This window comes from Anabrus simplex, chromosome 3 (assembly GCF_040414725.1).
Source record: "Anabrus simplex isolate iqAnaSimp1 chromosome 3, ASM4041472v1, whole genome shotgun sequence".
Taxonomy (NCBI): Eukaryota; Metazoa; Arthropoda; class Insecta; order Orthoptera; family Tettigoniidae; genus Anabrus; species Anabrus simplex.
In genome coordinates, this window is record NC_090267.1 from 82557219 (window position 1) to 82983469 (window position 426251).

General features: G+C 38.5%; 2 protein-coding genes across 2 annotated transcripts in view; one reads left to right on the forward strand and one right to left on the reverse strand.

Moving 5' to 3' along the window:
* Window positions 1-1040: 1040 nt before the first annotated feature.
* LOC136865997 (E3 ubiquitin-protein ligase Mdm2) lies at window positions 1041-280079 on the reverse strand. Its single transcript, XM_067142603.2, has 9 exons — window positions 280014-280079; window positions 233346-233391; window positions 198904-198928; window positions 198758-198799; window positions 135518-135637; window positions 88763-88902; window positions 59509-59697; window positions 13919-14462; window positions 1041-1148 (listed from the first exon to the last, which is right to left on the reverse strand). Exons 2-9 carry the CDS (start codon window positions 233388-233390, stop codon window positions 1123-1125), a joined length of 1131 nt encoding a protein of 376 aa, XP_066998704.2. The 5' UTR covers window position 233391; window positions 280014-280079; the 3' UTR covers window positions 1041-1122.
* Window positions 280080-314733: 34654 nt separating this feature from the next.
* sra (RRM_RCAN_like domain containing protein Sra) overlaps window positions 314734-426251 on the forward strand; it is a 147538-nt gene continuing 36020 nt past the window's right edge. The window contains exons 1-4 of the mRNA XM_067142604.2: window positions 314734-314885; window positions 315279-315585; window positions 320711-320884; window positions 383905-384073. Of these exons, the coding sequence (XP_066998705.1) occupies window positions 315325-315585; window positions 320711-320884; window positions 383905-384073 (604 nt within the window). The 5' untranslated portion in view covers window positions 314734-314885; window positions 315279-315324. The remainder of the gene's footprint in view (window positions 314886-315278; window positions 315586-320710; window positions 320885-383904; window positions 384074-426251) is intronic.

Consider the following 426251-nt stretch of genomic DNA (forward strand, 5'->3'; position numbering starts at 1 on the left):
CAGAGGGGAGCAAAGTAATGCTATATGGGCTTGTAAAAAGGAAAAGAAGAGTATGCACAAAGCTGATGAAAGATGAAGGTTGAGAGTTATTAACACAACCAAAAGAGATAAAGAAAACATACAAAAATTATTTTGACAAATTTCAGAATGTGAGAGATAACAGCAGTACAGCATGAAGGCAAAGAAATACAAAATGATGGAACAATGTTAAAGGTGGAACTAACAGTTTAAAGCATAAAAATGAGGAAAGCAACAGACATTGATGAAATCCACATGAGGCTGATATCTGATATAAAAAAATTAGAGAAAAAGAATAGTGGAAGGAGATAGGAAGTTGGAAAAGTGCCATAAATGCCCTAACCCAGAAGCAACTTGTCACTGACAGTTTATACACTGCAGAGACTAGAAAACTTCATATTTCTTAAGTTCTATGTTTGCTATTTTCATGAGCCAAATACAAAAATGATTTTTTTGGGACCTTCATGACCAAAACTCCAAGTGATGACTTTTACAAGACTTTCATGACCTGTAGACACCCTGGGAGATAATGTGGAAGGTAGACAAGAAAATTCTATAGTTGAACTTCTAACAACATTTTTTGTTGGTGAAGTGGACACCTGGCATGCTATCTAGATTCCTTTTCAGAATTTAACAGTGTGAGGTACTGTAAATAGCAAATTTGGAATCTTGTCAGCACAAGATCGTCACCCTGGGAGGACAGGAAGACTTGTGTGAGGCAAATTTCTAGAATTCATTAAATTCTGTAATATTACATTGGCACCCAATTTTATTTCAAGTTTTAGTAATGTTTGTTGAATTTAATCGTAAAAGGGGGAATTAATTTTTGTTGCTGTAAAAAGTTAATAAATCAGTACAGTTGCCATGTTACAAAGTGTACCTATCCCTTAGTCCCATTTCATGATACAGGGGCCAAGGATAAGGTGAGATGAAATTATATTATAATCATCATAAAATATCAAAGCCATCTGATAAAACAGTGCTAAGTCAGTCGTATCAGCACACAAGTGTTCAATTCATAACCGGTTTTCAACACCAAGGCCCATCAACAGTGATTTAAAAAACTTACTTAAACAGGCTAATCCATATGGGTGTGTCGTCAGGTTAAAATGAAGCCCAGATGAAATAAGCTGTAAAAATAAAGAAGAAGAAGAAACGAATGACAGAGTGTATGAACCTAAATACTTGACCTTAAAAATATGTTGTTTTATGATATAATATACCATTAGAAAGGCTAGCTGAACATGCTGGTAAAGCTGTTAGAAAGGTACTACCGGGCGAATTGGCCATGCAGTTAGGTGCGCATGGCTGTGAGCTTGCATCCGGGAGATAGTGGATTCGAATCACTGTCAACAGCCCTGGTTTCCCATTTTCACACCAGGCAAATGCTGGGGCTATATCTTAAATAAGGCCACGGCCGATTCCTTCCAACTCCTAGACCTTTCCTATCCCATCGTCGCTATAAGACTATCTGTGTCGGTACGACGTAAAGCCACTAGGGGGAAAAAAAAATTTACTAAACAGATGTTCAGCTTCAATTACGGAGAGCGCTAGTAGCACGTGAAATTGCATCATCTAAAGGTTTGAAAACAATATGTTGCTAGTAGTGGTTTGATTTAAAGTTTTATCCGTTTTTCTTTTCAGTGCCATAAATATTTCAATATTTTCATGAGTATTTAACTCTACTGTACACTGTCATTACCATTAAAAATTAATTTCATACCTTTAAAATTATGAATATTCTTATCATAAACATGTTCTGCAAGAGCTGAATATCTGGCCTATTTTACAGCCTTAAAATATTCTTGGTATCGCTGAGTTAGAGTCCGCCCAGTACTTCCTATGTAAATAAATTTTTTTCATTAGAAGTGAACCTATATAATCCCAAATTGGTATAAACATCCTTCTTGATGACAGTATCTGAATTATACATTTGTTCTGATATTTTGATTTTAGTTCTAAAAGCTCATTTTAAATTTCGTGAAGATATTTGCAATTTTAAAAATTTCACTTCCGAAATGTATAAATGTTACATAATGATTACAATCTAAGGTTTTCTTGTTTTCATTATTTACCTTTGCTTCTTTTCCTTTTTTACATAATTATAATTCTGTTTACCATTCCTGGGCTGTGACCACTTGTTTTTGCAACTTTTTTTAATTTTGATTTCTTTCAGTTTATTTTCTTTACTCATGGGGATTCTTAGCAGTCTATTAATGTAGCTCTTATATGCTGCTTGTTTATGGGTTCCTGGATGATTAGATCTTTTGTTAATGGTACTGATATATTGTGTGGGTTTTCTAAAAATTTCAAAACCTACACATCAATATGAGGTCTAAAGAATTTAATTTATTGTTATTTTATTTTCCCATTGTACGTTTGATGTTACTGTCTACCAAATTTAAAAAGTCCAGAAATGTTTTGGGAGTAATGAGGTCTCCGTTTAAAAATACAACCATACGGCATGTGTTTATGGTCAGATGCCTTTCCTGACGCCAAATGAATTATTACAGACTATCCACTTCATGTCCATATCAATAATGTAATACAATTAATTAATGAAGAAAAGGTTCCACCTAATCGATAATTTCTCTTTTATTTAGCCTTAGGCTATTTAAAAAGACATTAAAAATGACCACAGAACATGTTTCGAATGCGTTGCATTCATCATCAGCTATTTACATTTAGCTTAGGTAAAAATAGCTTAAAAATGATATCGTAATTTACATTAAACATTAAAAAACATTAAAAAGCAGATGTTAGTAGAGCGCATGTAGGTGGGAGGGGGTTGCGAAGGGGAGGGTGCATTGAAGGCGGTTGTTAGTTGGATACTAAACTTAATATTAAAAACACGTATTGGGCTAAAAAGTCTTAGGTTCACTATAAATCTTGTGAGTTTTTCCAATAAAATCACTTGCTACTGAAAACTTGTAGATTCTTTGGTAAAATGCTCCTTGAATTGTTTGTAAAATGTTAGTCTTCTTAAAACAGCATCTGGTTTTCTTCCCGTCACTTGTCTCTTAATACGTGGAAAGGTGTGGCTTGTTGATGAATGAATCTACTGTATTGTGTTTAAAAGACGTGTTAAAAAATGGATCGTCTGTATTACGACCTGTAACCGGCAGAAAAAGATAACGTCAATTAGTTTTGGTCGTCTAGAAACGTAATGGCTAGGGAAGCTATTAGTGTTAGAAGGTATGGAAATATGAACTTACCCTTGTCCTGTTTGTTTACTTTACTTCCCGTGCTGCGGGAGTAGGTTTGTTTCAGCTGTCTTCGACCTTGTGTTGTAGCGGTGTACTGTGGTCTGTGAGCTAACTTGGTTAGGAGGGAGGGGGGTAGCAAGGACGTGTCGTCATTTGCTGTTTCGGGCGGGGAGGTGGCTACTTTCCGTGAAGTATCGGCCTCGTGATTGCTTAGTGCGTTCACTGGGCGTGTTTGATTCCTTCATAGTAACTCCATGTATCTCAATATGTATTCGAATAAGGGGTTTTTCTGCTCATTTATTTCATTTAAGTTCTTGTCCCTATTAATTGACTTGTCTAAAAATATGTGAATGCTTTCTAGACTGTTCATTAGTTCATTAGTCTTCCCTTGTTCAGTCTATTGAGAATTACTAGGTCTTGTTTAATATCTGTAAATCTATGGCCTGTTTCAGTCATATGTACTCCCATTACAACGAAAAATCAGGCAAAGTGACGTAATCGTAACTAAAGCTGATAAGGGAGAATCAACAGTTATTCTAAATAAAACCGATTATATCGAGAAAACCAAAACTTTTAAAAATAATAACAAGTTCAAAATCGTAAGTAAAGATCCTACCCCACGGATTCAAAGATATTTGAAAAGTATACTTAAACAAAATACTTTCCTTTTTAGTGAGCAGGAATCACAAAAGTTAGTAAATATGAACCCAGGACTTCCTACTGCAAGAGCCTTGCCCAAGTTGCATAAAAAAGATATACGTATCAGACCTGTAATCAATTTCCGTAAGAGCCCCACATATAAAACATCACAATTCATCCACAAGTTCTTAACAATAAAAATATGTCTTCTATTCTAACACAGCCGTAAACAATTCTAGCGAGTTCTACAAGAAAATTAAGAACTTTAAGCTCAAATCCTCTCACTCAATATGTTCTTTCGATATAAAAGATATGTATACTAATATCCCCATAGAGAAGACGATTAAAATCATAAAAACTAACCTATTAGAACACAAAAGGATAAGCATATCCGAAATAGAAGAATTTATAGTAATCCTTAAATTCGTACTTAGTCAGAACTATTTTTTATTTAACAACAAGATTTATCAACAAGATGGCCTCCCCATGGGCACTCCAGCCTCAGGCATAGTAGCAAACATATATTTGGATTACCTGGAACATTCCTATATCGTAGACCATATCAAAGGGCTTGATTTGTGGGTACTCTATGTTGATGACACATATGCTATAATTGACAAGGATCTTAATGATAGTCTTAGCATTTTGCTCACTTTGAACACCTTAGATCCTAATATACAGTTTACCGTTGAAGAAGAAAATAACGGTTCGATCAATTTTTTAGACGTTACTACAACTAAAAAAGACAACCAATTTCATTTCGGAATTTAAAGAAAACCTACATTCACTCCAACTACGATTCATAACAATTCTCTACACCCCGATTCACAGGAAAAATCTGCCTATCACAGCTTCATTAACAGGGCCTTTGAAATCCCGTTAAATAACAAAGAGAGGAATAAAGAACTAGCCTTTATCCGACAACAGGCCCTCATTAACGGTTTTAGTCTAAAAACTATTAACGGGTTAATTACTAAACGTAAACGCAAACTACAAACAAATTTAACAAAACAATCAGAGCAAACAAAAAAGTACGTGAGGTTTACCTTCAACAACCCTAATATTTATGCAATTACCAATTTATTTAAGAAACACGATACCAAAGTAGCGTTCTCAACAAACAACAGCACGAGACATAAGTTTTTCAACCATAATATGGTTAATAGGAACAGTGAAGAGTGCTTCCAGGATTCAGGTGTTTACAAATTGATATGCAACCAGTGCAAGGCCACATACATAGGACAATCAGGACGCAATTTCACAATAAGGTACCTAGAACACGTCAATGCAGAGAAACATAGAAGGTTCTCTGCAATGGGAGTACATATGAATGAAACAGGCCATAGATTTACAGATATTAAACAAGACCTAGTAATTCTCAATAGACTGAACAAGGGAAGACTAATGAACTAATGAACAGTCTAGAAAGCATTCACATATTTTTAGACAAGTCAATTAATAGGGACAAGAACTTAAATGAAATAAATGAGCAGAGAAACCCCTTATTCGAATACATATTGAGATACATGGAGTTACTACGAAGGAATCAAACACGCCCAGTGAACGCACTAAGCAATCACGAGGCCGATACTTCACGGAAAGTAGCCACCTCTCCGCCCGAAACAGCAAATGACGACACGTCCTCGCTACCCCCCCTCCCTCCTAACCAAGTTAGCTCACAGACCACAGTACACCGCTACAACACAAGGTCGAAGACAGCTGAAACAAACCTACTCCCGCAGCACGGGAAGTAAAGTAAACAAACAGGACAAGGGTAAGTTCATATTTCCATACCTTCAAACACTAATAGCCTCCCTAGCCATTATGTTTCTGGACGACCAAAACTAATTGACATAATCTTTTTCTGCCGGTTACAGATCATAATACAGACGATCCAATTGTTAACAAGTCTTTTAAACACCATACAGTAGACTTCATTCATCAACAAGCCACACCTTTCCACCTATTAAGAGACAAGTGATGGGAAAAAAACCAGATGCTGTTTTAAGAAGACAAACATTTTACAAACAATTCAACAGGAGCATTTTACCAAAGAATCTACAAGTTTTCAGTAGCAAGTGATTTTATTGGAAAAACTCACAAGATTTATAGTGAACCTAAGACTTTTTAGCCCAATACGTGTTTTTAATATTAAGTTTAGTATCCAACTAACAACCGCCTTCAATGCACCCTCCCCTTCCCAACCCCCTTCCACCTACATGCGCTCTACTAACATCGGCTTTTTGATGTTTTTTAATGTTTAATGTAAATTACGATATCATTTTTAAGCTATTTTTACCTAAGCTAAATGTAAATAGCTGATGATGAATGCAACGCATTCGAAACATGTTCTGCGGTCATTTTTAATGTCTTTTTAAATAGCCTAATGCTAAATAAAAGAGAAAGTATCGATTAGGTGGAACCTTTTCTTCATTAATTAATTGGAAATGAATTATGGTGAATGAAACTAAGTAAGGATGTGGAAAGAACTGGCTGTAGCTTATGAACAGGAACTGGCTTCATTTGCCTAGAAGTAAAAGTGGAAAACCACAGAAAACCATTCTCAGGACAGTCAATGGTGGAGTTCGGTTTAGCTCATCTCCCAAATTCAGAGTTTGGCTCCATTGCCACGGCATGTCAACACGTACGGCCACTCCACACAGTAAAAATGACAACATGATATACCAATAAGAAATTACTGGACAGAAATGATATACATAGCTGAATTTCATTTGGCAATCAAACCATGTTTTATCTTTAAATAAGCAATATGCTCATCCCTAGCCAAACAGGGGGTTGAGAGATGAGCTGAGAACCAACATATAGGTGTTCGATTATACTAACATTAAAAGTAGTTATAAGCATAAACAAGTCGGGAAATGCCTTTGCTGGTGAGATTCAGTGTTTTTTCAGTATTCACTATGTCTTCTGGTATGGGCTAGAATAAATTTGTTACTTTAACTGACCTGTCTCAGTCTCATCTTTGACTTTGACAATATGAAAGTGACCGAGGTATGAGCGATGCTAGTAATACCATACCCTATGAACCCAGTACCTGTTATGAATGGTGTGAAAATATCGCTTACCGAGCTCGATAGCTGCAGTCGCTTAATTGCGGCCAGTGTCCAGTAATCGGGAGACAGTGGGTTCGAATCCCACTGTCGGCAGCCCTGAAGATGGTTTTCCGTGGTTTCCCATTTTCACACCAGGCAAATGCTGGGGCTGTACCTTAATTAAAGCCACGGCCGCTTCCTTCCCACTCCTAGCCCCTCCCTTTCCATTCGTCACCATAAGACCTATCTGTGTCGGTGCGACATAAAACAACTAGCAAAAAAAAAAAAAACGCTTATAGGGTCGGTTGGTGCATGCATTTCAGTTTTATTATTTATAAATTTCAGTGCGCTTGGCGGACTGATATGTATTAGTTACTTCTGGCTCGGTGATGAAAGCAACGGAAAAACGACCTCACTCCTGATTTCAATAGTATGCTTCTTCAGTGATGCCTTGGCTATCTATGACAACTGTTGGCGGAATTGTGGAAGTCACGACTATATTATCCAGTTAGTAGAGGGCCTTGGCATTTGCCTTCTTTGGAGAATTTTTATGCTCACTGTCAGAAGCAGACCTTCATATGCCCTGATGAAGGCCAATGTAATTTGGCGGAAAACTCTGCTTTGTTTAATGTCGTAAAATATGTGACTTTAATCCAGTTAAACTTATTCATTATTTTAAAACAATGAGCCATGAAAACCTACATTAATTAATTAAGGAATTATTTCACTACTCAAAAACAACTCACAGGTTCTAGTGATAATGACACTCAACTCAAAGGATAACCGTATGTATTAACTTTTCAGGCAAGTATTCCACTCTGGAATTAATCTAAAAAAATTCAGTAGCATAGTAAAATATTTATAGAAGGCATAACGGTTGACCAATGAGGAGAGAAACCTAATGACTCTATGGGGCTTTCTGGATAAATATAAGAAGGTAATAATGTTATTTATGAATGAATCAATGTTTAAGATGGTGTTAATAAGAGATCAATTTTATTATGCCAAAAAAACAAAAAAACAAAGACTTGTGTCAGCCAGCTTCTTGACAGTCGAGATATGCTGACAACTCTAGCTTTCTTAAGGATTGCTGTGTTACAATCTACAAAATCATTATTGAAGATATCTGCAACAAAATTGTACTGCTTGAGTATGAGCAGTTATTTTCCCCTTCACTTAAATTGGTTACCTTATAGCCTAGCTAGAGCAATTTTTCAACCTCTATTCACCTTCTGTTTCCTATCGATTCACCTCTGCTTCAAATGAACATCCTCATACCGGATAAATATTTAGAAACTCGCTACTTCATGAAAAGCAGTATGCGTCAAAACAAACAGTACTGAAATTCTCGTATAAATATTGTGTATGTGTGTAACACATCCAGCCATCGTTTCTTCAACAGAACTCACTGTTGTATTGTTGATGAATAATGTAGTGAAAAGTTACTAAAAAGGTTCTCACAACAGAGGAAAAGGTATTTATTGTAGAGTACTACCATATTTCCAATCATGAAGGCTAAGAAGTACAAATGGTCCCAAGTTTCAAATGAAATTCATGATAGGTTTCGCAAAACTCCACCAAGTAACACAGTGAATGAACAATTTGCCAACAAGTTTCACTGCACAGTATAGCGGCCTCAATCAATGAAAAGGGTTACAAAGGTCGGCCTATTTCTATTACAAACAATGACAACAGGCAGCTCCTAACATATAGGTGGGCTGGCACAAGGTTGCACTTGACAGTTGTAGTTCAAGTTGGCACCACTAAAATAAATAAATAAAATTTGAAGAATGTTACCCGTCAATCAGAACGACAATTCTACTACTTTTTATGTCAGATACAGTTATGCATTTTACACGTATTAGTTCATATTTAATTTCGTATAGTGTGTATAACCTTTTATTTACACACAAAAACATGAGCATTATTTAAAAAAATGTAATGTTTAAGCAAGCTGCAAAATAAAGATGAACTATTTTCATTTGGTTGCTGGCAAAATGGCTAGTATAGTGGTATCATCCATAACTACCTTTACTTCAGTATTGAAGTGTTGCTGTTTGTCTGTCATTGCTAAGCATGAGGTCAGGTGCGATTTGTACGTTGACGACAGGGGTGTTTTCTTTGCGAGGTAATTGTTAAGTTTTTTTTTGTAACTAGTGCAGTGCAATGTTACGGAAACGACAACATAGTAATAAATCGCGAAGTGACAATCCTTTGCGCTGAGGAGTGTCCCTTAATAGCAGGCATGTGAACCAGTGTGGAGAACTCGCAAGTTTTACAAGAGGGAGAGGGAATTCGTACGCTTGCATGGTCATCCCTCTGTTCCAGCAGATCAAGTTGTAGAATGTCAAACATTAGGGCTTTCAAAGCGTACTGTTATTGAGAAAGGTGTTTGCCTCCAGGAACTGAAGAAAAAGGGACTGGGGCACCTAGAAGTAGCTGAAATGGGGCTGATAGTGGGGACCTTTTGTTATACGGAGACACTACGATTATTACAGCAGGAAGGAATACCATATCGTGGCAAAATTACTAGTCTCCCTTGGGCAGGAAAATCTTTTCTCCGAGGGTAAAATCTCCTTAAAATTGGTACTGCGAGCCATAGGTTTCAGATTTAAAAAAAAACTGAAAGGAAGAAAAGTGCTGCTTGAAAAGTCGCACATTGTGATGGCTAGGAGTATTTTTCTGAATAAACTTGTCGGTAAGGATCTCCACGAGGTAATGTGGATAGATGAGATATGGGTGAATTGTAGGGAGTGCATTGTTAAATCTTGGACTGATGACAGTCCTAAAAGCTCCGGTATTCAGCCGAATGGAAGGGGCGACAGATTAATAATAGCGCACGCAAGTTCATCCATTGGAATTGTGAAAGGTGGTCTTCTAATGTTCCGATTGAAAAAACTGGTGATTATCACGAAGATATGGACAGTGTTACATGTAACAAGCTTTAATAACTTCATTTCTAATAACAATAATCCTGTATTGACTATATATCAAGTAGAGAAAATTTAAGATAACAATAATTGAAATTAATAGGGGTCCTCCTATTCAATACTAATACCTCATGTGAACAATATGTGATTAATTCACATAATAAATATCTTTGTATTGAATAGGAGGACCCCTAGTAATTTCAATTATTGTAATCCCACTTCAATACGGATCATGAAATTTCTAAATATCAATTTAAGATAAACTTAAATATTATAAACAAGTGGTCCGCCTATTCAATACAATTTATCGTTTACTATATTAGTACATGTTTCGTCCCCTAAGGGACATAATCAGCTATAATAAATTAATATTAATATATCAGAATACCAAATAGACATATTCTCTATTTGATAAGGATAGTGTTCACTTTTTAGATTAGTTTAAGAAGCTCCTGCAACAGCTCAAAGACCCTTCTGTCACTGTTATGGACAACGCATCTTCCCACTCGGTAATAGCATACAAGACCCCTATTTCGAGTGCCCATAGAAAACTGTTAGTGGAATGGCTGCAGGCAAGAAATATCCCAGCATATATGGGTATAACTAAATTAGCCTTATATACACTGATGAAGGAAAACAAACAATGTATGTAGTCGATGAGGTAACGAAGGATAAAGGACATGAGGTTGTTAGGTTACCGCCATAGCACTGTCACTTCAACCCTATTGAATTGGTATGGAATGAAGTGAAACATTATGTACACACAAATAACAAGCCCTTCACTACTACTGAAGGGGAAAGACTGTTCCTGGAGGGTATTGTTGAAGTAGATGTCGCTTCATGGAGGAAGAAAGTTAGCCACGTCACAACATTAATTAACTCGCCAACGACAATAGATGGCATCATCAGTGACTGTCAGGAGTTTATGATCTGCCTGGACGACGACGACAACAAAGGCGACAGTAGTCATGGCAATGATCTGGAAGGTATCGAGCCTCTACCATGTGAATAAGGTAAGAAGAATACGGTTTCTGAATTTTTGTAAATTTAATAGATTTTACTCGAAATCCCTTGTGTTAACATCGGTATATATTATAGTAATATTTATTGGTTCATTTAAAGCAAGATATTTTTTTTTTGCTAGTTGCTTTACGTCGCACCGACACAGATAGGTCTTATGGCGACGAATGGAAGGGGAGGGGCTAGGAGTGGGAAGGAAGCGGCCATGGCCTTAATTAAGGTACAGCCCCAGCATTTGCCTGGCGTGAAAATGGGAAATCACGGAAAACCATTTTCAGGGCTGCCGACAGTGGGGTTCGAACCTACTATCTCCCGAATACTTAAGGCGAGATTCTTGTCGGCCGATTTCTTCTGTATTTTCTAATATCGTGCTAATAAGAACTTCGTAGTAGATTTATCTTGTAATATTTTGTGTGATAGTATATATTCTTTGAAATTTAATCTGTGTTAAAAGTGTGATTGTTGTCGGGCGATTTCATTTGTATTGTGTATCATTGAGAAGATAAAAGCATTTCTCCCATATTTCTAAAAACTCATGTGTCATGGAATCAGCTGTTGACATGGCGGCAACATCGCTTCATGCGCCATTGCAGTGGACCAACATTTTGCGAAGCTGTCACGTGCAACCTTACGCCGGCCCACCTATAGGTATTAACAGTTTCCAAGGACAAGTCTTTGGTGAACAGCTATGAAAACAGATACGTATGCAACATCCATACGTTAACTGTTCAAAGTATTGGGTGGATTTCGAAAGCATTTAAGTGATGCCATCTTTCATACCAGCAATGTTTAACACGTTCAGTATCTGCTTCTGAGCGTGACACTTGAATGCCTGGACCATCCATTTTCACGCCCGGCCCTCTTGACGTGCATCACTTAATACAATTTACAATTACTCCTAAACTATAAATGTTAGAAAAATGATACTTTGTGCTTACCTCTGGTAAATATTTAGGGTGTGATATCTGGTGTCACAGGTTTCAAAATACATCTAATTTTATACAGCCTATCTGTATTTTCGGCATAATGATTACTGTCACTGAAGTGAAGAAATTAAAGAATATGAAGGAAGCGTATTCGGAACATTGTTTTAGAAAATATCGGATTATGAAAAACAGGATCTTCGGTCCAGTACATTTTTATATCAGGATTTTGGACTAATCGGTTTCCACGATTGCATGATCGAATTCTTTGTGAAAGGCCGGGGCTCACGTATAGATTGGTCTGCTCACACACATACTGATGAAATTCGTCATTCATGAAAATACTCACGTACCTCAAAATATCCTCCTTATTTTCTATTTGAACGTGTATACCTGAATTCTCTGTAAATGATGGAACAGGTGGACAATAACTAGGATGATATGTATCAGGCACTTCACTTTCCTCTATAGGCTTATCGGATTCGGGAATCAGAATTTTCTCGTCACTCTCACTATCTGAGTCTATTTCAGGAATAAGTTCATCACCAGAATAATCATTGTGAACAATATCTAATAATTAATCTTTCGTAAGAAACCTTGTTTTATAAGCCATTATACTACACTCAGTAAGAACAACACGCACTGCATCGGAATCTCAAGTACCGACTTGACACGTGAGGAAGTGCTGAGATTTCCCCGCTAAAACAGCTAAGATAAACATGGGTTCGAGGGTTATCTCAAAATGGTCAACCAACTTCCTGCTACAATCAGTAACGCTGACTAAGGTGTAAGAATGCATAAATGACGAATATAAACAGCATTGAATTGGCGCGGAACCTTAAAACGTCTTACGCCGTCCACGAGCGCAGCATAGGAGCGAGCTTAAATGTCTTACGCCGTCCACGGTCCACGAGTTAACATAAGGTATAGTGACAAATGTCAATTTCATCTCGACGGATACCTGAATAGAGAGAGAACTCGCTACCTTAGTTCTGAACAGTCAGATGTTCAGAAACCCCCTCATTCTGCACGTGTACCATTATGGGGTGCCAAATCTACAAAAGGTGTACTAGGCCCGTATTTTGTGGAAGATGATGGTGAACATCCTATGATAGCTATCCAGGATCAGCATTGAAACATTTTTCACCATTTCTGATGGGTTTAAAAAGATTTTGTTGTGCACGAAACATCACACACTACACTCGGTGATTCTAAAAAGATGGAGTCATGTGCAACACTGCTAGAAACTCACTCAATTTTTTTTCTGGGAAAAATCTGGTGAATCCATAATTTCCTGTGGAATAGATTTATCCTTAACCATTGTATTATTCTGACCTTACATCACCTGATAAGGAATATAAGAAACGAGTATGTATTTCAGGAGAATGCAAATAACTGCATATTTGAAAGAAAACATTGCAGTGTTTTTTGTAACTTGCAGCAATTTTAATTTTGCAAACATGTTTCAAAATCTACGCAAACATTTCAGGTATTGTTTGGAACATAACGGAAATCATTTTCAAACATGTTTTCAAAAAGAACGTTGATATTATGAGTTATGTTTATTAAACAGGAAACAGATGCATGATATACAACTGCACATGAAAATGAACACCAGCGAGAAATGTTTAAGGCCACTCCAATCAGCAAGAAGCTTCAAAAGAAGCAGTTTCATCGGTATGGAGATAGAATGAGATGAAATGAATCCCATTTCGTGCATGGTTCCTTAGACATGGAGGAACTGAGCAGAAGAAGAGGAAAGCCGAAGGCGGCCTAGAAAAGATCTCCTGAATCTGTCTTGCAAAAGGAAGGGGCACCAACAGATCTGGTGAAGGAAAGAAAAGTCTTCTGCCTCAGGACTACATGTGTCAAACCCAAACAAATTTGGGAGCAGCTAATTAAAAAGAGCAGATATGGCTGGGAAAAGAAAAATAATATACATTTTCAGTACTGTTTGTATTGGCGCATACTGTAAAATCATAAATACAGAAACAGATTGCACTATTTATGGAGATCTGTAGGAACATAAGTCTAAAGAAAGTAATGTTAGGTCAACTAACTGATGAAGAATTATCGTATAAAAGCTTGAAGCACATTGTTAATTTTCCCAGCACAAAGAGGACACCTACCCAGTTTCTTCCACACTTTCACTGCGCACTCGTAACAGCAGCAGATGTGACCTGCCGTTCTATGTACAAATATGCCATTCTTTGGTCTTGTCACACAGGTGATACACAGGTCAGGGCCTTCACTGGATACAGGGAACTGCTGACTGGTAGAAGCCTGAGGTGAACCAGGTTCTGAACACGGATAACCACTATCTCCTCTTATATCTGATGTAAATTTTGCTGACCTATTGTTCAAATCGCTTGCAGCTTCCACTGATCTACTGTTCAAATTGCTTGCAGCTTCCACTGTTCTATTGTCCAAATTGCTTGCAGCATCCACTGATCTATTGTCCAAATTGCTTGCAGCTTTCACGGATGCATTGCCCAAACTCTTTGCAGCTTCTGCTGATATACTGCCCAAATTGCTCGCAGCTTCCAGTGATCTATTGTCCAAATTGCTTTTATCTGTTTCACAATGGTTTCTATTGGATGGCAGAGATGAAGGGGTTGATTTCTTTTTTGATCTACGCCGTTGTGGTCGAGGTGGTAGGAAGTCTTTCCTCAACTAGAAAATAAAAGATACTTTCATAAAGACACTCAAAATACTTAAATAAAAGACACAGTTCATAATTTAGAAAATAATTTCTACATTTTAGCTAGAATATATCTCATCACCTAGAAAAGACTAAACAGGGGTTATAAATAATAAGGTAAATGCATCAGTAGCTATCGTACTGAGGTTGACTTTAATGACACTGAATGATGATAACAAGCTTTCGAGTTTGAAAATCTTGCAGTTTATACTGATAAATTAATTTTCGTAGTTGCGCCTCAACCTCTCGTGTCCACATTAACAAGAAGGTCCCTGTGCAACTAACCTCGAGATAATTAATTTAACTAAGGGCCAGTTCTACCACCTCTGGGTAAAGTAGGGCGTAACTTGCCCTCCGTGTAAAACGATATTTCCGTTCGACCACGCCCGGGTAGTGCTATCAGCAGCATAAATTGTAGTTACCCGGTGTGTAATTTATCGGCCACTTCCAGGGCCCGATAAGACTTTAACTGCCGGGCAAGTTTTGAGAGCCAAACATTATTAACTATATTTCTGGTGACATACAGCTTAAACTAGCATAGTATATCGATAGAAGCATGATACCGCAACAGTGACTGATGTTGTATTGCAGAATTTTGAACATTAAAGCTTCCCCTGAGTTGCAATGGTCACACCAGCCTCTCGTATCTACAGCGCCAGGGACACATTTACTATGTCAAGCTTTCACAAAGAAACTACAAGGATACAAAATCAAAACCTATTTGGGCATCATCTCAAATAACCTTTAATTTTCTAATTTTAATTTTTCAACTATCAGACACCAGGTGTAAGTTTGTATATATACCTCAATCACCCCAAGCGTTCTCGTAGCGTAACGGCTAACACGCTCGCTTCGTAATATGAGGTACGCAGGTTCGTCTTCATTATGCCAAATATTTTTAATTTCATTATTAGTGTTGTACTCTTTTCATACGTTCTTTTGTTAATAATATATTTCAATGAAATGTTTAACCAAAATATTATGTCTACTAGGAAAATGCTTTATATGTGTGCTACTTATAGTAAGTGATGTTATGATTAATTCCGATCATCATTATAGTAGTAAAGCATACAGGACTGTCGGCCAGGTAGCAGATTCCCTACCAGTTGTTTACCCATAAATGATTTCAAAGAAATTGGAAACTATTCAATTCCCAAATTCCTATTCCTATGAATGGATATTTACCCCAATTAGTTCCTTACATTTACAGTATCTTCCAACTTTATTTTCATGAAGTTAAACATTAGAATTAAATGCACTATCAATAAATAGAAGCATGTGGAACTGAACGAGGTCACAGAGCTAGTTGCAAATAGAGGATCGTGGAGATACTTAATCAATTCACAGAAGCCTGCAGATAGAATGCTCAGAGGCAGTAAGTCCATAAGGAAGATGTGTGTATATACATATATGGAAGCAAGTAAAAGAGAGTTAACAACAACAGCAGGGAACAAAAATAAATTTTTAAACGTAAATTAGAAAGACATAGAGAACCTCCGTACCTTACATTAAGGAGCGAGCTACTTGACCAATCTACTACGAGAATACTTTCCAAAATGCTGCCTTACATGGCAGGTTATAACTGGTGTAAGAAAATGAAATCTCGAGATTTTAATCCCAATTAGGTATTTTTGAAGCTCATAGATTAACCTCATGAAAGCTTCACATAAATCGTTGTCCATAACTCTTAACATCTCCTTATATTAGGCTTGTTGTTGATAATTAGCAGATGCAAGCACAGGAAAATAAGACAATTGAAATGAGCTTCGTGCATCTAACGATCGATAGCGCCTCAGTCGAAAGCGAGAAATCGCTGGAAATCAGTCTATCCAAACCTGTATATTGGTGTCTAGCTCAGGGTAGCTAACTAGCGCTTGCGCAGAGGTGGTTACACACAAGCCAAAGTACCAGCTAATTTACAACCCCAGGTAGCTTACCTCCCGTGCAGTTGCCACCCAATTTACCGGCAGATGGTTGAAGCGGCCCTAAATGGCAAGAAATACCTCAACTAAATTTATATTAAAAATGCCATTTCTGAATCATTTACTGTGTGAAGACTGCATCTCAAATTTGATCCTTATGAGTGATGTTAAGTATACCTATTTCTGACTTCGAACAAAATCCATGCAAGTTATATCGAAGGATGGATAGGTTTCCAACAAAGCCAGACTCTAGTAAGTATAAATATCTATCCTTAAAAATATTTATTTTGTGAAAATTACACAAATTATTCTTGGAAATGAAGATCATGAATAACTATTTTCAACCTGCTCTTGGATGGACAGCATAATACTGATAACTATGACAATATCACTGATAATAAAAACAGCAAAACTGACGCTAAATACAGGAATCAAACAATACAAATAAAGTACACAGTGCTTGTGAAATTATTAATATAGGAATATAAATTAAATTTAAAAGTAACAGAAATGAGTAATATACATTTGCAATTATATAACACATTACAAGCCCTTTATATTAATTAACTGTGAACTGAGTTCTAACAGTCACCTACAAAATACTATAAGTATATACTTGTGAAATCCTTTATCAAACACACCACCTTTATAATACAAATTGTCTGTCTTTATTTTAAGACAACATTATTATATTTCGAGACACGTTCATATTTACCAACTTGTATGGTTTTGCCGTAAAATTTACGAAAAGACAGCGCGTTTTAAATTTTTACGGATGATCTATAATATTTTACGATTTTGCATACCAAGGCCTTCTATTTAAAATTCACGCAAGAACAAGCTTCTGCAGGCTGCAGATACACACTGTGTGACCAGCGAATGTTCGATACATCGCTCTGATTTATATTCATCCGATCGTTACAATCTTCAACTGGGAATACGAGATGTGTCCTGAATCCTAGTTGATCGATATTGATTTGTTTGTGTTGAAAGAGAATGACTCTTGGATAGGCCTAACCATTCACTTGTTCTTTGCACTGAATCTTTCGATAATCTTTACTGTCCTATATGAAAAAAGTTATTTTGTTATTTTACCATGAATTAAAAAGCGTAGATTGTGTTGTAGTTAGGAAGAAACAAGTGAATTATGTTCGTCACTTAATTTGCTTCATATATATATATATTTTTTTACTATTTGCTTTACGTCGAACCAACACAGATAGGTCTTGTGACGACGATGGGATAGGACAGGCCTAGGAGGGGGAAGGAAGCGGCTGTGGCCTTAATTAAGTTACAGCCCCAGCATTTGCCTGGTGTGAAAATGGTAAACCACGGAAAACCATCTTAGAGGCTGCCAACAGAGAGGTCATATTTATTGCCATGCATTATGAAGCTGAGGTTATGCAGTTGTGGAGTAACGCGAATTGTGTTTGTTGCTTATTTTGTCTTATAATTGTTGTTTATCGGTAAACATGAGTAAAAAATCAAATGGCGTACAGCTTTTAGTGCCGGGAGTTTCCGAGGGAGTCGAAGACAAGTTGAAGTGTTGGAAAGAATATGTTAAAAAACTGTTTAGCGATGTAAGGCCAGACAAACCACCTTTTATTGGTGAAGGCAGCGAAACAAGTCCAAATATAACCGAAGAGGAGTACTGTATGCAATCAAACTCCAGAAGAATGGAAAAGCTGTAGGTCCAGACAAGATTCATGCAGAAACTCTCAAACTCATTGCTGAAGGCCATGGCAGAGGATTAGAGCTGCTAACTACATTATTCATCGCAATATATAAATCTAGTAGAATTCCATCTGGCTAGCTAAGATCTACTTTTGTCAATGTACCTAAAAAGGCTAATGCATCACATTGTGGTGATTATCGTATGATCAGCCTAATGTCCCATGTACTAAAGGTATTTCTGCGTATCATCCACACTCGAATCTACCTCAAATGCGAACGCCAAGTTGGACATACTCAGTTCAGTTTTAGGAATGGACTGGGTACTCGTGAGGCTCTTTTCTCCTTGAATGTTTTGACCTAGAGATGCCTAGATATGAATGTAGATGTGCACGCTTGTTCCATCGACTACCGAAAAGCTTTTGATTGCATATCTCATGCAAAACTTGTTGAGATTTTAAAATCTACTGGTGTAGATGTTGGTGATCTTCGTAACCCATCTGTACTGGAATCAAACGGCAGAGGTCAAAATAGAAGCAACTACCATTAAGGACATGGCTATACGAAGAGGTGTCCGCCAGGGATGTGTCCTGTCCCCACTCCTTTTCAACATCTACTCTGGAAGCTGTGTTCAGAGAAGCTATGGAAGATGTTAATCTAGGTACCAAGATCAATGGCTATGTCATTAATAACATCCAATTTGCTGATGACACGATTGTGTTAGCCAGCAACCTTAGTGATCTTCAAATCATTATAAACAACATCGTGAGGACCAGTGAAACCTACGGTTTATCCTTGAATATTAACAAGACCAAGCTGATTGTAGTCTCGAAAACACCAAAACAGGCCTCCCTTTACATCAACAACAACATCGTCCAACAAGTATCTTCCATCAAATACTGGAACTCTAGTGAACCAGCATTGTGATTCAAAATGTGAAATCTTATCCAGGATTGGACAAGCAAAAAATATATTCAAACCATGAGGACCTTATTCACCAGCCAAGAACTCAACCTCCAGCTCAGAGTTTGAATGCTACGTTGTTATGTCTTTCCTGTCCTTCTGTATGGTTTCGAAGGGAGGACGCTTAGCCCTATATTGGAGAAGCGCATTGAATCTTTTGAAATGTACTTATACAGAAGAATACTCCGAATATCTTGGGTAAAAAAGAAGACAAATGAAGAAGTCCTCAACATCTTGACCAAGAAGAAAGAGCTTCTCATAACCATCAAGGAGCGTAAGCTCAGCTACCTCTGGTACATCACTGGAGGTGAACGATACAAACTTCTCTGACTGATCATTCAAGGGAAGATTGATGGGAAAAGATCTGTGGGAAGACAGAGAAATTCCTGGCTGAAAGACTTGTGGCGGTGGTATGGACATACGTCGATAGAAATCTTCCGTGCTGCCGTTTTGCGTGTAATCATAATCAATTGGATCGCCAACCCTTCGGAGGGAGACGGCGTCACAAAAGGAAGAAGAAGAAGTGTCCGAGGACACGTTCTGCTCGCCGGATGCAGGTCTTTTGGTTTGACGCCCGTAAGCGACCTGCACGTCTGGATGAGGATGAAATGATGAAGGCGACACATACACCCAGCCCCGTGCCAGTGAAATGAACCAATTCTGGTTTAAAATTCCCGACCCTGCCGGGAATTGAACCCGGGACTCCTGCGACCAAAGGCCAGCACGCTAACCATTTAGCCATGGAGCTGGTCAGGTAATCATGAGTAAATCTACGAAAAACATTATCATCAGGTGTTTAGAGAAATTTATTCTTTGAGTTTCTTATGTATACTGAAATCTAGAAAATGTGACAAACATCTTGGTCATTTGAAATCTAAGGAAGACAACAGAAAATAAACCTTGCTCTTGTGCCAAAGCTGGAGACAATGTTTACGATGTAATCAAGGCCGAGTGTTTACTTATTTTTTATTGGAACACAACATTCCATTGAGTGCACCTGATCATGCAGAAGCTTTGTTCAGAAAGATGTTTCCTACGTCGGAAATCGCAAAAAAGTATGGTTGTGGTTGCACAAAAACAACATGTATCCTAAACGAAATGGCGTGTACTGGAACACAGGACATTGTTATTTGTTTACAGAATACCGTAGTCCAATTTTGTCGTCGACAGATGGAAGTAATAATACCGATACAAAGTTCTATCCCACAGCGGTTACTTTTTATGATGCTGCCCGAAAAAGAATTAAAAGCACTGTTTTATCGGTACCAGCATTGGAAGAGGATTCGACAGGGAACAACATAGGAAAGCTGCTACTGTCGCAGTTGGAATTGATTAAATTCCCAATTAAGAACTGCCTGGCATTCTGTTCAGACATTGCTTCCGTTATGACTGGACAGAAAAATGGAGTTCTAGCAGTTCTGAAAGCAGCTCATCAGGATATTTTTGGTACTGGGTGCCGCTGTCACCTAATTAACTTAGCTGCTTAAAAAGCTGCTGCAACTTTACCAATTGGAATTGATGAGATTCTTGTTGATATATTATATTACTTGGAGAAGAGTGCCACAAGAAAAGAAAGTCTTCAGAAATTTCAAAGTATGCATGGAAAAGAAACAAAGAAGTTGTTGAAGCAAGTGTGCACAGGTTTGATATTCCTACCAGGTGTTTAGACAAATTATTCGATTAGTGGGATCCACTTGTTTCATTTTTTAAGGATGAGGTGGTAGTGTGTGCTCCAAATATTTCTGCCAGTTTATTTTTTTTGTATTTGTTTACTATTCCCAAAGCAGAACACAGTAGATCTGATGACAAACGACCGAAGAGAGTTTGTATTTCTCCCTCTTCCCCCTCGTCTTCTGTAAAAAAAGAGGCATGTTCATAGCTGCCAACTTTTAGAAATCAAAAATAGGAAGATTTTTTAATTCTTGGATTTCATCACATATATTTTGCCACAGTCTAAGTGAAAAAAGGACAGGATAAAATGCATACATATCTACAGTTACAATGTGAATTGACCATTAAATTTAAAATATTAAACTAAAAAGAACATTTAAATGGTTAAAAGAAAATGTACCTAATCACTCTCATTTATGACACATACATACGAATAATAATACAGTCGAACCTCGATATCTCTAACCTACATTACTCAAATTTTTAGTATCTCGATCTAACTTAGATTTTCCGGCCGTTCGTCCCATTCTTGGCGTATACTGTATTTATTTCTCTATTCTAGCTGCCTCTGTGGATCAGCGGTAGAGTGTCGGCCTCTGGATCCCAAGATAGTGGGTTCAAACCCGGCAGAGGTAGTCGGATTTTTGAAGGGCGGAAAAAAGTCCATTCGACACTCCATGTCGTACGATGTCGGCATGTAAAAGATCTCTGGTGACACGTTTGGTGTTTACCCGACAAAATTCTTTAAATCTCAGCCATAGACGCTCAAGAGAGTTTCGGTTTACTCGGTCTGCCATCTAGTGGGGGCCTAGAGTAAAACGGAACGTCGAAATTGACGAGCAGACAGCCAGATGGCGTCAAATTGAAATGTGTATTCGAGAGGTGTGTAAATAGCCTCTTAAAGATAAGTTGATGTGAAGGGATTATACCGCCATCTTGACCCACGACGACTTGGCTATGAATATGGACATTCTTATGGTTTTCGATTTGGACAGTTGTTATTAGTAGGCTGTGTACCTGATCTTGTTATATTTTGTTATGTTTGTTATATTTTATTATGAAAGTTTACGTTGGTTAAATAGTCTGTTGGCAGTGCAAGTGAAATTTGCTCAGTGTAGCTGTATCTTGTGCTTTGTGAATAAATAAATAAATAAATAAATAAATAAATAAATAAATAAATGTCTGCACACGGTAGCTGAGGCCATACGATTATTATTATTATTTTTCTCTATTCTCGAAATTCTGTTATATGAATTTCTCGAATTCTCGAAGCAAACATTTCTTCCCTTGAAGCAAAAAATACTCTGTAACTCAAATTTTGTGCAACATTAACTGTGCAATACAGCATTTGCAGTTTGTGAGGAACAGTTAACAAGTAAAAAAAAGGGTTCCAGTGAAGCTGGAAACTAATATGATGGCAACCGAAAAACTCAAACTTCTAGTGATCGGCAAAGCTTCGCCGTTTCTCGGGGTGTCGATTAAAATACCAGTCACGTACGAAAGCAAGCCCAGAAGTAGCGGATGACAAGCTCCATTTACGAAACTCGGCTGCGTGTATAGACAAGAAGTCTCAACGTGAAGGGAGGAAAGGTTAACCGCAACAAACAGAAGAGACTAACGGATTTTTTTCCAAACGTGTTAACGGAGCTATGTTTCTTGTTTCACTACTGTATGTACTGTGTCCTGTCTTCTAAAAAATTACTATAATAAGTGTTATAATTAAAGTGATGCTGTAAAATAGAGTACCATTGTATATTTTTAAGTACTGTTAAACATAATGCATTCAGTAAACGCCCGTAGATATATATGATTCAATTATGTGCTATACATGCTCAAAAACGGTATTCTCCATATCTCGAAATTTCAATAACTCGAAATAAAATTTATCTCCTGAGCTGATTCGCATAATAGTTTCCTTTATTAGACTGTAAAATGAACGGATATTTAATTTTATAGGTGTCTCCGAACACTTGGAGATAACATTTGTTCTGTTTTATAGCCATAACGTGAAGAGAAAATACCAGAAACTGTCACCGACACAACTCCCTGAAATACATTCAATTCATTAAAATCATGAGGCAAGTATAAACAAAAATGCACTGAAATACACAAAACTACCACATACAAAACAGATCGGTATGTCTCATACATTATTAACATATGACTTTGACACGGGGAAAAGCAGAACCGCTATAAAAAACAAGTGGCATACAATTCCAATGAAATTACGCACAAAAATGATGTTAATATTGCACGAACCACACAATATGAAACTCACTCTTTTGTCCCGATTAACTGAGTCGCTAGCGCACGCTAGGCTTTTCTAGCCTCTCTTGCTTGTAGGACGATTGCCTTCCCGAATCCCCAATCATAAAGCACACATGCTGCTGTAGCGAGCAGGAAGCACGATACACGAAGGCGACGGACGACACACTCGTGAAATAAAGCATCAAATAAAAACGCTTGAAAATGAAGTTGGGTAAATTGCACAAGCACATAAGAATTTATTCTTTATCCTAGGGGAATTGTACTGGAGGTTAGATTGGTCAAAAATAGGAAGAATTAAAAATAAATCGGAAAATCGGAAGACGAGTTAAAAAACTGAAAGTTTCCGGGTAAATCGGAAGGGTTGGCAAGTATGCATGTTCTTCCGAATGTGACCCACTTGTTCTCAGAAACGTGAATCCCACTACATCTCGTGAAGAAAAGCTGTTTATGTTTCTTTCCTCTGACCTAAACAGGGCACTTTGTACCTTTTTACGCGAGACTATCCAATCATTTGATAAGATCGATACAGTCCTTCAGGGTGCTTCCCCACATATTCATGTATGTATGAATTAATGATGGATCTATTGAAACAGATGCTCACCAAGTTTGTCAAGCCAAATGTAGTTAAAACAGTCTGCATTGCTTGATGTCCAATCAATAATCAGGATGATGAAAAATTGTAAATGGCATTCAAAACTCAAACCTGGTTAAGGCGCTACAAAATGAAGACAAAGGCTCTGTTTTTCTCTTCAGTCAGAAACTACTTCTCTGCAGCCTGTGACTACATGGTTAACAAATACATGTGCTAAAACCTGCAATGGTTGCTAAACTTGATGCACAGTTGAAGAAGCACAGTTTTCTTCTGTTAATTTATATTTGGAGAAGTTTCCTGTTATTTTGTGTAAAAGAGAAAATGAAACTAAAGATGACGCTGTGAATAAACTCCAAAGCCAGTTTGCAGCTTGTCAGATAGACGACTTATCTAGTGTTGCAAGTAACCAAGCTACAAATGATTGAGAATGGGCCCAGATGAATGTCCATGGAGCCGATGGACATTATAAATATTGTATGACGGGATCTCTAGATTCATGCTGTCTGCTCTTACCATATCTCATAGTAATGCAGAGTGTGAATGAATTTTTAGCCTGATTAAGAAGAACAGGGTACAGTTCAGGTCATCGATGTCCAATGGAACTCTGGAAGCCATTTCCATTTTGAAGACCAGAAGTTCTGAAGCATGTTATACAAACATAATATTATATTCTATTCTATTATACACTCATGCTCATAAATTAAGGATAATTACATATTGTGGTACCACACAATGTGGCACTACACAAAACTGGCGCTAACAGCATAGGCACATAGTGAACACATACAAAACATATCTGTAAGTCCACGCTATTGGTGATAAGTTGAGAAAACCGTCCCAAAAAACATGTGCTACAAAATGCCACTGTTTCCTGCGCATGTACCCTGGCATCAATATGGGATATGATCACCATGCACATGTACACAGGGCGCACAACGGGTTGGCATGCTCTGGATCAGATGGTCGAGCAGCTGCTGGGGTATAGCCTTCCATTCTTGCACCAGTGCCTGTCGGAGCTCCGGAAGTGTCCTAGGGGTTTGAAGACTGCAACGATACGTCGACCGAGAGCATCCCAGATGTGCTTGATGGGGTTTAGGTCTGGAGAACAGGCAGGCCACTCCATTCGCCGGATATCTTCTGTTTCACGGTACTCCTCCACGATGGCACCTCGATGGGGCCGTGCGATATCATCCATAAGGAGGAAGGTGGGACCCACTGCACCCCTGAAAAGGCGGACATACTGGTGCAAAATGACGTCCCGATACACCTGACCAGTTACAGTTCCCCTGTCAAAGACATGCAGGGGTGTACGTGCACCAATCATAATAATCCCACCCCACGCCATGAAACCACTACCTCCATACAGGTCACTTTCAAGGACATTACGGGGTTGGTATCTGGTTCCTGGTTCACGCCAGATGAGAACCCGGCGAGAATCACTGTTCAGACTATACCTGGACTCGTCCGTGAACACAACCTGAGACCATTGTTCCAATGATCATGTTCTATGTTCTTGACACCAGGCTTTACGGGCTCTCCTGTGAACAGGGACCAGTGGAATGCACCTTGCAGGTCTCCGGGCGAATAAACCATGTCTGTTCAGTCGTCTGTAGACTATGCGTCTGGAGACAAGTGTTCCAGTGGCTGTGGCAAGGTCCCGAGCAAGGCTACCTGCAGTACTCCGTGGCCGCCTGCGGGCACTAATGGTGAGATATCTGTCTTCTTGTGATGTTGTACACTGCGGACGTCCCGTACTGTAGCACCTGGAAACGTTTCCTTGCTGGAATCGTTGCCATAATCTTGAGATCACACTTTGTGGAACATGGAGGGCCCGTGCTACGACCTGCTGTGTTTGACCAGCCTCCACTCGCCTTATTATTCTACCCCTCATAACGTCATCAATACGTGTTCGTAGAGCCATTTTCACCACAAAATCACCATTAGCACATCTGAAAACATCTGCACACTTACTCGCTGCACCGTAATCTGACATGTTCCAACACATCTCTGCATATTTGGACTGCTGCCAGCGCCACCGTGCAACGACCGCAGGTCAAATGCACCACATGGTCGTACCCTGAGGTGATTTAAAACCGCAAACCACCCGCCACAGCGTTGTTTCACCATGTATCAGCATTATCCTTAATTTCTGAGCATGAGTGTATTATATTCTATTGACTTCCTGAAGGAAGCAAAGCAAGCCACAACTTTAACTGTTAAATCAGAATGAAGATGTGCCTGTTGGTGTAAATAATGTAAATAACTTGTGTTTATATAATTACATGCAGCAACATGACCTTTATTCCAAAGTTTTAATTAGTTGTGTACATAAACAAAGTACGCTGTGCAAGTAGATTTCATTGATGCATTTTAAAGATATTTGCATTAGTTTAACCAAGGTGAAATATTTTGTCTCTTATAATGTCATCGGTTGCATATATATCTTATATCAATGCTGTTGAACTCGTACTTGTTTGAAGTGAAGAAAATACCTGAATTTTGTCGCATTTTACCACATTGGCACATAGGCTTCCCACATATTTTTGATGTACGGGGCCATTTGGAAAGTTGGCAGGTTGTAACTGGTCCCTCCTCAGCAAAACACTTGGGGAGATGAAAGTTATTATCTTGGGACACATGAATATTAAATAAACTATTTGTGGCTTGCCCGCAAATTGCCACGCAAATAGAAACAATTAACATTCCATGGTTCCCCATTTCTCTATGTAATGTTTGGGCACTATGGTTACAGTTTTAAATAAAACTGTAAACCAAAATTTATATTTACTAGCATAGAGACTTATACCTAAATCACAGGGGTAGGATTTTAAATAATTAACCATTAAGTATCGCTTAAGAAAGAAAATTAACGCAATATAAAATACAAATGAATTTATTATACAAAAAAAAAAAAAAAAAAAAAAAAAAAAAAAAAAAAAAAAAGATGAATCGGAAAAGTTTCCTTAAAGCGTGGAGGGATTTATAATTTACTGAATTTACTATTGCTTGCTTTATCTAATTGAAGCTCACCAATTGCAGCTTCCGTTGAAGTCATCTGGTTTCCGTGGTTACTCGTTCTCCCCTTCTCGATGTAGACTTTGTTCCATGGACATCCTTCCTTCCTTCTCTGATGTGGTATGGGCTATCTGGACTAGCACTCCCTACTTGCCTAGTCTTTAAATTAGACATTGGCCCTATACTTGTAAAAACTGATCAGCTTTGATCGTAAGAGGAGAAAATTCAGAGATATGAATTTTTCCATATTACTAGAAATCTCAATCCAACTGAGCTATACTATTTATACTGTACAGACTTGTACCAAAATTCCGTAGACTTGAACTAAACATAGTTCTTCGTCCAGAATATTTACTGAAAATAACACAAGCCGTAAGCTTGTTTCGTCTCACGTAGATCCGATAACATAACAGAATCTAAGTACTGTATCGAAGCGATAATACATTGTACAAAAATAACTCTGTCGCGGAGCGACCACGCACTGTTTCAAAAATCAAATAACGTCGTTCAAAGTAGATGTTCACAGTAGAAGTAGTAGTGATGGAGTACCCGTAGTTAGGTTGTAAGGTCGTACGGTCCTAAGGTCCCGTTCTCGTGTTGAGAATCCGTACATATCCGGGCTCACCCCCACTCTTGGTAACAGTTCAATCTCAAAACTCATATACAACGAAGTATCTGATTCGATAGATCGAAGCATCAACTCCCCTTCCCTTCTTCCTCGACAAGTCCAGAAGGCGTGGCGATGATATAGCTGACCAGCTTGCAAGCCTCGCGCACGGGTAGCTGTTTACTAGCCTTGGTCATAAAATAAACCCATGACTCACGCAAAATCCCAAGCTTCAAGAATAACCCTCCGTATACACAAATATGAGATGAAATGAAAACAACTATGTCTCAACATATTCACCGTATTTACAACATAATGAATTCTTATCCTACATAATATAATAATTTAAATACTAAAACGATGTTATTATATATACAATATGATTCCAAAAAGCCTTGATTACAAATGATTGACAGTGAATAAATAGGTTATTACAAATAACTGCCGATGGCGGATAAACTTGATATCAAATGATATCGCGTAAAATGATATTATATTAAATTAGTAGGGCTGGAGAAGCCTGAACGTTTCGAAGGTCCAGAACCTGTCACGGCTGCGGGAAACCAATTACGTATATAAAAATATACGACGCCAATTAGTACAACTGAATGAGCACCCGTACTTCGAAACGTTCTCCACTCTACTTTGGTGTTTGGCCGCAGCGCGTGACCTTGAGTGTGCCGCGCTGGCCACCGGGAGCTGGCGGCTTTGTACTACAGATCTGTTCGTCTGCGAATTCAAGCCTTTTTGATCTTCGTATGTTGATTAGTAGTGTTGTGACTTTGTGCAGGACAGAATGTGATGTCGTGTCTTTGTGCCTAACAGAGTGTGGAACTGACCTCCAACATTCATAAACATTTTATATGTTTTTATGGCTGATGATGACCTAGACTAAGGTCGAAACCGGTCCCATTTAATTAGAAATGTGATTGCTACGTTTCTTTCTTTTGAGTATTGAATAGGTTGAACCTCCTTTCCAGTTATTTAATTTTTAACATGAGTGGAGTATAACGAGTAGGTAGAATCTCCGATTCAAACTGCACAAGTTGGTTGTAGGGTTGAGCCACAATTTGAAAATGAGGTCCTAAAAATTGGAAATGATTCTATAAGCGAAAGTAGATAGGTATAATGGAACTTTGACAAATGTAAGGGCATATCTGGTTACTCACATCTTCAGCTGTCCTGAATGGCCCGACACACCTTGAGTGCCAGTGCTAAGTGCCGTATAAGGAAGTTGCTTGTGATAGAAGCTAGCTTGGAGGGGAAATTTTGGAGGGTTTAATACAGCAGGAGGGGTAGGATAGTGTGTTGATCTAATCTGGCGCTTAGGCCTGAAGTATTAACCCCATAACTGGGGAATAGTTTCGTAACATCAACCAGCCAGTGGGTAATTATTCAGCGCAACGCACACTTTTGGAATGGGTACAGTACCATGCGGCATATGTAAATACAAAAAACAAAAACAAACCCCAAGGCACTACAGCCCTTGAAAGGCCTTGGCCTACAAAGCGACCGCTGCTCAGCCCGAAGGCCTGCAGATTACGAGGTGTCGTGTGGTCAGCACGACAAATCCTCACGGCCGTTATTCTTGGCTTTCGAGACCAGGGCCGCTATCTCCCCGTCAGATAGCTCCTCAATTCTAATCACGTAGGCTGAGTGGACCTAGAACTAGCCCCCGGGTCCAGGTAAAAATCCCTGACCTGGCCGGGAATCGAATCCAGGGCCTCCAGGTAAGATGCAGGCATACTACCCCTACCCCACAGGCCGGCGTAGATGTAAATACTCGATTTATTTAAATTATGAGTGGTATAGTAGAAATTCAATAGCATTATGTTATTACCATTTTTCTTGTACATGCGTAAATATATACATATATACACAGTGTGTTCATACAAAAGTGAATTTAAAAAGTGTTCCTTTCATTATTATGATGACATTTTTCAAGTTTTCAGATATGCATCAATAGGTTCTACATACTTTCGGGTTCATAAGTCATTCAGAAATTGCGCACAATGTGGTAAATATGGAAGCAAGGGCAAGCACAAAGTGCCACGTCACATTCCTCACAGTAGTAGACAGTTTCCCGTTGCCTCTGGTTTGACAGGCACACAACACAACGTTTTCTTGAGTGATTCCTACATCCGGTCGGCGGATTCTCAGATAATTCAACGTCTTTCCTAACCAAGCCATTTTCACCTCACATAGAACAGTTTACCATCATACACAGACCAATTTACAAAAAGTTATCAGAACATGGACAATGGAGTTTGCAGAATAACTGCTGATGATGATGATGCTTGTTGTTTTAAGGGGCATAACATCGAAGGTCATCGGCCCCCAGAACAAGTGTATCGTAGTAACAACAACAACAACTTGCAAATTTAGTTATTTCAATGTACATATACACAAATAAATTCTTTACGAAGAATTTGGCACGGACCGTACGAGGCAACACGAGACAGCTGTTGGTCTGCCGCCTAGGCGCAAACTACCCGACAGGCGTGAGACCGGATAAAAATGAATAAGACAGCAATAATCACATCTAATATGAATGTAATTTGTTTTAAATTACAATAGTAAATGGCAGAAGTGATTAAGAATAGTCGGACGTCTATAGGAAGATAACCCAACGTAAGAACACATTTAGAAGTACAAGAACGCCTAAAGGCGTCAAACCCAATACTCGTGTGACAGCTGTTGTTAGGCGTCAAACCCAGTTAAGGATTAACAGTGAAAACTATTTAATTGGAAGTTGGGTAATTCGAAATACGTGGTAAATGCCATTCCCCGAATTCAAATATAGACCTTCATGTGTTATTTTGATCGATTAATTAGAAATAGGGTTGATATGTAATTCAAAAGTCTCATCAGGCCCCTAAACTATGTAATTCGAAATCAGTACTGTACTCTGGTTGCTGCAGAGCAGTTAAATAAAGTCATTGTAGATGACAACGACAATGAGCAACTGCCTCGTATCCCTCATTGTTGCGTACGCACCAGAATAGTAGGCTGGCCCTACTTCAGTTTTTCAGGAATTAAAGCTTATACTGCTGTTTCTTTGTTACATTTTTAATACACTGTCAACAAGTCATATTACTGTCATAAGGTACACATGCGGTACGGACGCGGAGTTCTTTTTGTTCAATTTTCTTCATAGAGTCAAAATTTCTGTGTAATGGCTGAAAAGAAGACGTATTCTACGAAGACGATAGCAGAGAAATTGACGATCAACAAGGAAGTTGACGAGAAGAAAAAATCTAAAAGTGAATAGCCTAAACATACGGAATACCACTATCAATACTTTCAACGTTATTAAAAATCACGTAAATATTGAACAACAGATGATCGAAGCTAAGAAGTTTGATCAACGAAGGCAAATTCGAGGAGCAACGCACATGGAAGTAGAAGATGAGTTAATAGAGTGGTTTCATCAAGCCCCTTTAAACAATATTCCGGTAGATGGTCCACAGATAGAAGAAAAGGCCAACAAACTGGCACTGAAGCCTGGACTAGACTTCCAGTGCTCGAATGGCAGGCTGCAATGATTCACAGAATGGCATAATGTCACTTAGCAGGCAGTGAGTGACGAAAGTGTTGACACAGAAAATATTAATGAATGGCGGGAACGTGTGGCAGCGATTTTAGTGAAATATGCACCCAAGGATGTGTTCAATATGGACGAGACAGCTCTATTTTTTAACCCAAGAACTGCGGACCGTCTGTCTGACAGACGGTGTGACTGTTTTTCAATTGGGATCGTCTGTCTGACCTTCTTTGCAAAGGCTATATTTAACTGTTCCTTACAAAATTATAATTTATCAGTAATGATACACACATCAACTTCACTTTCAATTTCATCGATTATTTTGTGCACAGATTCTATTTTGTCGTGGACAGTCACTTTTGAGTTACAAGCAGGTCTAAACAGGAAGTTACAAATACTTTTCTAATTTGATCATTTTAATATCTTGCCCCCGTCACCTAATGCACGTATATCAGGGTTTTCACTCATGATAATATCATGTTTAATGGCTTTAAAATCAAGAGCCTCGTTTAATGTTAAGGAAGTACCAATTTTCGGAATATTTTTCCTCAGTCATATACATTTTGAAAATACAGAGACTTTGGCTGTTAAACTTGACGAAAACTTTGTCCAAATCTAATTTGCGTTTAATACTGAAATTACCCTGAACGTCATCGAAGTCCTTGATCCTGACGTATTCTTTTTCAGCTTTCTTTCCTTCCTTCATCTTCCCGTTTTTCAATTTCTTCTTGTCTTTGAATAGGATTTTTGCTCGGTGTTGGAAGATTTTTAGACAGATAGGCAGGCACATTTTCAAACTTAGGAATAGCGTCGTTTGAGAGTTTTAAATAGTTAGGTTTTACAGTTAAAATAGACTCATCAGGTCTTTTAACAGAGTCGTCCCTAATTGCGAAACTTTGTCGAAGTGTTTTATGCACACAATTGAGCTTGCTGAAGGGACGAATTCGGTTCGATGGATGGCTATGATCCACTTTTGTTTCCGAAACAAGTCAGTAGGAAATTTAAACACAGAAATATTAGGCTGTTTTGAACTGTAGTTGATTCTACAACCAAGTATACAACACAACGTGGCCATAATTCACAATGTTCACACACGTTTAAATCATTCAACACCATCGATAGCCTCACTGCTGCGGGGTTCAGATCAGCTTACAAGTCACTGGCGAGAAGTGAAGCGGCTGGCGACTAGTGTGACGTAGCGCCCGAAGTGGAGGGGGAGCCTTATGGCCTGTCTATCTAGTTGGCCTTGGTGTGATGTGGAAACTCCAGAAAGTGAATTCTCCGGATAAAGTGTCTCATTAGCTGTTCACCACCCCGGACCGAGAAATATGCCTGCCCGTAATGCAGCCCCAATCTTGTACTTCTTTCTGTTTTTTAACCTTGGGTTCTGGAGATTATTAGTGCAAGAGACCAATCGTTATGCCAGACAATAAATCCATAAGTTAGGTGTTCTACAGAAGCACAGTCGATTTCATCTATGGCCAGATGGTGGTATTGGGATTGCAGATTTAAAACATTTTATTGGCCTGGTCATAAATATGGGTCTTGTGAAGAAAAAGAACCTGTCAAGTTACTGGTCAACTCAGCACCCTAGTCAAAACACACCCTTCTTTAGAAAAGTGATGGCAGGGGATACTTTCTTACTAGTAAACAGATTTTTCCATATCGTGGACAACACATGCAGCAAGAAACCAGGTGACCCGGACTATGATCCCCTCTTCAAGGTTAGGCCAGCCATTGACCACTTCCAATTCTTGTTTTAAAAACCACTATGTTCCAGGGAAAACACTGAGTATTGATGAGACATTAGTTGGTACTATAAACAGAACTCATCTGATTCAGTATCTGCCAAACAAGCATCACCACCAGTGGGGAATTAAACTTTTCAAGGTGTGTGAACCAGTTTTCTCATATACAATGCAGTACAGTGTTTATTCACCTGTAAAGTCTGGAGGTTCTGCACCAAGTGGTAAAGGATTGGGGTATGATGTAGTTTTCAGTTTACTGAAAAGTATTGGAAATATATTTGGGAAGGGGTACCATACTGTTGTAGACAACTGGTATACTTCTGTTGACCTGGTATCAGCTCTTTGGGAAAAGAACACTCTTTTTACCGGTATTTGCAGTAATAGAAAAAATCTTCCTTCAGGAATAAACTCTTTAAAATTAGAACCTGAACAAACTGTATACAAAAGAAGTGGCCCTTTGCTGTTCACTGCATGCAGAGAGAAAAAAATCTCAGAAAAAATTGTTATCAGTTCTCTCTACTGCATGCTCAGCTATCAGCCACAAGGTGAAACATAGATCTTCGAAGGGGAGGGAAATTGTTATGCCAGTTGTAGTGACAGAGTATACGAAGGGGATAAGGGGCACTGATGTGTCTGATCAGAAAATTGATCATGTGTCAGCTGAATGAGCTAGCCATAGGAATTGGTACAAACTTTTTTTCATATTGTTGACATGGCCATCCTCAGTGCCTATATTCTATCTACACAGAATACAGATGAAGATAAACTAATATCAAGGTATGACTTTACTGTGAACATTGTGGAATCTCTCTGTGGTGCTGAAGAAGTTCAAAACATGCCAGTTTATGGCAACACCTCTCACGCTATAGAGAAACTTCCCAATAATCGTCAACGAAGGTGTGTTGTATGCAATTCTCCTGGAAATAAAAATGTGAAAACGGTCCAACTATGGCTGCTTTGGATGTGATGTTGGTGTACGTGTGAACTGTTACAAGGACTTGGATCACAACACCAAAAAGAGGAGGGTGTGTGAAGACTTTATTCCACCAGGCTGGTATTTCTGAAAAATGTTGAGGTAAATTTTATTTTTTCAAAAGGGAACTAATGGCTTAAAATTGATGTTATGGATCTCCATCATAAGCTTATAGTGCACATAAATAATATTTTCATTCACATGAACCAATTATTTCAGCCACTTCTCGGCCAGGATTTTTAAACATTTTTGTAATTGGTAAAACTTTATTATATATTTTTCACAGTATTGCCCATTATTATTACTTTAATCTTTTTGTCTCTTGCATCAGCGTTTAGTGCTACTTCTAAGCTTTAAAATGGTATACAATACATGTATATTATGACGTGTGGCTACAAAATTTTTTTTTTAAATGTCTGTAATGCAGTAACTTTACCCTCAGCACTTGAGGTAAAATCCTGCAGCAGTACTACGGTTAATGCCCAACCAAAAGAGAACTCTCGCTGTGAAAGGACAGGCTTGCCACGGCGGAAAAGCTTTTAAGGACAGGGTGACAGTGATGCTGTGCTGTAATGTAGATGACAGTGAGAAATTATGCCCTCTTGTTATAAGCAGGTTTGGAAAGCTCCGTTGTTTTTAGAGTGTGAAGAATTTTGCGTGTGATCATAGATGTTCTAAAAATGTTTGGATGACAGGAAATTTGTTCCGTGAATGGTTACTCTCTTTGGAAAGAAAGATGACTTGTAAAGACTGCAATATTCTTCTTATTCCGGATCGATGCGCTGCCCACAACCATGATGGACTGGAAATTAACCTTTTCCCTGACAAGCTAAAATGCTGTATTAGTGCTAAAACTGCCAACCTAAATTAAGGCAAAATGTAAGGTCTTACTCAAAATTTTGCACTCGCCTCAGTTTTGAATCTTCATAGATGACATTTTTTCATGACCATGTATATGTCCTCAGATTTACTTTGTTGGCGCGTATGTCTTTATGTTAAAATAATTAATGAATTATTAATTTCCACTTTCTGTAATTAATTTTGCAAATTCGAATTAGTATCTGGCATAGGATTGAAGTTAGGTTCATCGTCGTGGTGACTTGCATTTCGCTGGTTAATAGTAAGATAACTGTCATCTTCACTTTCAGCAGCAGCAGCAGCAGCAGCAGCAGCAGCAGCAGTAGTAGTAGTAGTAGTATCTGTCACATGAACTGTTATTGTCTGTCACACTGTTTTCATCACTAGGAGACATAATACTGTCACTTCCTAACAATATAGCCCGAATGTATTTTTAGCAGAAGTGTTCCGAATAATATTTTACTATCTTACCCGACACAAATTTGCAGTATAATATGAAGGGGAAAAAACACGATAAAAGCAATACTTCACGTTAAACGAACATGCCGCGCAAAGTTCGTGGTACGCCTGCCAACCTCTCAAAGAAATGGAAAATAAAAATGTTTTCTCTTTGTCAGGGAGAAAATGGTATTTACTTGTTGTTAGAGATACCATGGATCAGCCAACATGCATACGCGAGTCATCTGTTGTGTTAAACCTGAACAAATGGTATTTGAAAACTGGCCTTTATGGCATCAGATCTCATCAGATCAGCAGTTTTATGATTCACAGAGCATCAGCTTACATCGGATCTTGGCAGCCATTGGGTTAAAAATATCCATCTCCTGTACTTGCCGGCAAACACTACCTGCCACATGCAACGATTGGATCAAGGGATTATTTACTGCGTGAAGTGTGCATATCGGAAGAAGCAACTCGTTTGTTCTTTTAGTAAGAGAGGTATCAAGAAATGTGCCCTACTTTGATATCAGGAAGTGGAATGTCATGGATGCTATATGGACTGTAGCTGTGGCTCGGAACACTGTAACACCATCTGTTATAAAGAACTGCTTCTGGAAGTGAGGGTTCTCTGTGAATGATACAGATGCCGATAACGAGGACTGGACTGATTTACAACAGCATTTGAAGTTGGAAGAAACTTTCAAAGACTTTGTGAACACTGACAATCAAAATGGTATCTCTTGTGTCGCAACTGACCCGTGTGAGCTAACAGAAGTGAAACGCAAGCAGACAAAACATCGGTAAACAGTCTCTTATCACGCGCCCGCTGCCTAAAGATGCAATGATAGCCTTATCGATTCTGGACAGTGTCATCTCTACTAGCAATGCCCCAGAAAATGTTGTGAATGCAATGGATGTAATAGAAGATTTCATTTCGACAACTTACAGAAAAGCACTTAAGCAGCGCACCACTGACTCGTATTTCAGAAAAGAATTACATTATTTTCAGTGTTTGCCTAACAAGGAAGATGTTGAAGTACATTATTGTTGGAACTTTGTAACCGTTACTTCAGTGGCCACACAAATACAGTAAAGAGAGGAAAATAAGTGCAATTACACGGTACCTAAGACACTACACACACAATAAAACATCTGATGAACTACGCGGCACTCCGCCGATAACAACACTGGTAAAAATCAGTAGGGGCAACTTGATGATAATAAACCAGGAACGTGGAAAGGTTACTGGGAATCCTTACGAAGGGCCATGGAGGGGTGAAGGTTGCGGTTTCCGAAAGACCAACAGTGATCTCTGGTTTTCAATATATTATTTACAAAATCGACAGTACAAATTAACTTCCGAAACAAATTCAGCTGTACACCAAATCTAGATACACACTACACATCATGTGCATGTTCTTAGACAAACTACCATATAGACAAGAGCTTTGCCTTAAGTTCGAAAGTTAAGCAAGTGCATCTCAGTACAAATCAAATACCACAAATACAATATTGAAGGTAAGGGGAAGCATACAATACATTACATTTTAGAGCGAAATCAAAATGTGTTTTTCACATGTGATCAAAAGATTGGCAATTAGGGTAAACTCCTGTGATACACCAACGAAAACTAAATGGAACTTAAAACCGGACAGAAAGAAACATCGCTTACCCCAAGGCAGGCCATGCTGGTAACAAGGAGACGTTCACGACGTCAAAACTTCGGGAGGCTCGGCAGGGCAAGACCAAGACGGCTCAGAGACTTAAGACCTCAGACTTCTCATGAAATGCTGCCTACCCCTTTTAAAGGGGACCCTGGCCTTGGAGTTGCCAATCAGAACACAGGAGCTTGCCCGGATTGACCAATCACAACACTTCAGTCGCGATGTTTAAATACTTTCTCGAATACATATGATCGCGAATCTTCCAATTCCAGAATAGTCAGAACATACTTTCTAGAATACATAACTAACAAAGGCTAACACACCCTGTTCTAAAATTCATATCACAACTTTCTGGACAGTTCCAGTAAATATAGAAATGAAATCTACTAGTTACAAATACCATATGGCGGGCTTCAAATTGGAAGGCAGATATGCGCACTGCCCAACGTGCTAGATGACCGGTCCTTCGCGGCTTGGCCAGTACCCAACTCAATGCCTGATTATCAGTTTCCAGATCGAAAGGAAGATGTTCCAGGTACATTCAGAAGCGTTCAAAGGAGAAGACAACAGCTAAGGCTTCCAACTCATAAATTTCCTTCAGCAGGATTCAGGGCACGAGAAGCATAAGAAATAGGACGACGCTCTTCTTGAAATTCATGAACAACACCGGATATGACTGAGGAAGAGGCGTCAGTCTGAAGGACAAAGCATTTAGAAAAGTCTGGCATAGCCAGTACAGGAGCGTTACATAAGGCGGACTTCAAGTCTATGAAGGCTTCGCGTTGGGCATCACCCCACACAAATTTGGCATCCTTTCTTCTCAAGGCATTTAATGGGGCTCCTGTTCAGCAGAATTGGGAATGAATTTTCTAAAATTCATGTCACAACTTTCTGGACAGTTCCAGTAAATATAAAAATGAAATCTACTAGTTACAAATACCATATGTTACCAAAATCTTTACACAGTGCAGGTTAGGTAATTACATGGCATACAAATAAAACATTCTATCACCACACTTCAGATCATACAGTAGGTACTACTTAACAAGGTTTACAAATAAAAACTTCTATAAACACTTTCCACTTCCAATATGTTCTACACTTGTGTCAACTTAATTTCTATGTTGGCTACCATGTTAGAATAACTTTATACTGGGCACCCTGTCATACATAGTTTTTTCGTGTTTTCATTTGTTTGTTTTCGTGTGTTTCAAACATTGAGGTACTGACGGTTTCAAACAAAGTCAAATAGAATATTGTGTGCGCATTGCATCAGGATGTAAATATGATTGCATCCTGGATTATAATCAACTTACAATAGTTATGCGAGTACTTCCTACCATAGATAACTGCAGGATTTATTTTTCTTCGTAAATATCGGATATAAAGCACAACGGACCAGAAACGATTTGGTGGTGCGCTTAACCCAATTTCTTCTATCAACCGTGCCTAACTCATCAATTTCAAAGTTCTTGCTCCATCCATATTTTAGTGTTGTATTCTTTTCGTGTTTGTAGACACTGCCGTCAAATGTTTCCAATTGGCTAATGGAATTCGCTACAATCACACATCCTTTCCGCCGATGGCAGGTGATTGACAACAGTTTTGTTGCTTCAGTTTATTGTTTTGTATTTACAAATAAGTAATCAAAATAATGGATAGGTGTGTTCTAAACATTCGGGAAGAGCTGGCCAGTCAAGTTAGGTACGTAAATTTTAAGACTGATGAACCCTGGACTTCTTTATTATTACGTAAGTCTCGGTACCATTGGAGTAAACTACCTTTATTACTTAAACGAAGGATCCGAAGATCTTGCTTTATAGAAGTAAATGAATGGTTAGAATCAATCACGTGGGAACTCATGCCCAAAAATCTGTTGTATATTGACGAGTTGAAGTGCCCTCATATCTAACAAAGAAGTTGCGCCCAGTCTGACTCATGTAACTTGCTGGACATTGACTGCAATGAAGGAGGACGAAACATGTCTTGAAATATAATAATGCTGTCTTAAAATAGACAGACAATTTGTACTGTAGAGGTGGAGTGTTTGATAAAGGATTTCAAAAGTATGTACTTACGACAATAGAGGCTTTATAATGAAATTTATTTTATGTAAATACTGTAAGGCTGGTAGAAAAGTTGACGGAGGGCGTCAAGCTAATAGTTCAATTAAAAATAGGAGAGGATTTCCACCAATCAATACTTATTTATTGCATATATTAAGCTACAGGACCGGTTTCGACCTCATATACAAGGTCATCTTCAGCTAAACCATACATACATATTTATATAATGAAGCTTTGATTAAGATTGTGTTGTTAAATGAATGCTATATGATGATGATGTACATTTAGTCACATACAAATGGGGCATGTCTTAGCGTGAACTGGCGTATATGTCATTCTGTACAATATTGCAACTGTATGTCTAAAATACTATGTTGAAGGTCTTAAAATTAGTGTATAAAATATGTCTTTACTTAAACTAACTATATGTACAAGGTAAATACAATATATAAAAGCACTTCATGCATATGAACATTCGTTCTTGCTTGTTGGTCAATACATCGACTAACTTCCGTATTTAAGTCTTATTTACAGTTGTACACTTCAGCTGCTATTCTTGGAGTTTGTAAAATTGCATGGGTAAAAGATTTTGTCTTCCTGTGTATATGTGGGATAAAACTCTTTTAATTTTTAAAAAATGCCAAATGTATGGATGAAATTCAACTAAAATATGTTCAGCTCTGCTGTGTGTGTTGCCTTTTTATCGGAACCAATTTATGTTGTCCTGTGGCGTCCATAAATTTGGATGACATTGGATTCAAAGTAGTGGCTCCTTTCCCATTTGTAGCCGTGCAATGATGTTATGTTTATCTGTGGAAGATAAGATCGAGTTATAAGTGATATCGTGTTGGAGGAATGTCTAAGGGTTATGTGTGTGAATTGGAATATGTACTGTACTTACTGTTGTTGGTGTAGCTGAGTTGTGTTTGACGTGCGAGCTTGTAATGTACTACTTCGTGTTCTTCTTGGGCTCATACTAGCTGCTGTGAGGGGAAGGGAAGGAGGGGTAGGGAGAGTTGTTGTTGTGGGGGTAGGGGTGGAGCTGGGTGTGTTGTTTGGCGTTTTTTTTGTTGCATGTCGCGTTCTGTTTATCGATTAACTTAAGGTAAGGGTTTTTTTAGGGCGGGGATAACTGTATTGAAGATGATGTTAGTTTTTTCTCTGATTTCATTTATGTTGTAATTTGGATTGGTGTACTGGTCTTGAGTCATGTAAAATTCTTCTGTTATGTTGAGCAGGGGGCCTTTGGGGTTTATGTTTAGGATTTGCATATCGTTATCGATGTTTGTAAAACTGTGTTTATAGTCTGCGACATGTTGTCCTATTGAGGAAAAATGATTATGTTTTACCGCGTTTATGTGTTCGTTATATCGGGTTAGGAAGTTTCTACCGGTACATCCGATATAGCTTGTCTCGCAGTTATTACATTTGATACGGTATACCCCTGAGTGGTTGTATTTGTTGTTGTCGTTGATTGTCCTGATGATGTTGGTACTATTGTGTGTAGTTCTGAATGCTATTCTTAGGTTATGTTTTTTAAAAATGTTAGTTATGGGGTATATGTGTACATTATTGGAAGTGAATAGTGCATAATCTTTCTTGGATTTGTTTACTTTTGTTAGTTTGGTTTTGGGTTGGGATTTTATTTTGTGAATGATTTTGTTAACCATTTCTTTCTTGAATCCATTGTTTTTGGCTATGTCATGAATTAATTGTAATTCTTTGTTTAGATCTTCTTTTGTTAACGGTATATTGAATGCTCTGTGTATCATGCTATAGTAGGCTGCTCTTTTGTGTATGTTGGGGTGAACGGAATCCATTTTAATTGTATTTGAGGTATGCGTGGGTTTTCTGTATATTCTGTACGAAAGGTGGTCATCATGTCTAGTTGTCGTTATGTCCAGGTAGTTCAGTTTGCGATTGTTTTCGGATTCCATGGTAAATTTTATATGGGAATCTATTGTATTGAGTTTATCTAATATATCAGTTTCATTTGTGGACCTATTGCCGAGGATGATAAAAATTTCATAAACAAATCTACACCAAAAAAATATATGGTCTATTTTGTTAATGAATGTGTGCTCTAAATAGTCTATGTAAATTTCGGCGATTATACCAGAAGCGGGAGATCCCATCGGTAAACCCTGTTGCTGATAGATAGTATCATGAAATTTAAAGTAGTTGTTACTAATGGCAAAATTAAGTAATTTAATGAACTCTTCTATTTCCAAAGTGCTTAGATTGTTATGACTTCTTAGGTTAGATTCAATGATTTCTATTGTTCGTTTTGTGGGAATGTTCGGGTACATGTTTATTATGTCAAATGATGCAAGTTTGTGATATGGTTCAATCTTTAATCCTTTTGTCCTATTACAAAAATCTATTGAGTTCCATACTGTTTTATTAGCTAAGAATACGTAGTGCTTTTTGAGAAATCGTTGAATAAATTGCGAAAGTTTATAGGTTGGGCTTGCTCTGTAGTTAATAATAGGTCTCATTGGAATATGTTCTTTATGTATTTTGGGATAAGCTTTAGCAGTGGGTATTTGAGGATTCATTACTATAAGTTTAGAGGATTCTACTTCTGTTAAAAGAAAGTGTGTATTTTTTAATAAGGTTTTGAGGTTCCTTTGTATGTTATTAGTCGGGTCTTTACGTTTGATGAGGAAAGTGTTATCTTGAAAACATTCTTTGGTTTTCAATATGTATTGGTCTTTGTCGATAATAACTGTCGTACTGCCCTTATTGGCTTTCGTTATCAGTAGATTATTCTGTTTTATCTTATCTTTGAGTTTGTTTATGTGTACTTTATTGGTTGAGTTATTATTTTGGGAGTTACTGTGAATTTTGTCGATATATTGTGGGAGCCTTTTTTAAAATATCATATCTGACTTCGTCTCGTAGCTCATGTGGGATTTTCTGTATGGCGTTTTCTATTTCGGTGATAGTAGTTGTAATGTTCTGGAAAGTTGATGTGTTACCCCAATTGTGCTTGGGTCCCTTGCTCAAGATAACAGTTTCCGTTTTGTTAAAAGTCGTATTTGTGAGATTTTTTACGGGTGGATGGAATTTGTGTTCAGTAATTTCATTGGGAAAGGTAGGAGAGTTCGTGTTCGGAGTTTCGGTTTTTGGGTTTGGTTTGGATGGTTGTTTAAGTGCTTCTAATTTCTTATTTAGTGTATTCTGTTTGTTGGTGGCTAAGTTCCTTATTTTTTCTGTCATGATCTGCTGAAAATCATCCCAATAGCTATGTGGTAACTCGTTAGATGCTTTTAAATGTATTCGGTGTTGTTTTTTACGGTATAAAAACTTTATTTCTTCTTTCAGCCAGATTTTGTTTGTTCTTTTTTGCGTATTATGAGTTTGTTTGGTGTGCCTGTGTTTATTGTTATATTTTCTCAAGAATTTAGGTGTTAGGTCATTTTTTAGACATTCCTTCAGAAAAACAATGCTCTTAATCGCATTCGTTAGTTTGACCTTTAAGTTTCGAAATCTATATGCGTTCCGTTTTGCCTGGTTGGCTACGATATCGTAATCTATAATTTTCATTTTCGTATTGACGAATTGCACAATTAAAAATAGGAGAGGATTTCCACCAATCAATACTTATTTATTGCATATATTAAGCTACAGGACCGGTTTCGACCTCATATACAAGGTCATCTTCAGCTGAACCATACATACATATATATATAATGAAGCTTTGATTAAGATTGTGTTGTTAAAGGAATGCTATATGATGATGATGTACATTTAGTCACATACAAATGGGGCATGTCTTAGCGTGAACTAGATTACGAAAGCTAATAGTTCAACAATCACTCATCAGGTTCGTAGTTAAACTCTGTATTTCCTCAACATTTAAATGCACAAAGTTTCTACAAATTAAGTATTACCCTAAATCCCCTCATCCCTCACACAAATCATGCAAGTTCAGTAGGCCAAGGTTTTTGAAAGTAGGTAAATAAATAATGCCAAATTAAGGCTGGACAACTTTCATAGGCCATTGGCTGTGGCATCGTACACAACCATTAACCCGCCCCAAGGGAGATAGGATAACCTCACCTATCCTTCACTTGAGTAATTCTTGTCTGGCGCATCCACGTTGCGGGGGTGGATATCCTCCACATCAGTCGGCCGGTGTGAAGGAGAGCTGAGTTCAGGTAGAGACCAATCTCACGGGATATAACGTGGAACCCATGCCCAAGGTTACGGGTGAAGACCTTAACAGCATCTTAGGCAGAGAAGGAGACCTTCGGAATGGCAAGGATGGTGGATGAGGCAACCCATCCTCTGTTGGGAAAATTAGAAGAGGAAACCACTGCCTTGTGGAGAGTAGGGATCTTCAAAGGCTAAGGGAGTAAACCCCAAAAGAAAATCCGCAGATGCGTTAGGCTTAGCAGGTCAGCAGATGAGTAAATTTGTACTTGCCATCAACTATAATACCAGCCGGGTGGAAGTTTAAAAATGGAAATGGAATTGACAAGTCTCTGACTACAGTTGCACAGTATGATGGTAATGCTGATGTTTGTGCAAGTGTTAGATAATAGAACAAAACCCGATTTGGAACAATAAATATTTTAACAATGAATGGGAAGAAAATGAATTGATTGATCTAATGGAAAGACGAAAACTCAACATCCTAGGATTAAGTGAAGTAAAATGGAAAGGAATGAAGAAACAAAGAAAGGGGTACACCTTGTACTGGATGGGTAACAGTAAAGAGAAAAGAAATGGAGTGGTATTTGTAGCGAATCAGAATGTTAAACAAATAGCTGAAGTTGAGTATGTAAATGAAAGAATTATAATAATGCACATACATATAAACAAACTATTGAAGATAGTACAGGTGTATGCTCCGCAGACAGGATGTAGCGTGGAAGTAAAAGAAGATTTCCTCAATGAACTGGAAACACATATTGTTGGAGATGGGATCATGATAATGGGAGATCTGAATGTTCATGTGGGAAATGATAGAATAGGATATGAGAATGTTCTGGGCCCATATGGGTATGGCGATAGAAATAAAGATGGACAGAAATTTTTGGACTTTTGTATCAGAAATAACCTGATAATAAAGAACACATGGTTTATGAAGAGGAATGGCTATTAGATCAACCGATATAGTTGGGATGGACAGTATGGAACACTCATTGATTTTATAATAACAGACCCAGAATGGGGAAGATACGTCATGAATATTAAGATAATCCCCAGTGAAAGTATGGAAGGTGATCATAGATTATTAACTGTGGAATTACAACAAGTAAAAATCCCTAAAAATGTACTGAAGAAGAAACCAAACATCAGGATTTGGGAATTGGAAGAAGAGGATAAAAGATTGGATAAAAAGGAAGTTGCCTAACATGGAAATACAAAATGGAGAAGAAGAGTGGGACAATTTAAGACAAGATATTTGTGGAAGCAGCAATTGAAGTATGCAGGAAAATGAAAGGAAAGGTTACGGGAAAGGAGACATGGTGCTGGACAGACAAAACAAGAAAAGAAATATAAGAAAGAAACAAAATGAAGAAAGAAATGGATAACGAAAAGCAAAAAACATATAAAAGAGATGAGAATAAGATGGAAAGACATGTGGAATACAAAATACTGAAACTACAAGTAAAGAGGAATATCAAAGAAAAGAAGGAGAAATGTTGGGGAGAGTTGACCAACAAAATTGAGCAAGATATTCGAGGGAATCAGAAACTACTGTATTATACAGAGTAATAAAATCGTAAAGAATAAATCAAGAAAACATCACGGCATTAGAGAAAGAAGATGGATCCATAGTACATGAAGAAAAGGGTCTTCAGAAGGTGATGGCAAAGTATTTTGAAAAACTTTATAATGAAGATGACTGCTCGGAGGAAGAAGGAGATAAGATAATGGAAATAGATGGAGAAAAAGAAGAGAACCCAATAACATGGTTGGAACTTGAAAGGGCAGTGAAAGCAATGACCAAAGGTAAAGCAAGTGGAAAAGACAAATTTAATGCTGATATGATTAATGCAGCAGGAAGCAGTGGACTGCAGTGGCTATACCGAGCCCTCAATGCCACACGGAAGAATGAACAAATACCTGAAGGTTGGCAACAAGGAAGCATTGTTCCATTGTTCAAAAAAGGAAATAGTAAGAAATGTGAAAATTATAGAGGTTTAACCCTATTATCACATGGGCTAAAAATAATGGAGAAAGTCATACACAAAAAACTGAGGGATATAATAGAAACACAGAGGAAGAACAATATGGCTTTAGACCGAATACACCAAGAATATACTTGATATTTACAGTGCAAACGATAATCGAAAAACATCTGGAAAGGAACAAGGAAATCATCTTTGTATTTTTGGATTTGGAAAAAAATTTATGATACAGTTAAGAGAAAATGTGTACGGGAATGCCTATGGAAAAGGAATGTACAAAAATCATTAATTAACAAGATAAAAATGTTTTATTATGAGAGTAAAAGCAGTGTACAAGTGGGGAGTGGTAAGTCTGAAACATTTTATACAAAAAAGGTCTCAAGCAAGGAAGTGCACTGTTGCCATTATTGTTTATATTGACAGATTAAATCATAAAACGTGTAAAACAGAGTATCAGTAGTGACGAAGTGAATGCTTTAGTATTTGCAGATGATGTGGTGATTTGGGGAAAGGGAGAAAAGGAATTACAAAGGAGACTGGACATTTGGAATGAAAATATGAAGGAGTTTGGAATGGTAATTAGTAAAAAGAAAACTGTAGTCATGCACTATGGAAAAGTGAAAAACAGAAGCCAAATGAACCCAGACAGAGAACGGTTAGAGAATGTAGAACAGTTTACATATCTGGGTAGCATTATTAAAGGAAGTAATGAAATTAACCCTGAAATTAATAACAGAGTAGGTAAAGGTACAACATAATAACATCATGTCAGAGAGCTTTTATGGGATGACAAAGTAATCAAGACACCGAAATTAACATTATATAAACAGTATTTCATACCAAGTGTAACATACGGACTAGAAACACTGGTAACTAATAAGAGAAGAGATAGTAAGATCCAAGCAGTAGAAATGAAATTTTTAAGAACATCTGTTAAAAAGACGAGGAGAGAGAAAATTCAAAATATAAAACTAGAGAAGAGCTAATTATAGGACAGTTAGTTCAGAACATACAGAAAGCAAAACAGATGGTTCGGACACGCAAAAAGAATGGGAAAGGAACAGGTAGCAAGAAGGGAATTGGAAAGAGAAGTTAAGGGAAAGAGACCAGTTGGAGGACCGAGAAGAAGGTGGCTGGATTAGATTTGGAAGGACATTAGAGAAGCTGGATTGGATGTGGCGGAAGTAATGGAGCAGGAAAAGTGAAAGGACAGAAAGGAGTGGAGAAGGCTTGTTAACCACACTCAGGTGACTGGAGTGGGACATTGATGATGATGATGATGATGACCTTTCATAGATACAAATTGTGCCATTTTCTTGGTTTTTGCTGTTAAGATTTTACTGAAGTTTTAAAACATTCCTGCTGGGAGGTTTCTTATCGAGTTCTATAAATCAATGTAAATAATACGAAGACTGATCAAATATAAACGGGAATTTGAATGTACTGCTGCTGTCAGTAATAATTCTGAGGCGGGGCTTTGCCAGGGTGTTGGTGGGGTGTCTGGAGAAGGGGTGACGCGAATGACGGTGGAGAGCTGGGCTGCTTCAGTACACCACGAGTGAGCAAGAGGTGCACTTGTTGTTGTGCAACATATCATTATCAAATTTCTCGCAAAAGAGGGTAGCAAACCTTCCGAAATTTTGAGGCGGCTCCGTGCACACTTTGGGGAAGAAACAACTTTGCAGACTCTAAGTGTATGAGTGGGCTAAAAAATTTGTGGCAGGAAGAGAACCTGTGGAAAATGAACCTCATGAAAGACCACGGACAATCATCACTGTAGACAACATTGTTTCCATTCGTGACATTATTGATGAAGATCAGCGAATAAAAATTTTGCAATTTGTTTTAGCGTAGGAATAAGTTACGGAAGTGTTCAAACCATCATCCAAGATGAACTCCGTTTCATGGAAATTGTCTGCCAGGTGGGTTCCTCATGTCCTCAACTAGGTTCAAAAATCTTTACGCTAGAAAGTTTGTCAGAGACTCCTGCCTCGCTATGAGGAGGAAGGAGACGATTTCTTGCATCGCATCATGACTTGTGATGAAACTTGGGTGTATCATTACACCCCAGAGTCAAAGCAAGCAAACATGGAGTGGCAGCAAAGAGACAAAGCAGGTCCGGTCAAGGACAAAACACGTCGATCTCCTGGAAATGTGCTTGCAACCGTTTTCTGTGACTCCGCGGGTGTTTTGCAGGTGGATTTTCTTCACGAACAAAGGGCAATTAATGCAGACTATTACTGTCGCCTTTTGGATGAAGTAAAAGCTGCATACCGCAACAAGTGAAGCCGGCAACCGATCCAAAACTTCATTCTTCACCATGACAATGCAAGGCCGTATACTGCCGCTTTAACGCGGGAAAAACTGGAGGAAATTCACTGGACACCTTTGGAATACCCTCCACACAGTCCAGATTTATCACCCTGCGACTTCAATTTGTTTCAACTACTCAAATAAGACCTAGAAGGACAGCGGTTCGATGATAATGCAAGTGTATATGAGTTTGTGTGCAACTGGCTTCGCACATGTCGCTCCTCTTTCCATCAGGATAGCATCAAAAATTTATGAGTCGATAGAGAAAATGGTCGAAGGCAGGACACTATGTAGAAAAGTGATCTCTGTGTGTGTGTTTTATTGGGGGGTTGATGCAGTAAATTTTAGAAAATAATTCCCATTTATATTTCATCCACCGTCATATGTGGCAATGCTGCTTAAAATTGGCTTTCAAAATTTTTCTTAAGAATGCCGCGGTCGCCCATTATTTCAAATGTCATATTTTATTTCTCTTGTGACTTTGTCTTTCAGAAGACTGGAGCAGTTCTTTAGTAATTCTTTTCGAGAAAGGTAATGCACAGCTGCAATAACGAAATTAAAGAAAATTGCCAGAAGAGACTCAAAAGAAGAATTTGAACTTCATAATTCTCCCCAGTCTTGGAATCTTATTAAGCACAGAGATGGGTTTTGAGCTGCAGGACATTTTTTTCTTTCTTTCTTTCTTTCTAAACAACCATCACTGCTTTCTTCTGCAATGCAGACCAAGTATCCTACTAACATAGGAATTGAAAGGTTGGCCATATTACCTGCAGTATCCAAAACAAAATAAGCCATTAATTACATTGAAATTACAATAAGTAAAGAGATTAATTTATTTAATTGAAATATATGAATACCTTGGATAATTTTGTCCAATATTTGAAGAACATGTGCTGGAACAATAAGAATTTTGGCACCTATACAGAGGTCTTGTAATGCAGTTCATTTTCTTAACATTTTGGTGCCCGATCTCGAAGTCGAGCCTTCATCTCTTAGTTCAAAATTCCCATGCTTCGAGGCACATTCATTATAGTTTGAAGTACAGACTCAATGGCATATAGACAAGACCCTACATTCTTCATATTGTTATGCTTTATGCTTTAAATGGCTGAAGAAGAGCTGAATATTGTTGCTGAAAAAATTTCTTGGTAGGACATAAAATGAAATTGTTCCTTACAAGATATTTTATGCGGGCCATAGTAGACAGGGTAGTTAAGACTAATGTGTCGTATGTTCTCCTTGTGAATACCCTCATCTTCCCCAAATTATTTTGAATATTTTCGATGGAGAGCAGAAATTAGTAAGTAGCCAATCGAGTCGCTCGCCATCAATTTCATTGCAAATGAATTCATTTTCCTTCCATGCTTCGTCTTACAAATATCATAGATGTTAAATCATTTTCTTAATGTGTGCAAGAAATTTTCTGTCACATGCAAGTTGTTTTTGTGTTTTAATTTTTCAGGACATACAATTTCCAGGTTTTTTAAACCAGCAGTCACTTCCTTGGAAAAAACAACTTTTGTCCTAGCCATATTCATCTTCTCCAAATTTGCTGGCTTCATTATTATTGTTTTCTGGAAAGGGTTATAGTGTTTCCATTCAGTTATCAATTCCTATTAAAAGCTGCGATCTTACATTCTTTATTATATGATTAGGGTAACAACAAAGAAATAATGACCTTTTATTATCAAATGGATGTATTATTTCATGCCTCAAAGAACCACATCCTTTACATAATTCTTCAAACATTGAAATATTAAATTGGTAATTATCAGTTACTATTCAAAGAACTTGAAAACCACATTCTTCAAATCCTTCAATGGCATATAATGTTAATTTTGTCAGCTGTTCTCCAAGTATTTAGAAAATGAAATAGAATAAAACCGATGCTTTACAAAACGTTGATAAGCCCTTGCATAGAATACACTGCAGTTTGTTAGCCAGTTTCTCTTCAATGCCCAATGCATCCATATTGACATCACTCATGCCGAGAAACGTGTACATGTTTTTCTGTATTGCAACTTCGCCATTTCATTAATAATGAGTGCCCCTACTTTATCATTTCCATGAATCAGTGACTTCACCTCCTCAAGCATTCTAGCTTTTCTTAGTGAAGTGATTACTGCCTTTCATTCTGAGTACCCAATATAGGTTTTCACCATTTTTGGGCAAATGCAAAATTTGCCAGTTTCTAGGAAGCCTGTAACTGGATGGACATCTCGACGACAGCAAAACACACAATTTCCTTGTGGCTTTATGGTATTTACATTTCTTTCTCCAGAGAGCTTACAATTTAATCAGTTAAAAAATTGCCTTTTAGATCTTCATGGTCAGCTTCCTTACATAGATTGATAAGTTGAGTTTCATAGCCATGTCAGTTTCGTTTTTCCTTCAATTTTGTGCCATTTATAAAGTGTTCTATCACCAATCCTGTTTACAATAGTAATAGATGACATCATGAGAACAGCAAAAGCAGCATATGGAGGAAGAGAAATGAACATGATGTTATTTGCAGATGATATTGTGATTTGGGGAGAAGACGACAGGAAGGTTCAAGAACAGTTGAATGTGGTGAATGGGAAGATTGAAGAATGTGGATTGAAAATATGTGCAGAAAAGAGTAAAACTCTTGTTATGACTAGAGGGGAGAAAGAAGGGAAAGGTCAGATTAGACTTGCAGACAAGCCCCTGAAAGTAGTGAAAATGTTTAAATACCTGGGGAGTGAATTAATGGAGAATGCTTGACTGGATGCTGAGATTGTAAAAGGATTCAAGCTGGAAGTTGTTTCTATCATAGTGTAAGAGACATGTTATGGGACAAAGATGTGTCAACGGAAGCAAAGGATACTATGTACAAGATGTATTACGTACCCATAACAACTTATTACGGAGCAGAAACTTGGACAATGACAAAGAAGGATGAGAGACGAATACAGGCAGCTGAAATGAAGTTCTTGAGGAGTATGATACAGAAGAGTAGAAGAGACAAAATAAGGAATGAGAAAATCCGGGAAGAAATTGGAGTGAAAAAATGAATGACAGAATAGAGAAGAGCCGACTAAGATGGTTTGGGCACATAAAGTGAATGAGCGACGAAAGAATGCCAAAAAAAGGTGATGGAAATGCAAATCCAGGGAAGGAGAGGCCGTGGACGACCAAGATTGAGATGGAGGTATACCATCCAACGCAGCATTATAGAAAGAAACCTGGATTGGGACACAGTGTTGGAGGAGGAGTGGTGGAAAGACTGAAGAGAGTGGAGAGGAACCGTATTCGCCCCTACCCGGCTACAGCTGGATAAAGGGAAATGATGACGATGATCATGATGATTATAAAGTGTGTAGGTTTATTATTAAAAGAAAAACTTACAAAACATTTAGATGAAGTGAACGGCATTACTAGTTACTGAGCAGTAAAATGGAGAACTGTTTGAGCACCCTATAGACAGTCTGGCGCTTCATTTTTCCGAACTCCTGGGCGCCAGAAAGAACCACTGTTTCTGGGTGTTCTGGTCTGTGTTTGGAGAGTGTGGAAATTTTTGACCCTCCTGTAAGAAGATACGAGGTCAGCTCTGGTTGAAATTCTGCATGTGATTGGTTGATGGTTTCGCTGTTCTGGAAGGGTGACATGTGCAAACTGGGCAGGGTTTATATCTTACAGACATAAAACTTCTTACAAAATTGTACAAAATATGTATATATTTTTGCTAGTTGCTTTACGTCGCACCAACACAGAGAGGTCTTATGACGAAGATGGGATAGGGAAGGGGTAGGACTGGGAAGGAAGCGGCCCTGGCCTTAATTAAGGTACAGCCCCAGCATTTGCCTGGTGTGAAAACGGGAAACCACGGAAAACCATCTTCAGGGCTGATGACAGTGGGGTTCGAACCCACTATCTCCCGGATGCAAGCTCACAGCTGTTCACCCCTAACCGCACGGCCAACTCGCCCGGTAAAAATAATTTAATCCTCCTAGTCAATACTATATATTTTTTACATCCAATTAAGACAAAAGTTCACACATAAATAGACATGTTTCAACCCGGCATTGGGTCATCCTCAGTAAGACATCATGAATTAAAAAACATAGGAGAGACTCAAAATGAAATGTTAATTAAAAAGTTTTTAAAAAGCATGATGAAAGTAAAAAAAACTGTGTAATGTTGATCATTAAAACAGTCTTGAGCTGGAAGTCATTCTGTTTCAATGCTTTTTGTTGTCCTTTGGTGTGGATCAACTGGTATCTATATACTGTTGGCTTAGTTTTTGTGTTCCGACATGGGGTAATGTACGTAAGCATTATTGAAGTTGAACCATCTCATTTTAGTCGGTAAAATGGACAATACAAATTGAATTAAGGTTGAAAAGTGACAACTAACAGGAACAACATTCAGATTAAGTTATGAAGAACGAAAATTAACTGAAGTTACGTGGCCTGCTTGTATCACCTGTGTTCTCTGATTATGGAGTCCAGCTCTCGACTGACTTGCTCCCGCAGTCGAGACGCAAGACATGTTGCTGCAAGGAAGTGGAGTAGGAAAATGGGGCAGGGCTTGTGGGAGAATGGGAGTATGTGGAATAATGGGGGCGGTGACAAACCGAGTGTAATAATTGCGAGTTCTTATGTTCCAGTTTTTTACTACAAATGATCAGAATACATTTTCCGATTACATGTTTGCAATGGCATACTTAAGGATTCTGGGTGTTAACGTCCCGTCATTGCAATAATTAGGGGAAGTACTGTACTGGAAAAGCGATTGGCGGTGAGCTTGCATAAGGGACCATCTTAGCATTTCATTCAGGTGATACTGTTCAGACAATCCTCAGAAATCATAAAGCAGAGTGTGGCACCAACTACTGGAAGGAGACAGCGCATTCTGACAACTCTACTTGAAGACAGGACGAGTTCGTCAAATGTTAATACTTGCAAAAGTCTACATTATGTCCAGGGTGAGATGTTTATTTTTTACTTTTTTTTTTCGATTGTATCGCCGAACAGCTTTTCGGCACTTCCCTCGGGTACTGTACAGTCACTGGGCTTTCAGGCAGGCATCAAAATTGCTCCTTCTCACACAAATTTAGTATTTTAATATTATCGTATATGACTCTTGCTTCCACACACGACTCATAGCTCAGTTCCTCTCCACATATCAGGCTACATGGCACGCTGAGCAAGGTTGTTTACGCTCTGCATCGAAATGAGAAGCGTAGTTCTTATACAGAAAAAAAGGGCCTTCCCCTTTATAGAGTTCCACTGCTCGACGTACCGCAACACTTAAAACTTTAAAGCCGCCATTATACATCAATTGTATTTAGAAGTTGTTTCTCTATCTAGAGATCCATTTTACTGTTTCACAACAAGACAACAACTTCAAGATTTTAATGTGTATATTCAAGATTTTAAACACATATCCAATTATGACTCAGCAGTAAAGCTTGGTTTTCCTTCTCACATCAGGATTAATCCAGACTATCATGTCTTAAAAACGTTACAACAAGAAGAATAATGTTTTTAAACTTTAATGTGGATTTTTCGTTAAGGACCATCTTACTTTTAAGTGTTACATCTGTCATTTGCGTGTCATATGTGTGAATATTGTCTCGTATATTTTGTTTTGTGCTTTTTAATGATCACCTGATGATGACATAAACATAGTGTCGAAACCGGTACCATATTAAACATGTTGTGATACATTGCACAATATAACTGTATTGTATTGAAAAGGTGGAACCCTTAAATTAACCATATCTTAACGTAATTCTCAGTTCAATACAGACCAGCCTTGAAGTTTTTAACTTTAAACGATTCAGCTTACCAATATGACTATGTTATCAAGACTAGAATACATGTTGCACCTTACATACGTAAGGCCATGGGAGGTTTTGGGATTGCCTATTACTGTTTTGGTCCTAATATAAGACTGAGAATTTCATGTTTTTGTGTTAAAATGTTATAAAACCACAATCATTAATTTTGGCACATTATTTAAAAAGTTTGTATCATTTCTTACTCGTACCAACTTGTCCAGCGAACGCGCATTCCAGCTGACCTCAAGATCACAAATAACAGTAATTTCTGAAGTCCCGGTGTTATTTTTTCTCTTTTATCAATTTGATTGTGAATAGTGACGGGCAGAATTGAATATAATACACTCGAGAACTTTTGAGAATTGATACTTATATTCGGAACCATATTCTCGAGTTACACATAACCTTTAAAAGTCGATGTAGGCCTAATTTACGCAACACAAGATTTCCATAAACTGACTACGAACAGTAGCCTCTATCGGTGACCAAATTACAACGGAAGATTAAAACAAGGGGTTTTGCCATCATGTCGGACGCTTCTGTACCTAACGTGCTTTATTTTATTAGATCAGACACTTACAAATTACCTGTGGCCGATTGTTGTTTGGTTTGACATTACCAGTATTAGATTTTTCAAAGAGTTTGGCTGATCAAAGTTGCTGAACTGAAAGAAGTTTCCACGGGAAGCTGATGAAGTTTTCCCGGTGAAAATGAATGTAAAGTTTCAAGATTTTAAAGCCGCGTACCGGTAATTAATGTTTGAAGCCGGCCCTGCGGTATAACTTGCCTGCCTCTCACCTGGAAAGCCTGCGTTCGATTCCTGGCCAGGTCAGGCATTTTTACCTGGATATGAGGACTGGTTCCAGGTTCACTCATTCTACGATTACCTTTAATTGAGGAGTTATCAAATAGTGAGACGGCAAACCCGGTCTAGAGAACCAGGAATAACGGCCGGGAGGATTCGTCACACTGACCATGCGTCACCTCGTAATCTGCATGCCTTTGGGCTCGCTTGGTAGGCAGAAGGCCATCTGAGGTTGTAGTTTGGTTAGGTTTGGTTTGGTTTAGGAGTGTTTGGAAGATTATAATTACACATATTTCATTTTTGTGATGTTTAGCCAAATTGTTGATGATTCATTGTTCCTGCATTTTCTGTTTTCCCATGTTGTACTTTTTTCTTTTTACGTGGTTCGTCCAAAAACGGAGAATCGAAGTTCCACTGTAATTCTAACAACACTTGATAATATATCATATATTGAAATATACAGTAATACAGTATCTTCAAGTTACCCTCACATACACAGTAAACCTTGGATTGCCAGCAACGTGTTGTGCGAGCGTTTTGAAAAACAAGAAATTCTTTTAAAATGAATCTAAGTTGATCGTTGAGCAAGGTTTTGTACTATGAGTAATACTGATCTACCTGCTGAGCGTAACTATGCCTTGCTCAAGTCAACATCCATAAGAGTATATACATATACATCCTACTATATACTATAGCACTGTAATCACGTGTGTGCATAATGTTATCTGTGTTCAAGTGTAGTGATTATTATTCACTAGCCTAACTTTACAGCATGAAGAAAAAGTAGCTGTCTTCAATTAATTGCACAATATTAGAAAAGAACAACTGAAAGTGTCTGGATGTAGCAAAAGGATTCACAAGAGTATCAAGGCAATGGCAGCTTATTCTAGAAGACAGAAAGTTGATTCTCATATGGTTAATTTTATACCAATACATATTTTTGAATCATGGAACAAATCACTTGCATTTCAATTTCTTCTCATGGTGACTTTACAACACAGATAGTGTTGGTGATGATGATACTTGTTTAAAGGGGCCTAACATCTAGGTCATCAGCCTGTAATGGTACAAAATGAGATGAAAAGAAATGACAAATTAAAAGCCCAAAGACATGCAGTGACCACAATTCAAGACGGACGGACGGACGGACGGATGGATTGGATGGATGGATTGGATGGATTGGATGGATGGATGGATTGATTGGATGGATGGATTGGATGGATGGGATGGATTGGATGGGATGGATGGGACGGGATGGGATGGGTGGATGGATGGCTGGGTGGATGGATATGAATTTTAAACGATCAGTGGAACCGACCCACAGTGCCTCACATGCACAAAAGCTGGCGTAGAACAATAGTATTACTGACCAAGGAACTGCTTCTATAGCACAATAATGAATCAATGATACTTGTAGTCGAAAGGGGTCAAAAATCCAAGTCAGCGGCCCATCATAATGGTACTTATGGCTAGGAAAATAGAACTATGGTATCTGTCATGTTGCTGTACTAATCGAAAGTAGTGCAAACTTGAGGTATTCCACACATTATGGTACTACTCACAGGTAATGTAATGAAAATGCGTATCACAGACCTATGGTGTTTCTCACATTGCGGCACCATTTACAGGCAACAAAAACATATGGTGTTCCCCACATAGGTGTACTAATCACAGGGACTCGTACTATCCCATGGTGTTCCTCACATAGTGGGTACTAATCATAGGCAAGTCAGACCCATGGTGTCGCTCATATAGTGGTACTAATCACAGGTACTGCAAAACCCAACCTGAATCACGCGCTCTTTACTAATCACAAACCTATTGTGAACCTAACATATTGGTACCACACGCAAGTAAAAGCGACCCATGGTGTTCCCTGCGTGACGGCACTAATTACAAGTAGTCTCATGGTTCTAATTCGATCATCCCCTGGTCTTATTACATGTGATAAAAATTATTTTTGATCCGTATTGATGATATTTGATTGGAATATTAACAATAAATTAATTTGAGCACCTAATCAATACAATAAGTCCTGTCTTTGTTGATTTACACTGACATGTTAACTAAAATGGTACATGTTTTGCCTTGTATATAGGCATCATTAGCCATTGCCTTAACCTTGAAATAAAATCAGGCACCTGATTTACATATAAATAAAATAAAACTAATTTTTAAAAGGCCTTGGAGAGATTTGAACTAAAATTAACATATAGTAAAAGACTTGTACAATGTTGGTTTTAAAGATATTGCAATGAGTGAGGAAAGTATTTGCAATATTGACATTAGAAGGCTACTTCTTCTTCTTCTTCTTCTTCTTCTTCTTCTTCTTCTTTTATGACCACATAGGATCACTTTAGTCAGTCCGTCGTTCAGGTCTCTTTGAAGGGATTGTTCGGGCTTTGCGGTCCTCCCAGTACTTCTTCAGACGCTCCGATCTTCGTGCCCTTTCCTCAGTTGAAAATGTGCGTGTTGTTGGTTTGTTTTGTGTAAGGGTAAAGCGGAGGTTTGTATTCTTGAGTTTTGTATTCAATTTTATCTTATTTTTGGTGTCTTCTGTTGTAAGGCCTATTTCCTTCAGATCCTCTCTTACTTCTCTGATCCATTTACATCCTGTTGTGGTATTTTTTGAGACGAGATTGTGTTGTACTAGTTGTTTCAGAAGTCTTGAGTCCTGCATCCTCATGATATGTCCAAAGAATCCCAGTCTCCTCTTACGCATAGTATCTGTAATGGGTTCTAGCTCTTTGTACACGACTTTGTTAGGTATTAACCGCCACTGTCCATCTTTCTGATATTTTTGGTTGATACAGGTTCTTCCAATCCTCCTTTCAATTTTCTGAAGTCTGTCAGTCTTTGATTGTTTATTCAGGTAAAAGAGTGTTTCTGCTGCATATGTAGCTTCCGGTTTTATAACTGTGTTGTAGTGTTTTATTTTTGAATTTATTGATAGACATTTCTTTTTGTAGATATCCCATGTTAATTTTTGTGCTTTAGCTAATCTATTTGTTCTTACTTGGATTGAGATTTTTTCATTTAAGTTATGTGTTATTACTTCTCCAAGATATTTAAACTGAGTTACTATTTTGATTTTATTACCATTTATGGTGACTTCTTTTAGCTGTGTTGGTTTTTGGGGCATAATTTCTGTTTTTTCAAATGATATTTTGAGGCCAATTTTATTTGCAATGTTTTGAAGTTCTGATATCTGGGTTTTTGCTTCTTTTATGTCCACTGCTAGTAATGCTAAATCGTCAGCAAAACCCAGGCAATTTGTTTTGATTTTTCGGCCAATCTTTATTTTGGGGGGACATTTTCTAAACCATTCCCTCATTACCATTTCTAGAGCACAGTTAAATAATAGTGGTGAGAGCCCATCTCCCTGCCGTAGTCCAGTTTTAATTTCAAATGTCTCTGATGTTTCACCTAGAAGGCTACTATTATAATTAAAATGAACAAAGCAACAGTCTTAAAAACAAGTGGTAAGATTGCTATAAAATTATGTTGACCGACCAGCGAATACAATTAGACAAAGACAATTTTTTTTTTTTTTGCTAGGGGCTTTACGTCGCGCCGACACAGATAGGTCTTATGGCGACGATGGGATAGGAAAGGCCTAGGAGTTGGAAGGAAGCGGCCGTGGCCTTAATTAAGGTACAGCCCCAGCATTTGCCTGGTGTGAAAATGGGAAACCACGGAAAACCATTTTCAGGGCTGCCGATAGTGGGATTCGAACCTACTATCTCCCGGATGCAAGCTCACAGCCGCCGACGAAAATGACGATTAAAATCGTATTATTCAAAAAATAATGTTGAATAAAATAATGTCGAAGGATAGTCAAGTGACCTATAATTATTGGTTTACATGAGATAAAAGTCGAATGTCAATGGCATATGGTTAAGTTGTGGTTCTCTTTGATGAAAAAATACATTATAGTTGAAGGTTGATGAATGATGTTTAAATTGGACCTCTATGGACCATCTCAATTTCATGTGATGCTAAAACGTTAAGAATATGGGTTTATTGACATTCTAGTCAAAAGGCTATGTGACAGTTGAATCTGTAAAAGGAAACCAGAAGCATGGTGTTAATTGTGTGAAAAAATTGTAATAAAATGTTTAATTGGAAATCGTGTACACTTACCATTTCTTGTTACGTTTGAGCTAAAAGTTATTGACGACTGTTGACTTCTTACTACAAGTGTTATAGCTGTAGGTTTGTGTTGGAGGGGGATCTGTTTGTGAAGGCGTGACTATGGGCTTGTTTGTAGTACTTGGAGGGGAGCTGCTATTGGTGGGAGAGAAAGAGGAAATAGTATTGCTGTGCGTATTGTAACGGTGAGATGCCGTTGGAGGGAGCGATATTAGAGTGGGTGTGGCTATGGGTCTATTGGTTGCATTTGAATTAGAGATACTGGCGGTGAGGGGAAGGGAGGGTAGTGTATTAGTTGTAGAGGAGGTGGGAGTGCTTATTGATTTGAGGTTGACCATTTTAAAGAATATATTGGTGAGGGAAATTGATTCTTGTAACAGAAATAAAATCTGTTCCTACAAGGGGCTTTTTTTAAAAATCAATAATGTCGTTTAAGTTCTTATTTTTGTTAAAATGCTGGTCGAGGAAAATGAATAAATTTTCGTATTCTGTCATGAGTTTACTTTTTTCTACTCTTTTGAGGATATGAAGGTCTTGGTGTCCCTCATGTGGTTGGCCATTGCGGAAAATTTATTGTCACATAGCCTTTTGACTAGAATGTCAATAAACCCATATTCTTAACAATGTTTTAGCATCGCATCAAATTGAGATGGTCAATAGAGGTCCAATTTAAACATCGTTCATCAATCTTCAACTATAACTTCATATTTTTTCATCAAAGTGAACCACAATTTCACCATGTGCCATTGACTTTCGACTTTTATCTCATGTAAACAAATCATTACAGGTCACTTGACTATCCTTCGACATTATTTTATTCAACGTTATTTTTTGAATAATACGATTTTAATCGTCATTTTCGTCTTTGTCCAATTGTAACCGCTGGTCGGTCAACATAATTTTGTAGCAATCTTACCACTTGTTTTTAAGACTGTTGCTTTGTTCATTTTAATTATAATAGTAGCCTTCTAATGTCAATATTGCAAATACTTTCCTCACTCATTGCAATATCTTTAAAACCAACATTGTACAAGTCTTTTACTATATGTTAATTTTAGTTCAAGTCTCTCCAAGGCTTTAAAAAAATTAGTTTTATTTTATTTATATGTAAATCAGGTGCCTGATTTTATTTCAAGGTTAAGGCAATGGCTGATGATGCCTATATACAAGGCGAAACATGTACCATTTCAGTTAACATGTCAATGTAAATCAACAAAGACAAGACTTACGATTTTAGTCGTCTCTTACGACAGGCAGGGGATACTGTGGATGTATTCATCGTATGTATCCCCCACCCACAGGGGGTTGTGTGTCTGGTCCGCGAGAGCGATTTTCTTTCGCTCAAGTCCGCCGGCAAGCCGGCTAGGACCCCCACCCCTCTATCCGCCACCTGGGATGCGCCATGTGGGAGTATCACCTCTCTTCCTGCTACGCCAGCGTAGTAGGTTCATGGAATTTGAATCTCTGTCTATATAGGACAGGAACATGCATAGGGACACATAATAGAACAAACACAACGGTAGGTCAACACCAGAAGGGGAAGCAATAGGGGAAAAAAAAAAAAAAGGAAAAAAAAAAGGAAAAAAAAAAAGGCCAACAAGAACAACCACATTTACATTCAAATATGTAGGTGCATTAGTTACCAATCTGATGAACTCAACTGTGAAGGATGATGGACTTCTTTTTCAGTTAAAAGACCTGCATTTTTTTCTCTAGCAGTTAACTATAGAATCATCTGATATACAAATCTGAAGGGCAGCACTGGTGTTATTTGAGATCAAAATTAAACTTACCCGCCAGCATTTCTCACAGAATCGGAAAAGAGGATTATTGTTCTTGTTTTTGCACTGGACACAAATCCAAAAGTCGTTCCTAAGCTCAGGATCACGTACAGGATCCGAGTCCGAATCTGAAGTGTCAGCAAACAGTCCCAGGTCTTCATCAATCACAGCTGCTATTACACCAGCAGTACGTATAAGATCCTATTAATAACACAGCACAATTTCATTGCGATTTCATAACCTGATTCAAATTCAAATTTATTTCCTTCACCTGAATTTTACCCTATGCTTAAGGATACAGTATAGATCAGTGGTTCTCAGACTGTGGTACGCGAACACCTAGGGGTAACGCCTGAGACTTTTAGTGGGTACGCGAGCATCCTAAGAAATATTGAAATATGGAAACAAATACGAAGGAAGTTAAATATAGAGACACGCTTGACGTGAAAGTTTCACCTGGACTACGACACACCAGAAAACTGGGTCACGCCACACAGGCACTCCTATCCCATTGAAATTTTGATGGTTCGCAATGTCTGAATTCCAGAATTAAGATCAAGAATTTTTCCTCCGCACTTTATAGTTTTTATTTTATTAATTTGATATTGAGGCTAAAATCTAGCATTCATACAAACTGGGCATCCTGTGTTACTTTAATATCATTGTATTATACTTGATACAGACAAAAACTCTTAAATTTCTTGTGATGTGTATTAAAAATGTATTTCATTTCACAATCTTGTCTTATTTATGATGTGTATTTAAAAATGGTTTATAATCAATTAAAAATGCATTAATAATTAGCCAAGTATTCACGCTTTTAATAATATGTTACTGGCTTTACGTTCCACTAATGGCATTTACGGTTTTCGGAGACGCCGGGGTGCCAGAAATGAGTCCCATGGAAGTTCTTTTACATGCCAGCAAATCTACCAACACGAGGCTGATGTATCTGAGCACCTTACCACTGGACTGAACCAGGATCGAACCTGCCAAGTTGGGGTCAGAAGGCCAGGGCCTCAACCGTCTGAGCCACTCAGTCTGGCATTCATATTTTTTAAACCTATCATTTAGGGATTCTTTTGTAGGGGTACACAGAACGTTTAGACATGAGTGAGGGGTACAATATCATAATAGTCTGAGAACCTCTGGTACAGCTCATACGTGAACTAGGATAACATATAGCTACATACATCATACTCTGAAATCTTCATAATTTGAAGTACACATACATTTTATTTTTGAAATGAAAAAGAATTTCCATGTAACAATGTAAAATTAACTCTTCAACAAACACAAAAAACAGCTCTATATTACAAATGTTTGTGTCTAATTTAAAATTTAATAATACACAGATGTACAAAGTAAAAAACATCATATGTTTACATCTACTGTACAAGGTATATTTGAAAATCATCATAATTCAATTAGAGAATATAATAGTTTGTTTGCTCATTTTTTAAATATTTTCTTGAATATGGAATATGACAGCAGTTTAATTTCCTGTGGGAGTTTATTGAAAAATATTACTCCCTTTTTGAAAGGATCCTGTCCAGAAAATTGTTTACCTTACTCTAAAATAGTTGTCTTGTCCTCTGGTTTCGTACTTATGTATGTTAGGTTGGTTACCACCTTTTGTGTGTTATACCTTACCAGTAAGATAACTTTAAATAATACAAACCATACAGTGTAAGGCTAAAATATTGTTTTGTTAAAAAGCAAGCCTATATGATACTCTCTGTCTCATTCCAAATACGGATCTTACAATTTTCTGCAGGATTCCAGTGATATAGAAGATATCTTGGATTCAGGAGATCAAATGCACTGTATCGCGACTGACCTTTCTAAAGCACTTGACAGGGTGGATCATGGGAGACTACTGGCAAAAATGAGCGCAACTGGACTAGACAAAAGAGTGACTGAATGGGTGGCTGTATTTCTAGAAAATATATCTCAGAGAATTAGAGTAGGCAAAGCTTTATCTGATCCTGTAATAATTAAGAGGGGAATTCCACAAGGCAGTATTATTGGACCTTCATGTTTTCTTATATATAAATATTATGAGTAAAGAAGTGGATTTAGATATAAGGCTTTTTGTGGATGATGTTATTCTGTATAAAGTAATAAATAAGTTACAAGATTGTGAGCCACTGCAAAATGACCTCGATAATATTGTCATATAGACAGCAGGCAATGGTATGATAAATAACGGGGTTAAAAGTCAGGTTGAGAGTTTCACAAATAGGAAAAGTCACATAAATACGATTGTAAATATTTTTTTTTTGCCAGTGGCTTTAAGTCGCGACACAGATAGGTCTTATGGCGACGATAGGTTAGGAAAAGCCTAGGAGTTGGAAGGAAGTGGCTGTGGCTTTAATTAAGGTACAGCCCCAGCATGAAAATGGGAAACCATGGAAAATCATCTTCAGGGTTGCCGACAGTGGAATTTGAACCCACTATCTCCCGGATGCAAGCTCACAGCTGCGCGCCCTGAACGCATGGCCAACTCGCCTGGTTAGTTGTAAATAAAAGGTACAGATGGTTGTAGTAAGGATGTAAAAGGAGAGGGCATATAAGTCTCTGATAAAACCCCAACTAGAGTATGGCTCCAAGGGACCCCCACCAGGATTACTTGATTCTAGAACTGGAAAAAAAAATCAAAGAAAGGCAGCTCGATTTGTTCTGGGTGATTTCTGACAAAAGAGTAGCGTTACAAAAATGTTGCAAAGTTTGGGCTGGGAAGACTTGGGAGAAAGAAGACGAGCTGCTCGACTAAGTGGTGTGTTGATAAAGAGGTTGATTCCCACTACATTGGTATTAAGTGGTATGTTCCAAGCTGTCAGCGGAGAGATGGCGTGGAATGACATTAGTAGACAAATAAGTTTGAGTGGTGTAGGATAGATCACAATATGAAGATTAAGTTGGAATTCAAGAGGCCAAATTGGGGCAAATATTTGTTTATAGGAAGGGGAGTTAGGGACTGGAATAACTTACCAAGGGAGATGATCAATAAATTTCCAATTTCTTTGAGATCATTTAAAAAATACGAAAACAACAAGTAGGGAATCTGCCACCTGGGCGACTGCACTAAATGTAGATCAGTATTGATTTATTTATTTATTTATTTATTTATTTATTTATTTATTTATTTATTTGATTGTAATTTGAATAACCTGTCCATGTGACTATGTGCTGTGCCTACCCATATTTTAATACCATATGACAAATGAAAATATATTATTAAACCATAATATGTTGCATGCCAGGCCTGTGGTAGCTGCTTTCGGTACTTCCTGGAAGGGACTAGTGAATCAGCTGACAGGGCACTTCCAGCTGGCCTGGAGGGCATGGCTGATATTTTCGTCTATTGCTCTCGTCGGCTTGCTTACCTGCGAGTTTCTTGGAGATTCAACGGGAATATTCCACCTCTACCCACCTTGCGAATGTTCTGGTTCCCATCGCCCGAGCTATGAAAAGAAAGGCTAGCCACGGACAGTTTTGGGCTTCACGGTGGAGTAAGAGTTGGTACTAGACTCGAAGTCAGTGTTGGACTCCGTGGTGAAGTCAGTGTGACACTCAGTGTGTTGGTGTTCGGTGGCTGGACTGAGGGTGACAGAGGTGTGAACTGTTGTTACTGTCCCACCGAATTCTGAATGAGGAGCTGTTGTTGATATCGGTGTCCAAAGACTAGCTCCATTGGAGACAGGCACACAGAATGGAAGACTGTACTACATGAGAGTACTGTGTGTGTGGGTATTTTTGTGGACTGAGGATCGCCCCGTGAGTCAGCGAGGGAAGCCACTATCGTGAGTGTGAGGGTAATTGGACATGTCTTAATATGCACTGTTGTATCGTCCTACTGTTGAATACAGTTGTACACTCAATGTGACTGTGTGAATTACTGGACTGTCTCTGGATTTGAACCAAGGAACAGTCAGTCACCGTGTGTTGAGTGGCCCATAGACGTGTGTTCAGATCCAGCGGTCTACACACACCAGCTGTATGAGGTGATTAGACTCAGTGAAGAAAGTCAGGATTATAGGTGTCTGCAGGTAATTCCAAACGGCCAGGACTCCCTGGTGTGTGTAAAATTAATCAATCAATCAATCAATCAATCAATCAATCAATCAATCAATCAATCAATCAATCAATCAATCAATCAATCAATCAATCAATCAACAATGATCTGCATTTAGGACAGTCATCCAGATGGCAGATTCCGTATCTGTTGTTTTCCTAGCCTTTTCTTAAATGATTGCAAAGAAATTGGAAATTTATTGAACATCTCCCTTGGTAAGTTATTCCAATCCTTAACTCCCCGTCTTATAAATGAACACTTGCCCCAATTTGTCCTCTTCAATTCCAACTTTATCTTCATACTGTGATCTTTCCTACTTTTAAAAACACCACTCAAACTTATTCGTCTACTGATGTCTCTCCACGCCATCTGTCCACCGACAGGTCGAAACATATCACTCAGATGAGCAGCTCGTCTCCTTTCTTCCCAGTCATCAAAGCCAAAACTTTGCAACATTTTTGTAACACTTCTCTTTTGTCGGAAATCACCCAGAACAATTCGAGCGGACTTTTTTCCAATTCTCGAATCAAGTAATCCTGGTGAGGGTCCCATACAGTGGAACTTATATGTCCTCTCCATTACATCCTTACTACAACCCCTAAATACCCTCATAACCAGGGCCCAGATTTCAATGACCTGTCATCTTTTAATTGATGCGTCATAGAAGTTGCTAAGTTATGTGCAAATCCTGTTCATGGCCCCCAGATTACAGAAATGCGTATTTATTAAGTCATTTTTTTCATTTTTTTTTGAAGTATTTGATTTTTAGGTCATTTTTGCTTTTTGTATCATTATTTTGTCATTTTTAATTATTTTTCTTATTGGTTATTTTTAAATAAGAATTCACGTTTTATGTCATCAACCAACCAGTTCCTATATCTTGACATACTTGAAGATTTACGTGATGGTTCATCTTCGAAAGTTTCTGCACTCAGTTGTGAGCTGAGTACATAGCTTTGTACGTCCCTCACCTTTCTGTCTTAACAGGAGGTGAGAGCTAAGCTATTCTTGGGTGACCTTCAGATGAGGGCTAAGCCTTTATCAGTTCACTAGGGAAGTGTGTTCACAGTGTGAGGTCAGCAGTGAGGTATTTCTGCCAATGTACTCTATTTCCTTGTTCCTTCAGGTCAGTTTTGGTTGTACAGTTTGTAGATGTCTGTTGCGTGTAACCATTTTGAGTGCGTGTTAAAATGCCAAAGGTAAAACCATTCAAGGCAGGTCATTTGAGACAAATCGTCTCTGAAAAATGATTCACTGTTCAACAGCACGTCAGTCGCGACAAACATCCTGGTGAGGGTCCCATACAGTGGAACTTATATGCCCTCTCCTTTACATACTTACTACAACCCCTAAATACCCTCATAACCAGGGCCGGATTTCAATGACATGTCATCTTTTAATTGATGCGTCATAGACAAACGATATTCAGAATATAAGCAGAAAGAAAAGTACTCAACAGTTACTCATGCAAAACGCATCATCAAGCAAAGGTACAACCTCAGTCTTTTTTAACGTACTGTGTGAAGTTTTTGTCACAGCAAATATTCCTCTTCATTAACTACAGTCAAACCTGACTTATACGTATATCAAGGGGAAGAGGAAAAATTACTTAGAAATCAGACTTAGGCAATACATCACATATTTACATATTTACTTTACCAGTTCCTATATCTTGACATACTTGAAGATTTACGTGAAGGTTCATCTTCGAAAGTTTCTGCACTCAGTTGTGAGCTGAGTACATAGCTTTGTACGTCCCTCACCTTTCTGTCTTAACAGAAGGTGAGAGCTAAGCTATTCTAGGGTGACCTTCAGATGAGGGCTAAGCCTTTATCAGTTCACTAGGGAAGTGTGTTCACAGTGTGAGGTCAGCAGTGAGGTTTTTCTGCCAATGTACTCTATTTCCTTGTTCCTATCAGGTCAGTTTTAGTCGTACAGTTTGTAGATGTCTGTTGTGCGTAACCATTTCGAGTGCGTGTTAAAATGCCAAAGATAAAACCATTCAAGGCAGGTCATTTGAGACAAATCGTCTCTGAAAAATGATTCACTGTTCAACAGCACGTCAGTCGCGACAAACATCCTGGTGAGGGTCCCATACAGTGGAACTTATATGCCCTCTCCTTTACATACTTACTACAACCCCTAAATACCCTCATAACCAGGGCCGGATTTCAATGACATGTCATCTTTTAATTGATGCATCATAGACAAACGGTATTCAGAATATAAGCAGAAAGAAAAGTACCTGACTTATACATATATCAAGGGGAAGAGGAAAAATTACTTAGAATCACTTAGAAATCAGACTTAGGCAATACATCACATATTCACTGAAAAATCAATGGAATAGGCCTAGATGTGTAAATTCTTGCAAATAATAAATACATTAAGACAGAAAATATTATTCTGAACTTGATTCAGATAGTTTGGCTTGTTTCACTTTTCTTGCATTAAGAGACCTTCTTTCGCAAAGTTAGTAATGAATTCAACTTTTCGCACTAATGTAACGCATTAGTTACACACATCAACTGCACTTAACACTTCACTCAGTTCAGGTATTTCAAGATTCAAGTCGTTATCTCCATCTCCAGTGTCCCTATCGCTTGTAGCTGGTCCATCACCACCTCGTTGTTGGCATACATCAGCAATAATCTCTTTATCCGGTAGTTCTCCACATACAGCCAGATCATCATCGAAATGCACAAATGTATCGAATTCCACACCCTCCGGTAACGTCAGCTCATTGCCAGACAAAACTTTGTCCCCATAATCAGGATTAGAGGCAGCCTCTTTTAGTAAGACACCAGCTTTGCGGAAACAGTTCTGATTGTGGAGGATGACATCTGCTTCCAGGCAGCCGAAATAAAGTCCATGGCTTGTAGCAAATTAATGGAGAGATTAATTTCCTGCATCACTCAGTGTTATTAAATGTTGAACCAGCATTTTTCTATAACACGCTTGGAAATTTGCAATGATGCCCAAATCAAGTCGTTGTAGAACACTAGCACAGTTAGGAGGGAAAAATTCCACTCGGACATTGCCCAGGATTTGAGGTGGATGTGCTGCAAATTGATCCATAAGAAGGAGGAGATTCTTCTGTTTCTTTTTCATTTTAATGTTGAGTTTTTTTAACCACTGTTCCATTAGAAGCATAGTCATTCAAGTATTTCTGTTGGATTCATATTCCGCAGGTTTTGTTTTAGCACTCTTAAAACACCTCGGATTCTTCGATTTTCCTATCACAAGAGGAGGAAGTTTGTCAAATTCATCTGCACTGGTGGTGAGAAGTACTGTTACACAAATTTTACTTTTCTTCCCTCCATGCCATGAGTCACCTTTTTCAGCTAATGTTTTATTAGGAAGAGGATTGTAGAATAGGCTGGTCTCATTACAATTGTAGAGGTTTGGAGGCTGATAATCGCTTAAGAAACCCGGCAGAACCTCTTCTTTCAGGTGTTGCACCATGACGTTGTCCACAGCTTTTGAGTCACCACAAATTGTTCTCCCTGTGATTCCATGATGATCATTAAATCCTTGCATCCATCCTGATGAAGCCTTGATATCAGCAGTGATACTCAACATTTTAGCTAAATCTATTGCCTTTGCCTTCAGCATGTCTCCACTAATTGGTAGAGCTGCAGCCCGCTTTTGCTGGAACCATGTGAAAAGTGCTTTCTCCAAATCGACGTCCCTTCTTCTTGCTGACGGCTGCGCTTTGCTGATTTTGAACCCCGTTTTAAGAACTCATCCAAAATAACATTTCTTTACTGATGACTGTACATAGCATGGTATAAACAATCCCTAAGTCTGAAGCAATTTCAGTTTTTGTTTTGTGTGGATTAACGTCCACTTCTCCTATATATTTTACATTTTAATCTAGGGTATAACTTTTCACTTTTCTGTTTTCTAAGGCTAATCAAAACCAAACCGGGCGAGTTGGCCATGCGCGTAGAGGCGCGCGGCTGTGAGCTTGCATCCGGGAGATAGTAGGTTCGAATCCCACTATTGGCAGCCCTGAAGATGGTTTTCCGTGGTTTCCCATTTTCACACCAGGCAAATGCTGGGGCTGTACCTTAATTAAGGCCACGGCCGCTTCCTTCCAACTTCCAGGTCTTTCCTATCCCATCGTTGCCATAAGACCTATCTATGTCGGTGCGACGTAAAGCCCCTAGCAAAAAAAAATTAAAATCAAAACCAAGTGAATGACAAAACTACTGTTCAACAGTAATCACCAGATACCGGCACCGTGGACATTTTACTTCTCCGTTGTTCCTACGAAAGAAATTCTCATATTCAAACATATTTACTATATTTTCTTTTGTTTCTGCACTGAAACCGCCCACTTTACTTGTAGAGGAGGAGCGAAGGGGACTCACTCGTTTGGCCTTTGTTGAGCCGCCAGTAAGTAAGGGTCAACAATGTCACTCTGCGAAACTCTTTGTGTTCTGTTTTCAGTACCGAAACCCGACCGCTCTACTTTCGCCTATGCCGACAAGGAGGAAACTTTGTAAATACAGTAGTTTCTTTTAAAAAGCACGTGCTCATTATAATTATGCAAAACTCAGGAATATTTCACTGACACTTAATATGTATAACAGCGAATTACGTATAAATGGATTACGTATAAATAAGGTTTAATTAACATGCTTTCAAATTATAATTTACCGGGTCCTAAAGGAAATTACGTACAAATACGAATTACGTAGAACAGAGTTACGTACAAAGCAGGTTCAACTGTATTCCTGAATTAAGGCAATTCCTAGCACGGTATACAGGTCATTCCATTCCGGACGAATCTACGCTAAGGAAAAATTACATACAGTACCGCTCTGCTGTGAAAAAAAAACTTCGAAGAATACGGGAAAGAACAAGCGGAAAGAATTTTGTCTCAGTGGATGAAACTACCGATGTTGAAGGTCATTGCGTAGCTAATGTAATTGTAGGAACCCTGGAAATAGATAATCCCAGAGAAATATTTTTGCTAACTTCTGAAATCCTAGAATCTGTCAATCATTCTACAATATGTCAAATGTTTTACAGGACCATGGGTCTGCTGTGGCCTGACGGTGTGAGGTACGATGATGTTTCACTTTTCGTGACCAATGCCACGCCTTACGCAGTTAAAGCTGGTAAAGCTAAAAGCTTTTCATTCAACAACAGTGCACGTAACTTGTCGAGCTCATGCTTTCCACAGAGTGGCAAAAGACGCGAGGGAGAATTTTCCTGACATTGTTAGACTTGTGTCGCTGGTAAAAAAAGGTATTTACCAAGGCCCCATTGCGCAGGAAACTGTTTAAGTCACTAGCTCCCGATATCCCACTACCTCCGCAGCCTGTAGTCACACATTGGGGTACGTGGATCAATGCGTGCGAGTACTACATCGACAACTTTTTAGCAGTGAAGCTAGTGATAAACTCCCTAGAAGCCCAAGACGCCAGGGCTATCGAAATCGCCCAAGAGATGTTTCCAGCTGACGATGTGCAGGGTAAGTTGGCATATATTAAGGCAAATTTTAGTTCTGTGCCGTCAGCTATTACACGACTTCAGAAGAGAGGTGTGACAATCGAACATGCGAAAGCTTTGGTGAGAGCAACGTACGAAGCTTTGGAAAATGTGCGTGGTGAAGTTGGCGAGCCGGTATTTAGGAAATTAAAATCTGTTCTTTATAAAAACATAAGATATAAGGTTTTGTGCTCAGTCATCCGGATACTCACTGGGACAAATTTCAGTGTAGTGGATATTGAAGAAGAGATGTCACCAAATGATTTAGCGCACTTCAAGTACGCACCTCTCGCATCTGTGGACATCAAAAGGAGCTTTTCGATGTACAAGAACGTTTTGGCCGACAATCAATGTTCTTTTTCCTTCAAGAATCCATGGATGGTCAGTTATCTACTGCAACACGGTCTGAGATAAATATTAAAACCTACATAATATGGCATTATATATAGCTTTACAGTTAAATATGCAACCGACGGCGATTACGATTATAGGAACGTTGTTTTCCTTTTCAGATCATTTCTCTTTACGGAGTACCTGGTGTCAGAAGATCTTCGTATGGGTACATTTTGTTTCTAAGGAAAACCAGAATGCCAAAACAAAGAACCAACATATTGCTATGTAAAAATTAGAGAAAATATCAATCATCAATATTGTTCATATCTAGAAATGTATATAATTTAGTTTCAAACAATAAATACTTGGGATTTTTAGGTCATGTTTTGTTTGTTTTAGGACATTATTTGATCATTTTAAGGTCATTTTTTAGCATTTTTAGGTCAACAAAATCCGGACCTCTGCTCATAACAATGTGCAGAGATCTTCACCCTTTATTTACAATATTGTTTATGTGATTACACCAATGAAGCTCATTCTTTATATTAACACCTAGGTACTTACAATGATCCCCATATGGAAATTTCACCCCAGCAAAACACAGTAATTAAACCCAAGAGGACTTTTCTTTTTAGTGAAACTCACAACCTGACTTTTTTAACACCGTTTATCATCATACCACTGCTTGCTGTCCATCTCACAACATTGTAGAGGTCTTTTTGCGGTGCTTACGATCTTTTAACTTATTTATTACCCCTACATTATAACATCATCCACAAAAAGCATAACTGCCAACTTCACAAAACCACATATCAGATTTTGATATGAAAATCAGGAGATACTGGTCAAAACTGCTTATTCTACATATCTTGCACAATACAGGAGTACTATGGTATATATTGTAAGACTTATCAAAACCCAACTGTTGCTGTATGAGGCTACAAGGCTAAAAATTACACATCTCTATTCCCTCACAGCACGTATGTGAGTGAGATGATAGGTCTCTGATAAGCCTTCCGAAGATAGTATGAACTCCTGTTCCACATGTGTGAATCAGTCATGCACTTAGATGCCATTACTTAGCAAATGCATAGATTAATACCGTATATTGCATCACGTGCCTATGCAAAGCGAAATGCTATTTTTATCAAGTAATAAATTAAAATTCACCAGAATTGTCTCCAAATGGCTCCTAAAATCCTTAGAAAGTCACTATTCGCTATCTTTGAAATTCTGCCACTAAATTACTAAAAATAGACTCCAGATTTAGCGAACACTCTCTAGAATCGACTAAAATTATGTGAACGGACACGAACATAGCACGTGAGAACGAGAAATTGACAATAGATATATGTGTCGTGATATACAGGTTTCAACAGACATTGCACATTCGTGCACATTTCTCATATTAATAAACCTTTATATTTCATTTGAAAGTGGCCAATGAGTAAAGAACTTCCAGCCATTGGCGTACAAAGCTGAAATGGCGGAATTTGAGAACAAATGTTCACCAAAAAACAAGCTAAAATTGGGAGAAATAATAGAATAATCGTGTCACAACCACGTATTGTGACATGCCCTCTCATATCTGTGCCAGGCAAACGGACAGGATTGAGTCTCAAATCCGCGACCTCCAAGATTGAGAAGATTGGAAGCAATGGTCTAGAACTTAAGTGAATGTATAACAGTGGAAAGAAGTGACAGTGCTTTGAATAATTGAGTGATAATTTTATTTGACTGGAAATTCAAAATATTCAAGGCATATAATTCAATACAATTTTAACAGAAAGCGAAGTTTAGTGGAAGTGAGGCCACTGTGTGTGCAACATTGTGAAATATCCGACAGCATGGCGCCAATGTTGAAACAGAAACACAATAGAAAGCCTGACGGTAGTTCGAGAAATGAGTGGAAAGCAATATCACACAGGCCAACACAGTGATTTTAACACATTAGAAATACTTTGTTCTAGTGTTCCACAACACTCCCCATTAGTTTAGTGGGAGGAACACGTGAGCCAATCAGACTGAGACACAAAAGAACTCTGTGGTAGTAGGGGATGATATTTGAGAAAGCACGAACTAAGCATATAAGCAAATTTTGGGAGAGTCGGGGAGAATATGTCCAGTTACTGTGTAACACGTGTTGTGGCAGTATGGCACAGGGAGAGTCTAGAGAGAACTGATCCAGCTACCATGAGTTACGAACTGTGGCAGCAAGCCACAGAGATCGAAAGAGAGCACCGACCCAACTGCTAGAAAGACTCAAGTAATGGTAGCATGCCATTATAATCAGCAACGCATAATTAACCTGCAACCAGTAGTGAAGAGAAATTAATCAGAGTTGACTGATGACGGTATATGAACGTGCCGAGTTCGAGTTTCTGGATCTGCATTTCCACTTCAACTAGTCATCACAGCATCTCAGAGAGAAGAATCAAGAGAGAAGACAGAAGAAGGAGAAGACAGACGACTCTTGAACACAAGCTAAGCATTCACCAAGATTCTAAATTCTTTTGGCATTTGTAAAGCAACGCGTGTAGAGAGAATTTGAGAGGACAAGGACTTGAGAAAAACCTATCTCAGACTAAGTTTGTACATATTTATAAAATACTTGTAATAATGTACAGATGTTTTTAAGTAATACAGGTGATGGGAGTTGTTAGTGAATGGGAAGTGTAGCATTGTCATTGCTTCGTGTAAGCTCCTAAAAAAAACTGAACCCATGTCTCCAACCTATCCAGTACTTAGGATCACGACAGGTGGACTTAAAATCATTGGTGTTAGATTGTGAGGTGTATTTGCTTTAGTATTATTCTGTGTTACTTATTTTGCGATCGCCGAAGTACGATACTTGGTGATCCGCTATTTTAAGTTAACTGATAATTATTTTGGATTGTGTTATAGAGCAACGAATCGTGAATCGAGAATTCCTCACTGGCGTAGGAAAGGAAGGAGAGTTTCAGAGTCACTCAGCAGCACTGGAATAAGGAATAGCGGAGTTAAACCCAGTTCCAGAGTCCGGCGGTCATCAAGTAGGGTGAGTTGAACAGCTCATTATGGAATGGTCTACTAGATCTAACAGCCCAGATCCCAGTAATGTTGAGGAGCACATAGGATTAGTGCATGAAAGTCCTTATTTATCTGTAACAGTGCCTCTTAGATTGATGGGTACTGAATTTGATGGTACGCAAGCTGCCAGACTGTGCAAATTTTGTAAGAATGTGGAGACTGCATTAGAGCTGGTTAGACCAGGTAATTATGATTTGTTTTACAAACTAATTTTGACTAAAATTAATAAGGAAGCTCGTAGTAAATTGTTGATGCAAATTGATGTGCGTACTTGGGAGTAGATAAAAGTCGCCTTCGAAAAATTCTGTAGATTTTTATGCTAGTCAATTGTTTGCTGCTAGGCAAGATGTAGGCGAATCGGTAGCTTAGTGGGCGCATAGAATAGACCAGATGGGAACGGAGTCGTGAAACACTACGGTGCAGGGAGAAACACCCGTAGCCAACGAGCACAAGGCACGCTTAATCCGAAAGCTCGTGAAAGCTAGTTTCGAACAGGGTTTGCGCTATGAGCAAATTCAAAGTTTAATTAAAAGCCAAAACGCACAAACTCTTGAGCAGGCTATAGATATTGCACGCGAGAAAGAGACAGCTATAATAGCCAGTAGGGCTAAACAACAAATGATAGGTCAAGTGAGCCGACTGACAGAGTTCCGGCCAAAGCCGAGACCCCAGGTGTCGCAGCCACCTAGGCCTAGTAGCCAAAAAATTTATGGAAGGGCTAAAGTGCGAGTGATCTGCTATAATTGTAACCAGGAAGGACACATAATATGAGTGTAAGGTTTCAAAAACCCGCAAAAAGAAGCCCCCATTGTGCAGACATTGTAATAGGACGGGTCATATGGAGAAAGAGTGTAGGATTAAACACAGAGATAAAGTAAAAGATGGGTTACACGAAGTTAAGGTTTGTGCCATAATCCGCTGCTATAATTAGATGGGACACAAACAGTCCGAGTGCTGGGAGTAGCAAAGACAAGCAGGCGAAAGGAAGTGTTTTACCTGCGGTCGCAAAGGTTACTTGCAACGAACCTTCTGGTTCAATAAGACAGAAAATGCTTCTCTTAATACACAGAGTAACTATTAGGGTAACGTCTTCATAAACATCTAAACAAGTAGAACAGAGGGGAAGCAAACCAAGTGATAAAGAGTTAAACAAAAAAGGGACTGCCAAATCGGGCTAAAGAGCGTGTCCCAAGAATTAGGAGGCCCGTGGAGGAGTGAAGCCAATGAAGTGAAAGGAAAGTCACGCACCCTACCACAGTGTGATGGTAATGCTCATAATAAGCATAATAGGAGTGATAATAAGAGTGATCATGAGAGCATTCAGTTAGCGAGTAATTTGGAGCAGTCCCAAAGGGAACATGACCAGACCGGATCCATAGAGGTATATGCCAAAGGGCGGAGAAGGCCTTACCGTTTTCTTGTGGACACGGGGACCGATGTGAGCCTCTTACAAGAAAAGACTGTGCAAAAGGGAGACATAAATTATCGCAAACCAACCATAGAATTGTATGGGGTAAGAAGACGAACCTCACGCACTAAGGGAAGTGTCGCCCTGAATAAATGAAACTCTTCTCCCGAATTTTATGTTGTAGGGGACGAATTTCGACTGTCAGTGGATGGTTTGATAGGGAGAGATCTCTTACAAGAAAGTGTAAATCATGATGGTTATGTAGAGATCTTAGAAAGAAGATCTTCAATGGGACCGAGTATGCGAGAAATGGGTAGGATAACAGTATCCCATAATAATTTCCCAAACACTGTAATGGCCAGAATAGAAGTCGGGTGTCAGGTAAAGAGAATCTACTTCAATTTTGTGCCACACTAAGTTACCTTTACGTTGTACCTTCCGACATCGCGTTCTTTATCAATGTGACAGATTAGTCTAACTGTTTGATATTCTCAAACATGAAGTGTAGTTCATCCCTATTAGACAGATGGCACCTCTTGTTATGAAGGATTGCCGAAGCATTTCTTTCTTAATGTTCTTTGATTCTTTTACTCTCTGAGATAGAGGCAAAAAAATGGCTTGGATTCAAAAGATGGAGGCATTGGGCTATAATACAATTCGTTTTGTTTTTAACCGGTATTTTAAACGGATTCATTATTTGCCCAGTATGACTCTCTATTTTGAGTCAATGTATATGATTAAATAGAATCTACGCATTCTACTCCTCATGTTTTCAGGTATTTAGCTCATTGCTCATTTTTCATTTCTTGGCTTGCCATAGTTATGCTTGTCTTGTATGCTGAGAGGTCCATGTTCTGTACATTATTCACTATTTGCTAAAGACTTTTTCAATGTCTTTCATTTTCTTCACGTCTGCTTGGTGTGCATTAATCCCTATGTAGGGGCGGAAGATAATACTGATCCATTTGATCTGTGTGGATGATGAGTTTGTTTGTGATTTTGGTTGGAGACATTTTATTATTCTCTTTGGCTGCGACGTCTGGCTTGAGCTTATGTTCTGTTAAAATGGCTTAACGCTAATGCTGTGCATTTCATGTTTGCCTTTTAGGGTTTTTATTCTACCATGCATATTTGGTGTGTGTGTGTGTGTGTGTGTGTGCGCGCGCGTGCATGTGTGTGTGTGCGTGTGTGTGTGTGGCGCGCGCGTGATTGCTGGATCTGTGTTATTTTTCGGTATCTTGCAGATGTCGCTTTATTACTAATGTTTATTCACTTTATCTTACTATTATTCTCGGCTTATCTGCCTGTTTATTTGCCTATTTTCAGGATTTTAGTCTTAATTCTATTTATTTCATTTAAGACATGTTTATTTACTTTCATAACTATGGCAACTCCTTTAATCTCCTTGTGTTCCTTGTTTGTTCCTTTTCTGCCAGGTTTGCTTCTCTGGCGTTTGATTTCTGCGGGACATAAGCTCCATGGAGATTGCTGGGATCGGTTTTTTCTTGGAAAATGAGTTTATTTCTTAAGCCTTGTCTTATCTAATGCAAAGATTGTATTCTTTTTGTGTGAAGGCTGTTTCTTTCACCTGTTATTAACGTCTTGCCATCGGGAAAGAAATGCTTGGCATCGAATCTTTATAATAATAATAAATAAAAAAAATAAAAAATAAATTGCAATTGTATCACTTTTCGCTAAGCTTCTGTTGCATTTGTATAACAGTTCATGAGATTGAATTTTATGACTCAAAAGACTCAATTGTGATTACGACACCTTCAAGGACTACGTATGTGAGTACCCGTTCCCCTTTGTATCTCCCTATTTTGCTTCTGTGTCCACATTTTAATCTATTTGCCTAGTTTATGTTATTAAACTTTGTTTTATCTTTCAAATCAATCTGTTTGGGGTACATGCCTTTTTTTACTCCATTTCTCTAGTTTAAAAGGCCCTAATTCAGCTCCTGGCAGTTTCTTGCAAGTTTCGACCGGTCCACGGAAGTTAGATAGCTGGGTCGGTAGGCAGCAGCGGTTACGGTGGAACTTTTACTGAATACTGGAAGCGAAGTATCTCTCATAAAAAGGCAGTTTGTGCCAGGAGAGTTGATGACTGTACAGGAGACTGCCCTGCAGTTAACAAGTGTAGATTCAGATAGGGTCAGAACCAGAGGGAGAATAAGACTCTCAGTAGGAGAATCAAATGCTGATTTTCATATAGTTGGTGAAGATGTACACCTTGATAGTGATGGAATCATAGGGAGAAATATACTTAAAGATAGTATATTAAATTTCAGGGAAGGCTATGCCAATATGAAGAGAGCTCAATATTACATGACGGAAAAAGTGCTCGAGTCCAAACGGTCTGTCTCTCAGCCAGAACAGAGACTATAGTCGAAGTAAGAATAAAGAAGGGGCAGAGCGTGTGATTGATAAGCAAGAAATTCTGCCAGGGATGTACATTTTGAGCTGTATAACAAACGCTCGCTATCATAAGGTACTAGCGAGTATGTTAAACAAGAGAGATTGAAGTTAAATTTGAGAGCCCATTATTTAGCATTCAAGAGATTGAATCAGTTGAATCCTCTGAACAAAAAGTTGAAGGCAATAAATCAGGTAACACAGGTGCAAAAAGACAGTGGAAACCCCTGAGAACAGAGAGTAAGAGATCAATTGAGAGCAGATCACTTAGCCCCTAGAGACAGGGAGCAGCTGTATGCCATACGTGCTGCATACAATGACATATTTCATTTAGAGGGCAATAAATTAACGCACATGGACTTACTGCAAAATGAAATTTGAATTAGAGAAAATCAGCCTCCGATTAATGTGATGTCATATAGGTTACCTGAAGCTCAAAAGGAGGAGATTCAAAGGCAAATTGATAAAATGTTAAGAGGACGAGATAATTACTCATAGTAATTGGAACGCTCCTCTTCCATTAGTCCCCAAGAAAACAGGCACCTCAGGGAAGCAGAAATATCATGTGTGCACAGATAATAGAGTGTTGAACTCAGTTTCTGTAGCTTCCGCTTATCCAATTCCTTTGATTTTGGAATTATTAGTTGCACTAGGGAAGGCCCGCTGTTTTCAACGATGGATTTAGCATCAGGCTACCATTAAGTCCTACTGAAGCCTGAGGACCATGAGAAGACGGCATTTTCAGCCTTAGGTAAACACCACGAGTACCTACGAATGCTGATGGGCTTGAAAAATGCCCTGAAGTACATTTGTGAGGCTAATGAATATAGCTATGCCAGGTTTAATCGGTGTAAAAATGCGTTATCTATCTTTCCGACATTTTAATTTTTGCAAATTCTATTGAGGAACACAATCAGAGGCTTAGGGACGTGTTTCAGAGATTGAGGGAGCAATGGCTGAAATTACAGCGAGACAAATGTGAATTCCAGAGACAAGGTGGTGTTTCTAGGCCACGTTATTACCACAAATGGGTTACAGTGAGACGACCGAAAGGTTGAAGCAGTAAAGAACTTTCCTAGACCTACAACCACTAAACAGCTGAAGGGATTTTTAGGTTTGAGTGGGTAGTACCTCAGGTTCATACCGGAGTATAGCAAAATCTCTGTATGAACTTCTGAAGAACAATGTCCCTTATGCCTGGACGGATAAGCAAGAGGCAGCTTTCTGTATACTGTACAGGGAAATGATTGTGGGGTTTGAGCAAGGGAAGGATCTCAGGTAGTGTTCGGTGTATTTTGGAGCAGGTACAGAGACGGATAGTATCGCAGGGTGAATAATAAATGGTAATTCTTCTTTGTAAAATTTATGAACAATATCCACAGACATATCACCCTGCAATTTCAATTGCAACTCGAATTTGTAACTAATACTTGACAAAATAAAAGATTTATGTTGTGATCTTCTTGATGTCTGTTTGCTTGAGAACATTAAAAAAAAAAAAAATATATTGCTCTTCCATAAATCATGAACAACCTACAGTCTTTCTAATTTAAATGTAAACACAAAATATCACTTTCCACCTGGGATCAGTTCATTATTTATGGTGCTGACCTACAGTCTTTCTCATTTTTAAACCACAAAAATGAACACACACTTGTCATGGAAAGTTTGATAAATAATAAAATCTTTGGTCTCTTGCTGAATGTCTCAGTTTGTTTGAATAAAAAGAAGTTAGTAAAGCACTTGAAAATCCTAAAGTTCATCTACGTAATGTGAATTCAAATTAATTAATAACTTTGAAAATGAATTTATAGCAAAATGTGAACTTCATTTAAATGACGATAAAATTATGAATTAATATCCACACGAAGCACTTGTAATAGCACTGTACTGGAAGAACTGCTTTGTAAAAAGTCAGTCAGTTGTGATTACTCACTCAGAACACGAGAAGATCTGCTTACGAGTGTTGGAGTTGGAGACTTAGTGTCTGGAACATTCCGCGGAGTGCAGGCGAAGACTCAAACTCAGCACCGGCGATGTTCAGTGAAGATACCACGTCAATCTCCCTCGTAGACGTTCCTCAATGGGTACCATAACTGAAGAAACCATGTAAATCCCTCGTACAAAGTGACGTTTGATGTAGCAGGATCTCGTAGCACTTTTACCAAGATTTCCGTTGTTCTCGGTGGAAATATCGGAACACGGAAAGTTCAATTGGCACTATTGAATTCACAAATATCATGGATATTAATACTACACACTGTCGTAATGCACAGTTCTATTCTTATACTGATTTTACAATGTTAAATTAACATTCACAGTCCATGCTGCAGAAAACACAGTTCTTATATACACAGTTCATGGGTTTGAGATGTAACACAGTTCATGATCGTCACTAATTATGTCTGAAATACGATTGTAAAGTAGTGAACACAGTCCACAAGCACTTGAAAATGTGATTTTGTAACAGTCTCGGAACAAATATTATTAACAGATTAAGGTGATTTTATGGTTGAATTTACACCAGACTAGTCTGTTCTACTTAATATTATTGTAAAAAGTCCTTAATGTTCACTGGGTTTCTCACAGTGGTGATCGAAAGATCGAGAAAGTGCACTAGGAAAATAGTTAAGTCTTACCCTGTTGTGGGACGAATGTCGAGTAAATAAAGTTACACACAGTTCAGTGATATATTATCGTATAAGAAATATGTCTAGAATGATTGAAGTTGTCGTAAATTAGGATTTCAGTTTGCCACACACAATGATTTAGGATATTGTCATAGTTCACAATTATACGAAATTAGTAAAGTTCACGATGTCATGTACTAGTCCGTAAAATATTGGACACTTCAATTCTCACTCCAAATTATAGCTTTACTCTGTTAATAAATTCACAAGTGTTATATTACGATAATTCACCTTGAGAAACGTCTAGAATCTTACCGTCGTCATGGCGCGTCGGAAACTTCACGTACGGTAAGATGTTCTTTTACTATTTCAACAGCGTTCGATTACGGCCATGATCATGTCCTCGCGAATCGTGACGGAGCATACTTTCTGCACACACACTAGTCTGTACATGGGACTGGCTATGGCCTTGGCCCAGTGGCCTATATATACAGGTCTGGCGCACAGCGCTCGAAATCAGGTGATGAAGGGGCAAGTATTCCTCCCAAAATTTAAATTGTCATATTTTGGAAACCGCTGGATGGATTGGTTTCAAATTTGCAGGGTTTTGTTTCCAGAACATTGGCTACAATTCAGCATTGGTCTCGCGTTAATCGGTCCAGACATTAAAAAGTTAATGAAAATAGCCGAGAAACTTCTGTAGGGGAAGTAAGCAGCAAGCGGTGGTGACGTCACTTGACCTTGCTTGACTTACGTTCTCGCTCGTGGAGTGCAGTAGGTATGAGAACATTCTCTCACACAGCTGTTCACGTTTCGGAACTGAATTGTATGCTAGAAAATAAAATTTGTAATTTATATGTGCACGGGGCTATGCCTTCCTGGTACAATACTGAAACAGAAGCTGACAGAGACACTCATATTACAGTACCCAGATTTTGAGAGACCATTTATCTGAATGACAGATACCAGTGGTGAAGCTTTAGGAGCTCTTCTCTTGCAAGAAGTAGACAGGACTTGCCTACAGCATACTTTACACAAAGCGGAAAGGAATTATTCGGTTACGGAAAAGGAATTACTTGATATCATCTGGAGCGTGAAGTACTTTAGACCATACTTATTTGGACACACACTTCACGGTAGTCACGGACCACAAGACTTTAAAATGGGGATTCAATGTTCAAGACCGGTCGTCCATGTTAATAAAATTTAGATTAAAATTAGCCGAGTATGACTTCAATGTAGTGTACAAGACAGGGAAGAAGAATAAGAATGCAGATGCGTTAAGTAGGATCCCCACTGTGCCTGAGAAAGCAGTGAGAATCATAGGTTCTGAAACTATACATCTAAATTAGGCCGACATATTATGAATAATCTGGCTCCTATTTTGATTGCAGTGGATCCACACCCCGTCCACTCCTACGATTATTTGGAACTACCGATGGTTGCTGGTAGGGTTAATTCTCTTGTCGGTGGTCATCAGGGCATTACAAGGACTTTAGCGTGAATTAAAGACGTTAACCAGTGGCTGAATGAAGAGGACGTAGAAGCCTTTGTACATTCATGTCCTTTATGTCAGAAAAATGTAGCGAGGAAGAAGTCAAAATTTTCCTAACCCTATAGGGGTCCGTATGTAGTAGAGAAGGCGTGAACTGTCACTGGAGAACCAACAAAGGGGAAAGTAATTAAACAGGCACAAAGTGGACTGAAGACAGGAAAATGAAGCACAGTGAAACAATGAAAGAATACTGGAAGAACAGGAAAGCACAACTAAGGAGGAACTGAAATTGTAACGTGGTCTTTAGAAGGCCGGAACAGAAGAAGAATTTTTATGGACTTATTAGCAAATGTGATGCAGTGTCTTGACTTGAAGAGTTACCTCAGTAATTTTATTCACATAATCACTATAAATATAATAAACTCAGTTCAAGAATTCAGATCACAGTCTCCACGACTCTCAACGCTCACCTTATAGGCATCCAATAAAATCTATACTATAATAAATGCCCATGCTCCCACTAATGATAAAAACAACTCCTCAAAAGACCAGGAGGAAACAGGAAAATTCTGGGACCTATTGGACCAGACCATAGATAACATCCCCAAACACCACATAAAATTATTAATAGGTGACTTCAACGCTCAACTAGGCAGAGAAAGAAAATACCGTGACATCCTCAGAAAATGGCCAGCACACAAGAAAACAAATAAAAATGGAGAGAGACTAGTTGACCTGTGTAGAAACCATAATTTAATCTCAAAATCTACATGTTTTAAGAGGAAACCTCAAAAACTCAAAACATGGAAACACTCTGACTACACTAAAGGAGAATGGCAACTGGATCACGTCTGCATGGACAAATACCACCACAAAGAGATCTATAACGTCAAAGTCCTCCGAGGAATAGACACAGGTTCAGATCACTACGTAGTTAAAATTAAAATTAAACTCACTCCCCAGAGGAGACAACAAAAGCAAGCCCTTAAAACTAAAAGAAAAATAGATCCTACCCAACTAATCAACAACAAAAATTACCAGAAAGCAACTGAAAAAATAAAAATCACAGATAAACTTGAAGAGTTAGTACACAACCTTAAACAAATTGCAAAAGATCTGGCTCCAATTAAACCACATAAAAAACACCAATGGTGGAACAGTGAATGTGATGAAACAGTGGAGAAAAGACATCAGGCATGGCTATTACATCAGTCCCAAAAGACAGAAATATCCTATCAAAAGCTAGTAAAACAGAGAAAAGAAACTACCCAAGTCTTAAGAAGAATAAAAAGACAACATCGTAACGACACCCTGCAGTTAGTTGAAGAACAGTTCAGTAAAACTCAATCAAGGGACTACTACAAAACCTTCAGAAAGCAGCTCCAAAAATATGAACCCCCGACCCTACTGATGAAGGATGAAGATGGTAAGCTGGCCCATAACAATAGACAATGCAGAAATTCTGGCTAAACATTTCAACAAGCTTTTAAATTGTGAGGAACCTACAGAACTCCTTCATTTGGACACAAACACCCCGATAAAAACATCACCAGAGAACATCAATCACCCCACAATAAAGGAAGTCTACCAAGCTCTGAATAAATTAAAAAACTACTAAGCACCAGGAGAAGATCAGACCTTTGCGGAAACTCAAGAATACAAACCTCCGCTTTACCCTTACACAAAACAAACCAACAACATGCACATTTTCAACTGAGGAAAGGACACGAAGATCAGAGCGTCTGAAGAAGTACTGGAAGGACCGCAAAGCCCGAACAATCCCTTCAAAGAGACCTGAACGGCGGACTGACTAAAGTGATCCTATGTGGTCATAAAAGAAGAAGAAGAAGAAGAAGAAGAAGAATAAGAATAAGAATAAGAAGAAGAAGAAGAAGAAGAAGAAGAAGAAGAAGAAGAAGAAGAAGAAGAAGAAGAAGAAGAAGAAGAAGAAGAAGAAGAAGAAGAAGAATTTACTTTATGATACAGTAAGAGCTAGAGATATCATAGACAACAGCCTCAATTACTTTGTTAATGTGAAGCTAGACCTGAGGTACTTCTACTGGTGTATACTATTAATTGAGATTATGGTTATGAAGGAGATCTTCAATCAGTGAACATCAATCTTGCAATGGAATGGTCTACATGTCAACTGCAATACGACAGAATACATGGAATATGATTTTGGTGACAGCAGGAGAGTAGGCTGCAAAATACATACCCACATATCCAATGTCATGCAGTTCAAATATTTTGGTCCTGTACTGACAAGCAGCGTAAGTGTTATGAAGACGTAATGCATCAGATAAAGACTGCCTGGTTGGAGTGGAGATCTTTGTTGAGTGTACTCCGCCATTCCAAAATGCCAGTAAGAACCAAAGGCAGGGTTTAAAATATTATTGTTAGACCTGCTATGATGTAAGAAGCAGAATGCTTGACTACAAGATGATTCCTGCCCGTGGTGCCCCTGCTAAGGTAGTTGGAATTAAATTTCCATTACTGAACTGAACATCAGCACTTGGCGGTCAGACTGTCTCTCGAGATCGCCTGACCAATGGTACACAAACAAATGACAGCTCACAGAAGCTCTTTTCAGAGCCAATCAACCAAACCCTTGGGTCCTGTATTAAGAGTCCTTCAAATTAACATAGAAGGCATGAGTAAATCTAAGGCCGACTATTTATCCAAACTGTCATTAGAAAATAACATTGATTTAATCTGTGTTCAAGAAACTCATATCTCTGATGAGTCACAAATGCACTCAAGAGGAAAGATCCATGGGTACAGATTATTGGGAGTGACTTATCATCAATCGTACGGTTCTGCGACCTATGTTTGCAACTCCATCATGGATGCTCATCTAGTCTCTACACACCATGAGAACAACATGTCTAACATTGTGACTCAGGTTAACAGCTTGACAGTTGTGAACACTTATAAACCTCCAGGTATCCCATGGCCTGATAATGTTCTTCCAAACTTTGCACATCCTGCTGTCTATGTGGGTGACTTTAACAGCCATCACACCCAATGGGGATACAGGTCAAATGACCTTTGTGGAGAAAAACTTACTGAATGGTCAGACTTGTCCAATATTCAGCACATCTTCAACCCAAGGAAAAAGGCTCCTTTAAATCAGCAAGGTGGAACACAGAAACCAATCCTGACTTATGTTTTGTGTCCACTGATCACCAGGGATACAGTTTACCTGCTATTCGTAGAGTGCTCACAAACTTCCCACACAGTCAGCACCGTCCTGTTCTTTTGGAAATAGGCGTTCAAATCCCCATTATTAGATCGTCTCCTCTTCCACGGTGGAATTTTGTCAAAGCTAACTGGGACAGTTTCTCTGCTGATCTTGATAGCAGCATAAGATGGATTCCTCCTGTTGTCAACAACTACTGTAGATTTGTTAAAGCAATACTTGTCACTGCAAAAAGACATATTCCTAGAGGGGTCAGAAAGGAGTACATACCTGGATGGAATGAAACATGTGAAAAACTCTACAGTGATTTTCAAGAGAATGGAGAAACAGATGTTGCTGATGAACTCATGAACAACTTAGATGAAGCCAGATGGAACAAGTGGACAGAAACTGTGGAGACTATGGATTTCAAACATTCTAGCAGAAAGGCTTGGAGCCTCTTGAAGAAGTTTGGGAGATCACCTCACATTCCACAGCCCAAATCTGCTGTATCGCCTGATCAAGTTGTCAAACGGATTGCTGGATTGTCTAAAGTGAAACCCAAGAAAGAACTCAATCGGTTAATAAAAGAACTAACCTTCATGAAAAGACATAATATTGGTTCATCAAATATTTCTGCCCCTTTCACCGAAGAAGAGCTCCTGTCTGCTCTGAAGACAACAAAAAACCGCAAAGCACCTGGTTTTGATGGCATTCACCCTGAATTCCTCAAGCATTGTGGGAAGAACACAAGGAAATGGTTGTTACGATTTTTCTCAAATATTCTGATTACAGGCAAACTTCCTCCAGAGTTCAAACGAACCAAGATTCTGGCTATTCTGAAACCAGGTAAACTTTCCGATTGTCCTGAAAGTTATCGTCCAATTGCTCTAATGAGTGTGTGTTTTACAAACTTCTGGAACGGCTCATCTACAACAGAATAAGCCCTGTAATTTTACGATCGCTCCCAGCAGAACAAGCCCGTTATAGACCTAACCGTAGTTGTGAAGACGAAGTTCTTGCGTTAACAACCCACATTGAAGCAGGTTTTGAAAAACGACTGAAGAGTGGTGCAGTGTTCATAGACCTTACAGCTGCTTATGATACTGTTTTTAAACTTGTTGGATGCAGAGTAATGTCACAACTCATAAACAACATGCTATCAGATAGACTGATCCAGGTAGTTATGGATAACAAACATAGTAAAGTTAAAAAGCTCAACAATGGTTTCCCTCAAGGATCTGTGCTCTCTCTCCATTGCTGCTTAATATGTACATTGCCGATATACCCCGTACTACATCACGCCAATTCGCTTACGCGGATGACCTAGCAATAGTTACTCAGCAATCCAATGTGAATGAAATAGAAGCAATTCTGAACAGAGACCTTGTCATTTTGAGCGAGTACATTGATAAGTGGTGTTTGATACCTAACACCAGCAAAACGGAAACCTGTCTCTTTCACCTTAATAACAGGCAGGCGAACGTTACTTTGAATGTTTCCCTCGACAACTCTCCCCTACCACACAATTCTAACTCCAAGGACGCTATCCTTCAGAAAACATTTAATGAATACCACTGCTAAACTGAAGACCAGGAACAATATCATTCAGAAACTTGCAGGTTCTACATGGGGAGCATCAGCATTCACTCTTAGGTCGTCAGGACTGGGACTGGTATACTCTACAGCCGAGTATTGTTCTTCTGTTTGGTTGAATAGCCCTTATATTAAGAATATTGATGTTGTTCTGAATCAGACGATGCGCATTGTCAACGGTGCAGTCAGATCTACTCCTCTTTTCTGGTTGCCAGTCTTGAGTCACATAACACCTCCAAGGATTCACAGACAAAATAACCTAATTCGCGAGTTCAGGAAGATAACAATGAACCCAAGTCTTCCCATTCATGAAGACATGGTTGTTAGGTATGGACGTCTGAAGTCAGGATCTCCACCAATTCAGACTGCAAGGGAACTCATCAATAGGAACTTTAACGGTTCTGATGAATGGCAATTGGAGTGGACCAACTCAGCTCCAGATGAATGGCAGACCCTCTTTAGTCTCCAACACCCACCACCTGGTTTTAATCTCCCTAGAAGAACTTGGGTTCTTCTCAACAGAGTCCGTACCAATCATGGACGATGTGGGTCATTGTTCCACATGTGGGGTATGCGCTCCTCCCCTGAGTGCAACTGTGGTGAGAAGAAACAGACCATCCGTCATATTGTCACCGAATGTCCTAGGAGGTTATACTCCGGTCAGCTAAAGAAGTTTGTGTGTGCTTCTGACGGGGTTGTACAATGGTTGGACAGCTTGGATTTAAGTTTATGAACTGTTTTAGAGATTGGTTGATTGTTTAAGGTGTTATATTGTTTGATATATTTTTGAATATTTGTATGTAGAGTTATGTACTAGCCATAAGCTAAATAAATAATAATAATAAACGACTACACATAAATGAAATGAAAATGCTTAAATGAGCACATGGTGTCAGCTGAATCAACAAGATCTAGAACAAACATATAAGTGGATCCTTTAAAGCAATTCTAGAAGTGCAGCATGAGATGGTATGGTCACGTAATGAGGAAGTCATTAGCATACCAAATCTATCCAGGGAAAGAGGCAGACCAACAACAACGTGCTGAACAAACAAAGAAAAAAGAAATCAGAATCACCAACTTATCATCAGTAGCAACACAAGATTGAACAATGTGACGCTGCAGTATGAGGAGACCTGACATTATATGAACTGGTAAAGAAAAGAAGAGGCTTACAAAAAAAAGCATCCATGACCATTTGCCAGGAACCAAGGTGAGGAACAGAAGGAAGTTCACTTTTGAGGTGGTTAAAAGTATGGTCTGAACCTATTCCAGACCTTTCCAGTCTCAAAGTCATGAAACTGCCTAAAATCTAACTCACATCAATACGGCAGGAAGTTACTATGCTAACCTTGGACTAGAAATGAGGCCATTAACCAAACGTAGGCACTTGGCTCTACGTGCCCTTTTTCCAGTAATCATTTTAAGAGAACTGCCACGTTCCAAAGAGTAAGCACACCAAATTTTGTTTTGATATTACAGCTCTAACATCTGTGAGAGCAGTAAAAATAGAAGTTGGCACACAGGGTTTCGACAACTCTTCGACACAATATTTACAGCTGTTATTGTAATTGTGTTCTGGTACTGCTGTGCATTGGTTCGTTTTATCTAGGTATGTGAATAGTGCTTACAAAAGCATGGAAGAAGGCAATAATCCTAAAAAGGAACTTAAACCTATAGCCATGGGCATTCAAAACATGAACAAGCTAAAAAAAAAAAAAGTATAATGGCTTTCTATATCTGAAGTAATCTCTTTTCAGTTTTGACTCCGTTAATTTGTAACTATTAGATTCTTCACTCAGCCAAAACTAATTTTGAGTAATAAATTTATAAACTAACAGGTACCCCACTCTATTCCACCAGGCTAGACAGAAAACAATAACAACACTGTTCAATGCCAAGGTGCTAGAATTTTGTCCTGCACAAGTTCTTCTACATGCCAATGGTGGTTTTTCTGTCACCTTGACAAAGAATAAAGTAATGTATTCGAAACGTAGGCAACCTCTACGGAATGTATAGAAAAAAACAACAGTTCAACTCAGAGCATTTAAATATCAACAATCATGTTGGTGCCCACGCAGAAAAGCAAGATATTTGCTGTCCAAACCAATGCCTCATGTTCTCCAATCAGGATGTGAGGGATCTCCCAGTCTCTCTCTTCCCCTTCGATTTTTCCTCTTATTATGATGTAATAAATCACGTTATTGGTTTCACATTTCGCTAACTACCTTCATGGTTTTCGAAAATGCTAAAGTGGTGGAATTTTGCCCTGCAGAAGTTCTTTTACGTGCCAGTAAATCTACTGACATGAAGCTGGCGTATCTGAACCGCTTCAAATATCACCAGACTGACCCATGACTGAACCTGTCAACTTCGGCTCAGAAGGCCAGCACTCTACTGCCTGAGTCATTCAGCCAAGTGTATTACAATTTGCAAAGGGCTGTAGATATCCGAGCGCTGCATAATGTGACCAAAGTAAGGAGAACATCTTGATCTTAACAGAGTTCTTTTTCGTTGCGCATCCTGATCAATAACTCTTCATTTGCATTCTGTCCACTGAGCTGATATAAAATATGCTAGGGCAGAGTCACATTTCAAATGCTTTGAATCTCTTCAGTCATCTCTTCTTTAGTCATTGTTGAGAACTCGACTCCGTACAAGACAGAGAACACATACCATCGTATGATTCCAACCTGCACTTGCAGTGGGAATTCTCTGCTGCAGGGTGCTTGACATCGGCTTATAATGGTAGACACAGCCTTCTCAATGCAGCACTTTACCTCTTGAGAATTGTCCCCGTGCTCATTGACAATGCTGCCTAGGTACACGATCTTCTCAAGCCTCTGTGTCGGTACAGTGCTGACCCACAGATAAAGAAATATATGACATGGCTCTTGGTCACAATCATTTACCTGGTCTTCATGTTCACGACAGGTCCAATTTCACATGCCTCCTTCATTTTTGACGGGATCTGCTGCAAGCTCTCTGTACTATCAGTTATAAGGATGGTGTAGTCAGCACAAATAATTAATATTAATAATTTCAATTACCATCACAATTGCTTCTTTCAATATTATCACTGATATTCCTTTTAAAATATTCCTTCAGCTTATCCCGGTTATTTCTGGGGTTGCAGCAACCATCTATGTTTGTTTTAGTTTTAGCAAAGGGTTTAAGACCATGTGCCCATCACGACACCACATTATATTTTGGTGAAAATTTCACCCCAAAATTCACTAAGCTTCAATACTTGGCCGCTGGGATCGGAACGCCACCATGCTAACCATGTCCACATTCATCAACATTCATTACTAGGTAGGTATTATTTATGAAAGCCATGTTCTTAGAGTAACTTTCCGTTTAATGAGAACATCTTTCTTACCAAGGCATTGAACTGACATTGCAGAAATATGAATTATTTTTATTTCTTTTTAAACAACATTACCTGTCAATTAAAAACGGCTTCAAGATGTTAGAGAGCTACAAATTCATTCAAGCCTGCAATGATCTATTTCATAATACAAAACAAAATATCACTTTGCTACAAAACACACACTCACATCAGTTGCTGATGACATGCTATCGCTGCTAAAAAATGGTTGGTCTGATGAAGATGAAGCTACCTCATATTCCTCATATTCCACCCGAACAGCTGAAGAGCTATCTGTCCAATCTGAGTCGCTTGTATCCTTGACAAAATCTGCAAATAACAAAAGCCTCCTTCATATATCACAATTTGATTCCTTCAAAAAAATACTTTAAAATTGTATAATATCTAGACACCAGATGTGAAGCCTATGCTTAATTTTTTACAAATATAACAGGAACAATTTACAGTAATGTAAGTTCACTGAGTACAGCAAAGATATTTTTTGCCTATTTTAATGTAAAATGTCCATGAACGCCTTAACTGCCTCTCCTATTTATGAAAATAACATTGCATTGAAAACGGCTTAAAATGTACTCTTTAATTTTCACAATTACACAACACACACAGACTGCAAAAAAATGGAACTGTCCTGTTCTTGAAGGACAGGTTGCAGAAAAATGCTTAGGTGTCATGACCTGCATCTTTCTAGGAGAAAGAAACACTCAGCATGTCTTCCCCTACTTACTGTTAAAAAGAATGAAAAGGGATTTAAATAACTTGAATTGTCAGAGGAAAAAATGTGTTTTCTTCACATCCCATAATCAAGAACAGCAGTAAACTGACACCCATTTCTCCCGGCACTTTCAGTTCGCTTTCTTCATTGACTGAAATCTCGAAGGTATTCCTGCAACTGGTGTTCAGTTGGTCCTCCTTGATATTTTCAGCATAGTTGTTTCATCATGGGACACCGAAAAGTGCTGATAATGCAACCACTATTACTGATAGTCAAGAAATCCTAAATTGGATTGCAAATGCTGCTGAAGACTTTCTCAATGATGGCCTCTACATTAGTGATGGGCAGAAAAATGCCCAACTGTTTTATTATAAATTTACTCATTCAGGACAAATATTTCATGTTCCCTATGGGAATCAACATCTATATCATCTGATGGCCAGACAGGCATCAATTTTTGGAAATGAGACTTAGTCTCTCACAGTGTATTGGCACTGCTGGTGGTTTCAAGTAGCCTATGCAGTGGCCTCCACGGTATGCACCAGCCAGCGTCTTGGTAGGTGTGCTAAGTACCAACTGATGAGCCTACCTTAGCACACGAGGGCAAAACGCAGGCAACCAAGAATGAGTTAGCTGGAAAACTTATAATGTCCAATAACGGACCATTATATTGGTATTATGTTTCTAATTATCGCTAGGTCTTCCTCTATGGATTCAAATCAGTGACCAGTCTCCCTCAAATGGAAACTTATTGCTGAGTATTTCCTATGTTTTTCTGCATTAACATGTTCCATGTATCTTGTCAAAGCTTCTCCCAGTCTGTGCAACATACGAAAAATTACACTGTGCACATTTGAGTCTGTATACTACTGATCCCAAATAACAATTTTTGTCATAATTAACTTTTCTATGATTAAAGAATATGGATTGGTCAGTATTAGTAGTTCTAAAAGCTATAATAAAATTACGTTTCTTGAACACGTTAGTAATCTAGTGCATAGCTGGATTATTAAAAGTGAACGTAGCATACTCATTTTTTTTTGTATCAAATTCGTGGATAACTTGTTCTTAATTTTATTGATCAATTTATTGACCATTCCTATTTTGAAACCATTCTGTTTGCTGATGATATGATGATGATGACGATTCTTGTTGTTTAAAGAGGCCTAACATCGAAGGTCATCGGCCCCACCATTCTGTTTAGTAAGGTACATAATATAATTCAGTTCTTTCTTCAAATTCTTGGGAGATAGAGGGATTCTAAGTGCTCTATGAATTAGACTGTGAAAAGATGCTTGTTTTTGTGAATTCAGGTGTAAGAAAAAATTGTGTATGGTTGTAGATGATTGTATCGGTTTTCTAAATATTTGGAAATCAAAAGAGTTATCCTTATGCGTAACAGTTACATCTAGAAAATTCAATGAGTTATCAACTTCGTCCTCTTTTGTGAATTTCAAATTAGGTTTGATTTAATTTAACTTATTTAAGATTTCTTGACTGTTAGTGACATCTTTGTTCATGATTACAAACGTATCATCTACATATCTCAACCATCAATTCCTTTAATTTTTGCTATTATTTCATTGTGTTTGATTGAATCCATAAATATCTCGTCAAGGATGCCCGATATTTGGTCACCCATTGCTAATCCCTTCTGTTTATAAATTTTATTGTTAAAAGAGAAGTAATTATTGTCTAATACGAAATTTAATAATCTCGTGAATACTTCTACTTTCATTTAACTAAGATTACTGTGTTTACAAATATTATCATGAATAATATTAACAGTTTTATCTGTCGGAATATTCGCGAACATATTCACTACGTCATACGAGCACATCTTTTGGTTTGGACGCACACCAAATTTAAACAAAATGTCACACAAGTCAATGGAATTTCTTAATGGTTGTTTATTAATAAAAGTGTAATGTCTTTTCAAAAAACTATGAACGTATTTGGAGACCTTATACGTGGGAGAATTTCGGCAATTGATTATCGGACGAATCGGAACATTTTTTATGCATCTTGGGCAAAGCTCTAGTTTCTGGGAGCCTAGGATTCATAATGACAAGTTTTCATTGTTCTTGTTCAGTAAAAAGAGATGTGGATCTTTTAAGTAAGGCCTTTAAGTTGCGTAGAACTTAAGCTAACAGATCTTTAGTCACTAACGTGTATTTGTTATTGTATTATATTGTGTATATATATCTTTATCCATCAAAACGATTGCGCCCCTTTTGTCAGCCTTGGTTACTATAATATTGTTATCTTCAGTTTTCAATTTCATATTTTTTATTGCTTTCTATTGTTTAGAATCAAAATTGGTATAAATCTCTTTAGCTAATCTAGGCAATTTCTTCTTTAACTCCAATCTTACTTCGTCTTGTACATTGCGTGGGAGTTTTGATATGTTCACTTCCGCTTTTGCTACAGTGTTAATGATGTCTATTTCTCTATCTTTATTAGGCCAATTATGTTCTGGACCCCTTTTAAGTAGCTCATTCTCTCCTTCCGTAAATTGTACCTTGGTCAAGTTAACTACCGAGGGAGTAACAGTGCCCGATGGGCCTTTAATTTGTTCTTGCATCGTTTGTTTACTGTGACGCACTTGTGTCCCTATCAAATGATTCAATTTCTTATTCAATGTATCCTGTTTCTTACTAAGTACGTATGTTAGTTTGTGTTCTATGTGTTAACAATATGACTGCCATTCTAATGGGGCTAAATCCTGTGTCACCTCTAAGTGAACGTTATATAATTACAAATTCAATTTGGATTTCTTTCTGTAATATGCCTTGTTTTCATTTTTAGCCCATAATTCATTTACCTTACTTTGGGTTATATTATGGCTTGGGCTGCTTATGTTCTTATGTTGTGTTGACTTAAGAAAAGTAGGTACCAGTTTTAGTCTCGGACATTGTGTAAGAAAGACTATATTCTTTACCAACTTACAAAGATTGAGAAACTTATTTAATCTACATCTTGCCTGGTTGGCTGCCATATTGCATGTTATAAATCTCATTTTTGGTCCATATTGAAAATTTACAATTCAAAAACAATAAAGGTGTTTTTTAATCCACGTATTCAATACTTTTATTTTCACTTATAGCAGTTACTTAAACAGACTATCAGTTAAATGGGACATGTTTCGCCGTTAATTTAGGGCATCTTCAACCTAAAAACAATCTTTAAGAGTACATCTAATATTAAAACTAATATTAAATGTGGAAGCTAAAAGTTTAGCTAGTTACTAAAAATTGGGACATAAACATGTGAAAAAATGATACATTATACAAACATGTTAATGGAAACACTGTCAATGATTAAACCATAATCTCGTCCGAGACTAAAACTTCTTCCATTAAAATTCGAATTAAAATAGTTCATGAAAAATTGTTAGTGGGATACATACCTGCCAAGTATTCCAGTTTTTCCGTAAAATGTACGGATTTTGAGTGTGTTTTACAGTTGTACGGATGAACAACGTTATTGTACGGATTTTGAATATCCGCGCTCGATTTCGCTTTCTGAGGTCAAATCGGATTTGTTTGACTTTCGATAGTAGCTGGTAATACGAGATGCAGTGTTTGAAATTCGACCGGTAAATGTATCGATAATCATGTTATCGATTATCACCATGCTTTTGTCACCTGTTCGACCTCAACTGCTACTTCATTCAACAAGATGTTCCCAAACAAGTAGCAGACTGTGATTTTGAAGAAAATGGAATTAATCAAGGAAAGTTAAAATCCTCGACACAATCGAGACCCCTTGAACCAAAGGGCAACACGTGCTAACCATTTTGCTCATACTATACATAATGGTATCAAAATATTGCAACTATGTTATAGGCCTACGAGGTGAAAACAAAAAGCGTGACTTTTATGCCATTTTGTTTCACTTTTCTTTACACATTTTGTAATAATTGAAAACCTTTAAGTTCAGTTCTCTTATTGCAATTTAAAGATATAGGTGGATATTACGGCGATAACCTGTATTTAGGAAAAGATTCCGTAGACGCTTTGCGAAGATAGGTTATATACCAAATACGGCGCGGCTCCCTCAGCTCAGACGATGTCACAGAGGTTAGAAATTCAATGCGGCCCGTCTCGAATTATGTCACAGCGGCTTGTGCGAAGCTGCCAACGAAGGAACTAGTTACAAGATTAGGCTATGAGAAAATATTCTTGGTCTGGCTTGGTTAGGTCCGGCTTGTAACAAGTCTATTGGGTAGAGGGCAACAAAGCAGTCAACAGGCCTCTAGTATCCCACACACTCCACAAGGTACGGCGCAATTAATCACCCTGTGAGTAATTAAAACGAATCTGGTGCCCTGCGCGATTTTCTCTTTTTATTGTACGAAGTTGGCAGCCCTAGCCAGCCTATACCAACACAGAAAATGGTGGCAAATTTGAGTTTTACGCCGTCTACGTTTTAATTCTTGTAAATAAGAATACTTCTACGGGTCGGTTAGTGGGTCGAGGAGAAGCGTTGGCACCAGGGGGCTCGTAATGAGGTTGCCCGTGTATAACCTGCGCACAGCACTCCAGCCTACAAGATCCTTGTTCATGACTAGCAACTCCAAATCGCTGGTACATTCTCGCGTAACAGGTTGCCGCTAATATATGCTAAAAGTATTGAGCAGTCCCTCTAAATTCAAAAAACTTTTGCGTATAGTTCTTACGTACGATCGATCAATCTACTGTATTTGACTTGTATTAGTATTTTTTATAATCTCCCCCCCCCCCCCGCCATCCTTTTTCATTATGTCTCAAGACTGTTACGCATGTGCGTGTTGTTAAAAATTCTCCGCTTAAGGATCTTCCGGATTTCTCTTTTCGAAAGTTGGCAGGTATGGGAATACCACAGTGAAAATAAGATAATCCCAATGACATGAGGGTGTGAACACAAGCACCAACATGAATGTCCTAAATACAACATGTTCAAGGCCGCTGATGAATATATGAGCATAAGGTGAAACAGAAGCGTCAGTTGAAATATTGTAGAAGTGGCTCTTAGCACCTGTAGGCAATACTATTGTTTGAAACCTTGTCAGGAACTGTCAGTAGATACTGGAAAATGTTCTCTGTAAGAGAAGGAAAGGATGAATTAAGAAGTTGAACGCAAGGAGAGAATTCTGATTACGTAGTTTGGAACAGATGAGGACTTACATGTTAGTAGAAAATTGTTATCTGTTATCAACTTGTTTGTTGGTAGCTGCCCTTCTGTTGGCTCTGAGTCTCGTTTTATAACTGTGCTGCAGAGGCGGTAGTGAACTCAGAGGGGAAGGAATAGGGGAGTGTGGAAGGGAGGAGAGGATGGGTGGAGTTAAGTGTGACGAGGCTGACAAAGGGGCGGAGTCATCATATGAAGATGCCCTAAATTAAGGGCGAAACATGTCGCATTTAACTGATAGTCTGTTTATGTAACCACTATAAGTGAAAACAAAAGTATTGAATAGGTGGATTAAAAAACACCATTGTTTTTGAAATATTTAGCAATATCAGTGAAAACCAGAAAGCAAATCTGAACTTTCCTGAGGCTAACAGCTCAATTCCCAAAGGTGTAATTTACCTGGTAACGTTTTGGAATTCAAGGCCATTTCCCATTTTTGCACAAATTTTCCTGACCTGCCTCCTGTGACGAAGGCTTTAATCTGCGTTGGAAATCGCGTTCCATTCACAAGGGATGACAAAGAACATTTTCAGGTTTAGGAGAAATGTGATAATTTTAAACAGTAATAATGAAAAGTTGAAGAAGAAGAAGAAGAAGAAGAGGAGGAGGAAGCAGAAGAAGAAGAAAACTGCAACATTCGCACTTCAACCAACTACCAACACAAAATGATCACAACAAAGTTCACATACTTGACTCACTAGCAACTCTCGCAACAACTTTCACTCAATTTCAAAGACTGCCTCTTTATATACATTGCCTGGCGAGCGTCCAGCTCCATGGCTAAAAGGTTAGCGTGCTGGCCTTTGGTCGCAGGGGTCCTGGGTTCGACTCCCGGCAGGGTCGGGAATTTTAACCAGCATCGGTTAATTTCACTGGCACATGGGCTGGGTGTTTGTGTCTTCTCCATCATCATTTCATCCTCATTATGATGTGCAGGTCGCCTATGCGCGTCAAATCGAAAGACCTGCACCTGGCGAGCCGAACATGTCTTCGGACATATCCGGCACTAAAAGCCACACGCCATTTCCATTTCATTTGCCTGGCCAGGCTTCTAGAAAATTACGACACAACATGTTCTCTCAAAATTTCTAGAGTCTCCAATAACCTATTTACAATGACTGGAATTTTCTGTAACTCTCTAGTGACAAAGATACGTCGTTCTAGACTACTAACGTGTGTTGCACAACATTACACTGTATTTATACATAATATTTATAAGTAATAATAAATTATCATTAAATAAACTCTTATTAATATACCTGCCGCAGATGTATCATGACATAACCTCAAGTTTTGTTACGACCTCAAAATAAAATCCGTACATAACCGCGTAAATAATAATAACAATAATGCAACCTACTATATGAAGTTAAGAATTTCATAATGTTCCGTACTAAATTGAGTTCGCAATTAAATTGAAATAAGATATATAATGGTTCAACCTTTTCAATACAAGTAGAATTAGAAATGTAATGTTACTTTCCTACCTGATTATAAGCAGTACCGGTTTCGACCACTGTTGCGGGTCATCATCAGCCAATAGTAGTGATTGAATAGCTTGAATGCTATGATGTACCCGTGTGTTACGTACCAACAGTATCAGAAAATTTATGAACAAGAGGAATGGTATGCTAAAGAAGAAAGTTATCAACTCCCCAGCTACTTCCCGCCAATATCCAGACAGACTATTACACTCAGTATGACTGGGCAAGTTGGCTGTATGGTTAGGAGAGCGCAGCTGTGAACTTGCATCCAGGAGATGGTGGATTCAAACGCCAATGTCGGCAGCCCTGAAGATGGTATTCTGTGGTTTCCCATTTTCACACCAGGCAAATGCTGGGGCTGTAACTTAAGGCCAAAGCCGCTTCCTTCACCCTCCTAGCCCTTTCCTATCCCATCGTCGCCATAAGACAAATTTTAAAAAATACTCAGTACGCAGCAGTAATCCAAACTATCGGAGATGAGTGGCAACAGCAGACACAAAGCACATCACAACAAACAATGGTCAATGTAATGTTATTGTTGATAAATGTGATGGGCTGTCTATATTGTACTGTAGGCCCTCACATTTAGCTTTCCTTCGACTCTGTGATATTGGGGAGTCTTATAAAATTATTTATAGTGTAGACTGTAGTTCCTTATTCTCTGAATTTACATACCGATTTACATTAAATCCTATTTACCCATTTTCTCATGACTCGGCGCTGATAGGAACTTGGTAACAAAAATCCAAATCATGAATATCTCTCGTGATCGTAGCCGGTACATTAACAATGTATAAGACATAAATGATTGGAAATTTAATACTATATAACTAAAGTTAAATACTTAGTTATATAGTATTTATTTATATAGTATTTATCGATACGATAAATAAATATTTGAGAATTAAAATTTAGGCCTTCCCCTGAACTACCATTTCACTCAGTTTGAATAAAATTATTTATGGCCTAGATTATAGTGACTCATTCTCAGACTTTGCATACCGATTTTCATTAAGATAGGATTACTAATAAAATAAATACTGAATTAGAGAATTCCATTTTAGGCCTTCCCCTAAACTACCATTTCACTCAGCGTGAATAAAATTATTTATGGCCTAGATTATAGCGTCTTATTCTCCAACTTTGCATACCGATTTTCATTAATATACAACCACTAATAACATAAATATTGGAGAAGTAAATTTTAGACCTTCCTCTAAACTACCATTTCAGTCAGCGTGAATAAAATTATTAACTACCATTTCAGTCAGCGTTAATAAAATTATTTATAGAGTAGATTTTAACGACTTATTCCTTGACTTTGCATACCGATTTTCATTAAATTCTCTTCAGCCGTTTCCTCATGATGTGTGTACATACATACACACAGACAGACAGACAGACAGACAGACAGACAGACAGAGACAGACAGAAATTACGGAAAAGTGAAAAGAGCATCTCCTTGTTACTGTGGACATGACTGATACAGAAATACCATCCTTTTTAAATTCTGAGCAATGTACAGATAAAACTCTTATTTTACATATATATAAAACTCTTATTTTATATATATAGATTTATATTCTGATCCACACCGAAGTATCTTCTATTAACATCTTTGTTTTCCTCTCTTACTTTTCCGCATTGAACTGTGTATTATAATATCACTTACTGTTCAGATCATTATAACATTTAAATTTAAATTTATACCTTACGCCACCTCAAGAACTACCTGAGCTCTTGTCTTCATGAAATCACACGCTGTGTAAATGTGTTTCTCAATTGTTCTAATATTGCGCTTTTTAAATTTTTTCTTTCCACAATTGTTTTTTATGCCAAATGTTCTGCATCTCCAAACTTCAAGAATCTGACTTACGAGATTCTATATACATTAATATATATTTCCATCATCAAATATATTAAACTGTACTGTACGATTTCGCGCCTAGCAGAGTTTGCAGGCTTGATACTTGAACTATTAAATTTTTGAGTTTTCATAAACATTTGGAAGCACAGTGCCATTCAGCAGTATATTTTGCTGCTCTCTTGATTCTTGCTTCATTTATGTGACTGATCATCGACTTATTCAGGATTTTGGGATATTTCAGCACGCAGTGCTAATCTCTAAAGCAGGGCCTCTCAGGGTGCATGCGCGTGGTGCATGCACTGTGCACGGTGCAAAAGACGACTTCGCTTGGTTGACCAGAGTGCAGACCCCCCACTCCTCTCTCCCTACACCTGTCTCCCCGTTCGGCCTGTCTCCGCGTTCCTCACCTTCACTGCTGTTTCTCCCCCACTGCGAAATGTTTACGTGTGGTGAGCGGAGACGCACAGTTGTATGGGACAAGGTTACCAGTGTTATTAAAAAAATTAAAAAAGTGAATTAGAAATACACATACATGTTTGAGAGGAATGTAAACATAATTTTTAAGAAATGCAGAGCCCGTAACCAAAATGAAAATGCTACAGTACTGGAACAAACCTCATTTGTGGATATTGAATGCTCTTCTTCAAGCTGTTTCAACTTCCTTAATTCTTTCTCTCTGACGTCTCCTATGATTTCACAATAATTTTCCAAATGTAGTCTGTTGTAGTGTCTTTCAATAGATGATTTTCTTACGCACGTTATTATCGTCCCACAGATTAAGCATTTGGCGTTATCGTCACGACAAACAAACAAAAAAAATACGAAAGTTCCCAGTTCGATTGAAATGGACTTTCGGAAGTCTTTGCTTTCTTCGAAACAGGTTGCTCCATTATTATGTTGTTGTCGTGCGCTTGTCTATTTCACTGATAAACACGTCGTCTACCACCAAACGCTTCGTCGCTCTCAGCACACTACACCATCCGAGTCAAGCCGAGTTGAGGCGAAGCGTACCGATGCACAGTGCACAGAGCCTATGCACCTCGCTCTGCACGCGTGAGAGTTTGGGCGTTTGAGAGGCCCTGCTCTAAAGTGTTATAGAGCTTCATGAATTACAACTGGTGAAATATTTATACATCACCTTTTGTTTTCCTGTGCATTGTTCTTTATATTTAAAGTGATTGGTTAATGATGACCCGGAACAGTGGTCGAAACCGGTACCACTTGTAATGTGCCATCCTACTTCGTGTGCTATATATACTGACTTTACAGTTTTGGTAAACTTACCCCTTCATCTCTACAATGCATATCTTTTCACGTTTAATTCTCCAATCCCTACAGCTGATATTCGTCTAGTCGCCATATTTGATACTCATCTGTTTCCTGTGCTGACGTCATACGTCACCAGCTCAGCTGTTTGTCACAACACACTTCCCAGAATGATCTCTCAGCCTATATATTCTCGACACACTGCCCTCTTCAGCAGGTAGAATCGAGAACTGGAAAGAGCACAAGACCTCATCGAGGCATGAGATTTTTCTCTGTCCATCACTTCGCTGCTGTTACCTTGAGGTAAGAGATATGGAGACCTTCCTATTTAAATTTTAAAGTTAACCTTTCTTTCCTATAGGCATCTAGCCAGGAGTTGGGGGAGTGGTCTACACTTTGTGGACAATCAAGATACTTATGCTAAGAACTTACCTTTACTAGTGTCAAATTGCAACTATAGAACTGAATGGCCGTCTACCATAACCTCCATAAATCTGACATACACTTCGCGTTGTGTTCTTCCAGTATCCTATTTCTCTCCTTTATACCATAGGTTGTACTAGCTTTCCCGTCATATTTCACATTTTTATGTGTTCTTGTATTATTATGGAGCGTGTGACTATCTCTACAAATCCTAATCATGTACTATGATCCCTTGGAACTACTTTTCTATTAATGCTTCACATTTTAAGATACACTCATGTTATTATGGAACTTGTTATAATCATTATACATTCTAAGTATGTGCTATGGCCCCTTCGGTAAACTTTTTTTTCATGTCTCACATCCTTATGTCAACGAGTTTTCTTATAACCTATTTCTTCCCAATATGTACTTGGAATTGCTGATAATGATTTTCGTGTATATCACATATTTATCCATCAGTGCATTTATTTAGCACATGTTTATCCTTAGCATCGCTGTTAGGTTTAGTTATTATATTTGGAAAATCTATTATTCATCAACAAGCTTTAAATATATTAACTTACTTCAAGTTGGTACCCCTGTTAATTATCAGCCATGTTTTGAGAATTCATATATATCCTGAATTTACTGATATCGATTTGTATATTTCATTCTCACTGTACAGTTTTTCAATTTGTAGTCTATTCTTCTTTAATTTATATCTATTTGTACGTTCCATTTTCTCAATCTTACCAAATAATAATAAATGTCTATTTCTATGCTCCTTTTTTATACTGTATAGTCTTTCTATTTATAAAAAAAAAAGAAGATAATCCTGCCAAATTGTTCTTACTAGAGTATATATTGTCATATTTCCGCTGGTTCGAAAAGAAAAATAAATATACAAGTTATCTGACATCCTGTTATCTTGTTTTGCACTTATGTTCAGCGGTCCTGATGGTCCTCAATCAATCATCAATCAATCAATACTGATCTGCATTTAGGGCAGTCGCCCAGGTGGCAGATTCCCTATCTGTTGCTTTCCTAGCCTTTTCCTAAATGATTTCAAAGAAATTGGAAATTTATTGAACTTCTCCCTCCTATAAATGAATATTTGCCTCAGTTTGTCCTCTTGAATTCCAACTTTATCTTCATATTGTGATCTTTCCTACTTTTATAAACGCCATTCAAACTTATTCGTCTACTAATGTCATTCCACGCCGACTCTCCGCTGACAGCTCGGAACATACCAGTTAGTCGAGCAGCTCTTCTTCTTTCTCTCAATTCTTCCCAACCCAAACATTGCAACATTTTTGTAATGCTACTCTTTTGTCAGAAATCACCCAGAACAAATCGAGCTCCTTTTCTTTGGATTTTTTCCAGTTCTTGAAACAGGTAATCCTGGTGAGGGTCCCATACACTGGAACCATACTCTAGTTGGGGTCTTACCAGAGACTTATATCCCCTCTCCTTTACATCCTTACTACAACCCCTAAACACCCTCATAACCATGTGCAGAGATCTGTACCCTTTATTTACAATCCCATTTATGTGATTACCCCAATGAAGATCTTTCCTTATATTAACACCTAGATACTTACAATGATCCCCAAAAGAAACTTTCACCCCATCAACGCAGTAATTAAAACTGAGAGGACTTTTCCTATTTGTGAAACTCACAACCTGACTTTTAATCCCGTTTATCATCATACCATTGCCTGCTGTCCATCTCACAACATTTTCGAGGTCACGCTGCAGTTGCTCACAATCTTGTAACTTATTTATCACTCTATAGAGAATAACATCATCCACAAAAAGCCTTACCTCCGATTCCACTCCTTTACTCATATCATTTATATACATAAGAAAACATAAAGGTCCGATAATACTGCCTTGAGGAATTCCCCTCTTAATTATTACAGGGTCAGATAAAGCTTCACCTACCCTAATTCTCTGATCTATTTTCTAGAAATATAGCAACCCATTCAGTCACTCTTTTGTCTAGTCCAATTGCACTCATTTTTGCCAGTAGTCTCCCATGATCCACCCTATCAAATGCTTTAGACAGGTCAATCGCGATACAGTCCATTTGACCTCCAGAATCCAAGATATCTGCTATATCTTGCTGGAATCCTACAAGTTGAGCTTCAGTGGAATAACCTTTCCTAAAACCGAATTGCCTTCTATCAAACCAGTTATTAATTTTCTGAGCCCTTCTTATCATTACACTGTGCACTAATATACATTTAGTGGGACTTTATTGATTATTAGTCTTCGTTTACATTAGCGTTACCTCCTAGGTGATGTTACAAATTTGTAGCACAATGTTGTTTACATACCGAAAATGTTATGTAACAGTAATCAACTAAGAATGTAACATTACATTTCTAATTCTACTTGTATTGAAAAGGTTGAACCATGATATGTATTATTTCAATTTAATTGTATACTATATGAAACTTAAGTTTTTCATATTCTTGGGGAAAATGGAAAATTTAATAACGGCACTTCGAATTACACTCCTTATCCACCATACAGCTACCTACTTCACAAAGGAAAGGATTTATTGAGTCGTCCTATTCAATACATGTAAAGTGAAAAGCGACAATACGGAAGATTTTAATATATTGTAATAGTTGTCGAGTCCGCCATGCTAACGCGCTACGCACCGGGGCCATCACCCATCGCCCCACCCCCCTTACGCTTGAGTGCGCCAATCTGCGAGCAACACTCAAGTGCTGGGCCGGCCCCTCTCACTTCTATCTGCGGTCGCGCCGCAGGGAACTACGGAAACGACTGGAAGACTAATCTGGAGTCTTCTATTTCGCGAGGTCCCTCGATCCATCGAACATCCGGACTATTCCAGAAGGGCTGGCGCAGGTATAAAAGAGCAGTTAGTTGCCTACAGAGTTAGTCAGTGAGAATTGGTGAGTGAGAGTTAGAGAGTGAGTGAGCGGAGAGCGCAGTCAGTGGTAGCCTGGGCTGTGATGTCAGCCTGATCGAGTATCAGCCTGTTGGAGCCGAGGACTCGTGCCTGTTCACCTGACGTCGTGTGTGTCCTGGGGTGTTCTGGAGCGGCGAAGAAGGGAACACTAGGAGACGTGTGAAGACTGCGGAGTTCAACGGGTTGAGTGAACAGCGGATACTATCCCGACCTGCGAGGCTGACATGTAGACTGTGAACCGTGACAGCGCTAACGAGTGTGACTGAGTGGCTGAGAGAGTGTACTGCAAATAATTGATGACTGTGTGTATATGTGTGTGTGTGTCATTGTAGATGGAACATAAGAGAAACTAAGAGAAAGAGAGAGAGAGAGAGAGAGAGAGAGAGAGAGAGAGAGAGAGAGAGAGAGCGCGAACCGTCTGTAAGTATGTGACCGTGTACGTGTGTAACTTGTGGCTCGGCTATCATCTATATGTGTGTAAATCTGTAGTGGTAGTGCTTAGTTAATAAATCTTAGAACTAGGTTGCTACCAGGTGCTGTATTCATTTATTCATTTAAGTACCCCTCCAACATGTTACAACTGGCATCAGAAGTGAGATGGACAAGTGTAATAAACTAGTGGATAAACTCTTAAGTAAAACTGGTGTCAGAATCGAGTACCTGGTAGCGAATTTTGTAGTCGACAGAAATATCTACTAGCGAAATGAATTCCGAACAGCTTCAGATTTTTCTAAGTTAGTTTAGTGAGCTTGAAAACAAAATCTAATCTTCCTATGGCGAACTCGTTAGTGAACTGAGATCTGAGCGGAGGTCAAACCCGGACCAGCTGAAAACCGATTTGAGCGAACGGAAGAGTGAGCAGTTAAAGTCAGGAGACGAAGTGCGCTCTCTCAAAACCGAGGTCAACGATGAGGATGTGCGGGATGGCAACAAAATGGATGAGAAGGGATCCGAAGAGATGCTCGCGGTTGTGGAGTCTGGAGTTCGAGGCCCAGAGGTGGAAGTGAGTGCCCTGCGTGCGAAAACGATGGCTGTGGAGACGCGAATGAATCCTGCTAGCAGCGACGGTGGCTCCACCATCATGAAGTTGGAAACCCTACGGGACGACGGGATTTCTTCCAAGAGAACATGCCGGACCCAATTCGAGACCGGATCGAAGTCCAACAAGAGTGCCGAATATCTGATCGCCGGACGTGTACAACGCAGCCCCCAGCCAAGTTCGACCTATGAGGAGGTTATGGGAGTGCTCGACGTACGCTGCGGTGTCCACCAACAGAGAGCCACCTACCGAGTCCAGTCGCAAGAGAGGACTCAGCACACAGATATAACGCCGCGGATAATCGACGCCGAGATCGAGCGACCAGGCGACATGACTGTGGGAGAGTTATCGCGAGGTGACACCAAGCTCGAGGTGGCTGACGCCTGAGAGAAACTACGTGGCGCTGAGATCCGTCCAGGGAGGACGATCGGCAAGAAACAGAACTACGAAGAGGCTCTGATGATGGCCCGCGAGACAGAGGCAGCGGCTGCAACGGCACAGCTAGAGGGACCCCTACTAGGAGACGGAGCAGCAATGGAAGACGAACCAATGACCAACAAACGAGGATGCCACCTGACTAGGACACTTGCTCCGGTATGAAGCTGCGTACCGGTACGAACATCAAATTCCACACCCCGGAAGAAGAGGAAATCCAGCAGGGCTAAACCTGGGACTAGCAAACCAGTCCCGGGCATCACACCAGAGGATTACAAAGGCGCTCAAGCCCTGAAAGTAGACACGGGTGTGGACGAAAGGAAAACCACCGAAGTTCCAGCTGCCACGCGAGGACTTGCTGACCGTTATCACCGGAAACGAAGACACCGTCGACCGAACCCACCGGATCCCCCATGGGAAGGTGGTGGCCAACCGAACAAACCATCTTGCAGCGAATTGTGGAGCTGCTCAGGACAAGCAGCCTTAAGGAGGGTCGAGTCCGCCATGATAACTCGCTACGCACCGGGGCCGTCACCCATCGCCCCACCCACCTTACGCTCGAGCGCGCCAATCCGCGAGCAACACTCAAGCCCTGGGCCGGCCCTTCTCACTTCTATCTGCGGTCGCGCCGCAGCGAACTACAGAAACGACTGGAAGACTAATCTGGAGTCTTCTATTTCGCGAGGTCCCTCGATCCATCGAACATCCGGACTATTCCAGAAGGGCTGGCGCAGGTATAAAAGAGCAGTTAGTTGCCTACGGAGTTAGTCAGTTGAGAATTGGTGAGTGAGAGTTAGAGAGTGAGTGAGCGGAGAGCGCAGTCAGTGGTAGCCTGGGCTGAGATGTCAGCCTGATCGAGTATCAGCCTGTTGGAGCCGAGGACTCGTGTCTGTTCCCCTGACGTCGTGTGTGTGTGTGTGTGTGTCCCTTGAGGCTGGCTGCTGGAGGAGAACCTGGGGTGTTCTGGAGCGGCGAAGAAGGGAACACTAGGAGACGTGTGAAGACTGCGGAGTTCAACGGGTTGAGTGAACAGCGGATACTATCCCGACCTGCGAGGCTGACATGTAGACTGTGAACCGTGACAGCGCTAACGAGTGTGACTGAGTGGCTGAGAGAGTGTACTGCAAATAATCGATGAGACTGTGTGTATATGTGCGTGTGTCATTGTAGATGGAACACAAGAGAAACTAAGAGAGAGAGAAAGCGCGAACCATCTGTAAGTGTGTGACCGTGTACGTGTGTAACTTGTGGCTCGGCTATCGTCTGTATGTGTGTAAATCTGTAGTTGTAGTGCTTAGTTAATAAATCTTAGAACTAGGTTGCTACCAGGTGCTGTACTCATTTAAGTACCCCACCAACACGTTATAATATTGTAACAACTACCTACAGCGGCTCTATGTGTCGGAATTCCTTTCTAAAAATATACAGTATTTCAATTAAGATGAGAGCGCTGAATTTCTTCGAGGAAGACAGTTAACTGCATCATCCTGTGCGTTAAGGTACGTACGTTCAAAATGTTATAGCTTATATTGGATTACCATTGCTTATTTCACTGTCTTATTCATTTAGGACTGTTTATTGTTGCAGAATTCGTACACATTCCTGATGCGATAATGTTCTCTTGAAAAATTTCAGCCAAATGTATTACATCTTTACATTTGCAAAGAGGGAAAATGTCACCCCATTATTATAAGCATATAAACAAAGGTTGGATCGAAGGGCTGTTGGCTTTTGGAATGAACACATGCCTCTTACAAGTTATGGTACATAACCTCACATTTGGACATGATAAAATGAGTTCGGTCTCTAGTGAAGTTTTAACCCATCAAAATCGAAAAATTTGTAATAATCTGTTCTGCTTCCATACTGCCGCAGTACCTGTGAGAAATCTATAGTGGTTCGTTTGAGGGCGAATCAAAAAGTAAATTACACTTCCAAGTTATGGCCATTTATGAAACCAACTACACATAGGCAACATGGCTCTGACAACATCTATCTATATATATATATATATATATATATATAAACCAAGATGTCCTGAATGACTGACTGATAATCAACGCACAGCAAAACCTACTGGAGATAATTGCGTGAAAATTTGAGGACAAGTTCCTACCGTAGCTTAGATGCGCACTAAGAAAGGATTTTTAAAAATTCCTATTTTAAAGGGGTGAAAGGGGGTGAAATGTGATTTTACTTTTTCGTTGAATTTCTCCATTTCTGTGAAAAATATTGTACTTATATTCATTCAGACATTTATTTTCATATACCATAAATACCATTTTGAAAGAAATTTTTAAAATTTCGATTTTAATGGGGTGAAAAGGGTAGATATGTGGTTTTACATTTGTGTTCAATATCTCCATTTTTTAACAATATTGTACATATATATTCATTGTCTTCCAAATCGTCTCGGTAGTAGGCCCTACAGCAAAAAATCTTGCATTTCTTGAATGTCAACAGAAATATATTTATTTTCAAGATTTTCCAGATGAAATACTTCCCTTGTGCGTATGAATCTCGGGCTTTTGCCAATTAAAAATGGCCGCGGCACTTTCCAACATATAAGTGTACGGGCCAATTCACTCCGCTTCCGTGTATTTTAAGATGGTAATAAACGAAACCCTTAAAGATAAATACAATTAACAGTATTTAGGCCTACATATACGAATGTTTGTGAGTGAATTCATGAGAAATTGTTGTAACGGACTACAAACTGCAAGAATGCAGGTTCGAATCTGCCTGTTGGTGGCCTTTTTTAACACTGGAATATTGTTTTTTCAAGGAGATTTATTACAGTTTTATATTTTTTTAGTGAGTTATGCAGCAGTACAACTGGTAAAACAGGCTAGGCGAAAGCAGTACCAGTTCGGCGCGTGCATGCGTCATTAGCACAGCTGTTTATGGTTCGAAGATTTGTCACTCATATTGACGAAGGTGAGACTGGAGGCAACTTGCATAATATTGTCGACCAGTAATGAAATGTGTGATAGAACTCTTGAGCAATAAGGGTTTGAACCTTGGCAGTCCTTGCTAATAACTGTTCCTCCTAAGAAGAGTACCAACATTTCATATCAGAAGATTCAACGTACTGGCATGTGATATTTCAAGGAAACAGTTAAGTAACAGACTGCAGCGCGATAACGTCTTTTTCACGCACACAGCATAATGGCTCAACTTACCTAAACATTAATGGTGAAGTGTTGACATAACATTGTTTCTATTGGAGGTGACGGTGCATGTCTATTTAGATCTCTTTCTTACATTTTATATTCTACTCAGTTACGGCATAAAGAAGTTTGTGAAGCTATTGTTTCGTAAGTTGTCTTCATTTTGTCCGAAAATCATCTAGGCAATAACTATTCCTCCTCAGTAGGTGCCGACTTTTCGTGTCAGAAGATTCAACTTATGGTGGAACATGTGACTGACGACAGCAGGCAAAATATTTCCATTCCGCTTTGAAGTTTATTGTGATCTAAGTTGTACTGGGCATTTAGTGATGAAGCTAATACCGTAAAAAGATTGTGATTTACTGGTAATTTTTCTACATTTTGAAGTACTGTATACGAATGTCTGTGCGAATAAACAAGTGCTTCATTCGATGTTACACAAGTTTCTGTCATACTCGATACACAAATGCTACGAGAAAAATACAATTTAAAAAAGCAGCAGTCACCTTTTTACAGAATAATCCTTCCGCACATACCATTGTTGCAAGTAAATACCAAAAGAAAAATCCCGAATTCCATAGAGCAGCAGCGGACACGTACCAGAAAAATAATCCCAAATTTCATAGAGCAGCGGCAGCTACACACCAGCAAAATAATCGCACATATCACAGGACAATTCAAACGCGATATGAGCAACATCACCCTGGGGTCCGAAAAGAAAGACAATTGCGTCCATGTAAAATTAAGTTCCGTTGCGGGATGTTTTACAATCCTGAAATTAATTAGGATGACAGCAGCTTGATAACCACTGGTACAATGATCCATAAATGCCAATTCTGCAATGCTCTCAAGTGGAAAGATGAAACACCAGGCATGTGTTGCGATTCTGGCAAGGTTCAGCTGCCACCACTCTAATACCTACCTGAACCATTGTACAGTTACTAATGCGTGCCCATCCAGATCATGGTCATTTTTTTTACCAAATTAGGAAATATAGCAGCTATTTTCAAATGACATCTTTTGGTGCTAAGCAAGTCATCCAAGCCGGCTTTATACCAACTTTCAAAGTACAAGGTCAAATTTAGCATTCCATAGGCAGTCCATTGCTAAATGCTCATCAAGATCCTGGATTTTTGAAAATTTACTTTAATGATACGGCTAATGAAATAAATGAAGCATTGCTTACATATTTTGATGCAGAAGAAACCGAGTATAAATCAGTCGACACAGTATTACAAAGGAACGATGCCGTCAATTATCCAGTAGAATTACTAAATACTCTTAATCCTGTTGTGTTACGTAACCTTAAACCACCTAAGTTGTGCAATGGCACTAGATTATATGTGATGGGGATAAAAAATAGAAGCTACTGTTATTACAGGGGTTCTCCAGGAGAATTTCGTTTAACAATGAACTCTGAATACACGTGAAAATTTTCAATTCCGACAGAAGCCGGGAGGGGAAAACAAGCACAGGGCTACAAGATGATCTTTACAGATAAGACCTAGTGTGAACTAAACCACATGATGAAATATGGGGGGCAAGAAAATGTGGTTGATGCTTGAGAAAACAACTTTGTCAGCTGTAATCAAGATAGAGGGTACATTCAGCAAATTTATGGATGGAGTGGAGAGTTCAAAACACCGTCTGGAGCTGAGAAATGCGTCATATTTTACACATTGGAAGGAGGATTTTCTTGACAGTGCAGATCTTTGTTTTATTGCTAAGAGTGGAAGCAGCAATTACCACATTGAAATGAACTCAACTCAAAATGAAGAATGGCTCACGAAAGTAACGAGTTTATTGCCTCAAAGGTCCGCTGTCGTTACAGACCTAGTTCCATATCACACGATGGTTGATCCTTTAACCAGAAAAACAGAACATATCAGGGCTGAAATCCGAAAATGATATCTTGGATTACATCAAAGAGTTATTTCACTACCACCTAAGTTGACAACTAAAGCAACTAATTAAATCAGAGCTGACTGTCCTTACCAGAGCACCAGTAAAGTAGCTGGAAAAACTAACTAATGACCACGACCAGATATACAGCTTATTTGTTTACCAGTGGCCCACTGCGAGCTGAATCCAATCGAGCTCAATTGGGCTTATGTAAAAGGGAAAAATAGGAAAGAAAAAAATGGCTAACACATTAGAAAATGATAAAGGTATGGAAGCAATGAGCGCTTTATGCCAAGAAGCGTTACATACCGTAACTCACAAACTCTGGAAACAAAGTAAATTCAAGACCACTACTAGGAGAAAGGTGGACTGTCTGAAAATGTAACCTTAATTAAGGTAGTCATGATCAACATGAATGACAGCAGTTCCAATTCAATGGAATATGGTGTCTATCAGACGAAGAACATTGACTAAATTAAATATTGTAAAGATATTTATAATGTAAATAACACTTGTAAAAATTCTACAGTGTGACATTTCTAAGCTAGGAAGCAAACCACTTCTTAAACCTGCCACTGAAACTCAAAAGCCGTTATGAAAAAAGGTAAGGGAAGGGAAATTTGTACAAGGAAATGAAATTGTGGGTTGCAAGTAAACAAAAAGCTGTGTTCAGTGCGAGCCACAACTACTACTGAATGCAGCAATGCTGCACCCAATTTCACCACCCTGCCTGCTGTTAATTGCATGGTCCAGGGTACACGCATCCTCCCGTCAATATTACTGTTCATAAATTCAATATCAGATTGTACGATACAGTGGTTGTTGTTTGTGATAACCATGACTGAGTACTTCAAGACAAGCCCACGTTTCCCGTTGTATATTTATCCTACGCTGAGAAAAAGTTGCTTCAGGTAAATGAAAAGAACTTCTTTATGGGTAGTTAAAAAAACTTGTAACTTGAATATTACACTACCAATACATGTGCCTGTAATGTACAAAAATTTCATTACCATCAGAGACGTAGTTTTCCATACATATATTTTGAAGTGAGCAGTTCAGACAGAAGAAACCAAAACACCAAATAATTTTTACTACAACCACAAATAAAAATATTATTAATGAACTTCAAAAACAATTTTTCTTACACACCATAATGCAGAATTATACAACAAAACCATTGGTATAATTCATTTTGCAATAGGCGCATTTGTAATTAAAGCCCACACTCAAGTGTTCATAATAAAAAATCCGACTAGTATTTCATGCATGTAAAGTATACCACAATATTTACAGAGGAAGAGAAAGAAACTAAGCTGAAATGGGACAAGAGACTCATGAAGTAGTTCACTGCGAATCATCTGATGGAAGGGTTGATACTGTTGCAGCTGACTTTAGGAGTAGAGAGCCTTCCTCCTACGTAGCTGCTTCAGGTTTGGTTGATGAATACACGTAGGAAGCACTTTATGTGATTATGACTGTACACAGAAGACTGACAAAAAGAAACATGAGTGAACTGATACCAAAGACTTTAATATTACTTATCTAGACTCACACAGTGTACTGATGCTATGGAGAATACTGAACACATTCGCGCATCGCCATGTTGTGGGCATTTCAGCTTTGAATGCATGGTTAGCACGTGATAATGTTTACAGTTCCTTGAGTGCTTTCATATTGAAATATGTCAGTTAGTTGATCTGTTGTAGTATTATATGTAATGGAGTGATAATATATTGACAAATGTTTTGAGAGAATAAGTGAGAGCTTTTGCAGTAGTTAAATTGAAGGAGAGTTAAGTTAGGGTTTACATGTGGAATGGAAAATTATTCAAGGGTGGTGAACCCTTGGGCAGCTAATAATTGTACAGATCGCTGTCAGAAGGGATCTGGTATGTCTCCTGATAAGTGAGTGGAAATTGAACTGTTATGAAATTACTTTCAATTACCATAATTGTGAATTATTAAGTAAGCTACTGTATAGGAACGTGGATTCAGAGAACCTGTGAGCAATGGAATTTTGAATATGTAGGCTTCCTATTCTTGGCCTTTTTCCAATTTACTGAGGGATAATTCTCAAGAAATAAACAGCTATTCTGAAATAAACATGCATATTATTCTTAGAGACTGTGTGCCAGTACTAATAATTGGACAAACATGGGCCTAGTATCCAGAAAATGTGGTTGATAAATTTTGATGAAACCTGTCTAGTTTTTAGGGCAATGAATTATTAAAAAATATCTGAATATTTTATAAGTACCGTAAATCTTAATTTCTCCTTTTTCACACCCGTTTTATACTGAAAGAATGGTTAAATATGCTATTCCAAACATTTTTACTAGGCAAAAGTCTAAAATGCTCATATAAGCCTGTGAGCTACGTGGTCGTTTTTAAGGTTATCAATTTCATGTAACGGTATATATTTCTAATTTCAGGGACTGTTCTCTTAATTTAAAATATGTTAGTGGAGATTGTTCAATAACAATAAAAAAGGTGTTCAGTTTTTATGTGTGCACGGTAGTTGATGTAGGCTGTGTCTTTTATTATCAATTACTTGGGAATGGCTAAGTTTCTCTGAGACCTTAATGAGGCATTGTCGGACTTTTACCGAGAATCTATGTGAGAGAACACACAGACTTTCACACTTCACGGTCCACTTTTAGCACTTCAGACCTTGGATTACTTCCCTGTATACAACTTCTGCCTGGCATTTAATTTAAAATTATGGTCGATTTTGGTTGAAAGCGTCCTGCGCGAGAAATGGTTGCGCATGCAGTGGTGGGAGCTATCATCCCCCCACTCCTGCAGCAGGTCCAGTTGCCAGGCTAGCGCTGAAGTGAAAATGTCTCACAAGCGGTGCTTGTTGTTACGTGCAGGCTATGTTGAAATTACTAAAGCGACGAGCATGGCTCCTAGGTCCTCTTTTAAATCCGGAAGACCACAACGAGGCCAGGCACATGAAATTGTTTATAAATTGAGTGAACATATGAAAGTTATGAAGCGAGAACACGACTTGAAATTGAATGTTGTGCAGACAGTTTCAGAAGCGACAGGAGTGAAGAAGATAATGAAAGAGGGAGTGTTGAGTCTGGCTAGGGGTGAACTTAAGTTTAGCACTCTGACAGGGAAACAAGGTGAAAGAAAGAAAGAAAGAAAGAAAGAAAGAAAGAAAGAAAGAAAGAAAGAAAGAAAGAAAGAAGAGAGTTACAGTTGATGATTGTGTAAAAGCAGCTATTAGGAGAAAGATTCATGAATTCTATGCTTTGAGGAAAGAAAGGCCCACTTTAGAAATCCTTCCTGAAGCTTTGGAAGAGGATGACATAGTGCAGTAAAGTTGCCCACATCTGCATAAAAACAAAACCATTGGTTAAAATATTGGAATACTTTATATAAACAAGCTAAAAAGTAATTATAGAATTTTACATTATATTCTCAGACACACTATAGGAATAATTTTACAAAACGCAATGTGGATTATGCAAACAAATTTCTAACAAAAATAAACCTGCATAACTTTTTGTTTCTCAGATAACAGTTTTTCTTTCTAATTTTGGATCATAAATTTCTCAAGAAAACAATATCTGAGAATGCAAAATCATCTTGATTTTCCATATAAAACATAAGTGTGTCTACAGTGACACTACATTAACTGTGTGATACTTCCAGGACTTCCATTACATCACTCCTGCACTCAACATCATTTGAATCCCCATCTTCCTCACCAAATGTCAAATTCAGTAAGATCCTCCTCACTTTCATGTCTGAAAGTATAATTGTCTTGATCAATGTCGAAGTACTGAAATACAGCAGAAGTCCGTTATAGCGGAAAAATTGACTTGCTATAGCGAATTGTCGTTATATGAGATTTTTCGTAAATGTCGGGGAAAACCTCATACACATTCAAATCGGTATGAAACGGCAATCAGTTTGTTCAAAACTTGTGTTTTCGCTAATTACATCCACACTAAGGCTTACTCATTTGTTATTTTTCAAAATCCGATATGTATGTTTGATTTAATTTGTTACATTTGGTTTACTGCTTATCATATTCTTATAAACTGTTACTATGTTATCAACTGTTACTAGGTTATATTGTAGTATTCTTGCAACATGTGGTGACCGTATGTTAGGCCAAAGCTACTATTCAATGACAGTACAGGTTTAACATTAATATTACTGATGATAATAATAACAACTAAACACTTTTGTGCGCAGTGGAATATAGCCCAGAGGGATCCAGGACGCAAAAGATGGTAACAAGATATACAACTAAATGAAAATATAATTTCAATAATCATAACAAACCTAGAATAGATATATGTATGTGTACACAACCGACCAGTGGGTACAAAGCATAACAAATATATAATTTGATGGATACAGGGACAAATATTGAAAGTGTATGGTGCGTGTTTAGTTTGAATTATGGTAGTTAATACAGATACATAGACGTGGAAATTTTTATGCCAAATCATTAATAGGTGATATAAATTTAACTGAATGAGTAACACAATTCTAAAGAATCAACAGTGAGATAGATCAAGCAACAGTTAAATTCATTATAAGTCAGGTCTAAATTATAAATAACTAATACCGTACAATCATACAAAATTTCAAACAAGATGGCAGGTGGAGGCAGGACGGGAATGGGGGAACTGAGAGACACGACTGACGCGAAAAGAGTTCTAATAGGAGTAATGGCAGGCACATGAAGAAAAAATTTGCTTGAAGAGTGAAGTAGTTACAAAATACGGTAAGCGTGTAAGTCCAAGCTTGCGTTAAGGATCACTAGACAAAAACGCAGATAAATTTTGGCGCCATGCGATTGCATGACTCTCCCAACTCCGAATGGAAATTCTAAGTTCCCATGGAGGGAATTAGATATTTTTTCCACCAATAGAGCATGTCAAAAAACAGATCAGATGTAAGGCTTTTCAGGCGTTTGCTCTATCAACCAGCGTTTTGTCTTAGGTCTGACACTAGAGCAAATGCCTGAAAAGCCTTACATCTGATCTGGGTTTTTTTTCTCCCAACTCCGTCATTATTTAGAAATATGAATGCATATTTGATCTCTATGTCTCACCTGAAACCAAAATAGCATCAGTCAAAGGGACTGGAGAATCAGCTCTGTCCAGTGTGGTGTGCTCGCACATCCAGCGGGGAACAGCCTCTCGTTCAACCTAACAAGTTAACACTGCTATCGGCCACATCATTTACGCATTTATTACGAAAACTTGTTTTCCTCTTTCACTCTGAATTTTCTTTTAGACAACAGCAGTCAACGGGTATTACTTATCGACTCCGACATCGCCAATAATGTAGAGTTTGAGGGATGTTCCACCATTCAACGACATTGCAACAATTTATTCAATTATAAGAAGACCGGTTTCGACTCCCATGCAGTCATCATCAGTTCTTGGTGAAAATTAAATTAAGGGGAAACTGATAACAATCATCATAATGAAAAATCCATGCACTTATAGGTGGTTGCATGGAAATACATCATTGAGTTGATAGATATTACCTTGAAATGCAACATACACTTGGCAAGAAGAACTTGGAGCTTGGAAAGTTCCCAGTTCTGGCTCTAACAGTCTTGTGTTCATGGAACACAGAACACTGGAATTTCATGTACTGGATTGAAAATATATACAAAACACAATAAGGACACTTATAATGGTGTGGAAAACTTGGCTCTCTAAGAGCATTCTTGGATTTGACAGTTCTGTTTCTGTCTGAAAAAGACTGGATGAAATACACGCAATAAAGCAAAATGTATAAAGACATAGGTTTAGTCTAAACTGTCGCGCGTTCATGTTCACGGAACACTGGGAATACTTGTAATGTTTGATAACACACTCGTTCAAATGAAAACACTTATAACCATATGAAATATTGGCGTTACAATAACGTTTATGGGTTTGACTTTCCTGCTTCCCCTGACTAAACTAGTGAAATAAATATACATTGAATGTTAAAGATAAACTACTTGGTATTTAAAGTTCTGGTTTTTGGTTTCAAAAATTGCCATGTGTTCGTGGCACACAGAAAAGAACTGCTGATCCTGCTTCTGTCTACTGGAAACTAATGCATTATCGCAGTTGAAATTAAATGATTAAAAGTTTATACACCAATGCGAAACAGAAAAAGCCAGAAAAAGATTATCATAACCTGCGATCCAATATCGCCTTCAAATGTCGACGAGAGAAGTCGCAAGTGTAGATAGCGAGAAAATGATACAGTTCGATGATCGATCACAATATTGTGACAAACGTTTCTGTTTTCTTATTCAAACAGCGTCACCTACCTTACGTGACCGTAGTGTATGTATCGTGAAAAAATATTCCAAGCGCCAGTAGAGAAATGATAACCTCCTCGCTATAAATTTACATGGGTATAGCCTCTCCGAAAGTTAACTAGACCCGAGAAAATAACAGTGTCAGCAACCAGATGGTCGGGAATGCAGAGATCCTGAAGAGCCAGCACAACGCAGAGGTGGATGAAAGAGTAATATGTCACGAGTGGTGCAGAGTGAAGTGAAAGAGGTGATTGAAGGTAATAGGAGACAGGGTAATGATTCATCCTCAGCGAGTAAAAGGAACACAGAAAGTAAAATGGAGAGGAGGAGACAGGCACTAAATAAAGAAAGGTCAATAAGTTTGAAAGATTTATGGGGAAGGAGAAAAGGCGCAGGTACGGAGAAAGGGAAGGAGGAAGAGAAGGAAGAAGAAAAGGAAGAGGAGGGAGATGGAGAAGACTTGCAAGGAACAGTGACACGGAGTAGGGGTGCAAGTGGAGAAGCACAGAGAGGGAGGGAATAAAGAACTAGATATGATGATAGGGTTGTGAAATAATGAGGGGTTGATGGGGAAGCTAGGGAACAAAGAATTTGAAGAATTAGTAAAGAAGTTTGAGATAATTGCCCTAGTGGAGACGTGGTTAGGGAAGGGGTAGAAATTGAATGGGACGGGTATAGAGTAGTCAATGTGATGAAAAAAATGGGGAGAATGGGAAGAAACCCTGATGGGATAGCAGTTTAATGAAAAATGAGATAGCAGGGAGGGTAGAGAGGATACAGAGTGAGGTAGAGGGGGTGGTATGGTTTAGAATTAAAATGGGAAGTGATGCAAAGGAGGCAATTTGTCTGGCTCTATTATATAAGCATCTTAAGGATTCAATTTATGCGAATAGAAATTTTTTTTTTTGAGGAACTGATTGAAGAAATAAACAAAATTAAAGGGCTGTATGTGGAATTATTTTAATGGGGGATCGGAAAGAGAGTGAGCAATAGGGTACCAGATTATGGGAGGGAGGATACCAAAGTGAGAGGGTATAGAAGGAGTAAAGACAAAGGTATAAATAGTTATGGAGTAAGGTTGTTAGAGCTATGTGCTATAGAAAATTTATATATTTTAAACTTGTACCGGGAGGTACACCCCAACGCCGCGCATTCAAATTCAGCGCCTAAATGAACTCCTCTGATGGTAAAACAGTGAACTTAAAACTTAGAACTTTACTCAGAAGATGTCACTACAGAAATAAGATGTTATTTTGTTATTGTGCAGTTTCCTAAACTGACTGAATTTCTACAATTTTTTTTTTTGACATTCATCAAGAAGTTTGGACTTTCTTCCACAGATGACACTACTAAAAGACTATGCTCATTCACCCTAATGCGAGGTGTAAGAACTTATAAGTTAAAGAAGTTTTGTATTTCTAGGTTTTTGTAACTGAATGATGTTCATTTATTTTTGGGTTGGCAATATTTCCTTTTTCTTTCTGCCAGTTTTGAATCTAGCCAATCCCTAATTTCTGTAATTAATTTTCTACCAATTCCAGGCTTCTTGTTCGATTCTGAAGTGTAACTTTGAATTTGACCAATTAAATTGAGAGGGTGTGGCTGGTTTATTCCTGAATGATCTCTAACCTTCCCTGAGGGTTTATAAACTGCGGCCTTTCACATTTCTTGGCCAATTGATCGTCATCTTACTGAGTGTGTGTCAGAGCAGGAGGCGGGTGGCCTCTTTCATCGGTCAGCAGAACATCTACAAGCTAATGGCCACATAACTATTCTTTCTTGCTACTTCCGCAGTTTAATCCAAGGGAAAGGTCCGAATCGTTAACTGTGTAACCTTCTTTTCTAAAATGTAACTTTCTTCCGGCTGATGTAAAAAATTTAATAAATCTCTAACTGTTAATCGGAGGATAGAGAGTGATGTACCCTCTCGAGCTCCCCTTCATCTTGGTTTGATGTGACTACGTTTCATAACCGTTTTTCATTCTGAAATGTGGTAATTGTAATTTCTATACAAGTCACCTCAGTAGTTTGGGAATAGCCCCTGTTTCATCGGCCTAGAGCCCTTTAGGTTTTTAGTGTTTATTATCTTGGAGTGCACGGTATGCCTCCATTCATTTTGTGTTTGGGCCAGTTATTTAACACGTTCCTCTTCTATGAAAGCCCCCGTAGGTTGGGTATTAAATACCCCTATTAAATCAGTTTTCATATCACAAGTTGTGCCTTGAGAGGCCAGTGTTTGTAAGTTGTGCCCGTTGCATTTCGTAGACGTGTATAAAAATGGCGCCGGAAGAAGGTATGGCCCACCCATGTTAAAAGGAATACACTATGAAGTTGTGATATCGATATATAACTGAAGGCCATGTCTAACTGAGAACGAATATATACTGAAGGCGCTGTGGAACAGCAATAGGTCAAGTAGATTGTTAAAAAAAAAAATGAAACAGAAGAGATTATTGAAATAAAATAGACATTTGAAAAATTGAACTGCCAGAGGCTAGACGTAAATTTTGATCGCGCTGCGAAAAGGAAGAAATCCAGCAAAGTTTCGGCAGTTATATGTAAAGAAAGATCATATTATTAAGAAGAAAAAGGGATAATCCCCTTGAGAAATATCGTCAGAAGAAAAAAAAAAAGTCCAGATACGCGAATAACCCTGAAGCATATTTTAGATAATTCTAAAGTTTTACTCAGAAAAGAGATAGATATATTATATGCAGTTTTAAGGAGTTGGCCATAAATAACGCAATCGAAGGATAAGAAGAGTATCATGAGAGAAAAATTATATTTTTATTTCGAATTATAAAACAACCATGTATTCTTCGGGAATATTTGACTTTGTCGGCAGCCTAAAGAAGATGATGATGATCTGCTGGACGTTGATGATGGACCGACCTGGAGAGAGATGACATCCAGCCAAATGACCAGCCCGAAAAGAGAGAGATGACACCCAGCCAGATGACCAGCCCGAAAAGAGGAGAAGACACCCAGCGAGATGACCGGCGTGAGAGGAGAGATGAAGTCTTCCTATCAAGTCCAGGTCCGAATGGGAGGAGGAATCCATATCAACCAGAGACCCAGACTGCTAGGCTACCCATGTGACGGTCAGGGATGAACAGCTGACATCAGAGTATCGAGAAACGAGCTAAGTCTTTACAATTAGTATCATAATTCTTAAGTTATGTTGAGTTTTTGCGGCATATGCTGTGGAAATCTTTAGAAGTTAGAAATGATTATACTTAAGTGTGCAAGTGATAATACAGTGAAGTATAAATACTTAAGATATTAATGTAATATTTAAGGCAGTGTAGAACTACGAATTTATCTCGCGAACCTATAATAGTGTTTTTAAGCAAAGAATTAAGTGAAGTAATCGAGAAAATGATTGCCAATAACTTGACATAACAGCCGATTACTAAGAGCTAACATAAGGTAATGGATATCAATAGTCTTGTGGAGAATGTATACATATATTACGTCACAGACGGACCACGCGTTAGATAGGAATGAATGAAATTGTGTACTCCTTGTAGAGCGATGTGATTATTTTAAGTATTGGTGATATATATTAGGTTATGCATCAAGGTCTTATTAAAAGGAAGTTAATAAGGGAACACATATTGACATACTTAAGAATGATATATATACGTGTAATTGCGACATTTTTCATGAAGGTTATATTGAATGAGTTTATAATAAGTAGTTGAAAATGTATTAAGGAATCGTTGAATGAAGTTATGTGATGGTTTTTGAAGTGATATGAGAATCGGATAATGTTTATGGTGATTACAAGGTATATATTGGAGATTGTAAAAAGTCATATGAGGAAGGTAAGGAATTTTATGAAGCGATGCGATATTATCAGAGGAAGTACACCGCAGGATTGTCCAGGTTTAAGGTATGAATTCTAAATATTGATATTTAGTTCAGATTTAGATGGTGACGTAACCTCGTGATAGCTGTTATGATGAAGTATGTGTGTCCTGTGCTATATTCTCGAAAGCTGCAAAATGCGAGATAAAGAGCATATTATACATGTGTGGTTAGGAAACAGTAAAGAACTGTATTCTGATATTCACACTGCAGATACGAGTCGAATAGCTTGCACAGTAGGATTATGATTTCGATACGACGTGGTAAGCATATAGAGCCGCAGACATATAACTTAAGAAATATGTAGATAGAATAAGGAAATATATTTTTAATGAATAGTTGAAATTGGATTTTTATAAAGCTTAACATATAAGAAGATGATAAGTTAGGAGCCGGATTTAGCAGGCATTAGGGATGTAAAGCCTTCGCACGTGAATCGTTACTGGTTAATTTCCGAAAAGGAATCCAAATCGATTGAGTTCAGATTTTATTGACAGATTTTATTGATCGACTTTACTGTTTTGTTGATTTTATTTCACTGATTTAATTAATTATATTTTATTGATATCATTTGCCTTATGATGATGTAATTGAGAGAAGGAACTTACAACTTTTTTTTAACAACTGGATAACTGCAGTTGGAGAGCGTACTCCAGTGAGACATAGGATATCCCAAGAATATTATAGACTAGCTGATGTACCCGTGCTTCGCTACGGGATTCTCAGAAAGACTGTCGGTGGTTTTCCTACCGTCAGAAGGAATGTAGTGATTAAAAGCAATGTTATATAAAATACTAAATCAAAATTAATATATAAAATACTAAATCAAAATTAATAAACCGCACATTTTCTCACTTTTAACGAACAGTACTACGGTGCCGATCTAACAGTCCAAAGTTCCAGTGCTGCAATGACCAGACCGCAGACAGCCGTGAACACTTCATTGCCATTATTCCTTTAAATATCCACACTGCTCATTCCAATCAGTGCCTCAGAGTTGAACAATATTGAATAGCTCGAATGCTATGATGAACCTGTTAGCCATGTATCAGTAGTATCAGAAATTTATCTAACTCCCCAGCTACTTCCCGCCAATTTTCAGGCAGTCTGTTATACTCGGTACGACCGGGTGAGTTGGCTGTGCAGTTAGGGGCACATAGCTGTGAGATTGGATCCGGGAGGTAGTGGGTTTGAACTCCACTGTCGACAGCCCTGAAGATGGTTTTCCGTGGTCTCCAATTTTCACACCAGGAAAATGCTGGGGCTGTAACGAATTTAACATAGGGGCTGCTTCCTTCCCACTCCTAGCCCTTTCGTAACCCATCATCGCCATGAGTCCTATCTGTGTCGGCGCGACGTCGAGCAGATTAAAAAAACCTCAGTATACAGCAGTAATCCCGTCTATCGGAGATGAATGACAACAGACACACAAAGCAAATCACAACAAACAATGGTCAATGTAATGTTATTGTTGATCAATGTTATGAGCTTTCTGTATTGTAGGCCTTCACATTCAGCTTTCTTTCGACCCTGTCATATAAGGCCGTCTTATAAAATTAATTAGAGCGTAGACTGTAGTTCCCTATTCCCCGACTTTACATACCGATTTTCATTCAATTCTGTTTAACCATTTTCTCGTGACGGCGCTGATATGATCTTGGCAACAAAAATCCATATTTACGAATTCAATTTCTACTATTCATTAAAAATATATTTCCTTATTCTATCTACATATTTCTTAAGTTATATGTCTGCGGCTCTATATGCTTACCACGTCGTATCGAAATCATAATCCTACTGTGCAAGCTATTCGACTCGTATCTGCAGTGTGAATATCAGAATACAGTTCTTTACCGTTTCCTAACCACACATGTATAATATGCTCTTTATCTCGCATTTTGCAGGTTTTGAGAATATAGCACAGGACACACATACTTCATCATAACAGCTATCATGAGGTTACGTCACCATCTAAATCTGAACTAAATATCAATATTTAGAATTCATACCTTAAACCTGGACAATCCTGCGGTGTATTTCCTCTGATAATATCGCATCGCTTCATAAAATTCTTTAATTCTAAAATTCCTTACCTTCTTCATATGACTTTTTACAATCTCCAATATATACCTTGTAATCACCATAAAAATTATCCGATTCTCATATCACTTCAAAAACGATTTGAGAGGATTTGGGAAGCGATAAATAAGATAAAGAGAACGAGACCAACGGGGAAGGAAATATAGGGGAATTTGAGTGGGTAGAATATTTTATAGGTCTTTTGGGTGAGAGGGGAGACTGGCATGGGGAAATGGGCAAGACTTATATCGTAAGAGAACTAGAAGCAGGAGTACAGATACTAGATGCGGAGATAACAAGACAGGAAGTAATTAGGGTGTTAAGTAAAGCAAGAACAAATGCAGCAGGTGGGGCCAACGGTATTACAAACAGGGTATGGAAGGAAGTGGAGGCAAATGAACCGATGTTGAAGGTGATGGTTAAATTTTTTAACAGGATGTGGGAAACTGCGAAATTTCCTAGTGAGTGGAGAAAAGGGGTATTATGTCCAATATATAAGAATAAAGGGGTTCGAAGTGATCCTAATAATTATAGAGGAATAACACTCCTTGACTCGTTGTCGAAGGTGTATACAGGAATTCTAGCCAATAGGATTAAAAATTGGGCAGAGCAGTATGGAAGGATATCAGAGTATCAGAATGGGTTTAGGAAAGGGAGGAACACAGTGGATGATGTGTGGATTTTGGATACTTTAATTACAAAGTATGTGAAGATAGCAGGGATGAGATTATATGTAGCAGCAATTGATTCAGAGAAAGCCTTTGATGCAGTGAGTTGGGAGGTGCTATTTACTAGATTAAGAGATATAGGGTTGTCGAAGAAAATGAGGGCGGCAATAGAAGGAATATATGAGAAAGTACTGGTGATGATTAAATTACAGGGGGGAGGGTTGAGTAAGTGTATTGAGTCGAAGCAAGGGGGTTGCAAAGAGGGTTAGATGAGGTTGTTGAATATACTAGAAGATGGTCACTTAGAGTAAATATACAAAAGACGCAGATAATGGTATATAGGAAAAGGAAAGCCAGGAAAGAAAGTTTGGATGGTAGAGCAGGAAGAAATCAGACCTGGAAAAAAAATTGAGTATTTAGGTGTAATAGTTAGTAGTAACGGATCCTGGAAAGATTAGAGTATAAGGGCCAAATTTAAGGGGAGAGGAGCACTTGCAGCAGTGGGGGTATTAGAAAATAAATTCCCAGATATAAAATACAAAATTCAGAGAATGGTGACGTAATCACTGGTAAAAGGAAAAATGTTATTTGGGGTAGAAGTTTGGGGATTGGAGGAGGCTAGGAAGGAACTAAACCAAGTGGTAGCAAAATTTAGTAAGATTACGATGGGTGTTCCAGACTGTACTGCAAATGCGGGGGCTAGATTAGTATGTAAAGAATCGATAGAAATTACAATAGCTAAGAGGGTGAAGATGTATTGGATAAGATTATAAGGGAAGGGAGGGGATTTGATACAAGAGGTGTATGTATAGGTTCCAGAAAAGTATGGAGAACGAAGGATACTGGGTGAATAAGTGTAAAAAAAAAAAAATACTAAATTTAGGGTTAGGGGAATTGGGGTGTGCGGGATGGGGGGAGAGGAAAGAATGGGCATGGAATAGGGTAAAGGGGAGAGTATCAGATTAGAAAGACAGAGTTTAATAGTGGAATGTAGGGAAAGAGACTCTATCAGTATTAAACAAATTCATGGAAACAACGAACCCGAGAACCGAATTTGAGGGCAGAAGGGATAAAAGAGATTTATACCGGTGGTTAATGGGAGTTCCGAAAAACAGGGGGTGGGTCGAGAAAATAACGATAGATGTATTTTGTGTGGGGAGGGATGGTCGGACCTGTATGTATTTAACCAGTGCCGAGCCTTAGAGGAGATTAAAAAGAAAGTGCTGAGTAGGAAAGAGATAGAAAAAGTAGCGAGTTATAAGATGACAGCATGGTTGTGCAGACAGTGGGAAAGAGGAACAAATATATCAAAATATTTAAATGCAGTTAGAGCTAGATTTTTAAAGGTAGAATGGTGAGAGCGAAAAGGAGGCAATAAAAAGAGGTGAGAGAAAAGATAGGGATAAGAGGAAGGGAAGAAAGGAGAAGGGAGGGCTGGAGTTATGTTTACAAAAGGGGATAGGAGAGGAGAGAAGCAGGCAGGCGGAGATGTGAGGAAGAGAGGAGACAGGTAAAATGGGGAGTCGAATAAGGAAATGTAGTATTCAGAGAAATGGGAAGTAAGATTTAGACGAAAGTGTTAGATTATGTATAATGTAAATACAATAAGAAGAGATGTGTATATATTGGTAAAAGAATGTACTAAGAGTCGAGTAGAGTAGATAATATATAGATAGTGCTGAGGAAGATTTAGATGAATGTGTATATTATAGATAAGGTAAATAAAATAAGAAGAAAATTGTAGATATTAGTAAAAGATTGTATTAAGAGACGAGTAGGTAATATCTAGATAGGGGTGAGGAAGATGTAGACGAATGTGTTATATAATAGATAATGTAGATAAAATAAGAAGAGATCTGTAGATATTGGTATTAAGAGACGAGTAGGTAATATCTAGATAGGGATGAGGAAGATTTAGACAAATGTGTTATATTATAGATAATGTAGACACAATGAGAAGATGTTTGTAGATATTGGTGAAAGATTGTATTAAGAGACGAGTAGGTAATTGCTAGATAGGGGTGAGGAAGGAAAACCTTGTTATAAAGAAATTAATAATAATAAGAATAATAATATTATTTGCTTTACGTCCCAGTAACTATTTTTTAAGGTCTTCGGAGAAGCTGAGGTGCCGAAATTTAGTCCCGCAAGAGTTCTTTTACGTGCCAGTAAATGTACTGATGCGGTGCTGTCATATCTGAGCACCTTCAAATACCACCGGACTGAGCCACAATTGAACCTGCCAAGTTGGAGTTAGAAGGTCAGCGCCTTAACCATCTGAGCCACTCAGCCTGGCAGTATAAAGAAATTAGATATGAGAAAGTAAGTTGAGAGCGGAACTGTTAAGAGGTGATATAAACATTCAGTGGGTACTGTTTAAAGAAATGTGCAATTAGTGAGTGTTTTGTAGACTAAGAGACGTAAATAAGGTGGAAGAACTGTATGAAGATGCTGTAAATTAGTAGAGAAGTAAGGGAACTGTTGAATTGTTTGCAAGTTCGGTATTGTAAAAAGGTGTATAGGTGTATTACCTATATGACATAGTGGAAGAAAATGAGCAATCAGTGTGTAAACTGTAGAGGATACGATCGAAATAAGGTAGATGAAAGGTAGGGTGTAAGTGAGAAAGAGCAGACTGAAAGATATGGGATAGGGAGTGGGAGGTATAAGAGATGGAAGGGTAGGGGTGTGACTGACCCACCCCAAGGTGAAAAGAATAAGCATGTCCGCACGTGGTGAAACAGGAGAAGCAAGGATGGGTGCTGGCAATGTGCAAGAAAGGCGACTCGTATACATCAGGCTGGACAGTAGATAAGAACGTGATGGGTCACATAATGGACTGCCTTCCGCCTCATGTAATTCGCCACGCAAAAGAATGGGAAGGAAACACATTGCCAATTAGGTGTCGGTGGGGGCAGACATCTGACACTCGAGGCGTGTCTGGGAGTGGTATCACAGGCTGGACAGACATTTTTCCTTACCAAGGGGATACCACGACCAGCCAGTTCTTTTAAATTAGAAGTAGGCAGTAGAATAACTAGTTAGGACGTTAAGAGTAGATGCAGGGGGTGCCCTAACATGCAGTTCAGATTTCCACCCATGTTAGAGGCGGCTCAGTAGATTTAGTTAGGGGTGGTGCCCTGCATGGTGTCTGGTATCCCGCCACTGCGGGGTGCCACCAAGTTAGAGTGTAATTTAGGCATAGACGATTTAGATTAAATTAGTTATAGATGTAGTTGTAGTTAAGTAGTTAGTCTAGCCTTGAAATATTTCCTTTGTTCCCTTATACTGACGGTTTGTAACTATGGTGGGGTAATAAAAATGTTAAGATGTTAAGGAAACAATACAACAGGTCTATTTCTAAACTACCCTCACAGTCTGTTATAATTATTTTGCTAAACAATAAACTGAAATGTCAACAGACAGCTGATCCTTATGTCAACACAGCTCACTCACTCCCTCCCTTCCTTCCTTCCTTCCTTCCTCCTGGGCAAGAGCAAAAATCTATTAAGACAGGAAGTGAATACGGACACTTTCCAGCATCAAGCTGTTAATAACCACAAAAATAAGAATGACCAAGGCCACTGCAAGATTTTTTTTGGAATGTACTATATGATCTGTACTTGCCACACGACCTGAGGCCTATTTCATAAAACATTACTTGGTCATTTACCTACTAGAGTAATTTACCAGACTGTGACATAAAACTACCAATCTCTATGCTCCTCCTCCTGTAAGCAGTCAGGACTGTCAAGTCCAGCCAGTAAGTTGAAGTGTTATTTACCAATAGTTTAAGTGGGAGGTTCGGTGCTGGATTTCAGGACATTACACTTTACAGTAGCAGCTCATTTTTTGAATATGGCCTTCTTATGGTACATAGCTTCTGCTGTTAGAATTTCCAAGATGATTTTGGCTTGAAAGGTGCTGTAGTTCCCTTGTTAGTATTTAAATAAAGTAAAACAGCATTAGTAAACTTTATACAATTCCATTTAACTTAGGTTAATCAACTTGTTTTCTACATACATTCTACTCCCAATAACTCGCATGTGGATAGTTTGCTTTGCAGTTAATTTGCGGGTCTCAGGCGGTAATTTTTAAAAGTAGCTCTTTGTACAGTTAACTAATAACACATAGTAACAGAATCTCTGAGTACAATATGAAGCTTGGGAATATAGTGACCCAAAAAGACTGGACAGAATTGTTCTATGGTGTAACAGCACGCCCACTTGCACTCTTACCAGCAAGCTGCAAACTTGGAAATATACGGGCATGTTGCCGCAAATGGTATGGCTCAATGTTTTCTTCATCTTCCAAGCAGAGACAATACAATGGAATGCACTTTCACCCAGAATCTACTCTCTCTTTACTAACTGCCTAGGCCCAAGATCGCTGACCTAATGCTAAACTGAGTAGTGAAGGTATGCCAAAGATCTGCGAACAGTGCCAACAGTATAGTTGAAAAGTGTGAACGAACATGTGGAAGTAGTTTCAAAGTTTTGAATTGAAGTCAGTTGTGAGGGTTTGCAGCTATGATGAGACCATTTCAGTTTTCAACAAGTCTTATTCCCACCCACCATAAAGGTATAGTGATGACCTGTCTCCACGAGTGTCTGTTTTGGGCATAGTAAACTGCTTTTTGTGGGTTCTCTCCAGTAAGGCTCTTTAACTGATCTACCCATCTCAACGGCACACGTTGTCAAAACTTTCGGCCAGCAACTTTCCCTTCAATGATAGTCTTCTCCAGTCCAATGGGTCTTCTGACAATGTGACTGAAGTACCTGAGCTGTTGCTTGTTCCTCCTATCTATCTTTATGACTTGAACTGGCGCTAACTTGTTTCTTTCCAAGACATTCCATTGGGATCCTTTTCTCCTTTTTTGCTCGGTCTGTGTTCGCCATCTTTTACCACCAATACCTATCGATTTTGTTTCTTCCCTTTTCCTGCACTTATCTGGCTTTCTTCGTATCCTACACTTCCCACATCACGACTGAAGATCAGTCAAGATGGCCCCTCGATGAGTGTTGATACCTGCCCTCCTGATGAAGCTGGGGCTGAGAAGAGATTGATGTATAAGAATTGGGATTAATGAGAGGGACTATTTATTTGTTGATGGCAGTGTACGAAGTGAAGATATCAACATTGTCCTCATCCTTTTGTGTTTTCATGTTTGTCCTTGCCTGTTGCTCCCTCGTAACACATTAACCAGCCTTCATATTTGTCCTATTTTGTGTTCCTTTTCTGGTTCCTCCTATCTATCTATATACCGTACCTACCCACGTAATTTTTGTACATTTTTGCTATTGGCTTTACGTCGCACCGACACATGTCTTATGGCGACGATGGGACAGGAAAGGGCTAGGACTGGGAAGAAAGCGGCCGCGGCCTTAATTAAGGTACAACCCCCCAGCATTTGCCTGGTGTGAAAATGGGAAACCACGGAAAACCGTCTTCAGGGCTGCCGACAGTGGGGTTCGAACCCACTATCTCCCAAATACTGGATAGTGGGTGCACTTAAGTGACTGCAGCTATCAAGCTCGGTAGGTGCATTTTTTGACCAAATTTTGTGTTCTAAAACCAAGCTGCGTAAATTATGCTGACTTTTCCTGAAAGGGATGAAGTTACACTGAAATTTCAAATAAAATCAATGAAATCACCAATATAGCTGTGAAAATACCATTTTGCACGAACAATGAACATTTATTTATAGATTAGACAAATATTTATAAAATCATTTTTATCACATCGCACGCTGTTTGTACATATATACGGTAGGTTGCCCGTTTTCCATCATTAAAATATTATATCGTATACAAAGGAAATATCAACAAGTAAGTTCTCAAATTTACATTACTTTAGTTTACCAGTTTAAACACTTGCTTCAAGTAGGTGACCAGGCGAAAAAAATTAACGTGGTTTGCTACGCACTGTTGTACGCTGCTACAGAATGGCCTACAAATGTTAAAGTCGGTAATATGGCAGTACATGAGTTAGCGTTATGAACACTGTAACAAAATGCAAGTCGCATCCGGTAATAAGAAGAGCGCTGATCAAATTTACCGGTACACTTCGACATTTCATTGTTGCTCGCGGCCGATGAGGAGTCGTCACATTCAGAGCAGTATGATTCTCTCTGTTCCAAAAGTTGTCACCTTCGAGACCATCCAGCAAGTTGGATAAGTTGGATATTCCAGTTTTCGTGAAGATCTTTGTAACCATTTCACACGGAACTAAGTTCCAGCCTCCTATTATGCACTGGTACATAAATTCTATGCCGAATCTTGCCACCTGGAGTGAATATGTGCTTGCCCACTGCCATCCATTCCACATAAAAAAGCCAGATATGAACCCTAAAAGGTTTGTTAATTTGACACATCTAGATGTTGTATAACAGATGTCAGTCCACCTGGAATTACTACCATGTCTGTTCTACCTTCGAGAAGAGAGTCTTTGACTTCTTTCCTGAGATGTTCCCTAAAGCTGTCAACCAGTAACATGGGTGGTAGGCGAAGTAGAGCACCAGGGCAACTTTTCCAGACAGTTTTTACCTAGTATTTCATTAGATCACTGTCCATCCAGCCCTTTTCTTGCACGTGTATATGCATCCCATGTGGAAAATGACATTTTGGCATTGCCTTTCTCTTGAAGACAACATACGATGTAAGTTTTCTTCCTTCTTTGGCAACTGCAAGCATGACTACGCATCATTGTTTCTCTGTGCCTGATGTCTTTATTAATAAACTTGAAGTTCCATTCTCTTGCAGTGTTGAACTCTTTAGCATTTCAGAAAACACCGGCATTTAGTCTGCATTGCCAATTTGTGACAAATACTAACTGTGTTCCTGCAGTCTATTTAAGTAGGAATGACATTCAATAACTATTTCCGTGTGATCACTAGGCAGCTTTTGACACAAAGATGTTCTTCTTCATAGAACAATATTATTTCGCCTCATCTATCAGTGTACGCAACCACGGCTTGCTTTGAAATCTGCTCTGGGTATATATTTCTCCATGATGCAATTTCACATGCACAAAATTGAAGCATTTCATGATTAACTCAAATTCCATTATTTCTTAAATCTTCGAAGCACATTAAGAGCTCATTATCTATCTCGGGTTATTTTCTATGCTTCTATATGTTTCTTAGCATTACATACATAGACCCTCCTCTTGCTTTGGTGGAAAATTTTCACTCTGCGGCACAGTTGCAATTCTCCTCAGCGTATTTTATTACTTTTAGTTGATATTTGACTCCTGGCACTAAAAGCCATATGTATACGTTAATATAGGGGCATAGTACATCCTTTATATTATCTCTTTACATGTCACAGGAACTTCTCTGTTCCACACCAGGTTCCTTACATTCTGGTAAAACGTACTTCCCGCTTGTACCCTTCTGCTGATCTCCTTATCCAACCTTGCATCTTGCATTATTCCACTTGCCAAATATTTGCAGTATTCAACAACCTCAAGGTTTTGTCCCCTGATACTAACAATTACTTTTTCTTCTCTTTTTTTCTCTTGTCATCACCAGTGTCTTGCTCTTCTCAACATTGATTTTCATATTAAATAACACTAGTATGTTTTTATTGTTCACCCACCTATTAAATACAATACAATCTTAAAAATCAGGACTTTGTCCTGTTCAAAATTATTATCATAAAATTAATACAGTGAATGGTACATGTTTTGCCTATTAATAGTAGGCATCATCAGCCATATTTTTTACCTTACATTGATGTTACATATTGTATTGATGTTACACCAAAGAAGATGGCCTAATGACGTCTACACAAACTTCAATATAGCCTACGGCACCAACATTCCAACTAATAATAATAATAATAATAATAATAATAATAATAATAATAATAATAATAATAATAATAATAATAATCTATGGCCTCAGCTACCGTTTGCAGACATTTCGATTTGACGCCATCTGGCTGTCTGCTCGTCAATTTCGACGTTCCGGTTTACTCTGTCTGCCATCTAGCGGACCTAGAGTAAACCGGATCTCTCTTGGGCGTCTATGGCTGAGATTTAATTAATTTTGTCGGGTAAATACCAAATGTATCACGAGAGATCTTTTACATGCCGACATCGTACGACATGGAGTGTCGAATGGACTTTTTTCCGCCCTTCAAAAATCCGACTACCTCTGCCGGGTTTGAACCCGCTATCTTGGGATCCGGAGGCCGACACTCTACCACGGACCCAAAGAGAACCACGCCATATGAAAGTTCATCAAAATTTATAAGCATATAAATGAAAATCAATACTTATCAACTTCAAGAACCAACGACCATTACCAATGCTCAACTTTCCTAAAGTTTTTAACAACACACCATTTAACAATTAAATGGAATGTGCTTTCTGATTTTTATCTTTAGTGTAATATCTTTTAATATCAAGAATCAACCACCTATGTCATGTTTTTAGACTCAAATATTAACACAAATATTATTAAGTAATAGTATACTACATTTTATAATGTAATAATTGGTTAACAATCTATAATCCACTTTACAAGACATAGTTAGTTTTTAACAGTATTCATAAGTCATTTCCAATCAAGTACCTGATCTATTCCTAAGGTAAAAAATATGGCTGATAATACCTACCACTGATAGGCAAAACATGTACCATCCACTGTATTAATTTTATGTTAACAATTTTGATAAGGACAAAGTCCTAATTTTTAAGATTGTATTGTATTGAATAGGTGGGTGAACAATAAAAACATACTAGTGTTATTTAATACAAATACTTTCAATATGGACCCAAAAATGAATTTTATCACATGTAACTGATTTTCATACCAAATTTCTCAATATTGTCATTTAAAGCCTATAGCTGGATTTGTACTTCTGTATTGTTGACTCCCCTGATCACTATGTCATCTGCAAACAACAATATTTTCATATCCCTTCCATATTTTGCCTTTGTTTCCTTTAGAATTTCATCCATAAGAATTATAAACATAAGTGGAGACAATACACTTCCCTATCATAGTCCAGTTTGGTTTCTAAACCAATCTGTTCTCCCCACTGGAATCTAGACAAAACTGAAACAATTCATATACAGTGAAACCTCGGAATGCGAGCAGCTTGGTTTACAAGTGTTTTGCAAGACGAGCAAACGAGTGAGGTTCCGCATTACGAGCGCCATGTATGCATACTTTTTCCCCTCCCTAATTCCTTTGTTGAATGGATGAACGAGGTCTTTGGTCCTGTAGTGAAGAAATACCTTTCAGAAAATAATCTGCTGCTCAAAAGTCTTGCTGGTTATGGACAATGCTCCTGCTCATCCTCCAGGCCTTGAGGCAGACTTACTGGAGGAATTCAAGTTTGTTAAGGTAAAGTTCCTTCCTCCCAACACTACTCCAGCCTATGGATCAGCAAGTCATTTCGAAGTTCAAGCAGCTATACACCAAAGCACTGTTTCAGAGATGCTTCGAAGTGACCGAAGGAACAAACCTTACCCTTCGAGAGTTAGGGAGAAATCATTTCCCCACTGTGAACTGCCTGAAGATCTATAAAGCCTGGGATGGAGTCACCAAGAAAACTAACTTCCGCTTGGGGAAAGCTGCGGCCTGACTGTGTTCTTCGACGTGATTTTGAGGGGGTTGTTAGTTACAATGAACCGCCGATTGTCGATGAAATTGTGTCCTTAGGGAAGACTCTGGGGCTGGAGGTGAATGACGTGGACATTCAAGAGCTGGTGGAAGAACATAGCCAGGAACTGACCACCAACGAACTGATGGACCTGCATCGCAAACAACAGGATGAGGTTATGGAGGAGATCTCGTCCGGGGAAGAGGAGGAGGAAAAAGTCAATGGAATCTCTCACTTCAACTGAGATTCAGGAGAAGTGCAAAATGTGGGAAACGGTGCAAATTTTTTTAGAAAAACACCCCCTCGAATAAGGCTATAGCTGCTTTTCCTATTTTCATTTGTTCAACAGCCATTTCCACCACTGCCATTGCAATATCACCCTCCATTTCTGGACCATCCTCATTTTCCACTACACTCTCTTCTGCATCATTTCTCACATTCAGGAGTTTATCAAAATAGTTTTTCCACCTATTCTGTAACTCCTCTGGGGCTGTTATTACATTTCCACAACCTTCCTTCACTTGTTTTGTGTAGAATTTTTCTTTTCTCTTTTTTTAATCAATCCATACACATCCTTTTTCCACCATTTACATTCTTTTCCAACTCTGGTATGAATCTCTCCAACATTTTTTCTTGTCCTCAATTTTCCCCCCTGATATTTAACCTTACTTCCTTTCTTTCTTACCTGTATTCCATTCTTGCCATGCCTTATTCATTTATTTAACCACCTCCTTCACCTTCTCATTCCACCAAGGTGTCTCCTCCTATTGGGAGAGTTGGCCGTGCGGTTAGGGGCGCGCGTGTGTGAGTTTGCATTCGGGAGAGAGTGGGTTCGAATCCCACTGTCGGCAGCCCTGAAGACGGTTTTCCGTGGTTTCCCATTTTCACACCAGGAAAATGCTTCACTCTCGCCAAAGTCCTGCCACAAATCTCTGCACAGTTTACAAATGTGTTTTTAAATTTGGTCCATTCTTCTACACTTTCTATTTCTGATATAGAGATATGCTGTTTTAATTCCTCCTGAGTTCTTTTAATTTTCAAACTTTTATTTTCTTCTGTCTTATTACTTCTACTCTCACAGTTTTACCTATTCTCAATTTTGGTACCACTACTCTGTGGTCTCCTTCAAATGCCTCACCTGGTAGTGCTATTACATCCATTAACAGTATAGGATATTTTCTCAAACAAAGAATAATCAATAACTGTTTTTGTCCTTCTTTCACCCTAGCCATATCTAGTGTCTTTCTACTATTCTTCTTTCTAAACAAAGTGTTACCCACAATCCTTCTATTTCTTTCACCAAAATCAATCAACTTATCTCGTTGTTTCCTTCTCCATATCCAAGTGGACCAATCACTTCTTCTTTAGCAATATTCTGTCATTTCCAACCTACGCATTGAGGTCTCCCATTTCTTTCACTTACACATCAGTGATTATTTCCTCGAGTGTCGCCAAGAATAGCTCTATATTTTCCTCACCATTTCCAGTTTGGGGTGCATAAACTTGGATGAAATCTTTCACTCCTTCTTCCATGCTCAGTCATACTCTGATTATTCTATCACTAACGTAGTCTACCCTTCTACCCTACACAGATTTTCATCCAGGATTTTGTTAACCATCAATCTACTCTATTCTTTGCCTCACCTCCTCCACTCCAGTATACGGTGTAGCTTCTACTCAGCCTCTTCACTCCCTTTTCCCTCCAATTGACCTCAGTCCCATCATTGCAACATTCCCTATCTCCATAAAATCAATCAACTCCTCTGATTTTCCCATCAGGGACACAACATTTATTATTCCCACCTTCATAATATTAACCGCTGGTTGCCCACTTATCACAGCTCCCCCAGCACAAGAACTGTGCGTTGCTTTTAGCAGGGTACGCCCTAACCTCTTCCAAGACTAATAATTACCAACACACAGTTCAGGCTATTGTTACGATGGGGTTGCCACTCCCAAAGGCATTTTAGAATTACTGCCAGCAATTATTCAGGCTGCTCCTTACATGGGGAACAGATGCCCTTGCAACCGTATCTAACATGGGAAACAAACGCCGCTGATGGATACTGTAATCATACTATTCCCCAAGTATTAGGCTGCCTCTTTCGCAATCTCCACCTTTCCGATGTCCATCTTCTCCGCTGAAAATTCAGTTGAGGTTTCCGCTTGCTCATGACCCTGAGCTGGGACCCTTACCAGATGCTACACACCGGGTCAGTGTGCTCTGGGATTCACATAGGCAGGGGCACCATTCTCTAGGCAGGGATGGCTCGGAAGAGGGTCCTTACCTGCTACCTGCGGTGTCTGCTATTATTGGTTGAAATTCATGCCAAACCAGAAAGAATTCCATGGGTGGAGGTGGGTGGGGAGAGAGAGAGAGAGAGAGAGAGAGAGAGAGAGAGAGAGAGTGCGTGTGCGTGTGCGCGTGTGAACTGAAGTTACCCTCAAAAATTATACATTCACAGAAATTAGCTGTTTTTTGTTTAATTACTGTATTTATTCATTTATTCATAAAGAACAAGATACAGCTACACTCAGCACATTTCACTTGTACTGTCAACAGACTAATTAACAAAAGTAAACTTTCATAATAAAACAAACATAAACATGAGTAACAAGATCAGGTACACAGCCTAGTAATAAGAACTGTCCAAATCAAAAACCATGAGAATGTAAGTTCACAGCCAAGTCGTCGTGGGTCAAGATAGCGGTATAACCTCTTAATATCAACTTATTCTTAACACAATGCTGTCCGCTCACGTATCAATACGTGTTTCCAAGCACGGTGCTCTGCAGCCGATCACGTATAAATACGTGTTTGTGCAAGTCTGTCTTATGATGCCATCTAACGGTTATTGAGGAACTATTTGGAGATTATCGTTGATGTGCCTAAATGGTAGAAAAACTACGCTTCTTTTAGTACTGGTTTTGCCCGTTTTAGTGCGTCAGTTGCATTTGTTTTTGCCTTCGAATATCTTCCATGTATCCATCAATGCTAGTAAACAAAAATGGCAGCCCCGGTAAACAAAAACAGTGGACTGACTCCTGGTGATATTATACATGAATTATACGCTGATAATTTGTCATATGTTTCCCGTGATTATCAGGAGAGTGAAGATGAATTGTCTAATGATAATTCTAGTGCTAGTGTCATGCATTTATGTGGAAGTGATGCGTTGAATGACACGTTTATTGCACCATGTGAGCAATGACCTGATGCTTCAGATAGCAAAGATGGTCTATATGTAAGTACTGTTGATAATATTCTCCCTATTTCTGGCAGTGAATGGCCTAACAGGATATTATACTGTTTTTGGAGTCTTTCTCGTGGACGCCTGGCGATAAAATTTCGCCGAGTGAACCTGAAAATATAGGTTGTGATGTCAAGTTGTTCATTTGTAATGATTTGTTGGCGTATATGGTGGAGGAATCAAACGGATATCAATACTAGAATGAACCGAAATATAAAATCTCACCAAAAACTTTAAAGTGGACAGATATAACTGTCAATGAACTTAAAATTATTAAATTATGATACCCTGCAATAACTCCATGTCTCTGCCAAAACTTTCCGGCCACAGGGGCCAGTTATAGGTCAGATGGGCCGGACAGCAATGTGTTAAGACAACAACAATAACACTAGCTTTGGATGCTACTGTTTTCCTAATTCACATCAATCCAACACTTTACAACACCTGTCAACAATAGCTGTTGTCCAATATCTCTATGTCTCCCTACATATGAACAGCATCAATGTCAATCACATCCTACACTTTCTAATTTGGCCAATTCTACTTACTTTCTTCCATAATTTCCATTGGTACTCTTAGTGCTACATCAAATGACAGTTTGTTGTAATGTTTCTCAGGATATCCTGATCTGACAAATGGAAAATGTTCTTAATGCTCAGTCACTGCTTATTGTTACAAACAGTTGCAAGGTCAAGATTATTTTCTTAAATCTATTATGAGACTGTATTGTATACGAAACTCCTGTTGTTTACCTGTCACTTTTCCTTGAATACTATGCTCGCTCTCTGTATCTTCATCAGTAGGCAGCTCAGACTCGGATGCCAACACAAAATAATACTGACACTTGCTTCGCTTACCAGGAGATTCTCCATCTGAAGAAAAGATAAAAAGTGTTTTCTTCATAACGAAAGAGACAGCCAATCCATGCATAAGGACAGAAAATTAATCCAAGTAGAACAATAAAAACTGTACTTCAGGATTTCTTAAAATAACAGTATGTAAAGCAATTTAACCCCCTGACTGAACTTTATGCCTAACGGCATCCACAGCACTTACAGAAGTTTCCAACACCATTAGGCATTCCTTAATTCAAAATGCATTTGAATTCTTTTATTATTATTTTTTTTATTTTATTTTTTAAAAAACAGCACATGTCATTAAAGCTTAGTTTGGAGATATCTACAGCTTTCTGGGTGCCCGCAGTATTTTCTTTGTGAAAGTGTCCATTTATTACATAAATTTTCATGTCTTTTCACGTGTTCTCTTTTATATTAGTGGCTGCTTAGAACCCATTGAGAGTACCAGAAATGTGCCTTGGATTGGAAACACACTGTATTCTGTAACTCAAAATGAAATGGTTAAACATTCGTTAGAAGACAGAGACCATAAAGGATGGTGACAATGGATGAATATGCAATAATCAACCAAATGGAAAAGGCCTAGATAAACTGCAATACTACCCCTCTCGTTCATTAATAGCTGCTTGTCATATTCCTCTTCTATGACAGTAGTTTGATATTTGTACATATTGTAACGTTTTGGCGAGGTAGATAAATAAATGGGTACAGCACCTGGTAGCAACCTATTTCTAAAATTTATTAACTAAGCACTATAACTACAGATTTACACACATACAGACGATAGCCGAGCCACAAGTTACACACGTACACAGTTACACACTTACACGGTTCGTGCTCTCTCTCTTAGTTTCTCTTATGTTCCATCTACAATGACACACACACACATACACAGAGTCATCGGTTATTTACAGTACAGTCTCTCAGCCACTCAGTCAGTTAGCGCTGTCACGGTCCACAGCCTACACGTCAGTGTCGCAGGTCGGGATAGTATCCGCTGTTTACTGTCCGTCGAACCCAGTTTGCGGTCTACACACGTCTTCTCCTAGTGTTCCCTTCTTCGCCGCTCCAGAACACTCCAGGTTCTCCTCCAGCAGCCAGACTCAAGGGGGACACACACACACACACACACACACACACACACGCACGCACGCACGCACGCACGCACGCACGCACACACACACACACACGACGTCAGGGGAACAGGCACGAGTCCTCGGCTCCCACAGGCAGATACTCCATTTAGGCTGACACCTCAGCCTGACTGCGCTCACTCCTCACCCTCACACTCTGAACAATTTTCACGGACTAGCTCTCACTGACTCACTCTGTAGGCAACTAACTGCTCTTTTATACCTGCGCCAGCCCTTCTGGAATAGTCCGGATGTTCGATGGATCGAGGAACCTCGCGAAATAGAAGACTCCAGATTAGTCTTCCAGTCGCTTCCGTAGTTCGCTGCGGCGCAACCACAGATAGAAGTGAGAAGGGCCAGCCCAGCGCTTGAGTGTTGCTCGCGGATTGGCGCGCTCGAGCGTAAGGGGGTGGGGCGACGGGTGACTGCCCCGGCGCGTAGCGAGTTAGCATGGCGGACTCGACAACCATTACAATATCTTGGATAACTTTTCTTCCTTTTTATGCTCTAATGATACTAGAAAATACTATTAACCCATTGGTGAGTAAAATAATTTATTTTACAAATTTTACAGTTTGTTTGCTTGACTTGTGTTCTAAGGCATTATAGGAGATAGGCACTGACTTTTTTCTTGATGATGGAAGAACTAACACTGTTGTTCACATGAAATGAATCAACCAAAGTACCATTGAGAGTTTTCAACACACCACATAAGATATTATCTTTTTGCCTTGCCATCAATAGTACACAAATTTGCTCAAACACTAAAGCCTGCCACCTGCACAAAAACAACCTAAAAAGAACATTTACTGGTAGAGGTTATCCTATTCAACAGATTGACCACACAAGTTGTCAAAGTAACAACTTCTAGCCCGCACGCTAGGGTGTCCCTTATTTTTTAAAGTTTTAATTTTGCAATGCATAGGTTATTGTTTTATTCATTTGGAGCTAAAACACCCAAAAACAATTTTTTTTCCTTATTTGGAACAGTGCAACCCGTGCCGACTTGCGCACAAACATGTCCATACAAGTTGCGTCACAAGAGTGACACGCTCTCATTGTTATTGTCGCTTAGTTTTCGCTTATCGGGTAGCTATCACGGATTGCTTTATATTTCGAAGATGTCAGTGGAACTAAGGAGCAATAAAAAAAAAAGCATTTTCTTGGTTGGTGAAGTAAATTACCAAATAACAGGCGCAAAATTTCCATCTAATCGTCAAGTTCTCACAGTTCTATTTTTCAACATATGTGAGGTTAAGTTGACTGTTAGTGAAAGCGCAAATCTTGTCATTCGGGAGTGCAATATATTCTGGGAAAAGGCTAGAATACCTACCAGAGCTGTGCCTAATTATGTTAAGAAGTTAGTGGATTTTTATCCGGTCTGGCAAGAACTGCAAAAAAAAAAAAAAAAAAAAAAAAAAAAGCAAGAAGATTCAGGATTTACATAGGTGCCGCAAAGAGAACTTTCAACTTGAATTAGATAATTTATTCGAAATCACACAAGCTGATGCTCTTGAAAGAATAAAAATCTAAGAAGATAAAATATTTTTGCAAAAGCAAAGGTGCCTAGCGGGTGTTGACAAAAAGTTGGGTGATACTGAAGAAAGGGCCAGGCTGAGAAAACTCGCAGAAGATAAAAAGAGACTAAAGCAAATGCCTTCCGCAAGCTCATTGGAATCTGCAAATTTACAGACTTTTGATACACAAATAAATTTCAAAACCAAATAAAGCAAGCTATCAAGGAAACAGACTTCATTTTCACAAAACAAGAAAAAGAAAGCCTCACCATCAAAAATCCTAAACTCCCCACACTAAGAGCCCTGCCCAAAATACACAAAGAGCCGTGTCCCATTAGACCAATAGTAAATTTTAAAGATGCGCCAAGTTACAATTTAAGCAAACAACTGAACATCATTCTAAAAGAGAAAATTTCATTTAAAGGAGACAGATCAATTAAAAACAGCCTAGAACTAATTAAAGAATTAAATAAACTTAAAATAACAGAGAGCACACGTATGATATCCTTTGACATCACTAACATGTACACCAACATACCAATAGATGAATCCATTAAAATTATCAAAAATCTCTTAAAGAAAACACCTCTCTACAAGAAACCAAAGAAATTATTAACCTTCTTAGAACACTACACCAAAATTCCTTTGCATTTAACGACAAAATCTATTGCCAAAAAGAAGGGTTAGCCATGGGCTCACCGATATCAGGTATAATAGCAAACATATTTCTGAATAACTTTGAAAACGTCTTCTTAATGAGCCAGATTTCAAAAGGAATCTTACATTGGAGCAGATTCGTGGATGACGTCATATGCATATATGATAATGACATGACTAATGCAGATCAGTTATTAAACACTCTAAATTCTTTACACAAATCCATAAGCTTCACCATGAAGCCAGAAAATAACAAGAAAATAAACTACTTAGACATCACAATCAACAGGAATAATGACAACCTATCTTACAAAGTATACAGAAAGCCCACTCAGACGTCGCACACTATTAACAACAACTCGAACCAGCCATACACACACAAAATAGCAGGACTGAATACAATGATACATAGAGCTATTTCCATACCAATGAGCACAACGGATTTCAATGAAGAGATGCACATCATTAAACAAATCGTGAAAGAAAACAACCATCCTCCGGGCACAGTAGATAAACTATTAAATAAACATAAGAAAAGTCGCCGGGAAAACACCACACACGACAAAGAAAAGTACGTGGTTCTCAAATATGTTAACAATAACACATACAAAGTAGCTAACATTTTCAAGAAACAAGGTTTAAAAGTAGCCATTCGAATGAATAACACACTACAGAGACACTTCAGCAGGTGCAACCTAAACAAAAAGGACCCTTTCTCAAAGTCAGGAGTATATGAACTCAAGTGCCAAGAACCTAACTGTAACGCCACATACATAGGTCAAACAAAACGTAATTTCCATACAAGATACAAAAAACACAAAAACGCGATCAGATACATTCGGCATTCAGCCTTCGGGGAGCACATCTACGACTGTTCACACCATTTCACAGACATCAACACTGATCTAAAAATTTTACACTTCGAAAATAAAAGTAAATCTTTGAATATAAAAGAAGCAATAGAAATTTATGTCACAAAAAATGCTAATGCCAATAAACTGAATGAGCAGACACATTTAAATAATTCCCCCCTATTCGCTCTACTCACATAATATCTGACAACGCCTACTCATTAAATTGCTTTTATCATAATAATAATAATAATAATAATAATAATAATAATAATAATAATGATAATAACGTTCCTTACTTTATTCACCTAAGAAGAAATTATAGTCTGCATTCATCCATATTACATAAAGGTACATTTAACATGGAAAAGGTCAATAACATCTCTCCCCTCTCCAATGTTGATGGAAGGTAAATTGCTTTTATAATAATAATAATAATAATAATAATAATAATAATAATAATAATAATAATAATAATAATAATAATAATAATAATAAAACAACAACAAAAACAATAATTAATAATATCGTTCCTTACTTTATTCACCTAGAAAAGTTTAAAAAAATTTAATTTGCATTCATCCATATTACATAAAGGTACAATTAACATGAAATAGGTCAATAACACCTCTCCCCTCTCCAACGTTGATGGAAGGTTCTACAGCACTCCAGCCGCTCCGCCTTACTTCTCCCTCCCCTCTCCACTGTATAGTCTACTCGATTGAATCATCCTATAGGAGAGATCCACATCGCTCTACAAGGCCCCTCCCTTTCTTGCCCTCCCCTCTCCACGCGCAGCGTGGCTCATCACAAACTTTCCATGACCACAGTCCTGAAATAGTGTTTGGTGACAACGGACTTAACATCGGCAGTCTAGATAAGTACGTAAGTTTTTCATTATATTAATAATTGTGCATATTTTATTTTTGTCATTACTGTTTCATGTTATCACTAATCTCTCTATCATTGACAAGTTTACGCTACGTAAACAATACTGTACATATATAAGCTTGTTTTTAAGTGATTTGATAGAATCTGAGGATGTTCTTGTAGAACGAAACATGTCATTCTTTGTATGTTAGTGTGTATTTTACAGGTATGTTTATAGTGTTTTAATTTACATTGTATTTGCTATGTGTTTGACAGACTGAAAAGCCTTTGTTACATAATTTTAACTAAGTCAACACTGGAAAACATGGCTTCATTTTTAACACATGAAAACATAAAAGAACAATCCACAAGCTCTGAAGAAAGCCTGGAAGAATCTCTGCTATCCACATCTCAATCTGTAAGTTCTTTAGCTACGTCGACAAGAAGAGGAAGAAAAGATTTTACCACATCTAAATTAGTTGCAACTTTAGACAGATGTCAACTAAGCATCAGAGATTCTGTTTATATAATTCAGTCTGTAGTGGAAGCACTTGGTCTTAGTTCTGACAATTACCCGATCAACACATCTTCTATTCAACGCATTAAAACAAATGAGAAAAGATAGAGCGAGATCCATTAAATCCGATTTTCAGAATAATGTGCCCGAAGTAGTTACTGTTCATTGAGATGGAAAACAGTTACCTGCTCGGGACGTAAGAAGTTCTAAAGAAGAACGCCTACCAATTATTATTTCATATGACGAGGAAGAACGACTTCTTGCTGTGCCGAAGTTAGACAACTCTTCCGGCAAAGAGCAAGCGAAAGCAGTGTCAAATGTCCTTCATGACTGGAGCCTGGATGATAAGGTACAAATAATGTGCTGTGATAAAACAGCATCTAACACAGGACGCTTGAATGGAGCTTGTGTGCTTTTAGAGCAAAAACTAGAAAGAGAGTTGTTACTCTTTCCATACCGTCACCATATTTACAAACCGGTGCTCGAAAGTGTGTTTGAATCAAAGATCCAACAAATCACTAGCAGTCCTGATGTTCCACTGTTCAAAAGGTTTGGAGACAACTGGAAGAATATTAATCCTAGTGCCATCGAACTGTGCACTGATTTTTGTCCAACAACATCTCTGCGAGGCAAATATTATTGAATTGGTGGCGTTCTTTTAACAATGAGCTGGCAAAATCGACTGTACGAGATGATTTGTTTTTCTGGGTGGAGACATTAAAAATAAAATAAAAATCAGACCTCCTGGTGCAATGCATCAAGCACAATGGATGGCAAGAGCTATTTACTCCTTAAAAATGTGTTTACTGAAGTCCCAGTTTAAAATGAGCACTAAGGACAAACAAGCTTTACATGATGTTTGTTTATTAATTGTAGCAGTTTACGTGAAGCCCTGGCTTGGATGTAGTTTGACGATAAAAGCGCCGAATCAAGATTTTTGTTTTTTAAAGATCTAAAGTCGATGAGCAGACTAAAGGAAACATTGTAGATTACTTACAAAAAGAAAGCTTTGGTAATTCTGGAAAGAGATATGTTCCATCGAAAGAAGAGATGTCTGGCTCTCTATATGGTACGTAGTCGACTAGTAGTGTTTGATCTGGTATTTAATTTAGAACTTATTTGTTTTATTTATAGGCACTACAAGTATTTTTTTTTTATCTTGTTTCAGGGAAATCTTGGAGTGATTTTGTTTCTGTCAAAAGTAAAGATTTATTTTCACGACTGAAACTTGACAGTGGTTTCCTTCAAGAAATTGTATCTTCATGGAAAGACAACGAACGTGGCATTTGTGGAAGCTAAAAAGAAGGTTTCTACCTTAAAAGCAGTTAATGACACAGCTGAAAGAGCTGTTAAACTAATGACAGACTTTCATGGTTTGATTACCGCAGATGAAGAACAGAAGCAGTTCTTATTACAATGTGTGCAAGAATATAGAAAAATTTACCCAGACTGTAAAAAGGAGACTTCGAAGAGGAAATATCCAAATGAATAACTATAAAAATTGTATCTTTTTGTTACTTAGAAGAAGAGCATTATATAAATTTCTGTTTTCATTTATATTTCTCTAAAATAATTGTTTTGAGTGATCATCTACAACTACATTTAAGAGACCCTTTAAGCAGCTATTTTCTAAAACTTTTAGGCCCCGTCGGCACGGGTTAAAATTAATATAGGAAGTTTGAAATTCTGTATTTGGGTAACTAATAAACTCAATAATGGGGTATGCGTTACAATAAATGAAAAAAAAAAATTTTGCCCTCTTAAGGGACACCCTACCACACGCCCGCCGAAGCCTTCCAAAACTCAAAATCCTTCATAACAAACTGTTAACTCAGTCGTCTATTTACAAAACCGGCCATCTCCCAAAAAAAATTGAAATCCACTTTTTGTGCTGAATGTGTTCTCTGTCCACTTTTACACAAGGTAGCAAACTATTAGCTACAAGCTCGGCCATTAACCAGCTTATTTACTTCATCAAAATTGGAGTTAGTTGCAAACACGGCCGTCCGCGTATGGTTATGAGTTGCAATACCGGCCATCTCCTCTAACATTAGAGGGCAGAAGAATTGCAGCAATTGTGTGGGAAAGAACAGCTTATTCATGGTGACTGTTGTAAGTGTTACAGTTCTGTTGTAAGGAAAGTTGTGTTATTTTTATCATAGAACTGTATAGCTATTATAATTATATTGGAAAAAATGGAAACTAAGGTTATGAAGTGACACCTGAAAGGGCCAAAAAAAGGCAATGAAATAGCATCAGCACTTTATCATAAGCTAAATACTACTGATATGCCCAATGTTTCATTTTATAAGGTGTTTTGCTGATGGATGTGGGGGGAAGAATAAAAATTCTGTTATGATATCAATGCTCTCCTTTTTGTTTTTCACAAAGGCATCTAAAAGCATTAAGGAAATTGAGTTAATTTTCCCTGTGACAGGCCATTCATTTTTTCCATCCGATAGAGTTTTCAGGCTCATTGAAAAACAAGAAAATAGAAACTGTAATACAACCTGAGGAATTTCTTAACGTTATTTCTCAGTATGGCCAATTATTTAATCTAGGAAAAGATGACAATGTTCCCTACTTTGACTGGAAAACAGAATGTACATCTATTTTCAAGCCTACGTGGAAATGGCACTTCAAATTTTCTGCTGCGTAAAGGGTTATTTTGACCAAATCAAAAGGTGGCAATTCAGTGTTAAGTCAAGGTGAACCCAACTACAGAATAGACGTTGGAACAAAATTAGGCATTTGTAAGAAAGGCAAAAATGTTTTGATGATGAATCCAAAAGTTATACATACTGGTAAAATAGTAAAGGATTTAAAGGCAAAAGATGTTGAATTTCTATTGACTAAACATTTTGGGACTCAGTGGAAAAATGTTGAAGTGCTTAAGTTTTACAAAGAACTCATTGATAACAATAACCTTCCACAAAACAATCCAGAATATGAGGAAGATGCATGTGAGCACAGTGTGGATTAATGTTAAATTTAATGTTTAATGTTTTTAATGTTTATTTTTTGAAAATTTAATTCTGGTTCATTGTGTGTAAATACATTGGCTTTTTATACTGCATTGATTTTTTAAGTTAACTTTTAAATAAAGAATTTTTTGTACATTTTCATTCCTTCAGTTTCTTTAGTTTGGTGCAAACCCGGCCATCTCCAAATTTGAAATTTAAATATTTCAAATAATTATACAAATAAAACAATGGCATTCTGTAACATTCCTTACAATGCTATTTATAAGTGATATAGCAAATACAAATAATTCTAAATCTCTTTATTTAGATTTTATACATTTTTCTGGTCTCCTGAAAAAATTCACCATTTGGAGATGGCCGGTTTTGCAAATAGACGACTCAACTAGTTCCTTATAAGATCAATGTTGTTTCAATCTTCCATTCCAGGGATCTTCTTGACAGCTGCCCCTCAGTTAAAATTGAAATAACTGATAAAGAGATTCAACCTATTCAATACAAAAGAATAAGAAATGTAGTGAATTACATTCCCATTTGTCGTCCATTACTTGGCCACGTGAACCATGCCCTCCCATTCCTTAAGTTATGCATTCAGTCTTACTTCCCTCAGTCCAGTCTTGTGTAGTGCTGTTATCAGTCAAATGTAGATGGCCACCAAATCTAGAACCAATATCACAAACCACGAGCAATACCAAACTCAACCTCCTTTGCTTCTTCCCTTTCTGAACATGTATCCAGTAATATTTTCACCAGCAGCACGCAAAAGCCAAATCCTAAACAAGTTGTCACGACTTACTTTGACTAATATTATCCGCACAGGCTCTGTGGGAAAAACCGAGCAAAATACTGAAGCCACACTAAGGATATACACAGTTGCATAGTAAGAACTATCATTTCGTGAGTAAGTTGTCAGTCATAATCTTTTAGTTCAGTACCCTTCTGGTAAGTTTTCATATGGAGTTGTTCACTGAAGTGTGCTTGGACACACTGAACAAAAACTGGTACCTCATCACTAAAGCAGTCTCAATCAGACAAAAAATTCGGTAATAGCTGAAACATCATCTGTGGGTCATAATGATGTGTTTCATGATGCACAAGCTCCTTCCCACAAAGCATTACCAGTCAAAAGACACTACACAAAACAAAATATTTATGTATACATATGTATATACACACTCACTCTCTCCCCACCATCATTCCATCGCAACCATATAGCATACAGTACCGATACCAAGGAAAGATCTACCATAATAAGTATTGATCTAAAGCCACCATGTAAAGTTTTGAGGAAAAACAAATTCTGAAGGCTGTAATAGAACAACTGCAAGATGCAATCTTTGATCAAATCATTCCTCACAAGTAAAAAAAAAATTGTACACAGTAGAATGCATGAAATGGCTTGCAAATTACTCTGGATGAGCTATTAACCCCTTAACGATGGGGAACATTTGAGTGCCACTGTACCCAGTGAATAGAGGTGATCCAGATGTGAGCACTAAGCGAATGCAGAGGTCTCTTTAAAAATTCACTTAAAATAGTTTGGCTCAGATTATTTTTAAATGTTTACAGTAGAGACTCAAAAGAATGCAGTTTACATTCATTAACTTTATATCTACCTAGTGTAGTAAATGAGAAGAGATCTTTCACATTTTGTAAGGAATGAAACTGAGGTCTTTGTATTTGCCTCCGTTGATTCACAATAGAAAGAAAATTAGGGTAATCACTTCCTGGAGAACTTTGAGCAGAAGAACCGGAAACAACAGTTCAAAGATTCATTTAGCACAAAGCCCAGGTTAAAGGGACAATTAGTTCATTAGAAAGAGGACATATACTTTGGCATGTTTCGTCGTCCATTACTTGGCCACGTGAACCATGCCCTCCCATTCCTTAAGTTATGCATTCAATCTCACTTCCCTAAATCCAGTCTTGTGTAGTGCTGTCATCAGATTAAAATTCAGTTACTCCTCTTTCATTCAAACTGCACCATGCCACCCTTCTGCGCCACGCAATATCGTATTTCCAAGTGACAGAGAGTCAAGTAATTACGAATCTTAAGAGGTTTCAAGGCGATGAAAGAATTATAGGAATTCTCACCAGATGGTGTCAACATTCATACCAGTGAAGAGCTGGCGATTTATACTATCTATCTACATAAGGAGGCATCCTGTAATGAAATATACATCCGCTAGTATGCAGCAGAAATCAGTCTAAAATGCTTGCAAAAGGTAAGGGGCAGACTATTTCAAACACTTTAGAAAGGAAAAAAATTATTTGGGCAGAGATTATCACCTTCAAAGATATGCTGTACCATTTCCATCTCAACAACTTCAAAACTTTACAAGCTAGAGCAAAATGAAGCTAGGCCTACAAGGGTCTATACCACATATGAAGGTCGTCAGCATGTAAAGAACAGGTCTATACAACGTATGGAGTTCAGCGTCAAGGGATTAATCACTACCAAGTAATAATTCAAGGTTATCTTAAAGCTAATACAGATGTTGATTCCCAAAGGGAATTTAAAATATTTGTCCCGAATGAGTAAATTTTTTTTTTTTTGCTAGGGGCTTTACGTCGCACCGACACAGATAGGTCTTATGGCGACGATGGGAGAGGAAAGGCCTAGGAGTTGGAAGGAAGCGGCCGTGGCCTTAATTAAGGTACAGCCCCAGCATTTGCCTGGTGTGAAAATGGGAAACCACGGAAAACCATTTTCAGGGCTGCCGATAGTGGGATTCGAACCTACTATCACCCGGATGCAAGCTCACAGCCGCGCGCCTCTACACGTACGGCCAACTCGCCCGGTAATGAGTAAATTTATAATACCAATATATAATATAATACCAATACCAATTATCTGATGGCCAGGCAGGCATCAAATTTTGGAAATGAGACAAAGCTCTCATAGTGCATTGGCACTGCTGGTGGCTTCAAGTAGCCTATGCAGTGGCCTCCACGGTATGCACTAGCCTTGCGTCTTGGGTGGTGTGCTAAGTCCCAACTGATGAGCCTAACCTAGCACACGAGGGCGAAACGCAGGCAACCAAGAATGAGTTAGCTGGAAAATTTATAATGTCCAATAACGGACCATTATATTGGTATTATCTTAAAGCTGCCAAAGCCAAACATGCTACTCGAGTGGGGTTAAGAGTGGCTGGCATTTCACCATACAAGCCCAAAGCTTTCACCAACGAGGATGATTTCTTAGCAAATACACAAACATTCCTGAAGAGAATGAGGTAGATACTCCAACTTATTGTAGCAATGAACAGATACGGCAGTCTCAGAGGAAAGAGATACAGTAGCTACCAAAGTAGCAGCACTGGATGATGCTTGAGGCACTTCTGATATACAAACCAATCACAATGAAGGAAAAAAAAAAAAACAAAGAACAAAGGTGACTGATGTGCCCCCACTTCCTAAAGTCCATCAAGTTACATCATAAGAAATTTTCAAAAATCCAAAATTTTGAGTAGTTAACCATTTTAATAATGTCTGGAAGCGCAGTACATGTTCAGGGGTGGAAAAACTTTGCAAAATATTTAAAAACTTACTAAAATCTGAAGAGGCACCTCAAAAAAGGTTTGTGGAGGTACAGGCAGAGATGAGGTATGAAGCAGAATCTAAAGGTTGTGCACTCGATAAACCACAACCACGTAGTTAAAATAAAATCATCCCAACATCTGACACCTCCGTGAACAAGAAAGAATGCACATACACACTTCAAGTATTAGTCATGCTTGTGCTGCAAGGTAAGAAAATTCAAGACCAGTGTGCACACATTAAATTTCAAAATATTCTTCTTCATCTTCTTTGCTTTGTCCCAGTTAATCAGATAGCCCCACCTTGTTTTCCTACCGCCTTCATTTCTCGTCCTATTCAGCAATTGAAATTCTAGATATACCAGAAAAATCTGCAACTGACTTTTAAGGCAGAGTGAACTACTGCCTAGATTTTCCTCTATGGTAGAAAAAGAGACACAGGAGAGCATTAATAGGCATTTCGAGACAGGCAAAATAACAATGGTTAAGAAGCAAATGTTCAGTTCGTCATTTATATGAAGCTACGTTACAGCAAGAAGACTTTATATGACTATTAGCTGCTTACGAATACCTAGGACCTGATATCACTAATACCACAGACTGTGAGCCTGATATCTGTAGCTGCATGTGATGGCGAGAAATTCAACAGCACAAGTTACCTGTGGATGAACTCGTCCTCATGTGAACTGTTATCTTTCCTAAAGGCATCTATGCAGCAGAAACTTAGATGATGGGAGATGGCTCATTGCCAGAGAATTGATAATCTATGAATGTGGTGCTACAGAAAATTACTCCTAATACCCTTGATGGCACAATGAGCTAATGAATCAATCCTGAAACAGCTACACATAATAACAAGATACAAGTTACACAGCCAGGAGACCAGACACTATGAGGAAAGATTAATCATCAACTAGATTACCATATGCCACCACTATAGCATACTAGAGAGAGAAACGCAAAGCATAACTCTCTACATACTCAATATTCATTCTATCCAAACTAAGCTCCTGTAAGGAAACCTCATCTAGCAAAGCTACTTGGCAAGACAAGTTATTGCTACTTTTAAGAATGCTCTCATTATTTCTTTGCTTCCTAATATGAAGAAAAACATGTCATTAATTGGCTGCTCTACCATGAGAAAAAAAAATATATACAACCAAGTAACAATCTTCACTTCATTATAGGGACACGATAGCAGGGAGATATTGTCACTACAGTCTATACATGGAGTCTGTGAAGTATGGTTGCGATAACGTCACTCGGGAGAGGGCGGAGCCTGACAGCGCGTGCTCCCTTCACTTTCTGCCAGCAGTCTGAAAAAAGAAGCAGGTGACTGAAAACTGCTCCGAGAGTCTCAGAAACCACTTTGTGCATGATGAATATCTGAAGAAGACATACCAAAATTGTGGGGTGATGCACCAGACTTCTCTTATGCTAGATATATAAAACTGTTACTATGCTACCTTTTATTTTCTGTATGAAAAATATTTCATTTTCACCTTTTAACATGTTCTCTGCTTCAAGACCAACAGCCAGACATATAGCATCAACGTAGCATCTCACCATACAATTCCGAAGTTTTCATCAACAGTGACTTATTGTTGAGGAGAATGAGGTAGATACTCCAACTTCTGCTAGCAATGAATAGATAAGGCTGTCACAGAGGAAAGAAATACAGTACTTACCAAAGTAGCAGCACTGGATGATGCCTTAGGCACTTCTAATATACAAATTAATCATAATGAAAAGAAAAACAATGAACAAAGGTGAATGACGTGACTCTCCTCCTTTTGCGCCGATTACCGATTAGTTCAGCTGGCTATGCTGCTGCTTGCATAGAGAGCTTGTTTCTTCACTGCCACTGCAAAGATTCTGTGAAGGGACTTTAGATGTGATTCAAATCCATGCCAATGGAAGATGGATTCTTGAAATAAAAAGTCAATGTTCTGTGGTTTGGACCCCATCCAAATCTGGGTTTGTTGGCTAAATCCCAATATCAAGTGTCATGGAAAACAGCAAGCAGAAATAGCATTTCTCAATCTCAGTACTAGGAAGAGTCAATTTCCAATTGATCAGAGGAACAGCATTCTTAATTCTATTTACTGATAATGAGACTGTATTTGGTCAAGTAAAGAACTCTACTATTTCCTGTTTCTTTGGCCCAGGACACAAAATGTCATTTCTCAAGGTTGTATTAGGTACTCAATTCCCATAAATTGGCAGTATTTAATTAAAGGTATCCTCTCCTCATTAATGAAGAGCATGAATTTGGTAACAGCAAGTAACAGGGTTAGCAGAATAGCAGAACCTGTTTTTCCTAACCACACCAATAAGCTGTATTCATTTGTCACATTTTCCAATAATATTGATGCAGCAGTATACAGATGTTTGCATTTCTACTCCATATTTAGTGAATGTTGCAATATTTTAGAGTCAATGAGGAGCAACAGTGGTGTTCACAGCTGTTGACTGCAGTATATCGTGTCCATTTGATTGTCCAGTTAACCACCCATGATCACACTAATGCAATAGATTGGCATAATAAATAAGGTCTACATTAAGGCATAAAATGTTTGGGGTCTGATACCAATAAAATGAATATTTCTCATTATACCATCAGCTACGGTATCTTGGTGGATCAGAACGGAGAACAAAAATCTGAACCCACTATGTCAGAACTGTAAGCAAGTATAATTTCTCTACTAAATGGCAGTTCAATTTGGAACACCAAAATGGGCACATATATTGCCAAAACTGAAAACAGAAATAATCGTTTTTATCACAATTTAATTCTTCCTAGCTTGCTTCAGCAATTCTACTGGTACATTCATCTAGATTCCTTAGCACAGTGTGTGGAAATAAATACTATGAGAAGCAAGTTTTGTGTTATGAACACAATATTTATATGACCCAGAAAGAGTGGCAAGACCAACATACATAAATTTTACTTATAATACTAAGTAGTATTATATTCAAGTATAATAAAATTTTACTTATAATTTATGTATGAATTCCACTGACAGTGTTATCAAATAAGAAAATATTCTGCCTTTTTAACATCAGCCAAAGCTGCCTTAGGTTTATCAATCATTATAGGGACCGTGCGTATAGCGAGTGCTGCCATCTGGTGGTTTAATCTGAAGTAACTGGTAGGAGCATTTTTCACCATCGAGTTATTGAATAGTGTTTTTTATTGTACTAGCTGTAAGTCTTTGACTGTTCACATTGCTTACTGAGGTAGCCTACATTTTGATTAGGTTCTCTCAGCATATTCTCTAAGCATGAACGATACTCACAGTACCAAACCAGTAAGCGCAGTAAATGTAACATGAACTGTTCACGTGTATGGTTGTAATTATACCTACTAAAACAGCCCACCAGGAACAAAATTTTTTCCTTTTCCAGCCGCAGCTGCCCATAAATCAGAAGGTAAGCATGGATAACATCTTTAAAACGTTCAAAACTTGATGGAAAACTGTGGGTTCCCGCCAGTAATTCCAGAATCTGCATCCGACACTTCACAGATGGAACACCTACCAGAGACCCCGATAGCCCTGGATATAAACCTACTCAGCATATGTTACCAGGAAGAACTAATGAGGACGAAATACAGAGGAATCTCACAGTCAGCTACAAGAGGAGGAAAGGGAGACAAAGTGAAATGCAAGAAAACAAATTTGGTTCCTCAATCACAATCTCCCGTAACTGTTCATAGTAAAGGTATTCAGACTGATAATTTACCATTTTCGTATGACCAGGGAAATAGAAATGTACTATTTTGTAATTTACATTTGCCCAGTGATAATTCAAAATGTGATTCAGAAACTCTGGCGATTTTACACACAAAAGACAAACAAAACACGTACGGAAGTGCTGCGACGTAGCAGAAAAAATAGCAGTAAGGTAGTAAAGTATGTATCCATATTACTCTCTTAGAGTAAAATATTTCGTATTTTTTCTTAATTTACCGCAGATTTTACACTTTATTTGAGTAAAAACGATTATTGTCTTCCATTTGGGACAAATAATACCATGACATTTCGTGGATCGGATTTGTTCACGTAAGCAAAGGATCTAAATTAAGATTTTTTTAAAATTCTTATCTTGATGTTAATGTTATATGGGGTTCGACTAACATTTGTCTCTCTCAAACATAAACCAGATACTTCTTTTGAAAGTTTTTCTTCCACTTGATATATGTGATGGCTATCATTAAGATCTCTTCCTTTCCTCAAAGTAGAATTCCTAAAATATTGAGAACTCCACATAATTTTCTGAAAACCCACAAGTATAACAGCATTCGACATAGCTGATTAATTCACCTGAGAACGTGATTGACATTTCTCCCCCACTAACCCCGGGAAAAAAGAAGATAACATCTTCAACGATTAAATCTTCATTTCTTGATATTTTTTAAACGCCATTGAAATTGAAACTGTATTCCGGATCCAAATGGTCACCCTCATTGGAGGACAGACGATTTATTTCTTTAATAATTCTCTCTCTCCTACGTATTCACAACGACAGCTGATGTTATTCTGGTGTTTTTCCTACCGATGAATAATAGTCTCTTCCGCTAGGGGCGCTGCGGTCGAAAATTTGTTGTTACGCACGGTCCCTATAGTGACATGTATTGCAAATATCACAGCTGTACATCTAAAAACAAAACACACCTTATTAAAATAATTCAAAATAACACAACTGATGGAGAATAGGAATCAACTTACAAGTAGATATCAAGCGAGTATCAGATAATTTTACAGTCATATAAAGTTAAAATTTGATTATCTTATATACAGGATTACATTTTAAATTGTTTGGTATTACAGTGAGACCTCTCTAATACAGACACCGATCGTATGCAAAAATTTGTTCAAGTCTGTCAGGTGTCCGTTAATGGGAGGGGGTGTTTACATAAGCAAAATTTATCCCTTGCAATGCAGTAAAACTTGATCAGAGCGGAACATCTATAAAGCAGAAACTTGTCCAATGTGTACGAAAGTTATGGTCCCGGCGCACTATATATGGCTTTGCAAGTTATTTATGTTGTATAAAGCAGAATTTGTTCAATGTAGAAACGGAAAGAAATAATAAAAATAATTACTGTATAATGCAGAAATTATGCTTTAGCTGTGAAATTTATTTAGGCATACCCACTACTACAGGGACATAAATATTTCACCAGGGGAAGAGTCAGGTGTTTACAGACCATAACACGCTGCTCTAACGAGGGCCGGGTTTCCCAAATTCCTGGTAGAATGGGATTTAAATCTCCACTAATTGCCTGACTCTTGCCATGGTTCATAGAGTTGAGCTCAATTCTTAGGTAAACAGTTCCCTTACTTTGTGTCCCGTCAGTAAATTTGTGTCAGTTTTGAAGACAGCACAATGGCTAAGAAATATACGTCACTGACACTGAACAAGAAAGTGAAAGTTATTGAACTGAGTGAAAAGGAAAAGTTGTCTGTGCATGAAATTATGTTGCATTTCAGATGTGGAAAAACTCAAGTTTCTGAGCCTTTAAAACATAAGGACGACATTACTAAGCCGTGGATGGAGGGTCATGGACAAATGAAGAGGAAATCTAAGGTAACATGCAATGAAGAAATCCAGGATTTAGTGTGGGAATGGTTCGTCAGTGCCCGTTCAAGAAACCTTCCGGTTAGTTGACCTATGATACAGAATGATGCTCTTGCCGTTGCTAAATCACTTGGCAACACCGCCTTTAAAGGATCAACTGGGTGGCTGGAGAGTTCCAAAACAAGACACAATATTGCAATGAAGTCTGTGGAGAGTCCAAAGACGTGGATGGAAATGTAGTAGCCACGTGGAAATCGAAGCTGCAAAATTTAATTTCTGTCTATGAACCTAGACATTTTCAACGTTGACGAAACAGGATTGTTTTTACGAGCCCTGCCTTCAAAGTCACTTGTGCTTCGTGGGGAAAAGTGTGGTGGGAGTAAAATGTCAAAAGAAAGACTTACAGTACTGTTGTGCGGTAACATGGAGAGAGAAATAGAAAAGTCCCTGGTAATCGAGAAATCAGCAAAACCAAGGGGTTTCAAAAACTTGGACTTGCACAAGCTTCCGGTAACTTGGAGGAGCAATGGAAAAGCCTGGATGACCAGAGTTCTAATGGAAGAATGGCTGAACGAATTTAACGTAGGATGAAGAAGGAAAATCGCGAATTCTTTTTCTCAACAATGCCACTTATCACCCACATGTGTTGGTTTCAAATGCCAAGTTTGCCTGGTTTCCACCTAACACAACCAGCATTGTTCAACCTATGGACCAAGGAGTGATTTACACCTTTAAATCTCACTACAGGCTTTTATTGATGCAGTCACTAATCAAGAATGTTGATACAGCTGACAACACCTACTCCACTGCACACTCAGTTTCCATACCGGATGCTGTCGACTGGATCAGTTTAGCTATGAAGCAGATCAAACCTCAAACAGTCGTAAAGTGTTTTGCAAAAGTGGGATTTGCAGAAAATGATGACATCGGCACACCTGAGGAAGTGACTGAAAATGTTCCACTGATATCTACGCTGAGCCAACAAAAGAATTTTGCATGTAATGTAGACGAATACATTCTCAGCGAAGACCAGCTTGCTACTCACTACGGTTTCCAGTCTGCTGTACAGCTTCTGAAGATCCGCCGCACAGAGCTTGAAGAAGATGATAATCTGAGGGACGAAGATGAGGAAGAGGAGGAAAGAGAAGGTCAGGAAAAATACGCACTCATGAACAAGCTATTGAGTGTCAGGGACATTATGAAATTTGCTGTCAAGTCAAATTCACCACAACTTCTTGAACTACTGTACAGAACTAAAGACTGTTTTGAGAAAGACATGACATCAAGGATGGTGAAACAGGTTTCTTTGTTAGACATGTGGAAGAAGGAAAAATTTGACAAATACAGTATTGTGTTTAATGTGTTATATGTATACTGAAGTTTGTTTATTAAACATGTGGAATAAGGCAGAAATTGTCTGGTTTTCATTGAGTATGGTACATACAGTCCATACTGTACATAATATATTGAGTGTGTTAATACTGTAGTGCAGGCCTATGCAAGAGTAATAAACACCTACTGTACATCAAGATACTGTGTTACTGAGATTTGCATCACCAAAACTAGACTAATGGATCAGGGGCGAGTAATTTGTGAATCTTTTTGTATAACTTTGTTCAATCCGGAAATTTGTCAATTCGGAAAAGAAACTCGGACCCTTGCGATTCCACTTTGAGCAAGTTTTACTATACTTATACAGTATTATCTAAAATACATTTCTAAGAGATAACTTAGTATGTACTTTTATTGTACAGTATGTTAACAGCTGCAACACCTTTAATTGGAGTCATCTCAAATAATTTTTATCATCCGTCTTCTTTTCCCGTTCATGCAGCGTCAACGTTCCTCAGAAGTCGTTTCGGTTTCCCACAGTTCCATACGGCATTTTCTCTAAACTTCTTTCCACTGAGATCCTCCCGCACATCATCCATCTTCTCCTCGGTCTACCTCTTTCCCTCCTACCTTCCACCTCCATGTCAAGCATTCTCCTTCCCACATAATTTTTATCTCTGTGCTTAATGTGGCCATACCAAAGCAATCATCTTTTTTGAACCTTTCTAGACACAGTCAAACCTCGATATCTCAAACCTCAATTACTCAAATTTTCGGTACCTCGAAGTAACTTAAATTTCCCGGCCGTTTGTCCTATGCTTCGCGTGTTATTTCTCTATTACTCGAAATTTGGTTCCACAAATTTCTCGATTTCTCAAAGCAAACCTTTCCTCCGTTGAAGAGAAGTTTCAACGAGAAGGGAGGAAAGGTTAACAGTAACAAACTAAGAGACTAATGGGTTTTTTTCCCCCAAAGGTGTTAACTGAGGCATGTTCCTCGTTTTATCCTGTCTTCTAAAAAGTTACTATAATAAGGGTTATAATTAAAGTGATGCTGTAAAATAGATTTGGCTTGTATATTTTTAAATATTGTTAAAAATAATGTATTCAGTATAAGTCCGTAGATACACATGATTCAATTATGTGCTATACATGCTCAAAAAATGAATTCACTATATCTCGAAATTTTGATAATTCGAAATAAAATTTAGCTCCAGAGGTGAATTAGGATATCGAGGTTCCACTGTAGGCTACATCAGTCCTTTTAATGCTGTCTCGTATGAAGATTTTCTTGATGTGGTCTTTCCTCATAACCCCACACATCCATCTCAGCATCTTTATTTCAGATACTTCCAGCCACTTACATTGCAACTGCACTGTTGGCCAAGTTTTCTGCACCATATATCATTTCAAGTCCAACCGCACTTTTACAGGCTTTCCCCTTTGTTCGGATATTTAGTCTACTGTCACAGAGGACACCAGACAACCCTTCCCAGTTATATCAGGCAGCCTGAATTTGGCGGGTAGTTTCTACATCCAGATAACCATCAGCAGACATAGTGGATCTTAAGTATTTGAAGCCGTTCCTTGCCTGGAACTGGTTTCCATCCATCTGAACCATTTCATTCCCAGTTCCTTCCAGACACATGTATTCAGTTTTATTCCAGCTGATTTAAGACCTCTTTCCTCTAGAGCTCATCTCCAGCATTCCAATTTATGTTCAAGCTGTTCTCTATTTGTGCTGCATAGTACAATATAATCTGCAAATATACCAAGGAGCTGATTCTCTTAGATTTTCAGAGAGGACATCCATTATCAGATCAAAAGTATGGCCTCTGTAAATTCTACACTGCTCCTGACCTGGATCTTTGTTCCTTGGTACATTCCTGAACAAGGGATACGTACTTCTCTGGTACTCCCTTACATCTCGTGCATCTCTATACTTCCTGACAGGGCACTCAATCATAAGCCTTTTCTAAGTCTAGAACAACGTGTAGTTCTTTTCGCTTTTCTCTGTGCTTTTCCATAACCTGCCTAGGAGCAAAAATAACATCAGTAGTTCCATTTCCCTGGCATAAATCCGAACTGTTCTTTCCCTATTGTCATCTCCATCCTATGACTACCTTCAATAACCTTTTCCCCGACCTTCATAGTGTGCAACATGAGTTTAATACATTTGCAATTTGCGCAATCCTGAATGTCCCCTTTCTCCTTATATATAGCAATTATGCAAGGTTTGTATATAACAGGTTACCCAAAACGGCTGGCTTGCAGTCATTGGGTATTCAAGCGTGACGTCACACCAGTGGCAGCGCATGGATAAAACGTCTGGGGGTTCACTGCTGTGGAAAATAACGTGTTCAGATTATTATTGTCACTTGATGTTTACATAGCTGTAAAATAGTGGCATTGCTCGATTAAAAATGCGACTTTGCTTTGCAGAAACACGGCTACAGCTCGAAGAAGTTACCAAAACAATGAAGAATGAAAGACAGAGAATATGAGGTGCAATTAATTTAAGCTGATCCAATTTCCCCTCATTTTGAAGATGTTGCTTGCGTAGGAATAACTTCTTCAAGAACATGTTAGGCAGACTACTGTTATTTATGTGCTGACGTAGATTGCTGTTTACTTTTCATAAAACACGTATTACTAATGGAAAGTTTCATTTAATTACATAAACTTAGGCTACGTACGCCTACTGATGCTATACAATCCGGTTAATTACATCAGAATGGCAAAATCGCCAAATTAAAATCCCTTCAAAACCTACCACATACGGCAAATTTTAACCGTGCGCTCTGACAATGCTTCGGCTAATTTCCAAACTGCTCAACATAACTCGTATCTATCGCTGGTCCAGTTGCCAGCGATTCCTGGGCTATGTTTTCCCTGCTTCCCATAACCCCTCGCCTTGCGCACCCTCCTTACGTCTCACGGCTCCGCGCCATCAGTCCTGAAATTGAACCTATTCGCTGGTTCCTGAGAGCAACCGAGTGTTGATGTCAAAAACACTGCTACGCGCGCTGATATACAGAGCAAATTTAAGGTATAGGCTCTGATAAACCATTTTACCTAGACTTATCTATTTCTAGGGGGTTCACTGAACCACTGAACATATAGAATGCGCCGCCACTGCGTCACACAGATACCTGGCCTCTGATTGCAGGAGCACTTTCCAAAGAAATTTAGTGATTGCGATATGTTTTAACCAAACAATTATTAGCTCGTGTGTCCCCTATACCTGCTCAAACTGACTTTGTAAATAGCAGATAATGAACACAATAATGTACAATGCAAGAGCTAATCGTATCACACGACCGTGGTTACTCCTAATAAGATTTTAGTGGCCATACTACGCTACTGAAATCCCATAAAGTATTCTGAGTTAAACAAAACTGAGCATTAAATATGACCATTAAACAAGCAAGAAAACAAAAGGCCAAACAAACAGTTCTATTATGATAAAGTGAATCTTATATTAACTGGTAAGTTTCTTAATTTTCTTTATCTTCTTGACTTTCACCTCCATAACGTTAAAGTTTGTTTTTCCTTATTCCTCACGTTTGTTTAAAAAAATTATACGAGCATATGTCCTCATTTTCACAAATGTGGCTACCAGATCACTACTTAAATTAGGATTGTTTGTACATATTAAAGAAACTAAGTTCTGTATTACCTCCAACCCTCTTCGGACTGTAAGTCCGTGATAAGAACAGAAACATTTCTCCATTACCTCGTACAGTTTGTGACCACTCAGCTGTCGGCACTGTTAGACCACCGTATGACAGACTTCAAACCCAGCACCCCCATTCTTGAACAGTTCTCTCACCATTACAGCTTGCAATTGTGAACTGGAGGCTATAACTTCATCCTTCAGGGGTCATATTCGAAAGCACTTTTAACATGCATTTCGTCAAACTGAAGGACTGCAATTTTCTCACGGTCTTTATATGAGACAGCAACAACATCATACGCAGAATACCTTCCAGGATTCTACTTCCGTTTCACATGACAACTTTTGAAGCCCATTTTTCCAGTGTTGAAAATCTTGGCAGAGGGTAATGTAGTTACTGTCTCATACAGGGAGACGCACGAATAGTTGCCAAATTTGAAAAGCAAATATAAAATGCAACTTATGTACTATGATGTTCAAATTTCACACACTCTTTCCCTGTTTCATGGAAATAACTGTGGAGTTGACACTGCTGCTTTTTCTCCAGATGCCTACATTCCAGTGAGCTTTCTGCCATGGCCGACCACGGCCGGCTCTCTGTTCAGAGATGCGCCAAAACAGTTATATTTTACTGCAAATCAAAAAGTGTTATGGCGACACAAAGGAAATTTCGAGATGTATTTCAGACTAGGTGGGCAAGAGCAAGGAACACCATACTTCGCTTATACAAAAACAAAGCAGTGTGAAGGAAGAAAAGCGACCACATGCACCAGCAGTTTGGTGTCCTAAAAACATCGCTGCGCTGAGGGTCGCCATGCAGCGCGGCCTACACAAGTGAACATGGCGAGCTTCAAAACAAAGTGGAATATTGCGCCGTTCAGTTCAAAGAATGTTACACGATGACCTTCAATTGTACCCGTACAAAATTACTGTACTACACAAGTTACCAGATCTTCACAGGCAGAAGAGATTGCAGTTTGCCTTATGGACTAAAGATAAAGAAGTACTAGTACTATTCAGCACTTGGTTCTCTAATGAAGCCTATTTTCATCTCAACGGGGCAGTTAACAAACAAAATGTGCAGTTTTGGGCTACACAAAAACCAGACATTATTCATGAAAAAACACATATGGCGAAAAGTGAGTGTGCGGGCAGCCCTGTCAAGTCATGGGTTAATTGGACCATTTTTCTACAGTCAGGCAGTTAATATACAGCAATGCAAGGACACGCTGGGAATGAATTTATGCCTCAACTTCTCGCTACAGAACTCCCTATTCATACGCAGTGGTTTATGCAAGATGGTGCAACACCTCGCACAGCTAACGATGTTCTTGAGTTTTAACATTTAAGCCCAGATTTAAATCCTTCTGATTTCTTTTTATGGGGCTATTTGAAAGAAAAACTCTCGCTTCAAGACCTCAAAGCCGTATGGAAATGCGTGCTCGGATTGTGCAGCTCTGCAGTGAAATTCATGAAGACCTGTGCCGCAAAGTCGTCAGAAACATGCGTACAATTCTTAAAGGGGATGTCCGCCGCAATGTAGGCCACATTGAGCATGTGATATAGTGAAATGTACTTCCAGGGTCCAAGCTACCTGTGTCTAAAATTTCAGTAGTGTTCTGTGAAAAATAAAGTTATTCTATAATTAAATGTGTCAACTATTCATACACCACTCTGTATAAATGTAAGTTTTCTTCCCTGGATACCGTAAAGTGAAAACCGCCGATACGTCTTCATCAGTCCAATTAATACGTTTTTGCTGGTTTGGGAGTATCTTTATTTGATTTTCAGTAAAAATTCCTTTCAAACCGTTCACCAGTATTGTATGGATGCATGAACAGAATTTTTTAACCTCCTACATTTAATTAGGCCTAACTCCTTACCCCAAGTACTTATAGACATGCGGCTTTGATGTAATTTGCTTTCTGCTGTCTCTAATTTCAGTTTAAGGACATTGTTAGTTTTTCTTTTGTATTCTAACTGTTTTTTCAATCTTTCAATTTCCTCAATCAGGGCCATAATATTATCACAGGCCTGGGTAGGTGGAGTGGCTGGAGGAGGTGTTGAACATGCAATAGTCGTGTTATACTCAGAATCTTTTAACAATTCGTCAGCCATTTTCCTATTGCTCCTCCTTTCCTTCCTTCTTAATCTATCATGTGACACTTGTTCTATGCTATGCAAAACACCCAAATTTCTAGAGGAGACAGAATCTTTGTTAAGCACACGTTTGGGAGGAAGCCCTAACAATTCGCCCTTTAGATGCTTTTCAAAATCGCTATCAGAAAACGGCACTCACACACCACAAATTTGCATTCCACTTTCCATCAGGCCTACATCTTTGGATCCACTTCTTTGCTAGTTCCTCATTTTTTGGGTAACTGATGTATTTGATATGACTTTTGGAGGGATCTTCCCTGGTTTTTACCCAGCTGTTAATGTACACAGCAACCGTACACCCCGTAGCAGGCATGTTTATATGCAACCCGAGACAAATCAATTCAAGTCAAACACAAAATAACACTGGCATAAGAAAGCAGATATTCACCACAAGGATTAGTCATAGAATGCACCATGGAACTATAAAATCAAAACTGCAATTCACTTGCATATATTAAAGAAACTTACACACTCCTCACGTACAGTAATACTGCACTACCTTCTAGCGAGACTGGTGGTCAAGGTTACTAACCTTGGCAGTGGGTAACAGGCTGACGTCATGACCCAGCGTAGCCGAAGCCCTCCGAACGCAACCTGTTATATACTAACCTTGAGAACTATGGTACTCTCTCCATTCCTCGGACATTGTTTCTTCTTGAAATATCTGTTGGAATATATTCCACAACATATCTAATCCTTCTTCCCCGAGGCATTTCCAGGCCTCCACAGGAATTTCATACCAGGCAAGTTGGCCGTGCGGTTAGGGGTGTGCAGCTGTGAGGTTGCATCCGGGAGATAGTGGGTTCTAACCCGACTGTCGGCAGCCCTGAAGAACGTTTTCAATGAATTCCCATTTTCACATCAGGCAAATGCTGGGGCTGTACCTTACATAGGGCAATGGCCGCTTCCTTCCCACACCTAGGCCTTTCCCATCTCATCACCATAACACCTATCTGTGTAAGTGGACGTGAAACAAATTGTAAAATAAGGAATTTCAATGTGGCCAGTTGCTTTTCCACATTTCATTTCGCTCATAGCATTTACAACTTCAACCCTAATTATGCCAGCAATTGCATTATAATTTGGGATACTATCCTCAATAACAAGTCATGAATTCTCCTCATTAAGCAGCTTTTTAAAATATTCGTCCAATCTCTTCTTAATGTGTTGTTCATCTCGAATGACCATTCCTTGTTCATCCTTCATCCACCTGATATGTGTGAGAACTTTTGATGCTCGGTGGCATGCTTTAGCAATTCTGGAAAGCTTTGCGTTCCCTTTCGTTGTCTCTAGTTCTTCGTACACTTCACTCCATACAGCTGCCTTTGCTTTCCATACTGCTCTTTTTGCGGCTTTATTTTCCTTTTTGTTTTGTTCTCTGTCATCAACCATTCCTGATTCATCTCACTTCTTTTTGCCTTGATGGTATACGGCTGATCCCAGAGAATTGTCAAATCAAGAAGGAAAAAAGTAAAGTTTAAAATAAAACTCAACAATTGGTTTTTATGATAGATAAAGCATTATATTTCATTAATGTTATGATATCTATTCATTTATTGATGTCTTTCAATTTTTAATTGTGTCGTTAATTGAACCTTTATGTGCAGTCTAAATTAATTTGATATTTCTCAATGTTTTAGGAATTACTGTTTAATATGATGAAAAGGTATCAAAATAATTATGGTAAATGTTAATTCTGATGCCCTTTCTCTTCGCAGTAAAGTACTGATTTAGGTTATTAACAGTTTATGTAAGGTGAGCACTAATCACAGGCAACGCAGACCGACGGTGTTGCTCATATATGTATTGGTTTGCGTTGGCTGTGAGTGGCGCCATTGTGTGAGAAACACCATAGGTCCGCGTTGCTCATATAGCGGTATAACACACAGGCTAAGCCCAGACCCGCGGTGTTGCTCACATGGGTACGACGCACGGGTACTGGAAACCCCCAGGCCAGCCCTTTAACTGCTACGAATCACAAACCTATTTCATACCTAATGTAGTGGTTCTACTTGCAAGTACAGGTAACCCATGGTGTTCCCCGCATGATGGTACGAATCAAAAGTAGTTTCATGATTTTAATTCAGTCATCCCTTGGTCGCCCCTTTTAGTCGCCTCTTACAACTGGCAAGGGATACCGCGGGTGTATTCTACATGTGCGCCCCCCACCCCCATCCGCAGGGGGTAGTGTGTTTGGTCAGCGAGAGGTATCTTATTTCCCTCAAGTCCGCCGGCAAGCTCGTTGGGACCCCCTATCCGCCACCTGGGACGCGCCATGTGGGAGTATCACCTCTCCCCCTGCTACGCGAGCGTAGCAGGTTCGTGGTACATCAGGTAAATTTGTGGGGGTTATTAAGTATCATCTAGACGTTATTATGCATAAATCTCAATTTGTTTAGGTGGTAAGTTTTATATATATGTTAAAAAGAATTGTACAAATGTATACACGTGACGCCTGGAATTGGCCATACTGTATATCAAATTACTACTGTATATTGTACTTGAACAAACCAACTCTGTTTTAAAACCTGCACAAGGTAGTTTGTCAGGAGCATTGTGCACTGACTATCTTCTTCTCCAGAATAAGTTGCAGTTGTATTGGTCGAAGGCTTTCGACATCTCTGCGATGGAGAGTGAATGCCTCCAATTCTTCCACCATTTGGTAAGCTGAAACATACTTGGTTATCAAGGTATCTAAACTGAAGTTTTCATATCTACCACCTTCTCAACAAATTTCAGTTCTGTTGCTTGCATATTCTTCACCATTTCACTAATATTCAATTAATTTTCCTCAAATTGTACTACAATCCTATCATTTAAGGTGTATTCAGTGGGTTCAACACTTCTGTACCCTACCTGGATCAAATGTCGTGTAAGAGTTCTTTTTCCTCTTCATATTCCACATTCACTTCGGTCCCATTAACAAAAATCCTGTCTTGAAGAAACAGTTCTGAATCATGTCTTTTGTTACAACTTTCTAATTCAATCCACCTCACCAATCCAGTAGTGTCACAGATTTGATGAGATCCAAGGCAGAAGATTCCATTGTTGGATTCGCTAGCGAGTGGTTGGCTGTTACAAGAGCTCCGTATTATCTTGGTGATAAAGTAGTTAATAGTTGTAGAAATTTAGCAAATTCTGTGTGTGATACATTTAGTTCCACAAATATTAGTGATTAGTGTTTGTTTGTAGTAATTGAGATTAATGGTATTTATTAACAATTTTTACACTGATAGTTCCGTAGGCGTTTGCTAGATTATAAGCTGTAATTTAGGACTGCGTGAAAGAAGAAATGACATCAGTAGACGAATGTGTTTGAGCGATGTCTTTAAAAGTAGGAAAAATCACAATGTGACGATAAAGCTGAAGATAAAGGACAAATTGGGGCAAATATTTGTTTATAGGAAGAGGAATTAGGGATTGGAATAACTTACCAAGGGAGATGTTCAATTAAGTTCCAATTTCATTGCAATCATTTAAGAAAAGGCTAGGAAAACAACAGATAAGGAATCTGCCACCTGGGCAACTGCCCTAAATGCAGAACAGTAGTGAGTGATTGAAGATGCAGAGTCAAGGTTTGCAATAAGCTTTCTCATTATTAGTTGTCTGTACTGACCTTTGAAGACACTGACAGACAGATAAGTATTTGGGATAAAGAACACTAACTTGACATTTTCTAAGTTTAATGAGATTTCGCACTGTATAAGAAAAGTAAAACGGTTTTGGTTCTTGATTGTTTTATCGAAAGAAACAAGCCAGTCACTTATAATTTCTTGCCTCATACAAGCTGTTCACTCCATTGGTAACTTCCTTTCACCTGCCATATTAGAGCAGAGTAGCATAGTCAGATGCTCTTTAGAAATTTTTCCCCCGCCGTATTTTTCTACCCATGAGACCTGAAGTTTTGTTGCGAGCACGATTAAACAGACCACTTACGTCCACATTATAAATGCCTTTTTTCTAATAACCTGCAATAATGGAGAATACTTCCTCTTTCCAATGTTCAATTTGCAGGCCAGTGACATCATCAAATTTCCCACACACAATTTAACACTTAATGTTGAGCCTAGCTCAAAATTTTTCAATTTAATGTTGAGCCTAACTAGAATTTTTTCCAGACAACCAAGCTTTAACGTTGTGAGCAACTGCAACGTGACCTCGAAAATGTTGTGAGATGGACAGCAGACAATGGTATGTTGATAAACGGGGCTAAAAGTCAGGTTGTGAGTTTCACAAATAGGAAAAGTCCTCTCAGTTTTAATTACTGCATTGATGGGGTGAAAGTTCCTTTTGGGGATCATTGTAAGTATCTAGGTGTTAATATAAGGAAAGATCTTCACTGGGGTAATCACATAAATGGGATTGTAAATAAAGGGTACCGATCTCTGCACATGGTTATGAGGGTGTTCAGGGGTTGTAGTAAGGATGTAAAGGAGAGTGCATATAAGTCTCTGGTAAGACCCCAACTAGAGTATGGTTCCAGTGTATGGGACCCTCACCAGGATTACCTGATTCAAGAACTGGAAAAAATCCAAAGAAAAGCAGCTCGATTTGTTCTGGGTGATTTCCGACAAAAGAGTAGCGTTACAAAAATGTTGCAATGTTTGGGTTGGGAAGAATTGAGAGAAAGAAGAAGAGCTGCTCGACTAAGTGGTATGTTCCGAGCTGTCAGCGGAGAGATGGCGTGGAATGACATTAGTAGACGAATAGGTTTTAATGGCATTTATAAAAGTAGGAAAGATCACAATATGAAGATAAAGTTGGAATTCAAGAGGACAAACTGGGGCAAATATTCATTTATAGGAAGGGGAGTTAGGGATTGGAATAACTTACCAAGGGAGATGTTCAATAAATTTCCAATTTCTTTGAAATCATTTCGGAAAGGGCTAGGAAAGCAACAGATAGGGAATCTGCCACCTGGGCGACTGCCCTAAATGCAGATCAGTATTGATTGATTGATTGATTAACATCTTCAGAGCCAAGTTATCTTGCTACTTCCTTAGCCTTTTCGTGAATAAGGCCGCAGATGGGAATGCTTTTGCTTCTTGTAGCTGCAGACCACTCAAATGGAACTTTATCAATAGTAAGGACTTAAGAAATTTGTTTTTCTTATGTTATCACCGTTCTTGCGTCACTGTTTTAATACGACATCCTTTTGTCGGACGTGCACGTGCACACCCGCAACTTTGTCTCCATGCACTCGACAACTTCAACCTTTTCCTGAATTCGTTAACCTTTATATGCCACAGCTATCTATGTACTGAAAGAAAGCAACTACAAAGAACAACCAGGCCACTTGAACAGTTGTGCATTGATACTATCAGCGCTTAGAGAGAACTTCCCTACGTTGATGCCCCTGTGGGTGGGCGGGGGTAGAATAACATCCATGGTATCCTCTGCCTGTCATAAGAGGCAACTATAAGAGCACTGGTTAGCGACTGCGGGGATCTTAGCTGAGCCCTGGCATTGCTTCCACTTATGTCATACTCCTCACTTTTGTTTATCTTATCCGACCTTCCGTGGTCAACTCTTGTTCTTTCTCAACCCTGATGGTATTACGTATAGAGGCCGAGGGAGTCTTTCATTTTCACGCCCTTGTCTTTCTTGGAAATTGTTGCTGGAATGAAAGATGACAGGGAAAACCGGGGTACCTGGAGCAAAACCTGTCCCGCCTCCACTTTGTCCAGCACAAAACTCGCATGGAGTGACCTAGGTTTGAAACACAGAACCCAGCGGTGGGAAGACAGCGTGCTGCTACCTGAGACATGGCGGCTATGAATTCACAATTAATACATGTTCAATATTTTCCAGTAACAATCGAGTTCTATTGTCATGGAGAATATTTTTGCATTGTACGAAGAAACTTAAACGAAGCTAGTTCATCTGGTTTTAGGTCTACTGGTTCATATACCTCACCTCGTAGCACATTTGTTAATTTTACTCTCTCTTTCCACCATGGATTTCGTTGCAGGACCCTATGAAACATTTCCCTGATAGTGGCTACCTTCCCAGATGTTTGCTCAAGACTTCCCCTAACTTCTTTCACAATCCTAACGGACTCCACAAGAAGCAACCCACTCCTCTCTAACTCTGCGATGGCTCCCAGCAGCTTACTGATGTTGCCTTCATGAACGCCAAATGTGTTCGAACCAATGGGCAGGACATGGCTTTTTTGGCTTCTCTTATACAGACAGCATCCTCATCGTCTATGGCTTGAATTATATAGCATTGCAGCAAACATCTTGCCACAACACACAAATTAATAAGCCTGTAAATTTTACAATGAGTAATTGTAGTCCTCAGACACAAAAAAGGCACAAATGAACTTGCCTCCTTACTTCAAGCTTGTCAGAAGACTACCCTCCACCGGTAGTGAAGTTGGGATCTCCAGTGATCCACTGTTTCAGCCAGCAGAACTTGCAAGATTCTTATTTAGGCATTTCCGAACATACACCTTTAAAGTAGATCTCAACAGGATCTCAAGACAAAGTGTCCAACAATTTGCAGCGAGAGGTAGGCAGGGAATATGGGTGTGTACAACATAGTCTGGCGTTGATTGGTTTGTGTACATCATATCAGGAGGTGAGAGGGGTGGAAAGCTGCAAGGTCAAATTGTTTTTTTGTTTGTTCTGAAATAAACTGCCCAAGTGCTACTTCTCGACAGTCCCGAGAATTCTCTTTATTGTTAGTGGAAAAAAACAGATGAGAAACGAGATAATTTTGTCGACCACACCAGCTAGAATATAATGGATTGGAAGAAAATTGGCTTCTTTAAAAGGCTATCAAAAGATATTAAATAGACAATTATACTCCAAGTAGCCACAAACCTCTGAAATAAGCATTTATAGGGACAATAAACCAAACAAATTCTTGCTAAAAAAAGAGCCTACAACAGATTTACGCCTTGAAAGTCTACTCCGTACAGGGTATAAAATAGGCAAACTTTCATGCCTACTTATTTGTATTTACAACTCTGCTGAAATGTATAAACATACACTGTCGTGCACGTCATCTTCACTATTTATGTCCGCAGTTAAGAGGCAAAAGCATATTTTGGGACAGTGAAATTTGTGTCCTTGTCCACGCCTGTGAGTTTCTGCAAAAAGAGAGGTAATGTTATCATTGTTGGTATACGATTTATAGTGGGACATAAATTTCTGTCCGCATCAGAAGAGTGACCACATCTTACAGGTGTCTGTAAGGAGAGGTTTCACTGTACATACTGAATACAATGAGATTAATAGGAAATAAAAGACTGGATAATGTATTTCTGGATCAAATACGATATTCTTCTTGATCAATCATTTTTTGACTACAGAAACTTTGTTTATGTTGAAACATTTGCTCACAATACAAGCATATTCAGCATACCTCACCATACTTACCCAAGTAAAAAGATTAGACTCGGTACTTGATACTCGAAGTATTATATACCTAATCAAGCTAGGAAGAGAAATGACTGGTATCAGAAAAGATACATTTAGCAAGTCTAGTAATTATATAGTACATTCCAAGATGTTATCAAAAGTAAAATGACCGACCGATTATTATTAATTTATTGATTTTTCCTACAGAATTATACACAGAATACTGTAACATGTGCTTACAAAGTTATATAATAAAGGAATATCGATTAATAATATGATTGTTTACAGCTGCTGAAATGGAAATGAAAGTCTCTTATGCAGTCCATGTTGTTTACTGAAGCCTGAAAATGACTATGGATAGCACTTCACAATCAGCATGCAGATGGAAATCTTTTCTATGTGTGATTCCTTGAGCCTAGTTCTCGTGAGTTCCCAACCTGGTGATCCAGTGTATGCAGTACCTTTGAAAGGAGCCTGGTAGGAGGCAACGATTTACAGACCATACTTTTCAGCATGAAATAATTTTTCTTCCACAGGTAAAAGGAATAGTTGAAAGATGTCATGTTTTCCAGAAGATGACTGTACTTCCTCCTGAGGATTGTCAGGTGCACTTTATGGAGCTCCCATTTTCAGTCACTTTCATGCCTTGTCTCTAACCTCTAGATGTTGGATCATTATCTTGTATTTATTCACTGGGTAGAGGATATCACTCAAAAGAAGTATGCTTTCTCATTTTTGTATGTGTCTTGTGGCATAGGCCAGAGCAAAATATAACTCCCACCAAATTCTCAGTCTCATTTGTGGCTGTAACAGTATGGAAGCTGCTGAGATATGGTTGGTGTTGAGTAAATGACCTTCAGGGCGCTATTAATGTAGCTGGATATTACAAAAAGTGCAACTCAGAGGACAGATTGTACTAGACAGCACTTTCTAGCCCCGTGAAACTACTTAAATCCCCATTACGGTGCTGCCATTGGTATTTGCCATTTTCCTGTACAAGCATAACCTTTGGTGGTACGGTTAGGATCCAACCAGCCTTTGGGCTTAAGACTTAATAGACAGTAGAACCTGTGTAGGTCTTCCAGGCCTCCCATTTAACCCTCAGATGGCATTGTGGGGTCTTCTTTGATACCAGTGAAACTCTAATACTTCCTTTGTTTGCCATTGTTCTCTGTACCTTTCTGACAGTTGAAGGTCAATACATATGCCAAGTGGACATACAGCAGGGTCATCTATTTTCTCTGCATGGCTGTACATTTCAGGTTGGAGCCATTAGTGATCTCACAAAGCCGTGTTTCTTTTTTGGTCCGAATATTGGGACATTTGTGACATCAATCTGTATGATAACAAAATACAAAATATACTCTTTATATTCATTCATAAGATTACATGTTTGTAGCATCTTTTATTACAATACTGATTTTTCAAATTGTATCGCATTTTTTGTCTTACTATTTCCTTTTATATCATTGTTGCTCTATGTTAAAAAACATGCAAATCAAAAGATAACTGATAAACATTTGAGATAATAACAAAAAGTATTCTTCATGGTGATATCAAAGTTGTATCGTTTTCAACTCCATGACACCATTTACGATATTAAAAAAGTCACAATATATATGAGAAATCGAGATATAACATAAATTTAACACATATGTTCTCCAACAGAATTTTTTACTATGTATTGAATCTTAGGAAATGTTCTCAAAGATTGCCAAATGGAATGAACTCAACAGCAAGCATTAACAGCCAACAATACACCATGCCAAAGGTAGAGTTATACAGCTGAAAATTACTGTCTATCACAAGAATGCGAATCTTTGTTTCTATATCCTAATTAATCGTTACCTTCTACTCAATGTTAAACAGCACTTACGGGAGTGAAAATGCCATTGAGCTCAGAGGATGCTGCTGAAGCAGTAGTACTGGTAGAGGATGGACGCAGCCCGTGTTATGCGGCTGAGTTGTTACACTGTGCACCATCAACAATTTCACATACCATGCAGAGGTACTGAGGACGGAAACTGGGTTCATCCTCTCGCAGGCCAGGATGTGGCAGAACGTCAGCTTCTGCAAGGGATGACCAGTTATTGCACCTTCAAATTCTGTGTGACCCGGGCAGTACTACAGTTCAAGCCGGTACTTGAACAGGCACGAGGCGTGAATGTCAGTGAGCGGACAGTGAGGAGGAGGTTACATGATGCTGACCTCTACTCTTCTACTCTGACGTGTCAACTTTGACAGAGTTGCTTACATTTTGCAAGAGATCATTGGGACTGAGTTGATGAACAGTAGGGGAACAGTTCTCTTCATGGGTGAATCTTGGTTTACCCTCAGATCCCCACATAGACGAGAAAGGACATGGGCGAGATGTGAGGAAAGGTAGTCTCCATGCAACTTTTTTTTTTCATGGACAATTTTCAATGGTGGTTCTGTAATGGTTTGGGCAGATATCTTTTTGAATGCTCGAACAGAGCTTGCCTTTGTGGAAGGTGGGTCACTTACGGCCCATCCCAACACTGAAGAAATCCTGGAAGCACATGTTCTTCCTTTTGCACCATTCATTAGTGAAGATTTCCTGCTAATGCTGAATGATGCATGCCCTTATGTGGCAAGACGTGTCCTTCAGTGCCTAGGTGAAGTAGGGATACAACTGATGCAATGACCTGCACGAAGTCCAGATCTCAACCCACTTGAGCAACTACAGGACATTTTTGGGAAGAAAAGTGCATAGTCATGGTCCAGACACTTTGCAGGAGCTGTGGGAAGTCCTTCTAGAAGGATGGGAACTCATTTCTCAATAGGATATTGCAGCACTCATTAGAAGTATGCCTCAAGAACTCCAAGCTGTGATTCATGGCAGGGGTGGCAACACATGTTTCTGAAAGTGTGTGTGATAGCGCAGAAATGGAGTGCAATAATAACTGTCACATATGAGTGAAAGGAAATAAAAATGAACTGTCCTTAAATGTGAAATTTTAATACTAACAAGGGTGAATTTAGCAAGTTCTCTATCCCTGTGAATAATTTGCAGTAAACTCTCAATTCTCCCAATGAAAATTAGTAGTGAGTTAAATGATAATTATAAAAATAACAACACACACAAGTTAGTCACTGATTTTAATGAAATAAACCATATTTTTTGCAAATTCTGAACTTTCTTTTTTCCCTGCGAGTGTAGTTTTGGGCGATATGAAAGCTCTTCAAAAACTGCTGTGTTAAATTAAGAGTATAAGTGTTATTTAACTCCAGTGAATACTTAAACAAATCATTATGTTAAACATACCACTTTAAACAAAACAGAACTAAGCTCTGTATTTGAACATACCATATCACATATCTGAAGTGATGTCCTTACTACCAATAAACTAAAGGATTCCAATATAGAATTGGTCACACAAAAATTTATGGATATTTTAATGATGAATTTCTGAATGCCCTGAAAGTCAATAAAATGAGGAGCTTATATATTTACAGCTGTAAGAGAAATGAACTTAATTTCACCAGAATGATCTCAGATGAGACTAATCTTTGTCACACAGGTGTTTATTTGGTACATACATTCAATGGCAGTTTTCAACAGCATCTGATGAATGTGAATGTAGTGTGGAACAGATCAAATATCACCTGTACCAATGAACACTTTCTCCGACACACTGCACACTTGAAGATTTGAAAGCTGCTAACTCTCTTGACAACTGATGTTCCTTGCCACTGGGCAGGACGTCTTTGATCTTCATTATGCTGCAGTCTAGCTACCAACTTTAATGTACATATTTGCATTTATTGTAAATATTATAGTTAGTAAATAGTTTGTACATTTCCTTGAGATATTCTTGACTCAACTAATAATATTTTTTTTGAACATCCAGACCACGTTATCTAGCTTATGTATGAGGTGCTCATAAAGTAGAAAAAAGTTAGGGCCAATAAAAATTTTACACTTACCTATTTTAAATCTGGTCTTCATCTTTTGAAATAGTCACTTACTGCATTGATCAGGAAATTTCACCACTTCCAGTACGTTCTAATGTTCCCTGAAGTTGTTCTAGTAAACCACGTCAAGTACTGAACTGTATGAAACATTACTCCTTGCAGTTCAATTAAATTTTTGGAAAGAAAAAGAAGCCACAAGAGCTGAATCCAAATGCTTAGCAAGATTCGGCTTGAAACTGAAACAGGCTGTGCAGGAAGGATTGTTGTCATGGTACAGGAGGCCGTACCTGTTGTGCTACAGTTGCAGTCTTTTGTGATAACATCTTCACACAGCCACCTCGAAATATCATGGTAAAATTTTGCATTAATTCTCTGATGAGGAGGAACAAGTTTCCAATACTCTACTTCCTCTATGATGGGGAAGGACAAAAAGAAAACAAAAGAAACAAACCAACATACAAGTTGTTCTCTGAATTTACCAAGCCTTTTAGGGTAGGGTGGACTGCTGCTTGGCTGACAGGTTATAGCTGTTCAGCCAACTCTTGTGCAATGACATGAAAAATCAAAAGTTCAACATCGCTTTCAGGACTAGTAACACAAATTCCAAACTGGCCACTTCCTGATATTCACACCTTGTCCTTGTTGAAGTACTGGCTAGAACCGCAGTACTATCCGGGTCACGCAGAATATGAAGATTCTGTATGTATTTTCACTTAATTAAATATTTCTGAAAAGGAACAGACAATCTATCAAACTGCATTTGAGTGTCCTTTACGAGGTTACACAGACTCTATAGAGGGCATGCACTGTCCCTCAAGCGAAGCGAAGCAAAGCTCTTCTTTGGCTCTTCACCAATGACATGGAGCTTTAACTGTGTATCTGAGATGGTTATTATACATATCGTACACAATATTGTATTCATCATACACTAAATAAATAATCCCTGAAAAATGTCACAACCACATCAACTTAGGAATAACTGTGAGGAACGAAAACCAAGAGTTAATTCGCCTAGAAAAAAGGTATGTAGGCAAGCCTGTGTGATATGCTATGGGCATTACACGAATATTTCAAGAAAAGAGAAACTGGAGGACCACTCATACCCCATAGATATAAATAAATAAAGAACAGCAGCAGCAGCTTTAATAATTAATGTTATTGGCTTTACGTCCCACTAACTACTTTTATGTTTTATGGAAATGCCAAGGTGCCAGACTTTAGTCCCGCTGGAGTTCTTTATCGTGCCAGTAAATCTACCGACACAAGGCCGGCGTATTTGAACACCTTCAATTACCAGTGGACTGAGCCAGGATTGAACCTGCCACGTTGGGGTCAGAAGGCAGCGCATCAACTGTCTGAGCCACTCAGCCTGGCACAGCAGCTTTAAGCATATACTCAGCAAAAGTAATTAGAATATGAAGAGTCCTTGGGAAGACACCAAAGCAGAAGGAGAAAAGTGAGCTGGACCATCAATTATTTATTCATTTATTTATTTATGCATTTAAAAGTGGTGAAGTTAAGGCTCGTTAGCCTTATAGTTAGTCATATACTTTGTTATAATTGAACTGCCTATTCTTACAAACAAATAAGATGATGATGGGGAAGAAGAGCTTTTTAACATACAATCTGCAGTGAAAAGGGGGGAATATAACATATTGACTAAATTATGTAACTAGATATCTGTGGGTAATAAGGATAATTCTAACAATAAGTTTAAAATTTAAAAAAGTATGTTTAACACATTATGCATTACTGGTTCTAGAGTTACACAGGAAATTAATGATTTACAAAATCTAGTACATCATAAAAGATGTATAAATTGAATCGTGCAGTCGAGTAAGGAACTAAGTCAGATTTTGCTACTTTTCAGGAGAGCAAAAAAACTGATTTTCTTCGACACGCTTCAATGAATAGTTCCCATTATTTTATATAATATTTAGATCAGTGATAGATATGTAATGGAGGTAACAGGAAAATGTTCAAGAAAAATTTATAAATTTTATGACCGTTTAAACTTTTTTGACTTAGTTCCTTTCTCCAATAATACCGAAAAAAATTTGGAGTTTGGGAATAAATCTCTCATACAAACTACACCAACCTTTGTTATATATTAAACATAGCTTAATGCAATACATAAGCACTGTTTACAGTTTATCCAACAGAAAAAACCAGGGAAAACAAATACAAATGACCTTGAAGCGCCAAATAACTACAGTATTACAACCGAGACTACTAACCTAAGGGGAATTCATTGGCTGCGAAATAATGTCCAAATAAAATGCCAAAGCATCCTCATTCGCAACATATTTCAACAGTTTACGCAAGTCCTTTATTTTCTCAGCTTTTATTGGAACCCCACCCTCTGGATATGCTGCCATTGGTTGCAAGGAAAATGTGCAAAAGTTACCTTTCCGAAGATGAAACGTATGTTTCACAATGCTGTTTATGAAGGGAAGTGCTACAATAACTCCTGGTTTCTCTGCCCTATACCTGTATTCTTTAAACGAAGAAGGATAAAAATGCAATCTTTCCAGCACGATGTTTCAGCTGATACAGTCACTTTTTTTAAAAACTCAGGCCACCACTTGTCAAAATTAAATACTGCACTTGAGTCTACTAACTTAACTGTAACATTTGCTTTGCTGTTTACAATAATTGCCATATACTCTTTGATAGTATAAACTCTGTCTACTTTTTTAATGTTTTTCTTAAATAGCCCAAAGTCCCTGTCGCATGGTAGGAATGAATGACCCCTCTCGGGAAAGTACTGTCTAATCTCCTTAAATCGATTTGAAGCTGCCAGGCCTAGCATTAGTCTTATGACCGTATGGTTCTTATTTTGGCCTGGAGAACCATCAGAGAAAACGTGTAACTGGTCAACATTTTCTGACACAAATTCGTCTATATAATCTTTCAGGAAAGAAGCAACTTCATTCGCACCCTTCTTTTCTTGGCCTTCATGATACATATACACAACACACTTGTCCGTTGCAAGATCATGAATACAAAACAAATTCACCCACAGCTGTCTCATGTAAAACACTTCTTGCACCGGTATGTGTGGCAGGGGCAGATTTTGCATAAAGTCAAAGGCAAGACCTGTCACTTTGTCATTTGTTCTGCATAGTGTTGCAACTTCTTTCAAAGACCTGTAGAATTTCCTGCTTCTTCTTTTATGAACATCATATTCAGCCTGAGCTGCACGCTTTGCTGATTCACAAATATGTGGACTCCTAAGTTTAGCTGTGAACTCCTCACACTTGCTGCAGACATCGATCTGTGGTCGTCCGAATCGGTAGTTGTAATTCTCAACAAAATAAGTCCTGTAGAAGCTGTACTTGACTCCACACTCCGGGTATTTTGTGACAAACATGTTGTGCATTTCTTTAATAGTTAAGCGGGCATCTAAGTAATGCACTTCTTTCCCTCCATAATGAGTCCGTTTCAGAGGGAATGATTGAATATGATCGGATATCAGTTTAGTGACATCTTCCGGTATCTTTCTGGTATTTGGATTGGTTCCTCTCTTGTCCCTGGGAATTTCTCCATGAAGAAGAAGCATTGTGATACGGAATACTCTTTTCTGAGTGACGGCATGCATGCTCATAAAAGCTGAACGGCATACCTTCTTTCTATTGTTGCCATCCATAACAAAGTAAGTGAAACTTGCTGCTCGCTGCTTTGAATTTTCATTCCTCGGTCTTCTGGTCTTAATTTCATTCTTCTCGATGAGGCGCTGCAAGTGTAAATCTTGTGCATCCTTACTAGGAAGTTGAAGAAACTTGGAAAGAATGGACATGCGAGCCTCTTCGTTTATAATCTCAAAGCACTTCTTTCTGCATCTAGAAGAGTAACATATTATTAATACTAAGTATAAATCTGTACCATACGTATTGTTATCTAAAACAAGAGTAGAAAGTTTGGTTGCATGTTAGAATATTATTTACTAAACAATCCCTAGTAATACTTCTCAAGCTCCTTACTTACCTGCAGTCAGAACCGGTTTCTTTGCCTTCCACAACTCTCCCACGTTTATTCACATATGCCAGTCCTCTGAGTCTTGCGTGTTTCAGAACACTATGTTTATGGCCCTCAGGCTGTGCCTTCCTTTTCGGAGTCATATTCTCAAACGTAATACATAGATCACTTTGTCATCCACCGAGATACAAACTGAAATACTATACACTATAACCCACCATGTACCGTACGATTTCTGTTTCCCTCCAGTATGTTGTCCTTTGTGTTGTACCAACGCCGTAAATTGAAATATCCCCTGTTATACCTACATCGCATGCAACGTGCGGCAAAGAATGGAACTAAGTCATGAATAGCAAGTGGTGAAGAAACGCACTAAGTCGATGACTTAGTGCGTTTCTTCACAATATGCCTGATGTCCATCCACTGTTTCTCCCACAAGGAGAAGGCTGACTTATTTCTTTCCTTTACCAAATGATAGGGCTTGGTTATGTGAGGTAAATGAGGCAATAAAATGAAAATGGCCGATTTTGACTTAGTTCCTTACTCGACTGCACGATTCAATTAATGGGAATACTTAACCCTAAATTTGAACGAAAAAATTGAGAAGTATGGCACGAAAATCAGTACAGAGAAAAGCAAGACTATGCTGATGTCAAGAGGGCAAAAGGCAAGGAAAGGGCACAGTCTGGAAATTGCGGACAGCTTTAAATACCTAGGAAGTGAATAAATGCAAAATGCTAGGGTGGACATGGAGATTAGCAGGAGGGTACAGCAGAGTAATGGATTCTACCAAAGTGTAAGGAAACTTGTTTGGAGCAAAGAAGTACCAAGGAAAAGTAAACACATAATGTACAAAATGCACTATGTATGCTTACCAACTTACGCAGCTGAGGCTTGGACTTTGACTAGCAGGCAAGAGAGTAGAATTCAAGCCAGTGAGATGAAATTCCTAAGAAGTATGATAGGAAAGACAAGGAAAGACAGAGTCAGAAATGAAGATGTTAGGAAGGAAGTTGAGATGAAAAATCTAAATAATCATCATCATCATCATTATTCAGTGTCCGGTCAGCATTTCCAAAATGTAGCAACTCCGATGACCTTGTTCGCCTCGATCAGGTCCTGTGTAGTGCAGGGTTGTTCTAGTAGAGGACAGATGAGCAGGTGGTTCAGATCTTGTGTTACACCACACTCGCAGGATGCGTCTCCATCAGCTGGAAATATGCCCCATTTTTGCATGTTGGTCTTGCAAAGAGGGACGCCCACCCTAAGACGATTAAGTGATCTCCAAATAGGGTAGGACAGGTCACTTCCTGGAGCTAGCTCTTTCTTTGCAGGGGTATCAGACGGCAGCATGCTCTTTCACCTGGTGATGCGGTTAGACTCCAGTCAAGCTGATGAAGCTCTTTCTCGACTTCAGTTGACAGACTAAAGCCTGGTGATCATGCAGTGGATGGTGCGAATCATTAGTCTGATTCGTCCTCTGCATCAGCAGCGACAGCCGTTCTGGTAGTGGAGGCAGCTATTCCAACCATCGGGAAGAGTCTGCCAACTGGAGTTGGCTTCAGACCTCCCGACAAGATTCGTATGGTCTCGTTGATTGCAATGTCAATCTGCTTGGTATGAGTGGATGCACTCCACACAGGTGAAGCGTACTCTGCAACGGACACACAAAGCAAGAGCAGAGGTACTCAGGACGCTAGGGCTTGCTCCCCAGGTGGTGGCTGTGACCTTTCTCAAAATATTGTTCTGTGAACTAACTTTCCGCCTGGTGTTGTGGCAATGTTTCTTGAAGGACAGTGTTCGGTCAAGAGTAACACCTAGATACACAAGTGTTGGACAATGTTCAAGTCGTTTGCCTATCCATGTAATGTTCAGTTCCCATCGAGCTTCTCTATTCCTTAAGTGAAATGTGCATACCTGAGTCTTGAGAGATTTGGCTTTAGATGATTGCCTTCATAAGAGCCAAGAGAATCTATTGCAGAAGACAACTTTCCCTTCACCTCTTCAAATGTCTTTCCTTGGGCAGCCACTGTAGTATCGTCGGTATAGATGAAAAGCCTGGTATGTTCCGTTATGGGCTGATCACTAGTGTAAATATTAAATAGCACAGGGGCTAGCACACTGTCTTGAGGTAAACCGTTCTTTTGTGTGTACCATCTGTTCTTACCATGGAGAGAGATACTTGGAATCTTCTATTCTGCAGGAGAATGCCAATAAGAGATGTTACTTGATGAGCTGGTAAATTTTCCGCAGCAATTTTCTGTGGTTGAGGGAAAGCTAAATGAGTGTGTTGAAAAGAATAAATTAAGGTGGTTTGGACATGTAAAGAGGATGGAGGAGAATAGAATTCAAAGACAGACGCTGGAGGCAAAGTGCGAGGGCAAGAGAGCAAGAGGAAGACCTAGAACAAGGTGGATTGAATCGGTGAAGAGCGGCATAAAAAGATAAAATTTAGACTGGGACAAGATTGTGGAAGACAAGTGGTGGAAGGAAAGAGGAACATGGAGAAGTGACAAAGACCCCGACCTGGCAGCAGCTGGATAAGGGGAAACGATGGTAATGATGGCTTAACTCTAAATTACTAAACATGTTCACCCACCTATTATTAGTACACATTCGTAAAGATGACATATCAAAGATGATTTGGATAAATGACCCTGTACTGTAAACACATGTTGAAGTTACCTACATTAAGAAAAACAAATAACTGTCACTTGTCACAACATAAAAGGAACCTAGTTTCATAGCACAGTGCACAAAACTTAGGGGATCTACTAAATTATCCATTGAAAACATATAACACTACAAAAGGAACCATAATAGTTCTATTGTTGCATCAATAATGGGGAAGCATACACACACTTAACAACATACAACACATCACATAATAGGAGAGGGGCTTGGGGAATGTGGGGGAGTATATCACGCTCCCGACCCACCTCAAACACCTCCCCTCCCTTCTCCCCACCCATACCACTGCTCTGTCCTTGCACACCACACACTTCAGTCCCCATCTCCTCCCTACAAGTCAATCTACACGACATGCCAAGCAAGGTGAGCCTCATAATATTCATACTATTTTTGTCACTAATTTGTCTTGCCCCTATTAAGCTTTGTGCATAATTAACTACTTTCCTTCTTTCTTTAAGCTTCAAAATCCACATTGAACTGGGAAAACCTTGGTCCAGCACATTTAATTGCAGGGTCTACATGTATATAGTTCTCCACCGTTTGACATGCCGGTAAAACATAGACCTGGAAAACTTCATCAAATAACATAGTAAAAAATTTGCCTTTGAAACTCATTTCACCATGTCATAAAGATACTTTCACCAGATGAGATAGATTTTAATATGTTTATCCAGTTCTTAATTCACATGTAACCATATTCTCAGCATTAGAATGTGTGATATCAACAACTACATCAAGATTACACAAGACTATTATGTCTCTAACGCATTGTAAGCATTGCTACCTATTTTATCTATCTTACGTTTAAGTGTGAATATTTGTCACATACCATGTTATTATTGCATGTATATTGTTATATATTTTATATTGTACCCTTTTTCAGTTTATAATATAGGCTGATGATGACTCTAAAAACGAGTCGAACCCGGTACCATAAATAAATTATGTTGTAAAACAACAATCTTGTACATCACATATTGTATTGAAAAGGTGGAACCCTTAAATTCAATTTTACTATAGGTATCATGTTAAAGAAAAAGCACAGCCGCCAACGTTTCATTTTTCGTCCATAGTCCATGTTTGAGCACACCTGGTCAGATAGAAATACTCCACATTTGTTTTTGTTATAACAATGGACCATTCCTGGCTTGCTGCGATTTTCAATGGTTGGTGCATAATTGTACACTGCTGAGATAAGTGTAACAAGTTCGCCTTTAGCATGTACGAACACTGCTGTCACATTTTCGTGAAAAGTGAACGAAGTTTATCCAAGTTTCCTCCCAATGAACTTGGGCTCCTTGAACTCGGAATGTACTTATGGTTTGTCCTTTCGAATAGTTCCTACAGCAGTAATACCTTGTGTCAATAGGGATTCAAATAGTGTTGCACTTATGAACTATCTATCAATTATCAAATTCTGGTTGGTTCTTTTTATGTTTGCAAACAGTTTCTCCACAAAATACTGAGCTGCTGGGACATTTGAACGTGTTTTACTCACTGTTCCAATATGTCCCACAGATTTTTCAATGGGGTTCAAGTCAGGTGATTTTGCAAGCCAAGTGAGAAGTAATAGGGTGGGGAAGAGTTCATAACACCAGTCGCAAATGCGTCCAGCCCAATGAACTTTGCTGTTGCCATCTTGAAAAATCGGGTTATCAATAGCATACTTTGACTGAAAGGGAACACCTGATCATCCAGAATGTTTAAATGAACATGCTGGTTCATGTTAGTGGTCACCTCAGTCAATGGACCCAATCCATGATAAGAAAAACACCTGATATAGATGCTGATTCCCATAGGGAATAACGGACCATTTATATTGGTATTATGAAAGACAACTCCCAAAACATCACAGGCTTGAACCTGACCTTGCTCAAAATCCAAGATGAAAGGCTTCATTTAGCCTTCGGTGCACTGGACGTGAATCATTGGAATACAGGCAAAAATATGATTCGTCATACCACATTACGTTCCGCCAGTCAGCTACTGCCCATATTCGATGATTTCTAGCCCGTATGCCTTATGTGCCTATGAGAGCAATGGCCTCTTGCGAAGTGACCTACTCTGAATGTTCATTGCATGCAGTTCCCGTCGCAATGTTCTCTCGCTAAGAAGTTGAAATAGACCTTCATTCACTGCCTACAGCAATTCCTGTTGGGTTTAGAAGCGATTTTGATTCACAAGCCGTGAAACGCGCCTCCGGTCATTCTCAGTCAGGATCTTTTCCAACCACAAGAAAGGTTTATATCCATAGTAAAGAAAGAAAGAAAGAAAGAAAGAAAGAAAGAAAGAAAGAAAGAAAGAAAGAAAGAATGGAAACATTCACTAGTAGACATGATATTGTATAGGCTTTTGGGCTTGCGCTGTGTCAAGAAACATTCACTAGGTTCAGAATACAGTGGAACCTCGATTATCCGTTCCCGGAAACTATCCCGGATACTGCATTCAAATTACATGGTCCCGCAAGCATCATAATTAAATTACTTTGTAAAAATCCTGCATTATCCGTTCCTCAAAGAAACGATTTCCCGGATCAACCGTCCAAAAATTTTAGTTCCATCAACGCTAAATAATCAAGTGTTTTTCAATAAACTGCATCTCACGAAAGGACGGCTATAGCATACTAATGGATCATGGCGTTAACGCCCCGTCATTGCGATAATTAGAGCAAGTACCGTACTGAAAAAGCAATCGGCGGTGAATTTGCGTAAGGGACTATCTTAGCATCGCATTCGGGTGGTATTGTTTAGAGGATCTCGGAAATCATAAAGCAGAGAGTGGCCACAACAATTGTAAGGAGAGACAGCGCATTTCAACAGCTCTACCTGAGGACAGAACGATTTTCGTCAAATGTTCACATTATGTCCAGGGTTAGATGTTTATATTTTTACTTTTATCATGACGAATAGAATACCAAGCGAGATCACTCACCGAGTTCAAGCGATCTCCCGCAAAGCGGCGCTAGTGGAGCCTAACACCAACACTACACGGTCAGCTGATTTAATCGAAATTACATTGATACACAAATAATCAAATACAACACATGAATAACACTGTCAGAGAGTTATAATATTATCAGTCCGCACGAACAATTTTTTTTTTTTTTTTTTTTTTTTTGCTAGTTGCTTTACGTCGCACCGACGCAGATAGGTCTTATGGCGACGATGGGACAGGAAAGGGCTAGGAGTGGGAAGGAAGCAGCCGTGGCCTTAATTAAGTTACAGCCCCAGCATTTGCCTGGTGTGAAAATGGGAAACCACAGAAAACCATTTTCAGGGTTGCCGACAGTGGGGTTCGAACCTACTATCTCCCGAATACTGGATACTTAAGCGACTGCAGCTATCGAGCTCGGTGAAATATCTTTGAACTTTAATAAGAGATCATACAAATAAAATGAAATGTTACGAAAAGCGAAAGCAATATTGTGCTTTACATACTTAAAAAATCCTTTTTAAACAGAGCAAATTAAACATACACTAGACTGTAAATAACACAAACTTTTCTCAAATAAATTAAATGAAGTAAATTACTCACTAAAACTAGTTTGAGGCCACTTTCGATAGTTTACGAGTAGACTTAGAAGACTGTCGAGCTTGCATTTCTCTGCGGATTTCTCCCGCACTGAAGAAGAATCGGCATTATAGTGGGAGACCAGTTTTGGAATAATGTCCAAAGTGTGTTAATACAACAGCCAGCTCCTGATGGCACAACTGAAATCGACTCAATCTAGTCAAGACACTCGTAAAAAATATCGCCCCATATTAAATTGAATCTCTTCTCTTAGTTTAACCCCATCGAATATAACTATCCCGTACCGTTTATTCTCGTTCATTTCATTCTTAAAATAATCTGAAATAGCACTTGAGCAATGAGGATTTACACCATAGGGACAGTGAAGTCCTTTGCAGAGTATCCTCAAATGACTTTGTGGGGGAAGAGGTAACAAATTTTGCCTATATCCTATCCTCTGAGTGATGTTATTCTAAGTAATAAACTCTCTAAAAGAAAATCACTACTGTACCTCATACCATTGGGAGATTTTAATGCAGGTCACACATTCTGCTTTTGGCCGACAATTGCGGAATAACTCTAGCCCACTTCGCACACAGATTATTTCCCTTTGGCGGTGTAAAATATCATATACCATCACGCTTCCTTTCATAACCCGATTTACAACCAGGAACTTAACTGTACGACATTTCCTCGAAATAATAGAAAACTACTTGATTGCACACACGAAGCACTGCACAGATACTAACATGATCTTTCAGAAAATATTAAAACAAACTATTGGACGGTAAAATTATCACGACGACTTCACGCACGCTCGCTATACCTTTGTCGACAATTGGGTGCACGTGTCGTTGCAGTTGGATCGTTGAGATTGCAGCGCCACACTCCGGCACGACCACCAACTACAATGTTAAAGAGAGCGGAGTGATCACACTTGGTATTCTATTCATCATGCTTTTATCGATTGTACTGCCGAACAGATTTTCGACACTTTCCTCAGTGCCTCAGTATAGTAACTGGGCTTTCAGGCAGGAATCTAAACTGCTCCTTCTAAACACAAATCTAGTACGCGATTATGTTGTTATCGAGACCAGAACAGATGTTGCACCTTACAAACACAATGCCATGGGAGGTCTTGGAATTGCTTATTCCTGTTTTGGTCCTAATATGTTCAAATGTCAAAAACCGCAGTCGTTTTATTTGCGCATGTTACATTTAAATGAGTTGCCCAGGTGCGAAGACAGCTAAGTGCACATTTTTTCGATTTTGAGTTGAGCACACCATCATGTTAGTCTTTTAAATGGCTGCTTGACAGAATAAGTTTTAGGGTGCAAAACCCGCTCAAAGCTCTCGAAAACAGCCAACAAAAATAGCTGTAGTTTGCAAACACTGCTAAATGCATGTTGGCTACGGTTACAAAGCCAGTTTAATACCGCACATCTGCAAAGACCACCAAGATCCTTAAGTATGGTGTCTTCCTTGCAAGGTCCGGTTGCAAAACACGCTAACTGGTAAGAGAAACACCAATGTTTCTTCCACGAAACTCTTTTGCAGTTTATTACGCATACCATTAGGATGAATATATTCATTTTTCGGACTAGGTTTGGCTATACTGTCGAGGAACTAAAGTGGCCAAAGACAGGAAAAACATGGCATGGCTTGGGATAGTCACTCGATTAAATACTGAACTCCGAGGATGCGGAGATCATTCTCTACACTCAACTCTGCCCGCGAGGTACGTGTCACGTGTCGATTGCGCTTAGATAGAACAAAGCATTTTCAAGTTGTGATTTGCAGTTGGAGAACTTTTCTTTGGTCTGTGTATTTAAGCGTACAGCAAATACAGTAATCGTGTGTTATAAACTGAGCAGAAAGTCGATTAAGATGACACGAGTTAGAAATACTTCTTATTCACTACAGTTATTCTTTGAGTAAGTTGAAATCCAGTGTAGTCTGAACACTAACTTGTTCTTAAGTCAGTGTAGGCTCGAAAACAACAATATAATCTAAAAGAACGCTATAATCTAACTGCATTAAAATGGACCATTCACAAATGGACAGAAATTAATCTGCCAAAACATTAGGCGGTTATCTCAAGGAAACGCCATAAACTGTAAATACATTAATTAGTGTGGTTTCGGAGAAAGAAGGAAGTAGCACAGAACTGTATTTGTAGGTAGTATTAAGAGTAAAGTCGTGTGTGATCTCACATAATTGTCAGTTCAAACTTTATGCAAACAAACGTCAGGAGTGCACTGATATGCGAAATAAGGAAATATGCATTTAACCAGATACAAATGTTAACACTGCATTTCCTTCCAGTTGCATTAGATCACACAAATGCTTGCCTGCAAGTGCTAATAGATCACGGCGTGCCCAGCTGTATGAGAAGGTGAAGGGAGACTTCAGTAGCTGCAGGGAGAAGAAGATCCATAATTGTGCAGCGTTGGATCATCACGGTCTGTACGAGACATCAATACCGAGTGTTCCAGTCAAGAAGACAGAAGACCATGGTGAGGAGTGCTGCCCTGTGTCAACAGCAGTAGCATGACCTGCTAAAAGCTGCAGTCCGCCATGGAGGATCGTTAAGATGAGCAACGAATTAAGGTCAGACACATTCTACCATTTAAGCATGACGTAGAGTTAGGATAGCTTCGCTGGTGTTGTAAATTTAAATTTTGCCCTTCAGGTGACTATGTAAATAAAGTTTTGCGCTCAGGAAAAGCCTGTATTGGTAGTGTAGTTTATTTATGGATGTCTTATTCTCTAATGGTCATAGTTTTAGTTGTTTTCTTTGTTTGTGTACATAAATTTGTCAGTCAATTGAAGGAGGGATTATTCTGTAAAGTCATCAACAGAATGACCTGCACGGTCTGGTAAATGTGATAGGCAGACCTTGTGTCTGAGGTGAACTAGCTAGATAACTACACGTGTATGCCTTAGAGATATAATTTCATATTAGTGATCAGCGTTGTGAGCTGTAAGAACTTCGTAACAGCTCCTTCCACTATTCCTGAAAGAATTTTACTTAATGAGCGGGATTCGAATGGCAGACTGTTTAATGTAGAAAAATAAGGGCCAGGTGAGATGTACAAGTTTAATCAGCCCAGAGATGCTGAGATAGAAACAGCCCTAAATTGTGTAGATATGCAAGTTTAAGCATATGATATGAGAGGTTTAAATGGCTTGTATTGAGCTCTGTAATTGAGCGATATTGTGTGCAGATATATGCACAAAAAATTAGAATAAGAGTTAAGGTTTCACGATTGATAATGTTATGAAAAGGCCAAGTAATTCAGTTTATTATTTGTGGGCATGTAATAGGTGAAAGAAATCCTGTAGTAGTCAGAACCATTAAGCTGTCAGCTGTGTGTGCCCATAAATCAAGTGTGGAATACATGATGGCCGTCATTCCCTCCCCGCAGGTGTCTGGAGCTATGTCACGGGGGTGAGTTCTGACGTCATTTGTTTGGGTTTTCAGTCCCCACGGCCAGAAGGTCATCGCCACCGCAGACACATACTTAACAAGGTCATATACGTGCTCTGAAAGCTGGAAAGAAATATGCAGTTCTTTGTGTGATTTATTTTACAGGAATTGAGCGATATCCAGACTACTCTGTGCATCGTCATTGTATTGTAATCACATTTATATTTGTTTTGAGGTATTGCATGGATCCAAGATGGGTCGTAGGTTCATCTCCCGGATAGTGAACGACGAGATTTGCATTTATATTTTTAAGTACTTGTCTCATAGGTTAATGTATCCTGTAGTGTAATGTAAATATCTCCCAAACAGTGAAGTTATTAGGTTAAATCAAGCAAAGTTATTTATCTCTAACTAAACAATACGATATTTTATAAGCAAACATCATATTGCGTAGAATCTGTCTGCACCGAGAGAAAGTAGTAAGAAAAATCACTCAGCAAACTACGATAATGAAGACTACACAGGACTTCTTTTGCTGGAAATATGACGATACGTGAAGATGCTCTTTCTTGGCAGTATCATTTGTCAAATTAATGTAAATTTCACTGAATTCATTAATCAACAACATAGCATTTGCATTTCAAATCTCTCTTGTTGTAAATAAAATTTATTTGATTATGACATCTTAGTTTGCAACTCACGTTATTTATGTCAATTTAATGTAGTTTAACCCCGCAATATCCTGTTCCTCTTCAACTTAATTCACCAACGCCCTTATTTAACCCAACGTAATCGCCGGCTGTGTAGTCTAGCGCTTGTGCTCAATGTAAAAAAACTTACGTGGGACAATCCGGAAGGAACTTCTCAATTAGATATCAAGAACACGTCAATGCTGAAAGATACAAAAGATTCTCTGCCATGGGATCCCATATGAAAGAGTCCAACCACAAATTCACCAATATAAAACAGGACCTTCAAATTATCTGTATGATTAATAAAGGTAATCTTATGAACATCCTGGAAAACATCCACATCGTTCTTGATAAATTGGAAAACGGTGAAGAGAATCTCAACGAAAACAACGAGCATAAAAACATCTTATATGAGAATATTAGCAAATACTTAGAATGGGTAGACATGAAACAGACTAGACGAACAAGAGATATAATCAAACACGACATCGCAGAAGCACAGCCCAATCTCCCTCCTCCCTCACATGTTATTTTAGATGACGATGAAACTCTACTTCCCTTCTCTCCAGAGCTTTCCATGAACTGTCAAACTATATCACATCGTTACTTCACCAGGTCGCGCTCAAAGACAGACCCTCTAGACAGCGCAGAATAAACATCTTTTCCAAACAAGAACGAAAGGCAAGATGAAATATTCTGACGACCTCCATTTTTATCAAAGGAGTCTCCAAAGAACTTTTATTTGTGCTTATTGTCAATGTTTTTCTTTTCAGTTCTTTATTTATACAGCTGAAGAGGACCACTAAGTGGTCGAAACATGTCCTGTAAGTTTTAATTTTATTCAATTTTGCCCGAGGCATTAATAAAGTATCGATTAGGTGGTTATTTATACTTACTTCTTGATTAAACATCGATACGGTCATGAAATGGACAACTTGTAATTCAACATAACCATTAAAAATCAATGTAGGACCAATTTACGCGCTACAAGATTTCCAGAAAATGACTACGAACAGTATAGCGTAGACCAAATTACAATGGAAGATAAGAAAAGAGGGAATTTCACCATTAAAAACATTAAAACCACAATTAAAAACTACTTGTGGTCGATTGTCGTTATTAGATTTGTGGCCGTGGTTTGGCTAATCAGAATTGCTGAACTGAAAGAAGTTTTCACAGGAAACTGACGAAGTTTCCGCTGAAAAACTGAATATTAAGTATCAAGATTTTGAACTCGCGTACTGATATCGGTTATTAATGTTTGATGCTGGATGAGCGGTCTAACTTAGTTGCCTCTCATTCGGAGGGCCCGTGTTCCATTCCTGGCCAATTCAGGCATTTTTACCTGGACATAACGGCTGGTTCCAGGTCCGCTCAGCCTACATGATTACCTTTAATTGAGGAGCTATCTCGTGGTGAGATGGCGACCCAGGTCTAGAGAGAATGGAATAACAGCTGAGACGATTCGTCACACTGACCATGCATCACCTCATAATCTGCAGGCCTTCGGAGCAAGCAGAGATCACTCGGCAGGCAAAGGCCCATTGGGGCTGTAGTTTGGTTTGGTTTAGGAATGTTTGTAAGATTATAATTATACATATTTCATTTTTGTGATGGTTGTTATTCATTCCCGGATTTTCACTTTTTCCGTGTTGTACGTTTTTAACTTCAGGATCCCTCTAAAAACAGAGAATCGAGGTTCCACCGTAGCTCGAAACATTCAGGTTCACCCTTTGAGGAATATGAACAAGGCATTCCTTGTTGCTGCAGAAGTTCCCTTTTTTACATCTTTTGATTTGACGCCCATAGGCCACCTGCGTGTCGTGATGGGGATGAAATGACGATGAAGACAATACATATACCCAGCCTCCATGCTAGGGAAATTAGGCAATGATGGTTAAAATTCCCGACCTTGCCAGGAATCGAACCCGAGACTCCTGTGACCAAAGGCCAGCACGCTAACCATTTAGCCATGGAGCCGGACCACAATGAATATTATTCTGGTGGACTGCATATAAATATGTGGCTGGGAGGCATGACCAGTCAGGAATATAATGGGTAGGAAGAGCATTGGGACATACGAGGTTTTGGAAGTAAGCCATCGATATGTACTACCAGCTGAAGTACCCGTGTTTCGCAACAGGACATAAATTCCAATAAGGAGAAGACAGTTAAAATAATATTGAAGAGTAAAATAAAAGGCTGATTGGATTAAAAATAATTGTAATGTGTATGCGACTGCCTGAGAGTTCACCATGTAATGCAAAGAAAGCAATTTGGTAAAGGTGAACAGATGAAGTGTGAAAGGAACAATGTTTAATGTGGACAAATGCAGCACAGGATAGCTTACTCCATACAGGCTGATAATAGCCAGCTCACTGAATACATGCCCAACCCAATGGCAAGTGCACGGAGAGCAGGTAAGTGTGGAGGTGATAGGCAAAGTGTGACGCGGAGGCCGTGTTTTGTAGCACAAATTTAGGTTTTACTCGCTAAATGTTGGAGATACACGAAAAGTGATAAGGACATTCCGTATAGGAAATTAAATTTTAAACCTCGTATATGCCATCAAAAGTTTGCTATTTCTTAGTGTTCTCCTTTTATTTTAAATGGAATTATGACCGTTTGAAACCAAAGGGTGTAGTAACGTCACTAAAATGGTCGCCATCTTTAAATAGTGCAAAATATCAAAATCAAAAGTAGCCTATATGTTAACCATGTAAATAAGCTATATTCATGCAAAATTTCATGTAAATCGGACCAGCGGTTCTTGCGTGCTTGGGTAACAGACAGACACATACTATTTCATTTTTATATATTAGAATAGATCACACACTCAACACTAAACTATTCACCATGTAAATGTTTGGTTTCCTCACTGGCTGCTGTTGAATGGACGAGAATTTATGCCAGTATTCCAGGTGCTTGTAAGAATACATTTCACTGCTTTGTTTAATGTCACCCATTTTATTTACCATGATGGGTTAAATATATCATTGAGATACTTCGATACCGGCTAACTACCGGCTGCAGTATGCTGGTCATAAGCAGAGATGAAGAGAAGGTCCATTATTGGTAGACACATGTCAAACAAGCGTGCAGAAATTTACATGCATTGGTAGAGTTACATCATACATGTTTGAGTATCAATGGGCAAAGTAGAGACAAATTGACAGGAGCGCAGGTACTATTCATGGTCACATCTACTTCACAACTGATTAACGGAGGGATGATGGCTGGAAAGAGGGATGCCCTACGATGATATACTGTACATGTCAATTTTACGTAATCTACCAATCTAGGATTACGTGCTCCATCTTTCATTCTCACATTCACCCATGCATCCGCACATTCTGGATAAGCACTTAGGAGAATATCTTGGCAAGATCTTTTAAAAGAGGACAATGTTGTGCAATTCTCAACGCTCAATGGCAGCGAACTGTATTGCCTAGCACCAGAAACAAAGAATGAACAGCTGAAACATCGATGTATGATATATGGATAAAAATTTGAGAAGTTGGATGATGAGCAGAGGAGAGGTAGCTAAGTATTGAGTTTAGATAGTGAGGAGCTACTTCATTCAAAAGTTGGAAAATTAGCATAGCAATGTGTAAATATCTCATTTACTAAAGCTTTAAACAGCTGAATATCTAGTTATACGGTGTGAAATGAGCGAGTGGACGAGCGATTTGGGTCACATAGCTGTCAGCTCACATTCGGGAGACAGTGGGTTCTAACCCCACTGTTGGCAGCCCCGAAGATGGTTTTCAATGGTTCCCATTTTCATACCAGGCAAATGCAGGGGCTGTACCTTAAGGCCATGGTTTATTCCTTCCCACTTCTAACCCTTTCCTGTCCCATTGTTGCCATAAGACTTACTGTATCTCCATCAGTGCATTATCAAGCAAATTGTGGAAGGGGGAAAAAAAGGGAGCGACACAAGTGACATTACCAACACCATGAAAAAGTTTGTGCTACTTTAAATGAGTGAACAATTTATATATAGTGAAACCTATAATACAGACACTAATCAGACAAAAACATTTGTATCTAGGAGGTGTCTGTTGACAGAAGGGGATGCTTACATAAGCAAAATTTATCCCTCGCAATACAATGCATATACAGTACTTTTTTAAAGAAATTTTAAGAGATCACTTAGTGAAAATGAAAACTTACAACATGTTTTCCAGCCAATGAATGGATCAGGAATAGAATGAATGAAGCCCCCATCTTGCAGCAAGGACAGAAATTGTGCCGGATGCCGAAGCCTGTCGCACTCCTCTGGGGCAATGATTAATAAATGACAGAGGAAATGATACTGGAGAGTGTTGCTGGAATGAAGGATGACAGGAAAAACTGGAGTGCCCGGAGAAAAACCTGTCCCGCCTCCGCTTTGTCCAGCACACATCTCACATGGAATGACCAGGATTTGAACCACGCAACCCAGCGGTGAGAGGCCAACGCGCTGCTGCCTGAACCACAGAGGCTTCTTTAAGGGATAACTTAGTACGTAGTTTTATTGTATGGTATCTTCACAGTTGCAAAACCTTTTACTGGAGTCAACTCAAATTACGAATCAACTCACTAGCCCGCCTGATGGCCATAATCATTAAGGCGTCAAGTCTATGGTTCGAGTTGATGGAGGATTGAATGCGTGATTGGAGGGAGTGGTTGTTGGTTTCGAGGACTAGGATTGCTGTATCATCTGCGAATTGATGTAATTTTAGTGGAGGAGATGGTTGTGGGATATCAATACAATATAGTATATATAATAGGGGGCTTAAGAGGCTATTCTGTGGTACTCCAGCTAGAATGGAGAATGTATACGATAGGGTGTTTTAGATGGTTATCTGAGCAGTGTGACAGTTGAGGAAGTTAGCTAGGAGGCGGGCAATTGTGATAGGGATTGGAAAGTGCTGCAGTTTCTACACCAATCCCGAGATGCACACTTTGTCAACTAGTGGTTTCATAATCCATTCTTTCAGTTTTGGAGGTAATTCACATGAAACCACAATTCTGTCGACGTGTTCATGGCCTACTGGATCAAACGCTTGGTTATACCCAGAAATGCAAAGAGTTCAACTACTTTGAATTTGCTCTTAAGAAGAAACCGTTAATCAAAATGCTATTAATATACTGTACATCCCTGGTGATGGAACTAAGCCTCTTCGGTGACATGGGAAACTGAGGTAGCTGTGAAGTGCATTGTCTAAAACTCGGGAGAAAATCATTATAGACCTCCTCCAGTTCATTAAATAGGGCAGGCAGGGAGGGGGTCGTTTGCCACATTTGAAAATTAGAACTGTTCTTCCCATTTTGACCTCTGATGGCACAACAATAATTCTGATCATTGCAGTGCCGAGCAACACAATAAACTTTCCTGGTTTCAGGTGTTTCAAAATCCATGCTGTAACTCAATCTGGTCTGGGAGCTGTGTCAAGACAGGACAAGGATTTGTTTATGTCCTCTTATGATATTTGAACTGAATTTGGTACATCTGGGCTTGCTGAACTTCCAGCAAGATGCAATCCAATGGTTTCTGTATCAATATTACAAAAGAAAGCAGTAGCAAACTCCACAAAAGCTTCAAGTTCAGTCTCAGATAAGATGATCTATTCACTGGCAGTAAGTCCTCCCTTCGACTTTGTCTTTTTGAACTGGGATGTTTTTATTTTATTTCTCACAACCTGCTTATGTCATGCCAACACAGATAGGTCTTATGGCGACGATGGGATAAAGAAGGGCTAGGAGTGGAAGGAAGCGACCGTGGCCTTAAATAAGGTACAGCTCCAGCATTTGCCAGGACCAATAATGGGAAAGCACGGAAAAGAATCTTCAGGGCTGCCGACAATGGGATTCGAACCCACTATCTCCCAAATACCGCACGGCAAACTTGTTTGGTGAGCTGGGATTTCACTCTGAAAAGTTTAGAAACAGTGCTAATGGAGAGACGTGGCACTGTAGCTTACCAATGTTATTTGCGAGTGGTTAGTGTACCGGGCGGTACACCTCCACGCCGCTAATTTAAAATGTGCGCCAGTTGAAACCCCTCTGCTGGAGGAAGTCTGAACTTTATCTACGGTATTAATTTTCTACTTTCTCAGAAGATGTCACTACCTGGAAATTTTGGAGTTTTCGAACTGTGTCATTTTCGACGTATTTTTGTTTTGCTTGTAGTAAGAAGTGTGAACTTTCTCTTCTAGAGGACACTACTGAAGATCAACAATAGTGCACCCTAGTGCGGAGTGAAAGAACTGTTTTTTGGGAAAAAATTTAATTTCAAAAGTTTGTTCTTTGCTAAATTTCTTTCAGTCATTGTTTAAGTTGGCAATATTAACCCTTTCTTTCCCCTTGTTTTGAATTTAACCAATCCCGAATTTCTTAAATTAATTTTCCACCAATAATGTGTTTCTTCTTCATCTTGTGTAGGGGTTTTCGTTATCCACCAATAAAAAGATTGTGGGCGGGTGTTTTCCTTCCTAAAACGCCTCGAACTTTCCGCGAGAGTATATAAACTGCTGATTTGAGGGTCTCTGCGCCACTTCTGTTCCATCTTTCAGTGTGTAAAGTACATAGCAGGGGGCGGGAAGCGCCTCTTTCTTCGGCAGCGGTCAACAACAAGGTAATGGCCGATTAATAACTTCCTTCTTTGCTAGCTCAGCAGTTTAACTCTCGGGGCGGGTCCGAAGTTTTTCCATAATGTAACCTTCCTTAAAATGTATCTATTCTATCTTTAAACTGCATATCGGGATAGAGAGTGCTTAACCCTCTCGAGCTCCCAATCATATTGTTTTGAGGTGAACTTATTTTTCTCAACCTATTCTTCGTTAACGTAAAGCAAATTGTTCTTTTCTAAAGTCACCTCTGTAGTATGGGATTAGCCCTTGCATTAGTGGCCTAGAACCAGATTAGGTTTTAAAAACAAATGCATTAGGAGTGCAGATCGCCTCCTCTCTAATTGTTATTTTAGAGGTCATGTAATTTACCTTCTTCTCATTTAATTGACCTCAGTTGGTTGGGTATTTTACCCCTGTGTATATGTCCTTGGAGGACAGCTTGAAGGTGGAATTAGGTGTGGCCTTTGACAGGCCTGAATTTTGAGAGCAAGTTGCTCTTTTCCCGAAAATTTTGTTTTCTGCGTGCCTCTAGGAGGCCTTACTGTGTATTTTGGAGCAAGTGCTCCTAGGCATGAATGGGGTTTTCTGCCCCTCTGTTGAAACTTGTGTTTGGGGTAAAACTGGGCTAATTGCTCAAGAAGTGTGAGGCTGGGGCTCGAAGCCCAAATCATGTAAATATTGTAATTGTATTTTTATTGCCTTGCTACTCTGTACCTGCCATGATTGTTATTTCTTTATTTGGAAAAGAAAATATAACCTTGTTAATTTTACATGCACTATAATTTCGTAGCTTGAGACCCGTTCACACCCGCACCTTCTTTCACGCATAACTACCACAAAAACACGGTAACAGTTAGGAATGTGGATTATGAAAGTATTGTGTGGCTTGAGACTTTCATAAACAGTGGCCATACGTTAGTGAGCCTTTGCTTTTGTTAACCAGAGGAAAACATGGAGGTTTATGGAAAAGTTCAGAACCCCACAAAAGATACTCCATCTTACACAGCAAAGTATGATGGATAATCTTGTCAAGTAGAGCATACAGGCAAGCAGCCTCAACCTTTTGCTGTGAAATCTGGAAGAAGACAAGGATGTCTCCTGTTGCTAACCTTGTTAATCAAGACACTGGATTGTATGTTGAAAGGCAATGAATAGAAAGCAAGCCATTCAGTGGCGATTAAATAACCGACTGGAAAAACTAGATTATGCAGATGATCCATGTCTTCTTGCAAGATATTTTCGGGAGACTGGAAATCAAACTGAATTACTTAAAAATAGAAACTAAAGAAGTAGGTTTAAACATAAGCAAAAAAAAAATGGACAAAGGAAATGCACACAAACCATCATAACACTTCTAGCCTGACTCTAAATGGAATAGATACAGAAACATGGTCAGCCAGGATGGACGTGCTTTTAGAAATGTGCTGAGTCATATAAATGAAGCTAAAGGAACTTCTGCACAGTTATGACCAATATGGAGATTCCCCACGCTTGTAAAGAAACAAAGCTAAGAAACTAAAATGTTAAATCTGTTTTACAGTATGAAAGTAAGACCTGGAAAGTGACCAAAGACATTACTCCTAGGGTACAAACTTTTAATAAACTGATGCTTGAGGTACATCGAGAATATGGTCAACGAACTCCTCAAACAAAGACCTTTGGGAGACCATAAGTCAAAGTCACATACAGCAGCAGATAATTAGAAGAAAATGGAAGTGGATCGACGAAACCCTGAAGCAGCCACAAGAAAATATCACAAAACAGGCACTGAAGTGTAATCTGCAAGGTAGTTGCAGACAAAGCAGACCAAAGATCGCCTGGAAGAGAACTATAAACAGGGAGATAGCTGGAGTCAACAAAAAATGAAGAATCTGTTTTACGTCGCACCGACACAGATTGATTTTATGGTGACAATGGGATTGGAAAAGGATTGGAGTGGGAAGGAAGCGGCCATGGCCTTAACTAAGATACAGCACCAGCATCTGTCTGGTGTTAAAATGGGAAACCATGAAAAACCATCTTTAGGGCTGCCAACAGTGGGGTTTGAACCCACTATCTCCCGAATGCAAGCTCACCGTGCCCCTAATCACATGGCCAAATCACCCGGTAACAAGAAATGAAAAAAGGCAAAAGCATCAGCAGTAGATAGAACAAGCTGGAGAAATTTTGTTGAGGTCCGATGTTCCACTTGGGAATTCAAGAAAATAAGTCATACCTTGGTTAAGGGATGGCCATACTGAACACTAAAACACAATAAAAAAAACACTCTCAGGAAGGGAGGTAAGGTCATCACCTTACATACCAGTACTTCCAAAGGCTTTATTCCTAATCAATTCCTCGTGTTTTGCATCCAGAAAAAAGTGGTTACTACAAAGAAATTAATGCTGCATGCATTATAAACGGGTTTGAAAATTCCATCTTAATAACACTCCTCCAAACTCCACCACTGTTATGGACAATGCCCCCAAACCATTCTTAATTTATAACTGTGAGGTTCTTCAATCTATTGAAACTAATTCAGTTTAACAAAAATGTAGAAACATCTGAAAAAGAAAACATTTATTACGAGATTATACCTTCAAGCTATTCAGGCCTTTTCAATCATGAAATTACCAGCATTTCGCCCATCAGTAGGATTGCTACACCTTTCAAAGATGCTGGCGGCTATTGTACCATTGAAACACCACTGAAAGCCCTCTTTGTAGAACATTTGCAACTGAAGAAATTAAATTATGGTTTCTTTTTGGAAACTTGATGTTTGAGATTATACCTTTTTGGTCAGATTTTGCAATATCTTTGAATTAAGTAGAGTTTCAATTGCTGGTATCTTTTTAAGGTATAATCAGTCCATAAGTGTTTTCTTTTTCAGGTATTTTCTAAATTAATATTATACTGAATTAGTTTTGACAAACTAAAGAATTCTGTTAAAAAGGAAGGGCAGTAAGTGCTGGAGTAGTGACTAAGGAGGTCATCATTAAGATAAGTTCCAGATTTCAAGTTCCTTCATCATGCTGACCACACGACAACTCATAATGGTTTGGTTTAAGTAATTACAGACATATTCTAAATATTTGAGTGTGACTTGTTAGAATCTGATGTTCTTTCAGGAACGCAACATGTCATTCCTTGTTTAATAGCATGTATTTTATTCCTTGTTTAATAATGTGGTTTTTTACAGGTATGTTATTATTATTTAGTGTATGGCATAAAACGTACAAATATGCAATGGAATATATTACAATAACAAGAAAAGAACTTCGTAGCAGGACATCCAGCCCTTCCATCCTCTCTACCACTGCCTCTGATGGTATCAAGAAATCAGCCCAGCTACCCAAGTAAGAACACAGCTTGCAGCTGCCAACGATGTAAGCGATAGTTTGCTGTGGGGGGGTTGATGTTGCTCATGTCTGTAGGTATAACCTTAAAATACCCTACATATGATCCCTGGGTGGTGCTAAGCAAGCAAAACATTCGGCAGACAGTCTATCTGAAAAGATCCCCTGGCTATCACATAATGTCAAAAACACCTAATGGAAACAGCTGTTTTCAGTGCTCCTTAACAGGAAACATTGGCCTTTCCAACCATACTTTTTTATATGTTATAGTGTAATATTTATATTTGACTTGTGTGTTCAACAGACTGGAAACCTTTTAAGTTGCATTAGACTGAAGAACCTCAAATTTATAAATGAACTAAACTGCAACTAACGAGAAATGGCTTCCATTGTAACAAACCATACCACTCTGTAAAGGCAGACAAGACTCCAACAATACAAACCAGACATGCTTGCTTGAATAGAAAGGAATGTCTTGCATCAGAGCAAAGATATCAAAAACCAAGTAACATGAAGTCAGAGCTGATGGAATTGGTGACACCATATAGGCCAAAGCCAAACGTCATTGATGAGTTGGTAAAAAAAAAAAATGTCAAAAGCCATCAGGAGATCAGGCTACCTCCTTAGAAAAAATAACAGCTCTTGTAAAAAGATACATAGCTAGGAAAAATAAATATTTCACTATAATGGTGCCGGGCCAAGTAGCTCAGATGGTTGAGGCGCTGGCTTTTTGACCCCAACTTGGCAGGTTCGATCCTGGGTCAGTCCAGTGGCATCAGAAGGGGCTCAAATATGACAGCCTCGTGTCGGTAGATTTACTAGCACATAAAAGATTTCCCGCAGAACTAAATTACAGCACTTCAGCATCTCCAAAAACCGTAAAAGTAATTAGTGCGATGTAAACCCAATAACATTATAAAATTATTAACCCCTTCAGTGGCGGGTTTTGGCAGACGACCTGTGCCAGAAAAGTGAGGTTTTTTGGAGGAAATAATTTATTTTTAGGAAGCAGGGAATGAGTAGCAATTATTAAGGGAACATGTTCATATATTATTCAAGGTTAATAAAATCTTACCTTACACACTATTTACACTTTTTTACAGTAGGCCTGTGATATGGTTTCTAAAATATTGGTGATTTGAGAATGCTGTCCTGTGAGCAATAAATTTTTATTTCAGGCTTTTGTATTATTCCCATCAACATCACTAACGCAACAAATTTCCAAATTTCGTAAGAGATATTTTTAAAACTGTGCCGTTGCATGCAGAGAATTATTTACAAGTTTTTCAATGCACTTTTAGCATAGGCCCAATGAATTTTTCTTCGGTCACTGTCAAATTTACAACTTAAACCGTTATACATTATAACCAGTTCAAAACAGTCAATCGTACTCATCCCTGGTAATAATCCAACCCTCACACCATGATTTCCCATAAATGGAATTATATTTGGTCGCACACTATCCCAGGCTTACTCTTTTTTAACACGAATGTATATTCAAAATCTACCATCACCTTAGCTTCTGACGTAATATTTTCTTCACTTGTCCTATAATTGCTATTTGTTTTACGTCGCACTGACATAGATAGGTCTTACGGCAAGGATGGGACAGGAAAGGGCTAGAAGTGGGAAGGAAGCGGTCGTGGCCTTAATTAAGGTACAGCCCCAGCATCTGTCTGGTATTAAAATGGGAAACCATGAAAAACCATCTTTAGGGCTGCCGACAGTGGGGTTCGAACCTACTATCTCCCGAATACTGGATACTGGCCGCACTTAAGCGACTGCAGCTATCGAGCTCGGTGTCCTATAATTACTAAGAAGGTCATCATCTGAAGGATCAATAGAATCATTATCACTACTATCAGAAATACTAATGTCACTTAGAGATTCATCTTTGATGTAGTTCCTTATTTTGTCTTCAGACAAACTTCTCTTCCGTTTCGCACTCGCCATTTCTGTTTACCTCGTCAGGTTGCCAGAGATTGTATATGTAAAGTAGAGAAGACAAGGCATATTTTAGGCCAGAGGCTTCATGAATACAGCTGGAAATCCTCCTGCCATCTGTTGAGAATGCTGGAAAACATATTCCAAAGAGATTACAGTACCCGAGAAATTATTGGGCGATTGCGAAATGAACACTGCAGCTAAACGACAATTTCTCAGACGGTGGCGTTATGGGCAGGCGAGCGCCACCCGAGAATTTCTCGGGCGTGCACCTGAAGAGGTTAATATAATGGAAGTGGAAAGACTAACACTAAGCAACTGCATGTAAAAATAAACAAGAGTAAGTGCCCTTCATGTTGTGTGTTTAACATCCCACTAACACCAACAGGATTTCAGCAACAATAGTATAGGAAGTGACAGTGACCTTTAATTAAGGTATTGTACATTACATTTCCTTGTGGTAAAAATGGGCAATAGAAAAACATTTTTGGTATTGCTGATATACTGGTTGCAACTATTTCTGAATACAGACTCATAGCTACATAACTCATAACAAAAAAAATGAACACAGTCGGTAATATACCAAAATAAAAAGGAGTGCTTAAAAAAGCCTTTTGAACAACAATGCATTTTAAATCAAGATTTGCATTTGAGGATTTAAGTGGTTCGTATTTATGAGAGTTAAGGACTCAATATAATCTATAATGATAGCACATTTGATAACTGATGTTGGCTTGGCATGCAAAATTTTGAAGTACCAACAATATAAGACTATTTATCTATTTCTGAACATCAAACTGAGGAATGAAATATGACTTACCAAGGTCTCCACATGCATTTTCATTGGCCCTTTTTCTGCATACTGGAATCAAGGAACGAAGAGAGATCAAATGTTTTTATTGCTGCTGTTATTATTATCAACTACATTTTAGTCTTTCAATGAGGAATACAAAACAAAAAACTTACCAGGCAAACTGCTGGAGATGCCAACCTGTAACAAAAATCAACATCCAATTAAGCCATTTAATAAGTTCGCGCCAATCTGCTGGCAAATCATATCAAGGCCAGTACTTGGAACTTGTGGACAAACATCAGACATGCGTGTACTGTTCGTTAGGTACATATAGGAGCGACTACTAACTTATTCAAGGGGTCAAAAAGTTACACTGATTGACATAATAAGGTTAAGAAAAGAATAAAAACGATCTTCTTGGTTTATTCATAAAAGAGTGAAGAATCCAAATTAAAATAGGTAAAAAATTCTTTAAAATGAACCAACAAAAGATAAAAGAGCAAAAATTTACTTGAACAATTAAAAAAGGTACAAAGATTTCATTAACGTAAACTGCAGTAATACACTCTTGATTTAGGGAGTAAAATGGAGGAAATCATTCGCAAAACTCTGAATTTAGAAACGGTCTTGGTACCATGGACAAGATGTCTATCCAAGTTTTAAATAAACAATGACTTCATCAACAACAGTCTTGCTTGCTTCACTGATTATGAAAAAGCTTTGGAAAATGCAAAATAACACATCCTAATACATCAGCTACATCAGCTGAAGGATACTGGGCTCACCAGTAAAGATGGGAATATCATCAAAAAGTTGTACTGGGACCAAACAGCTCCAACAAAATTGATGACCACATTTCTGAAGAGTTCAAAATAAAAAATGGTAAGAGATAAGGTTGTATTCTCTCTCCAATCCTGTTTAACTTATACTCTGAAATTAATTTTTGACTTGGACTTGATGAAACTGATAAAGGAATGAAGATCAACGGGAAATAAACGAACAAAGTGTTATGCAGATGACACCGAGATACTTGCTGTCAATTAAGAGGACATTCTGCACAATACATCCACATTTAAACAAACCAGAGTTGGTTCACTGACAGAGCCTTTAGTGTAGAGCAGCACTGGCAACACAAAACATTTCAGTAACACCAAATACAGGGCAATTCAAAATGTAGGATCCGATTTCATAAATTTATTCTATGAAATCTAATCAACATATTGTAATATGAGACATGTGCTAAGAAAGGTAAACTCTCAAAGATTTTTTCAGTCATATCACAAGTGTTCTATGGGAGCACCACGCGTAACACGACATACATCAAGCCGATAGTCTATCTCCTGCCAAACCTTGCGTAGTGTGTCGCGGCCAATCTCTATGATAGCTGCTATTGTGCGGACACAAAGGTCGTCCAATGTTAGTGGAAAAGGTGGTACGTAAACCTGATCATTTACGAAACCCCACAAGAAGAAATCACATGCAGTTAAGTCAGGGGAACGCGGTGGCCAACGAATGAGAGTTCGATCCTCCTGAGATGCACAACCTATCCAGCGTTGTGCCAATGTCTTGTTGAGATGGCTTCGAACGTTGCCATGGTAATGCGGAGGGGCACCATCCAGTTGAAGGATGAAATCTTCACCATCCTCTTCGAGCGGTAGCAGGAGCTATTGTTGCAGCATATCAAGAAAAACATTTCCCGTCACAGTAGGTTCATTGAAGAAAAAGGGTCCATAAACCTTCTCATGGAAATGGCACAAAACACATTCACCTTGGGAGAATCGCGTTGGAGTTCCACAACTTGTTGGGGATTAGAAGTTCCCCAGATCCTTACATTGTGTCTATTCACAGTCCCGGAAAGGTGAAAAGTCGCTTCGTCACTGAAAATTACCCTTTCGGAGAACCCATCGTCTTCCATTAATGCGAGAAACTCAGCACAGAAGGACGCTCGAGCAGCATAATCAGTGTCTTTTAAGCCTGCATCAGTTGCAAGTGGTAGGGTTTCATTCGTAAAATTTTTCGCAGAATGTGCCAAACAGTTGCCTGTGGAAGTTCAAGTTGCCTCGCTGCCTGGCAGGTGCACTCTGCGGACTCCACACGAAACTGGCGCGAACATGTTCGTCATAAGACTGTTAATTTTCAGATTTTTTTTAAAGAAGGGAACCATTCTTTTCAATGTTAACTAACGTAAATATAACATGCAAGTTCCTCACTCAGTCAGACACAAAATATAAATTTAAGAAAATCTATAAGACACCTCCCACAGGAGGTTACTATGCCTGGAATGTGTGTTAGGTTTTAATATGTTACTAGCAGTTTCCCGCTGGCTCCGCCTGCAATATACAAAGTATGGTGTTGTTCGTTACTATACTCACGGATGTATTTGCAAAGTTTCAAGTTAATGAAATAAAGCACATGATCTGCTGTGGTAATAGAATGTAATATTGTCAACAAAACACTTGAAAATACATCACACAAAGAAATTGAATTAAACGTTCCTTGGAACAACACTACCGTACGCGCCGAATAGTTAAAAAGTCCTTCAGAGATCTTCATCATGGAGACAAATTTACTCATAACCTTTCTCAGAATCTAACAATTTAAGTAGTTATTACCTCAAAAGCGCTTGATCCACTGAGTATTTTTTAGACCAAAACGAACTGCTTGCCTCAGTTAGAACGAAAGATATGATTGCTTCAATGAGAAAAAAATGTTGAAGAAATGAGACGTCAAATTGAATGCGCACTCATAACCTTCCCCAGATTCAACCAATTTGGATAGTTAAGAGCTGAAATGAAAGAGCGTGATACACTGAGTGTTCTTAGGCCAAAACGAACTCTGTACCACAATTAGAACCAAAGATATGATTGCTTCAAAGAGACAGAAAAATTGAAAAAATTCAAATAATTTGAGGAAGGCGGAAGTTAAGTGATTTATAGTACCTGATGACAAATCTGTGCATGAATACCTTTCAGTTAAAAAAAGAATGAAGGAAATCGACTGGATAGAATGGCCGGACTGACTGACTTTAGTTTCATCAATTTTTTTAATATATAGATTGGCTTTACGTCCCACTAACTACTTTTTTATGGTTTTCGGAGACGCCCAGTTGCCGGCATTTAGTCCTGGAGGAGTTATTTTATGTGTCAGTAAATCTACTGACATGTGGCTGACATACTTCAGCACGTTCAAATAGCACCAGATTGAGCCAGGATCGAACCTGCCACATTGGGGTCAGAAGGCCAGCGTGATTAGGTTACACTTATCACTACTAAATTATCTGAATTTAGGCAGCAGTCTGCTACTCAGGACTTAAATTTACAATAATAATAATAATAATAATAATAATAATAATAATAATAATAATAATAATAATAATAATAATAATAATAATAATAATAAAAAACAAACTTATACACAATTACTGTAGCAAATTACCCTACACTAAGACATTCCAAAATCAATCAAAAACAATTTTACACGAAACATAAAAACAAAACAGAATACAGCCCATTCCTATTGAAACAAAACCAGTTTATGTCTGCCGAAAACCAGGAAACGGCAAAAACAACGACCTGTGTCAGTCCAAGTAAAGCTGCTGAGGTGAACAATATACAGTAGCGGACTGCACTTAAGTAAGTTCAGAAAACAACTGTGTATTTATTAAAGTGTTGGACATAGTATCTTAACATAAAGATGGATTTTTGCGCTTGTTTAAGGTATCACCCATTCATGACCAACAGGCCTGAACAAATCAGAAAGTAATCTAAGAGGCGGCAAAATTTCATCAGCCAGGCATTAACCCTTTCAAGGTCAGGTTTTCTAAACGCTCACATACCCCACAATTTAGGTTTTTACAGGCACATAAATAAATCTCTCTATAAATAGCAAAACACACTCATTGGACATTATATTCACAAAAATAGATAAAATAGAGATGAATGAAATGAAAAACAACAATATCACACGATTTGCCTGCTTAAAAGTTTTTCTGTGTGATATTCCTCAAAGCAAGGGGCTGGGTACTATCCAATATTCTTCAAAGCTATGTTTGTTTATATGACCCATTAATACATATTGCTAAAAATAAATACATTTCTTCGACAGTAACATCAGTCCATGTTGACGCTCGGGATGTGGAAGAAATGACCTAATTTTTCTCTACGTATTGCGAGTGATACAAGTTCATTTCTATGACTATTTTTTTCACTAAGGTATGCAGAAAAAATTTGAAAATGTCCAGTTCTGGAGAGTTTTCAGTCAAATATTGGTCTTGGATTCTGGCAAGATCAGGCTTATAGCCAAAATCAGTAGGTAAAAATTTTATTATTACACGTTTCTTTTTCCCAGACCCGGTGATCATTTGATACATTTCGTTTCTGCCTCTTCGAGGTAGCTTGTTATAATTCTTCATCATTGTCACTTACACCTTCAACGTCAACAGTTGAAACTTCGGGTACAATGTCGTCAACACATTATAAATAATTTTAACACAAATCTGAACCCTCACTTTCATCATTCATTAATATTTCAAACTTTTTCATCACCTTTCAAAACTTCCGCATGCCTGCGAGCAGCCATGTTTATCAGATCGCATTGACTAGCAAGTGTGGTAGACATTCACATGAAAATTTTTAGTTAACAGTGCTCCCAAAGAGAATATAAATTAGCGCAAGCTTCCGTAATGTAGCCGATAGATGGCAGATATGACAGATTCTTCAATCATTGCTGAAAGTCAAAGAGAAGCGAAGATATGATGATCGTAAGTTCGACGCGCAATATATTGTGCCATAACTGTTGGGGCACTTCCCGTGAGACGCAATATATTACGCCGTGACCCGGAAAGGGTTAAAACTAAAAATTTACCACGTACAATTATATATTAATCAGCTGGACTTTATCACTGCCATCACAGCTTCCTTCTTACTTACCCTCCTAACGTATCTCTGACCCTCAATTTTTTTCTGAACATCAGTCTGCTAATTTTATCCAATCAAAATCTTCTAGGATTGGGTCTTTCATTTTAATAGGCATTAGCCGATTCATGCTATCTGTTTGCAGTGAAAACCTCAACTTCATTTTCAGTAGATTCACAGCACTAAATCCCCTTTCATACAAAGATGTTTACAGAACCACTAAAATGCTGAAGAGTTTCCTGAGGAAGCATCTCTTATTCATAAACTTTGGCAATCTGCACATCATTTTTTTTTGTAACTATCGCGACCAGGCACCTGAGATTTGTCCAGTCCTGGTAATTGGTGACAACTTTACACAACTGAAACAATTTCATACATATACTGGACAAGTCCTGCAAGAGTTGCATCCTTACTGCATGTTGAGTGTAAAAAATCACACAGTAAAACTTGCCCCATTACAGTAAGTGTTGAAAATGCTCTCCCGCAGCCTGTACACAAGCGTTGTAGCCTGTGATGATACCCCGGTGCTCACTCAGTAATTTAGCTTCATGAATTTTCAAAATGTTGGTGTGAACTGCAGTTTTCAGTTCTGCTATGGTGCAGGAGTTACCTCTACATTCCATTTTCAAACTACCCCACAGGTAGAAGTCGCAAAGTGTTAAATCAAGAAAGCAAACTAGCCATAAACCTGCATATTTACATATTCTGTCCCCAAAAGCATCACACACTATATTCTATGAATTATGAACAGTATCTGCTGTAGCCGCATCTTGCTGGAAATATGGGCTACCTTTCCTGTTCATTAATCAAACCTGTGTAACAGGGTTAAGGTCTGGTCTGCCTATCAATACAAATTAATGTACAACAGTATGTATGATCAGTCATCAGCCCTAAGGCTGATTGGATCCTCAACAGCTCCACCATCAGCTGTCATAGATGGCCTAGGCATCACTGAAGAGGCGTACTAGGGAAATGAGGAGCATGTTAGCCTATTTACGACATCCTAACATCGAAACATGTACATATACGTTAACTGTACTGACAGGTAGACCATTCCGTAGCCATGTTTCACAGGATGAATGGTACTAGTCAATCCGGATCTAATAAGAACCGAATAAGGTCAAGTTCATTAACATCTTTCCTGTTCAGTCAATTGAGAAAAGATTTGTTCAGTATTAATTCCATGCATTGGTCAGAATTAATGGCGTCATTAAAAAAGAAAATAGTCCTAAAATTCCTTCAGCACTAACGGTGCACCAAACTCCTATTTTAAAACAACACTGGCCAAATTTTCAGGCTTTCTGCTCGGGTGTTAAATATGTAGTTGTGCAGGTCTTACTTCCTCTACCATCTCTACAGCTTGCCATGGAACTATTTCTGGTGTGTCAAACTAGACATTCTAAGTTTTCTTTCAGAACCAAATTTGCCCATTTTTGTGCATTACTAGAATGTTTTATGCCCTTGTACTTCTTTCCGAATATTTTGTCAACATTTGTAAACAAACGTGGGAGCTCATCCAAGTAATGTTTTGAGCTGCAATGGTATTGTTACTGAATTATACTGTCAGATAATGATAGTGAATATCTGGCGATATTTCAAGCACAAAATTCAATGGATTTGGATGAATGTGATGCTGAGAATGATGCATTTATAAGGCAGCGTGTGCAATAAAATTCTTCTGACAGTAAAAGTGATACAGATATGACTTCCTGACAATATCCATTCCATATACCTCAACAGCTGAGCACGATATTACCTCCGTTTTGGAGCCATTCATGGGGATATCTGGTCAGAATATTTTTCAGAACGGACATGAAATTGTCTAGCCAGACTTTTCATTGGTAATGATTTATTGCAGTACATGCAATCCGATAGGTATCATTACCACAATACCTTGATCAACTACTAGAGGTTAGTGCGACTATACTAATTTTCAGTGAATTATACGGTTATATTTAGGAGTTGCAGTACAACCTCTCATATCCAGTTTCTGAAATTCGGGTTGGTTACAGGATATTTTTTCTTTTAAAAATGCATATGACAAATTAATATTATTGGGCTGGGATGTAGTAAACTACTACTATGTTGGACTGTAGCATTAGACGGAATGCAAGGAGGAAGAGCACACTGGAATTGTGAGGGATGGGGAGGATGTTGACTCACGCACCCAGCAATATTATGCACCTACTGTATTGCTTTAGTCTGTGTTAGTCAGTCATGAGCGTTTATTTTCATTGTGGTAGTGATTTTCTGGCTAAAGTGACATTACGCAGTCTGTGTCATTTTAATTAATATTACAATCGAAGCATAGCCAGAAAAACAAATAAGAAAACTGATTAAAACAAACAAACAAATACAGCCCATATTTAAAGCAAACGTGATGTGCAATGTCATGGGACCACTACTAGCGCCACGTTAATGCGATTTGCGGGAAATTTTACAGTCTGCTGTTTAACTTTAACGCTTTTTTTGTTTAGCACCGAACCCACACTTTTGAATTTATTCACAGTTTTTTTATAAATTCTATAATAAGTTGGCACTCATGCTCCAGAAACTTCTATGCAGAATTCTCTTCTCACTCTCCCAGCAGATTCGTGCTTTAATATCTACAGCAGATGAAAATATGCTCCTCAACACTTAATTCAGAAGGTATGAAACACACTACACCAATCAATTACTGCTGTACAAGAAGCAATCACACTGTATGGAAGCTTATTGCAGACTAGCCGAACTGTGGCTTGCACAGAGTATGTATGATAAAAAAAAGTGATTTGATAGAATCTACAATGTCCCTATAGAACGAAATATGTAATTTCTGCTATTAACAGTATGTTTCCTTTTCAAGGTCTTATCTGACAAAACACCTCCAGCGATTCAAATAAATTTCAAGGGAAACAAAAAATAATTCCGGCATTAAAAGGTTAATGTGTGTTGAATTTCAGATTGTTGTATAGTAATCCTTCAGTAGCTGTTTTTCACTACTCAATGGAATTTTGTTGTAATCTGTAGTGTTTCTACAGCTTGCAACTGTTTTGGCTAGATAATCAGCCTTTTCAGCTCCTTGTATTCCAGTACATCCTTTGGTGCAATGGCTGAGGTATGCTTTAGCATGTCGTCTTCATTGTTATTCTGACGCCTACTGGCTGCCTAGTGTGTTTAACTGCTATTGTCAGTAGTGGTGCTGTGGAGTCTACATTTATTGATAATGATGATGATGATGCTTGTTGTTTAAAGGAGCCTAACATCTAGGGTCATCGGCCCCTAATGGTACGAAATGAGCATGAGGATGAAGAATGAACGGATGGATATGAATTTAAAACAATCAGTGGATCTGACCAGCAATGCCTCATATTCACAGAAACTAACGTAAAACAATAGTATTACTGACCACACATTATGATACTACTCACAGGTAATGAAATTCGCACATGTAACACAGACCTATGGTGTTTTGCACATTGCGGCACCATTTAAGGCAACGCAAACCTATATTGTTCATCACGTAAGTGTACTAACCACAGGAACTCGTACTATCCTGTGGTGTTCTTCATATAGTGGGTACCAATCATAGGCAAGACAGAACCATGGTGTCGCTCATATAGTGGTACTAATCACAGGTACTGTAAAAGCAGACAGCGCACTCTGTTGCTACTAATCACAAACCTATTTTGTACCTAACACAGTGGTACTACGCGCAAGTAAAAGCGACCCTACTAATCACAAACCTATTTTGTACCTAACACAGTGGTACTACGCGCAAGTAAAAGCGACCCATGGTGTTCCCCGCGTGGTGGTACTAATTACAAGTAGTCGCATGGTTCTAATTCGATCATCCCTTGGTTGCCCCTTTTAGTTGCCTCTTACGACAGGCAGGGGATACCGTGGGTGAATTCTTCGCCTGCGTCCCCCACCCACAGAGGGTTCTACGTTAATGAACAGAATGAAGTTCTCTTTTGGTGCTCTATCCAGTTTATTGCCGTTTTAATTCCACAAAGTTCTGCTTGAAATATTATAATTATATTCTTTGTTTAATCTTACAACTCTAAAGCTTATTTCTCTTGAGTTTTCCATGACAATGATTGTTGCACCAACACTATTCTCAGTTTTTGAACCTCTCCCTTATGTATGAATTTGGTATTCATATATCAACCCTTCAATGTCGTGCATGCAGTTCAAACTCAGATACCCATTTTGTGGTGTTTACTACTACTACTACTACTACTACTACTACTACATTTACCTGACGTAAGATATTACTGGGATTCGTGTCATGATATGAAAAATCTTTGTATAAGTAATTCAATGAAGCAGAACAGGTTTATTCAGATGAGATTTTTGTATTTTGCCAATAACAATGACTGGACCCCAATGAAAAGTTACGGAAGTTGAGACCCATTATCAAGAAAATCGTGATGCACTTCGTTCTAGCCGACAAACAAATGATGAATGATAGCATACTAAGAGAGACACTCACGTAAACAATTCATAAGAGGCAAGCCTATCAGGGTCGGCTATAAAGTATGGTAAATGGCTCGGATCTCAAGATAATATTAGTATCTCAGAAAATTATTATTTATAAATTTAATTTTGTATTGACAGATTCAAAGTATAGATAAGAAAAGTGTTTTTCCACCAATCAATACACAATTTATATTAAATAGATTAACGATAGTAAACAAACTCCAAGGGCCCACCGCTCAACATAACCGAAGATTTCTACATTTCTTTAGACCAATACACTAACCCCAATCATAACATTAATGATATTACTGAAAAAAACAGCATCATTTTTGACAAAGCCATTCCGGCATTAAAGAATGATTACCTCAAAATAGTAAACACACGCTCCAACAAACCAACGAATCACAAGCCCGACCCTACTTCCCCCTCCACACCTAATATGAGCCCCAGACGCACTCGCAGAGGAACACAACAAGCCTTCAAACACATCGGCACAAGACTTCCACAACAACTAAAGTAAGTACTCTTTCCATACACACACCAGGCATTCCTTCATACACACACCACTGGTATACTTATATTACCTTATCTTTACAGACTACAACCACAAACGTAGACGAGAGAGGTGTTGCCACCAACTACTTCTAAATTCAAACTCAAGACCGGCTGTTTACTATATTTAAACTTACCAGAGTACATCGCAAGTTGGAATATATAACACAATATAAAAAATTCTTCATGACAAAGGTCCATATCAATATGACGCATACCAGCTTCAGAACATTCTCGAAAATTACCACACATAGCTTAAATCAACATAACATAAAAGCAAAGGAACTACACAGAAGATAGAAGAATGGAATCTATGTAACATGAACAAATCATTTTTAACAAGTGTCTACCTATACTTACCAAATTTTAATGTGTTAAAACTTTTTAAGTGTTTTATATTATGGCCCATATGTTTTAATATGTCCTACATACTCATGTTCTAACTTATTGTAACTTTTTACCTTGACTACTGGTATTTTAATTAAATGCTACTGTATACATTTCCATCCCCCATTAGACATCCAGATGTCTAATACAATAACAACTTGTGAATTGTCTAATGGCTGGAAACAAATCATGTACTAGCTGATGATGGTCGTTAAAGAGCCGAAACCGGTACTAGTTTAATCTATTTAAAATAAATTGTGTATTGATTTGTGGAAAAACACTTTTCTTATCTATACTTCTCAGAAAATTAGCATCCGAGATAATTCACTTGATAAACGGATTTCCCGAAAGTATCACGGGGCTACATTTCGATTTCTTCTTGACAACTTGCTTACAAGCATGAACTTGCCTTCATATATAAAGTCATGTGGGTACACAGGAACTGGAACAGTAAGAGAAAACAGAGTCCCAAAGGAATGCAATCTAATTGCTACAAAGGAAATAAAAGGAAAAGATCGAGACACATACAATAACAAAGCAAGAAAAACGACTTGATACTCGCCGCCACAACGACAATGCCATTAACTGTTATTTCTTAATTCACCCTGTCTTCCCACTCGATCTGGTCAGAGGTTTTCCAGAGCAGATAAGAAAGTCATCATGGTTCAAAGTCCTGCACTAGTAGGAATTAACAATAAATACATTTATGAGAGGAACAGATCTCATGCACAAGAACATCAACAGTTTCTTGTTTCAATACGGAACCTAAATATGAAATTCTTAACGTTAAAACATCAACAGTTACCACGTGGTGATTACGAGCAAAAACTGGTCGTGACCAATTTTTGCCTGGATTCTAGATGTCAGTCTGAAAAATGCCTGGTACCTCAGCAACATGTCACAGCCAAAAATTATGCAGCTCCAATTCAAACAGGAGCACACAACTAAGTCAAGTTCTACAGCATGGAGCCAAGGGAAGCAGGACGCCCATCACTCTCTCTCTCTCATGCGGGACAAGGTTGTTTACATGAAATTCTGCAGTATGACAGATGACACCACCTTGTGATGCAGATTCCAGACAAAAGAGATGGGCTCTGCGTAAGTTGCTTCACTCCATTCCACACAAAGGGACATGCACATGACTGAGTCGTCACAGAACCCCCACAGAAAAGTAGTAGAATATCAAATATTATGACTTGTGGGCAGGGGCAAGAAGTTGTGGAAATGCAGACTGAATGACTAGCTCTGAATATCCAGTCAATTTCCCAAATTAATTTCCCAATATAGATATTGTAAATAATGTATATAGATAACTCTAATTTTGTTTCTATAAAAATAGGGACTGAAAAATAGCTTACCGTATAATCCCGAATATCATGTGAACGTTTTATACAGAAATATTGCTTCTTAAATTCAGGTGCAGGCATTTTCAAAATTGGACAGTTACTTTTTGAGATATCAATAAAAACCGCATTTGGGCTTTTGAGTGCCGCATCAGACAGCTTTAGGTCGGCCAAGGACGTATTAGCAAGCAAGCTGTTTCCTGGCATTGATTCCAGCCACAGAACGGACACCAGGCATGTACTGTATCCTGTGTTATGTTTATTTCTCAATTCATACAGTAGTATGAGTTGCCAGAGTTGTACCAATCTATAAAGGCATGGATAAAATTAATGTAAGTAATTACAGACCAATCTCGGTACTACCTCCTTTATCTAAGATTTTAGAACAAGTGGTTAAAAAAAGATATTAGATTTTTTCTTAAATAATAAATATTTTTATCAATTTCAGTATGGTTTCCTACCTCACTCGAGTACCAGTAATGCTATTGAGGATATTATTATTAAACTACAACAAGCTTTAGACTCAGGTATGTTAGCAGCTGGTTTATTTATAGATCTTAAAAAAGCTTTTGACACACTTGATCATAAAATTCTATTACAAGAATTAGAAGTAGCAGGTATTAAAGGTATTGCATTGGATTGGTTTGTTGATTACCTCTCTAATCGGAAGCAGTTTGTTACATGTAATAATACTCAGAGTAATGAAAAGGTAATCTCAATTGGTGTGACTACAATCAGATTCATTGTACTAGTTATGGTCAAAATTCTCTTTGGCATTCTTCTATGACTATGTATACTCACTTCCAAAAAATATAAAAATGTTACCAACTATATCTATCTTCAAGAGTAATGTAACTAAATACTTGAAGTAGTATCGTAATTATGTTTAGGAAGCTTTGTCCTATCTTATCTATTACATCATGTTAAATTATATACTTTCTGTATTTTATTTTGTAATTACATTGTGAATATAGCTGCCATTGTAATTTATTTGTAATGCACCAAGAAGAGCCTTGGCTCAGCTGCCTATATTGAGATAGATAGATAGATAGATAGATAGATAGATAAATAAATATATATGTACTGTACACTCAAACCAGTGACAATTATAGCTTTTGTTATGCTCCTTTGAAGCCAAAGTAATTATTTTATTCCTTTTAAAAGCATCAACCCTCCCTGTCCTGTCATGAGTTTGCCTGTCATACACACTTTGCAAACCCATCACGTGTGTACGATACGCTTACATACTAGTGGCTGGAAACACATCCAGGAAACTGCTTGCGCGTCAATATGTCCTTGCCCAACAGCATGCTGTCTGATGCGGCACGCTAAAACCGCACATGTTGTTCTTATTTTCAAAATATTTGCATATTTGAACTTGTATGTAGTTGATCTTTTAGGCCAGCTGTATGAACTTGTGCCGTTCCATTTAAAAATATGGAGTTAGTCAACATCTTGGTTACTAATCATCCCATGAGAACACGTAGCACATTATTTTACAAGCCCCTGGGTATCATTTAAGAATATGAAAACAGAATACCGGTATCTTTAACAGTTCAGATGTTATTCCTATGTAACATCTTAGGTGAATAACCCTGCATACGGAGAAGGCCCGGTGAAGAATTTAAACTACAATGTATGCATCAAACCGTAAGCCATCCTACTTCTGTCATGGTTTGGGATATGATGTCTGTGCATGGTACAGGCCCTCCTTACTATGTAGAAGGCACCATGAGGCAAAATCAGTATTTACCAGTGCTCCAAAATCAACTAATGCAGTGTGTGATACATAAGCATAGATAAAATCAATTATGTAAAGAAAGACATGATGAGTATAATAATTTGGCCACTTCTGTAATTTCCCAGACCAAAATATTATATTTCAGTGACAAAAATGTGGCATTTGCAAAATTTTCAACAGGCTAGTCCACCCCAATTAGCTGTCCAACACACACCTGCACACAATATTTATAACTCAAAAAGGAAATACACCATTTTGAATAGTAAAGTACAAACAATTTAATAATGATATGCCAGATAATAAATGCTAACACATTTTATTTACACATGAATAATTAAAGTATTACTACTAAAATTACTAATGAACACACAATGGCGGTAATAATGTAAAAAAAATTAAAAATTCAGCACAACAACAAAATTACACACTTTTTTTTCTGGTTTCAAGTAAGCATATTTTATCTTCAATACTGGCTTCACATTCTTGTGACTGCATTCTTTTAACTTTATTTTGTCTTCTCCCTTTCTTATTTCATCACTTATTCCTCATTTCTCAGCCTTTCTCTGTTCTCTTCCTTGACATTCAGGCGTGTGTTCCCCCAGTAATCCTGGTATTTCTTATGAGCACATCTCACTGATAAAATTCTGTGAATAATTGGCACGCATCTAACACCTCCATATTAAAAATGGAATCATACACTTGTAACTGTGCAATAATTGAATCCTCATGCATGTTTTCTACAAACATTGATTCATTTATAGAAAGGCCACACTCTACTGCAGCATTTCCATGACACAGTATAAGACAAAGCTTTATTACTTGCCAAAGTTCACTATGCTGTTTTGTTTTCTGTTAAAATGTCAGCAAAGAAAATGTCTAAACCCATACTATCATCAGATATTGAGATATATTCTTTGAGGAGGAGGAAGTAGCTTCTGCAGCTGTCAGGAGAGATTGGGCTGACCAGGAGGGGAGGGGATCAAATGAGGTAGGTGGGGTTGAGACTCTGGTCATGGGGAATTCCATTGTTAGACATGTGGGGAAAGTGTGTGGAGGAAAGGGAACCAGGGTAGAGTGTTCTCCAGGAATTAGGTTGAGGTAGATGTTGAGGAAAGTAGAAGAGAAGGACGAGAGGAAGGAGAAAGTGGTAGTGTTTCACGTACGTACTAACAACGTAAGACAAGCTGGTATAAGTACCAACATAGTTGGGGATGTGTGGGATCTGGTAAATGCAGCAAGGGTGAAGTTTAAGGAAGCAGAGATTGTTATCACTGGTATACTGTGTAGGAGGGATACTGACTGGAGGGTGATTGGGGATTTATATCAGAATATGGAGTGAAGAGTCTAGTGTCAGACCTAAGACGAAACGCTGGTTAATAGAGCAAACGCCGGAAAAGCCATCCATCTAATTTTTGATCTGATTTTTGATATGCTCTATTGGTGGAAAAGAATCTAATTCCCTCCATGGGAACTTAGAATTTCCATATGGAGTGGGTATGCGGGAAAGTGGGAGTGAAGAGTTCTAGATCCTAATGGGTGGGTAGGAGATAGGGATCTGCGCTCCGCGCAGTGGTACGTATAGGATAGGAAATATGTTTGGAAGGATAATAGGGAGGTACATTCAAGGAAACGAGGTGGTGTAGGGAGCGGTGATAATGTTACAGGGAACTGGAAGTCAAGTACAGATGACATAAAAATTATAGTGCTCAACTCTAGAAATATTGTAAAGAAAGGGATAGAATTAAGTAATTTAATAGATATATACCTACCAGATATTGTAACAGGAGTTGAATCATGGCTGAGAAATGACATAATGGGTGCAGAAATTTTCTCTCGGAACTGGAGGATGTATCGTAGAGATAGAATAGGAATGGTAGGAGGGGGATGTATTCATTCGTGTGAAAGAAGAATTTGTAAGCTACGAAAAAGATGACAAACATGAAATTCTAGGTGTAAGGCTCATTTCTAAAGATAATAGGCAACTTGATGTCTTCGGAGAGTACAAACCAGGAAAGGGTATCACCGACGCTGATCAAGTATGTGGGAAACGACATGGAAAGGAATGTGATTGTAGCGGGAGATCTGAATTTACCAAATGTCAATTGGGAAGGTAATGAAAACAACAAAAACATGACCAACAAACCAACAAATTGCAAATAAGTTAACATGGGAAGGGTAACTGATTCAGAAAGTGATTGAACTAACTAGAGGGAAGAATATTCTGGATGTGGTGCTGGTAAAAACAGATGAACTCTATAGAGAAACTGAAGCAATAAGATGGTATTAGCGATCATGAAGCTGTTTTTGTCATACTTAAAAATAAACGTGATACAAAGGAAGGCCTTAAAAGTAGGACTATTACGCAGAACCATATGGCTGATAAAGCAGGCAAGAGGCAGTTTTTAACTATGATCAGCAAAAGACAGTAAATAAAAATGTAAACAGACTCTGGGACGGGTTCAAAGCAATTTTTGAGGAACGTGAAAATAATATTGTCAGTTAGACTTTCATGGCCCGTGTAACTATTCATGAGGTATATTTTTGGGCTTATGCCGTGTAATTAATTATGAAACACACTGAACACGTTTCGAAAGGAAACTTGCCTTTCTACATCAGAAGACAAGAGAGAAATGAAACGATGCATAAAAGGTTGCAAGGAGAAAGCGACAAGGAACTTGAAATGGTGCCCTAAGATGTGAACGGGACGCCATTTTAGTCCCAGATAGAGACAACGAATGGCAACAGTAAAGCATTACTCTCTAATGGTTCTGATAATTGGCAGCCATGATTCACTGAGGTTGTAGCCTGTATCGCAGTTGAAATTATCTGGGTGTTTACATATTTCAACCGCCTCCCTGATAATTCTTGGGCGATATTGCTTTATACGGGCAAGAACATCCACTTCTTGGAACAAGACATCATGACCAGGTGTTAAGGCATGATCAGCAACAGCTGATTTATCAGGTAAATTGAGTCTGATACATCTGGTATGGTCTTTGATGCTAGTACATACCGTTTTTGAAGTCTGCCCAATATAAACCTTGCCACAAGTACAGGGAACTCTGTAGATACCAGGTTGTTGCAATTTAGGCAAACTATCCTTAGTTGGTCGCAGGAGTTGCCTAATCTTCACTAATGTTCCAAAAACAGTTCGTACATGGTACCTACGTAAGATTTTAGCAATACGATCCGTCGTGTTATGTATGTAAGGTAGGTAAGCAGTTCCTTTTACATCTTTTTCCTTAACAGACGTCCGATTATGTGTCGATTTCAGAACCGTTGAGACCAAAGCTCTGCTGTAACCGTTGCTTTCAAAGGTGGTTCTCAAGGTGTTAATTTCCTCTTGTAGAGCTGACACTTCACAAAACCTCCTGGCCCTGGTAGTCAGAGTTGTAAGGATACCATGTTTCTGAGCAGGGTGATGGTGAGAATCTGCGTGGAGATATCTATTGGTGTGTGCAGGCTTACGATAAAAGCTGTCTCCTAAAGATCCATCCTCTTTCTTGGTGACGAGAACATCTAACAATGGTATTTTGCCGTCAGATTCCATTTCCATGGTGAAACAAATGGAAGGGTGCTGGTGATTAAGGTGATCCAGAAAGTGACTAAGATTGTCTTCACCTTCCGTCCATACGACAAACGTATCATCCACATAACACCACCAAATCTTCAGTTTGCAAGGTGCCGACGACAAAGCTTTCTCTTCGAAGTTTTCCATGAAGAAATTAGCCACATCAGGAGAGAGATGACTTCCCTTGGCCACACCATCTGTCTGTTCATAATATTTCCCATTCCATACATAGAAAGTAGGAGGTCATGTAGTAGTAGAAAAGCCTTGCGATCTCTTCAGTGAAAATATCATTAATGAGAGACATAACATCATCAACAGGTACTTTCGCAAACAGAGACACCACGTCGAGACTCACCAAGATATCGCCTGGCTGAAGTGATATAGTTTTTAACTTCTCGATGAAATGTGTGGAATCCTTAATATGGGAACGGGTGTTACCCAGGTGTGGTTGAAGTAGACTACCTAAATATTTAGAAATTTGAGGGTCGCATTTGAGTAGCGAGTTGTGGGATCACAACTGTTAATCCTGTATATGGGATCAGCTAACAAAGGCAAGATCTTGTTGTCATAATCATTCTTATCCATCACCAGTCGCGTTACCCTTGTCAGCAGGGAGAACGATTATATCAGAATTGTCCCTTAGATCTTTTAGCGCCTGGATTACACCCAACAGGCAGTTCTCGCTAAAGGTCTCAACTTTGCTGTAGCGCCTAGTAGAATTCCAATTGAGAAACTTGTTACATCTATAGAATCCTCGGTACATAACCTCACACCGGAAGAAGTTAGACAAGAATGTTCCAAAGTTCTCAAGACCACTAATCCATCTAAGTCCAACTTAAAACAAGGTGAAATCCAGGCGCTGAAAGATCTAAGGGACAATTCTGATATAATCGTTCTCCCTGCTGACAAGGGTAACGCGACAGTGGAGATGGATAAGGATGATTATGACAAGAAGATCTTGTCTTTGTTATCTGATCCCATATATAGAATTAACAGTCGTGATCCCACAACTCGCTACTCAAATGCGACCCTCAAATTGGTCAAGCAATCTGCAACCTTACCAATTAGTAAACCAAACATTCAAAAGAAAAGCACAAACATCAAGAAGAAAACAAGCACAATACTTACCGAAAGGCAGTAGCATAAAATATGAAGCGTGGAGGGCAAAAGCGAGAATAAAAAGGCCAGGGTCTTACATAACTTTGACAGGTTGCCAGGTAAATATTGCTAGCTACTAAATGACACACCAGCTAAATTTAAAATGAAGAAAATTTACTAAGCAAATGTAATTTGAAAATGGTATAAAATAAGAACAATAAAATATATATATATATATATATATATATTCCTTTTTCTAAAATTTAAAAATGCAATCAAACTAGATGAGAGAAACAGTATTTTAAAATAAAGTTGAAATTAAGGTGAAATGAAGCTCACATCAACATAGGCTTCCGCCAAAATTAAGGTTTGAAAATTCATTAATAACTCATTACCTTACATGCAGAAAATAATATTATTTAAAAATTGGTTGCAACCGATATGCGGGCCCGCGATATAAAATCTCTTTAAAATTGAAATTCGCTACACTACTAAAATGCTGAATTATAAGACTCACACAAGGACACACGAAAAAGAAAAAAAATTAGTGGCTCCAACCGCGAATAAACATTACACCAAAGAAACGATCTAGATGAAAACAATAAAAGAATAGCGCACAGCAACCCCAACAAAATGAAGTATATTAAAGGAAATTTACAATTAACGGTGCGCTCATAAAAATAATTAAAGAACACTGAAGCACAGAACAGGAGCTACCCGTTACCGACGCGAAGCCAAGATCCCATAATAATCATCAAAGCCACCCAAAAAAAATTAGCGTATCTTCAGATTAGATAAGAAGGGATGACATGACGTAATAAAGACAAAAGCAAGGAACCCAAACAATGGGAGACACGTTATAAGACAACGAAAGAAAACTCCCATTATTAAACTTAATTTCGACCAGCAAATTTCAATTTTAAGATTTTAAGTCATTAAAATAATAATAATTATTATTTATTCAAGAGGTGATAGTACCAGTTTACATTAGCCTTAGTTAATCAATTTACCTGCGGTTTACATACTTTAGAACACAGGGGGCCCTGGATTCCGCTACGATGCGAATATGAGGTGTCATTAATTAAGGCCCGTAACAATGCAATAATAATCACGTACAAATAATCAGCCACGAAGGCAATAGGACAAAATCAGACACCAAATACAACCAACAGGGAAAAATTAAGGGAGAAAATATGCACCGAAATGAATTACAAAAGAACAAAAGTAGTAATAATAATAATAATAATAATAATAATAATAATAAGATTCATAATCATAATGAACATCAAGAAAACCAGTTGGCAATAATGCACACCGACAAAAACGTAAGATAAAATCACTTACACAAAATACCACCTCATAGATGCATAACTAGCGATCCCGAGCTCCCTACATTACATTAAATTTTCTTTTTTAAACGGATTCAGTTCAAATATATATCAAATTTTGCTTACAAGGTTACACTATACCAAAATTGGCGTTTATAATGTTGCTTATGTCCACGATGAAATTACTCACACTAGTGCCTGAACGAACGGGATCCCTTCAATAAATTATAATTTTCAGTACTTACTTGGAGTTAAGATATCCAACTTACGAGACACTTGAAACTTATCATACCGATAACGGTTAACACATAGCACCAAGTTTACATGTTACACTAAGAAAATATTAAGGTTGGAGCACACTGGATAACTTTCAAAAAATAACAGGGCCTAGCCCTAACATTATGGTTTAACCGCCGGAGTCCGGCTCCATTGTAATTGCTTTCCCTTCTTGCCAAGCCGTCTGCTTGGGAGCTTCACACAACACAGAAATCTTGGAGAGTCGCGGCGAGCAGACTGCTACAGACTACTGAGCTCACACCGAGCTAGGCGAGTAGCCAGTCCCATAATTCAACGCGTGCACCGCGAAGGTGCGCAGAAGTTACAAATGATAATTCAGCGCATCACATAGTCCAGTCAAATGCCTGACAATAATGGATAAATAACTTGAATTAAATTTGTCTGGTAACCTCCACAGTTAGGAAACAGTTCCAACAATAGCCGATAATATAGATAACGGCTGGATACACAAGTCGACATGACAGATGAATAAATAAATACTCTTAGATGCTTTGATGTAATAATTCAGTTATGTCCAGTAAATATTAGTTCCCATTTTCACATTACACAATCTTCTATTCCAGAAGACACAGCGAAGAGTCTCCTTCCAGGGGATGTTATTCCTCCGAGACTATATGGGCTTCCCAAAATACATAAGGAAGGTGTTCCTCTTAGGCATATTGTGAGTACAATTGGTTCCCCGACATATGCCCTTTCTAAATATTCAGGTAGTCGACTTCAACCACACCTGGGTAACACCACTTCCCATATTAAGGATTCCACACATTTCATCGAGAAGTTAAAAACTATATCACTTCAGCCAGGCGATATCTTGGTGAGTCTCGATGTGGTGTCTCTGTTTACGAAAGTACCTGTTGATGGTGTTATGTCTCTCATTAACAATATTTTCACTGAAGAGATCGCAAGGCTTTTCTACTACTGCATGACCTCCTCCTACTTTCTATGCAATGGGAAATATTATGAACAGACAGATGGTGTGGCCATGGAAAGTCATCTCTCTCCTGTTGTGGCTAATTTCTTCATGGAAAACTTCGAAGAGAAAGCTTTGTCGTCGGCACCTTGCAAACCGAAGATTTGGTGGCGTTATGTGGATGATATGTTTGTCTATGGACAGAAGGTGAAGACAATCTTAGTCACTTTCTGGATCACCTTAATCGCCAGCACCTTTCCATTTGTTTCACCATGGAAATGGAATCTGACGGCAAAATACCATTGTTAGATGTTCTCGTCACCAAGAAAAAGGATGGATCTTTAGGAGACAGCTTTTATCGTAAGCCTGCACACACCAATAGATATCTCCACGCAGATTCTCACCATCACTCTGCCCAGAAACATGGTATCCTTACAACTCTGACTACCAGGGCCAGGAGGATTTGTGAAGTGTCAGCTCTACAAGAGGAAATTAACACCTTGAGAACCACCTTTGAAAGCAACGGTTACAGCAGAGCTTTGGTCTCAACGGTTCTGAAATCGACACATAATCGGACGTCTGTTAAGGAAAAAGATGTAAAAGGAACTGCTTACCTACCTTACATACATAACACGACGGATCGTATTGCTAAAATCTTACGTAGGTACCATGTACGAACTGTTTTTGGAACATTAGTGAAGATTAGGCAACTCCTGCGACCAACTAAGGATAGTTTGCCTCAATTGCAACAACCTAGTATCTACAGAGTTCCCTGTACTTGTGGCAAGGTTTATATTGGGCAGACTTCAAGAACGGTATGTACTAGCATCAAAGAACATACCAGATGTATCAGACTCAACCAACCTGATAAATCAGCTGTTGCTGATCATGCCTTAACACCTGGTCATGATGTCTTGTTCCAAGAAGTGGATGTTCTTGCCCGTATAAAACAATATCGCTCAAGAATTATCAGGGAGGCGGTTGAAATACGTATAAACACCCAGATAATTTCAACCGCGATACAAGCTACAACCTCAGTGAATCATGGCTACCAATTATCAGAACCATTAGAGAGTAATGCTTTACTGCTGCCATTCGTTGTCTCTATCTGGGACTAATATGGCGTCCCGTTTACATCTTACGGCACCATTTCAAGTTCCTTGTTGCTTTCTCCTAGCAACCTGTTATGCGTCGTTTCATTTCTCTCTTGTCTCCTGATGAAGAAAGGCAAGGTTTCTTTCGAAACGTGTTTGGTGTGTTTTGTAATTAATTACACGGCATAAGCCCAAAAATATACCTCATGAATAATGTGAGAATAGGTTTGTACCTTTAAAGGTGGTAAGGAATGGTAAAGACCCACCTTATTATAATTGAGTAATAAAGAGACTAAGGAGGTGCAGATTGGAAAGAAACAGAGTTAGAAATGGCTGTGGAAATAAGGAAAAATTTAAGGAACTTATGAATCTAGCAAAGAAGCCAGCTAAAAATAGCATGATGGCAAGCATAATTAGCAGTCATACAAATTTTAGTGAAAAATTGAATATTATGTATAGGTACTTCAAGGCAGAAACAGGTTCCAAGAAGGACATTGCAGGAATCATTAATGAACAAGGGGAGTGTGTATGCAAGGATCTTCAAAAGGCAGAAGTATTCAGTCAGCAGTATGTAGAGATTTTGGTTACAAGGATAATGTCCAGATAGAGGAGATGACTAATGCTAAAGAAGTATTAAAATTGACATATGATAACAATGATATTTACAATAAGATACAAAAGTTGAAAACTAGAAAAGCGGCTGGAATTCATCAGATTTCTGGGGATATACTAAAGACAATGGGTTGGGATATAGTACCATATCTGAAGTACTTGTTTGATTATTGTTTGTATGAAGGAACTATACCAAATGACTAGAGAGTTGCTATAGTAGCCCCTGTGTATAAAGGAAAGGGTGATTGACATAAAGCTGAAAATTACAGGCCAGTCAGTTTGACATGCACTGCATGTAAGCTTTGGGAAAGCATTCTTTCTGGTTATTTAAGAGATGTTTGCAAAATTAATAACTGGTTTGACAGAAGGTAGTTTGGCTTTAGGAAAGGTTATTCCACTGAAGCTCAACTTGCACGATTCCAGCAACATATAGCAGATATCCCCGATTCAGGAGGTCAATTAGACTGTATCACGATTGACCTATCTAAGGCATTTGGTAGGGTAGATTATGGAAGACTACTGGCAAAAATGAGTGCAATTGGACTTGACATAAGAGTGACTGAACGGTTGGCTCTGTTTCTAGAAAACAGAACTCAGAAAATTAGAGTAGGTGAGGCTTTATCTGACCCAGTAATAATTAAGAGGGGAATTCCTCAAGGCAATATTATTGTACCTTTATGTTTTCTTATATATATAAATGATATGAGTAAAGAAGTGGAATGAGAGATAAGGCCATTTGCAGATGATGTTATTAATAAATAAGTTGCAAGATTGTGAGCAACTGCAAAATGACCTCAAAGTTGTGAGATGGACAGCAGGCAATGGTATGATGATAAATAGGGTTAAAAGTCAGGTTGTGAGTTTCACAAATAGAAAAAGTTCTGTTTTAATTACAGCATTGATGGAGTGAAAGTTCCTTTTGGGGATCATTTTAAGTATCTATGTGTAATTATACGGAAAGGTCTCCACTGGGTAATCACATAAATTGGATTGTAATAAAGGGTACAGATCTCTGCAAATGGTTATAAGGGTGTTTAGGATGTAAAGGAACGGCATATAAGTCTCTGGTAAGACCCAAACTAGAGTATGGTTCCAGTGTATGGGACCATCACCAGGATTACTTGATTCATTAACTGGAAAAAATTCAAAGAAAAGCAGCTCAATTAGTTCTGAGTGATTTCCGACAAAAGAGTAGTGTTACAAATATGTTGCAATGTTTAGGCTGGGAAGACTAAGTGGTATGTAACACTAAGTTTATACAAGGAGTATTTTTATTATACCACCTATTCAATACAATCCACTGTTGCGTGGTTAAATGAACATAGAAACTACCAAATTTTAAGGTACATGTTTTGCCCCTCTTTTACTGGGCATCATCAGCCTTAATCAATCCTAAAACAAACATTGGTCTGAGGACATTATTAAATTTATATAAACTATGCTGTTAAACGCTTAATAAAACTGACACTGTGGTTCCTTATATTCAGAGTACAAGGATAGCTAAAAACCTATATACACATTTTAAAATCAATTTTTTAAAATATTAAAATGTTCACCCAAAAGAGTTTTGTATCACACAGTTTCTTAAAAGTATTCATGTCTGATCTGAAGTTGATCTTCTTCATTACTGCTCGAACAATAAGCAACACTTAAGGACCAATGTGCTGAACAAAAGGCCATCAATAGGAAGGATCAATGTTAACACAACATGCATATTGGGTGTGAGATCTGTCATGCGGCTGTAACAACCCTGTGTGAAGTGCTGTGAAGTGTTTTTAAAACATAAACGACCTACAGAAGTGGTACTATTATTTCCCAACTATGTGAATTTTGTGCAGGAATATTGTGGTTTGATATGTATTATTCAAACTTATCAAAATTGCCATGTAAAATTGTTTCTGCTACTTCATTGAAAAGTTCACATTAACATCAACGGTTAAAATTTTACTTGCCCAGCAAATTGACATGTATTGTGTTTATTTATTTTATCAAATACTTCCTCTCATGCAGAGGCTACCTTGCGACAAAGTATACTTTTACACTCATTCTTAGAAGAGAAATAGATGTACTGTACTTGAGAAATGTTGAAGGTAAACTAATTGTAACAGTGATTTCTTAGAATTATCAGTGAGCCCCTTAACCCGTCAAAGCTCAATGTCATCTACAGGTGACAATATTAATAAAATTTCCTGCTCACCAGGCTGCTTGAACTTTTCTGCCTGGTGGAAGTATTTAAAGAAATAATTTGAAATGGACCATTTTTGAACTTGCAGCCTGCACTGATCAGTCAATTATCGCTCAGATAAAAGAGGAAACAGACTAGATTGAAGTGGTGAAGCAACTGCAAGTCATTATGGTATGGAAAGCATGCGATAAAAGGTCATTTTATTTTGCACTTTGTTCAAGTAAATTGCTAAAATGTTCGATACTGAAAGTGACACATTCTTAAGCACAATATTATAATTTAAGGATATGTTATTGCCGTTAAAAGGCATGGTGTCACCTATAGGTGACATTGGTCACATGAAGTAGGCATTTTTGTCCAGTTTCAGTTATGAATAGTATCCGATATTCACTTCGTGTTTTCTCCCTCTTTTCAGTCTCACACTGGATTAGGTTCTAGAAATGTTTGAAGATGACAGTAATAATGCACCATCTATAAATGTCATAATGTTTTCTCCAAATGAAGGACATTTTACAGATGAGGAAAGTGGTGATGAAGCAACTAATTCTGTCGATATCAATCCCCTTCCTGGTAGAATATTGAGGTTGACAGTGGAAATAAATGCGATATCACCAGATGACGGTATGCCGATACCTTATAGTAAAATGCAGCAGGCAGTTGGTCTTTCTAGGACAAATAAACCAGCGTCTTCTAAGAAAGAATACAATTGTGGGCAGCTACAGAGGGGATATTTATTTTCCGATTGGGTAAGGTGACGTGCATGTGGAACCTTCTGAATATGACACACCACAACTATCTCTAGTTCAGTGTTTTGAGTTACTGTTCATTGAAGAAGAATAATCTCATTGTGAAAATGTCCAAGCTATTTGCTCTGCTCAGGAACCACGTGTTAGACATAAATTCAGATGACATAAGTGTTTATATCGTACTACTGTGACCGGCCAAATCAATTTGGAAAACTATAGGAATGCTTTGAGAATTAAAATCAGATGTCTTCAATAACTTAGTTTATAACAGCATTTCCAGAAATTCACCAATATTTGCATCCTTCAGAAAATATGAATATCCCCCATTCCACCCCACCCCTTAATGACAAAAATGCAAGGTATGAGAATAGCTAAAATTTCTAAATCAAAACATTGGTCAGTAATTTGAAGAAATCTGTTCAACTGATCTTGCAGTGGGTGAAGATATGGGCAGCGCCTACAAAGGGAATCGTTCTGAGATCCTCCTGGTACCGATCTAACTGCTGAAATGTTTGCTGTCATCTTAATTGCTTCATGCCATTCACTACATGATAAGCCTTGATGGTCTAGAATCCAGGAGTTGGCAGATTCATTGTACAAACATACACCTCTTCCTTTCTGCTGCAAGTTACACCACTCACTGAATGCCCTTTCTCTCAGCACTCTTCTCACTTTCCTGGCATCAGTTATTTCTAGCCGTGGATGTGGCAAATTGTCAGATGGAGGAACATTGAGGGATTGTAGTGAGAGAGTTATTTCTTCCTTCAGATTTCTCGTAGCATGGATGTATTCGCCACCTGAGCTTAATAGTACCTTACAAATATTAATGTGCTGAACATGAGCTTCCCAAGCAGCGCAGAAGAGTCCCAACCCCTTATATTTTTTCTTAGTGTAGACCATTCCATTAGGAATGTCTGCAGCTTTTTGAAGAATTTCCTTAAGAGCACTTCATATTAGTATGTCTGTACCAGCAAGGAACTTTTTCGGAATCTTCTCTGGCTTGATAGTATGGAATGGGTGTATGACAGATAGCATACAACTGTGTTTATTACTTTAAATTTCTGGTCAACCTGTAATAGTGGAGAAGAAACCACTTTCTCCAATTTATTCTGTAATTTTTAAGCTCCTGTGTAGGTTGAAAAATTATTTCATTCAAAAAGTTACCTCCCAGATAGCGGATTGTTTCCCCACGTTGCAAACTCGATATATCATACCTCTTAAATTCAGCTGATATTTTTATTAACTTCCCGCATTTGATGCAGATTGCTGTAGATTTCATTGGGTAGATATAAAGCCCTATTACATGAAATCTCCTTGTGACTATTTTTGAGAGCTCAAGTGCTGCTGTTCGACTATTTTCTGTGACAACCAAGTCATCAGCGAAACCCACGATCGTTAAATGTGGAAGATGTGGTACTAAAGAAAATCCACAGTGGCTTGTGAGAGAGTCTCCAGTTAGTTTGTTTAAAATATGATCTATCGCCAGATTGTGCTGAAGATGCACACTGATGTACTATATTCAAGACATTGTTTACAACTTACCACAAAATTCACCTAAATATGCTTATAAACATACCTATTGAATGAACCTCCAGTTAAAGTTAGGCTTCTATGTGATATTTGGGACATCACTGCATGTATTAAATTATTGAACTGTATAATTTATTAATAAGAGGTATATATTTAATCACTGGTAGGTCATTTTTAAATTGTATATATATAGGGTTTTAATCATCCATTTCACTTCTTTGTACGGCGGCTATAACGTATTCTGAACGAACAACTTATTGTGTAAAGTATTTCAACATCATTCATATTAATAGCTTGCAGTAAATTTTCCAATAGCCGAAGTCAGATGACCAGAGTCACCAGGCTAATTTCAGCCCATTACCAGGAAATGTACGTCATCAAGCTTACGAGAGACCGTACCCCTTCCATAATCTGAGGAGACAGTTACAACCTTATCAACGCCTACTTTTCGAAGTTCCCTACCCGACGCTACATTTCCGCGGGAAAGTTCAGCCTATGTGAATGGACATAATGAAGCAACACGATGGATTCACAGCAATACATAGAAGGGATAAGATCTCAAATCTGATTGGACCCTGTGATATGGTTGACGGAGGGAGACTTTGGAACCTAGATACTCTTGGACACTTGCTCTTGGAAGGACGCTCTTACGATGATTCTACGTCTACCCATCGGAAAAAATCTTAACTTAGTTCACTTCGCATCTGAGTAGCGTACTACTCAAAAGTTACTCTCATTGGGACCTGTTATCTCAATGATGAGGTAAAGTCAACGGGAGACCAGTTTTGACTGGTATAGGGCAGGATAGATTTTGTTATGAATTTAGTTATTTAGTTATTTTCTCCATGAAAGTAACCTATGGTGGTTTTGCTATTAAAATTAGGACTCACTACGACTTTATGTAAGGAGTACAGTAGAAGTGCTAAAGGCAGGAGAGTCATGGTACAACTAGTGTATTATGCACAATGCAGAAGTAGGACTGGAACCCACAACTTGAGATGATGCCGCCTGTACGAGAGATCCATCAATCATCAGTTACTACATAGATCGTATTCAGATAAGATTCTACAAATGGTGAGCTAATGGCATAAATTACTGCAAGTCTTCGCACAACAGTTCATTTTCTTAGAGTTTATTTCATTCAATTTTTCTTTTGCTTCCGCAAGTTCAGAGTCCATTAATACGCCGTTACGACACGTTTTTCATCCTAATAAATAGCTGTTTTAATTTGGATTTTCTGAAATTATTATTAATGATTCTTAACTTCCAAGGAAGTGTACTTAATGGATAGTGTTCCGTCACCCCACTCCTGGGAGTTTTTAGTCTCATTACGTGTTATTATTATTATTATTATTATTATTATTATTATTATTATTATTATTATTATTATTATTATTATTTATCAACTATCGTTTTCAAGCCATAAGCTTGAAGGCTGGTGCCCATAGGATATTGTTTATGGAGAAATAATGAGATATCATTTATTTATATAAATATTAAGGTGACCTGCCAATTCATAATTTTGTCACACATCTGTGGGCAGAGTGGGTACGTCACTATATTGTCACCGCAAGTGTGGGGCTCGTAAACCATTAAGTACGTGTATAGAACAGATAGAATCAGTATTTTGGAGGTAACTGTTGTGTAACCACAGTATAACTTTCTTGTGTGTTTGATTCTGGGGGTAGCATGGCTGAGCAAGAGGAGAAAGACATGACGCTGCGTAGTGGGCACGTGCTGAAAGGTAGTACTCTAAGTAATTCTAAGGAAGAGGTAGATAAATGTGTAGAGGAAACTGATACAGTAAAACCTCGTTAATTCAAAGTCGTTGGGACTCAAAAATCGGACTTCGAATTACGTGATTTCGAATTAACCGCCAATTCGCAATTCAGAAGTACCAACCCTTGCCGCGTTACGAAATATTCTAAGGCGCGTTACTGCATGCATTTAACCTTGATTCACAATTTATACCTTTCAAATGCCATGAAAAAAGAACTATTTCCAAAATGTATCCAAAAAGATGCATTTACAGTATTCAAATAATGCACTTACATATCTCACTGGCAAATATAACCTCACGCAACGAAAAAAAAAGCACGATTCAAAGACGAGGAGAAATCTATGCTGGCTTCCATGTGCAAATGCTTTATTCATTGGAGTACTATACTGTATGCATTTTAGATGCCTTGTATTTACACAGAAAGGTCCCGATGCCCTTAAAATCAAACTTTCCTATGACTCTATCCTTGTACGATTTCCCGCCATGCCACTTCTCACGGATTTCATAAATGTAAACACTTGCCGCGTCACAAAGTATTCTAAGACCCATTAATACATGCAATCACCTCGATTCAGAGTTTAAACCTTTCCAATGCCATATAAAAACTATTTTCGAAATGTATCCAACAAGGTGCATTTACAATGTTCAAATAATGCATTTGGATAAATCACTGACGAACATAACTTCACGCAACGTAAGAAAAAAAAATCACACAATTCAAAGACGAGGATAAATTATGCTGGTTCCCCTGTGCAAATGCTTTATTTTTTGGATATCTGTACTGTTTGCATTTTTAGATGCTTTGTACTGGGATGGAAAGTGCCCGACACCCTTAAAACATTGTAGCTTATCGAACTTTTCTATGACGAGGGGATAAAGTTTCTCGCTTCCGTGTGCATTGCAATTGCAACGCACTACTATGACCCCCATCCCCGACCCTTGTACGATTCCCCGGCTGGCACTTTCTCCTTTAAAACCATAAGACCGTTTGGGCTCTCATTAAAATAAAGCAATGCAGTTTCATCGGCAACGACAGTATTGTTCGGTGTGTACGAATTTATTATATGAGCCACGCTTTTTCGTCAACTGTCAGCATCGCCAGTGTTCGCGCATTCTGTTTTTCCGCACACTGCCTGTTGCGTGAAATTACGGCGTTCCTTAAAAGGTTGAACACAAAAGAATTCCAATTTCATTCAACTTGGCAATCATGAAGCGCACTGTAGCCCCACCGAAGTGAGTGGAAGTGTGGAAAGCTACCCCTCCACATTCCGGAACACGCGTTCTATTATGACCCGGATAAATTTCGAGTTGAAATTACTCAAATACAAAGTATGTTACAAGTGTTTATTTATATATCCACCTATTCAATACAAAGAGATCTTTTTAGAAATTAAATATTATTATAAAATGTTAAGGGACATGTTTCGCCCATATTAAGGGCAATTTTAGCCAAGGACATTCTAATATTTTGTATGTTTAGACTGACACCTATAATGATATCCTCTTTTTATGGCTTGTAAGAGCAATCAGGATCCTGATTTTTCACCATACAGGTTTGAATTTGAGGCTGATGATGCCCTTAATATGGGCGAAACATGTCCCTTAACATTTTATAATAATATTTAATTTCTAAAAAGATCTCTTTGTATTGAATAGGTGGATATATAAATAAACACTTGTAACATACTTTGTATTTACGTACATTTCAATACGGACCTAACATGAGAATTATAACATGTAATAATTGAAATTACTCTGTAACATACTATTGTTTTAAAATGTAAAGCCAGTTTCGAATTAAAAGTGTGAATTTTGGTAATGGGGCCGACAATGCACTTCGAATTACGAATTATCCATATTTCGAATTAAACAATTTAAATAACATGCAAAACTGTATCTCATGTTTCCAGGAAAAAGAGCTTCTTCGAATTACGTGGGATTTTGAATTAACCGATTTCGAATTATCGAGGTTCTACTGTAATAGGAGAGAAGATAGCGAAGGAAATAAGAGTAGGAATGACGAAGTTACGTTAGATTCAGACGATAGTACGATGGGGGGCGAGGCGGAGGTTAGCCCTAACAGAGTTATAATAATCAGTTACTTGAAATGATGCAGTTAATAATGTTCAGTAAAATGGAGGAAACTAAATCAGAGATTAAAAATGAAGAAGAACAAACAAAATCAGAAATTAAAAATGAAGTAGAACAAACTACATCAGAAATTAAAAATGAAGTAGAACAAACTAAACGAGAATTAAGTAAGGCATTGAATGAACATAAGGTCAAAGCTAGAAAAAGGATGGACAAACACAGCAAACAGTTACAAGAATTATTTAAACAAAATAAAATATTTAACAAGCAGACAGAGGAACAGAGAGAGATAACAAAGCAAAAAAACAAGAGGTAGAAAAGAAATTTGTAGAGCAGAGGAGTGAGTTGTTGGGATTAATGGAAAAAGAAAGCAACAACACCAGAAAGGAGTTAGAGATACAAGTCACAGGGATTAACAAAGTTGAGACCCAAAACTAAGAAATAAGGAAATTTAAAGAACCGGTACAAAACAATATTGATACGGTTAAGTGTATTATGGAAGACAACACTAGGGAACAAAGTGAAAAGTTTGTGATGTTAGAAGGCAATACATTGGAGATTAACACGTTGAAAGAAAAACAGAACACTGTAGTGAATGAAACTGAAAGAAGAGATAAAGATGTAGATAACCGCATACGACGAGAAGTAAGAGAAAGACAGGGTAACATTGAGAGACAAAGTCATGGAGGAATTTACAGTAAGGAAATAGAATTCCCGAAGTTTAATGGGAAACAAACTAACCCACTAGAATTTCTTAAGATAGTAGAAAAAGCGGTTTGGGAAACGGATTGAGGAGGGATTTATGGACTGGGAAGAGGCAATCGACATTATTGAGCATCCTTTTGTGGGAGAGACGCGTGCCTGGTTTTCAGTCTATAAAAGCAACATGAAAATCCTGAAGGAATTTAAGACAAAGTTTACAGACAAATACTGGAACGAATAGATTCAAAGCTGTGAAAGAGAAAGGGTAGTATTTGGGAAGTTCAAGCATAATGAAGGCGTCTCTATGACTGAGTATTTCCTGTCACATGTTATGGTATGCCAGAATTTAGACGGAATCACAGCTGATTCAGATGTAGTCAGATTACTGTTACGACATTTTCCGGACAGGGTACGCAAAGCAGCATGCATGCAAAGTATTAAAACTATCCAGGAAATGGAGCAGTTATTAGGGAGTTTTGATGCATTAGGAAACATTGGGCATAGAACAGGAAACTCGCATAATTTTGTTCATCATAGGGAACCAAGGGACAATAGGAGACAGCAAAACTACCAGAATCGTAATCAGTTTCAGCCAAGGAATAACGGTAGGGGTGGAGGACCTGAAAATAGAGCGGGAAATGCCCAACAAGTCAGAGGATACGTTACTAACGAGCCAAGTGTAGGTACACGATCGCAACCTTTAAACTAAATGCAGGCTGTAATGAAGGGTCAGAATTCCAGCCTTACCAGGAAGTAGTTAGAAATTATGTTATGAAACTATTGCCATATGAACTAGATGTTAAGGAAGATCTTATGTGTGAACCAGATCATAATTATTTAGATTCGGGTGATGAAGTGGTTAATCCTGTGGTTCAATTAGAAGTTTGGGGGGGGTATGTTAAAGCGTTAATTGATACAGGAAGTCAGAAATCATGTATTAGCTCAGAATGGTATGATACTGTAGTAAAACAGGGTATTAAGATGGAAGAGATGCCTGTTAAGTCAACATTCATTATTACAACTGTTGGTAAAAAGTCGAAACAAATATGCAAGCAAGTTGCGGTGCCGATTTGTATAGAGGCTTTAATTTCAGTACAGGTATGTTTGGTTATTCCTCACCTGGTATTTGATCTCATCTTGGGATGTAACTGGTTGACTCTGAAATCGGTTCAGTTAGATTACAAAGATGCAATGGTAAATCTGAAGTGGAATAATAAGTATGTCAAACTCAAACTGAAAAATGAAATTCAGAGGAAACCAAACGTTTGTGCTATGTGGAGTGTTATTGAGGTTTCTAGATATCAGGAGAAACCCAGTGAGGGGTTTCATTTATGCCCGTTGTGGTTGAAAGAGGATCAGAAGGATGCTTTATTTGAAGCTGCGAGTAACAGTAAATTAGAGGAAATACAGAGGGACGAATGTTGGCAGTGTTATGTGAACACGCTGAGAATTTTTGTAAGAAACCCGGTAAAACATATGTTTATGAACATTCTTTTTCAGTGCTGGATGACAGTCCTTTCAGCGGGCCACGGTATGCTATACCACACAAATATGCCAAGGCAGTTGACAATCAGATACAAGCGATGTCAGGCAATGGGATTATTTAAGTGTCTAATAGCCAGTATTTAAATTCTTTAATCGTTGTGCCTAAGAGTGATGGAAGCGTTAGATTGTGTATTGACGCGAGAGAGATGAACAGACGTATTTGTGCTGACCAGTTAAAATCGCAGAAAATTGAAGAGTTAATTCAAGGTTTTCAGGGTAAAAAATGGTTTTCATCTGTTGATTTAAGAAGTAGTTTTTGGCAGATTCTTTTGAGAGTAGAGGACAGGCCTCTTACAGCATTTAATCATAAGTACAGCTTGTACCAGTTTCAGCACGTTCCCTACGGGAAGAAGACAAGTTCTGCAGCTTTAATTAGAGCATTAAATATTGCATTAGGTGATGATACAGATTTCGCCATGGTTTATATTGATGATCTGGCTGGAGTTTTATATCAAGGACCTTATTGTATACATAAGAAACTAGGACCTTGTGCTTATAAATTATGTGACCGTGATTGCATTTTACTGGGATCGTACAACATTAAGAGTCTACGTAAATATATTACGAGTCCAGTGGATTTACAAGTAAAGTCAAGCTAGCGTTGCTGGAACAGCCCGACGTACTTAACATGCACCGGACGAAAAAACTCTATCATTTCTTCCAACAAATGTTTCAATGGGGTTAATAACACCCACTTGACCGTCTTTTGGATCCAATTGATTACCGCACCAACATAACTACTGACATCCGCTAGCTTTGACACAATATTTTATCATTAGCAACGCCTCCACAAGAAGTTCCATTTTCTTTTCTACGACTTTCAGATGTATCAACCGTACACATTTTAACATATGTGTTATGTTCACACTTCTGTTTTAAATGACTGACAGTGATTTTACTATCTTGGACTCATGCTATGGGAGTGGAACAAACATCCTCCTTTGATGATTGTGCTTACACTCAAGGCCATCACAGTCTTGATATATAAGAAGAGGATCCATTTTTGTTTTAAACTCTCAAATATTCATGATTAACCACGTTTTAATCTTCAAAGTTACTTCTCTGCGCTATCTATTGATAACAATATACAGTATTGCACACAATGCGCACTGTGGCGTTATCTCTGAATGCGGACTGTAACTACTAGTGCCTTGTGGCTGGGCACCGAAATTTATCATTGAGTTTCATCTTTATTTTATCCTATTTGATGGAAATGCTACTGTGAAACGCACAGTTTATAAGCTAAAGAAAAAAATTTCAGCTTACAACTTCCTAAGCCAAGCTTGAACTGTGAACTGTGAGGTCATGGAAATTTTAGAATCAAAAAGGCCTAAAGAGCTTGAATATTTTAGTATTTAACATTTCAAAAAAAAAGTTTGCTTCACAGCTGAAAAGAAAAGTAAGGAATTTGTGAGTATGGTCATTTCCAAGCACCTCCACAAACTGTAGGAGAGTGTATAGGATTTCCACATATCTTTTTACTATGACAGGAAAGTACATTTCTCACAGAAAAATTGAAAGACATAAGTCATCTACAATAAGAATGCATATTTCATTAACAGAATACTTGACAAGCGCAGATTATCTCCTTCAGCCTGGATGGATTCAACAGATGGCCGAGCCAATAACATATAATTTCAAGTGCAGGTACAGGAGCCAAAACATGATACATTTCCTTGCAAGTCAAGTGTAAAATAAACTGGAATTATGACCAGTAGAAAGTATTTACCTGTAATTGGCTGCAGCTAGCCTCACTTTGAACTGGACCATCCATCCTGCAACAGACAAGGAAGAAAAATGAAGTAAAAGAACCATAAAAACTAAGAGACCAATATTTTGAAAATCACTGTTGGGAAAAAATAACTGCAACAACCTAAAGAGTGATGTTCAACTGAGTGTGGCTACAATAGCTGCACACTGCAGAACTGTACTTTAACTGATGTTTCAAGAACTTCAACCAAAAGACAGTATTCTGTGTACCTAGAACTAAATGTTGTTCACATGTATAGCAGTCAAGCTATAGCCATGCCTTAACTCTCTTGGTGCCAGGTGGTATTGCGAGCACCCGCCCTTTAAATTGCCAGAGCCGATTACATCGGTCGGCTTAAAATTCTATGATATACATAATTTTGAGGCAACCTATAGTGACGTGCATACTTTTGTTACAACCTGTAGTAAAAAGGGCTACACGTTATTGTGTACCTGGCCTTGCTTTGGCAGTTCTAAGAGGGCGTTATACCTTTCACAAGGGTCGTTTCCTGTGTTTACAAATACCGCTAACCGGTCAGTAAGAGATCGCTCCTTGCAGTGAGTGGATTTGTGACAGGAAAATGGCATGTTGTTCACGTGATATTTTTTCAGCAGGTATTGATGACAAATTAATGCAGTATTTGGAACAGTGTGCAGTTAACGCGGATGATTTATCGGATAGCGAAAGGGAACTTAGTTCAGAGAGTAGCGACGAAATTATACCGGACACGCCCGCGGAATCACCGCAGCTAAAGAAGAGACGTTTATTTGTGTCTAACAGCACTAAAGCTACTCTGAATATGGTGGTAGATGAAACTAGTGATAACGAATATGATGATGTCTCTGGAGAACATTTTGTGGAAATTTGTCCCAATGAACCCAACAACATTCCTCAAACTCCTGTCTCCTTCAAGGAAGTTCTTGGACCTAAACATGCCCTACCGTCTGATTCTCCGCCCATATCATACTTCAATTTACTTTTCACTTACTCTCTGCTAAACCTTATAGTCACATATAGTCCTCTATCATTACCTAAATGCCGGTCTCGGCGGGCCAAGTGTAGCGTGCCTGCCTCTCACCTGGAGGTCATGGGTTCGATTCCCGTCCAGGACAAGAAGTTTCGCCTGGTCCTGAGGGTTGGTTCAAGATTCACTCAATCTAAGTGACCCTAAGTGATTGCAATTGAGGAGATATCTGAGGGTGAGAGGGCGACCCCGGTCTGGAAAACCAAGAATAATTACCGAGACGATCAGTCTCACTGACCATGATTCACCTCGTAAACAGCAGGTACCGAACTGAGCAGCGGTTGCTTAGTAGGTCAAAGCAAATCATGGCTTTAGTGCCATACATTTCTTATTTTCGTAAATTCTGTTGAATTGTAAAATTATTTTTCTAATATATACTACAACCGAAAACGAGAAACTATTTTTTCTGAAAACAAAAACAACAATATCAACTACTATTTTTTACTTACTTAATAATGCAGAATTATTTTAATACTGTGTTGTCCGCACGTAGAAAATTTGTTGTCAGTATTTACCAAACATCGAGACATACACGCGAATTTTATCGGTGAGTAAAACTGTCTTGTTTTTACTAGTGACATGTTTGAATTTTTATTTTTTATGTTTTTATTTTTCTCGTTCAAATTAGATATTCTATAGAATTGTATATAGAAATACATTATACATAATTACGTATATTCTTTTGTATCGTAAATTATTTTTTTCAAAGTAGATATTGAGAGAGAAAGTGCGAAAATATTTTTCTCTTCCTAAAAATAAACGTTATCGATAACTATAAATCAACAATAAAACGTCTTTGACTCTTTATATCACTCCAAACCAGTTTCTTATTCTACGTAGTCGATATGTAGAAAATTTCATGCCGGTATTTGCTATACACCGGTAGATAACCACGAATTTTAAAATACGTGTATTTCCGCTGAAAACGGCCTGACACTTTACAGTAGTAGAGCGGAGGCGGAGCTCTGGCCTCTTCCAGCTGATGGGGAGCAGCCGACAAGATCGGCTCTTGGCTCCAAGAGGGTTATGGGCAGTTACATGTGCCCGTTGTACAATTACAGCCGTTTGAGAGGGGTCACACTGGTACTTCAGGATGAATTATCGACGGATTGTTGCACCTGTAGACTAAGTTCAGGACAGCCACGCAGTACAAATGTATGTCTTGATCTTCCTCTTCCTCAGCTTATGCATGTCTTAATTAGGGATCGTATAAATATAGGAAAGAAACAAATACAGTAAGTATCAAATCAACTCAGAGAGAGAAGGGGGGATAAGAAAGGAACACACAACAGGACAAACATATAACGTAAACACAGTAAGACCAGGAATACTTAAGATATTAAAAAAAGGTAGAACGAATGATTCTCATGAATATATTGGGACTGCGCAGAACAGAGGACGGTCAAATTAGAAGACAAGTACACTAAGGGAACTGTTTACCAAGATGGAAAAATCTGACATCATACGGAAAAGTAGTAGTAATAACAATAATGTTATTTGGTTAATGGTTCATGGTGGGGGTTACTGTAGTCACATCCTAGTTCGTGAACCATGGGCAACGGCTGAGTGGCCCAGTAAGTGGTCCTGAGAGTCGGGATACCAGTTGCTATGGAATGGGAGTGGGCAACTCGAACATATTCCGAGTCAGGGTCCTCTTTGTGCTCAGACGGCTAGAACTATACAATCCACCGGTGGTCCCTAACCCGTTAGAGGAGAGATTCTTACTTGGACTATGTGCAAGTGGAGTAGCATCCTGCATGATGTATTTACCGAGCTCAGAACATTTTAAGCAAGCCTCGGACCTATGGGAGTAACGGAATCCAACTCCCATTTGACAAGTGAGGGACTCCTTGGAAAAAACTTGGCGAACGAAATGGAATTCGATCGGAAGCTATCAATATTAATGAGCCTTATGGAAAAACGGAAGTAGAACTGGCTGAGTCAGCAAAGAGGATGTACCTGGATGTTCTAGGAGTAAGTGATATTCAGGTAAGGGGAGATAATGAGGAAGAGATAGGAGATTATAAAGTGTACTTGACGGGTGTTAAAAAGGGAAGGGTAGACTATGGGGTAGGGCTGTTTAATAGGAATACTATAGCACGCAACACAGTTTCTGTTAGGCAAGTAAATGAGCAAATGTCATGGGTAGATTTGGCAGGTGGAGGAATTAGGAAAAGAACTGTCTCAGTGTATTCACCACGTGAGGGTGCAGATGAGGATGAAGTTTTATGAAGCACTGAGCGACATCGTAGTCGGGGTAAACAGCAAGGACAGAATAGTGGTAATGGGCAATTTCAATGCAAGAGTTGGAAATAGAACTGAAGGATACGAAAGGGTGATTGGTAAATGTGGGGAAGATAAGGAAGCTAATAGGAATGGGAAGCGTTTGCTGGACTTCTATGCTAGTATGGGTTTAGCAGTTACGAATACATTCTTCAAGCAAAAGGCTATTCGCCGCTATAGTAATTGGCACGCAAGGCCATACACTAAGGGTGCAACCTTCCCTTTCTCCCCTGTAATGTTAGTGTCTATAACCATACAGTTTAGGGACCCTACTTGCTGATACGTCTTACATTTACCGTTAATCTGGCACGTTGGTAACGTTCAGTCACAGTTCTATCCTGAATTACATATTGCCAATACATTACTGTTAAAGTCACTAGTGATACATTTGCGAGTATATTTAAAGCATATTTTCTTTTTCTGTGGAATTGTAAATCTATTAATTTTTTTTTTTTACTGTACATACTCTCTGCATGCTCCAGTACATGAGTAGTAACTACATGCTAATAATAGGTAAGCAGAATTGTGGCATGTTCGGATAATGCATTTAATAACATAGTTTGTGTGAAATGATGAACACATTGTTTTATTAATTATGTTCCTATTTCATCCCATACTTGCGTACAAAATTTGATTGGGATGCGTAAGAAGGAAGAAAAATCTGCAAGAACTCCTCCGAAAAGGAAAGCAACGTTTCGTCCTTTACAAAAATCAGGTCAAGAAATGGTTATACATTGCTACAACCAACTGAAACACGAAGATGACAAAAAAGGTAGCAGTTGTAGTGATAATGACCTAATAACAAGAGTTTCAAAATTAACTGGGGGTAAGTGTTTATCTTGTTTCTATGATAACTTTCTGACATAATGACTATCAGTTGAAATGGAGCAGTATTTCATTTTGAACCTAACCTAATCATGTATACCATGTCTTGTGTCGACTTTTATACGGTTTGTAGACTTAACCTTTGTGTATTCATATTGACTAACGGCATATGTGTATGTAATATATTTCCTTGTGTGTGATCTTACAGCGTGGTTTCGGTTTAGTCTGAGAAGTAATAGGAAATTTCAAGACAGGAGTTGAATTTTCTACCCCAGGTAAACGCCGGAAGCGTGAACATGTAGTGACCGGTATAGACAGTTTTTCCAAGGAAGCGATAGCAAGGTAATTTTATGATAAATTACATAAAGGTAAGGTAACTTCACAAGGAATCTATTGCAACATTATTTATTGAAATTGGCATACAGGTGAGATAACCTCCCAGAAATGTTTTGTGCATGTATTGACATACAGCTCTTTTGAGCCCCTTGTTATTCTCTTTTTTCTGCCCACAGGAGAAGTTGTAACTGTAAGAAAGGTAAGAAAGGTTGACCACATGAAAGCAAATTATGACTTATTTGTACAAGGGCTCAAAAACATCATTAAGAAGAATTTTGAAGGCCGTGGGATTTGTGTAGAGTAGAGGGGATCCCTATGTGTATGTTAGAGAAAATGAAGACATTTGTTTGAAGAGATCCTGCTATCTGAGGGAAAACCTGCATAATAAGGACAGAGAGAAACCAAAACCTGTTGTTTTCTTGGATGAGACTTGGATTTTTATGAATGGTGAATATATATGTTATATATTACATTTTACATCAGGTGTCTTTGGTTTCAAATGTGCATTTCTTTTTCAGGGTCACCCACATACTCCTGGAATAGGCCTAAACCACACAAATCTGGACATGATGTTCAAGGAGTAATTCGTCGACCTGTGTCTGAGGGAGGAAGACTGGTTTTTGTTCATGCTGGAACGAAAGATGCCTTTGTCCCTGGTATATTCTTACTTTATTTTACTTCATTTTATTATACTGAGCCGATCTCTCTTTACATAGTTATGAGGGTATTTAGGGTTCGTAGAACGGATGTAAAGGGGAAGGCACATAAGTTTCTGGTAAGACCCCAAGTTGAGTACAGTTCCCGTGTATAAGACCCTCACTTCGATTACTTGATTTGAGAACTGGAAAAGTTCAAAAGAAGCACGATTTGCTGTGGGTGATTGCTGACAAAATAGTAGTGTTACAAAAATTTGGTCAAGTTTGGGCTGGGAAGACTTGGGAGAAAGGAGACGAGTTGCTGGACTAAGTGGTATGTTCCGAGCTGTCGTTGGAGAGGTGGTGTGGAATGACATTGGTAAAATTCTTGCAAGAATAAAATTTACTGGGCCGATTGCAGAACAGTCACTAGTTTTAAGCCTTAGACATCGTCTACCTAAACAACATCCAAATCGTTCACGATCTTCCATTGCATAAACAATGTTTAGTCGACGTTTAACTAGACATCTCTTAAAGTTTCAATTTTGGTTTGAAAAGGTGACAGAAGTATCTTTCATGCAACCCTTTGCTTGTCGCAATCAATGAAATACAGCACGCGCGTGCGCGCCGAGTGCCAGTCAGCTGTTTGTCTTCCTACACATTACTCAAATATGGCTGAGCATGACTTGCCCACAGATACGAGTATGCTTTCGGTGGAAATTAAATCTCATAATATTATCGACACTAAAGCGACACACACCGTTCGGGGAAGTATAGTTTTCATTATAGCGTTGTTACAGTGAGTATAATCTAGTTATAAATACAGTAGCTTCAACAAAGGGAGGATGAAGCAATAGTAATGTGTAACCGAGTGTGTTGTAAGGGCCATATAGATGTAGCTTGCATTCTGGAGATCATAGGTTCAAAACGCATCATCAACAGCCGTGAAGATTTTTTTCCGTAGTTTCCCTATTTTTACATCAGGCAAATACTAGGGCTGTTATTGTGGCCATGGCTCTTCTTCCCCAGTCCTCTTTAAACGATAATTACCACCACTTGCCTTTTCCTACCTGATAGTTGCCAAAAACTTATACAATTATATATAAAGTAATAACACATAACTTAAATGAAAAAATCTCAATCCAAGTAAGAACAAATAGATTAGCTAAAGCACAAAAATTAACATGGGATATCTACAAAAAGAAATGTCTATCAATAAATACAAAAATAAAACACTACAACACAGTTATAAAACCGGAAGCTACATATGCAGCAGAAACACTCTTTTACCTGAATAAACAATCAAAGACCGACAGACTACAGAAAATTGAAAGGATTGGAAGAACCTGTATCAACAAAAAATATCAGAAAGATGGACAGTGGCGGTTAATACCTAACAAAGTCGTGTACAAAGAGCTAGAACCCATTACAGATACTATGCGTAAGAGGAGACTGGGATTCTTTGGACATATCATGAGGATGCAGGACTCGAGACTTCTGAAACAACGAGTACAACACAATCTCGTCTCAAAAAATACCACAACAGGATGTAAATGGATCAGAGAAGTAAGAGAGGATCTGAAGGAAATAGGCCTTACAACAGAAGACACCAAAAATAAGATAAAATTGAATACAAAACTCAAGAATACAAACCTCCGCTTTACCCTTACAAAAAACAAACCAACAACACGCACATTTTCAACTGAGGAAAGGGCACGAAGATCGGAGCGTCTGAAGAAGTACTGGGAGGACCGCAAAGCCCGAACAATCCCTTCAAAGAGACCTGAACGACGGACTGATTAAAGTGATCCTATGTGGTCATAAAAGAAGAAGAAGAAGATATAAATCCCATACAACCTACTTTTTAGTTTTCACTATTATGTATGTTTACTTGACAGCAAATATAAGTGAATCCCTCCCGGTTAATGTATGTGACGGCCCTCTGACGATCGGGACACGTAATTCTGAAATGTATGTAGTCGAAGTGACCTGTAATTCCATGGAAATTACCCCATGTATATAATAAATGGTTGCCAAGAATTGTATTGAAGTTGACAGTTACCGGACAGTCACTTTGTCAGTCTCACGAAACAAGTCTTGAAAAGCGAAACCTTATTTTAAGATTATCTCCCCATGCATGTCAAACGAATTGCTGCGATTTAGCAGCGGGCAACCCACAAAGAGGCCATCAAACTAACCTTTCTTCCCGGAATCGTCTCAACATGATAATACAAGTAACATATTTCATGGTACATAACCTCTGATTATGATTCACTCCTCTGATTTGAGGTTAAACAGTGCTCTCGGCAGTGTTTAAACATGACCGGTTGAACATCGGTTTTAGACAGTGTCTAAGTGATAAATAACATCTCTGCAATGCGGCAGCCATACTTAGGCATTGTTTAACCGTAGACATGGTCTAAATACCGTATCTGCAATCGGCCCACTGTGTCCACCTTTTCAATACAATTATATTCTGTAGTGATTGAATCCTACATGAATCACATATACTAACTAGGTACATGTTTCACCCTAATTTTGGGCATCTTCAGCCTAATAATAATCTTAAGGACAAGTCCTTAAACCAATTAAACATTTGAACTTAAAAACTAAACACACTGGTCTTACGCTTACAATTTTTTGTACAAAAAGTTGTGCTTTAGGTTATGTTTACATAGGTTTAAAATGTGTACATTAATTAAAACCCAGAATTCGTGACAAGCAAACAATTAAAACTATCATACAGTGACTTACTTATTGTTATCTTCAATACAGAACAGATATGAGATTAATGACATTGGTAGACAAATAAGTTTCAGTGGTATTTTAAAAGTAGGTAAGATTACAGTACAATGATAAACTTAAGGATGAAAATTGGGAAAAATATTTGTTTTTTAAGAAGGGAGTTAGGCATTGGAATAATTTACCAAGGGCGCTGTTCAAAAAATTTTTGAATTCTTTGCAATTATTGAAGAAAAGACTAGGTAAACTACATCTGCCACCTGGGTGACGGTCCTAGGTGCAAATCAGTGATGACTGATCGACTGAAATTGACTGGCACTATACTAGACTTAACTAAAGTTGGCGTCTGACAGGTAAGGCTGGAGGGAGGAGCATTGCACGTGCCATTTCACGATGTTGCCACATTCCAGCATTCCTTTCTACATTCTCTTACCCCCCGCTTCCGGCTCGCTTGTTCCCTCCTTGATTCTGACCGCTGTGACATGAAGTGGTCTTTCGTCACATTCGTGTTTTCCACTGTAAAGGGAGTGATCGGAAATGGGACAAACTTTGCTGTGACTGGGATATGTATGTATGGTTCAGCTGAAGATGACCTTATGTAAAGGGTCGAAACCAGTCCTGTAGCATAATAAGTACAATAAACAAGTATGATAGGTGGAAATCCTTTCCTATTTCTAATTGTGTAATTCGTCAATTTGGAAATGAAGATTATAGATTAGGATACCGTAGCCAACCAGGCAAAACGGAACGCGTATAGATATCGAAACTTAAAGATCAAACTAACGAATGGGGCATGTCGTAACAAATGCGGTTAAGAGCATTGCTTTTCTGAAGGAATATCTAAAAAATGACGTAACACCTAAATTCTTAAGAAAATATAATAATAAACACAGGCACGCCACACAAACTCATAATACGCAAAAAAGAACAAACAAAATCTGGCTGAAAGAAGAAATAAAGTTTTTATACCGTAAAAAACATCTCAACAACGAACTATACCGAATACATTTAAAGGCATCTAATAAGTTACCACACAGCTACTGGGATGATTTTCAGCAGATCACGACAGAAAAAAAAAATCTTAGCAACTAACAAACAGAAAACACTAAATAAGAAATTAGAAGCACTTAAACAACCATTCAAACCAAACCCAAAAACAGAAATTCCGAACACGAACTCTCCAACCCTTCCCAACGAAATCACTGAACACAATTTCCACCCACCCATAAAAAATCTCACAAATACGACTTTTAATGAAATGGAAACTGTTATCTTGAGCAAGGGATCCAAGCACAATTGGGGTAACACATCAACCTTCCAGAACATTACAACCACTATCACTGAAATAGAAAACGCCATACAGAAAATCCCACACGAGCTATGAGATGAAGTCAGATATGATATTAAAAAAAGACTCCCACAATATATCGACAAAATTCACAGTAACTTCCAAAACAATAACTCAGCCAATAAAACACACATAAACAAACTCAAAGATAAAATAGAATAGTTTACTTATAACAAAAGCCGACAAAGGCAATACCACAGTCATTATCGACAAAGACCAATACATATCGAAAACTAAAGAATGTTTTCAAGATAACACTTTCCTTATCAAACGTAAAGATCCGACTAATAACATACAAAGAAACTTCAAAACATTATTAAAAAATACACACTTTCTTTTAACTGAAATAGAATCCTTAAACTTATAGTAATGAATCCTCAAATACCAACTGCTAAAGCTTATCCCAAAATACACAAAGAACATATACCAATGAGACAATTATTATTAACTACAGAGCAAGCCCAACCTATGAACTTTCGCAATTTATTCAAAGATTCCTCAAAAACCACTACGTATTCTCAGCTAATAAAATAGTACGGAATTCAATAGATTTTTGTAATAGAAAGAAAGGATTAAAGATTGAACCCTATCATAATCTCGCATCATTTGACATAATAAACATGTACCCGAACATGCCCACAAAACGAACAATAGAAATCATTGAATCTAATCTTAAAAGTCACAGCACTCTAAGCACTTTAGAAATACAAGAGTTCATTAAATTACTTAACTTTGCCATTAGTAACAACAACTTTAAATTTCATGATACTATTATCACCAACAAGGTTTACCTATGGGATCTCCCGCTTCTGGAATACTCGCCGAAATTTACATTGACCATTTAGAGCACACATCAATTAATAAAATAGACAATATCTTTTTTTGGTGTAGATTTGTTGATGACATTTTCATCATCAACGACAATAGATCCACAAATGAATCTGATATATTAGATAAACTCAACACAATAGACTCCCATATAAAATTTACCCTGGAAACCGAAAACAATCGCAATTTGAACTACTTGGACTTAACGATAACTAGACATGAAGACCACCTTTCTTACAGAATATACAGAGAGCCCACGCATACCTCAAATACAAATACCACTAGATTCCGTTCACCCCAACACACACAAAAGAGCAGCTTACTACAGCATGATACACAGAGCATTCAATATAGCGTTAACAAAAGAAGATCTAAACAAAGAATTACAACTAATTCACGACATACCTAAAAACAATGGATACAAGAAAGAAATGATCAACAAAATCATTCACAAAATAAAATCCCAACCCAAAACCAAACTAACAAAAGCAGACGAATCCAAGAAAGTTTATGCACTATTCACCTTCAATAATGTACACATATAACATTTTAAATAACATAACCTAAGAATAGCATTTAGAACTACACACAACAGTACCAACATCATACACAACGTCAGAACAATCAACAGCAACAACAAATACAACTACTCAGGGGTATACCGTATCAAATGCAATAACTGTGAGACAAGCTTTGTCGGACGCACCGGTAGAAACTTCCTAACCCGATAAAATGAACACGTAAACGCGGTAAAACACAACCATTTTTCCTCAATAGGACAACATGTCGCAGACTATAAACACAGTTTCACAAACATCGAGAACGACATGCAAATCCTGAACATAAACCCCAAAGGACCCCTGCTCAATATAACAGAAGAATTTTACAACACTCTAGAACAGTATACCAATCCAAATTACAACATAAATGAAATCACAGAAAAAACTAACATCATCTTCAATACAGTTATCCCCGCCCTAAAAAACTCTTACCTTAAGATAACCGATAAACAGAACGCAACACGCGACAGAAAAACATCAAACAACACACCCAGCTCCACCCCCACAAGAGCAACTCTCCCTACCCCTCACAGCAGCTAGTATGAGCCCAAGAAAATCACGAAGTAGTACACAACAAGCTCGCATATCAAACACATCTCAGCCACACCAACAACAGTAAGTACATATTCAAATTAGCACACACAACCCTTGGTACGTCGTACTTTTTTTGTCGTGTGTGTATAGGTGTAAGCATGTACACTGAGAATGATAGAAATATAGCAGTACGGAGGTGACAAATCAATAAACCAACAATGAAAAGTATGAAATACAGCGAAAATTGTAGTGCACTCACAAATAATCAGGGATCATTAGAGAATACAACCAAGTTATGAACTTGGACACTAGTCCGACTAACGTGGTAACATAAACAAATAGCAGTCCATCAAAGTATGTCATGCCACGAAAAGCATTGCAGTTCAGCACAAAATCTATGAGTATATCGCCCAAAACAAGTACTCAGATTTCAGATTCAAAGTGAAGCGACTTAGCAGAGCGCACAAGGAAGCATTTTACTGTGTCCATTTTCCAAAGGGACCCGAGGTAAGTACAGATAAAAAAGGGGCATGGAAATGTGTGACAGTAATCAGGGTAAGAAAAGGAAGTGCATTTTCATAATAATAATATATTACAACATATACCAAAACGATATTTACACGGCAAAGAAAATGAACAATCAATTAAAGAGAGTAACAATATTTTCAAGGGTAGATACTTCGAATTTTGAAATAAATGGGACAACCATAAAATAACACAATTTCCTATCCAAGACAGCTGGACTCAAAACAAGGGATGAATTTTCCCAATAATTTTCATTACGAATATCCTACACATGGTAAACGGATATTACCTATTGATGCAAAATATTAAAAGAATATTTACAAGCATAAAAGGCCACTGTACAAAAGAACGGAGGACCCCAAGACAGGAGCGTGGGAAAAAGAAAGAACAAGGAAAAGAACAATATCTAGGGCTGACAACAGGGATTTGGAAAATTAGGAGCTACGAATTTTAATAAAAATCATGAAGTCGAACAGAAACTAGGCGTTAATATCAATACAGTTAGTCCTATTCTTGCGTTTGTTCACCAAGTCTTTTAGTATCCAATGGTTCATGTCACAGTGATTCATACGTAGTAGAAAACAAAATTTGGAAAAAACCGTAGTGTAGTTCCATGACAAACACCAATGGCCATAGCTCTGACTAGTGATATTTGGTAGTATGAACAGTCTTTAGCAGCCAGTACGGCATGTAGAAAAGAGGAAAACAGGAAAAGAATACAGATTCAAAGTTCGCTCACCCGTCCAGCAGTCCTTGAGCTTCAATCACGAACAACAAACACCATTTTAAAACATTGCACACGGACCAGCCGCTAGCGCAAATAAAAGAAAGTCCTCCCTCCACACAAATCGTCTTCTTCATCCAACTCGCCGATAGAGCCCAGAGCAGGCCTTATTTATATTACGATGGAAACATCCAGAAAAGACGAGAGCAGAAGGTACACATGGCGCAGCGAAGTGATAGAAGGGGAAAGGAGGGAGGGGCAGCAATGCGAACAGTACCAGCTGGACGGGCGAAGAGAGCACACACACAGAGGTTAGTAGCAGCGTGTAGAGCCGTAGCAGACGTAGATACACGTAGAATAGTAGAAAAAATAGCACGTTATACCCTTAGACATTCCTCCAACATAAATATCACTCATAGCTCAATCTTATCTTTCACAGATAAATATAACATCACTGCACAGCTACAAATGGGAAAGGAGCCACTACTTTGAACCCAATGTCACTCAAATTTTATGGACGTCACAGGACAACATGATTTTATTTTAACATAAGGCAACACACACAGCAGAGCTGAACATATTTTAGCGTAATTTTATCCATACGTCTGGCACCTTTTCAAATTGGAAAGTGTTTTATTCTATGTACATACATGAAGACAAAATCTTTTACTTATACAATTTTACAAGCAAACCATATCATTTAAACTCCAGGAACAGCAGCTGAGTGTACAACTGTGTAAATAAGACTTGAATACAGGAGTCAGCCGATGAATCGAACAATAAGCAAGAAACGAACATTCATGTGCATGAAGTGCTCCCATATATTGTACTCATCTTGTACATATATATATATAATTTTAAAACCTTAAATGTACTATTTTAGACATACATGCATTGTTGCACATAGTGACATATACGCCAGTTCACGTGACGACATGGCCCATTTGGATGTGACCTAATGTTTATTATCGTACGGCATTCCTTTGACAATACAATCTTAATCATAGCTTCATCACAAAGATACGTATGTATGGTTCAGCTGAAGATGACCTTATGTAAAGGGTCGAAACCGGTCCTGTAGCATAATAATAAACAAGTATTGATAGGTGGAAATCCTTTCCTATTTCTAATTCATTGGGACCACGTCGAAATAAATTCAGCCGTGCAGGCAGACATCTACTCTGCCAATTTATTGCAGTTATTTATAATAAAGTCTTATAGAGTGTACTTTGAAATTAGTGATCCAAGTTAAGTTCATTTCTCCACGAGAACATTAAATATTCTGACATGTGTGTGCAAATTCTAATATTTGTTGCATTAGTTACAGCTTACATTACTGACACATGGCGAAACTCATCCCAACAAATCGACGTGAACTTCAAGATGGATTCTTCCTCTACAAGATTCAGCAGAATTTCATCATGGGAGGTCTACTGCTGTGTCTCCAAGACCTGCTAAGCACGTAAGGCATTTCTGACTGGAGGAGGTGACTGACGGGAAAATGCCGGAATGATGGACTTCCACCTGGAATCGAACTTCAGCTAAACTTGAGTACCATTTTAATTATCCGATATCTTTCTCATCTATGTAAAACTAGATGATCTTTCTTCCTAGATCATAGTTTTATTAGTTTTTGCAGTAGATTGAGTTACTTTCATTTTCATTCCCAACGTGTCACGGTAATTGAGTTACATGTGTGTGACTAAAATTTGAAATCTATTAGACTAGTGGTAGTCTGTCTTTGAATGAATTCTCCAATGTAGGATTTAGACACATTAAAAATCACTGACCACACGATAAACTTCATTTCCTTACGTATGATAATGGAAATATTGTGATATGGAATCGTATTTAATTTTTGTGAAATAGTGTCGAATTGAGTGTCATCTAAGTTCACTAGGAATTCTTTAGGACGTGCCGTCTAATTTTACGACATTTCAGGAGGACCGATAGACCTAATAATCACTAAAAATAATAAGAAATGTAAGTAGAAAACCGGGTTAAGAATGTTGTTGGCTATAAATTAACTCAGAATTTTCTCATATTGTGCCATTTCACTGTAATGAGAAGTTACAACTGTAAGTAGAACAAAGATGGAATCCATGTATCTGGGAATAATTAACGCCGAAAGATCTGAATCATACCGCATGTTAAGACAAAAGTGCTCACATCAAGTGGGAGAGAAGAAGAAGTGAGATCCAGAAGGCAGTGAAAAGGATCGAACGGGAATATTGTTACTGACAATTAAAAAGAAAAACGAAATGAGATTGGATTGCTAGCCAGAAATACACGAATTGAAGACAGAAGTAACTGTACTAAACTTAAAGACGGCACAGCAAGAAATCAGCTCCGCGGGATAAAGGAGGAATTTTAAAGATACATTGCGAATTGAACTAGAGATTAATAATTCCATTCAAGATCTCCAAGAGACGTGAAGAGAGGAAATAACGGCAACAAGCTTACGTCACTCAGTCCTTGCTGACGTACTTCACGATATTACCGAAGTGAAGAGTTACAAAGGGAATCCTACAGTAACTGGGAATATAGTGAAGAAAAAAAGAATTAATCATTTCAAATTCTAAATTTTACATCAAGTTAAGGAAATATTCGACTAGTAAATCAACCTTTTCAAAGAAAACAATCTTCATATTAGACAGCTTCTCACAGTTATTCTCAAAGGAAATGCTATTCAATCTTATATGTCATTATATTCCGTCTAGATCACAGATGAACATGGAACTCTAAGAAGATGGTAAGCCAGACTGCCCAAATGGGTGCCGCAGGATGACGTGGCCGACCGAGATGACTGAGCCCAGAGGAGGAACATGTGAATATTTCCCGTCCACCAAGGGAAATAAGTAGCGACGTTTCAATATGTCCTGTCAGCTGGACATATGACGGCGACTGGAGCTGCTGAATTCAGATAAGTTTTTACTTTTAAATCAGTGTAATAATGTTTGTATTTAACCGTAAATGTAGTATGGTTTATTAATTTGTTCGGTGCGAAGTGATTAAACAACAAGAGTGGTGTAATAAATTAGAATGAAGGTGGATAGGTAATCTTCAGATGTGCATAACAAGTCCTTAGATAGGCAGTCATTCAGTGATAAAAGCCTACGTTCGAAATATGATCCATGTAGTGTGAAGTTCTGAGTTAGTAAAAGTGACAGTAGTTGTATGATACATAAAAGAGCTATAGATACGTGTGCACATTGGTCACTGTCAATGAATGTCAAATTAGGAACCAACAGTAGGTTATGCTCGCTAGGTAAACAAATCTGTTTATGATAAATGGTGGTTATGACTGGAGGAAGGTCATAGTATTTGGAAATGTATCCGTGAACCGTAATTAATTAATAAAAAAAAACAGAAAATAAGGGCCACTATGGCAAGGAGTGAACCCGTGTTAGTGAGGAGACAGATTATGGTTTGGAAGTATAATAGCAATTTTTTTTAGAGAAGTTGATACGTGATTGACGATTGAGAATAATGATAGTTATTAATTCTTCGCGAGGATGAACACAGTGATGTGGCTATGTACTTAACGGTTTTCATGCAGAGTTGTACTAGTTAGGAAATGAACGTGTAGCAATTTCATGTTATGTTTATCTCACGAGCAAGCATGTAGAAATACAAATAAGATCTGAGTGACATCTGTTGGTCAGAACGCTCACTTGGTAGTGTCAACAACATTTCAGTTAGGAGGATGAACTGAACACATGTACTGTCATAAAATTTTCTTAATACTAATTTATTCTCAGACGAGAGGAACGTAGTAATTTCTTAGGCGACATCCCATCACTGATGACCAAATGGAAATGTAGAAATGATTTTTAACGATCAAGTTTTCACACTATGAACCACTCTTGATAGCATACTTCAGTCAAGAATAGTAGAGTAGTCATTAACAAGTAGGATATCGCACCTATGTTTAGCTTAAGATGACGAGAGTATTTGGATCTTTAAATGGTATATGTGTCTTACTGGTTCTGATTGAACTTTTATGAGAACTACATTGATTTGAAAGGGAAACTTATCGGAATTCATGCAGAATGAAATAGTCTAAGACGAAGAAGCATAAATATTCAATATTGTAATTTGATTATGTAAGGAAACATTAGGGAACTATCCTCCCAGATTATCATCCCTAGGTGTTTAATAATATGTTGAAGGATAGGATTATTCTATGGCAGTAAGTGAATATGAGCTCCGAGAGAGAGCTAATAGTTAATTCAGATCTCATATGTAGTAGGAAAGATTCCAATTCTTGAGATATTGCTATAAGTTTTAGAAATGCGTCCTGGATACCATGAAGAAGAAAGATACCCTCAATCTACACTTTGCTTATTGGAACTCAAGTTGTAAATATTTCTTTTCTTTCTTTGCTAGGGTGCACCCAAACCAAACCAAACCCAAACTAATAATTTTCTTTCTTGTTACCTAGACCAATAATATATTTTATTTCTTGTTACTCAGATAAGTAAGTAACTATGCAGATGAGTTTTTCTTTAGTCATCCAAGTAAGTTTTCAATTATTTATATGAATTTTTGGTTACCTATGTTAGGAAAGCTTTCATCAATTTAAGCATTCGAACATATTCTATTTTGTTTTAATCCGTTAATTGAATGCTTATTCCAATTTAATTATTGCTTTAAGGGCTTAAGAGGGAAATTTCACATTTTCTTTTGGACTTATGGGTTTAATTTAATGATTATGAGATGGAGCATAAGAGTATTCAGCTTAATGATGGCCTATTCAGAATTTAATACCTTGCCATACATTGTATTCTATCCCTGATTTGTGGGCAGGCATGACCTGTGCACTTAACGTAATGAATACCAATAGATATATTACAGATGATGACGAGGTTAAGCAACCTTTACTTTAGAGTGCGTAGTGGGCACTGAATGTGCCAAATATCAGTAGATTTTCCGTAAACATTGTTTACATGTATCTTTGCACGATACCGCCTTTTTCTTCGATTCTTCTTTCCATCCCGAAACGTGGAAATGTGGAATAAAGGTATGACATAGAGCAATTAGAAGGAAAAAGGAAATGAATAATTAAACATTGAATGGAGAAATAGGTAAACTCATGAAATTAAGTCCATGTTCCCTCGAAATAAGCCGAATAAACAGTCAACCATGCCATTTTCTTTACTAGATTTTTTTTTATGGAGGATAGTCCAAGATTCGAATTCTGGTTTGAGATATTGTTATAATAAACAAATATAGAAATATTAAACAGTTCTTTCAATGTGTTTGTAATATAGAGACCTAGATTTAAGTAAATGAGAGCGATAACATCTTGATAGTATAAGAATTAGAATAGGTAACATATGAGAGTCGTTTCTATAGATGATTTAAGTATTATTTGGCTCCGCATGGTATATCTTTCTCCGAATCGGAACTCAACACCCAAATTATTGAAATGTTTAGTTGGAAGATTATAATTAAGCTAGCCTGGATATTATGCGTCCTTTCAGTGAGCCGGGAACGGTGCAATATATGATATTTGATGTACTCAGTTCATGATTGCGCCTGGAATATTGGTGATCCTGCGGGATATTAATTGAATAATTTGTTGCTAATAATTGTTGCTTGTGTCTTTGGGAACACAATGTGAATTATAATAAAGTGGAGCATGTGTTAAATCCATCCATCAATAGGGAATAATAATGTGATTAAGGCTCACAAACGCTACACTTGCGATTTGTAACCCATGTAATGGTGATGATTATCGAATTCTATTAGAATCTTCAAGTTAATCTCTGAAATTTAGATGGATCTCCATTGTTATTTAAAGATTATTTCATTTCAAGTGATGACACCAGTTCGATCACTAGCCACTAATTGAATTGAGAACGTTACCAGACATGAGTTCATCTACCGAATCTTATTGACCCGACCATGTTAAAATAATTAATTCATAATGGCAGGATTCGTTGTAAATATTGTGTATATAAAATACATGTTACCCTGTGTGAATGTGATTTGTGGGTGTGTGTGTGATGTAGTTAGGAATATTTTCATGTTTTCAATTATTCAGTGTGCTTTAATCTGGCCGTGCGTTCATCGCGATGGCACAGATTATTTCAACGTTGATTTGCCACCATTATGATTTGTTCAGTTTACTTTAAAGAACAATTTGCTGAGAATAACGTCAAGTAAGACTAGACTAGGATTTAATTTTCATTTATCACAGATTTAGACGAAAGATCGTCTAGTTCATTTTCAGCAAAGGCAAGCGATTTATAAATTAATCCTTAACTAATGTGGATTGGAACAAAGATTGACTGTACCCATTCCTTGGGCCAGCTCCTAGAATTCCATACTGCTTGGCATATTTTCAATTTTGATAAGATTTCTGGGGATATACTAAAGGCAATGGGTTGGGATATAGTACCATATCTGAAGTACTTATTTGATTATTGTTTGGTTGAAGGAGCTATACCAAATGAATGGAGAGTTGCTATAGTAGCCCCTGTGTATAAAGGAAAGGGTGATAGACATAAAGCTGAAAATTACAGGACAGTCAGTTTGACATGCATTGTATGTAAGCTTTGGGAAAGCATTCTTTATTATTATATTAGACATGTTTGCAAAATTGATAACTGGTTTGACAGATGGCAGTTTGGGTTTAGGAAAGGTTATTCGACTGAAGCTCAGCTTGTAGGATTTCAGCAAGATATAGCAGATATCCTGGATTCAGGAGGCCAAATGGACTGTATTGCGACTGACCTATCTAAGGCATTTGATAGGGTAGATCATGGAAGACTACTGGCAAACATGAGTGCAATTGGACTAGAAAAAAAAGTGACTGAATGGGTGGCTATATTTCTAGAAAATAGAACTCAGAGAATTAGAGTAGGCGAAGCTTTATCTGACCCTGTAATAAATAAGAGGGGAATTCCTCAAGGCAGTATTATTGGACCTTTATTTTTTCTTATATATATCAATGATATGTGTAAAGAAGTGGAATCAGAGATAAGCCTGTTTGCAGATGATGTTATTCTGTACAGAGTAATAAATAAGTTACAAGATTGTAAGCGGCTGCAGGGTGACCTCGATAGTGTTGTGAGATGGACGGTGGACAATGGTATGATGATAAACGGGGTTAAAAGTCAGGTTGTGAATTTCACAAATAGGAAACGTCCTCTCAGTTTTAATTACTGCATTGATGGGGTGAAAGTTCCTTTTGGGGATCATTGTAAGTACCTTGGTGTTAATATAAGAAAAGACCTCCATTGGCGTAATCACATAAATATAATTGTTAATAAAGGGTACAGATCTCTGCACAGGGTTATGAGGGTATTTAGGGGTTGTAGTAAGGATGTAAAGGAGAGGGCATATAAGTCTCTGGTAAGACCCCAACTAGAGTATGGTTCCAGTGTATGGGACCCGCACCAGGATTACTTGATTCAAGAACTGGAAAAAATCCAAAGAAAAGCAACTTTATTTGTTCTGGATGATTTCCGACAAAAGAGTAGCATTACAAAAATGTTGCAAAGTTTGGGCTGGGAAGATTTGGGAGAAAGGAGATGAGCTGCTCGATTAAGTGGTATGTTCAACAATAATAAAGGTGTTTTAATTTGTTCCACCTATTCAATACTTATATTTTCACTTATAGTGGTTACATAAATAGATTCTTAGTTACATGGGACATGTTTCGCCCTCAATTAAGGGCATCTTCAACCTAAACACAATCATCAAAAATACAACTAAATTAAAAGTGGAAGTTAAAAGTTTAGTCAGTTATTAAAATTCGGAACATAAAAATGTGAAAAGTGATACAATATATAAAGATGCTAATGGAAAACTGTCTTATGATTAAACTATAATCTTGTCGGAGACTAAAACTTCTTCTATTAAAATTCTAATTAAAAACAGTTCATATAAAATATTAGTGGAAAACCAAAGTGGTAATAATATAAGGCCAGCGACATGAGGGCGTGAACACAAGCATAAACTTGATTGTCATGAATACAATCTTTCCAAGGCCGCTGATGAAATTCGTCAGCAAGTAAGACAGAAGCATCTGTTGAAAAATTGTAATTGTAAAAAAAAAAAATATATATATATATAACTGCCCTAATAAAGATAGAGAAATAGACATCATTAACACAGTTGCAGAAGCGGAGGCAAACATATCAAAACTCCCACGTGACGTACAAGACGAAGTAAGATTGGATTTAAAGAAGAGATTACCCAGATTGGCTAAAGAAATTTATACCAATTTTGATCCCAAACAACAGAAAACAATAAAAAACATGAAATCGAAAATTGAAGATAACAATATTATAGTAACCAAAGCTGACAAGGGGGGTGCGATCGTTTTGATGGATAAAGATACATATTTTATAGACAAGAAAAGTGTTCCACCGATCAATACTTCTTTATTGTGAATATATTATTATACTAGTACCAGTTTCGGCCTCTCATGGCCATCATCAGCTAGTACATAACATTTATAGTCATTAGACAAAATTAAAAATATGTTACGTTAGATCATCCGGATGTCTAATGAAGAATGGAAGTAAAATATATTGCAGTATTGTTATGTTAAAATATTTGTGATTAAAGGTGGTGGTGATGGTTACAATAAACTAAAACCTATTTAGTGTACATGGATATGAGTACATTAAACACATTAAAACATGTAGGCCACAGTATAAAACACTTGAAAATTATAACACATTAAAACATAGTATATATTTAAAAAACGTCTATAAAAATTTGAGTTCATGTTGTGTAGCACTCATTCTTCAATCTTGTTGTTGTTGTTGTTGTGCTAATTTAGTTGTGTTAGGTGATCGTCGAGAATGTTCTATGGCTGATGTACTTTATATTGATGTGTTGTAGGAACTCTTGTCATTAAAATTTGTTTTCTTGAAAATTGAGTACTGTACAATTAACTGTACTCCAGTAAGTTTTATATATATTGCGAGACAGGGTTTGGTTTTAGAGCAGTTGGTGGCGGCACCTCTCTTGCCTATGCACGTTATGTGGTTGTTATCTGTAAATATAAGTTAATGTAAGTATAGAGTTTGTATGAAGGAATGACTGGTGTATGTATGAAAAGAGTACTTATTATTGTTGTTGTGGAGGTTGTGTACCGGTATGTTTGGAGACTTGCAGTGTTCTGCTACGAGTACGTCTGGGGCTCATATTAGCTGTGGGGAGGGATGTAGGTGGAGGGGAAGGAGGAATGGCTATTGTGGAGGTAGGGGCGGGGTTAGGCTTGTGATTCGTCAGTTTGTTATGACGTGTGTTTACTATTTTGAGATTATTGCAGGAATGGCTTTATCAAAAATGATACTGGTTTTCTCTGTAATGTCGTTAATGTTATGATTGGGGTTAGCGTATTGGTCCACAGAAATATAGAAATCTTCGGTTATGTTGAGCAGGGGGCCTTTAGAGTTTATGTTTAATATCGTCATGTCATTATTGATGTCTATGAAACTATGCTTAGATTCTTCTACATGTTGACCTATTGATGAAAAATGGTGGTGTTTTACTGCATTTATGTGTTCATTGTAGCGGATGGTGAAGTTTCTGCCGGTACGTCCAATATAACTTGTGTCACAGTTGTTACATTTGATATGGTAGACACCTGATTGGTTGTATTTATTATTATTATTATTGACTGTTTGCTGTGTATAGTGTTGGTGCTGTTGTGTGTGGTCTTGAATGCTACTTTCAGGTTGTGCTTCTTAAAAATATTAGTTATAGTATATATATTGGTGTTGTTGAAGGTGAATAGGACATAATCTTTTTTGGGTTTGGTTGTTTTAATTAATTTGGTTTTAGGTTGGGATTTTATTTTGTGAATGATTTTGTTGACCATTTCTTTGCTGTATCCATTATGTTTGGCTATATCGTGGATTAATTTGAATTCATTATTTTGATCTATTGTCATTGGGATATTGAAAGCTCTATATATCATGCTATAATAGGTTGCTCTTTTGTGTGTATTAGGATGAATGGAGTCATTTTTTATGGTATTTAAAGTGTGTGTGGGTTTCCTGTAGATCTTGTAAGATAAGTGGTTGTCATGTCTGGTTATTGTCAAGTCCAAGTAATTTAAGGTACGGTTATTTTCGGTTTCTTTAGTGAATTTAATTTGGGGATCTAAAGTGTTAAGTTTGTCTAGTATAGTATCTGCATTGGTGGATCTATTATCTATAATTACGAAGATATTGTCGACTAATCTGCACCAAAAATATATATTATCAATTTTATTGATTGATATGTGTTCTAGGTGGTCCATATATATTTCTGCTAATATTCCGGAAGCAGGAGATCCCATAGGTAATCCTTGTTGCTGATATATGGTATCATGAAATCCGAAGTAGTTATTGTTTATGGCGAATTTGAGTAGATTCATGAATTCTTCTATTTCTAAGGTGCTCAAGTTGCTATGGTTTTTTAGGTTAGATTCTATTATTTTGATTGTTTGTTTGATAGGAATGTTAGGGTACATGTTTGCTATATCAAATGAAGCAAGAGTATGATGTTGTTCGATCTTTAGTTCTTTGGTTCTGTTGCAAAAATCTATTGAGTTTTGTATTGTTTTGTTTGCTAAAAAGTAATAATGCTTTTTCAAAAATTTTTGAATTAATTGTGATAATTTATAGGTTGGACTGGCTCTATAGTTTATAATCGGTCTCATGGGTACATTTTCTTTGTGTATTTAATGGTAGGCTTTTGCGGATGATAATTGGGGGTTCATAGTTATAAGTTTAGCCGATTCTGTTTCAGTGAGAAGAAAGTGTGTATTCTTGAGCAGATTTTTTAAATTCCTTTGTATGTTATTGGTTGGATCTCAGCGTTTTATTGAAAAAGTGTTGTCTTGGAAACATTCTTTAGTCTTTGTTATGTATTCATTCTTATCCATAATGACCGTAGTGTTGCCTTTGTTGGCTTTTGTTATTAGTAGATTGTTCTGTTTTATTTTGTTTTTGAGTTTGTTTAGGTTCGATTTATTGGTGGTATTCATGTTTAGGTTATTATTGTGAATGCTATTGATGTATTGCGGGATCTTTCTACTGACTTTGTGTCTAACTTCGTCACGTATATCGTACAGGATTTTCTGTAAAGCGAGTTCTGTTTTGGTGACGGCAGTTATAATATTCTGATAGGATGCTGCATTACCCCAGTTGTGTTTGGGTCCCTTGCTCAACATAGCCGTCTCCACATCGTCAAATGCGGTTAGTGTGAGATTTTTTATGGGTCGGTGGAATTTATGTTGGGAATTCTTGTTAAGATTAGAAAGATCTTTATTTTCGATTATGGTTAGTGGTTTTGTTTTGCTTTGTTGTTTCAGTGTTTCCAGTTTTTTGTTCAATGTATTTTGTTTCTTTATGGCTAAATCTTCTATTTTAACTTGAGAAATTTGTTGAAAGTACTTCCAATAGCTATGTGGGAGTTCATGAGATACTTTGAGATGTGTTGAATAAAGTTCATTATTGAGATGATGTTTTTTGCGATAAAGAATGACTATCTCAAAATAGTAAACACACGTCATAACAAACCGACGAATCACAAGCCTAACCCCGCCCCTACGTCCACAATAGCCACTCCTCCTTCCCCTCCACCTACATCCCTCCCCACAGCTAATATGAGCCCCAGACGTACTCGTAGCAGAACACTGCAAGTCTCCAAACATACCGGTACACAACCTCCACAACAACAATAATAAGTACTCTTTTCATACATACACCAGTCATTCCTTCATACGAACTCTATACTTACATTAACTTATATTTACAGATAACAACCACATAACGTGCATAGGCAAGAGAGGTGCCGCCACCAACTGCTCTAAAACCAAACCCTGTCTCGCAATATATATAAAACTTACTGGAGTACAGTTGAATTGTACAGTACTCAATTTTCAAGAAAACAAATTTTAATGACAAGAGTTCCTACAACACATCAATATAAAGTACATCAGCCATAGAACATTCTCGACGATCACCTAACACAACTAAATTAGCACAACAACAACAACAACAACAACAAGATTGAAGAATGAGTGCTACACAACATGAACTCAAATTTTAATAGACGTTTTTAAAATATATACTATGTTTTAATGTGTTATAATTTTCAAGTGTTTTATACTGTGGCCTACATGTTTTAATGTGTCTAATGTACTCATATCCATGTACACTAAATAGGTTTTAGTTTATTGTAACCATCACCACCACCTTTAATCACAAATATTTTAACATAACAATACTGCAATATATTTTACTTCTATTCTTCATTAGACATCCGGATGATCTAACGTAACATATTTTTAATTTTGTCTAATGACTATAAATGTTATGTACTAGCTGATGATGGCCATGAGAGGCCGAAACCGGTACTAGTGTAATAATTCATTCACATTAAAGAAGTATTGATTGGTGGAACACTTTTCTTGTCTATAAATTGAATCCAATCAATACGGAAAATGAAGCTTATAAATAATTATAATAATAATAATAATAATGATACATATATCAAGAAAACTGAAGAATTTTTTGATAATAACAAATACACATTAGTAACTAAAAATCTGTTAGCTAAAATTCAACGCAACTTAAAGGCCTTACTTAAAAGATCCACATCTCTCTTTACTGAACAAAAACAATTAAAACTTGTCAATATGAATCCTAGGCTCCCGGAAACTAGAGCTTTGCCCAAAATACATAAAAAAGATATTCCGATTCGTCCGATTATCAATTGCTGAAATTTTCCCACGTATAAAGTCTCCAAATACATTCATAATTTTTTGAAAAGACATTACACTTTTAATAATAAACAACCATTAAGAAATTCCATTGACTTGTGCGACATTTTGCTTAAATTTGGCGTGCGTCCAAACCAGATGATGTGTTCGTATGACGTAGTGAATAGGTTCCCGAATATTCCAACAGATAAAACTGTTAATATCATTCATGATAATATTTGTAAACATAGTAATCTTAGTAAAATGGAAGTAGAAGAATTCACTAGATTGTTAAATTTCATATTAGACAATAATTACTTCTCATTTAACAATAATATTTATAAACAGAATGGATTAGCAATGGGTGACCCAATATCGGGCATCCTTGCCGACATTTATGGATTAATCTCATAATAGAACCGTATTGAGGACAATATATTAAAATTATAAAATCCTTTTAATAACAACCACCTACTCAATACAATATATTACTCATTGAATTATGAAATAATCATGAGGTGTCTTAAATAAAGGAACATGTTTCGTTCGACATAGTGAACATCATCAGCCTTTATTTACAAAGATTAGGTCAGGGCCCTGAGCTGAATGATAAAAATTGTTAAAAGAGTGACAATGCCATAATAAAAAGTAAAATGATAACATTAGACTTGAAATTGTAACAATATGTACAGATTAACTGCAAGTATTTTTAGAGGAATACTTTGAACGATGGTAGTCTATAAAGTTAAAACAAACATGAGGTTGTTAAAGTAAAAAGATATAGATATAGTGGATCTTGAAATATATGTCAATGCGTGAAGCGTGGATTAATTATTGGCTATGGAGTACTTAAATTGAGCAAAACAAAAGTTGAAATAGAGTTTACTGAATAGTACGAGTCAAACTGAGTCAGTTAAAAGGCGCATGGTGACAAAACTAAGGTTGAAATGACGTGAACTTCAGTAGTTAGGAATTCTGTAGGAGAGCCAACACAATACCAGAAGGAAATACAAGTTGAACTAGTCCGTATTTACACGCTAGCAGTAAAATTAATCTTATACAACGTAGGACACCAATGTGGACTTGTTAAAAAGTAACTATAAACTTGAAAGTAGGGAGAGTTCCAGCAAACCAGAGATGGATGGAGCAGTAAGGTTACTCGCCAGTTTGATTCGCACAGCCAACGTTAGCAAACACCTCACACTAGTCCCAAGGATTTCTAACTCCAATTGTGCCATAATCTGCTCCATCCATCTCTGGTTTGCTGGAACTCTCCCTACTTTCAAGTTTTAACGAGTCCACATTGGTGTCCTACGTTGTATAAGATTAATTTTACTGCTAGCGTGTAAATACGGACTAGTTCAACTTGTATTTCCTTCTGGTATTGTGTTGGCTCTCCTACATAATTCCTAACGACTGAAGTTCACGTCATTTCAACCTTAGTTTCGTCGCCATGCGCCTTTTAACTGACTCAGTTTGACTCGTACGATTCAATAAACTCTATTTCAACTTTTGTTTTGCTCAATTTAAGTACTCCATAGTCAATAATTAATCCACGCTTCACGCATTGACATATATTTCAAGATCCACTATATCTATATCTTTTTACTTTAACAACCTCATGTTTGTTTTAACTTTATAGACTACCATCGTTCAAAGTATTCCTCTACAAATACTTGCAGTTAATCTGTACATATTGTTACAATTTCAAGTCTAATGTTATCATTTTACTTTTTATTATGGCATTGTCACTCTTTTAACAATTTTTATCATTCAGCTCAGGGCCCTGACCTAATCTTTGTAAATAAAGGCTGATGATGTTCGCTATGCCGAACGAAACATGTTCCTTTATTTAAGACACCTCATGATTATTTCATAATTCAATGAGTAATATATTGTATTGAGTAGGTGGTTGTTATTAAAAGGATTTTATAATTTTAATAATTTATGGATTCAATCGAACACAATGAAATAATAACAAAAATTAAAGGAATTGATTTATGGTTGAGATATATAGATGATACATTTGTAATCATAAACAAAGATGTCACTAATAGTCAAGAAATCTTAAATAAATTAAATGAAATGGAACCTAATTTGAAATTCACGAAAGAGGACGAAGTAGATAACTCATTGAATTTTCTAGATATAACAGTTATGTGTAAGGTTAACACTTTTAATTTCCAAATATTTAGAAAACCGATACAATCTACAACTATAAACAATTCTTCTTTACACCCGAGTTCACATAAACAAGCATCTTTTCACAGTCTGATTTATAGAGCACTTAGATTCCTTCTATCTCCCAAGAATTTGAAGAAAGAATTAAATTATATTAGATACCTCGCTAAACAAAATGGCTTCAAAATAGAAATGATTAACAAATTAATCAATAAAATTAAGAACAAGTTATCTACGAATCTGATACCAGAAAAGACCAAAAAACTGGGTATGCTACATCCACTTTTAATAATCCAGCTATACACCAGATTACTAACGTATTCAAGAAACATAATTTTAATATAGCTTTTAGAACTACTAATACTAACCAGTCCATATTCTTTAATCATAAAAAAGTTCATTATGATAAAAATCGTTATTTGAGATCGGGAGTATACAGACTCAAATGTACTCAGTATAATTTTTCATATGTTGGACAGACTGGGAGAAGTTTTATGACAAGATACATGGAACATGTTAACACGGAAAAACATAGGAAATACTCAGCGATGAGTTTGCATACGAGGGAGACTGGTCACAGATTTGAATCCATAGAGAAAGACTTAGCGATAATTAGAAACATACAAAAAGGGAGAATGCTGAACGAATTAGAAAGTTTATACATCTATTTAGATCAGACGTACAATAAGCAACAGAATCTTAATGAAACCACGGACAATAAAAGTATGTTACATGAATTAATGCCGAAATTATTAAAGTCAGTTAGTTCGAATAAATTTAGGATACCTAATATATTTAATTCTTCAAACTCTAATACTCCTCCCATACCCACAGACATTAGGACTACTTCCAACAATACGGTCGACTCCGCCCCTTTGTCAGCCTCGTCACAATTGACTCCACCCATCCTCTCCTCCCTTCCGCACTCCCCTATTCCTTCCCCTCCGAGTTCACTGCCGCCTCTGCAGCACAGTTACAACACCAGACTCAGAGCCAACAGACGGGCAGCAATCAACACAACAGCACATAACAAATAATAACTTCCACTTACATGTAAGTCCTCATCTGTTTCAATTTTATGTAAACCGAATTCTCTCCTTACGTTCAATTTCTTATTTCTTCTCTTCCTTCTCTTACAGAAAACATTATATCTGCATCTACTGACATTTTCTGGCAAGGTTTCAGTCATTTCTATTACCTACCGGTGCTAAGGGCCACTTACAATTTTTCAACAGATGCTTCTGTCTCACTTGCTGACGAATTTAATCAGCGGCCTTGGAAAGATTGTATTCATGACGATCAAGTTTATGCTTGTGTTCATGCCCTCATGTCGTTGGCTTTATATTATTACCACTTTGATTTTCCACTAATATTTCATATGAACTGTTTTTAATTAGAATTTTAATAGAAGAAGTTTTAGTCTCCGACAAGATTATAGTTTAATCATAAGACAGTTTTCCATTAACATCTTTATATATTGTATCACTTTTCACATTTTTATGTTCCGAATTTTAATAACTGACTAAACTTTTAACTTCCACTTTTAATTTAGTTGTATTTTTGATGATTGTGTTTAGGCTGAAGATGCCCTTAATTGAGGGCGAAACATGTCCCATGTAACTAAGAATTTAATTATGTAACCACTATAAGTGAAAATATAAGTACTGAATAGGTGGGACAAATTAAAACACCTTTATTATTGTTGAAATGTCCAGTGTTCCGATAATGAACCACGTGTGTGTTGTGTCTCACTGATCCGTGACTGCATACGATTCTTTCAGTAGGCCATGATTCACTGTGTCTCGCTCCAGCGGAAGCTCGGCTCCCCGCCAGTGTCCAGATAAGGAGCCGTGTGTGTCCTGTGGCTCACTGAGCCATGATTGTGCATGATTCTTTCAGTGTGCCATGATTCACTGCATCTCGCTGCATTGGAGGCAGTGTTGCCAACTTAGCAGATTCTTCGCTAAATTTGGCGGAATTTGAATACTGTCAGTGGAGAAATATATCATTCAGCGGACAGCGGATTTTTTTGGCAGAATTCTAGATTTATTATCGTGGAATTTACTGTTTTGTCCATTTTACGTTTTTTAAATTTGTACTCTTGTGTTGGTTCACTAGTTCCTGGCGTATCTACTGGATGAAAGCTTTGTAGACCAATTGTTTCAGTTTTATGTTCATTGCATTCAGTCGTCACGACAGTGTTTTCAATGACAACAGTCGGTCAAATACAAATCCTGTCAAACCTAACCTAACCCTGTGACAATCGGTGGATCACAACCTAACCTGTCACTATCAGTGGTTTTTGGTAGAATACAATGGTTTTGTCACAAGCCAATACTGTCCAGGGGATGCTACAGGCCTGCTGGCCGCGTACGCCCCCAGAACCCCTTTGCTTGCGTCTATACCAAATGGTCTTGTCACTAGCTGGACCTATCCAAACCAGCCCAATTGCCTCGTCACTAGCCAGACGTAACGAAACTCGTAGGTCTTGTTACCAGGCGGACCTAACCAATCCAGACCATGGTTTGGTCACTAGTTGGACGTATCTCATACGCTGTCATGTTCTTGTCACTAGCCACGGTCTTCTTACGTCATGCTCCCTTTCACATACTGGTTATTAAAGTATCACCCAATCTAGTCGCCCCTTGATTTGCTATGCTTGATCTATGTTTACAGCTCTAAAATTTCTCAGCTCCATATTCATCATGATCCTTACTTTCCTATAACAAAGCATTTATGTTAATACTTTCACAGTCTTTCTTCATTATGATATGCGGACTGTCCTCTTTAAAAGTCTCAGACCGGGCAAGTTGGCCATGCGGTGAGGAGCGCGCAGCTGTGAGCTCGGATCCAGGAGATAGTAAAACAAATGGCAAAAACAAAAGGTCTCAGGAGATAAAATCTGAGGCTTGGGCATCAGTTTAAACAAAAAAAAATGAAAGAAGTCAGTGATATATATTGCTATTTGTTTTTTGTCGCACTGATACACACTCTTGAATCAATGTGTGAAAATGGGAAAATGCAGAAACCCCTCTTCAGGAATGCCAATCTCGGAGTCCATAGTCTTTTTAGCATTGTCACTCAGCTGAAATGTCACTTTAGAGGTAACTGTAAAAAGTCATATATAGGCTGTACAGATATAGAGTACATTACCAATTCCATCTCGATAGCTATGAGACGCACACTGTGTAGCGGTTTTGCTCTATAGATAAATCATATTACAGTGAAAAAATTTGTTTTCAAAAAAAAACCATCTGTCCGGCATGAAGGTCCAGAAGGAAAATACTTTCATTGACATTTTTATTTGTGTTCACCACCCTAGTAGGTTTAACATGAGTGAAAGTGCTTTAATGTGATATGGAAGGAATGTTTTGCGTATAATAAATGAGTACTGTACCAGGTTAACTACTGGGGGCAAAGGCGGTCTTGGATAGCGCTAACAACTCTACCCCACCAAGTGCCAACATTATGGATAGTGGAAGCATTTACCTTCCACCCTTCCAATGGCCTTCATGGTTTGTACAGAGATTAATTTGCTCTTTGCTTTTTAAATATTAGTACTCATGTTTATTATGTTTGTTATTCATACCCCTGCTTTGTAATTCAGTGACCATGGAATGGCTCTTGATGTTGTAAATTATATTTATATTTAGTTGTATTTATTTCCTTTTCCCTTATTTCCTTGTTGCACACTTTTGTTATAATTATTACTACTACATATCCCTTAACATGTGAATAAACTAATATTTAATACAGTAAATTATGCTTATCTCTTTGGATTCATTTATTTTGTTGCATATTGTTTTTGCTATGACAACACGACGTCTTTATGATATAAATAAATATAAAATAAAATAATTTCTCCCCAAATATATTTGTTATACGTGTACCAATCAGACAACCAACTAGTGAAGTATCTTGTATTAAGGTGCATAATGTTCTTGCATACATGTATAATTGAAGAACTGAAGATCCATATACAGGTAAGTGGGTCGCCCATGTGGCAGGCCTATTACGCGTCATAAGAAACTGAGTGAACTGGCTGTGCAGTTTGATCACATTGCTGTGAGCTTCCTTTCTGGAGATGGTGGATATGAACCCTACAGTCGGCAGGTTCGAAGTTTTTATGTTTCCCTCATTTTCATTTCAGGCTAGTGCTGTGGCTGTGCGCTTATTTTCATTTTAAGTCCTTGCCTTCTTTCCTATCCCATTCCTGCCTTACAACCTGTCTTCTTGTGATTTAAGCCAATATATAGGGCAATGGTCCTAGCGTCCGCCATGTCAACTGGCAGTGGGCCCGGCCCGGCACCATAAAGACCCACCCCTTATGCTTCAGCTGCACCAATCACTAGCAGCTAGGCCAGCCCCCACTCGCTTCCGCCCGCGGTCCGTAGCCGAGAAGTATGGAGATGACTCCGCGACTAATCTGGAGTGTTCCATCTCACGATGTCTCTGGATTCATCCAGCATCCGGACGATTCTAGAAGAGCCAGCGCAGGTATAAAAGAGAGGAACAACCGGCCTGCAGCAGTGAAGAGTTCAACCGAGTTAGAAGTCGGTGTGGCTCAGTCGTGATTATCGGACTAGTGTGCTACAGTGCGGACTGTCGGCGAGGAAGAGAACGTGCAGCCATGCAACGCGGGACCGTGTGCACGAATGTAAAACTGTGTAGTGTGAGCACAAGTGAGAAACGAAGGGAGAGAGAGCGCACGAACTGTGTAAGTTTGTGTTATGAGCAACAGCTGTGTGCAGTCTTGTATAGTTTAGTGCGTAGTTAATAAATCTATGAAATTGAAGCTACCAGTCTTGTGTTAATTGATCATATCTTGATTGATAAATTTCATTTTTATTCCGTATTGATAGTCACCATAAGTCATAAATGAAAGAAAAGGTGATTAGGTGGAACTTTTCTTTCATTTATGACTTAATTGATCATACCCGCTACGCGCCGGGGCCGTCACCCATCGCCCCACCCCCCTTACGCTCAAATGCGCCAATCCGCGAGCAACACTCAAGCGCTGGGCCGGCCCTTCTCACTTCTATCTGCGGTCGCGCCGCAGCGAACTATGGAAACGACTGGAAGACTAATCTGGAGTCTTCTATTTCGCGAGGTCCCTCGATCCATCGAACATCCGGACTATTCCAGAAGGGCTGGCGCAGGTATAAAAGAGCAGTTAGTTGCCTACATGTGAATGCTGAAAAACATAGAAGATTCTCAGCAATGGGATCACACATGACTGCCACAGGTCATAAATTTACCAACATAGAACAAGACCTGACCATCATAAAAAAGTTAAAAAAGGGCAGCTTAATGAACACATATGAAGACCTGTACATTCATCTAGACCAACTTGTAAAGAAAAATGATAACCTTAATGAGGCTGTAGAATATAAGAATCCATTATATTATCAAATTCTAGTATATTTGAAAATGCTTGAGAAGGATCAAGAAAAAAGAATTGGAATTTCTCCACCTACATATAGCCCTACAACTTATTCCTCCTCAGTTGAAGCTATAGGTGACAGCAAGGAAATTCTTGACACACCTATATCCCCCGCTCCTCCACCTCCTCAGGTGCAAGAGCAAGGAAGAACGCATCATCAATATTACACCCGGCGCAAAACTGTGAAAGAATGACGGGAGTTACTGTTCCAAAGGAAAGCAGGCTTAATAAGATTTGACAACTAGGAATTAGTAGTTATATTTCCTTCTATGTTAATAATAAGAGCCGCACTGTGATATCAGGATTTCTTCATTTCGATAATTACTTATAAATTGTATAATTTTTAATTTATAAATTGATCTTTTTTCATGAATTATTAAGAAAAGAAGATTTATTAGGACAATTTCTCTATGGAATATTGTACAAGTGTTTCCTTGACGACTGCTTTCTATTGTAGAAATAATTTATATATTTTCTCTTGAGTTATTTGTTTGTTTTCATCTTGTCAATCTTATGTTAATTTTAAGGTCACTTCCTCTAAAGCATTACTTTGTCAATTTTATATATTTTTCATCTAAACAGTGCTATGTGGCTGAAGATGTTGATAATATACGAAACATGTACCACTTTTGACCATTAAAAATTGCCTTAAGCAATCATTGTATCGACTAGGTGGAAAATAAATAAATACTTAATTGTGAAGCCTACAGAGTTAGTCAGTGAGAGCTAGTCAGTTGAGAATTGGTGAGTGAGAGTTAGAGAGTGAGTGAGCGGAGAGCGCAGTCAGTGGTAGCCTGGGCTGAGATGTCAGCCTGATCGAGTATCAGCCTGTTGGAGCCGAGGACTCGTGCCTGTTCCCCTGACGTCGTATGTGTGTGTGCATCCCTTGTGGCTGGCTGCTGCAGGAGAACCTGGAGTGTTCTGGAGCGGCGAAGAAGGGAACACTAGGAGACGACGTGTGAAGACTGCGGAGTTCAACGGGTTGAGTGAACAGCGAATACTATCCCGACCTGCGAGGCTGACGTGTAGGCTGTGGACCGTGACAGCGCTAACGAGTGTGACTGAGTGGCTGAGAGAGTGTACTGTAAATAACCGATGACTCTGTGTATGTGTGTGTCTCATTGTAGATGGAACATAAGAGAAACTAAGAGAGAAAGCACGAACCGTGTAAGTGTGTAACCATGTACTTGTGTAACTTGTGGCTCGGCTATCGTCTGTATGTGTGTAAATCTGTAGTTGTAGTGCTTAGTTAATAAATCTTAGAAATAGGTTGCTACCAGGTGCTGTACCCATTTATTTATTTATCTACCCCGCCAACACGTTACAATATGTAAAAATCTGGTAATGTTTGACTCATTGGTGCTCCTGTGCATTTCCTGAGTTGAGGTACACCAACTTAGAAGTTGAAAATATGTTTAAGATGCCCCCCCATCCCCTAATGCTTATTGAAGCAAGACAGCATCCAAGCAAAATGAAGGACACCGGCCTGAGCAGCTCAGACGGCTGGTATTTGAAGGTACTGAAATACATCAGTCTCATGTCCGTAGATTTACTGGCACATAAAAGAACTCTTGCAAGACAAACTGTAAAAGTACTTCGTGTGATGTAAAGCTATAAGCATTATTATTAAAAGGAAGTACAGATATGTCTTCTGCGGTAAGTCCTTGAACTTATAGGAACTGCAATGAATTATACAATATATATATTCTCTCTCCCTCCCCCCTTCCTTTAAGAATACACTTATAATAATGCGTACATCAGAATAAAGGCAGGAAATTTTTAAAATTAATTAATTTAAGCGAGTGAAGGAGAGAATGTATGACAAGCTAAGGTTGGCGGATTCGAGTTCGGAGGTATCTGAAAGTGCTCAAATACGCCAGTCTCACGTCTAGATTTACCGGTACATAAAAGAACTCTTGCGGGATGAAATTCTGGCACCTCGGCGTATATGAAAACCATAGAAGTAGTAAAATTATTATTCTTAATTCCACAGAGAGCTTGAAAGCTGACTTAATTTTTGTTCACGTAGCTTGGCACATTAGTGCTCCTACATGTTTCCTGAATAACCAGCCTACAAGCTGATAATATGCCTAATAATCTCTCTCCTTTACTGGTTATTGTACAGAGAAGGAAACGTCCACGCAAAAGAAAGGCATTAAAAAATGTCTGGAACTTTCGGAAATCACACTGCAAAGACTTATTAAATAAATTGCATCATTTAACACACACACCCACCCCTTTTCAGGAATATTGTTATAGTACGCCTACTGTACATCACCATAAAGACAGAAATATGTAACATTAATTGGAGTGAGAAGTGTGTCCATTTCCTTAATTCCTCACTGAGCATAGAAACCAACTTAATTATGAACATCTTAATTTATTTCATCTTAACTTTTATCATTTACTAGATTAGGGGAACTTTCATTATCGATACTTACACTTTGAAGTTACTCTGTTATGTTTATGTCCGGTGATTTTAATATGTAACTAGGCAGGTTGGCAGCAGTGATCAGCCATTACAAAAATGAGAAAAAAAAAAGAAAATCGGGCAGTGATATTTACTTTTTAGTGTATGGCCTTACGTGCCTATTACTATACACATGGGAGGCTAGGGGTAACAGATCCATAATAGACTATATCTTAACTGACTTTGAATTCAGGAAATCTGTTAGGAATGTACGGGTTTTCCGGGGATTTTTAGATGATACAGACCACTACCTGACCTGCAGTGAACTATCTCTAGACCTAGGAGAGAGAAAGTAAAATCTGTCTGCAAACGAATAAGGGTAGAAAATCTCGAGGACGAGGAAATTAGAATTACATGGATGTGATTAGTGAGAAGTTTCAAACAGTAGACAGTAAGCAGGTTCAGGATATAGAAAGAGAATGGGTGGCATACAGGGATGCTTTAGTAGAAACAGCAAGGGAGGAACAACTGTATGTAGAGACGGGAAAGGGCGAACATCTTGGTGGAATGATGAGGTGAGAGCAGTTTGTAAACGTAAAAAGAAGGCTTATCAGAAATGGATCCAAACAAGGGCCGATGCAGACAGGGAATTGTATGTTGATGAAAGAAACAGAGCAAAACAAATTGTTGTTGAATCTAAAAAGAAGTCATGGGAAGATTTTGGTAATAACCTGGAAAGGCTAGGTCAAAAAGCAGGGAAACTGTTCAGGACAGAAATAAAGAATCTTAGGAAGGGAGGGAAAACGGAAATGAACAACATTTTGGGTAATTCAGATGAACTCATAATAGATCACAGGGAATCACTGAGAGGTGGAGGGAATATTTTGAACATCTTCTCAACGTAAAAGGAGATTTTCCTGATGGTGTTGCGAACAGCCAAGCTCATAGGGAGGAGGACAATGATGTTGGTGAAATTACGCCTGAGGAAGTGGAAACGATGGTAAACTCCCTTGTCATAAAGCAGCAGGAATGGATGAAATTATACTGGAAATGGTAAAGTATAGTGGGAAGACAGGGATGTAATGGCTTCATAGATAAGTAAGATTTGCATGAAGTGTTGGTAAGGTACCTTGTAATTGGACAAAAGCAGTAACTGCTCCTAACTATAAGCAAGGGAAAGGAAGGATTGCAACAACTATCGAGGTATCTCATTGATTAGTATACCAGGCAAAGTATTCACTGGCATCTTTAAAGGGAGGGTGTGATCAGTGGTTGAGAAGAAGTTGGATGAAAACCAGTGTGGTTTCAGCCCACAGAGGGGCTGTCAGGATCAGATTTTCAGTATGCGCCTGGTGTTTGTGTTTTGTAGATCTAGAGAAAGCATATGACAGGATACCGAGGGAAAAGTTCGCCATACTGGGGGACTATGGAATTAAAGGTAGATTATTAAAATTAAGCAAAGGCATTTATGTCGACAATTGAGCTTTAGTGAGAATTGCTCGTAGAATGAGTTCTAGATTCAGGGTACTTACATGGGTTAGACAAGGCTGTAATCTTTCAATTTTGCTGTTCTTAGTTTACATGGATCATCTGCTGAAAAGTATAAAGTGGCAGGGAGGGTTTCAGTTAGCTGGAAATGTAGTAGGCAGTCTGACCTATGCTGACGACTTGGTCCTACAAAGGAGCATTTCCAACTCGTCACCACCGATTTCGCTAAAATTTGTAGAACATGCAGGGCTTGGCTACAAATGAAAGTATCCGAAGTGGGAACTCCAGGCGGATAAGCGTATAGAAAATAAAAATAAAAGTATTGACGCGGCTCTCACACCGTATAAGCCACTTACGTCAGTATGCACGCCGAGCAGTTGTTTGCGTAGCAGTAAGAGCTCAGACTGGTAATTCGATGGTAGTGGGTTCGACTCCCTGTGTGGAGACTGCTTTTTTTCTGTCAACTTTTATATTATTCATTTTCCAATTAAGTAATGAGGTGAACAATTCATTTTATTTATTTATATGAAAAAAAACGTAGAAAAGGTAAAAATTGGGATTTCATTGTCAGACTTTTTCTACCTGCGCTAAGAATATATTGTTTGTGTACAGCCGCCAGGAGCAACCTTCACCTGTCAGGTGAAAACGAATCTTACAGCAAAACGATTATTCACGTTCATGGCACATTCCCCAAGGAAGGGAGAAAGAAAAAAGAATAATTTCTGTTTGAACACGTCGGGAAAGTTTGCAACTCAAAATTTTCTACAATTGTGTGCTCATTAAATAATGAAGTCTTACGCCTTATGCAGATAAATAAATAAATAAATAAATAAAATCAATTAAAAATAAATGAATAATGTAAAGATTGAGAAAAATATTCTCCGCACGGGGAGTCGAAGCCACGACCGTTGAATTAGTAGTCCAAGCTCTTACCGCTACGCCAACTACTGCTCGGCGTGCGTGCTAACGTAAGTGGCTTATACGGTGCAACAGCCGCGTCAACTTTTTTATTTTTATTTTCGATACGTTTGGCCATCTGGAGTTCCCCCTTTGGGTACTTTCATTTCTAGCCAAGCCCTACATGTTCGATAAATTTGAGCGAAATCGGTGGAGACGAGTAGAGAATGCCGCCTTGTTAATGGCAGATTTTGCCAAAAGCCTGCAGTCTAATATCTTGGAACTTGAAAATAGATGCACTGAGTATGGTATGAAAATTAGCCTTTCAAAGACTGGATTGATGTCAGTAGGCAAGAAATTCAACAGAACTGAATGTCAGATTGGTAATACAAAGCTGGAACAGGTAGATAATTTCAAGTACATAGGCTGTGTGTTCTACCAGGATGGTAATATCTGTGGCTTCATTCTAAAAGGGCCAATGTCCTTTTTTATCAAAATTGAGATATTAACTGATACAAACATGTTTTATCCTGGCTCGCGACATGTTAAAAGGGCCAATGTAAACAAACAGTTAACGTTTAATTAAATAAGCCCTTGCCAATAATGTTAGATTACCAATAAAGATTAGAGGCCTGGCAATTTTTAAAGAATACGATAGAAAAAATTAGTGTTTAATCAGGTGACTTCCACAAAGGAAATATAAAGTTATTTACAGTTTGAAAAAAATAGTTGGAAAACTATAAGCAAAACTTCAAATTCTCATAGCTCAAAAACAGGTTTATTGACATTGGCCCTTTTAGAACCAAGCCACAGATATAGAAAGCAAGATTGAATCAAGGTGTAGTAAAGATAATGCAGTGAGCTCGCAGTTGAGATCAACGGTATTCTGTAAGAAGGAAGTCAGCTCCCGGGCGAAACTATCTTTACATCGGTCAGTTTTCAGACCAACTTTGCTTTAAGGGAGCGCAAGCTGGGTGAACTCTTATTCATAAGTTAGAAGTAACAGACATGAAAGTAGCGAGAATGATTGCTGGTAAAAATAGGTGGGAACAATGGAAGGATGATACTCGGAACGAGGGGAATAAAGGCTAAGTTAGGAATTAACTTAATGGATGAAGCTGTACGCATAAACTGGCTTCGGTGGTGGGGTCATGTGAGGCGAATGGAGGAGGATAGGTTACCGAGGAGAATAATGGACCTTGTTTTGGAGGATAAGAGATGTAGAGGGAGACCAAGACCACGATGGTTAGACTCAGTTTCTAACGATTTAATGATAAGAGGTATAGAACTAAATGAGGCCACAGCACTAGTTGCAAACAGAGGATTGTCGCGACGTTTAGTAAATTCACAGGGGCTTGCAAACTGAACGCTGAAAGGCATAACGGTCTATAATGATAATGTATGTGTGTATGTTATTTGCTTTACGTCCCACTAACCACTTTTACGGTTTTCGGAAGCGAGGCACCGGAATTTAGTCCCGCTGGAGTTCTTTTATGTGAGTTAATCTACCAACTTGAGGCTGACGTATTTGAGCACCTTCAAATACCACCCGAGTGAGAAAGAATCGAACCTGCCAAGTAGGGGTCAGAGGGCCTTAACCATCTGAGCCACTCAGCCCGTAGGGAAAGAACGAACATGTTCTCCGGACACATCCTAAGAATGAACTGCCAATAATATAGTTTCTTGTGAACAAGAGAACTTAAGTATACTGGATCAAAGAGGTACAAAGGGATCTAGAAGAAACTGGAATACAGTAACCAAAGATATAAAAACCAGTGAATTTTTTTTTTTTAACTCTTGCTTGCACAAGTTTTCAGGACACAACTAGGCCCAGAACAAAATCATCATGGCCAGAAGTGTGAAGAAGGTTGCAAAGTAGGAAAATGAAAAAATACTGGATAAGGAGAAACACCAAAAGAAACAAAGCTTATACGAATTAACGTGGTCCTCAGATGACCAAAACGAAAAGAAGACAGGACGAACACAATTGCAGTTCAGTATAGGAAGTGGGAGACAAGGACAATCTCTATATCTTCCTACATTGCCATCTTCAAATAGATAGGCTCTTCTCCTCATCAAACCCAGTTCTTCTATATCCATCTCTTCTCAGGCCCCAACGAGCTCGTTTCTGCTTCCCAGCTTTATCAGGAGGGCGGGCATGAACACTCACATGAACACAGATCTTCAGTCTTCTAGGTTTTTGATATTTCTACAACAACGCCCATCTCTCATATCCTATTTGTGTATCAACTAAGGTTAGCTTGAATGGAGAAACCCACCTTCCATAACTTATTTGTTTTTTATTGCTAGTCTATATATGTATGCAACATAATCCAGCTTAAACTCTAAAAATACATGTTTCATTCCTAATATGGAACATCTTCAGCTAAAAAGATACAAAAATTGGCATAAACAAATAAAAACACTTAAGATGATAATAAGATAAAATGTTCATTATCTTATCATCATCACTGTGTTTATTTCTTTATTCCAATTTTTTTTTTCTAGTGGCTTTACATTGCTTCGACACAGATAGGTCTTATGGCGATGATGGGACAGGAAAGGCCTACGAGTGGGAAGGAACGCTGGCAACCAAGAATGAGCTAGCTGGAAAATTTATAATGTCCAATAACGGACCATTTATATTGATATTATAAATTTGCTCATTCGGGACAAATATTTCAGATTCCCTATGGGAATCAACATCTATATCATGGGAAGGAAGAGGCCGTGGCCTTAATTAAGGTACAGCCCCAGCATTTGACTGGTGTGATAATGGGAAACCATGCAAAACCATCTTCAGGGCTGCCAACAGTGGGATTCAAACTCACTATCTCCCGGATGCAAACTCACAGCCACGCGCCCCTAACCGCACGGCCAACTTGCCCGGTTTTGTATCTTTGATCATGTTAATTCAAATAGCATGGGTGGCAGAACAGAAGAGGTATCAATGAATACCAAATGTCTAGGTACAATTCTAACCTGTCTGTCATGAAAAGATCACTTCCACAAATGCAGCGAAAACAGAAAAAACTTAAGTCAATTAGTGTCATACTTGTTTTATCAACCATAGCCAACAATACAGAGTACAATGAGTTTCTGTGTCTAAAAGTATTCAACAGCAAAGGACATAATCCCTGAAAAGCATAAAGCAGATGTTCCTCAATGGATTGCACGAAGCTTCTCAGTATCCTACAAGTGCATCCCGAAGTTACGTAATGGTGCTTGTGAGTCAATCTCCTAGCTTGACCAAGACTTGTCAATGCAGGAGATACACTAAAGACAATGGGTTGGGATATAGTACCAAATCTGAAATACTACGTGATTACTGTTTGCATGAAGGAGCTACACCAAATGAATGGAGAGTTGCTATAATAACCTCTGTGTATAAAGGAAAGGATATAGAAATTCACTGACTGCTTCCTAAGTTTTATAGCATCTAGAGGAGTTGATAAATACAATCTTATGTGGAATACCTTGTGTACGAGAGATGTGTTCACTGTGACAGCCAGGAACACACCTTCCAGCCCCTAACATACATTTACTTTTATAAACTAATTTAATTTAGCACGTGCCATTCTGCATTGCTGAAGCACACACACACACCAGCATTACCATTGGCTGTAACTTAACCGGATATGAAGTCATTCTCAACAGTCAAGACAAATACATTCCGTTACCAAACTGCGTACAATAAAATCACAACTAAATGCAACCTGTAGTTGCCCTATGGAATGCTAAGAGGCTTAGAGCCGCTTTGTGCCCCTTAATTGGGGTCTTTGACTCAGCCAAGCATGATCTGTGAAATGCTGTGCCCAGCTATGACCAAAATTTTAGAACTCTGCGTGCCATAGATTTGGTTGGGCATCGCATACATTCACGCAGACAAACCCTTTTCCTAATCATTTTCAAAGAACTTGGAAATTCATCTAACATTTCCATTGATAATTATTCCAATCCCTTACTCCTTGTCCTATAAATGAATATTTACCCCAATTTGTCCTCCTGAATTCCAACTTTATCTTCACATTGTGATCTTTCCTACATTTAAAACCACCACTCAAACTTATTTGTCTGCTAATGTCACTCCACGCTATATCTCTACTGACAGCTTGGTACATACCACTTAATTAAGAACCAGTAGTAGGTTTAATGGACCACCCAATCAATACACTTCACTTTACAGGTGAGAACACATTCAGTGCTATAGTATGTTATACATTCTTTGGTACATGTTTCATCCAATATCTAATTAAAATACATAATTATTACTCTCTAATAATTTAAAATGGATGAACCCATGTCCTTTCTGAAATGTTTAAAAATACACTAAAAACAGAACACACTGTTTTTTCCATAAAACTGTTCACCACTTTCTTACAAAAATTCTTCACATTGAAATTTGATTCTAAATAATATTTCTCGAGATCTGACATACAGTAGCTTCAGTGTACTGACTAAGGAAGAATTTGAACGCTGGCCGTAGAAATGGGAGAATGGGACCTTATCAACTGAAGAATACCGAAGCTTTAAATCTAATGAACTTTTTTCAAAAGACAAGGTCTGGAAAGAAAACGATATATATACATATTGGTGGGTTTGAACTCTCAAAAATAGAAAAATGAGTTTTTGTTACAATTACATAACACAGAAACTTACCCTCAAAATTGGTGTACCTCCCTACAGCCGGTTCCCATCTGAGCCTATCTCTGACCTGCTTCTTGCCATACTACTGCGCGTTATAATTATGTTTCCTCTCACCTGGCGGAACTTGGCCGTGGGCAGTAGGATATATTATATAGAATCCAATTTCAACGCGCAGAAGAATTTTTGTAAGAAAGTAATGGACAGTTTTATGGAAAAACAGTGTGTATTGTTTTTAGTGTATTTTTTGAACACTTCAGGAAGGACATAGGTTTATCGATTTTAAAGTATTAGACAGCATATTTGAATTAGATATGAGACGCTGTGGCTGAAGAAGTCTTAAATTAGACAAAACGTGTACCAAAGAATGTGTACCGGTAATGTATTTTAACACCGAATGTGTTCTCACCTGTAAAGTGAAGTGTACTGGGCAAAATTTTTCCTTCCGCAGCTCAGAGTTTATAACATTATAAGGAAGCTAAAATAATGCAAATCTTACTTGGAATACCTTGTAGAGGAGAGAAGTGTTCATTGCATTGTCTAGGAACCCACCATCCCGTTCCCAGAAGTACATTTACTTTTATAACCTAATAAGAGCAGGAGCCGCCATCAACCATGGCTAGCGTAACTACTCGCATTCTCATTGGTGAACGTGAATGGAATGTGACGTCATTGCCAACAATGCTGATAGGTACATTGCGTTACCAACCCCGGCTGAATAAAAGCACAAAGAAAAAACACCAATCGTGTTTCCTCATAAAACTAGGTGCCTAAGGACGCTTAGCGGCTTCTAACTGTCCAGACCAATGGTCTTGTCCACGGCAAGAATCCTAACCGTCCAGACCAATCGTGTTTCCTCACGAAACGAGGTGCCTAACGCCGCTTCTAACCGTCCAGACCAATGGCCTTGTCCACGGCAAGAATCCTAACTGTCCAGACCAATGGTCGTGTTCACTGCAAGAATCCTAACTGTCCAGACCAATGGTCTTGTCCACGACAAGAATCCTAACCGTCTAGACCAATCGTGTTTCCTCACGAAACTAGGTGCCTAACGCCGCTTCTAACCGTCCAGACCAATGGCCTTGTCCACGGCAAGAATCCTAACTGTCCAGACCAATGGTCTTGTCCACGGCAAGAATCGCAACCGTCTAGACCAATCGTGTTTCCTCACAAAACTAGGTGCCTAACGCCGCTTCGCGGCTTCTAACCGTCCAGACCAATGGTCTTGTCCACAGCAAGAATCCTAACTGTCCAGACCAATGGTCTTGTCCACGGCAAGAATCCTAAACAATAATCACCACCAGCAACAGTAACAGTAAGTACCACTCATTAGTTCCTAAGTACGGAGGTTGGCAGCCCTGATCACCTCTCGGCAACATTCTACTCAAGCGTGCAAACAAACGACAGTCGTACAGCGCGCAGCTGAATGTAGCGAGTGCTGGGCTGCGGAAGGTAAAATTATAAAGTGTATTGATTGGGTGGACCATTAAACCTAATACTAGTTCTTAATTAAACTGTATCAATACGGACCTATATGATGAAGTTTGTAAATTGCAGCATACCACTCAGTTGAGCACCTTGTCTCCTCCTTCAGTCTTCCCAGGGCAAACTTTGCAACATTTTTGTAACGTTACTGCAATGTTTTACCCAGAAATTTTCATCAGCCGGGTGGGGGAATACTACGTAAGAAATGAAAATAACATCTCAATTTATTCCCCTCAGGGCATTGACAATAATATCAGACAGGTAAGCATTAACTGGAAATTTGAATTATTTTAGTGTTATTACCACGAAAAAAGATATAACAGAATATTTTGAATTTCTAGTGTTCTACTAATCCTTCATAATGATGGAACACTGCGGCTTACTACCTTAACTACCGATCAAGTGCTCACATGTGATTCCACGCTAATCCAGACTGCTCGCGCATGACACTATGTGATAGTCAAGCTAAACATTTAAACTCCAATGTAACTCATGCAATTATGTGACAATAAAGAAGATATCATCTAAATAAAGAGATGTGCAGTATTTACATTTTAATTTGGAGCACCCAATGACCCAAATATGTATGAATATTATGTAAGTAGCAGTCTAGGTTACGTTAGCTGGGGGGGTCTGTAAAAACGGCAGGGTGGTGCGCCCATTAAAAAGGTCCTAGGGAGACCGCTGTACTCTTTTGTCGGAAATCAGTCAGAACAAATAGAACTGCTTTTCTATAGGTTTTTTCATGTCTATCAAGTAATCCTGGTGTGGATCCCATGCGCTGGAACCATACTCTAATTGGGGTCTTACCAGACACTTATACGTCCTCTCATTTACATCCTTACTAAAACCTCTAAATACCCTCGTAACCATATGCAGAGAACTGTACCCTTTACTGGTATTTACAATCCTGTTTATGTGATTACCCCAAGGAAGATTTTTCATTATATTAACACCTAGGTACTTACAGTGATCCCCATAAGGAACTTTTAACACCATCAATGCAGTAATTAAAACTGAGAGGACTTTCCCTATTAGTGAATCTCACAACCTGACTTATAACTTCATTTATCATCACACCATTGCCTGCTGTCCATCTCACAACATTATCGAAGTCCTTTTGCGGTTGCGCACAAAATACTGCCTTAGGAATTCTCCTCTTAATGATTAGCCTATAGGATCAGATAAAGCTTTGCCTGCTCTAATTCTCCCACTTCTATTTTCTAGAAATAGAGCCTCCCATTCAGTCATTTTTTTGTCTAGTCCATTAGCATTCATGTTTGCCAGTAGTCTCCCATGATCACCACATCAAAAGGCCTAAACAGGTCAATCGTGATACAATCCATTTGACCTACTGAATCGAAGATATCCGATATATTTTGCTACAATCTTACAAGTTGAAATGATTAGAATAAACTTTCCTAAACACGAACCGCCTTCTATCAAACCAGTTATTAATTTTGCTAACATGTCTAATATAATCGGAAATAATGCTTTCCCACAGCTTATATGCAACACATGTTGAACTGACAGGCTTGGAGGTTTCGGTTTTATGTTTATCACAAACTTTCCAGTAAACTTCCCTAAAATCCCCACTGATCTAGTGTGGAGGTTACCTATATCGCCAGGTAGAGTTGCAAGCTTTCAACAGGTATAAAAATAAATAAAAAATTTACTGTGCGTTCCTTCCAGAGGACAGCCTACTATATGACACTCACTGGTCCGACCAGATGATCGGTAGTAGACCGATAAGGGTCAAAAACACACTGGTAGTTTGTCAAGAGACCCTCCTTCTCTATGGCCCACACAAGTTGCCAGATCACAATTCTTTCAAATAGCTTACAGAGACATTTTGAATGATATATTGGCCTGTAACTATCCACAAGCTTTGGATCTCTACCTGGCTTGGGAATTAGTATCAAAATTCCCTCACGCCACTGAGATCGAAACACTCCCTCACTCCGAATTCTGTTGTACAGGGTAAGGATATCGAGGCCTCAGTCACTCAAATGTTTAAGTATTTGATTGTGGATTTTATCTGGTCCTGGAGCCTTGTCCCTACACAGTGTGGGTGAACTCAACAATTCCCACTCCATGAAAGGCACGTTATAGGAATGTGAAGCACTAGAGGCAACGGGGAGAGGGTGTACCTCTGCTACGCACTTAATACGCAGAAGTGCAGGGTCCTATCTCCCAGAGCTGGACGTATCTGGGAAGGTGACGCAAAGTCATCTGCAATGACTGAAGGAACTGTAACTACATCTCCATTAATAGAGACTGCAGGGACTCGGGGCAAGTTCTCCACACTGACAATATGATGGAGATTTGTCCACAATTGTGATGAAATGCAGCTTGGCTTCTCACGTACTATTTGCAACAGAAATTCAATATGCCTCACCAACTTCATTAGAAACATTTTTTTGCTTGAATGGCATCCAAGGCAGCTTCGGTCAAATCACAGAAAATCTTGAAAAATATAAGTTAATAAGTTACGATGGGATCAACACTTCAAAACAAATAACGGAACAAAACAGGTGAACACGTATCAAACGGACAATTGTGTGCTAGCTGAGTTGTGGCAACAAACCTTCTGCAAAAATATAAATACGGGGCTAGTGAGACAAACAAGCATTTGTATTTCCTCAAAGGAATTTCCTTATGAACTATCCGAGTCACACTCCATACAATCAATGATATTATCACTATCAACATTACTCCAGTGTTTGTCAATTCTAAAGCAGGAACGTAATAAAAGAGCATGTATGAACACGGTTGTACTCAAGACTCAGATTTAATGAAAGATTAATTTCTTGAACTGGGAATTTTGGAATTGGTGTAATTCAGGAGTTTAACTCACTTAATCACTTCACTTTCAATACTGACACGGTGAAAAGTCTTGACAAATCATAACGAATAATGTAGGCTACATGCAGGATAAGGTATTTACAAAATAAACTAGCATTTCTTTGCTAATATTATTAAAATAAACTAGCATAAGTAACAATAAGCACCCTCACCCTTCCTCAACAACGCAAAGTAACACTGAGAATACGGGATACCACAAAAACAGGCAAGAACAAGTCCAAAACAAGTCAGCTTACCCAAACTATATTTCAAACAAGTTCCAACTTGCACCACGGAATACCAAAGAGTATGGAATGTCTAGTCTCGTCTTGTCTTGTCTACATTATTTAATGGGCTTCGCTTGAGAGCGGTATACCCAGCCACGTAACCGAACAAAGAAACCAAAGTATGGAGGAGGAGGACAAATAAAGTCAAAAGTGAAAAAAAGGTGGGAAATTAAGGAATGAAACAACACGACTATACACGAAAAACACAAGGACACAAGGGGACTAATCTTCACGCCAAAGCGACCGATACTTGGCGACTTTCTACTAATCACAAACAGACCGGGTCAACACCGAGGGGAGAAAGAAAGGTATCGAAACTACTAGACCGGATGGGAGATAGAAAAGAAATGGATAAGGTAACTACGGTTAGATATCGAGAATCGAACACGTCTATATTGTGGTACCGCGAAATTAGGAATGAATAGGATATGAGGTAGATATACAACCATTATCAGAGGGAATACGTGTTATTTGGTTACATTACTACCGGCATTCCTAGTAGACCTATTCTGTGAAGCAACAGAAGATTCGAGGTTGCGTAAAAGAGCCACAACTTCCTCCTGTAGAGTAAGGAGCCTTTTTGACCATGTGGCATCGTGCTCAGCTGCCTTAGCATACGCCCCAAGTTTATCGGAAATAGCTGGAATTAATTTCGAAACCGGGTTCGAAGCCCGGGATGTTTCTGGCTTTACGGTCGCAGGCGACACAGCCTGCTGGGAAGGAAACGGAGTGTTCGTCCCAGATACAGAGGCAGTGGGAGATATGGCAGTCGTAGCCGAGGGAGGTATTTTGAGGAATTCACGATAGCCCTGGACATCATACCCTGGTGACCTATCCGGACTCGGAGTGGGGGATGAGACAACCACCGTAAATTTACGTTTTCTGCGCTGCTGATTCTGTAGAACCGGCGCAGATTTCTGGAGTGGAGGAAATTGTTGTAGGGTCAAAAGGGGGCTGAATCTATTGGACACTGGGGTAAAAAAGGACTCGGAGGATAAAGGAGAAACTTCCAAAGCCTGCTGTTTTTTCATAGCCTGTTGTCGTTTATGTTCTGGGCATTGTAGAGATCCCACGCAATGCTCCCTGGAACAATTGAGACAAAGTCTGGTAGGATTCTTACATACTGTAGTTTCATGATCTTGTGCGCAATTGGCACATCGAGGGAGTTGAGCCCTACAGTTTTTTCTGGTATGGCCATATCGTTGGCATCGCCGACAGATAGTCGGTTGAAAGACAAATGGGTCGACCAGGGTACGAACCCGATAAATGGAGAAGAAGGCAGGTAAAGTCTGGCTACGAAATGTGAGTTTAATGGTGCCAGTTGGAATATAACTGACCCGGCCATCCTGAACGGAGCGGCGGTTCATTCTCTGAGCTCCAACGATAGGGGCGGTCGATTCAGCAACCTGACAAATTTCCTCTACGGACAAATCTTTATCAACCCTTCGAATAACTCCGATCTTATATAGTGACGCGGAAGGAATAAACGCTTTAAGATTTTTTTCCTTTAAGATAGGATTGGTGAGAAAGTTATTAGCTTTTGTGCTTGTCTGAAACTCAATTTGAATCCTATGGCGACCTCGCCGAGCAATTTGAGTAACACCTGAAAATTTACGGTCATAAAAATGTTTTCCCAAAGCCATGGGATGTATACTGCCCAATTTCTTACTTACATCAATGGCCTCCACAAATACTAGATATGGGCCTGTATGGGTATCATCGTATGTCTGCGTTTCAGGTTTAAGAGCATACACATCAACCTTAGTAGAGGAAGCACGGTTACGATCCGATGGGGTTGGGTCATTTAACACAGGTGTATTTTCCATAGAGTACTCACGAATATCAATTTCTACAGACTCCTCCTCCATACTCTGTCCCCCACTCGACTCCGCCATGATGTGGGGAGTGAGTTAGAATTTAAGACATATAATACAAAACCTCGTACCGCTCCCAAGGAAGCTAAGTAGGACGAAACACTGAACACCCGAACCTACTCGCACCACACTGAGTAATATACTAGCACCGAGAGTCACACGTCCACTCTTCAACGTGCACCACCGACAACTGTGTTGTATATGTATTGCACACGTTTTAGTGATTAGTATGGAATGAACTGACCTTGTATACAAACATACCGTTGTTTAAGCAATGTTGCCAACACAAATCTCGAATAAAAAGCTAGACCATCGTCCAATATAAGCTAGAAAAAATTAAATCGTAACTAGAATTTTTTAAAAATAAACCAAACTTGTATAGCACTGCTTACCGGATAGGGAATTAAATTGTTCTTTGTTCTTTTCCATTAGCAAATAATTCTAACCGCAAACCATGCACTTTTAATTGTGTACACTGAGCTGTCTTGCCAGATTAAATTTAGACAAAAAAGGGAAGATAAATAAACATCTTCCTTTTTTCCTCCAAGAAAAGATGGCAAAAACAGTATATCAATTTTTTTCGGAGTACAGACCCACCGATTGCGTGCCTGTGTGGCGTAAAGTTGACTGGCAGACTGTGAATCTTACCCAGTCCCGTTTACCATGGCATTTGTTGCAAGTGGGTAAAGTTCAATATGCGGTGGACTTATTTTATGATTGGACGCCTGCTGTGATTCGTGACCTCATTCCTACTCGTTCGATGTCTAGGAAATTCCCCGCACCCATGGGCTACGTTCACAAAATACGACTCCGAGTACTATCGCGAACTTTTTTCTTGATTCGATTTCAATGGGGTGAGGGGTGTAGAGAGAGCGCTGACGGTTCCGGTTATACTGCCAAGTGGATGAAAATGAAATCTGAATGAATCGATAATATGATCGATCGATATGAATTTCCTAAATATTTATTATCTTACGCAAACAACTCTGTCACACAACTATTATTTAACATTATATAACATTTCTCGATGCGAATCTTGTTCCTAGCATGAATTACATAGTTTGGCTTTGCTTTGTAAACAACATCAGTACTAGTTCGTAAAATGTACGCAAGAAGTCGCACAGCGATGCATAGTTTGTGGTTCAAAGGTTGCCAATATGGATGTCGAAGATAACCGAGGTCTACCCTTCTCTTTGAGGTCGACCGATTCAGCACTGGGGAGCTCAGGGCTCAAGAACAGGTTCGCGTATAGTAGAGTTGGAGTAGAGTAGAGTATCGCAGATTAACTGGGAAGGTTTCGTGAACGCTTAGAGTGAATACAAAGCAACGGAATATGGCTAATCAATTAAGGATGGTTATTTGTTTTACCATAACCTCATTTGCGAGGAATTTAATGTCTAATTCCCAGGTGATTTTCTTCATAGCAGTGTGCTATATGAGTTATTACTACTTTCCTCACCAAGTTGCGCCTTAAAACAGTATCAGTTATTCTTTACCTCGTAGGAACAATCTGATGACATTGATGATGAATGCCAATACATCGGCGCGCACTGGTGCACGATAAGCCATTTAGGACAACTAACTGTAAAGATTATGTTGTTAACAGCTACGACGAAACTGAATTTAAACAACATTTCCGGTTGCCGGGATCAGCATTCGAACATCTACTCAGAGTCATTGGTCCCTTAACTTTCTAAATCCAAAATCGGGGAACAAGGAAAAACCATTGCAAGAATCACGAAAAAAACTTCTGGTTGCCATTTGGCTCTTAGCACCTGATTCGTACAGATCCGTTTCGTGAGAGTTATAAATGCACCGTGTGGTATTTCTGATCATATAATTAAATGGTCTCATTCAGAAGGTAATCTAAAAATATATAAAAAAAGGGTTACGTATTATGCATTTACCAAAGAAATCTCATAAAGTTGAGGTCAATAAGTCAGCTGATCATTCATAACATGGCTATTCTAATAAAAATTCAATCATGTTATTTCCGCCGATTATCAAAATTGGCACGGTACCTATTTTTCCTGTTTTAAACGAAAATATCCCATTCTTTATTCAATAGATATCGCCCTTCTTTGTCAACAACTAGAAAATAATTTGAATTCATTGCCATGTCAATATACTCCCAGCACCGCGGTCTCAATCTCTATATACTTCCTCCTCTGTGCCGCGAGAATTGCGTTTACAGCGACATTGCAGATGGCAGCACTTACCGCACCAAGAGCACATGTTGGTTAAATGAGTGTTCGTCCGTAAAGCCAATATAAAATTTAAAAAATCCTTAACATGTTACTAATTTAGAAGATAACGCATATATAAAAGTAGGAAGGATCACAATATGAAGATAAAGTTGGAATTCAAGAGGACAAACTGGGGCAAATACTCATTTATAGGAAGGGGAGTTAGGGATTGGAATAACTTACCAAGGGAGATGTTCAATAAATTTCCAATTTCTTTGAAATCATTTCGGAAAGGGCTAGGAAAGCAACAGATAGGGAATCTGCCACCTGGGCGACTGCCCTAAATGCAGATCAGTATTGATTGATTGATTGATTGATGATTGATACAGGAACTAACATTTCACATTTCAGCTTAGCTTAAGATATAGAAACGTAAAATATATAAATCTCACCAGTTACAGTAGGTATACCAGGATCATCCCACTGCTGCATGGTACATACAAATTTCAGAATTTTTTCGACACTAGTGACGGAGCACCTTTTCAGTCTTTTTCTTAGTGTTATTTACTAGCAGGGGACACAAAAAAGAATCTATCACTGTTTCGCTGACCCTTTTTTCATGACCAGATTTCAGGATACGTTTTACATCACACAATGCGTTCGTCATGTTATTAAATCCACCATCCAATCTCACCGAACTAAATAGAGCTTCTATTGCGTCTCCAGAAGATCATCTAGTGAGAACATAAAGTAACCGCTTTTGTAACAGATAAGACACACATTCTACTATAGATTTCACAGTTACCAAGACAGCATCTGCCGTCTCATTAGTCAGACACATCAGTTTTCACGTTTTGATTCCAACCGAATTACTTCAACGTACTCGATGAAATCATCATTCAACCATTGTATTTTATCTGCTAGTGAATAGAACTGCACACAATCTAGATTTTTTGCCGAAAGGCTTTACAGTAATCATTTCTGAACTAAAAGGGATAGATCAGAGACTTCTAAGCTTTTAACGAGGAAGTAGGCAACTGGACTGTAGAACTTCTTTGAAAGTCAGATTACAAGAAAACACAACAGTTTATTCGCGAGAGCAGGAGATTTTACAATATATGTGCCGCATACACCTTCAACAATGACCACGAAAAAAGACTCGTCACTGGTTCGGTCGTAGAGGAGCCGTACCGAACCTAATCAGCCATTTAATCGGCGATCACTGTTACACTCTTCCCTGTTGGTCTGAGAGTTTTACATTCAGCTCTAAGTCTTTCCTTCACTAATTGGAAAATCCCGACAAAAAACTATCAATATTTTCCATCTAGGCTACCTGTACAAAGTACTTTGTGACGGAGCGGACACTAGACCAAGAGCCCTGCCACATTCATAACCGTTTGGGATACTATTCCCCACGGCACATAGAAGGTAACGGGCGATTTGTTCTGACTGCCTGGATTTTTTCTTGCGAAAATTATGAATTTGATTTTTTTAAGCGGTAGTTTTTCCTTTATAGTTTTCTGCTTCCTTTACTTTATTCAGACGATCAATTTCTGGGCTGTCTTCGAATTGTCTCTGTAGTCTTTTAACTTCATTATGGTCATTCATCAGCTGTTATCGCAGTCTCAGAATTCTTGATCAGAGCCTCTAATGTATGGTTATCTGATCGCTGCTGTCAGTCTTATTCGCTGGAATATTGACTTGGGTTGATACATCGTTGTTCAAATGAATTTCGTACTCGTCATCCAATGTATTTCCTGCGGTTGAAGAGCTTGTTTTATCACAGATTTCTTCCGAAGAAATATCTTGTCGCTGTCTGGTCATTCGTGGAGCTATTTTTCTGGTCTGAAGGTAATGGGATAATTCGAAGACCGACTAGGCACGCTCTCTGACTTCAGTACATGATTCTTTTAGTTTTATCTTTTATCTCCATCTCTAAAATTCAGGCTACAAACACGAGAACAATCTGATGGAATCCATTGACAACCCTTGGTTAAACCTTGCCTTGATATAGCGTTAAGCTAATTTTCTCAACGTTCTTTACTTGGGGGATAACAGGAACCCTCACACCTGAAGAATTTGGATTTTCTGCTTTCATATATAGAGAGGAACACGACATTTAATCATTTTACAACCAGACACACACACACACACAAATTCTCAATGCAAACGCACTGGAACACAACAATGAGGGTACGGAAATTACTTGGGTGCGTTAGCTGGCGCCCCTAGTGGAGGTTTGTGACACTAAGAGATCACGTTGAGAAGCATGTTAACCGCATAGCATAGAGCAGGCAGTATATAGGATTGAGACAACGGTGACTCGCAGTTAATATTTTTGACCGCCAACAATGAATGCTTTACTGCGCATGTCGAATTAAATCTACACTCTGAGTTCTATACTCTGAGTTAACTCGAATGCATTTTCTGAACACCTTGTAAAGTTAACTCTTTACGTTTGTGAACGGATTGAGTTAACTCCGAGTTTACTCGGAGTTGGAGAGTAGTATTTTTAGGGACGCAACCATGAAAGAAGATTGATACTAAAAGTGCTGAACTAAAAAATTCGGTAGCCTGCAGAAAATACTGTAGAGACAATACGCGACACTTACGGATTTAGCCTTGATAAAATGGGAGACAATTCGACGGTGGCGCTCCTAGTGACTTGACCTGAAAAGTCGCGCTAAATTCAAATATCAATGGAAATGCATATACGAAATTGGAAAAAAAATTACGTCTAGAAAGAAAGTATTATTGAGATATTAACTTCGAAGTTGCTAAAGCAATTCTGGATAAATGAATGAAGAATTATTTAAAATTATTATTTAAAGACTGAAATTAGACATATAAACAAGATGTGAAATTGACTGCTGTGAAATGGCTTGATCTTTCATTTATGCATTACTTTTTTTGCTTTAGCATTCCTGCCTCAACTTTTACGGATAGGTTTGTCTTTTTTTTCTCATTTAAAAACATTGTATCATCACCTCAAGACACTTGTCAATAAAAATATCGGCACATTCCTTACACACATGATGCAATGAATTAACATTTAAAAGCTGGACAATTTTCCTCCTAACATGACGCCTACTAACAGAAAGAAAAATCTATAAAATCCCGGCTTTAATCTGAGAAGAGGGATAAAAGAAAGAAAAGTATGAAAATGTTGTCGATAGTGATACTTTGAGGAATATATACGTACAAGTAGAGTAAAAATGTAACATACCCTTGGCTGTAGAGTCGAGGATTTTTAAAGTCGCTGGCCTGGAAATGATCTGAACAGATCTTATAATTCTTATATAAGTGTAATTTCTCTTCTTTCCCGTACACCTTATCCAAATCACTTCTGTGACATTTCAAAACCCACAGATCGCACCTACAACAACACATCGGCATTGAAGGTTATCTGCTGCACCACTGGCGTAGCCAAGGGGGGGCCCAGTGGGGCAGGCCGCCCACCAAAATGTTTCCTGAAAATAGAGCGAGGATCAGCCGTTGTTTTACGTACGTTACGAACAACTTAAAACTTACGCCGAAATGACGAATTAACGTAGCGGCAAAGAATCTACTAGCAGGGCTCAATACGGCCATTCATAATTCTCCATATTTGTACTGCTTGAATGAAAGAAAGACATTTAGGATTGTGATGCGCGGGGATATTTCACTGTAGAGGCCTCAGTATTGGGAATGTGTTGACAAATGCCAAAAGATGAGGGAAGGGGCAATTAGCCAGGGATTACTCAGTAGGGGGCCGGAACGTGACCACCGAGATAACGGGGTCCACAGCCAGAAACAGCTGAACAACATCATGTCAGCTTTTGCAGATCAGTTCCACAAGACTGGGGTTGTACCGTGGTTGAAACATGTGCTGTGTTTAAGTTGCAGCGTTCGGAAGACTGTGACAGGATTGTGAGCTGCGCGTTAGTTTCTCATTTTGTGCCATATAATAACTTTATTTGTCACTAAGGGAAAAATAATGTGCATCCTCGGTAAGTTATGATTTTTTAAAAAATTCTAATAGCAAGACAGATCGCAGATGCGTACCTTAGTTCTATAGGTAGGTCTATATATTTTGTCAAATACCCGGGGACTGATTGGAACTTCAAATGGCACCATCAAAAGTGCATGTAACTATCTTGTAATTAGCGGACGTGATAACTCTGTTCCAATGGTTCTATCTTCTCATCAAGACGGCCGAGGCTTGAGTCCCAGTCGATGCATGAAACATTTTAAAAATGGGAAGTCACGTTCTATTGATACAGATTCTACTTAAAACACTAGGTCGCGTGCCTTACCTTTCTTTAGTACTTTTGAGTAATAACCGCATCATTTATGATGGTGTATTTTGAGTATCAACCATTCTTCGGGCTTACCTTGTACCTTAAATGGTGAGTGGATGCAGTGGCGTACCCACGAAATAATTTCAGTGGCCAAGTCGAGGCCAGTAGCGTGGATACAACTTTTCCATGGAAGGGGTTATGAAAAGATGTTTTATTTTGTATTTAGAATTTGCTTTACGTCGCACCTTAGGTCTTATGGCAACGATGGGAAAGTAAAGGGTTAGGAGTGGGAAGGAAGCGATCGTAGCCTTAATTGTATGTTGTATGTTCAGTCTTCAGCCCTCAGGCTGGTTGGATCCTCAACAGCTCCGCCATCAGCTGTCATTAAGGTGTGAAAATGGGAAACCACGGAAAACCATCTTTTGGGCTGCCGACAGTGGGGTTCGAAGCGGATGCAAGCACACAGCTGTGCGCCCTTAACCGCACGGCCAACTCGCCCAGTGGATATGAAAAGAAAGCCGGTCCTACCGAGTGCAGTGACGGATCTTCTGTAGATATTGATGGTTTTGATTGTTCCCATATAATTACATCCAACAATCGAAATCATAACTTCTGTACTCTAAACCGGCTGCATTATTGAAACTGTTCGTAAAATTGATATCGTTCTTCGTTTGTGAGGTAGTAGAACCTTCATTTATTTTATTTTCTAAAAAAAAAGAACCACTTTGTTACGACGCCCCGTGAAGGTGACTACCTGCCAGGTCGTAGATATTTCGATCACGGGAGACTCATGGCCAACTCTATTGCACCCACAAACAAGGCTGTATCTTCCCGATCCCATGCCTTTCTTAACTCTGTCAGTGGCGGGCATCGAATGCAGGATGCCTTAAGTCTAATTCTAAAATAAGGTGACCTGAAAGTAACAAGCCGACCCCGCGGTGTAGGGGTAGCTTGCCTGCCTCTTACCGGAGGCCCCGGGTTCGATTCCCGGCCAGGTCAGGGTTTTTACCTGAATCTGAGGACTGGTTCGAGGTACACTCAGCCCACGAGGTTATAATTGAGGAGCTATCTGACGGTGAGATAACGGCCCCGGTCTAGAAAGCCTAGAATAACGGCGGAGAGGATTCGTCAGGACACCTCATAATTTGCAGGACTTCGGGCTGAACAGCGGTCGCTTGGTAGGCGATGGCCCTTCGGGGCTGTTACGCCATGGAGTTTGGTTCGGAAAAGTGTACAGAGAAGGAAGCGACACCCCTGCAAGGCTCTTTAGCTTCCAGCTAGTTCTTCCGTCCGGTCTCGTGCATTTAGGACAGTTGGAAAACGTACGCTTTAATAAATGCTCTTCATAAAACCTGTGTAAACATACTAACTGAATCTATTTATAACAATAATCACAAACGCCTCTTTTTCATGTGGTTCAGTTGGTTGAGTCGCTGTCCTTCTGAGTCCGAGTTCGCAGGTTCAAATCCCGACTTTGGTCGGTGGCCCTCAAAACGGTGTTGAAATGGCAACAGTTCCATGTCGTTGCTTTCTGGCACGTTAATAAAAATTATACATACGAATATTAGCGTCATAAAACTGTAACTTAATGCTACTATATTCTGCACCCCAGGCTTGCGAGGGAAACGAATTAACAATTTGCTTTACGTCGCAACGACACTGATAGACCTTATGGTGACGGTGGGATAGGAAAGGCGTAGGAGTGGGATGGAAGCGGCCGTTCCCTTAATTAAGGTACAGCCCCAGCATTTGCCTGGTGTGAAAATGGGAAACCACGGGAAACCATTTTCAGGGCTGCCGACAGAAGGGTTCGAATCCACTGGCTCCCAGATGCAAGCTCACAGCTGCGCTGCCCTAACCGCTAGGGAAACTAATAGGACAAGGTAAACACTCCCTAGCATATGTTGTGACATATATTTTTCTTTACCAACTAACAAAATATCTATACCCATAGCCCTTACACTCTATATTTATTTATTTATTAGTGCCTTTTTTTACAGTGGCGAAGTTAGGGCTCGAGGCCCTCTCGTATACTTAACCACATACTAATCAAAATCTTAAATAAAATACTGAGATACGTAAAACAGTTAAAACTACAAACATTAATAGTTTTAAAAATAAATTTAAATACATTACTAACTAAATTAATATTAAAACTAATTAATATTGAAAAGTGCGGCTGCATGGCTAAATGGTTAGCGAGTTGGCCTTTGGTTACAGGGGTCTTCGATTCGATTCCCAGCAGGGCCGGGAATTTCAACCATCATTGGTTAATTTCGCTAGCACGGGGGCTGGGTGTATGTGTCGTCTTCATCATCATTATATTCTCATCCCGACGCGCAGGTCGCCTACAGGTGTCAAATAAAAATACCTGCACCTGGCGAGCCTAACATGTCCTCGGACACTCCTGGCACTAAAAGCCATACGCCATTTCATTTCAATATTAAAAACTCTTAAAAACGACATCCTCACGCACGCACACATACACACTTCAACCATTCAGTCAGCTGTCCTCAGCAGGTAGTCTCGGCAGGTTTAATTTAATTTCGTGTGGCTATTTCTAGCCGAGTGCAGCCCTTATAAGGCAGACCCTCTGATGAGGGTGGGCGGCATCTGCCATGTGTAGGTAACTGCGTGTTATTGTGGGGGAGGATAGTGTTATGTGTGGTGTGTGAGTTGCAGGGATGTTGGGGACAGCACAAACACCCAGCCCCCGGGCCAATGGAATTAACCAATAAAGGTTAAAATCCCTGACCCGGCCGGGAATCGAACCCGGGACCCTCTGAACCGAAGGCCAGTACGCTGACCATTCAGCCAACGAGTCGGACGTCTCGGCAGGTGACCTTAAATCTTAATAAAGCGCTAGTTTCTCTGACCTGAGCTGACAGGGAATTCCATAATGTGACGCCGATCACCACAAATAATTTATTAATTGTATTTGTGCGGTGCAGTGGAATAGAAAGATAGGATCTAGAACGTGTATTTAAGTTGTGAAATGATGATAAAAAGGTGAATTTAAAAGAAATATACAGTGGCTGACTTTCAGCTAACACTCCTAAACACCATCGTTAAAGTGTGTAGCTGCCGACATTTATCAGGCTTCAGCCATGAGACAGCCTGATAGTATGGGGTGGTATGAACATCGTACCCGATGTTGTAAATAAATCTCAGTGCTCGTTGAAGTTTAAGTGTTTCTTCTCTCGTCATATCAACTAATACAACATAACAGTAATCAAGAATAGGGAGAATGAGTGTCTGTATTAATTTTGCCTTTAGCTCAAATGGAAATATATCCCTCTGCCGTTTAAGAGGGTGAAGCACTCCAAAAGTCTATTTTTACGTATTTCTTTCGTGTGACCAGAACAATCAAGTGTTTCATTCATAATGAAGCCAAGATTTTTAACCGGTTTACTGTGGGGAATAATGTTCCCATTCAATAGGATAGGCGGGATTGCGACATTGTTTGAGCAGCTCAGTAATTTTCGTGGTCCAATTATGATTGCCTGAGATTTTGTGGAGTTTAGTATAAGAGAATTTCTTTGTGCATATACAGGGTGAAGCGTAATTCTCGCACTCGGGCGTCGCAGCGCGACTCCTCACATGCCAGCAATAAAAAAATGTCTCTTACAAAATTTCGTCTTGCGAGTATATCCGGTAGAACACGTCGCCATAAGACCTATCTGTGTCGGTGCGACGTAAAGCCCCTAGCAAAGAAAACGGACGTTAAAGAGTAGCAATCTGGCAACACTGTAACCATATGTGCTGTACAGTTGATGCAGTGGGTAGAGTTTTTGGTTGGCATGCAGGAGGTCGATGGTTCGATCCTGGGTTGAGGCGCATCTTTTATTTGCTAATTTCCATCTGACATTACCTACTGTGATACAGTAAGACACCGTTTCTAAGGTCACATGTATCCTACATTTACAACATAATAATAATAATAATAATAATAATAATAATAATAATAATAATAATAATAATAATAATAATAATAATAATAATAATAATAATAATAATACATTGAGATACGTACTAAACAGCATGCGGTTACCAGACGCAACACGCAATGTTGAAAGGCAGAATTATTGGGACCATGGTGATAACACATACAAATTGTAACCCAGTTTGGGCATTATTCGCAGAGCACGTTGCTAGGCCTACGGTAACGTAAGGCCCTAACGAAATGTAATGGACCTGAACGAGGCAAGAATAATAGTTGGTACTAATCTATGGGGCCATTGGAGGAGGGTACAAAGAAAACAGGTTTCACATCTAGTAGATGAAGTGGTGCGAATAAATTCACGCCCACGACTTTGAAAGGGCGCCTTTCAAAGCTGGCCAATGAAAACGATTGTTCGTCCATTTCTAGGATCGTAGTATGTAAGTGCAAATGGTTTCTAGAGGACCCACTGCAATCCCTGTTGACGATTAAGATGCCAGATACCATACCACCTGGACTACATTTACGAAATAAAAAACATACGCCTCAACCCAGGATCGACCACTCGACCTCCTGCATGCTATCCCAAAACTCGATCCATTGCACCAACTGTACAATACATGCCTGCTGACAGAGGAAGTTACCCTACATGTGGTTACAGTGTTGCCAGATTGCTAATCTTCAACGTCGTTTTTCTGCCGGATATACTCGCAAGATGAAATTTTGTAAGAGACTTTTTTTTTATTGCTGGCATGTGAGGAGTCGCGCTGCGACGCCCGAGTGCGCGAATTACGCTTCACCCTGTATACTGAGTCATCAGAGGTCATTGTTAATATCTTGTCTTGCAGTGTCGATATGTTATTTCCTGTCACGGATGGTATGTCATTGATATAAATACAGAAAAGTAAGGGCCCTGAAATACTGCCCTGCGGGGCACCACTAAGTTTCATTTTCCATTTCGAGGCCTTGTCGTTTACTGTTACACGCTGTTGATAGTTACTCAAATAATAACTAAGAAACTTAAGCGCAGCCAGGTCGAAATTTAGCAGTTCCATTTACTTTATCATAGTCGGAATTTCTATAGTGTCAAAGGTGCTACTGAAGTCAAGAATGATAAGTTTAGTGAGCAGTCGTTTGTCTATAGCGTTTCTTCTTACCTTCAAAAGTGCTGTCGCGGTACTGTAACCCTTCTTAAATCCAGATTGCAAAGGGTCCAAAGGAGCATTTTATTTAGGTATTCCAGAACTTGGTCATATACTAAACGTTCAAAGGCTTTAGAAAGCGCAGGAGTATGAACACAGGACGAATGTCAGAGAGAGATTGTGGGTCTAAATTCTTAGGTACCAGTATAATATTCAATATTGTCTGTTTCCAGACAGTAGGGAAAATTCCGTTTAGTAAACAGTAGTTCAGTATGTGCGACAGTATAGGCAGGACAGCACCAATAATGTTATGTATAAAAGTAATAGGATTATCATCTACACGCGTGGCCTTTGAATTAATCGAGTACAAACCCTTTTTAACCTGATTTTCTGTGACACTGTGAAATGTGAATAGTGGATTGGCTGGAGGGGAGGGCGGTGATTCGGTGCAGTTAATTGGGGTAAGTTGAATATTTATTCCACTAGAGTAATCGTTCAGTTCGTCAAGTAGAATGTCAGGAGTTGTCTGGCTGTGTTGATGTTTTCCTATTCCCAGAGCTCTAAATTGTCCCATGCGCGATTGGAATTAAAGTTGTTAGCTAAATTCCGGAAATATGCACATTTTTAATTTCTGATTAACTGCTTTGTGCGATTTCTTAAGATGCGGTAAGATTCGAATTCTGTGTCATCTAAGGTTTGTTTATAACAACGAGCTAGAAAGAGGACTATAGAGTGGCTAACATGGGTGCTACAGTGCTCTGGGTGGTGCCAAGGCGAAATAGCGACTCCATAGTTTAAGCGCCATTCATATAATTTCTCCGCATACGGTGCGATACTTCTAATAGATTAGATCGAAGAAAATATGCTCTCTACGTGTGTGGCATGCAATTGCATAAATTGTAGAGAAAACATGAAGAATAAATATCATATTTTAGATAATTCTTTTTTTTACTAAAGTACACAGTTTTGGGCGATTAGCAGAATTACGTTGCCTGTGTAGCACAATCCAGCACGTGAACATTAGGCCTACTTTTATTTTCTTGTATTTGGTATTTGAAGGTGCTCAGATAGGTTACCTTTGTGTCAGTAGATTTACCGGCCAGTAAGGGAACTCCACCGGGGCAAATCTCCGGCACTTAAGCTTCTCCGAAAACCGTACTAAGTAGTCGGTAGGACGAAAAACCAATACCACTATTTATTATTACATTGTATCCTACAGAGCACATTTCCCCAGCATTTTGAAAATATATATAAAGTGAACAACGATGTTACAAGACGCCTGCTGTCCAACGCCACACCTACAATATTTAGAATTTCCTAGTCACCTCATCCCCTTTGACAACGATACGGAGTAATATGAGGACTTTCAGTCCTACATCACCACTACTACTGAGCGAGTTGGCTACGTGGTTCGCGGTATATAGCTCTTAGCTTGCATTCGGGATATAGTGAGTTCTAATCCCACTGCCGACAGCACTGATAGCTGGTTTTCCGTGGTTCCCATTTTCACATCAGGCAAATACGGGGGCTGCTGTGCCTTAATGCCACTGACACTTCCTTCGCAGTCCTAGCCTTTTCCTATCCCATCGTAGCTATAAGGCGTGTCTAAGTGGGTGCTACATAAGGCAAATAAAAAATCGGCGTTACCATAATCTTCTTCCAAAGATAATCGAAGTGAATTATTCAGGAAAGTTAACTTATGTGATTTAAGATCATTATCACAAGAAGAACTGTTCTCTTTTTTAGCAATTATTTCAAATTGTTTATCCTACAAATTCTTGTTCTTATTTTATTATTATTATTATTATTATTATTATTATTATTATTATTATTATTATTATTATTATTATTATTATTATTATTATTATTAAGGAATACTTTATTACACCATTGTTCACTTCAAACCTTGTACCACACGGCTCTAGAATACTTATTTTTCGTAAATTATTATTAGTTTTACGCCCTACTAACTACTTTTTCGGATAAGCCGAGGTGCCGGAATGTTGTCCCGCAGGAGTTCTGAGGGATTTGAGCACCTAAATACTATCGTACTGAGCCAGGATCTAACCTGCCAAGTTGTTTAGTGTCCGGCTTCTTGGCTGAATGATCAGCATGCTGGCCTTTGGTTCAGAGGGCACCAGATTCGACCGGGTTGAGCATTTTAACCGGGTAGTCGACAGTTAATTCCTCTGGATCCGGGACTGGATAACCTTCTTCATCTACACACAACAGAACATTCTACAAACCACTACAGAAGCACGCAATAGTAAATACATTACTCCACCTAGGGTTGGCGTCGTCAGGAAGGGCATCCGATCGTAAAATTAGGCTAAATCCATACAAAATGCCAATTCCAGGTAAATGGAAATATATCAGGATTTATTATTATTATTATTATTATTATTATTATTATTATTATTATTATTATTATTATTATTATTATTATTATTATTATTATTATTATTAAAGTTATATGAATTATTTCTCGATGTTGTTATATTGCTTTGCTCAAGGTTTTCTGTTCTATATTTTCATTCCCTGTAAGTGGGTCTAAATGTTTGGCAATGTCTTGTGATTTGTTTTGTAATTCGGACTAGTGGAAATGCGCTAATTTTCTTTCTTTATACAATATGTAAGTACGTAGCCTGTATCTTGTATTTTTTTAATGTCCTTTTAAACAGACATTGCGCATCTTTGAGTGCTTCCCTAATAAAGAAAACTGTGAAACGGTATTTATTCCCGCAGCCTCTGTACTTGCTTCATCACAAGCCCACTCGATTTGGTCGCTTACAATATGGCGGACGTGGCTTTCAAGTAGATTCAAATATGGCGGTCCAATAGCCACTCTATAGTCCTCTTTCTAGCTCGTTGGTTTATAATGTCGAAATAACGAGTCACGGTGGGCCATCATTCTTTTGGTTTCAACATGTAGCCATGGAGAAGGGCGAGAAACCTTTATTCGACGTGTATGTGTGTGTTTCTTTGCCGCATTAATCGTATAAAATGTCACTTCTTTATAGCTTATCACATGACCATTATTATAATAAAATTACCATATTTATATTCTGGCTTTTGGACTTGGTGTTTGTCCCAACATTTTCCTCCTCATATTCAGACAACATACTACACTACCAGGCACCAAAGAAACACACAACAGTGATTACATTCCTCCATATAGGGTTGCGTCGGGAAGAGCATCCGGCCCTAAAACAGGGCCAAATTCACATGTGCGACACAGTTCGCACCCGTGACCCCACAGATGTAGGAAAAACGGAAGAAGAAGAAGAAGAAGAAGAAGATGATGATGATGATGACGATGATTACTATTAGCTTCCGGAATCCGCACGAATCCACCACTCTTACTTGGATCCAAGGACACTAATTTCCTTTTTAGGTACTCTATACCACCTAAACTCTGGAAGTTTGGTCGCCTATCAAAATAAATACCCCCCCAAACTAAAATCCTGGCTACGCTACTGTGCTGCACTATACAATAACATATGCGTATTATATTTTAAGAACGTTAAAATATGGGTCGAGCAGGTCAGAAGATTATGAAGTACTATAAAAAGCTCTTTGTCACTGGAAGAATATATATGCAAACACAATAATACTTACATTTTCGGGTATAGTGCTCATTCGTATCCCTGAAATATCACTATAAAAATTTGTCACAAATGGAACATAATAATTACTTTTACACAAATCAAGTGAAAAATATGAGGCAAATTAAGAAATATTTTATTTTTGGAGAATATTATATATACGTACTTTACCACTTTACAAGTACATTTGGTGTTACGCTCACAGTGATACACGTATGTCCTTTGTCTTACACTTTCAACACTTTCGTGTGTGATGTCTGTGTTCACTGAAGTTCTTTGCTTTCGTTTCATTGCTTCAGTTGTCAATGACATCATTTCCTGAATTGTATGGCGATATGCAATATTTAATAGGCGACAAAATGGTATGGCCAATGTGCATAAGAAGAATTCTACGGACTAGTGATTTATTGGTCCAGGGATCGAGCTACTTTCGTTCGAACAAAAATAAAAATATTTCTTGGTCCAGGGATCATGCTATTTTTCTGTTGACCTCAATTTTGCTGTTTGTACTGGCTGCTCTAGTCATATGGACAAAGATAATGAGAATCCACAGACATAGCACTCCCATTCAACGGTACTCGCCCTGGACCTGAAGAAAGTAACAAAAGACGGCACCAGCAGCGAATGGACAAAGATAATGAGAATCCACAGACATAGCACTCCCATTACACGGTGCTAGCCCTGGACCTGAAGAAAGTAACAAAAGACGGCACCAGCAGCGGAGTAAGACATAAACCAGTTCTGTCTACAAGCCTTAAGTATGTTTTCATATTTCTCAAATAACGACGGTATTCCTTAATTTGACGCAGATTTTTCACTTGATATGTGTAAAAGCAATTATTATGTTCCATTTGTGTCAAATTTTATAGTGATATTTCAGGGATACGAATGCTCATCGTACCCATATCTTGTCACGAGGGAAGCGAAAGAAAGACAGCACATTCTTCGCTACTTCATAGTTACTGCAGCCAAACACAGCACATACATTTCCCCTCATGTTGAGAGGAGCTATCAAGGAATGACACACGCTACTATTTAATTATGTCAACTAACTGAAAACGTATAAATAATACCAAAAACTTCACACACAAATACACGTGCTCTTATGACAGAATCAGTAGTTTTCAGGTCTACTCGCTAGAGAGAGCTCCAATAGCTGTCGCTCTATATCTCGCTCAGTGTCGCGTATTGTCTGTACTGCATTTGCCTGGAGACAATGGAAGAATGCGCCCTCCGAGAGAAATTATAAAATATTCTCTGACCTTCGCAAACACCACAAGTATTTATTAAGGCGGGATTACTCAGAATATATTAACGGAGCCTGCCTTGACGTAAGACACAACAGTGAAAGGTTCTGGTCACTTATAAATAACAGAAGAGACTACAAACGAATACCAGAAGTGGTAACCTGAGACCATTCTGTAGCCAGTGGAGCAGAGAGACCTGAATTATTCAATGAATATTTTACCTCTAATTTTGATAAACCTGTGCAGTTTGCTAATTTTCCTAGAATAAAACCTGTTACTTCCCATAGCCTAAGTAATATTTCTACCACTGAATCTGAAGTGTACTTCCTACTTTCGTCTTTGTCAGAAAATAAACCCACGGGTCCTGATGGTCTCAGTCCTATCTTCCTTAGGAATACAGCAGTAAGTCTTTCATACCCTATTAGTGTGATATTCAATCGGTGCTTCTCAGTCGGCTACTGTCCGAGTTCCTGGAAACTTGCTTATATCACACCTGTTCTTAAAGGTGGACAGTGGTCGGATATCGTAAATTATCGCCGGTCTCTATATTACCTGCTTTATCAATCATTTGTAAAAGGATCATCCATCAGCATTTGCTTGCTTTACAATTCCATATATATCCCCTCAGCAGTATGGTTTCCTTCCTGGAAGCTCCTGCGTAACTATCTTGGCTATCCTCCTCCATAATGCCACGTCTGCCATCCACGCTGGCTCTCAACTTAATGTATCGACATCGCGAAGGCCTTCGATACCATGGATCACACGCTTCTTGCACACAAACTTTCTGAACGGTTTAACGTTCATGGAAGACTCCTAGCTCTAATTAATAGCTTCCAGTGGCGGTTCGTGCACGAAGGGCGTTTGGGCGCCGCCCCGCCGCCTTTACTAAAACACGTAACACAATTTCACTCCGTAGCTGATTATATAAAGAGATGGACAAATGTAGCAAAGTCTAACTTATGGTAGTGTGTTATTCAGTTATTCAATGTTATCTTTATTGTTTTGGCTGTAAACGTTTCGCTTTCTTATTTTCAAAGACATGGCAAAGGCTGTCTGACCGTGGCATCCGTTCAGCAAGCACGATGTTTTCTCTTTAGTCCAGCACAATGTTTTCTCTTTAGACATTAGGCGGTCGGGTGCTGACAGGAGGGCCCCCAGTAAGTTCCTAGAGTTTAACAAGAGCGAGGGGTGCGGGAGGAGCATTGGAAGACGATGTGGGCTTGTCAGGGGAAGGAAGAGTGCAGGCGGGGTGTATGTTTAGAGCATTTAATACTTGAAGGGTATATGGTCTGTCCGGCAGAGCCCGTAGCAACGTCGCCAACTACTTTACAATGTACCTAGGCCTTTTCCCACACGTCTTACGTTAACTGTTGTTAGAGGTTAAATCCAAAACTGTTTACAAAACAATGGATTCCATAAGACTGACTATTTAAACAATTCCGTTCTAAAAATAAGCTAAAATAAAGATTTAAAATCTAATCATAAGGTGACGGCACTATTTGTACGTTGGTCACATTGCTTTGAGATCTGAGGAAGCCGAAAGGCGCTCGGGCGTGCATTGTTTATTTGTTCTCATGAATGTCATTGTCGTTTGTGATCAGTGAAACAGTTGAGTGCCATAGTAGCCGTGATTGCGGTAGCTGTTAGCCGGCTAATGTTCGTACAATTCCGATGACAACGTCAGAAAATGAAAGGTGCATCTCTACGCTGAAAAGGATTAAGTCGTTCACTAGGAATACCATGGAGGAAGACCGACTTAACGCGCTTACTATGTGCTCCATCGAGAAACAGCTGTTGGCAGTTCCTAACTTCATATCAACCACTTCGCAGAACAGAAGGAAAGGAGAATGGATTTTGTATACAAGCAAGTCAGCTAAGGTATCGTTACCTACTTTCTTGTATTATTTTCATGTGTATCTTCATCCCGTCATTATCATCATCATCATCGAAGTACAAACTTTATACTTATAATAACAATTGACTGACATTTCGTAATCTACTAGAATTGTTTTTCGGATTCAGTTGTTGAGTTTTCTTGTTAGTGGTGTTCGCTGTGCTGTCTTCACACTTCACTTCAGTTCACTTCCCTACATATGTTGTAATATATTACCGGGCGAGTTGGCCGTGCCCGTAGAGGCGCGCGGCTGTGAGCTTGCATCCGGGAGATAGTAGGTTCGAATCCCACTATCGGCAGCCCTGAAGATGGTTTTCGGTGGCTTCCCATTTTCACACCAGGCAAATGCTGGGGCTGTACCTTAATTAAGGCCACGGCCGCTTCCTTCCAACTCCTAGACCTTTCCTATCCCATCGTCGCCATAAGACCTATCTGTGTCGGTGCGACGTAAAGCCCCTAGCACTCACTGTAATATATTAGCCTATGTTTTCTTGAACCTCAACCTGAAAAGTATATCGAGTCATGAATTTAGTGGTTTTGTGAACATAAGTATATGTTTATTGTCGATGTTTTAAGGGTATGTAGATTGTAATGCTTCCGGATTTGCGATGCTATAAGTTTCTACTTTTTTCCGCTTTGCGATATTATCTGATTTTCGCTACGTGATCGTTCTGCCTCGGAAGAAGATACCTACAGTATTTAGCCAGTCATCGGATTATTATTATTATTATTATTACTGTTATTATCATTATTATATTTCATCTACAATTATCGTGGTGCTGGCCAGTGAAAACTGGGCCGTTGGAGGGGGGGGGGGGGGAGAGGAGATGACGGCACAGCCCTGCCAGAGTAAAATGTCACGAACCGCCACTGATAGCTTCCTGAACGAAAGACTACAGGCGTGGTCTTTGATTGATGCAGGTCTTCTCCCACCACCACCTTCTCTGGTGTCCCGCAGAGTAGTGTCCTAGGTCCACTTTTTTGCCCTGTTTATTGATGACCTTATCGAAACTGTTTCCCACCATTCATGTGAAATCCTTCTTTTTGCAGATGATTGTAAAATCTTCAAGCAGATCGATTCTCCTACAGATACAATCCAATTGCAAAATGTTCCTGATTCACTGTCAGGTTGGTGTACTACATGGCGTCTTAAACCTCATCCCTCCAAGTGCTCCACCATTTCGTTCACACTTTATAAATCCCCTGTTCTACAAGAATATCACCTACTGAACCAACCGATTGCTCTTGTTGACAATCAAAAAGACTTAGGAGTGCATTTTGACAGTAAATTGTTGTTTGTCTCGCACATAAACCGGGTTACCTCACGTGCTATGTCACTCCTCGGATTACTCTGCAGGTTTTCTGACATCACAGATGTAAATGCCCTCCGAGCATTCTACGTTTCCTGTATCTTACCTATTGTTGAATACGCCTCTCCAGTTTGGTTCATTTCTGCTTTTTCAAATCTCTGCCAACTTATCCGTGTACAATCTTTTTTCTGTGCTATCGTCAGAGCCAGGGTCCCTGCATGTCGGAACCTAAACACTATCTAAGTGCTTGGGAAACTGAACCTCAAGACTCTTTCTGCTCGGAGGAAAGTAGCCGACCTAAAGCTGCTATACAAAGCAGCTAATGGTCTATTTGGGCCTCCAGATTTAGCTTCCTTATTTCCCCTCCACGTCCCATCCCGTAGTACCAGAATGAAGACCCTATTCCATATTCCTTACTCCCGGTTTTCTCTCAGCCAAAGGTCCCTTTCTATACGTATTCCAGCAATGTTTAATACATTATCTATCAACAAGAACCTAGACATCTTCGTAACGTTTCCTTGCTTCTGTCATGATAGTTCTAATTTATTTTCCTTCTTGTTCTTCCCCGTTCTGCTCCTGTTTTTACTGTAAATGTATTTTTCTTTGTTAATATCGTTGTTTATGTAAATATGTATTATATATGATTGTACAGTTTTATTGTGCATATTTATATCCTTTGTAAATATTTATATATATTTCAGTTTAGATTCATATCTGTTCCGTTAATTTATCTCTGGTTAACTATAAGAAGGTGCGGCTCACTTAGAATCTGCACTATGTAAGGATGGAACCTACCCAGAGGACAAACAGTGATACCGGCAGGAAAACAGTATAACAAAATGTATTAAGCAAGGAAAACAAACATCGAAGAGAATAGGAAAAATGTTAAATGTTTCAAAAACTAACATCCCTGAGGTTTACATTGACACGTGTCTCGTACAATTCACAGGGGACCAGCCCTGTTCACCATTTAACATATAGTGGACTCGAAAACAATAAATAACTCTGTTTACATATATCATCAATAATACGCCACTTCAAGTGACTCAAGAAGGGGGAGCGCAAGGTACCCCTAGCGACCATTCAATGGTTTCAAATGTTTCTTAAAAGAGCAAATGCTCTACCCCACATCATTTCTTACACCTACCAAGGTGGTACAAACTTTCGAAAACATGCTCTAAACTGCAGGAATCAGAACGCATTGTTCACCGAAAACTTGCTAATATACACTTGCTAGGTTTTAAACAACTTGCCCTTTAAAAGCCTTAAACCAATCTTTAGCGCCCATCAAGGGGCTTAGAAGAAAAGAAATGTCCTCCCATCATCCACAAGTTCAATGAAGAGTCAGACGCTTACCTCCCATACCCCAAGCGGTCCTGGGTTCGACGGAACCGTGCGGTGCTCGAGATAGAAAGAGAGCCAAGCACGAAGTAAACAGCTGCTCACAGCGAGTCCGCCCGACCTCGCCAAGCGAGGCAATCGCGCAAGGCGACTCGCGCAGGCGGCGTGAAGAGAGCACGGCGCATCCGCAGGGGAAGGGAGGGAAGCAAGGGGAGAAAGCATAGGGCAGATCGCTCCTAGGGCGTAAAGCTCCTTTACCCTAGGGCCATAGTTTAAGAACATAGTGTCATTTTGCCCGACGGCATTACACAAGGGGACAAATACCATAGTTATGCATAAAATAATCAGTAAACATTAAAATAGACATAATAAATAGAATAAATTGAGAGGGGAAATCAAATTCATGGCACAATATCTATTGTACATAGCTCGGATCTTTGTAATTCGGCGTTATGTTGTAGCTGATCCTAAATAAATAATTAAATAAATAAATAAATAAAAAAAGGTTTATCACTACTCTGACTAAAAATATGTAAATACAAAGTACCATTTAAGTTAATATTTAGTGAACCTCTAATTTTCAATTCATTAATAGCATTTTGCCAAGCAACGGAATTCTTAATATTGGAAAGTTAAAGAAAATGTTTTTAAAAGTATATTTCAGTGAGTAAACGAAATAAAACATTAATATGCATACGTTACATCATACAAAAGGCAATATTTGCAAAAAATTAAAGAACTCGCTGATTCGTTAGTGTACGGTATAATTTAGAATGCCGTAAAACGAGATATTATTTCCTCTAGAAAACGTAGATGGGATCATAAATAATGGAAGAGATACTTTAAGGTCAAAGGCCTAAAAATATGGAGAGGACATACAATCTAGTAATTCTACACCGAAGACTAGGAATAACACACAAGTTCAGTTATATTTTAACAAAATTATTTATATTACAATTACCTGATTTATTAGTGAAGTTCTAGGGGATCCTCAGAATCACTGTCTGAATTTTCGTGGAACAGAAGGGACTGAGCAGCATCTTCTTCATTTACTTCTGCAGAAATTTGCTGTGAAGTACCAGTACGAGGTCTAATGCCGCTTGGATCATCCCTATAAGCAACTGCTGACCCTAGTTTGCGTAACACCTCCGGGGTAATCTGATAGTTATTGCAACACTTCCCAATGCGACGAAGCCCTCCTCTAATTGCTTTAATAGAGTTTAGTAATTTTGTTCCCATCCTACTACATAACATATTTTTCACGATGTTCATCATACTGAACCAGGGATGGCGAACGTATGGCACGCGTGACACGCGAACATGATTTCGGTAGCACACCACATGCACATAATATTATCGTTTTCATGTACATCTTGTACTAAAGACCATACAAATCACGTGCATCGTACAGTCAGTGTTTCAGGCTTAAGAAATGATAATGAAAATTCACTGCTTGTTTTCCAGTCATTCGACCGGGTCAAGAATCGAACGAATCAAGCCCCATCTAGCGGCGAGGATAGGAATCGTGCCGGCTGCCGAAGCCTATCACACACTTCTCGGGAAATAAGATGAAATGATATTGGAGAGTGTAGCTGGAATCAAATATCACAGGGAAAACCGGAGTACCTGGAGAAAAATCTGTCCCGCCCCCGCTTTTTCCAGCACAAATCTCACAAGGAGTGACCGGGATTTGAACCACAGAACCAGGCTGAGAGGCCGACACGCTGCCGCCTAAGCAACGGAGGCAGCCACGTTTAAGAAATAAATACCGAAAAACTAAATTCTAGTTCCGAAGTGCATTATGGGAACACTGGTAGGTCCGGAAGTCAAGTGAGATAAATGTCAGATACGGCCGACGAGCCATTCGCTCACCCACATCAGTCAATTAGTGACGTTTGGCTTGTTTGTGGTCGTCAACATCGCGTAATTATTCTTAGTGAGTAACTGATTACTGTTCTGAATTTTGTAAGACAAATAGTTGCCAAGGAACTATCCTAATCTCGAGATTTGAAAAAAAAATCGCATTTTATTTCAAAACCTCATTTTGCACATTTCTTGTATGGTTAAAGATTGATAGTTTAGAAATGGAATTAACTGAATTTCAAGAAAGCAGAAGATAGCTGAACAAATTCGTACAACTTGGTGAAGCATTGGTGAAAATCGAGTATACTGTTCTTTGTGAATACGCTCTCTAGAAGAGCGGAACAGTCTCCCACAAACAATGTTTCCGGCCACGAAGAAGCTTGCTTCAGCGGTACGTACTTGGTTTGGGTCGTCATACGCCTGCGAGCAGCTGTTTTCTACAATGAAGGTCGTGAAGTTAACTATTGGGAACCACCTCGGTTAAGATCTAAGCGCTTCTCGTGTATTATTGAAGACAACAAATTATGAAACTACCAGTGGCGTGCGGTGGTTTTGAAAAGTGGGTATGCTATCCAAAATAGGACGTACTAATTACCGAACGTAGGAAGTACAATTTAACGTACGTCATATAAAAGAATATAATCAAGCTGTAACCATATAGACACTAGTGTAATCTCGGGAAAATTGAAAGATTTCTAACCAGAGCGTACGGTATCATGTCCAATCATTGGCTTTTCAGAAAACACTAAATAACTAGTGACATCACATCTGTAGATTTAAAAAATCGATATATATGTTAAAGCTGCAATTAACTTAGTGAGATGTACGGGAATAGCTTATTTATTTCCAATGACAGTACATAATCCGTAAAAAACGAAAACATGCTTGTCATTGTTCCATTTTTTGTCTGATAATTGTTATTGTATTCAGTTTCCCACATCAAAGTATAGATTAGTAGAAATCACGCATATTTCGTGAATTACATGTCACTATTTTGTTAAAAAATCTCCTTGATCTCTTATTTATGTGTCAGAAAACTCTCTGACCTGTTACACTGTTCACCCTTCAGCCTAGAAGCCGACTTGAAGTACCTCTGACACTGATGCAACAACATCATTCATATTACATTGTACAGATAGGCCTATCTCAAAATTGATAGTAAGTTACTTGCTACGTTTTTGTCAGAAGTTCTTAAACTGTCCACTGTATGCTCCACTACTAACAAAACTATTTATTAAGTTCCTCCGCAAGATTTTTTGTTGCTTTGAGTCTACTTGAATGGAAATCTAGTTGTCTCTCTCGTTTTGTGAAAGTTGTGATGACATTATCATAAAATGTGTCTGCGCTTTTCACTTGGTGAAGAACTTCCTTTTCTATGGACGGTACTGCCTAGTCTGAAATTCGCTCTTGATTCTGTGTTGGCCTATGATAAGTCGTAATCCTTTTGAGAGCTGAAAACGATCTTCCAACTAACGCTGTTGTGCTTGCAACAGTTACTAAAAGTAAACCCAACTTGTACACTTCAGGCAGTGCTGTATTTAATTGTTTGCTTTTCAGGGAACACACTAACTGATGAGGGTGTTGACCATCAAATTCGTCAAACTAATACAGCATGGTAAATTCATTCTTTAACCGGATAAAATCAAACAAGTCTTTATAGGACAGTTAAAATTTTCAAAAGCAGAATGAGGAAAATTACCTTAGTACGTTTCATACTTCAGAGGATCCAACAAGGAAGTAAACTGTAATTGGTTTAATGACCCGAATCATTCGTCTGATTGTACAATAATATTGTAAAAAACAGAGTAGTATAGGAATTTCCTTGGAATTATCGGATCTTCTTCCCGACATTGTCGTTTAGTTGGCGGAGAGTCTTCGACACCATGATAGACTAGAGGCTCGGCCCAAGTTAAGTCGCACTTATTCCCGAGGTTTAGTAACTCCCTTTTGATATCCTGAACATTCTGGGAGCAATATAGGACGTCTAAATGCTTGGATTGAAGGACTTTGAAAAGGATATAAGTGAAGGTAAAAATATTGCCAAAAATCAGTAACAAAAAAGAAGTTTCAATGCTAGTTAGAAATTTCATGAGACCTTGTGCTGCTTCTACTGTATACTGCCCCAGGTTGAGCTTTCATCTGAAACACTCTGAAGGAATTCAAGGAGTGAAGTTCAATGTCTTTTCACTACGTGATCAAGACGAGATGAAAAACTCCACCGTGTCGGAGTATTTGTAGGCATCCTCCTTGCTGCAAATTCTTTCAGTTCATGAGATTGTTTAGAGAACTTGTGGAAAAATGTTCCTAATCCCGTTAAGGTCTGAACAATATTTTACATTCCTTGACACAGGAAACTGACGGTGGCAAAATCAGTTTAAGCTTGGATAAATATGGCCTTCGGAAAGAGTTCGTGTACTTTGGTTCTTAATCCACTTGTGTGGCCGGCCATCACACCTGCTTCGTCGAACGTTTGTGCAACCAAGCTGTAGTTTAAGTCAAACTCAGTGACAATGTTTTTCAGATGTTCAAGCAAACCACTGGCTGTTCGATCTGCGCTAACATCAATGAAATACATTTGCTCTTCGTGAACTTTACCACTTTCAGAATCGACGTATCTCAGAGTGGTTGAGAGTTGAGACAAATTCATAATGTCTGGAGTCTCGTCAAGAAGAAGGGCAACAAAAATAGCGTGTTTTATTTCTGACTTCACTTTTTCCAAAACTACATCACTGACAGCCCTTATTAAATCATGTTCTATCCGGTTTGAAGTTCCGCGAAACACGGTCGATGCTTCTAAGTGTGTACTTAACGTCGCATCGTAAGTGGCGATTTAAGTTCAATGCACCCAAATAAGCACCCATGTTCAAAGAATCTTCACCCTCAGAATGTCCTCGCAACGGTTATTCGTGAGTAGCTAAAAACTACAGCATCAATCAATCAATCAATCAATCAATCAATCAATCAATCAATCAATCAATCAATCAATCAATCAATCAATCAATCGTTTGAGCACCTCTCTGTTTCTCCCGACGGCTTCATTATATTGTACAGTGCTTGCAGGCAATTGAGCATCAAGCTTAATATCATTTCTAGCTTTTACAAACGTTCTCAGCTGTAACAGTGCATAAATGTGCGACTACGATCTCTCATGCTTTTGAATGGCACTGTGCAAGTTACTCAGGTTATTATATCCAGTGTGGGACCACACACGTCTCTTGCAAAGTGTAAACATGGCCAGAAAAACAGTTTATTAATTTCGAACTTCCAGCAATCCATTCTGTTTTACTATACTGTGAAGTTTGGAAACGACGAACGTACTCTTGATTTTTGTTTTTATGCGTTTTTTAAGGTTGGACATATCTGGAGAAAGTTTTCCAGATTGAACAATTTCTAGTTTCCACATAAGCTCCTAGAACAAAACTATTTTTCCAACAGTTGTTCAATCACACAAGCTGAGTCAGCCATCGTAAATATTACCATAGCGTAGATGAAAGTAAGAAGAAATTATATTTCACTTAATACGTCTCCATAAATACACATGTACGCACTCACGACACAGGCTAATTATAAGCACTGTCCACGTTTCATATTATTATTATGAAAATAATTAGAATGTACGCTCCTACAAACACGCCACATGCTCCACTATAACGTTTCCCCTCTGAAATTTCATTTAGACTTACAATACGCTATAATGCTACTTTTGGTGTTTAATTATTCACATTTTGAGTTAGTGAGTTGCATTTCACGACGTTCGACTTGTGATATTTTCTTTAGGTGACTCGAAATTAACATGCATAACCTTTCCCTCAACCTCTCATATCGCACGCCGATGTCCGCCATGTTTATTCTGGATTACGGTCTGATGCAACACCTCCTAGATATATAAGGCCTCACAACTGTTCTGGGAATATACTGTGACGTCAAAATCGGGAGGCAAGCTTGAACCTTTTCAGTAATAACACAGCAATGAGTTTGGCCATGTAACGCTGAAATTAGAAGAGTTTTAATTCGTTTAATGGTGCCAATTGTTAATACCGTTGTACGTAATGGTACTGATGTGTTGCGTACTCAACTTTAAGGAGAATTCCGGCAGTGATAACGAAGTGCATGCATTAAGTTTACGAAAGACGAGGTTATGCGGCAGATATGTTTACGTGCAATTCCAAGACAAGACTACAGATTTACTAATAACTCAATGGTGAGTAACTATTATTATTACATTCTCACACAATCATAATGAGTATAGGCCTTTGACGTATTTAACTACACGCAACAGCTGGTGATATGTAGGCATATTTACTCTTTAATGATATAAGGTTATGTTATATCACAATCATGGGATACATTATTTCAACGGTATTATTATTATTATTATTATTATTATTATTATTATTATTATTATTATTATTATTATTATTATACGCATTAAAACATACCACCTACAGGAGCTGCTGGTGTAGGCCGATTCACTCTGTAAATGCACGAATTTCGCTCACGGTGATACATTATTTTACAGGTATGCCACAGACATTTCAAAGTCGGTGATATTTTATGGGAAGTAACTGGTACTGATCCTGCCAGAATGTGACTATAAATATGATGGGCAGTTGGAAAAGATATAAGCCACTGCTGTCTCTGACAATCATGGTCTTGGAAGAGGAGTAGTTAAAAGAACCAGGCAAAAATGTAGAATAGAAAGGAGCAATAAACAGAGCCATTGAAGATAGTACATATCTCATACACAGAATTTCAACACAGCTGAAAAGTACAATAAACACGTTGTTACCTGATGGTTGTTGTACTGTGATGAAGGGAACGTATGTAATTTTTCTGTACGTCGATACATCACGGCAACCATACTGCATGGCATATGTAATCATCTTATAAGACATGGCCTTTATTATAAACGGGTTTTATTAAAGTAAAAATAGTTCTAATGTATATGTGGACAAAATTTCTAATATAAATGCGGTATATTCTTTAGTTACAAAACATCATAGCTGCATCACAAGGAATGAGTGTAACAATGTGTAGAAAGATTCAATAAATAAGTTAATTCTAGTCCTTTTTGGTGAATTGGACACCGAGGATGATGTCCCCACAGTTAATTTAATAGCCATAGTTAAAACATTTCTTAGTTCATAAAGGAGTATGTGCATGATTTTCTTGTTATTTGTTCAACCTTCTGTCTGATATCTCCTCATGTTTACAAATTTATGGCCGACCCCGTGGTGAGGGGATATAATGCCTGCCTCTTACCCGGAGGCCCCGGTTCGATTCCAGGCCAAGTCAGGGATTTTTACCTAGATCTGAGGGCTGGTTTGAGGTCCACTCAGCCTGCGTGTTTACATTTGCGAGCTATCTGACGGTGAGATAGCGGCCCAGGTCTAGAAAGCCAAGAATAACGGCTGAAAGGATTCGTCATGCGGAACCCAAGACACCTCGTAATCTGCAGGCCTTCGGGCTGAGCAGGATCAAGGCCAAGCCCTTCAGGGCTGTTGCGCCGTGCGATTTTTACAAATTTATGAGACAGTAGCAATTTAATGTTGCCACAATATGTCAATACTTTTAAAAGAGTAGGCTCCAGTCCGAATGGTAGTCCAATATTAGGTTAGAAACTTACATACTTTCTGGAATACATAAAGGTTTCGAACAGAATTACAAATTAGTAACATCGATGGTAGGTGAAATTCTCATTAAACCATACATGAACTTCAAGAGAGGAAACATTGTAGGCTCATGTGCAAATACTGCCAGTGATGCTACATCAGCTTAGATGTTAGGCCTATGCTAATATTATACGTGCTAGTTTTCTTTTAAGATCACGTAATATCTATTTAAATTGAAACATGTTTGTAACATTCTGTTGTGATGTTAGCAGTTCGGCCTAAGTGAGTTAACATTGCAAAATGCTGTCGTGTTTTACAACTGTCTGCTGTTTATCTTTAATGGCAGAGTCACTAAAATACGGTAATAACGACAGTATAATTCAATATCCTTCAAATTTGAAACACTATTTGTTAGTAAATAAATTATTCCATTGGCAAAAAATATTAAATTCATGTCTGTGTTTAACTATGTTCCGCGTTTCTCTGCATTGCCATCGCCTCCGTAGTGTGACGTCACTACGCTGTTGTTAGGCCTTATTATCTAGGAGGTGTTGTCTGATGTAATTGTAGTTGGTCTTGGGCGAGCCAAGCGGTAGGTGTGTCGCGTACCCTCGCTACTGCAGAAATTCGCACTGCAGAATTTACCTGCTACATACTGCAGAAAACCATACTGCAGCAATTGAGTAATTACAAAAAATATTGGCAACTGACAAGATAAACTTAATTGTTGAACTTACAGTTGCATTAGTTTGTTTACTTTATACCTCATATCCAACGGGTAAGCCCGGCCTAGCCTGCATACCCACAATGCACGCTACTGGAACCTACATAAATAACATGGCTATTTTGTATTTTTGCGGTATTGGAAAAATACGACCACGAAACATGCAATAATATAAAGTATTTCATAATGTATATATGTATTATGAAGCCTAATTTTTAATTAGGGATGGAAGACGGTGGCACAGTAGAGAGTTGAGAATAATAAACCAGACTTAAAACGGCACACTTGTTGGAAAAGGTTCGCCATCCCTGTACTAAACAGTCTTTTCCATCAGCATTGGACCAAGGCAGCACAAGTAAACACGTTGCAAAATCCACTAATTCTTGAAAGGGGTTAATACCCGGAGCATCTCTATAGTCACCTCGTGCAAGAAATGCAATTTACCGATGTTTCTTTCCATTTTACCGTTGTTGAGTTATCCCACTGAAAATCAGCTTTCGTGATATTTTAAGCGGGGATATTCAAATGTCTCATTACTGGAATGAGAGATTCCTTCTCTACACGCAAAGAATTTGCAACCGATAACGTAGATATAGTTTCCAAAATTTTAACGTTTTCCGGAAGCCTTGCTTACAGTCAATCAATCAATCAATCAATCAATCAATCAATCAATCAATCAATCAATCAATCAATCACAACTGATCTGCATTTAGGGCAGTCGCCCAGGTGGCAGATTCCCTATCTGTTGTTTTCCTAGCCTTCTCTTAAATGATTGCGAAGAAATTGGAAATTTATTGAACGTCTCCCTTGGTAAGTTATTCCAATCCCTAACTACCCTTCCTATAAACGAATATTTGCCCCAATTTGTCCTCTTGTATTTCAACTTCATCTTCATATTGTGATCTTTCCTACTTTTAAAGACACCACTCAAACGTATTCGTCTACTTATGTCCTCCCACGCCATCTCTCCACTGACAGCTCGGAACATACTACTCAATAGAGCAGCTAGTCTCCTTTCTCCTAGATCTCCCCAGCCCAAACTTTGCAACATTTTTGTAGCGCTACCCTTTTGTCGGAAATCATCCAGAACAAATCGAGCTGCTTTTCTTTGGATTTTTTCCAGTTCTTGTATCAAGTAATCCTGATCAAGATCCCATACACTGGAACCATACTTTAGTTGAGTTCTTACCAGAGACTTATATGCCCTCTCCTTTACAACCTTACTACAACCCCTAAATACCCTCATAACCATGTGCAAATGATGCCTGTCATATCAGGAAGATGTGTGCGTTCGTAAAACTGGTCAGCAATTTGTGTCCAATTTTCTCAGTCTTCTATGTCATATATATTGTTTGCAGTAAATTCCTAAGTTGATCACGCGTTGTTTTTACAATTTTCTCCTATCAGCTATTCACAGGAGAGGGCATAAATGCTTATTCCAGTTGCCAAGTATAGGTAAAAAGAAAGTGTACCTACATTTGTTACAGAGCCAGATGTGTAAACATTGTTTAAAATGTAAATCTTTTAAATGTTAATCAGTGGAGACCGGCCTTTAGATATAACTGAAAATTATGCCTTCTCTGTACCGGTACATTTCTTGGACATGTTCATAGAAATTGATAACAGGAAAATTAATTTAATTTATAAAGGAAGTGTAAAATGCAGTGTATTTCAATCAAATTGTTCAATAATAAAGTGCTTAAGTATCATTATTTTTTTGCTTATCTTAAGGCCGGTCTCCACTGATTAACATTTAACACCAACATGTTTAATTTAACATGTTACAGTTGACATGTATATTGTGATTGTGTCTTCCAATTAACTTTGCATGTTAACTCAGAATGTTGAGTTAACACTTTTAACATGTTGGCGTGTTTTCCGCTCCAAGTGGAAAACATGTCAAGTCAATTCGTTGTTCGTGCGTTGTCGGCACAGCTTCGGCAACTTCCATGATGTTCCCATGCCAACACATAACCTAAACGATGCAAACGACGTGCTCCTCATGAAGCAGGCTTTTAATTACAACACTCCGCAATACTCGTTCTCTTTGTTATAAGCTACAAATACAGCATACGCACGTGTGTCGTTCTCTCTGCACTATACTAAAATGTCAGAAATGGGGTAGAGCAAGGAGATTACTCTGGACTTAATTAGAGATATAATAGAAAGGCCTTATTTGTGGGATGTCTCACCAGAGGAATACAGATATAAAGCGAAGAAAGCCGACAGTTTCCAGGAACTCGAAAATATCTATAATTGTTCCCGCGAGTAAATCGAAAAAAAAAAAATACTAGCGTCCCTCCGCTCCCAGTACAGTCGAGAATTGCAGAAAGTTCAGAAAAGTCGGTAGTCGGGAGCGGACGAAGTTTATACCCTGTACTTCAAAGTGGTTTGCTTTTGAAGCTATGAGCAGAGTGAGGGGAGGAAATGTGCCTAATAAAACTGAATTTCTAAATCATAACAAGAAGCAACAGTGGCAATAACAAAGGCCAATTCCTCTTCATCTGATTCCATTGTCCTTATTTAAAAATACTAGACACCATCTAAATGTATTACCATAAATTGATATGATGAACTACCTGTATATAAACAAAGGATGTCAAGTTTAACATGTTTATTAAGTGTGGACACAATGTTAAATGAAACAGTTTTTGACATTTAACATTTAACATGCTGACGGTGTCACCAGTTAACATTTAACACTTTTAACATTTAACATGTTGTTGTTAAATGTTAATCAGTGGAGACCGGCCTTTAGTGTAACATCCAGACTTTCTTGTGGGAAAATAGACTTCTTCCATTTAGCGCCCTGACTTTTTAAACATGGGCCATTTAATGAGACAAGCTCATCGTAACTACTCGAGCTAATTCGATTATACTTGAAAAAGAGAAGAGATCTGGCCGGAGTTTTACGTGACAGATGCTATGACTAGTAGAGTCCTGATGGGCCCAAATCAGAACATTCGCAGCGCCATCAACAGGCTAGCTGTACACGGATTTTATCATAAGCTATGTGTGAAAGAGATATATCACGAACCAAGCGATGAATGAGTGTGCAAATTGTGTGGGAAAATATGTGAACGATACCACTTCAATAAGTGCAGCTAAAGAGAAAATATCTTACATGAATATAGTAAAGAGTAGGACCATTTACATGCACATTCGTGCGCTCTTCTCTCTTTATTAAAAACTTTCCTTGGTACTGTTGCAGCTCCGAAAACAATGTGTGAAATTTTCCTCTCGGTAATCTGTTACTGAATAATGGATGAACAAAAAATTATCTTTTTTCTTTTCTTGTTCATTTCAAGATACATTAGTACACACGCAAGGGTATTTTTTAAAAAAAATATTATTGTTCATTGTACAATGACTGCTTGTTGGCTGTCGTGTATCGCGCACATCAATGACTAAACAGTTTAGTTCTAATGAAATTGTGGAACGTGAAAGACACGACTGAACTATTGAATTGTATCTAGAATAGGTTGTATGCATCCTCCCGAGTTGCGCGGTTGAAGATGAGAGTATGAAAATCAGAAACTCTGGCGCTCTCTCCTACTAAACGGCTACTCACGTAACTGAGAAACAAAACACTGTGTTTGAAATTTAAAAGGCCAAAGGTGCCTAATGTTGGTCCTTTCGATGAAAGAAAATAAGCGAGATGTTGTAATTTTGCTGTCTACATGAATGGCGAATATTGTTTTTCGCACATCATGACTTTTTAAGACTTGCCTACGGTTCACGTACGTATTTTTCTGTATTCTCAATAACTGAACTGCTTTTCCATCTAGTGTGTGACTCGGCTAGGAAAAGTGACGTTCGTTTGTCCGTGGTATACGCTAAATAATGATGTTTTGTAATTGCCCTATACACTGTCATTTTGTTAAAGTAAGGCATATGAGTTTCGTTTGTATTATTCTGTAATTGCGAAGGCAATTAGTCAAGATTTCAGACATGTTATCGGTATGTTTGTACTACGACTGTCATTGTATAACCTAATTTTATTGAAAGTGTAAACATTGTAATTGCTTCTAATTTCATGTTTTGATGAATTTATTTTTGGTTGACAGTGAGTATTTGTGAATGATAGTGACCATCTGTTGTAAGTTCATATTCCGTTTCAATGTTATGTTTAGTTTGGTGCTATTTACACGTACAACTAGTTGGCAAGCAGCCTTTGATATGGAGGAACAGGAGGGACACATGGCTGTTGATCTCGATGATCCTATGTCAAATGATGAGAGTGACATCATTATCAATGAAGTGGATGGCTTACCAAATGTGCATCCAAATTATATTGAATTGGAGCTTCAGAGGGACACTCCCCAGCAAAATGCTGATGGTGCCCGTTCTTTGGATGAACTAATTCATGATGAAGATCTTCCAACATCTCTTATAGTCACCAATTTAGATAGTTCAATTTTCAAGAATGAAGATAAAAAGGCAAGTATTTTTTAAAGTTGAATTACTGTAATTCATTTATAAAGGGAATGAACATACTTGTGCAGAGAGATTAAAATTTACAGGTCTCGGTAAATCTACTGTACTCATTAGCCTACTTCTCTCTCTGTCCGCCTCTGTAGCGTAACAGTGTTATTAGCTGCTCTCCTCGGAGGCCTGGGTTCGTTTCCCGGTACTGTCAGAAATTTAAGTATGGCAGGAGGGCTGGTATGTGGGTGAAATGGTACATGCAACTCACCTCCATTGGGGATGTGCCTAAATAAAGCTGCCACACCTCAGGATGAGGACAATAGGTTTTTTTTTTTACTTTTTCTTTTATATTTGGTATCGATCTCGCCTTTCCTCCTCGCTCAAAGAGGACACACAGTTATCATGTGCTTCATGAAATTGCTGTGTCGTAACTTACACATTTTTTATGGAACCCATGCACTGCCATCCGTGTGACTACATTGTTTCCAGTTCATATTTTGCTTCAGTCCATTTCTATACCGCATCATAGCTTCTGCAGCATAGAATTCAAGCCATACATGATACCATTTCATGCTCCTTTCTTCAAGCAGCTCAGTACTCTGCCTAGTGAATGACAGTAGTAGTTATATACAACACTTCAAAAACAAACCAAAAGGTATTTTGGTGTTAAAATTTTGATTTATCTGTTATCGAGTCAAACTCCTTGGCTGAATGGTTAGCATTGGTGCCTTCGGTTCAGAAGGTCCTAGATTCGATTTCCAGCTGGGTCAAGAATTTTAATCGCACCTGATTAATTATTTTGGCTTGGCTGGGCGTTTGTGTTTTTGCAACACTTTCCTGTTCATGTTCAGACTACACATCACATTACCAACCAATACAAAAATGCACAATAGTGTTTACATCCCTCCATAGGGTTGACGTCAGGAAGGGCCTCTGGTCGTGAAACGGCCAAATCAACTTGTGACACATTTCACACCTGCGACTCCACAGGTATAGGAAAAAGCGGTAGAAGAATAATAATTATGTTTTGTCTTGATATGTTTCCTGTAGGAGTATAAATTGAACCTGGAAATGTATGCAGTATTAAACAATGTTGTACAGTAACTTTAATTAGAAGGATTAAAATGCATATAGTACAGTACAAAAGTTGAGGCTACATACTTACAGCTGAATAATAACTAAAATGGCATTGATTATTATAGAAGATAGTGATAACATGGATTATCTTAGGTTACCATACTTATGATTAGTCCAGTCTGCCTCCAAGCACTTAACTCATGGAATTTACCCAGGATTGACCAATTTCAGTTAATTCTCAAAGGTGTTGGCACAGCAAATGTCCTCTGAATCCCTTGTCTGTCATGAAAGATGACTAGAAGAGGTAAAACACCAGGGACTCTCAACTTAGGAAAGTGGACTGACAATCATAGGGCCCGTGTGTGAATATGACATTGTTTCCCCTTACTTATGACATGCTCCTAACTTTCATCTTTCCTAACTGACCTCCCCATGTCAACTCTTGTGTGTGTGTGTATATATATATATAATTTTTTTTTTTTTTTTACAATTCTGCTTTGTGTCGCACTAACACAGATTGGTCTTGTGGTGACAATGGAGCAGGAAAGGGCTAGGAGTGGAAAAGAAGCATGGTGTGAAAATGGGAAACCGTGGAAAACCATGGCTGTCAACAGAGGGGTTTGGAATCACTGTCTTCCAAATTCAGGCTCACAGCCACGCAATCCTAACCGCATGGCCAACTTGCTTGGTCTTGTACTCTTCCAAGCCCGTCGGTAATAAGTTTGTGAGATCTAGGGAGTCTTTGATTTTCACATCTCTTTTAGGCCCTTCCTGTTGCCGATACCTCCAATTTTTGAAAGGTCTGAACTCTTCCATTATTTCCTGTGATAAGTTTTAAAAGGGGATGGTTACGCAGTATTGCTTCCCCTTGTCCAATTGCATCATAAATCTTTATCGTAAAAGTACATAATACTCACCTTAGCATAATGGCATTATGTCAGTAGGCAGTTAATAGGTAATTAATTATAACCGAAGACCATTTTGTTTATAAAAAAAGGGAAAGGAACAAGAGAAGCAATTGTAACAGTGAGGCTAATGCTAGAGAGAAGATTAGAAAATGACCTGAATAAATATATGGACATAAAGAAAAGAAAGCATTTCATAATGTCAAATTGGTATGACATATCTTCTCCTCTTAACTTCTTCTCACATTCAGGAGTTCATTAAAGTAATCCTTCCATCTTTTCCTTATCTCCTCTGCTTGTGTATTTATCTCTCCTTTATTCCCTTTCATCTGCTTTGTCTAGACTCCTTTTCTCTTTGCATCCAGGAGATAGTGGGTTCGAACCCCACTGTCAGCAGCCCTGAAGATGGTTTTCCGTGGTTTTACACTTTCGCACCAGGCAAATACTGGGGCTGTACCTTAATTAAGGGCATGACCGCTCCCTTCACACTCCTAGGCCTTCCTATCCTATCGTCGCCGTAAGACCTATCGGTGCATTGTAAAGCAAATTTAAAAAAAAATCATCTCTCTCCCCTCTTGTAAGTCAGTGTAGCATCTTTCTACTGCTGTACACATCCTCTTTCAATTTTCATGTAAATCCCTTGCCCTGTTTCTCAACACAGTCGGGTATGATGTGAGATGAATTTTTGTGGCAAGTTCTTACAACCAAATATACCCTTCCTGATGTCAACCTCATTGGAGGAGTTAATGAGATGAAATGAATTACGTTATGTATGATAGTAGGAAGGGAGAGGGTGTAATCCGCCGCTGGCACATAGCCTACTCCTGTCAAACACCACCAACGGGTCTGTCAAGGCTTTAACGTCCCCATCTGACAGACGAGTCACCATGGACAGTGTAATGCCGTCACTCCATATGAACATTGTGGAGAAGTTTAGACTTGAATCCAGGCTATTGGCATGCAATCTAGTGATTAGAAATTGTTTGCCACCTCATCTTCTACCCTGCCGACCAACATTCTGATTGTTGATAAACTTAACCATAATAGGAATTTATTTGATCCTGTATTGACCTTTCTAAATAGTTTCTTTAATAGATTTCAACATTCTGACGGTGCTGTTTTTTTACCAACGGGACTTGAATAACCACAGTGTCAGACCATAGAGACTTAACGCCTTAACGATCATGGCCACCAGGCGGGCAAATCTTGTAGAAGGAGTACAAGATGAAAATAAAAACAGAAGTAATGGAGTGGAGTCAAACATGGCTAGGTGATTGAGGACATAGGCCTGATAGATTACGATATGAAGTCTTAAAAGAAGTAGGTGAACATTGTTACTTGGGTAGTGAGAATAACTAATATGGCTAAGGACGTCTGTTACTTGGGTAGTAGAATAACTAATATGGCAGAAATAAGGACGTCATAAAATGCAGATTAGGACAAATAAGGAAGGCCTTTCTTAAGAAGAGATTTTTGCACATGCCGAACTCTGGTCTGGGAATTAGAAATATGTTTTTTAAGACTTTCGTCTGGTGTGTAGCATTGTACAAATAAGTAAGACACATGGACAATAACTAATAAAGGAAGAGAATAGAAGCTTTTGAAATGTGTTACAGAAGAATGCTGAAGGTGAAGTGGGTAGATCAAATCATGAATGAGGAGGTACTGAATCAAATTGGTGAGAGAACAATTTAGCTAAATTTGACCAGAAAAGGAGGTAGGATGATAAGACACATCTTAAGACACCCAGGACTTGTTCAGTTAGTTTTGTGGGGGGAAGTGTACGCCATAAAAAGTAGGAGTAGACTAAGGCATGAATTTGACAAACAAATTAGAGTATCGTAGATATAGAATGTGAGCCGGCCCCGCGATGTAGGGGTAGCATGCCTGCCTTTCACCCGGAGGCCCCGGGTTCAATTCCCGGCCAGGTCAGGGATTTTTTTTTACCTTGATCCGAGGGCTTCTTTGAGGTCCACCCAGCCTACGTGATTACAATTGAGAATTCGTCGTGCTGACCACACGACGCCTCGTAATCTATTGGCCGCTGAGCAGCGGTTGCTTGGTAGGTCATGGCCCTTTGGGGCTGTTGCGCCGTGGGGTTTGTTTTTTTAGATGTAGCATGTAGTATTTATGTAGAAATGGAAAGGTTAGCTCAGGATAGGGTGGCATGGTGAGTTGCATCAAACCAGTCTGTGGACTGATGACCCAAACAAAAATGCATAGGACTTTCCTTGGCAATTTTTGTTCTTTTCTGACTCTGTCAGTATTAGAATTGCAAAGTTTAGGGAGTTTATTTTCATACCCTTCATGGCCCTTCTCTATCCTTTGCTGATACTTCAATTTTTCAAAGTGTCTGTCCTCTTCCATTTCTCTCTGATTTAATGTTGAGAGAGAAGGGTTGCTCAGTTGTATTTCTTCTTAACACAGTTATCACCACCACCAACAACTTTTTGATGCCGACTCTATATGGAGAGATGTATTGACTATTGGGTATTTTTGTGGTGGTTGGTAAAGTGGGTGTTGTATGTAAATGAAGGGATGTGTATTGAGACAAACCCCAGAAGCAGCTAATATCTCCAACCTGGCCAAGAATTGTACGCGGGGTCCTCTGAAGCAAGAAATGTGAAGCTGACCATTGAGCTGAGGAACAGGTCTATCTTTTCTAATCGTCTTGATGTAATCATTAATACTTTTTATTTATCCTCATAACCCTCTTGTTGATGAAAAATTGTGCCTAATTCTTCTGTTGTTTCTAAAGTATACCTACTATTGGAGTGCATTAGTTAGCATCATCATAGTCTACTTAAGAAAAGTAAATGGAAAAAGTAGTAATTTCCTTACAAACTGTTTACCCATAAAAGTCTGTCTCAGCTGTTGGTTGGTTAGTGAATAGTTTTACCAACTTATCTCTTCACTCTCCTCCTCCTCCTCCTCCTCCTCCTTCTCTCTCCTCTTATCCTAACTTACATTTATTTTCATCATATATATTTTCATTTTACATAAATTTATCTTACCTGTTATATATTCCTGGACTTAGATAATCCACTCTGTACAAAATTGTTAATTTTCTATACAGTATTAAGTTATAGGTTGCTTAGATATTTGAAAGTATTTTAAAGTAAACCTATCAGTGAAATTTGCTTTTATTATTTCAGAAAGAGCTAGAAGTATTGTTTAGTCAGTTTGGTGAACCAGCATCATTCCAGTTTTTCCGGAGCTTCAGAAGAATGCGAGTGAACTACAACTGCCCTGCTGCTGCTGCAAAGGCTAGAATACACTTACATCAGACTCGTTTTGGGGACACCATTATTAACTGTTACTTTGCACAGGTAGGATATTGATCACTGTTTCAATAAGGCTTGAGTCATGTTTTGAAAGATTTTTTTAACCCTGTTTTTCCTTAATGCCAATCATTCTGTTGTTCTTCTAGCATGGATACTGTGGTGTTGTGGCAGTTGCATATAAGTAAGAATGTCTTTGGTAAGCCACTCAGTAATGAGAGCTAAACTCATTGGCACATACCAACAGCTCTGAGCCATGCGATAGCATGAGGGGCACATGAACCGTGTTAGCTTGGTCAGATTTGAACATATATTTTAAGACTTCTGCCAAGATTTGGCATGACATGTTATGATCCGTTCGAAAAAGGAAGAGTTGGTCTTTCTTTTGAGATAAACTGTGCTTGATTATCTCTACTAGTTCACATTTTATTCAGGGAACAAGGCCAGAATGCGCTGGCATATCCATGATGTCATACTTGCGGGATCTGTCTGGGTAGTGGGGATTTCGGGTGGGGAGAAACTAAAATTAGTGAATAGTTTTACCAACTTATCTCTTCACTCTCCTCCTCCTCTCTCCTCTTATCCTAACTTACATTTATTTTCATCATATATATTTTCATTTTACATAAATTTATCTTACCTGTTATATATTCCTGGTGACAGGTCGATTTGAACCACCAGTCTCAAAGTCTGGTAGTCTCGTACCTTTACCACTTCGCTAACATGTCACTTGCCAAGTAAAGATTTAAGAGTCGTGTAAATATACAGGGTGAAGCGAAATTCGCGCACTCGGGTGTCGCAGCGCGACTCCTCACATGCCAGCAATAAAAAAAGTCTCTCACAAAAGTTGGTCCTGCGAGTATATCAGGCAGAAAAAGGACGTTGAGGTGTGGCAATTTGGCAACACTGTAAGCACATGTAGGTTAACTACCTCTGTCAGCACATGTTATTCGTGCTGTACAGTTGGTGCAGTGGATAGAGTTTTGGGTTAGCATGCAGGAGGTCGAGGAGTCGATTCTGGGTTGAACCGTGTATTTTTTTTATTTTGTAAATGTAGTACAGGTGGTGTGTGGTATCTGGCATCTTAATCGTCAACAGTGATTGCAGCGGGTCCTATAGACACCATTTGCACTTACATACTACGATCCTAGAAATGGACGAACAATCGCTCTCATTGGTCAGCTTTGAAAGACGCCCTTTCCACGTCGTGGGCATGAATTCATTCGCACCACTTCATGTACTAGATGCGAAACCTGTTTTCTTTGTGCCCTCCTCCATTGGTCTCATAGATTAGTACCAACTATTATTCTTGCCTCGTTCAGGTCCATTACATTTCGTTAGGGCCTTACGTTACCAGTAGGCCTAGCAAAGTATTGTTGTGTTCAGCGTTACAAAATGTTGTAAATGTAGGATACATGTGACGTAAGGTACGGGTATCTTACTGTATTACAGTATGTAATGTCCTATGGGAATTAGCAAATAAAAAATGTGCCTCAACCCAGGATCGAACCCTCGACCTCCTGCATGCGAACCCAAAACTCTATCCACTGCACCAACTGTACAGCACGGGTAATATTTGCTGACAGAGGTACTTACCCTACATGTGGTTACCGTGTTGCCAAATTGCCACACCTCAACGTCCTTTTTCTGCCTGATATACTCGCAGGACCAACTTTTGTGAGAGACATTTTTTTATTGCTGGCGAGTAAGGAGTCGCGCTGCGACGCCCAAGTGCACGAATTTCGCTTCACCCTGTATAGGGTATACGGATACAGAGTATATTGCCATTAAGACAGATGGCATTGCGAATTAATTCACATTTACCACGGAACATGTCACTGTCATATGTGACTGAATTGCTATCGATATTACTTTGAGAAACGATAAAAAGTACGTGAACTCAAAATCTGCGTACGTGAACTTTACCACAACACATTCCTTCTATAAAAAGTGATACCTTGTAGCATATCCACCTTCATTTCAGCCACATTTATTATTTTTAAAAAATTGCAGAATCACAGTAGAGGAAAATACATTCAATGTTTTTAAATAGTGCGGAACATAAATTGGTGAGGTTGGACATCCTGCCCATCATTCATGAGATTGAATCGGTGTTGCATGTTCTGTCTGTGTGTGTATTTGTTTGTGTGTGACAGGATATTATGCTAGTCAAAAATAGTACAATAATAGTAAAAACTAAGTTCACTGCAAATATAGTTGACTGGATATTTCTTTTCCTTAAAGAACAGTGAGTGCCATAAATTAATATTATCATCATCATTGTCCCACTCCAGTTGCCCAGTTGCAAGTCAGCAGGAGAGTATTGAGTACAGTCACTTTCAGTAAGAAAAAGAGCCTCGAAAAGAAGATTATAGACCGGACTGACACATCCTCTCAGACAATTGTAAAGTATGATGACCGTAAGGCTGATGATATACATTGTTCTGAAAAACCCCAAATAAAAAAGAGACCCAAATACCGAATTGGAACTATGAACATTCTATCATTAACTGGAAAGGGAGAAGAACTCCTAGACATGATGGATAGAAGAAAAATATCAATATTGGGATTAAGTGAGACCAAATGGAAAGGGATTGGAAGTAAGACACTTCGTGGAGGATATAAATTATACTGGAGTGGACAGGAGAAGGTAGCGAAAAATGGTGTTGGATTCTTAATTAACAAAGGGACTTATGCTACAGCTGAAGTTATCTGCAAAAGTGATAGAATCATTAAAATGTTCATGAAACTGGAGAAAAGTAAGTACACCGTCATACAAGTGTATGCCCCACAGACAGGCTGCAGTGAGGAAGACAAAGAGAAATTTAGGCAAGACCTGGAAGATACAGTTAATGAGGAAAATGTTATTATTATTGGAGATCTAAATGCGCAGGTTGAGGTAGACAGACTTTGGTACGAGAACATCATTGGTCCACATGGATTTGGACAAAGGAATGTAGAAGGAGAACAACTATTAGATCTGTGCAGAAGAAATTATCTTATAATCAAAAATACATTCTTCAGAAAAAGAGACAGTCACAGAATAACAAGGTACAGTTGGGATGGCCAGTATAGAACATTGACTACGTAATCACGAATAAAGATGGTGGCAGGTACATCACAGAAGTAAAGGTCATCCCTAGTGAAAGCATGGACAGTGACCACAGATTGTTGGTAGTAGACTTCAAACATAAGACTAATGAAACGCAGAAAATTATTATGAAAAAACCAAGGATTAAAACTTGGAAGTTGCAAGAAGTCCAAATAAAGGAAGAATACAAACTAAGGATTCAACAGAGTTTGCGGAAGGGTGAAGTAACCAGTGTTAATGAAGAGTGGAAGGCCTTCAAAGACATCTTTGTGGGAGAAGCCAAAAACCTATGTGGAGTTACAAGTTCAATCAAAAGAAAAAAGGAGACACCATGGTGGACTGATAGAGTGAAAACGGCAGTGAAAGAAAGAAACCAAATAAAGTACTGGACAACGAAAAACAAACAGGGACAAGAACGAAATGAACAAGAAATACAAAGACTTCAAGGAGTATACAGGAACAAGAAACTCGCTGTAAAGAACATTGTAAGGGAAGAAAAAGAGAAGAAATGGAATGAGTTTGCAGACAAACTGGAAGAGGACAGTAGAGGAAATATGAAATTGCTATACAGAGTAGTGAAAAACAAGTGAAGGGATCAAGAGACCATAGAACGTGATGATGGAACTCTGGCACAAGAAGAGGGAGAAATTAAACAAGAACTCAAGATCTATTTCAAAAAGCTGCTGAATGGAGATGCAGAAAACATAACAACGGATAGAGAAGAGCCAAGTCGAGGAACCACAACTGAACCACCAATTACATGGCTTGAGGTTGAAAATGCGCTCAAGAGCATGAAGAAAGGAAGGGCAGTGGGCATAGATGAGCTAAGTGCAGATATACTGAAAGCAGCGGGAATTCCAGGAATCCAATGGCTCTACAGACTGCTCAACAAGATATGGGAGGAAAATACTATTCCAGAGGACTGGAAGATGGGCATCATTGTACCTCTGTTCAAGAAAGGAAGCCGACGAAAATGTACTAATTGCCGTGGTATCACACTACTGTCTCATGTCCTGAAAATATTGGAAAAAATAATAGAGGCCAGAATCAGAGATATTGTTGAACCAATTTTGGAAGAAGAGCAGTATGGTTTCAGACCAGGAAGGTCAACTACAGACCTTATATTTGCAATTAGGATGCTAATGGAAAAGTACTGGGAGAAGAACAAGCCTTTATTTCTAATATTTTTGGACATTGAGAAAGCATACGACAATGTACCAAGGGAAAGATTTGGCAATGCCTGAAAGAACTTCAAGTGCGAGACAGCCTCATAGACAAAGTGAAAATGTTGTATAGTGGGAATAGAAGCTGTATTCAAGTAGGATGTGGTTTGTCGGACTGGTTTGGAACAAAGAGAGGAGTGCAGCAGGGCAGCTCATTGTCACCACTATTTATTATTGTAATGGATGTAGTAATGAAATCTATTAAAAGGAAAGAACATGGAGATATCAAAGCCTTCACATTTGCAGATGATGTTGCGATCTGGAGTGACTCGGAAGAGGAATTGGGAGAGAGAATGCAAAGCTGGAATGAGGAGTTTAAGAAATATGGTTTAAACATCAGCAAGACCAAGACCGTGGTGTTGAAAGTGTATGGGGAAGGAGCAGAACCAATAGTCATGTTAAATGAAGCCCAACTGGACAGCGTTCCAGTTTTCAAATACTTGGGTAGCATTATATAAAATGACAACCTAGCAAAACATGAGGTGAACAATCGAATCAATAAGGCAACACAATTTTACCACCAGGTAAGATACCTGCTGTGGGATGAACAAATACCCATGAAAACAAAAATGACATTGTACAAGTCCTATTATAGGCTACACCAATTCTTACATACAGTCTCGAAACCACAACACTGACCAATAGAGATAACTCCAAACTTCAGGCAGCTGAAATGAAATTCCTACACACTATGATCCAGAAAACCAGGAAAGACAACATTAGGAATGAGAAAATTAGAGAAGAAGTAGGAATAGATGATTCTCTCCTCAATAAGATTCAGATATCAAGACTGAAGTGGTTTGGTCACATGAAGAGGATGCCAGTAAACAGAACTGCAAGGAAGGAATTTGACAGAAAAGTAGAAGGAAGACGACCCATGGGAAGGCCACGAAGGAAATGGATAGATTTAGTTAAGAACGATGTACTGCTGAGAGGTCATGATTGGGACAAGTTGGTGGAGGAAGAATAGTACAAGGACAGGATGAGATGGAGGAGGCTCATATACCACACCTGGGAAACTGGGGATGGTTAAGGATGATGATGATGACTGTGTATGTATGTATGTATGTATGTATGTATGTATGTATGAATCAGTTGTATCATTTGTTTGTATGGTGTTGGTTGTTTCTACCTGACGAAACCTTGATAGACCAATAATTTATTCCATTTGTATGTTTATTGTATTCAATCATTGTCACCACCAGTGGTTTCAATGACAACGGTCTGTTAATTAGATATTCTGTTGCACTGAACCTAACCTAACCTAACCTAACCTATCCTAACCTTACCTTGTGACTATCACTGGTTTTTGGTGGATTACAATGGTGTTGTCACTAGTCAATATTGTCCCAAGGGATGCTTGAGGAGTACTGGCCGCTTCGCATCTCTTCTTAACATTCTAAAATCATACAAAAACAGTGCGTGTCCACAGTTATTGTTAGAATTGTAAAAAGAAAGAGAAGTTTATTTTTGTGGTTTTGTGTAATTTAAATATTTTGTTTATTTGACAAATCTATTGTTTCAATAATAACTTATTTAGAATAGTGTAATTTCATATAGATAACTATTCTTGTTGTTAACTAATAACTTGTTTAGAATGTTCGTGTAGATGATTAGGTATCAAGTCCACAAATTGTATGGTGACTGATGAAGAGAACGGTGGGGTTCTCGAAACATGTTTGACCTTTTTTTAATATAGTTTAAATAAATTTTAATAGTATTTAATAGTATTGACAAGATGGAAATAGATCTTTTTCAGTGGTATTTAAGTAAACACCAGTTGTGTCACCAGATATCTTTTACATGCCAACATCGTACCACATGGAGTGTTGAATGAACTTTTTTTACTGCCTTTCAAATATCTGATCAACTATTCAAGGTTTGAACCTGCGATCTTGGAATCTGGTGGCTGACGCTCTGAAACTTTGAGGTGAAGGTGTTGAGAATTATGCTGAACATGCAAAACTGAATAGTTAATGAGCACAAGGAAAGGTTTCTCCTCTTCAGAAGGGTCAAGCACTCTAAAGATGTTGTGCATTACCGGTTGTTTCACCATCCCCTTGCAATTTATTTAAAATGCATCCTGCTGCTTTTATGCAATTCTGAAATACAGCGGTCCCTCTATCTAAACCGGGGTAATGTAACGAGATGTGTTGTTACGGGCTAGAAGACAGCGGAAATCATGAGCACCACTATTAATTCATTATGGGTACCTCGAATGAACCCATAAAACAAGCATAGATACGAAGAACACTTACCTTATAACAGGAGGTGCGCACGCAGACCAGGAGCAGATTTTATCATCACCACTTATTCAATACAAACCACGTGCTATGTAGTTGAAATCTACATAATACTATATTAACTTCTCAGGGACATGTTTCGCCCCTTGTTAAGGGCATCATCAGCCTGTAGGTAACCTTAAGGTCAAATGTCTGAAACATTATCTATCCATACATGGTTTACAATGAGAATTACATTACATATTAAAAACCTTTTAAATTTACATATTACAATTATAATATAAAAAGATGCCAGATTGCACACTATGAGTATCGAGAATTGATAGTGTCTTATACACATGAAAATTAGAAGCTTATTAGTGCTGTTCTTTTTAGATTCTAAAAAAATCCAAAGCTAAAATGGATCCTCTTCAGAAGTGTAGTAAATATAGCAGGATGCATAAAACTAAATCGCAAGGGGCTGGTGAACCACCCAGTATAACAGCTGTCCGAGCATTTCAAGGTGGAAGCCTCATTGCAAATGCTGCTGCCATGAAGGTTATAGTGAGATTGAAATCCTTGGTCATGTACTGGGATTCTGCTCCAGAGGTGAACTACAGGGGAATAGCAGACATAATCATGTACAGGCAGCACAAGCATCCTCACTATGCTCCAGAGAGAGGCAAGTTTTTGAGGAAGTTCACTGCTTGTCATCCTGAGGTTCCAACAAAAAAGTAGACATTGTGGCAATAAACCAAATGCTGCATGTGGCTTATGCGTTAAAGCAGTCTGAGAACTTGGTCCAACAGGCAAAGGAGGTTGATATAGAGAAAAAAGAGATACATGAACCATGTCTTCCATACCTAAATTATTGTTAAAACAACCCATTAAGAAACTCGGAAGATTTTGCATCACCATTTGTATTTTTAACTAGTAGAGAATTAGAACAGATTTGTACAAAAAATTGTAATAATCTTGTGGCTAGGCCTGTACCAAACATTTGTGGTCAGCTGTGTATACAGTCGGACAAATATAATTATTTTATCTCGCCATTCACATCTAAGAGCTGAGAAGTAACACGACTGCTATCTTTGTTGACAACTCCGAAATCAAGTGCTTCATTTTTGAATATTTGTGTGACAGTACTGACAGTGACAGTGATTGTAGGGAAACTATTGTAATCCAGTGTATGTAAGGGTATGAAAACAAGTAACTTACTCCTGAGGTCGTAATTCTCTCTCTGCAATATACTACCCTCTTAGTGGAGTACTTTAGCATTCTTGAGCGTACTTTTAATGATGTGATCAAATGTCATTGCGGTCAACAGCATAGTGATTTTTGAGTATATATATTGTTTGCTCCACTTCACTTCTCAGTTTCAGTGGCTCATAATCAACCATGATGCTCGTCTGGCTGAAAATACTGTGTACTGTACTTCGTTATCACTGTACGGTTGTGGTATTTTATGCATCTTGCAACAGTTTGATATTTTTCATTCAAAATCATTTCACAGCTCAGGTCCGAGGTTTGAACTCCCATGTGATTATCTTCACCTTAATTCAGGCCACAATTCCTCTCTCTCCTATTCCATTTTCACTGTAGACCTGTCTGAGTACATGTGACTTAAAAGAGATTGCAATAGTTTTATGGAAATTATCAGGAAAAGATCTAGGTGATTGCATGATTTAAAAAAATATTATCTAGTAATGGTTTTTTGTATATATGAGAATTGCAAATTCAGGCTAGAGAGCTGAGCTGTAAGTTCTGAAAGTTTTACTTCAGTAAATTGCATGTTTACTGAAGTATGAAATGTCAGATATCATTCAACTTAGTAGCTTGAAAGGTGTACCACCCTATATAAATCAGTTTTAAAGGGTTCCTTCTGTCAGCAAAGACTTTCTATTGTAGGTTTAAGGCAGACTTCCCTGAGCGTGCTAACCACTGTAATTTTCAAGATGCTTATTTTTTAATTTTTTTACCAAAATTCTTCATGGTGTCAACATCAGAGTGATGTCTTGCCTGCATTTTAATTCCTCTCAATTCAAGACACATTTCTCTGAAAACAAATATATGGTCAGATCCATAGTCTGCTCTCAAATGCAAGTTTTGCAGATCATTATTGATTTGTTCCATTGTCATTTCACTAATATGTAATCAGTCCAGTGTTTAGTCTAAAAGTAACCTCCTGGAGAAATCTACAAACCACAATTATAGAAGACATTCACTTCTAACATTTCTTTTTCCTAGTTTGTAGCAGCCAATATTTTGGACCTGTTTTACTCCATCTTGTGCTGGCCCCACGGTGTAGGGATAGTGAGCCTGCCTTTATGTAGAGGCCCTGGGTTCAATTCCCAGCCAGGGCAGGAATTTTTAACCTGTATTTTTAGGGCTGGTTTGAAGTCTTGTCCCCGAGTGAGTTGGCTGTGCGGTTTGGGTTGCGCTGCCGTGAGCCTTGCATTCGGGAGATAGTGGGTTCCAATCCCACTGACGACAGCCCTGAAGATGGCCTTCTATGGTTTACCATTTTTGCACCAGACAATAGCTGGGGCTGTACCTTAATTAAGTCCATGACTGCTACCTTCCCAATCCTAGCTCCTGCCAAGCTGAGTAGCTCATATGGTAAAACACTGGCTTTCTGAGCCAAACTTGGCAGGTTTGATCCTACACACTCCAGTGGTATTTGAAGGTGTTCAATTACATCAGCCTCATGTTGATAGATTTACTGGCTTGTAAAAGAACTCCTGCAGGACAAAATTTCGACACCTTGGCACCTCTGAGAACCGAAAAAGTAGTTAGTGGTATGTAAGAACAATATTATTATTATTATTATTATTATTATTATTATTATTATTATTATTATTATTATTATTATTATTATTATTTCCCATCCTTCCATCACTGAAAACATTCAATGTTTTAGTACTATGTTAAACAAGTAGCAAAAAAATGCAGTCTCACAATTGTGGAGCTATCTGATGATGATGGTGAGTCAGCAGCCCTGGTCTAGAAATGAAATGGTGTATGGCTTTTAGTGCCAGGAGTGTCCGAGGACAAGTTCGGCTCGCCAGATGCAGGTCTTCTGATTTGACAGCCGTAGGCGACCTGCACGTTGTGATGAGGATGAAATGATGATGAAGACGGGACATACACCCAGCCCCCATGCCAGCAAAATTAACCAATTAAGGCCCGACCCTGCCGGGAATCGAACCCGGGACCCCTGTGACCAAAGGCCAGCACGCTAACCATTTAACCATGGAGCTGGACCCTGGTCTAGAGAGCTAAGAGTAATGGCCAAGAGGATTTGTCATGCTGACCATGTGTCACCTTTTAATCTAGATGCCTTCAAGCTGAGCATTGGTTGTTTTGGTAGGCAAAGCCCATCATGGCTGTATCACTATGATTTTCTTTACTCTAAACTCTTTTTCTCAGAACTATGGTTTTTGGGCTCCATATCAATATAAGGTCCTGGAGGTCCTGGAAGGAACTATATTTCTAACAGGGTCTCTCTATCGTGAGTCTGGTTACTATGGAGTGACAGTTGCCATTATGCTTTGTTACTGCTCTGAAGACGATCCTGGTTGCAGGATTGAAACGCGTCAGCTGATAATTAATATTACACGACCTAATATCCCCAAATAATTTATCATAAAGTATTATTTATGTTTGGAAATTGACCTTAACATCAGGCTGTTAACCACTAATGATTTTTTCTCTTCCAGAACAGGTATTTCTGCCAGGAAAGATATCTTGGCACACCCACAATCGATGAAGTTCATTTACAAATCCATAGTGCAGTGCCGGTAATGTTTTGTATGATGTTTTTGTATGTATGAGTGTTTTAGCCTATTTGCATCCTACATTTGGCAGGTTTCTTTGTGATGAAACAGAGAGCACTGTTGCTGAGTTTATGCTGTCATAGACATAGCTGTATTATGAATATTCAACTGCATTTTTTATAGTAAAATGCAAGCTTCGCGTGATAGTTGCTTTGCTATGAATAAAACCATAGAAGAATATTGGCTAAGATATGTTTATCTTCAATTTGCAGAAAAGTCGGGAATCCAGACGAGTTCTCTAATAGAATGGTTAATGTTATTGAACTGAAATATGTCATAGTTCTTCGCATACCTGCTTATTGCCCTAAGCTAGTGTTGGTACATGGAATAAAATTAATCGTAGCTCATTCCTTTGTCCTAAAGCGAACATAAATATATCTCTCTGCGTCTGCTTTAAAATGCTGTACGTTGCACTGTCACATTTACTTTTTTATTTTTTTTTAAACGCAGAATATGTCTTGTTTTGTTGTGTACTGATCCTGGTGTAGAATTTCAAGTGTCACGCAAGAATATATAGTAAATTTCGGTTCATAACTATGCAGTTATGAATGTTATCTAAATGGTTAATATAGTTAAAAAGGCGAATCTTTGAAACTAGTTTCAGTAATTAATGACGTCATGACAAATGGTGTCCACCATTTTGGATTAAAATTGATATTGTCGCTACACAGTAAAATGAGTGTGGTATGAAACTCTGTGGTGTGAGAGTACTGCAAGTGGTATTGTTATTTTTATTTGTCTTACAGAACTTTTCCATACTAGCTGCCATTGGACCGAGCAAGTTTTCTGTGCAGTTAGGGCGCGCAGCTGTGAGCTTGCATTTGGGAGATAGTGGGGTCGAACCTCACTGTTGGCAGCCCTCAAGTTGGTTTTTGGTGGTTTCCCATTTTTACACCAGACAAATGCTGAGGTTGTACCTTAATTAAGGCCATGGCTGGTTCCATCTCACTCCTACCCATTTCCTATACCATTGTTGCCATAAAACCTATCTGTGTCTGTGTGACATCAAGCCAATTGATTTCCATACTTCATGACCAAATGTCCAACACAGTTTAAAAGTTGAAAATTGTGCTAAATTTGCAAAATTTCTAAATATGTTGGATCTGGATGGTTTAGAAACTACCGAAAACACATCAGGATGATAGAAATCTGAGGAATCGAGTATGCATAATAAATCTGCAGCAGAAAGTACCGGCAACTAAGTAGCTGCTTATTTAAAGTTTACTTAGGTTAATCACAACTACAGTATATAGAAGTGCTTCTAATCTTCTTAGGTGTCGCCATAAGACCTATCTGTGTCGGTGTGACATAAAGCAACAAGCAGGTAAAAAAAAAAAAAATCATCTTAGGGGTGGAGGTGGAATATTGCTAGGAACAGGTAGCCATAGTGTGTTCGTACTACTTCGAATACATCCCGTGATTATTCGCATAGCTTGGTTGAGTTGTATATCTATCTTCTTAGTGTGAGCACTATTGATCCAGGTTGGACAGCAGTATTCAGCAGCAGAATATGATAGGGCTAAGGCTGTGGATCGTAGGATATGAGTATTAGCTCCCCATGATGTACCAGCAAATTTTCGAAGAATATTATTTCTAGTTTTAATTTTAGCAGCCACATTCGAGAGATGTTGCTTGAAGGTCAGAGTTCTGTCTAGCATTATTCCTAAGTACTTTGGTGTATTACAGTACGGGAGTAGGCCTACTTGGTTCCAGAAGCTAACATCTGGTTTGTAATTTGACAGTCTGTTGAGTAGGTTGAATGCAGATACCACTGTTTTCTGAGGGTTTAGGTGGAGGCACCATTTCTTATAGTATACATCCATGGCTTTGAGATCTGTGGATAAAATAGTTTCAGCGTCTGGAAAGTCAGAGCACTGTCATCAAACGAATGTCAACAGCATAAATGAATTTTCTTTTAGTTGTTTTCGGTAAGTAGAGTATGTATAAACTGAAAAAGATGTGAGCCAGAACAGATCCTTGAGGTAAATATTGGAGTAGATCTGAAAGTATCTGTTGCTTAGCATATTGCTTAATAAGGTAGTAAGTTGGCAGCATGGGATAGCATTTACAAATGTGAGTAGTGAGAGAAAATACCTGCTTGTTACAGCTTCTTCCAGATCTGAATCCTGCTTGCTCTATTGGAATATGGTTGTTGATTGTTTTAAAAGTTTTGTTGTAGATCAGTCACTCAAGAAGTTTGTATGTGACACTGAGAAGTGCTATCGGACGATAGTTTTCCACTTTTTTGGGATCTTTATTTGGCTTCAGTATGGCTAATATTTTTGTTTTCTTTATCAAAGGTGGGATGTTACTGGTTTGCAGGATATTTAAAAAGAAGCTGGAGAAGCTGGTTAACCATTTTACTGTAGTTTGTCCACAGTGAGAGAAATTCAGGGTAGATTCCATCAAATCCAGTTGCTTTTCTGAGTTTCATAATTTTCATTACTTGTTTAGTTTCCTTTTCAAGGAATGGAGTGGAAAATTGTGAAGACCGTGAGGCTTCTCTTTTCTTGGCGTTCAGCTGTGATTTAATATCCTTTTTGGTTTGCTGGTCTTTTATATTCTTGGAAACTGATGCTAGATGTTTACCAAATCATTTCAGTTGACAGCAGTTTTTGATCTTTTAGTTGTAGGGTTTGATGAATCTAATTTCCTACTGAGAGACCATGCATTCCTGCTTGAGTGGGTGAAGTCTGGAATTCTACTGTTTCATGCCAGATCTTTCTTGGACTTTCATCCAGGGATTGGAGAAGACCTGTTGCATTTTCAGAAGTAGGGTGTTCTTCATATTCCCTTAGCAGCTCTTCACTCTCTGAAATAAATTGAAATAGATTTAGTAGAAATACAGTATTATAAGAATCGCACAGATATCACAAGTAGCAAAAATATTTTATAGGATACTAGAAATAAGAATGAGAAAAAAAGGTGAAAGGACAATTAGAAGTAGTTCAGTGTGGTTTTTGAAATGGAAGAACAATGGCTAGACCCAATCTTCAGTATGAAACAGCTAATGGAAAAGCAATGGTATGTGGAATGCGATGACATGCCTCAATTTAGAAAAGGCATAAAGTAGCATCCCCAAAGCAAAGGTATGAAAAGTCAGATGTGCAAGCAGTTTAAAACAGTATTGTTACAGCAGTATCTAGACCTCTGTGGATAAGACAAAATGGTTTCAGAATGTAAGCAGCAGTGTCCAGACCCCTGTGGGTAGGACAGAATTGTTTCAAAAAGTAACTGAACTAAGACAGGGTAGTGTGCTCTGGTCATTGTTGTTAATAATGATGATGGGTTAAATTGTAAAAGAGATAATGGAATAATGTGGGATCTTGGAACTGAGGGTGATGTTGTACTCTAGTATGGGAAGCAAATGGATAGGACGTATAAGCTCGAATAAACATGTTGAGTGAATATATTGGAAATTATAGAATGAAAGTAAACGTGGAGAAAATTAAGACCATGGTTCTCGGTTTTTGAAGGGCAGAGTAAAGTCCGTTAGGACACTTCATGTCATACCTACAATGTTAGGACATTGGGACAAATTTAGCGTTAATTTGATAAAATTAGATAAAACTTGGACATTGATCGCCCAACAGAGATCTGTTCCTCTGCTGTCTGGTAGAGTAAAACAGAATGTCAAAATTGACTCAGAGGTAGCCTAAATGACATCAAATTAAAATACTTGCATATGGTAGCTGTTGACATTGTTTTCGGGCTCGGTTTTCCCCATTGTTGCGGACGGTCTGTTTTGGAGACAACACTTTCATTATTTATATAATACACTACCGCAGCCACGTGTTTGCAAGTTCCTCTGGCGCCAGCAGGACAGGAACATTTGCTGGTAGAGACATTACGATTCTGGTCAACCTGAACACAAAATAAAACTGCGTACAATTAGCAAACATACATTAAGTAATCCTTACTAAATAAACTTTATAAATTGTTACCTAACTACACCTTACCTACCTCAAGTTTCACGATATAAGGCGTTTGTCGGGTGACTTTTCCTGTGATGTATCCGAAACCATTAGAAATTAACTCTTCAACGCTGTTCACGTGGCCACTGACAACAAGGTTTCTTCCTTTATTGCATGTTGATTCACTTAGATCCCCGAATTGAATCGCTTTAAACGTGCAACTTGTTCGAACGTCACACATGTTGTACTGAGACTCTCGCACTACGCCTCACCTCTTGTTTCAGAACGGGCCACTCTGTAGCACTAGTAGTAGCATTTCGATCTATCTGCACGGTGCCTATAGAAAGTGAATGGGTGGCATACAGGGATGCTGTAGTAGAACCAGCAAAGGAATGCCTAGGAACAACTGTGTGTAAAGATGGGAAAAGGCGAATATCTTGGTGGAATGATGAAGTGAGAGCAGTTTGTAAACGTAAAAAGAAGGCTTATCAGAAATGGCTCCAAACAAGGGCCGAGGCAGACAGGGATTTGTACGTAGATGAAAGAAACAGAGCGAAACAAATAGTTGAGGCGTCTAGTATCAAAACCGGCCAAGTCACTCAAGGCATATTTTTCAATATGGACGAAAAACCTGTAGAGACAAAGCAATGATGGTCAGAAAAGATTATTTTTCACAGTTATATCCTTAATGGTTTAATATTTAAGTTCCGCTGTTTTGAGAAATCTAACTCATAATTAACCCATCTTTTTTGTTAATTTAAATTTTGACTTAGCCGTTTTTGTTGCAATTTTGTACAATTTCTCAAGGTATGAAAGTAAATCTTTCAGTTCTCCACTTGGAACAATATCCACGTTACAGCACACAATAATGACAAAATACGGGCACACCGGAAATAGGACTGCTTTGGCGCCAATGACGGTAAGAAGCCCGTCAATACGTAAATCAGTGTTGCAAACGAACAAAAAACAAAATATTATGACTTCAGAGAATATACATTACAAGGAACGATTTTGCCTACTGATATTATCACCTTGTTGCTTAATGTAACAACACAAGATTCCACACAATAATGCTGCATCATAAAGATTGTCGCTCGTTCCTTGACTTGGCCGGTTTTGAATTCACTGGCTGCATGACTTGGCCGATTCTGTTGCAAGACCGAGAATTCAGTGCTCTATAACATGAAGACATGGACGATTTTAAAACATATTCTTGTTTTACCTGATAGTGCTATACTTCTACTTCAAATTTATAACCTTAACTCATTTTCGTAAATTTTGTGACTTGGCCAGTTTTGATACTAGACGCCTCAGTTGTTGAATCCAAAAGGAAGTCATGGGAAGATTTTGGTAACAACCTGGAAAAGCTAGGTCAAGCAGCAGGGAAACCTTTCTGGACAGTAATAAAGAATCTTAGGAAGAGAGGGAAAAAGGAAATGAACAGTGTTTTGAGTAATTCAGGTGAACTCATAATAGATCCCTGGGAATCACTGGAGAGGTGGAGGGAATATTTTGAACATCTTCTCAATGTAAAAGGAAATCATCCATCCTGGTGGTGTTGCGAACAGCCAAGCTCATGGGGAGGAGGAAAATGATGTTGGTGAAATTATGCTTGAGGAAGTGGAAAGGATAGTAAATAAACTCCATTGTCATAAAGCAGCAGGAATAGATGAAATTACACCTGAAATGGTGAAATATAGTGGGAAGACAGGGATGAAATGGCTTCATAGAGTAGTAAAATTAGCATGGAGTGTTGGTAAGGTACCTTCAGATTGGACAAAAGCAGTAATTGCACCTATCTATACGCAAGGGAACAGGAAGTATTGAAACAACTATCGAGGTATCTCATTGATTAGTATACCAGGCAAAGTATTCACTGGCATCTTGGAAGGCAGGGTGCGATCAGTCGTTGAGAGGAAGTTGGATGAAACCCAGTGTTGTTTCAGACCACAGAGAGGCTGTCAGGATCAGATTTTCAGCATGCGCCAGGTAATTGAAAAATGCTATGAGAGGAATAGGCAGCTGTGTTTATTTTTCGTAGATCTAGAGAAAGCATATGACAGGGTACTGAGGGAAAAGATGTTTGCCATACTGGGTGACTATTGAATTAGGAGTAGATTATTAAAATCAATCAAAGGCATTTATGTTGACAATTGGGCTTCAGTGAGAATTGATGGTAAAATGAGTTCTTGGTTCAGGGTACTTACAGGGGTTAGACAAGGCTGTAATCTTTCACCTTTGCTGATCTTAGTTTACATGGATCATCTGCTGAAAGGTATAAAATGGCAGGGAGGGATTCAGTTAGGTGGAAATGTAGTAAGCAGTCTGGCCTATGCTGACGACTTGGTCTTAATGGCAGACTGTGCCGAAAGCCTGCAGTGTAATATGTTGGAACCTGAAAATAGGTGCAATGAGTATGGTATGAAAATTAGCCACGAAGACTAATCTCAGTAGGTAAGAAATTCAACAGAATTGAATGTCAGATTGGTGATATAAAGCTAGAACAGGTCGATAATTTCAAGTATTTAGGTTGTATGTTCTCCCAGGATGGTAATATAGTAAGTGTGATTGAATCAAGGTGTCGTAAAGCTAATGCAGTGAGCTCGCAGTTGCGATCAACAGTATTCTGTAAGAAGGAAGTCAGCTCCCAGACGAAACTATCTTTACATCGGTCTGTTTTCAGACCAACTTTGCTTTACGGGAGCGAAAGCTGGGTGGACTCAGGATATCTTATTCATAAGTTAGAAGTAACACACATGAAAGTGGCAAGAATGATTGCTGGTACAAACAGGTGGGAACAATGGCAGGATGGTACTCGGATTGAGGAGATAAAGGCTAAGTTAGGAATGAACTCGATGTATGAAGCTGTACGCATAAACCGGCTTCGGTGGTGGGGTCATGTGAGGCGAATGGCGGAGGTTAGGTTACCTAGGAAAATAATGGACTCTGCTATGGAGGGTAAGAGAAGTAGAGGTAGACCAAGACGACGATGGTTAGACTCGGTTTCTAACGGTTTAAGGATAAGAGGTATAGAACTAAATGAGGCCACAATACTAGTTGATAATTGAGGATTGTGGCGACGTGTAGTAAATTCACAGAGGCTTGCAGACTGAACGCTGAAAGGCATAACAGTCTATAATGATAATGTATGTATGTAATGTAAATTGGTCATCTTTTACATGGTTTCCAATCATTACAATTTAAAAGTAAGGAGGATTTTTGCTTGTGGGTAATAATCACCCGTCGCGCATCCTTGCATCTTGACAGAGTGGATGTCCTGCCTGATATCTTGCTAAAGAAACATTTAGCTAAGAAAAGTTGTTCTGTGAAAGATAAGCATGGTACAGGAAAAGCATTGAGAGTCTGGAAGGACGTGGTAATGGCCTTTGTTGATACAGAAATGACTTTATATTATTTATTCAAGGGAACACGCTATATCTGGTACCTCTGGTATGAAGGGAGCTAATCAATTCGTAAATTTCCCATTTATAATAGGTATTACTATAAAGAAAATCATTATAAATGCGTGGGTGATTACAATCGTATTATAGATTTGATCATCTCGAATTAGCAAATTTAGCATTTGCAATAACCACAAATTTTTGTTTTATGAGTTAAAAATCAGTATTTTATAGTTGTAAGGTGTGGTGAAACAATGTGTTTCCGAAATTTAAATGTGACAAATATGTGAATTTTGATTCACAATGCAAATTTAGGAACTACCAGCAATTTTGTTGCTAATTCATCATGAATTTGCTATTCATTTGCAAAAACCGTACTATTCGACAGAAAAATGTCAAAGTCCATTCTCAGCCACTACTATCAATTGGTATTACCTGAATTAATACATTAATAATAGATTTATACGATTGAATAACTTTTTTATCTGTTATTACCAAGAGACAAAACACGAGGTATGTATTTTTTTTCCCTTCATTCCTGTTTATATAAGACTTTATCGATTGTTAATGAGAAATGAGATCAGCACAAGACAAGAGATACGTTTTTCCTTTTCCTTTCATTCCTTTTGAACTTAATTATGCTCAAGGTGAAGAGAATAAATCTGCATTAATCGTTGAGGTTATGGGGCGCATGGTTATAAATGCCTTTGAGAGGGCTCGACAGTATTCAGATGAAGGATTACATGTCACAGATTCATTGACAGTGTTCTACAAATTTTGTAAATGTAGAGTTGCTTGGGAAAAGGACAGTGTTGTAAAACTTGTTAAGATTGAAAAGTATGTGACGAAGTGACGCAAAAATTCTACCACGGGCACTGACCCATCTCAGTCAAAACAGACTTCTGTTATGGAGCAATTGAACAGCTGCAAACAACGAGCAGGAGTATAATACATAGAGTTGCTATCACGCTGCCATCTTTTAAGAAAGTTGAACTGGCGATCGCCACGTCTTAAATGTACCTCAGTAGGTGAAGCACTGGGTAAGCAAATGCGGAACACAGCGTGAAAATGAAACATTTTCACATAGGTCTTATTCATTAGGTATAACAGTTATGTTATCATAAAGATATAGAGATATCCACACATCTCCAATTTATCAACATACAGAAGATTTTAGGTCTGTGGTACAAGATTATGGATTGGGATGCATATCTAGACAGCCAAGGAAATTAAAAACACATTATTGAATTATTATATATTTCAAAGACAAACTTTCTACATAAACATTTTTATAACATAGGCCAGAAATTATATTTACAATAAACAAATTGAAATTTATATTGATCTATTAATAGTCACATTTCTTGGTTTGAAACAGTTCTCTCATTCACATGAACCAATAGGTGTTTTCTAGTACTGATTCATTGCCCTTGAAAAGTATTTATTTTATATACATCTGCCTTATGGTACTGTCACAGATAGGTCTTATGGCGACGATTGGATAGGAAAGGGCTAGGAGTTTGAAGGTAGTGGCCGTGGCCTTAATTATGGTTTAGCCCCAGCATTTGCCTGGTGTGAAAATGGGAAACCATGGAAAACCATATTCAGGGCTGCTACTATCTCCCAAATGTAAGCTCACAGCTGCGCACCTCTAGCGGCAGGCCAACTCACGTGGTCTTGCAACTGACAAGAGGACTTCAGTCTGCACTTTAACATAAAGTTTTTGTTACATCTTTGTGAGTCACTGTTTTTTTCAACACATTTTCAGCCATGTGGCATAATTTGACATATTGAGGTGGATAAAGAGACTGTTGTGTTTTCAATGTATTGTATATATCCCTCATTTTTGTATGTATTCTGACTTGTAGGTATAAACATTTTTACATGTGTGTTTTTTATTTGTTAACCACCAAATCAAGGTGGGAGGATGTTGTGTTTTCAATGTAAAATATGCTATGGTGGGAGAAGTGTGGATGCACGGGGTTAGCAGCAGTGGCCAAGTCGCATTATGAAGAGAGTGAGTAATGGCTTCCTATGTTTATGTTGTTATGGTGATGTGTTGTTCACATAGATTGAATAAATATCGGTTGTAAGTAAAATGCAACTTATCATTTGAGAACCTTCGTTTACTGATACGTGGGTAATATAAAATTAACATTGAATTGGCCACTGCTGCCAGCCCTGTGCATCCACACTTCTCCCACCATAGCATATTTTACATTGAAAACACAACAGAGACTATGTTTTATTTTTCTAGGCAATAAGTTCTTTTTTCTCTTCGGAATGCTGAGCAAACATAACCTCTAGACAGTCGTGGCATTTAATTTATTTCCCAACTCTCTGCTGACATTTTCTGCTATTTACTCAACGTTTTCAGAGCATTTGGTGAGTGACTCATAATCTGTTGCACAGTAATCATGGTCAGAAGAGGTGCTTTCTTGAGAAGGAATCGTAGATTAAAGAAGCACATCACTTCCCGATGATTTACAGTGTGCAGTGTTCAGTGGGTTAGTCTGTCCCGGTAAACACTTTCTATATAAATGCTGATCTGAATTGCTCTGCATTGGGATTATTATGCATGGATGAGAAGAGCAATTCTAAATTGTCAGTGCTGCCTTGGATAGCTAATGTCTCCTGTCATTAATTAAACAACCAACCCCATAGAGAAACGGGACAAGGGCTGGGTACACACATTTCACATAATGAGGTGGATAAAGAGACTGTTTTATTTTTCTGGATAATAAGTTCTTTCTTCTCTTTGGAATGCTTAGCAGACATAATCTCCAGACAGTCATGTTCTGAACAGAGAGGAATCTGTGATGAAAATTTGTGCTTTACAATGGCAAAAATTAATCTCTTGTCAATATAGCCTTCTTATAATAGAAAAGAAATTCAATTGCCTGAAATAAGATATCTGTTTTTGCTGCTTTTGTTCCAATAAAAGCATGTAGAAGAGAATGCAGTCATATTTTCTTGTCGAATCTTGTCGTCCTGCTCTGTCAAACTATAAATAATTTCTATCAACAATAAACCACATACACAGATTCAGACAGCTCCAGACTGCTGTTGTCATCATCTAGTACATTTATATCATAGCGGCTGCTTGCCTCCGTTCGGAATGCTAATTGAGCTGCTATAGCCACTCTATGTATTATATTATAGCTCATTGGCTGCAAACACAAGAAAATTTCCAAAGAACGCTTCTCAAAAAGAACAGTTGTAGTTTGTAGAAGCAAACTCCCATTGCAAAAGCTCGAAAACTGAGAGTTATTAGCATGGATTAAAGAGTTTTCAAATATATGTTAATTTGCAGAAAATAGTTGCTAATTTTGATAAAAACCTATGCTAATTTTTTCAGTCCCTACTAGTTACGTACCCTGGTTGCTTTAGCTCTGCATGAATTAACAAGCTTTTATCCCATCCCATGCACCAATAATGAAATATAGTGTTCCAATGTCCTTGTGTTTCGTTGAGAAAAGTCGTTGTATGGTTAGGTAGATGGCTGAGATAATTGCCGGTATACTGTAAGGCTTAAAATATTTTCAGTGTTATGGATATGAAAGTAGCGAGAATGATGACTGGTAAAAACAAGTGGGAACAATGTCAGGAGGGTACTTGGAATGAGGAGATAAAGGATAAGTTCATAGTGAACTTGATTCATAATGCTGTATGCATAAACCGGCTTTGATGGTGGGATCATGTGAGGCAAATGGAGGAGGATAGGTTGTGTAGGAGAATAATGGACTCGGTCATGGAGGGTAAGAGAACTAGGAGACCAAGTCTATGATACTTAGACTCAGTCTTTAATTATTTAAAGATAAAATGTTGGAACTAAATGAGGCCACACATCTCAGTTACAAATAGAGTATTGTGCAGGCATTTAGTAAATTAGAGGCTTGCAGACTGAATGTATGTATGTTTTAGTCTTCAGCCCAAAGGCTGGTTGGATCCTCAACAGCTCCACCATCAGCTGTCATAGGTGGCCTAGGCATCAGTGAAGAGGCGTACTAGGGATATGAGGAGTGAGGTAGTTTCCCGTTGCTTTCTGCACCTAGCCAGAAGTTGCTATTACATATCAGTCTGCCAAGCCCACTGAAATGCATGCACCAACCGACCCTATGAGCAATATTTTCACACCATTCATAGCAGGGACTGGCTGCAGAAGGAATGGCATTACTAGCATCACTCATACCTCGGTCACTTTCATTTTGTCAAAGCCAAGGATAAAGCTGAGACAGATCAATGAAAGTAACAAAATTGCTCTAGCCCATACCAGAAGACATAGTGCACTGTAAACACTAGGTCCTGCCAGCAAAGGCATGCAGACTGAATACTGAAAGGCATAACAGTCTATAATGAAAATGTCTGTTATTTATAGTTTTGAAGTCTGTTAGTTTGATTAACTTAAAACATTAAGCATAAAATAGAGTACTGAATCAAAGGGTAACCTAAAGTTGATACACCAGTTAGAGTGAGTACTCTCATGAGTAAAGGCAGTTTCAAGCATGAACTTGATAAAAAATATAGAAATAGGCTCTTGCATCTGCGTTGATGCAACCAAAGTACACTTCAAGTGAATTATGTTATTTACCTTATGGAATATTTTTATTGAAACCAATCCTTTTTAAGTGTCTCATATATTGAAGTAGATTTTGGTAAGTAGCTCATATACTGGATATCCAGTGGTTACCAACCTCGGGATTAGGAAATATAGGTAGTAGTTTTGGAGTTGTAAAGCTGGATAGGCATTTGTGTGGTAATTTCTTTTTCACAGCTATCACTTCTTCTACCTCTATACCACTTATATTCAAATCATTAAAGTCTACCATCCCTTCCCCTCACGGGCACCCATCATGTGCTTGGTAACCACAGGGCATTGCTTCCACTTATTTGACCATAATCCTCCTCTTTTTTTTTGAAATGTCCAACCCTCCTTGATTGATTTGTATTCTTTACCAACTCTGACATTTTAGATTTTTAAGGCCTAGATAGTCTTTCATGTTCTCACTTTTCATGGTCCTTACATCTTTCTTACTGGTGTAATTCATACTTCTTTCAGGTCTCCTATCTCTAACAGTCCAGCATTTGCTCTGGTAGAAGTAAAGTAGACCTAATCTATAAACCATGACTTGTGAGGGTTTTTTATTTATTTGTCATGTCCATAGCTAAATGGTTAGCATGCTGGCCTTTGGTCACAGGGGTCCCGGGTTCGATTCCCGGCAGGGTCGGGAATTTTAACCATCCTTGGCTAATTTTGCTGGCATGGGGTCTGGGTGTATGTCTTGTCTTCATCATCCTTTCATCCTCATCACGACGCGCAGGTCGCCTATGGGAGTCAAATCAAAAGACCTGCACCTGGCAAGCCAAACATGTCCTCGGACACTCCTGGCACTAAAAGCCATACGCCATTTCATGTCAAAAGCACTAAAATTGGCTATGTATAAAAGACAAATATATATATGTAAAATAAGAGTTTTGTCTATACATTGCTCAAAATTTGAAAAAGATGGTATTTCTGTATCAGTCATGTCCATAGTAACAAGGAAATGCATTTTTTAATTTTCCATAATTTCTGTCTGTCTGTCTGTCTGTCTGTATGTATGTATGTATGTATGTACACGCATCACGAGAAAACCGCTGAAGAGAATTTAATGAAAATCGGTATATAAAGTCCGGGAATAAGTCGCTACAATCTAGGCCATAAATAATTTTTTCACGCTGAGAGAAATGGTAGTTTAGGGGAAAGCCTAAAATTTAATTCTCAAATATTAATATTATTAGTGGTCCTATTTTAATGAAAACTGGTATGTAAAGTTCTAAAATAAGTTGCTACAATATAAACTATAAATAACTTTATTCACTCTGAAAGAAATGGTAGTTCAGGGGAAGGCCTAAAATTTAATTCTCAAATATTTGTTATTAGTTGTCCCATCGTAAATAAAATCGGTATGCAAAGTCGCAACAATCTAGGCCATAATAACTTTATTCACGCTGAGCGAAATGGTAGTTTAGGGGAAGGCCCAAAATTTAATTCTCGAATATTTGTGGTATTAGTGGTCTTAATGACAATTACTATATACAGTAAATAAAGTTACATAGTATTAAATTTCCGATCATTTATGTCTTATACATTTTGACCGTACCGGCTATGATAACGGAGATATTCATTAATATGAATTTTTGTTGCTAAGATCATATAAGCGCCGTCACGAGAAAATGGGTAAACAGAATTTTAATGAAAATCAGTATGTAAAGTTGGGGAATAAGGAACTACAGTCTACGCTATAATTAATTGTATAAGACGGCCTTATATTACAGAGTCGAAAGAAAATTTAATATGAAGGCCTACAATACAGAAAACGCATAACATTGATCAATAATAATATTACATTGACCATCGTTTGTTGTGATTTGCTGTGTGTCTCTGTTGCCATTCATCTCCGATAGATGGGATTACTGCTGTATACCGAGTTTTTAAAAAATTTGCTCTACGTCGCTCCGACACACACAGGACTCATGGTGACGATGGGAAACGAAAGGGCTGGGAATGGGAAGGAAGCAGCCCCTACGTTAATTACATTACAGCCCCAGCACTTTCCTGGTGTGAAAATTGGAGACCTCGGAAAACCATCTTCAGGGTGTCGACAGTGGAGTTCGAACCCACTACCTTCCAGATCCAAGCCTACAGCTATGCGCCCCTAACCGCACAGCCAACTCACCCGGTTGCACAGAGTATAACAGCCTGCCTGAAAATTGGCGGGAAGTAGCTGGGGAGTTAGATAAATTTCTGATTCTACTGATACGTAACAAACTGGTTCATCATAGCATTCGAGCTATTCAATTCCTATTCTGAGGCACTGATTGGAATGAGCAGTGTGCATATTTAGTGGAATAATGGCAGAGAAGTGTTCACGGCTGTCTGCGGTCTGGTCATTGCAGCACTAGGACTTTAGACTGTTAGATCGGCACCGTAGTACTGTTCGTTAGAAGTGAGAAATTTAATTTGATCGAGTATTTTATATAACATTGCTTTTTTCACCATATTCCTTCTGGCGACTTCAGGTAGGAAAACCACAAAGACAGTCTTTCTGAGAATCCCGTAGCGAAGCATGGGTACATGAGTTAGTTTTACAATAAAAACTTATATACTGTACATATTAACAACAACAAACCATAAATGAACAGAAAGAAAGCTGAAGATGGTGGATCTGGGCAGTGTAGGTGACTCCGTATAGAGCATGTCACTTAGAGGAAAAGATGCTGCGTTGATGTGTTGACTTGTTAATATGACACCTGTCTTAAGAGGTGTCCCATCCCAATGGAAAGAATCTAACAGGAACGACAAACATAGTGGGTGAACAATGTCATATAGTTGCCGACCAGAAATTAGTGACTTTCAAAGAGTCGAGTGATGCATTCGTAAGATCTTCTATAGTGCATGTTTTGGGCACAGCCTGCATTGAAGAAGATGAGGAGACCCACATACACATATCGTTGAGTCTACTTGAACACTCCACTTCAGCAGGCTAGATTTGCATCTTGTAACACCTACTTCAGTCTGTTATGTGCTTTCCATGTCAACCATCCTTCTGTATGACTAGGAGCAAATTACTTGCATGATGTTATCCATTCTTCAGCGCAGTTGAGTCTCTAATCATTTATAAAGTTGGGCTCGGTGTGTTGTCCGTCCAAGAGCCTCTGTTGTTCTGAGGAAACTTTTTCTTGAAGCTAGGCATGGGCATGCTGGCTGGTGGCCATACAGAGGGTAAGCTTCAGATATGACAGCTTTTTACTTATCCAAACTCACTCCCAAGTACTTTGAGGTTGCATAGTGTTCCAGGGTACTCCTTCCTAAGTGATCTGAAGAGATCGAGCAACCTCTCTCTTATTAAGATGGTAAGCAAAGTCTTGGGGTCTTGCTAGGATTCATTTTCACCTGATTTTCCCTCTAGTAGGTAGTGAGTTTTTTCAGGGCGTCAGATAGCTTTTGTTCAACAGTCTCAAACTGGAATAGCTTTTGCAGTAATAGCACAGTCATCTGCATCAACGAAGTTTTCCGTTCCTTCAGGTAAAGTGCTGGTCATTGGTATAAATGTTGAAAAAGGGGTGGTGCAAGGACACTTCCTTGGGGTAACCTATTCTTCTAGGGTTTCCACCTACTTATATTTTCCCTGAAATTCAAGACTGGGCGCGTTGGCCGTGCGGTTAAGAGCGTGCAGCTGTGAGCACACATCCAGAAGATAGTAGGTTCGAACCCCACTGTCGGCAGCCCTGAAAATAGTTTTCCGTGGTTTCCCATTTTCACACCAGGCAAATTCTGGTGGTGTGCCTTCATTAAGGTCATGGCCAATTCCTTCCCATTCCTAGGCCTTTCCTGTTTCGTCGTCGCCATAAGACCTGTCTGTGTCGGTGCGACGTAAAGCAATTAGCAAAAAAATTCAAGTCTTTGGTGATACTGTAAAGCTTTTGTAGAAGTAGTTCATGGTTGACCATGTCATAAGCTGCCAACAAACCATCCTTCTGTATGACTAGGAGCAAGTTACTTGCATGATGTTATCCATTCTCAGCGCTCTTGAGTCTCGCTCATCATTTACAAAGTTGGGTTTGGTGTGTTGTTCCTCCAAGAGCCTCTGTTGTTCTGAGGAGACTTTTTCTTGAAGCTAGGCATGGGCATGCTGGCTGGTGGCCATACAGAGGGTGAGCTTCAGATATGACAGCTTTTTACTTATCCAAACTCACTCCCAAGTACCTTGGGGCTGCACAGTGTTCCAGGGTACTCCTTCCTAAGTGATCTGAAGAGATCGAGCAACCTCTCTCTTATTAAGATGGTAAGCACAGTCTTGGGGTCTTGCTAGGATTCATTTTCACCTGATTTTCCCTCTAGTAGGTAGTGAGTTTTTTCAGGGCGTCAGGTAGCTTTTGTTCAACAGTCTCAAACTGAGTAGCTTTTGCAGTAATAGCACAGTCATCTGCATAGATAAAGCTTTCTGTTCCTTTACGTAAAGTGCTGGTCATTGGTATAAATGTTGAAAAGGGGTGGTGCAGGGACACTTCCTTGGGGTAACCTATTCTTCTGGGGTTTCCACCTACTTATTTTTCTCTGAAATTCAAGTCTTTAATGATGCTGTAAAGCTTTTGCAGTAGTTCATTGTTGACTGTGTCATAAGCTGCCAACAAATCTATGAATACTGTCCCAGTGATCTGCCATCTCTCGAAACCATCTTCAGTGTGCTGCATTAGTCTCAGAATTTATGATGTGCAGTATTTCCCTGTCCCAAATCCAGCTTGCTGAGGTATAAGTGGGTCTAACTTCCCTGTTAATCAATAAAGTACAAGTCTCTCTAGAACCCTATAAAGATAGCATAACAAGGAGATGAAACAATAATTTTTAGGATCTTCCCAATCTTTGCTTGGTTTGTGAACAGCATTGACTGTAGCTTTCCTCCAGATTTCTGGGATTTTTCAGGATTGAACACAATTGTTGATTAGCTCACTTAGACAAGCTACTTTGCCATTCTTACATACCCTAGAAATGATTTTAATTCCAACTCTGTGAAAAGTAGGGATAGAATATTATTTTCTTGGTTGGGCTGTCACTATTGGTTTTTATTCCAATCCAAACATGATGATGTTATTAACCACTTAGTAAGAGCTGCTATACAATTTGGCATGTGGAACAGGTTGGGTAGGATCATAGTTAACCCTTACAGACCTGAAAGAAAACTGGCGGTGTGAATTTTTGTTTGTACGTCAAAAACTGATTAAAATGCTCTTAAATTCATATATTTTTAGTTTATTCTACAAAATAAAAATTAACATCTGAGAAAAAGCACCCGCATAATTGTGCGTATCAGGACTTTATTCACTATTTACAAAAAAGAAAAATTACCTCAATGCATGTGAATATACATATGTACATGATCAAATGTTCTATTTTACAGCGGGGAATGATTTAAAACAATTAAATCTTTGTTCAAACACAAGTAAATATTACATTTTCTACACTTAGGACGAGTTTTGCTTTTACTGCCTTTTTGGCGGCAGCACCTTGTCGTCGGACCTGAAAGAAAACTGGAGGTGTGAATTTTCGTTTGTTTGTCAAAAACTACTAAAATGCTCTCAAATACATATTTTTACAGTTTATTTTACAAAATAAGAACTTTCGGCCAAAAAACAGAACCCACACAATTGTGCGTGACAGAACTTAATTCACTACTTAAAAAAAAATAAAAAATTCAGCTCAGTACATGTGAATATATACATGTACATGTTCAAATGTTCTATTTTACAGTGTGGAACAATTTTAAACAATTAAAATTTTATACATTACATTTATCACGTAGAGTACGAGTTCTGCTTTCGCAGTCCTTTTGGTGGCAGCACCCAGAACTCCCGCGGCATTGCCTGTAGGGAAACCTACCCCGCACACTTTTGCGTATCCCATTTCAAAACCTCATGGTATTACGTACGATGTTGTAAGTTCACAATTTACGTTTGCTAAACAGTTTACACACTTCATTGATTATATTCTGATATTCATTAAAGCTTCCAGATTAATATGAATGCAGTAAATACTTACTTTAGGCATTACTGCTTCCCGCCATCTTGCTGATGAATTGTATTTTTAAACTCTTCTTCCTGCCCCCTGGTGGTCAAGCGCTAAATAAGAACTGAAGTACATGTTATGTGTCCCGCACAAGCACTGCAGTCCGATCTAGCGCCAAGAAAACGTCAAATAAACTCAGACATAAATAAAATACAAACCTGCACAATTGTACATACATGGTCTGAAAGGGTTAAGGTGATGTAGGAGTCTCCAGGCCTCTTTGCTGTTCCTGCTCATGTCACAATCTGTCGTGAGCTTCTGTTGAAGCTCTTTGCCTCAAAGACTAAGGTGAAAACCAGCAGTATTTGTAAGTTTCTTTACTGAGGGGGATATTTTTACAATTTGTTTTACATCGCACTGACAAAGATAGGTCTTATGATGACAATGGGATAGGAAAGGCCTAGGAGTGGGAAGGAAGCGGCCGTGGCCTTAAGGTACAGCCCCAGCATTTGCCTGGTGTGAAAATGGGAAACCATGGAAATCTTCAGGGCTGTCTACAGTGGGGTTCGAACCCACTATCTTCCGGATGCAAGCTTACAGCTGTGCGTCCCTAACCGCAAGGCCAACTCGTCCGATGAGTGGGATTTCTTCATATGGGCTTTAATATTCTTCTAACAATGTTGGTGTTTCAGAAGTCATTCCTTGGATGTAGTTAGCCCTCTAACCTGTCAGAATGGATGCCCAGGACCAGGTTTTGTCAATGTCTATGAAGTGTTCATATTCTTCGGGAAATGGAGCAACTGTCTGAATTTTTTTCATCTAGCATTTCCAAGAACGTCCAATCAGTGTTCTTAAACAAATTTGTTGAGATCTGACTAAGGGAAGTACTGTTGGGAGATCAGAAGATGCATATGCCCAATGAAGCACAGGGAGAACGGATTTTTGCCAGCCAAGCCTGTGATGTAATTATTGCCATAGCAATCCCACTACTACCCGGGCTACTTACGTTTGCCCTCAAGTAACAGCCCTTGGTGCTATCAGTTGCAGTCCAGCTGTTTTTAGATTCATTGCCATTGCATTATTCTGCATTTGTTCGCATTTCTTTCTCAGTTTTTGCTATTTACCCATTGTTATTTCTGTTGCCTTTTATTTTCCTTTTATTATTTCTGTGTTAGTAACTGTTTGGTAAAGACTGTGTAATGTCTGTCGTTAGCAAGAAGAGAAAGACGACTCATAGTGAAGCTAGAGAAGGGATAAGAAACATTGTAAACCAGTGTATTGAGTTGGCCGGGTAGTTAGGGGCACACATCTGTAAGCTTGCATTGGGGAGATAGTGGGTTTGAACCCCACTGTTGGCAGCCCTGAAGATGGTTTCCATGGTTTCCCATTTTCACACCAGGCAAATGTCAGGGCTGTACCTTAATTAAGGTTATGGTTGCTTCTTTCCCAGCTCTTTCCTATTGTATCATCGCCATAAAACCTACTTTTAAAATATTGACAGAGTGGAGTATTCTAGGAGTTACCAGCAGCAGCTCATCAAACAGGCTGATGCTTGTCTGTGCTGGTTCTTTTTTTTTTTCTTTTTTGTTGCTATTTGTTTTACGTCGCACCGACACAGATGGGTCTTTTGGCGACGATGGGATAGGAAAGGTCTAGGAAGTGGAAGGCAGCGGCCGTGGCCTTAATTAAGGTACAGCCCCGGCATTTACCTGGTGTGAAAATGGGAAACCACGGAAAACCATCTTCAGGGCTGCCGACAGTGGGGCTTGAACCCACTATCTCCCGATTCCTGGATACTAGCCGCACTTAAGCGACTGCAGCTATCGAGCTCGGTGTGCTGGTTCTAAGAGAGGTTCATTGATGGCCCAAAGCTGATGTTTAGAGCAGGAAGGGGCATAAGAGCTTACCATGGCCAAATGAATAGGAACAATTTTTGTAAGTGGGTGGGTGAGATACTCCTTTCAAATCTCCCCACTAGAAGTGTTACAATAATTGACAATGCACCTTACCACAATACTGAAGAGAACAAAGTACTCCTGGTATGCCGTTAAAAGTAATGTGGTGTAAAGGCTAAAAGAATACAAAGTAATGTTTTATTAAGGTATGAAGAAACTGCAGATTTCTGAAATGACCAAGGAGCTCAAAAATCCAGAAAAGAATATCGGTTATATGAATTACTGAGATAGCATGGACACGCAGTTCTACGCTTGCCTCCTTTTATCTGTGAACTCAATGCCATCGAGCTGACTTGGGCCAGATTTTCTTTTAAATGTACGAAAGTAAAATATTACGGGTAATGAAGCTGCAGAAAATTACAGTGAATGCTATCGCATCTGTGACACCCGTTGACTGGGAAGAATTCAGTCAACATGTCATCAAACTGAAAAACAAGTTCTCTGAGAAAAATGAGTTGTTGGGAGATGTGGTTTAGATAGTTTAGTTACACATACTACTTGTAGCACAGCAATATATGAATCAACTTAGAGACAAAAATTAAACACCGGGCGAGTTGGCCGTGCGCGTAGAGGTGCGCGGCTGTGAGCTTGCATCCGGGAGATAGTAGGTTCGAATCCCACTATCGGCAGCCCTGAAAATGGTTTTCCGTGGTTTCCCATTTTCACACCAGGCAAATGCTGGGGCTGTACCTTAATTAAGGCCACGGCCGCTTCCTTCCAACTCCTAGGCCTTTCCTATCCCATCGTCGCCATAAGACCTATCTGTGTCGGTGCGACGTAAAGCCCCTAGCAAAAAAAAAAAATTAAACAGATTTTCCATAGTTCATCTGAGTATTCACTTATCTCAATCAATCAATTAATCAGTCAATCAATCAATACTGATCTGCATTTAGGGCAGTCGCCCAGGTGGCAGTTTCCCTATCTGTTGCTTTCCTAGCCTTTTCCTAAATGATTTCAAAGAAATTGGAAATTTATTGAACATCTCCCTTGGTAAGTTATTCCAATCCCTAACTCCCCTTCCTATAAATGAATATTTGCCCCAGTTTGTCCTCTTGAATTCCAACTTTATCTTCATATTGTGATCTTTCCTACTTTTATAAACACCATTCAAACTTATTCGTCTACTAATGTCATTCCACGCCATCTCTCCGCTGACAGCTCGGAACATACCAGTTAGTCGAGCAGCTCTTCTTCTTTCTCTCAATTCTTCCCAACCCAAACATTGCAACATTTTTGTAACGCTACTCTTTTGTTGGAAATCACCCAGAACAAATCGAGCTGCTTTTCTTTGGATTTTTTCCAATTCTTGGATCAGGTAATCCTGGTGAGGGTCCCATACACTGGAACCATACTCTAGTTGGGGTCTTACCAGAGACTTATATGCACTCTCCTTTACATCCTTACTACAACCCCTAAACACCCTCATAACCATGTGCAAAGATCTGTACCCTTTATTTACAATCCCATTTATGTGATTACCCCAATGAAGATCTTTCCTTATATTAACACCTAGATACTTACAATGATCCCCAAAAGGAACTTTCACCCCATCAACACAGTAATTAAAACTGAGAGGACTTTTCCTATTTGTGAAACTCACAACCTGACTTTTAACCCCGTTTATCAACATACCATTGCCTGCTGTCCATCTCACAACATTTTCAAGGTCACGTTGCAGTTGCTCACAATTTTGTAACTTATTTATCACTCTATAGAGAATAACATCATCCGCAAAAAGCCTTACCTCCGATTCCACTCCTTTACTCATATCATTTATATATATAAGAAAACATAAAGGTCTGATAATACTGCCTTGAGGAATTCCCCTCTTAATTATTACAGGGTCAGATAAAGCTTCACATACTCTAACTCTCTGAGATCTATTTTCTAGAAATCTAGCAACCCATTCAGTCACTCTTTTGTTTAGTCCAATTGCACTCATTTTTGCCAGTAGTCTCCCATGATCCCTATCAAATGCTTTAGACAGGTCAATCGCGATACAGTCCATTTGACCTCCAGAATCCAAGATATCTGCTATATCTTGCTGGAATCCTACAAGTTGAGCTTCAGTTGAATAACCTTTCCTAAAACCGAATTGCCTTCTATCGAACCAGTTATTAATTTCACAAACATGTCTAATATAATCAGAAAGAATGCCTTCCCAAAGCTCACATACAATGCATGTCAAACTTATTGGCCTGTATCTCATCAGGCAAGCCATTGAATTCTGCAAAGTGAGGGTCAATATTTTCGTGCAGCTGATAAGACTCGGTCTGTCTGCATAGAACAGGAAGTTAGTGCATGCAGCCACATTTCTCATTCTTGCATTCTTCTGATCTCCCAACAGTAACTGACACACGATTGGCCTATGTTGTGAGTTAGGGATGGGGGAGCATACAGATTTGGAATAATTTTGAGCTAAGTTTTCACTTGCATGAAATGTGGGTTATAGCCTTGTTGCCATCTCCCACTGTTAAAGAATATGGGAGTTTACTGTCATATAAGAGGAAGAATTGATCAGTTTTAGCCCATGAAAAGACCGCCTCTCCATTATCATGATCATGTAAGTAGCCCCAAATAAGACTACGGCTGTTAAAGCCTCGTACCATTATAGGTCTTAATTCTGTTAAAATTCTCTGATGGAATAAGGGTAAACCTTATAATACACAGAGGTGATCACATAGTTGTTGAATTACAAAGATACGTTAATATAATTATCATCTGTATAATTTGCATTAGTGACTCCTATTTCTGTTATTAAAAAAACGACTCTCCATGTTTAGTACGGGGTCTTTCTGCAAATAACGTCATTCCAGGTACAGTATATTAGGACGTCTTTGCTGAAGATCTCTGAGTTCCCTGAACTCTAGTAGATCACCTAGTAGTTGTTGTGTGATTACCGAGGTAATGGGCAGGGTTGGCTTTGAAAAGTGGCGTTTGATCACATTTTTGTAAAAACATATGCTTCTGGTGTGATAGAATCAGCCATCTAGGGAATGTCCTAGTCCATTGTGCAGGGATTGCTCAGATATATCTGATCAATATTCATAAAACGTCATAGAGGGAGGTTTCTCTCATGTTCCCTACTTGTGTGAACTAACTAGTTTTCCACTTGTGAGGGTGAACCGACTTCTTTCTTGTAACATACACTTCAATGCTACTGTGGATTGAATGCATTACCTTGATTTGAGCTCTCACTATTCTAGGGAGTACACAGCCCATATTCTTCCTCCACCTCGTGAACAGTCTTCTTTGCCCTTGTCCTTTTTGTTTTCATGTTTTTCCTTGTCTCCCCTTGTTTCTCCCTGTATTTTGATAATTTATATTTTTCCCTTGTAATATTTACTTGTATGTTTGTATGTGTAGAAGATGGCATACATATTTTGTATTTACTTTTTAGGTTAAAAGATGATATCATTTCTGAAAGTGTTGTACAGTTATAAGCTGGCAGAATGAAGCCATATAATGGACACTGAGGCAGCACAATATTTCCATTATATTTTGCTAAGCCTTCATCAGCATCAACAGCAACAGTTCAGATAAATTTTAACTTTCATAGTTTTCTGTTTGGAATGTGTGTGCTGTTGCATTTATGAATATAAATACACTCTTATGTTCTTTTATTCTTCCAGTAATTGGCTGTTTGAAAATTCAGTCAATATTTATACACTTTTTACATGGTTTATGCAACATGCTTGTTCTCTATCACTGCCTGTCATATTACTACTACCCTCTTCATTGAATATCTTGTTACTGCCTGTCATATTACTACTACCCTCTTCATTGAATATCTTGTTTGGCACAGGATTGCTTGCATGTCTTGGATACTGGTCTAGTGACAGGCCATATTCTCTCTGTCTCCCTCTCATATAATTCATCAAACTAAATTCTTGATTGGTCACAGATTTCCCTTCTTAGTTCTGAGCATTTTTTGTAATGCTTATGTGCAAGCTATTCTTGTCCACTGTTTACAGAATTATGTTGTTCATCCTCTCTTCTTTGCATTAAACACTTTTCCCCTATGGAATATAATAAATGGTAATTAATAGCAATTCCAAGGGGCTAAAGAAGAACTGCTGGACTATTGCTTCTTGAGGATGAGACGAGTGTACACTAGTGGGGGGGATGGAGCAGTTGTTGTAACATCACCTGGTTGTACGGAGTGAACTGCCAAGTGAATGTACTGTAGCAGCACTTTTAAACACGTTATTGGTATGACAATGTAAAGGTATTTCACCTGTCTATTCAACACCCTTTTCTCACAACATACCTGCTTTGCTGAATATAGCAATTTTGTTTTCTGCTGAAGAAGCCGACCTGCTCATTTCATCCTTTTGATGCCTCTTGAAATGATGCAACTGCCCGTCGCGTAAATGCGGCTGAAAAATCTACATTTTTCTGATTTTTTAAAAATCATCAGTAATTTCAAAGAACTGCCATGCATCAGATGGTTTTCGTGGCATTTGTGATACAAATTTCTGTAAAATTCCTTTAAATATTCTAAAAATATAAATAGGCCTACCATCTAAAAAGTGGTATTAAATATCACACCAAATATAATATACTTTGCATTATCCACAAATCACAACAAGCGGAGGAAATTTAGATGCTTTAGATGCATATGTGATAAGCACAGATTGAATACAGGTACAGTCAGGAGCATAGCCAATGGGGTGTTGCTGGAGGGATAACCCCCCCATGGAATTTTTATAACAAATAAACAAACATAAACTGACAATAAAGTGAAAGTAGATTCAATGGGGTGCCTCTTTTGAACATTCACAGAGACATAATTGTAAGACCAACAGATCTCTTGAATCTGTTTTCTAAGAAGCCTTGATAGTTGGATTTTTGATTGCAATCATTTGCTGTAAAACTGTTCACCTTGACCATATTGTTCTTGTTCTGTACGCTAATGTAAGATTTTGAAGTGTGGAGGTACTGCAGTCAGAATATCAGCATAGGTTACTTGTATCAGTGTCCTTATAACGACACTCGTGCATGGGCACACCACACACGCACAAGCACCTTCATTATGTTCTATCATCGTTTTGTAACTATCGGTTGATCCTGGCTGCGCTGCTGGGTACAGTACTCTTAAATATGTGTCGTGCGCTACACAAGTTGTTAAGAAGGAAGCCATACTTTTCAGTGTTGACTTAGTTAATGTAACTTGAACAAACTGAATAGCTTAAAAGTTTCATTTTGTAAGTTATGAAAATTGTAATGGAAAGCTGAAACATTACCAGGTAAGATAATGGTCATGAACACATGCCATTTGTCCACAGTTTCATTACCCTTGCTGGTGGATGAGAGTCAGTGGCATATACTGAGTGCTACCAAGGCTATCAGTGAAGCCCAAACCTCAACTGAGAATGATGGAAGTCTCAAGCACATTATAATGTAAGCATCTGACACATTGCTCCATTTACAAAACTTAAAAAGCAGTGAGAAAAAATGTTACACATATTTCTGAGAGCAAGGCATCGGAGAGTGATATTGCAGCCCAGACTCTCGCCCCTCTTCCCTCAACCTGCCACACGTGGCTTGCTGCTGTATATCGGTTAGGAGAGGGCACCGAGGTGATAGGTGTGCTAGGCTTTGGTCCGTCAGATCGCCACTGCTAACTATCAACCATGCGTTACTCATTGTTTATACTTCCTCACTTAATACTTCTGACTTAATTACATAGATAACAGAGTGCTGGTATTTCACTCCTGTTTACTTCTATATCCTTGTAGGAAGACACTGCAGAGCAGCTGTTATAGGAGCAATATAGTTTGCTTTTTTTGGTAGTTCTGCTAAAATGAACTAAAATGAAATGCATTCTTTCAGGTTTAGTGTTCTCTTTTGTTGGTTGGAATCGAACCCGTGATCATGGGTCGGATACCACCACTGATCTCCCGAGGAAGCTAATTAACCAGTGAAGGATTGGTACAACTGCTGTAAAATTCAACATTTTAATTTAATAATGATGATAATAATAGCAGTAATAATGCGTCAATGGCATCTATATAGGCTTGGTGATGACCTAATGAGGATAAAATGAATGGGGAAGACGACATAAACACCCAGTCCCCAAGCCAGAGGAATTAACAGTATGAGGGGGTTGATTCTGAAAACTGAACCACAGCCATCGGACTAAAGGCAAGCATTCTATCCATTTAGCCACAAAGCCGCACTTTCATTTGCTAAACCTTAGGCTACCATCTCCACTGATCAGGTGTTGAGTATTGGCAGTGGCAGAGGCCAGGGCAGTAGCTTGTGATACAGCCTTGACAACACAGCAGGCTTCTCCGTTGGCAATTGGCTGCAGCTCAAAACGCTGAAGGCTTGACATTCACTAAACCAACCATCAAAAAAGGGTAACCTAAGTCTAGTGGTAGCCCACGTCTTGATCCCAGCATACGCCACTGATGAGAGTGTGGTTTTGCTGTCCGGCATTGAAAACTGGGTGGACTCAGAAGCTCCTACTCATTAGTTTGAAGTATCAGACATGAAAGAAGCAAGAATGATTGCTGGTACAAACAGATCGGAACAGTGGCACGAGTGTACTCTGAATGAGATGATAAAGGCTAAACTAGGAGTGAACTTGATGGATGAAGTTTGATGGTGAGGTCATGTGAGGTAGGATAGGTTACTTATGAGAATAATGGACTCATCCATGTAGAGTGAGAGAAGCAGAAGTAGACCCAAGATATTAGGAGTGAGCAACTCTGTGCTGTCAAGGCTTGTTTATGAACTGACAAAAGATGCAGTACTTTCCTCATTGAGGACATCTGGATGAAGTACTCTTACCTTCAAATAGATCCTATGACAGAATACTGGATTCAAGGAATGGGGCGATTTGAAATAGAGCTTAAATTCTACAGTTACGGTGCAATGACTGACCAAAATAGAATCACAGAACTTCTCAATTAGTCTGAAATCTCTGTAGCCGTTCTATGTGTCATTTCTGCTGAAAATTTATCGGTCTTAAGAAGAGCGTTCATTTATATTTGCTCCTCTGCATCTGCTATCTCAAGTCTAACTGCTTTGAGATCTTGCTTAATTTCATGGATCCATTGTCCCCCTGTCTTCTTTCCAAGATTTGTAATCACTAGTCATAAAATTCTGTTTCCTGGCAGTCAAAAGATGTGAAAGAAATACAAGATATTTTTTCTTCTTCATTGTGCTAGTGATTGGGTCAATCTCTTGATAGACACTCTCATTGAGAAGGGTTCTCCAGACTCCTTCGACCTGGAATTATTTATTTATGAGAGTTCTGATTTTAAAAATTCAGGCTGACCAGTTCTTATTTAGTTTTTAATTTGGAACAGGGTTGCACATGCGTGAGTGGCTTTTGGGAGAGTTATCGTTTTATAGTGTTGGATCTTAGTGTCTATTGACAGACATTTCTTATTATACATTGACCAGGTAAGAAATTGGGCTTCTTTAATTTTCTGTTAATAGTAAAGTAAAAAATATATCGTCCAGTCATTGTCTGTTGGCTGTAAATGAGGTGGAGTGTAGTCACTAGTCATGTCACCAATGATGAAATATGCAGGCAATATGGACCCATACCAGTCACAGATGAGGTGAGGGAAAGTTGGGTATGAAGGTATGGACATGTACATCAACATGACAAAATGCTTATTGCTGGGAGAGATTTGACCATTATAATAGATTGGAAGTGCCCAGCAGAAAGATCAAGGCAACGCTCTTCACAATAACTTGAAGATTGCTGGTTTTCAACCTGATTAGGCCATGCAATCATGCCAATTGGCAACAGAAAACCAAAAGGCTCCAAAGAGAGTAGTTTATTGTTGTAGTACCTTATATTGCTTACATTTCTTCTTCTCTATCTTCTTTTCCAGGCCGTATCTTTCTTTTGATTAGTCGCTCTCAACTTGACTTGGTGTCAGCACTTCTTGTCCTGAAGTTGAAGACTTTCATTTCTGCCAATAGATAGTTTAAAACCCCTTCTTTTAATAAGGCAGATTCATTAGATCTTTTCCAGGTTGCCTTTGGTTTTTCTCTTCCTCTGCTTAGTTCTTCCACGCCCAATAAACAGTGCACAGGATGGGATTGATGTCGTCTCATTACATGATCATACCATTGAATTGATTATCTAGAAACTTCTTTCTGATAAGGGTGACCTTAAAACAAGACTACAGGTTAATATCCACGCGAGGAAGGCCATCGCAAATGTGCCATGCCGGTCCATTAATAACAGGTGTAATCACCGACTGTTGAATGCGGGCATGAAAACGTGCATGCATTGTGTTGTACAAGTGCCGGATGTCAGCTTGTAGGATGGAGTTCCATGCCTGTTGCATTTGGTCGGTCAATACAAGGACGGTTAATGCCGTTTGTGGATGATGCTGGAGTTGTCATCAAGTGATGTCCCATATGTGCTCGATTGGGGACAAAATGGGGGATTGAGCACGCCAAGGCAATATGTCAACATTCTATAGAACACGTTGGGTTACAACAGCGGTATGGGGGCGTGTATTATGCTGTTGGAAAACATCTGCGGGAATGCTGTTCATGAATGGCAGCACAGCAGGTTGAATCATCAGACGGACATACACATTTGCAGTCAGGGTGCATGAGGCAACCACGAGAGCGCTCCTTCTGTCATAGGAAATCGCTGCCCAGACCAGAACTCTCGGTGTAGGTCCAGTGTGTCAACGCCGCAGACAGGTGGAATGCAGGCATTCACCTGGCCTCCTCCTAACCAACACATGGCCATCACTGGCACCAAGGCAGAACCAGCTTTCATCGGAAAACACAATGGCCCTCCACTCCATCCTCCAGTGAGCTCTCAATTGACACCCCTGAAATCGCCGACGGCGGTGGTTTAGGGTAAGTGGAATGCGCGCCACAGGGCGTCTGACTCGGAGCTGTCCTTCAAGTAACCGATTTCTAACAGTTCATTGCATCACTGTGGTACCTACTGTCCCTTGAATTGCTGCTGCAGATGAAGTCCACTGCGCCACAGCCATACACCAAATACGGCGGTCCTCCCTCTCAGTGGTGCCACGGGGACGTCCGTAGCCCGGTCTTCTTGCGAGCGTACCTTCTCGTGACCACTGCTGCCAGCACGCATGCACAGTGGAGACATTGCTGACAAGTCGTTCTGTAATAGCGCGGTAGGAAAATCCACTTTCACGTAGCCCTATTATACGGCCTTGTTCAACCTCAGTGAGCTGTTGATACTGGCCTCTTCCTTGTCGTAAAGGCATTCTTGACCCAGTCACAGTCACTTCGTCCAGTCGCACAGGTAACTAATGCTCTTGCACAGTACAGCCTGTATTTAAAGCAAACCTGATGTGCAACATCATGGGGCCGCTACTAGTTCTTCGCTAATGTGATTTGCAGGAAATTTGAATTAACATCGTCTTTTAGATGTATAAACACGCCTACCAACGTTCGTTAATCTAGTTCAACCCCTTCTTGGTGTTTGAATTTTTTTTCCACCAGTCTATTAGAACTTCTTTTGGTCTATGTGACCTTTTCCAGCTATTAATTGGAATCATCGTTTTCATTTCTCCTTGTCCAGCTCCTGCTCGGGTGGGGTGCTGATGGTACTTCTTCACCATTGTCTCTCCTTCCAGCACTCCTCTTCAATAATTGTATTTGAGTCCAGTCTTCTTTTTCTTATACTGTTCTTGACAGAGTCTATCTATCTTGCTCTGGGCCTACCTCTTGCCCTCTTTCCCTCTATCTTAGTCTCAAACACTTGTTTTGGTATCCTTCCTTCTTCTGTCCTCATAACATGTCCAAACCATTGCAAATTATTCTTCTCCATCCTATCTCTTTTCTGACCTCAACATTTCTTACTCTGTCTCCCCTTATCTTCGCTACAGTTCTCCTCAGGAACTTCATCTCACTGGCGTGAATTTTAATCTCATCTCTTGCTGTCGATGTCCTTGATGCACGCGTTAATATAGGGGTATAGTACATCTTGTATATTATCTCTAGGAACTTCTCTGTGTTCCATACCAAGTTCCTTACATTCTGGTAGTATGTATTTCTCACTTGTATCCTTCTGCTGATCTCCTTATCCAATCTTGCATCTTCCATTATTTCACTTCCCAAATATTTGAAACATTCAACAACCTCAAGGTTTTGTCCACTGATTCTAACGATTCCTTTTTGTTCTCTTTCTCCTCTTGTCATCATCACTGTTTTGCTCTCCTCCACACTGATTTTAATACCATATTTCTCATTATTGTCATTTGTTGGATTTGCACTTCTGTATTGTTGACTCCCCAGATCACTCTGTCATCTGCAAACAACAGTATTTTCATATCCCTTCCATATTTTGCTTTTGTTTCCTTTAGAATTGCATCTATAACCATTATAAACATAAGTGGAGACAATACACTTCCCTGTCTTAATCCAGTTTGGTTTCTAAACCAATCTGCTCTCCCCACTGGTGTCTGGACACAACTGAAACAATTCTTACACATTGCTTTCACTAGTTGCCTTGATTGCCTTCCACATCCTTTTCTTTCCAGGGTTTCCCACACCTTTTCTCTAACAGTATTGTATGCTTTCTCTAGATCAGAGAATACCATCACCAGATCTTTTCCATATTCCCACTGTTTTTTCATCAGTAATCTCATGGTAAATATAGGGTCTATAAATTGACCTGCCCTGTCTAAAGCCATACTGCTTTTCTTCTCATCCTCCTTTATCCCCTGTGGGTGGGGACGGTAGAATAACACCCACGGTATCCCCTGCCTGTCGTAAGAGGCGACCATGGGGCCCTTAGCTGAGTCCTGGCATTGCTGCCACTTACTTGTGCCTATCCAACCTCCTTTGGTCAACTCTTGTTATTTTCCAACCCCAACGGTATTGGAGCACTCGAGGCCTAGAGAGTCTTTCATTTTCACACCCTTCGTGACCCTTGACTTTCTTTGACCGATACCTTCATTTTTTGAAGTGTTGGATCCCTTTCTTTTCTCTCTCTGATTAGTGTTATATAGCGGATGGTTTCCTAGTTGTACTTCCTATTAAAACAATAACCACCACCACCTCCTTTCTTTTATTCTCTCCAGTATTTTGGCTACTTGTCACAACAGTGTATTTCTTCATTAATTGTCACATACCTTCTTGTCACCTTTCTTAACCCATTGGAATCTGAATAATTGTTGCACCTGCAGGGGTAGAAAACTCTATCTATTTTTGAAAATTATACAGTAACTTAGTTGAGAATTATTTAAAAACATTTTTAGAAAACTGCTTTTATCATAGATTGATGCCTAATTTTTCAGTAATTGTGTTTTAGTGTTCAGTAGTGGATCACCTTTTGATATTTTTTGAAACAGCTCTCCAGAGGAAGTGGCTCACCACATTTTCCACATAGCCTGCTAACTTTTGACTTTAATTTATGAGCCTTACACACTTTACAGGACCTGGAAGAATGGTTTTTCCTTTCTATTGAAGGGATACTAACTGGAAAAATGTACTATATTTGTCCCTGTTCATTATCACTTTCTAGCCACTTCATGATATCTTAGTCACCAACAGCCATATTTGTTTACTACAAGCACAGGCAGATAGCATTTTGTCTTTTTTATACAGTATTCTATGAACTTAGTAGGGTAAATTTTGTTTAGAAGATTCCCTGAACTTCAAGGAGTAATCTGTATGTTCCGCAAGACTCATCTCTTGCCAATACAGTGGAACCTCGATTCTCCGTTTTTGGAGGGACCGCGAAAAAAAAAAAAAAAAAAAAAAAAAAAAAAAAAAAAAAAAAAAAAAAAAAAAAACGTACAACACGGTAAAACGAAAAATCCGGGAACGAGTGAACCATTAACAATTTGGCTAAACATCACAAAAATTAAATATGTATAGTTATAATCTTACAAACACCCCTAAACCAAACCAAACTATAGCCCCAATGGGCCTTCCGCCTACCAAGCGACTGCCCTCGGTCCGAAGGCCTGCAGATTACGAGGTGATTCATGGCCAGTGTGATAAATCCTCTCGGTCGTTATTCCTGGCTCTCTAGACCGGGGTCGCCACATCACCATTAAATAGCTCCTCAATTAAAGGTAATCGTAGAATGATTGAACCTGGAACCAGCCTTCATATCCAGGTAAAAATGCCTGACTTGGCCAGTAATTGAACCCGGCCCTCCGGGTGATTGGCAGGCAGGTAGAACCGCGAGGCTGACTTCAAACGTTAATTACCATTACATGGCTTAAAAATCTCGAAACTTTACATTCAGTTTTACCGGGGAAACTTCGTCAAATTCCTTTGAAAACTTCTTTCAGTTCAGCAACTTTGATCAGCAAAACTCTTCGAAAAATCTAATACCCGTAACGCCAAGCCAAACAACAATCGACCACAAGTAGTTTTTAATTCTCTAATTTAATAAAATAAAGCACATTAGGTACAAAAGCACCCAACATGATGGCGTAATCCTTTTTTTAATCTTCCGTTGTAATTTGGTCACCGGTATACTGTTCGTAGTCACTTTATGGAAATCTTGTACCACGTAAATTAGGCCTACATCGACTTTTAAAGGTTATGTTGAACTTGAGAATATGGTTTCGAATGTAAGTATCAATCCTCAAGTTCTAGAATGCATTGTATTCAATTCTGCCCGTCACTAATCACAATCAAATTAGAAAGGGGAAAACTATCATTAACACTTCCAAAATTACGATTATTCGCGACCTTGAGCTCAGCTGGAAAGCGCGTTCACTGTACAAGTCGGTACGAGTGCGAAATGATACAAAGTTTTTAAATATAACTTGCGCAAATAAAACAACTGCGGTTTTTATAACATTTTAACATAAAAACATGAATTTCCCAGTCTTATATTAGGACGAAACCAGTAATAGGCAATCCCAAAACACCCCATGGCTTTATGTAGGTAACGTATGTAACTTGCAACATCTGTTCTGGTCTCAATAGCATAATCATATACGATAATATTAAAATACTAAATTTGTATTACTTAAGAAGGAGCAGTTTCAATTCCTGCCTGAAAGCACATTAGATACAAAAGCGCCCAACATGATGGCGTAATCCTTTTTTTAATCTTCCGTTGAAATTGGGAACATGCATCATTTTCAAAAATATTTTTTTTGAAAAGTACACCAATGAAATAGTACGTAAATGTATTACATTGTGGTAAGTTGCCTTGTTTTCTACCATTAAAAAAATATTTAATAGTGCCTTTCCGCAAGGAGAGTGAAACGGCCTCTGACGTAAGCGGCGCGCTGTGACGTCACGATCCAGTACCGCATGCAGCTCTACCAGCCGTTGTGCATCAGCCGTTGCTAAAAGCCGATTGTTTATTATTCATGATCGCGAATAACTTCGAAATGACAGAAGAAAGGTTCAAAACAGCACAGTCAGACAATCTACCATGTGTAGATGTCATCATTCTTGAAAAATGTGACTTTTGTGGCCGCAGAAATTCGCGGATAACAAGCAAGTTTGTAAGTGGCGTCTTTTATATACGTGCAACCTGGATAGATATCACATCATTTTCAACATTTCCTTCTGGACTGATTCCCCTATTAAAGAATAACATTACATTTTCGGACTTTCAGCATTAGTAAAGTAAGAAATCGGATTTCAGCACTAACATAAACATATAGGTAGCATTATAGTACTAGTCCGCTTCTGTGGTGTAGTGGTTAATATGTGCCACTCCCGGAGGCCCGGTTTCGATTCCCGGCTCTGCCATGAAAGTTGAAAACAAATAGTACGAGGGCTGGAACGGGGTCTACTCAGCCTCGGGAGGTCAACTGAGTAGAAGGGTTTCGAATCCCACCTCAGCCATCCTCGAAGTGGTTTTTCGTATTTTTCCACTTCTCCTCCAGGCACCTAAGGCCACGGCCGTTTCCTTCTCTCTTCCTTGTCTATCCCTTCCGATCCTCCCAACTCCAACAAGGCCCCTGTTGAGCATAGCAGGTGAGGCCGCCTGGGCGAGGTAATGGCCCTCCTCACCAGTTTCATCACCATACCCAAAGTCTCACGTTCCAGGACACTGCCCTTGAAGTGGTAGAGGTGAAATTCCTCGCTGAGTCCGAGAGAAAACCAACCCTGAAGGATAAACTGATTAAGAAAGAAAGAAAGAAAGAAAGAAAGATCATAGTACTATAGGGCTATAATCTATCATTCCCAAAAAAATATATATTTATGGTTGGGACAACTGGCCTACCCGGGGCCCATGAAAGAGAAACATTAAATATCTTTGTGGAGAGAAAAAGTTAAAAACATGATAAAGATAAATATGACTTCATCTAGTTTTCACAAGTCGGGCTGAGTGGTTCAGACGGTTGAGGTGCTAGCCTTCTGACCCCAACTTGGCAGGTTCGATCCTGGTTCAGTCCGGTGGTAGTTGAAGGTGCTCAAATACGTCAGCCTCGTGTTGGTAGATTTACTGGCATGTAAAAGAACTCCTGCAGGACTAAATTCCTGCACATCGGCGTCTCCGAAAATCGTAGAAGTAGTTAGCGGGGCGTAAAGCCAATAACATTAATTACATTTGGCTTTTAACAAGCTGAGCATATCAGGCAAGAAAAGTGTCCTGGTGACATTTTAGTCGTTCAATACAGGAATGTCTTTGGATGCTGTGACTTTTATTTTTTTTTATTTATGGTTTTTTTTTTTTCCGTCACACAGTCACACATAGGTCTTATGGGGACGATGGGACAGGAAAGGCCTAGGAATGGGAACGAAGCGGCCGTGGCCTTAGGTACAGCCTCAGCATTTGCCTGGTGTGAAAATGGGAAACCACAGAAAACCATCTTCAGGGCTGCCGGCAGTGGGGTTCAAAACCCACTATCTCCCGGATGCGAGCTCACAGCTGTGCGCTCCTAACTGCACGGCTAACTCGCGCAGTATTTTTACCCTTCGGTTTATTGACTTGGCTTGTATAACCTAAAACTTAGGCTAAGTTGGATAATATTTTAAACACCTACATCACTATTTTCACCTGTGTGCAATTATGTTATTTATTTCATTAATATTATGATAATTATAATTGAGCATTGTTAACTTATAAGACCCCAACAGACAAGCCTTGGTTTTGTGTAGTGTTATACATTTGTTAAATTCACGTTGTTTCCTTTCATGATGTACACGCCTATTCTTTGTTACATTATAGAGTATTTAGATATAGCCTAAATGTCTTTACCAATTAAGCTCTTCAATAAAGACATAAATAACTGTCGCATGCCAAGATAAATTGGTAGAATTAGAGCTGTCAAAATGGTTCATAACCCCTTTGATTTATTATCTTGACATGGATCACCCAAAATATAGGTTAGGTTTGGAGAATACTTTAATAATCAGCATTAATTAATGCACTGTTTATTACTTTCATATTCCAAGATGTAATTGAAGCATTTAAATAAAGCTTCATACATTAAAATTTAAAGTTTTACCACTAGAACAGCTGACGTGGAAAAGTAATTGAAAATTCAAACAAATTCATCTTACGTTAAAATCTTCAAAAAATAAACTGTAGACTTTTCCGATATATCACCAGCATTTCTCCGGCTCGCCAAAATCCATTTCTCCCTAGTTTTAGCGTCTTTGGAACATTTATAAACAATTTGTTTGGTATGGTATGCGATGTGCTATTGCACATCGGAACTCTACACCATTTATAAGTTTTCTGCCTCACTGTCTGCGGATTCATTTTAAGTCTAAAATATACCATTCAGATTATTATCCAATGTATAGACCTCGAATTTAACCATACGAGACACTAACGTAAAGTAGAAATACGCGAAGTGTGTCCTGCTTCTCACAGCACACTATGTGTTATTTCGTCTGCTAATTCAGTCAACCTGTACGATGACGTCAGACCAATGAGATCGCGTACTTGCGTCACGTGACAGTTTCGTACATTGATTTAGAGTTTTATCATGTTTGGAGTTATTATTTGTACATTCTGATCACATTTTTGAATTCTGCATGAAATTTTAAATCAGATTAGCATATTTTTAATTAAAATCCCGGATCATGCATGTTCCCTATTTGGTCACCGGTATACTGTTCGTAGTCAATTTATGGAAATCTTGTACCACGTAAATTAGGCCTACATCGACTTATAATCGACTTTCCCTGAGGGAAATGCCGAAAACCTGTTTGGCGATGCACACGAAAAAAGAAGAAAAAGAAACATCTAACCCTGGACATAATGTAGACGTTTTACAAGTACGAACATATGACGAAACTCGTTCCGTCTTCAAATAGAGCTGTCGAAATGTGTTCTGTCTCCTCCCAATTGTTGTGGGCACTCTCTGTTTTATGATTTCCGTGGATTCTGTAAACAATACTATCTGAATGCGATGCTAAGATGATCCTTTATGCAAGTTCACCCCCGATCGCTTTTCCAGTACAGCACTTCCTCAAATTTCTGCAATGACGGGTTGTCAACACCAAGATCTGTAAGTATGCCGTAGCCGTCCTTTCGTAAGATACAGTTTCTTGAAAAACGCTTGATCGAGGATTTAGCGTTGATGGGACTGAAATTTCTGGACGGTTGATCAGGGAAATCGTTTCTTCGAGGAACAGATAATGCGGGATTTTTACAACGTGATTTAAATAGGATACTCGCGGGACCACGTAATTTGAAAGAATAATACGGGAAAACCTAGTTTCTGGGAACTTATAATCAAAGTTCTGCTGTAAATGTAACTACTAACATTTATAAGTTAGTATGAAACAATTCTGTATTTGTTTTCAGTCCAAAATGGCAGCGGACGGAACGGTTCCATAAGTCGGCACCAATGAGTTAAATACTGGTATTATTACGCTTTTACACCAATTATCAGATACTTGCTTTTTCCTCCATGTTCACTTTAGCAGCGTATATAATAAATGTAGACCAACAAGTCCTGCTGCCTTTATTATTTCCACACATATTTCATCCATTCCTGCTGTTTTTCTTGTTATCATTTGTTTAACAGCCATTTCCCCCTCTGTCACTACATTATCACTCTCCATTTCTTGATGATCTTCCTTTACCACTACTCTCTCTTCTGCATCATTTCTCACATTCAGGAGTTCATTGAAGTAATCTTTCCACCTATTCTTAAATCTATCCATTTCATCAAGGTGTCTCCTTTTCCTTCACTCTCACCAAATTTCTGCCACAAATCTTCCGTGTTTTTAAATTTGGTCCATTCTTCTTCCACACTTTCCATTTCTGATAGAGGGATGTGCTGTTTTAATTCCTCCTGAAATTTTTCTTGAATTCTATTAATTTCCATACTTTCATTTTCTTTTGTCTTATTTCTTTTACTCTCACAATTTTTGCTATTGTCAGTTTTGCTGCGACTACTCTGTCGTCTCCATGTGGTAGTGCTATTACATCCATTAGCAGTTTACGATTTATTTTCTGAACCAAAAAGTAATCAATAACTGTTTTTGGTCCTTCCTTTGTCCCAACCATATCTAGTGAACTTTCTGCTGTTCTTCTTTCTAAACCAAGTGTTACCCACAATCATTCCATTTCTCTCACAAAAAACTATCAACTTACCTCCCTCGCTGTTTCTTTTTCCATATCCAAAAGGCCAAATCTTTTTTTCTTTCCCAGTTCTGTCATTTCCAATCTGCACATTGAGGTCTCCCATGACTATCACTTCCACATCAGTGATTTCTTCCTCAAGTGTCTCCAAGAATTCCTCTATATTTTCCTCACTGTTTCCAGTTTGGGGTGCATAAACTTGGATGAAATATTCCATTCCTTCCGTCCTCAGTCGTACTCTGATTATTCTGTCACTAACGTAATTTATGTTATCCACATTTTCATCCAGGGTTTTGTTAATGATCACTCTTACTCCATTCTTTGTCCCATTTCCTCCACTCCAGTATAGGATGTACTGTACCCTCCACTCATCTTCTTCACTCCCTTTTCTTTCCACTTGACGTCACTCAGTCCTATCATTCCAACATTATAATTCTCCATAAAATCAGTCAACTCTTCTGACTTCCTTGTCAGGGTCATAACATTTATTATATTATATATATTTATATTATATTATATTATATTATTTATTATAACCTTCATAATATTAAATGTTGGTTGCCCACTTATCACAAGAACTCCACGTCACTTTTAGCAGGGTATGCCATGACCTTTTCTGAGGGGAATATTTACCATCACTCATTTTTAGGCTATTGTTACAATGGGGTCACCACTTCCATAGGCATTTTAAAGTTATTGCCAGCAATTATTCCGATCACCCCTTACATGGGGAACAGATGCCCTTCCAGCCACCCCTGACATGGGAAACGCTGCTGATGAGTAGTGTACTCACACTTTTCCGTGAGTACTGGGCTACCTCTTCTGCAATCTCCACTGTTCCGAAGTCCATCTTCTACGTTGTAGATTTTGTTGAGGTCTTCACTCGTAACCATGAGCTGGGTGTTTTTGTGGTTGAGGATGGTGTTGTGTGTGATGTATGAGTTGCAGCGATATTGGGGTCAACACAAACACCCAATTCCCTAATCAAGGGAATTAACTGTTTAAGACTAGAATCCCTGACCTGGCCAGGAATCAAACCTGGGGCCCTCCAAACCAAAAGCCACTATACTAACTGTTCAACCAACGAGCTGGTCAACCTTTTGGGTGTTTGCCATGTGAAATAAATAATCTGTTGACATTCTTTACATTTCATGAGGATTTTGCTCCACTTTCTCAGAAGAAAAAGACATCTGTCCACTGCTATGACTCTTCTATCAATGATAGTAGGAAATTGGGAATTACTTGACTGTTGCATTGGCATATTGATTGAATGATACCATAATTTGTCACCAGATGGATCGCTATGTGCCATTGTATTCCAAGTACGAAGCGATGTCATCATCTTAGCTCTGAGTTCTAGTTTCCTGGGTATTGTTGATAAGCCTCTTCCACTCTCCTGTATTCATAGATGTCCTGTTCTTCTCATCATCTTCATCCAATATCCTTCCCATAGCTGCAATGTCAGTCTTGACTCATATCCATCCACCACGTTCTAGGTCTTGCTACTAGTCATTTTCTTTCTACCTCATTTTTCAAGTGCTCTCAGGCTGTTTTCATAGGCTCCATCCTCATCACATGTCCAAACCACTGTAGTCTGGAATTACATGCTCAAGCATTGATTTTTGAACAGTTTCTCTAACTCTCTCAATGTTATCATCCATTTGTTATTCACAAGGATGAACAAGGTGCAAATTGTCTGATTTCCTTTTTAAACCACTCAGAAAATTTGAAAAGTTGATTTAGTTTAAGATTGCCTCATCTCTCCATAAAATTGACCACCAAAAATTCAGATGTGCTTCATTTTGGATTACAAACAACTGACAAACTCAGATCTTCCATCGTAATCATCTTTGTGTAATACATGAAGAAATTTTGGGCAAAATTCTTGGATTTTACATATTTTAGGATTCTCTGCTGGTTCCTTCAAAGTATGCCCAACTGAGCAGGCACGTTTTTTGTTGACTTAGGAGGACTTGGCTCAAATGCTTGAGGAACCAATTGAGTATTTTGTTTATTGTGGACAGTATGTGGGCAACTGGACATTGATGCATCTCTAAGGCTTTTCCGTTCTTTCAAATTTGACTTTAAATTTTTCAGATGTTGGTACGGTATATCAGGAAACCTCGTACTTCAGTTGTTACAAATTCTGAAGATCTCTCTCTCATATTTCTACCATAATTGAACCATTGAACCATGTAAATTTGTTGTTCATTAGTAAATTTGTATGGTTCATGGTGTAGGTTACTGCAGTCACATCCAAGTTCATGAACCATGGGCAATGGCTGAGTGGCCTAGAAGTGGTCCTGAGAGTCGGGATACCATTTGCTATGGAATTTGAGTGGGCATCTCTGACATATTCTGAGTCATGGCACTCCTTATACTCAGGCAGCTAGGACTATACACTCTCTCCTTCAATTCATTAATTTAATTTTATCTAATTTCTTCAGGTTAACTTCATGGACACCGCAATGAATTGCAAATTTTACACCAGACACAATGTGTCTGTTTTAACCATATCTTCATGTGCCGTCCTGACAGTGTCCAACAACATTTCAGCATGATTTAGCAAGCGCCACAAGAGCATCCATTTTATTATGTTGATTGATGTGGAAACACCATCTAGCAGTTCTGTGTCAGCTGGTGGTTATTTACAGCGGCGTCCAATGACTTGCATACGGCTAACACCACTCAAGTAGATTTGGTGATTGACTACAGGATCAACATTTACCAGTTCCCGTTTACAGTTGAATTAGTAATGATTAGCAGTGTTAGAACTAACAGTTCTGTGAATATTAATACATGAAAGAGTCTCGATGATGAGCATACTCAAGATGCAAGAATTAAAAACCAAGTTATTTTTAAATTTACTCATAATTTCATCCTAGTTTTTAATGTCGATTTTTATATTTGTTTCATTTGTTTTATGTCAATTGTGTGCATGTACATTTGTTTAGTTATTACTTATTAGATGTTTTACATTAAGGCTGAAGTGGCCAGCCCTGGCCGAAACTAGTCCCTAGTTAATGTAATTTAGAATATTGCGTATTTATAGTACGGAAAGGTGGACCATTAATTTAATAATTATACTATACAATCCGCCGATGGTCCCTAACCCATTAGTGGAGAGATCCTCACTTGGACTATGTGTAAGTTAGGGTAGCTTCCTGCTTCACTGAATTTTCACCGATACTGCTTAGAACATCAAATTATCAAATTATTATAATTAATGAACCACCTTTCCAATACATAAAATCCTTATATTTAAGATGAAACCATTTAATCACAAATTGGACATGTTTCACTCAACTTTGTGAGCATCATCAGCAATAGTTAACATAAATCATTGGTGGGTCAGGGCCCTGATCCTGGTGTATATCACAAAAGAATGTCTAATATACATTGATAAAATATATAAATTTAACAATTTAAAAATAATCAATAAGATTATTTATGTCTATTAAAACAATTTTTAAAAAATCAGATTGTTTAAAATGTAAAACGGAATGGATGGCTTAAATGTTAAAAATAGTATATGGTAATTAGATGTTCTTAAAAATCGTTGTCCAACATATCTACGCTCGATTATATTAAGACAGTTTATGATAAAATCAGTTTTTCAAATCAGGGTGAGTTCTTATTATAGACTATGTTGCTGTTTTTAAGAATAAACATGATGAGAAACGCTAAAATCGCACATGATGGTTGAAAAACGAGTTCACTGGTGATAAAATGTCGTCTAGATCGGCGTAATTTAGCCTTTATGGGACTCCTTGCGTTGTAATTTCTGCCATTATTTTATGCAGTAATATGTTGAAATTGTTCTTCTAACGAAAAAATGCTGATCTATTATATCACTGGTGATAAAATGTCGTCTAGATCGGCGTAATTTAGCCTTTATGGGACTCCTTGCGTTGTAATTTCTGCCATTATTTTATGCAGTAATATATTGAAATTGTTCTTCTAACGGAAAAAATGCTGATCTATTATATGAAATTGATCGAATGTATCCTGAAAAAGAAAAAGGGGGAAAAATATGAGTGTCGTCTATTGGAAAATTTAAAGAGTGTAGCACTTTAAGGAGATGATAACGGAAAGCACTTACCCGTGTGTGAACTGGTCCCTTGGTTATTTACTTAGGTTTGACGGTAACTGGCTTACTGCTGCGTGTATTGTACGAATGCGGTCGCGGTGACGGGGAAGGTAGCGGTGAGGGGAAGGGAGGCGGGGCATTGCGCGAGTTGTCGGCCAATGGGGAGGATGCAATGGTAGGAAGCGTTGTGGGAGTGGCTACTGTTGTTGCTGATGCTACGGGAGGATTAAAAGCATGTTTATAATGGAAAATCTTCAGGAAATTATTAGCATTAATTCCGAATTTAGCAATTAAGTTGGGGATTTGTTCAATTATGGGACTGTTAATATCCGATACTTCATTTAAATTACTATCCTTATTGAAGTATTGGTCCAGTCATTAGACTGCTTTTATTTACGTATTTGAGTATTTGCATATCTTGATCGATAGTGCTGAAATTATGCCCTGTGTCTCTCATATGAATACTCATAGCGGAATGTTTTCTGTGTTTCAGGGCATTATAATGTTCTAAATATCTTATTCGAAAACTGCGGCCAGTTTGCCCTATACAAGAAAAATTGCACTGCGTGCATTTGAGTCTATATATTCCCGAGTTTGAGTATTTGTCGTAAATTGTATTGACGGAATTAGAATTGAAAAAGATATTACGATTGGTGTTATAGGTTCGGTATGCGATGTTAATATTATGCTTATTTAATGGTTTAGTGACATTATAAATAGCTGGGTTGGTGAAAGTAAAAATAGCGAAATTTGTTCTTTTGGTTTTTTCGGGAACTAGTGTAGTTGAATTCTTTAGTTTAATTTTACCTATGATTCTGGTGATCATTTCAGGTTTAAAACCATTCATCATGGCTAGTTCTTTGATTAAACGTATTTCTTTTTCTCGATTAGCTTTAGAAAGGGGAATGTTCATGGCCCTGTGAATCAAGCTTTTTCAGGATACATTCGATCAATTTCATATAATAGATCAGCATTTTTTCCGTTAGAAGAACAATTTCAATATATTACTGCATAAAATAATGGCAGGAATTACAACGCAAGGAGTCCCATAAAGGCTAAATTACGCCGATCTAGACGACATTTTATCACCAGTGATATAATAGATCAGCATTTTTTCGTTAGAAGAACAATTTCAACATATTACTGCATAAAATAATGGCAGAAATTACAACGCAAGGAGTCCCATAAAGGCTAAATTACGCCGATCTAGACGACATTTTATCACCAGTGAACTCGTTTTTCAACCATCATGTGCGATTTTAGCGTTTCTCATCATGTTTATTCTTAAAAACAGCAACATAGTCTATAATAAGAACTCACCCTGATTTGAAAAACTGATTTTATCATAAACTGTCTTAATATAATCGAGCGTAGATATGTTGGACAACGATTTTTAAGAACATCTAATTACCATATACTATTTTTAACATTTAAGCCATCCATTCCGTTTTACATTTTAAACAATCTGATTTTTTAAAAATTGTTTTAATAGACATAAATAATCTTATTGATTATTTTTAAATTGTTAAATTTATATATTTTATCAATGTATATTAGACATTCTTTTGTGATATACACCAGGATCAGGGCCCTGACCCACCAATGATTTATGTTAACTATTGCTGATGATGCTCACAAAGTTGAGTGAAACATGTCCAATTTGTGATTAAATGGTTTCATCCTAAATATAAGGATTTTATGTATTGGAAAGGTGGTTCATTAATTATAATAATTTGATACTCTGAACTCCAATACGGTTGAAAAATGAGATTTATAACTTGTACTGCTTAGAACGTTTTAAGCAAGCTTTGGACCTGTGGGAGTAACGGAGTCTCACTCCCATTTGACAGGTGAGGGACTCTTTGGAAACAATTTGGTGAACGAAATGGAATTCCATTGGGAGCTATCAGTATTAATGAAAGAAAGAAAGTAGAACTTGGTGAGTCAGCAAAGAGGATGCATCTGGATGTGCTAGGATTAAATGATATTTGGTAAGGGGAGATAACAAGGAAGAGATAGGAGATTATAAAGTGTACTCAACAGGTGTTAAAAAAGGTAAGGGTGAAGTGTGAGGTAGGGATGCTCATCAGGAATACTATTGCACCCAACATAGTTTCTGTTAGGCACGTAAATGAGCGAGTGATGTGGGTAGATTTGGCAGTTGGAGGAACTAGGACGATGATTGTGTCAGTGTATTCTCTACATGAGGGTGCAGATGAGGATGAAGTAGTCACATTTTATGAAGCATTGAGTGAAACCGTAGTCAGGGTGAACAACAAAGATAGGATAGTGTTAATGGGCGATTTCAGTGCGAGAGTTGGAAATAGAACTGAAGGATACGAAAGGGTGATTGGTAAATATAGGGAAGATATGGAAGCTAATAGGAATGGGAAGCGTTCACTGGACTTCTGTGCTAGTATGGATTTAGCAATTACGAATATATTCTTCAAACGTAAGGCTATTTATGCCTTTGCTGGCAGGACGTAGTGTTTACAGTGCACTATGTATTCTGGTATAGGCTAGAGCAATTTTGTTACTTTCGTAGATCTGTCTCTGTCTTATCCTTGGTTTTGACAATATGAAAGTGACTGAGGTATGGGCGATGCTAGTAATGCCAATTCCTTATGCAGCCAGTCCCTGCTATGAATGGTGTGAAAATGTTGCTCATAGGGTCGGTTGATGCATTTCAGTGGGCTTGGTAGACTGATATGTAATAGCAACTCTGGCTCGGTGAGGAAAGCAACAGGAAACTACCTCACCCCTCATTTCCCTAGTACGCCTCTTCAGTGATGCCTAAGCCATCTATGACAGCTGATGGCAGAGCTGTTGAGGATCCCACCAGTGGAAGCGCTGACGGACTGAACATACATACATACATACATACATACATACATACATACATACATACATACATACATACATACATACATACATACATACATACATAAGGCTATTCACCGCTACACATGGGAGGGTAGGGGCTCCAGATCCGAAATAGACTATATCTGAACTGACTTTGAATTCAGGAAATCTGTTAGGAATGTGCAGGTTTTCTGGCAATTTTTCAATGATGCAGAACACTCTCTGATCTGTAGTGAACTAAGTATCTCTAGGCCTGGGATAGAAAAAATGAAATCTGTCTGCAGATGATTAAGAATAGAAAATCTCCAGGACGAGGAAATTAGAAGTACATAGATATGATCAGTGAAAAGTTTCCAACAATGGACAGTAAGGAGGTTCAAGATATAGAAAGAGAATGGTTGGCATACAAGGACGCTGTAGTGGAAGGAGTATGACAATGCCTGGGAACAACTGTGTGGAAAAATGGGGGAAAAGCAAACATTATGGAGGAATGATGAAGTGAGAACAGCTTGTAAACAGAAAAAGAAGGCATATCAGAAATGGTTCCTAACATCAACAACTGATGCAGACAGGGAATTACACGTAGATGGAAGAAACAGAGCAAAACAAATAGTTGTTGAATCCAAAAAGAAGTCATGGGAAGATTTTGGTAATAACCTGGAAAGGCTAGATCAAGCAGCAGGGACACCTTTCTCTACAATAATAAAGAATCTTAGGAAGGGAAAGAAAAAGGAAATGAATAATGTTTTGGGTAATTCAGGTGAACTCGTAATAGATCCCAGGGAATCACTGGAGAGATGGAAGGAATATTTTGAAAATCTCCTCAAAGTAAAAGAAAATCTTCCTGGTGACTTCGCAAACAACCGAGCTCATGGGGAGGAGGACAATGATGATGGTGAAATTACGCTTGATGAAGTGGAAAGGTTGATAAATAAACTCCATTGTCATAAAACAGCAGGAATGTTAAATTAGACTGGAAATGGTGAAGTATAGTGGTAAGGCAGGGATGAAATGGCTTCATAGATAAGTAAGATCTGCATGGAATGTTGGTAAGGTACCTTCAGATTGGACAAAAGCAGTAATTGCTCCTATCTATAAGCAAGGGACAGGAATGATTGACACAACTATCAAGGTATCTCATTGATTAGTATACCAGGCAAAGTATTCACTGGCATCTTGGAAGGGAGAGTGCAATCAGTGGTTGAGAGGAAGTTGGGTGAAAACCAGTGTGGTTTCAGACCACAGGGGGCTGTCAGGATGTGCCAGGTAATTGAAAAATGCTACGCGAGGAATGGACAGTTCCATGTGTATGTTCCGTAGATCTGGAGAAAGCATATGACAGAGTACCGAGTGAAAAGATGTTCGACATACTGGGGGACTATGTGATTTAAGGGTGGATTATTAAAATCAATCAGAGGCATTTTTCTTGACAATTGGGCTGCAGTGAGAATTGATGGTAGAATGAGATCTTGGTTCAAGGTTCTTACAGGGGTTAGAGAAGGCTGTAATCTTTCACCTTTTTTGTTCATAGTTTACATGGTTCATCTGCTGAAAGGTATAAAGTGGTAGGAAGGGATTCAGTTTAGTGGAAATGTAGTAAGGAGTCTGGCCCATGCTGACGACTTGGTCTTAATGGCAGATTGTACCGAAAGCTTGCAGTCTAATATCTTGAAATGTGAAAATAGGCGCAATGAATATGGTATGAAAATTAGCCTTTCCAAGGCTAAATTGATGTTAGTAGGTAAGAAATCCGAAAGAACTGAATGTCGGATTGGGGATACAAAGCTGGAACTGGTAGAGAATTTCAAGTATTTAGGATGTGTGTTCTCCCAGGATGTTAGTATACTGTAATAAGTGAGATTGAATCAAGGTGCAGTAAAGCTAATGCTGTGAGTTTGCAGTTGCGATCAACAGTATTCTCTAAGAAGAAAGTCAGCTCCTGGAAAAAACTGTCTTTACAGCATTTTTTTTTTTTTTTCAGGCCAAGTTTGCTTTATGGGAGTGAAAGCTGGGTGGACTCAGGATATCTTATTCATAAGTTAGAAGTAACAAATATGAAGGTAGCAAGAATGATTGCTGGGAAAAGCAGGTCGGGACAATGGCAGAAGGGTAGTCAATGAATGAAACTGTATGCATAAACTGGCTTTGGTGAAGGGGTCGTGGGGCGAATGGAGGAAGATAGGTTACCTAGGAGAAAAATGGACTCTGTTATGATGGGTAAGGGAAGTAGATGGAGACCAAGACAATGATGGTTAGACTCAATCGAAAGCGACTTTCAACCTATTAGGTCGTGTTACGTACATTTAGTACGTGTTGAAGAGATGTTAAAGTACAGAACAAAAATGGCCAACCAGACACCAGTGGGATCCGAACCCACAACCTCCCGATTTCGCGAAGCTACAGGTCTGGTACTACCAGACCTGTAGCTTAGATCCTTTCCAACAGAACAAAGATGGCCTGGGCCACCATAGCTCAATTGGTAGAGCAACCGACGCGAAATCGGGAGGTTGTGGGTTCGGATCCCACTGGTGTCTGGTTGGCCATTTTTGTTCTGTATTTAACATCTCTTCAACACGTACTAAATGTACGTAACACGACCTAATAGGTTGAAAGTCGCTTTCGATTACAATGTGGTCGTGAAAATTCAATATTCATGGTTAGACTCAGTTTCTAATGATTTAAAGATAAAGAGGTATGGAACTACACGAGGCCGCAGAAGTAGTTACAAATAGAGGATTGTGGCTGTGTTTAGTAAATTCACATAAGCTTACAGATTAAACTCTAAAAGACAATGGTCTGTAATGAAAGTGTATGTATGTATGTATGTATGTATGTATGTATGTATGTATGTATGTATGTATTAAATTTGTGTGGCATTGCAAGAACACACAACACAGTAGAGCAGAACAGAGATTCCACTTAATAACAACAGCAGTTGACTTACGACTAATGACGAATAAATGAATGTAATGCTGCCAACTATTGTTACTAAATCAAAATTAAATCTTAACATGCCTTGTCTCCTTAAAATTGCTGCATTACGGGAAAAAGACTTTTGCATCACCTTGTATTTGACTTGACTACATGAACTCATCTTCATTGATATCTACTGCATAAGAAAAAATAACATTTGAAATAAAAACCTATTAACTCTTTTTTCCTTTACTGATCATTAGTATCCTTGAAAGATCCTTTATTGAATAAATACAACATTTATCTGATAAATTATATGCTACCTCTTCAGTCCAGTCAAACTGAGTACTTGTTTGTGTGATAACATGATGCACGAGTTGCAGACTACTTTAGAATTTTGCTCTGTAGAGTACCTCGATTATTTGGACAAGCTTGTTTGTGTACATTTCTTTACATTTTAATACTAGAACTACTGTTTGGCTGGTCCCTATTGACTCAAATCTTACTTCTTTCTTTTCCCACTTTGTTGTGTTTGCCTATGGAGTGTTAAATTTGCACAACTTTTCATTAAAGAAAGGGTTGTTAACAATAAAAAGTAATTTCACTTGTCAGGGACAAGCACTGCCCACCAAATCTGTATTTACCTAGAACTGCTGTTTGGCCATATTTGCCCCGCTGAAAAGCGAAAAGAACAGGACCTAATACAAATCACCAAGCATAGCTCTGATCGATTTGTGAAACAAGAAGCCAATTTTATGATGGTAGAATGAATTTAATAAATAACAAAATAGTAAGGAATTAATCATTAGAACGTAATATGACCATTTAAGAAGGGCTAACTTAATGTACAGTATAATAAATAAATTAGTAGAAAAATAAGTTTAAGTAGATATATCCCTAAATTAAAAATAAGTTGACTACATATGAAATATTAAAGGATGCTTTCAATGTAGGTCATGAACTGGATAACATTATCAACTAACTTCCCAGTGAAGTACAGGAAGGCAGGATAAAATACAATCATGAAAACAAATGCATTGACAAATTGAATAATTTCAGGAGAAATCAGAAAACTACTTAAATTATATGCAACATACATACTTCATATCATCTTCCAAAGATGACACAGTAACAGTCCAAAAATTAAGAATAAAAACAAAAGCAGAATAGCAATGCCATCTCCAATAAATCAAAGGCCTTGCCCAACAATAGGCTTACATAACAATGAATGGCTACAACCCATCGATTCATGTCCCATAGTGAGATAAATTAACCCACGCATAATAAATGTGAATAAAATAAACTAGAAATAAAGAAACAATTAATAGAGCTTGTATTAATTACATCCCTGAAAGAGAAATGAACTGTGTCAAGTTGGTGGTACGGTTAGCGGCACACAGCTGTGAGCTTGTGTCCGGGAGATAATGGGTTCGAACCCCACTGTCAGCAGCCCTGAAGCTGGTTTTCTGTGGTTTTCCATTTTCACACTAGGCAAATGCTGGGTCTGTCAGTAATAAGACCAGAAAATAAATATGATTCGCAATTAGTAGATAGGCACCTCAAAAACAATAACAGAGCTAGTAATAAATACAACCCAAAGCAAATTTACATACTGATAATAGTGAAATGAAATGGTGTATCGCTTTTAGTGCCGGGAGTGTCCGAGGACAAGTTCGGTTCGCCAGGTGCAGGTCTTTCGATTTGACACCCGTAGGCGACCTGCGCGTCGTAATGAGGATGAAATGATGATGAAGATAACACATACACCCAGCCCCCGTGCCAGCGAAATTAACCGATGATGGTTAAAATTTCCGACCCTGGTAGGAATCGAACCCGGGACACCTGTGACCAAAGGCCAGCACGCTAACCATTTAGCCATGGAGCCGGACGCTGGTAATAGTAATTACACTGGAGTGGTATCTTATGCAATACAGCAACAATTTTCTAGCCAAACATAATTTCCAAAAACTTTAGAGTAAATAAATCACACCTTTGGTTGTTACAGCCTGAAAGGGATCAATAGCTCCTGTGAGGCTCGATTTTTAACGAAACTTTAAACAGTCCACAGAAGTTAATAGTTTGCCATTTTCAGATTAAATTTCACAGTGTGTCCACTAAGGACACAGTAATTTAAGCATAACTCAGGAAATGTATGTAGAAATTCATTTCATATCATTCAGAGGAATATCCACTACAGATTCATTTTTAATATAATGCTATTATTCAATAATGAAAAAAAACATTATTTCCAAGGAATTGACATGACAAATTTATGTATACTGGGATAATCAAATTTCACATTAGGCGAAGAAGATGCTTGAAACAAACATTTTCAAAACTGCTTATCGATGGCCTAGAATGAAAACCTCGTATCTCACAAAGTTCTTCCTATCCATTATTTCCCTTAAGACTGGTTACGCCTCCCAGCCACATTTGAATTTGCAGTCTATCCAAACAATGTTCGTTGTGTTCTTTATTCCTATGCCGACGTGTGAAGGAAAATGAACCTTACCGTACCGTACTATAGGAAAGTATGCCTGCGTGACGTACTTACTAAATCCTAGAGTATAATTTTTATAAGGTTCATTTTCCTTTACGTGTCAGCATAGGAAAATAAACCCAACGAACATTGTTCTGATGGGTTGCGAATCCAAATGTGGCTGAGAGGCGTGACCAGTCTTAAGGTAAATAATGGATAGGAAGAACTTTGTGAGATACGAGGTATTCAGTCTAGGCCATCGTTATACAATATGTGTATAAATAGAACTAACAAAATGAAACAAGCCTAATTTCTAACCTGGTCAAATGCCTGTCAATAGACACTAAGATCCAATACTATAAAACCGTAACTCTCCCGAAAGCCACTTACACTTGTGAAACCCTTTTCCAAATATAAGTGAAGGAGTAACTGATCAGCTCCTCAAAACTGGAAGAAGAATAATCAAAACTTGCATAAATATAAAGAGTCAGGAGAATCCTTCCCAATGAAATTGTCTGTCAAGAAATTAACCCAATCACCAGCACAATGAAGAAGAAAGGAAAGCCTTGTAATGTACGAAGGCCATCCGGAAAGTGGTACCCGTTTGCACAATAAAGACACAGGAGTAAATATTAACAAATATACACATTTTTATTGGAAATAATCTCCAAGCAAATTTAGGCATTTGTCATAACGTGGGACGGGTTTTTGTATTCCAGCGTCATAGTCCTCCGCCACCAGCGTATTGAGATACATAGTCATGGCTCATTTAAGTTCTTCATCGCTGTCAAATCTTTTTCCTGCTAGAAAGTCTTTAAGCTTCGTAAAGATATGAAAATCCGAAGGGGCCAAGTCCAGGCTATACGGAGGATGGTCGAAGGTTTCCCACTTGAATTGCTGCAAAAGTTGTTGTGTTATCGCAGCTGCATTGGCATGTCATGAAGGAGAATGACGCCTGTAGACAATAGACCTCGCCGTCGATTTTGTATTGCCCGCTGTAATTTCTTTAATGTTTCACAATACACATTAGCATTAATTGGTGTCTCCACAGGCCATAAAATCAATGAGCAGTACTCCTCGGCGATCCCAGAAAACTGGTTGCCATGAGTTTCCTGGTGGACAGAACTGTCTTGAATTTTTTTGGTTTGGTTGGTGAATGAGCATGATGCCACTCCATTGACTGTCGTTTACTCTCAGGTGATGCATAACAAACCCATGTTTCGTCCCCAGTCATGATGCGAGTCACGAAAGAATCTCCTTCATTGGAATAACGTCCCAGAAACGTCAGTGCTGCAGCCATACGCTTGGTTTTGTGCTCCTCTGTAAGCATGTGAGGGACCCACCTTGCACAGATTTTTGAATAATGCAAATGGTCTTTGACAATTTCATGAACAATTTTATTGTTCGAGACACATTAGAAAAATGTTCACAGAGTTCATCAATTATGACGCGTCGATCGTTCCTCACGCATTCGCCTACTGCGCTCAGCAGTTGGTCTGTAATGACGGATGGTCTCCCTGAACGCTCCTCGTTGTGTGTATTCCCCCTCCCCAGGTTGAAGTTGCAACACCAGCGCCGAACAGACGACTCGTCCATCACATTGTCCCCATACACCTCCGTTAATTGGCGATGAATATCACAAGGTCGAACGTTTTGTACATTAAGAAATTTAATCACAGCCCTCACTTCACATCTGGCTGGGTTCCAATTTGTTTAAACATTTTAAACAATCACAGGCACAACACAGGCAATGGTAGCGTCGCGCAACCTCGCACACAGCAGGCAGACAAGCCACTGACACGGTCTGACCTTGCCCAGCGGCTACCCGAGTCATCAGCGCTTCATGTGGCGCTAACGGGTACTACTTTCCGGATGGCCCTCGTAATACTGCCACAGGCCAGAGCAAAGTGTAGCTTCCACCCAACTCCCAGCCTGTGATAATATGGTAGCTGCTGGCGTGTAGGTGGTGCTGAGTAATGACATTAGAGCACAACCAGTGTGTCTGAGTGTTATGAAGGGTGTTTCTAATAGGGTTAGTCATGCTGCAATAGCACTTTCTGGCCCAGTGAGGAGAGCAATGGCAAAACTCCCTCTCGCTCCTCATCTTGCCTGGAACACCTCATTTTAGTGCTGCCATTGGTTTTTGTGGTTTTCCTATAACTGCATAGCCTTTGGTGGTGCTATTTGAGGATCCAGCCAGCCTCTGGGCTAATGACCTAACAGACAGACTGATACTAGTTCACAAGGGTGACCTCATGATGGCATAAAAGCCATCTTAACGATGTCGTAAAAATTCAAGGCAATGTCAGTAGATTACTCTTAGGACAGACCTTCAAAAAGACAGTCCAAAAGGAGAAAAATGATGTGACTTTGTATAAGCACACTATTCATAGAAAATACACTGCCACCGAGCTCGATAGCTGCAGTCGCTTAAGTGTATCCAGTATTCAGGAGATAGTGGGTTCGAACCCCACTATCGGCATCCCTGAGGATGGTTTTCTGTGGTTTCCCATTTTCACACCAGTCAAATGCTGGGGCTGTACCTTAATTAAGGCCACGGCCGCTTCCTTCCCATTCCTAGCCCTTCCCTGTCCCATCGTCGCCATAAGACCTATATGTGCCGGTGCGACGTAAAGCCAATAGCAAAAAAAAAATGCACTGCCAAGGATTATTATGCATGCACATCACATGACATTAGCCAGTAAAGGAATGCCATATTCTACCTGTTCTTCAATTTTACTTATTTTATATTACTATTTCACATCAAAATACCCTTTGTGTGTTAAATTTCAAATAAAACATGTAGCATAGATAACAATCCATTCTATAGTTACCACTATCTCTGTCCATTGTTACAAAAAATAGGAGAGGTGGGGTCATGTGTGACTTAGTTGCTGTTCTATGGAGTACCCAACTGACAGCAGTTAGAATGTCAATGTTATGACTGAGTTGTAATTTGCTCTCTGATTTTTGAGAAATGCCTGTTGGCTTTATTACTATTTAATAATCCTTTTGGATTAAAACAAATTGATTATTTTACAGCCTGTATCCCCAATTGACTTTGAAGATCAGCATCTTCATCCCCCTGCGCTTGAGAAGCAGTTCCTCATTTCACCACCAGCATCGCCACCCCTTGGTTGGGAGCCACGAGAGGAAGGAGAGCCTTTGGTGAACTATGACCTCCTTGCAGCCATAGCTAACCTCACTCCAGGTAATACCTGTACTATGTTTCATTTTTCTGTAGTTAAATGAAAGCCATTGTAAAGCGAGCTGTCCAGTCTGGTTGGATCTTGTTGCATCTTGGCTCAAAGTTGACCGTTCTTTTTTTTATGTTCTCTCCTCTTCTTCAAAATAGTTTTATTAATTAAATAAGCTGAAAAGAAGATTAATACCTGATTAAGGGTGAAGTTACACTTTTATGGGTAAAAATAAAGTGCATTTTTCAATGTATTTTTTCTTGATGGAATATACATTGCTCTTTAACATCTTCACTGCTGTGCTCAGTAGTGGGTGTTAAATTTCCCTGAACCAGCCATTTCTATTTTTATTTTTATTTTCATACAGTTTTCAAGGTTAGATTTAAACTGTAATATCTTAAAAGTTAGTGGATAGAACTGTGTAAAATGTCCAGGAATTTTAGGATAAGGTTAAATCTGTTTCTGGATGTTATGTGTAACATTGACCAATATATTTCTAATTTGTTTATGTACCCGTAAGAAGCTACTCATCTCCACTGTCACTGCATCATATATTCATCTAAATTATCACCTGCATCCAATATCAGACAAAGAAATCTAATTCCTCAAAATTATTTACCCTTTTATGTCACCATTAATAAGCAGAGGAAGACATTCACTGATTGTGAATAAGATCTACAAGTGTTTGATTTTAGAATATATTCCCAGTAGCTGTTGCACAGCATCTCAAAACTTAAATTAGTACAAAGAATGTTGGCTATACTATTCCTAGTAGCTCGTGTGGAGGTTCATAAATTGATTTGCTCAAGGAATATAATTATTTCAACCTATCAAAACTAAGAATCAATGCTTCATTAATCAATACAGCAAGTTTCACTACATTTGGATGTCATCAATGGGAAATATATCAAAACTGTTTGAACCATTGTTCTAGTCTATTGGCATGCTTGGTACTGGCAGTAGTTAGAAACATAAATGTCAGTCAGCTTATTTGGTTGTGAATGTGTTTGTCTGATGACTTTTTTGTTTTTGTAAATGTCCATGGATGTAGGGTTGCTGTAATCCAAAACTAGAACATAATTTACTTACTTGTTTGGCCAGTATAAGGAAATATTTATTGTAAGAAATTAACATTAGCATGCAAAGGTGGCCCTATGTTAAGGCAAAAAAAAGGTGCTGCCTAGGGCCCTTGCACTTAAAGGGGTCTCGCAGATTTGGTCTATTGTGTTTGAAGACTGCATAAATTATGATCATCTTATGATTTGCTGTGTAACACCTGCACTTGCAGCTTAAAATTTAATTGGTGCAAGAAATGTTAGCTACATTGTATTCCCAATAGCCCTTGCGTGGCAGCTAAAAGTTAATTTTGCAAGGAATGCTGGCTACACTATTGCCAGTAATCTTTGTGCAGCATCTCAAAATTTAGTTGGTGCAAGGAATGTTGACAACATTGTATTGCCAGTAGCCCTTGCTGAGGCTCAAAATTTTATTTTCTCAAGGAATGTGGCCACACTATTCCCAGAAGCCCTTAGCAGTGGCTCAAAATGTAATTTATGCAAGGAATATAGCCCATGTATATGGCAGCTTAAAATTTAATTGGTGCAAGTAATGTTGGCGACATTCTATTCCCAGTAAACCTTCTGTGGTAGCCCAGAAATGCTGGTTTGAGTTTAGCCTTTTTAACGCGATAGACGGGCCAGTCTACCAGCCTATAGACGGTGCGCGAGAATTTTAATTTTTTTGAGTTTTCCGGTTCTCTTTTGAGTGCAAATTTTATCTCTGATATGTTCTGCCATCTGTTGGGCATTTTGTAGAACTAATTGATCAGAGATTATAGTTTCGGGAAGTAACTTACAAAGATTTTTGTAGACGTCTGTGGAGTTCCTCTGTGATGTAAACAAACATGGCGGATCGGCAATCTATTTGCTTTTGTAGCGATGTTACTTCCGATCACAGAATATTTCAGTTATTAACCACAGCGGAAAGTGATGATAGAGATGATCATTTTAAGGAATTGTTTAGCGATTTTGAAAGTGAGAGTGATAGAGAGAGTGCCGAAAATATTGTATGTAAGAGAGAAACACAGCCTCCTTATAAACGAAAGAAGAAAAATACGGTGAGTTCAAAAGCTATTTTATCACTATTTTCGTGGAGGACGGATTACTTTTCTTCACCAGAGTTTCAAGTAACTGTGGCAGGCTCTGAGGGCCAAGTAGTGTTTGATGACGACCCGAAAATCATTGATTTTTTAGAAACTTTTTGCCAGTGGAGTTGGTGCAGATAGTTGAACAAATCGGCATCACTAAAAACCAGTAGAAAACAATTAACTATCACCACATTCCAGTTTGGAAAGTATTTTAAAATATCAACTTATATACCTCTAAGAAGTTACATGTGTTAGGCACCTACAGATTTTAGGAAATAATATTATTTTGGTCTCTTTACTTTGTATAAAGATAATGCACACAGGGGCACATGAGTGTAATTTTGTTTTCTCTCAAAATAATATTGAACTTAAGTGTAGGATTTCCCATTTGCATTTAGATCTATAATCAACCAACATTTATAAACATTTTAAGCTAATCACCCCACTGTAAGTTAAAAATTGAGGCTTCTACAAATTTTTTTACATGCAAGTTAAAAAACTCAGCACTTGAGGTACCAAACAGTCAACTGGTAACTCAGCACTTAAAAGGTTAAGGGCCTCATAATTAACTTCACTTGGGGTCTTGTGAATTGTAGAGCCTCCTCTGTTAGTGTGTTTGTATGAACTTCACTTAAAGATGAGAACATGTTTTACTACAGAAATGTGAATTTATGTATTATCATAAAGCACGAGAGCCAAGAATAGAGGGAGCAAACTTAGATTTTGAATATGAGTCTTTTAAACTCCCTACAACTTGCGTGTTTCATGTTGTATTCTACTTGCAGCATTGCAGTTATACAGTAGATGTTAGTGTTAACCTGTTCCTTTCCTCTGTCCGTTGGAGAAACACACAAGAAAACATCCTTTCTACATTCACATTATGCCCAGGAACAGTGAAATAACATCCTATAATTTTGAGCAGTTCAGAATTCTTTTAGGCCAATATCACAATTGTTCAGCAAAATACATTCACACACACATCCTGTACACAAAGGAATGCTGAAGCTGTAAACTGAAAGGATGTGATCTTTGACCAAAAATGACAACAGTTAACAGTATAAACTGCCCCTATCACCAAATATGACTGGCCACTCAAATATCATTGTAGCAGTGGCAAAGGTATACTTGCATGATCAAAGATATAACTTTCATCATGGTGACTTTTGATGATGTTTGTTGCTTTAAGGGGCCCAACAGCTAGGTCATTGGCCCATGATGACTTTTAGATATTGGGTGGAAAATTAGTCACCCGAAGTTGACTTCCTAACCTTCTAAATAACTAGGCCTACAATAAAATATTGGTAGTAGGCTGTTGAGCCCTTATTGAAGTGCTCATTTAATGAGTCCTTTATTCAGATGCACAGAGAATATTTCATTTTATTTAAGTCTTGGTACTGGCAGGGAACATCTACATTCTTCAGCCCATGTCGCAATTTGTACAGGGAGCTTGGAACCCGGTCTGTTTGCTCGCCAGCTATGTTTAGAAGGAGGAATTTTGACATGACGTACACAAAGCAGAATCAGGAAACAGTGGAACTCCAATGGCCAGAAGCAATGGAAAACATTTCGGAAGCCCGCCGTGAAGCTAGAGAAGCTCAGAAGATTTGTTTGAAGTAAACATCAGGTACACGATGTGTTGAACCAATGATATGATAGTGTCACAGTCAATTTGGCTAGGCATAGGTCTGTGTAAGTGATGACCGCAATTGAGTGTACAACGGCGTCTGAGCGGCGAATTGATAAAAGGGACTAGTGCGTGGGCTAGCTACCCCCTTTATTCGGCAGGATTCTGTGCAGGTAACGTCATGAGAAGAGGTATTATTTATGCGAGTGCGGGTCAGGACTTACGCGTGGGAACTTGAACTTTGTTTAAGATGCTCAGTCTGCATTTAATCTATTCAAGATTAACTTTGGGAAAATGGCATTTATCTTTAGATTTCCAGAGGGAAAGAACAGTTTCAGATAATCATTTCAATGTATAATAGCCTGCCTGTTTAAATAGATTTTTCGAGGACATAAACTTCAGTAATTTCCAGTCCAGCATTTAAATGGGAAATATTTGACCTGGTTACGGGGTTAGATAAGCGGGGTTGTTCCGCGTCTGAATGGGAACTAGCTTTTCACGGTCAGTGAAAATTACCCCGGCAGTAGTATTTTAGTAAGTGGCAGGTTAAGCTTGACCCAGTTTTCTACACCGTGAACGAGGGGATGTTTCAGACAACATCCAGAAGCAGTAACAGAGACTATAAGATTACCTTTCTACGCCAGGATGGAGACCCAAGATTGACCCGGTTCTATTCTGAAGGCACCACATTCGATATGTCTGGTTAACACGATGGGGTGCTAGCTGTCCCAAAGGCAGGCAGCAAAAGTCAACGAAATAGATGAGTACTAGATTTTCAATCTAATTATATATGTGTGCACGTGTTTTAATATTGCAGAAGGGGATAGTTTAGTTTTTTATATTTAATTTCAGTAGATTTAGCTTCTGTTTGGAAGGACTACATCCTATTAAAGTAAATGTTACGAAGCTTTTAAATGTAAATATAATTGTAAAGTACATGTGGACCAGTTGCATGGGGTCATAGCTTGCCTTTTCATTTTATTCAAATTTTAAAGCTGAGTGGTTAGGATCATTCTTTTTACGAGTCAATGACCTGTTTTAGCTTCATATATTTTTTATTTGTTTGCTTTGATGTTTGAGATGCAGTGTACGTCTCAGGGCTTAAAATGTAAATGTAAATAAGGATTTAAATTAAAGTCAGGAAGGACTAGATTAAAGTATTATTTATGGGAGCTCAAAGTGTACGGAAACATGCAGTCACATTTTCTGGGAGTTATTGTATGATGTGTAAATGGGAATGTGTGAGAGGTTGGAGTTTGGATCCACAAATTTTGGTAGCGTCATCTTCATGATTATTTGAATATCAAGATGAGTGTAAATTAGTGATTGATTCAAAAGTTCCTCGAACATAGTTTGTATTCCAAGTTACAAATATTTAGAATCAATTTTCTTTAATATATTTATTACTATTATTATTATCATTATTATTATTATTATTATTATTATTATTATTATTATTATTATTATTATTATTATTATTATTATTATTAATGCAAGTTTCTTGAGTTGAAGATTGAGATATTTCAGTAACTTTCAGATGTTCAGACATGATCGATTGTCTATGTGGCAGTTTCTTAGTTTTAAGTTATGGTATTATTAGAGAGTTGGCCACTTTATTATTCAAGTTTAACTTTACGAGTGCAATTGCTTTGATTTGTGACCAGCACGGTCTTGTTTGTTTTCATGTGAGTATATGTTAGACGACCTCACTTATATTTGTATCAGTTTTTGGCAACTTTAGATCATGTTGTATTTTTGTGATTATGAGTGAGAGGACGGGTTCCTCATTTGAAAGGCCTGCATTTTATGATTGTGTGACTTGCCTCGGGTAGACTGTTGAGCAGCGTGTGTAAAGGGTTTGACCCTGTGGTTTTTTTTTTTTTTTTTTTTTTTAATATTTGCTGCATTATTTTGGGAGACTGAATCTCCACTTTTGAGTCATTCCGCCGTGTGTTGGCGAGGGTGATATATGGGTGTCTACCGAGGAGAGTTTTATTTTAGCGGCCTATACTTTGTGATGCTTTTATTGGTTTTGTCCATGTCACTACGGTTGTTGCAGTGGACGAGTTTTCTATATTGCGACGTTTAGTTTGGATTTTCTTTCATGCTATAACTGCGCGGAGAAATATTTGTGTCGTATAATCTTTTTCAGGGACCAACGTTGAATTGTGTGTTGAAAGTTAAAACCCGCTCTGGTATTTTTATGAATTTGTGTCGTAATTTATTTCAGGATCCTACGTTGAATAAGAAGTGTTGCTTAAAGTGTAAATTTATCTCCTTATGTTTTCCATCGAGACTTTGAGTGAGTGAGAATTTGCGTAAATGCAGCATGCTTTCTTGGTGAGCCCTAAAAAATATGACATGTTTTTTTGTTTATTTGATTGTGCATATTTGCCTTTTATGTGATTTTTGTGTGTGATTCCGATCCACAGTGTTTGTTGTGCTCATGATGTGTATATATTTGTGCGTAGGATGTTTTACCACTTGGCGTGTTATATGTTGTGCAGCTAGATTAGTTTTCGTCTCCCCTTTGCACATCAAATCACGTCTTTCCTTAAGGTTATGAACCCCCACTTCAGTGTCAAGTGTGCAGGAAAGGGGGAGCATACTCATCTACAGTTGAAAGTGTTAATAAAAATAAAACCAGGTGCATGGTGTGAGCACGCTAGGAAATGTGTTAAAATTAATTAAATACAAGAATTTTGCTTTGTAATGTTAAGTATGTGTGTCGGCATACACTTGATTATTTTGTGTGATTTTATTTTTGATTCACAAGATGGACTTTATCAAGCTGAGAGAATAATTCTGAATCTTGTAATTTTTGATAATTTTTATATATTTCTTTGTTATTTTTCATATTTTTTCATGTTTGTTTCTAATAAACAGATTTTTCCTCTAAATTGAGGTCATGCTTTGCCTTGCTTTATTTATAGCATTTAGTTGACCTCCCCGTGTCCGTATTAGTTATACGTTCCTCATCAAAATCCAGGGTGTATGTATTTTTATGGCATTATTTATCATAGTTCGAACTGAGCACGCCTGGAAGCGGCTGACTAGTCTGGGGCAAATTACCTTGATAGTAGAAACAGAGACACTGTCTCTATTGTAACAGCTGTGGGGTTTTGAAGGTTTTGTAGGTTTTGTAGACTTATTAAATTGTTTTCGCTGTTTCTGTTTCTAATAATAACGCCTATTACGCTCTTTTTGTTTCACATCTTTTATTCCTTCATCATTCATTTTTCTAGTTTCAACTCTTACTTTTGCACGTTTTTGCCAAATCCTAATCAGATTTTCCTTTTCCATTCTTAAATTTGTTTTTCTATACAACTGACCATGAGGTATTCACGACGACAGCTAACCTCCAGCTGAGCTTGCGAGTCAACACAGTGCCATCTTATAATAGAGTATGCATGTGGCATCACATATTTAGCACAAATTTTGCATTACTTTGAAGTGTTGCTTAATGAAGACTACTTTTCAGATTTTCAGTTTCTGTCTGTTATCTGACATCTGTCAATTGAGATGTTAAACATAATCATAAGCTAAGCGATACACACGTTCTACCCAAACACTAAAAGTGACTTAAAATTTTTCTTTCCATGTACCCATTATCGAGGAACGTATGTGTACATTAATATTCCAGAGTTTTATCTTTTTGGCCCAGACATTCTTCTTCTCTACAGAATTGCAGGTTGTCCATGAAATCTATGATGTATGGCTACCCTCCATGGATGTCATGTACTACTCCCCACTCTATCATGTTTGTTGTTAATTGTCTGTAACTTCCATTTTTACTTGTCGTTTTCATTGTAACTAAAAAATTATTGAAGTATGTGCTTCAACATCTTTTCTCGATAATGTAGTTTATTTATATAGACAACTTGCTCTTGGCTCTCTTCCTTGGCATAAGTAATTTAACTTTTATTAAATACATAATAGTGCAAAAAATATATATTTTTATATAATGATATGAAAAAGTGAAAAGAAATCCTGAAGGAATATTTTAGGGAATCTGGAGTATGTTATTGACATAAGTCTTTAAATCATTCATGCAAATGAATCTTGTGAATATTCAATGAATTGTGATACAGTAGAACTTGGTTATTTTGAACCTGAAGGATTGAGGAAAAAATTCAATTTAAGCATGAATTTGAATTGAACAATTAAGTGGATAATGTGTATGGAGGAACGTCAAATTCCTTTGTGATCTGTGCCTTTTGCTTTAAACCATTTTCTATATCATTATATAAATTCAATCTACCAACCTAGAGTCCTTGTTTACCGGGCGAGTTGGCCGTGCGGTTAGGGGCACGCGGCTGTGAGCTTGCATCAGGGAGGTAGTGGGTTCGAATCCTACTGTCGGCAGCTCTGAAGATGCTTTTCCGTTGTTTCCCATTTTCACAGCAGGCAAATGCTAGGGCTGTACCTTAAATAAGCCCACGGCCGCTTCCTTCCAACTCCTAGGCCTTGCCTATCCCAACGTCGCCATAAGACCTATCTGTGTCGGTGCGACGTAAACCAAAAGCATGTTGAGAGAACTTCCAAAAAGTTCTAAAGAAAACATGATACACTTCACTGTTTGAACCAGGCATGACTCAATTCTTTGCTGAAAAACAAACTTGATGTGGCAGACTGTTCTGCAAGCTTTTTACTGTAAACAAAAGTACTGTAGTGTACATTTCCTTATTCGTTTTGGGTCGGTAGCCGAATCTAGCCCTTGTCGCTGATTCCTTTTGTAATTAATGATGGGTATTTTACCAGTGCTTCACCTTCAAGCCTTCAGTAGCTAGTGGAAAGTCTTGTTTCATCTGCTGAGAGCTGTCAATCAACTCATGGAGTTCTGGGTTTAGGCCTAATGAGTGGATTTTACCAGTTATCGAAACTTGTGAAGTTCATTACCCAGAAGACAATTCATTGAATATACCCTCAGGTGGCTTAACTTAGCTTTACAACAACTGCCAATGCACCACCCAGATATTATGCACATGGTGGTATTCAGTTTTATAAATAATAATAATTGTAACCTCACATTAGGTTGATATTACATTAAATCAATACATAATAATAAAATAACCAAAAGAATAAAACAGATGAGATAAAATAAAATAAAAACAAGAGTTACAACACTCGCAAGGTGCAGAGACGCGAGTAGTTTGATGTTAAAACAAACAGGTTGACCAATATTACAGCTAATGAAGGATATAGGAAGTGGCTAGGATCCCTAAGAGGGTGGATGATTACTTGTGGGAAAAGAAACGTAGACGGCGATCACCCTTGAATTCGGCATTTTACTAACAAAATGAAAATAAAGAGCTGAACAATATAAAAACAAACGGAATTATGAACGAAATAAATTCATTTACAATGAAAACGAGTTGGCAGGTATGTGTTACCAGCAAAAGTAATTTCAAAACACATATTAAACAAAACAAAAATTAGATTTGGAAAAGGAGCAAATACAAGACCAAAGAAATTAAATTACAAGATGAAAATTAAAGGGGCATACAGGTTTGCATACTATATTATCAAAATAAGAAGAATAGAAGGAAATGATAAAACTTGATGCAGGGGCTAAGAAAACTTGCTCCCGTACCAAAAACAATTCTAGTATGGCGCAGAAGATAAATGAGCATACATCAAAAGATACAGATCTACAGGAGGCAATCCCGGAGGAAATTTAAATTTCCACGCTACTTACAAAAACTTAAACCAAGAAAAGGGAGTGCTAAATTTACATTTTAATTACAATATTCTTAAATGAAAAGGGAATTGCCTCCAAAAATAGAATGCTAACGACTAATTGAAAAGCTAAGTAATTTCGATGAACAAATTGGTGAATATGGATACGAGGATAAACTCCGGCGCACTAAGTAATATTTACATTTAAAGTCCAAAAACAGAAATAGTGCTTACCCCAGAGGCTGGTATCCCCATGACGGGACAGACGAAGAGCGCATCTGCTCCCTAGGCTGGTCAGCCATTAAAGACGCAGAAAACACGCTTCGCTCTCACAACGGAGCCAGAAGCCAGAAGCCAGAAATGGTCTCCCAAGATAATGCAGCAATCACCAAAACACAGGGTCCAACCCTTTACACACGCTGCTCAACAGTTTACCCAAGGCAAGTCACACAAACATGAAAAATGCAGGCCTGACAAATGAAGAACTTGTCCTCTTTCTCAAAATCACACTAAGCCATGTCACTTGTCCTAAAGTTGTCCAAGCTGGAAAAGTACACTGCTGTTTGTAGAAAGTGAAACACCAAGACCGAGAGCTGTGATCACAATGCAATTTATTCCACACATTAGGGACATGACTAGACACAAATGATTACAATTACAGAACTGTACATTCACGGTGACCGTGGAAATTCAGTACGGCGTAGCGCCATCACGCGCTGCAATCAGAGCCGCTAGCCGTCGTGGCATGGAATCAAAGAGCGCCTGAATACGCTGCCGGGGAATACTCTGCCCCGCGGTTTGTAGGCGCGTCCATAAATCATCAACAGTGGCTGGAGGAGGACGTGAACGAACAAGGTGCCGACCGACCATGTCCCAGACATGTTCAATGGGTGACATATCCGGCGAACGGGAAGGCCAGGGAAGCAGTGGTATCCGTCGTCCTTCGAAGAAGACTGGCACATTCCTTGCCATATGCGGCCGGGCATTGTCCTGCTGGAATATGGCGTCTGGAACGGCCTGCAGGAGGGGCAGGGCCTCGGGCTGTGAAACCTCCCTGATGTAGCGGTAGCTGTTCAGATTGCCTGCAAGACGTAGGAGGCGAGATCGCATGTTATAGGCAATTGCGCCCCAAACCATCACACTTGGCGTTTGTCCGCTATGCCGCTCAACAATACAGTGTGCCCGACGGCGCTTACCACGGCGGCGTCTAACGTGTTTGCGGCCATCACTGTAGGACAAGTTGAAGTGGGACTCATCCGAAAAAACTACATTTTGCCACTCAGCACGCCAGTGTCGTTGTTCACGTGCCCATTGCAGTCTACGGCGTTGGTGGTTGCCGGTCAATGGAAGCCGGCGCAATGGCATGCGTGCCACCAGTCTGGCCCTCAAAAGACGGTGTCGAACCGTCGATGCAGACGTCCGCACACCCGTTGCAGTGCTCCAACTTCGAGCGAACACCGTGGACGAAGCTGTTCTGTCTGTTACGACCAAGCGGACAATATGGCGGTCATCTCGCGCTGTGGACACATTGTGTCATCCAGTACCCTGTCGGCTCTGTGTATGGCCCTTTTCTCTCCACTGGTTCCATATACGCCTGACTTTTGAAGCAGCGTATCCTGTACGCGCTGCAATGTTATGGAACGACACACCCATCTACCAGAGCCCTATCATTCTGCCCTGTTCGAACGCACTCACATGCTGATATTCCCTCCTGTGATGTCGGCGAGGCACAGTGGCACTTAGGTACACGTTTCCACTTCGTATGACAGCTCCGCACTGACTGAGCGTAGCGTAACACTGCCCTGGCCAGTCACACGCAGAAGGGCACTGCTGGACCTACGTGCGCGCCATCACTCTGCAATTTAAATCACTTAATATTGTCCCACTGTTCTACATGTCCACTGATTTTGGCGTGTTTCAGACCATTGCTTCTGAGTGTTTCACTTTCTACAAACAGCAGTGTATATGAAATGATGTCTAACATTCGCTCGTATGAAAAGAAACAAGACCACGCTGGTCACAAATCAAAGCACTCCCGCTCGTAACTCTAAACTTCAATGATAAAATGGCCAACTCTATAATATTACCATAACTTGAAGCTAAGAAATTGCCACATAGATATTCAATCATGTCTGAACAACAGAAAGTTACTGAAATACCTCAATCTTACTACTCAAGAAACTCGCATTAATAATAATAAAATTTTACAGTAAATAGATTCTAATTATTCGGAACTTGAAATTGCACCATCCTTCGGGTAAAAAATCTTTCTTGCGCCATATCGGGCGACCAATCTAATGCTCCGGATATTTTCCCTTTCCCGTCTATATCACGTCTTGGATTTGTAACTACCGCAAGCTATTGAAATACTGAACAGATAAACGTTGACTCAAATAAGTGTAAATAACAAGGATAATGGGCGCCACCTGCAAAACACTTGCAGGAATATTTAATTATGTAGAGCAACGAGCCACTCCCTCTCCCAAGGCGACGGTCATCAGGCTGACGAGGCTCCAGACTTGCTTTGTAACCTTACCTGTTGCTATATAACCCCTGAAATTAAATTTGGGTAACATGCCAGGTTCAGCCTCACTCCACTGACAAAAGACTCACTTAAAGTTTGATTCTATGACTTTACTCCCAGAATAAGAACTAATATGTGACAAACACCAACAAAAATAAACACTTATGCAACCCACTTAGTGCTTGCTGTTTACATAGAGCTAATATGCACAATACTACCCAACAAAATCATCTCTTCACGAGATTTATTCGTTTGCTGTCTACAAAGGCAAATTACACATCATTAAACTCACCAATAAAAATAGAACATCGAATTAAGAACTAATATGTGACAAACACCAACAAAATCACCACTAATGCAACCCACTTAGTGCTGGCCGTTTACATAGAGCTAATATACACAATACTACCCAACAAAATCATCTCTTCACGAGATTTACTCGTTTGCTGTCTACAAAGGCAAATTACACATCATTAAAATCATCACTAAAAAAAATCGAACCTCATTATACTTTTAACATACCTCCAGGTAAGAGCCTCACTGCACTCCACTGTTACCGTGAATCCTAATCTGGTAGAGAAAAGTACGACGACTATTTCTCTACATATGGATGCAACCTTCTTTACTAACAGCATCCCTAACCTTATTTACACTTCTTCGTCGTCTTGAATTCTTTATAATTGCTGGCTGGACAGAAAGCGTTACATGTCCGGAGGCAAGCAAACAGCAAAATTCTCCACCAACTGAAGCTGCATACTCGGGTGACAAGTTCCAAACAAACACTTTCTTTTACAGAAAGTCCACTGCAAAGCCGGTAAGTTGTTGAAATTATACCATGATCGCTCCGTAACAGATACTCACGTACAATAGCAGATCGTATAGCAAACTGCGCAAATACGTCGCTCCCGCAGACCAGTACAAATGAGAAACACACAGTATCAGCATCAGAGTCAGAAACAGAATGAGAATCAGAATCAGAGTCAGAGTGCCTCGCCGCACACGCGTACCCACTTATATATCCTTGCTACACTTGGTTATCGCGTCCTGAAAAGTTCACTGGTAGCAACGCTCACACCGGCACTTCTTCCCGCGTCACTCTGTCAACACAAACCTCGCTCAAAACAAAGCCCTTGCATTGGCTATCGAGTATATGATGTGACATAGACCGTCCACTCATGTATGTCCAGATAGATTCACTCCAATTCTTCAACCGATACAACCTGCCGTACCCCGTGTTTTCAAGCCACCTGTTGCAACACATCCAACTGACTTCAACCGTCCTTCCCGATATAGTCGCAGTTTTCCCAGTTGCACAATCCTTACGGCTAGGCCATATTTACAGACTCTTACCCAAACGGAAATTTATACAAAATATAATGATGAACATATGCAATATTCCCTAACTATACATTCTTCTTATAATATTACGTTTTTACATGGTAAATAAACAAAATTACATGATTTTAACCTAACAAACTATATACGAAAATTTCCTAACCTAAAAACTCGGGGATCGTACATACGTACGGTTACAGATTCAAGTGAATGGATCAATGCATAAAAAAAATTTATGGTAAGTGTCTGCAGCTACATCATTTTCCATTATTCGGTGAATAAATACTTCATTTCGCCAATATAAGTTCCGATTAAAGCAGTTATCTCCATATCACGATTGCCTATAATCAGATCAAAAATTAGATGTATGGCTTTTCAGGCGTTTGCTCTATTAACCCAGCATTTCGTCTTAGGTCTGACACTAGACTCTTCAGAGTGGGATGTGTCAGACCCTACCCACTGATGCTGGGGTGTATGCAGGTGAACTTATCAGAAGCCTTTTATTAGGCACAGTCTGATAACTGCATACGGGAGATAAGACTCCACAATGGAATTAATGCCCGCCTAGCAATTCCAAATGGAAATTCTAAGTTCCCATGGAGGGAATTAGATATTTTTCCACCAATAGAGCATATCAAAATCAGATCAAAAATTAGATGTATGGCTTTTCAGGCGTTTGCTCTATTAACCCAGCATTTCGTCTTAGGTCTGACACTAGACTCTTCAGAGTGGGATGTGTCAGACCCTACCCACTGATGCTGGGGTGTATGCAGGTGAACTTATCAGAAGCCTTTTATTAGGCACAGTCTGATAACTGCATACGGGAGATAAGACTCCACAATGGAATGGAATCTTGTGGAGTCTTATCTCCCGTATGCAGTTATCAGACTGTGCCTAATAAAAGGCTTCTGATAAGTTCACCTGCATACACCCCAGCATCAGTGAGTAGGGTCTGACACATCCCACTCTGAAGAGTCTAGTGTCAGACCTAAGACGAAATGCTGGGTTAATAGAGCAAATGCCTGAAAAGCCATACATCTAATTTTTGATCTGATTTTGATATGCTCTATTGGTGGAAAAATATCTAATTCCCTCCATGGGAACTTAGAATTTCCATTTGGAATTGCTAGGCGGGCATTAATTCCATTGTGGAGTCTTATCTCCCGTATGCAGTTATCAGACTGTGCCTAATAAAAGGCTTCTGATAAGTTCACCTGCATACACCCCAGCATCAGTGGGTAGGGTCTGACACATCCCACTCTGAAGAGTCTAGTGTCAGACCTAAGACGAAATGCTGGGTTAATAGAGCAAACGCCTGAAAAGCCATACATCTAATTTTTGATCTGATTTTGATATGCTCTATTGGTGGAAAAATATCTAATTCCCTCCATGGGAACTTAGAATTTCCATTTGCCTATAATCGTCGAAACATTCTCCGAAATGCCACGCGACACCTCCCAGGGATAATTAACATGCATCGGTAAGGTATATTTTTAACGTGAGATCAACTGGGAACCCACATTTCCTTTTGTATAATTTACCAGCAATACCATCCATCTGTAAACATCAGTGAATAAGAATCATCGTCCAAGTTCAGTCAACCAAGAAATATTCATGTAAGAATTCATTATAAACTTATCTACAATAAATATGAAAATACATTGTAACAATAATAATTTAAATGTAAAAATTCTTGATTTATTTGTTATTATGAATTGCTTGAGATGAATTATTATAAAGACATAACATTCAATTACATTAATCATCTTTTCTTTCCAAAAGATAAATAAAAATTGTCTTTGGTTGAGCTTAATCAGTCTTCTTGTTAAATAAATATGTTATGCGCACCATGAAAACAAAGAAAAGTTTGCATAATTTCATAAACCATAATTATCAGTTACACTATGTAACAATCTTGTTGGATATTCAGGGAATTAAAACATCAAGAAAATTTAAAATGTAAATGAATTCATAAGCAAATAAATTAACATTAATTAAAATCAAAGTTCCTAACCATCAAAAATGCCTATTTTCATATGTGTTAAATTTATATTTTGTCATCCCATTTTGAATGTTCTCTTAAATTGTAAGGTCGGCAGTGTAAGCAAAGTTCCAGTAATTATAGCTCAAAATTGCTATTTTAAATATATTTTGATTCATTAAAAAAATCAATCAGTTTGACTATGTTACTGGACAAATATATCCATATTATATCCTAAAAATTAAATGTAGGTATCGTCTAATAATAGATTATCATCATCCTATCGGGTCTTACATCTATCAAGATCCATGATTGTATCTAAGTTCAGTTAAGCTATTATCGAATTTTAAAGAATATAGTTGGTGTCAAATTTATTTATCAATGGCAGGGACTTAAATTAAGAAGATGCCTCCTCTCCTCAAATCATGGCTTCGACAACAAATACCAAACAATACACATTACGACGTGTGAAATTTTCCTAGAAGAAATCAAGTTTACTCCTAAATATTTATCATTTGGAAGTTTTAATCTGATGACAGTATACGGTTGTCAACCTATGGATTCTGCGACATAATTCATCGTAAGAATATATTATTAACCCAAAAATATCTTACGTTGCTATAAAAATCACGCCGCTCACGTTAATTATAACCAATGGTTAGTATCACATCGTAATTACTACCAGCAAATCATAAATATCTAACTCTCTCCATATTTCCAATTGTAAACATTCATAACCACAAATATTCCCCAACGAACATTTATACATATAATCACATCAATACGTCGTTCATATTCTTATTTACTCATATAAATACCAATCATTTCTTCTTACGCGGCGTATCATCTTAACACTTCAATATCAAACTACAACGATGCATTTATGGGTTAAATTTCAATCCTAATACACATAATCACACTATTCTGAAAAAGAAATACAAATATGAATAATATAGGTTCATATTTACTCACATGTAATCACGGTATATCGATAACCAACTCTTAATAACTTACAAAAACATCTATCTTCTTTCTGCATTACAGCTGGATTATTTCACATTATGTACATCACTTGTCTTTGGTAAAGGTCAAAACATCATTTAAAATCTCTCTGTAATTGGTTATAAGCACTCCTACATAAGGGCAATGATTCATATACATGAAGATTACCTACACCCACGGTTATAAATCAATTATGTTAACTTCTTTGCGAAGATCCTGCACATTGGAATCGAATCTCGAAGACGTAAAATAACAACCCTCACAAGAATACATTGCCAATATCTACACACTACATCTAATATTTGAACATCTAAGACTACTCTGAATAAATTACATGACATAGAACTTAGCTTTCACTGCTGACGTTACTGGATTGGGCTAGATTTCCATTCGGTCATCCATTGTCTGCGGGCTGGCTCCAAGCAATCGCTGCGTCATCAACGGGCAGTATCATCCAGATACGGGCTAGTAGAATCAGCTGGGCGGCTTCCGTCAGTGTTCAGTCGCATGTTCGTTTTAGTTATTCATGTTGAGGCCATTGTTCACATGTGAGAAAAACATATTCAACACCATCATTAGTATCATAATATAGCCTTCCAAAATTATATCCTGTATCTAAATTATAGTTCTTCAAACAGGTTATTCTACCAAATTTCAATGATAACTTTCAGTAACAGACTTTAATTAACTCTTAGCCTTTCGCCAATATGCTTTGAATATGCGATATCTTATTTCATTAGATGACTTGCGTCAACTTTCAGTTTAAGTTTCGGTTACCGATCAACTATTTATTCTTCTCCTTGCTCAAATTTTCCTCCTTATCAGCCTTGATATTACGTTGGATATTGGTGTAATCCTTTTCTTTAAAGTTATTTGATGAACTAATTCTTCAGCTCCTGCTCCGTAGAAAACTTCTTTCCTCTTTACGTGACAATTTTTCTTATATTGCGTGGAAAATCTTGTTTCGATGCTCAGCGTAGTAATTTTATTGTTCAGTTACTATTTTAACAATCTAAAACATTCTGTTTTTTTTTTTTTTTTATCACGGCCGCATGGATTCTACAGGTCTGTACATATTACTTCGTGGCCATGGCTTATTTGATTTGCCAAATTAGCATTCTTTTCGGCACAAACACAGCTTCCTAGATTTTGTGTGTCCGTATTTTTATTATTACGAATTCACGGCCTATTTAACTCGATATATCCGTACATTCTTCAGATATATTGCTCAACTATATAATCTGTCATCTTACTACGGTGCATGGCAAAAATAGAAGTTGTAATTTCTTTATTCATGATCAGGGCGATGAAACGGTACAAAATTCAAAACTGCGTTCGAGGAACTCGAGTCAAACACTAATTTATGCTCAACTTGAGTATCATTAAAGTTGTGAAGATTCCGCTATTAAAATTTGTGGATCCAAACTTCACCATCTCACACATCATGCAAGAAATCCCAGAAAACGTGACGGCATGTTTCCATACGCTTTGAGCTCCCCTTAATACTTTAATCTAATCCTTCCTGACTAATTTAAATTCTTATTTACATTTACTTTTAAGCCCTGAGACGTACACCGAGTCTCATACATCAAAGCAAAACAAATAAAAAATAAAAGAGGCTAAAATAAGAAACTGACGCATAAAAGAAATGACGCTAACCACTCAAATATCTGCATAAAATGGAAAGAAAGCAAGCTGTGACATTATGCAAATGGTCCACATTTATGTTACAATTACATTTACATTAACAAACTTCCTAACATTTACTTTAAATAGGACATAGTCCATCCTAACAAAAGCTAATTTTACCGATTTAAATATTAAAACTAACCTATCCCCATTTGCAGTATTAAAACACATTCACACTCACATAATTACATTGAAAATTCTGTACTCATCTATTTTATTGATTTATTGCCGCCAGCCTTTCAGGACAACTGGCACCCCATCGTTTTAGCCAGTTATATCGAAAGGGGTGCCTTCAGTAAAGAACCGGATCAGTCCTTGGATCGCCATTCTCCTGGCATTGAAATGGTGATCTTGTAGTCTCCGTCGCTGCTTCTGGATGTTGTTCTTAAAACATCCCCTCGTCCACGATGTGGAAAACTAGATAGAAATTATATAATGTTCCGTATTGAACTGTATCACAATTAAATTGAAATAAGAAATAAAATGGTTCAGCCTATTCAATACAAGTAAATAAGAAATGTAGTGTTACAGTACATTCTTATTAGATTAAAAGCGGCACTGGTTTCGACCACAAATCTGGGTCATCATCAGCCAATAAAAATACAAAAACAATGCATAGGAAAACAAGAAATTAAAGGATAAGTTTTTCAAAAGCAGTTGAAGAGGCAATATAAGACAATAAGGATTAGCACTGTGCAATTTTAAATCATAAAATCCAGAAGAAGTTGAAGATCAGTCTCTTATATGAAGCACAGCGCAAGCCCCTGAAAAGTAGCACAACACACGCAATGTCCGGCACTGTGCCTCAAAATGTTTACGAGGAGAGGTGAACAGTTCAGTCAACCAGCCTGCATACACTGTCAGGCACGAAGTCACAACACAGTTTAATAATATAAAGTCCCAAAAATGTGTAGAAGTCGAAGATAACTCGTTTAATTGAACTGAGATGCTAGCTCCTGAAGATAAGCGCAATATAGGCCTACTCAATGTCCGGCACTGTGCTTTTAAATGCCGACGAAACTCGGTGAATAACTTAATGATTAAGGCTGCTAATGCTTCTGTCGCGAAAAAATATATATAGAATACAATTTAATATAATTGATGTATATATAAATGTTAATAGGATCTTGTAGATTCTTAAGAGATGGCTAATTCTTTGATGAAACATAGTTCTTTTTTTTTTGATTGGCGTAAGATGCTGAACGGATTTAAACCTGATATGATCACCAAAATCATAGGTAAAATTAAGTCAAAGAATAAAACTACATTAATCCCTGAAAAAAAAAAAAAAAAATCGCCATTTTTACGTTCATTAATCCAGCTGTTTACAATATCACCAAACTATTAAGAAAGCACAATATTAACATTGCATACCAGACCCGTAATACCAATCGTAACATTTTTTTCAATTCCAACTCCATTAATACAATTTATGACAAATTCTCAAACTCGGGAATATATAGACTCAGATGCACACAGTGCAATTTTTTGTATGTTGGACAAACTGGCTGCAGCTTTAAAGAATAAGGTATTTAGAACATTATAACGCCTCGAAACACACAAAACATTCCACCATGAGTATCCATATGAGGGGAAATAGGGCATACTTTCACTACTATCGATCAATATATGCAAATACTGAAATACGCAAACAAGAGTAGTCTAATGACCGGGTATGAAAACGCTTCCATTTCCTTGGACCATCATTTTAATAAAAATAATAAATAGAATGATATCTCGGACATTAATAGTCCCACCTCCCTTGTGAACCATGTGACCTTGCCGCGGTGGGGAGGCTTGCGTGTCCCAATGAAGCAGATAGCCGAGCCGCAGGTGCAACCATATCGGATGGGTATCTGTTGAGAGACCAGACTAAGGAATGGTTCATCGAAAGGGGGGTAGCAGCCTTTCGGTAGTTGCAAGGGCGGCAGTCTAGATGATTGACTGATACGGCCTTGTAATAATACTCACCATAGTTAGCTGTGTTATACTGCTACACGGCTGAAAGCAACGGGAAACTACAGCCGTAACTACCTCCCGAGGACATGCAGCTCTCTCTGTATGAATGATATACTGATGATGACTTCCTCCTGGGTAAAATATTCCGGAGGTAAACTAGTCCCCCATTTGGATCTCCGGGTGGGGACTACACGAGACGGGGCGATCATCAGGAAGATGGATACTGACATTCTGCGAGTCAGAGCGTGGAATGTTAGAAGTTTGAATTGTTGTGGTAGGTTAGAGAATCTGAAAAGGGAGATGAATAGACTAAAGTTAGATGTAGTTGGTATAAGTGAAGTACGTTGGCAAGAAGAACAGGATTTTTGGTCAGGCGACTACCTAAACTTAAATGATATCTCAGAGAAACCAAAGATCCTATTCGACTTTCTCATTGAATTTTTCAAAAACATGAATATCCCGAAAAACAGATCTGTCTTTCAGATTATGCATAATACTTTGTCACGCCACACACTTTCACCACATCACCCTCCATACTTCCCCTCCTTCCACTCCTCCTCCCCTACCGCTCCTCCCCTCTCCCCTCCTAATCCAACAATGGCCGCTCCCCAGACCTAAACTACCCAACACGCTCTGTTCCTCTTCATCTCGCGCCATAGCTTTACTGCCTCATGTCTCGCAATAAACATCATAGAAACCTGCCCCCACCCTACACGTAACGCTGCAACAATACACCACAAATACTGGCACAGTCAACCTCCAAACTCTCAAAAACGTATTCCTTAATACCAATTTTATATTCTTGTCGAGCTGAATACCGGACCTGTGAAGATTACAAGATTATTTTGTGCATCTACAGAATGGTGTGTTAATGAAGCTATGTAATATAGAGAGAGACTTTCAAAGGTGGTTAAATGAAGAAGTTATATCATGTTCAAGATCATGCTTTCACATCTCTGCACAGTATTTAAAATACAATTTACCGTTGGTCTTTTATAGCTATTGTTGAGAGTTAAGGAGAATTTCCTGTTGTGTATGTTTATCAGCAACTCAAGGGAGACTTCATTAGTTAGTCGGAACATAGAAAGAATGATGAACTCTTCTCAGAAGAACTCTTAAGGTTTCACCTTACTTTTTCCTGCCTGCTGGCTCTTTAGAAATGTGTGCGCGTGCGTTTTGTATTCAGGAATCATTCAAGACAAAAATTTTCGCACTGCAAGTTGTGTGGTTAAGCTTATTTTTAATATGTATAACTTTTGCTTTCTCAACGATGCACGTGTTTCTACATTCGTCCCTGTTTTAATCTCCTCGTAAGATGTGTATTGTTTAATGTAACACCTTGTGTAAAAAATTGGGTTAAATGAAGGAGTTATATCATGTTCAAGACCATGCTTTCACGTCTCTGCACAATATTTAAAATGAAATTTACCGTTGGTCTTTATAGCTATTGTTGAGAGTGAAGGAGAATTTCCTGTTTATGTTTATCAGGAACTCAAGGGAGACTTCATTAGTTAGTCGGAACATAGAAAAAATGATGAACTCTTCTCAGAAGAACTCTTAAGGTTTCACTTTACTTTTTCCTGCCTGCTGGCTCTTCAGAAATGTGTGCGCGTGTGTTTTGTATTCAGGAATCATTCAAGACGAATATTTTCGCACTGCAAGATGTGTGGTTAAGGTTATTTTTAATATGTATAACTTTCCCTGTTTTTATCTCCTTGTAAGATGTGTATTGTTTAATTTCCTGTTGTGTATGTTTATCAGGAACTCAAGGGAGACTTCATTAGTTAGTTAGTCGGAACATAGAAAGAATGATGAACTCTTCTCAGAAGAACTCTTAAGGTTTCACCTTACTTTTTCCTGCCTGCTGGCTCTTTAGAAGTGTGTGCGCGTGCGCTTTGTATTCAGGAATCATTCAAGGCAAATATTTTCGCACTGCAAGTTGTGTGGTTAAGCTTATTTTAATATGTATAACTTCTGCTTTCTCAACGATGCATGTGTTTCTACATTCGTCCCTGTTTTTATCTCCTCGTAAGATGTGTATTATTTAATGTAACACCTTGTGTAAAAAATTGGGTTAAATGAAGGAGTTATATCATGTTCAAGATCATGCTTTCACGTCTCTGCACAATATTTAAAATGAAATTTACCGTTGGTTTTTATAGCTATTGTTGAGAGTGAAGGAGAATTTCCTGTTGTGTATGTTTATCAGGAACTCAAGGGAGACTTCATTAGTTAGTCGGAACATAGAAAAAATGATGAACTCTTCTCAGAAGAACTCTTAAGGTTTCACTTTACTTTGTCCTGCCTGCTGGCTCTTCAGAAATGTGTGCGCGTGTGTTTTATATTCAGGAATCATTCAAGAAGAATACTTTCGCACTGCATGTATGTATAACTTTTGCTTTCTCAACGATTCATTTGTTTCTATATTCGTCCCTGTTTTTATCTCCTTGTAAGATGTGTATTGTTTAATGTAACGCCTTGTGTAATATAAATGCCTACATGCTGGCCTATTTCCCACATTTTGGCTGATGATGACGCCAAACAGCGTCGAAACTAGTTCCAAGTGCAAATACATGTTATAAATAAACTATAACATTTTTGTATTGAAAAGGTGGACCCTTTTAAGTTTTGCTATCTTCCATTCTCAGTTCAATATGGACAAAAATGAAATTCTTAGGTTTAAATACCGAATTATCAACACAAAATCAAACAGGGGAAATGCAGGAGTTGGTTTAATAATGAATAAGAAAATAGAGCAGCGGGTAAGCTACTATGACCAGCATAGTGAAAGAATTATTGTCGTCAAGATAGACACCAAACCAATGCCCACCACAATAGTGCAGGTTTATATGCCTACTAGTTCAGCGGATGATGAAGAAATCGAAAGAATATATGAAGAGATAGGAGATTTAATACAATATGTAAAAGGTGACGAGAATCTAATTGTGATGGGAGACTGGAATGCAGTGGTAGGCCAAGGAAGAGAAGGTAATGCAGTAGGAGAATTTGGATTGGGACAAAGGAATGAAAGAGGAAGTCGGGTGGTTGAATTCTGCACTGATCATAATTTGGTCCTTGCCAATACTTGGTTCAAACACCACAAACGACGGCTGTATACATGGACGAGACCTGGAGACACTGGAAGGTATCAAATAGACTTCATTATGATTAGGCAGAGATTCAGAAACCAGGTGTTGGATTGCAATACTTTCCCAGGAGCAGACGTGGACTCTGACCACAACTTGTTGGTCATGAAATGCCATCTGAAGTTGAAGAAATTGAAGAAAGGAAAGAATGCAAAAAGATGCATACCTGCCAACCCTTCCGATTTAAGTGGAAACTTTCCGGTTTTTAACTCTTCTTCCGATTTTCCGATTTATTTTCACGTCTTCCTATTTTTGACCAATATAACCTCTAGTATGGCCAATACTCTTCCCCTAGGATAAAAGATAAATTCTTATGTGCTTGTTTAATTACGAAACCTATTTTTAAGCGTATTTATTTGATGCTTTATTTTGTGAGTGTTTCCCGCTCACCACAGCAGCGTGTGGACTTAATACAGCTGGGGATTCGGGGCGGCAATCGTCCTACAAGTTTGTTATTGTGTTGTTAGCACGCTGTAAACTTCGTTTCTGTGCGTAGTTTCGTCGGAGTTGTAGGCCACGTGTTTTTTCTTGCATCTCTATGCTTTCCCCCTCTGTCAAAGTTGTATGTTAATACTATATGTGACATATTGAATTGTTTTGTATGTGATAGTTTAGCGTATTTAAGTGCATAATTTTAATGAGTTGAATGTTTTTAAGGGTTTATGTCGGTGACAGTTTTTGCTGTTTTCTTTTCTCGTAATGGTGAAAAAATATAACAAACGTTATCTCCAAGTGTTCAGAGATACCTATAAATTTCTGTTCATGTTACTGTCTGATAAAGGAAACCACCGTATTTTCTCACGTAATTAATGTCCTTTCATAATTTACGTATACCAATATATTTGGGTCCAAAGTGGAGAAAAAGAAATGGTCACTTATTTGACGCACCCACAACTTCGGACATCCATCACGCAGCTCCGGATGCTTTTCGAAATAAAGATGTTAACTACTCAAGTAGTAGGCTTCCTATTGCAAAAGCGGGCATTCCGAATACAGGGCAACGTGCTGTTATTAGCCGTTAGGAAATCCCACTGCCCTAGTTTTAGGAGTGTTCTGTGATCTCAAAATTGTTTGTCAGTCCACAGTATTCGAGTCTTTCTTTATTCGTGTCAGAAGTATCGACTTTACTTACAGATATTTAACAAAAACCAACAAGATATCTACATTCCTACTATACAAATAAACAAGTCTATTATACAATCACAGATAGAGCAACAATATTCGAGAGCTAGATGATGCTTGCCCAGTATTGGGCGACGTCAGTAGCGTTGGGGGAGGCTGCAATCAAGTCTTTCATAGTGCACATTGAAGGACATAAAATACACTGACATAGATGTTGGATCGTCTGCTGCTCTCCGCAATCACAAAGTGATGAATCACTTGAGAAGCCCCACTTCCACAAGTTTACTTTGGTTCTGCTGACTTCTGTACGGAGTCTGTTAAGGGCTTTCCATACTGTAGTAATACTGGATCATCCAAACTCGCGGTGATCAGTTACGCCGAAACATACGGGAATAGGGCAGCGGGCAGCAAGTCTTCAGTGTCCAAATGAAACGTGCGTTACCGCAGTAACAGAAGTGCACTCTAAGTGGCCAACACCTCTCGCAAAGCATTTCGGACCAAAAAGCGGCAAGTTTCCGCATGTAGAGGAGGTTCTGTTTAATTATATGATTTTGTTACGCAACGTTGGATAAGCCGTTTCTCACGTAATGCTGTACTGTATTTTAAAGAATGAGAAATAGCCGCTGTACATGGAATCAGTGTGTCTGATATGAAGGTTAGCCGAGGCTTGATTAATTTTATGAAGAGATATGGACTTTCTCTTTGACGAAGAACAACATTGTGCCAAAAAATGACGAATGATTTTAATCATTTTCATCGCTTTGTGATTGAGAAGCATAAAGCGAAGGAATATTTGATCTCCCATATAGGAACCGCGGGTCAGACGCCAGTCAGTTTCCATGTGCGACAAAGTCGAACAGTCGATAAGAAAGGAACATATAGTGTTATCGTACGCGCTACTGGAAGCAAAAAAAAACAATGATGTACTGCAATGCTTGCTGTAACAGCTGATGGCAGAAATCTTACAACTTACATTGTTCTAAAACAAAAAACAATGCCTAAAGTAAAATTTCCGAGAGTGATCCACGTTCGTATTCAAGAAAAAGTGTGGATGGTCACATCACTCGTACGAGATTGGATACGAACGGTTTGGGGTAATGTAGCAGGGTCTCTCCTTCGATGACCATATTTTATGTAGCCTATCTTTTAAATGTAAATGAATTGTTAATAATTTGTAAATATCTGAATTCCTTGAATAATTTATACATTCGAAGTTTTCACCTGTATTTTTCGTCAAAAAAGGCGTTAAATCCGCGAGAAAATACGGTATTATGCATTTTGTTGTGTGTGTCGGTGTGACAAATATTATTATTCATATGTAAGTGTCATAAATGAGAATGATTAGGTACATTTCCTTGTAACCATTTTTATGTTTTCTTAGTTTAAGATTTCAAATTTAATGGTCAATTCACATTGCAACTGTAGGACATGTATGCCTTTTATCCTGAACTTTTTTTCACCTAGACCGTGGTGGATTATATGTGATGAAATTCAAGAATTTAAAAAATCTTCCTATTTTTGGTTTCTAAAAGTTGGCAGGTATGAAGATGGGATCTAGACAAGTTGAAAGAAAAGAGTGTGAGGGAGTGTTTCAAGGAACATGTTGCAAAAGGACTAAATGAAAAGGCTGAAGGAAACACAATAGAGGAAGAGTGGATAGTCATGAACAATGAAGTCAGTAGGGCTGCTGAAGAAATGTTAGCAAGGAAGAAAAGATCAACTAAGAATCAGTGGATAACTCAGGAGATATTAGACCTGATTGATGAAGAACGAAAATACAAGAATGCTAGAAATGAAGATGGCAGAAAAGAATACAGGCAATTAAAGAATGAAGTGGATAGAAAGTGCAAGGTAGCTAAGGAAGAATGCCTGAAGGAGAAGTGCAAGGATGTCGAAGGTTGTATGGTCCTAGGAAAGGTAGATGCTGCATACAGGAAAATCAAAGAAACCTTTGGAGAAAGGAAATCTAGGTGTATGAATATTAAGAGCTCAGGTGGAAAGCCACTTCTGGGGAAAGAAGACAAAGCAGAAAGATGGCAGGAGCCTATCCAACAGGTGTATCAAGGTAAAGATGTAGATAATTTGGTTCTGGAACTTGAAGAGGCTGTTGATACTGATGAAATGAGAGACCCAATTTTGAGGTCAGTGTTTGGCAGAGCTGTGAGTGACCTAAATAGGAATAAGGCACCTGGAATTGATGACATTCCCTCTGAATTACTGACTGCCTTGGGAGAAACCAGCATGGCAAGGTTATTCCATTTAGTGTGTAAGATGTATGAGACAGGAGAAGTCCCATCTGATTTTCGGCAGAATGTTGTTATACCTATTCCCAAGAAAGCCGGTGCTGACAGGTGTGAAAACTACCGCACCATTAGTTTAGTATCTCATGCCTGCAAAATTTTAACACGTATTATTTACAGAAGAATGGAAAAACAAGTTGAAGCTGAGTTGGGAGAAGATCAATTTGACTTCATAAGAAATGTAGGAACACGTGAAGCAATCCTGACTTTACGTCTGATCTTAGAGGATCGAATCAAGAAGAATAAGCCCACGTACATGGCAATCGTAGATCTAGAAAAGACATTCAATAATGTTGATTGGACCAAGCTATTTCAGAATCTGAAGGTGATTGGGATCAGATATGAGAACGAAGAATTATCTACAATCTGTATAAAAATCAGTCTTCAGTGATAAGAATCGAGGGCTTTGAAAAATAAGTAGCAATCCAGAAAGGAGTGAGGCAAGGCTGCAGTTTGTCCCCCCCTCCTTTTCATTGTTTACATACAACAGGCAGGCAGTAAAGAAAATCAAGGAGAAATTTGGAAAGGGAATCACAGTCCAAGGAGAAGAAATCAAAACCTTGAGATTTGCCGATGATATTGTTATTTTATCTAAGACTGCAGAAGATCTCGAGAAGTTGCTGAATGGTATGGATGAAGTCTTGGGTAAGGAGTACCAGATGAAAATAAATAAGTCCAAAACAAAAGTAGTGCAGTCAAACGAGGCAGATGATGCAGGAAATATTAGATTAGGAAATGAAGTCTTGAAGGAAGTAGATGAATATTGTTACTTGGGTAGTAAAATAACTAACGATGGGAGAAGTAAGGAGGACACAAAATGCAGACTAGCACAAGCAAGGAAGAGCTTTTTTAAGAAAAGAAATTTGCTCTCTTCAAACATTGATATAGGAATTCGAAAGATGTTTTTGAAGACTTTCGTGTGGAGCGTGGCATTGTATGGAAGTGAAACATGGACGATAACTAGCTCAGAAAGAAAGAGAATAGAAGCTTTTGAAATGTGGTGTTATGCTGAAGGTGAGATGGATAGATTGAATTGAATCACAAATGAAGAGATACTGAATCGAATTGGTGAGAGGAGATCGATTTGGCTAAATTTGACGAGAAGGAGAGATAGAATGATAGGACACGTCTTAAGACACGCAGGACTTGTTCAGTTAGTTTTTGAAGGAAGTGTAGATGGTAAGAACGGTAGGGGTGGACCAAGATATGAATATGACAAGCAGATTAGAGCAGATGTAGGTTGCAATAGTTACGTAGAAATGAAAAGGTTAGCACAGGATAGGGTGGCATGGAGGGCTGCATCAAACCCGTCTATGGACTGATGACTCAAACAACAACAGTTGAACAAATCTCCAATCTAATCGCATATTTGGGTATCAATGCCAACAATTTTATGAAAATCTTCCTCTATAAACATGCTTTTAATCAACTGATAGTAACAGGAACTGCATCCGCTTCGTCCCCTCGCACTGTTTCCCCTCTCTCAGCTCATAACTCGCGCAGCGCCCCGCCCTCCTTTCCCCTTCCGCCATCTTCCCCACCTCTATGAACACATTCGTACAACACACGGAGCAACAAGTTAGTGACCATCAGACCTCTGTAAACAACTAAAGGACCATTTACTCCTCAACCAACACAAGGGTAAGCGTTTCTTTCAGTATTTCCCCACAGCAGGACATATTTCAATCCCAGCAACTGACCCTTACATATTCTCTTTTTTTTTTAGGGCTCACCTGTTTCATGTTTTCCATCTATGAGATCTTTTCGACCCCTGTTCGAAGATTAATGACAGTATATATTGAATAACACTACGACGAAATATAACACGAGGGAGTCTCTTAAAGCCATATTACGCTAACCAGGTGATGTTTTATCCATCCATACAATTCGTTTTTCAACCAACACGTGTGTTTTTAAGACATCTGTAACAATATAGCAGTCCACAATAGTTCACCCTTATGGTATAAAAGTGTTCACAACTATAAACAATTTAATGCTATCTTGTGAGGATTATCTTCATCGTCCGTAAGAATAATCGTTCACAGCAACGCACCAATAACATTTCTTATCATTCCCCTACACTTGAAGCTATTTTAATGGTCACTAAATGTTTTAATAGACATATATTTTTACTGATCATTTTTAAATTGTTGTAATTAGTTTTATCATTGTATTATTAGACGTTTTTACGTTATGTACTGGGATCAGGGCCCTGACCTACCTTGAATTAGGTTATTCTGGCTGATGATGCTCACAAAGTATGAGCGAAACATGTCCTAATTTTAATATATGTTAATGGTTTTATCCTAAATATAAAGGATTACTATGTATTGGAAAGGTAGTTTTTGTTAATGTATCAACTTCTTATTCTGTATTGCAATATGGCTCTACAATGAGATTCATAACTTGCAACTGTCTTACTACAGGGCGAGTTCGGTTAGGGGCACGCGGCTGTGAGCTTGCATCTGGGAGATAGTGAGTTCGAATCCCACTACCGGCAGCCCTGAAGATGGTTTTCTGTGGTTTCCCATTTTCATACCAGGCAAATGCTGCGGCTGTACCTTAATTAAGGCCACGGCCGCTTCTTTCCAACTCCTAGACCTTACCTATACCATCGTCGCCATAAGACCTATCTGTGTCAGTGTGATGCAAAGCCACTAGCAAAAAAAAAAAAACCTGTCTTACTTCCTGGACTTTCTTCTTAATCACAGCTGTCATCTCCTCCTTGATCCCTTCTATATGACCTTCTGTCTTCTCTTGGATAGCCTCTATGACCATCAACATCTCCGTCTTCACATTTGATATTCTATATTTAAAATTGTTGGAGACTTCGGCGATCGAAACGTTGACCTACTCCTTCAATTTTGTCATACCGTCTTTGAGTGTGCCTACGTTCATACTCCATTTAAACTCTTTACGATCACCATTAAGTCAGCCCTAGTGTCAGTTATCTCTCCTTTCAATTGGGCCACCTACTCTTGACCTTGCGCAATCTGTTGGGCTAGCTTGTCCCTACCGGCATTGCATTCCAAGTTCAAGGTTCTTTCCTGCTCTAACAGTTTCTCTTCCTGTTTTCCTCTTGCACCTGTCTAGTATTCTCGTCAATCCTTTCCTGCGCCTGCCTAACATTTTCATCAGTCTTTTCCTGCGTCTGCCTAATGTTTTCACTTAACACCTCACTCATCTTCCTATTGTTCTCCTTCAACAACTTCCTAATCTCCTCTAACATAGCCATTATTAAACACTTATTTATAGAGACATATGTGAATGGTTGTCCTTCAGACATAGCGACCTAGTCATTCAGTCAAAAGAGTCAACAAATTGCCAGTGCCCTTACGTGAAAGTTCAGCTCACTTAATATTACTGTTAGTGTCAACGATTACCTCACAAGATAATCGCATGCAATTTGGAAAATAAAGAAAAACCTGTGCTGCATAGGTTTTAGCAGAGCTGAATATAAAGAAAAATGATGAACTCTATCTTGCTGTTATAAACAAACATTTTCCTTAAATCTCGACATCACATAAAAACAATAATACTAATAGAAATCTGATCACTTTTATCTCGGGCGCCACCTCCATTCTGGGTCATGCCCTTAATTCTATAGCCTAACTTGAACAAAAATTAAAAGAATAACCTTCCAAAAGGTTTCATTACATTAAAATTTATCTGGAGCAAAATAAAAACATACCCCGGTGGGTGAAAATATAAAATCCCTACTCTGCTATACGGTTAGCTCACGTACGTTATATGGTTCATCATTCTTTGTGACTTACAACCTGTCTGAATTTACCTTGTCATGTTGACCATCCTATCGTCAAATTTTGACACTGTAGCCTTGCTCTAATACTAGGCACACTAGGCATAGCCTTCCGTATAGTAAAGGTGAAATGGTTTTATTTACTACGTTTATCGTGAATTTACATTTTACTTTCACCTTTTTGCTTGTCCACATTTTGGGTAACCTGGATTCTACTTTCAGACCTCTTTAATTTCCACGTTCCTTGCGTTGTTTGCATCCAATAAAAATGGATACTTCAACTTCATCGAAATACAAAAAAAATTAATAATAATAATAATAATAATAATAATAATAATAATAATAATAATAACCTCACACAATGAGCAAGCAATTCGTATAACCACCGTGTCCAAAATACCAAAAACTTGTGAGAAACAAAACAAAAGCCACATGTTGGCTGCACCATTTATATGTCCCCATTTCTACTATCAAGATAATTTTCCCCAGACTAGTCAGCTGCTCCCAGGGGTGCTCAATTCAAACTATGATATAAAAAAATGTCCTTTAAAAAATCCTGGATTTAGATGGGGAACATGTAACTAATATGGATGCAGTGAGGTCAACTAAAAGCTACAAATAAAGCAAGGCGAAGCATGACATCAGTATTGGAGGAAAATGTGTTTATTAAAATAAACAAGAAAAATATGAAAAAATAGCAGAAAGTATCAAATGAACCGAACTTTTACATGACTCAGAATTTTCTTTCAGCTTGATAAAGTCCATCTTGACAATCAAAATAGAAATCATTCAAATATACAATTGTATGCTGACACACATACTTAACATTAACATTTCATTAATTTTACACCTTGGGCTTGCATGCTCGTACTACGCTCCTGGCTTTACTTTTGTTAAAACCTTCAACCGTGGATGAGTAAATTTCCCTTTCCTGCACACTTGACATTGCAATGGGGATCCCTAACGTTATGAAAAGACGTGATTTAATGTGCAAAAGGGGGAGATGAAAACTAACCTAACTATACAATATTTAACACCCTGAGTGGTGAAACATCCTACCAACTTATAAACCCCTTGAATCATGAGCGACCTCATGAGCACAACAGAACACTGTGGGTTGGAACCACACACAAAATAAATCACATGACGTAAATGTTCCTTAGCGCGGTAATATGAAAGAAAAGCCAAACGAAATGTCGCGATATAAAAACATCTCGTCTACTGCAACACGTGGTGACATGGACAAAAACCAATAAAATAATCACGAAGTATAGGCCGCTAAAATAAACTCTCCTTGGTAGGCACACATATCACCCTCGCCAACACACGGCAAAATGACTCAAAAGTGGAGTTTCAGTCTCCCAAAATAATGCAGCAATCATCAAAACACAGGGTCCAACCCTTTACACATGCTGCTCAACAGTCTACCTGAGGCAAGTCACACGAACATGAAAAATGCAGGCGTTTCAAGTCAGGAACGTTTCCTCTTACTCAAAATCACACTAAGCCATATCACTTGTCCTAAAGTTGCCCAATACCAATATAAATGGTCCGGTATTGAGCATTATAAAATTTCCAGCTAACTCATTCCTGGTTGCAAGCGTTTCGCCCCAGTGTGCTAAGTTGGGCTCATCAGTTGGAAAATTTATAATGTCCAATAATGGACCATTTATATTGGTATTATAAATTTACTCTTTTGGGACAAATATTTCAGGTTCTCCTATGGGAATCAACATCTGTATCATAAAGTTGCCAAAACTGGAAAAGTATATGAAATGACGTTGTCTAACATTCGCTTGCATGAAAAGAAACAAGACCGTATTGGTCACAAATCAAAGCACTCACGCTCGTAACGCTAAACTTGAATGATAATGCAACACCCCGTAACAATTACAGAAGATTATGTTAGGCTAGTTAACGCCACAGGGTAGTGTGCACACAAGGACAAAGGAAAAATAAACCAAACAGAACATCAGGCAACAATTTATCAAGCATACGAGGAAGCTAGGAAGAGTGCTGAAAACCCAACCCATATAAAAAAAACAAGGCAAGGATTCCAAGGAAATGCTAAGGTATTCACCAAAAAGCAACACCAAATTTTCAAAAAATTAAAATTAAACTATAATTAGGTAAATAATCTTTACATAAAATTAAATTTTAAAAAAACTTTACACTCAGATAAATAAAGGGGAACTGGAAACAAACTCTAATAAATAACGGGAACTTGAAATGAACAGAATAATTAACAGTATAATTACTTTTTAGTAAATAAATAATTTAAAAGTAAATAAACATACTCCTATTGTAAATGGTACCATTTCATCAAATTATAAAAAAATGGTGGTGCACTATCCAATTAAATAATAACAGGTTATTAGAATATACCTTACATAAAATGTTAAAATTAAATTAAAAATGGAAATGGGTTGAATAGCATAAAAGGAGAGTTACTGACAGAACCCAGTGAGAGGGTCATTCCCCACAATACTCACATTAACATAGGTCCCACAACTCATCACATAAATTTAAAACAATACACACATACAGACCATAATGTACGACACACGCCCGCGCAGAATCGAAAATATAAACACTAATAATTTACCATTTTTAACCACCAGGCCATAATGGACTAGGTAATCAACAAAACACCCGATATTAATAAGTAATAGAATGAGCCAGTTCAAGTTACATAACCAAGTCAGACACACGAACTCGCCTCAAGATGATAAAAAATACATAATAATATTCACGACGCCACTCAAGACTTGACGCAATCCCAGACAAGACAATAATGACAAGTCGGTTACGTAACTGCCAAGCCACGATAAGATAAGCAACAACAATAAGAAGAAGAGATAAGAACCCGAACGTCAGATCACACATTAAGGCTGTCCACAATCCCTCAGTGAAACCCATTATGTTACAAGTTACATTATTAGAATATTATCCATTTAAATTTAATGCGGGACTACCCATTTAATGAGAACAAAAATATAATGAAACATATGCAGTAATGATGAAAATATAGAATCCTAACCCTAAATATATGGACCAAAGAAATTTAAGATTTATGAAATTTAATGATAATAATAATAAATTTTTTAAAAAGAAACTGTGATGATTAGTGCTTGCGTAGTACCTAGGTCGAAACACGGGCATGAGAAAGCTGAAACACATGAAGAGAAGCACAAAAATAAATCAGCTGAGAATGACAACAGAAGAGAAAACGCCTTTAGGTGCACAAAACACACCAACTCCAGCGATATAATTTTAAAATAGTAACCGCACACGCGTCCAGGAAATGACACAGAAATACACAAATACACTGTAAAGCAAATATATCCAAGGGAAAAATCAAATTTACCCAGGCAAAGTAAAATTTCAAACGTTACCGAAAACAATAATGGTATGATGATTACACACAACACTCACTTGAAGCTTGAATGCAATACAACACAAAAACCAATATACAATTCAGATCACAAGAAATACAGCAACAAAAATTTGAACGCCCATACCAGTAAAACAATATTAACAGAAGTAAATCGTAAAGGACGTACTTACATCGATGCCATATATGCCAAGGTACCCACCATGTTTCGCTTAGTACTACCGCACTCACGAGTAAGAATTAAAACACATTAAAATTTCACATTAATATTAGAACCTAAACACTTTACAAAGAATGAAATATAAATCCCCTGCTTGGGTTGGATGTCCCATTTAGCCGATGCCAGTCGGCCCTACCATAATGTTAGTATTTGGAAATACCGACATGGCTACCCAACACGTCCACTCCAGACCAGACCTCACACCAGAAAATCCTTCCTTTATTAGTAGCCCACGCAGAGCACTGAAGTCAGGCGATCGTTGCGCACTCTGTACATCAGAGTCTCTGCACAGTGCAAGTTACACAAGTCACTGATAGATGGCATTGGAGTTCATTTGCTGTCTCCACCACACGAATATACGACACAGAAAAATAGTTTCAGAATAATTAGGTGACGAAATGTCCCAATAGCTACATATTAAATGAGTAGTAGACATGTAGACCAATGTTCCGTGCGCCCTTGCACTGCAGATTATCTGTGTCATACAGATAATAGATTAATAATACAGTTTGTCTAAGCGTCGGTTCCCAGTTTAATATGGTTATTGTAACGGTAATAATGTCACAGCTCGTTACACACGTATTAGGCCAAGTACACAAAACATATATCACATATCACCGTAGATGAGCCGTGCCCACAAGACAAGCAATTAAAATATATGTCTCGTAAAATGTTCATAGTCCAAATTATATATTTTACATTATTAACGCCTCAATAAAATGACCAACTCTGTAATAATACCATAACTTGAAGCTAAGAAATTGCCACATAGACAATCGATCATGTCTGAACATCGGAAGGTTACTGAAATATCTCAGTCTTACCACTCAAGAAACTCGCATTAATAATAATAAGAAGAAGAATAATAATATAATTTTATAGAAGATGGATTCTAATTATTCGGAACTTGAAATACGAAACTGCGTTCGAGGAACTCTCGAGTCAAACACTAATATATGCTCATCTTGAGTATCAAAGAAGTCATGAAGATGATGCTATCAAAATATGTGGATCCAAACTCCACTATCTCACACATACTCATTCACACATCATGCGAGAAATCCCAGAAAACGTGATGGCATGTTTCCGTACGCTTTGAGCTCCCCTTAATACCTTTATCTAGTCCTTCCTGACTTTAATTTAAATTCTTATTTACATTTACTTTTAAGCCCCGAGACATACACTGTGTCTCAAACATCAAAGCAAAACAAATCAAAAATAAAAGAGGCTAAAATAAGAAACTGACTTGTAAATGAAATGACGCTAACCATTCAGCTAAATATCTGCATAAAATGAAAAGAAAGTAAGCTGTGACCTTATGCAAACGGTCCACATTTACATTACTATACGCGGACCTTTTCTTGAGCCCTGATCTCCCTAGTGCTGAATCGGTAGACCTCGGTTATCTTCGACATTCATATTGGCAACCTTTGAAACACAAACTATGCATCGCTGTGCGACATCTGGCGTACACTTTACGAACTAGTACTGATGTTGTTTACACAGCAAAGCCAAACTATATAATTCATGCTAGGAACAAGATTCGCATTGAGAAATGTTATATAATGTTAAATAATGTATGTGTGACGGAGTTGTTGGCGTAAGATAATAAATGTTTAGAAAATTCATATCGATCGGTCATATTATCGATTCAATTCAGATTTCATTTCCATCCAGTTGGCAGTATAACCGGAACCGTTAGTGCTCCCTCCTTACCCCTCATCCCTTAAAAATCGGGCTCAAGAAAAAGTTCGCGTATAGTACAATTATATTTACATTAACAAGCCTCCTAACATTTCCTTTAAATAGGATGTAGTCCTTCCAAACAAAAGCTAATTTTACCAAAATTAAATATTAAAACTGACCTATCCCTATTTGCAACATTAAAACACATTCACACTCACTTAATTACATTGAAAATTCTGTACTCATCTATTTCATTGACTTATTGCTGCCAACCTTTCAGGACAGCCGGCAGTCCATCGTTTTAGCCAGCCATATCAAAAGGGGTGTCTTCAGCAAAGCACCAGATCAGTCCTTGGGTCTCCATTCTCCTGACGTTGAAGTGGTGATCTTGTACTCTCCGTCGCTGCTTCTAGACGTTGTTCTTAAAACCTCCCCTCGTCCACGACATAGAAAACTATGTCAAGATTAACCCACCAGTTACTAGAATACTACAGCCTGGGTAATTCCCACTGACTGTGAAACCAGTTCCCATTCAGTCGCGGAACAACTTTTCTTATCTAATCCCATAACTAGGTCAAATATTTCCCATTTAAATGCTGGACTGAAAATTACTGAGTTTGATGTCCTCGTAAAATCTATTTACACCGGCAAGCTACTAAACATTGAATAACTATCTGGAAACTGTTCTTCCCTCCGGAAATCAAAACAAAAAATCCATTCACAAAAGTTTAAAATCTTGAGTAATTGAAATGCAGACTGAGCATCTTAAACCAAAGTTCAAGTCCCCACACGATCAAGAAACGTAAGTATTGACCCGCACTCACGTAAATAATACTTCTCTCGATGTTACCTACACAGACTCTCGCTGAATAATAGGGTCGCTAGCCTATGCGCTTATCGGTTTTATCAATTTGTCCTCTAAGACGCTGTTGTATTCTCGGTCGGGGCCATCACTTACATAGACCAATGCCTAGCTAAATTGACTGTGGCTCTATAATTTCATTGGCTCAATACATCGCGTACCCGACGCTTACTTCAAACATATATTCGCAGCTCCTCTAGCCTCTCGCCGGGCCTCTGAAATGTTGTCCGTTGGTCTGGCCATTGGAGTTCTAATGTTTCCCTGTTCTGCTTTGTGTATGTCATGTCGAAATTCCTCCTCCTAAATTTAACTGGCGAGCAAATAAACCCGAGCTCCAAGCCCTCTGCAGAAATTGCGACATGTACTGCCAAATGTAGATGTTCCTGGGCAATTACTAGTACTTAATAAAATAAAATCTTCTTTATAGTTTCGAATAGATGACTGATTAATTAAATGTGCACTTCAATAAGGGCTCAGTAGTAACCCTGGTTCGAGCGCCCTTGTGAAAAGGATGGAGTACAGAAAGTGAGGTTAGGACTAGAATTAGACTGTAATGTAATAAGCGCAGATATCCTCATCTGCGAAACATTTTCACAAATTGGGGAAACCATCGGAGCATTGACCGCTTGTTTAGCGGTTATACAACCTAAAGGAACACTTGGTACATGTGGCACTTGGATAGGAGCATAGTTTTACACAATCGCACGAGTAACAGGTTGTGTCACAAAGCGTAGGCTAACACTGAGACACGGTAGAGTTACAAGGTGCCATAGAAATGTTAGCTGGCATTCCAACATGCGCAGAAGACACATTACATGAATAATTTTCCGCCACCAAAACACTTGAAAAGAGAGCAGAAGAAGAACCCTGGGCAACGTTACCCACATCAGATTCCTGAATAACATTAACACTAGTGACCCCAGTACAAGCTTGAGAAGCTGTAGTTATACAGGGAGAATATTTTAAGTGTTCTGACTTCTTCTTGCATGCCATGAGAAGTCCCGAGCGAGCACCATATGGCTTCTGTCAACATGGCGAGATAAGAAGCGTTCACTGCAATGCGCAGCTGTTTAGCACTCTGTCCCTCAGTTAGTTAGAAAATATTGGGCTTTTAAGGTGTGTTGTGAGGTTATTATCACGATGGTTAAATACACTATAGAGCAAAGAATATTTTTGGTCGAGTGTTATTTGCACAAGAAGAAGAAACCAGTTCAAAGGTGCCTTCGAAAATTCCGTAGACAATTTCCTGGTGCGACAGTACCATCAAAACGTTATGTGCATCAGCTCGTTTACAAGTGGCGTAGTACTGGTTCCGTAAGCAATAAGAAAAAGAAGCGAAGGAGAACAGCTCTCACACAAGAGAGGTTAGAAGATATACATGCAAGACTCCAGGTCAGTCCACATAAGTCGCTTCGGAGATTAGCTCAGGAAAGTGGTATTTTACCTTCTTCAGCAGGTAATGCAACAAAATTGTTACGTTTATGATCTTATCGGACTCATTCAGTCCATAACGTACTGCCTACAGATTTCAATGCAAGAATACGATTTTGCAATTGGCTAATAAATAGTGTCCACGACGGTGTTGTGGATCCGAACTTTCTTTTTATGAGCGACGAAGCCTGGTTTCATTTAAGTGGATATGGCAATTCACAGAACAATAGAATCTGGGATACAGATAACCCGCACATTTTACAGCCGAGACCACTGCACGATGTGAAGGTGGGTGTGTGGTGTGTTATCAGTGCCCGACGAATTATCGGTCTGATTTGTTTCAGGACACAATTACTTCTGACCGTTATATTCACAACATTCTGGAACCATTTTTTGCTGAACTGACTGAAGAAGAGAAAAGGTACGGCTATTTCCAGCAGGATAGTACAACGGCCCATACGGCGCGTAGCTCTATGCGACGGTTACGGGAAATGTTCGATGATGATCAGATCATCAGTAAAGGCTTATGGCCGCCTCAGTCGCCTGATTTAAGCACATGTGATTTTTATCTATGGGGAAATCTTAAAGGAAAAGTTTACAGGAATAATCCTCGAACTGCAGAAGAATTAAAAACTGAAATTAGGAACATGTGCGTTCTATCGGTGTCCATGAACTACAAACTGTGTTTCGAAATCTCATTACAAGATGTGAAGCTTGCATTGCAGCTGAAGGAGATCACTTTCAGCATCGTCTGTAAATACTGGTGAGTTCAGTTTAATTTCCTAGTTGATTTATTTGTTTATTCATTTATTTATCCAGAGAATCTATGTAGCCGGCGAGTTCAGTTTCATTTAGTTTCTATAGGCGTAATCATGCCACTTCTTTGAGCCGACTATGCCTGCTTGTCATGGCGGGAACAGCGCTCGCTGTCTCCGCTTCCCAGCGCGCCTAATCATTGGCACTTCGCTCTGTATTTTCAAATTAATCACCCTGTAGAACCTGGATTAACACTTTCACACAATTCTGAAGAGGTAGACACTTGGGCATCAGACATTGAATTAGGCAACTCGTGCCCTTCAAGCAAGTTTATAATATTATGAAATAACGTGGAATATGATGCTGACAATGATTCGCACTCCTGCCGCTCATTTGCTTGCAAATTAAGAGTCAGTAAATCCCGAATCCGATCAGTGTAATGTTGTAGCTGCCCTTTAACACACACTAATTGATTTTCTGAGGGCTCAGAAGAACGGAAAGATAAAATAATGGCATTAAATTCTGGCAGTCTATCTCTAATCACTGCCAAAGACTCGCGCAATTCATCTGCGGTTAGCACAGGAATAGTCGCCGGTAAATTAAGAGATTGTTTTAACAAACTCGTATCGTCCCTAACATTTCCTGTGGAATTTACTTTACGAATTCAGAGTTCATGACGTAATTCCTCCTTTCTCAAATGAGAATGAGTAGGAACAGCTCGAAACATCATGAAAGTAAGAAACTAAAATTCAAGATAATTCAGTACCTTTACAACCTAAATTTTTGGGTTAGGTAAGGGTTATCATCATCAACCTCTCTTTCACAATGCACACTATGCTACCAGAGTGTAACCTCACATTAGTTTAACATTATTTTGAATCGATACATAATAATAAAATAATAAAAATAATAAAATGGATGAGATAAAATAAAATAAAAAACAAAACCTCAGTTACAACACTCGCAAGGTTCGGAGACACGAGTAGCTTGAAGTGAAAACAAATGGGTTGACCAACATGACAACTAGTAAAGGATATAGGAAGCGGCTGGGATCCCTAAGAGGCTGGATGATTACTTGACGTTGCGGGGAAAGAAACGTAGATGGCAATCCCCCTTGAATTTGACATTTTTGTAACAAAATGAAAATAAAGAGCTGAACAACATGAAAACAAATGGAATTATGAAATCAATAAATTCACGAGTTGACAGGTCTGAGTTACCTGTGAAGGTACAGTAATTTCAAAACACATATTAAACAAAATGAAAATTAGATTTGAAAAAGGAGCAAATACAAGCACCAAAGAAATTAAATTATAAGATGAAAATTAAAGGGGCTTACACCATGACACAGAGGAAAAATTAGCATACATTGAGAGATACAGATCTATGGGAGGCAATCCCGGAGGAAATTTAAATTTACACGTTACTTACAAAAACTTAAACTAAGAAAAGTGAGTGCTAAATTTACATTTTAATTACAATATTTTTGAACAAATGAAAAGGGAATTGCCTCCAAAAATAGAATGCTAATGACTAGTTGAAAAGCTAAGTAATTTCGACAACAAATTGGTGAATGTGAATACAAGGGTAAACTCCGGCGCACTAAGTAAAATTTACATTAAAAGTCCTAAAACAGAAATAGTGCTTACCCCAGGAGCTGGTATCCCCATGACGGGACAGGCGAAGAGCGCACCTGCTCCCTAGGCTGGTAGACACGCGGAAAACATGCTTCGCTCTCACTACGGAGCTAGAAGCCGGAAATGGTCCAATCACCAGGTGACCAATGGGGCAATCGCATTACTCCTGACATCCACATTTACCAATTTAAAACATTTTTATTCCGACCAATAAGGTCTCTTCATTCTTGATGAGGTAAGTTCTTTATATTTTTGAGAACATTTCTTCATGCAACACTAATTTTGTCACCAAAAAACAATAGGTGGCAGTACATGCTGCCTCAAAATTTATATACCAGTTACAACAAAATTTCACATAATAATAATAATAATAATAATAATAATAATAATAATAATAATAATAATAATAATAATAATAAATTTCAATATAAATTGTGCATTAATGTTCATAATTTCTTTTCCTCACAGGTTCAAAATGATTTTACAATAAATCAATAGTTACACCTCCAAAATTAAATAAAGTATTACATAAGTTTTTCAAAAGATAATGATGAGATTTCGATGACTTCCCCTCTTGCTATCTCAACTGGTCACAGTAATAATAACAATAATATGGCCTCAGGTAACTCTCATAAATTTCTATGTTCTGTTTTACTGTGGAAGAACGAAGAGTGCAAGGTAACGCTTTCACCAAGAAGGAACCTAAACCCTCCTTGGAAAGAAAAGTGTACACGTGTCAGTAATGTAACAGTGCCTTTTTGCGAATTGTTGATCTTGAAAAACACAGCTGCATGCACTCGGGGGTGAGACTACACAAGTACGCAGTAATATGTTTTCATGAAACAAACTTGCGTATTAACCAATATAATAATGCTCTCCAGGGCCTGTTCACCTAATAGTTAAACTGAGCACTGTCCCTGCATTGCAGGAGGCCATAGCCCTTATGGGATTCACACAGGTTATTTATTTATTTATTTATTTATTTATTTATTTATTTATTTATTTATTTATTTATTTATTTATTTATTTATTTATTTATTTATTTATTTATTCGTTTGTTTCCTTATTTATTTATTTATTTATTTTTTATTTATTTTATTCGTTTATTTATTTATTTATTTATTTGTGTGTTTGAGTCATCAGTCCATAGACTGGTTTGATGCAGCCCTCCATGCCACCCTATCCTGTGCTAAACTTTTCATTTCTACGTAACTATTGCATCCTACATCTGCTCTAATCTGTTTGTCATATTCATACCTTGGTCTACCCCTACCGTTCTTACCACCTACACTTCCTTCAAAAACCAACTGAACAAGTCCTGGGTGTCTTAAGATGTGTCCTATCATTCTATCTCTTCTTCCCTTCAAATTTAGCCAAATCGATCTCCTCTCACCAATTCGATTCAGTATCTCTTCATTCGTGATTCGATCTATCCATCTCACCTTCAGCATTCTTCTGTAACACCACATTTCAAAAGCTTCTATTCTCTTTCTTTCTGAGCTAGTTATCGTCCATGTTTCACTTCCATACAATGCCACGCTCCACCCGAAAGTCTTCAAAAACATCTATCTAATTCCGATATCAATGTTTGAAGTGAGCAAATTTCTTTTCTTAAGAAAGCTCTTCCTTGCTTGTGCTAGTCTGCATTTTATGTCCTCCTTACTTCTGCCATCGTTAGTTACTTTACTACCCAAGTAACAATATTCATCTACTTCCTTTAAGACTTTGTTTCCTAATCTAATATTTCCTACATCACCTGCCTTCGTTCGACTGCACTCCATTACTTTTGTTTTGGACTTATTTATTTTCATCTTGTACTCCTTACCCAAGACTTCATCCATACCATTCAGCAACTTCTCGAGATCTTCTGCAGTCTCAGATAAAATAACAATATCATCGGCAAATCTCAAGGTTTTGATTTCCTCTCCTTGGACTGTGA

Bases quoted from the DNA above. Each gene is read 5' to 3' on its own strand.
- LOC136865997 (XM_067142603.2), bottom strand. From the start codon at position 233,390: ATGGATGGTCCAGTTCAAAGTGAGGCTAGCTGCAGCCAATTACAG. The intron at 135,638-198,757 runs GTAAGTCATATT...TCTTTTCTTCAG, and splicing joins AAATGCATGTGGAGACCTTG to ATGGAGAATCTCCTGGTAAG. The intron at 14,463-59,508 runs GTAAGTTTAATT...TTTATTTTCTAG, and splicing joins TCTGTGAGAAATGCTGGCGG to TTGAGGAAAGACTTCCTACC.